Source organism: Sorex fumeus, unplaced genomic scaffold, assembly GCF_029834395.1.
Source record: "Sorex fumeus unplaced genomic scaffold, SorFum_2.1 ptg000246l, whole genome shotgun sequence".
Classification (NCBI taxonomy): domain Eukaryota; kingdom Metazoa; phylum Chordata; class Mammalia; order Eulipotyphla; family Soricidae; genus Sorex; species Sorex fumeus.
The window spans coordinates 1,516-568,589 of NW_026606303.1; the positions used below are offsets into that span (position 1 = coordinate 1,516).

General features: G+C 53.4%; 6 protein-coding genes and 7 pseudogenes across 6 annotated transcripts; 12 read left to right on the forward strand and 1 right to left on the reverse strand.

The window, feature by feature from the left end:
* Nucleotides 1–24,443: 24,443 nt before the first annotated feature.
* On the reverse strand, nt 24,444–34,715 carry LOC130018268 (RAD52 motif-containing protein 1-like; annotated as a pseudogene).
* Nucleotides 34,716–51,438: 16,723 nt separating this feature from the next.
* Nucleotides 51,439–91,878, forward strand: LOC130018269 (vacuolar protein sorting-associated protein 33A-like; annotated as a pseudogene).
* A 2,406-nt stretch (nt 91,879–94,284) lies between these two features.
* On the forward strand, nt 94,285–131,539 carry LOC130018270 (CAP-Gly domain-containing linker protein 1-like). The gene is given in 17 exon segments (XM_056109000.1): nt 94,285–94,392; nt 95,122–95,663; nt 99,129–99,253; nt 101,034–101,256; nt 104,872–105,046; nt 105,049–105,068; nt 105,423–105,526; nt 106,533–106,590; nt 106,987–107,688; nt 109,548–109,652; nt 111,574–111,777; nt 116,624–116,744; nt 117,295–117,400; nt 123,639–123,762; nt 123,978–124,128; nt 124,535–124,584; nt 131,333–131,539. Coding segments are annotated over 17 exon segments (3,102 nt in total). The 5' UTR covers nt 94,285–94,307.
* Nucleotides 131,540–147,715: 16,176 nt separating this feature from the next.
* On the forward strand, nt 147,716–164,570 carry LOC130018271 (vacuolar protein sorting-associated protein 33A-like). The gene is given in 11 exon segments (XM_056109001.1): nt 147,716–147,763; nt 148,196–148,312; nt 148,810–148,984; nt 151,833–152,023; nt 153,585–153,711; nt 154,342–154,409; nt 155,034–155,171; nt 155,813–155,950; nt 157,121–157,133; nt 157,136–157,277; nt 164,561–164,570. Coding segments are annotated over 11 exon segments (1,167 nt in total).
* Nucleotides 164,571–167,706: 3,136 nt separating this feature from the next.
* Nucleotides 167,707–188,868, forward strand: LOC130018272 (CAP-Gly domain-containing linker protein 1-like; the record flags this gene model as incomplete). The annotated part of the gene is given in 13 exon segments (XM_056109002.1): nt 167,707–167,791; nt 168,524–169,065; nt 172,570–172,694; nt 174,474–174,696; nt 178,171–178,345; nt 178,348–178,367; nt 178,722–178,825; nt 179,832–179,889; nt 180,291–180,888; nt 180,891–180,991; nt 182,818–182,922; nt 184,847–185,053; nt 188,755–188,868. Coding segments are annotated over 13 exon segments (2,457 nt in total), but the record flags the coding sequence as incomplete, so codon positions are not given.
* A 19,996-nt stretch (nt 188,869–208,864) lies between these two features.
* On the forward strand, nt 208,865–226,132 carry LOC130018273 (vacuolar protein sorting-associated protein 33A-like; annotated as a pseudogene).
* A 9,386-nt stretch (nt 226,133–235,518) lies between these two features.
* On the forward strand, nt 235,519–265,229 carry LOC130018275 (CAP-Gly domain-containing linker protein 1-like). The gene is given in 14 exon segments (XM_056109003.1): nt 235,519–235,603; nt 236,339–236,880; nt 240,381–240,505; nt 242,365–242,587; nt 246,200–246,374; nt 246,377–246,396; nt 246,751–246,854; nt 247,857–249,012; nt 250,872–250,976; nt 252,867–253,070; nt 257,919–258,045; nt 258,590–258,695; nt 264,168–264,222; nt 265,068–265,229. Coding segments are annotated over 14 exon segments (3,189 nt in total).
* Nucleotides 265,230–301,826: 36,597 nt separating this feature from the next.
* On the forward strand, nt 301,827–339,065 carry LOC130018276 (CAP-Gly domain-containing linker protein 1-like). The gene is given in 18 exon segments (XM_056109004.1): nt 301,827–301,911; nt 302,648–303,189; nt 306,688–306,812; nt 308,592–308,814; nt 312,430–312,604; nt 312,607–312,626; nt 312,984–313,087; nt 314,099–314,156; nt 314,553–315,150; nt 315,153–315,253; nt 317,110–317,220; nt 319,116–319,328; nt 328,189–328,315; nt 328,846–328,951; nt 335,371–335,494; nt 335,713–335,863; nt 336,275–336,324; nt 338,615–339,065. Coding segments are annotated over 18 exon segments (3,123 nt in total). The 3' UTR covers nt 338,825–339,065.
* Nucleotides 339,066–353,631: 14,566 nt separating this feature from the next.
* On the forward strand, nt 353,632–383,824 carry LOC130018277 (vacuolar protein sorting-associated protein 33A-like; annotated as a pseudogene).
* Nucleotides 383,825–386,553: 2,729 nt separating this feature from the next.
* LOC130018278 (CAP-Gly domain-containing linker protein 1-like) lies at nt 386,554–415,717 on the forward strand (annotated as a pseudogene).
* Nucleotides 415,718–422,076: 6,359 nt separating this feature from the next.
* LOC130018279 (vacuolar protein sorting-associated protein 33A-like) lies at nt 422,077–447,789 on the forward strand (annotated as a pseudogene).
* A 2,434-nt stretch (nt 447,790–450,223) lies between these two features.
* On the forward strand, nt 450,224–487,788 carry LOC130018280 (CAP-Gly domain-containing linker protein 1-like). The gene is given in 18 exon segments (XM_056109006.1): nt 450,224–450,309; nt 451,041–451,582; nt 455,078–455,202; nt 456,973–457,195; nt 460,813–460,987; nt 460,990–461,009; nt 461,364–461,467; nt 462,478–462,535; nt 462,932–463,447; nt 463,449–463,634; nt 465,491–465,595; nt 467,483–467,695; nt 472,850–472,976; nt 473,520–473,625; nt 479,860–479,983; nt 480,199–480,349; nt 480,757–480,806; nt 487,579–487,788. Coding segments are annotated over 18 exon segments (3,120 nt in total). The 5' UTR covers nt 450,224.
* A 10,850-nt stretch (nt 487,789–498,638) lies between these two features.
* On the forward strand, nt 498,639–514,547 carry LOC130018281 (vacuolar protein sorting-associated protein 33A-like; annotated as a pseudogene).
* Nucleotides 514,548–567,074: the final 52,527 nt, after the last annotated feature.

The following is a 567,074-nucleotide window of genomic DNA, read 5'->3' on the forward strand; positions in this document are numbered from 1 at the left end:
CAAGCAAACAAGCAAGCAAGCAAGCAAGCAAGCAAGCAAAAACAAGCAAGCAAAAGCAAGCAAGCAAAAGCAAGCAAGCAAGCAAGCAAGCAAGCAAGCAAGCAAGCAAGCTAGCAAGCAAGCAAGCAAGCTAGCAAGCTAGCCGACAAGCAGGCAACAAGCAAGCGAGCGACAGAGTCCACCCTGAACACCGACAGAACAAAATAGAGAAGCAGGGCCTGGATAGGGGCGGTGGAGCATGGGCACGGGGTGGAGGGATGGGTACTGGATGATGGTATGTCGCCGATCATGGTAAGACAGACACGTGAGCACGAAAATTTGTCAGTCTGTCCCTGTCCCTCCAGCTTGTCCCTTCGCGAAAAAATTAAAAAAAAAAAAAAAAAAAAAAAAAAAAAAAAAGAGGAAAGCCAGCCGGCCGGCAAGGAAAAGAGTACATCCTGAGGAGGTAGCGACAGGACCAAAAAGAAAATTTTGTATTAAAAAAAAGATTTATTAAAGAAATAGGAGAGACATGGGGAGGGGGGGCGTTTCGGTCCGCCCTTCACGCCCTACCGAGGCCACCAGTTGCCCCCCCACTAGTGGCTCTCCAGCACGGCCACGACTCCAGAGCACAGAAACCAATTTCTTAACTATCTGACTTTCAGTAGAAATACTTCCAGGGTCAATAAGTAAAATAGCAGAACTCCAAAACCAACATTTAATTCTTGAACCCAGCTGTAGAAAGCAAATCACTTCACAATGCTTTTTCGGCATGCATGTCTGATTGGGGCGGGGGGGGGGGGGGGGTAAACTCTAAATCATAGTGGTGAATCTTTTATTGAAACAATGAATCTAATCAAAGCAGATAGAGTGTTAACCTAGAATTCATCTGCCCCACAGGGACTGGGAGGGGTGGGGGGTGGGGTTTTATTGGGATTCTTCATGGTAAAAAATAAGTATTGTTACAGCGAAATGTGTTTGATATTTGCATGACTGAGACCTAAACCTGAAAGCTTTGTAACCTTTCCCACGGTGATTCAATAAATAAATAAAATAAAATAAAATAAAGAGATAGGAGAGAGAGAGAGAGAGAGAGAGAGAGAGAGAGAGAGAGAGAGAGAAGCCAGCCTGCCAGCCAAACAGTACATCCCGAGCGCCGACAGGACCAAAGAAGAAAGCAGGGAGGGCCTAGATCTTGTTGGTGGAGCACGGGCACGGGTGGACGGACGGGTACTCACTCACTCACTCACTCACTCACTCACTCATTCACTCCCGGGGTCATGGTCTGACAAACCCGGGGAGCACGAAAGTTTGTCGGTCTGTCCTTGTGCCTCCCCGGTGATCCATCGTGAAAAAAATTTATTAAAAAAAAAATGATAAAAAAAAAAAAAAAGAGGAAAGCCAGCCGGCCGGCCAGCAAGCCGGCAAGGAAAAGAGTACATCCTGAGGAGATACCGACAGGACCAAATAGAGAATTATATACATAAAAAAGCTATTTATTAAAAAAATAGGTTTAAGGGAGGGAGGGAGGGAGGGAGGGAGGGAGGGAGGGAGGGGAAGGGAGAGAGAGAGAGAGAGAGAGAGAGAGAGAGAGAGAGAGAGAGAGAGAGAGAGAGAGAAGCCAGCCGGGCAGGCAAAGAGTACATCCCGAGCGCACACAGGACCAAAGAGGCAAAGCAGGGCCTGGATGTTGCTGGTGGAGCACGGGCACGGTTGGACGGACGGGGTACGCACTCACTCCCTCCCGGGGTCATGGTCTGACGGACCCGGGAGCACGAAAGTTTGTCAGTCTGTCCCTGTGCCTCCCGGTGATCCATCGTGAAAAAAAAAAATTATTTAAAAAAATTATATAAAAAAAAAAGAAAAAGAGGAAAGCCAGCCGGCCGGCCAGCCAGCCAGCCAGCCAGCCAGCAAGCCGGCAAGGAAAAGAGTGCATCCTGACTCATGGAATCGTGTCATAATGACTACATTAAAAAAAAAAAAAAAATACGTGAGTTGATGTCAATAAGCAAGCCAGCAAAGCTAAGAAAGCGAGCAAGCAAGCAAGCGAGCTAGCAAGCAGCAAGCTAGCAAGCTAGCAAGCCAGCAAGCTAGCCAGCCAACAAGCAAGCAACAAACAAGCAAGCAAGCGAGCGACAGAGTCCACCCTGAACACCGACAGAACAAAATAGAGAAGCAGGGCCTGGATAGGGGCGGTGGAGCATGGGCACGGGTGGAGGGATGGGTACTGGATGATGGTATGTCGCCGATCATGGTAAGACAGACACGTGAGCACGAAAATTTGTCAGTCTGTCCCTGTCCCTCCAGCTTGTCCCTTCGCGAAAAAATTTAAAAAAAAAAAAAAAAAAAAAAAAGAGGAAAGCCAGCCGGCCGGCCAGCAAGCCGGCAAGGAAAAGAGTACATCCTGAGGAGATACCGACAGGACCAAATAGAGAATTATATACATAAAAAAGCTATTTATTAAAAAAATAGGTTTATGAGAGGGAGGGAGGGAGGGAGGGAGGGAGGGAGGGAGAGAGAGAGAGAGAGAGAGAGAGAGAGAGAGAGAGAGAGAGAGAGAGAGAGAGAGAGAAGCCAGCCTGCCAACCAAAAAGCACATCCCGAGCGCACACAGGACCAAAGAGGCAAAGCAGGGCCTGGATGTTGCTGGTGGAGCACGGGCACGGGTGGACGGACGGGTACTCACTCACTCACTCACTCACTCACTCACTCACTCACTCCCGGGGTCATGGTCTGACAAACCCGGGAGCACGAAAGTTTGTCGGTCTGTCCTTGTGCCTCCCGGTGATCCATCATGAAAAAAATTTATTAAAAAAAAAAAATGATAAAAAAAAAAAAGAGGAAAGCCAGCCGGCCAGCCAGCAAGCCGGCAAGGAAAAGAGTACATCCTGAGGAGATACCGACCGACAGGACCAAATAGAGAATTATATACATAAAAAAGCTATTTATTAAAAAAATAGGTTTATGAGAGGGAGGGAGGGAAGGAGGGAGGGAGGGAGGGAGGGAGGGGGGAGGGAGAGAGAGAGAGAGAGAGAGAGAGAGAGAGAGAGAGAGAGAGAGAGAGAGAGAGAAGCCAGCCGGGCAGGCAAAGAGTACATCCCGAGCGCACACAGGACCAAAGAGGCAAAGCAGGGCCTGGATGTTGCTGGTGGAGCACGGGCACGGTTGGACGGACGGGTACGCACTCCCTCCCTCCCGGGTCATGGTCTGACGGACCCGGGAGCACGAAAGTTTGTCAGTCTGTCCCTGTGCCTCCCGGTGATCCATCGTGAAAAAAAATTATTTAAAAAAATATATAAAAAAAAAAGAAAAAGAGGAAAGCCAGCCAGCCAGCCAGCCAGCCAGCCAGCCAGCCAGCCAGCCAGCCAGCCAGCCGGCAAGCCGGCAAGGAAAAGAGTGCATCCTGACTCATGGAATCGTGTCATAATGACTACATTAAAAAAAAAAAAAATACGTGAGTTCATGTCAATAAGCAAGCCAGCAAAGCCAAGAAAGCGAGCAAGCAAGCGAGCTAGCAAGCTAGCAAGCTAGCTAGCCAGCAAGCTAGCCAGCCAACAAGCAAGCAACAAACCAGCAAGCGAGCGACAGAGTCCCACCCTGAACACCGACAGAACAAAACAGAGAAGCAGGGCCTGGATAGGGGCGGTGGAGCATGGGCACGGGTGGAGGGATGGGTACTGGATGATGGTATGTCGCCGATCATGGTAAGACAGACACGTGAGCACGAAAGTTTGTCAGTCTGTCCCTGTCCCTCCAGCTTGTCCCTTCGTGAAAAAATTAAAAAAAAAAAAAAAAGAGGAAAGCCAGCCAGTCAGACAGCAAGCCGGCAAGGAAAAGAGTACATCCTGAGGAGGTACCGACAGGACCAAAAAGAGAAATATATATATATATATATATATATATATATATATATATATACACATATATGTGTGTGTATATATATGTGTGTGTGTGTGTGATTTATTAAAAAAATAAATTTATGAGAGAGAGAGAGAGAGAGAGAGAGAGAGAGAGAGAGAGAGAGAAGCCAGCCAGCAGGCCGGCCGGCCAGCCAGCCAGCCAAAGAGTACATCCCGAGCGCCGACAGGACCAAAGAGAAAAGCAGGGCCTGGATCTGGATCTTGCTGGTGGAGCCACGGCACGGGTGGACGGACGGGTACGCACTCACTCCCTCCCGGGTCATGGTCTGTCGGACCCGGGAGCACGAAAGTTTGTCAGTCTGTCCCTGTGCCTCCCGGTGATCCATCGTGAAGAAATTGATTTAAAAAAAAAAAAAAAAAAAAAAAAAAAAAAAAGAGGAAAAGCCAGCCGGCACAAGAGCACATCCTGAGTAGTACAGACAGGACAAAATGGAGAAGTTTTTTTTTTTTTCTTTGCAAAATAGAAAAGCTGCGTGAGTGAGGTACCGGGAGGAAGGGAGGAAGCATGAAGTGGGTGTCGACAGGGAGGAATGCCCGTCCCTTGAAATCGGGGTGCAGTGTTCAAGGGCCTGGCGCAGTCACTTAGCTCGGGCCTCTTCTCCTGGTGCCGCCACACTCTCCGCCTCCCTCCCAGGGAAAGTGCTCTATGCTGAAGCCCCGTGGCACTGTTCCCCGGGCCACGCGCTCGCCTCCTCGCCCCCCACTGCCCCCCGCCCTTCCATGAACTCATTCGTGGACAATCCCTCAGTCAGGCAGGTCAGGTAGGTCCCGTTGGTTTCTTGAATTCAGAATGCCATCTCACTCCCCTTTGGACCCCAAATAGGAGTCGGCGGCCTCCCACGCAGCACTCCCTCGGAGTTCTTCTCGAGAAAGGAAACCTCTGGGATTCCTCCCTCCCTCCCTCCCCCCCTCCAGAGACTCCCCCTCTCCCCAACCAACCCCTGGCGGCGCGGATGATGACTCGGACTACACGAATGATCGATTTATGGATTGATTTATTGATTTCTTGGGGGTGGGGGTGGGGGTGGGGGTGGGGGTGGGACCGAAAGCCGGGCGTGCCTGTACTGGTCTAACCGGTTTCGAGGCCGAGTCCGTCTTCCTGTAGAGCCGGAGAGGGCGGGTGGACCACAACTCCCAGAGTGCTCCACGTCGCCGCCGCCGCCGCCGCCGCCGCCGCCGCCGCCGCCGCCGCCGCACCAAAGGGGGGGGGGGGAAATGAATGAATGAATGAATCAATAGATAAAATAAAATCAAATAAAAATCAAGCAAAACAGAAACCAAAGGACTTTCTCAGAGAGCTGGTCATTGTCATACAGTCGCGCGCGCTCGACCGCTCAGGGAGTGAAATGAAAACAACTCCGCCGCCACCCCGACCCCGACCCCGACCCCGACCCCGACCCCGATCCCGATCCTCGATCCGTACCTTACCGTACCTTACCGTGCCTTACCGTACCGGTCTGTCCCCGCCCCTCCCCCTCCTGGAATACTGCCCGCAGGCGGCCTCCCTGCCGCCCCCTCCCCCACCGATGGGGGTGGGGAAGAAATAGAAAAGCGGCCACGAGGGGGCAGAAAGGTGCAGGAAGGGGAGGGGGGAAGGGAAAAAAAAGAGCTGCAGGAAGAACTAGAAAAAAAAAACAAACCAAAAAACAAAAGGCGCAGGAAGGAAAGGGGGGAGGGGAGCCGCCAGTCGTCAGCCGCCGCTCCAAAGACAGGGGCGCCGGCCGGCCGGCCTGGAGATCCGAGTGCCAGAGGGACGGAGGCGAGGCGAGGCGAGGCGGGGCGGGGCGGAAAGGAGGAGGGAGAGAGAGGTGCCTTGCCTGCCTGGGGGAGTAGGGAGACTGGGAACATCGGTGGTGAGCGATGTACACTGGTGAAGGGAGAGGTGTTGGAACATGATGAGACAAAAGTATATGGAAGCTGGCAGTTTTCAAAGGAACTTTCTTAGTTCTATTCAAGGAAAATACAAAGAACCAGTAAAAATAAAAATTCACTTTCCAGAAAATGTTTCTAGTCATTGTAAATAATAGTAAATCCACAATTTTTTAAGAGACTCTTTTCTTAAAGAATGCCCAAACTGCAATACATACAACATTCAAAGTTATACGGATATTCAGATCGCCATTTTCCTTACCATTGTTAAAAAAACAACAAGGAAAAGTCAAGCCTCCAATTTTGATAGATTATATTATGGTCTATATAACAGCATAACCTGTTGGAAAAAACTTTGATATCCAACAAACAAACATAGACTATGACTCAAAATAAAATCACAACATAGAGCAAGAACTTTACTTTGCATTTGTTAGTATAATAGGGTACAAATTCACATGCTTGCAAAAGTGGAGATGAAACAACAATCAGCAAACTTGTAGGTCACCAGGAAGCTGAAGGTTTGGGGAAAAAGAAGCTATTTCCACTTTAATCTTGTTCCTTGAGTAGTGGCATGGGAGGAAACTCAGGAACAAAATATGAGAGCAACCTAGGATAATTTACTAAAATTCACCTGTGATAGCACAGCGGTAGGGCGTTAGCCTTGCACGCAGCCAACATGGCCGACCCGAGTTCAATTCCTCCGCCCCTCTCGGAGAGCCCGGCAAGCTACTGAGAGTATCTCGCCCGCACGGCAGAGCCTGGCAAGCTCCCCGTGACGTATTCGAGATGCCAGACACAGTAACAACAAAGTCTCCAATGGAGACGTTACTGGGCCCGCTCGAGCAAATCGATGAACAACGGGAGGACAGTGATGACAGTGACACCTTAAAAAAAGATTGAATCTGGGGCTGGTGCAGTAGCACAGCGGGTAGAGCATTTGCCTTGCACGCAGCTGACCCAGGTTCGAGTCCCAGCATCCCAGATGGTCCCCTGAGTACCGCCATGGGTAATTCCTGAGTGCAGAGCCAGGAGTAAACCCTGTGCATTGCTGGGTGTGATCCAAAAAACCAAATCCCCACCCCCCCAAAAAAAAAAGATTGAATCTGCCATCTTGGATCTCTGCACCTGGTGTAACTTCCATATACAGTCTTTGGCCTAAGTTAAATAACATATTCCCCAGTCAGATACCACGTAATTTTGAATTGATAGGCCATACAAATACAAACTAGCTGTGGCTAGTCAGTGACTTGTAGCTAAATATCAGATAAGAATTAACATAGAACTCTGAAAGGGGAGGGGGAAAATACGATAAAAAGAACGGAATTTTAAACTATCACACAGTATTGAATCACCTTTATGGGGAAAAAGTGATTAGGGAAAAAAAGTGGGACAATAGAAAAGACAGGGGTATTTTGAAATGTTTACTAATTACCGTAAATATATTTGTAATTGAGGTAACTGCTATAACTTCAAGCCCCATTCGTATCCTTTTTTGTTTTTCACAGTAAGCGTTCCAGGTACCTTCGTTAAACCCTTAATTAAAATAATCAGAAAGGTCAGCGCCTAAAAAGAAGACACAACTTTTGAATGCAACTATTTCAATCCTATTTTTTATGCAGCAAATAAAATATAAAAATGTAAATGATAAGTTCTATCAGTTTAAACACCTCTTCAAATTTTACTAGTTCTTCCAATTATTACTCTAGCACCACAAAACTATGTTTTTAATGAAATTTCCTTTATAAATGGCATTCTAATAAGATAGTATGCTATGCAAAAATTATAAAATAGTATAATGCTAAGCTACTGTTACAATTTAGCAACACAGGTTACTACTGCCAATTATGCTTAGGACATTTATAATGACATTTACAAAAATCCTATGAATACTATTGATACTGAAAGTTAGATATTTTTCTAATGACTTTAATACGAAACATCTTTTAAAATCTACAATCCAGAGAGATAAGTCAAAGAGCTAGAATGAATGCTTTGAATATAGGTGCCCAGGTTTGATCGCAAGCACACAAGGTAGAGAGACAGAAGGAGAGACGAGGAGAAACAGAGAGAGACGGGAGCAGAGAGAGAGAAGGAGAGAGGGAGCAGAGACAGATGAGGAGAGAATCAGAATAAACTACGACTAATACAAAAAAAAAAAAAAAAGCACACAAGGTAACCAGTCATTGCCAGCAGACCTCAAGCACCATCAGGTGTTCCCAAGAAAAACCCAGTCCTCTTCTGCTGGGGAAACAGCTCGAGTATTAGAGCACATGCTCAGTGGCTGGGCTGGAGCGATAGCACAGCGGGTAGGGCGTTCGCCTTACAAGCCGCCAACCTGGCCAACCCGAGTTCGATTCCTCCGCCCCTCTCGGAGAGCCCGGCAAGCTACCGAGAGTATTCGATATGCCAGACACAGTAACAACAAAGTCTCCAATGGAGACGTTACTGGGCCCGCTCGAGCAAATCGATGATCAACAGGAGGGCCTTTACTTTACTTTACTCGAGCTCAGTGGCCTTGAGCACACTCTCGGGTACCACAATGTTCATCCCAGAAGACTGAGCATCACACACATTGAGTGCCCCAGGACCTTGAGGGTCACTGAGTCTGGTACCAGGGAGGGGTATGGAGTCATTTACCATCTTACCAGGTTTACACCATGGTTTATCTTCAAAAGAATCCAAATCTACCTCCAAGAGTGGAATTCCATTAATACTTCTAGGTGCATCAAGCTCTACCCCTTTGACTTCTGTTCCTTTTTTAACAAATACAAAATAGAGAAAGAATGGCATGAGCAAGATACTGAGAGAAAAACAGAAAACACCATTTTACTAGTGATAGCTCTCAATATAACAAAGGCTTCAATGAGAACATTAAAATCAGGCATACTATAAGAATAAGCATGTTATCAATAACAGTAAGTTTAAACTTTAGGGAAGAAACTCTAAGATAAAGTGTACAGATTAGGAACTTGTTAACTCATTCAAATAAATTCCTGTACCAATATGTACCAATAACTTCCAGGTATTAAATCCCTTTTTATATGTTGTGAACTATAACAGGTCTTACAGGGTTGTACAAACAAGTTAAAATCAAAAGAGGAAAAAAAACCTTGTGACCCACAAACTCTACAAACACCTATTCTCTTACAAAGCCTTTCACAGAGAAAAGTTTCCCCATCCTTGAGACACAAGTTTAAATGACTCTCTTGAATTGAACTGAAGCACTCTTCAGATCACCTGTGACAGCTACTATAGTCTGTACGTTATTCAGCTATAGTCATTACCTTCCTACTGATGCACTGGAAAATACAAATTTTACCTGTAGTTCCATAAACTCTTCCTCCTGTCTTGATATTAAGATTCACTGGTGCTGTTCCGTAACTCCTAAGAACAACAAAAATTATCCTGATAATCTTGAACTAAACAAAAATAGCAATATATTCCATCTATACAAGTTATACTTATATAGACTGACATTGACTAAGGTAAAAGGTAAAGGTAAAGGCCCTCCCGTTGATCATCGATTTGCTCGAGCGGGCCCAGTAACGTCTCCATTGGAGACTTTGTTGTTACTGTGTCTGGCATATCTAATACTCTCGGTAGCTTGCCGGGCTCTCCGAGAGGGGCGGAGGAATCAAACTCGGGTCAGCCATGTTGGCTGTGTGCAAGGCAGATGCCCTAACCGCTGTGCTACTTGTTTTAAAAAAGTGGGTGTGGGGGAGGGTTCTGAAGTGCTGATTAGGGGACCTAAGGGCCCCTTCCTGCCATTCCTGTGGTCAGCACTTCAATGCCTGGGTCTGAGAATGCATTGTTCTTCAAGCACTGCAGTACCAAGGATTATCTAGAGTACCCCAGCTGTGCTCAGAGACCTTCAGAGCCAATTCAGCAAGGCTCGGGGGACCAGGTGGTGTTGGGGATCAAACTAAACTGGTTACAGGCAAATCAAGTGACTTAACTCGCTGTACTATTTCTCTGACCCCTAGGGGGAAAAAGTCTTAATTTTTTGTCACTTATTAAACAAAAGATTTAAAAAAACAGATAGTCTGGGATCAAGAAAGATAGTGCAGAAGGCCTTCAAAAGTACTGCCAGATGTGTCCTTGGAAGCACCTGAGCACCACTGGAACAGTCAGACCACATACATTGGCCCTCACATTAAACCACCTACCATTGGGCTGAGAATCACTCGCAGTGCGGCCTGGCCACCTGAACAAAGGGAGGACTCTTCCACAAAAGAAACAGTTATATCTTATATGTTTGGGTTAGGGCACATACATAATATGAGCATGACCTGGGCATCATCCCCAACACAATCTAACCCCTCGGACACTGCCAGATTATTATCCAGGGGTCCCTTTTGATCCCCTCTCTGGCCTCTACAGTGAATCTTTTTTAAAAGCCACAAGAGATGCGCATCTAAGCACCTTTTTCTCCCATTGTCCAGGTCTCAATATCACAGTAGTTTTCAACTTTCAATAACCTGCGTGCTAATAATAAATTCAGATTTAAGACGTAGAAAAGACCAAATTTGCAGGCCAGAAAGATAGTCTAGGCATTAAAGAGTGAGCCTTGCATGTGGTGAAATCCGGTTCACTCCCTGGCACCATCTGGTTCCCTAAGCACTGAATGTGGGTGCCTACAGGCCCCAAAGCCTTGGTGCTCCTGGCCCAGCACCCCCACATTCTCGGGCTTCTTAGTAAACCACCAGCTCCCTTCGTTTAGAATCACTGGGAGGGGCCTCCAGATTCCTGAGCACTGATTCACAGCTTCTCCCTGCACCTCCTCTTCCCCCCACACCAAAAGAATTAAAAGGCAGGTGTAGTGGAGAGTACAGAGGTTAAGGTGATGACTGGGAAGGGGTTGATGCTTATTTCACCCCTGGCCGCACACGATCATCATGGAGTGTAGTCCTGGGAGCCTCAGGCACCACTGGCGGAGCTGGGAAAATCATTAGCCCCCGAAAGACATGAGCAGTGCCTCTTCCTTTGGCCCTTGCACTTAACATACTTTATAAATATAAAGGTGTTGTCGATCTCCAGTCATTTCTGTGTGCAAATTTACGCGTCCAAAAATCCAACTTAGAAATGAAGTTTTTGTTTTGTTTGGGGCACACCCAGAGCTCAGAGTTTACTCTTGACTCTGTCCTCAGAAATCACTACTGGCAGGGCTCAGAGGACCCTCTGGGGTGCCAGAGATCAGACCTGGGTCAGTGATGTGCAAGACAAGCACCTTCCTTCTGTGCCATCAGGTCTGCCCCAGAAAATGATTTTTCAGTAAAATATAAATGAGTTCTAAGGCCACTAGTATGGCCACCGCAGCTATCTGGAGGGAACTGTTTGCTTCAGGATTGTTTTCCATCCTTTAACTTTGGGTCTGTGTTCGCTCTGAACGTTCAGATGAGTTTCTTTTAGGCAGCAGAATGTTGGGTTCAGTTTCCGAATCCATTTTGCCTCTCTGTGTCTCTTGATTGGTGCGCTTAGACCAGTGATGTTGAGAGAGGTTATTGGTAGAGGGTTTTGTGCCATCTTTCTGTAGGGGCTTGTTGTGCTTGTAGGGGGTTTTCTTCTCTTAAAGAAGCCCCCTTAGTCCTTCTTTTAAGTTGGTTTTGAGTCTATGTATTCCTGAGCTGTCATTTATCCATGAAATAGTGTGTTTCCTTCCGAATTTGAATGAGAGTTGAGTTGGATAGAGGATTCTTGATGAGGCGTTCATTTCATTGGTTTTTTTCACTATATACCCCCCATTGTCTTTGGACTTGGAGGGTTTCCTCTGATAGGTCTGCTATAAACCTAAGGTGTGCTCCTTTGTATGTGATTTTCTTCTTCGACCTTGCTTCTGGCAGTATCGTGTCTCTATCCATATCATCCATCATTCTATGATGTGTCTTGGAGTCTTTTAATTAGGGTCTCTTTTAGCTGGCACCCTTCGGGCTCCTTGGATCTGACTGCCAGCATTCTCCAGCTCTGGGACCTTTTCGGTAATGATATGTTTAACTGTGGGAGGGGGAAAGCACCCAGGGGCCAGGCATCTGCCAGCCCCTTCCCCACCCTCACCGGCGAGCCTGCCCTTCCCCCTCCCCCCCACTACCACTTGGCACATCTCTGCCCCTAGCGGGCTCAGCTCCGTGTCCTCCCGGTCTTCCTTGGGCGTCCTCCTTGGACACCCATCTCCGCTTCCTTATTCATCCCAAGACAAACCCAGCAAGGTCCTCGCACCTCAGCTCAGCCCGCATCGCCCCTTGTGGTCCGAGAAGGTTCAGAGTCCTCTGCCAATCCCCGTCACTGCACCCAGCAGCCAAATGTAGACGAGTGCGTGTAGCCCGGCAGTTTGGGCGCTCGGTGGTCAGTAGCTTGGGGGACACGGAACTTAAGGGGGGTATCTGGACTGCTCCCCCACCCCTAGGGGCTTCAGTGGTGAGCTAGCATGAGGGGCCGCCCCTGCTGCGTGGCCAGGGTTTTTCCTCACCTTCTCTTCCCCTGGGCGGTCCTGGGGTTTGTGTGTCCGGCACTGGCACTGGATTTCCTGGGCTGACCACCCGCCTGGTAGGCATCAGCCAAGTCCCTGAAGGTGAGTGCTGGCCTCTGTCACTCCCTCCACTGCAGGGGTGGGAACCAGCCCATCCTTCTCGGTGCTGGCCCGGGAAAGTGCAGAGTGCCACCGTGTGGTCGCAGAACGCTGTGTGAGTTGTCCTGGCACCCTGACCTATGACTGTTTGCTGGTCAGCCCCAACAACCACCCACTCGGGAGCACTTGGCGATGTAATTAGTCTTGTAATTAGGGAAGTGGGTAAGTGGGTCCTGGGGAGGCTACTGCCAGCGTGGGCACAGGAGCCATCGAATTTGTGCAGGTGCCAGATCACTGAATTTTGACCATTTGGGACACTCCTGGACCCAAGGAACCGTGACCTCAGAGCAGCACACACTCTTGTCCCATGCTTGGTAGGTGCACATTCCCTCCACATTCTCTTGATCGGAGAGCAGAGAGTTGGTTATTTCACAGCTGTGGATATGGACCCCAAGGAGAACCCATCATCTCTGCGCCGCTTCTTCGAGTCTCATTCCTTTGAGCCTCCTTAAGTTGCCTCCAGGATCCCCCTCCTTGAGACTGGACTCCTCTGAGATGCCAGGAAGGCCTGAGGTGCCAGGACTGGTTTTCACCTTCTGCAGCTGTGCGTAATTGGAGGCGCTCTTGGAGGCTCCTCTGATTCTGTGTGTCTTCACTTCTCTTTCTCGCCGACTGGAGACACCTGCCCCATGCCTCTATCGATTTGCTTGGTGCTGGGGATCAAACCCAGCCAGTGAGTGAGTCACTGGCGACAGGAGAGACAGTCATGGCAGGGAAGGGGCCGAGCCTAGCCGTGCGCAGCTCACATTGTAAATATAGGGCCCAAATGCTCAGGATCTCTTGAACAAACAATGCTGGGCTCACCAGAGGCCCCCACGCCAAAGATGAGAGGTGGACCCCTTCCTCAAGACACATGCACAAGTGAGCTCAGAGTGTGAAGTGGTATGAAAAAACTGAGGTGACAGGACTGCAGCAATAGTATAATGAGTAGTAACTTCGTTTGCACTTGCCTTGTGTCCTACTGACCCGGCTTCAATCCCCAACACAACATATGATGCCCTGCGTCCTGCCAAGAGTGATCCCTGAGCTCAGAGCCAGGAGTAAGCCCTGAACTCCACTGACTGTGGCCCAGATCCACGATAAATTCAGCTTTGAAAGTTCGTAAAGAACAGAGTCAGCTTCGCACTTGCTGAGGACAGTAGCATAGAGACCAAAAACAGGCTAGTTCAGGTGGTCATCCTCAAAAGGAAAACGTTGTCAGTTCCTAAGGTGCCATCAGGAAAGTAAAAACACGGACCAAGGCATACAAAGTTTGGCCAGAGCTGTAGCATGTCGGGTCGGTGTTGCCTTGCAGCACCCTGCCAGGTTTGATCCTCAGCACCCCACATCTTTGAGTAACTTCTGAGCATATCCAGATGTCGCAGGGGAAGAAAAGAAAGTTTCTGTACAAGCTCAGTACAGACGCACCCATCATCATCACGGTGGCCTAGTGGTGTAGTGTTTCCCACTGGTCGGTGGTGGGCCTGGGGGCAGAGGGTCAGCTGGAGCCACAGGAGTCCAAGCAGGTCTGGAGACACGGCCCCTGTGCACAGCTGCCGGGGATGGGAAAGGGTGCAGAGTTCCTCAAAAAGATACAGAAGGCCGGGAGGAGGAGGAGCCACAGTGGGTCAGGAGCTTGCTTGGCATGCAGCTGACTCGGTTTTGATCTGCCTCCGCCCTTCCCCCTTCCTGGCATCCTTTATGTTCCCCTGAGCCCAGCAGGAGTAATTCCTGAGTGCAGAGGCAGCCAGATGGAACCCAGAAACCCCAGAGTCAGCTGGCCACTGCTTTGCAGGGAACCTTGCTCCACAGCACTCCCTGCATGCCAGCTTTTTCCACTCCTGATGGGCCCCTCAGGTTCCCCCACTAAAGTCCTAGCAAAGAAGAGGATGGCTTCAGTCCAGACCAAGTACCTGGGATGCAACGTCTGCTGAATCAGCTCTTGGTTCCATAATTGGAGCCATGGGAGCATTTGTATGAAACAGTCGTGTCTGTTCTCAGCTAGCAGCAACATTTTCAGTGGAAAAAGAGAATTGCATGGGAACGAGGAGGCACCCCTTGGAAACCCTTTAGTCTTGAGACTCTGGTTCCATTTGGTTTCTGAAGGGCAAGGGAAGAAAGTGACACAGAATGAAAGCAAAGGACAGAAGACGTGGGGAATCCCCAAGGGAGGAGAGAGACGAGAAAAGAAAAGAAAATTTCTGTACAAGCTCAGTACAGACGCACCCATCACCATCACGGTGGCCTATTCCCAGAGAGGTAGACACCCTCAGTCAGCCAGCTTAGCCATGTCGGCTGTTCCAATGGCTACTGAACTTCTCTGCACTTCTCGGTGAACAGATACATTAACTATCTAAGCACCTGCCCTCTCCAGGTGACTGTGTGGCGCTGGGCAAACTCTCAGGGACCTCAGGGGTACCTTAAGACTGACTCTTTCCAGAGAGAGAGTTCTGGAGAAGAGGGGGGAGCAATATTTTTCTTGAGTAACTCTTGGCCCAAGCAAACAGGGCCCATTCCTGTCATCGGAGAAAACTCTTTGCAAATGTGGAAGCAGCCGAATGGGGCAAGAGCAAAGGCCACAGATGAGGGCAATTGAAAGGGAGCATCGGAAGGGCCACAGGAGGCCAGAGCAGAGAGCCACAAAGGAGACCCAGGGAGTGGCCCCGGGGGCTCACAGAGCACTGGGTCAGGGTGGATGAAGCCAGAACCAGTGTCTTGTCTCCTCAGGGTGAGGTGGAAGCTGCACTGTGAGGGCCAACCACTCTTTCCCTGCTTCACAGGCTGTCACCTGGAATGAGACGAGGGCGGGGCAGGGCGGGGGAAGCCGACCTACTGTGGAGTTTTCCAGAACTTGTCTCTCTCCTCACTTGGGGATTCTCCATGTCTTCTGTCCTTTGCTTTCATCCTGTGTCACTTTCTTCCCTTGCCCTTCAGAAACCAAATGAACCGAAGCCTCGGGACTAAAGGGTTTCCAAGGGCTGCCTCCTCGTTCCCATGCAATTCCAGGCCCCTAGTTCCTGACTGTCGTTCGTAAAAGCAAGGGGACCCCGATGACGTTTCTATATTTGGGGGCTTATTAAAGTGCTCCTTGTACGAAGAAAGTGATCATATTTTCTGATCGAATTTCAGTGCCTACTCTAATCGGACCACTCAGGGTACTAGAAGGAAGATAAAACCTGTTGTCCACAACATGTTCATCGTGGAGTCCGTGTGAACAGTTTCACAGGGCAATGGGAGAGGCAACGGACGCTGTAATTACTGGCCTGAAACAATATCAGGCTCCAGTAACTTATCTAAAGCCAGTTGTGTTTTGTGGAGTGAGAAAGCTCGGGTGCAGCTTAATGATCTAGTACGGAGGCATAGAAAATAGTGGTGGGTGGAGGAAGCGTATCAGAATGCCAGTGATTTCAGGCTGCTTGAAAGAATGGACTAGAATTCAGATCATTTTTCAAAAGTCCTGGATAGAATCTATGTCTTTCTTTTGTTTCGGGGAGAGGTATCTGGGATGCCGATATGGAATAAAACCTGTTTAAGGACAATCCAGGGCAATTTTCAGAAAAGGGAGAGATGGAGGCATGTCCTGCACGTAACACCCATCAGTCCTGATAAAACTGGGGTGTGCCTTGAATCCCTCATGTTCCTACTTCGAGTTTTAACTACAGCAGCCATAAAATGAGAAACGATGATGTGGTAGTTTCTAGACTTGTAGATTTCCAGAACAGAAAAAAACAATACAATTAAGACCATGATCAAAGATTTTCCACTTTTAAAACAACTTTAAGACTGAAGGGGATAAAGGTAAAGGTAAAGGTAAAGGCCCTCCTGTTGATCGTCGATTTGCTCAAGCGGGCCCAGTAATGTCTCCATTGGAGATTTTGTTGTTACTGTGTCTGGCATATCGAATACTCTCGGTAGCTTGCCGGGCTCTCCGAGAGGGGCGCAGGAATCGAACTCGGGTCAGCCATGTTGGCCGCTTGTAAGGCGAACGCCCTACCCGCTGACTGAAGGGGATATAGAAAAATATCTTCCTTTCCATAAAACAATTGTTGGCATTGTAGAAAGGTCACACTTGATTCAATAGAACCAATTTTTTTTCTTAGAAAAGGACAACATTGGTTATATTATCCTTTATGTTTTTTCGGGGGGGGGGGGTAAACCTGGCAATGGCCAGGGGTTTCTCCTAGCTCTGCACTCAGGAATTACTCCTGGTGGTCCTCAGTGAACCATATGAGATGCTAGGGATTGAACCTGGTCAGCTTTATGCAAGGCAAATACTCTACCTGTTGTCCTATGGCTCTGACCCCTGAATATATTATTCTTTTTTCAAGGACCAGGCAAAATGTCACAGATGGGATTTGGTGCTGTCCTGACTCTGCTGACCTGGGTTCAATTCCCAGCTCCATAATTGGTCCATCACCCCCCGCCAGGAGTTCAGTGATGCCTGAGCATAAAGCCAGGAGTCAGCCTTGAGCATCACCAGGTGTGGCCCCAAAAGAAATGAACACAGTTCCATCTGACACTAGCATTTTTTTTTCGTTTTGAGTCATAGGGGTTACTCCTGGCTCTGCACTCAGGAATTACCCCTGGTGGTGCTCGGGGGACCCTATGGGGTGCTGGGAATGTAATGCGGGTCGGCCACGTGCAAGGCAAACGCCCTGTCCACTGTACTATTGCTCTAGCCCCTGACACTAACATTTTAGAATTACAGATGGGTAGGACCTGCTTGCCTCCCAGGCCGTTGCCCCACCAAATAGCTACAGAGAAGCTAAGAATAGTCTCTCGGGCACCACGAGCTCCCATGTGGTAGCCACTACTTGAATCAACTCGGTTCCCCAGTTTCTGTCCTGATCTCAGCTCCAACATCATCCCGGACCCACAAACTCACCTTCACAGTAGTCCAGTATCCGGTGAGTTCGGGATTGGGGTGGGAGGAAGGAAATTGTTTTTTAAGGATTCAGGCGAGATTGCAATGACAAACATTTTTATGACCTGCCTCTTCCAAGTAGTTTGCCCCCACACAGTCAGCGCTCCTCATTTTCCAGTTTCACTAGGTGGTGCGCTCTGTCTGCTACCCAAAGGTCCCTGATGAACAAGAACCCGCTGCTTTCTTGAGGTCCTTGCCCAGTGTCCTTAAATTAGCTCTCTGGTCTCTAATCCCGGCGACCAATGGGTCCAAGATGAGATACAGCAATTTTCATACACTTTCCTCTACGGAAATCTTTTTGGATCATTTTTAGTCAATTATTTATAGCAAGCAATACAAAATAAATGTTTAAAAATTTTTATTAGTGAAACACCATGAGGTATAGTTGTAGACTTAGAAATTTCTGTGCTTGAGTTTCAGTTATACAGTGATCGAGTATCCATCCCTCCACCCGTGCCCATTTTCCACCACTACTGATGCCACTATACCTCCCACCCCCATCTCCTCGCATCCCACCCTGCCTCTGTGGCAGGGCATTCCCTTTTGTTCTCTCTCTCCTTTTGGGTGTTGTGGTTTACAAAAGAGGCATTGAGTGGCAAACATGTTCAGTCTATAGTCTACTTTCAGCCTGCATCTCCCATCCTGGGAGGATCCTCTCAACACCCTTTCTTTGGTGCTCCCTTCTCTATCTGTGCTGCCATTTCCCCTAGCATGTGCAGCTGGCCCTCCAGGCCATGGAGTAAACCTCCTGGTACTTATCTCGGCTCTTCTTGGGTGTTAGTCTCCTACTTTGTTACTTTATGTTCCCCAGATGAATGCATACTTTGGGAAAATCTCGGGTAGTGGTGGGAAAACTCAAAATAAAGGCGGTGGAAAGGGGTCATGGTGGTGGAATTGGTTTTGAAATATTGAGTGTAATTAAATACTGTGGAAAAACTCTTTGCGAAAAAGAAAGAAACAAAACTAGCACTCTGGACTCTTCAAGAGAGACTTTTGCTGCTGGGACCCAGGTCGAAGGTGGGGACTTATTGCCAAGTCCAGAGCACTATGGGCTGGGTGGGCCACAGTAGCCCCGCCCCCAGCAGTCCCATCCCTCGGGCGAGACCCCTTTGAAAAAGCGGGGGCGCGTTCTGCGCAAGCGCAGTGACATGGGGCAAATTTAAGTTTTCCGGGGAAATCATAAAGCTTAGTAGTTTTGAACCTGGACGTGAAGGACATATTTCAGATGTCTGATTTTCAGGTTGGCCTAGACCTATAGGTGGAATTATACTTCTCTTTCTAGGATGCAAAGCCAGAGGCGGACTCTCATCGAGGGCAGGAACCAAAGTCCTATAAAACTTACCAGGCTTCAAAAATAACTGGGCTGCAATGGATGTAAAGAGTTTAAAGAGCCCAACGTGGCTGGGGGCTGAAGGGTAGGGGGTGATTCAGTGGCAGGATCAGGGGAAGGTGAAAGCCAGGGCTCGAGGGGCTCTGGGGGGCCCTGGGGGACCGGGGGTCAGGTGGACTGGGGCTAGGACTCTCCCCCGGAGTGGAGCTCCCTGCACCAGCAGCCAAATGGTTGCCAAGTGAGAAGACAAAGAATAGGGAGTATTTTCCAGTACATGTTTTCGTCAAGCCTAGATCCAGGCAAGAAGGGCACTAGAGTCCTCTTCCAGAGCCTAAGCATTAAGGCAGCTGGGAGCTGCCCTTATCAACCACGCCCTTGGCAACCACAGGCCCTTGGTAATAGCATGCCCTACCAGACCTGACTCTAAAGGCTGAGCTTCCACCTCCTGAGGCACTGAAGATCCTCTCTCCTCAGCAGCCAGTGTAGGCTGAACTAGGGTTTCTGGCAGGACTGAAGCAGTATCACCCTTTTCAGGGGTGCTTGACAGCAAATCTGAGTCTGGAACTAAAACAGGTTTTGATTCCTCGGGAGATCCGAGAAGTGCAGCTGGGCTCTGTTGTGTGCTTGCTGAAAGTTCAGCTTCCAGGGCCTTAAAGGGAAGCTGTTCTAGCTCTGCAAAGGTTTCTGGATGCTGAGGCTGGGGTGAAAAGGATCCAGTCTTGGGACGGATCTGTGGATGTTTCTCTGAATCTCCCACCAAAAGTTGACTCCCCTCAGGATAAAAGATATCCATACTGGAATCAAAGTAATCCTCCTGCATCGGTTGTGGTAGACTTGGAGGTCTCGTAGATTTCCTGCGAGTTGCAACAATTTCAGCAGCATGGTGACCACCAACTGGATCCTTCCTCCAGTTTTCAGGGGAAATAATGAAGGCGAGGAGTTTTGAAATCCGGGGCTGAAGGGTAGGGGGTGATTCAGCGGCAGGATCAGGGGAAGGTGAAAGCCAGGGATTGGGGGGCCCTGGGGGGCTGGAGGTCAGGGGGTCTAGGGGTAGGACTCTCCCCCGGAGAGGAGCGCCCTGCACCAGCAGCCAAATTGGTTGGTAGGTAAGGAGGCAAAGGAATGAAAATATTTGGCATAACATATCCATGGCAAGAAGAGGAGAGTGTCCTCTTCCTGAGCCTGAGGATTAAGGCAGCTGGGCGCTGCGCGTGCATGCCCTTATCAACCACGCCCTTGACAACCACAGGCCCTTGACAACTGTGGGCCCCACCCCCTCAGCACCTTTATGAGCCTTTAAGCGGCCTTTATTGGATCTGGGCAAAGCAGGCTCCTCAAAACCAGCAGGACCCAGGCTTTCCTTCTTCCCCCAAGGACAAAACACATCCAATCAGGTCCTCTACCCCACCCCCCTTGCCTCCCCTCCCACTCTTGCCACCCAACAGGACTGGGACTGCCCACTCGTTTGGGCAGAGCACCAAGGGTGGGGGAGGAACAGCTTGTCCCCAGACAGGGAACACTGGACTATGTGCTGAGACAGGGAACACTGGACTATGTGCTGGGCGGGCCACAGTAGCCCCGCCCCCAGCAGCCCAACCCCTCGGGCGAGTCCCCTTTGAAAAAGCGCGGGCGCGGGTGCGTTCTGCCCAGGCGCACTGATATGGGGCAAATTTAAGTTTTCAGGGGAAATAATAAAGGTTAGTAGTTTTGAAAAGGTCTGCCGGTGAGGTATTTATCTAGTACCGCTAGGGGTAGGGTGGGTCTTCTCTGCGCAATCCAATCCCTGGGTCTCTGGAGGTTGGTGGAAGCAGACAGGGCAGGGTAGGGTGCGGCTCCTGATTTCAATCCCTTCCTCACCTGTGGTCAGAGGGAGCAAGCAGAGAATCTCTGTCCCTGGGTCCGTTCAGCCTGGAGTCCAAGGTCTCAGAGTTCCACTTATCTTGTTCTGTGGGGCTTCAGTTGTGCGTGAGTCTCGGCTGGAGCAGCCGCGTGGGTCCTGAAATCGTCCTGGAGTGTGGCGGCGGCTGGGTAGTGGAGGGAGTGGAGGTAACCTCAGGCAACAGCAAGCGAACATCAGAGCTCGCAAGGCAGTGCAGAGATGCGATCAAGGAAGTTCTCAAAGAGAGAAGAGCAGAAGTGCTGGTAGATGCGGCAGAAGCCAGGAAAAGTATTCGTAATGCCCGCCTGTCCTTCGCCAACTACAAGACCAAGATGACTGCCCTTCTACATCCTGATGGATCTATCACATCTAACACATCTTCCAGAAGGGCAATGGAGAAGTTTATCCATGACTTCTGCTCAAATCTCTTCGATAGACATGTCCACCTGCCGACATACCAAATTCCACAGGATGGATATGTCATTCCCAATGTTCTCCCTTCCGAAATCCGACACGCCATTTTGGCGGAAAAAGAAACGAACAGCACCCGGCCCAGAAAAGGTCAGACCTGAACACCTGAAGAACCTGCAGTCAGTACTCATCAATACACTGGCTCGGCTCTTCACACGCTACCTGTCTGAATGCAAGGTTCCATCTCAGTGAAAAACCAGCAGGACTGTACTACTGTACAAGAAGGGAGACATCCATGACATTGGCAACTATCGCCCGATCTGCCTATTGTCTGTCATCTACAAGTTGTTCACTTGAGTCATCCTGAATAGGATTGGCAGAACACTAGATGAAGGACAACCATGTGAGCAAGCAGGGTTCCGCAAAGGATTCAGCACCATAGACCATATCCACACGGTAACCAAGCTCATTGAGGTTTCTCGGGAGTTCAAGATGCCGCTCTGCTTAACGTTCATTGATTTAAAGAAGGCCTTTGATTCTGTTGAGACGGAAGCGGTCATTGAAGCCCTAGCCAATCAGGGCATTCAAACCCAATACATCAGGATCCTCCGTGAGCTGTATTGCGGATTCACTACCAGGATCTCACCATTCTACAAAGAAGTGATCGTTGATGTCAAGAGAGGGGTTCGGCAGGGTGATACCATTTCACCGAAACTCTCGAGTGCCACCCTCGAGAACATCATGCAACGACTGGAATGGGAAGGAATGGGAGTGAAGATAGAAGGTCGGCAACTACACCACCTCCGCTTTGCTGATGACATTGTTTTAATAACACCAAACATTAGCCAAGCGGCACAAATGCTGGCCGACTTTAACAGTGAGTGTGGAAAGGTCGGACTACAGCTGAATCTTACAAACACAATGTTTATGAGAAACAGCCTCGTTCCTGACACCCCATTCACTCTCAACAGAACGATCATCTCCGAATGCAACAGCTATGTGTACCTAGGTCGAGAAGTCAACATGACAAATGACCTGGCACCCGAGCTGAGCAGGAGGAAGAGAGCGAGCGGCTTGGAATGACTTCAAGAGTGTCAAAGAAATAGCTAAGAGGACAAAGAACCTCCACCTCCGGGCATATCTCTTTGATTCCACTGTTCTTCCTGCATTAACATACGCCTCAGAGACCTGGGCCCTATGCAAACAGGATGAGAATGCTATTCAGGTCTCCCAAAGAGGAACTGAAAGAGCTATGCTTGGAATATCACGTTTCACTCAAATGAGAGAAAGAATGCGGAGGTCCAACCTCCGTTGACGATCAAGAATCAGGGATGCTGTCTCGTTTGCCAACGTGTCAAAAATCAGATGGGCTGGTCACGTAATGAGATTTAAAGACGACCACTGGACTAGAGCTATTTCCGACTGGATTCCACGGGATGTCAAAAGACCACGTGGCCGCCCACCTACCAGATGGTCAGATTTCTTCATCAAGATCATGAACGATGGTTTGAGGCTCTTCATGTTCCTAGAGCGAACAGACGCCACTGGGCTACACTAGCACGCGACAGGCACAAGTGAAGACATTACTGGCGCCCGCTCGAGCAAAATGACAATTAACGGGAATTCAAGTGATCAAGTGAATCCAGCTGTGGCAGTCTTGGTGTTTCCTCCTCACTACTGAAATCCGAGAGACATTCTTCCTCCCCTTGGCCATCCTGCTTCCAAGAAAGGTAGCTGACCTGCAAAAGGAGCATTACTTAGGGTGGATGGGGGTTCACAAATGTTGTCATTTCCTTTAAGCTCTTAGTCTCTCTGATTATTTATCACTCTCCTAGACAGGGGATAGCACGGAATCAGGGACCCAAAGTTTTCTGAAGCAGGGCTCTGGGGCCAGAAACAGTTGATCCGTTCTTAAACTGAATGGGAGACCGTTCTTAAACTGAATGAACAGCCATATGCACTCCTTTACACCGGCCTGGGGAAATCCCCCTTTCTTGAATGGAACTCAACATAAATTCTTGGAGAAAAAGGAGCAAGCTCCTTTCTAGAGGGCTGCCCTTCTAGCACTCAGAGGGAACACTTAAGATGTTCACGTCAAAAAGTGACAAGGCTCTCTTGCAATCCTGTAACTAGCACCCATTTTACTTTCTTCACAGTCCTTCTTCTCATCCATATCAGTTCTTATTATCTCACACTTCCAGAATATAAATTCCATGAGAAGGGGCTTCTTCCCGCTCTCTAGTTGAGTAGAGAGCCCCGAATGGAGTTGGTTCCAAGAGTAGCCTCATTTAGGGATAGTTTTCTGAATTCTTTGGCATTAGTACGAAATGTCTTCTCACCTTTCTTAGTAAGGTGGACGTTGTTGTCTCTTTGGGGGCCACACCTGGAGGTGTTTGACGCTGTAGCTGACAGTGCTCAGGAGGCCATGCAGTGGCAGGTATCAAACCCAGGTCTCCCATATCACAGTCCATGCTCCAGCCTGATGAACTATTATGTCTCAGGCTCCTAAGCTGGTCTTTTAAGACCCAATTGTAGGTGTTTGAAGTTTTCTTGGTGGGTCTGATTTAAACTATTTAAAAAATTTCTTTGCAGGACTAGATCAATAGTTCAAAAGATTGAGCACATGCTTTGCACAAGAAAGGTTTGAATTTGATCCCTAACATCACCTGGTCCCTCGAGCACTTCAACAAGTGATTATAACAAAGAGCCAGGCTGGGTAATTCCTGAGCACTACCAAGTGTGAATCCCGCTACCTTACCCACAAATAAAATTTATTTTACAAAGGAAAAAAAAAAGATTTTCAACAAGAGAAACAGAACCACCTTCTCTCTCACTTTCTTCCCCTAACTCCGTAACTTTGGAAACAAATTTTCTGACTTTGGGCCAAGTTAATTACATATAATCAATAGAAAACAAGTTGTCTACGGTTGCCTTTTTGGCATATATGAGTGTTGGAGTAAAATCCCAAATAATAATGGTAGGTCTGGTGTCAAAATATTGAATGTAATCAAAGTAGAGAGAGAGTAATGTGGAAATCATCTGCCCCACAGGCAGGGGGAGGGTGCGGGATGGGGTATACTGGGGATTTTGGTGGTGGAGAATAGGCACTGGTGAAGGTACGTGTGTTTCATTGTATGACCGAGACTTAAACCCGAAAGCTTTGTAACTGCTCTCATGGTGATTCAATAAATAAAATTATAAAAAATTAAAAAAAAGTAAGGTGGAGTTCATGCCCAATTCAACCAGTGTAATCAGTGGCTGCTATTTATATAGCAGTACTCCTACATTTAAAAAAAAAGGAATTTCTCTGACAGAACGCAGAGGGCACTTAGAACTCTCCATATTTCAAATAAGGGCCAGGACTTCAGGAAAACTTCAGAAAATCTCTGAACTAAAGTTTTAGAGTTTCACATTTTTCTGGGAATGCTAGAATCTCCTACACATGCTAAACACTTCTAAAATCTGCTCATTATTTTGAATTGCTGCCATCCTGTATATGTCATCCTTGAGTTTTTCTCTTCACGTACTTGAATTAAATCATGTAGTTCTTCGGTTCTGGCATCAGTGAGCTCCCCAAAAGGCCGATATTCCACAGCTACTTTACCACTTTCTGAAATAGAGTTAACAAGGATCAATTCAAACTTATTGGCTAAAATGTTCTTTCTATGAAGGTAGTACACAGTGATAGTGGGTGTGTACTTCCTTTATACATCCAATAATTTTACTTCTAAAGCATAAAATAAGAGCATTTTCCTTGTCAATGCAGACATTAAGTTTGGTTCCTTTTGCTTCTCTGTTTTGAGGCCATTCTCAAAGGTGCTCAGGGATTATACCCTCTTAGTACTTGGAGTCATTCCTGGCAATGCAGTGCTGAGCTGGAACTGAAACCTGCTTCCTGCATGCCAAGAATGGGCTCAGCCTGTTGAGCTATCTCTCCAACCCACTGCTTCTTTCATTTCTTTTTATTTGGAGTTTGCAGATCCTGTCCTCTGGTACTCAGGGACTGTTCCTGGCTCTGTGCTCCCTGATGGTGCTAGAGGGGACCATATGCCATGCCAGGGATATGCAAGGCTCTGGTACCATCTTCTTACCCCCCCGTTGGTTCTTAAAAGTTATTAAATTGATAGAAATTTTACCAGATGACCACAGAAGTCACTTTTGCTAGAAGAATTGCCCAGACTGCAAGGCTGAAGTCAACCCAGGAGCTACTCGTGTAATAAATAAGGTCTCTGACAACTGAAAATTCCTGTCTCTAAGACTGCAGGGCTATAAAGCAAGGAAAGCAATTCTGTTTGTGGATTCTCTACGGATTATTCCGTTTCCTTTGGGCACAGCCGGAAATGTCCATAGCACTAGAAAATTCCATAAGAGGAGAACATTTAAAAATCTTAAATAGTATGACCACTATTTGTTTTTGTTGGGGGCCACACCCAGCAGTGTTAAGTCTTCTCCTGAGCGAAGTACTTGGGGGTTGCTCCTGGACACTCATGTTGTGCCAGGAATCCAACCCTGGTCTTCCACATGCATAGCATGTATACTAGGCCTCTCAGCTTTCTTCCTGGCCCCCGCAGAATCATTGTGAAGGTTCACAACAAATAGTTGGTTGTTACATCGAATCACAAACTCTCAATATGTCAGTGCTGAAAACCAACCACGAACTGATTCCAGTTAAGTTTCCTCTTCAGTAGGAAAACAGTAGCAATAATTAGAATATTTCGTCCTTTACTAAATTCTAGGTAAGTCTTTTTAAACATTTATTTATTTTATTTTTATTATGTAATATTTCTTTTTCTTATTTTTTTGTTTTTGTGGGTCACACTCAACAATGCTCAGGGTTTCCTCCTGGCTCTGCGCTCAGGAACCACTCCTGGTGGTGCTAGGGGACCATATGGGATGCTGGGAATCGAACTCAGGTCAGCTGCATGCAAGGCAAACACCCCACCCACTGTGCTATCGCTCTAGCCCCTTCCTTCCTTCCTTCCTTCCTTCCTTCCTTCCTTCCTTCCTTCCTTCCTTCCTCTTTTTAATGAATCACTGTGAGATAGAGTTACAGACTTACAAACGTTCGTGCTTATGTTTCAGTCATACAATGATTGAGCACCCATCCCTCCACCAGTGCCCATTCTCCACCACCAGTGTTCCCAGTATCCCTCCCACGACTCCCTCATTCCAGCCCCCCTCCCCCCACGGGCAGGTCTATTCCCTTTCAATCTCTCTCTTCCTTTGGTTGTTGTGGTTTGCAATATAGGCATTAAGTGGCCATCATGTTCGATCTGTAGTCTACCTGCAGCACACATCTCTTATTCTGAATGGGCCCTCCAAGCATCCTTTACTTGGTGGTCCCTTCTCTATCTGAGCTGCCTTTTCCCCCAGCATGTGAGGCCGGCTTCCAAGCCGTGGAGCAATCCTCCTGGTCCCTATCTCTACTATCCTTGGGTGTTAATCCCCCATTCTGTTACTTTATATTCCGCAAATGAGTCCAATTGTAGGTAAGTGTTAAGTATTTACTTTTACAATATAAGGTAAGCTAAATTAAAAGTGTATTTTTTCAGAAAATTGCAGCTTAGAGGGGCTGGAGCAATAGCACAGCAGGGAGGGCGTTTGCCTTGCACACGGCTGACCTGGGTTCGATTCCCAGCATCCCATGTGGTCCCCCGAGCTCCGACAAGGATAATTCCTGAGTGCAGAGGCAGGTGTAACCCCTCAGCATCCCTGGGTGTGACCCAAAATGCAAATGAAAAAAAAAAAGAAAATTGCGGCTTAGAAATACCTTCACATATCTGTCTAGAGACCTACAGTTGCATTTTCTAAATGAGACAGAGGGCCAGAGTACTATTACAATGGGTCGAACATTTGCTCTGCATGCAAACAACACAGGTTCAGTCCCTGGCACCCCATGTGGTTCCCCAAGTCCTACTAGAAGTGGTTCCTGAGCACATAGCCAGGAGGAAGCCCTAAGCATAAGCAGGTGTGGACCAAAAACCAAGAAAAGAATAAAGAAAAAAAATGGAGGACAGAGCTAGTACTTAAACAGAAGTTTACAGCCACTATACTCTTCTGCTTTACTGACGAACAATTGAGAAAGAGGAATTGGATCAAATACTCTCTCTACAGTCTAAACTATTCTACGTTTATACATTGGGGGTAATATTTGCTGTAATTATTTTTCACAGATTCCACAAAGGACAAATTTGAGACTACTCTGTAAAGCATCTAGTAAACAAAGGAATAGGAAGTACTTATATTTCCATTATTTTCAATATAATTGACTTCTCAAAATCAATTTATTTGCTCTTCAAGTAAGAAAGCTGCAGTACTTCAAAGATAACCAACGAAGTCTTACCTAAACCACAATGAGCAGTTTCTGAAATGCATCCGACACGGTCTTTTGAATAGCAAACTTCTGAGTCGTCTTCCTTTTCATAAGGAAAGATAATGGTCCTATATCCAACCAAAACAAATAGATTTACTACACCAATCTTTCTAATTGATTTTTATGAAGTCTAAAAAGAGAACTGGGCCTGGAGCTCTAGTACTGAGGCTAGGGCGTTTGCCTTATATGTGGCCGACCCGGGTTCGAGCCCCCGCATTTCATATGGTCCTCCCAGCACTGCCAGAAGAAATTTCTGAATGCAGAACCAGGAATAACCCCTGAGCATCGCTAGGTGTAACCCAAAAAATAAAAAAGCTAAAAAAAAAAAGAAAAACAAAAATAAAAAAACAAAAAGAGCACTACATCACGATCTTAATGAGTAAGGGAAGACACCACACAAGGCTATGTCTTGAAGGCTCTGTGCTAAGTATATTCTGTCAGGGCTATTACCATACATTTTTGCTGTCTGATCAATTCTGGCCATTCGTAAACAGGTAAACATGTAAACTAGAAGGGAGAAATTAGTCAAGATCATTGCATAAATCTCATACTGATTATGTATTTCAAATGGGCAAACCTACAGACTACTCTAGGAACGTGACATACCTCACACCACTAATATTCCAAGAGTAGCAAACCACATTTGATGGGGTTTAAAGTAGAAAGCTACCAATCATAGAGGGAAATATGTTTTTACAGGAGTGTGTATTATACACACCCAAAACACACACACACACACACACACACACAGCTCAACCATTAACAACATGTCAATAATCTCTTATTTAAGGGCTTAATGGTTCCTAGGGGAAACAGAACAATCAATGGTCCCTGGAGAAAATAGAACAATCTTCACATACTTTCCTCTAAGGGAACTTTTGTGGAGCATTTTCAGCAGTTGATTCAGAACATACAATACAAAATAAATTGCTTCGGTTCTGCTTGGGGCAGGGGTTCGGGTTCGAGATGGAAACACAAAATATGGTGGTATCAAGGTGTAATGGTCGTGGGATTGGCGTTTGAATATTGAATGTAATAAAATATTTTTTATAAAAATAAAAAATACTTTATAATAATCACTGTATCATTGTCATCCTGTTGTTTGTCGATTTCCTCGAGTGGGCGCCAGTAACGTCTCTATTCCTCCCAGTCCTGAGATTTTAGCAGCTTCTTCCAATGATTGGAGCTCTTTTAGGATCAGGGAAATGAGACTTGTTGTCATTACTGTTTTGGGCATATCGAATACGCCACAGGGAGTTTCCCAGGCTCTCCCCGTGTGGGCGGGATACTCTCAGCAGCTTGCCGGGCTCTCCAAGATGCAAATATTTATATATTTCTCTCTATGATTTGTTGCCTACTGTCTGAACCCCATCAAATATGGTGTGGCAATTATGGAAAATGGGTAGGAAGTGTCTTATAATGTGAAAGTGGCCTGGCCTGAAGAGTGGCGGCAGTTGGGTAGTGGAGATCGGCTGCCGGGCAGGGTCCCTTGGGACGGGAAGGACCCTCACCCGCACCTCTCTGGGGTGCCCCGAGTGAAAACAGTCTGGCATGAAGTCCTTTACTTTGCAAAAATTATACTGTTCAAAGCCCGAGCCATCTGGATACCGCAGCTTGGAGTAACCGAATTGGATAACTGTGGTAATTCTAGAGGTAATACATGCAGATGGGCGCTGACCCCCTTCCCAGGGGATGCGCACATCTCTCAGATCAGAGCCAATCCGGTCAGCCTCCCCTTGGTTCCAGCCGGCTGCGAGGCAGGTGCAAGGGGCTTTGGTGATGGTGACTAGATAACCTCGGGCAGATGGCACGCCCCCACCTCCCACAGGGAGTGATAACCCGTTCGAATGTCTGCCCTATCACCTATCAAATTCAGGAGCTTGAGAAAGGTGCAGTAGTGGCAAGGATGAGCTGGTCTCATTAAGATTCACCTACCAGAGTCTGTTCCAGTTCTTTCGCTAACAGCTCTCCCTTTGATTTAATACCCTAAGCCTAAGTACCATAGATTCTGGGGGGGGGGGGACATTTTTATTAGTGTATTTAATTATCAAAATGAAGATTTTGGTGAGATAATGGACAATTACACAGGATCTATACTTGAAAAATTACTTTGGAACAAAGAAGACTGTTACCCCCAAATAGGAGAAACAGTATTCCCATCCCTATATCTCTAAGGTTCTTGGTAGGAAGACAGCTCTAAAATTGTGAAGTGTCCCCGGGTCCTTCGTCCCCACCAAAAAAAATCATTCTATTAGTACCTAAGATTTTAAGAAGTATTATTAAAAACATCTGCCCAAGGCTTTAGCAGCTTAGCTAGGAGAGGGATTTTTCTGATGTATCTGAAAATATGATGAGAGATAGATAGATAGATAGAGAGAGAGGATGAATTCTTACCCACACCCCCATTCCAGTCCCCACAGAGACCTTCCAGTTTATCCAAAGTCTCCTCGGATCTGCCAACTCCAGGGCTCTTGTCAAAGGACGACAATACCACCTCTAAAGCACAGAAGATCTTCACGCTTTGCGTCTGAAGTGGTGCCACAATATCTTCATTTTCCCTTTCTTCAAGTTCAGAAAGATCCTGAAGGTGTTAAGATTTTAGATTGAAGGTCCTTCTGAACATCTCAATGTAGATTTTAAAATGTTTAATTAGATGCCACTCAATGCCTCTTTCGCAAATGACAGCACCCAAAAGGAGAGAGTGAACAAAGGGAAATGCCCTGCAACAGAGGCAGGGTGGGATGGGGAGGGTGGCAGGGTGGGAGGGATAGGTATGCGATCATTGTATAACTGAAACCCAAGCACAAAAATTTGTAAATCTACAACTGTACCTCATGGTGTTTCACTAAAAAAATCTAAAAAACAAAAACATATTTCTGGAAAAAAAAGCTTAATTAGAAATAAAAACGAAACTCCAGCAATCCTTGCCAACCGTTGAAGTAACCTGTGACTTCAACATTAAACAAAACTTCCCATGAACTACACCAGCCATGAACATACAGAGCACACAAGCGTTGTAGAATATGGACACCACCGTCAACTGACTGAGACCTTATTGATTCTGGGGTGTGACCAGTGATCCAACACTTTCACTTAGACGACTCTCATCTATCAGGTCTGTAGGTTCTCTGAGCCGGCTGGGGTAATACCCCACAGAGCTGGGAGTCGTGCAATACTCAGGACAAAACCTAGGGCCTTGAACACGGTGGGCACAAGCTCAGCACTTGAACTCTCTCTCTGCTTCCTACCTTGACAATCCTTTTAGACCATCCATTGAAACCAAAATATTAGTTTGCCAGTTCCTGGCATTGGGAGCTGTTTAGGGCAAGTGTACAATGTCGAACTGCTTTATGTCTGCTGAGACGAACCTAAAGACATAAGAGAGACACTCGAGACTAGGAACGACTTCCCACAGAGATCTAATTCAGCAGACCCAAGGACCCAAGACTTCTCAGTACAAGTTTCATAAAGTGGCTGTGAAGAGCAAATCGAACAAACTTTGCTGGTTGCTGTAGTTTCAGAGCCATACTCCGCAGTAATCAGTTCCTCCTAGCTCTGTGCTCCGAGATCACTCCAGGTGGTGGTTGGGGGAATCATATGTGCGGCTGGGGATAGAACCAGGTTGGCAGCAAGCAAGGTCAGCCCATTAACTCCTGGCCTATTTCTTTGGTCCTTAAACACTTTAGGCATTAAGTTCATAGGAAGCACTAAAACTTATGATTCTCAAGCCATGGTACTTTTCTGCATTATTTCCAAAATCTCTGATTAATCTGAGCGTGTCCCTGACTTCTGGTGGTAAGTGAAACTATAAGCCATAAGATCTGCAAGACTGGAGATAAGCAAAAGAAGTAAATTGCTTCAGTGATTCTATCTAGAAGCTCTTGCCTGTAACTATAACCTGAAAGCTAGGTAAGATAGACCTGCCACCAAAGCAAGACCTCATCTACAGCACTCCTCTCTCCAAATTATTAGCCTTGCTAGAAGAGACTATAGTTTTGTTTTTTGTTATACCATTTTATGAGTAACGATCACCTGCATTTCACGAGAAGTGGTCTCGTTCCTGACGTTCCATTCACTCTCAATGGGATGAACATCTCCGAATGCAACAGTTATGTGTACCTAGGTCGAGAAGTCAATATGATGAATGACCTGGCACCTGAGTTGCGCAGGAGAAAGAGAGCGGCTTGGAACGCCTTCAAGAACGCTGAAAAAATAGCTAAGAGGACAAAGAACCTCCGGCTCCGGGCACATCTCTTCGATTCCACTGTTCTTCCTGCATTAACATATGCCTCAGAGACCTGGGCCCTACAGAAACATGACGAGAACGCTAGTCGAGTCTCCCAGAGAGGAATCGAAAGAGCTATGCTTGAGTATCATGCTTCGCTCAACTGAGAGAAAAGAATCTGAAGTTCCAAACTTCTTCGACGGTCAAGAATCAGGGACACTCTCTCATTTGCCAAGGCATCAAAAATCAGATGTGCTGGACACGTAATGAGATTTGGAGATGACTGCTGGACTAGAGCCATTACCGACTGGATTCCACGGAACATCAAAAGATCACATGGCCGTCCACTTATGAGATGATCAGACTTCTTTGTCAAGACCCTGAACGATCGATTTGAGGCTCTTCGTGTTCCTAGAATGAGCAGATGCCATTGGGCTACATTAGCACGCGATAGGGATGAATGGAGACGTTGCTGGCGCCCGCTCGAGCGAATCAATGAATATCGGGATGTCAAGTGACCAAGTGATCAAGATCATCTGCATAAGAGCTTCTTTATAAAATACAAAATACCTGTATTCCTAGTTCACTAAATACATTATTGTGGACTTCTTATATCATTAGTTCTTAAATGACAATTTTAACTTTTAGTCAATATGTACTATAAGAACTTATTAATAAAAATTCAAATGCAAGGGTGGAGAGTTAGTCCAACGGGCAAGGCATTTTTGCACTGCATGTGGCCAATCTGGGTATGACCCCCAGTACCCCAAGTGGTGCCACCAAGCCTACCAGGAATGATCCCTGAGTGCAGAGTCAGAAGAAAGCCTTGAGCATTGCAAAACATAAAAGAAAAAGTATTCAAACACAAATAAAAGCAGAGAAATACTGATTATTGATTTGTTTCATGTGCCTATCACTATAACCAGTTTATAAGCACCTTGAGTGCTCAAAGAATCCATATTGTATCCTTTCCTCATTCTCTGAAGCCAGAAAAGTTTGTTACTCACAAAGGCTTGATAGTTTGTTGGTTGAGAGAATAAATCGCGGAATAAGAAAAAGAGAACAAAATTAGTTTCCCCAACCTAAAGCTGCCTGAGGAGAGGGAGCAATGAAGACTGATCTTTGAATGCTTACACCACAGATTGGCCTGTACCTGTAGTGACTGCAGCTTTGTCAAATTAAGAAGCTTCAGAAGGGTTCTGAGACCCTGGAGAGGAGTTACCTTAATTTTGTAACGGTTTTTTTTTTTTTTTTTGCTGGTATCTATGAAGAAATTCTCTGATGACTTGGGTCTTTCCTTCATTTTACATTACGATCCCCTTTACTGTTCTGTACTTATAGAGGCCAAAAATAGGCAAGAACTATGGGTGCTCTCCAAGGTATAAAAGAACCTCTCATGGAAATGGATAACTTTCAGAGAGAAGGTAGTAATCCCAGCCTGTGCACGAGAAGATCTAACTAGAGTACCACCTTCACAACTACATACTGATTTATAGAATGTTCCCTTTATCACTATACTGGTAATGAATCTCATGCTATAAAAATCTCAACACCATATTTATGAAACTCGCCTTCCTTCCTCCTGGGGTGCCCTCACTCATGCAAGGTCTAGGCTCTGCCACTGAGTCACATCCCTGTTCCTACGAAATGGTCTTAATAGCCAATGAGAGAAAGGGGTGGGGGGAGTACCACTCATTAATTACAATGGATATAGCACTGTAGCACTGTCCTCCTTTGTCCATAGTTTTGCTTGAGTGGGCACCAGTAACGTTTCACATCAAATTGTGAGACTTGTTACTGTTTTTGGCATATCGAACATGTCAGGGGTAGTTTGCCAGGCTTTACAGTGGGGGCGAGATACTTTCGGTAGCTTTCGGTAGCTTGTAAGGCAATCGATCTACCCGCTGTGCTATTGCTCCAGCCCAAAATGGAGATAAGTGGATATATTATTTATAAGTGGATATATTATTTATTTTGGGGTTGGGGCCACACCTGGCAATGCCCAGGCTTCATCCTGGCTCTGCACTCAAGAACCACTCCTGGTGGGTCTTAGGAGACCTTACGGGATGCCAGGGATCCAACCAGTGTTAGCAAGTGCAAGCCAAGAGCCTTCCCCTTCTTTACTATCACTCTGGCCAAAAGCGTTTTCAATTCCAGCTGTAATATGACTGTGAGAGGGCCAGAGTCTAGCTGCAGCTTACTGTCTGCAAAGCAAATAAGGTCCAAGAGAGCTTGATCTCACTCCTAGGGGCTGGAGTAGGGGCTGAAGCAGGTGTTGGGTCTCCAGAGGAGCAGAAGAGTCTGTGGGCACACGGAGGGGTGTTCTCATGTCTGATGAAGGCGCAGGCAAGGACAAAAGGACAGGGAGTGAGAATGACCAGCAAGAGAAGCCAGTTCAGGGAGCCAATCAGAGGAGGCTTAGAATTATCATGTGAAAGGCTTGGAAACAATAATTCTCATTCATATATCCAGAGGTATGGGAGGGGATGGGGGTCTGCACAGGAAAACAGCGGAGCGGGGTCCCCTAGGTTCTACCCCCATCCCCTCCACACCAACCCTGCTCCACCAAAACTGAACCGAACCACAGAAGAATGGGAATGGGCCAGACAAAAGAATGGGACTAAACGGAGGCCTAAGTGAGATGGAATTCAGGAGCTGGAGACCGTGGAGCCCTGGGAGCACCCAAAGGGAAGAAAGTTTTCAGTGGGAACTGGGAACTCAGGGTGGGCATAGGGAACAGTGGGCGGAAGACAGAGCGATGATGCTGGCTGCGAGTCCCTCCAGGCAGCAGAACTGTCAAGCGCACATTGGACTCCCTCAAAGCCCAGTGGAGGCTGGGAACTGGGCTCTGACCCTTCCAGCTAGTCTCTTACTGCAACCAGCCTCGAAGTTTCTGCAGAAAACAGCCTGTGGGGACGGGCCGTGTGCTGCCTGGATACTCTAGACACTGCAAGGCAGCGGGAAGCTGGTGGCTGGGGGGTGGGTATCTGGCAGTGTAAGGTGCCCAGCCCAGCACTGCTTCCCACGGCCCCGATCCCAGCCAAGCGCCAACCCACCTTCAGCGGAGAGGACTGGAAGAGCGGCTGCAGGTCGCAGGCCCATTGGGCTGAGTGGGCGGCGTGCGAATACAACGTGTCCATGGGCTAGAACCGCGGATGGGGCGGCAGCAGCGTTGGGGAAGACACGCACGGCATTCAGAAGGCGAAGCGGGGAAGGCCGAGGACAGAAAATGTTGCAGGGACGCCGAGGTCACCCACGGCACAGACCTAGAATTTCCTCCATCTAGAATATTTCTCTATACCCTCAAACCCAATACAGTATTGCACACTTCTCTAATATTGCATACTGTTTTTCTTTTATAGTCTAAAAGAAAAGTTTTTATCTATAGAACTGAGGTTGCATGAAGGTTGGTGTGGGGAGGGTGGACAATTGGGAAAGGTCCTTGACATCAGTCAAGGGAATTAGTCTCTGGTGTTACATGTGGTACTGCAAAGATGTATGCACAAAATCAATGATTTAAGATACTGTAAATCCTGGTATCACAATAAAATTGACATAGTTAAAGATTTTTAATAAGAAAGCACTGAAAAAAGCTATATTTAGCATGACAATAATTTTACATACCGAAGTAATATCTGATTTCATATTAATTCTTGCAATTCTCTAGAAACGATAATATTTTTATCTAAAATATGCCTTTTCACACTTAGGACCTCACACATTTACCTCTTCGTATTTGCATTACTGATAAGAACTTTGTAACATTTTACTAATCACCATTTACATGATACATGGTAAGAGACAAGTAATCATTTTTTAAAAATATTCCACAAAACACTGAAAATCTTAACTTTAACATGGCACTTTCAGAAATTTAAACTGCAGCTTAAAAATATCAACTGCTCTCAAACACATTTTCACATTTTCAGCATTTTAAAAGATCCTATAGACAACAGTAAGCAAAATGAAAAAAAAAACGTGAGCTGCGCACAGTAATGAAGTTGAATGACTGGAGAGATTGCTCAATGGGCTGACCACATGCTTTGCATGCAGGAGGCCCATGTTTAATGCCCATCACCACCAAGTTCCCATCATCAAAAGAAGTCACCCCGAGCATCAAGACGGGAGTATTCCCCAAGCACCAACAGATGTGGTCCCGAAACAAACAAAAAATACATACCCTATTCCCAAATCAGTATTTCTACAAGACAAGCAATATTTAAGCACATTATCAAGGTAAAAAAAGCCAACAGACTATACTTATCCAACTCATAGCCTTATTCATTCAGAATCACAAATTAAAATGGAAAAATGACCTCTACTCCAAACCAGAAAAAAACTCTTGAAAACAACTTTGCAGTAAAGCAGTATACGTATCAGCAAGGTATTCATGAAGGCTACTTTCAATGGAAACCATCGTTTCCTTTATATTCTTTACTTTTCGAAGTTTACTGCAAAGAGACAAAAGTATATGGAAGCTGGCAGTTTTCAAAGGAACTTTCTTAGTTCTATTCAAGGAAAATATAAAGAACCAGTAAAAATAAAAATTCACTTTCCAGAAAATGTTTCTAGTCATTGTAAATAATAGTAAATCCACAATTTTTTAAGAGACTCTTTTCTTAAAGAATGCCCAAACTGCAATACATACAACATTCAAAGTTATACGGATATTCAGATCGCCATTTTCCTTACCATTGTTAAAAAAACAACAAGGAAAAGTCAAGCCTCCAATTTTGATAGATTATATTATGGTCTATATAACAGCATAACCTGTTGGAAAAAACTTTGATATCCAACAAACAAACATAGACTATGACTCAAAATAAAATCACAACATAGAGCAAGAACTTTACTTTGCATTTGTTAGTATAATAGGGTACAAATTCACATGCTTGCAAAAGTGGAGATGAAACAACAATCAGCAAACTTGTAGGTCACCAGGAAGCTGAAGGTTTGGGGAAAAAGAAGCTATTTCCACTTTAATCTTGTTCCTTGAGTAGTGGCATGGGAGGAAACTCAGGAACAAAATATGAGAGCAACCTAGGATAATTTACTAAAATTCACCTGTGATAGCACAGCGGTAGGGCGTTAGCCTTGCACGCAGCCAACATGGCCAACCTGAGTTCAATTCCTCCGCCCCTCTCGGAGAGCCCGGCAAGCTACTGAGAGTATCTCGCCCGCACGGCAGAGCCTGGCAAGCTCCCCGTGACGTATTCGAGATGCCAGACACAGTAACAACAAAGTCTCCAATGGAGACGTTACTGGGCCCGCTCGAGCAAATCGATGAACAACGGGAGGACAGTGATGACAGTGACACCTTAAAAAAAGATTGAATCTGGGGCTGGTGCAGTAGCACAGCGGGTAGAGCATTTGCCTTGCACGCAGCTGACCCAGGTTCGAGTCCCAGCATCCCAGATGGTCCCCTGAGTACCGCCATGGGTAATTCCTGAGTGCAGAGCCAGGAGTAAACCCTGTGCATTGCTGGGTGTGATCCAAAAAAAACAAATCCCCACCCCCCCCCCAAAAAAAAGATTGAATCTGCCATCTTGGATCTCTGCACCTGGTGTAACTCCCATATACAGTCTTTGGCCTAAGTTAAATAACATATTCCCCAGTCAGATACCACGTAATTTTGAATTGATAGGCCATACAAATACAAACTAGCTGTGGCTAGTCAGTGACTTGTAGCTAAATATCAGATAAGAATTAACATAGAACTCTGAAAGGGGAGGGGAAAAATACGATAAGAAGAACGGAATTTTAAACTATCACACAGTATTTAATCACCTTTATGGGGAAAAAGTGATTAGGGAAAAAAAGTGGGACAATAGAAAAGACAGGGGTATATTGAAATGTTTACTAATTACCGTAAATATATTTGTAATTGAGGTAACTGCTATAACTTCAAGCCCCATTCGTATCCTTTTTTGCTTTTCACAGTAAGCGTTCCAGGTATCTTCTTTAAACCCATAATTAAAATAATCAGAAAGGCCAGCGCCTAAAAAGAAGACACAACTTTTGTATGCAACTATTTCAATTCTATTTTTATGCAGCAAATAAAATATAAAAATGTAAATGATAAGTTCTATCAGTTTAAACACCTCTTCAAATTTTACTAGTTCTTCCAATTATTACTCTAGCACCACAAAACTATGTTTTTAATGAAATTTCCTTTATAAATGGCATTCTAATAAAATAGTATGCTATGCAAGACTAATATAATGCTAAGCTACTGTTACAATTTAGCAACACGAGTTATTACTGCTAATTATCCTTAGGACATTTATAATGACATTTACAAAACTCCTATGAATACTATTGATACTGAAAGTTAGATATTTTTCTAATGACTTTAATACGAAACGTCTTTTAAAAATCTACAATCCAGAGAGATAAGTCAAAGAGCTAGAATGAATGCTTTGAATATAGGTGCCCAGGTTTGATCGCAAGCACACAAGGTAACCAGTCATTGCCAGCAGACCTCAAGCACCATCAGGTGTTCCCAAGAAAAATCCAGTCCTCTTCTGCTGGGGAAACAGCTCGAGTATTAGAGCACATGCTCAGTGGCCTTGAGCACACTCCCGGGTACCACAATGTTCATCCCAGAAGACTGAGCATCACACACACTGAGTGCCCCAGGACCTTGAGGGTCACTGAGGCTGGTACCAGGGAGGGGTATGGAGTCATTTATCATCTTACCAGGTTTAAACCATGGTTTATCTTCCAAAGAATCCAAATCTACCTCCAAGAGTGGAACTCCATTAATACTTCTAGGTGCATCAAGCTCTACCCCTTTGAATTCTGTTCCTTTTTTAACAAATACAAAATAGAGAAAGAATGGCATGAGCAAGATACTGAGAGAAAAACAGAAAACACCATTTTACTAGTGATAGCTCTCAATATAACAAAGGCTTCAATGAGAACATTAAAGTCAGGCATACTATAAGAATAAGCATGTTATCAATAACAGTAAGTTTAAACTTTAGGGAAGAAACTCTAAGATATAGTGTACGGATTAGGAACTTGTTAACTCATTCAAATAAATTCCTGTACCAATATGTACCAATAACTTCCAGGTATTAAATCCCTTTTTATATGCTATGAACTATAACAGGTCTTACAGGGTTGTACAAACAAGTTAAAATCAAAAGAGGAAAAGAAACCTCGTGACCCACAAACTCTACAAACACCTATTCTCTTACAAAACCTTTCACAGAGAAAAGTTTCCCCATCCTTGAGACACAAGTTTAAACGACTCTCTTGAATTGAACTGAAGCACTTTTCAGATCACCTGTGACAGCTACTATAGTCTGTATGTTATTCAGGTATAGTCATTATTTCCTACTGATGCACTGGCAAATACAAATTTTACCTGTAGTTCCATAGACTCTTCCTCCTGTCTTGATATTAAGATTCACTGGTGCTGGTCCGTAACTCCTAAGAACAACAAAAATTATCCTGATAATCTTGAACTAAACAAAAATAGCAATATATTCCATGTATACAAGTTATACATATATAGACTGACATTGACTAACATGTTTTTAAAAAGTGGCTGTGGGGGAGGGTTCCGAAGTGCTGATTAGGGGACCTAAGGGTCCCTTCCTGCCATTCCTGTGGTCAGCACTTCAATGCCTGGGTCTGAGAATGCAATGTTCTTCAAGCACTGCAGTACCAAGGATTATCTAGAGTACCCCAGCTGTGCTCAGAGACCTTCAGAGCCAATTCAGCAATGCTCAGGGGACCAGGTGGTGTTGGGGATCAAACTAAACTGGTTACAGGCAAATCAAGTGACTTAGCTCGCTGTACTATTTCTCTGACCCCTAGGGGGAAAATGTCTTAATTTTTTGTCACTTATTAAACAAAAAATTAAAAAAAAAACAGATATTCTGGGATCAAGAAAGACAGTGCAGAAGGCCTTCAAAAGTACTGCCAGATGTGGCCTTGGAAGCACCTGAGCACCACTGGATCAATCAGACCACATACATTGGCCCTCAAATTAAACCACCTACCATTGGGCTGAGAATCACTTGCAGTGAGGCCTGGCCACCTGAACAAAGGGAGGGCTCTTCCACAAAAGAAACAGTTATATCTTATATGTTTGGGTTAGGCACATACATAATATGAGCATGACCTGGGCATCATCCCCAACACAATCTGACCCCTCGCACACTGCCAGATTATTATCCAGGGGTCCCAAGCACTGTCACGACAATCCTGGTGGCACCTTACAGCACAGAACTGCTGCTCAAACAGCCAAGGATCAACAGGAGGGAATCCCCAAGGGCAAGGGGCCTCGGAGCAACACCTGGCAGGCCTATTCCTAAAAAAATTCATTCCAGGCAATTAGCACTGAACACCACTTAGGAAGATACCCCACTCCCCAATTCCCCCATGCCCCCCCAAAAGGGGGTCTTAAAAGTTTAATTGTTTTTTTCTTCAAAAATCTACCTGCCAGTACATGTCCCACTGTTACACACTTCCCAAGAAACTAAGCTGGTAAAGGGAAAGTAGCACTGTAGCACCGTCCTCCCGGTGTTCATCGATTTGCTCGAGTGGGCACCAGTAACGTCTCACAACAAATTGTGAGACTTGCTGTTACTGTTTTTGGCATATTAAATATGTCACGGGTAGCTTGCCGGGTTTTGCCCTGGGGGCGAGATACTCTCGGGCAGAGCAATCGAACCCAGGTTGCCATGTTGGCCACATGCAAGGCAAATGCCTTACCCACTGTGCTGTCACTCCAGCCCTAAAGGGTAAGTAATACATTTATATATACACCTTGTCCTCATTTCCTTGCCTCCTACTTAATTCAGTAGTCAGAAATCCTGTATGAAAGAAGTAATAAGAAATAATCCTTGTTTTATAATCCAATGATCTCCTTTAGGCTCTCACTGCATTCAATGTTGTTGGTAGATCGTCTTTCAAATACATGAACTACTTTTGTCCATAAAATAAATTCATAAAATGAAATCAATCTAAACCAAAAACAGAATGTGATTGTTGGTGTAAGTGGTTAATGACCAAAAGAAAACAATAGGGAACAGGTTTCTAGAATGCGAGTACCATTCCATATCCTGATCTGGGTGGAAGTTACATGAAAACGTAACTCTTGTAAAAATGAACTCAGTGTCATTTAAAGTAGTAAAATATACCTGAAAACAGAGGGAAAAGCTAAAATTTGGAGCCAGAACCTCATTCACATTCAAGGTTTATCCAATATTACTTATGTAATTTTGACCTAAGACCTGTATACATTTTCCTTAACAGTAATTTAGATAGCAACAAAGTGCTAGATCCCACATACCTGGGAGTCCAAAGGAATTTCAAGTAAGTATGTGAAAGTACTTCATTTTAACATACTTCTCCCACATTAACCAGATCATTTATATTTTCAATTAACTTCTCTACAAGCCATGAAGCCATTGAGTTCTCTAAGCTACCCATAATTCTGTTTAGTACTCAAATGAATCTTCTTTATCCACCCATTTTAACTTAGATCAAAGAATATAACATGGATTCACAGTCAGCCTTCTAGAGAGGTCTGTACTAATGGACCCCTCCCTCACTTTCACTTACCTCTCCACCCTCTACAGCCCAACTTTGCAACTTTCATCCACAAAAACTGTCTCTCCACAGCTCTTTTTTATGGTTATTTTCACTCATCCCCTCCTGATAATTCTTTATGAAAATTTTTGGATGTTTCACAGTCATCACTTTGCTCCTGGCTGGACTCCACTATCCGGACAAGTCTCATCCAGAAATTAATTTTGAAAAACTCCAGCATGCAGGTTTTGTGACTGAAATCTCCAGCTTTCATGAGGTCAGGGAGAGTTCCCTCCCTCCATGTATCCCTGTTCTTCTGGAAGCCCGGCAGTAACACGTCCAGCGCCATGTGAGTTCTCTCACAGGCCATGATCCAGAATAAATTAGAATAACAAACTTAGAAACAAATCTTGAAAGAGATCAAGAATTTCTCTCGGATCCTGCACAAGGCTGAGTCATCCAGGGGCAACCCAGAGAGGGACGGGTGAACCCCCACGTCCACCCAAACAGAGTGCCAGCAGCCAAAAACCTCCACATTCCACAATCAGCTTTCAGAGATCGGGCACAGACTACCCTCTGTGCTTCTGGAAGCCCAGCAGTCAGGCCTATGCCCCAAAGCCACCAGTTAAGAATTTAACTCCATCTGTTACTCCGTCAAAACTTTTGGACACCCTGGAGTGTGTGGATGCAATTCTGGCTACGCAACATCTCTAACTCTGTAACACTGGTAAGCCATAAGTAGCACACCAGACTGGATGGTATGTAATATGAAAGGCAACCAATTTCAATGGACAAAATCTATATACAGAAGGCTTTACCTGTAATGTCTTAGTAATCTCCTATACAAGGGTTTAAGGGCTCCATGGTGAGAGAGAAGAATCTTCACTACCGGGGCTGGAGCGATAGCACAGCGGGTAGGGTGTTTGCCTTGCATATGGACGACCCGGGTTTGATTCCCAGCATCCCATATGGTCCCCTGAGCACAGCCAGGAGTAATTCCTGAGTGGAAATCCAGGAGTAATCCCTGTGCATCACCGGATGTGACCCAAAAAGCAAAAAAAAAAAATTTCACAATCTTTCTTTTAAGGAAACATTTTTTGATCATCCTTTTAGCAAATTATTTATAACAAGCAATGTAAGATAAATGATTGTGGGTCTGCTATGGGGGCATGTTCAAGTGGTAGTTGGGAAAATTGGAAATAATGGTGGTGAGAAGGTGCAACGGTGGTGGAATTGGTGTTGGAATATTGGGAATATTGAATGTCTGTAAATAATGACTAAAAATCTTTTTTTTTTTTTTGCTTTTTGGGTCACACCCGGCGATGCACAGGGGTTACTCCTGGTTCTGCACTCAGGAGTTACTCCTGGCGGTGCTCAGCGGACCATATGGGATGCTGGGAATCGAACCTAGGTCGGCCACATGCAAGGCAAACGCCCTACCCGCTGTGCTATTTCTCCAGCCCCTAAAAATCAATTTTAATAATTTTTTTAAAAAATATACTATCAAGTTACACTGTATGCAGAGATCCAACATAGGAGATTTAGTCTTTTTTTAAGTGAATTTTCATAAATTATCTTCTTTAGCAGGGAAGCTGCGGGCTTACTCTGGATTCAGCATCTCACGCAGACAGCCATTCAAAGCTACAGAAAAATCTGGAACGAACTCTGAAATATAGTTTTAAAATATATTTTAAAATATTTTAAAACTTCGGGGCCAGATAGATAGCACAGCAGGTTAGGCACTTGCCTTGCACAAAGTTGATTAGGGTTTGATCCCTGATACCCCATATGGTCCCTAAAACTCAACAGGGGTGATCCTTGAGCACAGAGATAGGAGCAAGCCCTGAGCACAGCTGGGTGTGGCTCCAACCCTCACCCCTGTTAAATATGTATTTTTTAAAGGATCGATTCCAGAGTAACACCTGAATATCTCTGGGTGTGCTCCCACTCCCCAAAACTAAAGAAACAAGCCATACAGAGTTAAAAAAAACTTCTGATTTTTTAAAAATCAATTAAAAAACTGAATTAAAAATATTAAAATCCTAGAGCTAAGAAAATAGCTCAAATAAAAGCACATGCCTAACATGTCAGATCCTGTACCATGAATACCACTGAAAGTATCCCCAACACCACCAGTTTTTGGCCTTATTTTAAAATATATACATATATAAAATATATACATATATAAAAAACCAAAGCTCAAGATTGGAAGAATACAAGCTGCAATTTAATAGTTTCTAAATCTAAAAATTTGTAGCACTCATTTTACAAAAACACTTTCAGTTCTAGAATTACAAATTACTGATTCCATGCAACTTTTATAATTAAATTCACCATTAGGAAGGAAATGTTTTCCATGGCTAAGTATTTTTTTGAGATATAAATAACAAAGTATTTGTTTTAGGTGTTCAACATGACCTGATATACAAATATATATATATATATATATATACTGCAAAATGCTGATCACAGCAAGTTAGCATTCATAATCACAGTTTTCATTTTTTCTTATAATAATGTTGAAGATGTACTGTCTTAGCAACTCAAAGTAAAGCTTAAATAAGAATGCTTTCATATCATGATATGATAAAAAGTGTAAAACCAACAGAATCTATCACTAAAGTCTTAATAATGGCACCCAGTTTTTGATGCAGAACTGTTAGTTAAAGGAGTAAAGGATGTATTTCAGTGGGAGAGTACATGCTTCACATGTACGTGGTCCTGGGATCAATTCCCTGCATTCCCTGCACCATAAGACTTGAAATTGAAAATTTAAAAACTTACCCATACTGTGGTGCTCCCGTTTTAATGTCTCCGAAAGTGACATGAACATCATCCTCATCATCATCACTGTCACTGTCACTATCATATTCAGTTTCAGTCACTTTCTATACCAACATAAACAGTGATAAAATACATTCAATAATCCACCTTCAACATCTAGTAACTGAAAAAGTAACCAATTTGTTTCATCTATGAGATTAGAGTTATGAAACCAATGTTTCCATTTCTTCTTTGTAACTTTAATGTTTTAAAACCTAAAAAAGTGATAGAAATGTGAAAAAAGACGCTTTCAAGAAGTTTTTGTAAGACTACCTAATGTATCTTTATATGTAAAGCTTTCTCTCTTGCAAAAAGGATCTAAGGGGATGTGCTAAGATATCCAGCAGATAGAACCATAAAAAGTAGGTATTTGAAGAACTTTTGGCAAAAGGAATGTGAAGATAAGAGTGAAAAATTAATTATGGAGCTGGAGCAATAGCATCGCAGGTAGGGCATTTGCCTTGCGCATGGCTGACCCTGGATTCGATTACCAGCATCCCATATGGTCCCCTGAGCACTGCCAGGAACAATTCCTGAGTGCAGAGCCACTGCATCACCAGGTGTGACCCGAAAAGCAAAAAAAAATTAATCATACTAGGCACAGTGTTAGGTTGAAAAGCAACAAAATGTTACCAAAGAGCTCACCAGTCATGGTATTCATTTATATCTAGAAGAGGTCTTGCCACAAAATGACCGGGAATATATTTTATCTGAAAAACTAAAAAACATCAGCATACTTAGGAAAGTGTTATTTTGGCTCTAAACAGCTATTTTGTCCATACTATCCTATTAGTTAACTTAAAAAAAAAGCATGATTTAAACCCGTATTTATCAATAAGAGACGGTATGAGACCAGGATGTTCCAAGGGGCAACCAGCCGAATGCCCATGGGTGGGAGAAAGTAGGAGACTAGAGGACCATTAGCAGGAGAGGGCAGGCCACCAGGCCACACGTGGAAAAAAAGGCTGGAAGGGGTCAGAGTCTGAAAAAGACGGAAAAACATTTTTACCAGGACAAGTTTAATCCTGCAGAGTACCAATCTCTTTGTTTCATAGAAATAATTGAATATATTAAAATCTTCAAAAGACCATGGTAAATTAATCTTGCAAAACATCACTTTGAAGGTGAATGAGGTCAGAGACCAACATACAAAATAACATCAAACCAAAAAAAACCAATTATTTTTTAAAAGAACTGTGATAATCTAACAGGTTCAGAACTCAAATGAAAGCAATAAACCTCTGCACACACTCTATTTCATCTGAATACCTTCCCACTATTTCTTTTCACTGTGCATCAAATAAAAATACCTGACAACCAGATTGTGCAGGATACTCAAAAGTCTAGCTAAATGTAGACTTTCTTCTTAACTAGAAATCTACAGATTTTAAATACGGAAGCAACTGAATTCCAAAGCCTTATGTTACCGGTTTAGGTACACCATTTTCAGCAGCCTCCTCTTCAATTCCAGATGGAGGATTGGCACTACAAATAAAAACAAGTACACATGCCTGTGGTTACTTTTCAGAAGAGACAGAGTATACTACCTAGTTCTGATAGTTTCCGAAAATTGTCCACACTGAGAGGGGAAAAACAAGTAAGAGCTGCCTGTTTATTCTTCTATTCCTATGCCTTGCTTTAAATAAACATTAAACACTGAAGGTGACATAAAACTGCCTCCAAAATTTGTTAAGTACAGCAAATTTAAAACTCGGCAGAGGTATAATTAAAGGTTTTTAACACTTTTAAAATATGTATCATAATCAATTTTGCTTATTCTAAACCATTTGAATATTACCTAAGGGCTATATTAGATAGCTTTTCTTAGATAGCTAAATCTTTCACTATTCAGTGAACATACAGGCATCTATTTTTTGTTGCATCAATCTTATCAGAAGTGTTCTCAGTTGTAAAGGAAGAAAAATTTAAAGTAAAAAAATCATTTTTGTTTAGGAATTCCAATTTTATATTAACAAGAGGTATCAAGACAAAACTCTAATTTAAAAAATTAACTGGAGTGGGACCGGTAGTACAGCGGATAGGGCGTGTGCCTTGCACACGGCGATCCTCAGCTTCCCATATAGTCCCCTGAGCCCCAGGAGTAATTCATTAATGCAGAATCAGGAGTAGCCACTGAGCATCGCGGGGTGTGACCCAAGAAAAAGCAAAATATATATAACTAAAAGCCAATGAATACCGCAGTCTGTCCGGTTACAACAAAATAGAGAACAATAAAGTTCTCGTTTCCAATTAAGGCAAGTACATAGCCAATGGACCACCCAATAAAACCGATATGACTATAGAGCCTAGCTTCTTAAAACAGATCATCGTCCCATATGGTCATGACACACTGTGGGGTTGCATAACCAAATGTAAATGTAGCAAAACAAGTTTCACAATAAATTTGTAATTATTACTAAATGTTTACTGTTACTGTGTTTGGCATATTGAATACATCACGGGTAGCTTGCCAGGCTCTGCAGTGCTGGCGAGATACTCTCACTAGCTTGCCGGGCTCTCCACGAGGGGCGGAGGAATCGAACTCCGGTCGGCCATGTTGGCCGCTTGTAAGGCAAATGCCCTACCTGCGCTACTGCTCCAGCCCACGATGTTACTATGGAGATGGAGACGTTACTGGGCCCGCTGGAAAAAACTGATGAACAACGGGAGGACCGTGACCATCACCGTGATACTAAATGTTTGATATGCCTGGATTGTGCATAAATGCCTTGGGTGAAATGATGTCACATGTAGAAAAAAGTGTAAGAAATCCTGCTACAATACGATTTTGTTTTAAATTATAATTCTGGGACAAAAAAAAACAATAGTACTATGGGTAGGGCACTTGCTGTGCACATGGCGAATCCAGGTTGGAGCCCCATCACCCCATATTGTCCCCAAAGCCTGACAAGAGTGATTCCAAGCATGGCAGTGTGTGGCCCCAAAACTAAAATTCATAAAACAATTCTGGGGGGCTGGGGTGATAGCACAGTGGGTAGGGTGTTTGCCTTGCACACGGCTGACCCGAGTTCAATCCCAGCATTCCATATGGTCCTCCAAGCACCGCCGGAGGTAATTCCTGAGTGCAAAGCCAGGAGGAACCCCTGAGCATTGCCGGGTGTGACCCCCCAAAAAAGCAAAAAAAAAAAGTAATTCTGATAGTGGGGGTTAACCAGTTTCTATTTTATAGGTAAGGAAATTAAAAGCACAAAGCAATTAATTCACAATTAGTAAGAGCTCAGGAAGGCAGAGCCCTAGTCCAGTGGGGACTCTGTTTGCCTTGCACAGCTGACCAAGGTATGATCCCTGGCACTCCAAATGGTACCATGCACGGTACCACCAGGCGTAATTCATGAGTGCAGAGCCAGGAGTAATCCCTGAGCATTGCTGGCTGTGACCCCCAAAAGCCAAAATAAAAGAAGAGTTCTAAAAATTCTCAAAACTCTTCTTTAGATCACTGTTAATTTCTCTGAAACTTGCCATGCAGTTTCTCTAGAAGTCCATTACTCTCTAGTGGTATTTTGCAACACCATCCTCAATTGAAGCAACATGAAAGGTTGAAGACTGAAAACCTTGCTGAACTCTCATTGCTCAATTGCTTGATCTAAGGAAACAAAACGCAAATATCATTCCTCAGTACATTTAGTTACCTACTTCTTCAACAAGCTTCAGCAAGGCCAGCTTGCTTTTTCCGTCACCGAGCAGTGCGTTCGGCCAAAACTTAGAAAGGCAGAAACTCACGGGAGTCAGTAGAATGCAAGGCCAGCGGCTTAGCAGACTGAACAATGAGCCAGTCACAAGGGCGGAGTGTGCTCAAGCAGCGGGCACTCCCTTCAGAGGGGCCCAAGAAGTGCCGGACCAAACTGCACCAGCACCTGAGGTCTGACAGAGCCGCCTGCCCAACAGACTTTCAGAAACGAACACCTTGCAGTTACCAGGAACGCAGGAAGCACGAGGACTCTGCACTCCCCTGTGCACGGTGCTTCACGACTGTCACCTAAAAGTGGGTCTGTTGTGTGGCTACGCCAGTTGGGGGGTGAAAAAAGCACCTGGCGGGACCCCGGAGACATTCGGCCTTTCTGCCCGGCCGTCAGGCGCCCCGTCTCCCTCAAACGACTCCGAAAAGCCCGACTTTCGGCAGGAGGCGCCGTTTCCCGCAGGTGCGTCCTCGCGCACTGGCCGGCGGGAAACGAGCCGTTGGCGGGGCGGGGGCGGCGCCGTTCCCGGGCGCTCGGCGAAGCGCTGAGGACGGGAGGGGGGTGCGGGCAGCTCGGAGGGCCGCGGAGGGCGTCCCGCAGCCGGGGGACGAAAAGGCAGAGCGAGGCGCCCCGGGAGGAGCGCCGGGGAGCAACGGGCGCCAGGTACAGGCGGCGGCGGCGGCGGGGACACGGTGCGGCGCGCGAGCGGCGCGGCTTCTGCGCACGCGCAGCAACGACCCAGCGGCGCGGCGGCGGCGACCTGAGCGTGACTGCGCCTGCGCGACTGAGGCCCCGCCCCCAAGAAATCCCGCTCCGCCTCCCAGCGAGGCTTTCTCGCCGCGTCCGCGTCAGCTGCGCCTCCCCTCCCCCCCCTCCCTCTGGGAACCCTTATTGCTTTGCCCAGGGGTGCTTCGTTTTCACCTTTCCTTTCTTTTCTTTTGTTTTCCTTTCTTCTCTTCTTTTTTCCTTTCCTTTTCCTTTTCTTTCCTTTCCCTTTTCCTTTCTTTTCTTTCCTTTCCTTTTCCTTTCTTTTCTTTCCTTTCCTTTTGTTTTCCTTTTCTTTCTTTCCTTTCCTTTTCCTTTCTTTTCTTTTCCTTTCTTTTCCTTTTTCCTTTTATTTTTTCCTTTCCTTTTCCTTTCTTTTCTTTTCCTTTCCTTTCTTTTCCTTTCTTTTTCTTCCTTTCCTTTTCTTTTTCTTTTTCCTTTTATTTTTTCCTTTTCCTTTCTTTTCCTTTCCTTTCTTTTCCTTCCCATTTCCTGTCTTTTCTTTTCTTTTCCTCTTTCTGTTTTCATCCTCCCGAAAGATTTGACTTTGTTCTTCACTTGGAATCCACGTGGCTTGACACAGAGCTCTTAGGAAAGGTCTCGTGTCTCATGGCTGAAATCATCACTCCAGGCTACTGGAGAGATTCAAGATCCAACTAAGACAAGAAACTGAGATATGATGGATGCGTTCTCCCTGTTAGACCATTACAGACACAGTCAAACACCTCCACTTTTCCAGGGGCAGCCCTTGTTTTCTGTGAGGTGTGCGGGTCCCGCCGTTTTCTGGGTATTTGCTTCAGGTGTGTATTGTTAGGCACGAAAACCAAGTTGCTAGCAGGTTTCAAGATACAGTCGTCCTATGTGTGTCATTCTGCTAACCGCGTTGCACCCTCCGCCCCCTTTTTTTAACAGTGTGGTAAAGGTTCTATGTTAGTACATATCAAATTGTGTTCATTTTTAAGTGCTTCATACTATTCTACGATATGGCGATCACAAAATGAATGTGGTTATATTCCTATTTATACGTACGTAGACTGCTTTCACATTTCACTTAAAATTATTTTCTAATTTAAACTTCTTACTGTAAGGATTTCTTGTACAAGATTTGGATCAGGGTTTCTCGAAGATACATCAAAATGCATGAGTGGTTATCATTTCAATAGATGAGTTTTGAGAACTCTTCTTTCAAGAAAATGGCACAAAATGAGTCAAAGTAGTTGTTCTAGTTCTTAACTGCAAACCATCTGGTTCCATTCTCAGGTAATCAACCTCACTATAGTTCAGTTTTCACATTTAAGTTGTAGAAAAGCTGAATTTGATGATCTCTTGGTCCCTTTGGATCTAAATTTTTTTTTTTAAAAAGTGTACTAACTTTTCAATGAAAAAAATATTCACCTTAGGTTTTAAAAACCAATGGGATTACTTGCTGGCTAATAATATGCATTTACTAATTGCCGAGTATCTGCAATTATTTTATGTATAATAACTGCTGATTATTTAGAACTAAGCAAAGAAAGAGTAAAACATGATCGCTGCCCTTAAAGAACTCTCCGTTTTTTAAAGTGTGTTAATTAAATCTTTACTATGAAAGATTTATGCCATAATTGAGACTCACAGTTTCCCTACCCTCTAATACACAGATTGTGTTAAGTAAATTATGTGGTTTTAGTTTGCATTGCCTTTGAACACCCCTTTTACGGCTATTCTGTCCACCCTGTTTAATACCTTTCATCTGTCTTAAGTCCGCTAATGTGTTATCTATTTTGTGAACCTTATAAAATTTCACCTCCTCCCTTTTCTTTATTCAAAAAAACTAATTTTGCCGAGTCTAGCAAGAGTAAGGAAGTTTCTGGGCTAGGTAGATTTAGCACTGAGGGAAAAAAATCCTCCTGTCAGTGTGCAGTACATTACATATGGATAAGAATTTCAAAGAGTGAGGCTGGAGTGATAGCACAGCAGGTTGGGTGTTTTCCTTGCATATGGTTGACTCCGGTTTGATTCCCAGCATCCCATATGGTTCCCTGAGCACTGTCAGGAGTAGTTCCTGAGTGCACGAGCCAGGAGCAACCCCTGTGCAACACCGGGTGTGACCCAAAAAAGCAAAAAACAAAGAAAAAGAATTTCAAAGAGTAAATAGAAAAAGGACTCCAAGGGAGGAGTGTTGAAGAGGAGGAACGGGTGCTCTTTTATCAAACGGTCCAAGAAAACTTACTGATGAAGAAGTTGAGTAGAAATCTGAATGGAAAGCTGTACGCCCCTTGGCTTTCTGGGTGAAGTCCTATCAGATCACTGAGAATAGAAAATGCAGGGCTGGGTCTGAAGAGAGAGTACATCGGGTAAGGAACTTGCCTTGCACATGACCAGCCCAGGTTCTATCATCAGCATCCTATATGGTCCCCTGAGCACTGCGAGGGTGGTTCCTGAGTGCAGAGGCAGGCGTTCCCCCAGAGCATCACAAGATGTGGCCCCAAAACAAACAACAAAAGCAGGACTCTACGACAGAGCATATTTGGCGTCCGTGAGGAATCTAAAACATAAATAGAGTGGAATGAACGGGGGGAAAGGATAAAGTCGGAATTTCTGGCGAGATGGTGGAGGTAGTACAGTACAAATCATTTCCTCCTAGTTTCTGGCTGCTAATCTGGCATGAATTTTTCACATCACATAGTCACTGGGTGACCTATCTGCATACATACCTGAAAAACTGTTTATGAGACCCAGGCTTCCCTTAAACAAGAGGTGCTTGTTTTCATGAGTTGATGAACGTTGGTGGTTTCATGGGAGAACCAACTGCCACTTGCTGAGGATTGTCTTTCTCTTTCCAGTGCCTCAAATGAGCTTGCTTCCAAGGCATTACTTAAGTGAAATGAAGAACTGAAGAATAATAATTGATGCAGGACTGGAGCAATAGTACAGCGGGTAGGGCCTTTGCCTTGCATGTAGCCAAGCTGGGTTCAATCTCTGGCATCCCATATGGTCCCCTGAGCACTGCCAGGACTAATTCCTGAGTGCAGAGCCAGGAATAACCCCTGAGCACTGCCAGGTGTGACACCCCCCAAAATAATAATTGGTGCAACAAAATTGCCCCCACCATGGAGGTAACATTTGAACTCAGCTTTTGAAATGAAGACATCCATGAGAAGAGAAGCCCATAAATAACTAATAACCACTCTTAAAAGGCCTCGTCTCCAAACTGAGCTGTGACTGGATAGGAAAGGTATGACTAGATAGTGAAGCTGATAACTAGATAGTAAAGATATCTTTATTTCCTAATTCACCTAGGGATAGGTCAAAGATATAAATGGAAGATATTATATAAAAGTATAACCTCAAAGCTGGTGATGTGGCTTAATGGTAAACTATAATATACCTTGCATGCAAAAGATCTGGGTTCAGTTCCTTGCACCAAAATTCATATACCTACATAGACGTGTGTGTGTAGAGTATTGAATGTATTACTGTATTTTTCCCTTATTATAGGTTAAGTTTCAGTTGGTTCTTCACAAAGCAAATGACAAATCATCAGTTGAAATTAACTCTATAAAATACTAAAAGGGAGTGCTTATTAGATGATACATAGAAAATAATTTCCTAGACTTATTTTAATGGTAAAAATTAAATGAAATAGCCATTCTTTGCCTTTAGTAGATAGCAAGTATCCATAAATGTGATAGATACAAGTAAATGTGGTTTGAATGAATAGGGAGTAGTTAAAATCACATTTTTATCAGGTAAATCTATTCACCTTATGTGTATAATCTTAGCAGGAGTTCGCCTGACTCTGCCATAATAACAACTGAGAGCTTGAAATAACTGTTCTCTAGATTCTCTACTCTTTGCTGTCCATCCTGTGAGATCTTTCAAAAAGTTTCCACTCAGCTATTTTTGAAAGTCTCAGAACTTTATTGTTTTTCTGGTTCATTACCGCAAGTGTTCAAAGGGTAATCATGGTTCAGTGGTCAGCAGTCAGTGATCATTCCTCTCAGTGCTCAGGGGACCATGCTATATTGGGATGTAACCCAGGCCTCCTGCTTTCAAACCATGTGCTCATATTTAGAGCTGTGTCTCTGCCCTCAACGTTTTAAGTCATTTTTGTGGGGCTGGAGTGGTAGTACACCGGGTAGGGCATTGGCACGCAGCTGACCTGAATTGGATCTCCAACATCCTATATGGTCTCCCGAGAACCACCAAGAGTACCCCTCAGCATTTCCAGATGTGACCCCAAATGTCAAATAAATAAATAAATAATTTATATTATAAATAAACAACAAAGGATCCAGTGGCTTTCAATTTCTTTATCAGACTATTCTTTGAACTCAGAACAAGCCACTCATTGGATGCTTTCGCTGATAGCTCTCTTGAAAATAGGTCAAATTTATGCTCAAGCCAAAATGTGTGCATTCCTTCCAAAACCTGCCCTTTCCTACTCCCATCCAACCATTTGTTCTAGTGAAAATGTATGCACCCCGAAACCTATCTTTTTGAGTGGGTCGAGTAAAAGGACCTTTTAGCAACAGGCCTACAGATAGGAAGATACTGTACCTGTGGCCTAAAAGCAACAACCTTGTCTGCATGTGCACAAGAAGGAGTTTATAGGAAAAGAACAAGGATCAGCCTTGTTCAAGGTGAATGGCTTAACCTCTGCACTATTTCTCTGGCTATTTTAGATTCTCTTGAAGGTAAGGCTGTGGCTTATTTTTCTTTGTACCTTTATTTTTCTTTGTACTTTTGTCCAATATGGAACCTGAAATGTTTTATATATTGATTAAATTTTGGTTGAATATATAAGTTATTATATATTGGATTGAATGATATGGATTGAATATTTATTTAACACAGTTACTGAGCACCTGTCACATCTTAGTGTTGGGGATCCCAGCTCTCTGGCACACTAGAACAAATATATTATTTTATTATTTTTGGTTTGGGGTCATACTTGGCAGTGCTCAGGGGTTACTCGTAGCTCTGTGCTCAGGAAGTACTCCTGGTGTGCTCAGGAGTCTGTACGGGCTGCCAGAGATAGAACCTGGGTCGGTTGCATGAAAGCCAAATGCTCTCCCCACTGTACTATCACTCCAAACCCTTAGAACAAATATGTTAAAGAAAACAACGTATGTTCAAATTTAGTCAAAGATATTCCAATTATTAGCAGATGTACCAACTGATGTTTGTCTGTTAAGGAGATCAGCGGGACGATAGAGTAATGGAATGATGGTGCTGAGTTAGAAAATTCTCACATGGAAGATGTCATTGAAATCAATAATGTTTGAATGGTTAGGAAGATGACAAAAGTGAAAAAACTGTAAACTCGACCTGTTGGTTTGTTATGTAGGTATGCAACCAAGTTAACAGTGCTCTCTATGACAATAAGCTACACATTAGAAGACATGACATGGTGGTTATTTTTATGTTCTGTAGTGGCTCTGAGTTCAGATGAATAAAGTGATTACTTTTATTATTTTTTTAATTTATTTTGTGATTGAACATAATGTTAGACATGGGTTTCCTATAGGTGATGAACCTGAGGTCTGTTCCTTTATGACTGGCTTGTTGAGAGTTTTAGGTTTTTAATTTATTTATTAAATTGCCACGAGATAGTGACAGCTTTAATGTTAGAGCTTCAGTCACACAATGATCGAAAACCAATTCCTACACCAGTGTAGCTTTTCCACCACCAGTGTTGCCAATATGTCTCCCGCCACCCCCACTCCACCACACCCCTGCCTCTATGGCAGGTAGTTTCCTTCTTACTTTCTCTCTCTACTTTGGGATATGATGGTTTACAATACAATTCCTGAGAGGCCATTATGTTTGGTCCTTGGTCAGCTTTTGGCTCACATCGCCTATCCCAAGCGATCCTCCAACCATCACTGACTTGGTGGTCCCTTCTCTATTCCAGCTGCCTTCTCCCAGAGCACTTGAGGCAGGCTTCCAACGACGGACCAATCCTCCTGGCCCTTGTGTGTACTCTCAGTAGCTTGCCAGGCTCTCCGAGAGGGGCAGAGGAATCGAACTCGGGTCGGCCATGTCGGCCATGTGCAAGGCAAATGCCCTACCCGCTGTGCTATTGAGCAAGGCAATAGTGATATTTGTTAATCCTATTTGCAGTGCTGCTTTGTGAATAAAAATCATTTCACCTTATAGATGCCAACATATTAGTTGAGTATTTATCATTGGAGGGAAATAGATTTGCAGGTTCAGAAGTTGTTCTTTACTTACTGAAAGGGGGAAAGCATAAGCATTGAGGAGAAGACCAGCTGGGCCTGAATTATAGCAATATTTCTATCAACGTCTAAGTCCACCATCTTTTTTGTCTGTTTTTTGTTTGGGGCCATAACTGGCTATGCACTCAGGATTCACTGCTGACAGGCTGAGGTGTCCATCAAGGGTGCCAGGGATCAAACCTGGGTGAGCCACATGCAAGCATTTGCCCTACTTGATGTACTATCGCTCCAGCCCCTAAGTCTCCCAGGTTTTGTTTTCTGAATTGTACAAGGGAAAGTTGTGTTGTCGGTAGTTCTGTTCACTGTTGGAATGATAATCTTCCAAACAATGATCAAGTTAGGGCTAGAGCAATAGTATAGCAGGCAGGGAGTTTGCCTCGCACATGGCCAACCCAAGTTCGATCCGCAGCATCTCCTATGGTCCCCTGAGAACCACCAGGAATAATTTCGAGTGCAGAGCCAGGAATAGCTCCTGAGCAGCACCAGGTGTGACCCCAAAAGTAAAAATAATAATCACGATCACGATCACGACCACCCTGTTGTTCGTCGATTGCCTCGAGCAGGTGCCAGTAACGTCTTCTTCGTCCTAGCCCTGAGATTTTTTTTTTAAAGTGCCATATTCAAGGCTTTTTCAGGGTTAGGAGAATGAGACCCATCATTGTTACTGGTATTTGGCATATTGGGTATACCACGGGGAGTTTGCCAGACTCTGCCGTGTGGGCATGTTACATTTGGTAGCCTGCCAGTTTGACCAAATGAGGAATGAGATGATAAGATGTCACGCGGCCTGTTGGGCCCTGGTGGAGACAGTCAGGCATAGGGTAGGAGACTCTGCCTTGCTCTCTCCCAGGAGCTGAGTGTGATAATCTCTGGATCCTGGCCGTTGTTGGAGTTACACGGCAGTTGGAGGGTGTAACTGTCTAGTTACTGGCAGGTCCAGTCCCAAACTGTGCAGGCTTGGAGATCTCAGCCCCGGGTCCCACACACCTGGGTTCCTCTGTCAGTTCTTTTATGCGTGAGGCTCATCCAAGTGTGTGGAGAGTGGTCTCAGTATGGCCTTGGCTGGGCCTCGGTGGTCTTCAGCTGTTGGACCCTGGTGGAGACAGTCAGGCATAGGGTAGGAGACTCTGCCTTGTTCTCTCCCAGGAGCTGAGTGTGATTATTGTAATTGTAAAAATTGTAAAAAACCCCAATGATGAATTTGGGAGTGAGAACTCAGGTTCATTCTTTAAAAAGCACTGAACATTGCTATTTGTCTTGAATTTTGGGTTGAGTTCATTTAATGAACTTGTTTATTATTTTTTAATATGTTTTTTTGGGCAGTCTCCGAAACTCAGGACCTACTCCCAGCCCATTACTTTAGGTTTCAATCCTGGTGATAATCTGAGGGTTGCAGTACTGGGGATTGAATCCAGAGTTACCTCATGCTTGAGCAGAGGAAACCTATACTATGTCTCTCTGACCCTCATTTGTTGTAAAAGTGTTAATACATACATGTAAAATATCTAAATAGTCACCGTACATAGAACACATTCTTTAAATTCTTCTGTTATTGGAAACTGTTACCATTTCTCAATTTATTTTTTCTTTCATCTGGGAAGAACTTCGGGGAGTCTGTAACTGTAAGTTCAGTGTTCTAGACCTCTTGGGTACAGGGTGAACCCAATAATAGTTACCACGTGAAGAGAAATAGCTGTGAAGAGCTGTATTCCTGAGTCCAAGCACAGCCCCATACTACACACTTGATTGATATTATCAGGAGTGTCCCCTGAGCATTGCTTGGGAGGCTTCTCCACCCCCAACCTCTCAATATGTAAAATAACATTCTTACCTTCAAGGAATGATTTTATCATTGGGGTAGTGATGTTTTACACACTTTTCACAATCATGGGTCTGCGCCAGATTATAATTTCTGCAAGTCAAGTGTTAGTTGAATGTGCACTTGGCAGACCTGTGTGAACCTTATGGAAATGGTGGTGCTTGAACTCTTTCCAGGGATTTAGATAAGGAGAGAAAAGATCCTTGAGAGCAATCATGGCCTCCTAAGCCAGGCAACTTCGCTTCACTACCACTGCCATCATCTCCATAAGCACTTCTCAGGACTGAACTGTGTGCCAAGAGCCCTGGCAGTTTACCTTTGGAAATTCATATACGTTTTATAATGACTTAAAAATGTAGGTATTGTTCTTCTCCATCTTGCAGGGGAGGAAACTGAGGTTGGGGTGCATCAACTCCCATAGTTAAGAGGAGAAAGAGCTAGAAATGGAGCCCAAAATCTTGACTACAGAGCCATCTCTCTCAAATTCTGGAGTAGCTCTATAGGAGTCAGAGAAGAGCAAGGCTCACAAGTAGCTATAAAGAGATAATGAGATGGGATGGGGTGAGGCTGCCTCTTCCCTCCCACAGCCCAAAGAGACCCCAGTTACCGCCCACAAATGGACCCTGTGGCTACTCAACAAACTGCTTTGGCCATGATACCAGAGACTCAGAAACAAATCTTGGAACCCAGCGGCTTTTGGCAGAAATCCCTCCAGATCTAATTGTTAAGATTTCAGAAATCCAAAATCGTTATTCATGATCAGCAATAGAAAACAAATTGCCTAATGTTGCCTTTTCCGCAGATGTAAGTACAATCCCAAATAATAATGGTGGGTCTGGTGTCGAAATATTGAATGTAATCAAAATAGAGAGAGAGAGAGTAATGAAGAAACCATCTGCCACACAGATAGGGGGAGGATGTGGGCTGGGGGGGTATAGTGGGTGGGGGTTATGGTGGTGGTAAATTTGCACTGGTGAAGGGACGGGTGTTTCATCATTGTATGACCGAGACTTAAACCCAAGAGCTTTGTAACTGCTCTCATGATGAGTCAATAAATAACTTTAAAGAGAGAGAGAAATAATGAGATATTAAACAAATATAAAGTTACTGCGTGATTTGATTTTAGGAGTTCTGTCCATTCAGCATAATTGTAACATAAACAACAGAAATTATTCATCTTGGCCAATTGCAGCAGAAATGAATATTGCAAATGGAATGGAAACAAAGGAAGATTTTTTTTCCAAAGGAAGGCTTTTAATCAGATTTTGGAAAAGACAACACAGACCCAAGGATTGAGGAACTAAGAACTCAACAAAGTTTTCTCCAAGGCCTGAATATTAGAGAGGCTGCATTTTAGCTGCTCTCTGTGCGGAGTCCTCCATCATCCTTTGAAGATTCAGATTTCAATCAATCAGCTAAGATTGGCCTCTCTTGGGTCTTATGCCCACTCTTTGCCCAGCAGGCTTTGGAATGGTTAAACAAAGATTTTCATACTAACAAGGTTTCTATACTAATTTAACAAAGGGTCCTATATTAATAAAGGTATATTATAACAAGGGTTTCTATACTAATTTGACCTGTCGTCCCCTTTCAGAAAAAAGAAAAAAATTAATCCATTGCACCCCTGGGAGTACTTGGTAGAGCACGCAGGATCAGGGCCAGTCCAGAATGGCCAGCCAAGCTTCATAGTTTTTCAATTATTTTATTTTATTTTATTAAATCGCCATGAGATAGAGTTACAAGCTTTCATGTTTGCGTTACAATCATACAATGATCAAACACCCAACCCTCCACCAGTGCACATTCCCCACCACCAATCGCCCCAGTACATCCCCCCTTTCCCACCCTCCCCCTGCCTCCATGGCAGACCGTTTCCCCATACTCTCTCTCTACTTTGGGGCATTATGGTTTGCAATACAAATTCTGACAGGTTAGCATGTTTGGTCTTTTATCTACTTTCAGCACACATCTCACATCCCGACCAATCCCTCTAACCATCATTTTCTTAGTGATTCCTTCTCTATTCCAGCTGCCTTCCCCCTCCGTCTCCCCCCACCATGAGGCAGGCTTCCAACTGTGGAGCAATCTTCCTGGCCCTTGTGTCTACTGTCCTTGGGTGTCAGTCTCATGTTATCTTGTTTTATACTCCATAAATGAGTGCAGTCCTTCTATGTCGATACCATTCTTTCTGACTCATTTCACTTAGCATGATACTCTCCATGTCTATCCACTTGTAAGCAAATTTCATGACTTCAACTTCTCCTAACAGCTGCATAGTATTCCATTGTGTAGATGTACCAAAGTTTCTTTAACCAGTCGTCTGTTCTCGGGCATTCAGGTTGTTTCCAGATTTTGGCTATTGTGAACAGTGCTACAATGAACGTATAGGTGCGGATGTCATTACTACTGTGCTTTTTTGCACTCTCGGGATATATTCCCAGAAGTGGTATTGTGGAGTCATACGGAAGCTCAATTTCTAGTTTTTGAAGGAATGTTTGTACTGTTTTCCAGAAAGGCTGGAGCAGTCGGCATTCCCACCAACAGTGAAAGAGCGTCCCTTTTCCCCTACATCCATGCCAGCACTGGTTGCTTTTGCTGTTTAGAATCAAACCTCATCTTATTGCCCACTGTAATTTTCACCAAGTCCAGGAACTTGTTGTATTCTTCTGCCAGTTCATTGGCTTTAGTTACTTCTATTCTACCTATTTGTGAAACTATTCCTTAATTGTCTTTGACCTTCTTATGTATTTAGTTTAGCATAATCACCTCAAGTTCCATCTGCTTTGTCCCAAATGGCACAAATTCATTAGTTTGCCTTTGAGTATATCTAGCCCAGCTTCTTTATCCAACCACAGTCATTGGGAATTTAGGTGGAAAATGGGAGTGCTGTATGCTGTTCGACTATGAGGGGGTGCTTATAAAGGTCGCACTTTAGTGAATAGTGAGACTGAAAATCCTGGCTGTAAAATATGAAGAGAAAACGATAAGGAATAAGTCTGAGGCAGCAATTTGGAGAAAAATGGTAGTTTCTTTGCAGTTGCTTGCAAGGCTGAGGATTATACTTTTTTTGAAAGAGAAATTGAAATAAATTACAGCTTTCTAAGTATTTCCATCAAAATAGCAATTACTTCTATTGTCTCCAACATCATTTCCAGAAGCTTCACAACGAAATGAGTTAGCACGAAAAGTTAGTACAGAAGTGCAAAAACAGACAGGCTCTCTAGCATTAAATATTTTTCCTGCAATGGGATGATCTTTTTAAATAAGTCTAGGGCCAGGACAATAGCCCAAAGGTCTGGAGCACATATTTTGCATGTGGGAGACCGGGTACGATTCCCAGCACCCCATGTTCCCCTCAAGAACTCCTGGGACTGACTCCCAGAGCATCAAGCTGGTGGTAGCCCCTGAACACCAGGTATAATCCACAAACCAATCCACACAAGAAATAAAAGTACCAGTCCAAAATTGTGGAATAATAAGGAGGAGGAAGCCTGGTGCATCACCTGGAGTGGCCCTCAAGAAAAGGAACAAACTAACCCTCAGATTCACGCCTCTTTAAAGTGCCCCTCCCCCTCCCCAGGACCCTGAGCTGCAGAAACAACCTTCACCCCTTCACCCCATTGGCTTTGCCGTGGGGCCCCAGGGCATGTGTTTGACACAAATGGGCTTTATTTATTGGAAAAGAGCCTCTGTTTGCAGCAATGGGGGAAGTGCGAGACATTCCTGAGTTTGTTCCCGGCACCTTGGGGTCAGGGAACATGGACCGTGGGGGTGTGAGTACCGATAACCCCGCCCACCGCCCCACGTGGTTTGATGTCTGGCATTGCAATCTACAAATTGCAACAGCCCCTGCGCTAAAACACTGCCAAGCAAAGCCTTTGGGCAATTGTACTGGAAGAGCAGAGGAGAAGAGAGTCAGCACAAAGGATGCCTAAAATGGGAATAAAAGTCTAATCCTGGGGCAGAACCCATGGCACTGCGGGGAGGGCCCAGCCTTGCCTGAGGCTGACCTGGGCTCAATCCCCGGCGTCCCATGTGGTTCCTAAGCTCTGGCAGGAGTAAGCGCTGAGCACAACTAGGTAGGACCCATAAACAGAAGCAAAAAAAAAATTATAAATCAAACATTATTTAGCAATACAGACTTTTGAACCCAGTGGCAGCAGTAGAATCTGCAGTCTTATTACTTCAGTAAGAAGACCGTACGACCAACCAAAAAAGAGACGACCAAAAATTCTGCAGTGACCGGATCTGGAAGGGGAAGAAAATAACCACTTTTCTGTACACAAATTTTTCTTTCTTTTTTTTTAATGACATGCTAGGGGCTGGAATGATAGTACAACGTACAACGGCTAGGGCGTTTGCACATTCAATCCCCAGCATCCCATATGGTCCCCCATGCACCAGCAGGAGTAATTCCTGAGTGCAGAGCCAGGCATAACCCCTGAGCTTCGCCGGGTGTGACCCAAAAAGCCAAAATAAAATAAAATAAAAAAATGAGTAACGTGCTAGTGTTATTTTAATTAAAAACTACATATTCCCTTGCATGTAAAAACATTGTTGTTGTTGTTTTTCACTTTCATCACTCTATGGGGCTGGAGTGATATCAGAGCGGGAAGGCTCTTGCCTTGCTTTTTGTCTGACTCGGGTGTGATTCCCGCACTCCATATGGTCCCCCGAGCACCGCCAGGAGTGCTCTCTGAGCACAGAGCCAGGAGTAAGCCCCGAACACCGCCAAATTGCCACCAAATAAAAAGAACTATCTTGTTACAGATTCGTTTTCTGCATTTACTGTTATGACTCAGGAGAACAAAAACTTCAACCAGAGTACCAGGAGAAAAAGACATCGTTCCACAGGATGGAAAACATCTTGAACTGAGGTGGAGCAGAGAAGCCCAGAATTTGAACTTGCTGCAGAAATGCAAACGAAAGTCAGAATGAAAAGGACAAATAGGGGAGCTGCAGGATAGCACAGCGGGCAGGGAACTTGCCTTGTTGGAGGCCAACCCAGGGTCCATCCCCGGCATCCCAGGTGGATCCTCCCCCAGCCAGGAGTGATCCTTGAGCACAACGCCAGGAGTAGCCCCTCACATCACCAGGTGTGGCCCCAAAACAAAAGAAAAGAAAGAGGCAGATAGGCCTAAGCATATCTGAGCTTTGCTCTGAAGTCTGGGGCCGCAGGGAGCACAGGCTTTGCAGGAGGCAGAGTTCCCTCCCTCCACGCAGCCCCCAGCAAGGAGCCAGGAGCATCCCCAAGGCCAGCCCACTGCCAGGCTGCAGAAGATGGAGGACACAAGGAAGGGAAATGAAAGGTTCAAAACAGGTCCAGCTGCGGAAGGCAGGGCCAGTCCTGTACTGCTCAGACCACTGCTAAAGCCAGAGCGGACGGGGTGGGGGGGTGGTCCTGTTCTGCATCCCCCACGTCCCTGACGGCCAAGGACGGATACCAGAACCAGAATGTCAGGCGCGGCCTTTGGTCAGGAACTCTGCGGGGCCGGGAGACAGTCTCCGCGGTCCTGAGCTCACTGTGGGTGCTGATGTCTGGCTGTCTCCGCGCTCGCTCGCTGCCGTGCTCACCTCACCCTCTCCTTTCCCTCCCACTCCTGCTTCCTTTGCTCTCTTTGTGTGTCTTTGATGGTAAGACTAAAGAAAGTCTATCCACGTTATAATAAATAAATTTCATATATATTTTTTAGTAAACCAAGTCGTTGTATATACATTTTTTGGCTGCCTTCGTCCGTCTGTGTCTTGCTTTTGTTTCGTAAAATACTCTCGACAACAAACACAACACTCACACACACGCACACGCACGCACCCTTTTAGATCAAGCCACAGCAAAGAACTTCAGTGCCAATTTAGTTCTCCTGGCTGTATTTGCATTTCTCTTCCTGTTTCTAATATTTGGTTCTTGTTATTTGCATTTTGAAAGGTTGCCCAGTAACACTTTAAGGTGTTTGCATCATGACTGATTTATTTCTTATGTAAGTCTTGTGGAAAGAATCTGGATAGTGTGATCCCTTGGGAAAGGTTTCTGGCCCCGGAGACCTCCCTTCCGGCTCTCCTCCCTCTGCTGTTGCTCAGGACACCAACTGTAAAGCGTGTGGCTTTAAAGGGGCCCATGTATTTGTGACCCGGGCATCGATAAAGAGGCCCGATGTCCTCTAGCCACTTGTGGCTTGCACGGTAGAAGTCAGAGCTGAGAGGAGACCAAGGGAATTAGCCGTGAGGACTGGTCAGCAGGAGCAGCTGCCGGGGTCTGTTTGGCCGTGTCCATGTAGGGGTCGCCACACATGCCCTGTCATGGACAGCCTGCCGGGGGATTGTGCAATGTTCCAGGCTTGTGTCAGGAACACGCCAAGGAAGCTGCCCTCTCCTCCTGCCTCAGAGCTCATGGCTCAGGCAAGTTGGATAGTCCTGACCAAAGAATGGGGATCTGGGACTGGAGCGACATTCCAGTGTGGAGAGCAGTTGCCTTGCACACGGGCAACTTGGGTTCGATCCTCGGCATCACATATGGTCCCCCTGAGCACTGCCAGGAGTAATTCCTGAGTGCAGAACCAGGAGGAACCCCTGAGATCTCCCGGTATAACCCCACCCCCCCAAAAATTGGAATCTGCTCATCTTCCTTAAACCCCCTCACTTTGAATAAACATTCAAAATCAGATTTTCTAAGTGTGTGTTAGATTTAGAGCAAGGAACTCTTAAAATAATCTTATGGTGGCATCAGTTACCAAATAAGTTTGTTTTGCTTTGCGTTGGGGACGCAGTGCTCTGCAGTCATTCCCGCCTCCAGAGACCATGCAGTGCTGGGGACCAACCCAGCTCTCCTGTCTGTGAAGTGTAGACCCCAGCCCAGCCCCCAAACACATGCCGTAGGAAAGTCAAGATTCCTGACCCACGGGGTTGCATCAGAGATTTCCTTTCCTCTAAAACCCTCTTTTTTCCACCTAAACAAGATCCTATTTCCTAGCGGGGTGTTACTCATGTAATAGCTTAACTGCACCACCCTTTCTGGTGTACGTCCAGCCCTTGGGGTTGAATTCAAGAGATCTCTGTTAGTCTCAGATTCTTTTCTTACTACTTAATGATCTGGAGTGTAAGTGTGAGCCACACACTGAGATAAATACACAGTTCTCTTTTCATCTCTGTGAGAATTTCAGTTTGCCGTAAACCCATGAGAATTCTGTAATGTGTGTGCGGATATCTTGGGTCTCACTAACCAGACATACATTCTGCCATTTCTAACGTGGGCCTCAGTCTCCGATTCCTCCTGTCAGTTTTTGGAGGGATCCGACCCTCGGAACATGCTCCTCGTTCACCCACTCACCCGGGGACCAGGGAGACTCAGCTTGTTGCTGTAAGTTATGCCTCCTTCACTGTGTCACCTGCCCGCATCACTGGTGCTATGGCCCAGTGCATGTGATGTAAACATGCATGACCCAGTGCCGCAAGGTGAATGGAGGGAGTTCCCATTGGCCCTCCCGACTTCTCCTAGGGCTGCACATTCCCTCCGTCCCCAAGGCACACAGATTTGAACCAGTGAGTAAGACACGAACATCCACAGCTGTCCTGGACCCCAGACTTTAATGAGATTCCCCACTTCACACGCACCTCTGTCTCTCTCCAAATATGCATCCCAGGAGCCACACTTCTGTCCCCTCTCATGTCCTTTCCAGGCTGTGGCATTGCCCAGTCTTGACTGGCCGTCCGTCCCCGCCCTGTGCTCCCCCACACACGTCCTTTTGTGGTGTAAATGCTCTCTCTCTCTCTTTCTCACACATACACACACAGCCACACACACACCCGTTTGGTTGTATCTATTGTGTCTTTGTTCCTTCTCTGTTTTGCCGCCCTCTCTCCCCAGGCCAGGTCCTCCATCTCCTCCTCTGCAAGCCAGCCTTGAGGCGAGGCTGGCCGAGGGTGTGAGGCCACCCACCCTGTATGTCCCGAGCTCTCATCCTCTACCGGAAACCATGTTCATCTTTCTGTTCTGGCCTTTTGCGAATTGCCTTTTTGTTTAAGAGCAACTCACTTTGGTCCTCTCCAGAGTCTGGATGAAAATCATTCTCTGTTGGATTAGTCGGAACAATCTTTGCCCCTGTTCTGGCTCAGAAAGGTTTCAAAAACACATTCTCCGAACTTGCTGAAAGTTACTGAACTGAGTGATACCCAATGGATACTCCCAGCATAAAGCCGCTCTGCAAGACATTCGTATAATTGCTTTGCATGTGTGTGTTTTCATTGTTGTCATTGCTTGGTAATAATTTATTCCAGAAATAGCACTTCAACCTGGGATTAGGTGTTTAAAAGAATTCTTTTTGGGGGGTGGGGGTGCAACCAGTCCTTCTTTTCTTTTTTCTTTGTGTTCTCCATTTCCCAAAGTTATTAACTTGTTTCTTTAAATTCAAATGGACAGAACAATACGCAGGTTCTGGCATGTACACATAGGCAACCTTTTTCTCCCTCACAGTCAGTAAAATTTCACTAAACTTCTGCAAGCATCAAAGCCTCGGCCCCTCCCCCTGCAACAGTCCTGGGAGCCGTTGAGCCTCGGTTCTAGGGCAGTTGTGCACTGGCCTCTCTCTGGGTTGATTTCTGGCATTTTGAACTCTTTGGTCTTTTAGAGAATCCGAGTTCATAAGAGACCCCGATGAAAAGAAAGCTTCCCTGCAGAAATCCATCAGTACTAGGAGTGCTTTGCTCACGGAGAGCAGAGCTGGAGAAGCTGAGAAATGAGGTCGATCCCCGGCCCCGCCCACTTGGACCCGAGCCACGCCCATCTCTGCCCGGGCCACGCCTCCCTGGGCCGAGCCACGCCCATCTCTCTGAACCACGCCCACATTGGCCTGAGCCACACCCACCCCTAGGGCCGGGGGTGGGATAGTCGGGGCTGGGCGGAACCAAGAGGCGGAACCCCAGACCCGGAAGAGGCACGGGGTCCCCGGCCGCTTCCGGCTTCCGGCGGAGGCGTGACGTCACGACGTTCACGTGACCCGGGCGTCACGTGGCGGCGGGGCTGGGCGGCTCCGAGGCCGCGCGGGAGAACCTGGACTCCCTGCGCGATTCCCGGGCGAGTGCGCGGGCAGCGAGGCGAGGGCCGGGCCGGGGCGGGCGGCGGCGGCTGGAGCCGGGGGCGCCCCCAGTGCAGCCCGAGCGAGGGGGCGTTGCGCTCCCGCCCTGCGGCCCGGCCCTGGGAGGGAAACGGGGCGACTCGAGTCCGTCTGGCAGGCCGAGCGCAGCCCCGCGTCCAGGCCCTCCCCGCTGTCCCGCGTGCGGGTGTCGCCGCCTGCGACCCTGGAGCCACTTTCCCAGCTGCCTGCTCCTCCAGGGTCTCCTTGGCAGTTCACCCGCAGGGTTCATGACCCCAGTCTGACCCCAGGACCCTGCAGACACACTCTTTGTGGAGGACAGTGACTGTGCGTCCGTGGCCAGTCGCACCCCTTGCCCTGATGCTGTTTTTCTTCAGGCCACGGAATACGAGTGTGTCAGCTGTTGCTCACTGCAAGCTTTGTTTGTCCGGAGTTTGCAAATGACTGTTGTTTGCTGCTGGCCGTTATTGAAATTCCTTTCACTCAAATAACGGGATGCTTCTCCCTCCCGCAGGCAGTAGTTTGGGATTAGTATCTCACAGGACCGTTTGGCTTGCTTGCACAGTACTCACTTCTAAAGGTAAAAGGGTTTTGGTTATTATTATTTTTTTTGACACTGTCATTCTGGACTCTAGCAAGAGTAATGTGATGTTTCACTTCTGGAGCAACTGGTGTGCAGAGCTGTCTGGCTTTTAGAATCACTGACGCTGTTATGAGTGGTAAATGTTTTATCTTCTGTGGACCTTTTGTTTATTTATTTGAAGGAAAAAACCTTTTATTTGGTGACTTTTAGGAAGGGGACGAGCAGAGAGAGAGTAACATTTCAAGAGAGACCGTGGGCTTCTCCAAAAGCAGAGAGAGCCCCTACACACATCCCAAGATTAGATAGGAAAGCACAAAAGTCCCCATCTCAAGGAGAGCTGCGGGCACCGCATTGGCTCGGCTACATGGGCACACGCAGCTCAGGGGCTCGGGCAGCATAGGAGCCTTCAGTGGACCTTTCAAGGGTGGGTGTGCTCCCCCCTCTTCTCCTCGATGGAGCGGCATGTCTTCTGATTGTTACGTAATGTGGCTCAAAGTTTTTCAGACACAGGATTGGTTGCTTCAGCCTGAATTTATACACCTGGCTTTGGGGAATCTAAATTTTTATACTAAAGTGGTTTTTTTATTTTACTTGGGGGCTCGTGCCAGGCAGTGCTCAGGCTTTGCACTCAGGATCACTCCTGGCAGTGCTCAGTGGACAGTATGGGGTGCTGGGGATAGAACCCAGGGTCAGCTGAGTGCAAAGCAAGCACCTTACACACTCTACTTTCTCCCTGGCCCCGGGTCTCCTGAGCACTGCCCCAGGGCACCTCCTGGTGGTGATTCTTAGCAGTTCGATGATGCTTGGTGCTGTGGTGGCAGGGATATCCCAGGCCACTCCAGTGGCCTCTCCAGGGATGCACATGGCAATGCTTGAGACCCTTGTGGTGCCAGGGGGCGAAGCTGGCAGTCATGTGTCAGGCATGTACCTTAACCCCTGCACTCTCCGACTCAACACTAAAGTATACTGTGCTTTGGAGCGGGAGTGTTACAACACCTGAGTTTTTGTTGTTGGTCTGTTTTGTTTGGGCCACCCCTGGCAGTGCTCAGGCTTACCCCTGGCTCTGCACTCACGATTGACTCTTGGTGGTGTTTGGGGACGGTGTGGGAGGCCAGCAATCCAACCCAGGTTGGCTGCCTGCAGTGATGCCCAAGGTTGGGTCGGCTGGTAAGTTTTAGGAATTCTGTTCACCATTTAGCACAGCGGGTAAGGCGTTCGCCTTACAAGCGGCCAACATGGCCGACCCGAGTTCGATTCCTCCGCCCCTCTCGGAGAGCCCGGCAAGCTACCGAGAGTATTCGATATGCCAGACACAGTAACAACAAAGTCTCCAATGGAGACGTTACTGGGCCCGCTTGAGCAAATCGACGATCAACGGGAGGGCCTTTACCTTATTTGTATGTGTGCTTTCCTAGGAACATGAGGTGGAGAAAATGTTCACACTCAAAGGAAGCCTCTTGCCAGCAGCCGATGTCAAGAATATCAATTTTTTCGTCAGACCCCGGCTAGAACTGATGGATATAATGGCTGAAAATGTGCTTAGGTATCTCAGAGCTGATGCTGGGTCCATACGGAATCATTCCTCTAGTGGTTTGAGTGCTCATCAGGACACCTTTGCTTGCCAGCGCTTTGGGAAGTGGATCTTTGGACAGATGTGAGAGTGTGTCGGAGGAGAATGGGGGGTCAGGAGCAGGAAACTCTGCAGTCAGCCAAGGATAGATCCTCGGAACCCAGTGCGGTCCCCAAGTCTCCCGGGAGTGACTTCTGAGTGCATAGCCAGGAGTTATCCCTGAGCACCTGCCGGGGTGGCCCAAAAACTATAAATAGAGAATGGGAAACTTTGTGTATTGGGGCTTGGGGAGGCAGGGCAAACCACATAAACCCCCTGTCTCAGGACAGAAGAAAGCTCCGGCCTGTCTCAGTAGAAGGACCCACATTTCTTTATAAAAAGAAAAACAGCTAATGGTTCTTTTTCAAGTACTGAATACCATATGCTCAAACTTCATAAGCAAAGTCAGGAGAAGCTGATTAAAATTTAATGCTGCAGCGTCTATGGAGGAAGTGCACCAGCCCAGTCTGCATTACGTTTGATCGACGTGGCCCCTAAGGACTTAAAAGCATACGGGGTATTTGAGCAAAATCGGGCACGGTGTGGAGCAACCTTTTATTTTCCTAGAGACATCGCTTGATTAAATAGAAACATTTTTTTTCTGCAAGAAACAGATGTCTGTTGCTATAACCCTGAGAGGTTTTTTTTTTCCTCTTTTTGGGTGACACGTGGAAATGCACAGGGGTTACTCCTGGGTCTGTACTCAGGAATTACCTCCGGTGGTGCTCAAGGGACCATATGGGATGCTGGGACCTAGGAATCCAACCAGGGTCGGCCGCATGCAAGGCAAACGCCCTACCCGCTGTGCTGTTGCTCCAGCCCCAACCCTGAGAGTTTTCATGTCCCATCAATGGCCCAAGAGAAAGTAACACTGCCCCTTGGCAGAGCACAGGTCAGCGGTTTCCAGAAAAAGCATCAAAATCAAGAGAGCAAGAAAACTAGACTCTTGGGCCGAGTCAGTGGTGGGGGGTAGCTCATAAGCGTCTCTTTAGGGCCCACTGTGTGCCAGGCACAGGTGGGGCCCTGGGGAGCAGTCCTCGCATCGGGGCCTCGGGCTAACACACGGTCCTTCTCTTGCAGTGAAGACAGATGTGGCCCCACAAGAGATTTCCACATCTTGTTTGTGCCCCGGCGTAGCCTGCTGTGTGAGCAGCGGCTGAAGGACCGGGGCGTCCTGGGCTCCTTCATCCACAGGGAGGAGTACAGCCTGGACCTCATTCCCTTCGACGGGGACCTTCTCTCCATGGAGTCGGAGGGAGCCTTCCGAGTAAGTTCAGTGTTTGCCCTTTGAACTTGACGCTCGTTTCTGCCTCGTTTGTGATGGTGACACTGACACTGGCATTTCAGTGATTCCTGGAAGCCTCCAGTTTCTTCCTTTTGGGGAGAGACGGGAGTTGGGCCACACCCAGCAGTGCTCAAGGTTTACTCCTGGTTCTGTGCTCAAGGATCACTCCTGCCCATGCTCGGGGAACATATGCGGTGCCAGGGACAGAACCCAGGTTGGCTGCGTGCAAGACCAGCGCCTTCCCCTGTGCTGTCTCTCGGGCCGCTGCTCTTCTTGCTTATGGAGACCCTCCTGTTTCAACGAATTCGCTTAAAATTTTTAATGCCCTTACTGAATTCTCAAAAATCAATTGTCCTTAAATGTGTTTATTTCTGGTGTTTCTCTGCTGCTGGTCGATGTTTGCCCTTGTGCCCGTCCCACCCTGACTTGACTGCCTGTGGAGGAAGCTTCGAGAGTGGAAGGCAGGGCCGCTCCAGCCAGAAATAGTCAAGTCTGTCACTGCGTTTTTCCAGTTAGCCATTTGTGAGGGATTTTGTTTTCGTGACCGCCTTTCCCCTTGATTGAGTCTTGGCAAGACCTGAAGACTCTAATCTTACATTCTCATTTTCTAGAAATACAATTGCCTACATTTTTCATTCAAACTCTTGAGGTTCTGCAGTGTGACCTCGGGGCTGGGTGCAGGGTGTGCGGGAAATTCTGTTTCTCCCACACGCCCGTCCCAGCCTGTTTCCTACTGGTTATTTTCAGCACATATTTATTTGTTTGCTTTGCTTTGGTTTTTGCTTGGGGCCTCACCTGGTGATGCTCAGGGATTACTCTTGGGGGTCCTCAGGGGTCCATATTTGACTCTTTGATGCCAGGGAAGCACCTTTGCACTGAACTACCTATCTGGCCCCCCGGAGTTTTTCTTTTTTAAATGTTGCCTTTTTCTGAAAAGTGGATTTTTGTTTGCAAATATGATTTTATATGTTTTGTGTAGTATCTTTATGACAGAGAGCACTTCTGAAAAAATTCTCTTTAAAAGTGTCAGCTTGGCTCTTAGGTGCGCCTGGGCCAGAACTCTGGCTCTTTCTTCTGTGGGGTGAGATTTCTCCATGTTTAGTCCCTTAAGAGAATCTGTAGACCCAAAAGCATTGATTTATGTGAGTTTTCAACTGTTGGAGTACACGGAGCTTAGGTTTATCAGGTTGCACCCATCACAGTGCTCCCGAGTCTCTCCCATTACTTTGTCCGTAACCACTTCTATGCTCTCTTCCCCAACCAATTTGTAAGGTCTCATCCTTCTTAGACACTGAAGCTGTACTGTAAGTTAATATTGCCTTTCTCCTCTCCTTATGTCTTTTGAGCAGTTTACTTTAATGCAGTGTCCTTTTGTATAGATACAGGAAGACAATTAATTCATATTATGCTTTATAACTTAGAATTTAATTGGCTTTGGATATTATTTGCTCCCGGGCATCTGCTTTCTCAACTTAAGCCTCAGTTGCCCTCACTTCCTATTACCCCAAGGGCAGGGTCCCGAGGAGGGACTGGATGGAACCAGGGCAAGCCAGTAAGTTATGTGCTACCCTGGCATCGCGATGGGCCAGGCCAAGGTGCCACGGTTCTTAACTATAAGTTAAGAGTTTGATCATAGGCAAATGCTGTCATGATCCAAAAGTAACGACGAGACTAGGACCCTGCTGCTAGGAATAGGAAAGATATCTGGCCTGAGCACTGCAGTCTGAGATCGAGATGGCCCTAGGAGAGCAATTCTATAAGCTCACAGTATTTCTTACTGTGTCCATTCAAAATGATTAATATTATGTATGCTTATATGTTGGTTGGACAAGGAGAGGAGAAACAGGTCCTAGAAGCAGTTTTCCTGTGTGTCCTGACTAGCTTGGATGAGACTGAACTTTCTCCCCTTCAGACTGCCTTCAGTAAATGATTTCAGTATATTGAGGCAGTTTCCCTTAGCTCACAGGAACCTAGCTGGCCTTAGGTATGCAGATCCCAGGTGCTAAGCCAGGCCTGCTCTTTGGGATGTAGATGCCTGGCTCCAGGCAGGCTGATGTAGATTCCAAGCTCTAGGGCCTGGTCTTTGTTGTGCTAATCCAAGTGCTTGTAGCTTGTAAAAGGTGAGGCCAGGATTCCTGAAACAATGTGGATGTAAAGAAACAATGTATGGTTTGCTGCCTCAATGTTCTTTCTGTAACTCCTTTTGATGACATCACTATATTGCGCCCTTTAGAGGTACTGTGACCTATGTAAGGGAGATTTAAGGGCTCTCTGGGGGGACATGTGCATCAGAGAACCTGGGAAGATGGGGCTGAGGACCTAAGCTGAGAGAACAAAGGAGCACATGCTTGAGAGATCCTGGGGCCTCCATGACATACATCTCTTCCCTGTAATAAACTGCTGCTAAGACCAACCAGCCTGGTCCCCGTTTCCTTCCTTCACCTGACCAATGCCATCCACCTCCCCGTAGTGGGGAAACAGCCTGAGACCACCGAACATGGGCTGTGGGAGAGATAGACCGCCGGCCCTTTGATTTTTTGTGTGTTTACACATTCAACCAGATGTTTTTCCTATGACATATTATTCACTGTAAATAGGGAAAATTGGGCATGGCTGGAGTTCTGGCAGGCCGAGTGAGACCCCCCCCCAAGTGGGTAACCAGCACCTAGAGTGTGCGACCCTCAGCCTCAGCGAGAAAGGGAGGGAAAGGGAAAAAAAGTACCGGAATGAAGGGGAAGATGCAAGGGGGAAACACATCAGCTTGATAATGTCCTCTAAAAACGGCGTACCAGGGCCAGAGAGATAGTAAGGTGGGTAGGGCACTTGCCTTGCCCCGGCCGACCCGGGTTCATTCCCGGGACCCCATATGGTCCTCCAAGCCTCGTCTGGTGTGACCCCCAGTACTAAGCCAGGGAGTCAGCCTGAAAACGTGCCCAGCCCCAATGCTCCCGGCGCCGCTCATAGAGGCGGGACTGAGTAAAAATGTGTGTATGTAGTATCAGTGGGTTTAGCGCTGGGCCCTCGCAAATGGCCCTGGGGGCTGAACGGCCCTGTGAAATCCACTGAGAAGACTAGAACTCGGCTGATAATGCAAAGGTTCACCCCACTCCCAGTTACAGCAGAGCAGAGCATGCAGGGTAGACATGTGTTGTTAACGTGTGTGTGTGTGTGTGTGTGTGTGTGTGAGTGACACATCTGGCGATGCTCAGAGGGTACTCCTGGCACTCTAGTAGCCTGGCATTGGTCACTATCGCTCTGGCCTCTGTTGTTAGCACTGTAGCACTGTCCTCCCATTGTTCATCGATTTGCTGGAACGGGCACCAGTAACGTCTCTATTCTGAGACTTGTTGTTACTGTTTTTGGCACATCGAATATGCCACAGGGAGCTTACCAGGCTCTGCCGTGCGGGCAGGATACTCTCGGTAGCTTGCCGGGCTTTCCGAGAAGGACGGAGGAATCTAACCCGGGTAGGCCATGTGCAAGGCAAACGCCCTACCCGCTGTGCCATCAGCCCCTGTGGTTAACTTCAAAAAAAATTTTTTTAATACGGAATTATGGGTGGTGGGGATATAGGTTAGAGGGCTAGAGCCCCAGCATCACCTGGGGAGCCCCGGGTTCAGGACAGGAGGGACCCACACACCACCAGATATGGCCCTCGGGGCTTTTAAAGAGGAATTACAAGGGCTGGAGCAATATACATTGGGAGGGCATTTGCCTTGAACGCAGCTGACCCAGGTTCAATCCCCGGCATCCCATATGGCCCCCAAAGCACCACCAGAATAATTCCTGAGTGCAGAGCCAGGGGTATCCCCTGAGCCTCGCCGGGTGGGAGTTGTTTGAGGTGTCTCTGTAGTAATAAACCATTTTTTAAAATGAATGTTTTGTTTTTGTGCTCGGGGCTGGGCAGGGCCGGGCAGGAGCCGGCTTAGCTGTCCGCAGGCAGACACAGTTCCCACTCTGAACAGTCTCCTGGGCCCCTGAGCAGTTCGAAAGAGGCCCCCTAATGCTTCCCTTCCACTGAATCTTCCTCTCTGCTCTGCTCCAATGCGGAGTTTCTGGTCCTTTTCTGAGGACTCTTTGGACATCCCAACCAGGGTGTTCTGGACTGAAGTGTGAGGCTGCACCCCAGACTTGGCAGAGACATCCTATGGGACCTTTGGGGATACTGTTCTCACTCTGGGCCAGGCTCTCTGGGAGGTCTCCCTCTGCACCCCGCCCCCAGTCTGCACCCCTCGTCCTCACGCCTTTGGGGTGCACTCCCGCAGGCCGCTGCCTTAGACAGGGTCAAAGATTCCACGATGAGGGGCTGGAGCAAGAGCACAGCGGGTAGGGCGTTTGCCTTGCATGCGGCCGACCCGGGTTCAATTCCCAGCATCCCATATGGTCCCCCGAGCACCACTAGGAGTAGTCCCTGAGTGCATGAGCCAGGAGTAACCCCTGTGCATTGCCAGGTGTGACCCAAAAAGAAAAAAATAAAGAGAGTCCCGCGATGGGCACCAGCAGTGCCGCCCCATCAGGTGGAGTGCAGGTGAAGCGCGTTGCGTGGTTTCCCTCCTCTGCTCTCTGCACTTGCTGGATGAAGGGATTGAGGCGCAGGAGTGATCTTGAGGGCCCGCTGGGGACCGTGTGTGCTCTGTCAGCCCTGCTGAACCGCCCGGCTGGGGGCGCGTGCGTGCTCTTCCCTCTTTCTGGGCCAAAGATGTTTCTTTTTGTCTGTGTGTTAAATGGACCTTGTGGCCCTTCTCCGAGACCGTGGCTGCCCTCCTCCTGTCCCCTGTGACACTCGCTGCTGTAAGTGGGAGAGGCTGCCTGCCCTTCTGCAAGCCCAGCGTGTTGTGCTGTGTGGTCACGCGGGCATGCAGAGGCCAGCCTTTCCTCGCCCGCCCAGCGATGCTCACCCCCAGTAGAGGCGCTGCCTTGGGGCCTCGGTGCTGACTCGCAGAGCCTGTGCCCACGCGCCCGGCCCTCTCCCACAGGAGTGCTACCTGGACAGCGACCAGACGAGACTGTACCACGCAGCCAAGGGCCTGATGACGCTGCAGGCCCTGTACGGGACCATCCCCCAGATCTTCGGCAAGGGCGAGTGTGCCAGGGTGAGCCAGGGCGGGGAGGGGGCCTCTCTCCTGCGGGTGGGGATTGGGGCTCCACCTCGCAGTGCTCTTGGCTCTGTGCTCGGGCCACCAAACGGAGGCTGTCTGCGTGCAAGGCGTGACCCCTGGCCCCTCTGCTGTCTCCCAGCCCTCTTTCCTTTTCTCTTTTCTGTTCTTTATCTTTTTTTTCCATCCCTACTCTCCCTCCCTCTCTCGCACTCTCCCTCCTCCCACCCTCTCCATACCCAGCAGTGCTCGGGGCTCACTCCTGGCAGGGTTTGAGGGATCGTATGTGGTGCCAGGAATTGAACCTCGGTCAGCCACCTGCAAGGCAAGCATCCTACCCACCATACTGTCTCAGGCCTGTCTTGTTTTATTTTATTGTTCGATTTTTTTCCGTCTTATTTTTAAATTTTGGATTGCCGGGCTCTTTTTAGCTTCATTTTAAAATCCGCCCATTGCTAAAAAGGCTCTGCCTGGTTCTGTACTTTGTTTCCAGCAAGTGGCCAATATGATGATCAGGATGAAGAGAGAGTTTACAGGAAGCCAGAATTCCATATTTCCTCTTTTTGATAACCTCTTGTTGCTTGATCGAAATGTGGATTTATTAACGCCCCTTGCGACTCAGCTGACATACGAGGGACTCATCGATGAAATTTATGGCATCCAGAACAGTAAGTGAAGTGACATCAGTTACTAATAGGTTAGCTGAGTAAAATCAATCTCAAAAGTGTCTGTTTTCGAAGGTGCGGCCTTTGTGTGTAAGTCAGAATACTTGAAAATGTCAGGCACTGACTTTCAGCCCAAGGTTAAAGTGAGCTCGAGCCAGGACACCATCGGGGAAACCGAGGCAGGCCTTGTGAAGAGGTCCATGCGGTGTGCAGCCCCGCTGCTCAGGCTGTCCAGGGAGGCGTGAGGAATAGAGCGTTTCTGAGGGGTGCCTGGGTCCGAGGTCAGGGGGGTTTGGCCCCGGATGTTAGATTCTGTAGCACTTCAGATCTGAGTGGGGGCCAGGAAAGCTCACGGGGCTAGTGCCAGGCGCACAGCCAGCGCTCGGTTCCATCTGCGCTCCTGCCTTGTCCGGTGAGCACTGAGCCAGGAGTAGCTCCTGCTGGGATACAGTCCGAGAAGTTTCCCACAGTCTGATTCGTGTCTTTTCTTCAGAACAGGGAGCCCCAGGCCGCAAGAGGGGTAACTCCGGCGCCTTCAGGAGTGGCCCTGGCCGGGAACAGCCCTGGGGATGGAGCCCCGGTCTGAAAGGACGGGGATGCAGCTAACTGCATGGGGTCTCTCTGGGGACACAGAGCCCTGCAGCTGCTGAGTGCTGGCCGAGTCCGGACAGTGCTGTCTGTCCAGTGTGCCAAGCTGGTTATTGCAGAGTGAATTACGATGGCGTGTGTGTGTGTGTGTGTTCATGTGTGTTAGTGTGTATGTCACTGCAGTGGTGAATGCATGGCTCAGTGACAGCGGCCACGGAAGCAGAACAGGACCACACGTGGAGGCATTTCCACATAACAAAGTGTTTCCCTGCTCTTTAATAATTATGGAGGTGTTTCCGTTTTGTTTTTTACCAGTTGTTCCGAAGGATAACTTCTTAAGTTGTTTCCTTTTGGTGGGACACTCGTAAGCAGTGCCCAAGGGACTGTGGGGCTGATCTCGGTGATTTTCTGCTCTGTGGGGCCAGTCCGTGGCCCTGGGGCCACCGGGGCTGTGCCTGGCAGCGGCTGGGGGGTGATGCCACACACACAGCCCCTCCCCAGATTCCTGCTCCGAGCTGTCACTGGCACAGGAGCACCCCGGCGAGGGGTCCCCACCTCCTGGTGCTTCTGCAAGTCTCTCGGGGGATCTGGCAGAGGGGTTGGGGGTGCAGAGGTGTGAGAGATGGGGCTCGAGGGGTGCCTCCGGGAGGAAGGAGTTTCGCGAACTCACAGTCTCTTCACATCACACACTTCCTGCTGATCAAACATTTAATTAAGGGAGAGGGCTGGAGTGATAGCACAGCGGGTAGGGCGTTTGCCTTGCACGCGGCTCAGCCCGGGTTCTATTCCCAGCATCCCATATGGTCCCCTGAGCACCGCCAGGAGTAATTCCTGAGTGCAGAGCCAGGAGTAATTCCTGTGCATCGCTGGGTGTAACCCCCCCCCCCACCAAAAGAAACCGTTAAGAGAAATCTGAAAAACAAGGGGAAATTGGGCTTCCCCATAACCCCCCAGCTCTGTGCCCGTGGCTGGACCGAGGGCGATGGCAGGCCCGTGCAGGAGCTGCGTGCCGGCTGCCTGGGCCAGCGGCTGCCCCTCAGCTTTGAGCTGGAATGCGAGGTCTTGCCGACCTCGTGTATCTCAGCATGTGCTCAGGCCCTGGGTCCCACGGCCACCGTGGCGTGCTGTCTCCAGACGCTGGCGCCCGGGCTGTTCGGAGCGGCTTAGGATTTGGAAAGCATCCGAGAAGTGTTTTTCTTCCGTCGGTCCCGTTCTCTCCCCACATTTTCCAGTGCAGGAGTTCTTGTTGTTGCTTTATGATTCTCAGCACCCACCCCACAGTGCTCAGGGCCCACACGGGGCAGTGCTCAGAGGAAGACAGCTGGACTTGAGCGTGAGCTGCCCCCGATGACCCGTCTCTCTGGACCCACAGCAGGGGAGCTGATGGTGTGTAGACACGTCGGGATTTGTGTTGAAACTGGAGGAGATGTTTTTTTAAAAGGAACCAACTTGGAGCTAGAGGCAGTGCAGCAATTAGGGTGAGTTTGGTCCCCAGGACCGCATGTGGTTCCCCCAGTCACTGCCAAGAATAAGCCCAGAGCACAGAGCCAGGAATAAGCCTTGAGCACTGACAGGTGTGGCCCAAATATCAGAGAAAGGAAAAAGAAAGGAAAGAAGCCTTCGGAGCTGTCTCCCGCCCTCATGCATACTTCCATGCTGAGGTGATTCCTGGGATCTTGTTTTTCTTTTTCTTTTTCGAAGAGTATCTTGCCCGCACGGCAAAGCCTGGCAATCTACCCGTGACGTGTTCGATATGCCAAACACAGTAACAAGTCTCAAAATGGAGACGTTACTGGGCCCGCTTGAGCAAAATCGATGAACAATGGGAGGACAGTGACAGGGGTCACACTCGGCAATGCACAGGGGTTACTCCTGGCGCTGCACTCAGGAGTTACTCCTGGCGGTGCTCAGGGGGCCATATGGGATGCTGGGACTCGAACCAGGGTTTGCCCAGTGCAAGGCAAACACCCTCCCTGCTGTGCTATCACTCCAGCCCCATCCTGGGCTCCTCTTGGCTTGTTGAGATGTCGGTGTAGACTGCATGCACTTGCACACGCCAGCAGGACAGACAGTGGGCCGCCCTGGGGCATGTTTCCTCGGGTGGCCCCATCCTGAGTTCGGTTCGAGCTGGCAGTGGCAGAAGGCGGTCCACGGGCCAGGCCAGGGAACCCGTGCGTGAAAAGCGTGAGCGTCCTGCACTTGTGCGCAGCTAGTGACTCAAAGCCCAGTGCTCTCCCCTGAAAGGAAGTCTCTGGAGTCTCACTTGGGGTGTCCCCTCCCGTGCAGGTCATGTAAAGCTGCCGCCCGAGAAATTCGCCCCGAAGAGGCAGGGTGACGGGCAGGACCTGCCCACAGAGGCCAAGAAGCTGCCGCTGAACTCAGTCGAGGAGCTCCACGCCGAGATCCGAGACCGCAACTTCAACGCCGTGGGCGCCGCACTCAGCAAGAAGGCCAAGGTCATCTCGGCCGCCTTTGAGGTGACTGGGGCCTGGGGCCAGGTGGCAGGTGGGCTGCGGGTGCCTGGGGAAAGGTGGTGCCAGGCCCTCTCCTGGTGTCAGGTCCTTTGCCAGTCACCGTCCGCACTCCCTGTCCCTCTCTCCTTCCTCCCAGCCACTGGCGGTGGCGGCATCTCCGCTAGCTCCTGCATCTAGGGAATCCGGGATCAGCCCGAACAGGCTGGGACGGCGGGTGATACTGAGAGCACAGTCCCCGGCCCCCAGCTTCCTTAGCACCTCGCGCCCTCCTGCTGCTCTTTATTCCGGGTTCAGCTCACTTTTGAAACCTGAATCAGTAAAATGATAGAAGCTGAATTTTTTAACTCTGGGGAAGTTTTTAAAAATCACTTTTTCCCTTGAAGGACGGATTTCCTGATTTCATCTTTTTTAGGAGTTATCTCTACTGTATCAGTATTTGTATTTCTTTGGGGTTTTTTGTTGTTGTTGTTGTTGTTTTTTAGGGGAGGCACACCCAGAGGTGCTCAGGGTAACTCCTGGCTCTGCGCTCAGGGATCACTTCTGGTGGGCTGAGGCAACCCCATGGGATGCTGGGGATCGAAACCAGTCTGGCCGCATACAAGGCAAGCACCTCGCCACTATTCTGTCACTCTGACCCCATGGTTGTTGTATTTCTGAAGCTGCTTTTGTCTCACTTGGGTTTTGTTCCTCAATTTTTTATTTCCTCACCGTGACTTATAAAGCTATGGATAAGAAGTGTCGGGCATTCACTGTGCCAGCTCCGAGCTCGCTGTGGTGTCCAGTTCCCTCCTTTCCCGCTGCCAGTGCTCAGGGCTGGCTCCTGGCAGGCCTCGGGGTTCTGTGGGGAGGCCGGGCACTGAGCAAGCGCCTCCCCCACTGTATAGCTTGGACCCAGGAAACGTTTTACACTTGATTTGCTGTTGTTGAGGTCTCAGGCTATACGAGCGTTAGCTTTTGTGGCTTCAAGGCAGTTTGCTGAGCTCCACATCCCTGGCAGGGACCATGCATTGTCAGGTGTGGCCTGCGTGGGCCCTGGGCTCCCTCCCTGTCCACATGGTCTCCCAGTGCTGCAGGAAGTGGCTGTCGGAGTCCCTGGACCCACCAACCTGCCTTTTCTATTTTCGTGTGGCTGTGGGATCTGGTTATAGCCTAATTCGTTTTGTGTCCGTTTCTCACACTAAAAATTAATTTGGGGGAGCCGGAGGGATAGCACTACGGGCCAGGCGCTTACCTTGCATGCAGCTGACCTGGGTTCATTCCCCAGCATTCCATGTGGTCCCGGTGCAGGCCAGGAGTGATCCTTGAGCTCCAGGCCAGGAGGAAGCCCGGGGCACTGCCTTGCACGTGATTCAAACGTGCCCTGGGCAACCCAAAGACCTAAACTCTTAGAAATGCACTCTTGGCAGCCAGGGCTGGGGCTGAGGCACAGTGTGTGTGTGTGTGTGTGTGTGTGTGTGTGTGTGTGGCCTTGGGTACCTTCCCAGCACTGCTGTGGCTGTGACTGGGGCACGCCCTGTGTGTGTGTGTGTGTGTGTGTGTGTGTGCGCGAGGCCCTGAGTGCTGTCCCCAGTTCTGTCGTGACCTTCTCCCCTCCCTCAGGAAAGGCACAACGCCAAGACGGTGGGCGAGATCAAGCAGTTCGTCTCCCAGCTACCCCACATGCAGGCGGCCCGGGGCTCCCTGGCCAACCACACCTCCATCGCCGAGCTCATCCAGGACGTGACGAGTGAGTGCCCTGTCCCGGGCTCAGGCTCAGGGTGTGTCACTGGCTCCCTGCTACTTCTGGGGGCCCCGGCTACTGTTTCACTTGTGCATTGTTCCCTGTGCTAGCCGCTGTGTCCTCGCAGAAATGTTCCGAGTGTGACTGTTGGGTTCTGCGGGGTCGGGTGGTGCAGCAGGGCTCTCCCAGGCTCCGGGTGGCGCCAGCACTGCTTCGCCAGACCTGGCACTACTTGCTGAGGTTGGTTTCAGTCGGATGTTGCAAGGAGCTGGAGTTGCAGCGGTACTGCAGTGCCTGGCACACAGCCGGCCCAGGTTGGATCCCGGAGTCCCATATGGTCTCCGAAGCCTGCCAGGAGTGATCCCTGAGCACCACCGGGGGTGGCCCCCAAATGAACCAAAGTAAAATGCCCTTGGGAAATTGCTTTGATTAGTGTGAAGGGGGAGCTGCTAGGGCCCAGGCCCCGGGGCTCTGTGTCTAGGCGCACCTCGGGGCACAGGCTGTCAGCCTCACTGTTCTGGAAGGTGCCTTCCCGGTGATGACTTAAACTTGGTGCTTGCTTGCTACTTTGCATGCCTCTGGGAGAAATGAGCATTTCTCCCACTTCTGAGATGCTCGTGCGTTAATTATGTTTCAGCGTCTGAAGACTTCTTTGATCAGTTAACCGTGGAGCAGGAGTTTATGTCCGGAATAGACACTGATAAGGTACGTGAACAATAAAACCGTTTTAGCCGATAGTTAACCAGATTGGCAAACAGAACTCGAGGTAGGAAAGGAATCACTTTGATTTCCGTGTCTGGCCTAAATACCTGCCAGGGCAGAGCAAAATGTGCGGAAAGAGATTCTGCCAAGGGATAGGTTTCTGTTGACCGGGGGTGGTGTGTGTGTGTGTGTGTGTGTGTGTGTGTGTGTGTGTGTGTGTGTTCCATTGCGTGTGTGTGTGCATGTGTTCCATTGCTGTTCGCTGTCCTCAGAGAAACAAGACCCAGCCCTGAAGCCTAAGACTATTGAAGCCCATCACGGATAATATAAGAGCGTGGGTTATATGATCGCTTTTCCTGTCTGCCCGTCAATAAATCCCGCATTCTCACTTGCAGCAAGCAAGCGCCCAAATTCCCCACAGTCCCTGCTACTTTACTGATGCTGCTCAGGTGTCGCTGACAAGTGGGACAGTTGCACCCGCCCGCAGCCCCTGGAGCTTAGGTTGTCCAGGGAGTGTGGGCAGGAGCGTGAGCCAGTCTCCAGCCTCTCCTTGATTGGGCCTCTCAGGGGCCCGGGAACTCCCAGGCCTGCAGGCCCAGACCCGGCGCTCACGCACAAACCTGCCATGACTCTAGGTCAACAGTTATATCGAGGACTGCATCGCCCAGAAGCATCCGCTCATCAAGGTGCTCAGGCTCATTTGCCTGCAGTCGGTGTGCAACAGTGGGGTCAAGCAGAAGGTTCTGGATTATTACAAAAGAGAAATTCTCCAGGTCAGTGTTTCTAAGTGACTCATTTGCCAAGGGAGACACTTTTTAAAAAGGCAGTTGGCCTTGCACGTGGCCCACCTAGGCTTGATCCCCGGCACCCATGTGGGTCCCCTGGGCCCCACCAGCACTTATCCCTGAGCACAGGAAGTGGGGGGGCAAAAGCAAACAAAACAAAGGAGACATCTGGAAAATAGCACGGCAGGAGGTGTGGTTGGCCTCCTTTTCTTACTCAGTTATTTGAGTACACTGTCATCTATCTTCCTTACCTTGGGCCCATGCATTCTGGCTTTAAAGTGAAAATGTGGGGTCCAAAGAGCTCGAAAGGGGCTCCAGCAATAGCACAGTGGGTAGGGCGTTTGCCTTGCACGCAGCCGACCCTGGTTCAATTCCCAGCATCCCATATGGTTTCCCGAGCACCTCCAGGAGTGCAAAGCCAGGAGTAACCCCTGAGCATCGCCGGGTGTGACCCGAAAAGAAAAAAAAAACAAAAACAAACCAAGAGCTAGAAAGGGGTAAGGCACTCATCTTGCATGCTGCCAGGTATGACTCAAAACAGTAGTATCAAAATGAGAGTGAAAATGTTCGCTCCCTCTTCGGAAGTGGGAGATCTAGCAGGCTCCCCAACTTCTCTTGCAGACATATGGCTACGAGCATATCCTGACGTTACAGAACCTGGAGAAGGCCGGGCTGCTGCGGCCCCAGCAGGGGGCAGGAACAGCTACCCCACCATCCGGAAGACCCTGCGCCTCTGGATGGACGATGTGAATGAGCAGGTGAGCCGAGTCTTCGAGCACACGCAGTCACATGCACGCCACCTAATAGGCGAGCCGAGCCTTCACGCACATGCACGCGCGCCAGCACACACACAGACACGTACATAGACACACACACATTTCCCCAGTGGTGTGGCGTCTTGCTGGTGGGAAGGCGCTGCCCTTGCAGAAGCCAGGGCTGAGTGGGGCTTGTTGGGGGACACTTTTTGAAGATGGGGGCTGGGGGTGGGAAGCGGGGGCCCTTGTCCACTTAGGCCTCAGGGCGGGGAGGCTGGTCTGGGCTCAAGGAAGCCTCTGGTCAGCGAAAAGGACAGCCTCAAGTAAGAGGATTGGGGACCAACACAACTGACTCACCGTGGGCAGTTGGGGCTGCTGCACTCAGAGTCACTGTGAGAGAGGGGGGTTTCAGACTGGGGGTAACTGTGATGCTAGGGTCTGTCACTCTCACCCTTGGGAGATTTGGGCGTGGCTGTGCCCTGGGGCCTCGGCCCCTGGAAGAATGCCTGAGAGTAGCTTGGCTGGGCTTAGAGCTCTCCACATTCCCTCCCCCCAGTGGGCCAAGTTTCCATAGGAGAAGTTTCTCACCAAATCGATGAACAGTTTTTCTTCTGTGGGGGTCGGATGGAATCTTTCCCGGGCAGACCGTTGAATGTTCAGACCCAGCGGTGCTGGGGTTTGGCCACGCCCCTGCCCTCTGCACGGGCTGCCGGGCACTGGCACCTTCCAGCACACAGGGACACCAAGCAGCTTTCTGAGATTGGTTTGAGACAAAAGGACTCAGGGCCAGGAGAGGTGAGGGCAGAGCCATGCGTCAGCTCTGCACCACCAGGTCTGATGAATAAAGCTGTAGGGGTGGGGGTGGGGGGGAGAGAGAGAAGGAGAGAAGAGAGAGATTGGGAATTGGGTAGAGGGTGGAGATGGCAGGGCTCAGCGGGGTAGGCTGGAGCACACTGTGTTCCTCCCCAAAGTCAAATCCAGGACGGCAGCGTGGAGGACATTTGCCTTTAATGCGGCCAACCCAGGTTGTGATCCCTGAGTGCAGCACCAGGAGGGAGCCCTGAGCACCGCAGGGTATGGCCTCCGCCAAAAAAAAAAAAAAAGATCCCATGGCCCATTAGGCAGAGAGGAGTTGCTTGACTCCAGGTGTCCCTCTCGAATCCTCCGCAGAACCCCACGGACATCTCGGCTATGCCCCCCTCAGCATGCGGCTGGCCCAGCTGCTCTCCCGGCCTGGTTGGCGCAGAATCGAGGAAGTTCTGCACATTCTCCCGGGCCCCCACTTTGAGGAGCGCAGCCGCTGCCCACGGGCCTGCAGAAGAAACAGGTTTGTGAAGGATTTTGTTTTCGTGACCCGCCTTTCCCCTTGATTGAGTCTTGGCAAGACCTGAAGCCTCTAATCTTACATTCTCATTTTCTAGAAATACAATTGCCTACATTTTTCATTCAAACTCTTGAGGTTCTGCAGTGTGACCTCAGGGCTGGGTGCAGGGTGTGCGGGAAATTCTGTTTCTCCCACACGCCCTTCCCAGCCTGTTTCCTACTGGTTATTTTCAGCACATGTTTATTTGTTTGCTTTGCTTTGGTTTTTGCTTGGGGCCTCACCTGGTGATGCTCAGGGATTACTCTTGGGGGTCCTCAGGGGTCCATATTTGACTCTTTGATGCCAGGGAAGCACCTTTGCACTGAACTGTCTATCTGGCGCCCCGGAGTTTTTCTTTTTTAAATGTTGTCTTTTTCTGAAAGGTGGTTTTTTGTTTGCAAATATGATTTTATATGTTTTCTTTACTATCTTTATGTCAGGGAGCACTTCTGAAATATTTCTCTTTCAAAGTGTCAGCTTGGCTCTTAGGGGCGCCCGGGCCAGAACTCTGGCTCTTTCTTCTGTGCGGTGAGGTTTCTCCATGCTTAGTCCCTTAAGACAATCTCTGGACCCAAAAGCATTGATTTATGTGAGTTTTCAACCAGATGCTTTTCCTATGACGTACTTTTCACTGGAAATAGGGAAAAGTGGGCATGGCTGGAGCTCTGGCAGGCCGAGTGGAAACCTCCCCCCCCCCCCAAAGTGGGTAACCACCACCTAGAGTGTGTGACCCTCAGCCTCAGCGAGAAAGGGAGGGAAAGGGAAAATAAATACCGGAATGAAGGGGAAGATGCAAGGGGGAAACACATCAGCTTGATAATGTCCTCTAAAAACGGCGTACCAGGGCCAGAGAGATAGTAAGGTGGGTAGGGCACTTGCCTTGCCCCTGGCAGACCCGGGTTCGTTCCCTGGCACCCCATATGGTCCTCCAAGCCCCGCCTGGTGTGACCCCCAGTGCCAAGCCAGGGAGTCAGCTTGAACCCGTGCATGGCCCCAGCGCTCCTGGTGCCTCTCTGCGCCCTCTGCGCCCTCTGCCATTGGAAGCTTGTGCAGGTGTGTTTGAGACGCGATCGCATTTGCCTGCGTTCTTGGGCGTGTGAGTTGATTTGTGGTACTGCAGCTGTTGGTCTCAAGACTTAACCTTTCGAGAACGCAGGTGCATCACCAGATTTCCAGGCCCCCATTCCCTCAGCATGTTGGTCTCAGCAGCACCTTAAGAGAAAGAACCTGGGGCTCGCTTGGTTTCTGGGCTGCTGTCAACCAGCTCCCCGTGGGTTTGCTCACGTCCCTGGGCTTCGGCCTGTGGAATCCAGAACTTTCCTGGGCTCCCCCGATGGTCTCTCCCCACCCCAGTCTTGGAGCAGGGAAGGGCTTGCATGCCCTTGTGTGGTGATAGGACAGGGGCCTGCCCGACCCTGTGTGGTGACAGGACTTGGGGTTCACCTTCCACGCGAGTCATTGCATGTCTGGGAGCGGCCTCTCTGCTCCTTCTGTTCCCAGTCAGCCGTGCGGAAGCTTTGAGGAAGCTGCTTGGTCACCCCAGCTGAGGGTAGGGGCTGTCTCGGTCACACCCAGGGTCGTTCCTGGCCCTGTGCGGGCGGGGTGGGGCCATCCCAACAGGCAGACCCAACACAGGTCGGAACCAAGGGCCCCACATCCCCCCGTGGACGCTGCATTCACGCCTTCTCTCCCACCCTGACCCACGATGGCCCCCAAGTCAGCATCCCGGCGGGGGTAGCCATGGCTCTGCTCACCTGAGCTGCTCGCAGTGGCCCTCACTCCGGGTATTCTGCTCGAGGGACCCCAGAACTTGGGCACCCTGGCGTGTGTCATGTGAGCAGTTAGATTGGGCTCAAGGCGCTGGGGGGCTCCCAAAGAACCACCAGAATAATTCCTGAGTGCAGAGCCTATCCCTTGAGCCTCGCCGGGTGGGAGTTGTCAGAGGTGTCTCTGTAGTAATACGCCGTTTTTAAACATGAATGTTTTGTTTGGGTGCTCGGGGCTGGGCAGGGCCGGGCAGGAGCCGGCTTAGCTGTCCCAGGCAGACACAGTTCCCGCTCTGAACCGTCACCTGGGCCCCTGAGCAGTTCGAAAGAGGCCCCCTAATGCTTTCCTTCCCCTGCATCATCCTCTGTGGTCTGCTCCAATGCAGAGTTTCCGGTTCTTTTCTGAGGACTCTTTGGACATCCTGACCAGGGTGGCTTCGACTCAAGTGTGAGGCTGCACCCCAGACCTGGCGGAGCCATCCTACGGGGTCTTTGGGGATGTTATGCTCACTCTGGGCCAGGCTCTCTGGGAGGTCTCCCTCTGCACCCCGCCCCCAGTCTGCACACCTCCACGGTGTTATCTTTTTATTGTTAATTTTTGCACCCGGAGAGGCACGGGTGTTACTCCTGGCTGTGCACTCAGGATTTACTCCTGGCGGTGCTCAGGGGACCATATGGGATGCCAGGATTTGAACCCAGGTTGGCTGCATGCAAGGCAAATGCCCTCCCCGCTGTACTATCGTTCCAGCCCCGACACTAGAATCTTCGACCTGGGGATCCTTGTTCCTTCAGCTCTTTTGCATGGAAGGGCGGGTGTGAGTCAGTACTGAGCGGCTGTGAGCGTTGGGGGGATTCCATGTCATGTGGGGTGTCCGTGAGTTTTCCGAGGCATGTGGGGTGTCCCCTGGTGGGTTCTGCAGGGCAGCTGGGGCTGGGACCCGGGTTAGGCCAGAGACGACCGGCCTCACCTCCGGTCACCTTCTCTCAGTCCTGTTTGCCGGCTTGCTCTTCTCTTCGAGCTCTTGCTAACTCTGATTTTCCCCCCTGACACATAAAAATTTCCTCTATCTGGATATTTTGAAGTTGAATGCCAGCGTGAGGCGGGTGACGGGGCTCGCTGATGACAGTGAATAGATGCCGTTTGCATATGTCCTGTGCCTTCAGGCTTTATATAGTCTTGAACTGTGTCTGCAGCTCCTGAAATTTTGTTTGGAACGGAAGACTGATTTTTATGTAACTTCCTGATAGAATGTCGTGCGGTGCTGCCCGAGGGGTAAGGGGTCCTCGGAGTCCTAAGGGGGGAAAATGACCCAAATTGAGGTGCTTCCTGTGTGCCAGTGTCCCATCACGCCACACCTCCCAGGGCTGGTGTTTCCCTGTCCAGAAGACGCTCGACAGACGTGAGCCAAAGCTCTAGCAGGGAGGAAGCATTTGTGCTGCGGGATGAAACAGAACTGCCTTCGGAACCCCCAGCTTCTAGTCAAGCTGACATTTTCAAGAAATACAAAACAGACTTTTTTTCTCCCATTTTTAGTACCAGCGCAGATAATCCCCTAAGGTTATTTGCTTCCCTGAGAGATATTTAGCTTACCCTTTCAAGGTTCATTTAGAGCAGATCTTGGCGGTAGATCAGAGTTGGGTGCTAACCGAGTTCAGAGTGTTTGCCTATTTGCGGCCTTCTTTGTCTCTTAAGAGGAGCCGTAGTTAGAGGCCTCCAGAGAAAACAAAACACAAGCACCGGCTTCCTCCAGGCTTGGTTCCTCTGGTCTCAACCCCTGGCCACTTGTTTATGCATCGTCCCCAGAGCAGGCGGGGGACAGAGGCAGAGAGGGTCTGAGCAGCCTCTGCATGGTGCTCCCCGAGCAGTGCTCCCTATCTTTGTGGCTTCTGTTGAGGTTCTGAAGTGAGTCATCAGGTTCTAGTGACAAATGTCTCTTGTACGGCGTGACACAACGATGGAGTTTGTGCCATCAGTCCCCGGGGTGGGAGGAGGGAGCGTCGGGTTTTGGGGGTCAGTGGCAGGAGGATGTGACCCATAGCATGTCGGCTTTATCTCGGGTGGGGGAAAATGGATCGTTTGGGGAGGAGTGTGCTTGGAGTACAGATTTGCCGTGTTTTTCTGGATTTCTCTCTCTCTCTTTTTTTTTTTATTTAGGAGTACTGCTATTTATCCAGCCACGGATTAGCTGATTGAATTGTGCATGAACTCCACCTAACTTCTTTTTTCATTTTTTATGATTTTATTTATTGAATCACCATGAGAGCAGTTACAAAGCTTTCAGGTCTAAGTCTCGGTCATACAATGAAACACCCATACCTTCACCAGTGCCCATTCTCCACCAACAACAACCCCAATATACCCCCATCCCACACCCTCCCCCTACGTGTGGGGCAGATGATTTCCAAATTATTCTCTCTCGACTTTGATCACATTCGGTATTTTGACACCAGACTCACCATTATTGTTTGAGATTTTACCCCAACACTCAGATCTGCTGAAAAGGCAACAGTAGACACTTTGTTTTCTATTGCTGGTTATGAATAACCTATGATGTAGTGTGGCTGCAGTAGTGGCCGCGCAATTTTGAAATTCCAAATTTGAACACTTCAATCTGGAGGGATTTCTTCCCAAACCTGCTGGGTTCCGAGATTTGCTCCTGAGTCTCTGGCATCCTGATCATTAAGCAGCTTGATCAGGAGTCAGAGAGGCCGTTCATGGACGATGACTTGGGGTCTCGTTGGGACGGGGAGGACAGGACTGGCTCCACCCCCATCCTGTGAGGCCCAACAAGTTTTGTCACTGAGGGCCCAAGCCTGACTGTCCAGTGACCTCTGGAGGATGGCGGCCACCTGGCTGCCAGGGGGAACAGGCCAAGGCATGAACCCATGGGCCCAGCACTGCAGGGACCAGACGCATTTCTGCCAAAATCTACTGGGTTTCGAGATTTGTTTCTGAGTCTCTGGGATCATGGCCATTGAGCAGTTCAATCAGGAACCAGAGAGGCCTCCAATGATACAGCTGAGCCGGAGGTGGCTTGTGGGTGTGTTTCCCACATACCTAACTTTTGGCCGTTTCCTTTCTTGGTAAACTTTGCCCCAAGTTTGTGGGGTCTGGCCAAAGGCACAGCAGCAATTTGGGGGTATCTGGAGTCTGAAGGTGCCATCAGGCTGCTGATGCACTCGCCTAACAAGTGGTGTTTTTCGTTTGTTTGTTTGTTTGTTTTTAATGTAGGAGTACTGCTATTTATTCAGCCACTGATTAGCTGATTGAATTGGGCTTGAACTCCACCTTACTTTTTTTTGTTTTTCATAATTTTATTTATTTATTATTTTTCTTCTTATTTTTTTTATTGAATCACTGTGGGAAAAGTTACAAAGCTTTCAGATTTAAGTCTCGGTCATGCAATGATCAAACTCCTTTCCCTTCAGCCTTCACCAGTGCTCATTTTCACCACCAAGAATCCCAATATACCCCACCTCCCACCCACCCAATGCCTGTGAGGTAGATGATTTCTCCTTAACTCTCCTCTACATTGATTACATTCATTATTTCAACAAAAGATGCACCATGATTGTTTAGCATTTACCCCCAACAATCAGAATGGCTGAAAAGGCATTGTGAAATACATTGTTTTCTATATAAAGTTTGGAGTTCCGGGGCTGGAGACATAGCACAGTGGGTAGGGCGTGTGCCTTTCACGTGGCCAACCCGGGTTCGAGTCCCAGCATCCATATGGTCCCCTGAGCACCGCCAGGAGTAACTCCTGAGTGCAGAGCCAGGAGTAACCCCTGTGAGTGCAGAGCCAGGAATAACCCTTGTGCATCGCCAGGTGTGACCCAAAAAGCCAAAAAAAAAAAAAGTTTGGTGTTCCTCCCCTCCAAACAGGTGTGAGGTGCTGCGTTTCGCTGAGCAAGCAGAAGGAAAGCAGAGAGCTCGGGCCCAGTGGTTGATGCAGATTGCTGGGCCGGGCCGTCGAGCAAGGGAAATTTGGGGATCTCTGGGACCCGTCCTCAGGCCCAGTGCTCTCCGGGGCCCCTAGCTTGGTCGTGTCCTACGAGTTGGGGGCGAGCCTGGCCTTTGTGCTTGCGTTGCGTTTGGACGGGCAGGTGGGGTGTTCAGGGCCCAGCTGCTGACACCTGATCCCGCCCTGGCCAGGTGGGAGGACGGAGATTGGCGGCTGGCCCCGGAGATGCCCAAGGTAACCAGTCAAGGAGATAACCAGAGTCAGTCCCAGTCGAGTTGGGTGATAGGCTGAGATAACGCACTGAGCCGCTGAGGCAGATCCTGTCTGGAGACGCTCGCGCACCTTGATCCCAGGCCGGCCTGGACTGGCGGGGGGCGGGGGCGAGTGGGCACCAACCAACCTCGGCGTTTCCGTGGCTCAGAGCTTCCGGGCCCTTCCGCTTGCTCTGCTGTTGTTTTGTTTTTGGGTCACACCTGGACATGTTCCGGGGTCACTCCTGGCTCTGCACTCAGGACTTACTCCTGGAGGTGCTCTGGGGTCCCTATGGGATGCCGGGATTGAACCCGGGTCAGTTGTGTGCAAGGCAAACGCCCTCCCCGCTGTACTAGAGTTCTGGCCCCATGGCCCAAAACTTAAAGAAAAATCCTTGCTGGGGTTGCCCTGTCCCTGGCGCCCTGTCAGCCTCGTGGGTCTGCACACAGCTTGTGCGACTGCCTCGAGTGGCCAGTGACAAGGGGCGCCCGCCTGGCCTCCTGCTCCCCAGGGCTGCTCTCTACCCGGTGCTCCCGACCCTGCAGCCCTCAACTCCTGTCCTGTGTTCCCTCCTCTTTTCTGTGGTGTCCACCTCCTCTCTCGGTGGCCCTCCCCCTGGGGTCACCCCCCTTCCTGCGTGGTGCTGGGACAGCAGAGCTGCCGGGTTTGTGCTGGATTTGTGCCAGGTGCACGTGTGACCCCGGGGGCTTGGACTCAGGACCTCATGCTTGTGAGGCAGTGCTCAAAACCCCCTCTCGGACATTCCTCCCCTCCAAGCTGAAGGAACGGACTTGACCCACGTTCAGGCTCACACCTCTGCTTCCTGCCGAATCACTGCCGGCCGCTAGCAGGCCAGGACCTGTGTGCCACGCCTGTGTGAAGCAGGGACGTTCTGGGGCGTGAGCCTGCTAGCGTCTTTGTCATGGACAAACGTGATCCCATCACAGGATTTAGGGTCACGGTCCAAACACAGGAGCATGGGGGTGTGGGGGTCGGGGCTTGTTCAAGCCGGAGACTCTACTGGGCTCACACACGGCACTGAGTGCTCAAGTCTCAGGGAGACAGTGAGGCTCAAACACATTTTCTTTTTTTTCTTTTTTTTTTTTAAATTTATTTATTTATTGAATCACTGTGGGAAAAGTTACAGAGCTTTCAGGTTTAGGTCTCAGTCGTGTGAATATCAAACACATTTCCCTTTACCAATACTTATTTTTAACCGCGAACCCCAATAGAACCCCACCTCCCATCCCTTCCAATTCCTGTGAGGCAGATGAGTTCTAGTTAACACTCTGTCTACTTTGACTCGATTCATTGTTTCGATAAAAGATGCACCATTATTATTTAGAGTTTACAACCCCCCCCCCCCCCCAAATCAGACATGCTGAAAAAACGTTGTGAAATGATTTGCTTTCTACAGCTGGGTTGGATATCTGCTATTTTACTTATTAACCCTGGAAGTATTTCTATTAAAAGTTAGATAATTAAGAGATTGGTTTCTGTGCTCTGGAGTCGTGGCCGTGCCGGAGAGCCGCTTGTGGGGGGCAACTGGCGACTTCGGTAGGGCGTGAAGAATGGGCCGGAACGCCCCCCTTCTCGTGAGGTTTTTGCCGCCCCCGACCCCCGGCTCAAACCTGCTGTCCACCAGGCTCCCGTGTGGCCGCCACCTTTCTTTCCAGAGAGGAGAGGGCGAAGGGGGCAACACCCTTTCCCCTCCGGTCAGTCATGATGGTGCGGTTTAACACATAGTCCATTTGCTTTTCTGCTCCAAGCTGCTGGTTCTCTGTGTTAAGTCCTTGTGCTTCTGGGGCCGTGGCCGTGCCTGAGAGCCGCTCGTGGGGGGGAATTGGTGACCTCGGTAGGGCGTGAAGCTCAAACACATTTTCTTTCACACTGTTTTTTTCTTTTTTTTTTTTGCTTTTTGGGTCACACTCAGGGATGCTCAGGAATTACTCCTGGCAGTGCTCAGGACTGGTGATCGAACCTTGGTCAGCCGTGAGCAAGGCAAACCCCTCCCCACTGTGCTCTCACTTCAGCCCCTCCTTTTGCATCTTTTTGTGTTTTTTCAGAATTGATTGACTTCCTCGTAGCATTTGCTGGCCCTGACGTTCTCTGTAGAGTCCCTTGTTGCACACTGTGTTTCGTGGGCACCTTGGCATCAAGACTTGGCGCTTGCCTGGTGCATGGCTCACCCCATAGGTCCCCTGAGCACCGCCAGGAGTGATTCCCGAGTGCAGACCCAGGAGTAACCCTGAGCACTGCCGGGTGTCCCAAAAAACAAAAGGAAAGAAAGAAAATAGGTATCCTTGACCGGAAGGGTAGCCCAGGGCCAAGGAGCCTGCCTTGCCTGTGGCTGACCCCACCCCACCCTGTACGTCACCCCCCCCCCCCCCGGTCCTGCCAGGATGAGCCCCCATGACTGGATCAGAGTCGGCCCTGAGCACCGCCAGGTGTCCCGTCCAGGTGTCCCGTCCAGGTGTCCCGTCCTGAGCCCCCAGGTTAGGTCACTCCGACCTCCCCATCTCCCCACCACTCCCCCGGTCCTGCTCACTCATCCTCGAGGGGACCCGCACTCATTCAGCTTGTGCTCCCATCCGAGCAGGCCAGGCCATACTCCTCTGTACAGCTCTCAGGCCTTAGTGGGCTGGGCCACTCCCTGGCCACGGTGCGGCAGGTGTTGCTCACAGCACTGGGGTCACAGAGAGCAGGGCTGTCAGGGTCGGGCTCAGGGCCTCTGCCCTGTCGCCGTGCCCCTCGCCCCCCCCTCCCGTCCACAGATTTTATGGCCTGGCTCCTGAGGAGGGCCCTGGGCACGGTCACTGGGTCCAGGTCCCACTCGGGGGATGCCGAATGACCTCAGCTGGAGATCTGTAACTGCCAAACATTTGTCAAACGTTTTCTGAAACCACTTTCTCAGGGCCCAGGGGTCCAGAACTGGGCCCCGCAGGGACCAGAGGGACATTGGCCAGCTAGTGCTGGCGTCTGCAGGGCAGCCCTCCGGAGCCTCAGCCGGACCCTGGCGTCACGAAGGGTGGCGCCTGCCCCTTTAAGAAGGGCCCATGATGCCCTCCTCCTTGCTGAATTCTCATTCTACCTTGGAACGTTCTAGACTCCAAGTGCCATTTTCAGTCTCTGCAGGAGACTGGCACGAGCCTGTTTGGCAGAGCTCAGTTCTGTAAGCTGCGAGTGCAGTGTGACACAGGTGAATCTGAGTCTCTGGGCTTTTTCCCCGCGTGCGGGCGGCTTTTTTCTCTAACAGTTCTTTAGTGTATGATAGTTTTTAATCTTTAGTTTGTTTAAGTTTTTTTAGTAGTTATATATATATATTTTGGGGGGTTGGACTGGGGGTTGGGTGGGGTGGGTTGGGGTGGCCATACCTGGCTGTGCCCAGGGGTCACCGTGACCGGCTAACGTCCCTGTGCTGACGGAGATTGAGCCCAGGACAACTGGATAGAAGGCAAGTGCCCTCCCCACTGTCCTGCCTCTCTGCCCCCTGCGGACTTTTCTATTAAATATGGAATGACTCTGAAGTCAGTGGGCCCTCATGGGGGCTGATGAGAAGCAGAGGAGAAGATGTCACTCCCCCGGGACTGGCTGGAGCGCTGGCACTGATGAGCGCGATGAGCCCTGCCAGCCCCACGACGCCCACTAGGCCTTCCCGGGGTCTCGGGCCGGAGTGAGGGGTTGCCCTTTTCAGGGAAAGGGAGTCGATCCTCGACCTCCTCAGGCCCCCGGGCCTTTGTCCTTCTCGCAGAAAAGCATTTCAGGAGATGAGCTTGAAGCAGGAACATTTTATTTGGAGGCTTTTAGGAAGGGGAAATGAGGGAGGGAGTAACAGGCTCGAGAGAGAGTGCGGCTTCTCCAGAGGCGCAGAAAGCCACTGAACACGTTAGGTTGCTAGGTTGCGTTCGGTTCGAGAAAGTCCACACCTCAGGAGGGGAGAAGCCCGTGACATGACCGACCTCGTAGGCAAGAGCAGTCCCTGGGCTCGGGCACACATGAGCGCCCTCCCTTGGTTCAAGGGGCCTAATCTCGGGTTTTCCCCAGGCTGCCCCTGGTGGGAGTTTCTAGCTACCTAGAGTCCGTTGCTAGGGTGGTTGCCAAGGGGGTAGAGTTGAGTGGTCCAAGGTCCTCTTAGAAATTCCTTTCCTGGCCTTTGTTCCTATTCCCTCGGGGGGTCCAGCCTGCTCTGGGCCTCCTAATGTGGGTTAATTTTGACCAGACCTTGGGTCCCGTGCCCTCAGGTGGTCTTTTGGTGGCCATGAAGCTTTTGTTGACTTCCCCGGAGTTCCATTGCCATGGCGACGCTTCCCCCATCCACCTGTCTGCCTCAGTTCTGTGGGTTAAGAAATGGAGTTAATACTGGCTTGTGGTTATCAAACTTGGGCAGTCTCACAGGGAACGAAGGAAACGCCAAAACCTCCTTCGCTCCCCTTTGGCGCAATTTTTTTTTTTCTTTCTGGGTCACACCTGGTGATGCACAGGATTTACTCCTGGGTCTGCACTCGGAATCAGTCGTGGCAGAGCTCAGGGGACCATATGGGATGCTGGGAATCGAACCTGGGTCGGCCGCGTGCAAGGCAAATGCCCTACCACTGTGCTATCTCTCCAGCCCCCCTTTGGCGCAGTCTTGCTGAGCCCTTTTCCCTGGCAGTTCTCAGCCAATAGAAAAAAGTGTGCCTGTTGCTTGCCTTAGCTTCTGTGTGTAACCCCGGGCCTCACACACACACATACGCACACACGCACACACAAGACCAGCGATCACTGCTGAGTCGCCTCCCGGCTAGTCAGTGTCTGGACGGGGAGGTGGTCAGTGACACTCGCAGTGCTCAGGGACGATTTCTGGCTCCTGAATGTGTTTGGGGGTGGGTGTGATGCCAGGGAGGGCGTGAGGGTCAGCTGCCCACAGGGCAAGTACCTGGCCCCTCTGCCCTCTGGCCCCGAATCTGCAGTTGTTTGTTTGTTTGGGATTGCGTTTTTGTGCAGGAATGACACTTGGTGGACTCAGGGGGCTGTGCGGGAGGCTGGGGGTCGCACTCGGGGTGGCGAGTGTCAGACTGGCAGCTCTCTGGGCTCCGGAAGCTGCTGTGGTCGCTCCCCTGAGACAGACTCTCTCCTCTGCTCTTCAGAGATTTATCCCTGAGAACGAGTGCGCCTCAGAAGGCCCCACAGTGGGCTCGATGGTCAGGGTCCGGTAGTGGCCGCGGCAGCGTCTGACCTCCTGACCATGAGTCTGCTGAGGCCCAGTGGGCTGAAGGCCCCCACCAAGATCCTCAAGCATGGGAGCTGGGCCCTGAAGGCGTCCTCGGCCGGTAAGTGCGCTCAGCCCGGGCCAGGGGAGACTCATTCCCACCCGGGAACCCCCTCCCGAGTCCTCGCCCGGGAAGGGCTCCCTGAGCTGTAGGCACGTTCATGGCTCTGGGGACAGCTCTCACACACGAGTGTCACATTCTGTGACTTTAGTGTCACGGCAACTGGTGTCAGCTGAGGCGACCAACACGCTCCCTCCTAACTGCTACCCCCTCGCCCGGGCTTGGGGACAGGCTGAGGGAGGTGGACTCACCTGGACTAAAGGGCCTCATTGCCGGCCGTAGCCACAGTACAGTGGGGAGGGCAACCGGCACCCCATGTGACTCTCCAGCCTCAACCTCACATGAGTGACCCTGAGCGCAGAGCCAGAAATAGGCCCTGCGGACTGGCTGGGTGCTCCCCCCCAAAAGAAAAAGAAGATGGGCCAGTGGGCACAGCAGAAATAAGACACTGGGTTGGAGCTTTCGCCTGGCTTGGTCCCTAGCATCACGGGGTGTGTCCAAAGATTTCCCCTCAGCTGCCCAAATATGACTGTGGCCTGGGATGCTGCAGTAGGTAGGCACGTCCCCTTCACGGCGGGCCTGGCCAGGCTTCGCCACAAGCAGCCCCCGGCATTGGCTGGGAGAAGCCCCAAGCACTGCTGGGTGTCCCTCCCCCCCACCACACTTTAACTGTACCTGGACAGGCCCTTCCTGACTCTTCTGACCCTCTGACCCTTTCTGCTGTTCCAGCGGCTGCTCCCGTTGAGAAGTCCGTGCCTGGGGAGAAAACCCCCAGCGCCCCCTCCTCGGAGACGCAGGAGGAGTTTGTGGACGACTTCCAGGTCGGGGAACGAGTCTGGGTGAAGGGGAACACGCCTGGATTCATCCAGTTCCTCGGGGAAACCCAGTTTGCCCCTGGTCAGTGGGCCGGGATCGTGTTGGACGAGCCCATCGGCAAGAACGACGGCTCGGTGGCGGGTGTGCGCTACTTCCAGTGTGAGCCGCTGAAGGGCATCTTCACCCGGCCGTCCAAGCTGAGCAGGAGCTGGCAGGCCGACGATGAGACCAACAGCCTGCAGCCAGCGCCTGCTGCCCAGGCCACACCGCCCCTGTCGGCCTCCCCGGCCCCTGCCGCCGCCCCGAAGGCACCCCAGCCCTCCGCGAAGGAGGCACCGGCCGCCCCTCACATCAGCAACCTGACCAGGACGGCCAGCGAGTCCATCTCCAACCTCTCGGAGACTGTCTCCCTCAAGAACGGGGAGCAGGAGCTGAAGCTCGGGGACCGGGTGCTGGTGAGTGCCGAGGGCAGCGGTCGCAGGTGGGTGTCCATTCACCTGTCTGGTCCATCAGGTTTTGCAGACTCGCGGTTTGGGTGGAAGGACGAGCAGCCGGAACGCCTGGTCCTGCAGTTTCCAGCGTGATGGATGCGTGCGGGGATGCTGCCAGTTTTACCAGTTTAGCCAAAACAGGATGGAGGGGTCATGCCGTGGGGAGGCCGCGTGCTTTGCACGCCTCTGACCTGGGGTTTAAGTCTTGGTCCCATGTACAGTCTCCCAAGCACATCCCGGAGTGATCCCTGAGCACCAAGCCAGAAGTAAGGCCTGAGCACTCTGACTGTGACTCAGAAAACAAACCAACGAACAAATTTGGAAATCGGTTCCATTTCTCTGGTTTCTGATGTTTGTGTTTGGGGCGTCACAGGGCTCACCCCGAGCCGCTCCGGGCCATTCCGTGCCCGGCTGTGCGCAAGCCCTGAGCCGTCTCTCCAAACGTGTGTGGTTTGGTGTTTGGGCCACACCTGGCCGTGCTCAGGGCTTCCTCCTGGTGGTGAACTCAGGGATCACTCCTGGTAGGGCTCAGTGGACCATCTGGGGTGTCGGGGATGGACCCTGAGTAGGCCACGGGTCGGGACCCGTCTCCCGAACATTCTCAAGAGTATGTTTTGCTGTCTTGGTTGCTCGATCTTCAGACTCAGCACCTGCTCTTGGGTTTCTCTGAGCAACAACTGGAAGGTGGGGGCGAGGGGGCACCCCCATGAGATGAGTTTCTGGTGGGGGTCACCAGGTCCCTGCACGTGGCATCCTCAGTCCACCCCAAGCCCATTCCTCTGCACAGGTCCCCAAAGCAGAGGCGCTTGGCTGTAGACAACTGTTCTCCCCCAGCAGAAGCACTCAATAACGCTTTCAGAACCCGTGGGAAGCGGCCGGGAAAAGTCCCCTCAGGGACGTCTGAGGTGGGCGGCTCTGGACAGACTGGGGGCTGGCCCGGAGCCAGTGGCTTCCCGGGGACCACAGGGATGGCCACCGCCAGGCCAGTGTCCGAGCTGTGGAGGCCGGAGAGGAGAGCAGTGAGGTGACCCGCCTGCAGGCGCAGGGTGGCCCTCGGAGAGTTCTGGAGGGTCACGGTCGGGGTTCGGGGATGGCCAAAGAGTAACACGGGGAGGGAATTGGAGCTGGAGGAGACTCACGGTTTAAAGACTGTTTGGGGGGCTGGAGCAGTAGAACAGCAGAGAGGGCGTTTGCCTTGCACTCAGCAAACCTGGGTTCCCCGGTATCCCATAGGGTCCCCCAAGCATCGCAGGAATGATTCCTGAGTGCAGAGCCAGGAGTCACCCCTGAGCATCGCCAGGTGTGAGCCAAAGACCCAAAGAAGAAAAAAGACTTTTTTTTTTTAACTTGCATTTACAACCGTCCACACCCGGACACAGGGACACCAGTGTCGTTGGAACAAGGGAGCGGGGACACCGCCACTGGCTTTGCGGTGAATAACTCTGATCAGTTATTTATTTATTGGTGGTGGTGCTCAGGGCTGACTCCTGGCCCTGTGCTCAGGGACCACATCTGGGCAGGTGTGTGCAAGGCCAACGCCCTGCCCACTGTGCTGTTCCATCGCTCCATACCTCAGCTAGAGCACGCCTTTCAAAAAAAAGTTTTTGAGGGTTTTTTTGGGGGACCACAACCAGCATAAGGGCTGTTTTCTGAAAGAAGAAGGGGGAAAAAAGAAAACCCAAACACTTTCTTTGGTCTTTTTCCTAATTCAAGGAAGGTTTGCTTGGCGCTCCACGGCCTAATGCAGCCGGGGTCAGGAGGCCGTGGCGAGTGGGGGCTGGCCTCGGGGCACTGAGGCGAAGCTCCCCTGCAGGGCTGGCGCCCTCCCGGCTCTCCAAAGGGCCTCCTGCCCTTTGCCCCATTCTTCCCTGCGCACAGGAAGTCTAGGTTCTGCGCCAGCTGACCCCGATGTTTACGGGACTGACCTCCGAGGAGCCCTTCGAAGGCTCTGACATGGCAGTTCCAGACTTAGGCCTGTGGAAGACGGTCCCCTGCCCCTGGCACTCCCTGTCACTGGCAGTGGACAGGTTGCCCCCATGCTTGTGCTACTTTGGTTCTCTTTGGAGACTCAGGGACCCTCATTGGGGTCACTGGAAATGCCCAGCTCTGACCTCAAGTCCCGTCTATGCTCGCAAGTAGGCAGGGGTCGCAGAGCGGGACAGTCAGTCGCTCTGGTCAGTCTTATGGTGTCTCAGAGCGGGAGGTCACTCTGTCCGTCCTGTGGCGTCTCAGAGTCCAACCGTGAAGAGCTTCTCCGGGCTGATGTGTGGTGGTTCTCCTGACCTTGGGAGATCACTTCCCTTCTCTCCAGCTGAGCTCTGACAGAATGTTCTGGAGACAGGCTTGCAGCAGTTTTGGGCAGATGATATTTCCAGGATATGACGCCAGGGGCTTGAGAGAATTGACTGGCTTCCAGTTGTCCTGTTAGAGGAGGCTGTTTCCGGGTCGGGGACGGCATGTTTTGTGCCAAATTCTTCGCCGATGACCAGCTGTGAGACAGGAACTTTGCAGCCTCTTCTCAGCCCAGGGCCGCCACCCCAGCCACCTGTCTCTTGTTCTTTTATTCCTTGTCACACTCACAGTGCCCAGGGCCCACGCCAGGAGGCTGTGCCAGGGCCTTTGCAGATGGCACTTCAGGACTCGCAGAGACAGTCCTGGGTGACGCTGCTACCCCTCGTGCTGCGAGTGACCCCCTAGCACGTGAACCCAGTCCTACCCCAGACCCGAAAAAAGAAACGGGCATTATTAGTTGAGGTTTCTCTCTCTCTCTCTCTCTCTCTCTCTCTCCTTTCTGTTTTGACTTTTTGGTTTTGGGGTCACTCAGGCTTTGCACTCAGGAATGAGTCTTGGCGGGCTAGGGGGACCATCTTGGGTGCTGAGGATTGAACCCAGGGTGGCCGCACACAAAGCAAGTGCCCTTCCCCCAGTGCTCCAGCCCTATTTGTCAGCATTCCCGTCAGTGTCCAACGCTGTGATTCTGCTTTGCTCTGCGTCCCAGGGGCCAAGCGTGAAGCCAAGGCATAGTGAAGGAGAACTGGAAAATGGAAGTCCGCTAAGATATGAGAACAGTCATTTTCCTTTAGCTGGTTTCTGGCTTAATTGTTCTCCAGCGGTGGGGTTGCCACGGCTCCGCTCCCACACCCACGGGGCAGCGACCCCCTCGCCACACCAGGTGGCTGGCCTGGGTCAGAGATTCCCGGGGGTATGGTCAGCCAGGCCACCGGTGTCAGCGAGTGGGTGTGAACGCCGCTGCCTTGCATGGACACTGAGCAGCAGCGTCTGCTCACGCTGTAGGGGTTGCGGGGGGAAGTGGCACCTTGACCTTTGGGGTTTCTTCCGGAAATCCCTACTCTGAAGCCAGAATGTTCCTTTGCGGGGGTGGGGGCACTGTGCGCAGTCCAGGGTGCCTGACCCGCGTCCCTCCGGCAGGTGGGAGGCGTGAAGGCCGGTGTGGTGCGCTTCCTCGGGGAGACGGACTTCGCCAAGGGGGATTGGTGTGGCGTGGAGCTGGACAAGCCGCTGGGCAAGAACGATGGCGCCGTGGCTGGAACGAGGTGGGTCCTCCTGCCCCCCCACACAGCCTGGGGCAATGCACGGTGCCCGGGAGGCGCTGAGGGGACTGCAGGCCACTTCACTTGGTTCTTAGGCGGGGCCACTTCCGGTGGCACTCGGGGACCCTGCAGGGATGTGGGGACAGCCTGGGGCTCCCACATGCAGCTGTGCTCGGCCCGCAGGAACCCCCCGGGCCTGCTGTTGCCCTTCAGATGCCGGGGAGGCTGCTTGGAATCGCCCCTGGTTTGCACGGTGGGGGTGGGCGGCGTGCGAGGGAGTGTGTGTGTGAATGTTTGAATGTGTGTGCTTCGGAGTGTGGATATGTATGTATGAGGGTGTGTGTATGTGAGCGTGTGAGTGTGGGGCTGTGAGAGTGTTGGTGAGGGCATGAGCATGTGAGTGTTGGTGGGGGTGTGAGCATGTTTGTGAGGGAATGAGAGCGTGTCATTGTTGGTTTGAGAGCGTGCAAGTGTTGGTTGGGGTGTGCGTGTGTGTGACTGTGGGGCTGTGGGAGTGTGGGAGTGTTGGTTGGGGTGTGAGTGTGAGTGTATTTTTGTTGGGGTGTGAGTGTGGGGCTGAGGAAATGTGGGAGTATTTGTTGGGGTGTGGATATGTATGTATGAGGGGTGTGTATATGAGTGTGTGACTGTGGGAGTGTGGGAGTGTTGGTTGGGGTGTGAGTGTGAGTGTGTGTTTTAGGGGGTGTGTTTGTGAGTGTGGGACATTGGGAGTGTGGGAGTGTTGGTTGGTTGTGAGTGTGTGTGAGTGTGGGACTGTGGAAATGTGGGAGTGTTTGTTGTGGTGTGTGTGTTTGTTGGGGTGGGAGTGTGAGAGTTTGGGAGTGTTGGTTGGGGTGTGAGAGTGTTTGCTTCTTGGGGTGAGTGTGGGAGTGTTTGTTGGGGAGTGAGTGTGAGTGACTGGGGCTGTGGACATGTGGGAGTGTTTTTTGGGGTGTGAGTGTGTGTTTGTTTGGTGTGGGAGTGTGAGAGTTTGGGAGTGTTGGTTGGGGGCTGAGTGTGTACTTGTTGGGGTGTGAGTGTGTGAGAGTGTTGGTTGGGGTGTAAGTGTGAGTGTGTGTTGGTTGGGGTGTGAGTGTTTGGGAGTTTTGGTTGGGGGTGTGAGTGTGTGTGTTTGTTGGGTGAGAGTGTGTGTGAGTGTGGGGCTGTGGGAGGGTATGATGTTTGTTGGGGACTGAGTATGTGTGAGTGTGGGGCTGTAGAAATGTGGGAGTGTTTGTTGTGGTGTGTGTGTTTGTTGGAGTGGGAGTGTGAGAGTGTGGGAATGTTGGTTGGGTTGTGAGTGTGTGTGTTTCTTGGGGTGAGTGTGGGAGTCTTTGTTGGGATGTGAGTGTGTGTTTGTTGGGGTGTGAGTGTGTATTTGTTGGGGTTTGAGTGTGTGGGAGTGTTGGTTGGAGTATGAGTGTGAGTTTGTGTTGGTTGGGGTGTGAGTGTGTGTTTGTTGGGTGAGAGTGTGGGGGGGGCTGTGTGAGGGTATGATGTTTGTTGGGGAGTGAGTGTGTGTGAGTGTGGTGCTGTGGAAATGTGGGAGTGTTGGTTGGGGTGTGAGTGTGTTGGGGTGAGTGGGAGTGTGAGAGTGTGGGACTGTTGGTTGGGGTGTGAGAGTGTGGGAGTGTTTGTTGGGGTGTGAGTGTGTGGGAGTGTGGGGCTGTGGGAGCGTGTTAGTCTGTGGGCGTGTGAGACTGTGGGACTCAGTGGACGCCTCGGTCGGCGCCTGTCTCTCTTGCCAAAGGGGTCTTTTGTCCCCCCCTCCTCGTTGTCGCAGGTACTTCCAGTGTCAGCCCAAGTACGGCTTGTTTGCTCCCATTCACAAAGTCACCAAGATCGGCTTCCCCTCCACGACGCCGGCCAAGGCCAAGGCGGCCCCCGGGAGGCGTGTGATGGCCACCACCCCCGCCAGCCTGAAGCGCCGCCCGTCGGCCTCCTCGCTCAGCTCCGTGAGCTCCGTGGCCTCATCCGTGAGCAGCAGGCTCAGCCGCGTGGGACTAGTAAGAAGCTCCCCCCACCCCGCGCGGTGCTCGGGCCCCCACAGACTCCCAGGCCCCAGGGGCGAGAGGCGGAGCAGGACTGGGTGGGCTGAGCAGCTCCAGGGGGGGCAGGCGAGTGGCTTCCCAGCCACCACCGGTGACAGGAGCAGGGATGGGCCTTTCCTCGGGTGCTCAGGGCTCAGGCCGCCTTAGGGCTGAAGTGGGGGAGCTGAAGGGGGCGTCGGAGGGTCAGAGCGGGAACCAGAGACTCTGGGGAACGCTTGGCGCTTGGCGTTGCGTGTTTGCTCTCTCCGTCCCTCCCTGCTCCCTCCTGTCCCTCTGCACCCCTGTCGACTTGCAGAGGGGCCTCGACTTCTGTCCATTGCGGGGCCGCAAGTCAAAGCTGGGGCCTCGTGGCTTCTACCCTCATGTCTCTCTGAGTCCTAAACACTAAAGTGTGTCTGAATGTGCAAGGGTGTCCTGAGATATTGCCCACAGGGAAACGGGCCCACGATGGAGATGTGTCCCGGGGGACTGGCTTTGCTGGGGGCTGCGCTTCCTGCCGCCCCCTCTGCTCCCTGCATTGACCCTCAATGCGGAAGAGGAGGGAGTGAGTGTGTGTGCAACGGAAGATACAAAACAGACGACACGGGAACGGGAGCCAGGAGGCCGCGCGCCGTGGGCACAGGCCTGGGGCCAGTCCTGTCTTGCTCGACCACCACCAGGTTTCCCTGCCCTGCCTCCATCCTCACGTCCGACTCCTCCTTCCCCTCGCCTCGCCATTCAGGAGGGGAGCAGACTCAGAAACCCCTCTCCTTCCCTTGCGAGCCAGCCCATTTGTGGAATTTGGTTTTGTTTTTCTGCTTGACTGTGGGCCACATCCTGCAGTGCTTCAAGGGGCCGTTTGCAGTGCTGGGGTTGAGCCGGGGCCTCCCACATCCGAGCAAGAGCCCCACGCCTGAGCCGTATCTCCAGCCTACCCCCGCTGTCTTGTTTTGTTCTGTTCTGGGGTCACACCTGGCAGAGCCCAGGGCTTTCTCTCGCTTCTGTGCTCGGGATTATTCCTGGCGGCCTCCGGGATTGAGCCTGGGCAGCGCTGGGGCTTCGCTTTCCAGCCCTTTGGCCCCTGCCTTGCATATCTTTACGCAGGGCGGAGCTCACTCCTACACTGCACATCACCGTTAGCACATATGACAGGAATATAGAATGAGTCTGTGTGGCTTCATGGAAGTATACCTCGACAATGTAATTCCATACGTGCACACACAACCGTTCACACACTCACAGCCACTCATACATGTACACGTAGTGCATACCGTATATACACAGGCTTATGGGTGTGTACACACAGGCACGTACCTGCATAGACACAATGCGCGTGTGCACACAGGTGTGTGTAGACATGCCCAGAGGAACGTACGTGCATGCATACATACATGCACACAGGTCCGGGCGTGCCCTGTGGGAGCCTCCCGGTTCGCTTGTTGGCTGAGTTGCTCTCTGAGGTACCAGGCTCCCACAGAGGGGCTGGCCTTGCTGGCATGGAGCCTGGGGCCTCACACACCACGCGCAGGGCAGAGGCTTTGGCATCAACATCCTGAGTTCAGCTTGTGGCCCCGACCTTGCCCAGCCCCTCAGCACCGCCTCCCCCCATACCAGGGGTGCTGCTTTCTCCCTGCTCCGGCGCCTGAACTCGCAGTCTCGTTCGTCTCCACGGTTGGCTGAAAGAAGCCGTTCGCTCCCGGGCTGGTTTCCTCAGGGAGCTGTCTCGGGCCCAGGAAGCGCGTGCGTGCCCCACCACTCAGGCCAGGAGGCTCAGGGAACACCGCCGCCCGCCTTTCCTAGTTTTTATTTTTGCTCTTTGGTACTGAGGGGCTCACCTGGCAGTGCTCAGGGACTCCAGGCGTGGTGCTTGGGGGCTGCTCCTGGTGGAGGGGGTTTGAGCCCAGGTCTTGTTGGAGACCCCCAAGGCTGTCAAGCTCTTCCCAGCCACCCCTTGAAATCAGAGTTGAGTGCACTTCCCGGCAGCACTGCACATGGCTGGGCCCGAGAGCTCGTGTGCTCCTAGAAATTTTATTTATTTATTATTTGGTTTTGGGGCCACACTCAGGGGTGCTCAGGGCTTATTCCTGGCTCTCTGCAGGGGGGTGGTGTCACTCCTGACGTTGCTGGATCTTGAACCTCTGAAAGTACCTTCCCCCACCCCCCCCACCCCACAATAGACTCTTTGGCCCTGGGGAGAGCATTTAGTAAGTAAAGCAAGTAAAGGCCCTCCCGTTGATCGTCGATTTGCTCTAGTGGCCCCAGTAACGTCTCCATTGGAAACTTTATTGTTACTGTGTCTGGCATATCGAATACTCTCGGTAGCTTGCCGGGCTTTTAATCTGACCAATATACTTTAAGTGTATTGGGAAGTCACGGCCAGATCCTTACGCAGAGGCAAGGATGAGCCGCTCCCCGGACAGAACCAGGTAGCTCGAGAGCTCCCAGCAGGCAAAGCAGCAGTGGACAGCCTGGGCCCTGCTGGGCCCATCAGTCAGCAGGCAATTGGCAGCAGCTCAGATGATGCAGGGAAGCGGCAAGAGCAGGGCGATGGGTCAGGCATGACCAGGCAGAAGGAGCGGACGTCCTCGGCCACCCCCGCCCCAGCCCCCGCCACCGTGTGCCTGAAGAATGAAGACCAGGTCCCGCTGTGTCCCCGCCTGCAGGGGCCGTTGTGCCGCAAGGAAACTGGGTCTGCAGAGCGACCATGAGCGACCACGAGCCCAGGACAGAACGGACAGGACCCCCGGTCCCCCCGGCCCTCCAGCCCACTCCCCTCCCCTCCTCGCTGTCTTTGCCTCTTCTCTCCTTCCCTTTGTGCTTGGTCTTCCCCTGAGCTGCCCTTGCGGTCCTGCTCGCTGGGCGTGAGCCCTCACACATGCTCACCCACCACTTGTTCCTTTTTTTCCTGGATTTTGGGCCACACCCCAGCAATGCTCAGGACTTCCTCCGGGCTCTGCACTCAGGACTCACTCCTGGTGGGCTCGGGACCCTATGGGGTGGGTACCTGGGATCCAGCTGGGGCAGCGGCGTGCAAGGCCAGCGCCTTCCCCGCAACTTTACCATTCTAGCCTCTCATCCCCCACTTTCAAAGGCAGATGGCACAGGGGTCTTTTATGGGGTCACACCTAGTGACCCTCAGGGGCACGAGGCCATTCCCAGAGACAAGAGTCTCTGGTTAGTGCTATTCAGGCCTGGGGCGGGTGCTGGGGAGAGCGAGGTGAGCTGGAAGGAAGAGGAAGAGAGAAGGGCCAGGCTGCCCTGGGAGACCCAGACGGACCTGCAAGGCTGAAGATGCTGGAGGCGGCCTCAAGCTCATGCCAAGGGCTCAGCCTTAAGGAAGCTCAAGCCAGAGTGGGCTGTGGAGGGGGCTGCCTCCGGCTCTCCAGAAGAGTCTCTGGATTCCCACGAAGCCCGTCAGTGGAGCTCAGGTCCTGTCCAAGGATCTTCGGGAAGGTTTCAAGATGCTTCTGCTAAGAGTCGCTGGCCCATATGCACGGATGCAGCGCTGCTCCATCTGCTTTGCTGAGGATAGCCGTGTGCATGCCCGCGTCCGCCACCCCCACCTCCTTCACGTCTCTTTTTCCTTTGCAGTTGCCAGAAACCTCCTCTCGCTATGCCTGCAAGATCTCCAGCACCACTGCCCTCCAAGAGGCACTGAAGGAGAAGCAGCAGCACATTCAGCAGCTGCTGGCCCAGCGGGACCTGGAGAGGGTGGAGGTGGCCAAGGCCACGAGCCATGTGGGGGTGATAGAGCAGGAGCTGGCCCTGGCCGGGACGGGCACGACCAGGTGACGTCTGTGCAGACGACAGTGCCGGGGCCAAGAGACGCTTGCGGCAAATGCTGGGCGCGACCTTGGTGCAGGCAGTGCAGGGAGAAGCCATGGGTCCCCGTCTGCCGTCGTTGCGGTGGCATCCAGCGCGTGGTTTGATCACATGCCCCTTATCCTCACCCCGTGGGGGTTCCGGGAGCGCCAAGTTGTCCCCGCTGGTGCTTTCGTGGTGTGGTTCCCTTCCGGCCTTCCAGAAACGCTGCAGCTTATGTGGGAGACGCGTTCAGTGTGCCGCGGTGGCAGGTGGCGGTGCCAGCCCACAGAGGGCTGTCGGGGGCGGGCGAGGACACTCACGCACAGTTGCCTCCACAGCACGTCCTGGAGCTAGGGGCCAAGATGGACAAGCAGCGGGCCATGCTGGAAGCGAGCGACCGGGAGAAGGTGGAGCTGCTGAACCAGCTGGAGGAGGAGAAGAAGTGAGGCCGTGCCCCAAGCTGGGGAACTGCCTCGGGCGGGGCGCGCCGGCCTTCCGGGGCTGTGAGAACCAGAAACCACCGGGTGCCCAGTCCTGAGCGTGGCCTCATGGGGAGGAATGGGGGGAGCTCACTGGAGCCCAGGCACCCCCGGCCCTCACTGCTGTGTCCACGTGGCCTGGTGTTCCGGAGACATGTGCTGGGTGGCTGGGAACTGTCGTATCCCAGTGGGGCCCTGTGGGAGTCCCTGGGGTTAATCCTGGGCGGGAGGAAACCCGCAGCACCCATGGGGCACGGCAGCAGACAGGCAGGGCTCAGGCCAGGCTGCAGACAGACGGACACGGGGTGCCGGCCAAGACGGTCTTCTCAGATGGGCTCCCGGCAGTGTGGTGCCCAGGGGCACTGCCAGTACCCGGCTCAGCTCCTCAGCTGCACATGCCGAACACTCCACGTCCCCTGGGAGCCCCTCCTGCCCCCCCAGCCCCGAGTCGTTTGCTGCTTCTCCCCCAGGGGCTCCGTTGTTGTCCCGATGTGGGGACAGGAGCTGGCTGACAGGAACTAGTATGCGCCCCGGGTCAGTCTTTAATGACCTCTGTTAGCTGCGAGGCAGAAAAGGCTGATATGACACTGCGCCTGGCGTTGACTCGAAAGAGCTTCCTCCTGTAGCCTGCGGGTCCCACCCAGTGCTCGCAGCCGAGGGGACTCGCTGACTTTCTCTTTTTTCTTTTTGGGTCAACCCAGCGATGCTCTGGGGTTATTCCTGCCTCGGCAATCAGGAATTACTCCTGGCATTGCCCAAGGGACCATAATGGGATGCTGGGAATTGAACCCGGGTCGGCCACGTGCAAGACAAACGCCCTGCCCGCTGTACTCTCTCTCTGGCCCTCGCTGACTCTCTCAGCCCTCCTGTGTGTGGAGCCGGGGGCTGGGTCGGGCACGCATCTACAGGGTGGTGGCCCTCATGGGGGGCAGCAGTGACGCCCCTCACAACTCTCCCTCTCCCCCACAGGAAAGTGGAGGACCTCCAGTTCCGAGTCGAAGAGGAGTCCATCACCAAAGGCGACCTGGAGGTAAAGCCCGGGCAGGTCCCAGAGACTTGCAGGGTGCAGGCAAGGATGCGGGGTGGCCTGGCCGACCCCGCCGGGACCACTTCTGCTGGAGACTCCGAATCAGACAGGGATACCAGGGGTCATGCACCTGGCAGGGCCCGGCGGAGGCACCTCTGCTCCTTGGGGCTGGAGGCTGCTGTTGATGAGCGTTTTTCTCTCGTTCTGACAGTTGGGTCTACGCCTTTGCCTCAGCTTTGATTTTCAGTCGAGCAGCACAAATCAAATCCTTTAGAACCCCAGTTTTTTGAAGGTATTCCTTAAAACAAGAAGAAGCAAACAGTTTGCAAAAGAATAATTTCTGTTTCTGCTTCTTTTCCTTCCTGTTTTAAGCTCATGGAAATTTTGTTTTCCCACCAGAAGGAGGTGAAGGCCCTGCAGGCGGCCTCCGAGAAGCTCGCCAAGGAGAACGAGGGGCTGAGAACCAAGCTGGACCATGCCAACAAGGAGAACGCGGACGTGATCGCCCTGTGGAAGTCCAAGCTGGAGACGGCCATCGCCCCGCACCAACAGGCCATGGGCGAGCCGAAGGCGGCCGTGAGCCGGGGCGTGGGCGCCGAGGCGGCCGAGCTGGCCGAGCTCAAGATGCAGATGGAGAGGCTGCAGTTCGAGTACCAGCAGGAGGTGGAGAACCTGAAGGCCCAGCTGGAGGCTGAGCGTGCAGCGCACGCCTCTGAGCTGCAGACGCTCAGGTCGCGGCTGGTCAGGATGGCCCAGGAGCAGAAGAACAGCCTGGAGGCCGCGCGGGCCAAGCTCGACCAGAGCAAGGACCAGCACCTAGTGGAGATGGAGGACGCCCTGAACAAGCTGCAGGAGGCGGAGACGAAGGTAAAGCACCTGGAGGGGTTGCGGGCCATGTGTAGTCAGCAAGCCCAGGCGCTGGCCAACGCCACGGCACAGCTGGAGGCCACCCAGCAGAAGCTCTTGCAGCTCGATGGGCTCTGGAAGGCCAGTTCCGAAGGTAAATTGGGAATGGAGAAGCTCAGGCGGCAGCTCCAGGTGGCTGAGCGGCAGATTCAGGAGTTAGAGAATGCAGAGCGGGCCGAGAGCGGCAGGTTGGTACCCGGGCGCCCTCGCCCTCTTCCACGCTCGCTCCCTGCATGCTGTGTCTCTGTGTACTTGCCGCCGTGTTCCGGCTTGGTGCTGACAGGTCTCCCGGTCACGTCCCGTGCGGTTCCCTCTGATGGGACTGAGAACGTGTCGGCATGATTCTGGGGCGGTCATTGGTCCCCAGCACCCGGATGCCATGCTAGCCTAGGCCCTGGCTAATCGGGCCCATCTGGGGTCTTTCTGAAACAGAGAACTCTTCACAAGGCCAGTGAGAAAACAAGATAGGAGCCCCCAAAGCAAACCTCGGCCCCCCCGCCTTGGGCCCCCTGCGTACTCGCCGAGTCCGCCCAGACACTTGGGCTCGAGGCTGGCCGCAGGGGTCTTTCCCTGACCTTGCTGACCACCTGCTCGTGTGACTGCTTTGCTGTCCTCTCCCCGAGGTGCCTCAGTTTCCAGCTGGTGCTCAATGCCTCTGAACCTCTGAGCTCCCTCAGGGCTGGTGACGTGGCCCATCTTGGTAATTCTCATTGCCGACCCCTCCCTGCCTGCAGCACAAGCCCCAGCCCAGCCCTGCAGAGATTTCATCCCTTTCAGCCTCTAAGGGGTGCTTGGGCCAAGTCCGCCTTCCAGCATGGCCTCCTGCTGGCCACGGGCATGGACTCTCATGGTAGCCCTGACCCTGGGGAAGGACAAGACAGTGAGATCTGGGCCAAGCCGAGGAAGCTGCAGTTCTCCCCAAGGGGCCCCGAGAAATGCCCTTTTCCTCCTATAGGATTGTGGTGGCAGAGACGCGCCCTCCCAGCCGCCCCCCTCCCACCCCCCTGGCGCTGTGCGCGTTGTTGGAGAAACTTCTCTGTTGGCCAAGTTGGAAGGGCTGTGGGATTTGTAGACAGGACTGACAGACATAACAGAAGGACCCAGAGACCCCCGGGAGTTCCTCTCAGGACTCAGGACTCCTTAGCTGGCATTCCAGAAACAAACGGAATCAATTCCTAGGACACAGCAGGGGATAGTTGACCCACTTGTTCGCATCAAGATGTAACAAACGTCAAGTTCTGGTGACTGCTGTCTAGTGGATTAGAGGTTCTTCAATTTAAATTTCATATTGAAACACCTCAGACTTTTAAAGTCACAGACAAGAAACTACAAGAAAGTAAATCTTGGGGGCCAGAGTGATAGTACAGTGGGAAGGGCATTTGCCTTGCACACGGCCTACGTGAGTTCGATCTCCAGGATCCCATAGGGTCACTGTCATTGTCACTGTCCTCCCGTTGTTCATCTATTAGCTCGAGCGGGCTAAAAAAAAAAAAAAAAAGATAACCTGTTCTTCCCTCCTTCCCCTCCCTTTCCCTTTCTTCCCTGTTTCCTCCCTCCCTCCTTCGTATCCTTAGCCTCCCTCCTCCCTTGCTTACGTCCTTCTTCCTCGCCAAGCCATGCTCTCGGCTCTGGGGTCCTCCCGCCCAGCAGTAGTGGGTCTTTTCAGCTTGTGGACCGATCTCAGGCTCGCCCAGTGGTGCTGCAGTTCCAACTCGGGCCTGGTGTGTACTCCAGCCCTTTGTGCCGTCTCCCCGCCCCTGGAAAGTCAGTCTTTCTCATAGGCTTTCTTATTTTCTGGTCGCTCCAAATTTAGGTCTAGAAAACGCCTCTGTTTGAGCCGTTTTCAGTAACCACTAGACAGTCATCACCAGAACTGATGGCGCCAAGGCCTTGGCTTTCAGAGCTTCAGGCAATCACGCTCACCTCACGCCTCTGTTCTTTGGGGTTGTGTTGGGTCATGGGCTTCTCATACGTGTTTTCTGTTTTGTTTTCCCCTTCCTGTTTCTGTTCGTCCCCTTGGTCCATTCACTCCATCCTTGTGACTCTGGTAGGCCGATAGCCTGGCCAAGGAGCTGCAGGGGAAGGAGCTAGCGCTTCGTAGTCTTCAGGAGAACTTGAACGAAGCCGGCCGAGTGAAGGAGGCTTTGGAGAAAGATCTTCGGAGTTTGGTGAGTACCAGGGGAGTTGGACGCTGATCTTCACCTTGCTGAGGGAAAAGCGAAGCCTCCTCAGGCGAGCTCGGCCCTATCGCCTCTGAGGCTCACGAGCGTGTCAGCTAGAAAGCCCCAGGGGCTGCGTGAGCCCCCATTGGGGCAGCAAAGGTAGGTGCGCTGCTCTGTCCCCTCTGCGCCCTCCGCCTCTGCCTGATCAGTGAGTGGCCAGCGATGCTCCCGGAGTGCTGGGCTCCTTCCTCCCCTCAGCAGCGCCTCAGGCTCCTCTCCCGTGCCCCCTGCTCCCTCGGCTCTGTCTCCCCTGCCAGCCGGGAGCACTGGGGGCTCACAGCAAGGGGAGGGGGTGAGAGACATGTGCTGGTAAGGCCGGTTTTCTGGAACCTTCCAGACACCTTCCTGCACTGGATCAAAGTGTGTTTTCTGGTTTTCTTTTTAGGATTTGTGTGTGTGTGTGTGTGTGTGTGTGTGTGTGTGTGTGTGTGTGTGTTTGTTTGTTTGTGTCTTGGGCTTTTTAGTATTCAGCTGTGCTGAGACCTTCACCTGGTGGCCCTCAGGGGACCACGTGGAATGCTGGGGATTGAACCTGGGTTGGGCACATACAAAGCAAAACACCTAAAGTATCTGGTTGTTTTTGTTTTTGTTTTCTTTTTTGGCTTTTTGGGTCACACCTGGTGATGCTCAGAGGTTACTCCTAGCTCTGCACTCAGGAATTTCTCCTGGCGGAGCTTGGGGGACTACATGGGATTCCGGGGATTGAACCTGGGTCAGCCACGTGCAAGGTAAACGCCCTCCCCACTGTCCCATCACTCCGGCGCTGGACCTTGATGAACTGGGCCTTTCCATTGAGACAGTACTGACGGGGTCCCGTCAGGACCCGAGACTGAGCCCTGAAGGAGCCGTTCAGAACCCTGCGGGAGGCTTCCAAGGGAATCGTCCTTGCCGGGGCAGCATGGGCCCAGCACACGCAGCATCACATTCTATCTGTGTGTGGTCGAGAACATGTGTACACACGTGTGTCCACAGCCATGCACACACCCCAGTATACACACATGGGCTTCTGTCATGTGCAGACTCATACGTGTCCTTGGACATGCAAGCAAATACATACATACTTGCACAACTCACTCGTGTTTGCCAGGCAGATACACACTGGGCATTGATAGCTGAGTTTGGGGTGGATTATTTTTGTTTTCTGGGTTTTTTTGTTCTTGTTGTAGTTCTTGTTGTTTTTTGTCTTTTTGGGTCACAGCTGGGGACATTCAGGGGTCACTCCTGGCTCTGCACTCAGGAATTGCTACTGATGGTGCATCCCCTATGGGATGCTGGGGATCAAAGGCGGGTCAGCCTTGTGCAAGACAAACACCCTCCCCGCTGGGCTATTGCTCTGGCCGTGGGGGGTGTGTGTGTGTGTGTGTATATATATATATTTTTTTTTTGGTGGTGGTGGTGGGGGACTAGTGCCATGCCTGTCAGTCCTTGGAGGCGACTCCTGGCTTTGTGCTCAGGATATTCCTGTTAGTGCCGGGATTCAGACCGGGGCCAAGTGGCCTTACTCAGTGCTCTCTCTCTCCCAGCCCCCAGATGATCACCATGTTTATTGGGGCTCCCCCCAAACTCGGTGGTACTCCTGGCTCAGGGTCTAACCGTCTGGCTGTTCTCGGGCACCTGGACCCTGTGCCAGCCCTTCAGCCCCCAATATCTATGTTCTAAGTGCAAGTTCATTTTCATGAACATTGTGTGTGTGTGCTGTTGAGCAGAGCAGAGTCGCCATGTGTGTGCGGGTATGTTTGTTTGTGTGCGTTGTGTGTGTGTGTGTGTGTGTGCGCGCATGTGTGCGCGTGTGTGCTGGGGGCAGGCAGGGGGCCTGTGGCTGATGATGGCCCCCGGCTCCCCGCAGGGGGAGAAGGTGGACGTGAGCCGCAGCCAGCCCCAGGCTCTGCAGGCCGAGCACGCCAAGTCCACCACGGAGAGCCAGGCGCAGCACGAGGAGGCGCTGCAGGCCCTGCAGAAGCTGCGGCTGCAGGCGGAGAAGCTGCAGGCGGTGCAGGCGGAGAACGGGAGCCTGCTGCGGGAGGTGGCCGAGCTGAAGACGCAAGTCGACGAGGCCAAGGTGTGTGGGCGCAGGGCTGCCGTCTCGGGGTCGGGCTCTGTTGGGGGCCTCGGCCTGCAGCCTCAGACACTTCCTCCACCCGTTGGCGCCTGTGAGAGCCGGAAGGGTGTTGCTCCCGGGGCGCCCGGCAGAGCACATAGAAGCCCAGGGACCCCAGCTTGGGTTGTCCGTTTTGTTTTTAGCTTGCTCAGTAAGTTCAGGCCTTCGTGTTTTCACTTGATTGCTCAAAGGCATTTTTTAGTGTATCAGAGAAATGTTAAGGTTCGAAGCTCAGTGGGGAGAAATAGAGCGGCTAGAACTAGTGCAGTGAGAGGGCACTTGCTGTGCACGTGACCCACCGGGGGATCCCCAGCATCCCCCAGGGTCCCCCAAGCACCCAGGAGGAAGCCGTGACCTCTGCCGGGTGTGAACCCCAAAACAAGAAGGAAAATAATGTATACACACATATATGTGTGTACATACATAACATGTACATATGTGTACATCTTTATATCCATATAATAAGTGTATTTTAATTCATATGTACATATTTTGATACATTTTTAGTTTTCCACGCTTGGTCCCATGTATAGTTTATACATATATGTGCTTGTATGTATATGTGTGTGTATACATATCTATAAGCCAATGGAAAGAAAACGGAAGCGAGCTTACATCAGAAGAAACCAGGGCTGCTGAGTGGCGGCCATGACCCGCGTGTGTGTTGGTGCCCGGCCTCTTTCCACCACGCACCAGAGCCAGGGCTACGTCTCCTCTCTGGACCACCTGCACGGCCCAGTTCTGTGGCCAGCAGCCTCGTGTGCATGCTCAGGTCAGTCCCATTCCGGTAACCTGACCGTCAGCGGTCAGCTGCCCAGCGCACGCCAGTAGCCTGCTGCGGCTCATGGCTGTGGAGCTGGACAGAGAAGATAGCCCTTGCTGCAGAAAGTTCTGGAAAGTACATGGCGGTTAAACTATGGTGTGCATTGAGACTCAGAAACGAAGACGCACAACCCGTTGCTGACGGGCAGGGAGAGCAGGTGAGGGAGACCCTGGCCCGTGTGCGGCCACTCCTCCTGGAGCCCCTGGGCCCCTCCCAAATTACTGCAAACACTGCCTCCCATTGCTCATCGATTTGCTCGAGCGGGCCCACTAATGTCTCCATTTTGAGACTTGTTGTTACTGTGTTTGGCAAGCATAACCTGTTGGCTTCAGTCTCCAAAGCTTGGTGGATTAGTCTGGATTTTCTATAAAGTGTATAACTTTTGGGACTAAGTCCATTTCCTGCCTCTGTTTGTCCCTGTGAAAATCGTTTGGCAAGTAGTGGTTGCTTTTCCCTTCCCCTCCTGCACAAAGTTCAAAAACAAAATACTTTTTGTAGTTCTTTGAATTGTACTGAAAACTAGTTTTTGAATGCATCCCTTCTATGACAGAGTGATGGATTTTATAATAGAAGAATTGAAGTGGGGGGAAAAATCTTATGCCCCAATGTCAAGATCCAACTGTCCAAACTTCCGGGGAGCTGTCAGGAATAATTTCAGATGGCATTTCAAAAATAAAATTGGCTGCTAGTAGAATGGGTAGGGTGCAGCCTTGTACTCGGCCAACCCAGGGTTGATCCCCAGCATCCCGTATGGTCCTCCGGCCCTGCCAGCAGTGATCCCTGAGCACAGAACACTGAGCGAGACCCGAACATCACCAGGTGTGGGGCCCCCATCCACAAAATAGGCAGGTAGTTATGTTGACCCTAAGAAGCTAACTGTGTCAGAGCCTCTCCATCCTGCATGTGTGTGTGCGTGTGTGTGTGAGTGCGTGCGCGCGCGTATACACGCGTGTGCAGGTAAGACTACTCTGCCATTTTCATTTCTGGTGTTTAGGCCACATTAAGTGCTTGGCTTGCTTGTGCCTGCTTGATCTCATTCTTGTTTCCATTCTTCCCCGCTTTTGTTTCTGTAGTCATTAACTTACCCAATAACATCAGAGGAAATTGAGCTGATGTCGAAGGATCGCAGGGCCCTGAGGTCAGAGAATCAATTGCTGGCGAAGGAGAAGCTCTCTCTGAAGTCAGGGAGAGGGTCGTTGCTACTGAAGCAAACAGAAGCCGAGGCCGAAAACTCTTCGCTGCGGGAAGAGCAGGGGAAGCTCTGGCTGTTGAGCCAAGCGATTCAATTAGAAAAAGAGAAGGTCATCGAGGCCAGGCGGGCCGCAGAGAAGCTCTGGCAGGAGGAGCGGCTCCGCCAAGAAGCCCTCGAGGCGGAGAAAGAGAAAGTGCTGGAATTGGGCAGGGCGGTGCAGGAGGAGCTCCAGAGGGTGCGCACAGAGAACGAAGCACTGCAGGTCACTGCAGGTCGCCAAGGTGGGGCTGCAGGCCCTGGTGGAGGAGCTGCAGATGAGCAAGAGCGGCCTGGTGGCCGAGTGTAAGAAGGGCCTGGAGGAGAGGGGCCAGCTGGAGGAGCATGTCAAGAAGCTGGTTCTGGAGAAATTCAACGTTAATACTTTTGGATTTTCTTATCACAAAAAAATTAAATGAAGGACCTCAACCATCAGAAGTTTATCATCCAGTTTGAATCTATTTTTGTTCACTTGAATGTTTTCTAGTTCTGTCAAAAGTGATAAATAATGTACCATCCAGGCTACATGTATAATAAGAACTTCTATAATTATATGTATGATTTTGATGTATTTTCCTCTGGAGATTATCAACTGTCTGACAAGTGAAAGATCTGTATCAATTGAAATTTTTAGTAATAACCATTATTGAATTTGTTTCACAAACTATGTAAAGCAGTATTAAAACTTGAGCGAACAAGTGTCCTATATCTACTTTAATAAAATTATTTCTTTTTTGCCAGTGATAACTGATTATTTTTAGGTTTATTTAGAAAAGATTTTTGGCTAGCAATGAAGAACTATAGAGTCAAATGAGTCAAACAGTTTCTACAATGGAATTCTGATACACCAATTTCTTTTTGTTTCTTTATGTTTGTGCCACCCCTGGTGATGTCTTAGGGCTTATTTATGGCTCTGCACTCAGGAATCATTCCTGGCAGTGCTTGGGCAAACTATATGGAATGTCAGGGATTGAAGCCAGATTGGCCACCTGCAAAGCAAATGCCCTACCAGCTGCACTATTGCTCTGGACCTGTAAACCATTTTCTTAAAAGTGTTTATCTTGGGCTAAAGAGATAGTGCAGTGAGTAGGGTACTTGCATGTGGCCGATCTGGGTTTAATCGCAGGAATCCCATCCAGTCATCTGTGCCCTGGCAGGAGCAATCTCTAAGTGCAGAGGCAGGAGTAAACCCTAAGAAGCACTGGGTTGGGAGTATGGTGCCGCCAGCAGGTCAGTCTGTACCTGTGAGTCGAGTGCATCAGCAGCCTGATGGCGCCTTCAGACGTCCAGGTACCCCCAAATTGCTGCCGTGCGATTGGCCAGACCCCAAAAGGTTGGGGCAGAGTTGACCAAGAAAGTAAACAGGAAAAAGTTAGGTATGTGGGAGATACACCCACACCACCTCCAGTTCAGCTATATAATTAGAGGCATGGCCTCTCTGGTCCCTGATCGAGCTGTTTAACGGCCATGATCTCAGAGACTCAGAAACAAATCTCGAAACTCAGCAACTTTTGGCAGAAATGCATCCAGCTCGCACAATAGGTTACTGTTGCCGGGCCACCCCAGGGGGGAAAGGGTGCTGTCCCTCCGCCTGCTCCCCCTTGGGGGCTCAGTGGCCACCATCCGCCAGAGGTCATTGGACAGTCAGGTTTGGGCCCACAGTGATGAGACATGTGGGGCCTCATGGGATGGGGGTGGAGCCAGCCTTTTCCTCCCCGTCTCAATGTGACCCCAAGTCGCCGCCCATGAACGGCCTCTCTGGCTCCTGATTAAGGTGCTTAATGACTATGATCCCAGAGACTCAGACACAAATCTCGGAATCCAGTGGCTTTTGGCAGAAATGCATCTGAACCCTGCAGTAGGTTACTGTCGCTGGGCCATTCCAGGGAGGAAAGGGTGCTGTCCCTCCACCTGCTCCCCCTTGGTGGCTCGGTGGCCGCCATCCTCCAGAAGCCATTGGACAGCCATTGGCTGTGGGATTTGTAGACAGGACTGACAGACATAACAGAAGGACCCAGAGACCCCCGGGAGTTCCTCTCAGGACTCAGGACTCCTTAGCTGGCATTCCAGAAACAAACGGAATCAATTCCTAGGACACAGCAGGGGATAGTTGACCCACTTGTTCGCATCAAGATGTAACAAACGTCAAGTTCTGGTGACTGCTGTCTAGTGGATTAGAGGTTCTTCAATTTAAATTTCATATTGAAACCCCTCAAACTTTTAAAGTCACAGACAAGAAACTACAAGAAAGTAAATCTTGGGGGCCAGAGTGATAGTACAGTGGGAAGGGCATTTGCCTTGCACACGGCCTACGTGAGTTCAATCTCCAGGATCCCATAGGGTCACTGTCATTGTCACTGTCCTCCCGTTGTTCATCGATTAGCTCGAGCGGGCCAAAAAAAGATAACCTTTTCTTCCCTCCCTCCCCCCCTTTCCCTTTCTTCCCTGTTTCCTCCCTCCCTCCTTCGTATCCTTAGCCTCCCTCCTCCCTTGCTTACTTCCTTCTTCCTCAACAAGCCATGGTCTGGGCTCTGGGGTCCTCCCGCCCAGCAGTAGTGGGTCTTTCCAGCTTGTGGACCGATCTCAGGCTCGCCCAGCGAGTCCCCACGGGGTGAGTGGCGCCCAGCGGGGCCCGGAACCACTGTGGCAGGTTTGTGTGGCGTTTCGCGCTGTGCTCTGCCACTGAGGCCAACCCCTCCCTGCCCCCCCCCCCCCCCCCCCCCCCCCGCGTGGCTCAACGAGGTTTCTCCCTCCAGGCTGTGCAGACAGCGGGAGATGCCAGGCAGTTCATGGAGCAAATGACCCAAGAGAAGACAGAGACCCTGGCCTCCCTGGAGGACGCCAGGAACACCAATGCGAAGTTGCAGAGTGAGGTGGGTGATGGTGGTGACCAGGGCTGTGTAGGCCCGGCCTCAGCCTTGAGAGAAACCATATCCTGGGCCAGAGCGATAGCACAGCAGGGAGGGCGTTTGACTCACACACGGCAGACCCAGGTTCAATCCCCGGCATCCCATATGATCCCCTGAGCACCGCCAGGTGTAATTCCTTGAGTGCAGAGCTAGGAGGAATCCCTGTGCATTGCTGGGTGTGACCCAAAAAGAAAAGAAAGAAAAACCATATCCTTAGTCACTCAGCGAATACACTCAGGGCTTGGGAGGAGCATTCTTCATTCCGAGTCCTCTTTGTCTCTGTCAGGAGCCTCTAGTGTCCGTTCTTTTTCGGTCTTTTAAGCCACCACCAACAGTGCTCAGGGTCTGCTTCCTACAGACGGGGCTTCCTGCACCGGTGCGCTGCAGGACGCCCCTGAGCCGCGTGTCTCCGGCCCTTTGCTATTCAAACTTGCGTCTTCACGTCTGATTTGTGTCCCCATCCATGCCACTGGAAAACAGAAGCATTTGACCAGGTTTCTTTTCTCTTGGTCTCGAAGTCGGATCCCTTAAAGAAAACAACTTGAAGAATGTGGAAGAGCTGAAGAAATCGAAAGAGCGTCTGACTGTAGAGAATCAAGAGATGGAAGAATTCAAGAAAGAAATGTAAGTTTATGTCCTATGAGAGAAATTGCTTAATTAAATCACTTCAGTTTGGACCGGAGCCATAGTCCAGCCGGTAGGGCGTTTGCCTTGCAAGTGGCTGACCCAGGTTCAATCCCTGGCATCCCATGTGGTCCCCCGAGCACCCCCAGGATGGATTCCTGATTGCAGAGCCAGGAGTAACCCCTGAGCATCGCTGGGTGTGACCCAAAAAAAGCGAAAAAAAAACACTTTATTTTAGGCAGCAAAAGTGAAAGCAATTGCTGGGTTTTTTTGTTTGTTTTTTTTTTTGGGGGGGGGACACCCAGTAGTGCTCAGGCACCATTCCTGGCCGGCTCGGGAACCATAGGGGGTGCCAGGGATCCAACGCACGTTTGCAGCCTGCAAGGCAAGCACCCTGCCTGCCCTACTGCCACTCCAGCTCCAACGCTGGTTTTTAAAAATATATATGGGAGGTTCGTAAAGTGGAATGGACAGTTCCCATCCCCCCACACCTGTGGGGGCGCTGGCAGCCTTCCCCGTGGGCGTTCAGGAGCAGAGCTCCGTGCGAAGTAGAGACACGAATGTGGCTGAGGGGATGACTGGTGGCCTTGGGGACCCAAAGATCCTTCTGGAACTGCAAGTGGATCGGGAGTCACTGTGTGGCTCCCACGGGAGACTGAGCAGTCTCCCCAAAGCAGGCACCGCCTGCAACCAGGTTTGCTGGTGACCATTTGCTAAGTGAAAGCTGCTCATTTGTCAGGAGATGGAGATAGGGAGAGAGAAAGGGAGGGAGGGAGATTTTTCATCCATAATTAAAATTAAATCTCCCAGCTCCTAAATGACTAATTAGCTCAGGCCTGAAATACCTCCCCCCCATCACTAAATAAATAGCTCTGAAACATGCCTCATTTAATCATTGAGAGCATTTTGATGTGGATTTGACCCCCTAAATCTTTATGGGGTCACCCTAGTGTGCAAAGTATGGGGGATGGGAATTAACAAATCAAGAGAACTGAAAGGGGCCGAACGAACGCCACCACCCATTAGACTCTGCAGGTTAAAAATAGTTGTGTTCAGGCATGACAGATGGATCCAGCCCTCGGTGACTGGATCGGCACACAGTCAGCGTGACAGCTCGCATGGGGTTCAGCCAACACAGTCTCACCGTCACCGCAACCTTTTATGGCATAAACCAGAAACGCAACCCTCATATGAAGTATTTGTAACATCCTTGTAAGAACAGTAGTTTGGGAGGAGTGGGGCCAAGACACACGACAGTGAGTAAGGCACTTGCCTTGCGTGCGGCCACCCTGGGCCTGACCCCTAGCACAGCTGTGTGTATGCCACTCCCACCCCCAATAGTTTGGGATGTGTATTTTGAAATAACCAATAATGGGAGGCTGTTTGAATTTATTTACACTGTTCACATTGGATCTGCGTGCATTGGCCTTGCAGGGTCTCTCTTTTAAATCATTGTTTTATTTTACTTTTTTTTGGGGGGGGGGTGGCTACACTTGGCTGTGCTCAGGGCTTACTCCTGGCTCTGCGCTCAGGTTTCACTCCTGGTGGGGTTGCGGGGGGTCCTCTCTGGTGCCAGGGATGGAACCCAGGTCTGCTGTGTGCAAGGCCAACACCCTCCCCGCTGTGCTCTGGCCCAGGCTCCTGGAGGTACTTTTCACAACTCCACCCTGGCACCCACCTGCTGGGGAGTGAGCTGACCGCCTTTCCTTCAGGCGTTTCACCTGAGTCAGGTGCAGTCTGGCCAGTGGACAGACAGTGGCAAATAGGACAGTTTATTTTTGCCGAAAGAAAAAAAATTCTCCTGGCGTGCAGAATATCCCCATTTTCAGCATGGAGCGTTCCTGAGCTCCACAGACCCAGACAGGCCCAGCGCCAGCCCCCGCCACGGCCCCTCTCGAGCAGTAGGAATGCTCTCCAGGCGGGGTGCACGAGTGTAGGTGTCACTCACTTAAAAAGGCGTCACGCTGTGGGCCATGTGGGACTCAGCGGCCCAACCCCGCCTGCTGATATGATGGATGCCATCAGGCATGTGACCGCATCGGTTTCTGCTGGCCGGGCTGCCTATTTCCATGGTAACGCTGGCTGCGCTGTCCTTGCAGAGAAATCTACTCGGTTGCTTAAGGATGGTTTTACCTAGGCCGCAAAGCTAGGAGGCCAGGGCTACCGTCTCCCTTCTTCTTTTTAAGTTAAGAAATACTCAAATTTGGGGCTGGAGCGATAGTACAGTACAGGGGAAAGTGTGTGCCATGCATGTGGCCAACCCGGGTTCCATCCTTGCACCCCACATGGTCCCCCAAGCATCACGGCGAGTGACCCCTGAGTGCAGAGCCAGGAGGAGGAAGCCTGGTGCATCACCTGGAGTGGCCCTCAAGAAAAAGAACAAACTAACCCTCAGATTCACTCCTCTTTAAAAAAGTGCCTCACCCCGTATCCAGGACCCTGAGCTGCAGAAACAACCTTCACCCCTTCACCCCATTGGCTTTGCCGTGGGGCCCCAGGGCATGTGTTTGACACAAATGGGCTTTATTTATTGGAAAAGAGCCTCTGTTTGCAGCAATGGGGGAAGTGCGAGACATTCCTGAGTTTGTTCCCGGTACCTTGGGGTCAGGGAACATGGACCGTGGGGGTGTAAGTACCGATAACCCCGCCCCCCGTCCCACGTGGTTTGATGTCTGGCATTGCAATCTACAAATTCATCTGCTCTTGAAACAGCCCCTACCCTAAAACACTGCCAAGCAAAGCCTTTGGACAATTGTACTGGAAGAGCAGAGGAGAGGAGAGTCAGCACAAAGGATGCCTAGGACGGGAATAAAAGTCTAAACGTGGGGCAGAACCCATGGCACTGCGGGGAGGGCCCAGCCTTGCCTGAGGCTGACCTGGGCTCAATCCCCGGCGTCCCATGTGGTCCCTAAGCACTGGCAGGAGTAAGCGCTGAGCACAACTAGGTAGGACCCATAAACAGAAGCAAAAAAAATTTATAAGTCAACCATTATTTAGCAATACACACTTTTGAACCCAGTGGCAGCAGTAGAATCTGCAGTTTTATTACTTCAGGTAGAAGACCGTACGACCCACTAAAAGCGACGACCAAAAATTCTGCAGTGACCAGATCTGGAAGGGGAAGAAAATAACCACTTTTCTGTCACAAATTTTTCTTTCTTTTTTTTTAATGACATGCTAGGGGCTGGAATGATAGTACAACGTACAACGGCTAGGGCGTTTGCACATTCAATCCCCAGCATCCCATATGGTCCCCCATGCACCAGCAGGAGTAATTCCTAAGTGCAGAGCCAGGCGTAACCCCTGAGCTTCACCGGGTGTGAGTCAAAAAGCCAAAAATAAAATAAAATAAAAAAATGAGTAACGTGCTAGTGTTATTTTAATTAAAAACTACATATTCCCTTGCATGTAAAAGCATTGTTGTTGTTGTTTTTCACTTTCATCACTCTATGGGGCTGGAGTGATATCACAGCGGGAAGGCTCTTGCCTTGCTTTTTGTCTGACTCGGGTGTGATTCCCGCACTCCGTATGGTCCCCCGAGCACCGCCAGGAGTGCTCTCTGAGCACAGAGCCAGGAGTAAGCCCCGAACACCGCCAAATGTGCCACCAAACAAAAAGAACTATCTTGTTACAGATTCGTTTTCTGCATTTACTGTTACGACTCAGGAGAACAAAAACTTCAACCAGAGTACCAGGAGAAAAAGACATCGTTCCACAGGATGGAAAACATCTTGAACTGAGGTGGAGCAGAGAAGCCCAGAATTTGAACTTGCTGCAGAAATGCAAACGAAAGTCAGAATGAAAAGGACAAATAGGGGAGCTGCAGGATAGCACAGCGGGCAGGGAACTTGCCTTGTTGGAGGCCAACCCAGGGTCCATCCCCGGCATCCCAGGTGGATCCTCCCCCAGCCAGGAGTGATCCTTGAGCACAACGCCAGGAGTAAGCCCCTCACATCACCAGGTGTGGCCCCAAAACAAAAGAAAGAGGCAGATGGGCCTAAGCATATCTGAGCTTTGCTCTGACGTCTGGGACCGCAGGGAGCACAGGCTTTGCAGGAGGCAGAGTTCCCTCCCTCCACCCAGCCCCCAGCAAGGAGCCAGGAGTATCCCCAAGGCCAGCCCACTGCCAGGCTGCTGAAGATGGAGGACACAAGGAAGGGAACTGCGTTTCCCATGAATTCTACTGTGCTGTAATTCCCTGTGACACAGCGCACCCGCCACCCCACCCCACTGTGAGTTCTGGTTGCGGGGGGACCCCCTCCTCTGTACTCTTGAGTGGCGGTTGTCGGGGTCTGTTGCACGTCCATGGTTGCCGCCCGTCTCAGCTCCTTCCATCTGCTCATCCTCCCAGCCCCCCAGAGCTGGTCCCAAATGGTCGGTTCATCCCTGGTGCTATTTGCAGGAGACAGCTCCCAAGTTGGGGGCACACAGACACCAGAGTCCCATCCTCCCCTGCGCTCCCCACAGCGCACATCCCCCCAGAATCATGACTGGTGCCCTGGCTTGAGGAGGCAACCGTCCGTCAGAAGGCGAAGCAGTTTTTTGTTCCATTTAGGTTTTGTTTTTTAAGACACTCGTCTTGGCATGCAACTTAGTGCTGGAGCGGTAGCACAGCGGGGTAGGGTGTTTGACTTGCACGCGGCCGACCCGGGTTCGATTCCCAGCATCCCATATGGTCTCCTGAGCAACACCAGGAGTAATTCCTGAGTGCAGAGCCAGGAGTAACCCCTGTGCATCGCTGAGCGTGACCCCCAGTTAAAATAAATACATAAATAAATTTTAAAAAATAAATGACCCATTTAACCACTTGTCCATTTCCCTCTGCTGTCTCATCACCTCTGTTCCCCTTGCCCCCATATGTTCCAGGAATGTTTATGCAGCCATCCATGGAAAGTCACTCCTTCAGGGGCCGCAGAAGTCGTAGAACTGGTACTATCTTGTCTTGTACACAGCTGAGCTGGGTTCAATCCCTGGCACCCCATGTGGTACCCTGAGCCCAGAGCCAGGGTAAACCCTGAACATGGCCAGGTGTACACACATCCATCCCAAAGAAAAAAAAGTTCAGTGAATCAAAGGAACAAATGATGACTTTATTTTTTTTTTGTGGGAGTAAAAAATTTTAAAACTATTAAAAAATTTTAAAACAAATATTGAACTGATTTGAACCAGCGAGTCTGACACGAACATCCACAGCTGTCCTGGACCCCAGACATTAATGAGATCCCCCACTTCACACGCACCTCTGTCTCTCTCCAAATATGCATCCCAGGAGCCACACTTCTGTCCCCTCTCATGTCCTTTCCAGGCTGTGGCATTGCCCAGTCTTGACTGGCTGTCCGTCCCCGCCCTGTGCTCCCCCACACACGTCCTTTTGTGGTGTAAATGCTCACACACACACACACACAGCCACACACGCACCCGTTGGGTTGTATCTGTTGTGTCTTTGCTCCTTCCCTGTCTTGCCGCCCTCTCTCCCCAGGCCAGGTCCTCCATCTCCTCTGCCAGCCAGCCCGGAGGAGAGTCTGGCCGAGGGTGTGAGGCCACATGCTCCGTGTGCCCCGAGCTCTCATCCTCTACCGGAAACCCTTGTTCACCTTTCTGTTCTGGCCTTTTGCGAATTGCCTTTTTGTTTAAGAGCAACTCACTTTGGTCCTCTCCAGAGTCTGGATGAAAATCATTCTCTGTTGGGTTAGTCGTAACAATCTTTGCCCCGTTCTGGCTCAGAAAGGTTTCAAAAACACATTCTCCAAACTTGCTGAAAGTTGCTGAAATGAGTGAGAACCAATGGATACTCCCAGCATAAAGCCGCTCTGCATGACATTCATATAATTGCTTTGCATGTGTGTGTGTTTTAATTGTTGTCATAGCTTGGTGATAATTTATTCAAGATATCGCACTTCAACCTGGGATTAGCTGTTTAAAAGAATTCTTTTGGGGGGTTGGGGGTGCAACCAGTCCTTCTTTTCTTTTTTCTTTGTGTTCTCCATCTCCCAAACTTCTTAACTTGTTTCTTTAAATTCACATGGACACAATGATATGCAGGTTCTGGCATGTACACATAGGCAAACTTTTTCTCCCTCACAGTCAGTAAAATTTCACTAAAATTTTGCACACGTAAAAGCCTGGGCCCCTCCCCCCACAATAGTCCTAGGAGCCGTTGAGCGTCCATTCTAGGGCAGTTGTGCACTGGCCTCTCTCTGGGTTGATTTCTGGCATTTTGAACACTTTGGTCTTTTAGAGAATCCGAGTTCATAAGAGACTCCGATGAAGAGAAAGCTTCCCTACAGAAATTCATCAGTATTATCAGTGCTTTGCTCAGGGAGAGGGACGCAGAGCTGGAGAAGCTGAGAAATGGGGGTCGAGTCCCGGCCCCGCCCACGTGGACCCGAGCCACGCCCATATCCGCCCAGGCCACGCCTACATGGGGCCGAGCCACGCCCATCTCTCTGAACCACGCCCACATTGGCCTGAGCCATGCCCACTCCGGCTTGAGCCACTCCCATGTCGGCCCAGGCCACGCCCACATGGGGGTCACAGCCACGGCCTCGTGGGCCTAAGCCACACCCCTGTGTTGCAGGTCTCCTTGCTCAGGGGAGAAAATGCCTCCGCCAAGTCCTTGCGTTCAGTTTTTCAGTCCCTGGAATCTGACAAGGTGAAGCTGGAGCTCAAGGTCAAAATCTTGGAGCTTCAACTCAAAGAGAACAAAAGGCAGCTCCAGAGCTGGGCAGGTAAAATGCTACCGCTGAGGGGTGCCTGCTTTCCGCCCTCCCCCACACCTCCGGGGGCACCAGCCCCCCTGCCCCGCCGCCCCTCCCCCAGCTGGCTGCACAGGAGGGTGAACTTGGGCACCTGCCTGGAGCATGGGCTCGCGGTAGCGTCCCTGGGTCCGCAACACTGGCGCCAAAATAAGAGCCCAAAACAAGGCGAAAAGCACTTTGGGGATGGGGGTTAGTTTGGTTTTGGGGTCACACCTTGCGGTGCTCAGAATTTACTGCTGGCTCTGCTCAGGGATCACCCTGCTCAGGGGACATTCAGGGGACCAGAGATCTAACCCCCTACCTCCTGAACTGTTGCTGCCCCAAAAAGGCACATTTTCAAAGACCTACACTCACTCTTTTTGTTTTCAACTGAAAGGTAATTCTGACTCTCAAGCAGATGAGGACGAAAGGGCCCAGGAGAATCAGGTAATATTTCTTTGCTGTGTTGCTTCCATGTTATGTTTTATTTTGGTTGTTAGTTTGGGGACCACACCCCGTGGTGCTCAGGGCTTACCCCAGGCTCTACACTCCGGAATCACTCCTGGTAAGGCTTGGGGAACCATGTGGGGTGCCGGGGATCCAACCCAGGTCAGTGGGGTACAAAGCAAATACCTATACTATTTTTCTGGCCCTTGTTGGGTTTTGTTGTTGTTTTTTTTGTTGTTTCAAAAGGTTGTTCACATTATTTGATTACATTCAATATTTCAACACCAATCCCACCACTATTACACCGTCTCACCACGCTTATTTCAAATTTCCCCACCACCATTCAAGCCTGCCTGCCAGAGGCAGGTGCTAGATCATTTATTTTCTATTGCCTATTATGAATATCATGAGAGGCCTTCTGAAATTCTAAAATTGTAAATGGTTAGGGTCCAGAGACATCTCTGTAGGGAGCTAATCTATTTTGAGATTCCTTTGGGCGGCTCAGGATCAAGGCTGTTGATGGCCTGAGATGGTGCCTGGAGGCAGATCAGGGGCGTGACAGCCAGGACCCCAAGTGGGCTGGGAGAGGGTGGCCCTTGTGTTTTCATGACGCTTCACTTTTGACTAAGACATTCAGCATTTAAAACATTAGCCAGTCCAGGCCTCCTTGGGAACCAGCGCCCCGGGATGGGCCCGAAGAATAGCCCGACGGGGCTGCCGAGTTAAGGGCCGGGGCGCAGCCCCCCTCCCCGCGCCTCGGGGCGGGGGGGCGGGGGCTCCCGCTCCATCTGCTCATTCCCACGTGCCCTCCCAGGCCAGCCGAGTGACCGCCGCGTGCCTGGGGCGAGCGGGCACGGGCGGGCGAGCCCCCCAGCTTCAGCCCCGAGGAGGGGTGGGGGGTGGCCGGCGGCGCCCGTGAGTCACGCCTCATGCTGAGGTGGAGGGTGTCCGGGGACTTCTCCGGGCCGGGCAGGGGCACAGGAGGGCCCCAGAGGCTGCTTGCCCCCGCCCCGACTTTTCCTGATTTCAGGACACTTCGCCCTCGCCCTCCAGTTCCCAGGTGGAGCTCCGAGTTCCAAAACTTGGCGCCCCAGGAGGGAGCCACCCCCACTGCTCTGCAGGAGGGAACTTTGACCCAGTGGCTGCTGGGGTGGGGAGTGGGGGCTTTGGACCCTCCTGGAGAAATTGCAGAAAGCCCAGATCCCCCCCAACACCGCCCTCCCCACCCCCCCCACCCCCTTCGCTCCCCACCCGCAGTCCCTGCTCCGGGAAGACCAGAAAGGATTTTTCTGGGGTCTTGTCGGGAAACCACGCGGTCCCTTTGGTGCCCAATCGCGGGGCATCGCGGGGCCTCGCGGGGGCTCAGCGCGGCCCTTTGTGCAAGTGCAGGCGGGGCAGCGCGAGGACGCGCAGGGCTGACCTGTGCCGCGCGCGGGGACAGAGCTCAGCCCGGAGGGAGTCTGGGAGCTCGGCCGGCTGCGTGCTGAGAGTAGCGAGCTCCGGCTAGTGCCCTGCCCGCTAAAACATTGTTTCCCTTTGGCCATCTCGCTCCCCGCCCACCCCGCCCCAGGGCTCCAAGGGCGCAGAGGGTGCGCCCGCCTCTCTCGGGCTCTTTCAGACTGTTTTCCTTTCTCCCGCAGTTTGGTGTTTTTTTGTTGTTTTGTTTTCTTGTTTTGTTTTTCTTCGGCTTTTGTCGCCTCTCCCCTTGCCCACCCCACTCTTCTCATCTCTCTCTCTTTGTATTGCTGACGGGGGCACACCTGGAGCGCAGGTACTGCTCCTGGCTCCGCTCACTACGGACCCCTGGCGGTGATGGGGGGAACTACTGCGGTGCCGGGGTGGAACCTGCCTCCCCCGCCCCATGCAAACCCCAGGGGGCCGACCCTCCCAGCCCTCACTTATTTCCTTGAAGTTCCTTTCATTGGATCACCTTGAGATGCACCATTGCAAAGCTGTTCAAGATCTGGTTTCAGTCACGCCATGTTCCCGCCCCCTATCCCTCCACCAGCGTATGTTTCCCACCCAGTTCCCTCCCGCCACCCCTCCACCCTGCCTTAGAGGCAGGCACCTTTCTTCTTTCTCTCTCCTTTGGGGCGTGATAGTTTGCAATACAGGCACAGAGAGGTCATCGTGTTCTGTTCCTTACGGGACTTTCAGCACTCAGATCTTACCCAGTGATCGTTTCTTCCTGTCACTGTCCTTATGATCCCTTCTCTCTTCCAACTGCCTTCTCCCCAGCGCTTGGGGCAGGCCTCCAACCACGGACCAACCAATAAATTGTTGTTTCTTATGGAGACATTGAGTCCTTGTAAGATGTTGTGATAGGTTCAGCCTCCTGTGTTTGTTTTGTTAACCGAGATTGGTTCCTTCTCCAATCTGGTGTGCTACTACTGGTTTATCAGTGTTTTAGAGTTTGAGATGTCAGAAAGTTAAGTCTTTTTGTCGGGAAGGTACTATTGGAGTTGATGTTTTGTCTGGGTGGCAGCTTTGGAGTGTGGATGTCCAAAAGCTGCTGGGGCTTCTGGAAGTACAAGGACATGGGGGAGGGGGGAGGTAGCCCATCCCAACTCTGAAAAAGCCTGGAGATTTCAATCACAAATCCTGTATACCTGAGTTTGCATCCATTTAATTTCTCCACGGGGTCCATCCCAAGAAGATGGAGTCTTGCCCATGGGGGCCCTGGCAGCAATTTCGGACTGTGGGAGCGTGTGGCTGTGGGGGGCTGTTTGGGCAGGCACTGCTCAGCCCTCATTTCTTTTCTCTTAATGACCTACACGAGTACTTCTGAAGTTGTGGCTTTTATAGCGAACAAGCTTTGTCTCTGTTCAGGGTGAAGTATGAACTAATGCAGTCCCTCTGATATTTTACCCTGTTTTTCCATGTCCTCGGTTTAGGCTCTGATTTGGCAAAAATGTCATCACTCTTGGTAATAAGCCTCCTGTCTGTGTCCCCGCTGCGGCTGCCGTGGCACCAGGAGAAAAATCAGCTGCCTGAGGCCCGGATTCCGTGGGCTTGTGTGTTTGCTGTGTCTGAGAACATCTTGTGCCTGGAACCGGAGTCGCGTCCCAGGCCAGCTGCGGTGCCCGTGGTGAGCTCTGCCAGAGGCCTCGTTTCAGCAGTGTGACACTTCTGGGTGTGAGCGAAGGCCCATGCCGGAGTCAGCGTGTGCTTTGCGGTTCTCTGTCTCCTGAGTGGTTTCGGAGGGAAAAGGGACCTTTTCCAGTGTGTCCTGTTACTGCTTTGTGATGGTGTAACTCCTCCTCTCCCCGTCGCCTCCCACCGTGTCTCCGTGTGAGTCCAGCTGGCACCACCAGCATCGGCCTCGCAGCCAGAACACGTAACTGCCTGATTGCGTGCTCCCAGGCGCAGCTTGGACTCGGAGGTCCAGAGGTTCATCCTGCCCACGCGAAGCGTTTGTCTGTGGATGACAATGCAGACATGGGGGTCCGAGAGCTAGGAGAGCAGCTGGTAGGGCACTCGCCTTGCCTGAGGCTGATGGGGCTTTGATCCCTGGCCTGGCATAGGGTCCTGAGGGCCTCCAGGAGTGACCCCTGAGTGCAGTCAGGAACAAGTTTTGAGCACAGCCTGGTGAGGCCTAGAAAAAAAAAGAAGAAAGAAGGAAACTGTTCCACCGACATGGGGTTCAAGTTTACTCTTTGGGGTTCTGGGGCCACTGGAGCCGTTCCCCACATGAGTCTACCACTTGAGCCCATCTCTCGACTGCACTTTTGCTTTTCATAGTTAAAAGAGTTGAATTGTGAATCTACTTTGCCCTCACCACCCAAAGTAAGAATTTTGACCGGAAGAATGACTTTGTGCTCCTGAGTCTGTTTTATACTAAAGGGCTTGAGTTCTGTTTCTCGGCACGGTTATTGGTACGAACTTCACCATCTTTTGATGTCTCTGGGGTGTAGGGCCGGGATGGAACCCAGCGCCCCCTCCCCCCAACACACATACAAAACACACGGAGGCACCTGATATGTTGGGCTCCATCGCCAACCCACACTTTGCCACTTCTGAACCCTCCTGAGGTGTGTGAAAGTCTCAGAACAGAGTGAAGACGAGGGTCAGAGCAAGTCAACGTCGGGCTGAAGGCGAAGGCAGTGTGTCCGAGTGTCTGAGGATCCAGTTTCGGGTCAGAGGTTGCTCATCTCAGGCCTGTCCTTTCTCACCGTTAGAGCGGGTGTAAAGGGGTGATGGAAGAGCCCGTTTGGCAGGTCGGCTGGGTGGCATCGAGACATCGGGCCTGGTCTTGACAGAGACTCTCCAGACTTGGTCCCCGGGCCTCTGAGCACGGCCACCCCCCAATCCCTCGCAAAATAAAACGCAAATCAGACAGATTGTTTTTTTATTTGAACATTAAATATTGACCAGTATCTCAGCATCTTCTTTTCCTCTTTAAAATGCATTTATGGGGGCTGGAGTGATAGCACAGCGGGTAGGGCTTTTGCCTTGCACACAGCCGACCCGAGTTCGATTCCCAACATCGCATATGGTTCCCTGAGCACCACCAGGAGTAATTCCTGAGTGCAGAGCCAGGAGTAATCCCTGTGCATCGCCAGGTCTGACCCAAAAAGCAATAAATAAATAAATAAATAAAATGCATTTATGTTTAAGTTTATGCATTTAGGAATAAAATGGGGCCTTTTTTTGTTTGTTTGCTCATAGGAGTTTTCGTTGCAATGAGTATTAAATAGATTCACCTCATTCTTTTTCTTTTTAAAGTTTTATTAGTGAAACACCATGAGGTACGATTGTGGACTTACAAGTTTTTGTGCTTGGATTTTAGTTATACAATGATCAAGTACCCATCCCTCCACCAGTGCCCATTCTCCGTCACTAATGATCCCAGTAACCCTCCCACCCCCCAACCCCCCTCACCTCATCCCCCCATCCCATCTCTGTGGTAGGACATTCTCTTTTGTTCTCTCTCTCCTTTTGGATGTTGTGGTTTGCAAAAGAGGAATTAAGTTCACCACCGTGTTCAGTCTATAGTCTACTTTCAGCATGTATCTCACAACCCAAGTGGATCCTCCAAACACCCAATTCACTTCATTCCTGAATCCTCGCCCTTTTGGTCTGGGATACTGGACTTAAGGATGAGGTGTGTCCTTCCAGCGTCTGCTTCTGAAACCTTGGGCATTTAGTGCACATTCCATGCATCTGTGTATTTCTGGAGGGAAGATTCTTGGTTTCACAGTTTCAGAAGAAAAGCTATTTGGACATTCCCAATAAAATTATTTCTGCTCAAAAAAAAAAAAAACCATTAGCCAGTGTGTTAAGTCTATGTATATTATATAATCTCACTCTGAACTGTCCTTCTCCAGTACCCCCCAGACAAGTAAACAGTTATTTCATCATTTTTTTATTTTTCCATATAAGCAGATGTATAAGTTTATAAGCATATGTAAGCCAAGCCTAAATGTTTTCTTTTTGACTTAAATATTTTCATTTTACACGAAATGGTCTGAGCTTAGCTTTCTGAAGAGCTGCTTACTATTCTATTCTATGGATTGCTGTAGTTTCATCAAATTTGAAATTAATCTAGGATAAACCCCTAGAAACAGAATTGCTCCACCTAAAACTTCCTTTATATTTGGCTACTTGACTTCATTTCTCCTGTGCTGAATGGAGGGGCCATCTCAGCTTCTGTCCCAGACACCCAGTGGCTCCTGGGACTTAGCTCTGCCCAGAGGGGGCGGCGAGCCCGGAGCTGCCCGGGGTGTCTCACTGTCCTCGGCATGAGGAGCCCAGCGAGCCTTGTTTTCTCTCTCCTTTAATCACCCGCTGGCCTTGTTTTCTCTCTCCTTTAATCACCCGCTGGCCTTGTTTTCTCTCTCCTTTGCCACCGCTTCTGCTTTTGCTTCCTGCTGCGCCAACACTTTCCTCCTAATCAGCAAATGCTTTGTTGTCTTCCTCACTTGTGAGTGTGTGTGCATGTGTGAACATGTATGTGTGCTCACGCAAGCACTGGGGAGCGTGTCTGTGTGTGTGTCCGGGTGTGTCCACGTGTAAGCGTGTCTGGCTTTCCCCTCTAGATTTGAATCCTTGCTCTGGCCTTTTCCTCTTCCTGAACGGTAGCTCCCAACAGGACCGTGTCTCGGAGGGAAGTGGGAATCGTTTCTTGGCTCCAGTGTGGGAGGGCCTGGGCCCTCTCAGAGACTCGTCGTCAGAACTTGTCCTGAGGGAGAAAAAGAATCAGTCTGTTTTTCTGGTTTTCTTTTTACTTTTTTGGGGGCCACACCTGGCGATACTCCGGGCTTCCTCCTGGCTCTGCACTCAGGAATCACTCCTGGCTGCTCTCCGCTGGCCCCTGTGGGATGCCAGGGATCAAACCTGGGTTGGCTGCGTGCGAGGCAAGCACCTTTCCCGCTGTGCTATCACTCAAACCCAAACCTGACATTTTTTAAATGAAACATGAATGTTTGTGCCATGTTTGCTTTTGTGTCATGCTTGCTTTTGTAAAGTGGGATTTTTCCCCCCCGTGGATTTTAAAGAAGTGAGTCTGTCTTTGTAGGACAGGGAAGGCCCTCTTGACTCCCTGCTCTGAGAGGAACCGAGGGGGCCCAGCATGTCCTCCTGGGGTCTTCCCTGGGGCACCCGGGAGCTTGTGCTCAGGAAGGGAAAGGGGAGCTCTGGCTGCCTCCAACCCTGGGGCGGGGACTGGAAGCGGGGCCCAGCCTCCTCTGTGGCGGGCTCCGATGGCTCCCGCAGATGGCTCACCGTCTCACGCTCTCCTTTAACACAGATTGATTTCCTGAATTCCGTGATTGTGGACCTCCAAAGAAAGAATCGGGACCTCAAGATGAAAGTGGAGATGATATCCGAGGTGGCTCTCGACGGGAACTGGGACGACCTCAACAATTATGACAACAGTTTCGGCCCGGCCACACCATTCTCTGCACTGTGCAGAAATCTCCAGCTGTTGATGCATGAGATAACAAGCTACTTGTGAAACACCTAAAATAACCAATTTACTGTCTTTACAGTTTTCTTTTTTTCACCGTGCTTTTAGATGAATGTATGATGAGAAATTCAACATTAATACTTTTGGATTTTCTTATCACAAAAAAATTAAATGAAGGACCTCAACCATCAGAAGTTTATCATCCAGTTTGAATCTATTTATCTTCATTTGAATGTTTTCTAGTTCTGTAAAAAGTGATAAATAATGTACCATCCAGGCGACATGTATAATAAGAACTTCTATAATTGTATATATGCTTTTGATGTATTTTCCTCTGGAGATTATCAGGTGTCTCACCAGTCAAAGATCTGTAAACTATTGAAATTTTTAGTAGTAAACATGATTGAAATTGTTTCACAAACTATGTAAAGCAGTATTAAAATTTGAGCAGACAGGTGTTCTATATCTACATTAATAACATTATTTCCTTTTTGCCAGTGATAACTGATTATGCTCAGGTTCATTTATAAAAGATTTTTGGCTAGCAATCAAGAAATATGGAGTCAAATGAGTCAAACAGTTTCTACAATGGAATTCTGATACACCAATTTCTTTTTGTTTCTTTATGTTTGTGCCACCCCTGGTGATGTCTTAGGGCTTATTCATGGCTCTGCACTCAGGAATCACTCCTGACAGTGCTCGGGCAGACTATATGGAATGTCAGGGATTGAAGCCAGATTGGCCAAAGCAAATGCCCTATCAGCTGCACTATTGCTCTGGACCTGTAAACCATTTTCTTAAAAGCTTTTATCTTGGGATAAAGAGATAGTGCAGTGAGTAGGGATAGTGCAGTGAGTAGGAGCCAGGCCCCAAAAACTTGGGGCAGAGTTGACCAAGAAAGTAAACAGGCAAAAGTTAGGTATGTGGGAGATACACCCACGAACCACCTCCAGTTCAGCTATATAATTGGAGACATGGCCTCTCTGGTTCCTGATTGAACTCCTTAACGGCCATGATCCCAGAGAATCAGAAACAAATCTTGAAACCCAACGGCTTTTGGCAGAAATGTGTCCAGTCCCTGCAGTAAGTTAGAGGCGCTGGGCCACCCCAGGTGGGAATAGATTTTGTGCCTTGGCCTGTTCTCCCTGGAAGCCCGCTGGCCGCCATCCTCCAGAGGCCACTGGACAGTCAGGTTTGGACCCACAGTTACGAGACACGTAAGGCCTCACGGGATGGGGGTGGAGCTGGCCCTTTCCTCCCCAACAAGACCCCAAGTCATCACCCACAAACGGCCTCTCTGGCTTCTGATCAAGCTCTTTAACGGCCATGATCCCAGAGACTCAGACACAAATCTCGGAATCCAGTGGCTTTTGGCAGAAATGCATCCAGACCCTGCAGTAGGTTACTGTCGCTGGGCCATTTCAGGGAGGAAAGGATGCTGTCCCTCCACCTGCTCCCCCTTGGTGGCTCGGTGGCCACCATCCTCCAGAAGTCATTGGACAGTAAGGTTTGAGCCCTCAGTGATGAGACATGTGGGGCCTCACGGGATGGGGGTGGGACCAGCCCTTCCCTCCCCATCCCAGCAAGACCCCTAGTCACCGCCCACTAACGGCCCTCTGGCTCCCGATCAATCTGCTTACCGGCCATGATCCCACAGACTCAGGAACAAATCTTGGAACCCAGCAGGTTTTGGCAAGAAATCCCTCCAGATTTAATTGTTAAAATTTTGGAATTTCAAAATTGCGCAGCCACTACTACAACCACGCGGCATCATATGTTATTTACAACCAGGAATAGAAAACAAATTGTCTACTGTTGCCTTTTCAGGAGATCTGAGTTTTGGGGTAAAATCCCAAATAATAATAGTGGATCCAGTGTCAAAATATTGAATGTAATCAAAGTAGAGAGAGAGTAATGTGGAAATCATCTCCTCCACAGGTAAGTGGAGGGTGTGGGATGGGGGTATACTAGGGGTTTTGGTGGTGGAGAATGGGTACTGGTGAAGGTACGCATGTTTCATTGTATGACCAAGACTTAAACCCAAAAGCTTTGTAACTGCTATCATGGTGATTCAATAAATAAAATTATAAAAAATGAAAAAAAATAAACCACTGGTGAGGTTTAAAGGTAAAAAAACCCTACACAGGGTGCTGGAGAGATAGCACAGCGGGTAGGACATTTGCCTTGCATGCAGCGGACCCGGGTTCAATTCCCAGCATCCCACATGGTCCCCTGAGCACCGCCAGGAGTAACTCTTGGGTGCAGAGACAGGAGTAACCCCTGTGCATCGCCAGGTGTGACCCAAAAAGCAAAAAAAAAAAAAAAACCCAAAACAAAATCTTTATTGTATTATTGCAAAGCTTCCTAACCAACGTAGCCTAAAATGAATACCTTCAGTGATTCTCCGTAGCTATTTCACAAGAAGAAATGAAAGGGACACCATGCAGTGCAAGCAGCATCAATCCATAAAATCTGGGAAAGAAACTGGAAGTTGCTATATTTTTCACCCAAAATGAAGAGATCCAAAGATGTTTATAAGCACCAACTCCTGTACGTTTGACGCACGTGTCCTCAGGTTGATTTTTCTGGAGAAAGAGCTTGAACAAGACCGTCACCTTTAGCCTACATAATCCCCAATAGCAGTCCTTGACTTTAGAATCTATGGTAGGGAATTCACACGGTCTATACAGGAATCATGGTTACTTGGCAGGATATCCAAATATTACATCGTACTGTGAATATTCTGTAATACTAGGTTGTAAGTCAGTAAACTCTAGATTGGAGAGAGAGCCCTGGGGCAAGGCTGATGCCTAGCAAGCAGCAAACCCAGATTCTTTTCCCTGGCACTTCATATGGTCCCCAGCATCCCCTCCAGGAGTGATGCCTGAGCAGAGCTCGGAGGAGCCTCAGCACTGCTGGATATGGTTCCCGAGTCCCTTCACAAATATAAGTAAGCACCCATTTTGTGGAATATAGTATATACGGTCACGGTCCTCCCGCTGTTCATCGATTTGCTTGAGCGGGCCCAGTAACGTCTCCATCGTGAGACTTGTTACTGTGTTTGGCATATTGAATACGTCATGGGTAGCTTGCCAGGCTTTGCCATGCGGGCGAGATACTCTCGGTAGCTTGCCGGGCTCTCCGAGAGGGGCGGAGCGTGCAAGGCAAACACCCTACCCGCTGTGCTATTGCTCCAGCCCATAATATACATCAGGATCAGGATCAGGATCATCCTGTTGTCCGTCGATTTCCTTGAGCAGGCACCAGTAACGTCTCCTTCTTCCTAGTCCTGAGATTTTAAAAGAGCCATTTCAATGCTCTTTTAGGATTAGGAGAATGAACCCCGTCATGGTTACTGGTATTTGGCATATTGAGAGCGACACGGGAAGTTTGCCAGACTCTGCCATGTGGGCAGGATACTTTCGGTTAGCCTGCCGGGTTCTCCAAAGTAAGAACGCGATAATAAGATGTCATTATTCCGGGAGCTGGGTTTTATAGTCTCTGGATTTTGGCCGTTGATGGGACCAACCTGGCCCTTGCGGCAGCTGGTGGGTGTGACGTTTACCTACAGGAAGATGAGGAAGGGGTCTGGGTGGAGAAGGCCCAGTCCCGATCTGAGTAGGCTTGGAGACCTCAGCCCTGGGACCCGCATGCCTGGGTTCCTCTGCCAGTTCTTTCATGCATGAGGCCCGTCCGGACGTGTGGAGAGTGGGCCCAGCATGGCCGTGGCTGGCTCCAGAGGTCCTCAGCTGCTATGACTCTGCTCGGGGTGGGGCGGGGCGGGGGGAGAGAAACTCAACCCTCCCCCCTCCAAGGGGCCCCAGTGAGGAGAGCCAGGCGCGGGGGCAGGAGACTCTGCTCAGACAAGAGCTGGATCATCAAGATCAGGCCAGGGCCAGCCCGCCAGCGAGGAGGGCGCCCTCCTGTGGCATCTTGGGAGAACAGCAGCTCAGACACAGGCTAGAGAATCAAGATCAGGCCAGGGACACCCTACCAGAGAGAAGCGCGCCCTCCCGTGGCAGCTTTGGAGAACTGCAACACAGACAGGAGCTGGAACATTAAGATCAGGCCAGGGCCACCCCCGCCAGCGAGAAGCGCGCCCTCCCGTGGCAGCGTTGGAGAACTGCAACTCAGACACCAGCTGGAACATTAAGTTCTGGCCAGGGCCACCCCCGCCAGCGAGAATGGCGCCCTCCCGTGGCAGTTCGACAGAACTGCAGCTCAGACAAGAGCTGGATAATCAAGGTCTGGCCAGATCACCCCCGCCAGCGAGAAGCGCGCCCTCCCGTGGCAGCGTTGGAGAACTGCAACACAGACAGGAGCTGGAACATTAAGAGCAGGCAAGGGCCACCCCCGCCAGCGAGAAGAGCGCCCTCCCGTGGCAGATTTGGAGAACTGCAACTCAGACACCAGCTGGAAAATTAAGAGCAGGCAAGGGCCACCCCCGCCAGCGAGAAGGCCGCCCTCCCGTGGCAGTTCGGGAGAACTGCAGCTCAGACAAGAGCTGGATAATCAAGGTCTGGCCAGATCACCCCCGCCAGCGAGAAGCGCGCCCTCCCGTGACAGCTTTGGAGAACTGCAACTCAGACAAGAGTTGTATAATTAAAAGCAGGCCAGGGCCACCCCTCCAGCGAGAAGGGCGCCCTCCCGTGGCAGTTCGGCAGAACTGCAGCTTAGACAAGAGCTGGATCAAATCAAGATCTGGCCAGATCACCCCCGCCGGCGAGAAGCGCGCCCTCCTGTGGCAGCTTGGGAGAACTGCAGCTTAGTCAAAGGCCGGGGAGTCAAGGTCTGGCCAGCCACCCCTGCCTTTGCCCCCAGGTGACCCTGTCTGCCTTGTTTCATCCAGCCCCCCGTGATCTCTTTCTCACCCCCTCACATTTCTCTAACTTTCTTTCAATAAAAACATTTTACTGAAGAATTTTATTGAAAATCTTTTTTCGATAAAAAGACATCAGAATCCTTGCATTACATTGCTGATGTTGCCAGTATCATGGCCATGTTTACCATACAGCCATCAAATTTCACCAAATTTGTCCCAATGTTACCAAGCCCACCAAATTCGTGCCATAGCAAACCAAAACGGAAACACCTCCCCCAAAACAGCAGTGGCAAACATTACCAAATTCACCATACCAACACCAGATTCACCGTGTTTGTGGCACAGTGTACCAAATTCACCAGATCTGTGAAAGCCAACCAAAATCGGAAATATAAAACACCAGTGCCAAACCTCACCAAATTTTACCACAGTGTGCCAAATTCACCAGATTTGTGCCACGTTCAACCAAAACACAAATAGCAAAATAGTGGTGCCAAACATCACCGCATTTTCCATAACATCACCAAACTTGCCAGATTTGTGCCACAGCCAATCAAAACAGAAATAGCAAAAAATAGCGATGCCAAACTTCACTGAATGTACCAGTTCACCAAATTAACCAGAATTGTGCCACAGCCAACCAAAACAAATACAAAAAACAGCAGAGACAAACGTCGCCAAATTTGCCATAGCATCACCAAAGCCACCGGATTTGTGCCACAGCCAACCAAAACCAAACTATCCCAAAAGCACTAGTGCCAAAGTCACCAAATTTGCCATAGCATTGCCAAATTCACCAAATTTGTGCCACAGTCAAACAAAACGGAAATACCCCCATAATAGCCACGCCAAAAGTCACTAAACATGCCATATCATCACCAAATTCACCATATCGTCACCAAGAGTCATCGAACTTGTGCATGACTTCATTTTATGCCCGACATCATGATTACCACCACCACCAAAGTGACCATGACCAGCCTCAGACCATGATCACCAGATCACCAGCATGATCTGATCGGCAGAGCGTCCCGCCAGCTCTGTCCGCATCACCATGTCACCATCATCACCGCAACTGCATCCCCAACAATGCTGCCATTTTCACCACCAAAGCATCATCACCACAGCACCATGCGACAGCTATTCCTGCCACCATCACCACCGCCACAATCGTTGGCATTGCCATTGCTGCCTCAATAACCGTCACCATTGTCATTCCACCAGCTCAGCCTATCCCAGTGCCCCCCATGAGTGTGACTGATGTGCTGGGGGGGTACCTCCCTCCATGACGAGTTCCGCTGTGCCGAGATGGATGCCTGTGTGTCTGGGACGTCCCTGCCCCCTGCCAGGCGTGGGCATTCTGAGCTGAGGGGTGCGGGCGAAGGTCTGTTTTCTTGCTCTCGGGGGCCCCTAAATCTGGCAGCTGCAGGGAGCCAGTTTCTCTGATGATCACTGATGACAGTCCGGTGCTTGCTGGGCTCCAGAACTCTGGGAAGAGAGAGACACACACACAGCGAGAGATCACTCACAGGTGTTTTGCTGACAGCTGCGTCCCCTGAGCAGAAATGATAATAATATACATATATACATATATATGAGATTGATATCCAAGGCTAGGAAAATGGGGCCAGGAGGACTGGTCAATGGTTGGAAGCTCCCACAAGCATCGGGGACAGAGGGTAGTTAGGATAGAGTAGGGACCAGTCTGGCAATAATGCTTGGAAATGGTTGGAAATCACTTTGGACGGGAACTGGGTGTTGAAAGTAGGTAAAGAGATATACATAACCTTTCCATATCTGTATTGTAAACCAAAAGGCGTGTGTGTCAGGGAGAGGGGGAGAGAGAAAAGAGGGAGAGAGGGGTAGAGAGAGAGCACTGCAGAAAGGAGGAGGGAGAGAGAGGTGCCTTGCCTGCCTGGGGGAGTAGGGAGACCGGGAAGATTCGTGGTGAGCGATGTACACTGGTGAAGGGAGAGGTGTTGGAACATGATATGACTGAAATCCAATCATGATCAACTCTGTGTATTTCACTAGGATTGAAAAAATTCACAAAGAAAATAACATTTTAAAAGAGACAAAACAAATCTAAGTCAATCTTGAAATTTTGAGCGAGCAGCAGTGCAGTGGGCTGGTGAGCGGTGCTAGCAGAGCCTCACCTGGCAGCTGTGGTGGAGTCAGCTCCCATGCTCCAGAAGCTTCCGAAGCTTGGCGCCTCTCCCTGGCCCCAACCGAGCCTTACTCATCAGCGTTCCTTTGGGGGCTGCAGGGGCTGAAGCATATGAAGCATATCCCTCATGCAAGGCGAATGCCTTAATCCCTGTGCTATTGTAAGGCCAGAGATGGAAATGTAAGGGCCGCCCGGGCTAATAGTCATGAAAGAGTTAAGTGGTAGGAAAGAGCTCACCAGAGAACTGTAAAAGCTGTGAAACTAGAGCTTCAAAAGCTGGCTCAAAAGAGTCATAAGGTAGCTCCCACCTACACCCTGCTAGGACCTTGTGGCTGGCCCGGATATGGGGACGTGTGCTCAGATGTTCCGAAGAAGTTCATCTTGTCAAGTGTCTCGCTGTTCTTGGTAAAGCTGCAGGTTGCTGTACTGTAAGAATCCTTTGTTTACTCTTGGTTATAAAAACCCACTGTACTTTGTCTCGGTGCTCTCTGCCTCTGTCCTGTTTTCGGGACATGTAGTGAGCCCCGGCATGCTTGGACAATAAACCCTGTGCGTGTTGCATGAGAAAGTCTCCTGGAGTCTCCTTCACGGGCGGCGAGCGTCTCGACCCTAACATTTGGAGGTCCCACCGGGATCTGCTCTGCTGCCCCGGCCGTCTCCAACAGGCTCTTCTCGGGGTAAGTAAGGCGCCCCGAAACTGGGAATCGCCATCGCGTAAGGCCAGGTCCTGACTGGCATGGTGACTGTCTGCGAGGCGTGAGCCTTCTCGGACTGTGGCTGACAGTTGTGTCCGGGAGCCACAGGTCACGCCCCCGGGGGCGCCCTGGTGGTGTGGTAAAGGACCTTGGGAACGCCTGGATGTCTCCTAGGAGGTGGGTTCTGCTACTTTGTTGCCAGCAAAGTCAGGGAGGCTGCTAATGGTTTAGTTTCAACATGAGTTTCTAGAGTTATAAAATGGGTTCATCTCAGATGTCAGCTTGCTGTAATAGTTTCTGAGAATGGAGAATTTCATGGGAAAGGTGGGAAATTTTACTAACTATATTGTGAGTCAACCTGTCCAGTGCTTGAAAGTACATGCTACTATTTTGATAACTTTATTCCATGCAAAGCCTTGTCACCAGCCCTGATCTCCAGAGAGCATTGTACACAAGTGTGAAATCTTTAATGTTGAATGATAATTTTAGGAGTGTTTTAATCTTTTTCCTGGGAATCAAAATTTTAAGACGTCTTCTGCTTAACTTCCAATGTCAAGTGATCTTTTGCCCAGTGAATATACCTTGTAAGAGCTTTAATTGTGAGCATTTTTAAGACTTTTTGAATAGCTCTAGAACTGATCTAATGCTTTTGAAATAGCACCGCAGAGTACAGTTTTGTTGTGTTAAGTGAGATTATCGGTAGCTGTGTCCAAACTTGGGAGATCGTGTTGAACTAAGGTCAGTAAAATAAGAGTTAAAACTTGTGGGATGATAGGAATATAGATGTGTGTCTAAAGTCAGAAAGATAATGGATGGAGATATTGTAGGTGGGAAAAAGGAAAGGGATCCTGTGAAAGTGAAGAGGTTTTTTTACAGGACAGAATGAATGTTAAGGAATGTGCAGAAGGTTAGAGGTTGTGTTTGAAGAAAAGGAACTGATCAAACTGTATTGTTGTAAGAAACTTTAAATTACACCCGCAAAATTGTTCTAGTGCCTTTTTGGTAAGCTCTATGGAAAAGATATTGGACAGATTGGCTAGACTCCTGGTACAGTGCTCTTAGAAAATGGAAGTCAAGGTTTAAACATGATGTCAAATTGTATCCTTTATCGCTACAGATTTAAGCTTCTTTTGACTAGGACCCACAGCAAATGGGTGGATTGCACCTCACCGTGAGTAAGGTGAAATGCTTGCTCTTCTCTTCTTTTATACCTTCAGTATGTTCTTTAATGCTCCATGGCACTATGTTGGTTTGTATGAATCTAGGTAAGTCTTTCCTCTCTGTAATAGGAGTGATCCTTGAGCGCACCGCCAGGAGTAAGCCCCTGACATCACCAGGTGTGGCCCGAAAAGAAAAGAAAGGAAAAGAAAAGAAAAGAAAAGAAAAGAAAAGAAAAAGGCAGATGGGCCTAAGCATATCTGAGCTTTGCTCTGAAGTCTGGGGCCGCAGGGAGCACAGGCTTTGCAGGAGGCAGAGTTCCCTCCCTCCACCCAGCCCCCAGCAAGGAGCCAGGAGCATCCCCAAGGCCAGCCCACTGCCAGGCTGCTGAAGATGGAGGACACAAGGAAGGGAACTGCGTTTCCCATGAATTCTACTGTGCTGTAATTCCCTGTGACACAGCGCACCCGCCACCCCACCCCACTGTGAGTTCTGGTTGCGGGGAGACCCCCTCCTCTGTACTGTTGAGTGGCGATTGTCGGGGTCTGCTGCGCGTCCATGGTTGCCGTCTGTCTCGGCTCCTTCCATCCACTCATCCTCCCAGCCCCCCAGAGCTGGTCCCAAATGGTCGGTTCATCCCTGGTGCTATTTGCAGGAGACAGCTCCCAAGTTGGGGGCACACAGACACCAGAGTCCCATCCTCCCCTGCGCTCCCCACAGCGCACAGCCTCCCAGAATCATGACTGGTGCCCTGGCTTGAGGAGGCAACCATCCTTCAGAAGGCGAAGCAGTTTTTTGTTCCATTTAGGTTTTGTTTTTTAAGACACTCGTCTTGGCATGCAACTTAGTGCTGGAGCGGTAGCACAGCGGGGTAGGGTGTTTGCCTTGCACACGGCCGACCTGGGTTCGATTCCAAGCATCCCATATGGTCTCCTGAGCAGCACCAGGAGTAATTCCTTAGAGCAGAGCCAGGAGTAACCCCTGTGCGTCGCTGGGCGTGACCCCCAGCAAAAAATAAATCCATAACTTTTAAAAAATAAATGACCAATTTAACCACTTGTCCATTTCCCTCTGCTGTCTCATCGCCTCTGCTCCCTGCCCCCCACTCACACCCCGATGTCCCAGGAATGTTTATGCAGCCATCCATGGAAAGTCACTCTTTCAGGACCAGGGGACGTCCTAGAACTGGTATGATCTTGTCTTGTACAAAGCTGAACTGGGTTCAATCCCTGGCACCCCATGTGGTACCGTGAGCCCAGAGCCAGGGTAAACCCTGAGCATGGCCAGGTGTGCACCCATCCACCCTGAAGAAAAAAAACTTCCAGTGAATCTACGGAACAAATGATGACTTTATTTTCTTTGTGTGTGGGAGTAAAAAAAATTAAAACGTGGTCTCAAATATTGAACTGTTTCTTCTCCTTATTCATGGCAAGTTTTGTCTGATTTAGAAATCTGAAGACGACTCTATTGTAGCTAATCCCAGGATCTTAATCGCCAGGTAGAGATTGTAAAGGATCCAGGTGTAGGTCTGAGTGTGATGGTAGATAAAGTGCTAAAAGGAATTTGCTCTGCTCTCAGGTTGAATGCCCAGGAAGGGTCGAGGTCCAGTTTCGCTGGGTTCATGCAGAAACCGCTGCCTGCCCCCAAGGGCCTTGGTGGCGTGCAGTCCTGATGGCGGAGGCTCTCTCCATCCTGGGCTCCCACAGGGAGGCGCAGAACTGCTGCCTCTGAGTGAGGAAGTCGGCTGCACTCACCCAGCCCCTGGGTTTGCTGCGGGTTTTCCCCAGACTGTTGTTACCTCCAGCTTAGCTGCACGCGATGTGTGCCAAAGGTGTGTCTCTGCACTTTGTGAAAGTCAGCGTTTCTCTTGGGAGCTTGTCTCCAAGTTAGGTTTTCAGACAGGTTCAAAACAGGTCCAGCTGCGGAAGGCAGGGCCAGTCCTGCCCTGCTCCGACCACTGCTAAAGCCAGAGCAGACGGGGTGGGGGGTGGTCCTGTTCTGCGTCCCCCACTTCCCTGACGGCCAAGGACGGATACCAGAACCAGAATGTCAGGCGCGGCCTTTGGTCAGGAACTCTGCGGGCCGGGAGGCAGTCTCCACGGTCCTGAGCTCACTGTGGGTGCTGATGTCTGGATGTCTCCGCGCTCGCTCGCTGCAGTGCTCACCTCACCCTCTCCTTTCCCTCCCACTCCTGCTTCCTTCTCTCTCTCTGTGTGTCTTTGATGGTAAGACTAAAGAAAGTCTATGCACGTTATAATAAATAAATTTCATATATATTTTTTAGTAAACCAAGTCGTTGTATATATATTTTTTGGCTGCCTTCGTCCCTCTGTGTCTTGCATTTGTTTCGCAAAATACTCTGGACAACACACACAACACACATACACACACACACACACACACACACACGAGCACGCACCCTTTAAGATCAAGCCACAGCAAAGAACTTCAGCGCCAATTTAGTTCTCCTGGCTGTATTTGCATTTCTCTTCCTGTTTCTAATATTTGGTTCTCGTTATTTGCATTTTGAAAGGTTGCCCAGTAACACTTTAAGGTGTTTGCATCATGACTGATTTATTTCTTATGTAAGTCGTGCGGAAAGAATCTAAATAGTGTGATCCCTTGGGAAAGGTTTCTGGCCCCGGAGACCTCCCTTCCGGCTCTCCTCCCTCTGCTGTTGCTCAGGACACCAACTCTAAAGCGTGTGGCTTTAAAGGGGCCCATGTATTTGTGACCCGGGCATCGGTAAAGAGGCCCGATGTCCTCTAGCCACTTGTGGCTGCACGGTAGAAGTCAGAGCTGAGAGGAGACCAAGGGAATTAGCCGTGAGGACTGGTCAGCAGGAGCAGCTGCCGGGGTCTGTTTGGCCGTGTCCATGTAGGGGTCGCCACACATGCCCTGTCATGGACAGCCGGCCGGGGGATTGTGCAATGTTCCAGGCTTGTGTCAGGAACACGCCAAGGAAGCTGCCCTCTCCTCCTGCCTCAGAGCTCCTGGCTCAGGCAAGTTGGATAGTCCTGACCAAAGAATGGGGCTCTGGGACTGAAGCGACATTCCAGTGTGGAGAGCAGTTGCCTTGCACACGGCCAACTGGGTTCGATCCTCGGCATCACATATGGTCCCCCTGAGCACTGCCAGGAGTAATTCCTGAGTGCAGAACCAGGAGGAACCCCTGAGATCTCCCGGCATAACCCCACCCCCCAAAAAAATTGGAATCTGCTCATCTTCCTTAAACCCCTTCACTTTGAATAAACATTCAAAATCAGATTTTCTAAGTGTGTGTTAGATTTAGAGCAAGGAACTCTTAAAATAATCTTATGGTGGCATCAGTTACCAAATAAGTTTGTTTTGCTTTGCTTTGGGGACGCAGTGCTCTGCAGTCATTCCCGCCTCCAGAGACCATGCAGTGCTGGGGACCAACCCAGCTCTCCTGTCTGTGAAGTGTAGACCCCAGCCCAGCCCCCAAACACATGCCGTAGGAAAGTCAAGATTCCTGACCCACGGGGTTGCATCAGAGATTTCCTTTCCTCTAAAACCCTCTTTTTCCACCTAAACAAGATCCTATTTCCTAGCGAGGTGTTACTCATGTAATAGCTTAACTGCACAGAAGTCCACCCTTTCTGGTGTACGTCCAGCCCTTGGCGTTGAATTCAAGAGATCTCTGTTAGTCTCAGATTCTTTTCTTACTACTTAATGATCTGGAGTGTAAGTGTGAGCCACACACTGAGATAAATACACACTTCTCTTTTCATCTCTGTGAGAATTTCAGTTTGTTGTAAACCCATGAGAATTCTGTTATGTGTGTGCAGATATCTTGGATCTCACTAGCCAGACATACATTCTGCCATTTCTAACGTGGGCCTCAGTCTCCGATTCCTCCTGTCAGTTTTTGGAGGGATCCGACCCTCGGAACATGCTCCTCGTTCACCCACTCACCCGGGGACCAGGGAGACTCAGCTTGTTGCTGTAAGTTACGCCTCCTTCACTGTGTCACCTGCCCGCATCACTGGTGCTATGGCCCAGTGCATGTGATCTAAACATGCATGACCCAGTGCCGCAAGGTGGATGGAGGGAGTTCCCATTGGCCCTCCCGACTTCTCCCAGGGTTGCACATTCCCTCTGTCCCCAAGGCACACAGATTTGAACCAGTGAGTAGGACACGAATATCCACAGCTGTCCTGGACCCCAGACTTTAATGAGATCCCCCACTTCACACGCACCTCTGTCTCTCTCCAAATATGCATCCCAGGAGCCACACTTCTGTCCCCTCTCATGTCCTTTCCAGGCTGTGGCATTGCCCAGTCTTGACTGGCCGTCCGTCCCCGCCCTGTGCTCCCCCACACACGTCCTTTTGTGGTGTAAATGCTCTCTCTCTCACACACACACTCACACACAGCCACACACACACACCCGTTGGGTTGTATCTATTGTGTCTTTGCTCCTTCTCTGTCTTGCCGCCCTCTCTCCCCAGGCCAGGTCCTCCATCTCCTCCTCTGCAAACCAGCCTTGAGGCGAGTCTGGCCGAGGCTTTAAGAGCAACTCACTTTGGTCCTCTCCAGAGTCTGGATGAAAAGAATTCTCTGTTGGATTAGTCTGAACAATCTTTGCCCCTGTTCTGGCTCAGAAAGGTTTCAAAAACACGTTCTCCGAACTTGCTGAAAGTTACTGAAATGAGTGAGAACCAATGGATACTCCCAGCATAAAGCTGCTCTGCATGACATTCATATAATTGCTTTGCATGTGTGTGTGATTTAATTGTTGTCATAGCTTGGTAATAATTTATTCAAGAAATAGCACTTCAACCTGGGATAACGTGTTCAAAAGAATTCTTTTTGGGGGGAGTGGGGTGTGGGTGCAACAAGTCCTTTTTTTTCTCTGTCTGTTCTCCATCTCCCAAAGTTATTAACTTGTTTCCTTAAATTCAAATGGACACAACGATACGCAGGTTCTGGCATGTACACATAGGCAAACTTTTTCTCCCTCACAGTCAGTAAAATTTCACTAAACTTCTGCAAGCATCAAAGCCTCGGCCCCTCCCCCTGCAACAGTCCTGGGAGCCGTTGAGCCTCGGTTCTAGGGCAGTTGTGCACTGGCGTCTCTCTGGCTTGACTTCTGGCATTTTGAACTCTTTGGTCTTTTAGAGAATCCGTGTTCATAAGAGACCCCGATGAAGAGAAAGCTTCCCTGCAGAAATCCATCAGTATTACCAGGGCTTTGGTCACAGAGGAGGACACAGAGCTGGAGAAGCTGAGAAATGAGGTCGAGTCCCGGCCCCGCCCACGTGGACCCGAGCCACGCCCATCTCTGCCCGGGCCACACCTACCTGGGCCGAGCCACGCCCATCTCCCTGAACCACGCCCACATTGGCCTGAGCCACGCCCACCCCTAGGGCCGGGGGTGGGATAGTCGGGGCTGGGCGGAACCAAGAGGCGGAACCCCAGACCCGGAAGAGGCACGGGGTCCACGGCCGCTTCCGGCTTCCGGCGGAGGCGTGACGTCACGACGTTCACGTGACCCGGGCGTCACGTGGCGGCGGGGCTGGGCGGCTCCGAGGCCGCATCTGTCCTCCGAGCGGGAGACCCTGGACTCCCTGCGCGATTCCCGGGCGATTCCCGGGCAGCGAGGGGAGGGCCGGGGCGGGCGGCGGCGTCTGGAGCCGGGGGCGCCCCCAGTGCAGCCCGAGCGAGGGGGCGTTGCGCTCCCGCCCTGCGGTCCGGCCCTGGGAGGGAAACGGGGCGACTCGAGTCCGTCTGGCAGGCCGAGCGCAGCCCCGCGTCCAGGCCCTCCCCGCTGTCCCGCGACAGGACAGGGGCCTGCCCGGCCCTGTGTGGCGACAGGACTCGGGGTTCACCTTCCACGCGAGTCATTGCAGGTCTGGGAGTGGCCTCTCTGCTCCTTCTGTTCCCAGTCAGCAGTGCGGAAGCATTGAGGAAGCTGCTTGGTCACCCCGCCTGAGGGTCGGGGCTGTCTCGGTCACACCCAGGGTCGCTCCTGGCCCTGTGCGGGCGGGGTGGGGCCACCCCAACAGACAGACCCGAGACAGCTCGGAACCAAGGGCCCCACATCCCCCCTTTGACGCTGCATTCACGCCTTCTCTCCCGCACTGAACCACGGTGGCCCCCGAGCCGGCATCCCGGCGGGGGTAGCCACGGCTCTGCTCACCTGAGCTGCTCGCAGGGGCCCTCACTCCGGGTAGTCTGCTCGAGGGACCCCAGAACATGGGCACCCTGGCGTGTGTCATGTGAGCAGTCAGATTGGGTTCGGCCGCTGAGGGCGTCACCCAGCCCGATGGAGTTTGCCAAGGGCCCCGGAGCCCTCACCAAGCCTCTCTGAGGCTTCCTTGTGTGAATATGAGGGGCCTTCCAGCCCTCACAGGACGGAGTCTGCTGCTCGGGTCCGACCCCCCCCCCCCACACACACACACGGAGCCCCCCCGCAGTCAGCTTCATGGAGTAGAGGATGCCAGGGGTCGGGATCTGTGTGCAGGGACGGGCTCGTCCGTCTGTCTGTTCACTGTCCCTCTACGTGACAGTCGGCAGCTGAGAGGAAATGCCTGGCGTGACCAGACCTGCGGGGGCTCCCTCAGGGGCTTTGCAGACTCTGGCCCTCAGCTTCCTGTGTTGACTCACGGTTCTGCTGAGCCATATGGTCCCCAAAGCACCACCAGAATAATTCCTGAGTGCAGAGCCGGGGTATCCCCTGAGCCTCGCCGGGTGGGAGTTGTTTGAGGTGTCTCTGTAGTAATAAACCATTTTTTAAAATGAATGTTTTGTTTGGGTGCTCGGGGCTGGGCAGGGCCGGGCAGGAACCGGCTTTGCTGTCCGCAGGCAGACACAGTTCCAGCTCTGAACAGTCTCCTGGGCCTCTGAGCAGTTTGAAAGATGCCCCCTAATGCTTTCCTTCCCCTGAATCTTCCTCTCTGCTCTGCTCCAATGAGGAATTTCTGGTCCTTTTCTGAGGACTCTTTGGACATCCCGACCAGGATGTTTTGGACTGAAGTGTCCCAGACTTGGAACCCCAGACTTGACAGAGACATCCTACGGGACCTTTGGCGATACTGTGCTCACTCTGGGCCAGGCTCTCTGGGAGGTCTCCCTCTGCACCCCGCCCCCAGTCTGCACCCCTCGTCCTCATGCCTTTGGGGTGCACGCCTGTTGGCCGCTTCCTTAGAAAGGGTCAAAGATTCCACGATGAGGGGCTGGAGCAATAGCACAGCGGGTGGGGCGTTTGCCTTGCATGTGGCCAACCCGGGTTCGATTCCCAGCATCCCATAGGGTCCCCCTAGCACCACTAGGAGTAGTCCCTGAGTGCATGAGCCAAGAGTAACCCCTGTGCATTGCCGGGTGTGACCCAAAAAGGAAAAAAATAAAGAGAGTCCCGCGATGGGCACCAGCAGTGCCGCCACATCAGGTGGAGTGCAGGAGAAGCGCGTTGCGTGGTTTCCCTCCTCTGCTCTCTGCACTTGCTGGATGAAGGGATTGAGGCGCAGGAGTGATCTTGAGGCCCCGCTGGGGACCGTGTGTGCTCTGTCAGCCCTGCTGAACCGCCCGGCTGGGGGCGCGTACGTGCTCTTCCCTCTTTCTGGGCCAAAGATGTTTCTTTTTGTCTGTGTGTTAAATGGACCTTGTGGCTCTTCTCCGAGACCGTGTCCTCCTGTCCCCTGTGACACTCGCTGCTGTATGTGGGAGAGGCTGCCTGCCCTTCTGCAAGCCCAGAGTATTCTGCCGTGTGGTCACGTGGGCATGCAGAGGCCAGCCATTCCTCGCCCGCCCAGCGATGCTCGGCCCCAGTACAGGCGCTGTCTTGGGGCCTCGGTGCTGACTCGCAGAGCCTGTGCCCACGCGCCCGGCCCTCTCCCACAGGAGTGCTACCTGGACAGCGACCAGACGAGCCTGTACCACGCGGCCAAGTACCTGATGACGCTGCAGGCCCTGTACGGGACCATCCCCCAGATCTTCGGGAAGGGCGAGTGCGCCAGGGTGTGCCGGACCGGGGAGGGGGGCCTCTCTCCTGCGGGTGGAGATTGGGGCTCCACCTCGCAGTGCTCTTGGCTCTGTGCTAGGGCCAGCAAACTGAGGCTGTCTGCGTGCAAGGCGTGACCCCTGGTCCCTTTGCTGTCTCCCAGCCCTCTTTCCTTTTCTCTTTTCTGTTCTTTATCTTTTCTTTTCCATCCCTACTCTCCCTCCCTCTCTCGCACTCTCCCTCCTCCCACCCTCTCCATACCCAGCAGTGCTCGGGGCTCACTCCTGGCAGGGTTTGAGGGATCGTATGCTGTGCCAGAAATTGAACCTGGGTCAGCCACCTGCAAGGCAAGTATCCTACCCACCATACTGTCTCAGGCCTATCTTGTTTTATTTTATTGTTCGATTTTTTCCGTCTTATTTTTAAATTTTGGATTGCCGGGCTCTTTTTAGCTTCATTTAAAAATCTGCCCATTGCTAAAAAGGCTCTGCCTGGTTCTGTACTTTGTTTCCAGCAAGTGGCCAATATGATGATCAGGATGAAGAGAGAGTTTACAGGAAGCCAGAATTCAGTATTTCCTGTTTTTGATAACCTCTTGTTGCTTGATCGAAATGTGGATTTATTAACGCCCCTTGCGACTCAGCTGACATACGAGGGACTCATCGATGAAATTTATGGCATCCAGAACAGTAAGTGAAGTGACATCAGTTACTAATAGGTTAGCTGAGTAAAATCAATCTCAAAAGTTTTCGAAGGTGCGGCCTTTGTGTGTAAGTCAGAATACTTGAAAATGTCAGGCACTGACTTTCAGCCCAAGGTTAAAGCGAGCTCGAGCCAGGACACCATCGGGGAAACCGAGGCGAAGGCCTTGTGCAGAGGGCCATGCGGTGTGCAGCCCCGCTGCTCGGGGCCGCCCAGGAAGGCGTGAGGAATAGGGTGTTTCTGAGGGGTGCCTGGGTCCAAGGTCAGGGGGGTTTGGCCCCGGATGTTAGATTCTGTAGCACTTCAGATCTGAGTGGGGGCCAGGAAAGCTCACGGGGCTAGTGCCAGGCACACAGCCAGCGCTCAGTTCCATCCACACTCCTGCCTCGTCCAGTGAGCACTGAGCCGGGAGTAGCTCCTGCTGGGATACAGTCTGAGAAGTTTCCCACAGTCTGATTTGTGTCTTTTCTTCAGAACAGGGAGCCCTAGGCCTCAAGAGGGGTAATTCCGGCGCCTTCAGGAGTGGCCCTGGTTGTGGGCTGGGGAAACAGCCCTGGGGATGGAGCCCCGGTCTGGAAGGACGGGGATGCAGCTAACTGCATGGGGTCTCTCTGGGGACACAGAGCTCTGCAGCCGCTGAGTACTGGTCGAGTCCGGACAGTGCTGTCTGTCCAGTGTGCCAAGCTTGTTACTGCAGAGTGGATTGCGATGGCTTGTGTGTGTGTGTGTGTGTGTGTGTGTGTGTTTCTGCAGTGGTGAATGTGTGGCTCAGTGATGGCGGCCACGGAAGCAGAGCAGGACCACATGTGGAGGCATTTCCACACAACAACCCGTTTTCCTGCTCTTTAATGATTATGAAGGTGTTTCCGGTTTGTTTTTTACCAGTTGTTCTGAAGGATAACCTCTTAAGTTGTTTCCTTTTGTGGGGACAGTCGTAAGCAGTGCCCAAGGGGCCGTGGGGCTGATCTCGGTGATTTTCTGCTCTGTGGGGCCAGTCTGTGGCCCTGGAGCCACCAGGGCTGTGCCTGGCAGTGGCTGGGGGTGATGCCCCACACACAGCCCCTCCCCAGACTCCTGCTCCGAGCTGTCACTGGCACGGGAGCACCCCGGCGAGGGGTCCCCATCTCCTGGTGCTTCTGCAAGTCTCGGGGGATCTGGCAGAGGTGCTGGGGTTGGGGGTGCGGAGGTGTGAGAGATGGGGCTCGAGGGGTGCCTCCGGGAGGAAGGAGTTTCGGGAACTCACAGTCTCTTCACATCACACACTTCCTGCTGCTCAAACATTTAATTAAGGGAGAGGGCTGGAGTGATAGCACAGCGGGTAGGGCGTTTGCCTTGCACGCGGCTCAGCCCGGGTTCGATTCCCAGCATCCCATATGGTCCCCTGAGCACCGCCAGGAGTAATTCCTGAGTGCAGAGCCAGGAGTAATTCCAGTGCATCGCTGGGTGTAACCCCCCCCAAAAGAAACCGTTAAGAGAAATCTGAAAAACAAGGGGAAATTGGGCTTCCCCATAACCCCCCAGCTCTGCGCCCGTGGCAGGCCCGTGCAGGAGCTGCGTGCAGGCTGCCTGGGCCAGCGGCTGCCCCTCTACTTTGAGCTGGAATGCGAGGTCTTGCCGACCTCGTGTATCTCAGCATGTGCTCAGGCCCCGGGTCCCGCGGCCACCATGGCGTGCTGTCTCCAGACACTGGCGCCCGGGCTGTTCGGAGCAGCTTAGGATTTGGAAAGCACCGAGAAGTATTTTCCTTCCGTCGGTCCCTTTCTCTCCCCACATTCTCCGATGCAGGAGTTCTTGTTGCTTTATGATTCTCAGCTCCACCCCACAGTGCTCAGGGCCCACACGGGGCAGTGCTCAGAGGAACAGACAGCTGGACTTGAGCGTGTGCTGCCCCCGATGACCCGTCTCTCTGGACCCACAGCAGTGGAGCTGATTGTGTGTAGACACGTCGGGATTTGTGTTGAAACCGGAGATGTTTTTTTGAAAGGAACCAATTTGGAGCTAGAGGCAGAGCAGCAGTTAGGGTGAGTTTGGTCCCCAGGACCACATATGGTTCCCCCAGTCACTGCCAAGAATAAGCCCAGAGCACAGAGCCAGGAATAAGCCTTGAGCACTGACAGGTGTGGCCCAAAAATCAGAGAAAGGAAAAAGAAAGGAAAGAAGCCGTCGGAGCTGTCTCCCGCCCTCATGCACACTTCCATGCTGAGGTGATTCCTGGGATCTTCTTTTTCTTTTTCTTTTTCTTTTTCGAAGAGTATCTTGCCCGCACGGCAAAGCCTGGCAAGCTACCCGTGACGTGTTCGATATGCCAAACACAGTAACAAGTCTCAAAATGGAGACGTTACTGGGCCTGCTTGAGCAAAATCGATGAACAATGGAAGGACAGTGACAGGGGTCACACTCGGCAATGCACAGGGTTTACTCCTGGCGCTGCTCTCAGGAGTTACTCCTGGCGGTGCTCAGGGGGCCATATGGGATGCTGGGAATCGAACCAGGGTCTGCCCGGTGCAAGGCAAACACCCTCCCTGCTGTGCTATCACTCCAGCCCCATCCTGGGCTCCTCTTGGCTTGTTGAGATGTCGGTGTAGACTGCATGCACATGCACACGCCAGCAGGACAAACAGTGGGCCGCCCTGGGGCATGTTTCCTCGGGTGGCCCCATCCTGAGTTCGGTTTGGGCTGGCAGTGGCAGGAGGCGGCCCACGGGCCAGGCCAGGGAAGCCGTGCGTGAAAAGTGTGAGCGTCCTCCGCTCGTGCACAGCTAGTGACTCAAAGCCCAGTGCTCTCCCCTGACAGGAAGTCTCTGGAGTCTCACTTGGGGTGTCCCCTCCTGTGCAGGTCATGTAAAGTTGCCGCCCGAGAAATTCGCCCCGAAGAGGCAGGGTGACGGGCAGGACCTGCCCACAGAGGCCAAGAAGCTGCCGCTGAACTCAGCTGAGGAGCTCTACGTCGAGATCCGAGACTGCAACTTCAACGCCGTGGGCGCCGTGCTCAGCAAGAAGGCCAAGGTCATCTCGGCCGCCTTTGAGGTGACTGGGGCCTGGGGCCAGGCGGCAGGCGGGCTGCGGGCGCCTGGGGAAAGGTGGTGCCAGGCCCTCTCCTGGTGTCAGGTCTTTTGCCAGTCACCGTCCGCACTCCCTGTCCCTCTCTCCTTCCTCCCAGCCGCTGGCAGTAGCGGCATCTCCGCTAGCTCCTGCATCTAGGGAATCCGGGATCAGCCCGAGCAGGCTGGGACGGCGGGTGATACTGAGAGCACAGTCCCCGGCCCCCAGCTTCCTTAGCACCTCGCGCCCTCCTGCTGCTCTTTATTCTGGGTTCAGCTCACTTTTGAAACCTGAATCAGTAAAATGATAGAAGCTGAATTTTTTAACTCTGGGGAAGTTTTTAAAAATCACTTTTTCCCTTGAAAGATGGATTTCCTGATTTCATCTTTTTTAGGAGTTATCTCCACTATATCAGTATTTGTATTTCTTTGGATTTTGTTTTTGAGGGGAGGCACACCCAGAGGTGCTCAGGGCTAAATCCTGGCTCTGCGCTCAGGGATCACTTCTGGTGGGCTGAGGCAACCACATGGGATGCTGGGGATCGAACCCAGGCTGGCCGCATGCAAGGCGAGCACCTCGCCACTGTTCTGTCACTCTGACCCCATGGTTGTTGTATTTCTGAAGCTGCTTTTGTCTCACTTGGGTTTTGTTCCTCAATTTTCTATCTCCTCACCGTGACTTATAAAGCTATGGATAAGAAGTGTCGGGCATTCACTGTGCCAGCTCCGAGCTCGCCGTGGTGTCCAGTTCCCTCCTTTCCCGCTGCCAGTGCTGGCAGGCCTCGGGGTTCTGTGGGGAGGCCGGGCACTGAGCAAGCGCCTCCCCCACTGTATAGCTTGGACCCAGGAAACGTTTTACACTTGATTTGCTGTTGTTGAGGTCTCAGGCTATACGAGCGTTAGCTTTTGTGGCTTCAAGGCAGTTTGCTGAGCTCCACATCCCTGGCAGGGACCATGCAGTGTCAGGTGTGGCCTGCGTGGGCCCTGGGCTCCCTCCCTGTCCACATGGTCTCCCAGTGCTGCAGGAAGTGGCTGTCGGAGTCCCTGGACCCACCAACCTGCCTTTTCTATTTTCCTGTGGCTGTGGGATCTGGTTATAGCCTAATTCGTTTTGTGTCCGTTTCTCACACTAAAAATTAATTTGGGGGAGCCGGAGGGATAGCACAACGGGCCAGGCGCTTACCTTGCATGCAGCTGACCTGGGTTCACTCCCCAGCATTCCATGTGGTCCCGGTGCAGGCCAGGAGTGATCCTTGAGTTCCAGGCCAGGAGGAAGCCCGGGGCACTGCCTTGCACGTGATTCAAACGTGCCCTGGGCAACCCAAAGACCTAAACTCTTAGAAATGCACTCTTGGCAGCCAGGACTGGGGCTGAGGCACAGTGTGTGTGTGTGTGTGTGTGTGTGTGTGTGTGTGTGTGGCCTTGGGTACCTTCCCAGCACTGCTGTGGCTGTGACTGGGGCACGCCCTGTGTGTGTGTGTGTGTGTGTGTGTGTGTGGCCCTGAGTGCTGTCCCCAGTTCTGTCGTGACCTTCTCCCCTCCCTCAGGAAAGGCACAACGCCAAGACGGTGGGCGAGATCAAGCAGTTCGTCTCCCAGCTACCCCACATGCAGGCGGCGCGGGGCTCCTTGGCCAACCACACCTCCATCGCCGAGCTCATCCAGGACGTGACGAGTGAGTGCCCTGTCCCGGGCTCAGGCTCAGGGTGTGTCACTGGCTCCCTGCTGCTTCTGGGGGCCCCGGCTACTGTTTCACTTGTGCATTGTTCCCTGTGCTAGCCGCTGTGTCCTCGCAGAAATGTTCCGAGTGTGACTGTTGGGTTCTGCGGGGTCAGGTGGTGCAGCAGGGCTCTCCCAGGCTCCGGGTGGCGCCAGCACTGCTTCGCCAGACCTGGCACTGATTGCTGAGGTTGGTTTCAGTCAGATGTTGCAAGGAGCTGGAGTTGCAGCGGTACTGCAGTGCCTGGCACACAGCCGGCCCGGGTTGGATCCCGGAGTCCCATATGGTCTCTGAAGCCTGCCAGGAGTGATCCCTGAGCACCACCGGGGGTGGCCCCCAAACGAACCAAAGTAAAATGCCCTTGGGAAATTGCTTTAATTATGTGAAGGGGGAGCTGCTAGGGCCCAGGCCCCGGGGCTCTGTGTCTAGGCGCACCTCGGGGCACAGGCCGTCAGCCTCACTGTTCTGGAAGGTGCCTTCCCGGTGATGACTTAAACTTGGTGCTTGCTTGCTACTTTGCATGCCTCCGGGAGAAATGAGCATTTCTCCCACTTCTGAGATGCTCGTGTGTGAATTATGTTTCAGCGTCTGAAGACTTCTTTGATAAGTTAACCGTGGAGCAGGAGTTTATGTCCAGAATAGACACCGATAAGGTACGTGAACACTAAAACCGTTTTAGCCGATAGTTAACCAGATTGGCAAACAGAACTCGAGGTAGGAAAGGAATCGCTTTGATTCCCGTGTCTGGCCTAAATACCTGCCAGGGCAGTGCAAAATGTGCGGAAAGAGAGTCTGCCAAGGGATAGGTTTCTGTTGACCGGGGGTGGTGTGTGTGTGTTCGTGCATGTGTGTGTGTGTGTGTGTTCCATTGCGTGTGTGTGTGCATGTGTTCCATTGCTGTTCGCTGTCCTCAGAGAAACAAGACCCAGCCCTGAAGCCCAAGACTATTGAAGCCCATCACGGATAATATAAGAGCGTGGGTTATATGATCCCTTTTCCTGTCTGCCCGTCAATAAATCCCGCATTCTCACTTGCAGCAAGCAAGCACCCAAATTCCCCACAGTCCCTGCTACTTTACTGATGCTGCTGAGGTGTCGCTGACAAGTGGGACAGTTGCACCCGCCCGCAGCCCCTGGAGCTTAGGTTGTCCAGGGAGTGTGGGCAGGAGCGTGAGCCAGTCTCCAGCCTCTCCTTGATCGGGCCTCTGAGGGGCCCAGGAACTCCCAGGCCTGCAGGCCCAGACCCAGCTCTCACGCATGAATCTGCCACGACTCTAGGTCAACAGTTACATGGAGGACTGCATCGCCCAGAAGCATCCGTTCATCAAGGTGCTCAGGCTCATTTGCCTGCAGTCGGTGTGCAACAGTGGGGTCAAGCAGAAGGTTCTGGATTATTACAAAAGAGAAATTCTCCAGGTCAGTGTTTCTAAGTGACTCATTTGCCAAGGGAGAAACTTTTTAAAAAGGCAGTTGGCCTTGCACGTGGCCCACCTAGGCTCGATCCCCAGCACCCATATGGGTCCCCTGGGCCCCACCAGCACTGACCCTGAGCACAGGAAGTGGGGGGGCAAAAGCAAACAAAACAAAGGAGACATCTGGAAAATAGCACGGCAGGAGGTGTGGTTGGCCTCCTTTTCCTACTCAGTCATTTGAGTACACTGTCATCTATCTTCCTTACGTTGGGCCCATGCATTCTGATTTAAAGTGAAAATGTGGGGTCCAAAGAGCTCGAAAGGGGCTGCAGCAATAGCACAGCGGGTAGGGCGTTTGCCTTGCACGCAGCCGACCCTGGTTCGATTCCCAGCATCCCATATGGTTTCCCGAGCACCTCCAGGAGTGATTCCTGAGTGCAAAGCCAGGAGTAACCCCTGAGCATCGCCGGGTATGACCCGAAAAGAAAAAAAAACAAAAACAAACCAAGAGCTAGAAAGGGGTAAGGCACTCATCTTGCATGCTGCCAGGTATGACTCAAAACAGTAGTATCAAAATGAGAGTGAAAATGTTCGCTCCCTCTTCGGAAGTGGGAGATCTAGCAGGCTCCCCAACTTCTCTTGCAGACATACGGCTACGAGCACATCCTGACGTTACAGAACCTGGAGAAGGCCGGGCTGCTGCGGCCCCAGCAGGGGGGCAGGAACAGCTACCCCACCATCTGGAAGACCCTGCGCCTCTGGATGGACGATGTGAATGAGCAGGTGAGCCGAGTCTTCGTGCACACGCAGTCACATGCACGCCATCTAATAGGCGAGCCGAGCCTTCACGCACATGCATGCGCGCCAACACACACACAGACACGTACATAGACACACACACACATTTCCCCAGTGGTGTGGCATCTTGCTGGTGGGAAGGCGCTGCCCTTGCAGAAGCCAGGACTGAGTGGGGCTTGTTGGGGGACACTTTTTGAAGATGGGGGCTGGGGGTGGGAAGCGGGGGCCCTTGTCCACTTAGGCCTCAGGGCGGGGGAGGCTGGTCTGGGCTCAAGGAAGCCTCTGGTCAGCGAAAAGGCCAGCCTCAAGTAAGAGGATTGGGGACCAACACAACTGACTCACCGTGGGCAGTTGGGGCTGCTGCACTCAGAGTCACTGTGAGAGAGGGGGGTTTCAGACTGGGGGTAACTGTGATGCTAGGGTCTGTCACTCTCACCCTTGGGAGATTTGGGCATGGCTGTGCCCTGGGGCCTCGGCCCCTGGAAGAATGCCTGAGAGTAGCTTGGCTGGGCTTAGAGCTCTCCACATTCCCTCCCCCCAGTGGGCCAAGTTTCCATAGGAGAAGTTTCTCACCAAATCGATGAACAATTTTTCTTCTGTGGGGGTCGGATGGAATCTTTCCCGGGCAGACCGTTGAATGTTCAGACCCAGCGGTGCTGGGGTTTGGCCACGCCCCTGCCCTCTGCATGGGCTGCCGGGCACTGTTACCTTCCAGCACACAGGGGCACCAAGCAGCTTTCTGAGATTGGTTTGCGACAGAAGGACTCAGGGCCAGGAGAGGTGAGGGCAGAGCCATGCGTCAGCTCTGCACCACCAGGTCTGATGCATAAAGCTGTAGGGGTGGGGGGGGGGGGGAGAGAGAGAAGGAGAGAAGAGAGAGATTGGGAATTGGGTAGAGGGTGGAGATGGCAGGGCTCAGCGGGGTAGGCTGGAGCACACTGTGTTCCTCCCCAAAGTCAAATCCAGGATGGCAGCGTGGAGGACATTTGCCTTTAATGCGGCCAACCCAGGTTGTGATCCCTGAGTGCAGCACCAGGAGGGAGCCCTGAGCACCGCAGGGTATGGCCTCCACCAAAAAAAAAAAAAAAGATCCCATGGCCCATTAGGCAGAGAGGAGTTGCTTGACTCCAGGTGTCCCTCTCGAATCCTCCGCAGAACCCCACGGACATCTCGGCTATGCCCCCCTCAGCATGCGGCTGGCCCAGCTGCTCTCCCGGCCTGGTTGGCGCAGAATCGAGGAAGTTCTGCGCATTCTCCCGGGCCTCCACTTCGAGGAGCGCAGCCGCTGCCCACGGGCCTGCAGAAGAAACAGGTTTGTGAGGGATTTTGTTTTCGTGACCCGCCTTTCCCCTTGATTGAGTCTTGGCAAGACCTGAAGCCTCTAATCTTACATTCTCATTTTCTAGAAATACAATTGCCTACATTTTTCATTCAAACTCTTGAGGTTCTGCTGTGTGATCTCAGGGCTGAGTGCAGGGTGTGGGAAATTCTGTTTCTCCCACACGCCCGTCCCAGCCTGTTTCCTACTGGTTATTTTCAGCACATATTTATTGGTTTGCTTTGCTTTGGTTTTTGCTTGGGGCCTCACCTGGTGATGCTCAGGGATTACTCTTGGGGGTCCTCAGGGGTCCATATTTGACTCTTTGATGCCAGGGAAGCACCTTTGCACTGAACTGTCTATCTGGCGCCCCGGAGTTTTTCTTTTTTAAATGTTGTCTTTTTCTGAAAGGTGGTTTTTTGTTTGCAAATATGATTTTATATGTTTTCTTTACTATCTTTATGTCAGGGAGCACTTCTGAAATATTTCTCTTTCAAAGTGTCAGCTTGGCTCTTAGGGGCGCCCGGGCCAGAACTCTGGCTCTTTCTTCTGTGCGGTGAGGTTTCTCCATGCTTAGTCCCTTAAGACAATCTCTGGACCCAAAAGCATTGATTTATGTGAGTTTTCAACCAGATGCTTTTCCTATGACGTACTTTTCACTGGAAATAGGGAAAAGTGGGCATGGCTGGAGCTCTGGCAGGCCGAGTGGAAACCTCCCCCCCCAAAGTGGGTAACCACCACCTAGACTGTGCGACCCTCAGCCTCAGCGAGAAAGGGAGGGAAAGGGAAAATAAGTACCGGAATGAAGGGGAAGATGCAAGTGGGAAACACATCAGCTTGATAATGTCCTCTAAAAACGGCGTACCAGGGCCAGAGAGATAGTAAGGTGGGTAGGGCACTTGCCTTGCCCCTGGCAGACCCGGGTTCGTTCCCTGGCACCCCATATGGTCCTCCAAGCCCCGCCTGGTGTGACCCCCAGTGCCAAGCCAGGGAGTCAGCTTGAACCCGTGCATGGCCCCAGTGTTCCTGGTGCCTGTCTGCGCCCTCTGCGCCCTCTGCCATTGGAAGCTTGTGCAGGTGTGTTTGAGACGCGATCGCATTTCCCTGCGTTCTTGGGCGTGTGAGTTGATTTGTGGTACTGGTACTGCTGGTCTCAAGACTTGACCTTTCGAGAACGCAGGTGCATCACCAGATTTCCAGGCCCCCATTCCCTCAGCATGTTGGTCTCAGCAGCACCTTAAGAGAAAGAACCTGGGGCTCGCTTGGTTTCTGGGCTGCTGTCACCCAGCTCCCCGTGGGTTTGCTCACGTCTCTGGGCTTCGGCCTGTGGAATCCAGAACTTTCCTGGGCTCCCCCGATGGTCTCTCCCCACCCCAGTCTTGGAGCAGGGAAGGGCTTGCATGCCATTGTGTGGTGACAGGACAAGGGCCTGCCCGACCCTGTGTGGTGACAGGACTTGGGGTTCACCTTCCACGCGAGTCATTGCATGTCTGGGAGAGGCCTCTCTGCTCCTTCTGTTCCCAGTCAGCAGTGCGGAAGCTTTGAGGAAGCGGCTTGGTCACCCCAGCTGAGGGTAGGGGCTGTCTCGGTCACACCCAGGGTCGTTCCTGGCCCTGTGCGGGCGGGGTGGGGCCATCCCAACAGGCAGACCCAACACAGGTCGGAACCAAGGGCCCCACATCCCCCCGTGGATGCTGCATTCACGTCTTCTCCCCGCCCTGAGCCACGATGGCCCCCAAGTCAGCATCCCGGCAGGGGTAGCCACGGCTCTGCTCACCTGAGCTGCTCGCAGTGGCCCTCACTCCGGGTATTCTGCTCGAGGGACCCCAGAACTTGGGCACCCTGGCGTGTGCCATGTGAGCAGTTAGATTGGGCTCAAGGCGCTGGGGGGCTCCCAAAGCACCACCAGAATAATTCCTGAGTGCAGAGCCTATCCCTGGAGCCTCGCCGGGTGGGAGTTGTTAGAGGTGTCTCTGTAGTAATACGCCGTTTTTAAGCATGAATGTTTTGTTTGGGTGCTCGGGGCTGGGCAGGGCCGGGCAGGAGCCGGCTTAGCTGTCCCAGGCAGACACAGTTCCCGCTCTGAACCGTCACCTGGGCCCCTGAGCAGTTCGAAAGAGGCCCCCTAATGCTTTCCTTCCCCTGCATCATCCTCTGTGGTCCGCTCCAATGCAGAGTTTCCGGTTCTTTTCTGAGGACTCTTTGGACATCCTGACCAGGGTGGCTTAGACTCAAGTGTGAGGCTGCACCCCAGACCTGGCGGAGCCATCCTACGGGGTCTTTGGGGATGTTATGCTCACTCCGGGCCAGGCTCTCTGGGAGGTCTCCCTCTGCACCCCGCCCCCAGTCTGCACACCTCCACGGTGTTATCTTTTTATTGTTAATTTTTGCACCCGGAGAGGCACGGGGGTTACTCCTGGCTGTGCAGTCAGGATTTACTCCTGGCGGTGCTCAGGGGACCATATGGGATGCCAGGATTTGAACCCAGGTTGGCTGCATGCAAGGCAAATGCCCTCCCCGCTGTACTATCGTTCCAGCCCCGACACTAGAAGCTTCGACCTGGGGATCCTTGTTCCTTCAGGTCTTTTGCATGGAAGGGCGGGTGTGAGTCAGTACTGAGCGGCTGTGAGCGTTGGGGGGATTCCATGTCATGTGGGGTGTCCGTGAGTTTTCCGAGGCATGTGGGGTGTCCCCTGGCGGGTTCTGCAGGGTAGCTGGGGCAGGGACCCGGGTTAGGCCAGAGACCGGCCTCACCTCCTGTCACCTTCTCTCAGTCCTGTTTGCCGGCTTGCTCTTCTCTTCGAGCTCTTGCTAACTCTGATTTTCCCCCCAGACACATAAAAATTTCCTCTATCTGGATATTTTGAAGTTGAATGCCAGCATGAGACGGGTGACAGGGCTCGCTGATGACAGTGAATAGATGCCGTTTGCATATGTCCTGTGCCTTCAGGTTGTATATAGTCTTGAACTGTGTCTGCAGCTCCTGAAATTTTGTTTAGAACGGAAGACTGATTTTTATGTAACTTCCTGATAGAATGTCGTGCGGCGCTGCCCAAGGGGTAAGGGGTCCTCGGAGTCCTGAGAGGGGAAAATGACCCAAATTGAGGTGCTTCCTGTGTGCCAGTGTCCCATCACGCCACACCTCCCAGGACTGGTGTTTCCCTGTCCAGAAGACGCTCGACAGACGTGAGCCAAAGCTCTAGCAGGGAGGAAGCATTTGTGCTGCGGGATGAAACAGAACTGCCTTCGGAAACCCCAGCTTTGAGTCAAGCTGACATTTTCAAGAAATACAAAACAGACTTTTTTTCCCCCATTTTTAGTACCAGAGCAGATAATCCCCTAAGGTTATTTGCTTTCCTGAGAGATATTTAGCTTACCCTTTCAAGGTTCATTTAGAGCAGATCTTGGCGGTAGATCAGAGTTGGGTGCGAACCGAGTTCAGAGTGGTTGCTTATTTGTGGCCTTCTTTGTCTGTTAAGAGGAGCCGTACTTACAGGCCTCCAGAGAAAACAAAACACAAGCACCCGCTTCCTCCAGGCTTGGTTCCTCTGTTCTCAACCCCTGGCCACTTGTCTATGCATCGTCCCCAGAGCAGGCGGGGGACAGAGGCAGAGAGGGTCTGAGCAGCCCCTGCATGTTGCTCCCTGAGCAGTGCTCCCCATCTTTGTGGCTTCTGTTGAGGTTCTGAAGTGAGTCATCAGGTTCTAGTGACAAATGTCTCATGTACAGCATGACACAAAGATGGAGTTTGTGCCATCAGTCCCCGGGGTGGGAGGAGGGAGCGTCGGGTTTTGGGGGTCAGTGGCAGGAGGATGTGACCCATAGCATGTCGGCTTTATCTCGGGTGGGGGAAAATGGATCGTTTGGGGAGGAGTGTGCTTGGGGTACAGATTTGCCGCGTTTTTCTGGATTTCTCCTTCTCTCTCTTTTTTTTTTTATTTAGGAGTACTGCTATTTATCCAGCCACTGATTAGCTGATTGAATTGTGCATGAACTCCACCTTACTTTTTTTTCATTTTTTATGATTTTATTTACTGAGTCACCGTGAGAGCAGTTGCAAAGCTTTCAGGTCTAAGTCTTGGTCATACAATGAAACACACATACCTTCACCAGTGCCCATTCTCCACCAACAACAACCCCAATATACCCCCATCCCACACCCTCCCCCTACGTGTGGGGCAGATGATTTCCAAATTATTCTCTCTCGACTTTGATCACATTCAATATTTTGACACCAGACCCACCATTATTGTTTGAGATTTTACCCCAACACTCCGATCTGCTGAAAAGGCAACAGTAGACAGTTTGTTTTCTATTGCTGGTTATGAATAACCTATGATGTTGTGTGGCTGCAGTAGTGGCCGCACGATTTTGAAATTCCAAATTTGAACACTTCAATCTGGAGGGATTTGTGCCCAAACCTGCTGGGTTCCGAGATTTGCTCCTGAGTCTCTGGCATCCTGGTCATTAAGCAGCTTGATCAGGAGTCAGAGAGGCCGTTCATGGACAATGACTTGGGGTCTCATTGGGACGGGGAGGACAGGACTGGCTCCACCCCCATCCTGTGTGGCCCAACAAGTTTTGTCACTGAGGGCCCAAGCCTAACTGTCCAGTGACCTCTGGAGGATGGCGGCCACCTGGCCGCCAGGGGGAACAGGCCAAGGCATGAAACCATGGGCCCAGCACTGCAGGGACCAGACGCCTTTCTGCCAAAAGCCACTGGGTTTCGAGATTTGTTTCTGAGTCTCTGGGATCATGGCCATCAAGCAGTTCAAGCAGGAACCAGAGAGGCCTCCAATGATACAGCTGAGCCGGAGGCGGCTTGTGGGTGTGTTTCCCACATACCTAACTTTTGGCCTTTTACTTTCTTGGTAAACGTTGCCCCAAGTTTTTGGGGTCTGGCCAAAGGCACAGCAGCAATTTTGGGGTATCTGGAGTCTGAAGGTGCCATCAGGCTGCTGATGCACTCGCCTCACAAGTAGTGTTTTTCGTTTGTTTGTTTGTTTGTTTGTTTGTTTTTAATGTAGGAGTACTGCTCTTTATTCAGCCACCGATTAGCTGATTGAATTGGGTTTGAACTCCACCTTACTTTTTTTGGTTTTTCATAATTTTATTTATTTATTTATTTTTTCTTCTTATGTTTATTTATTGAATCACCGTGGGAAAAAATTACAAAGCTTTCAGATTTAAGTCTCGGTCATGCAATGATCAAACTCCTTTCCCTTCACCCTTCACCAGTGCTCATTTTTCACCACCAAGAATCCCAATATACCCCAGCTCCCACCCACCCAATGCCTGTGAGGCAGATGAGTTCTACTTAACTCTCCTCTACATTGATTGCATTCATTATTTCGACAAAAGATGCACCATGATTGTTTAGAATTTACCCCCCAACAATCAGAATGGCTGAAAAGGCATTGTGAAATACATTGTTTTCTATATAAAGTTTGGAGTTCCGGGGCTGGAGACATAGCACAGCGGGTAGGGCGTGTGCCTTTCACGTGGCCAACCCGGGTTCGAGTCCCAGCATCCATATGGTCCCCTGAGCACTGCCAGGAGTAACTCCTGAGTGCAGAGCCAGGAGTAACTCCTGAGTGCAGAGCCAGGAGTAACCCTTTTGCATCGCCAGGTGTGACCCAAAAAGCCAAAAAAAAAAAGTTTGGTGTTCCTCCCCTCCAAACACAGGTGTGAGGTGCTGCGTTTCGCTGAGCAAGCAGAAGGAAAGCAGAGAGCTCGGGCCCAGTGGTTGATGCAGATTGCTGGGCCGGGCCGTCGAGCAAGGGAAATTTGGGGATCTCTGGGACCCGTCCTCGGGCCCAGTGCTCTCCGGGGCCCCTGGCTTGGTCGTGTCCTACGAGTTGGGGGCGAGCCTGGCCTTTGTGCTTGTGTTGCATTTGGACGGACAGGTGGGGTGTTCAGGGCCCAGCTGCTGACACCTGATCCCGCCCTGGCCAGGTGGGAGGACGGAGATTGGCAGCTGGCCCCGGAGATGCCCAAGGTAACCAGTCAAGGAGATAACCAGAGTCAGTCCCAGTCGAGTTGGGTGATAGGCTGAGATAACGCACCGAGCCACTGAGACAGATCCTGTCTGGGGACGCTCGGGCACCTTGATCCCAGGCCGGCCTGGCCTGGCAGGGGGTGGGGGCGAGTGGGCACCAACCTCGGCGTTTCCGTGGCTCGGAGCTTCCGGGCCCTTCCGCTTGCTCTGCTGTTGTTTTGTTTTTGGGTCACACCTGGACATGTTCCGGGGTCACTCCTGGCTCTGCACTCAGGACTTACTCCTGGAGGTGCTCTGGGGTCCCTATGGGATGCCGGGATTGAACCCGGGTCAGTTGTGTGCAAGGCAAACGCCCTCCCCACTGTACTAGAGTTCTGGCCCCATGGCCCAAAGCTTAAAGAAAAATCCTTGCTGGGGTTGCCCCGTCGCTGGCGCCCTGTCACCCTCGTTGGTCTGCACACGGCTTGTGCGACTGCCTCGAGTGGCCAGTGACAAGGGGCGCCCTCCTGGCCTCCTGCTCCCCAGGGCTGCTCTCTGCCCAGTGCTCCCGGGCCTGCAGCCCTCAACTCCTGCCCTGTGTTCACTCCTCCTTTCTGTGGTGTCCCCCTCCTCTCTCGGTGGCCCTCCCCCTGGGGTCACCCCCCTTCCTGCGTGGTGCTGGGACAGCAGAGCTGCCTGGTTTGTGCCGACTTTGTGCCAGGTGCACGTGTGACCCCGGGGACTTGGACTCAGGACCTCATGCTTGTGAGGCAGTGCTCAAAACCCCCTCTCGGACATTCCTCCCCTCCAAGCTGAAGGAACGGACTTGACCCACGTTCAGGCTCACACCTCTGCTTCCTGCCGAATCACTGCCGGCCAGGAGCAGGCCAGGACCCGTGTGCCATGCCTGTGTGAAGCAGGGACGTTCTAGGGCGTGAGCCTGCTAGCGTCTTTGTCATGGACACACGTGGTCCCATCACAGGATTTAGGGTCACGGTCCAAACACAGGAGCATGGGGGTGAGGGGGTCGGGGCTTGTTCAGGCCGGAGACTCTACTGGGCTCACACACGGCACCGAGTGCTCAAGTCTCAGGGAGACAGTGAGGCTCAAACACATTTTCTTTCGCGCTGTTTTTTTCTTTTTTTTGGCTTTTTGGGTCGCACTCAGTGATGCTCAGGAATTACTCCTGGCAGTGCTCAGGACTGGTGATCGAATCTTGGTCAGCCGAGAGCAAGGCAAACCCCTCCCCACTGTGCTCTCACTTCAGCCCCTCCTTTCGCATCTTTTTGTGTCTTTTCAGAATTGATTGACTTCCTCGTAGCGTTTGCTGGCCCTGACGTTCTCTGTAGAGTCCCTTGTTGCACACTGTGTTTCGTGGGCACGTTGGCATCAAGACTTGGCGCTTGCCTGGTGCATGGCTCACCCCATAGGTCCCCTGAGCACCGCCAGGAGTGACTCCCGAGTGCAGACCCAGGAGTAACCCTGAGCACTGCCGGGTGTCCCAGAAAACAAAAGGAAAGAAAGAAAATAGGTATCCTTGACAGGAAGGGTAGCCCAGGGCCAAGGAGCCTGCCTTGCCTGCGGCTGACCCCACCCCACGCTGTACGTAACCCCCCCTCCCCCACCCAGGTCCTGCCAGCATGAGCCCCGATGACTGGATCAGAGTCGGCCCTGAGCACCGCCAGGTGTCCCGTCCAGGGGTCCTGTCCTGAGCCCCCAGGTTAGGTCACTCCGCCCTCCCCACCGCCCCACCACTCCCCCGTTCCTGCTCACTCATCCTCGAGGGGACCCGCACTCATTCAGCTTGTGCTCCCATCCGAGCAGGCCAGGCCATACTCCTCTGCACAGCTCTCAGGCCTTAGTGGGCTGGGCCACTCCCTGGCCACGGTGCGGCAGGTGTTGCTCACAGCACTGGGGTCACAGAGAGCAGGGCTGTCAGGGTCGGGCTCAGGGCCTCTGCCCTGTCGCTCTGCCCCTCGCACCCCCCCCCCCCCGCCCACAGACTTTGTGGCCCGGCTCCTGAGGAGGGCCCTGGGCACGGTCACTGGGTCCAGGTCCCACTCGGGGGATGCCGAATGACCTCAGCTGGAGATCTGTAACTGCCAAACATTTGTCAAACGTTTTCTGAAACCACTTTCTCAGGGCCCAGGGGTCCAGAACTGGGCCCCGCAGGGACCAGAGGCACATTGGCCAGCTAGTGCTGGCGTCTGCAGGGCAGCCCTCCGGAGCCTCAGTCGGACCCTGGCGTCACGAAGGGTGGCGCCTGCCCCTTTAAGAAGGGCCCATGATGCCCTCCTCCTTGCGGAATTCTCATTCTACCTTGGAACATTCTAGACTCCAAGTGCCATTTTCAGTCTCTGTAGGAGACTGGCACGAGCCTGTTTGGCAGAGCTCAGTTCTGTAAGCTGCGAGTGCAGTGTGACACAGGTGAATCTGAGTCTCTGGGCTTTTTGCCCGCGTGTGGGCGGCTTTTCTCTCTAACAGTTCTTTAGTGTATGATAGTTTTTAATCTGTAGTTCGTTTAAGTTTTTTTAGTAGTTATATATATATTTTTTGGGTGGGGTGGGGGTGGGGTGGGGTGGGGTGGCCATACCTGGCTGTGCCCAGGGGTCACCCTGGCCGGCTAACGTCCCTGTGCTGACGGAGATCGAGCCCAGGACAACTAACTGGATAGAAGGCAAGTGCCCTCCCCACTGTCCTGCCTTTCTGTCCACTGCGGAATTTTCTATTAAATATGGAATGACTCTGAAGTCAGTGGGCCCTCATGGGGGGCTGATGAGAAACAGAGGAGAAGATGTCACTCCCCTGGGACTGGCTGGAGCGCTGGCACTGATGAGCGCGACGAGCCCTACCAGCCACACGACGCCCACTAGGCCTTCCCGGGGTGTCGGGCCGGAGTGAGGGGTTGCCCTTTACAGGGAAAGGGAGTCGATCCTCGACCTCCTCAGGCCCCCGGGCCTTTGTCCTTCTCGCAGAAAAGCATTTCAGGAGATGAGCATGAAGCAGGAACATTTTATTTGGAGGCTTTTAGGAAGGGGAAATGAGGAAGGGAGTAACAGGCTCGAGAGAGAGTGCGGCTTCTCCAGAGGCGCAGAAAGCCACTGAACACGTTAGGTTGCCTGGTTGCGTTCGGTCCGAAAGTCCACACCTCAGGAGGGGAGAAGCCCGTGACATGACCGACCTCGTAGGCAAGAGCAGTCCCTGGGCTCGGGCACACATGAGCGCCCTCCCTTGGTTCAAGGGGGCTAATCTCGGGTTTTCCCCAGGCTGTCCCTGGTGGGAGTTTCTAGCTACCTAGAGTCCGTTGCTAGGGTGGTTGCCAAGGGGGTAGAGTTGAGTGGTCCAAGGTCCTCTTAGAAATTCCTTTCCTGGCCTTTGTTCCTATTCCCTCGGGGGGTCCAGCCTGCTCTGGGCCTCCTAATGTGGGTTAATTTTGACCAGACCTTGGGTCCCGTGCCCTCAGGTGGTCTTTTGGTGGCCATGAAGCTTTTGTTGACTTCCTCGGAGTTCCATTGCCATGGCGACGCTTCCCCCATCCACATGTCTGCCTCAGTTCTGTGGGTTAAGAAATGGAGTTAATACTGGCTTGTGGTTATCAAACTTGGGCAGCGTCACAGGGAACGAAGGAAACGCCAAAACCTCCTTCGCTCCCCTTTGGCGCAATTTTTTTTTCTTTCTGGGTCACACCTGGTGATGCACAGGATTTACTCCTGGGTCTGCACTCGGGAATCAGTCCTGGCAGTGCTCAGGGGACCATATGGGATGCTGGGAATCGAACCTGGGTCGGCCGCGTGCAAGGCAAACGCCCTACCCACTGTGCTATCGCTCTCCAGCCCCCCTTTGGCGCAGTCTTGCTGGGCCCTTTTCCCTGGCAGTTCTCAGCCCATAGTAAAAAGTGTGCCTGTTGCTTGCCTTAGCTTCTGTGTGTAACCCCGGGCCTCACACACACACATACGCACATACGCACACACAAGACCAGCGATCACTGCTGAGTCGCCTCCCGGCTAGTCAGTGTCTGGACGGGAAGGTGGTCAGTGACACTCACAGTGCACAGGGACGATTTCTGGCTCCTGAATGTGTTTGGGGGTGATGCCAGGGAGGGTGTGAGGGTCAGCTGCCCGCAGGGCAAGTACCTGTCCCCTCTGCCCTCTGGCCCTGAATCTGCTGTTGTTTGTTTGTCTGTTTGGGATTGAGTTTTTGTGCAGGAATGACACTTGGTGGGCTCAGGGGGCTGTGCGGGAGGCTGGGGGTCGCACTCGGGGTGGTGAGTGTCAGACTGGCAGCTCTCTGGGCTCCGGAAGCTGCTGTGGTCGCTCCCCTGAGACAGACTCTCTCCTCTGCTCTTCAGAGATTTATCCCTGAAAACGAGTGCGCCTCAGAAGGCCCCACAGTGGGCTCGATGGTCAGGGCCCGGTAGTGGCCGCGGCAGCGTCTGACCACCTGACCATGAGTCTGCTGAGGCCCAGCGGGCTGAAGGCCCCCACCAAGATCCTCAAGCATGGGAGCTGGGCCCTGAAGGCGCCCTCGGCCGGTAAGTGCGCTCAGCCCGGGCCAGGGGAGACTCATTCCCACCCGGGAACCCCCTCCCGAGTCCTCGCCCGGGAAGGGCTCCCTGAGCTGTAGGCACGTTCATGGCTCTGGGGACAGCTCTCACACACGAGTGTCACGTTCTGTGACTTTAGTGTCACGGCAACTGGTGTCAGCTGAGGCGACCAACACGCTCCCTCCTAACTGCTAGCCCCCTCGCCCGGGTTGGGGACAGGCTAAGGGAGGTGGACTCACCTGGACTAAAGGGCCTCATTGCCGGCCGTAGCCACAGTACAGTGGGGAGGGCAACCGGCACCCCATGGGACTCTCCAGCCTCAACCTCACATGAGTGACCCTGAGCGCAGAGCCAGAAATAGGCCCTGCGGACTGGCTGGGGTGCTCCCCCCCTAAAAGAAAAAGAAGATGGGCCAGTGGACACAGCAGAAATAAGTCACTGGGTTGGAGCTTTCGCCTGAATTGGTCCCTAGCATCACGGGGTGTGTCCAAAGATTTCCCCTCAGCTGCCCAAATATGACTGCGGCCTGGGATGCTGCAGTAGGTAGGCACGTCCCCTTCACGGCGGGCCCGGCCAGGCTTCGCCACAAGCAGCCCCCGGCATTGGCTGGGAGAAGCCCCAAGCACTGCTGGGTGTCCCTCCCCCCCACCACACTTTAACTGGACCTGGACAGGCCCTTCCTGACTATTCTGACCCTTCTGACCCTTTCTGCTGTTCCAGCGGCTGCTCCCGTTGAGAAGTCCGTGCCTGGGGACAAAACCCCCAGCGCCCCCTCCTCGGAGACGCAGGAGGAGTTTGTGGACGACTTCCAGGTCGGGGAACGAGTCTGGGTGAAGGGGAACACGCCTGGATTCATCCAGTTCCTCGGGGAGACCCAGTTTGCCCCTGGTCAGTGGGCCGGAATCGTCTTGGACGAGCCCATCGGCAAGAACGACGGCTCGGTGGCGGGTGTGCGCTACTTCCAGTGCGAGCCGCTGAAGGGCATCTTCACCCGGCCGTCCAAGCTGAGCAGGAGCTTGCAGGCCGACGATGAGACCAACGGCCTGCAGCCAGCGCCTGCCGCCGGGGCCACACCACCCCTGTCGGCCTCCCCGGCCCCTGCCGCCGCCCTGAAGGCACCCCAGCCCTCCGCGAAGGAGGCACCGGCCACCCCTCACATCAGCAACCTGACCAGGACGGCCAGCGAGTCCATCTCCAACCTCTCGGAGGCTGGCTCCCTCAAGAACGGGGAGCAGGAGCTGAAGCTCGGGGACCGGGTGCTGGTGAGTGCCGAGGGCAGCGGTCGCGGGTGGGTGTCCATTCACCTGTCTGGTCCATCAGGTTTTGCAGACTCGCGGTTTGGGTGGAAGGACGAGCAGCCGGGACGCCTGGTCCTGCAGTTTCCAGTGTGATGGATGCGTGCGGGGATGCTGCCAGTTTTACCAGTTTAGCCAAAACAGGATGGAGGGGTCATGCCTTGGGGAGGCCGCGTGCTTTGCATGCCTCTGACCCGGGGTTTACGTCTTGGTCCCATGTACAGTCTCCCAAGCACATCCCGTAGTGATCCCTGAGCACCAAGCCAGAAGTAAGCCCTGAGCACTCTGACTGTGACTCAGAAAACAAACCAACGAACAAATTTGGAAATCGGTTCCATTTCTCTGGTTTCTGATGTTTGTGTTTGGGGCGTCACAGGGCTCACCCCGAGCCGCTCCGGGCCATTCCGTGCCCGGCTGTGCGCAAGCCCTGAGCCGTCTCTCCAGACGTGTGTGGTTTGGTGTTTGGGCCACACCTGGCCGTGCTCAGGGCTTCCTCCTGGTGCTGAACTCAGGGATCTGGTAGGGCTCAGGGGACCATCTGGGGTGTCGGGGATAGACCCTGGGTAGGCCACTGGTAGGGACCCGTCTCCGGAACATTCTCAAGAGTATGTTTTGCTGTCTTGGTTGCTCGATCTTCAGACTCAGCACCTGCTCTTGGGTTTCTCTGAGCAGCTCCTGGAAGGCCTTCGGTGGGGGCGAGGGGGCACCCTTTGTGAGATGAGTTTCTGGTGGGGGTCACCAGGTCCCTGCACATGGCATCCTCAGTCCACCCCAAGCCCATTCCTCTGCACAGGTCCCCTAAGCAGAGGCGCTTGGCTGTAGACAACTGTTCTCCCCCAGCAGAAGCACTCAATAACGCTTTCAGAACCCGTGGGAAGCGGCCGGGAAAAGTCCCCTCGGGGACGTCTGAGGCGGGCAGCTCTGGACAGACTGGGGGCTGGCCCGGAGCCAGTGGCTTCCCGGGGACCACAGGGATGGCCACCGCCAGGCCAGTGTCCGAGCTGTGGAGGCCGGAGAGGAGAGCAGTGAGGTGACCCGCCTGCAGGCGCAGGGTGGCCCTCGGAGAGTCCTGGAGGGTCACGGTCGGGGTTCGGGGATGGCCAAAGAGTAACACGGGGAGGGAATTGGAGCTGGAGGAGACTCACGGTTTAAAGACTGGGGGGCTGGAGCAGTAGTACAGCAGAGAGGGCGTTTGCCTTGCACTCAGCAAACCCGGGTACCCCGGTATCCCATAGGGTCCCCTAAGCATCGCAGGAATGATTCCTGAATGCAGAGCCACGACTCACCCCTCAGCATCGCCAGATGTGACCCAAAGACCCAAAGAAGAAAAAAGACTTTTTTTTTTTAACTTGCATTCACAACCGTCCACACCCGGACACAGGGACACCAGTGTCGTTGGAACAAGGGAGCGGGGACACTGCCACTGGCTCTGCGGTGAATAACTCTGATCAGTTATTCATTTATTGGTGGTGGTGCTCAGGGCTGAGTCCTGGCCCTGTGCTCAGGGACCACATCCGGGCAGGTGTGTGCAAGGCCAACGCCCTGCCCGCTGTGCTGTTCCATCGCTCCATACCTCAGCTACAGCACGCCTTTCAAAAAAAAGTTTTTGAGGGTTTTTTTGGGGGAACCACAACCAGCATAATGGCTGTTTTCTGAAAGAAGAAGGGGAAAAAAGAAAACCCAAACACTTTCTTTGGTCTTTTTCCTAATTCAAGGAAGGTTTGCTTGGCGCTCCACGGCCTAACGCAGCCGTGGTCAGGAGGCCGTGGCGAGTGGGGGCTGGCCTCGGGGCACTGAGGCGAAGCTCCCCTGCAGGGCTGGCGCCCTCCCGGCTCTCCAAAGGGCCTCCTGCCCTTTGCCCCATTCTTCCCTGCGCACAGGAAGTCCAGGTTCTGCGCCAGCTGGCCCCGATGTTTACGGGACTGACCTCCGAGGAGCCCTTCGAAGGCTCTGACATGGCTGTTCCAGCCTCCAGGCCTGTGGAAGACGGTCCCCTGCCCCCGGCACTCCCCATCCCTGGCAGTGGACAGGTTGCCCCCATGCTTGTGCTACTTTGGTTCTCTCTGGAGACTCAGGGACCCTCAGTGGGGTCACTGGAAATGCCCAGCTCTGACCTCAAGTCCCGTCTGTGCTCGCAAGTAGGCCGGGGTCGCAGAGCGGGACAGTCAGTCGCTCTGGTCAGTCTTATGGTGTCTCAGAGCGGGAGATCACTCTGTCCGTCCTGCGGCGTCTCAGAGTCCAACCGTGAAGAGCTTCTCCGGGCTGATGTGCGGTGGTTCTCCTGACCTTGGGAGATCACTTCCCTTCTCTCCAGCTGAGCTCTGACAGAATGTTCTGGAGACAGGCTTGCGGCAGTTTTGGGCAGATGATATTTCCAGGATATGACGCCAGGGTCTTGAGAGACTTGACTGGCTTCCAGCTGTGCTGTTCCAGGAGGCTGTTTCCGGGTCAGGGACGGCATGTTCTGTGCCAAATTCTTCGCCGATGAACTTTGCAGCCTCTTCTCTCCCCAGGGCCACCACCCCAGCCACCTGTCTCTTGTTCTTTTATTCCTTGTCACACTCACAGTGCCCAGGGCCCACGCCTGGCCACGGAGGCTGTGCCAGGGCCTTTGCAGATGGCACTTCAGGACTCGCAGAGACAGTCCTGGGTGACGCTGCTACCCCTCGTGCTGCGAGTGACCCCCGAGCACGTGAACCCAGTCCTACCCCAGACCCGAAAAAAGAAAACCGCGCTCTCATTATTAGTTGAGGTTTCTCTCTCTCTCTCTCTCTCTCTCTCTCTCTCTCTCTCTCTCTCCCCCCCCCTTTCTGTTTTGACTTTTTGGTTTTGGGGCCACTCCTGGCAGTGCTTATGGGTCACTCAGGCTTTGCACTCAGGAATCAGTCTTGGCGGGCTAGGGGGACCATCTTGGGTGCTGAAGATTGAACCCAGGGTGGCCGCACACAAAGCCAGTGCCCTTCCCCCGGTGCTCTGGCCCTTTTTGTCAGCATTCCCGTCGGTGTCCAGCGCTGTGATTCTGTTTTGCTCTGCGTCCCGGGGGCCAAGCATCAAGCCAAGGCATAGTGAAGGAGAACTGGAAAATCGAACTCCGCTAAGATATGAGAACAGTCTTTTTCCTTTAGCTGGTTTCTGGCTTAATTGTTCTCCAGCGGTGGGGTTGCCACGGCTCCGCTCCCACACCCGCGGGGCAGTGACCCCCTCGCCACACCAGGTGGCTGGCCTGGGTCAGAGATTCCCGGGGGTATGGTCAGCCAGGCCACCAGTGTCAGCGAGTGGGTGTGAACGCCGCTGCCTTACATGGACACTGAGCAGCAGCGTCTGCTCACGCTGTAGGGGTTGCAGGGGTAAATGGCACCTTGACCTTTGGGGTTTCTTCCGGAAATCCCTACTCTGAAGCCAGAATGTTCCTTCTTGGGGGTGGGGGCGCTGTGCGCAGTCCAGGGTGCCTGACCTGCGTCCCTCCGGCAGGTGGGAGGCATGGAGGCCGGTGTGGTGCGCTTCCTCGGGGAGATGGACTTCGCCAAGGGGGATTGGTGTGGCGTGGAGCTGGACAAGCCGCTGGGCAAGAACGATGGCGCCGTGGCCGGAACGAGGTGGGTCCTCCTGCCCCCCGCCCCGACAGCCTGGGGCAATGCACGGTGCCCGGGAGGCGCTGAGGGGACTGCAGGCCACTTCACTTGGTTCTTAGGCGGGGCCACTTCCGGTGGCACTCGGGGACCCTGCAGGGATGTGGGGACAGCCTGGGGCTCCCACATGCAGCTGTGCTCGGCCCGCAGGAACCCCCCCGGGCCTGCTGTCGCCCTTCAGATGCCGGGGAGGCTGCTTGGAATCGCCCCTGGTTTGCACGGTGGGGGTGGGCGGCGTGCGAGGGAGTGTGTGTGTGAATGTTTGAATGTGTGTGCTTCGGAGTGTGGATATGTATGTATGAGGGTGTGTGTATGTGAGCGTGTGAGTGTGGGGCTGTGAGAGTGTTGGTGAGGGCATGAGCATGTGAGTGTTGGTGGGGGTGTGAGCATGTTTGTGAGGGAATGAGAGCGTGTCATTGTTGGTTTGAGAGCGTGCAAGTGTTGGTTGGGGTGTGCGTGTGTGTGACTGTGGGGCTGTGGGAGTGTGGGAGTGTTGGTTGGGGTGTGAGTGTGAGTGTATTTTTGTTGGGGTGTGAGTGTGGGGCTGAGGAAATGTGGGAGTATTTGTTGGGGTGTGGATATGTATGTATGAGGGGTGTGTATATGAGTGTGTGACTGTGGGACTGTGGGAGTGTTGGTTGGGGTGTGAGTGTGAGTGTGTGTTTTAGGGGGTGTGTTTGTGAGTGTGGGACATTGGGAATGTGGGAGTGTTGGTTGGGGTGTGAGTGTGTGTGAGTGTGGGACTGTGGAAATGTGGGAGTGTTTGTTGTGGTGTGTGTGTTTGTTGGGGTGGGAGAGTGAGAGTGTGGGAATGTTGGTTGGGTTGTGAGTGTGTGTGCTTCTTGGGGTGAGTGTGGGAGTGTTTGTTGGGGAGTTAGTGTGACTGACTGGGGCTATGGACATGGAGTGTTTTTTGGGGTGTGAGTGTGTGTTTTTTGGGGTGGGAGTGTGAGAGTTTGTGAGTGTTGGTTGGGGGCTGAGTGTGTACTTGTTGGGGTGTGAGTGTGTGAGAGTGTTGGTTGGGGTGTAAGTGTGAGTGTGTGTTGGTTGGGGTGTGAGTGGGAGTTTTCGTTGGGGGTGTGAGTGTGTGTGTTTGTTGGGTGAGAGTGTTTGTGAGTGTGGTGCTGTGGGAGGGTATGATGTTTGTTGGGGAGTGAGTATGTGTGAGTGTGGGGCTGTAGAAATGTGGGAGTGTTTGTTGTGGTGTGTGTGTTTGTTGGGGTGGGAGTGTGAGAGTGTGGGAATGTTGGTTGGGTTGTGAGTGTGTGTGTTTCTTGGGGTGAGTGTGGGAGTGTTTGTTGGGATGTGAGTGTATGTTTGTTGGGGTGTGAGAGTGTGGTTGTTGGGGTGTGAGTGTGTGGGAGTGTTGGTTGGGGTATGAGTGTGAGTTTGTGTTGGTTGGGGTGTGAGTGTGTGTTTGTTGGGTGAGAGTGTGTGGGGGGAGGCTGTGTGAGGGTATGATGTTTGTTGGGGAGTGAGTGTGTGTGTGTGTGGTGCTGTGGAAATGTGGGAGTGTTGGTTGGGGTGTGAGTGTGTTGGGGTGAGTGGGAGTGTGAGAGTGTGGGACTGTTGGTTGGGGTGTGAGAGTGTGGGAGTGTTTGTTGGGGTGTGAGTGTGTGGGAGTGTGGGGCTGTGGGAGCGTGTTAGTCTGTGGGCGTGTGAGACTGTGGGACTCAGTGGACGCCTCGGTCGGCGCCTGTCTCTCTTGCCAAAGGGGTCTTTTGTCCCCCCTCCTCGTTGTCGCAGGTACTTCCAGTGTCAGCCCAAGTACGGCTTGTTTGCTCCCATTCACAAAGTCACCAAGATCGGCTTCCCCTCCACGACGCCGGCCAAGGCCAAGGCGGCCCCCGCGAGGCGTGTGATGGCCACCACCCCCGCCAGCCTGAAGCGCCGCCCGTCGGCCTCCTCGCTCAGCTCCGTGAGCTCCGTGGCCTCATCCGTGAGCAGCAGGCTCAGCCGCGTGGGACTAGTAAGAAGCTCCCCCCACCCCGCGCGGTGCTCGGGCCCCCACAGACTCCCACGGCCCCAGGGACGAGAGGCGGAGCAGGACCGGGTGGGCTGAGCAGCTCCGGGAGGGCAGGTGAGTGGCTTCCCAGCCACCACCGGTGACAGGAGCAGGGATGGGCCTTTCCTCGGGTGCTCAGGGCTCAGGCCGCCTTAGGGATGAAGTGGGGGAGCTGAAAGGGGCGTCGGAGGGTCAGAGCGGGACCCAGAGACTCTGGGGAACGCTTGGCGCTTGGCGTTGCGTGTTTGCTCTCTCCGTCCCTCCCTGCTCCCTCCTGTCCCTCTGCACCCCTGTCGACATGCAGAGGGGCCTGGACTTCTGTCCATTGCGGGGCCGCAAGTCAAAGCTGGGGCCTCGTGGCTTCTCCCCTCACGTCTCTCTGAGTCCTAAACACTAAAGTGTGTCCGAATATGCAAGGGTGTCCTGAGATATTGTCCACAGGGAAACGGGCCCACGATGGAGATGTGTCCCAGGGGGCTGGCTTTGCTGGGGGCTGCGCTTCCTGCCGCCCCCTCTGCTCCCTGCATTGACCCTCGTTGCGGAAGAGGAGGGAGTGAGTGTGTGTGCAACGGAAGATACAAAATAGATGACATGGGAACGGGAGCCAGGAGGCCACGCGCCGTGGGCACAGGCCTGGGGCCAGTCCTGTCTTGCTCGACCACCACCAGGTTCCCCTGCCCTGCCTCCATCCTCACGTCTGACTCCTCCTTCCCCTCGACTCGCCATTCAGGAGGGGAGCAGACTCAGAAGCCCCTCTCGTTCCCTCGCGAGCCAGCCCATTTGTGGAATTTGGTTTTGTTTCTCTGCTTGACTGTGGGCCACACCCTGCAGTGCTTGAAGGGGCCGTTTGCAGTGCAGGGGTTGAGCCGGGGCCTCCCACCTCCGAGCAAGAGCCCCACGCCTGAGCCGTATCTCCAGCCTCCCCCCGCTGTCTTGTTTTGTTCTGTTCTGGGGTCACACCTGGCAGAGCCCAGGGCTTTCTCCCGCCTCTGTGCGCGGGATTCTTCCTGGCGGGCCTCCGGGATTGAGCCTGGGCAGCGCTGGGGCTTCGCTCTCCAGCCCTTTGGCCCCTGCCTTGCATATCTTTACGCAGGGTGGAGCTCACTCCTACACTGCACATCACCGTTAGCACATATGACAGGAATATAGAATGAGTCTGTGTGGCTTCATGGAAGTTTTCCTCGACAACGTAATTCCATACGTGCACACACAAGCGTTCACACACACACAGCGACTCATACATGTACACGTAGTGCATACCGTATATACACAGGCTGATGGGTGTATACACACAGGCACGTACTGCATAGACACAACGCGTGCATGCACACAGGTGTGTGTAGACATGGCCACAGGAACATACATGGACGCATACATACATGCACACAGGTCCGTGCGTGCCCTATGGGAGCCTCCCGGTTCGCGTGTTGGCTGAGTTGCTCTTCTGAGGTACCAGGCTCCCACAGAGGGGCTGGCCTTGCTGGCATGGAGCCTGGGGCCTCACACACCACGCGCAGGGCAGAGGCTTTGGCATCAACATCCTGAGTTCAGTTCGTGGCCCCGACCTTGCCCAGCCCCTCAGCACCCGCCTCCCCCCATGCCAGGGGTGCTGCTTTCTCTCTGCTCCGGCGCCTGAACTCACAGTCTTGTTCGTCTCCACGGTTGGCTGAAAGAAGCCGTTCGCTCCCGGGCTGGTTTCCTCAGGGAGCTGTCTCGGGCCCAGGAAGCGCGTGCGTGCCCCACCGCTCAGGCCAGGAGGCTCAGGGAACACCGCCGCCCGCCTTTCCTCGTTTTTATTTTTGCTCTTTGGTTTTGGGGCTCACCTGGCAGTGCTCGGGGACTCCAGGCGTGGTGCTTGGAGGCTGCTTCCGGTGGAGGGGGTTTGAGCCCAGGTCTTGATGGAGACCCCCAAGGCTGTCAAGCTCTTCCCAGCCACCCCTTGAAATCAGAGTTGACTGCAGTTCCCGGCAGCACTGCACATGGCTGGGCCCGAGAGCTCGTTTGCTCCTAGAAATTTTATTTACTATTTGGTTTTGGGGCCACACTCAGGGGTGCTCAGGGCTTATTCCTGGCTCTCTGCTCTTGGGGTCACTCCTGACGGTGTTGGATCTTGAACCTCTGCAAGCACCTTCCCCCCCCCCAAAAAAAAAAAACCAAACTCTTTGGCCCTGGGGAGAGCATTTAATCTGACCAATATACTTTAAGTGTATTGGGGAGTCACGGCCAGATCCTTACGCAGAGGCAAGGATGAGCTGCTCCCCGGACAGAACCAGGTAGCTCGAGAGCTCCCAGCAGGCAAAGCAGCAGTGGACAGCCTGGGCCCTGCTGGGCCCGTCAGTCAGCAGGCAGTTGGCAGCAGCTCAGATGATGCAGGGAAGCGGCAAGAGCAGGGCGATGGGTCAGGCGTGGCCGGGCAGAAGGAGCGGACGTCCTCGGCCACCCCCGCCCCAGCCCCCGCCACCGTGTGCCTGAAGAATGAAGACCAGGTCCCGCTGTGTCCCCGCCTGCAGGGGCCGTTGTGCCCCAAGGAAACTGGGTCTGCAGAGCGACCATGAGCAACCACGAGCCCAGGACAGAACGGACAGGACCCCCGGTCCCCGCGGCCCTCCAGCCCACCCCCTCCCCTCCTCACTGTCTTTGCCTCTTCTCTCCTTCCCTTTGTGCTTGGTCTTCCCCTGAGCTGCCCTTGCTGTCCTGCTCGCTGGGCGTGAGCCCTCACACATGCTCACCCACCACTGGTTCCTTTTTTTCCTGGATTTTGGCCCAGACCCCAGCAATGCTCAGGACTTCCTCCGGGCTCTGCACTCAGGAGTCACTCCTGGTGGGCTCGGGACCCTATGGGGCGGGTACCTGGGATCCAGCTCGGGTCAGCGGCGTGCAAGGCCAGCGCCTTCCCCGCAACTTTACCATTCTAGCCTCTCATCCCCCACTTTCGAAGGCAGATGGCACAGGGGTCTTTTATGGGGTCACACCTAATGACCCTCAGGGGCACGGGGCCATTCCCAGAGACAAGAGTCTCTGGTTAGTGCTATTCAGGCCTGGGGCGGGTGCTGGGGAGAGCGAGGTGAGCTGGAAGGAAGAGGAAGAGAGAAGGGCCAGGCTGCCCTGGGAGACCCAGACGGACCTGCAAGGCTGAAGATGCTGGAGGCGGCCTCAAGCTCAAGCCAAGGGCTCAGCCTTAAGGAAGCTCAGGCCAGAGTGGGCTGTGGAGGGGGCTGCCTCCGGCTCTCCAGAAGAGTCTCTGGATTCCCACGAAGCCCGTCAGTGGAGCTCAGGTCCTGTCCAAGGATCTTCGGGAAGGTTTCAAGACGCTTCTGCTAAGAGTCGCTGGCCCATATGCACGGATGCAGCGCTGCTCCATCTGCTTTGCTGAGGATAGCCGTGTGCATGCCCGCGTCCGCCACCCCCACCCCCTTCACGTCTCTTTTTCCTTTGCAGTTGCCAGAAACCTCCTCTCACTATGCCTGCAAGATCTCCAGCACCACCGCCCTCCAAGAGGCACTGAAGGAGAAGCAGCAGCACATTCAGCAGCTGCTGGCCCAGCGGGACCTGGAGAGGGTGGAGGTGGCCAAGGCCACGAGCCATGTGGGGGTGATAGAGCAGGAGCTGGCCCTGGCCGGGACGGGCACGACCAGGTGACGTCTGTGCAGACGACAGTGCCGGGGCCAAGAGACGCTTGCGGCAAATGCTGGGCGCGACCTTGGTGCAGGCAGTGCAGGGAGAGGCCGTGGGTCCCCGTCTGCCGTCGTTGCGGTGGCATCCAGCGCGTGGTTTGATCACATGCCCCTTATCCTCACCCCGTGGGGGTTCCGGGAGCGCCAAGTTGTCCCCGCTGGTGCTTTCGTGGTGTGGTTCCCTTCCGGCCTTCCAGAAACGCTGCAGCTTAGGTGGGAGACGCGTTCAGTGTGCCGCGGTGGCAGGTGGTGGTGCCAGCCCACAGAGGGCTGTCGGGGGCGGGCGAGGACACTCACGCGCAGTTGCCTCCACAGCACGTCCTGGGGCTAGGGGCCAAGATGGACAAGCAGCGGGCCATGCTGGAAGCGAGCGACCGGGAGAAGGTGGAGCTGCTGAACCAGCTGGAGGAGGAGAAGAGGTGAGGCCGTGCCCCAAGCTGGGGAACTGCCTCGGGCGGGGCGCGCCGGCCTTCCAGGGCTGTGAGAACCAGAAACCACCGGGTGCCCAGTCCTGAGCGTGGCCTCATGGGGGGGAATGGGGGGAGCTCACTGGAGCCCAGGCACCCCCTGCCCTCACTGCTGTGTCCACGTGGCCTGGTGTTCCGGAGACATGTGCTGGGAGGCTGGGAACTGACGTATCCCAGTGGGGCCCTGTGGGAGTCCCTGGGGTTAATCCTGGGCGGGAGGAAACCCGCAGCACCCATGGGGCACGGCAGCAGACAGGCAGGGCGCAGGCCAGGCTGCAGACAGACGGACACGGGGTGCCGGCCAAGACGGTCTTCTCAGATGGGCTCCCGGCAGTGTGGTGCCCAGGGGCACTGCCAGTACCCGGCTCAGCTCCTCAGCTGCACATGCCGAACACTCCACGTCCCCTGGGAGCCCCTCCTGCCCCCCCAGCCCCGAGTCGTTTGCTGCTTCTCCCCCAGGGGCTCTGTTGTTGTCCCGATGTGGGGACAGGAGCTGGCTTACAGGAACTAGTATGCGCCCCGGGTCAGTCTTTAATGACCTCTGTTACCTGCGAGGCAGAAAAGGCTGATATGACACTGCACCTGGCGTTGGCTGGAAAGAGCTTCCTCCTGTAGCCTGCGGGTCCCACCCAGTGCTCGCAGCCGAGGGGACTCACCAACTTTCATTTTTTTCTTTTTGGGTCAACCCAGCGATGCTCTGGGGTTACTCCTGCCTCGGCACTCAGGAATTACTCCTGGCATTGCCCAAGGGACCATAATGGGATGCTGGGAATTGAACCCGGGTCGGCCACGTGCAAGACAAATGCCCTGCCCGCTGTCCTCTCGCTCTGGCCCTCGCTGACTCTCTCAGCCCTCCTGTGTGTGGAGCCGGGGGCTGGGTCGGGCGCGCATCTACAGGATGGTGGCCCTCATGGGGGGCAGCAGTGACGTCCCTCACAATTCTCCCTCTCCCCCACAGGAAAGTGGAGGACCTCCAGTTCCGAGTCGAAGAGGAGTCCATCACCAAAGGCGACCTGGAGGTAAAGCCCGGGCAGGTCCCAGAGGCTTGCAGGGTGCAGGCAAGGATGCGGGGTGGCCTGGCCGACCCCACCGGGACCACTTCTGCTGGAGACTCCGAATCAGACAGGGATACCAGGGGTCATGCACCTGGCAGGGCCCGGCGGAGGCACCTCTGCTCCTTGGGGCCGGAGGCTGCTGTTGATGAGCGTTTTTCTCTCGTTCTGACAGTTGGGTCTACGCCTTTGCCTCAGCTTTGATTTTCAGTCGAGCAGCACAAATCAAATCCTTTAGAACCCCAGTTTTTTGGAAGGTATTCCTTAAAACAAGAAGAAGCAAACAGTCAGTTTGCAAAGGAATAATTTCTATTTCTGCTTCTTTTCCTTCCTGTTTTAAGTTCATGGAAATTTTGTTTTCCCACCAGAAGGAGGTGAAGGCCCTGCAGGCGGCCTCCAAGAAGCTCGCCAAGGAGAACGAGTCGGGGAGGACCAAGCTGGACCATGCCAACGAGGAGAACGTGGACGTGATCGCCCCGTGGAAGTCCAAGCTGGAGACGGCCATCGCCCCGCACCAACAGGACATGGGCGAGCCGAAGGCGGCCGTGAGCCGGGGCGTGGGCGCCGAGGCGGCCGAGCTGGCCGAGCTCAAGATGCAGATGGAGAGGCTGCAGTTCGAGTACCAGCAGGAGGTGGAGAACCTGAAGGCCCAGCAGGTGGCTGAGCGTGCAGCGCACGCCTCTGAGCTGCAGACGCTCAGGTCGCGGCTGGTCAGGACGGCCCAGGAGCAGAAGAACAGCCTGGAGGCCGCGCGGGCCAAGCTCGACCAGACCGAGGACCAGCACCTGGTGGAGATGGAGGACGCCCTGAACAAGCTGCAGGAGGCGGAGATGAAGGTAACGCACCTGGAGGAGTTGTGGGCCATGTGTAGTCAGCAAGCCCAGGCCCTGGCCGACGCCACGGCACAGCTGGAGGCCACGCAGCAGAAGCTCTTACAGCTCGATGGGCTCTGGAAGGCCAGTTCCGAGGTAAATTGGGAATGGAGAAGCTCAGGCAGCAGCTCCAGGTGACTGAGCGGCAGATTCAGGAGTTAGAGAATGCAGAGCGGGCCGAGAGCGGCAGGTTGGTACCCGGGCGCCCTCGCCCACTTCCACGCTCGGTCCCTGCATGCTGTGTGTCAGTGTGCTCGCCGCCGTGTTCCGGCTTGGTGCTGACAGGTCTCCCGGTCACGTCCCGTGCGGTTCCCTCTGATGGGACTGAGAACGTGTCGGCACGATTCTGGGCGGTCATTGGTCCCCAGCACCCGGATGCCGTGCAAGCCTTGGCCCCGGCTAATTGGGCCCGTCTGGGGTCTTTCTGAAAAAGAGAACTCTTCACAAGGCCAGTGAGAAAACAAGATAGGAGCCCCCAAAGCAAACCTCTGCCCCCCCCTTGGGCCCCCTGCGTACTCGCCGAGTCCGCCCAGACCCTTGGGCTCGAGTCTGGCCGTGAGGGTCTTTCCCTGACCTTGCTGACCACCTGCTCGTGTGACTGGCTTTGCCGTCCTCTCCCCGAGGCGCCTCAGTTTCCAGCTGGTGCTCAATGCCTCTGAACCTCTGAGCTCCCTCAGGGCTGGTGACGTGGCCCATCTTGGTATTTCTCATTGCCGACCCCTCCCTGCCTGCAGCACAAGCCCCTGCCCAGCCCTGCAGAGATTTCATCCCTTTCAGCCTCTAAGGGGTGCTTGGGCCAAGTCCGCCTTCCAGCATGGCCTCCTGCTGGCCACGGGCATGGACTCTCATGGTAGCCCTGACCCTGGGGAAGGACAAGACAGTGAGATCTGGGCCAAGCCGAGGAAGCTGCAGTTCTCACCAAGGAGCCCCGAGAAATGCCCTTTTCCTCCTATAGGATTGTGGTGGCAGAGACGCGCCCTCCCAGCTCCCCCGGCTTGGAGAAACTTCTCTGTTGGCCAAGATGGAAGGGCTGTGGGATTTGTAGACAGGACTGACAGACATAACAGAAGAACCCAGAGACCCCCCGGGAGTTCCTCTCAGGACTCAGGACTCCTTAGCTGGCATTCCAGAAACAAACAGAATCAATTCCTAGGACACAGCAGGGCATAGTTGAACCACTTGTTCGCATCAAGATGTAACAAACGTCAAGTTCTGGTGACTGCTGTCTAGTGGATTAGAGGTTCTTCAATTTAAATTTCATATTGAAACCCCTCAGACTTTTAAAGTCACAGACAAGAAACTACAAGAAAGTAAATCTTGGGGGCCAGAGTGATAGTACAGTGGGAAGGGCATTTGCCTTGCACACGACCTACGTGAGTTCCATCTCCAGCATCCCATAGGGTCACTGTCATTGTCACTGTCCTCCCTTTGTTCATCAATTAGCTCAAGCGGGCCAAAAAAAAAAAAGATAACATTTTCTTCCCTCCCTCGCCTCCCTTTCCCTTTCTTCCCTGTTTCCTCCCTCCCTCCTTCCTATCCTTAGCCTCCCTCCTCCCTTGCTTACGTCCTTCTTCCTCGCCAAGCCATGGTCTGGGCTCTGGGGTCCTCCCGCCCAGCAGTAGTGGGTCTTTTCAGCTTGTGGACCGATCTCAGGCTCGCCCAGTGGTGCTGCAGTTCCAACTCGGGCCTGGTGTGTACTCCAGCCCTTTGTGCCGTCTCCCCGCCCCTGGAAAGTCAGTCTTTCTCATAGGCTTTCTTATTTTCTGGTCGCTCCAAATTTAGGTCTAGAAAACGCCTCTGTTTGAGCCGTTTTCCGTAACCACTAGACAGTCATCACCAGAACTGACGGCGCCAAGGCCTTGGCTTCGAGAGCTTCAGGCAATCACGCTCACCTCACGCCTCTGTTTTTCGGGGTTGTGTTGGATCATGGGCTTCTCATACGTGCTTTCTGTTTTGTTTTCCCCTTCCTGTTCCTGTTCGTCTTTTTGGTCCATTCACTCCATCCTTGTCACTCTGGTAGGCCGAGATCCTGGCCGAGGAGCTGCAGGGGAAGGAGCTAGCGCTTCGTCGTCTTCAGGAGAACTTGAACGAAGCCGGCCGAGTGAAGGAGGCTTTGGAGAAAGAGCTTCGGACTTTGGTGAGTACCAGGGGAGTCGGACGCTGATCTTCACCTTGCTGAGGGCAAAGCGAAGCCTCCTCAGGCGAGCTCGGCCCTATCGCCTCTGGGGCTCACGAGCGTGTCAGCTGGAAACCCCAGGGGCTGCGCGAGCCCCCGTTGGGGCAGCAAAGGTAGGTGCGCTGCTCTGTCCCCTCTGTGCCCTCCGCCTCTGCCTGATCAGTGAGTGGCCAGCGATGCTCCCGGAGTGTCGGGCTCCTTCCTCCCCTCAGCAGCGCCTCAGGCTCCTCTCCCGTGCCCCCTGCCCCCTCGGCTCTGTCTCCCCTGCCAGCCAGGAGCCCTGGGGGCTCACAGCAAGGGGAGGGGGTGAGAGACATGCGCTGGGAAGGCTGCTTTTCTGGAACCTTCCAGACACCGTCCTGCACTGGATCAAAGTGTGTTTTCTGGTTTTCTTTTTAGGATGTTTGTGTGTGTGTGTGTGTTTGTTTGTGTCTTGGGTTTTTTAGTATTCAGCTGTGCTGAGACCTTCACCTGGCTCTGTGCTCAGGGATCATTCCTGGTGGCCCTCAGGGGACCACGTGGAATGCTGGGGATTGAACCTGTGTTGGACACATACAAAGCAAAACACCTAAAGTATCTGGTTGTTTTGTTTTTGTTTTCTTTTTTGGCTTTTTGGTCACACCTGGTGATGCTCAGAGGTTACTCCTAGCTCTGCACTCAGGAATTACTCCTGGCGGAGCTTGGGGGACTACATGTGATTCCGGGGATTGAACCTGGGTCAGCCACGTGCAAGGCAAACGCCCTCCCCACTTTCCCATCACTCTGGCGCTGGACCTTGATGAACTGGGCCTTTCCGTTGAGATGGTACTGACGGGGCCCCGTCAGGACCCGGGACTGAGCCCTTAAGGAGCCGTTCAGAACCCTGCGGGAGGCTTCCAAGGGAATCGTCCTTGCCGGGGCAGCATGGGCCCAGCACACGCAGCATCACAGTCTATCTGTGTATGCTCGAGAACATGTGTACACACATGTATCCACAGCCATGCACACACCCCAGTATACACACATGGGCTTCTGTCATGTACAGACTCATACGTGTCCTTGGACATGCAAGCAAATACATACATACTTGCACAACTCACTCGTGTTTGCCAGGCAGGTACACACTGGGCATTGACAGCTGAGTTTGGGGTGGATTATTTTTGTTTTCTGGGTTTTTTGTTCTTGTTGTTCTTGTTGTTTTTTGTCTTTTTTTGTCACAATTGGGGATGTTCAGGGCTCACTCCTGGCTCTGCACTCAGGAATTACTACTGATGGTGCATCCCCTATGGGATGCTGGGGATCAAAGGCGGGTCAGCCTTGTGCAAGACAAACACCCTCCCTGCTGGGCTATTGCTCTGGGCCTGGGGTGTGTGTGTATATATATATTTATATATATATATATATTTTTTTTTTTTGGTGGTGGTGGTGGGGGACTAGTGCCATGCCTGTCAGTCCTTGGAGGCGACTCCTGGCTTTGTGCTCAGGATATTCCTGTTAGTGCCGGGATTCAGACCGGGACCAAGTGGCCTTACTCAGTGCTCTCTCTCTCTCCCAGCCCCCAGATGATCACCATGTTTATTGGGGCTCCCCCCAAACTCGGTGGTACTCCTGGCTCAGGGTCTAACCGGCTGGCTGTTCTCGAGCGCCTGGACCCTGTGCCAGCCCTTCAGCCCCAATATCTATGTTCTAAGTGCAAGTTCATTTTCATGAACATTGTGTGTGTGTGCTGTTGAGCAGAGCAGAGTCGCCATGTGTGTGCGGGTATGTTTGTTTGTGTGCGTTGTGTGTGTGTGTGTGTGTGTGTGTGTGCGTGCGCATGTGTGCGCGTGTGTGCTGGGGGCAGGCAGGGGGCCTGCGGCTGACGGTGGCCCCCGGATCCCCGCAGGGGGAGAAGGTGGACGTGAGCCACAGCCAGTCCCAGGCTCTGCAGGCCGAGCACGCCAAGTCCACCACGGAGAGCCAGGCGCAGCACGAGGAGGCGCTGCAGGCCCTGCAGAAGCTGCGGCTGCAGGCGGAGGAGAAGCTGCAGGCGGTGCAGGCGGAGAACGGGAGCCTGCTGCGGGAGGTGGCCGAGCTGAAGACGCAAGCCGACGAGGCCAAGGTGTGTGGGTGCAGGGCCGCCGTCTCGGGGTCGGGCTCTGTTGGGGGCCTCGGCCTGCAGCCTCAGACACTTCCTCTGCCCGTCGGCGCCTGTGAGAGCCGGAAGGGGGTTGCTCCCGGGGCGCCCGGCAGAGCACATAGAAGCCCAGGGACCCCAGCTTGGGTTGTCTTTTTTGTTTTTAGCTTGCTCAGTAAGTTCAGGCCTTCGTGTTTTCACTTGATTGCTCAAAGGCATTTTTTAGTGTATCAGAGAAATGTTAAGGTTCGAAGCTCAGTGGGGAGAAATAGAGCGGCTGGAACTAGTGCAGTGAGAGGGCACTTGCTGTGCACGTGACCTACAGGGGGATCCCCAGCATCCCCCAGGGTCCCCCAAGCACCCAGGAGGAAGCTGTGACCTCTGCCGGGTGTGAACCCCAAAACAAGAAGGAAAATAATGTACACACACATGTATGTGTGTACATACATAACATGTACATATGTGTACATCTTTATATCCATATAATAAGTGTATTTTAATTCATATGTACATATTTTGATACATTTTCAGTTTTACACGCTTGGTCCTATGTATAGTTTATACATATATGTGTATGCCTATACATGTATGTGCTTGTATGTATATGTGTGTGTATACATACCTATAAGCCAATGCAAAGAAAACGGAAGCGAGCTTACATCAGAGGAAACCAGGGCTGCTGAGCGGCGGCCATGGCCCGAGTGTGTGTTGGTGCCCGGCCTCTTTCCACCACGCACCAGAGCCAGGGCTACGTCTCCTCTCTGGACCACCTGCACGGCCCAGTTCTGTGGCCAGCAGCCTCGTGTGCATGCTCAGGTCAGTCCCATTCCGGTAACCTGACCGTCAGCGGTCAGCTGCCCAGTGCATGCGAGTAGCCTGCTGCGGCTCATGGCTGCTGAGCTGGACAGAGAAGATAGCCCTTGCTGCAGAAAGTTCTGGAAAGTACATGGCGGTTAAACTATGGTGTGCATTGAGACTCAGAAACGAAGACGCACAACCCGTTGCTGACGGGCAGGGAGAGCAGGTGAGGGAGACCCTGGCCCGTGTGCGGCCACTCCTCCTGGAGCCCCTGGGCCCCTCCCAAATTACTGCAAACACTGCCTCCCATTGCTCATCGATTTGCTCGAGCGGGCCCACTAATGTCTCCATTTTGAGACTTGTTGTTACTGTGTTTGGCAAGCAAAACCTGTTGGCTTCAGTCTCCAAAGCTGGTGGATTAGTCTGGATTTTCTATAAAGTGTATAACTTTTGGGACTAAGTCCATTTCCTGCCTCTGTTTGTCCCTGTGAAAATCGTTTGGCAAGTAGTGGTTGCTTTTCCCTTCCCCTTCTGCACAAAGTTCAACAACAAAATACTTTTTGTGGTTCTTTGAATTGTACTGAAAACTAGTTTTTTAATGCATCCCTTCTATGACAGAGTGATGGATTTTGTAATAGAATAATTGAAGTGGGGGGAAAAAATCTTATGCCCCAATGTCAAGATCCAACTGTACTTAAAACTTCCGGGGAGCTGTCAGGAATAATTTCAGACGGCATTTCAAAAATAAAATCGGCTGATAGTAGAATGGGTAGGGTGCTGCCTTGTACTCGGCCAACCCGGGGTTGATCCCCAGCATCCCGTCTGGTCCTCCAGCCCTGCCAGCAGTGATCCCTGAGCACAGAACACGGAGCGAGACCCGAACACCACCAGGTGTGGGGCCCCCATCCACAAAATAGGCAGGTAGATATGTTGAGCCCAAGAAGCTAACTGTGTTTGAGCCTCTCCATCCTGCGAGTGTGTGTGTGTGTGTGTGTGTGTGTGTTGTGTGAGTGTGCGCGCGCGCGTATACACCATGTGCAGGTAAGACTACTGTGCCATTTCCATTTCTGGTATTTAGGCCGAGTGTATGAAGGGCCTGGAGGAGAGGGGCCAGCTGGAGGAGCATGTCAAGAAGCTGGTTCTGGAGAACCTATCCCTGGCCAAGGACAAGGACAACATCATCCAGAAGCTGCAGTGCTCCTATCATGAGCTGGCTTGGGATCAGAAGTCGCTGGTGCAAGAGATCGAGGAGCTCACGGCCGAGAAAGAGTCGGCCCTCGAGAAGCATTTGGAGCTCGACAGCCTGTGCGTGGCCCTGAAGCTGGAGCGTGACGGCCTGGCCCAGAGGAACAGGGAGCTGCAGCGCGAGAAGGACCTGCTGCGCCAGGAGCAGGAGAAGCTGGGCGCCAGCCTGGAGGCGGCGCTGCAGGCCAAGGAGCTGCTGGGCACCGAGGCCAGCTGCCTGCGCATGCAGCTGGACGAGGCCACCAAGACCGTGCACAAGGCCGAGCTGGAGGCGCTGCAGCAGGAGCTCCAGGGGCTGGCGGCCAGCCAGGGCGCCCTCGAGGCGGCGCTGCAGGAGGCCAGGGACGCAGCCCGCAGCCTGGAGAAGACACACGCCAGCGTGCTGCAGGCCAAGGAGGCACTCGATGCGGAGCGGCAGGAGGAGTGCCGGCGGCTGGCGGAGGACAGGCTCGCGGCACAGCAGGCCCTGGCGCAGGAGCGGGAGGCCCGCGCCAAGGAGACCCAGGCGGCCGCCCACGAGGCCAGCCAGCTGCGAGGCCGCCTGGGGCTGCTGGAGCAGGAGGCGGAGGAGCTGCGGACGCACGCACAGGGGCTGCAGGCCGAGCACCTGGACCTGCTGGAGGAGAGGGCGCGGTCAGAACAGAAGGTGGCCGAGATCCTGAGGGAGAAGGAGCAGCTGGCCGGCAGTTACTTCCTCCTCCAGAAGGAGGTCAGTCGGCTGGCCCAGACCAGCAGCCACGTCTCGGCCAACCTCCTGGAGGCCCAGTAGGACAAGATCAGGCTCACCTTCAAGATCAGAGAGCTCGAGACGCTGCAGTCTTTTACGGTAAAGTGGAGGAGGCCCGACCCCCGTTGGCCCCGGGCACCCCCTTTTAGCGGTTAAGAGGATTGCTCTTTGTCGGCACAAGGAGAGGTGCACCTCCACGGAACCCGTGTGTCACGGGCTGTTTGCTGCGGGCGCAGGGACAGCTCGTCACCACGTGCCTGGTGACCTCTAGGACAAGGCATAAGCTGTGAATAAAACCGAGAAAGGACAGTATGTTCATTTCCGGGGGGAGTTCTCACGGAAGATTGCACTGTGGCTCTTCAAGACGTAAGGGAAGGCATGAGAGAGGTACTAAGTTGTAAAGCAAAGCAGTGTCTTCCGGGGGGACTTTGAGCGGTTGCCCTGAGTCTGCTCACTTGGGACTCGGGGGGGCCCTGTGCCACCAGCAGTGTGCCCGGTGCAGGGCAGCCTGGACTCGAGGGTGCCTGGTGCCGGGCAGGTGTTCTCTCTTCCCAGCTGACTCAGGGTTTGCCGTTCTCCCACTCCCACACCGGTGCTCACTGCTCACATCTCCTCTCCTTCCCCCCCCCACGCTTTCCACCCAGGCCTGCTTAGCTGTTCGCTCATGTCATTTTTATTCTGTGTGAGGAATGGAGGCTCTTGGGAGCCCTGGGCTGTTTCTGGGTGTCAGTCTTGCTGCTGAGCGGCTCAGACGCGAGTCCCCGTAGGATGAACCGGCGGCCAGCGGGGCCAGAGCCACTGTGGCAGGTGTGGGTGGTTTGTGGGGCGTTTCGCGCTGTGTTGTGCCACTGTTGCCAACCCCTCCCTGCCCCCCACCCCCCCCCCCAGCGTGGCTCAACGAGGTTTCTCTCTCCAGGCTGTGCAGACAGCAGAAGATGCCAGGCATTTTATGCAGCAACTGTCCCAGGAGAAGACAGAGACCCTGGCCTCCCTGGAGGACACCAGGAACACCAATGCAAACTTGCAGAATGAGGTGGGTGATGGTGGTGACCAGGGCGTGTAGGCCCGGCCTCAGCCTTGAGAGAAACTATATCCTGGGCCAGAGCGATAGCACAGCGGGGAGGGCGTTTGACTTACACATGCGAGACCCAGGTTCAATCCCCGGCATCCCATATGGTCCCCTGAGCACCGCCAGGAGTAATTGGTCCCTGGTTCTGGCATGGGACAGGAGGGGAAGTGTACCCCTGCGTGACCCCTGTATGACCCCTGGGGAGGTGCTGTGCGGCGTGACCACACAGGATCTGGGGGACATGGGGCGCCCTGGCGAGACCACTGAACAGCTGACCACTCCCAGACTGCTCGGAGGAGCAAGGAGCCCGGCAGGGACTGGACGCCCCAGTTAGCTCGCCCAGAGCCTGGGCCGGGACAGGAAGAGAAGCCACATGTGTTGACATACGCAGCATTTCAAGGCTCTTTGATGACCGTGAGAAGGCGAGCCAGTGCCCTCTGACCTCACAGCCCCACTTTCCCGGGCTCGAGTGACTGCTGACGGCCTGGGCTGCTCCTCCCTCGCCAGGAGTGATCCCTGAGCACAGAGCCAGGGCTTAGTCCCCACCGCACCAAACAAACCAAACTGACTACCCACAAAGGTTATAGATAAGCGTGTATACATACACAGACATGTACATATGTATATATGCGTGTATGCTTCAAAAGAGTCGGGGAATACCTACCATTTAAGATATCCGAGAATGGGGCCGGAGCTATAGCACAGCAGGTAGGGTGTTTGCCTTGCACGTGGCCAAGCCAGGTTCCATCTCCGGCATCCCATATGGTCCCTGAAGCACCGCCAGGAGTAATTCTTGAGTGCAGAGCCAGGAGTCACTCCTGAGCAACGATGGGTTGTAACCCAAAAGCCCCCCCCCCCCCAAATGAATTGATTAATCACAATAAAAGAAGCCAAAAAGAAGGAAGCTGAGGAAGAAGGGGCGGTGCTCACCTGGCGCGCGTGAGAACCAGGGGCTGGGCACACGCTGCCGGAACCCCATCCCCACATGCTCCCAGCACAAGAGGTGATGCTTATGGAGTGAAAGGCCCCATGGACAAGGACACATCCCTTCAGTCAAGGGGTCACGTCCTTGCCAGAGCCGAGAAGCCAGACCCCTCCACTGCCCTTACTCCTGCTGCTCTCCCAGAACCTGGGCTTCGGGCTCCCATAAAATTGGCAAATCTTCACTTTGCCAGAGTCGAACACCACTTTGGAGGGCCTCCTTCCCATCAGGAAGGTCCGGTCGCCAACGGAAACGTCCACCAACATGTGGCTGTCCCGGCCACGTTGCGCATGCTCTGGGCGCAGAGCTGGGGGAGTCTGGTCCTCTGGGCCGCCTTCCTGCTTCTTGCTCCTGTCGAGGGAGACAGCGGGGTGGGGTCCTCTGGGGTGTGCACACTTGGCTGCAGACCCCAGTGCCCGCACCTACCATCAGCAGGCTCAGGTCTGGCCTGCGGCAGGAGTCAGCCTTGGGGCCTCCTTGATATCTCTCCTTCCCCAACCCCACTTCCATCCCACCCGGGTCTGCAGCACTTTATAGTTTGAATCCTCTCCTCTCCGAGGAAGGGGACCATCTGCGTCCCAGTGCCCTGAGGAGTTCCACACACCCTCACTTCCTCACTTCCTGCACTTCTGTACTTAAAAGCCGGAGGCCCTGAAGGGCACATGTGGGCTGAAGTGAACTTTGCATGTGGGCTGTGGAGGTAGACCCTGCATGGGATTGTTGGGAACTGAACATTTCCATGATTTGTTTTTTTTTGTTTGTTTGTTTTCTTCACCTGGAGGAAGAGAGATCTGTGTTTCTTGGCTCCAGTGTGGGAGGGCCTGGGCACTCTCAGAGACTCCTCATCAGAACTTGCCCCGAGGGAGAAAAAGAATCAGTCAGCTTTATGGTTTTCTTTCTACTTTCTTTGGGGGCCACACCTGGCGATACTCCGGGCTTCCTCCTGGCTCTGCACTCAGGAATCACTCCTGGCTGCTCTCCGCTGGCCCCTGTGGGATGCCAGGGATCAAACCTGGGTTGGCTGCGTGCGAGGCAAGCACCTTTCCCGCTGTGCTATCACTCAGACCCAAACCTGCCAGTTTTTAAATGAAACATGAATGTTTGTGCCTACAGTCATGCTTGCTTTTGCAAAGTGGGATTTTTCCCCCCCGTGGATTTTAAAGAAGTGAGTCTGTCTTTGTAGGACAGGGAAGGCCCTCTTGACTCCCTGCTCTGAGAGGAACCGAGGGGGCCCAGCATGTCCTCCTGGGGTCTTCCCTGGGGCACCCGGGAGCTTGCGCTCAGGAAGGGAGAGGGGAGCTCTGGCTGCCTCAAACCCTGGGGCGGGGACTGGAACCAGGGCCCAGCCTCCTCTGTGGCGGGCTCCGATGGCTCCCGCAGATGGCTCACCGTCTCACGCTCTCCTTTAACACAGATTGATTTCCTGAATTCCGTGATCGTGGACCTCCAAAGAAAGAATCAGGACCTCAAGATGAAAGTGGAGATGATATCCGAGGTGGCTCTCGACGGGAATGGGAATGACCTCAACAATTACGACAACGATTTCGGCCCGGCCACCCCATTCTCTGCACTGTGCAGCAATCACCAGCACTTGAAGGATGACATAACAAGCTACTTGTGAAACACCTGAAATAACCAATTTACTGTCTTTACAAGGTTTACGTTTTTCACTGTGGTTTTAGATGAATGTATGAGAAATTCAACATTACTAATTTTGGATTTTCTTACCACAAAAAAATTGAATGAAGGACCTCAACAATCAGAAGTTTATCATCCAGTTTCAATCTATTTTTCTTTATTTGAATGTTTTCTAGTTCTGTAAAAAGTGATAAATAATGTACCATCCAGGCTACATGTATAAGAACTTCTATAATTGTATGTATGATTTTGATGTATTTTCCTCTGGAGATTCTCAACTGTCTGACAAGTGAAAGATCTGGATCCATTGAAATTTTTAGTAATAACCATTATTGAAATTGTTTCACAAACTATGTAAAGCAGTATTAAAATTTGAGCAAACAGGTGTTCTATATCTACTTTAATAAAATTATTTATTTTTTGCCAGTGATAACTGATTATTCTCAGGTTTATTTAGAAAAGATTTTTGGCTAGCAATGAAGAACTATAGAGTCAAATGAGCAAACAGTTTCTACAATGGAATTCTGATACACCAATTTCTTCTTGTTTCTTTATGTTTGTGCCACCCCTGGTGATGTCTTAGGGCTTATTCAGGGCTCTGCACTCAGGAATCACTCCTGGCAGTGCTCGGGCAGACTACTTGGATTGTCAGGGATTGAAGCCAGATTGGCCACCCGCAAAGCAAATGCCCTACCAGCTGCACTATTGCTCTGGACCTGTAAACCATTTTCTTAAAAGCGTTTATCTTGGGCTAAAGAGATAGTCCAGTGAGTAGGGTACTTACCTTGCATGTGGCTGATCTGGGTTCAATGGCAGGAATCCCATCCAGTCATCAGTGCCCTGGCAGGAGCAATCTGTAAGTGCAGAGGCAGGAGTAAACCCTAAGAAGCACTGGGTTGGGGGTATGGTGTCACCAGCAGGTCAGTCTGTACCTGTGAGGCGAGTGCATCAGCAGCCTGATGGCGCCTTCACACTTCCAGGTACCCCCAAATTGCTGCCGTGCGTTTGGCCAGACCCCAAAAACTTGGGGCAGAGTTGACCAAGAAAGTAAACAGGCAAAAGTTAGGTATGTGGGAGATACACCCACGAACCACCTCCAGTTCAGCTATATAATTAGAGGCATGGCCTCTCTGGTCCCTGATTGAACTGCTTAACGGCCATGATCCCAGAGAATCAGAAACAAATCTCGAAACCCAACGGCTTTTGGCAGAAATGTGTCCAGTCCCTGCAGTAAGTTAGAGGCGCTGGGCCACCCCAGGTGGGAATAGATTTTGTGCCTTGGCCTGTTCTCCCTGGAAGCCCGCTGGCCGCCATCCTCCAGAGGCCACTGGACAGTCAGGTTTGGGCCCACAGTTACGAGACACGTAAGGCCTCACGGGATGGGGGTGGAGCTGGCCCTTTCCTCCCCAACAAGACCCCAAGTCGTCACCCACAAACGGCCTCTCTGGCTTCTGATCAAGCTCTTTAACGACCATGATCCCACAGACTCAGACACAAATCTCGGAATCCAGTGGCTTTTGGCAGAAATGCATCCAGACCCTGCAGTAGGTTACTGTCGCTGGGCCATTCCAGGGAGGAAAGGGTGCTGTCCCTCCACCTGCTCGGTGGCCGCCATCCTCCAGAGGCCACTGGACAGTCAGGTTTGGGCCCTCAGTGATGAGACACGTGGAGCCTCATGGCATGGGGGTGGGACCATCCCTTTCCTCCCCATCCCAACAAGACCCCTAGTCACCGCCCACTAACGGCCTTTCTGGCTCCCGATCAATCTGCTTAACGGCCACGATCCCACAGACTCAGGAACAAATCTTGGAACCCAGCAGGTTTTGGCAAGAAATCCCTCCAGATTTCATTGTTAAAATTTTGGAATTTCAAAATCGCGCAGCCACTACTACAACCACGCGACATCATATGTTATTTACAACCAGGAATAGAAAACAAATTGTCTACTGTTGCCTTTTCAGGAGATCTGAGTTTTGGGGTAAAATCCCAAATAATAATAGTGGATCCGGTGTCAAAATATTGAATGTAATCAAAGTAGAGAGAGAGTAATGTGGAAATCATCTCCTCCACAGGTAAGTGGAGGGTGTGGGATGGGGGTATACTAGGGGTTTTGGTGGTGGGGAATGGGTACTGGTGAAGGTACGCATGTTTCATTGTATGACCAAGACTTAAACCCAAAAGCTTTGTAACTGCTATCATGGTGATTCAATAAATAAAATTATAAAAAATGAAAAAAAATAAACCACTGGTGAGGTTTAAAGGTAAAAAACCCTACACAGGGTGCTGGAGAGATAGCACAGCGGGTAGGACATTTGCCTTTCACGCAGCGGACCCGGGTTCAATTCCCAGCATCCCACATGGTCCCCTGAGCACCGCCAGGAATAACTCTTGAGTGCAGAGACAGGAGTAACCCCTGTGCATCGACAGGTGTGACCCAAAAAGCAAAAGAAAAACCCAAAACAAAATCTTTATTGTATTATTGCAAAGCTTCCTAACCAACGTAGCCTAAAATGAATACCTTCAGTGATTCTCCGTAGCTATTTCACAAGAAGAAATGAAAGGGACACCATGCAGTGCAAGCAGCATCAATCCATAAAATCTGGGAAAGAAACTGGAAGTTGCTATATTTTTCACCCAAAATGAAGAGATCCAAAGATGTTTATAAGCACCAACTCCTGTACGTTTGACGCACGTGTCCTCAGGTTGATTTTTCTGGAGAAAGAGCTTGAACAAGACCGTCACCTTTAGCCTACATAATCCCAATAGCAGTCCTTGACTTTAGAATCTATGGTAGGGAATTCACACGGTCTATACAGGAATCATGGTTACTTGGCAGGATATCCAAATATTACATCGTACTGTGTATATTCTGTTGTAAGTCAGTAAACTCTAGATTGGAGAGAGAGCCCTGGCAAGCAGCAAACCCAGATTCTTTTCCCTGGCACTTCATCTGGTCCCCAGCATCCCCTCCAGGAGTGATGCCTGAGCAGAGCTCGGAGGAGCCTCAGCACTGCTGGATATGGTTCCCGAGTCCCTTCACAAATTAAGTAAGCACCCATTTTGTGGAATATAGTATATATGGTCACGGTCCTCCCGCTGTTCATCGATTTGCTTGAGCGGGCCCAGTAACGTCTCCATCGTGAGACTTGTTACTGTGTTTGGCATATTGAATACGTCATGGGTAGCCATTTCAATACTCTTTTAGGATTAGGAGAATGAGCCCCGTCATGGTTACTGGTATTTGGCATATTGAGTAGGACACGGGAAGTTTGCCAGACTCTGCCATGTGGGCAGGATACTTTCGGTTAGCCTGCCGGGTTCTCCAAAGTAAGACCGCGATAATAAGATGTCATTATTCCGGGAGCTGGGTTTTATAGTCTCTGGATTTTGGCCGTTGATGGGACCAACCTGGCGCTGGCGGCAGCTGGTGTGTGTGACGTTTACCTACTGGAAGATGGGGAAGGGGTCTGGGTGGAGAAGGCCCAGTCCTGATCTGAGTAGGCTTGGAGACCTCACCCCGGGACCCGCATGCCTGGGTTCCTCTGCCAGTTCTTTCATGCATGAGGCCCGTCCGGACGTGTGGAGAGTGGGCCCAGCATGGCCGTGGCTGGCTCCAGAGGTCCTCAGCTGCTATGGCTCTGCTCGGGGTGGGGCGGGGGGAGAGAAACTCAACCCTCCCCCCTCCAAGGGGCCCCAGTGAGGAGAGCCAGGCGCAGGGGCATGAGACTCTGCTCAGACAAGAGCTGGATCATCAAGATCAGGCCAGGGCCAGCCCGCCAGCGAGAAGGGCGCCCTCCTGTGGCATCTTGGGAGAACAGCAGCTCAGACACAGGCTAGAGAATCAAGATCAGGCCAGGGCCACCCTACCAGAGAGAAGCGCGCCCTCCCGTGGCAGCTTTGGAGAACTGCAACACAGACAGGAGCTGGAACATTAAGATCAGGCCAGGGCCACCCCCGCCGGCGAGAAGAGCGCCCTCCCGTGGCAGTTTGGCAGAACTGCAGCTCAGACAAGAGCTGGATAATCAAGGTCTGGCCAGATCACCCCCGCCAGCGAGAAGGGCGCCCTCCTGTGGCATCTTCGGAGAACAGCAGCTCAGACACAGGCTAGAGAATCAAGATCAGGCCAGGGCCACCCTACCAGAGAGAAGCGCGCCCTCCCGTGGCAGCTTTGGAGAACTGCAACACAGACAGGAGCTGGAACATTAAGATCAGGCCAGGGCCACCCCCGCCAGCGAGAAGCGCGCCCTCCCGTGGCAGCTTTGGAGAACTGCAACACAGACAGGAGCTGGAACATTAAGATCTGGCCAGGGCCAGCCCCGCCAGTGAGAAGGGCGCCCTCCCGTGGCAGTTCGGCAGAACTGCAGCTCAGACAAGAGCTGGATAATCAAGGTCTGGCCAGATCACCCCCGCCAGCGAGAAGCGCGCCCTCCTGTGGCAGCTTGGGAGAACTGCAGCTTAGTCAAAGGCCGGGGGGGGGGGGTCAAGATCTGGCCAGCTACCCCTGCCTTTGCCCCCAGGTGACCCTTTCTGCCTTGTTTCATCCAGCCCCCCGTGATCTCTTTCTCACCCCCTCACATTTCTCTAACTTTCTTTCAATAAAAACATTTTACTGAAGAATTTTTTTTTTATAATTTATTTATTTATTGAATCACTGTGGGAAAAGTTACAGAGCTTTCGGGTTTAGGTCTCAGTCATGTAGATACCAAACACATTTCCCTTTACCAATACTCATTTTTAACCTCGAACCCCAATAGACCCCCACCTCCCACCCCTCCCAATTCTTTGTGAGGCAGATGAGTTCTAGTTAATACTCTATCTACTTTGACTAGATAGATTATTTCGATAGAAGATGCACAATTATTGTTTAGAGTTTACGACCCCCCCCCCCAATCAGACATGCTGAAACAGCGTTGTGAAATGATTTGCTTTCTACAACTTGGTTTAAGAATAAAATGATGTCGCGTGGTCGCTATCGCGGCCGCGCGGTTTTGAATTTCTGCTACTTTACTTATTGACCCTGGAAGAATTTCTATTAAAAGTTAGCTAGTTAAGAGATTGGTTTCTGTGCCCTGGAGTCGTGGCCGTGCCGGAGAGCCGCTCGTGGGGGGCAGCTGGCGACCTCGGTGGGGCGTGGGGGACGGCCCACAGAGCCCCCCTTCCCATGAGGTCCCCGCCGCTCCCCCGAGTCCGGCTCAAACCCGCTTTCCACAAGGCTTCCGTGCGGCCGCCATCTTTCTTTCCAGAGAGGAGCGGGCGGGCCGGTCAACGCCCTTCCCCCTCCAGGCAGGCTTGGTGGCGCGGATCAACACAAGTCCATTTGCTTTTCTGCTCCAAGCGGCTGGTTCTCTGTGCTAAGTCCTTGTGCCTCCGGGGCCGTGGCCGTGCCGGAGAGCCGCTCGTGGGGGGCAGCCAGCGACCTCGGTGGGGCGTGGGGGACGGCCCACAAAGCCCCCCTTCCCATGAGGTCCCCGCCGCTCCCCCGAGTCCGGCTCAAACCCGCTTTCCACAAGGCTCCCGTGCGGCCGCCATCTTTCTTTCCAGAGTTACTGAAGAATTTTATTGAAATCTTTTTTCGATAAAAAGACATCATAATCCTTGCATTAGATTGCCGACGTTGCCAGTATAATGGCCATGTTTACCATACAGCCACCAAATTTCACCAAATTTGCCATGTCACCAAGCCCACCAAATTCGTGCCACAGCAAACCAAAACGGAAACGCCCCCCCAAAAAAGCAGTGGCAAATGTTACCAAATTCACCATACCAACACCAGATTCACCATGTGTTGTGCCACAGTGTACCAAATTCACCAGATCTGTGTCAAAGCCAACCAAAATCGGAAATATAAAACAGCAGTGCCAAACCTCACCAAATTTTACCACAGTGTGCCAAATTCACGCGATTTGTGCCACGTTCAACCAAAACACAAATAGCAAAATAGTGGTGCCAAACATCACCGCATTTTCCATAACATCACCAAACTTGCCAGATTTGTGCCACAGCCAATCAAAACAGAAATAGCAAAAAATAGCGATGCCAAACTTCACTGAATGTACCAGTTCACCAAATTAACCAGAATTGTGCCACAGCCAACCAAAACAAATACAAAAAACAGCAGAGACAAACGACACCAAATTTGCCATAGCATCACCAAAGTCACCGGATTTGTGCCACAGCCAACCAAAACCAAACTACCCCAAAAGCACTAGTGCCAAAGTCACCAAATTTGCCATAGCATTGCCAAATTCACCAAATTTGTGCCACAGTCAAACAAAACGGAAATACCCCCATAATAGCCACGCCAAAAGTCACTAAACTTGCCATATCATCACCAAATTCACCATATCGTCACCAAGAGTCATCGAACTTGTGCATGACTTCATTTTATGCCCGACATCATGATTACCACCACCACCAAAATGACCATGACCAGCCTCAGACCATGATCACCAGATCACCAGCATGATGATCTGATCGGCAGAGCGTCCCGCCAGCTCTGTCCGCATCACCATGTCACCATCATCACCGCAACTGCATCCCCAACAATGCTGCCATTTTCACCACCAAAGCATCATCACCACAGCACCATGCGACAGCTATTCCTGCCACCATCACCACCGCCACAATCGTTGGCATTGCCATTGCTGCCTCAATAACCGTCACCATTGTCGTTCCACCAGCTCAGCCTATCCCAGTGCCCCCCATGAGTGTGACTGATGTGCTGGGGGGGGTGCCTCCCTCCATGACGAGTTCTGCTGTGCCGAGATGGATGCCTGTGTATCTGAGACGTCCCTGCCCCCTGCCAGGCATGGGCACTCTGAGCTGAGGGGTGCGGGCGAAGGTCTGTTTTCTTGCTCTTGGGGGCCCCTAAATGGGGCAGCTGCAGGGAGCCAGTTTCTCTGATGATCACTGATGACAGTCCGGTGCTTGCTGGGCTCCAGAACTCTGGGAAGAGAGCGAGACACACACAGCGAGAGATCACTCACAGGCGTTTTGCTGACAGCTGCGTCCCCTGAGCAGAAATGATAATAATATACATGTATACATATATATGAGATTGATATCCAAGGCTAGGAAAATGGGGCCAGGAGGACTGGTCAATGGTTGGAAGCTCCCACAAGCATCGGGGACAGAGGGTAGTTAGGATAGAGTAGGGACCAGTCTGGCAATAATGCTTGGAAATGGTTGGAAATCACTTTGGACGGGAAGTGGGTGTTGAAAGTAGGTAAAGAGATACACATAATAACCTTTCCATATCTGTATTGTAAACCGAAAGGCGTGTGTCAGAGAGAGGGGGAGAGAGAAAAGAGGGAGAGAGGGGTAGAGAGAGAGCACTGCAGAAAGGAGGAGGGAGAGAGAGGTGCCTTGCCTGTCTGGGGGAGTAGGGAGACCGGGAAGATTCGTGGTGAGCAATGTACACTGGTGAAGGGACAGGTGTTGGAACATGATATGACTGAAATCCAACAATCACGATCAACTCCGTGTGTTTCACTAGGATTGAAAAAATTCACAAAGAAAATAACATTCTAAAAAAGACAAAACAAATCTAAGTCAATCGTGAAATTTTGAGCGAGCAGCAGTGCAGTGGGCTGGTGAGCGGTGCTAGCAGAGCCTCACCTGGCAGCTGTGGTGGAGTCAGCTCCCACGCTCCAGAAGCTTCCGAAGCTGGGCGCCTCTCCCTGGCCCCAAGTGAGCCTTACTCATCAGCGTTCCTTTGGGGGCTGCAGGGGTTGAAGCATATGAAGCACATCCCTCCTGCAGGCAAATGCCTTAGTCCCTGTGTAAGGCCAGAGATGGAAATGTAAGGGCCGCCCGGGCTAATAGTCATGAAAGAGTTAAGTGGTAGGAAAGAGTTCACCAGAGAACTGTAAAAGCTGTGAAACTAGAGCTGCAAAAGCTGGCTCAAAAGAGTCATAAGGTAGCTCCCACCTACACCCTGCTAGGACCTTGTGGCTGGGCCGGATATGGGGACATGTGCTCAGATGTTCCGAAGAAGTTCATCTTGTCAAGTGTCGTGCTGTTCTTGGTAAAGCTGCAGGTTGCTGTACTGTCAGATTCCTTTGTTTACTCTTGGTTATAAAAACCCACTGTACTTTGGCTCTGGGCTCTCTGCCTCTGTCCTGTTTTCGGGACACGTAGTGAGCCCCGGCATGCTTGGACAATAAACCCTGTGCGTGTTGCATGAGAAAGTCTCTTGGAGTCTCCTTCACGGGCGGCGAGCGTCTCGACCCTAACATTTGGAGGTCCCACCGAGATCTGCTCTGCTGCCCCGGCCGTCTCCAACGGGCTCTTCTCGGGGTAAGTAAGGCGCCCCGAAACTGGGAATCGCCATCGCGTAAGGCCAGGTCCTGACTGGCATGGTGACTGTTGGTGTGAGCCGTGAGCCTTCTCGGACTGTGGCTGACAGTCGTGTCCGGGAGCCCAGGTCACGCCCCCGGGGGCGCCCTGGTGGTGTGATAAAGGAACTTGGGAACGCCTGGATGTCTCCTAGGAGGCGGGTGCTGCGACTTTGTTGCCAGTAAAGTCAGGGAGGCTGCTAATGGTTTAGTTTCAACATGAGTTTCTAGAGTTATAAAATGGGTTCATCTCAGATGTCAGCTTGCTGTAATAGTTTCTGAGAATGGAGAATTTCATGGGAAAGGTGGGAAATTTTACTAACTATATTGTGAGTCAGCCTGTACAGTGCTTGAAAGTACATGCTACTATTTTGATAACTTTATTCCATGCAAAGCCTTGTCACCAGCCCTGATCTCCAGAGAGCTTTGTACACAAGTGTGAAATCCTTAATGTTGCATGATAATCTAGGACTGTTTTAATCTTTTTCCTGGAAATCAAAATTTTAAGACGTCTTCTGGTTAACTTCCAATGTCAAGTGATCTTTTGCCCAGGGAATACCTTGTAAGAGCTTTAATTGTGAGCATTTTTAAGACTTTTTGAATAGCTCTAGAACTGATCTAATGCTTTTGAAATAGCACTGCAGAGTACAGTTTTGTTATGTTAAGTGAGATTATTGGTAGCTGTGTCCAAACTTGGGAAATCTTGTTGAACTAAGGTCAGTAAAATAAGAGTTAAAACTTGTGGGATGACAGGAATATAGATGTGTGTCTAAAGTCAGAAAGATAATGGATGGAGATATTGTAGGTGGGAAAAAGGAAAGGGATCCTGTGAAAGTGAAGAGGGTTTTTACAGGACAGAATGAATGTTAAGGAATGTGCAGAAGGTTAGAGGTTGTGTTTGAAGAAAAGGAACTGATCAAACTGTATTGTTGTAAGAAACTTTAAATTACACCCGCAGAATTGTTCTAGTGCCTTTTTGGTAAGCTCTATGGAAAAGATATTGGACAGATTGGCTAGACTCCTGGTACAGTGCTCTTAGAAAATGGAAGTCAAGGTTTAAACATGATGTCAAATTGTATCCTTTTTCGCTACAGATTTAAGCTTCTTTTGACTAGGACCCACAGCAAATGGGTGGATTGCACCTCACCGTGAGTAAGGTGAAATGCTTGCTCTTCTCTTCTTTTATACCTTCAGTATGTTCTTTAATGCTCCATGGCACTATGTTGGTTTGTATGAATCTAGGTAAGTCTTTCCTCTCTGTAATAGGAGTGATCCTTGAGCGCACCTCCAGGAGTAAGCCCCTCACATCACCAGGTGTGGCCCGAAAAGAAAAGAAAAGAAAAGAAAAGAAAAGAAAAGAAAAAGGCAGATGGGCCTAAGCATATCTGAGCTTTGCTCTGAAGTCTGGGGCCGCAGGGAGCACAGGCTTTGCAGGAGGCAGAGTTCCCTCCCTCCACCCAGCACCCAGCAAGGAGCCAGGAGTATCCCCAAGGCCAGCCCACTGCCAGGCTGCTGAAGATGGAGGACACAAGGAAGGGAAATGCGTTTCCCATGAATTCTACTGTGCTGTAATTCCCTGTGACACAGCGCACCCGCCACCCCACCCCACTCTGAGTTCTGGTTGCGGGGAGACCCCCTCCTCTGTACTCTTGAGTGGCGGTTGTCGGGATCTGTTGCACGTCCATGGTTGCCGCCCGTCTCAGCTCCTTCCATCTGCTCATCCTCCCAGCCCCCCAGAGCTGGTCCCAAATGGTCGGTTCATCCCTGGTGCTATTTGCAGGAGACAGCTCCCAAGTTGGGGGCACACAGACACCAGAGTCCCATCCTCCCCTGCGCTCCCCACAGCGCACAGCCTCCCAGAATCATGACTGGTGCCCTGGCTTGAGGAGGCAACCGTCCGTCAGAAGGTGAAGCATTTTTTTGTTCCACTTAGGTTTTGTTTTTTAAGACACTCGTCTTGGCATGCAACTTAGTGCTGGAGCGGTAGCACAGCGGGGTAGGGTGTTTGCCTTGCACACGGCCGACCTGGGTTTGATTCCCAGCATCCCATATGGTCTCCTGAGCAGCAACAGGAGTAATTCCTTAGAGCAGAGCCAGGAGTAACCCCTGTGCGTCGCCGCGCGTGACCCCCAGCATAAAATAAATACATAACTTTTAAAAAATAAATGACCAATTTAACCACTTGTCCATTTCCCTCTGCTGTCTCATCGCCTCTGCTCCCTGCCCCCCACTCACACCCCGATGTCCCAGGAATGTTTATGCAGCCATCCATGGAAAGTCACTCTTTCAGGGGCCGGGGAAGTCCTAGAACTGGTATGATCTTGTCTTGTACAAAGCTGAGCTGGGATCAATCCCTGGCACCCCATGTGGTACCGTGAGCCCAGAGCCAGGGTAAACCCTGAGCATGGCCAGGTGTGCACCCATCCACCCTGAAGAAAAAAAACTTCCAGTGAATCTACGGAACAAATGATGACTTTATTTTCTTTGTGTGTGGGAGTAAAAAAAAATTAAAACGTGGTCTCAAATATTGAACTGTTTCTTCTTATTCATGGCAAGTTGTGTCTGATTTAGAAATCTGAAGACGACTCTATTGTAGCTAATCCCAGGATTTTAATCGCCAGGTACAGATTGTGAAGGATCCAGATGTAGGTCTGAGTGTGATGGTAGATAAAGAGCTAAAAGGAATTTGCTCTGCTCTCAGGTTGAAAGCCCAGGAAGGGTCTAGGTCCAGTTTCGCTGGGTTCATGCAGAAACCGCCGCCTGCCCCCAAGGGCCTTGGTGGCGTGCAGTCCTGATGGCGGAGGCTCTCTCCATCCTGGGCTCCCACACGGAGGCGCAGAACTGCTGCCTATGAGCGAGGAAGTCGGTTACACTCACCCAGCCCCTGGGTTTGCTGCGGGTTTTCCCCAGACTGTTGTTACCTCCAGCTTAGCTGCACGCGATGTGTGCCAAAGGTGTGTCTCTGCACTTTGTGAAAGTCAGCGTTTCTCTCGGGAGCTTGTCTCCAAGTTAGGTTTTTGAAAGGTTCAAAACAGGTCCAGCTGCGGAAGGCAGGGCCAGTCCTGCCCTGCTCAGACCACTGCTAAAGCAGAGCGGACGCGGGGGGTGGGGGACTCCTGTTCTGCATCCCCCACTTCCCTGACGGCCAAGGACAGATACCAGAACCAGAATGTCAGGCGCGGCCTTTGGTCAGGAGCTCTGCAGGCCGGGAGGCAGTCTCCGCGGTCCTGAGCTCACTGTGGGTGCTGATGTCTGGCTGTCTCCGCGCTCACACGCTGCCGTGCTCACCTCACCCTCTCGTTTCCCTCCCACTCCTGCTTCCTTTGCTCTTTGTGTGTCTTTGATGGTAAGACTAAAGCAAGTCTATCCACGTTATAATAAATAAATTTCATATATATTTTTTAGTAAACCAAGTCGTTGTATATACATTTTTTGGCTGCCTTCGTCCGTCTGTGTCTTGCTTTTGTTTCGTAAAATACTCTCGACAACAAACACAACACTCACACACACGCACACGCACGCACCCTTTTAGATCAAGCCACAGCAAAGAACTTCAGTGCCAATTTAGTTCTCCTGGCTGTATTTGCATTTCTCTTCCTGTTTCTAATATTTGGTTCTCGTTATTTGCATTTTGAAAGGTTGCCCAGTAACACTTTAAGGTGTTTGCATCATGACTGATTTATTTCTTATGTAAGTCGTAAGGAAAGAATCTGGATAGTGTGATCCCTTGGGAAAGGTTTCTGGCCCCGGAGACCTCCCTTCCGGCTCTCCTCCCTCTGCTGTTGCTCAGGACACCAACTCTAAAGCGTGTGGCTTTAAAGGGGCCCATGTATTTGTGACCCGGGCATCGGTAAAGAGGTCCGATGTCCTCTAGCCACTTGTGGCTTGCACGGTAGAAGTCAGAGCTGAGAGGAGACCAAAGGAATTAGCCGTGAGGACTGGTCAGCAGGAGCAGCTGCCGGGGTCTGTTTGGCCGTGTCCATGTAGGGGTCGCCACACATGCCCTGTCATGGACAGCCTGCCGGGGGATTGTGCAATGTTCCAGGCTTGTGTCAGGAACACGCCAAGGAAGCTGCCCTCTCCTCCTGCCTCAGAGCTCCTGGCTCAGGCAAGTTGGATAGTCCTGACCAAAGAATGGGGATCTGGGACTGGAGCGACATTCCAGTGTGCGAGCAGTTGCCTTGCACACGGCCAACTGGGTTCGATCCTCGGCATCACATATGGACCCCTGAGCACTGCCAGGAGTAATTCCTGAGGGCAGAACCAGGAGGAACCCCTGAGATCTCCCGGCATAACCCCACCCCCCAAAAAAAAACTGGAATCTGCTCATCTTCCTTAAACCCCTTCACTTTGAATAAACATTCAAAATCAGATTTTCTAAGTGTGTGTTAGATTTAGAGCAAGGAACTCTTAAAATAATCTTATGGTGGGATCAGTTACCAAATAAGTTTGTTTTGCTTTGCTTTGGGGACGCAGTGCTCTGCAGTCATTCCTGCCTCCAGAGACCATGCAGTGGTGGGGACCAACCCAGCTCTCCTGTCTGTGAAGTGTAGACCCCAGCCCAGCCCCCAAACACATGCCGTAGGAAAGTCAAGATTCCTGACCCACGGGGTTGCATCAGAGATTTCCTTTCCTCTAAAACCCTCTTATTTCCACCTAAACAAGATCCTATTTCCTAGCGAGGTGTTACTCATGTAATAGCTTAACTGCACCACCCTTTCTGGTGTACGTCCAGCCCTTGGGGTTGAATTCAAGAGATCTCTGTTAGTCTCAGATTCTTTTCTTACTACTTAATGATCTGGAGTGTAAGTGTGAGCCACACACTGAGTTAAATACACACTTCTCTTTTCATCTCTGTGAGAATTTCCGTTTGCCGTAAACCCATGAGAATTCTGTAATGTGTGTGCGGATATCTTGGATCTCACTAGCCAGACGTACATTCTGCCATTTCTAACGTGGGCCTCAGTCTCCGATTCCTCCTGTCAGTTTTCGGAGGGATCCGACCCTAGGAACATGCTCCTCGTTCACCCACTCACCCATGGACCAGGTAGACTCGGCTTGTTGCTGGAAGTTACGCCTCCTTCACTGTGTCACCTGCCCGCATCACTGGTGCTATGGCCCAGTGCATGTGATCTAAACATGCATGACCCAGTGCCGCAAGGTGGATGGAGGGAGTTCCCATTGGCCCTCCCGACTTCTCCCAGGGTTGCACATTCCCTCTGTCCCCAAGGCACACAGATTTGAGCCAGTGAGTATGACACGAACATCCACAGCTGTCCTGGACCCCAGACTTTAATGAGATCCCCCACTTCACACGCACCTCTGTCTCTCCAAATATGCATCCCAGGAGCCACACTTCTGTCCCCTCTCATGTCCTTTCCAGGCTGTGGCATTGCCCAGTCTTGACTGGCTGTCCGTCCCCGCCCTCTGCTCCCCCACACACGTCCTTTTGTGGTGTAAATGCTCTCTCTCTCACACACACACTCACACACAGCCACACACACACCCGTTGGGTTGTATCTATTGTGTCTTTGCTCCTTCTCTGTCTTGCCGCCCTCTCTCCCCAGGCCAGGTCCTCCTCCTCCTGCTCTGCAAGCAAGCCCAGAGGAGAGTGTGGCCGAGGGTGTGAGGCCACCCACTCTGTACGTCCCGAGCTCTCATCCTCTACCAGAAACCATGTTCAGCTTTCTGTTCTGGCCTTTTGCGAATTGCCTTTTTGTTTAAGAGCAACTCACTTTGGTCCTCTCCAGAGTCTGGATGATAATCATTCTCTGTTGGATTAGTCGGAACAATCTTTGCCCCTGTTCTGGCTCAGAAAGGTTTCAAAAACACGTTCTCCGAACTTGCTGAAAGTTACTGAAATGAATGAGAACCAATGGATACTCCCAGCATAAAGCTGCTCTGCATGACATTTATATAATTGCTTTGCATGTGTGTGTGTTTTAATTGTTCTCATAGCTTTGTAATAATTTATTCAAGATATCACACTTCAACCTGGGATTAGGTGTTCAAAAGAATTCTTTTTTGGGGGAGTGGGGTGTGGGTGCAACAAGTCCTTTTTGTCTCTGTCTGTTCTCCATCTCCCAAAGTTATTAACTTGTTTCTTTAAATTCAAATGGACACAACGATACGCAGGTTCTGGCATGTACACATAGTCAAACTTTTTCTCCCTCACAGTCAGTAAAATTTCACTAAACTTCTGCAAGCATCAAAGCCTCGGCCCCTCCCCCTGCAACAGTCCTGGGAGCTGATGAGCTTATGTTCTAGGGCAGTTGTGCACTGGCCTCTCTCTGGCTTGATTTCTGGCATTTTGAACAATTTGGTCTTTTAGAGAATCTGAGTTCATAAGAGACCCCGATGAAGAGAAAGCTTCCCTGCAGAAATCCATCAGTATTACCAGGGCTTTGCTCACAGAGGAGGACACAGAGCTGGAGAAGCTGAGAAATGAGGTCAAGTCCCGGCCCCGCCCACGTGGACCCGAGCCACGCCCATCTCCGCCCGGGCCACGCCTCCCTGGGCCGAGCCACGCCCATTTCTCTGGACCACGCCCGCATTGGCCTGAGCCACGCCCACCCCTAGGGCCCGGGGTGGGATAGTCGGGGCTGGGCGGAACCAAGAGGTGGAGCCCTAGACCCGGAAGAGGCACGGGGTCGCCGGCCGCTTCCGGCTTCCGGCGGAGGCGTGACGTCACGTCGTTCACGTGACCCGGGCGTCACGTGGCGGCGGGGCTGGGCGGCTCCGAGGCCGCATCTGTCCTCCGCGCGGGAGAACCTGGACTCCCTGCGCGATTCCCGGGCGAGTGCGCGGGCAGCGAGGGGAGGGCCGGGGCCGGGGCGGCGTCTGGAGCCGGGGGCGCCCCCATTGCAGCCCGAGCGAGGGGGCGTTGCGCTCCCCGCCCTGCGGCCCGGCCCTGGGAGGGAAACGGGGCGACTCGAGTCCGTCTGGCAGGCCGAGCGCAGCCCCGCGTCCAGGCCCTCCCCGCTGTCCCGCGTGCGGGTGTCGCCGCCTGCGACCCTGGAGCCACTTTCCCAGCTGCCTGTTCCTCCAGGGTCTCCTTGGCAGTTCATCCGCGGGGTTCATGACCCCAGTCTGACCCCAGGACACTGCGCACACACTCTGTGGAGGACAGTGACTGTGCGTCCGTGGCCAGTCGCACCCCTTGCCCTGATGCTGTTTTTCTTCAGGCCACGGAATATGAGTGTGTCAGCTGTTGCTCACTGCAAGCTTTGTTTGTCCGGAGTTTGCAAATGACTGTTGTTTGCTGCTGGCCGTTATTGAAATTCCTTTCACTCAAATAACGGGATGCTTCTCCCTCCCGCAGGCAGTAGTTTGGGATGAGTATCTCACAGGACCATTTGGCGTTCGCCTTACAAGCGGCCAACATGGCCAACCCGAGTTCGATTCCTCCGCCCCTCTCGGAGAGCCCGGCAAGCTACCGAGAGTATTCGATATGCCAGACACAGTAACAACAAAGTCTCCAATGGAGACGTTACTGGGCCCGCTCGAGCAAATCGATGATCAACGGGAGGGCCTTTACTTACTTACTTACACTTCTAAAGGTAAAAGGGTTTTGGTTATTATTATTTTTTTTGAAACTGTCATTCTGGACTCTAGCAAGAGTAATGTGATGTTTCACTTCTGGAGTAACTGGTGTGCAGAGCTGTCTGGTTTTTAGAATCACTGACGCTGTTATGAGTGACAAATGTTTTATCTTCTGTGGACCTTTTGTTTATTTATTTGAAGGAAAAAACCTTTTATTTGGTGACTTTTAGGAAGAGGACGAGCGGAGAGAGAGAGAAACATTTCAAGGGAGACCATGGGCTTCTCCAAAGGCAGAGAGAGCCCCTACACACATCCCAAGATTAGACAGGAAAGCACAAAAGCCCCCATGTCAAGGAGAGCTGCGGGCACCGCATTGGCTTGGCTACATGGGCACATGCAGCTCAAGGGCTCGGGCAGCATAGGAGCCTTCAGTGGACCTTTCAAGGGTGGGTGTGCTCCCCCCTCTTCTCCTCGACAGAGCGGCATGTCTTCTGATTGTTACGTAATGTGGCTCAAAGTTTTTCAGACACAGGATTGGTTACTTCAGCCTGAATTTATACACCTGACTTTGGGGAATCTAAATTTTTATACTAAAGTGGTTTTGAATTTTATTTGGAGGCTCGTGCCAGGCAGTGCTCAGGACTTACTCCTGGCTTTGCACTCAGGATCACTCCTGGCAGTGCTCAGTGGACACTATGGGGTGCTCGGGATAGAACCCCGGGTCAGCTGAATGCAAAGCAAGCACCTTCCCCGCTCTACTTTCTCCCTGGCCCCTGGTCTCCTGAGCACTGCCCCAGGGCACCTCCTGGTGGTGATTCTTAGCAGTTCGATGATGCTTGGTGCTGTGGTGGCAGGGATAGCCCAGGCCACTCCAGTGGCCTCTCTTGGGATGCACATGGCAATGCTTGAGACCCTTGTGGTGCCAGGGGGCGAAACTGGCAGTCATGTGTCAGGCATATACCTTAACCCCTGCACTCTCCGACTCAACACTAAAGTATACTGTGCTTTGGAGTGGGAGTGTTACAACACCTGAGTTTTTGTTGTTGGTCTGTTTTGTTTGGGCCACCCCTGGCAGTGCTCAGGCTTACCCCTGGCTCTGCACTCACGATTGACTCTTCGTGGTGTTTGGGGACGGTGTGGGAGGCCAGCAATCCAACCCAGGTTGGCTGCCTGCAGTGATGCCCAAGTTTGGGTCGGCTGGTAAGTTTTAGGAATTCTGTTCACCATTTAGCACAGCGGGTAAGGCGTTCGCCTTACAAGCGGCCAACATGACCGACCCGAGTTCGATTCCTCCGCCCCTCTCGGAGAGCCCGGCAAGCTATCGAGAGTATTCGATATGCCAGACACAGTAACAACAAAGTCTCCAATGGAGACGTTACTGGGCCCGCTTGAGCAAATCGACGATCAACGGGAGGGCCTTTACCTTACCTTATTTGTATGTGTGCTTTCCTAGGAACATGAGGTGGAGAAAATGTTCACACTCAAAGGAAGCCTCTTGCCAGCAGTCAAGAATATCAATTTTTTCGTCAGACCCCGGCTAGAACTGATGGATATAATGGCTGAAAATGTGCTTAGGTATCTCAGAGCTGATGCTGGGTCCATACGGAATCATTCCTCTAGTGGTTTGAGTGCTCATCAGGACACCTTTGCTTGCCAGCGCTTTAGGAAGTGGATCTTTGGACAGATGTGAGAGTGTGTCGGAGGAGAATGGGGGGTCAGGAGCAGGATACTCTGCAGTCAGCCAAGGATAGATCGTAGGAACCCAGTGCGGTCCCCAAGTCTCCCGGGAGTGACTTCTGAGTGCATAGCCAGGAGTTATCCCTGAGCGCCTGCCGGGGTGGCCCAAAAACTATAAATAGAGAATGGGAAACTTTGTGTATTGGGGCTTGGGGAGGCAGGGCAAACCACATAAACCCCCTGTCTCAGGACAGTAGAAAGCTCCGGCCTGTCTCAGTAGAAGGACCCAAATTTCTTTATAAAAAGAAAAACAGCTAACGGTTCTTTTTCAAGTACTGAATACCATATGCTCAAACTTCATAAGCAAAGTCAGGAGAAGCTGATTAAAATTTAATGCTGCAGCATCTATGGAGGAAGTGCACCAGCCCAGTCTGCATTACGTTTGATCGACGTGGCCCCTAAGGACTTAAAAGCATGCGGGGTATTTGAGCAAAATCGGGCACGGTGTGGAGCAACCTTTATTTTACTAGACACATCGCTTGATTAAATAGAAACATATTTTTCTGCAAGAAACAGATGTCCGTTGCAATAACCCTGAGAGTTTTTTTTTTCCCTCTTTTTGGGTGACACGTGGAAATGCACAGGGGTTACTCCTGGGTCTGTACTCAGGAATTACCTCCGGTGGTGCTCAAGGGACCATATGGGATGCTGGGACCTAGGAATCCAACCCGGGTCGGCCGCGTGCAAGGCAAACGCCCTACCCGCTGTGCTGTTGCTCCAGCCCCAACCCTGAGAGTTTTCATGTCCCATCAATGGCCCAAGAGAAAGTAATACTGCCCCTTGGCAGAGCACAGGTCAGCGGTTTCCAGAAAAAGCATCAAAATCAAGAGAGCAAGAAAACTAGACTCTTGGGCCGAGTCAGTGGTGGGGGGTAGCTCATAAGCGTCTCTTTAGGGCCCACTGTGTGTCAGGCGCAGGTGGGGCCCTGGGGAGCAGTCCTCGCCTCGGGGCTTCGGGCTAACACACGGTCCTTCTCTTGCAGTGAAGACAGACGTGGCCCCACAAGAGATTTCCACATCTTGTTTGTGCCTCGGCATCGCCTGCTGTGTGAGCAGCGGCTGAAGGACCGGGGCATCCTGGGCTCCTTCATCCACAGGGAGGAGTACAGCCTGGACCTCATTCCCTTCGACGGGGACCTTCTCTCCATGGAGTCGGAGGGCGCCTTCCGAGTAAGTTCAGTGTTTGCCCTTTGAACTTGACGCTCGTTTCTGCCTCATTTGTGATGGCGACACTGACACTGGCATTTCAGTGATTCCTGGAAGCCTCCAGTTTCTTCCTTTTGGGGAGAGACGGGAGTTGGGCCACACCCAGCAGTGCTCAAGGTTTACTCCTGGTTCTGTGCTCAAGGATCACTCCTGCCCATGCTCGGGGAACATATGTGGTGCCAGGGACAGAACCCAGGTTGGCTGCGTGCAAGACCAGCGCCTTCCCCTGTGCTGTCTCTCGGGCCGCTGCTCCTCTTGCTTATGGAGACCCTCCTGTTTCAACGAATTCGCTTAAAATTGTTAATGCCCTTACTGAATTCTCAAAAATCAATTGTCCTTAAATGTGTTTATTTCTGGTGTTTCTCTGCTGCTGGTCGATGTTTGTCCTTGTGCCCGTCCCACCCTGACTTGACTGCCTGTGGAGGAAGCTTCGAGAGTGGAAGGCAGGGCCGCTCCAGCCAGAAATAGTCAAGTCTGTCACTGCGTTTTTCCAGTTAGCCATTTGTGAGTGATTTTGTTTCCATCACCCGCCTTTCTCCTTGATTGAGTCTTGGCAAGACCTGAAGACTCTTATCTTACATTTTCATTTTCTAGAAATGAAATTGCTTAGAGTTTTCATTCAAACTCCTGAGGTTCTGCAGTGTGACCTCAGGGCTGGGTGCAGGGTGTGCGGAAATTCTGTTTCTCTCACATGCCTGAACCAGCCTGTTTCCTATTGGTTATTTTCAGCACATATTTATTTGTTTGCTTTGCTTTGGTTTTTGCTTGGGGCCTCACCTGGTGATGCTCAGGGATTACTCTTGGGTGTCCTCAGGGGTCCATATTTGACTCTTTGATGCCAGGGAAGCACCTTTGCACTGAACTACCTATCTGGCCCCCCGGAGTTTTTCTTTTTTAAATGTTGTCTTTTTCTGAAAAGTGGATTTTTGTTTGCAAATATGATTTTATATGTTTTGTTTACTATCTTTATGACAGGGAGCACTTCTGAAATATTTCTCTTTCAAAGTGTCAGCTTGGCTCTTAGGGGCGCCCGGGCCAGAACTCTGGCTCTTTCTTCTGTGGGGTGAGATTTCTCCATGCTTAGTCCCTTAAGACAATTTCTAGACCCAAAAGCATTGATTTATGTGAGTTTTCAACTGTTGGAGTACACGGAGCTTAGGTTTATCAGGTTGCACCCATCACAGTGCTCCCGAGTCACTCCCATTACTTTGTCTGTCTGTAACCACTTCTATGCTCTCTTCCCCAACCAATTTGTAAGGTCTCATCCTTCTTAGGCACTGAAGCTGTACTGTAAGTTAATATCGCCTTTCTCCTCTCCTTATGTCTTTTGAGCAGTTTACTTTAATGCAGTGTCCTTTTGTATAGATACAGGAAGACAATTAATTCATATTATGCTTTATAACTTAGAATTTAATTGGCTTTGGATATTATTCGCTCCCGGGCATCTGCTTTCTCAACTTAAGCCTCAGTTGCCCTCACTTCCTAGTACCCCAAGGGCAGGGTCCCGAGGAGGGACTGGATGGAACCAGGGCAAGCCAGTAAGTTATGTGCTACCCTGGCATCGCGATGGGCCAGGCCAAGGTGCCACGATTCTTAACTATAAGTTAAGAGTTTGATCATAGGCAAATGATGTCATGATCCAAAAGTAACGACGAGACTAGGACCCTGCTGCTAGGAATAGGAAAGATATCTGGCCTGAGCACTGCAGTCTGAGATCGAGATGGCCCTAGGAGAGCAATTCTATAAGCTCACAGTATTTCTTACTGTGTCCATTCAAAATGATTAATATTATGTATGCTTATATGTTGGTTGGACAAGGAGAGGAGAAACAGGTCCTAGAAGCAGTTTTCCTGTGTGTCCTGACTAGCTTGGATTAGACTGAACTTTCTCCCCTTCAAACAGCCTTCAGTAAATGATTTCAGTATGTTGAGGCAGTTTCCCTTATCTCACAGGAACCTAGCTGGCCTTAGGTATGCAGATCCCAGGTGCTAAGTCAGGCCTGATCTTTGGGATGTAGATGCCTGGCTCCAGGCAGTCTGATGTAGATTCCAAGCTCTAGGGCCTGGTCTTTGTTGTGCTAATCCAAGTGCTTGTAGCTTGTAAAAGGTGAGGCCAGGATTCCTGAAACAATGTGGATGTAAAGAAACTATGTATGGTTTGCTGCCTCAATGTTCTTTCTGTAACTCCTTTTGATGACATCACTATTTTGCACCCTTTAGAGGTACTGTGATCTATGTAAGGGAGATTTAAGGGCTCTCTGGGGGGACATGTGCATCAGAGAACCTGGGAAGATGGGGCTGAGGACCTAAGCTGAGAGAACAAAGGAGCACATGCTTGAGAGATCCTGGGGCCTCCATGACATACATCTCTTCCCTGTAATAAACTGCTGCTAAGACCAACCAGCCTGGTCCCCGTTTCCTTCCTTCGTCTGACCAACGCCATCCACCTCCCCGGAGTGGGGAAACGGCCTGAGACCACCGAACATGGGCTGTGGGAGAGATAGACCGCCGGCCCTTTGATTTTTTGTGTGTTTACACATTCAACCAGATGTTTTTCCTATGACATATTATTCACTGTAAATAGGGAAAATTGGGCATGGTTGGAGTTCTGGCAGGCCGAGTGAGACCCCCCCAAGTGGATAACCAGCACCTAGAGTGTGCGACCCTCAGCCTCAGCGAGAAAGGGAGGGAAAGGGAAAAAAAGTACCGGAATGAAGGGGAAGATGCAAGGGGGAAACACATCAGCTTGATAATGTCCTCTAAAAACGGCGTACCAGGGCCAGAGAGATAGTAAGGTGGGTAGGGCACTTGCCTTGCCCCGGCCAACCCGGGTTCGTTCCCGGGACCCCATATGGTCCTCCAAGCCTCGTCTGGTGTGACCCCCAGTGCTAAGCCAGGGAGTCAGCCTGAAAACGTGCCCAGCCCCAATGCTCCCGGCGCCGCTCATAGAGGCGGGACTGAGTAAAAATGTGTGTATGTAGTATCAGTGGGTTTAGCGCTGGGCCCTCGCAAATGGCCCTGGGGGCTGAACGGCCCTGTGAAATCCACTAAGAAGAGTAGAACTCGGCTGATAATGCAAAGGTTCACCCCACTCCCAGTTACAGCAGAGCAGAGCATGCAGGGTAGACATGTGTTGTTAACGTGTGTGTGTGTGTGTGTGTGTGTGTGTGAGTGACACATCTGGCGATGCTCAGAGGGTACTCCTGGCACTCTAGTAGCCTGGCATTGGTCACTATCGCTCTGGCCTCTGTTGTTAGCACTGTAGCACTGTCCTCCCATTGTTCATCGATTTGCTGGAACGGGCACCAGTGACGTCTCTATTCTGAGACTTGTTATTACTGTTTTTGGCACATCGAATATGCCACAGGGCGCTTACCAGGCTCTGCCGTGCGGGCAGGATACTCTCAGTAGCTTGCCGGGCTCTCCGAGAAGGACGGAGGAATCTAACCCGGTTAAGCCATGTGCAAGGCAAACGCCCTACCCGCTGTGCCATTGGCCCCTGTGGTTAACTTCAAAAAAATTTTTTTTAATACGGAATTATGGGTGGTGGGGATATAGCTTAGAGGGCTAGAGCCCCAGCATCACCTGGGGAGCCCCGGGTTCAGGACAGGAGGGACCCACACACCACCGGATATGGCCCTAGGAGCTTTTAAAGAGGAATTACAAGGGCTGGAGCAATATACATTGGGAGGCTTTTGCCTTGCACTCAGCTGACCCAGGTTCAATCCCCGGCATCCCATATGGTCCCCAAAGCACCACCAGAATAATTCCTGAGTGCAGAGCCAGGGGTATCCCCTGAGCCTCGCCGGGTGGGAGTTGTTTGAGGTGTCTCTGTAGTAATAAACCATTTTTTAAAATGAATGTTTTGTTTTTGTGCTCGGGGCTGGGCAGGGCCGGGCAGGAGCCGGCTTAGCTGTCCGCAGGCAGACACAGTTCCCACTCTGAACAGTCTCCTGGGCCCCTGAGCAGTTCGAAAGAGGCCCCCTAATGCTTCCCTTCCACTGAATCTTCCTCTCTGCTCTGCTCCAATGCGGAGTTTCTGGTCCTTTTCTGAGGACTCTTTGGACATCCCAACCAGGTTGTTCTGGACTGAAGTGTGAGGCTGCACCCCAGACTTGGCAGAGACATCCTATGGGTCCTTTGGGGATACTGTGCTCACTCTGGGCCAGGCTATCTGGGAGGTCTCCCTCTGCACCCCGCCCCCAGTCTGCACCCCTCGTCCTCACGTCTTTGGGGTGCACTCCCGCAGGCCGCTGCCTTAGACAGGGTCAAAGATTCCACGATGAGGGGCTGGAGCAAGAGCACAGCGAGTAGGGCGTTTGCCTTGCATGCGGCCGACCCGGGTTCGATTCCCAGCATCCCATATGGTCCCCCGAGCACCACTAGGAGTAGTCCCTGAGTGCATGAGCCAGGAGTAACCCCTGTGCATTGCCGGGTGTGACCCAAAAAGGAAAAAAATAGAGAGTCCCGTGATGGGCACCAGCAGTGCCGCCGCATCAGGTGGAGCGCAGGTGAAGCGCGTTGCGTGGTTTCCCTCCTCTGCTCTCTGCACTTGCTGGATGAAGGGATTGAGGCGCAGGAGTGATCTTGAGGCCCCGCTGGGGACCGTGTGTGCTCGGTCAGCCCTGCTGAACCGCCCGGCTGGGGGCGCGTGCGTGCTCTTCCCTCTTTCTGGGCCAAAGATGTTTCTTTTTGTCTGTGTGTTAAATGGACCTTGTGGCCCTTCTCCGAGACCGTGGCTGCCCTGCTCCTGTCCCCTGTGACACTCGCTGCTGTATGTGGGAGAGGCTGCCTGCCCTTCTGCAAGCCCAGAGTATTCTGCCGTGTGGTCACGCGGGCATGCGGATGCCAGCCTTTCCTCGCCCGCCCAGCGATACTCGCCGCCAGTAGAGTCAGCTGCCTTGGGGCCTCGGTGCTGACTCGCAGAGCCTGTGCCCACATGCCCGGCCCTCTCCCACAGGAGTGCTACCTGGACAGCGACCAGACGAGCCTGTACCACGCGGCCAAGGGCCTGATGACGCTGCAGGCCCTGTACGGGACCATCCCCCAGATCTTCGGCAAGGGCGAGTGCGCCAGGGTGAGCCGGGGCGGGGAGGGGGGCCTCTCTCCTGCGGGTGGGGATTGGGGCTCCACCTCACAGTGCTCTTGACTCTGTGCTCGGGCCACCAAACTGAGGCTGTCTGCACGCAAGGCGTGACCCCTGGCCCCTCTGCTGTCTCCCAGCCCTCTTTCCTCTTCTCTTTTCTGTTCTTTATCTTTTCTTTTCCATCCCTACTCTCCCTCCCTCTCTCGCACTCTCCCTCCTCCCACCCTCTCCATACCCAGCAGTGCTCGGGGCTCACTCCTGGCAGGGTTTGAGGGATCGTATGTGGTGCCAGGAATTGAACCTGGGTCAGCCACCTGCAAGGCAAGCATCCTACCCACCATACCGTCTCAGGCCTATCTTGTTTTATTTTATTGTTCGATTTTTTTTCCGTCTTATTTTTAAATTTTGGATTGCTGGACTCTTTTTTAGCTTCGTTTTAAAATCCGCCCATTGCTAAAAAGGCTCTGCCTGGTTCTGTACTTTGTTTCCAGCAAGTGGCCAATATGATGATCAGGATGAAGAGAGAGTTTACAGGAAGCCGGAATTCCATATTTCCTCTTTTTGATAACACCTTGTTGCTTGATCGAAATGTGGATTTCTTAACGCCCCTTGCGACTCAGCTGACATACGAGGGACTCATCGATGAAATTTATGTCATCCAGAACAGTAAGTGAAGTGACATCAGTTACTAATAGGTTAGCTGAGTAAAATCAATCTCAAAAGTGTCTGTTTTCGAAGGTGCGGCCTTTGTGTGTAAGTCAGAATACTTGAAAATGTCAGGCACTGACTTTCAGCCCAAGGTTAAAGCGAGCTCGAGCCAGGACACCATCGGGGAAACCGAGGCAGGCCTTGTGAAGAGGTCCATGCGGTGTGCAGCCCCGCTGCTCAGGCCGTCCAGGGAGGCGTGAGGAAGAGTGTTTCTGAGGGGTGCCTGGGTCCGAGGTCAGGGGGGTTTGGCCCCGGATGTTAGATTCTGTAGCACTTCAGATCTGAGTGGGGGCTAGGAAAGCTCACGGGGCTAGTGCCAGGTGCACAGCCAGCGCTCGGTTCCATCTGCGCTCCTGCCTTGTCCGGTGAGCACTGAGCCAGGAGTAGCTCCTGCTGGGATACAGTCCGAGAAGTTTCCCACAGTCTGATTCGTGTCTTTTCTTCAGAACAGGGAGCCCCAGGCCGCAAGAGGGGTAACTCCAGCGCCTTTAGGAGTGGCGCTGGCCGGGAACAGCCCTGGGGATAGAGCCCCGGTCTGAAAGGACGGGGATGCAGCTAACTGCATGGGGTCTCTCTGGGGACACAGAGCCCTGCAGCTGCTGAGTGCTGGCCGAGTCCGGACAGTGCTGTCTGTCCAGTGTGCCAAGCTGGTTATCGCAGAGTGAATTGCGATGGCGTGTGTGTGTGTGTGTGTGTTCATGTGTGTTAGTGTGTATGTCACTGCAGTGGTGAATGCATGGCTCAGTGACAGCGGCCACGGAAGCAGAACAGGACCACACGTGGAGGCATTTCCACACAACAAAGTGTTTCCCTGCTCTTTAATAATTATGGAGGTGTTTCCGTTTTGTTTTTTACCAGTTGTTCCGAAGGATAACTTCTGAAGTTGTTTCCTTTTGTGGGGACAGTCGTAAGCAGTGCCCAAGGGACTGTGGGGCTGATCTCGGTGATTTTCTGCTCTGTGGGGCCAGTCCGTGGCCCTGGGGCCACTGGGGCTGTGCCTGGCAGCAGCTGGGGGGTGATGCCACACACACAGCCCCTCCCCAGATTCCTGCTCCGAGCTGTCACTGGCACAGGAGCACCCCGGCGAGGGGTCCCCACCTCCTGGTGCTTCTGCAAGTCTCTCGGGGGATCTGGCAGAGGGGTTGGGGGTGCGGAGGTGTGAGAGATGGGGCTCGAGGGGTGCCTCCGGGAGGAAGGAGTTTCGGGAACTCACAGTCTCTTCACATCACACACTTCCTGCTGATCAAACATTTAATTAAGGGAGAGGGCTGGAGTGATAGCACAGCGGGTAGGGCGTTTGCCTTGCACGCGGCCAACCCGGGTTCGATTCCCAGCATCCCATATGGTCCCCTGAGCACCGCCAGGAGTAATTCCTGAGTGCAGAGCCAGGAGTAATTCCTGTGCATCGCTGGGTGTAACCCCCCCCCAAAAGAAACCGTTAAGAGAAATCTGAAAAACAAGGGGAAATTGGGCTTCCCCATAACCCCCCAGCTCTGTGCCCGTGGCTGGACCGAGGGCGATGGCAGGCCCGTGCAGGAGCTGCGTGCAGGCTGCCTGGGCCAGCGGCTGCCCCTCAGCTTTGAGCTGGAATGCGAGGTCTTGCCGACCTCGTGTATCTCAGCATGTGCTCAGGCCCCGGGTCCCACGGCCACCGTGGCGTGCTGTCTCCAGACGCTGGCGCCCGGGCTGTTCGGAGTGGCTTAGGATTTGGAAAGCATCCGAGAAGTGTTTTTCTTCCGTCGGTCCCTTTCTCTCCCCACATTCTCCGATGCAGGAGTTCTTGTTGTTGCTTTATGATTCTAGTACCCACCCCACAGTGCTCAGGGCCCACACGGGGCAGTGCTCAGAGGAACAGACAGCTGGACTTGAGCGTGCGCTGCCCCCGCTGACCCATCTTTCTGGACCCACAGCAGTGGAACTGATTGTGTGTAGACACGTCAGGATTTGTGTTGAAACTGGAGGAGATGTTTTGAAAGGAACCAACTTGGAGCTAGAGGCAGTGCAGCAGTTAGGGTGAGTTTGGTCCCCAGGACCGCATATGGTTCCCCCAGTCACTGCCAAGAATAAGCCCGGAGCACAGAGCCTGGAATAAGCCTTGAGCACTGACAGGTGTGGCCCAAAAATCAGAGAAAGGAAAAGGAAAGGAAAGAAGCCGTCGGAGCTGTCTCCCGCCGTCATGCACACTTCCATGCTGAGGTGATTCCTGGGATCTTGTTTTTCTTTTTCTTTTTCGAAGAGTATCTTGCCCGCACGGCAAAGCCTGGCAAGCTCCCCGTGACGTGTTTGATATGCCAAACACAGTAACAAGTCTCAAAATGGAGACGTTACTGGGCCCGCTTGAGCAAAATCGATGAAAAATGGGAGGACAGTGACAGGGGTCACACTCGGCAATGCACAGGGTTTACTCCTGGCGCTGCACTCAGGAGTTACTCCTGGCGGTGCTCAGGGGGCCATATGGGATGCTGGGACTCGAACCAGGGTCTTCCCAGTGCAAGGCAAACACCCTCCCTGCTGTGCTATCACTCCAGCGCCATCCTGGGCTCCTCTTGGCTTGTTGAGATGTCGGTGTAGACTGCATGCACTTGCACATGCCAGCAGGACAGACATTGGGCCGCCCTGGGGCATGTTTCCTCGGGTGGCCCCATCCTGAGTTCGGTTCAAGCTGGCAGTGGCAGAAGGCGGCCCACGGGCCAGGCCAGGGAACCCGTGCGTGAAAAGCGTGACCGTCCTGCGCTCGTGCGCAGCTAGTGACTCAAAGCCCAGTGCTCTCCCCTGAAAGGAAGTCTCTGGAGTCTCACTTGGGGTGTCCCCTCCCGTGCAGGTCATGTAAAGCTGCCGCCCGAGAAATTCGCCCCGAAGAGGCAGGGTGACGGGCAGGACCTGCCCACAGAGGCCAAGAAGCTGCCGCTGAACTCAGCCGAAGCTGCCGCTGAACTCAGCCGAGGAGCTCCACGCCGAGATCCGAGACCGCAACTTCAACGCCGTGGGCGCCGTGCTCAGCAAGAAGGCCAAGGTCATCTCGGCCGCCTTCGAGGTGACTGGGGCCTGGGGCCAGGCGGCAGGCGGGCTGCGGGCGCCTGGGGAAAGGTGGTGCCAGGCCCTCTCCTGGTGTCAGGTCCTTTGCCAGTCACCGTCCACACTCCCTGTCCCTCCCTCCTTCCTCCCAGCCTCTGGCGGTGCTCTTTATTCTGGGTTCAGCTCACTTTTGAAACCTGAATCAGTAAAATGATAGAAGCTGAATTTTTTAACTCTGGGGAAGTTTTTAAAAATCACTTTTTCCCTTGAAGGATGGATTTCCTGATTTCATCTTTTTTAGGAGTTATCTCCACTATATCAGTATTTGTATTTCTTTGGATTTTGTTTTTGAGGGGAGGCACACCCAGAGGTGCTCAGGGCTAAATCCTGGCTCTGCGCTCAGGGATCACTTCTGGTGGGCTGAGGCAACCCCATGGGATGCTGGGGATCGAACCCAGGCTGGCCGCATGCAAGGCGAGCACCTCGCCACTGTTCTGTCACTCTGACCCCATGGTTGTTGTATTTCTGAAGCTGCTTTTGTCTCACTTGGGTTTTGTTCCTCAATTTTTTATTTCCTCACCGTGACTTATAAAGCTATGGATAAGAAGTGTCGGGCATTCACTGTGCCAGCTCCGAGCTCGCCGTGGTGTCCAGTTCCCTCCTTTCCCGCTGCCAGTGCTCAGGGCTGGCTCCTGGCAGGCCTCGGGGTTCTGTGGGGAGGCTGGGCACTGAGCAAGCGCCTCCCCCACTGTATAGCTTGGACCCAGGAAACGTTTTACACTTGATTTGCTGTTGTTGAGGTCTCAGGCTATACGAGCGTTAGCTTTTGTGGCTTCAAGGCAGTTTGCTGAGCTCCACATCCCTGGCAGGGACCATGCAGTGTCAGGTGTGGCCTGCGTGGGACCTGGGCTCCCTCCCTGTCCACATGGTCTCCCAGTGCTGCAGGAAGTGGCTGTCGGAGTCCCTGGACCCACCAACCTGCCTTTTCTATTTTCGTGTGGCTGTGGGATCTGGTTATAGCCTAATTCGTTTTGTGTCCGTTTCTCACACTAAAAATTAATTTGGGGGAGCCGGAGGGATAGCACAACGGGCCAGGCGCTTACCTTGCATGCAGCTGACCTGGGTTCATTCCCCAGCATTCCATGTGGTCCCGGTGCAGGCCAGGAGTGATCCTTGAGCTCCAGGCCAGGAGAAAGCCCGGGGCACTGCCTTGCACGTGATTCAAACGTGCCCTGGGCAACCCAAAGACCTAAACTCTTAGAAATGCACTCTTGGCAGCCAGGGCTGGGGCTGAGGCACAGTGTGTTTGTGTGTGTGTGTGTGTGTGTGTGTGTGTGTGTGTGTGTGTGGCCTTGGGTACCTTCCCAGCACTGCTGTGGCTGTGACTGGGGCACGCCCTGTGTGTGTGTGTGTGTGTGTGTGTGTGGCCCTGAGTGCTGTCCCCAGTACTGTCGTGACCTTCTCCCCTCCCTCAGGAAAGGCACAACGCCAAGACGGTGGGCGAGATCAAGCAGTTCGTCTCCCAGCTACCCCACATGCAGGCGGCGCGGGGCTCCCTGGCCAACCACACCTCCATCGCCGAGCGCATCCAGGACGTGACGAGTGAGTGCCCTGTCCCGGGCTCAGGCTCAGGGTGTGTCACTGGCTCCCTGCTACTTCTGGGGGCCCCGGCTACTGTTTCACTTGTGCATTGTCCCCTGTGCTAGCCGCTGTGTCCTCGCAGAAATGTTCCGAGTGTGACTGTTGGGTTCTGCGGGGTCAGGTGGTGCAGCAGGGCTCTCCCAGGCTCGGGTGGCGCCAGCACTGCTTCGCCAGACCTGGCACTACTTGCTGAGGTTGGTTTCAGTCGGATGTTGCAAGGAGCTGGAGTTGCAGCGGTACTGCAGTGCCTGGCACACAGCCGGCCCGGGTTGGATCCCGGAGTCCATATGGTCTCCGAAGCCTGCCAGGAGTGATCCCTGAGCACCACCGGGGGTGGCCCCCAAACGAACCAAAGTAAAATGCCCTTGGGAAATTGCTTTAATTAGTGTGAAGGGGGAGCTGCTAGGGCCCAGGCCCCGGGGCTCTGTGTCTAGGCGCACCTCGGGGCACAGGCTGTCAGCCTCACTGTTCTGGAAGGTGCCTTCCCGGTGATGACTTAAACTTGGTGCTTGCTTGCTACTTTGCATGCCTCTGGGAGAAATGAGCATTTCTCCCACTTCTGAAATGCTCGTGCGTTAATTATGTTTCAGCGTCTGAAGACTTCTTTGATCAGTTAACCGTGGAGCAGGAGTTTATGTCTGGAATAGACACTGATAAGGTACGTGAACAATAAAACCGTTTTAGCCGATAGTTAACCAGATTGGCAAACAGAACTCGAGGTAGGAAAGGAATCACTTTGATTTCCATGTCTGGCCTAAATACCTGCCAGGGCAGAGCAAAATGTGCGGAAAGAGATTCTGCCAAGGGATAGGTTTCTGTTGACCGGGGGTGGTGTGTGTGTGTGTGTGTGTGTGTGTGTGTGTGTGTGTGTGTGTGTGTGTGTTCCATTGCGTGTGTGTGTGCATGTGTTCCATTGCTGTTCGCTGTCCTCAGAGAAACAAGACCCAGCCCTGAAGCCCAAGACTATTGAAGCCCATCACGGATAATATAAGAGCGTGGGTTATATGATCGCTTTTCCTGTCTGCCCGTCAATAAATCCCGCATTCTCACTTGCAGCAAGCAAGCACCCAAATTCCCCACAGTCCCTGCTACTTTACTGATGCTGCTGAGGTGTCGCTGACAAGTGGGACAGTTGCACCCGCCCGCAGCCCCTGGAGCTTAGGTTGTCCAGGGAGTGTGGGCAGGAGCGTGAGCCAGTCTCCAGCCTCTCCTTGATTGGGCCTCTCAGGGTCCCGGGAACGCCCAGGCCTGCAGGCCCAGACCCAGCTCTCAAGCATGAATCTGCCACGACTCAAGGTCAACAGTTATATGGAGGACTGCATCGCCCAGAAGCATCCGCTCATCAAGGTGCTCAGGCTCATTTGCCTGCAGTCGGTGTGCAACAGTGGGCTCAAGCAGAAGGTTCTGGATTATTACAAAAGAGAAATTCTCCAGGTCAGTGTTTCTAAGTGACTCATTTGCCAAGGGCGAAATTTTTTAAAAAGGCAGTTGGCCTTGCACGTGGCCCACCTAGGCTCAATCCCAGCACCCATATGGGTCCCCTGAGCCCCACCAGCACTTATCCCTGAGCACAGGAAGTGGGGGGGGGCAAAAGCAAACAAAACAAAGGAGACATCTGGAAAATAGCACGTCAGGAGGTGTGGTTGGCCTCCTTTTCCTACTCAGTCATTTGAGTACACTGTCATCTATCTTCCTTACGTTGGGCCCATGCATTCTGACTTTAAAGTGAAAATGTGGGGTCCAAAGAGCTCGAAAGGGGCTGGAGCAATAGCACAGCGGGTAGGGTGTTTGCCTTGCACGCAGCCGACCCTGGTTCAATTCCCAGCATCCCATATGGTTTCCCGAGCATCTCCAGGAGTGATTCCTGAGTGCAAAGCCAGGAGTAACCCCTGAGCATCGCCGGGTGTGACCCGAAAAGAAAAAAAAACAAAAACAAACCAAGAGCTAGAAAGGGGTAAGGCACTTGTCTTGCATGCTGCCAGGTATGACTCAAAACAGTAGTATCAAAATGAGAGTGAAAATGTTCGCTCCCTCTTCGGAAGTGGGAGATCTAGCAGGCTCCCCAACTTCTCTTGCAGACATACGGCTACGAGCACATCCTGACGTTACAGAACCTGGAGAAGGCCGGGCTGCTGCGGCCCCAGCAGGGGGGCAGGAACAGCTACCCCACCATCCGGAAGACCCTGCGCCTCTGGATGGACGATGTGAATGAGCAGGTGAGCGGAGTCTTCGAGCACACGCAGTCACATGCACGCCACCTAATAGGCGAGCCGAGCCTTCACGCACATGCACGCGCGCCAACATACACACACAGACACGTACATAGACATACACACACATTTCCCCAGTGGTGTGGCGTCCTGCTGGTGGGAAGGCGCTGCCCTTGCAGAAGCCAGGACTGAGTGGGGCTTGTTGGGGGACACTTTTTGAAGATGGGGGCTGGGGGTGGGAAGCGGGGGCCCTTGTCCACTTAGGCCTCAGGGCGGGGGAGGCTGGTCTGGGCTCAAGGAAGCCTCTGGTCAGCGAAAAGGCCAGCCTCAAGTAAGAGGATTGGGGACCAACACAACTGACTCACCGTGGGCAGTTGGGGCTGCTGGACTCAGAGTCACTGTGAGAGAGGGGGGTTTCAGACTGGGGGTCACTGTGATGCTAGGGGCTGTCACTCTCACCCTTGGGAGATTTGGGCGTGGCTGTGCCCTGGGGCCTCGCCCCCGGAAGAATACCTGAGAGTAGCTTTGCTGGGCTTAGAGCTCTCCACATTCCCTCCCCCCAGTGGGCCAAGTTTCCATAGGAGAAGTTTCTCACCAAATCGATGAACAGTTTTTCTTCTGTGGGGGTCGGATGGAATCTTTCCCGGGCAGACCGTTGAATGTTCAGACCCAGCGGTGCTGGGGTTTGGCCACGCCCCTGCCCTCTGCATGGGCTGCCGGGCACTGGCACCTTCCAGCACACAGGGACACCAAGCAGCTTTCTGAGATTGGTTTGAGACAGAAGGACTCAGGGCCAGGAGAGGTGAGATCAGAGCCATGCGTCAGCTCTGCACCACCAGGTCTGATGCATAAAGCTGTAGGGGTGGGGGTGGGGGGGAGAGAGAGAAGGAGAGAAGAGAGAGATTGGGAATTGGGTAGAGGGTGGAGATGGCAGGGCTCAGCGGGGTAGGCTGGAGCACACTGTGTTCCTCCCCAAAGTCAAATCCAGGATGGCAGCGTGGAGGACATTTGCCTTTAATGCGGCCAACCCAGGTTGTGATCCCTGAGTGCAGCACCAGGAGGGAGCCCTGAGCACCGCAGCGTATGGCCTCCGCCAAAAAAAAAAAAAAAGATCCCATGGCCCATTAGGCAGAGAGGAGTTGGTTGACTCCAGGTGTCCCTCTCGAACCCTCCGCAGAACCCCACGGACATCTCGGCTATGCCCCCCTCAGCATGCGTCTGGCCCAGCTGCTCTCCCGGCCTGGTTGGCGCAGAATCGAGGAAGTTCTGCGCATTCTCCCGGGCCCCCGCTTCGAGGAGCGCAGCCGCTGCCCACGGGCCTGCAGAAGAAACATAGGTTTGTGAGGGATTTTGTTTTCGTGACCCGCCTTTCCCCTTGATTGAGTCTTGGCAAGACCTGAAGCCTCTAATCTTACATTCTCATTTTCTAGAAATACAATTGCCTACATTTTTCATTCAAACTCTTGAGGTTCTGCAGTGTGACCTCAGGGCTGGGTGCAGGGTGTGCGGGAAATTCTGTTTCTCCCACACGCCCGTCCCAGCCTGTTTCCTACTGGTTATTTTCAGCACATGTTTATTTGTTTGCTTTGCTTTGGTTTTTGCTTGGGGCCTCACCTGGTGATGCTCAGGGATTACTCTTGGGGGTCCTCAGGGGTCCATATTTGACTCTTTGATATCAGGGAACCACCTTCGCACTGAACTGTCTATCTGGACCCCCAGAGTTTTTCTTTTTTAAATGTTGTCTTTTTCTGAAAGGTGGTTTTTTGTTTGCAAATATGATTTTATATGTTTTCTTTACTATCTTTATGTCAGGGAGCACTTCTGAAATATTTCTCTTTCAAAGTGTCAGCTTGGCTCTTAGGGGCGCCCGGGCCAGAACTCTGGCTCTTTCTTCTGTGCGGTGAGGTTTCTCCATGCTTAGTCCCTTAAGACAATCTCTGGACCCAAAAGCATTGATTTATGTGAGTTTTCAACCAGATGCTTTTCCTATGACGTACTTTTCACTGGAAATAGGGAAAAGTGGGCATGGCTGGAGCTCTGGCAGGCCGAGTGGAAACCTCCCCCCCCCAAAGTGGGTAACCACCACCTAGAGTGTGCGACCCTCAGCCTCAGCGAGAAAGGGAGGGAAAGGGAAAATAAATACCGGAATGAAGGGGAAGATGCAAGGGGGAAACACATCAGCTTGATAATGTCCTCTAAAAACGGCGTACCAGGGCCAGAGAGATAGTAAGGTGGGTAGGGCACTTGCCTTGCCCCGGCTGACCCGGGTTCGTTCCCTGGCACCCCATATGGTCCTCCAAGCCCCGCCTGGTGTGACCCCCAGTGCCAAGCCAGGGAGTCAGCTTGAACCCGTGCATGGCCCCAGCGCTCCTGGTGCCTGTCTGCGCCCTCTGCGCCCTCTGCCATTGGAAGCTTGTGCAGGTGTGTTTGAGACGCGATCGCATTTCCCTGCGTTCTTGGGCGTGTGAGTTGATTTGTGGTACTGCTGCTGTTGGTCTCAAGACTTAACCTTTCGAGAACGCAGGTGCATCACCAGATTTCCAGGCCCCCATTCCCTCAGCATGTTGGTCTCAGCAGCACCTTAAGAGAAAGAACCTGGGGCTCGCTTGGTTTCTGGGCTGCTGTCAACCAGCTCCCCGTGGGTTTGCTCACGTCCCTGGTCTTCGGCCTGTGGAATCCAGAACTTTCCTGGGCTCCCCCGATGGTCTCTCCCCACCCCAGTCTTGGAGCAGGGAAGGGCTTGCATGCCATTGTGTGGTGATAGGACAGGGGCCTGCCCGACCCTGTGTGGTGACAGGACTTGGGGTTCACCTTCCACGCGAGTCATTGCATGTCTGGGAGAGGCCTCTCTGCTCCTTCTGTTCCCAATCAGCAGTGCGGAAGCTTTGAGGAAGCGGCTTGGTCACCCCAGCTGAGTGTAGGGGCTGTCTCGGTCACACCCAGGGTCGTTCCTGGCCCTGTGCGGGCGGGGTGGGGCCATCCCAACAGGCAGACCCAACACAGGTCGGAACCAAGGGCCCCACATCCCCCCGTGGATGCTGCATTCACGTCTTCTCTCCCGCCCTGAGCCACGATGGCCCCCAAGTCAGCATCCCGGCGGGGGTAGCCACGGCTCTGCTCACCTGAGCTGCTCGCAGTGGCCCTCACTCCGGGTATTCTGCTCGAGGGACCCCAGAACTTGGGCACCCTGGCGTGTGCCATGTGAGCAGTTAGATTGGGCTCAAGGCGCTGGGGGGCTCCCAAAGAACCACCAGAATAATTCCTGAGTGCAGAGCCTATCCCTTGAGCCTCGCCGGGTGGGAGTTGTTAGAGGTGTCTCTGTAGTAATACGCCGTTTTTAAACATGAATGTTTTGTTTGGGTGCTCGGGGCTGGGCAGGGCCGGGCAGGAGCCGGCTTAGCTGTCCGCAGGCAGACACAGTTCCCGCTCTGAACCGTCACCTGGGCCCCTGAGCAGTTCGAAAGAGGCCCCCTAATGCTTCCCTTCCCCTGCATCATCCTCTGTGGTCTGCTCCAATGCAGAGTTTCCGGTTCTTTTCTGAGGACTCTTTGGACATCCTGACCAGGGTGGCTTAGACTCAAGTGTGAGGCTGCACCCCAGACCTGGCGGAGCCATCCTCCGGGGTCTTTGGGGATGTTATGCTCACTCTGGGCCAGGCTCTCTGGGAGGTCTCCCTCTGCACCCCGCCCCCAGTCTGCACACCTCCACGGTGTTATCTTTTTATTGTTAATTTTTGCACCCGGAGAGGCACGGGTGTTACTCCTGGCTGTGCACTCAGGATTTACTCCTGGCGGTGCTCAGGGGACCATATGGGATGCCGGTATTTGAACCCAGGTTGGCTGCATGCAAGGCAAATGCCCTCCCCGCTGTACTATCGTTCCAGCCTCGACACTAGAAGCTTAGACCTGGGGATCCTTGTTCCTTCAGGTCTTTTGCATGGAAGGGCGGGTGTGAGTCAGTACTGAGCGGCTGTGAGCGTTGGGGGGATTCCATGTCATGTGGGGTGTCTGTGAGTTTTCCGAGGCATGTGGGGTGTCCCCTGGCGGGTTCTGCAGGGCAGCTGGGACTGGGACCCGGGTTAGGCCAGAGACCGGACTCACCTTCGGTCACCTTCTCTCAGTCCTGTTTGCCGGCTTGCTCTTCTCTTCGAGCTCTTGCTAACTCTGATTTTTCCCCCTGACACATAAAAATTTCCTCTATCTGGATATTTTGAAGTTGAATGCCAGTGTGAGGCGGGTGACGGGGCTCACTGATGACAGTGAATAGATGCCGTTTGCATATGTCCTGTGCCTTCAGGCTGTATATAGTCTTGAACTATGTCTGCAGCTCCTGAAATTTTGTTTGGAACGGAAGACTGATTTTTATGTAACTTCCTGATAGAATGTCGTGCGGTGCTGCCCGAGGGGTAAGGGGTCCTTGGAGCCCTAAGGGGGGAAAATGACCCAAATTGAGGTGCTTCCTGTGTGCCAGTGTCCCATCACGCCACACCTCCCAGGGCTGGTGTTTCCCTGTCCAGAGGATGCTCGACAGACGTGAGCCAGAGCTCTAGCAGGGAGGAAGCATTTGTGCTGCGGGATGAAACAGAACTGCCTTCGGAAACCCCAGCTTTGAGTCCAGCTGACATTTTCAAGAAATACAAAACAGACTTTTTTTCCCCCATTTTTAGTACCAGAGCAGATAATCCCCTAAGGTTATTTGCTTCCCTGAGAGATATTTAGCTTACCCTTTCAAGGTTCATTTAGAGCAGATCTTGGCGGTAGATCAGAGTTGGGTGCTAACCGAGTTCAGAGTGTTTGCCTATTTGCGGCCTTCTTTGTCTCTTAAGAGGAGCCGTACTTACAGGCCTCCAGAGAAAACAAAACACAAGCACCCGCTTCCTCCAGGCTTGGTTCCTCTGTTCTCAAGCCCTGGCCACTTGTCTATGCATCGTCCCCAGAGCAGGTGGGGGACAGAGGCAGAGAGGGTCTGAGCAGCCTCTGCATGGTGCTCCCCGAGCAGTACTCCCTATCTTTGTGGCTTCTGTTGAGGTTCTGAAGTGAGTCATCAGGTTCTAGTGACAAATGTCTCATGTACGGCGTGACACAAAGATGGAGTTTGTGCCATCAGTCCCTGGGGTGGGAGGAGGGAGCGTCGGGTTTTGGGGGTCAGTGGCAGGAGGATGTGACCCATAGCATGTCGGTTTTATCTCGGGTGGGGGAAAATGGATCGTTTGGGGAGGAGTGTGCTTGGAGTACAGATTTGCCGTGTTTTTCTGGATTTCTCTCTCTCTCTTTTTTTTTTATTTAGGAGTACTGCTATTTATCCAGCCACGGATTAGCTGATTGAATTGTGCATGAACTCCACCTAACTTTTTTTTTCATTTTTTATGATTTTATTTATTGAATCACCATGAGAGCAGTTACAAAGCTTTCAGGTCTAAGTCTCGGTCATACAATGAAACACCCGTACCTTCACCAGTGCCCATTCTCCACCAACAACAACCCCAATATACCCCCATCCCACACCCTCCCCCTACGTGTGGGGCAGATGATTTCCAAATTATTCTCTCTCGACTTTGATCACATTCGGTATTTTGACACCAGACTCACCATTATTGTTTGAGATTTTACCCCAACACTCAGATCTGCTGAAAAGGCAACAGTAGACACTTTGTTTTCTATTGCTGGTTATGAATAACCTATGATGTTGTGTGGCTGCAGTAGTGGCCGCACGATTTTGAAATTCCAAATTTGAACACTTCAATGTGGAGGGATTTCTTCCCAAACCTGCTGGGTTCCGAGATTTGCTCCTGAGTCTCTGGCATCCTGGTCATTAAGCAGCTTGATCAGGAGTCAGAGAGGCCGTTCATGGACGATGACTTGGGGTCTCGTTGGGACGGGGAGGACAGGACTGGCTCCACCCCCATCCTGTGAGGCCCAACAAGTTTTGTCACTGAGGGCCCAAGCCTGACTGTCCAGTGACCTCTGGAGGATGGCGGCCACCTGGCCGCCAGGGGTAACAGGCCAAGGCATGAACCCATGGGCCCAGCACTGCAGGGACCAGACGCATTTCTGCCAAAAGCCACTGGGTTTCGAGATTTGTTTCTGAGTCTCTGCGATCATGGCCATTAAGCAGTTCAATCAGGAACCAGAGAGGCCTCCAATGATACAGCTGAGCCGGAGGTGGCTTGTGGGTGTGTTTCCCACATTCCTAACTTTTGGCCGTTTCCTTTCTTGGTAAACTTTGCCCCAAGTTTTTGGGGTCTGGCCAAAGGCACAGCAGCAATTTTGGGGTATCTGGAGTCTGAAGGTGCCATCAGGCTGCTGATGCACTCGCCTAACAAGTAGTGTTTTTCGTTTGTTTGTTTGTTTGTTTTTAATGTAGGAGTACTGCTATTTATTCAGCCACTGATTAGCTGATTGAACTGGGCTTGAACTCCACCTTACTTTTTTTTGTTTTTCATAATTTTATTTATTTATTATTTTTCTTCTTATATTTATTTATTGAATCACTGTGGGAAAAGTTACAAAGCTTTCAGATTTAAGTCTCGGTCATGCAATGATCAAACTCCTTTCCCTTTACCCTTCACCAGTGCTCATTTTTCACCACCAAGAATCCCAATATACCCCACCTCCCACCCACCCAATGCCTGTGAGGTAGATGATTTCTCCTTAACTCTCCTCTACATTGATTACATTCATTATTTCAACAAAAGATGCACCATAATTGTTTAGAATTTACCCCCCAACAATCAGAATGGCTGAAAAGGCATTGTGAAATACATTGTTTTCTATATAAAGTTTGGAGTTCCGGGGCTGGAGACATAGCACAGCGGGTAGGGCGTGTGCCTTTCACGTGGCCAACCCGGGTTCGAGTCCCAGCATCCATATGGTCCCCTGAGCACTGCCAGGAGTAACTCCTGAGTGCAGAGCCAGGAGTAACCCCTGTGAGTGCAGAGCCAGGAATAACCCTTGTGCATCGCAAGGTGTGACCCAAAAAGCCAAAAAAAAAATACTTTGGTGTTCCTCCCCTCCAAACACAGGTGTGAGGTGCTGCGTTTCGCTGAGCAAGCAGAAGGAAAGCAGAGAGCTCGGGCCCAGTGGTTGATGCAGATTGCTGGGCCGGGCCGTCGAGCAAGGGAAATTTGGGGATCTCTGGGACCCGTCCTCGGGCCCAGTGCTCTCCGGGGCCCCTGGCTTGGTCGTGTCCTACGAGTTGGGGGCGAGCCTGGCCTTTGTGCTTGCGTTGCATTTGGACGGGCAGGTGGGGTGTTCAGGGCCCAGCGCTGACACCTGATCCCGCCCTGGCCAGGTGGGAGGATGGAGATTGGCGGCTGGCCCCGGAGATGCCCAAGATAGCCAGTCAAGGAGATAACCAGAGTCAGTCCCAGTCGAGTTGGGTGATAGGCAGAGACAACGCACCGAGCTGCTGAGGCATCCCAGGCTGGCCTGGCCTGGCAGGGGGCGGGAGCGAGTGGGCGCCAACCTCAGCGTTTCCATGGCTCGAAGCTCCGAGCCCTTCCGCTTGCTCTGCTGTTGTTTTGTTTTTGGGTCACACCTGGACATGTTCCGGGGTCACTCCTGGCTCTGCACTCAGGACTTACTCCTCGAGGTGCTCTGGGGTCCCTATGGGATGCCGGGATTGAACCCGGGTCAGTTGTGTGCAAGGCAAACGCCCTCCCCGCTGTACTAGAGTTCTGGCCCCATGGCCCAAAACTTAAAGAAAAATCCTTGCTGGGGTTGCCCTGTCCCTGGCGCCCTGTCAGCCTCGTGGGTCTGCACACGGCTTGTGCGACTGCCTCGAGTGGCCAGTGACAAGGGGCGCCCGCCTGGCCTCCTGCTCCCCAGGGCTGCTCTCTACCCGGTGCTCCCGGCCCTGCAGCCCTCAACTCCTGCCCTGTGTTCCCTCCTCTTTTCTGTGGTGTCCACCTCCTCTCTCGGTGGCCCTCCCCCTGGGGTCACCCCCCTTCCTGCGTGGTGCTGGGACAGCAGAGCTGCCGGGTCTGTGCCGGCTTTGTGCCAGGTGCACGTGTGACCCCGGGGGCTTGGACTCAGGACCTCATGCTTGTGAGGCAGTGCTCAAAACCCCCTCTCGGACATTCCTCCCCTCCAAGCTGAAGGAACGGACTTGACCCACGTTCAGGCTCACACCTCTGCTTCCTGCCGAATCACTGCCGGTCGCTAGCAGGCCAGGACCTGTGTGCCACGCCTGTGTGAAGCAGAGACGTTCTAGGGTATGAGCTTGCTAGCGTCTTTGTCATGGACACACGTGATCCCATCACAGGATTTAGGGTCACGGTCCAAACACAGGAGCATGGGGGTGAGGGGGTCGGGGCTTGTTCAGGCCGGAGACTCTACTGGGCTCACACATGGCACCGAGTGCTCAAGTCTCAGGGAGACAGTGAGGCTCAAACACAGTTTCTTTTTTTTCTTTTTTTTTTTTTATAATTTATTTATTTATTGAATCACTGTGGGAAAAGTTACAGAGCTTTCAGGTTTAGGCCTCAGTCGTGTAAATATCAAACACATTTCCCTTTACCAATACTTATTTTTAACCGTGAACCCCAATAGAACCCCACCTCCCACCCCTGCCAATTCCTGTGAGGCAGATGAGTTCTAGTTAACACTCTGTCTACTTTGACTCGATTCATTGTTTCGATAAAAGATGCACCATTATTATTTAGAGTTTACAACCCCCCCCCCCCCCCAAATCAGACAAGCTGAAAAAGCGTTGTGAAATGATTTGCTTTCTACAGCTGGGTTTGGATATCTGCTATTTTACTTATTAACCCTGGAAATATTTCTATTAAAAGTTAGATAATTAAGAGATTGGTTTCTGTGCTCTGGAGTCGTGGCCGTGCCGGAGAGCCGCTCGTGGGGGGCAACTGGCGACCACGGTAGGGCGTGAAGGACGGGCCGGAACGCCCCCCTTCTCGTGAGGTTTTTGCCGCCCCCGACCCCCGGCTCAAACCTGCTGTCCACCAGGCTCCCGTGCGGCCGCCACCTTTCTTTCCAGAGAGGAGAGGGCGAAGGGGGCAACACCCTTTCCCCTCCGGTCAGTCATGATGGCGCGGTTTAACACATAGTCCATTTGCTTTTCTGCTCCAAGCTGCTGGTTCTCTGTGTTAAGTCCTTGTGCTTCTGGGGCCGTGGCCATACCGGAGAGCCGCTCGGTAGGGTGTGAAGCTCAAACACATTTTCTTTCGCGCTGTTTTTTTCTTTTTTTTTGGCTTTTTGGGTCGCACTCAGTGATGCTCAGGAATTACTCCTGGCAGTGCTCAGGACTGGTGATCGAATCTTGGTCAGCGGAGAGCAAGGCAAACCCCTCCCCACTGTGCTCTCACCTCAGCCCCTCCTTTTGCATCTTTTTGTGTCTTTTCAGAATTGATTGACTTCCTCGTAGCGTTTGATGGCCCTGACGTTCTCTGTAGAGTCCCTTGTTGCACACTGTGTTTCGTGGGCACCTTGGTATCAAGACTTGGCGCTTGCCGGGTGCATGGCTCACCCCATAGGTCCCCTGAGCACCGGCAGGAGTGATTCCCGAGTGCAGACCCAGGAGTAACCCTGAGCACTGCCGGGTGTCCCAAAAAACAAAAGGAAAGAAAGAAAATAGGTATCCTTGCCCGAAGGGTAGCCCAGGGCCAAGGAGCCTGCCTTGCCTGCGGCTGACCCCACCCCACCCTGTACGTCACCCCCCCTCCCCCCCCAGGTCCTGCCAGGATGAGCCCCGATGACTGGATCAGAGTTGGCCTGAGCACGGCCAGGTGTCCCGTCCAGGTGTCCCGTCCTGAGCCCCCAGGTTAGGTCACTCCGCCCTCCCCACCGCCCCACCACTCCCCCGTTCCTGCTCACTCATCCTCGAGGGGACCCGCACTCATTCAGCTTGTGCTCCCATCCGAGCAGGCCAGGCCATACTCCTCTGCACAGCTCTCAGGCCTTAGTGGGCTGGGCCACTCCCTGGCCACGGTGCGGCAGGTGTTGCTCACAGCACTGGGGTCACAGAGAGCAGGGCTGTCAGGGTCGGGCGCAGGGCCTCTGCCCTGTCGCTCTGCCCCTCGGCCCACCCCCCGCACCCACAGATTTTATGGCCCGGCTCCTGAGGAGGGCCCTGGGCACGGTCACTGGGTCCAGGTCCCACTTGGGGGATGCCGAATGACCTCAGCTGGAGATCTGTAACTGCCAAACATTTGTCAAATGTTTTCTGAAACCACTTTCTCAGGGCCCAGGGGTCCAGAACTGGGCCCCGCAGGGACCAGAGGCACATTGGCCAGCTAGTGCTGGCATCTGCAGGGCAGCCCTCCGGAGCCTCAGCTGGACCCTGGCGTCACGAAGGGTGGCGCCTGCCCCTTTAAGAAGGGCCCATGATGCCCTCCTCCTTGCGGAATTCTCATTCTACCTTGGAACATTCTAGACTCCAAGTGCCATTTTCAGTCTCTGTAGGAGACTGGCACGAGCCTGTTTGGCAGAGCTCAGTTCTGTAAGCTGCGAGTGCAGTGTGACACAGGTGAATCTGAGTCTCTGGGCTTTTTGCCCGCGTGTGGGTGGCTTTTCTCTCTAACAGTTCTTTAGTGTATGATAGTTTTTAATCTGTAGTTCGTTTAAGTTTTTTTAGTAGTTATATATATATTTTTGGGGGTTGGGGTGGGGGTGGGGTGGGGTGGGGTGGGGTGGCCATACCTGGCTGTGCCCAGGGGTCACCCTGGCCGGCTAACGTCCCTGTGCTGACGGAGATCGAGCCCAGGACAACTGGATAGAAGGCAAGTGCCCTCCCCACTGTCCTGCCTCTCTGCCCCCTGCGGACTTTTCTGTTGAAATATGGAATGACTCTGAAGTCAGTGGGCCCTCATGGGGGGCTGATGAGAAGCAGAGGAGAAGATGTCACTCCCCTGGGACTGGCTGGAGCGCTGGCAATGGTGAGCGCGACGAGCCCTGCCAGCCCCACGACGCCCACTAGGCCTTCCCGGGATCTCGGGCCGGAGTGAGGGGTTGCCCTTTTTAGGGAAAGGGAGTCGATCCTCGACCTCCTCAGGCCCCCGGGCCTTTGTCCTTCTCGCAGAAAAGCATTTCAGGAGATGAGCTTGAAGCAGGAACATTTTATTTGGAGGCTTTTAGGAAGGGGAAATGAGGGAGGGAGTAACAGGCTCGAGAGAGAGTGCGGCTTCTCCAGAGGCGCAGAAAGCCACTGAACACGTTAGGTTGCCTGGTTGCGTTCGGTCCGAAAGTCCACACCTCAGGAGGGGAGAAGCCCGTGACATGACCGACCTCGTAGGCAAGAGCAGTCCCTGGGCTCGGGCACACATGAGCGCCCTCCCTTGGTTCAAGGGGGCTAATCTCGGGTTTTCCCCAGTCTGCCCCTGGTGGGAGTTTCTAGCTACCTAGAGTCCGTTGCTAGGGTGGTTGCCAAGGGGGTAGAGTTGAGTGGTCCAAGGTCCTCTTAGAAATTCCTTTCCTGGCCTTTGTTCCTATTCCCTCGGGGGGTCCAGCCTGCTCTGGGCCTCCTAATGTGGGTTAATTTTGACCAGACCTTGGGTCCCGTGCCCTCAGGTGGTCTTTTGGTGGCCATGAAGCTTTTGTTGACTTCCTCGGAGTTCCATTGCCATGGCGACGCTTCCCCCATCCACCTGTCTGCCTCAGTTCTGTGGGTTAAGAAATGGAGTTAATACTGGCTTGTGGTCATCAAACTTGGGCAGCGTCACAGGGAACGAAGGAAACGCCAAAACCTCCTTCACTCCCCTTTGGCGCAATTTTTTTTTCTTTCTGGGTCACACCTGGTGATGCACAGGATTTACTCCTGGGTCTGCACTCGGGAATCAGTCCTGGCAGTGCTCAGGGGACCATATGGGATGCTGGGAATCGAACCTGGGTCGGCCGCGTGCAAGGCAAACGCCCTACCACTGTGCTATCGCTCTCCAGCCCCCCTTTGGCGCAGTCTTGCTGGGCCCTTTTCCCTGGCAGTTCTCAGCCCATAGAAAAAAGTGTGTGTGTTGCTTGCCTTAGCTTCTGTGTGTAACCACGGGCCTCTCTCACACACACATACGCACACACGCACACACATGTCCAGTGATCACTGCTGAGTCGCCTCCCGGCTAGTCAGTGTCTGGACGGGGAGGTGGTCAGTGACACTCGCAGTGCTCAGGGACGATTTCTGGCTCCTGAATGTGTTTGGGGGTGGGTGTGATGCCAGGGAGGGCGTGAGGGTCAGCTGCCCGCAGGGCAAGTACCTGTCCCCTCTGCCCTCTGGCCCCGAATCTGCAGTTGTTTGTTTGTCTGTTTGGGATTGAGTTTTTGCGCAGGAATGACACTTGGTGGGCTCAGGGGGCTGTGCGGGAGGCTGGGGGTCGCACTCGGGGTGGCGAGTGTCAGACTGGCAGCTCTCTGGGCTCCGGAAGCTGCTGTGGCCGCTCCCCTGAGACAGACTCTCTCCTCTGCTCTTCAGAGATTTATCCCTGAGAACGAGTGCGCCTCAGAAGGCCCCACAGTGGGCTCGACGGTCAGGGCCCGGTAGTGGCCGCGGCAGCGTCTGACCACCTGACCATGAGTCTGCTGAGGCCCAGCGGGCTGAAGGCCCCCACCAAGATCCTCAAGCATGGGAGCTGGGCCCTGAAGGCGCCCTCGGCCGGTAAGTGCGCTCAGCCCGGGCCAGGGGAGACTCATTCCCACCCGGGAACCCCCTCCCGAGTCCTCGCCCGGAAAGGGCTCCCTGAGCTGTAGGCACGTTCATGGCTCTGGGGACAGCTCTCACACACAAGTGTCACATTCTGTGACTTTAGTGTCACGGCAACTAGTGTCAGCTGAGGCGACCAACACGCTCCCTCCTAACTGCTAGCCCCCTCGCCCGGGCTTGGGGACAGGCTGAGGGAGGTGGACTCACCTGGACTAAAGGGCCTCATTGCCGGCCGTAGCCACAGGACAGTGGGGAGGGCAACCGGCACCCCATGGGACTCTCCAGCCTCAACCTAACATGAGTGACCCTGAGCACAGAGCCAGAAATAGGCCCTGCGGACTGGCTGGGGTGCTCCCCCCTAAAAGAAAAAGAAGATGGGCCAGTGGACACAGCAGAAATAAGACACTGGGTTGGAGCTTTCGCCTGGCTTGGTCCCTAGCATCACGGGGTGTGTCCAAAGATTTCCCCTCAGCTGCCCAAATATGACTGTGGCCTGGGATGCTGCAGTAGGTAGGCACGTCCCCTTCACGGCGGGCCTGGCCAGGCTTCGCCAAAAGCAGCCCCCGGCATTGGCTGGGAGAAGCCCCAAGCACTGCTGGGTATCCCTCCCCCCCACCACCACACTTTAACTGGACCTGGACAGGCCCTTCCTGACCATTCTGACCCTTCTGACCCTTTCTGCTGTTCCAGCGGCTGCTCCCGTTGAGAAATCCGTGCCTGGGGAGAAAACCCCCAGCGCCCCCTCCTCGGAGACGCAGGAGGAGTTTGTGGACGACTTCCAGGTCGGAGAACGAGTCTGGGTGAAGGGGAACACGCCTGGATTCATCCAGTTCCTCGGGGAGACCCAGTTTGCCCCTGGTCAGTGGGCCGGGATCGTGTTGGACGAGCCCATCGGCAAGAACGACGGCTCGGTGGCGGGTGTGCACTACTTCCAGTGCGAGCCGCTGAAGGGCATCTTCACCCGGCCGTCCAAGCTGAGCAGGAGCTTGCAGGCCGACGATGAGACCAACGGCCTGCAGCCAGCGCCTGCTGCCCGGGTCACACCGCCCCTGTCGGCCTCCCCGGCCCCTGCCACCGCCCCGAAGGCGCCCCAGCCCTCCACAAAGGAGGCACCGGCCACCCCTCACATCAGCAACCTGACCAGGACGGCCAGCGAGTCCATCTCCAACCTCTCGGAGGCTGGCTCCCTCAAGAACGGGGAGCAGGAGCTGAAGCTTGGGGACCGGGTGCTGGTGAGTGCCGAGGGCAGCGGTCGCGGGTGGGTGTCCATTCACCTGTCTGGTCCATCAGGTTTTGCAGACTCGCGGTTTGGGTGGAAGGACGAGCAGCCGGAACGCCTGGTCCTGCAGTTTCCAGCGTGATGGATGCGTGCGGGGATGCTGCCAGTTTTACCAGTTTAGCCAAAACAGGATGGAGGGGTCATGCCGTGGGGAGGCCGCGTGCTTTGCACGCCTCTGACCTGGGGTTTACGTCTTGGTCCCATGTACAGTCTCCCAAGCACATCCCGTAGTGATCCCTGAGCACCAAGCCAGAAGTAAGCCCTGAGCACTCTGACTGTGACTCAGAAAACAAACCAACGAACAAATTTGGAAATCGGTTCCATTTCTCTGGTTTCTGATGTTTGTGTTTGGGGCGTCACAGGGCTCACCCCGAGCCGCTCGGGCCATTCCGTGCCCGGCTGTGCGCAAGCCCTGAGCCGTCTCTGCAGACGTGTGTGGTTTGGTGTTTGGGCCACACCTGGCCGTGCTCAGGGCTTCCTCCTGGTGGTGAACTCAGGGATCACTCCTGGTAGGGCTCAGTGGACCATCTGGGGTGTCGGGGATGGACCCTGAGTAGGCCACGGGTCGGGACCCGTCTCCCGAACATTCTCAAGAGTATGTTTTGCTGTCTTGGTTGCTCGATCTTCAGACACAGCACCTGCTCTTGTGTTTCTCTGAGCAGCTCCTGGAAGGTGGGGGCGAGGGGGCACCCCTATGAGATGAGTTTCTGGTGGGGGTCACCAGGTCCCTGCACGTGGCATCCTCAGTCCACCCCAAGCCCATTCCTCTGCACAGGTCCCCAAAGCAGAGGCGCTTGGCTGTAGACAACTGTTCTCCCCCAGCAGAAGCACTCACTAACGCTTTCAGAACCCGTGGGAAGCGGCCAGGAAAAGTCCCCTCGGGGACGTCTGAGGCGGGCGGCTCTGGACAGACTGGGGGCTGGCCCGGAGCCAGTGGCTTCCCGGGGACCACAGGGATGGCCACCGCCAGGCCGGTGTCCGAGCTGTGGAGGCCGGAGAGGAGAGCAGTGAGGTGACCCGCCTGCAGGCGCAGGGTGGCCCTCGGAGAGTCCTGGAGGGTCACGGTCGGGGTTCGGGGATGGCCAAAGAGTAACACGGGGAGGGAATTGGAGCTGGAGGAGACTCACGGTTTAAAGACTGGGGGGCTGGAGCAGTAGTACAGCAGAGAGGGCGTTTGCCTTGCACTCAGCAAACCCGGGTTCCCCGGTATCCCATAGGGTCCCCTAAGCATCGCAGGAATGATTCCTGAATGCAGAGCCACGACTCACCCCTCAGCATCGCCAGGTGTGACCCAAAGACCCAAAGAAGAAAAAAGACTTTTTTTTTTAACTTGCTTTCACAACCGTCCACACCTGGACACAGGGACACCAGTGTCGTTGGAACAAGGGAGCGGGGACACCGCCACTGGCTCTGCGGTGAATAACTCTGATCAGTTATTCATTTATTGGTGGTGGTGCTCAGGGCTGAGTCCTGGCCCTGTGCTCAGGGACCACATCCGGGCAGGTGTGTGCAAGGCCAACGCCCTGCCCGCTGTGCTGTTCCATCGCTCCATACCTCAGCTAGAGCACGCCTTTCAAAAAAGTTTTTGAGGTTTTTTTGGGGGACCACAACCAGCATAATGGCTGTTTTCTGAAAGAAGTTGGGGGAAAAAGAAAACCCAAACACTTTCTTTGGTCTTTTTCCTAATTCAAGGAAGGTTTGCTTGGCGCTCCATGGCCTAACGCAGCCGTGGTCAGGAGGCCGTGGCGAGTGGGGGCTGGCCTCGGGGCACTGAGGCGAAGCTCCCGTGCAGGGCTGGCGCCCTCCCGGCTCTCCAAAGGGCCTCCTGCCCTTTGCCCCATTCTTCCCTGCGCACAGGAAGTCCAGGTTCTGCGCCAGCTGGCCCCGATGTTTACGGGACTGACCTCCGAGGAGCCCTTCGAAGGCTCTGACATGGCTGTTCCAGGCTTAGGCCTGTGAAAGACGGTCCCCTGCCCCTGGCACTCCCCATCCCTGGCAGTGGACAGGTTGCCCCCATGCTTGTGCTACTTTGGTTCTCTTTGGAGACTCAGGGACCCTCATTGGGGTCACTGGAAATGCCCAGCTCTGACCTCAAGTCCCGTCTGTGCTCGCAAGTAGGCAGGGGTCGCAGAGCGGGACAGTCAGTCGCTCTGGTCAGTCTTATGGTGTCTCAGAGCGGGAGGTCACTCTGTCCGTCCTGTGGCGTCTCAGAGTCCAACCGTGAAGAGCTTCTCCGGGCTGATGTGTGGTGGTTCTCCTGACCTTGGGAGATCACTTCCCTTCTCTCCAGCTGAGCTCTGACAGAATGTTCTGGAGACAGGCTTGCAGCAGTTTTGGGCAGATGATATTTCCAGGATATGACGCCAGGGGCTTGAGAGAATTGACTGGCTTCCAGTTGTCCTGTTAGAGGAGGCTGTTTCCGGGTCGGGGACGGCATGTTTTGTGCCAAATTCTTCGCCGATGACCAGCTGTGAGACAGGAACTTTGCAGCCTCTTCTCAGCCCAGGGCCGCCACCCCAGCCACCTGTCTCTTGTTCTTTTATTCCTTGTCACACTCACAGTGCCCAGGGCCCACGCCTGGCCACGGAGGCTGTGCCAGGGCCTTTGCAGATGGCACTTCAGGACTCGCAGAGACAGTCCTGGGTGACGCTGCTACCCCTCGTGCTGCGAGTGACCCCCGAGCACGTGAACCCAGTCCTACCCCAGACCCGAAAAAAGAAAACTGCGCTCTCGGGCATTATTAGTTGAGGTTTCTCTCTCTCTCTCTCTCTCTCTCTCTCTCTCTCTCTCTCTCTCTCTCTCTCTTCTCTCCTTTCTGTTTTGACTTTTTGGTTTTGGGGTCACTCAGGCTTTGCACTCAGGAATCAGTCTTGGCAGGCTAGGGGGACCATCTTGGGTGCTGAGGATTGAACCCAGGGTGGCCGCACACAAAGCAAGTGCCCTTCCCCCAGTGCTCCAGCCCTATTTGTCAGCATTCCCGTCAGTGTCCAACGCTGTGATTCTGTTTTGCTCTGCGTCCCAGGGGCCAAGCGTGAAGCCAAGGCATAGTGAAGGAGAACTGGAAAATGGAAGTCCGCTAAGATATGAGAACAGTCATTTTTCTTTAGCTGGTTTCTGGCTTAATTGTTCTCCAGCGTTGGGGTTGCCACGGCTCCGCTCCCACACCTGCGGGGCAACGACCCCCTCGCCACACCAGGTGGCTGGCCTGGGTCAGAGATTCCTGGGGGTATGGTCAGCCAGGCCACCCGTGTCAGCGAGTGGGTGTGAACGCCGCTGCCTTGCATGGACACTGAGCAGCAGCGTCTGCTCACGCTGTAGGGGTTGCGGGGGGAAGTGGCACCTTGACCTTTGGGGTTTCTTCCGGAAATCCCTACTCTGAAGCCAGAATGTTTCTTTGCGGGGGTGGGGGCGCTGTGCGCAGTCCAGGGTGCCTGACCCGCGTCCCTCCAGCAGGTGGGAGGCGTGAAGGCCGGTGTGGTGCGCTTCCTCGGGGAGATGGACTTCGCCAAGGGGGATTGGTGTGGCGTGGAGCTGGACAAGCCGCTGGGCAAGAACGATGGCGCCGTGGCCGGAACGAGGTGGGTCCTCCTGCCCCCCCAGACAGCCTGGGGCAATGCACGGTGCCCGGGAGGCGCTGAGGGGACTGCAGGCCACTTCACTTGGTTCTTAGGCGGGGCCACTTCCGGTGGCACTCGGGGACCCTGCAGGGATGTGGGGACAGCCTGGGGCTCCCACATGCAGCTGTGCTTGGCCCGCAGGAACCCCCCGGGCCTGCTGTCGCCCTTCAGATTCTGGGGAGTCTGCTTGGAATCGCCCTTGGTTTGCGCGGTGCGGGTGGGAGGCGTGCGAGGGAGTGTGTGTGTGAATGTTTGAATGTGTGTGCTTCAGAGTGTGGATATGTATGTATGAGGGTGTGTGTATGTGAGCGTGTGAGTGTGGGGCTGTGAGAGTGTTGGTGAGGGCATGAGCATGTGAGTGTTGGTGGGGGTGTGAGCATGTTTGTGAGGGAATGAGAGCGTGTCATTGTTGGTTTGAGAGCGTGCAAGTGTTGGTTGGGGTGTGCGTGTGTGTGACTGTGGGGCTGTGGGAGTGTGGGAGTGTTGGTTGGGGTGTGAGTGTGAGTGTATTTTTGTTGGGGTGTGAGTGTGGGGCTGAGGAAATGTGGGAGTATTTGTTGGGGTGTGGATATGTATGGATGAGGGGTGTGTATATGAGTGTGTGACTGTGGGACTGTGGGAGTATTGGTTGGGGTGTGAGTGTGAGTGTGTGTTTTAGGGGGTGTGTTTGTGAGTGTGGGACATTGGGAGTGTGGGAGTGTTGGTTGGGGTGTGAGTGTGTGTGAGTGTGGGACTGTGGAAATGTGGGAGTGTTTGTTGTGGTATGTGTGTTTGTTGGGGTGGGAGTGTGAGAGTGTGGGAATGTTGGTTGGGGTGTGAGTGTGTGTGCTTCTTGGGGTGAGTGTGGGAGTGTTTGTTGTGGTGTGTGTGTTTGTTGGGGTGGGAGTGTGAGAGTTTGGGAGTGTTGGTTGGGGTGTGACAGTGTTTGCTTCTTGGCGTGAGTGTGGGAGTGTTTGTTGGGGAGTGAGTGTGAGTGACTGGGGCTGTGGACATGTGGGAGTGTTTTTTGGGGTGTGAGTGTGTGTTTTTTGGGGTGGGAGTGTGAGAGTTTGGGAGTGTTGGTTGGGGACTGAGTGTGTACTTGTTGGGGTGTGAGTGTGTGAGAGTGTTGGTTGGGGTGTAAGTGTGAGTGTGTGTTGGTTGGGGTGTGAGTGGGAGTTTTGGTTGGGGGTGTGAGTGTGTGTTTGTTGGGTGAGAGTGTTTGTGAGTGTGGTGCTGTGGGAGGGTATGATGTTTGTTGGGGAGTGAGTATGTGTGAGTGTGGGGCTGTAGAAATGTGGGAGTCTTTGTTGTGGTGTGTGTGTTTGTTGGGGTGGGAGTGTGAGAGTGTGGGAATGTTGGTTGGGTTGTGAGTGTGTGTGCTTCTTGGGGTGAGTGTGGGAGTGTTTGTTGGGATGTGAGTGTGTGTTTGTTGGGGTGTGAGTGTGTGGGAGTGTTGGTTGGGGTATGAGTGTGAGTTTGTGTTGGTTGGGGTGTGAGTGTGTGTTTGTTGGGTGAGAGTGTGTGTGGGGGGGCTGTGTGAGGGTATGATGTTTGTTGGGGAGTGAGTGTGTGTGAGTGTGGTGCTGTGGAAATGTGGGAGTGTTGGTTGGGGTGTGAGTGTGTTTGTTGGGGTGAGTGGGAGTGTGAGAGTGTGGGACTGTTGGTTGGGGTGTGAGAGTGTGGGAGTGTTTGTTGGGGTGTGAGTGTGTGGGAGCGTGGGGCTGTGGGAGCGTGTTAGTCTGTGGGCGTGTGAGACTGTGGGACTCAGTGGACGCCTCGGTCGGCGCCTGTCTCTCTTGCCAAAGGGGTCTTTTGTCCCCCCCTCCTCGTTGTCGCAGGTACTTCCAGTGTCAGCCCAAGTACGGCTTGTTTGCTCCCATTCACAAAGTCACCAAGATCGGCTTCCCCTCCACGACGCCGGCCAAGGCCAAGGCGGCCCCCGTGAGGCGTGTGATGGCCACCACCCCCGCCAGCCTGAAGCGCCGCCCGTCGGCCTCCTCGCTCAGCTCCGTGAGCTCCGTGGCCTCATCCGTGAGCAGCAGGCTCAGCCGCGTGGGACTAGTAAGAAGCTCCCCCCACCCCGCGCGGTGCTCGGGCCCCCACAGACTCCCACGGCCCCAGGGGTGAGAGGCGGAGCAGGACTGGGTGGGCTGAGCAGCTCCGGGGGGCAGGCGAGTGGCTTCCCAGCCACCACCGGTGACAGGAGCAGGGATGGGCCTTTCCTCGGGTGCTCAGGGCTCAGTCCGCCTTAGGGATGAAGTGGGGGAGCTGAAGGGGGCGTCGGAGGGTCAGAGCGGGACCCAGAGACTCTGGGGAACGCTTGGCGCTTGGCGTTGCGTGTTTGCTCTCTCCGTCCCTCCCTGCTCCCTCCTGTCCCTCTGCACCCCTGTCGACATGCAGAGGGGCCTCGACTTCTGTCCATTGCGGGGCCGCAAGTCAAAGCTGGGGCCTCGTGGCTTCTCCCCTCATGTCTCTCTGAGTCCTAAACACTAAAGTGTGTCCGAATATGCAAGGGTGTCCTGAGATATTGTCCACAGGGAAACGGGCCCACGATGGAGATGTGTCCGGGGGGCTGGCTTTGCTGGGGGCTGCGCTTCCTGCCGCCTCCTCTGCTCCGTGCATTGACCCTCGATGCGGAAGAGGAGGGAATGAGTGTGTGTGCAACGGAAGATACAAAACAGATGACACGGGAACGGGAGCCAGGAGGCCACACGCCGTGGGCACAGGCCTGGGGCCAGTCCTGTCTTGCTTGACCACCACCAGGTTTCCCTGCCCTGCCTCCATCCTCACATCCGACTCCTCCTTCCCCTCGCCTCGCCATTCAGGAGGGGAGCAGACTCAGAAGCCCCTCTCCTTCCCTCGCGAGCCAGCCCGTTTGTGGAATTCGGTTTTGTTTTTCTGCTTGACTGTGGGCCACACCCTGCAGTGCTTCAAGGGGCCGTTTGCAGTGCTGGGGTTGAGCCGGGGCCTCCCACATCCGAGCAAGAGCCCCCCCGCCTGAGCCGTATCTCCAGCCTCCCCCCGCTGTCTTGTTTTGTTCTGTTCTGGGGTCACACCTGGCAGAGCCCAGGGCTTTCTCTCGCTTCTGTGCTCGGGATTATTCCTGGCGGCCTCCGGGATTGAGCCTGGGCAGCGCTGGGGCTTCGCTCTCCAGCCCTTTGACCCCTGCCTTGCATATCTTTACGCAGGGCGGAGCTCACTCCTACACTGCACATCACCGTTAGCGTTTATGACAGGAATATAGAATGATTCTGTGTGGCTTCATGGAAGTATACCTCGACAATGTAATTCCATACGTGCACACACAAGCGTTCACACACACACAGCGACTCATACATGTACACGTAGTGCATACCGTATGTACACAGGCTTATGGGTGTATACACACAGGCACGTACCTGCATAGACACAATGCGCGTGTGCACACAGGTGTGTGTAGACATGCCCAGAGGAACGTACGTGCACGCATACATACATGCACACAGGTCCGGGCGTGCCCTGTGGGAGCCTCCCGGTTCGCTTGTTGGCTGAGTTGCTCTCTGAGGTACCAGGCTCCCACAGAGGGGCTGGCCTTGCTGGCATGGAGCCTGGGGCCTCACACACCACGCGCAGGGCAGAGGCTTTGGCATCAACATCCTGAGTTCAGTTCATGGCCCCCACCTTGCCCAGCCCCTCAGCGCCCGCCTCCCCCCATGCCAGGGGTGCTGCTTTCTCTCTGCTCCGGCGCCTGAACTCGCAGTCTCGTTCATCTCCACGGTTGGCTGAAAGAAGCCGTTCGCTCCCGGGCTGGTTTCCTCAGGGAGCTGTCTCGGGCCCAGGAAGCACGTGCGTGCCCCACCGCTCAGGCCAGGAGGCTCAGGGAACACCGCCGCCCGCCTTTCCTAGTTTTTATTTTTGCTCTTTGGTTTTGGGGCTCACCTGACAGTGCTCAGGGACTCCAGGCGTGGTGCTTGGGGGCTGCTCCTGGTGGAGGGGGTTTGAGCCCAGGTCTTGTTGGAGACCCCCAAGGCTGTCAAGCTCTTCCCAGCCACCCCTTGAAATCAGAGTTGAGTGCACTTCCCGGCAGCACTGCACGTGGCTGGGCCCGAGAGCTCGTGTGCTCCTAGAAATTTTATTTATTATTTGGTTTTGGGGCCACACTCAGGGGTGCTCAGGGCTTATTCCTGGCTCTCTGCAGGGGGTGGTGTCACTCCTGACGTTGCTGGATCTTGAACCTCTGAAAGTACCTCCCCCCACCCCCCCCACCCCACAATAGATTCTTTGGCCCTGGGGAGAGCATTTAGTAAGTAAAGTAAGTAAAGGCCCTCCCGTTGATCGTCGATTTGCTCGAGTGGGCCCAGTAATGTCTCCATTGGAAACTTTATTGTTACTGTGTCTGGCATATCGAATACTCTCGGTAGCTTGCCGGGCTTTTAATCTGACCAATATACTTTAAGTGTATTGGGGAGTCACGGCCAGATCCTTACGCAGAGGCAAGGATGAGCCGCTCCCTGGACAGAACCAGGTAGCTCGAGAGCTCGCAGCAGGCAAAGCAGCAGTGGACAGCCTGGGCCCTGCTGGGCCCGTTGGTCAGGAGGCGTTTGGCAGCAGCTCAGATGATGCAGGGAAGCGGCAGGAGCAGGGCGATGGGTCAGGCGTGGCCGGGCAGAAGGAGCGGACGTCCTCAGCCACCCCCGCCCCAGCCCCCGCCACCGTGTGCCTGAAGAATGAAGACCAGGTCCCACTGTGTCCCCGCCTGCAGGGGCCGTTGTGCCGCAAGGAAACTGGGTCTGCAGAGCGACCATGAGCGACCACGAGCCCAGGACAGAACGGACAGGACCCCCGGTCCCCGCGGCCCTCCAGCCCACTTCCCTCCCCTCCCACTGTCTTTGCCTCTTCTCTCCTTCCCTTTGTGCTTGGTCTTCCCCTGAGCTGCCCTTGCTGTCCTGCTCGCTGGGCGTGAGCCCTCACACATGCTCACCCACCACTTGTTCCTTTTTTCCCTGGATTTTGGGCCACACCCCAGCAATGCTCAGGACTTCCTCCGGGCTCTGCACTCAGGAGTCACTCCTGGTGGGCTCGGGACCCTATGGGGTGGGTACCTGGGATCCAGCTCGGGCAGCGGCGTGCAAGGCCAGCGCCTTCCCCGCAACTTTACCATTCTAGCCTCTCATCCCCCACTTTCGAAGGCAGATGGCACAGGGGTCTTTTATGGGGTCACACCTAATGACCCTCAGAGGCACGGGGCCATTCCCAGAGACAGGAGTCTCTGGTTAGTGCTATTCAGGCCTGGGGCGGGTGCTGGGGAGAGCGAGGTGAGCTGGAAGGAAGAGGAAGAGAGAAGGGCCAGGCTGCCCTGGGGAGACCCTGACGGACGGACGTGCAAGGCAGAAGATGCTGGAGCCGGCCTCAAGCTCAAGCCAAGGGCTCAGCCTTAAGGAAGCTCAGGCCAGAGTGGGCTGTGGAGGGGGCTGCCTCCGGCTCTGCAGAAGAGTCTCTGGATTCCCACGAAGCCCGTCAGTGGAGCTCAGGTCCTGTCCAAGGATCTTCGGGAAGGTTTCAAGACGCTTCTGCTGAGAGTCGCTGGCCCATATGCACGGATGCAGCGCTGCTCCATCTGCTTTGCTGAGGATAGCCGTGTGCATGCCCGCGTCCGCCACCCCCACCCCCTTCACGTCTCTTTTTCCTTTGCAGTTGCCAGAAACCTCCTCTCGCTATGCCTGCAAGATCTCCAGCACCACCGCCCTCCAAGAGGCACTGAAGGAGAAGCAGCAGCACATTCAGCAGCTGCTGGCCCAGCGGGACCTGGAGAGGGTGGAGGTGGCCAAGGCCACGAGCCATGTGGGGGTGATAGAGCAGGAGCTGGCCCTGGCCGGGACGGGCACGACCAGGTGACGTCTGTGCAGACGACAGTGCCGGGGCCAAGAGACGCTTGCGGCAAATGCTGGGCGCGACCTTGGTGCAGGCAGTGCAGGGAGAGGCCGTGGGTCCCCGTCTGCCGTCGTTGAGGTGGCATCCGGCGCGTGGTTTGATCACATGCCCCTTATCCTCACCCCGTGGGGGTTCCGGGAGCGCCAAGTTGTCCCCGCTGGTGCTTTCGTGGTGTGGTTCCCTTCCGGCCTTCCAGAAACGCTGCAGCTTAGGTGGGAGACGCGTTCAGTGTGCCGCGGTGGCAGGTGGCGGTGCCAGCCCACAGAGGGCTGTCGGGGGCGGGCGAGGACACTCACGCGCAGTTGCCTCCACAGCACGTCCTGGGGCTAGGGGCCAAGATGGACAAGCAGCGGGCCATGCTGGAAGCGAGCGACCGGGAGAGGGTGGAGCTGCTGAACCAGCTGGAGGAGGAGAAGAGGTGAGGCCGTGCCCCAAGCTGGGGAACTGCCTCGGGCGGGGCGCGCCAGCCTTCCAGGGCTGTGAGAACCAGAAACCACCGGGTGCCCAGTCCTGAGCGTGGCCTCATGGGGGGAATGGGGGGAGCTCACTGGAGCCCAGGCACCCCCGGCCCTCACTGCTGTGTCCACGTGGCCTGGTGTTCCGGAGACATGTGCTGGGTGGCTGGCAACTGTCGTATCCCAGTGGGGCCCTGTGGGAGTCCCTGGGGTTAATCCTGGGCGGGAGGAAACCCGCAGCACCCATGGGGCACGGCAGCAGACAGGCAGGGCGCAGGCCAGGCTGCAGACAGACGGACACGGGATGCCGGCCAAGACGGTCTTCTCAGATGGGCTCCCGGCAGTGTTGTGCCCAGGGGCACTGCCAGTACCCGGCTCAGCTCCTCAGCTGCACATGCCGAACACTCCACGTCCCCTGGGAGCCCCTCCTGCCCCCCCAGCCCCGAGTCGTTTGCTGCTTCTCCCCCAGGGGCTCCGTTGTTGTCCCGATGTGGGGACAGGAGCTGGCTGACAGGAACTAGTATTCGCCCCGGGTCAGTCTTTAATGACCTCTGTTAGCTGCGAGGCAGAAAAGGCTGATATGACACTGCGCCTGTGGCGTTGGCTGGAAAGAGCTTCCTCCTGTAGCCTGCGGGTCCCACCCAGTGCTCGCAGCCGAGGGGACTCACCGACTTTCTTTTTTTTCTTTTTGGGTCAACCCAGCGATGCTCTGGGGTTACTCCTGCCTCGGCACTCAGGAATTACTCCTGGCATTGCCCAAGGGACCATAATGGGATGCTGGGAATTGAACCCGGGTCGGCCACGTGCAAGACAAACGCCCGCTGTACTCTCGCTCTGGCCCTCGCTGACTCTCTCAGCCCTCCTGTGTGTGGAGCCGGGGGCTGGGTCGGGCGCGCATCTACAGGGTGGTGGCCCACATGGGGGGCAGCAGTGACGCCCCTCACAACTCTCCCTCTCCCCCACAGGAAAGTGGAGGACCTCCAGTTCCGAGTAGAAGAGGAGTCCATCACCAAAGGCGACCTGGAGGTAAAGCCCGGGCAGGTCCCAGAGGCTTGCAGGGTGCAGGCAAGGATGCGGGGTGGCCTGGCCGACCCCGCCGGGACCACTTCTGCTGGAGACTCCGAATCAGACAGGGATACCTGGGATCATGCACCTGGCAGGGCCCGGCTGAGGCACCTCTGCTCCTTGGGGCTGGAGGCTGCTGTTGATGAGCGTTTTTCTCTCGTTCTGACAGTTGGGTCTACGAGTTTGCCTCAGCTTTGATTTTCAGTCGAGCAGCACAAATCAAATCCTTTAGAACCCCAGTTTTTTAAGGCATTCCTTAAAACAAGAAGGAAACAGTCAGTTTGCAAAAGAATGATTTCTGTTTCTGCTTCTTTTCCTTCCTGTTTTAAGTTCATGGAAATTTTGTTTTCCCACCAGAAGGAGGTGAAGGCCCTGCAGGCGGCCTCCGAGAAGCTCGCCAAGGAGAACGAGGGGCTGAGAACCAAGCTGGACCATGCCAACAAGGAGAAGGCGGACGTGATCGCCCTGTGGAAGTCCAAGCTGGAGATGGCCATCGCCCCGTACCAACAGGCCATGGGCGAGCCGAAGGCGTCCGTGAGCCGGGGCGTGGGCGCCGAGGCGGCCGAGCTGGCCGAGCTCAAGATGCAGATGGAGAGGCTGCAGTTCGAGTCCCAGCAGGAGGTAGAGAGCCTGAAGGCCCAGCTGGCGGCTGAGCGTGCAGCGCACGCCTTTGAGCTGCAGACGCTCAGGTCGCGGCTGGTCAGGATGGCCCAGGAGCAGAAGAACAGCCTGGAGGCCGCGCGGGCCAAGCTCCACCAGACCGAGAACCAGCACCTGGTGGAGATGGAGGACGCCCTGAACAAGCTGCAGGAGGCGGAGACGAAGGTAAAGCACCTGGAGGGGTTGCGGGCCATGTGTAGTCAGCAAGCCCAGGCCCTGGCCAACACCACGGCACAGCTGGAGGCCACCCAGCAGAAGCTCTTGCAGTTCGATGGGCTCTGGAAGGCCAGTTCCGAAGGTAAATTGGAAATGGAGAAGCTCAGGCAGCAGCTCCAGGTGGCTGAGCGGCAGATTCAGGAGTTAGAGAATGCAGAGCGGGCCGAGAGCGGCAGGTTGGTACTCGGGCGCCCTCGCCCACTTCCATGCTTGCTCCCTGCATGCTGTGTCTCTGTGTACTTGCCGCCGTGTTCCGGCTTGGTGCTGACAGGTCTCCCGGTCACGTCCCGTGCGGTTCCCTCTGATGGGACTGAGAACGTGTCGGCATGATTTTGGGGCGGTCATTGGTCCCCAGCACCCGGATGCCATGCTAGCCTAGGCCCTGGCTAATCGGGCCCATCTGGGGTCTTTCTGAAACAGAGAACTCTTCACAAGGCCAGTGAGAAAACAAGATAGGAGCCCCCAAAGCAAACCTCGGCCCCCCCGCCTTGGGCCCCCTGCGTACTCGCTGAGTCCGCCCAGACCCTTGGACTCGAGGCTGGCCGCAGGGGTCTTTCCCTGACCTTGCTGACCACCTGCTCGTGTGACTGCTTTGCTGTCCTCTCCCCGAGGCGCCTCAGTTTCCAGCTGGTGCTCAATGCCTCTGAACCTCTGAGCTCCCTCAGGGCTGGTGATGTGGCCCATCTTGATATTTCTCATTGCTGACCCCTCCCTGCCTGCAGCACAAGCCCCAGCCCAGCCCTGCAGAGATTTCATCCCTTTCAGCCTCTAAGGGGTGCTTGGGCCATGTCCGCCTTCCAGCATGGCCTCCTGCTGGCCACGGGCATGGACTCTCACGGTAGCCCTGACCCTGGGGAAGGACAAGACAGTGAGATCTGGGCCAAGCCGAGGAAGCTGCAGTTCTCACCAAGGGGCCCCGAGAAATGCCCTTTTCCTCCTATAGGATTGTGGTGGCAGAGACGCGCCCTCCCAGCCGCCCCCCTCCCACCCCCCTGGCGCTGTGCGCTTTGTTGGAGAAACTTCTCTGTTGGCCAAGTTGGAAGGGCTGTGGGATTTGTAGACAGGACTGACAGACATAACAGAAGGACCCAGAGACCCCCGGGAGTTCCTCTCAGGATCAGGACTCCTTAGCTGGCATTCCAGAAACAAATGGAATCAATTCCTAGGACACAGCAGGGGATAGGTGACCCACTTGTTCGCATCAAGATGTAACAAACGTCAAGTTCTGGTGACTGCTGCCTAGTGGATTAGAGGTTCTTCATTTTAAATTTCATATTGAAACCCCTCAAACTTTTAAAGTCACAGACAAGAAACTACAAGAAAGTAAATCTTGGGGGCCAGAGTGATAGTACAGTGGGAAGGGCATTTGCCTTGCACACGGCCTACGTGAGTTCGATCTCCAGCATCCCATAGGGTCACTGTCATTGTCACTGTCCTCCCGTTGTTCATCTATTAGCTCGAGCGGGCCAAAAAAAAAAAAAAGATAACCTGTTCTTCCCTCCTTCCCCTCCCTTTCCCTTTCTTCCCTGTTTCCTCCCTCCCTCCCTCCTTCGTATCCTTAGCCTCCCTCCTCCCTTGCTTACTTCCTTCTTCCTCGCCAAGCCATGGTCTGGGCTCTGGGGTCCTCCCGCCCAGCAGTAGTGGGTCTTTTCAGCTTGTGGACCGATCTCAGGCTCGCCCAGTGGTGCTGCAGTTCCAACTCGGGCCTGGTGTGTACTCCAGCCCTTTGTGCCGTCTCCCTGCCCCTGGAAAGTCAATCTTTCTCATAGGCTTTCTTATTTTCTGGTCGCTCCAAATTTAGGTCTAGAAAACGCCTCTGTTTGAGCCGTTTTCAGTAACCACTAGACAGTCATCACCAGAACTGATGGCGCCAAGGCCTTGGCTTCGAGAGCTTCAGGAAATCGCGCTCACCTCATGCCTCTGTTCTTTGGGGTTGTGTTGGGTCATGGGCTTCTCATACGTGTTTTCTGTTTTGTTTTCCCCTTCCTGTTTCTGTTCGTCCCCTTGGTCCATTCACTCCATCCTTGTGACTCTGGTAGGCCGATAGCCTGGCCGAGGAGCTGCAGGGGAAGGAGCTAGCGCTTTGTCGTCTTCAGGAGAACTTGAACGAAGCCGGCCGAGTGAAGGAGGCTTTGGAGAAAGAGCTTCGGACTTTGGTGAGTACCAGGGGAGTCGGACGCTGATCTTCACCTTGCTGAGGGCAAAGCGAAGCCTCCTCAGGCGAGCTCGGCCCTATCGCCTCTGAGGCTCACGAGCGTGTCAGCTCGAAAGCCCCAGGGGCTGTGCGAGCCCCCATTGGGGCAGCAAAGGTAGGTGCGTTGCTCTGTCCCCTCTGTGCCCTCCGCCTCTGCCTGATCAGTGAGTGGCCAGCGATGCTCCCGGAGTGCCGGGCTCCTTCCTCCCCTCAGCAGCGCCTCAGGCTCCTCTCCCGTGCCCCCTGCCCCCTCGGCTCTGTGTCCCCTGCCAGCCGGGAGCACTGGGGGCTCACAGCAAGGGGAGGGGGTGAGAGACATGCGCTGGGAAGGCTGCTTTTCTGGAACCTTCCAGACACCTTCCTGCACTGGATCAAAGTGTGTTTTCTGGTTTTCTTTTTAGGATTTGTGTGTGTGTGTGTGTGTGTGTGTTTGTTTGTGTCTTGGGCTTTTTAGTATTCAGCTGTGCTGAGACCTTCACCTGGTGGCCCTCAGGGGACCACATGGAATGCTGGGTATTGAACCTGGGTTGGGCACATACAAAGCAAAACACCTAAAGTATCTGGTTGTTTTTGTTTTTGTTTTCTTTTTTGGCTTTTTGGGTCACACCTGGTGATGCTCAGAGGTTACTCCTAGCTCTGCACTCAGGAATTTCTCCTGGCGGAGCTTGGGGGACTACCTGGGATTCCGGGGATTGAACCTGGGTCAGCCACGTGCAAGGTAAACGCCCTCCCCACTGTCCCATCACTCCGGCGCTGGACCTTGATGAACTGGGCCTTTCCATTGAGACAGTACTGACGGGGTCTCGTCAGGACCCGAAACTGAGCCCTGAAGGAGCCATTCAGAACCCTGCGGGAGGTTTCCAACGGAATCGTCCTTGCCGGGGCAGCATGGACCCAGCACACGCAGCATCACAGTGTATCTGTGTATGCTCGAGAACATGTGTACACACGTGTGTCCACAGCCATGCACACACCCCAGTATACACACATGGGCTTCTGTCATGTGCAGACTCATACGTGTCCTTGGACATGCAAGCAAATACATACATACTTGCACAACTCACTCATGTTTGCCAGGCAGATACACACTGGGCATTGATAGCTGAGTTTCGGGTGGATTATTTTTGTTTTCTGGGTTTTTTGTTCTTGTTGTTCTTGTTTTTTGTCTTTTTGGGTCACAGCTGGGGACATTCAGGGGTCAATCCTGGCTCTGCACTCAGGAATTACTACTGACGGTGCATCCCCTATGGGATGCTGGGGATCAAAGGCGGGTCAGCCTTGTGCAAGACAAACACCCTCCCCGCTGGGCTATTGCTCTGCCCCTGGGGTGTGTGTATATATATATATATATTTTTTTTTGGTGGTGGTGGTGGTGGTGGGGGACTAGTGCCATGCCTGTCAGTCCTTGGAGGCGACTCCTGGCTTTGTGCTCAGGATATTCCTGTTAGTGCCGGGATTCAGACCGGGGCCAAGTGGCCTTACTCAGTGCTCTCTCTCTCCCAGCCCCCAGATGATCACCATGTTTATTGGGGCTCCCCCCAAACTCGGTGTTACTCCTGGCTCAGGGTCTAACCGTCTGGCTGTTCTCGGGCACCTGGACCATGTGCCAGCCCTTCAGCCCCAATATCTATGTTCTAAGTGCAAGTTCATTTTCATGAACATTGGGTGTGTGTGCTGTTGAGCAGAGCAGAGTCGCCATGTGTGTGCGGGTATGTTTGTTTGTGTGCGTTGTGTGTGTGTGTGTGTGTGTGTGCGCGCGCGCATGTGTGCGTGTGTGTGCTGGGGGCAGGCAGGGGGCCTGTGGCTGATGATGGCCCCCGGCTCCCCGCAGTGGGAGAAGGTGGACGTGAGCCGCAGCCAGTTCCAGGCTCTGCAGGCCGAGCACGCCAAGTCCACCACGGAGAGCCAGGCGCAGCACGAGGAGGCGCTGCAGGCCCTGCAGAAGCTGCTGCTGCAGGCGGAGAAGCTGCAGGCGGTGCAGGCGGAGAACGGGAGCCTGCTGCGGGAGGTGGCCGAGCTGAAGACGCAAGTCGACGAGGCCAAGGTGTGTGGGCGCAGGGCCGCCGTCTCGGGGTCGGGCTCTGTTGGGGGCCTCGGCCTGCAGCCTCAGACACTTCCTCCGCCCGTTGGCGCCTGTGAGAGCCGGAAGGGGGTTGCTCCCGGGGCGCCCGGCAGAGCACATAGAAGCCCAGGGACCCCAGCTTGGGTTGTCCGTTTTGTTTTTAGCTTGCTCAGTAAGTTCAGGCCTTCGTGTTTTCACTTGATTGCTCAAAGGCATTTTTTAGTGTATCAGAGAAATGTTAAGGTTCGAAGCTCAGTGGGGAGAAATAGAGCGGCTGGAACTAGTGCAGTGAGAGGGCACTTGCTGTGCACGTGACCCACCGGGGGATCCCCAGCATCCCCCGGGGTCCCCCAAGCACCCAGGAGGAAGCCGTGACCTCTGCCGGGTGTGAACCCCAAAACAAGAAGGAAAATAATGTACACACACATATATGTGTGTACATACATAACATGTACATATGTGTACATCTTTATATCCATATAATAAGTGTATTTTAATTCATATGTACATATTTTGATACATTTTTAGTTTTCCACGCTTGGTCCCATGTATAGTTTATACATATATGTGCTTGTATGTATATGTGTGTGTATACATATCTATAAGCCAGTGGATAGAAAACGGAAGCGAGCTTACATCAGAGGAAACCAGGGCTGCTGAGTGGCGGCCATGGCCCGCGTGTGTGTTGGTGCCCGGCCTCTTTCCACCACGCACCAGAGCCAGGGCTACGTCTCCTCTCTGGACCACCTGCACGGCCCAGTTCTGTGGCCAGCAGCCTCGTGTGCATGCTCAGGTCAGCCACATTCCGGTAACCTGACCGTCAGCGGTCAGCTGCCCAGCGCACGCCAGTAGCCTGCTGCGGCTCATGGCTGTGGAGCTGGACAGAGAAGATAGCCCTTGCTGCAGAAAGTTCTGGAAAGTACATGGCGGTTAAACTATGGTGTGCATTGAGACTCAGAAACGAAGACGCACAACCCGTTGCTGACGGGCAGGGAGAGCAGGTGAGGGAGACCCTGGCCCGTGTGCGGCCACTCCTCCTGGAGCCCCTGGGCCCCTCCCAAATTACTGCAAACACTGCCTCCCATTGTTCATCGATTTGCTCGAGCGGGCCCACTAATGTCTCCATTTTGAGACTTGTTGTTACTGTGTTTGGCAAGCAAAACCTGTTGGCTTCAGTCTCCAAAGCTGGTGGATTAGTCTGGATTTTCTATAAAGTGTAAAACTTTTGGGACTAAGTCCATTTCCTGCCTCTGTTTGTCCCTGTGAAAATCGTTTGGCAAGTAGTGGTTGCTTTTCCCTTCCCCTCCTGCACAAAGTTCAAAAACAAAATACTTTTTGTAGTTCTTTGAATTGTACTGAAAACTAGTTTTTTAATGCATCCCTTCTATGACAGAGTGATGGATTTTATAATAGAAGAATTGAAGTGGGGGGAAAAAAATCTTATGCCCCAATGTCAAGATCCAACTGTCCAAACTTCCGGGGAGCTGTCAGGAATAATTTCAGATGGCATTTCAAAAATAAAATTGGCTGCTAGTAGAATGGGTAGGGTGCAGCCTTGTACTCGGCCAACCCAGGGTTGATCCCCAGCATCCCGTATGGTCCTCCGGCCCTGCCAGCAGTGATCCCTGAGCACAGAACACTGAGCGAGACCCGAACATCACCAGGTGTGGGGCCCCCATCCACAAAATAGGCAGGTAGTTATGTTGACCCTAAGAAGCTAACTGTGTTAGAGCCTCTCCATCCTGCGTGTGTGTGCGTGTGTGAGTGTGTGAGTGTGTGCGCGCGCGTATACACGCGTGTGCAGGTAAGACTACTCTGCCATTTTCATTTCTGGTGTTTAGGCCACATTAAGTGCTTGGCTTGCTTGTGCCTGCTTGATCTCATTCTTGTTTCCATTCTTCCCCGCTTTTGTTTCTGTAGTCATTAACTTACCCAATAACATCAGAGGCAATTGAGCTGATGTCGAAGGATCGCAGGGCCCTGAGGTCAGAGAATCAATTGCTGGCGAAGGAGAAGCGCTCTCTGAAGTCAGAGAGAGGGTCACTGCTACTGAAGCAAACAGAAGCCGAGGCCAAAAACTCTTCGCTGCGGGAAGAGCAGAGGAAGCTCTGGCTGTTGAGCCAAGCGATTCAATTAGAAAAGGAGAAGGTCATCGAGGCCAGGCGGGCCGCAGAGAAGCTCTGGCAGGAGGAGCGGCTCCGCCAAGAAGCCCTCGAGGCGGAGAAAGAGAAAGTGCTGGAATTGGGCAGGGCGGTGCAGGAGGAGCTCCAGAGGGTGCGCACAGAGAACGAAGCACTGCAGGTCACTGCAGGTCGCCACGGTGGGGCTGCAGGGCCTGGTGGAGGAGCTGCAGATGAGCAAGAGCGGCCTGGTGGCCGAGTGTAAGAAGGGCCTGGAGGAGAGGGGCCAGCTGGAGGAGCATGTCAAGAAGCTGGTTCTGGAGAAATTCAGCATTAATACTTTTGGATTTTCTTATCACAAAAAAATTAAATGAAGGACCTCAACCATCAGAAGTTTATCATCCAGTTTGAATCTATTTTTGTTCACTTGAATGTCTTCTAGTTCTGTCAAAAGTGATAAATAATGTACCATCCAGGCTACATGTATAATAAGAACTTCTATAATTATATGTATGATTTTGATGTATTTTCCTCTGGAGATTATCAACTGTCTGACAAGTGAAAGATCTGTATCAATTGAAATTTTTAGTAATAACCATTATTGAATTTGTTTCACAAACTATGTAAAGCAGTATTAAAACTTGAGCGAACAAGTGTCCTATATCTACTTTAATAAAATTATTTCTTTTTTGCCAGTGATAACTGATTATTCTCAGGTTTATTTAGAAAAGATTTTTGGCTAGCAATGAAGAACTATAGAGTCAAATGAGTCAAACAGTTTCTACAATGGAATTCTGATACACCAATTTCTTTTTGTTTCTTTATGTTTGTGCCACCCCTGGTGATGTCTTAGGGCTTATTTATGGCTCTGCACTCAGGAATCATTCCTGGCAGTGCTTGGGCAAACTATATGGAATGTCAGGGATTGAAGCCAGATTGGCCACCTGCAAAGCAAATGCCCTACCAGCTGCACTATTGCTCTGGACCTGTAAACCATTTTCTTAAAAGTGTTTATCTTGGGCTAAAGAGATAGTGCAGTGAGTAGGGTACTTGCATGTGGCCGATCTGGGTTTAATCGCAGGAATCCCATCCAGTCATCTGTGCCCTGGCAGGAGCAATCTCTAAGTGCAGAGGCAGGAGTAAACCCTAAGAAGCACTGGGTTGGGAGTATGGTGCCGCCAGCAGGTCAGTCTGTACCTGTGAGTCGAGTGCATCAGCAGCCTGATGGCGCCTTCAGACGTCCAGGTACCCCCAAATTGCTGCCGTGCGATTGGCCAGACCCCAAAAGGTTGGGGCAGAGTTGACCAAGAAAGTAAACAGGAAAAAGTTAGGTATGTGGGAGATACACCCACACCACCTCCAGTTCAGCTATATAATTAGAGGCATGGCCTCTCTGGTCCCTGATCGAGCTGTTTAACGGCCATGATCTCAGAGACTCAGAAACAAATCTCGAAACTCAGCAACTTTTGGCAGAAATGCATCCAGCTCGCACAATAGGTTACTGTTGCCGGGCCACCCCAGGGGGGAAAGGGTGCTGTCCCTCCGCCTGCTCCCCCTTGGGGGCTCAGTGGCCACCATCCGCCAGAGGTCATTGGACAGTCAGGTTTGGGCCCACAGTGATGAGACATGTGGGGCCTCATGGGATGGGGGTGGAGCCAGCCTTTTCCTCCCCGTCTCAATGTGACCCCAAGTCGCCGCCCATGAACGGCCTCTCTGGCTCCTGATTAAGGTGCTTAATGACTATGATCCCAGAGACTCAGACACAAATCTCGGAATCCAATGGCTTTTGGCAGAAATGCATCTGAACCCTGCAGTAGGTTACTGTCGCTGGGCCATTCCAGGGAGGAAAGGGTGCTGTCCCTCCACCTGCTCCCCCTTGGTGGCTCGGTGGCCGCCATCCTCCAGAAGCCATTGGACAGCCATTGGCTGTGGGATTTGTAGACAGGACTGACAGACATAACAGAAGGACCCAGAGACCCCCGGGAGTTCCTCTCAGGACTCAGGACTCCTTAGCTGGCATTCCAGAAACAAACGGAATCAATTCCTAGGACACAGCAGGGGATAGTTGACCCACTTGTTCGCATCAAGATGTAACAAACGTCAAGTTCTGGTGACTGCTGTCTAGTGGATTAGAGGTTCTTCAATTTAAATTTCATATTGAAACCCCTCAGACTTTTAAAGTCACAGACAAGAAACTACAAGAAAGTAAATCTTGGGGGCCAGAGTGATAGTACAGTGGGAAGGGCATTTGCCTTGCACACGGCCTACGTGAGTTCGATCTCCAGGATCCCATAGGGTCACTGTCATTGTCACTGTCCTCCCGTTGTTCATCGATTAGCTCGAGCGGGCCAAAAAAAAAAAAAGATAACCTTTTCTTCCCTCCCTCCCCCCCTTTCCCTTTCTTCCCTGTTTCCTCCCTCCCTCCTTCGTATCCTTAGCCTCCCTCCTCCCTTGCTTACTTCCTTCTTCCTCAACAAGCCATGGTCTGGGCTCTGGGGTCCTCCCGCCCAGCAGTAGTGGGTCTTTTCAGCTTGTGGACCGATCTCAGGCTCGCCCAGCGAGTCCCCACGGGGTGAGTGGCGCCCAGCGGGGCCCGGAACCACTGTGGCAGGTTTGTGTGGCGTTTCGCGCTGTGCTCTGCCACTGAGGCCAACCCCTCCCTGCCCCCCCCCCCCCCCCCGGGGTGGCTCAACGAGGTTTCTCCCTCCAGGCTGTGCAGACAGCGGAAGATGCCAGGCAGTTCATGGAGCAAATGACCCAAGAGAAGACAGAGACCCTGGCCTCCCTGGAGGACGCCAGGAACACCAATGCGAAGTTGCAGAGTGAGGTGGTTGATGGTGGTGACCAGGGCTGTGTAGGCCCGGCCTCAGCCTTGAGAGAAACCATATCCTGGGCCAGAGCGATAGCACAGCAGGGAGGGCGTTTGACTCACACACGGCAGACCCAGGTTCAATCCCCGGCATCCCATATGATCCCCTGAGCACCGCCAGGAGTAATTCCTTGAGTGCAGAGCTAGGAGGCATCCCTGTGCATTGCTGGGTGTGACCCAAAAAGAAAAGAAAGAAAAACCATATCCTTAGTCACTCAGCGAATACACTCAGGGCTTGGGAGGAGCATTCTTCATTCCGAGTCCTCTTTGTCTCTGTCAGGAGCCTCTAGTGTCCGTTCTTTTTCGGTCTTTTAAGCCACCACCAACAGTGCTCAGGGTCTGCTTCCTACAGACGGGGCTTCCTGCACCGGTGCGCTGCAGGACGCCCCTGAGCCGCGTGTCTCCGGCCCTTTGCTATTCAAACTTGCGTCTTCACGTCTGATTTGTGTCCCCATCCATGCCACTGGAAAACAGAAGCATTTGACCAGGTTTCTTTTCTCTTGGTCTCGAAGTCGGATCCCTTAAAGAAAACAACTTGAAGAATGTGGAAGAGCTGAAGAAATCGAAAGAGCGTCTGACTGTAGAGAATCAAGAGATGGAAGAATTCAAGAAAGAAATGTAAGTTTATGTCCTATGAGAGAAATTGCTTAATTAAATCACTTCAGTTTGGACCGGAGCCATAGTCCAGCCGGTAGGGCGTTTGCCTTGCAAGTGGCTGACCCAGATTCAATCCCTGGCATCTCATGTGGTCCCCCGAGCACCCCCAGGATGGATTCCTGATTGCAGAGCCAGGAGTAACCCCTGAGCATCGCTGGGTGTGACCCAAAAAAGAGAAAAAAACACTTTATTTTAGGCAGCAAAAGTGAAAGCAATTGCTGGGTTTTTTTGTTTGTTTTTTTTGGGGGGGACACACCCAGTAGTGCTCAGGGACCATTCCTGGCCGGCTCGGGGACCATAGGGGGTGCCAGGGGTCCAACGCGCGTTTGCAGCCTGCAAGGCAAGCACCCTGCCTGCCCTACTGCCACTCCAGCTCCAATGCTGCTTTTTAAAAATATATATGGGAGGTTCGTAAAGTGGAATGGACAGTTCCCATCCCCCCACACCTGTGGGGGCGCTGGCAGCCTTCCCCGTGGGCGTTCAGGAGCAGAGCTCCGTGCGAAGTAGAGACACGAATGTGGCTGAGGGGATGACTGGTGGCCTTGGGGACCCAAAGACCTTCTGGAACTGCAAGTGGATCGGGAGTCACTGTGTGGCTCCCACGGGAGACTGAGCAGTCTCCCCAATGCAGGCACCGCCTGCAACCAGGTTTGCTGGTGACCATTTGCTAAGTGAAAGCTGCTCATTTGTCAGGAGATGGAGATAGGGAGAGAGAAAGGGAGGGAGGGAGATTTTTCATCCATAATTAAAATTAAATCTCCCAGCTCCTAAATGACTAATTAGCTCAGGCCTGAAATACCTCCCCCCCATCACTAAATAAATAGCTCTGAAACATGCCTCATTTAATCATTGAGAGCATTTTGATGTGGATTTGACCCCCTAAATCTTCATGGGGTCACCCTAGTGTGCAAAGTATGGGGGATGGGAATTAACAAATCAAGAGAACTGAAAGGGGCCGAACGAACACCACCACCCATTAGACTCTGCAGGTTAAAAATAGTTGTGTTCAGGCATGACAGATGGATCCAGCCCTCGGTGACTGGATCGGCACACAGTCAGCGTGACAGCTCGCATGGGGTTCAGCCAACACAGACAGTCTCACCGTCACCGCAACCTTTTATGGCATAAACCAGAAATGCAACCCTCAGATGAAGTATTTGTAACATCCTTGTAAGAACAGTAGTTTGGGAGGAGTGGGGCCAAGACACACTACAGTGAGTAAGGCACTTGCCTTGCGTGCGGCCACCCTGGGCCTGACCCCTAGCACAGCTGTGTGTATGCCACTCCCACCCCCAATTGTTTGGGATGTGTATTTTGAAATAACCAATAATGGGAGGCTGGTTGAATTTATTTACACTGTTCACATTGGATCTGCGTGCATTGGCCTTGCACGGTCTCTCTTTTTAAATCATCGTTTTATTTTACTTTTTTTGGGGGGGGCTACACTTGGCTGTGCTCAGGGCTTACTCCTGGCTCTGCGCTCAGGTTTCACTCCTGGTGGGGTTGAGGGGGGGTCCTCTCTGGTGCCGGGGATGGAACCCAGGTCTGCTGTGTGCAAGGCCAACACCCTCCCCGCTGTGCTCTGGCCCAGGCTCCTGGAGGTACTTTTCCCGACTCCACCCTGGCACCCACCTGCTGGGGAGTGAGCTGACCGCCTTTCCTTCAGGCGTTTCACCTGAGTCAGGTGCAGTCTGGCCAGTGGACAGACAGTGGCAAATAGGACAGTTTATTTTTGCCGAAAGAAAAAAAATTCTCCTGGCGTGCAGAATATCCCCATTTTCAGCATGGAGCGTTCCTGAGCTCCACAGACCCAGACAGGCCCAGCGCCAGCCCCCGCCACGGCCCCTCTCGAGCAGTAGGAATGCTCTCCAGGCGGGGTGCACGAGTGAAGGGTGTCACTCGGTTAAAAAGGCGTCACGCTGTGGGCCATGTGGGACTCAGCGGCCCAACCCCGCCTGCTGATATGATGGATGCCATCAGGCATGTGACCGCATCGGTTTCTGCTGGCTGGGCTGCCTATTTCCATGGTAACGCTGGCTGCGCTGTCCTTGCAGAGAAATCTACTCGGTTGCTTAAGGATTGTTTTACCTAGGCCACAAAGCTAGGAGGCCAGGGCTACCGTCTCCCTTCTTCTTTTTAAGTTAAGAAATACTCAAATTTGGGGCTGGAGCGATAGTACAGTACAGGGGAAAGTGTGTGCCATGCATGCGGCCAACCCGGGTTCCATCCTTGCACCCCACATGGTCCCCCAAGCATCACGGCGAGTGACCCCTGAGTGCAGAGCCAGGAGGAGGAAGCCTGGTGCATCACCTGGAGTGGCCCTCAAGAAAAAGAACAAACTAACCCTCAGATTCACTCCTCTTTAAAGTGACCCTCCCCCTCCCCAGAACCCTGAGCTGAAGAAACAACCTTCACCCCTTCACCCCATTGGCTTTGCCGTGGGGCCCCAGGACATGTGTTTGACACAAATGGGCTTAATTTATTGGAAAAGAGCCTCTTGTATGCAGCAATGGGGGAAGTGCGAGACATTCCTGAGTTTGTTCCCGGCACCTTGGGGTCAGGGAACATGGACCGTGGGGGTGTGAGTACCGATAACCCCGCCCCCCGCCCCACGTGGTTTGATGTCTGGCATTGCAATCTACAAATTCATCTGCTCTTGAAACAGCCCCTGCGCTAAAACACTGCCAAGCAAAGCCTTTGGACAATTGTGCTGGAAGAGCAGAGGAGAGGAGAGTCAGCACAACGGATGCCTAGGACGGGAATAAAAGTCTAAACGTGGGGCAGAACCCATGGCACTGCGGGGAGGGCCTGGCCTTGCCTGAGGCTGACCTGGGCTCAATCCCCGGCGTCCCATGTGGTCCCTAAGCACTGGCAGGAGTAAGCCCTGAGCACAACTAGGTAGGACCCATAAACAGAAGCAAAAAAAAATTTTATAAGTCAAACATTATTTAGCAATACAGACTTTTGAGCCCAGAGGCAGCAGTAGAATCTGCAGTTTTATTACTTCAGGTAGAAGACCGTACGACCTACTAAAAGCGACGACCAAAAATTCTGCAGTGACCAGATCTGGAAGGAGAAGAAAATAACCACTTTTCTGTACACAAATTTTTCTTTCTTTTTTTTTTTAATGACATGCTAGGGGCTGGAATGATACTACAACGTACAACGGCTAGGGCGTTTGCATATTCAATCCCCAGCATCCCATATGGTCCCCCATGCACCACCAGGAGTAGTTCCTAAGTGCAGAGCCAGGCGTAACCCCTGAGCTTCACCGGGTATGAGCCAAAAAGCCAAAAATAAAATAAAATAATGAGTAACGTGCTAGTGTTATTTTAATTAAAAACTACATATTCCCTTGCATGGAAAAACGTTGTTGTTGTTGTTTTTCACTTTCATCACTCTATGGGGCTGGAGTGATATCACAGCGGGAAGGCTCTTGCCTTGCTTTTTGTCTGACTCAGGTGTGATTCCCGCACTCCGTATGGTCCCCCGAGCACCGCCAGGAGTGCTCTCTGAGCACAGAGCCAGGAGTAAGCCCCGAACACCGCCAAATGTGCCACCAAACAAAAAGAACTATCTTGTTACAGATTCGTTTTCTGCATTTACTGTTATGACTCAGGAGGACAAAAACTTCAACCAGAGTACCAGGAGAAAAAGACATAGTTCCACAGGATGGAAAACATCTTGAACTGAGGTGGAGCAGAGAAGCCCAGAATTTGAACTTGCTGCAGAAATGCAAACGAAAGTCAGAATGAAAAGGACAAATAGGGGAGCTGCAGGATAGCACAGCGGGCAGGGAACTTGCCTTGTTTGAGGCCAACCCAGGGTCCATCCCCGGCATCCCAGGTGGATCCTCCCCCAGCCAGGAGTGATCCTTGAGCACAACACCAGGAGTAAGCCCCTCACATCACCAGGTGTGGCCCCAAAACAAAAGAAAAGAAAGAGGCAGATGGGCATAAGCATATCTGAGCTTTGCTCTGAAGTCTGGGGCCGCAGGGAGCACAGGCTTTGCAGGAGGCAGAGTTCCCTCCCTCCACGCAGCCCCCAGCAAGGAGCCAGGAACATCCCCAAGGCCAGCCCACTGCCAGGCTGCAGAAGATGGAGGACACAAGGAAGGGAAATGCGTTTCCCATGAAACCTACTGTGCTGTAATTCCCTGTGACACAGCGCACCCGCCACCCCGCCCCAACCGTCAGTTCTGGTTGCGGGGAGACCCCCTCCTCTGTACTCTTGAGTGGCGGTTGTCGGGATCTGTTGCACGTCCATGGTTGCCGCCCATCTCAGCTCCTTCCATCTGCTCATCCTCCCAGCCCCCAGAGCTGGTCCCAAATGGTCGGTTCATCCCTGGTGCTATTTGCAGGAGACAGCTCCCAAGTTGGGGGCACACAGACACCAGAGTCCCATCCTCCCCTGCGCTCCCCACAGCGCACATCCCCCCAGAATCATGACTGGTGCCCTGGCTTGAGGAGGCAACCGTCCGTCAGAAGGTGAAGCATTTTTTTGTTCCATTTAGGTTTTGTTTTTTAAGACACTCGTCTTGGCATGCAACTTAGTGCTGGAGCGGTAGCACAGTGGGGTAGGGTGTTTGACTTGCACGCGGCCGACCCGGGTTTGATTCCCAGCATCCCATATGGTCTCCTGAGCAACACCAGGAGTAATTCCTGAGTGCAGAGCCAGGAGTAACCCCTGTGCATCGCTGGGCGTGACCCCCGGTTAAAATAAATACATAAATAAATTTTAAAAAATAAATGACCAATTTAACCACTTGTCCATTTCCCTCTGCTGTCTCATCACCTCTGTTCCCCTTGCCCCCATATGTCCCAGGAATGTTTATGCAGCCATCCATGGAAAGTCACTCCTTCAGGGGCCGCGGAAGTCGTAGAACTGGTACTATCTTGTCTTGTACACAGCTGAGCTGGGTTCAATCCCTGGCACCCCATGTGGTACCCTGAGCCCAGAGCCAGGGTAAACCCTGAACATGGCCAGGTGTACACACATCCATCCCAAAGAAAAAAAAGTTCAGTGAATCAAAGGAACAAATGATGACTTTATTTTTTTTGTGTGAGTAAAAAATTTTAAAACTATTAAAAAATTTTAAAACAAATATTGAACTGATTTGAACCAGCGAGTCTGACAAGAACATCCACAGCTGTCCTGGACCCCAGACATTAATGAGATCCCCCACTTCACACGCACCTCTGTCTCTCTCCAAATATGCGTCCCAGGAGCCACACTTCTGTCCCCTCTCATGTCCTTTCCAGACTGTGGCATTGCCCAGTCTTGACTGGCTGTCCGTCCCCGCCCTGTGCTCCCCCACACACGTCCTTTTGTGGTGTAAATGCTCACACACACACACACAGCCACACACGCACCCGTTGGGTTGTATCTGTTGTGTCTTCGCTCCTTCCCTGTCTTGCCGCCCTCTCTCCCCAGGCCAGGTCCTCCATCTCCTCTGCCAGCCAGCCCGGAGGAGAATCTGGCCGAGGGTGTGAGGCCACATGCTCCATGTGCCCCGAGCTCTCATCCTCTACCGGAAACCCATGTTCACCGTTCTGTTCTGGCCTTTTGCGAATTGCCTTTTTGTTTAAGAGCAACTCACTTTGGTCCTCTCCAGAGTCAGGATGAAAATCTTTCTCTGTTGCGTTAGTCGTAACAATCTTTGCCCCGTTCTGGCTCAGAAAGGTTTCAAAAACACATTCTCCAAACTTGCTGAAAGTTGCTGAAATGAGTGAGAACCAATGGATACTCCCAGCATAAAGCCGCTCTGCAAGACATTCATATAATTGCTTTGCGTTAAGGGCCGGGCCCAGACCCCCTCCCCGCGCCTCGGGGCGGGGGGGGGGGGAGGCAGGGGCTCCCGCTCTATCTGCTCATTCCCATGCGCCCTCCCAGGCCGGCGAGTGACTCCCGCGTGCCTGGGGCGAGCGGGCGTGGGCGGGCGAGCCCCCCAGCTTCAGCCCCGAGGAGGGGTGGGGGGTGGCTGGTGGCACCCGTGAGTCACGCCTCATGCCGAGGTGGAGGGTGTTCGGGGACTTCTCCGGGCCGGGCAGGGGCACAGGAGGGCCCCGGAGGCTGCTTGCCCCCGCCCCGACTTTTCCTGATTTCAGGACACTTCGCCCTCGCCCTCCAGCTCCCAGGTGGAGCTTCGCGTTCCAAAACTTGGCGCACCGGGAGGGAGCCGCCCCCACTGCTCTGCGGGAGGGAACTTTGACCCAGTGGCTGCCGGGGTGGGGAGTGGGGGCTTTGGACCCTCCTGGAGAAATTGCAGAAAGCCCAGATCCCCCCCAACACCGCCCTCCCCACCCCCCCACCCCCTTCGCTCCCCACCCGCAGTCCCTGCTCCGGGAAGACCAGAAAGGATTTTTCTGGGGTCTTGTCGGGAAACCACGCGGTCCCTTTGGTGCCCGCTCGCGGGGCATCGCGGGGCATCGCGGGGGCTCAGCTTGGCCCTTTGTGCAGGTGCAGGCGGGGCAGCGCGAGGACGCACAGGGCTGACCTGTGCTGCGGGGGGACAGAGCTCAGCCCGGAGGGAGCCCGGGAGCTCGGCGGGCCGCGTGCTGAGAGTAGCGAGCGCCGACTAGTGCCCTGCCCGCTAAAACTTTGTTTCCCTTTGGCCATCCCGCGTGTGTGCAGGCGCGCCTCTGTGCAGAGCCCTGCCCCGGGGCTCCGAGGGCGCAGAGGGTGCACCCCCCTCTCTCGGGCTCTTTCAGACTGTTTTCCTTTCTCCCAAAGTTTGGTGTTTTTTTGTTGTTTTGTTTTGTTGTTTTGTTTTTCTTCCCCTGCCCACCCCACTCTTCTCATCTCTCTCTCTTTGTATTGCGGACGGGGGCACACCTGGAGCGCAGGTACTGCTCCTGGCTCCGCTCACTACGGACCCCTGGCGGTGATGGGGGGAACTACTGCGGTGCCGGGGTGGAACCTGCCTCCCCCCCGCCCCATGCAAACCCCAGGGGGCCGACCCTCCCAGCCCTCACTTATTTCCTTGAAGTTCCTTTCATTGGATCACCATGAGATGCACCATTGCAAAGCTGTTCAAGATCCGGTTTCAGTCACGCCATGTTCCCGCCCCTATCCCTCCACCAGCGTATGTTTCCCACCCAGTTCCCTCCCGCCACCCCTCCACCCTGCCTTAGAGGCAGGCACCTTTCTTCTTTCTCTCTCCTTTGGGGCGTGATGGTTTGCAATTCGGGCACAGAGAGGTCATCGTGTTCTGTTCCTTACGGGACTTTCAGCACTCAGATCTTACCCAGTGATCGTTTCTTCCTGTCACTGTCCTTATGATCCCTTCTCTCTCCCAACTGCCTTCTCCCCAGCGCTTGGGGCAGGCCTCCAACCACGGACCAACCAATAAATTGTTGTTTCTTATGGAGACATTGAGTCCTTGTAAGATGTTGTGATAGGTTCAGCCTCCTGTGTTTGTTTTGTTAACCGAGATTGGTTCCTTCTCCAATCTGGTGTGCTACTACTGGTTTATCAGTGTTTTAGAGTTTGAGATGTCAGAAAGTTAAGTCTTTTTGTCGGGAAGGTACTACTGGAGTTGATGTTTTGTCTGGGTGGCAGCTTTGGAGTGTGGATGTCCAAAAGCTGCTGGGGCTTCTGGAAGTACAAGGACATGGGGGAGGGGGGAGGTAGCCCATCCCAACTCTGAAAAAGCCTGGAGATTTCAGTCACGAATCCTGTATACCTGAGTTTGCATCCATTTAATTTCTCCACGGGGTCCATCCCGAGAAGATGGAGTCTTGCCCATGGGGGCCGTGGCAGCAATTTCGGACTGTGGGAGCGCGTGGCTGTGGGGGGCTGTTTGGGCAGGCACTTCTCAGCCCTCATTTCTTTTCTCTTAATGACCTACACGAGTATTTCTGAAGTTGTGGCTTTTATAGCGAACAAGCTTTGTCTCTGTTCAGGGTGAAGTATGAACTAATGCAGTCCCTCTGATATTTTATCCTGTTTTTCCATGTCCTCGGTTTAGGCTCTGATTTGGCAAAAATGTCATCACTCTTGGTAATAAGTCTCCTGTCTGTGTCCCCGCTGCCGCTGGCGTGGCACCAGGAGAAAAATCAGCTGCCTGAGGCCCGGATTCCGTGGGCTTGTGTGTTTGCTGTGTCTGAGAACATCTTGTGCCTGGAACCGGAGTCGCGTCCCAGGCCAGCCGCGGTGCCCGTGGTGAGCTCTGCCAGAGGCCTCGTTTCAGCAGTGTGACACTTCTGGGTGTGAGCGAAGGCCCATGCCGGAGTCAGCGTGTGCTTTGCGGTTCTCTGTCTCCTGAGTGGTTTCGGAGGGAAAAGGGACCTTTTCCAGTGTGTCCTGTTACTGCTTTGTGATGGTGTAACTCCTCCCCTCCCCGTCGCCTCCCACCGTGTCTCCGTGTGAGTCCAGCTGGCACCACCAGCATCAGCCTCGCAGCCAGAACACGTAACTGCCTGATTGCGTGCTCCCAGGTGCAGCTTGGACTCGGAGGTCCAGAGGTTCATCCTGCCCGCGCGAAGCGTTTGTCTGTGGATGACAATGCAAACATGGGGGCCCGAGAGCTAGGAGAGCAGCTGGTAGGGCACTCGCCTTGCCTGAGGCTGATGGGGCTTTCATCCCTGGCCTGGCATAGGGTCCTGAGGGCCTCCAGGAGTGACCCCTGAGTGCAGTCAGGACCAAGTTCTGAGCACCGCCTGGTGAGGCCCAGAAAAAAAAAAAGAGGAAAGAAGGAAACTGTTCCACCGACATGGGGTTCAAGTTTACTCTTTGGGGTTCTGGGGCCACTGGAGCCGTTCCCCACATGAGTCTACCACTTGAGCCCATCTCTCGACTGCACTTTTGCTTTTCATAGTTAAAAGAGTTGAATTGTGAATCTACTTTGCCCTCACCACCCAAAGTAAGAATTTTGACCGGAAGAATGACTTTGTGTTCCTGAGTCTGTTTTATACTAAAGGGCTTGAGTTCTGTTTCTCGGCACGGTTATTGGTACGAACTTCACCATCTTTTGATGTCTCTGGGGTGTAGGGTCGGGATGGAACCCAGCGCCCCCCCCACAACACGCATACACACGGAGGCACCTGATATGTTGGGCTCCATCACCAACCCACACTTTGCCACTTCTGAACTCTCCTGAGGTGTGTGAAAGTCTCAGAACAGAGTGAAGACGAGGGTCAGAGCCAGTCAACGTCAGCATGAAGGCGAAGGCAGTGTGTCCGAGTGTCTGAGGATCCAGTTTTGGGTCAGAGGTTGCTGATTTCAGGCCTGTCCTTTCTCACCGTTAGAGCGGGTGTAAAGGGTTGATGGAAGAGCCCGTTTGGCAGGTTGGCTGGGTGGCATCGAGACATCGGGCCTGGTCTTGACAGAGACTCTCCAGACTTGGTCCCCGGGCCTCTAAGCACGGCCACCCCCCAATCCCTCGCAAAATAAAACGCAAATCAGACAGATTGTTTTTTTATTTGAACATTAAATATTGACCAGTATCTCAGCATCTTCTTTTCCTCTTTAAAATGCATTTATGGGGGCTGGAGTGATAGCACAACGGGTAGGGCTTTTGCCTTGCACACAGCCGACCCGAGTTCAATTCCCAGCATCCCATATGGTTCCCTGAGCACCACCAGGAGTAATTCCTGAGTGCAGAGCCAGGAGTAATCCCTGTGCATCGCCAGGTCTGACCCAAAAAGCAATAAATAAATAAATAAATAAATAAAATGCATTTATGTTTAAGTTTATGCATTTAGGAATAAAATGGGGGCTTTTTTTTGTTTGTTTGCTCATAGGAGTTTTCGTTGCAATGGGTATTAAATAGATTCACCTCATTCTTTTTCTTTTTGAAGTTTTATTAGTGAAACACCATGAGGTACGATTGTGGACTTACAAGTTTTTGTGCTTGGATTTCAGTTATACAATGATCAAGTACCCATCCCTCCACCAGTGCCCATTCTCCGTCACTAATGATCCCAGTAACCCTCCCAGCCCCCAACCCCCCTCACCTCCTCCCCCCATCCCATCTCTGTGGTAGGACATTCCCTTTTGTTCTCTCTCTCCTTTTGGATGTTGTGGTTTTCAAAAGAGGAATTGAGTTCACCACCGTGTTCGGTCTATAGTCTACTTTCAGTATGCATCTCACAACCCAAGTGGATCCTCCAAACACCCGATTCACTTCATTCTTGAATCCTCGCCCTTTTGGTCTGGGATACTGGACTTAAGGATGAGGTGTGTCCTTCCAGCATCTACTTCTGAAACCTTGGGCATTTCGTGCACATTCCATGCATCTGTGTATTTCTGGAGGGAAGATTTTTGGTTTCACAGTTTCAGAAGAAAAGCTATTTGGACATTCCCAATAAAATTATTTCTGCTCAAAAAAAATAAACCATTAGCCAGTGTGTTAAGTCTATGTATATTATATAATCTCACTCTGAACTGTCCTCCTCCAGTACCCCCCAGACAAGTAAACAGTTATTTCATCATTTTTTATTTTTCCATAAAAGTAGATGTATATGTTTATAAGCATATGTAAGCCAAGCCTAAATGTTTTCTTTTTTACTTAAATATTTTCATTTTACATGAAATGGTCTGAGCTTAGCTCTCTTAATAGCTGCTTACTATTCTATTCTGTGGATTGCTGTAATTTCATCAAATTTGAAATTAATCTAGGATAAACCCCTAGAAACAGAATTGCTACACCTGAAATTTCCTTTATATTTGGCTACTTGACTTCATTTCTCCTGTGCTGAATGGAGGGGCCATCTCAGCTTCTGTCCCAGACACCCAGTGGCTCCTGGGACTTAGCTCTGCCCAGTGGGGGCGGCGAGCCCGGAGCTTCCCGGGGTGTCTCACTGTCCTGGGCATGAGGATCCCAGCGAGCCTAGTTTTCTCTCTCCTTTAAGCTCCCTCTGGCCTTGTTTTCTCTCTCCTTTGCCTCCGCTTCCGCTTGTGCCTCCTGCTGCCGCCAACACTTTCCTCCAAATCAGCAAATGCTTTGTTGTCTTCCTCACTTGTGAGTGTGTGTGCATGTGTGAACATGTGTGTGTGCTCACGCGAGCACTGGGGAGCATGTCTGTGTGTGTGTCCGGGTGTGTCCACGTGTAAGCGTGTCTGGCTTTCCCCTCTAGATTTGAATCCCTGCTCTGGCCTTTTCCTCTTCCTGAACGGTAGCTCCCAACAGGACCGTGTCTCGGAGGGAAGTGGGAATCGTTTCTTGGCTCCAGTGTGGGAGGGCCTGGGCCCTCTCAGAGACTCGTCGTCAGAACTTGCCCTGAGGGAGAAAAAGAATCAGTCTTTTTTTCTGGTTTTCTTTTTACTTTTTTTGGGGGCCACACCTGGCGATACTCCGGGCTTCCTCCTGGCTCTGCACTCAGGAATCACTCCTGGCTGCTCTCCGGTGGCCCCTGTGGGATGCCAGGGATCAAACCTGGGTTGGCTGCGTGCGAGGCAAGCACCTTTCCCACTGTGCTATCACTCAGACCCAAACCTGCCAGTTTTTAAATGAAACATGAATGTTTGTGCCATGTTTGCTTTTGTGTCATGCTTGCTTTTGTAAAGTGGGATTTTTTCCCCCCGTGGATTTTAAAGAAGTGTGTCTGTTTTTGTAGGAGAGGGAAGGCCCTCTTGACTCCCTGCTCTGAGAGGAACCGAGGGGGCCCAGCATCTCCTCCTGGGGTCTTCCCTGGGGTACCCAGGAGCTTGCGCTCAGGAAGGGAGAGGGGAGCTCTGGCTGCCTCAAACCCTGGGGCGGGGACTGGAAGCGGGGCCCAGCCTCCTCTGTGGTGGGCTGCAATGGCTCCCGCAGATGACTCACCGTCTCACGCTCTCCTTTAACACAGATTGATTTCCTGAATTCCGTGATTGTGGACCTCCAAAGAAAGAATCGGGACCTCAAGATGAAAGTGGAGATGATATCCGAGGTGGCTCTCGACGGGAACTGGGACGACCTCAACAATGATGACAACAACAGTTTCGGCCCGGCCACACCATTCTCTGCACTGTGCAGAAATCTCCAGCTGTTGATGCATGAGATAACAAGCTACTTGTGAAACACCTAAAATAACCAATTTACTGTCTTTACAGTTTTCTTTTTTTCACCGTGCTTTTAGATGAATGTATGATGAGAAGGTAAAGGTAAAGGCCCTCCCGTTGATCGTCAATTTGCTCGAGCGGGCCCAGTAACGTCTCCATTGGAGACTTTGTTGTTACTGTGTTTGGCATATCGAATACGTCACGGGTGGCTTGCCGGGCTCTCCGAGAGGGGCAGAGGAATCGAACTCGGGTCGGCCATGTTGGCCGCTTGTAAGGCGAACGCCCTACCGCTGTGCTATCGCTCCAGCCCAAATTCAACATTAATACTTTTGGATTTTCTTATCACAAAACAATTAAATGAAGGACCTCAACCATCAGAAGTTTATCATCCAGTTTGAATCTATTTATCTTCATTTGAATGTTTTCTAGTTCTGTAAAAAGTGATAATGTACCATCCACGCGACATGTATAATAAGAACTTCTATAATTGTATATATGCTTTTGATGTATTTTCCTCTGGAGATTATCAGGTGTCTCCCAGTCAAAGATCTATAAACTATTGAAATTTTTAGTAATAAACATGATTGAAATTGTTTCACAAACTATGTAAAGCAGTATTAAAATTTGAGCAAACAGGTGTTCTATATCTACATTAATAATATTATTTCCTTTTTGCCAGTGATAACTGATTATGCTCAGGTTCATTTATAAAAGATTTTTGGCTAGCAATCAAGAAATATGGAGTCAAATGAGTCAAACAGTTTCTACAATGGAATTCTGATACACCAATTTCTTTTTGTTTCTTTATGTTTGTGCCACCCCTGGTGATGTCTTAGGGCTTATTCATGGCTCTGCACTCAGGAATCACTCCTGACAGTGCTCGGGCAGACTATATGGAATGTCAGGGATTGAAGCCAGATTGGCCAAAGCAAATGCCCTACCAGCTGCACTATTGCTCTGGACCTGTAAACCATTTTCTTAAAAGCGTTTATCTTGGGCTAAAGAGATAGTCCAGTGAGTAGGGTACTTACCTTGCATGTGGCTGATCTGGGTTCAATGGCAGGAATCCCATCCAGTCATCAGTGCCCTGGCAGGAGCAATCTGTAAGTGCAGAGGCAGGAGTAAACCCTAAGAAGCACTGGGTTGGGGGTATGGTGTCACCAGCAGGTCAGTCTGTACCTGTGAGGCGAGTGCATCAGCAGCCTGATGGCGCCTTCACACTTCCAGGTACCCCCAAATTGCTGCCGTGCGTTTGGCCAGACCCCAAAAACTTGGGGCAGAGTTGACCAAGAAAGTAAACAGGCAAAAGTTAGGTATGTGGGAGATACACCCACGAACCACCTCCAGTTCAGCTATATAATTAGAGGCATGGCCTCTCTGGTCCCTGATTGAACTGCTTAACGGCCATGATCCCAGAGAATCAGAAACAAATCTCGAAACCCAACGGCTTTTGGCAGAAATGTGTCCAGTCCCTGCAGTAAGTTAGAGGCGCTGGGCCACCCCAGGTGGGAATAGATTTTGTGCCTTGGCCTGTTCTCCCTGGAAGCCCGCTGGCCGCCATCCTCCAGAGGCCACTGGACAGTCAGGTTTGGGCCCACAGTTACGAGACACGTAAGGCCTCACGGGATGGGGGTGGAGCTGGCCCTTTCCTCCCCAACAAGACCCCAAGTCGTCACCCACAAACGGCCTCTCTGGCTTCTGATCAAGCTCTTTAACGACCATGATCCCACAGACTCAGACACAAATCTCGGAATCCAGTGGCTTTTGGCAGAAATGCATCCAGACCCTGCAGTAGGTTACTGTCGCTGGGCCATTCCAGGGAGGAAAGGGTGCTGTCCCTCCACCTGCTCGGTGGCCGCCATCCTCCAGAGGCCACTGGACAGTCAGGTTTGGGCCCTCAGTGATGAGACACGTGGAGCCTCATGGCATGGGGGTGGGACCATCCCTTTCCTCCCCATCCCAACAAGACCCCTAGTCACCGCCCACTAACGGCCTTTCTGGCTCCCGATCAATCTGCTTAACGGCCACGATCCCACAGACTCAGGAACAAATCTTGGAACCCAGCAGGTTTTGGCAAGAAATCCCTCCAGATTTCATTGTTAAAATTTTGGAATTTCAAAATCGCGCAGCCACTACTACAACCACGCGACATCATATGTTATTTACAACCAGGAATAGAAAACAAATTGTCTACTGTTGCCTTTTCAGGAGATCTGAGTTTTGGGGTAAAATCCCAAATAATAATAGTGGATCCGGTGTCAAAATATTGAATGTAATCAAAGTAGAGAGAGAGTAATGTGGAAATCATCTCCTCCACAGGTAAGTGGAGGGTGTGGGATGGGGGTATACTAGGGGTTTTGGTGGTGGGGAATGGGTACTGGTGAAGGTACGCATGTTTCATTGTATGACCAAGACTTAAACCCAAAAGCTTTGTAACTGCTATCATGGTGATTCAATAAATAAAATTATAAAAAATGAAAAAAATAAACCACTGGTGAGGTTTAAAGGTAAAAAACCCTACACAGGGTGCTGGAGAGATAGCACAGCGGGTAGGACATTTGCCTTTCACGCAGCGGACCCGGGTTCAATTCCCAGCATCCCACATGGTCCCCTGAGCACCGCCAGGAATAACTCTTGAGTGCAGAGACAGGAGTAACCCCTGTGCATCGACAGGTGTGACCCAAAAAGCAAAAGAAAAACCCAAAACAAAATCTTTATTGTATTATTGCAAAGCTTCCTAACCAACGTAGCCTAAAATGAATACCTTCAGTGATTCTCCGTAGCTATTTCACAAGAAGAAATGAAAGGGACACCATGCAGTGCAAGCAGCATCAATCCATAAAATCTGGGAAAGAAACTGGAAGTTGCTATATTTTTCACCCAAAATGAAGAGATCCAAAGATGTTTATAAGCACCAACTCCTGTACGTTTGACGCACGTGTCCTCAGGTTGATTTTTCTGGAGAAAGAGCTTGAACAAGACCGTCACCTTTAGCCTACATAATCCCAATAGCAGTCCTTGACTTTAGAATCTATGGTAGGGAATTCACACGGTCTATACAGGAATCATGGTTACTTGGCAGGATATCCAAATATTACATCGTACTGTGTATATTCTGTTGTAAGTCAGTAAACTCTAGATTGGAGAGAGAGCCCTGGCAAGCAGCAAACCCAGATTCTTTTCCCTGGCACTTCATCTGGTCCCCAGCATCCCCTCCAGGAGTGATGCCTGAGCAGAGCTCGGAGGAGCCTCAGCACTGCTGGATATGGTTCCCGAGTCCCTTCACAAATTAAGTAAGCACCCATTTTGTGGAATATAGTATATATGGTCACGGTCCTCCCGCTGTTCATCGATTTGCTTGAGCGGGCCCAGTAACGTCTCCATCGTGAGACTTGTTACTGTGTTTGGCATATTGAATACGTCATGGGTAGCTTGCCGGGCTCTCCGAGAGGGGCGGAGCGTGCAAGGCAAACACCCTACCCGCTGTGCTATTGCTCCAGCCCATAATATACATCAGGATCAGGATCAGGATCATCCTGTTGTCCGTCGATTTCCTTGAGCAGGCACCAGTAACGTCTCCTTCTTCCTAGTCCTGAGATTTTAAAAGAGCCATTTCAATACTCTTTTAGGATTAGGAGAATGAGCCCCGTCATGGTTACTGGTATTTGGCATATTGAGTAGGACACGGGAAGTTTGCCAGACTCTGCCATGTGGGCAGGATACTTTCGGTTAGCCTGCCGGGTTCTCCAAAGTAAGACCGCGATAATAAGATGTCATTATTCCGGGAGCTGGGTTTTATAGTCTCTGGATTTTGGCCGTTGATGGGACCAACCTGGCGCTGGCGGCAGCTGGTGTGTGTGACGTTTACCTACTGGAAGATGGGGAAGGGGTCTGGGTGGAGAAGGCCCAGTCCTGATCTGAGTAGGCTTGGAGACCTCACCCCGGGACCCGCATGCCTGGGTTCCTCTGCCAGTTCTTTCATGCATGAGGCCCGTCCGGACGTGTGGAGAGTGGGCCCAGCATGGCCGTGGCTGGCTCCAGAGGTCCTCAGCTGCTATGGCTCTGCTCGGGGTGGGGCGGGGGGAGAGAAACTCAACCCTCCCCCCTCCAAGGGGCCCCAGTGAGGAGAGCCAGGCGCAGGGGCATGAGACTCTGCTCAGACAAGAGCTGGATCATCAAGATCAGGCCAGGGCCAGCCCGCCAGCGAGAAGGGCGCCCTCCTGTGGCATCTTGGGAGAACAGCAGCTCAGACACAGGCTAGAGAATCAAGATCAGGCCAGGGCCACCCTACCAGAGAGAAGCGCGCCCTCCCGTGGCAGCTTTGGAGAACTGCAACACAGACAGGAGCTGGAACATTAAGATCAGGCCAGGGCCACCCCCGCCGGCGAGAAGAGCGCCCTCCCGTGGCAGTTTGGCAGAACTGCAGCTCAGACAAGAGCTGGATAATCAAGGTCTGGCCAGATCACCCCCGCCAGCGAGAAGGGCGCCCTCCTGTGGCATCTTCGGAGAACAGCAGCTCAGACACAGGCTAGAGAATCAAGATCAGGCCAGGGCCACCCTACCAGAGAGAAGCGCGCCCTCCCGTGGCAGCTTTGGAGAACTGCAACACAGACAGGAGCTGGAACATTAAGATCAGGCCAGGGCCACCCCCGCCAGCGAGAAGCGCGCCCTCCCGTGGCAGCTTTGGAGAACTGCAACACAGACAGGAGCTGGAACATTAAGATCTGGCCAGGGCCAGCCCCGCCAGTGAGAAGGGCGCCCTCCCGTGGCAGTTCGGCAGAACTGCAGCTCAGACAAGAGCTGGATAATCAAGGTCTGGCCAGATCACCCCCGCCAGCGAGAAGCGCGCCCTCCTGTGGCAGCTTGGGAGAACTGCAGCTTAGTCAAAGGCCGGGGGGTCAAGATCTGGCCAGCTAACCCTGCCTTTGCCCCCAGGTGACCCTTTCTGCCTTGTTTCACCAGCCCCCCGTGATCTCTTTCTCACCCCCTCACATTTCTCTAACTTTCTTTCAATAAAAACATTTTACTGAAGAATTTTTTTTTATAATTTATTTATTTATTGAATCACTGTGGGAAAAGTTACAGAGCTTTCGGGTTTAGGTCTCAGTCATGTAGATACCAAACACATTTCCCTTTACCAATACTCATTTTTAACCCCGAACCCCAATAGACCCCCACCTCCCACCCCTCCCAATTCTTTGTGAGGCAGATGAGTTCTAGTTAATACTCTATCTACTTTGACTAGATAGATTATTTCGATAGAAGATGCACAATTATTGTTTAGAGTTTACGACCCCCCCCCCAATCAGACATGCTGAAACAGCGTTGTGAAATGATTTGCTTTCTACAACTTGGTTTAAGAATAAAATGATGTCGCGTGGTCGCTATCGCGGCCGCGCGGTTTTGAATTTCTGCTACTTTACTTATTGACCCTGGAAGAATTTCTATTAAAAGTTAGCTAGTTAAGAGATTGGTTTCTGTGCCCTGGAGTCGTGGTCGTGCCGGAGAGCCGCTCATGGGGGGCAGCTGGCGACCTCGGTGGGGCGTGGGGGACGGCCCACAGAGCCCCCCTTCCCATGAGGTCCCCGCCGCTCCCCCGAGTCCGGCTCAAACCCGCTTTCCACAAGGCTCCCGTGCGGCCGCCATCTTTCTTTCCAGAGTTACTGAAGAATTTTATTGAAATCTTTTTTCGATAAAAAGACATCATAATCCTTGCATTAGATTGCCGACGTTGCCAGTATCATGGCCATGTTTACCATACAGCCACCAAATTTCACCAAATTTGCCATGTCACCAAGCCCACCAAATTCGTGCCACAGCAAACCAAAACGGAAACGCCCCCCCAAAAAAGCAGTGGCAAATGTTACCAAATTCACCATACCAACACCAGATTCACCATGTGTTGTGCCACAGTGTACCAAATTCACCAGATCTGTGTCAAAGCCAACCAAAATCGGAAATATAAAACAGCAGTGCCAAACCTCACCAAATTTTACCACAGTGTGCCAAATTCACCCGATTTATGCCACGTTCAACCAAAACACAAATAGCAAAATAGTGGTGCCAAACATCACCGCATTTTCCATAACATCACCAAACTTGCCAGATTTGTGCCACAGCCAATCAAAACAGAAATAGCAAAAAATAGCGATGCCAAACTTCACTGAATGTACCAGTTCACCAAATTAACCAGAATTGTGCCACAGCCAACCAAAACAAATACAAAAAACAGCAGAGACAAACGTCACCAAATTTGCCATAGCATCACCAAAGTCACCGGATTTGTGCCACAGCCAACCAAAACCAAACTACCCCAAAAGCACTAGTGCCAAAGTCACCAAATTTGCCATAGCATTGCCAAATTCACCAAATTTGTGCCACAGTCAAACAAAACGGAAATACCCCCATAATAGCCACGCCAAAAGTCACTAAACTTGCCATATCATCACCAAATTCACCATATCGTCACCAAGAGTCATCGAACTTGTGCATGACTTCATTTTATGCCCGACATCATGATTACCACCACCACCAAAATGACCATGACCAGCCTCAGACCATGATCACCAGATCACCAGCATGATGATCTGATCGGCAGAGCGTCCCGCCAGCTCTGTCCGCATCACCATGTCACCATCATCACCGCAACTACATCCCCAACAATGCTGCCATTTTCACCACCAAAGCATCATCACCACAGCACCATGCGACAGCTATTCCTGCCACCATCACCACCGCCACAATCGTTGGCATTGCCATTGCTGCCTCAATAACCGTCACCATTGTCGTTCCACCAGCTCAGCCTATCCCAGTGCCCCCCATGAGTGTGACTGATGTGCTGGGGGGGGGTGCCTCCCTCCATGACGAGTTCTGCTGTGCCGAGATGGATGCCTGTGTGTCTGAGACGTCCCTGCCCCCTGCCAGGCATGGGCACTCTGAGCTGAGGGGTGCGGGCGAAGGTCTGTTTTCTTGCTCTTGGGGGCCCCTAAATGGGGCAGCTGCAGGGAGCCAGTTTCTCTGATGATCACTGATGACAGTCCGGTGCTTGCTGGGCTCCAGAACTCTGGGAAGAGAGAGAGACACACACAGCGAGAGATCACTCACAGGCGTTTTGCTGACAGCTGCGTCCCCTGAGCAGAAATGATAATAATATACATGTATACATATATATGAGATTGATATCCAAGGCTAGGAAAATGGGGCCAGGAGGACTGGTCAATGGTTGGAAGCTCCCACAAGCATCGGGGACAGAGGGTAGTTAGGATAGAGTAGGGACCAGTCTGGCAATAATGCTTGGAAATGGTTGGAAATCACTTTGGACGGGAACTGGGTGTTGAAAGTAGGTAAAGAGATACACATAATAACCTTTCCATATCTGTATTGTAAACCGAAAGGCGTGTGTCAGAGAGAGGGGGAGAGAGAAAAGAGGGAGAGAGGGGGAGAGAGAGAGCACTGCAGAAAGGAGGAGGGAGAGAGAGGTGCCTTGCCTGCCTGGGGGAGTAGGGAGACCTGGAAGATTCGTGGTGAGCGATGTACACTGGTGAAGGGACAGGTGTTGGAACGTGATATGACTGAAATCCAATCATGATCAACTCTGTGTATTTCACTAGGATTGAAAAAATTCACAAAGAAAATAACATTTTAAAAAAGACAAAACAAATCTAAGTCAATCGTGAAATTTTGAGCGAGCAGCAGTGCAGTGGGCTGGTGAGCGGTGCTAGCAGAGCCTCACCTACCAGCTGTGGTGGGAGTCAGCTCCCATGCTCCAGAAGCTTCCGAAGCTGGGCGCCTCTCCCTGGCCCCAAGTGAGCCTTACTCATCAGCGTTCCTTTGGGGGCTGCAGGGGTTGAAGCATATGAAGCACATCCCTCCTGCAGGCAAATGCCTTAGTCCCTGTGTAAGGCCAGAGATGGAAATGTAAGGGCCGCCCGGGCTAATAGTCATGAAAGAGTTAAGTGGTAGGAAAGAGTTCACCAGAGAACTGTAAAAGCTGTGAAACTAGAGCTGCAAAAGCTGGCTCAAAAGAGTCATAAGGTAGCTCCCACCTACACCCTGCTAGGACCTTGTGGCTGGGCCGGATATGGGGACATGTGCTCAGATGTTCCGAAGAAGTTCATCTTGTCAAGTGTCGTGCTGTTCTTGGTAAAGCTGCAGGTTGCTGTACTGTCAGATTCCTTTGTTTACTCTTGGTTATAAAATCCCACTGTACTTTGGCTCGGGGCTCTCTGCCTCTGTCCTGTTTTCGGGACATGTAGTGAGCCCCGGCATGCTTGGACAATAAACCCTGTGCGTGTTGCATGAGAAAGTCTCTTGGAGTCTCCTTCACGGGCGGCGAGCGTCTCGACCCTAACATTTGGAGGTCCCACCGAGATCTGCTCTGCTGCCCCGGCCGTCTCCAACGGGCTCTTCTCGGGGTAAGTAAGGCGCCCCGAAACTGGGAATCGCCATCGCGTAAGGCCAGGTCCTGACTGGCATGGTGACTGTTGGTGCGAGGCGTGAGCCTTCTCGGACTGTGGCTGACAGTCGTGTCCGGGAGCCCAGGTCACGCCCCCGGGGGCGCCCTGGTGGTGTGGTAAAGGACCTTGGGAACGCCTGGATGTCTCCTAGGAGGCGGGTGCTGCGACTTTGTTGCCAGCAAAGTCAGGGAGGCTGCTAATGGTTTAGTTTCAACATGAGTTTCTGGAGTTATAAAATGGGTTCATCTCAGATGTCAGCTTGCTGTAATAGTTTCTGAGAATGGAGAATTTCATGGGAAAGGTGGGAAATTTTACTAACTATATTGTGAGTCAGCCTGTCCAGTGCTTGCAAGTACATGCTACTATTTTGATAACTTTATTCCATGCAAAGCCTTGTCACCAGCCCTGATCTCCAGAGAGCATTGTACACAAGTGTGAAATCCTTAATGTTGCATGATAATTTTAGGAGTGTTTTCATCTATTTCCTGGAAATCAAAATTTTAAGACGTCTTCTGCTTAACTTCCAATGTCAAGTGATCTTTTGCCCAGTGAATATACCTTGTAAGAGCTTTAATTGTGAGCATTTTTAAGACTTTTTGAATAGTTCTAGAACTGATCTAATGCTTTTGAAATAGCACTGCAGAGTACAGTTTTGTTATGTTAAGTGAGATTATTGGTAGCTGTGTCCAAACTTGGGAAACCTTGTTGAACTAAGGTCAGTAAAATAAGAGTTAAAACTTGTGGGATGACAGGAATATAGATGTGTGTCTAAAGTCAGAAAGATAATGGATGGAGATATCGTAGGTGGGAAAAAGGAAAGGGATCCTGTGAAAGTGAAGAGGGTTTTTTACAGGACAGAATGAATGTTAAGGAATGTGCAGGAGGTTAGAGGTTGTGTTTGAAGAAAAGGAACTGATCAAACTGTATTGTTGTAAGAAACTTTAAATTACACCCGCAGAATTGTTCTAGTGCCTTTTTGGTAAGCTCTATGGAAAAGATATTGGACAGATTGGCTAGACTCCTGGTACAGTGCTCTTAGAAAATGGAAGTCAAGGTTTAAACATGATGTCAAATTGTATCCTTTATCGCTACAGATTTAAGCTTCTTTTGACTAGGACCCACAGCAAATGGGTGGATTGCACCTCACCGTGAGTAAGGTGAACTGCTTGCTCTTCTCTTCTTTTATACCTTCAGTATGTTCTTTAATGCTCCATGGCACTATGTTGGTTTGTATGAATCTAGGTAAGTCTTTCCTCTCTGTAATAGGAGTGATCCTTGAGCGCACCGCCAGGAGTAAGCCCCTCACATCACCAGGTGTGGCCCGAAAAGAAAAGAAAGGAAAAGAAAGGAAAAGAAAAGAAAAGAAAAAGGCAGATGGGCCTAAGCATATCTGAGCTTTGCTCTGAAGTCTGGGGCCGCAGGGAGCACAGGCTTTGCAGGAGGCAGAGTTCCCTCCCTCCACCCAGCCCCCAGCAAGGAGCCAGGAGCATCCCCAAGGCCAGCCCACTGCCAGGCTGCTGAAGATGGAGGACACAAGGAAAGGAAATGCGTTTCCCATGAAATCTACTGTGCTGTAATTCTCTGTGACACAGCGCACCCGCCACCCCACCCCACTGTGAGTTCTGGTTGCGGGGAGACCCCTCCTCTGTACTCTTGAGTGGTGATTGTCGGGGTCTGCTGCACGTCCATGGTTGCCGTCTGTCTCGGCTCCTTCCATCCGCTCATCCTCCCAGCCCCCCAGAGCTGGTCCCAAATGGTCGGTTCAACCCTGGTGCTATTTGCAGGAGACAGCTCCCAAGCTGGGGGCACACAGACACCAGAGTCCCATCCTCCCCTGCGCTCCCCACAGCGCACAGCCTCCCAGAATCATGACTGGTGCCCTGGCTTGAGGAGGCAACCATCCGTCAGAAGGAGAAGCAGTTTTTTGTTCCATTTAGGTTTTGTTTTTTAAGACACTCGTCTTGGCATGTAACTTAGTGCTGGAGCGGTAGCACAGCGGGGTAGGGTGTTTGACTTGCACGCGGTCGACCCGGGTTCGATTCCCAGCATCCCATATGGTCTCCTGAGCAACACCAGGAGTAATTCCTGAGTGCAGAGCCAGGAGTAACCCCTGTGCATCGCTGGGCGTGACCCCCAGTTAAAATAAATACATAAATTTTAAAAAATAAATGACCCATTTAACCACTTGTCCATTTCCCTCTGCTGTCTCATCGCCTCTGCTCCCTGCCCCCCACTCACACCCCGATGTCCCAGGAATGTTTATGCAGCCATCCATGGAAAGTCACTCTTTCAGGACCAGGGGACGTCCTAGAACTGGTATGATCTTGTCTTCTACAAAGCTGAACTGGGTTCAATCCCTGGCACCCCATGTGGTACCGTGAGCCCAGAGCCAGGGTAAACCCTGAGCATGGCCAGGTGTGCACCCATCCACCCTGAAGAAAGAAAACTTCCAGTGAATCTAAGGAACAAATGATGACTTTATTTTCTTTGTGTGTGGGAGTAAAAAAAAATTAAAACGTGGAAGAGAAGGACAACATGGAGGGCGGGATCCACAGATCCCGAAGGAAAAAAAAAAACAGGTTCCAAAAAGAGCCGAGATCATCGGGAAGTCCCAGATGGGGTAGGTACCGCATCCCGCCTCCCCCAGATGGAACCCCGGTGACCAGAAGCCTCTACAAGCACAGCTCGAGTCTGCAGGAACTAGGACTTTTCCTCAAAACCGCACGGCCGCATAAGCGGCCGCGCAACATCTCTCTATATACAAAGTGATCCATAGGAAGTAAACCACCCAGCGTTTCTCTCTGAAAATCATAGTTAAGTTTGGAGCACGGCCACAGCCCCAGAAAGACAAGGACTTAATGCAGAACCCAGCAGCTTGGAGCAGAAAAGTGAACGGGCTATGCGTTAATCCAGGCCATCAGGTCTGTCCGGAGGAGAAAGGGTGTTGCCCCAGTCGCCTTCTCCTCTCTGGAAAGAAAGATGGCGGCTGCATGGGAGCCTTGTGGACAGCAGGTATGAGCCGGGGGAGTGGGGGCAACTACAACCTCATGGGAAGGGGGGCGTTCACGCCCTACCGAGGCCACCATTTGGCCCCCACTAGCGGCTCTCCAGCACGGCCATGACTCCAGAGCACAGAAACCAATTTCTTAACTATCTGACTTTCAGTAGAAATACTTCCAGGGTCAATAAGTAAAATAGCAGAAATCCAAAACCAACATTTAATTCTTGAACCCAGCTGTAGAAAGCAAATCACTTCACAATGCTTTTTCAGCATGTCTGATTTGGGGGGGGGGAACTCTAAATAATAGTGGTGAATCTTTTATTGAAACAATGAATCTAATCAAAGCACATAGAGTGTTAACTAGAATTCATCTGCCCCACAGGGACTGGAAGGGGTGGGGGGTGGGGTTTATTGGGGTTCTTCATGGTAAAAAATAAGTATTGGTAAAGGGAAATGTGTTTGATATTTGCATGACTGAGACCTAAACCTGAAAGCTTTGTAACCTTTCCCACAGTGATTCAATAAATAAATTAAAAAAATTTAAAAAAAATTAAAACGTGGTCTCAAATATTGAACTGTTTCTTCTCCTTATTCATGGCAAGTTGTGTCTGATTTAGAAATCTGAAGACGACTCTATTGTAGCTAATCCCAGGATCTTAATCGCCAGGTAGAGATTGTAAAGGATCCAGATGTAGGTCTGTGTGTGATGGTAGATAAAGAGCTAAAAGGAATTTGCTCTGCTCTCAGGTTGAAAGCCCAGGAGGGGTTTAGGTCCATTTTCGCTGGGTTCATGCAGAAACCGCCGCCTGCCCCCAAGGGCCTTGGTGGTGTGCAGACCTGATGGTGGAGGCTCTCTCCATCCCGGGCTCCCACACGGAGGTGCAGAACTGCTGCCTCTGAACGAGGAAGTCGGCTACACTCACCCAGCCCCTGGGTTTGCTGCGGGTTTTCCCCAGACTGTTGTTATCTCCAGCTTAGCTGCACGCGATGTGTGCCAAACGTGTGTCTCTGCACTTTGTGAAAGTCAGCGTTTCTCTTGGGAGCTTGTCTCCAAGTTAGGTTTTCAGACAGGTTCAAAACAGGTCCAGCTGCGGAAGGCAGGGCCAGTCCTCCCCTGCTCCGACCACTGCTAAAGCCAGAGCGGACGGGGTGGGGGGGTGGTCCTGTTCTGCGTCCCCCACGTCCCTGACGGCCAAGGACGGATACCAGAACCAGAATGTCAGGCGCGGCCTTTGGTCAGGAACTCTGCGGGGCCGGGAGGCAGTCTCCGCGGTCCTGAGCTCACTGTGGGTGCTGATGTCTGGCTGTCTCCGCGCTCGCTCGCTGCCGTGCTCACCTCACCCTCTCTTTTCCCTCCCACTCCTGCTTCCTTCTCTCTCTTTCTGTGTCTTTGATGGTAAGACTAAAGCAAGTCTATCCACGTTATAATAAATAAATTTCATATATATTTTTTAGTAAACCAAGTCGTTGTATATATATTTTTTGGATGCCTTCGTCCCTCTGTGTCTCGCTTTTGTTTCGCAAAATACTCTCGACAACACACACAACACACATTCACACACACACACACAAGAACGCACCCTTTTAGATCAAGCCACAGCAAAGAACTTCAGTGCCAATTTAGTTCTCCTGGCTGTATTTGCATTTCTCTTCCTGTTTCTAATATTTGGTTCTCGTTATTTGCATTTTGAAAGGTTGCCCAGTAACACTTTAAGGTGTTTGCATCATGACTGATTTATTTCTTATGTAAGTCGTAAAGGAAGAATCTGGATAGTGTGATCCCTTGGGAAAGGTTTCTGGCCCCGGAGACCTCCCTTCCGGCTCTCCTCCCTCTGCTGTTGCTCAGGACACCAACTCTAAAGCGTGTGGCTTTAAAGGGGCCCATGCATTTGTGACCCGGGCATCGGTAAAGAGGCCCGATGTCCTCTAGCCACTTGTGGCTTGCACGGTAGAAGTCAGAGCTGAGAGGAGACCAAGGGAATTAGCCGCGAGGACTGGTCAGCAGGAGCAGCTGCCGGGGTCTGTTTGGCCGTGTCCATGTAGGGGTCGCCACACATGCCCTGTCATGGACAGCCTGCCGGGGGATTGTGCAATGTTCCAGGCTTGTGTCAGGAACACGCCAAGGAAGCTGCCCTCTCCTCCTGCCTCAGAGCTCTTGGCTCAGGCAAGTTGGATAGTCCTGACCGAAGAATGGGGATCTGGGACTGGAGCGACATTCCAGTGTGGAGAGCAGTTGCCTTGCACACGGCCAACTGGGTTCGATCCTCGGCATCACATATGGTCCCCCTGAGCACTGCCAGGAGTAATTCCTGAGGGCAGAACCAGGAGGAACCCCTGAGATCTCCCGGTATAACCCCACCCCCCCAAAAAATTGGAATCTGCTCATCTTCCTTAAACCCCTTCACTTTGAATAAACATTCAAAATCAGATTTTCTAAGTGTGTGTTAGATTTAGAGCAAGGAACTCTTAAAATAATCTTATGGTGGCATCAGTTACCAAAAAGGTTTGTTTTGCTTTGCTTTGGGGACGCAGTGCTCTGCAGTCATTCCCGCCTCCTGAGACCATGCAGTGCTGGGGACCAACCCAGCTCTCCTGTCTGTGAAGTGTAGACCCCAGCCCAGCCCCCAAACACATGCCGTAGGAAAGTCAAGATTCCTGACCCACGGGGTTGCATCAGAGATTTCCTTTCCTCTAAAACCCTCTTATTTCCACCTAAACAAGATCCTATTTCCTAGCGAGGTGTTACTCATGTAATAGCTTAACTGCACCACCCTTTCTGGTGTACGTCCAGCCCTTGGGGTTGAATTCAAGAGATCTCTGTTAGTCTCAGATTCTTTTCTTACTACTTAATGATCTGGAGTGTAAGTGTGAGCCACACACTGAGATAAATACACACTTCTCTTTTCATCTCTGTGAGAATTTCCGTTTGCCGTAAACCCATGAGAATTCTGTAATGTGTGTGTGGATATCTTGGATCTCACTAACCAGACATACATTCTGCTATTTCTAACGTGGGCCTCAGTCTCCGATTCCTCCTGTCAGTTTTCGGAGGGATCCGACCCTAGGAACATGCTCCTCGTTCACCCACTCACCCGGGGACCAGGGAGACTTGGCTTGTTGCTGTAAGTTACGCCCCCTTCACTGTGTCACCTGCCCGCATCACTGGTGCTATGGCCCAGTGCATGTGATCTAAACATGCATGACCCAGTGCCGCAAGGTGGATGGAGGGAGTTCCCATTGGCCCTCCCGACTTCTCCCAGGGCTGCACATTCCCTCCGTCCCCAAGGCACACAGATTTGAACCAGTGAATAGGACACGAACATCCACAGCTGTCCTGGACCCCAGACTTTAATGAGATCCCCCACTTCACACGCACCTCTGTCTCTCTCCAAATATGCATCCCAGGAGCCACACTTCTGTTCCCTCTCATGTCCTTTCCAGGCTGTGGCATTGCCCAGTCTTGACTGGCCGTCTGTCCTCGCCCTGTGCTCTCCCACACACGTCCTTTTGTGGTGTAAATGGTCTCTCTCTCTCTCTCTCTCTCTCTCTCTCACACACACACACACACACACACACAGCCATACACGCACCCGTTGGGTTGTATCTATTGTGTCTTTGCTCCTTCTCTGTCTTGCCGCCCTCTCTCCCCAGGCCAGGTCCTCCTCCTCCTGCTCTGCAAGCAAGCCCAGAGGAGAGTGTGGCCGAGGGTGTGAGGCCACCCACTCTGTACGTCCCGAGCTCTCATCCTCTACCAGAAACCATGTTCAGCTTTCTGTTCTGGCCTTTTGCGAATTGCCTTTTTGTTTAAGAGCAACTCACTTTGGTCCTCTCCAGAGTCTGGATGATAATCATTCTCTGTTGGATTAGTCGGAACAATCTTTGCCCCTGTTCTGGCTCAGAAAGGTTTCAAAAACACGTTCTCCGAACTTGCTGAAAGTTACTGAAATGAATGAGAACCAATGGATACTCCCAGCATAAAGCTGCTCTGCATGACATTTATATAATTGCTTTGCATGTGAGTGTGTTTTAATTGTTCTCATAGCTTTGTAATAATTTATTCAAGATATCACACTTCAACCTGGGATTAGGTGTTCAAAAGAATTCTTTTTAGGGGGAGTGGGGTGTGGGTGCAACAAGTCTTTTTGTCTCTGTCTGTTCTCCATCTCCCAAAGTTATTAACTTGTTTCTTTAAATTCAAATGGACACAACGATACGCAGGTTCTGGCATGTACACATAGGCAAACTTTTTCTCCCTCACAGTCAGTAAAATTTCACTAAACTTCTGCAAGCATCAAAGCCTCGGCCCCTCCCCCTGCAACAGTCCTGGGAGCTGATGAGCTTATGTTCTAGGGCAGCTGTGCACTGGCCACTCTCTGGCTTGATTTCTGGCATTTTGAACAATTTGGTCTTTTAGAGAATCCGAGTTCATAAGAGACTCCGATGAAGAGAAAGCTTCCCTGCAGAAATCCATCAGTATTGGGAGTGCTTTGCTCACGGAGAGCAGAGCTGGAGAAGCTGAGAAATGAGGTCGAGCCCCGGCCCCGCCCACTTGGACCCGAGCCACGCCCATCTCCGCCCGGGCCACGCCTCCCTGGGCAGAGCCACGCCCATCTCTCTTAACCACGCCCACATTGGCCTGAGCAACGCCCACCCCTAGGGCCCGGGGTGGGATAGTCGGGGCTGGGCGGAACCAAGAGGTGGAGCCCTAGACCCGGAAGAGGCACGGGGTCGCCGGCCGCTTCCGGCGGAGGCGTGACGTCACGACGTTCACGTGACCCGCGCGTCACGTGGCGGCGGGCCTGGGCGGCTCCGAGGCCGCACCTGTCCTCCGCGCGGGAGACCCTGGACTACCTGCGCGATTCCCGGGCGAGTGCGCGGGCAGCGAGGGGAGGGCCGGGGCCGGGGCGGGCGGCGGCCTCTGGAGCCGGGGGCGCCCCCAGTGCAGCCCGAGAGAGGGGCCGTTGCGCTCCCGCCCTGCGGCCCGGCCCTGGGAGGGAAACGGGGCGACTCGAGTCCGTCTGGCAGGCCGAGCGCAGCCCCGCGTCCAGGCCCTCCCCGCTGTCCCGCGTGCGGGTGTCGCCGCCTGCGACCCTGGAGCCACTTTCCCAGCTGCCTGTTCCTCCACGGTCTCCTTGGCAGTTCACCCGCGGGTTCATGACCCCAGTCTGACCCCAGGACCCTGCAGACACACTCTTTGTGGAGGACAGTGACTGTGCGTCCGTGGCCAGTCGCACCCCTTGCCCTGATGCTGTTTTTCTTCAGGCCACGGAATATGAGTGTGTCAGCTGTTGCTCACTGCAAGCTTTGTTTGTCCGGAGTTTGCAAATGGCTGTTGTTTGCTGCTGGCCGTTATTGAAATTCCTTTCACTCATAACGGGATGCTTCTCCCTCCCGCAGGCAGTAGTTTGGGATGAGTATCTCACAGGACCGTTTGGCGTTCGCCTTACAAGCGACCAACATGGCCGACCCGAGTTCGATTCCTCCGCCCCTCTCGGAGAGCCCGGCAAGCTACCGAGAGTATTCGATATGCCAGACACAGTAACAACAAAGTCTCCAATGGAGACGTTACTGGGCCCGCTCGAGCAAATCGATGATCAACGGGGGGGCCTTTACTTACTTACTTACACTTCTAAAGGTAAAAGGGTTTTGGTTATTATTATTTTTTTTGAAACTGTCATTCTGGACTCTAGCAAGAGTAATGTGATGTTTCACTTCTGGAGTAACTGGTGTGCAGAGCTGTCTGGTTTTTAGAATCACTGACGCTGTTATGAGTGACAAATGTTTTATCTTCTGTGGACCTTTTGTTTATTTATTTGAAGGAAAAAACCTTTTATTTGGTGACTTTTAGGAAGAGGACGAGCGGAGAGAAACATTTCAAGAGAGACCGTGGGCTTCTCCAAAGGCAGAGAGAGCCCCTACACACATCCCAAGATTAGACAGGAAAGCAAAAAAGCCCCCATGTCAAGGAGAGCTGCGGGCACCGCATTGGCTTGGCTACATGGGCACATGCAGCTCAAGGGCTCGGGCAGCATAGGAGCCTTCAGTGGACCTTTCAAGGGTGGGTGTGCTCCCCCCCTTCTCCTCGACGGAGCGGCATGTCTTCTGATTGTTACTTCATGTGGCTCAAAGTTTTTCAGACACAGGATTGGTTGCTTCAGCCTGAATTTATACACCTGGCTTTGGGGAATCTAAATTTTTGTACTAAAGTGGTTTTGAATTTTATTTGGAGGCTCGTGCCAGGCAGTGCTCAGGACTTACTCTGGCTTTGCACTCAGGATCACTCCTGGCAGTGCTCAGTGGACACTATGGGGGGCTCGGGATAGAACCCCGGGTCAGCTGAATGCAAAGCAAGCACCTTCCCCGCTCTACTTTCTCCCTGGCCCCTGGTCTCCTGAGCACTGCCCCAGGGCACCTCCTGGTGGTGATTCTTAGCAGTTCGATGATGCTTGGTGCTGTGGTGGCAGGGGTCGCCCAGGCCACTCCAGTGGCCTCTCTTGGGATGCACATGGCAATGCTTGAGACCCTTGTGGGGCCAGGGGGCGAAACTGGCAGTCATGTGTCAGGCATATACCTTAACCCCTGCACTCTCCAACTCAACACTAAAGTATACTGTGCTTTGGAGTGGGAGTGTTACAACACCTGAGTTTTTGTTGTTGGTCTGTTTTGTTTGGGCCACCCCTGGCAGTGCTCAGGCTTACCCCTGGCTCTGCACTCACGATTGACTCTTGGTGGTGTTTGGGGACGGTGTGGGAGGCCAGCAATCCAACCCAGGTTGGCTGCCTGCAGTGATGCCCAAGGTTGGGTCGGCTGGTAAGTTTTAGGAATTCTGTTCACCATTTAGCACAGCGGGTAAGGCGTTCGCCTTACAAGCGGCCAACATGGCCGACCCGAGTTCGATTCCTCCGCCCCTCTCGGAGAGCCCGGCAAGCTACCGAGAGTATTCGATATGCCAGACACAGTAACAACAAAGTCTCCAATGGAGACGTTACTGGGCCCGCTTGAGCAAATCGACGATCAACGGGAGGGCCTTTACCTTATTTGTATGTGTGCTTTCCTAGGAACATGAGGTGGAGAAAATGTTCACACTCAAAGGAAGCCTCTTGCCAGCAGCCGATGTCAAGAATATCAATTTTTTCGTCAGACCCCGGCTAGAACTGATGGATATAATGGCTGAAAATGTGCTTAGGTATCTCAGAGCTGATGCTGGGTCCATACGGAATCATTCCTCTAGTGGTTTGAGTGCTCATCAGGACACCTTTGCTTGCCAGCGCTTTAGGAAGTGGATCTTTGGACAGATGTGAGAGTGTGTCGGAGGAGAATGGGGGGTCAGGAGCAGGATACTCTGCAGTCAGCCAAGGATAGATCCTCGGAACCCAGTGCGGTCCCCAAGTCTCCCGGGAGTGACTTCTGAGTGCATAGCCAGGAGTTATCCCTGAGCGCCTGCCGGGGTGGCCCAAAAACTATAAATAGAGAATGGGAAACTTTGTGTATTGGGGCTTGGGGAGGCAGGGCAAACCACATAAACCCCCTGTCTCAGGACAGTAGAAAGCTCCGGCCTGTCTCAGTAGAAGGACCCAAATTTCTTTATAAAAAGAAAAACAGCTAATGGTTCTTTTTCAAGTACTGAATACCATATGCTCAAACTTCATAAGCAAAGTCAGGAGAAGCTGATTAAAATTTAATGCTGCAGCATCTATGGAGGAAGTGCACCAGCCCAGTCTGCATTACGTTTGATCGACGTGGCCCCTAAGGACTTAAAAGCATACAGGGTATTTGAGCAAAATCAGGCACGGTGTGGAGCAACCTTTTATTTTCCTAGAGACATCGCTTGATTAAATAGAAACACTTTTTTTCTGCAAGAAACAGATGTCCGTTGCAATAACCCTGAGAGGGTTTTTTTTTCCTCTTTTTGGGTGACACCTGGCAATGCACAGGGGTTACTCCTGGCTCTGTACTCAGGAATTACCCCCGGTGGTGCTCAAGGGACCATATGGGATGCTGGGACCTAGGAATCCAACCCGGGTCGGCCGCATGCAAGGCAAACGCCCTACCCGCTGTGCTGTTGCTCCAGCCCCAACCCTGAGAGTTTTCATGTCCCATCAATGGCCCAAGAGAAAGCAACACTGCCCCTTGGCAGAGCACAGGTCAGCGGTTTCCAGAAAAAGCATCAAAATCAAGAGAGCAAGAAAACTAGAATCTTGGGCCGAGTCAGTGGTGGGGGGTAGCTCATAAGCGTCTCTTTAGAGCCCACTGTGTGTCAGGCGCAGGTGGGGCCCTGGGGAGCAGTCCTCACCTCGGGGCCTCGGCCAACGCACGGTCCTTCTCTTGCAGTGAAGACAGACGTGGCCCCACAAGAGATTTCCACATCTTGTTTGTGCCCCAGCGTAGCCTGCTGTGTGAGCAGCGGCTGAAGGACCGGGGCGTCCTGGGCTCCTTCATCCACAGGGAGGAGTACAGCCTGGACCTCATTCCCTTCGACGGGGACCTTCTCTCCATGGAGTCGGAGGGCGCCTTCAGAGTAAGTTCAGTGTTTGCCCTTTGAACTTGACGCTCGTTTCTGCCTCGTTTGTGATGGTGACACTGACACTGGCATTTCAGTGATTCCTGGAAGCCTCCAGTTTCTTCCTTTTGGGGAGAGACGGGAGTTGGGCCACACCCAGCAGTGCTCAAGGTTTACTCCTGGTTCTGTGCTCGAGGATCACTCCTGCCCATGCTCGGGGACCATATGTACTGCCGGGGATAGAATCCAGGTTGGCTGCGTGCAAGACCAGCGCCTTCCCCTGTGCTGTCTCTCGGGCTGCTGCTCCTCTTGCTTATGGAGACCCTCCTGTTTCAACGAATTCGCTTAAAATTGTTAATGCCCTTAATGAATTCTCAAAAATCAGTTGTCCTTAAATGTGTTTATCTCTGGTGTTTCTCTGCTGCTGGTCGATGTTTGTCCTTGTGCCCGTCCCACCCTGACTTGACTGTGGCTGTGGAGGAAGCTTCGAGAGTGGAAGGCAGGGCCGCTCCAGCCAGAAATAGTCGAGTCTGTCACTGCGTTTTTCCAGTTAGCCATTTGTGAGGGATTTTGTTTCCATGATCCGCCTTTCTCCTTGATTGAGTCTTGGCAAGACCTGAAGACTCTAATCTTACATTCTCATTTTCTAGAAATACAATTGCCTACATTTTTCATTCAAACTCTTGAGGTTCTGCAGTGTGACCTCAGGGCTGGGTGCAGGGTGTGCGGGAAATTCTGTTTCTCCCACACGCCCGTCCCAGCCTGTTTCCTACTGGTTATTTTCAGCACATATGAAGGGGAAGATGCAAGGGAGAAACACATCAGCTTGATAATGTCCTCTAAAAACGGCATGCCAGGGCCAGAGAGATAGTAAGGTGGGTAGGGCACTTGCCTTGCCCCTGGCAGACCTGGGTTCGTTCCCTGACAACCCATATGGTCCTCCAAGCCCCGCCTGGTGTGACCCCCAGTGCCAAGCTAGGTTGTCAGCTTGAACCCGTGCACGGCCCCAGCACTCCCGGTGCCTATCTGCGCCCTCTGCGCCCTCTGCCATTGGAAGCTTGTGCAGGTGTGTTTGAGACGCGACCATGTTTCCCTGCATTCTTTGGGCGTGTGAGTTGATTTGTGGTACTGCTACTGCTGGTCTCAAGACTTGACCTTTCGAGAACGCAGGTGCATCACCAGATTTCCAGGCCCCCTTTCCCTCAGCATGTTGGTCTCAGCAGCACCTTAAGAGAAAGAACCTGGGGCTTGCTTGGTTTCTGGGCTGCTGTCACCCAGCTCCCCGTGGGTTTGCTCACATCCCTGGGCTTCGGCCTGTGGAATCCAGAACTTTCCTGGGCTCCCCCGATGGTCTCTCCCCACCCCAGTTTTGGAGCAGGGAAGGGCTTGCATGCCCTTGTGTGGTGACAGGACAGGGGCCTACCCGGCCCTATGTGGTGACAGGACTCAGGGTTCACCTTCCATGCGAGTCATTGCATGTCTGGGAGAGGCCTCTCTGCTCCTTCTGTTCCCAGTCAGCAGTGTGTAAGCTTTGAGGAAGCGGCTTGGTCACCCCAGCTGAGGGTAGGGGCTGTCTCAGTCACACCCAGGGTTGCTCCTGGCCCTGTGCGGGCGGGGTGGGGCCATCCCAACAGACAGACCCGAGACAGGTCGGAACCAAGGGCCCCACATTCCCCCCACATCCACCCATAATTCCGTATTAAAAAATTTTTTTAATATGGAAATATGGGTGGTGGGGATATAGCTTAGAGGGCTAGAGCCCCAACATCACCTGGGGAGCCCCGAGTTCAGGACAGGAGGGACCCACACACCACCAGATATGGCCCTAGGGGCTTTTAAAGAGGAATTACAAGGGCTGGAGCAATATACATTGGGAGGGCATTTGCCTTGCACGCAGCTGACCCAGGTTCAATCCCCGGCATCCCATGTGGTCCCCAAAGCACCACCAGAATAATTCCTGAGTGCAGAGCCTATCCCTTGAGCCTCGCCGGGTGGGAGTTGTTAGAGGTGTCTCTGTAGTAATACGCCGTTTTTAAACATGAATGTTTTGTTTGGGTGCTCGGGGCTGGGCAGGGCCGGGCAGGAGCTGGCTTAGCTGTCCGCAGGCAGACACAGTTCCCGCTCTGAGCAGTCACCTGGGCCCCTGAGCAGTTCGAAAGAGGCCCCCTAATGCTTTCCTTCCCCTGCATCATCCTCTGTGGTCTGCTCCAATGCAGAGTTTCTGGTTCTTTTCTGAGGACTCTTTGGACATCCTGACCAGGGTGGCTTAGATTCAAGTGTGAGGCTGCACCCCAGACCTGGCGGAGCCATCCTACGGGGTCTTTGGGGATGTTATGCACACTCTGGGCCAGGCTCTCTGGGAGGTCTCCCTCTGCACCCCGCCCCCAGTCTGCACATCTCCACGGTGTTATCTTTTTATTGTTAATTTTTGCACCCGGAGAGGCACGGGTGTTACTCCTGGCTGTGCACTCAGGATTTACTCCTGGCGGTGCTCAGGGGACCATATGGGATCCCGGGATTTGAACCCAGGTTGGCTGCATGCAAGGCAAATGCCCTCCCCGCTGTACTATCGTTCCAGCCCCGACACTAGAAGCTTCGACCTGGGGATCCTTGTTCCTTCAGGTCTTTTGCATGGAAGGGCGGGTGTGAGTCAGTACTGAGCGACTGTGAGCGTTGGGGGGATTCCATGTCATGCGGGGTGTCCGTGAGTTTTCCGAGGCATGTGGGGTGTCCCCTGGCGGGTTCTGCAGGGCAGCTGGGGCTGGGACCCGGGTTAGGCCAGAGACCGGCCTCACCTCTGGTCACCTTCTCTCAGTCCTGTTTGCCGGCTTGCTCTTCTCTTCGAGCTCTTGCTAACTCTGATTTTTCCCCCTGACACATAAAAATTTCCTCTATCTGGATATTTTGAAGTTGAATGCCAGCGTGAGGCGGGTGACAGGGCTCGCTGATGACAGTGAATAGATGCCATTTGCATATGTCCTGTGCCTTCAGGCTGTATATAGTCTTGAACTGTGTCTGCAGATCCTGAAATTTTGTTTGGAACGGAAGACTGATTTTTATGTAACTTCCTGATAGAATGTCATGCAGTGCTGCCCGAGGGGTAAGGGATCCTTGGAGTCCTAAGAGGGGAAAATGACCCAAATTGAGGTGCTTCCTGTGTGCCAGTGTCCCATCACGCCACACCTCCCAGGACTGGTGTTTCCCTGTCCAGAAGACGCTCGACAGACGTGAGCCAAAGCTCTAGCAGGGAGGAAGCATTTGTGCTGCGGGATGAAACAGAACTGCCTTCGAAACCCCCAGCTTTGAGTCCAGCTGACATTTTCAAGAAATACAAAACAGACTTTTTTTTCCCCCATTTTTAGTGAGAGCAGATAATCCCCTAAGGTTATTTGCTTCCCTGAGAGATATTTAGCTTACCCTTTCAAGGTTCATTTAGAGCAGATCTTGGCGGTAGATCAGAGTTGGGTGCTAACCGAGTTCAGAGTGTTTGCCTATTTGCGGCCTTCTTTGTCTCTTAAGAGGAGCCGTAGTTAGAGGCCTCCAGAGAAAACAAAACACAAGCACCCGCTTCCTCCAGGCTTGGTTCCTCTGTTCTCAAGCCCTGGCCACTTGTCTATGCATCGTCCCCAGAGCAGGCGGGGGACAGAGGCAGAGAGGGTCTGAGCAGCCCCTGAATGGTGCTCCCTGAGCAGTGCTCCCCATCTTTGTGGCTTCTGTTGAGGTTCTGAAGTGAGTCATCAGGTTCTAGTGACAAATGTCTCATGTACGGCGTGACACAAAGATGGAGTTTGTGCCATCAGTCCCCGGGGTGGGAGGAGGGAGCGTCGGGTTTTGGGGGTCAGTGGCAGGAGGATGTGACCCATAGCATGTCGGCTTTATCTCGGGTGGGGGAAAATGGATCGTTTGGGGAGGAGTGTGCTTGGAGTACAGATTTGCCGTGTTTTTCTGGATTTCTCTCTCTCTTTTTTTTTTAATTTAGGAGTACTGCTATTTATCCAGCCACGGATTAGCTGATTGAATTGTGCATGAACTCCACCTTACATTTTTTTTCATTTTTTATGATTTTATTTATTGAATCACCATGAGAGCAGTTACAAAGCTTTCAGGTCTAAGTCTCGGTCATACAATGAAACACCCGTACCTTCACCAGTGCCCATTCTCCACCAACAACAACCCCAATATACCCCCATCCCACACCCTCCCCCTACGTGTGGGGCAGATGATTTCTAAATTATTCTCTCTCGACTTTGATCACATTCGGTATTTTGACACGAGACTCACCATTATTGTTTGAGATTTTACCCTAACAATCAGATCTGCTGAAAAGGCAACAGTAGACACTTTGTTTTCTATTGCTGGTTATGAATAACCTATGATGTTGTGTGACTGCAGTAGTGGCCGCGCGATTTTGAAATTCCAAATTTGAACACTTCAATGTGGAGGGATTTCTTCCCAAACCTGCTGGGTTCCGAGATTTGCTCCTGAGTCTCTGGCATCCTGGTCATTAAGCAGCTTGATCAAGAGTCAGAGAGGCCGTTCATGGACGATGACTTGGGGTCTCGTTGGGACGGGGAGGACAGGACTGGCTCCACCCCCATCCTGTGAGGCCCAACAAGTTTTGTCACTGAGGGCCCAAGCCTGACTGTCCAGTGACCTCTGGAGGATGGCGGCCACCTGGCCGCCAGGGGTAACAGGCCAAGGCATGAAACCATGGGCCCAGCACTGCAGGGACCAGACGCATTTCTGCCAAAATCTACTGGGTTTCGAGATTTGTTTCTAAGTCTCTGCGATCATGGCCATTGAGCAGTTCAATCAGGAACCAGAGAGGCCTCCAATGATACAGCTGAGCCGGAGGTGGCTTGTGGGTGTGTTTCCCACATACCTAACTTTTGGCCGTTTCCTTTCTTGGTAAACTTTGCCCCAAGTTTTTGGGGTCTGGCCAAAGGCACAGCAGCAATTTTGGGGTATCTGGAGTCTGAAGGTGCCATCAGGCTGCTGATGCACTCGCCTAACAAGTAGTGTTTTTCGTTTGTCTGTTTGTTTGCTTTTAATGTAGGAGTACTGCTATTTATTCAGCCACTGATTAGCTGATTGAATTGGGCTTGAACTCCACCTTACTTTTTTTTGTTTTTCATAATTTTATTTATTTATTATTTTTCTTCTTATGTTTATTTATTGAATCACTGTGGGAAAAGTTACAAAGCTTTCAGATTTAAGTCTCGGTCATGCAATGATCAAACTCCTTTCCCTTCAGCCTTCACCAGTGCTCATTTTCACCACCAAGAATCCCAATATACCCCACCTCCCACCCACCCAATGCCTGTGAGGTAGATGATTTCTCCTTAACTCTCCTCTACATTGATTACATTCATTATTTCATCAAAAGATGCACCATGATTGTTTAGAATTTACCCCCCAACAATCAGAATGGCTGAAAAGGCATTGTGAAATACATTGTTTTCTATATAAAGTTTGGAGTTCCGGGGCTGGAGACATAGCACAGCGGGTAGGGCGTGTGCCTTTCACGTGGCCAACCCGGGTTCGAGTCCCAGCATCCATATGGTCCCCTGAGCACCGCCAGGAGTAACTCCTGAGTGCAGAGCCAGGAGTAACCCCTGTGAGTGCAGAGCCAGGAATAACCCTTGTGCATCGCCAGGTGTGACCCAAAAAGCCAAAAAAAAAAAAGTTTGGTGTTCCTCCCCTCCAAACACAGGTGTGAGGTGCTGCGTTTCGCTGAGCAAGCAGAAGGAAAGCAGAGAGCTCGGGCCCAGTGGTTGATGCAGATTGCTGGGCCGGGCCGTCGAGCAAGGGAGATTTGGGGATCTCTGGGACCCGTCCTCGGGCCCAGTGCTCTCCGGGGCCCCTAGCTTGGTCGTGTCCTACGAGTTGGGGGCGAGCCTGCTTGCATTGCGTTTGGACGGGCAGGTGGGGTGTTCAGGGCCCAGCTGCTGACACCTGATCCCGCCCTGGCCAGGTGGGAGGACGGAGATTGGCGGCTGGCCCCGGAGATGCCCAAGATAGCCAGTCAAGGAGATAACCAGTCAGTCCCAGTCGAGTTGGGTGATAGGCAGAGATAACGCACCGAGCCGCTGAGGCATCCCAGGCCGGCCTGGCCTGGCGGGGGGCGGGAGCGAGTGGGCGCCAACCTCGGCGTTTCAGTGGCTCGAAGCTTCCGGGCCCTTCCGCTTGCTCTGCTGTTGTTTTGTTTTTGGGTCACACCTGGACATGTTCCGGGGTCACTCCTGGCTCTGCACTCAGGACTTACTCCTCGAGGTGCTCTGGGGTCCCTATGGGATGCCGGGATTGAACCCGGGTCAGTTGTGTGCAAGGCAAACGCCCTCCCCGCTGTACTAGAGTTCTGGCCCCATGGCCCAAAACTTAAAGAAAAATCCTTGCTGGGGTTGCCCTGTCCCTGGCGCCCTGTCAGCCTCGTGGGTCTGCACACGGCTTGTGCGACTGCCTCGAGTGGCCAGTGACAAGGGGTGCCCGCCTGGCCTCCTGCTCCCCAGGGCTGCTCTCTACCCGGTGCTCCCGGCCCTGCAGCCCTCAACTCCTGCCCTGTGTTCCCTCCTCTTTTCTGTGGTGTCCACCTCCTCTCTCGGTGGCCCTCCCCCTGGTGTCACCCCCCTTCCTGCGTGGTGCTGGGACAGCAGAGCTGCCGGGTTTGTGCCGGCTTTGTGCCAGGTGCATGTGTGACCCCGGGGGCTTGGACTCAGGACCTCATGCTTGTGAGGCAGTGCTCAAAACCCCCTCTCGGACATTCCTCCCCTCCAAGCTGAAGGAACGGACTTGACCCACGTTCAGGCTCACACCTCTGCTTCCTGCCGAATCACTGCCGGTCGCTAGCAGGCCAGGACCTGTGTGCCACGCCTGTGTGAAGCAGAGACGTTCTAGGGTATGAGCTTGCTAGCGTCTTTGTCATGGACACACGTGATCCCATCACAGGATTTAGGGTCACGGTCCAAACACAGGAGCATGGGGGTGAGGGGGTCGGGGCTTGTTCAGGCCGGAGACTCTACTGGGCTCACACATGGCACTGAGTGCTCAAGTCTCAGGGAGACAGTGAGGCTCAAACACATTTTCTTTTATTTCTTTTTTTTTTATAATTTATTTATTTATTGAATCACTGTGGGAAAAGTTACAGAGCTTTCAGGTTTAGGTCTCAGTCGTGTAAATATCAAACACATTTCCCTTTACCAATACTTATTTTTAACCGCGAACCCCAATAGAACCCCACCTCCCACCCCTCCCAATTCCTGTGAGGCAGATGAGTTCTAGTTAACACTCTGTCTACTTTGACTCGATTCATTGTTTCGATAAAAGATGCACCATTATTATTTAGAGTTTACAACCCCCCCCCCCCCCAAATCAGACATGCTGAAAAAGCGTTGTGAAATGATTTGCTTTCTACAGCTGGGTTTGGATATCTGCTATTTTACTTATTAACCCTGGAAGTATTTCTATTAAAAGTTAGATAATTAAGAGATTGGTTTCTGTGCTCTGGAGTCGTGGCCGTGCCAGAGAGCCGCTCGTGGGGGGCAACTGGCGACCACGGTAGGGCGTGAAGGACGGGGCGGAACGCCCCCCTTCTCGTGAGGTTTTTGCCGCCCCCGACCCCCGGCTCAAACCTGCTGTCCACCAGGCTCCCGTGCGGCCGCCACCTTTCTTTCCAGAGAGGAGAGGGCGAAGGGGGCAACACCCTTTCCCCTCCGGTCAGTCATGATGGCGCGGTTTAACACATAGTCCATTTGCTTTTCTGCTCCAAGCTGCTGGTTCTCTGTGTTAAGTCCTTGTGCTACTGGGGCCGTGGCCATACCGGAGAGCCGCTCAGTAGGGTGTGAAGCTCAAACACATTTTCTTTCGCGCTGTTTTTTTCTTTTTTTTGGCTTTTTGGGTCACACTCAGTGATGCTCAGGAATTACTCCTGGCAGTGCTCAGGACTGGTGATCGAACCTTGGTCAGCCGAGAGCAAGGCAAACCCCTCCCCACTGTGCTCTCACTTCAGCCCCTCCTTTTGCATCTTTTTGTGTCTTTTCAGAATTGATTGACTTCCTCGTAGCGTTTGCTGGCCCTGACGTTCTCTGTAGAGTCCCTTGTTGCACACTGTGTTTCGTGGGCACCTTGGCATCAAGACTTGGCGCTTGCCTGGTGCATGGCTCACCCCATAGGTCCCCTGAGCACCACCAGGAGTGATTCCCGAGTGCAGACCTAGGAGTAACCCTGAGCACTGCCGGGTGTCCCAAAAAACAAAAGGAAAGAAAGAAAATAGGTATCCTTGACCGGAAGGGTAACCCAGGGCCAAGGAGCCTGCCTTGCCTGTGGCTGACCCCACCCCACCCTGTACGTCACCCCCCCCCCCCACCAGGTCCTGCCAGGATGAGCCCCGATGACTGCATCAGAGTCGGCCCTCAGCCCCTAGGTTAGGTCACTCCGCCCTCCCCTCCTCCCCACCACTTCCCCGTTCCTGCTCACTCATCCTCAAGGGGACCCGCACTCATTCAGCTTGTGCTCCCATCCGAGCAGGCCAGGCCATACTCCTCTGTACAGCTCTCAGGCCTTAGTGGGCTGGGCCACTCCCTGGCCACGGTGCGGCAGGTGTTGCTCACAGCACTGGGGTCACAGAGAGCAGGGCTGTCAGGGTCAGGCTCAGGGCCTCTGCCCTGTCGCCGTGCCCCTCGCCCCCCCCTTCCCGTCCACAGATTTTATGGCCCGGCTCCTGAGGAGGACCCTGGGCATGGTCACTGGGTCCAGGTCCCACTCGGGAGATGCCGAATGACCTCAGCTGGAGATCTGTAACTGCCAAACATTTGTCAAACGTTTTCTGAAACCACTTTCTCAGGGCCCAGGGGTCCAGAACTGGGCCCCGCAGGGACCAGAGGCACATTGACCAGCTAGTGCTGGCGTCTGCAGGGCAGCCCTCCGGAGCCTCAGCCGGACCCTGGCGTCACGAAGGGTGGCGCCTGCCCCTTTAAGAAGGGCCCATGATGCCCTCCTCCTTGCTGAATTCTCATTCTACCTTGGAACGTTCTAGACTCCAAGTGCCATTTTCAGTCTCTGCAGGAGACTGGCACGAGCCTGTTTGGCAGAGCTCAGTTCTCTAAGCTGCGAGTGCAGTGTGACACAGGTGAATCTGAGTCTTAGGGCTTTTTGCCCGCGTGGGGGCGGCTTTTCTCTCTAACAGTTCTTTAGTGTATGATAGTTTTTAATCTTTAGTTTGTTTAAGTTTTTTTAGTAGTTATATATATATTTTTGGGGGTTGGGGTGGGGGTTGGGTGGGGTGGGGTGGGGTGGCCATACCTGGCTGTGCCCAGGGGTCACCCTGGCCGGCTAACGTCCCTGTGCTGACGGAGATCGAGCCCAGGACAACTGGATAGAAGGCAAGTGCCCTCCCCACTGTCCTGCCTCTCTGCCCCCTGCGGACTTTTCTATTAAATATGGAATGACTCTGAAGTTAGTGGGCCCTCATGGGGGGCTGATGAGAAGCAGAGGAGAAGATGTCACTCCCCCGGGACTGGTTGGAGCGCTGGCACTGATGAGCGCGACGAGCCCTACCAGCCACACGACGCCCACTAGGCCTTCCCGGGGTCTCGGGCCGGAGTGAGGGGTTGCCCTTTTCAGGGAAAGGGAGTCGATCCTCGACCTCCTCAGGCCCCCGGGCCTTTGTCCTTCTCGCAGAAAAGCATTTCAGGAGATGAGCTTGAAGCAGGAACATTTTATTTGGAGGCTTTTAGGAAGGGGAAATGAGGGAGGGAGTAACAGGCTCGAGAGAGAGTGCGGCTTCTCCAGAGGCGCAGAAAGCCACTGAACACGTTAGGTTGCCTGGTTGCGTTCGGTCCGAAAGTCCACACCTCAGGAGGGGAGAAGCCCGTGACATGACCGACCTCGTAGGCAAGAGCAGTCCCTGGGCTCGGGCACACATGAGCGCCCTCCCTTGGTTCAAGGGGGCTAATCTCGGGTTTTCCCCAGGCTGCCCCTGGTGGGAGTTTCTAGCTACCTAGAGTCCGTTGCTAGGGTGGTTGCCAAGGGGGTAGAGTTGAGTGGTCCAAGGTCCTCTTAGAAATTCCTTTCCTGGCCTTTGTTCCTATTCCCTCGGGGGGTCCAGCCTGCTCTGGGCCTCCTAATGTGGGTTAATTTTGACCAGACCTTGGGTCCCGTGCCCTCAGGTGGTCTTTTGGTGGCCATGAAGCTTTTGTTGACTTCCTCGGAGTTCCATTGCCATGGCGACGCTTCCCCCATCCACCTGTCTGCCTCAGTTCTGTGGGTTAAGAAATGGAGTTAATACTGGCTTGTGGTCATCAAACTTGGGCAGCGTCACAGGGAACGAAGGAAACGCCAAAACCTCCTTCGCTCCCCTTTGGCGCAATTTTTTTTTCTTTCTGGGTCACACCTGGTGATGCACAGGATTTACTCCTGGGTCTGCACTCGGGAATCAGTCCTGGCAGTGCTCAGGGGACCATATGGGATGCTGGGAATCGAACCTGGGTCGGCCGCGTGCAAGGCAAACGCCCTACCACTGTGCTATCGCTCTCCAGCCCCCCTTTGGCGCAGTCTTGCTGGGCCCTTTTCCCTGGCAGTTCTCAGCCCATAGAAAAAAGTGTGTGTGTTGCTTGCCTTAGCTTCTGTGTGTAACCACGGGCCTCTCTCACACACACATACGCACACACGCACACACATGTCCAGTGATCACTGCTGAGTCGCCTCCCGGCTAGTCAGTGTCTGGACGGGGAGGTGGTCAGTGACACTCGCAGTGCTCAGGGACGATTTCTGGCTCCTGAATGTGTTTGGGGGTGGGTGTGATGCCAGGGAGGGCGTGAGGGTCAGCTGCCCGCAGGGCAAGTACCTGTCCCCTCTGCCCTCTGGCCCCGAATCTGCAGTTGTTTGTTTGTCTGTTTGGGATTGAGTTTTTGCGCAGGAATGACACTTGGTGGGCTCAGGGGGCTGTGCGGGAGGCTGGGGGTCGCACTCGGGGTGGCGAGTGTCAGACTGGCAGCTCTCTGGGCTCCGGAAGCTGCTGTGGTCGCTCCCGTGAGACAGACTCTCTCCTCTGCTCTTCAGAGATTTATCCCTGAGAACGAGTGTGCCTCAGAAGGCCCCACAGTGGGCTCGACGGTCAGGGCCTGGTAGTGGCCGCGGCAGCGTCTGACCACCTGACCATGAGTCTGCTGAGGCCCAGCGGGCTGAAGGCCCCCACCAAGATCCTCAAGCATGGGAGCTGGGCCCTGAAGGCGCCCTCAGCCGGTAAGTGCGCTCAGCCTGGGCCAGGGGAGACTCATTCCCACCCGGGAACCCCCTCCCGAGTCCTCGCCCGGAAAGGGCTCGCTGAGCTGTAGGCACGTTCATGGCTCTGGGGACAGCTCTCTTACACAAGTGTCACATTCTGTGACTTTAGTGTCACGGCAACTAGTGTCAGCTGAGGCGACCAACACGCTCCCTCCTAACTGCTAGCCCCCTCGCCCGGGCTTGGGGACAGGCTGAGGGAAGTGGACTCACCTGGACTAAAGGGCCTCATTGCCGGCCGTAGCCACAGGACAGTGGGGAGGGCAACCGGCACCCCATGGGACTCTCCAGCCTCAACCTAACATGAGTGACCCTGAGCACAGAGCCAGAAATAGGCCCTGCGTACTGGCTGGGGTGCTCCCCCCCTAAAAGAAAAAGAAGATGGGCCAGTGGACACAGCAGAAATAAGACACTGGGTTGGAGCTTTCGCCTGGCTTGGTCCCTAGCATCACGGGGTGTGTCCAAAGATTTCCCCTCAGCTGCCCAAATATGACTGTGGCCTGGGATGCTGCAGTAGGTAGGCACGTCCCCTTCACGGCGGGCCTGGCCAGGCTTCGCCAAAAGCAGCCCCCGGCATTGGCTGGGAGAAGCCCCAAGCACTGCTGGGTGTCCCTCCCCCCCACCACCACACTTTAACTGGACCTGGACAGGCCCTTCCTGACCATTCTGACCCTTCTGACCCTTTCTGCTGTTCCAGCGGCTGCTCCCGTTGAGAAGTCCGTGCCTGGGGAGAAAACCCCCAGCGCCCCCTCCTCGGAGACGCAGGAGGAGTTTGTGGACGACTTCCAGGTCGGAGAACGAGTCTGGGTGAAGGGGAACACGCCTGGATTCATCCAGTTCCTCGGGGAGACCCAGTTTGCCCCTGGTCAGTGGGCCGGGATCGTGTTGGACGAGCCCATCGGCAAGAACGACGGCTCGGTGGCGGGTGTGCGCTACTTCCAGTGCGAGCCGCTGAAGGGCATCTTCACCCGGCCGTCCAAGCTGAGCAGGAGCTGGCAGGCCGACGATGAGACCAACGGCCTGCAGCCAGCGCCTGCTGCCCAGGCCACACCGCCCCTGTCGGCCTCCCCGGCCCCTGCCGCCGCCCCGAAGGCACCCCAGCCCTCCGCGAAGGAGGCACCGGCCGCCCCTCACATCAGCAACCTGACCAGGACGGCCAGCGAGTCCATCTCCAACCTCTCGGAGACTGGCTCCCTCAAGAACGGGGAGCAGGAGCTGAAGCTCGGGGACCGGGTGCTGGTGAGTGCCGATGGCAGCGGTCGCGGGTGGGTGTCCTTTCACCTGTCTGGTCCATCAGGTTTTGCAGACTCGCGGTTTGGGTGGAAGGACGAGCAGCCGGGACGCCTGGTCCTGCAGTTTCCAGCGTGATGGATGCGTGCGGGGATGCTGCCAGTTTTACCAGTTTAGCCAAAACAGGATGGAGGGGTCATGCCGTGGGGAGGCCGCGTGCTTTGCACGCCTCTGACCCGGGGTTTACGTCTTGGTCCCATGTACAGTCTCCCAAGCACATCCCGGAGTGATACCTGAGCACCAAGCCAGAAGTAAGCCCTGAGCACTCTGACTGTGACTCAAAATAACAAACCAATGAACGAAGTTGGAAATCAGTTCCATTTCTCTGGTTTGTGATGTTTGTGTTTGGGGCGTCACAGGGCTCACCCCGAGCCGCTCCGGGCCATTCCGTGCCCGGCTGTGCGCAAGCCCTGAGCCGTCTCTCCAGACGTGTGTGTTTTGGTGTTTGGGCCCCACCTGGCCGTGCTCAGGGCTTCCTCCTGGTGGTGAACTCAGGGATCACTCCTGGTAGGGCTCAGTGGACCATCTGGGGTGTCGGGGATGGACCCTGAGTAGGCCACGGGTCAGGACCCGTCTCCGGAACATTCTCAAGAGTATGTTTTGCTGTCTTGGTTGCTCGATCTTCAGACACAGCACCTGCTCTTGTGTTTCTCTGAGCAGCTACTGGAAGGTGGGGGCGAGGGGGCACCCCCATGAGATGAGTTTCTGGTGGGGGTCACCAGGTCCCTGCACGTGGCATCCTCAGTCCACCCCAAGCCCATTCCTCTGCACAGGTCCCCAAAGCACAGGCGCTTGGCTGTAGACAACTGTTCTCCCCCAGCAGAAGCACTCAGTAACGCTTTCAGAACCCGTGGGAAGCGGCCGGGAAAAGTCCCCTCGGGGACGTCTGAGGCGGGCGGCTCTGGACAGACTGGGGGCTGGCCCAGAGCCAGTGGCTTCCCGGGGACCACAGGGATGGCCACCGCCAGGCCAGTGTCCGAGCTGTGGAGGCCGGAGAGGAGAGCAGTGAGGTGACCCGCCTGCAGGCGCAGGGTGGCCCTCGGAGAGTCCTGGAGGGTCACGGTCGGGGTTCGGGGATGGCCAAAGAGTAACACGGGGAGGGAATTGGAGCTGGAGGAGACTCACGGTTTAAAGACTGGGGGGCTGGAGCAGTAGTACAGCAGAGAGGGCGTTTGCCTTGCACTCAGCAAACCCGGGTTCCCCGGTATCCCATAGGGTCCCCTAAGCATCGCAGGAATGATTCCTGAATGCAGAGCCACGACTCACCCCTCAGCATCGCCAGGTGTGACCCAAAGACCCAAAGAAGAAAAAAGACTTTTTTTTTTAACTTGCTTTCACAACCGTCCACACCCGGACACGGGGACACCAGTGTCGTTGGAACAAGGGAGTGGGGACACCGCCACTGGCTCTGCGGTGAATAACTCTGATCAGTTATTCATTTATTGGTGGTGGTGCTCAGGGCTGAGTCCTGGCCCTGTGCTCAGGGACCACATCCGGGCAGGTGTGTGCAAGGCCAACGCCCTGCCCGCTGTGCTGTTCCATCGCTCCATACCTCAGCTAGAGCACGCCTTTCAAAAAAGTTTTTGAGGTTTTTTTGGGGGACCACAACCAGCATAATGGCTGTTTTCTGAAAGAAGTTGGGGGAAAAAGAAAACCCAAACACTTTCTTTGGTCTTTTTCCTAATTCAAGGAAGGTTTGCTTGGCGCTCCATGGCCTAACGCAGCCGTGGTCAGGAGGCCGTGGCGAGTGGGGGCTGGCCTCGGGGCACTGAGGCGAAGCTCCCCTGCAGGGCTGGCGCCCTCCCGGCTCTCCAAAGGGCCTCCTGCCCTTGGCCCCATTCTTCCCTGCGCACAGGAAGTCCAGGTTCTGCGCCAGCTGGCCCCGATGTTTACGGGACTGACCTCCGAGGAGCCCTTCGAAGGCTCTGACATGGCTGTTCCAGGCTTAGGCCTGTGAAAGACGGTCCCCTGCCCCTGGCACTCCCCATCCCTGGCAGTGGACAGGTTGCCCCCATGCTTGTGCTACTTTGGTTCTCTTTGGAGACTCAGGGACCCTCATTGGGGTCACTGGAAATGCCCAGCTCTGACCTCAAGTCCCGTCTGTGCTCGCAAGTAGGCAGGGGTCGCAGAGCGGGACAGTCAGTCGCTCTGGTCAGTCTTATGGTGTCTCAGAGCGGGAGGTCACTCTGTCCGTCCTGTGGCGTCTCAGAGTCCAACCGTGAAGAGCTTCTCCGGGCTGATGTGTGGTGGTTCTCCTGACCTTGGGAGATCACTTCCCTTCTCTCCAGCTGAGCTCTGACAGAATGTTCTGGAGACAGGCTTGCAGCAGTTTTGGGCAGATGATATTTCCAGGATATGACGCCAGGGGCTTGAGAGAATTGACTGGCTTCCAGTTGTCCTGTTAGAGGAGGCTGTTTCCGGGTCGGGGACGGCATGTTTTGTGCCAAATTCTTCGCCGATGACCAGCTGTGAGACAGGAACTTTGCAGCCTCTTCTCAGCCCAGGGCCGCCACCCCAGCCACCTGTCTCTTGTTCTTTTATTCCTTGTCACACTCACAGTGCCCAGGGCCCACGCCTGGCCACGGAGGCTGTGCCAGGGCCTTTGCAGATGGCACTTCAGGACTCGCAGAGACAGTCCTGGGTGACACTGCTACCCCTCGTGCTGCGAGTGACCCCCGAGCACGTGAACCCAGTCCTGCCCCAGACCCGAAAAAAGAAAACCGCGCTCTCGGGCATTATTAGTTGAGGTTTCTCTCTCTCTCTCTCTCTCTCTCTCTCTCTCTCTCTCTCTCTCTCTCTCCTCTCCTTTCTGTTTTGACTTTTTGGTTTTGGGGTCCCTCAGGCTTTGCACTCAGGAATCAGTCTTGGCGGGCTAGGGGGACCATCTTGGGTGCTGAAAATTGAACCCAGGGTGGCTGCACACAAAGCAAGTGCCCTTCCCCCAGTGCTCCAGCCCTATTTGTCAGCATTCCCGTCAGTGTCCAACGCTGTGATTCTGCTTTGCTCTGCGTCCCAGGGGCCAAGCGTGAAGCCAAGGCATAGTGAAGGAGAACTGGAAAATCGAACTCCGCTAAGATATGAGAACAGTCATTTTCCTTTAGCTGGTTTCTGGCTTAATTGTTCTCCAGCGGTGGGGTTGCCACGGCTCCGCTCCCACACCCACGGGGCAGCGACCCCCTCGCTACACCAGGTGGCTGGCCTGGGTCAGAGATTCCCAGGGGTGTGGTCAGCCAGGCCGCCAGTGACAGCGAGTGGGTGTGAACGCCGCTGCCTTGCATGGACACTGAGCAGCAGCGTCTGCTCACGCTGTAGGGGTTGCAGGGGGAAGTGGCACCTTGACCTTTGGGGTTTCTTCCGGAAATCCCTACTCTGAAGCCAGAATGTTCCTTTGCGGGGGTGGGGGCACTGTGCGCAGTCCAGGGTGCCTGACCCGCGTCCCTCCGGCAGGTGGGAGGCGTGAAGGCCGGTGTGGTGCGCTTCCTCGGGGAGACGGACTTCGCCAAGGGGGATTGGTGTGGCGTGGAGCTGGACAAGCCGCTGGGCAAGAACGATGGCGCCGTGGCCGGAACGAGGTGGGTCCTCCTGCCCCCCCACACAGCCTGGGGCAATGCACGGTGCCCGGGAGGCGCTGAGGGGACTGCAGGCCACTTCACTTGGTTCTTAGGTGGGGCCACTTCCGGTGGCACTCGGGGACCCTGCAGGGATGTGGGGACAGCCTGGGGCTCCCACATGCAGCTGTGCTCGGCCCGCAGGAACCCCCCGGGCCTGCTGTCGCCCTTCAGATGCCGGGGAGGCTGCTTGGAATCGCCCCTGGTTTGCACGGTGGGGGTGGGCGGCGTGCGAGGGAGTGTGTGTGTGAATGTTTGAATGTGTGTGCTTCGGAGTGTGGATATGTATGTATGAGGGTGTGTGTATGTGAGCGTGTGAGTGTGGGGCTGTGAGAGTGTTGGTGAGGGCATGAGCATGTGAGTGTTGGTGGGGGTGTGAGCATGTTTGTGAGGGAATGAGAGCGTGTCATTGTTGGTTTGAGAGCGTGCAAGTGTTGGTTGGGGTGTGCGTGTGTGTGACTGTGGGGCTGTGGGAGTGTGGGAGTGTTGGTTGGGGTGTGAGTGTGAGTGTATTTTTGTTGGGGTGTGAGTGTGGGGCTGAGGAAAAGTGGGAGTATTTGTTGGGGTGTGGATATGTATGTATGAGGGGTGTGTATATGAGTGTGTGACTGTGGGACTGTGGGAGTGTTGGTTGGGGTGTGAGTGTGAGTGTGTGTTTTAGGGGGTGTGTTTGTGAGTGTGGGACATTGGGAATGTGGGAGTGTTGGTTGGGGTGTGAGTGTGTGAGTGTGGGACTGTGGAAATGTGGGAGTGTTTGTTGTGGTGTGTGTGTTTGTTGGGGTGGGAGAGTGAGAGTGTGGGAATGTTGGTTGGGTTGTGAGTGTGTGTGCTTCTTGGGGTGAGTGTGGGAGTGTTTGTTGGGGAGTGAGTGTGAGTGACTGGGGCTGTGGACATGTGGGAGTGTTTTTTGGGGTGTGAGTGTGTGTTTTTTGGGGTGGGAGTGTGAGAGTTTGGGAGTGTTGGTTGGGGGCTGAGTGTGTACTTGTTGGGGTCTGAGTGTGTGAGAGTGTTGGTTGGGGTGTAAGTGTGAGTGTGTGTTGGTTGGGGTGTGAGTGGGAGTTTTGGTTGGGGGTGTGAGTGTGTGTGTTTGTTGGGTGAGAGTGTTTGTGAGTGTGGTGCTGTGGGAGGGTATGATGTTTGTTGGGGAGTGAGTATGTGTGAGTGTGGGGCTGTAGAAATGTGGGAGTCTTTGTTGTGGTGTGTGTGTTTGTTGGGGTGGGAGTGTGAGAGTGTGGGAATGTTGGTTGGGTTGTGAGTGTGTGTGTTTCTTGGGGTGAGTGTGGGAGTGTTTGTTGGGATGTGAGTGTGTGTTTGTTGGGGAGTGAGTGTGTGTTTGTTGGGGTGTGAGTGTGTGGGAGTGTTGGTTGGGGTATGAGTGTGAGTTTGTGTTGGTTGGGGTGTGAGTGTGTGTTTGTTGGGTGAGAGTGTGTGGGGGGGGCTGTGTGAGGGTATGATGTTTGTTGGGGAGTGAGTGTGTGTGAGTGTGGGGCTGTGGAAATGTGGGAGTGTTGGTTGGGGTGTGAGTGTGTTTGTTGGGGTGAGTGGGAGTGTGAGAGTCTGGGACTGTTGGTTGGGGTGTGAGAGTGTGGGAGTGTTTGTTGGGGTGTGAGTGTGTGGGAGGGTGGGGCTGTGGGAGCGTGTTAGTCTGTGGGCGTGTGAGACTGTGGGACTCAGTGGACGCCTCGGTCGGCGCCTGTCTCTCTTGCCAAAGGGGTCTTTTGTCCCCCCTCCTCGTTGTCGCAGGTACTTCCAGTGTCAGCCCAAGTACGGCTTGTTTGCTCCCATTCACAAAGTCACCAAGATCGGCTTCCCCTCCACGACGCCGGCCAAGGCCAAGGCGGCCCCCGGGAGGCGTGTGATGGCCACCACCCCCGCCAGCCTGAAGCGCCGCCCGTCGGCCTCCTCGCTCAGCTCCGTGAGCTCCGTGGCCTCATCCGTGAGCAGCAGGCTCAGCCGCGTGGGACTAGTAAGAAGCTCCCCCCACCCCGCGCGGTGCTCGGGCCCCCACAGACTCCCACGGCCCCAGGGACGAGAGGCGGAGCAGGACCGGGTGGGCTGAGCAGCTCCGGGGGGGCAGGTGAGTGGCTTCCCAGCCACCACCGGTGACAGGAGCAGGGATGGGCCTTTCCTCGGGTGCTCAGGGCTCAGGCCGCCTTAGGGATGAAGTGGGGGAGCTAAAAGGGGCGTCGGAGGGTCAGAGCGGGAACCAGAGACTCTGGGGAACGCTTGGCGCTTGGCGTTGCCTGTTTGCTCCCTCCGTCCCTCCCTGCTCCCTCCTGTCCCTCTGCACCCCTGTTGACACAGAAGGGCCTTGAGTTCTGTTCATTGCGGGGCCACAAGTCAAAGCTGGGGCCTCGTGGCTTCTCCCCTCACGTCTCTCTGAGTCCTAAACACTAAAGTGTGTCCGAATATGCAAGGGTGTCCTGAGATATTGTCCACAGGGAAACGGGCCCACGATGGAGATGTGTCCCGGGGGGCTGGCTTTGCTGGGGGCTGCGCTTCCTGCCGCCCCCTCTGCTCCGTGCATTGACCCTCGATGCGGAAGAGGAGGGAGTGAGTGTGTGTGCAACGGAAGATACAAAACAGATGACGCGCGAACGGGAGCCAGGAGGCCACGCGCCGTGGGCACAGGCCTGGGGCCAGTCCTGTCTTGCTCGACCACCACCAGGTTTCCCTGCCCTGCCTCCATCCTCACGTCCGACTCCTCCTTCCCCTCGACTCGCCATTCAGGAGGGGAGCAGACTCAGAAGCCCCTCTCCTTCCCTCGCGAGCCAGCCCGTTTGTGGAATTGGGTTTTTTTTTCTGCTTGACTGTGGGCCACACCCTGCAGTGCTTCAAGGGGCCGTTTGCAGTGCTGGGGTTGAGCCGGGGCCTCCCACATCCGAGCAAGAGCCCCACGCCTGAGCCGTATCTCCAGCCTCCCCCCGCTGTCTTGTTTTGTTCTGTTCTGGGGTCAAACCTGGCAGAGCCCAGGGCTTTCTCTCGCTTCTGTGCGCGGGATTATTCCTGGCGGGCCTCCGGGATTGAGCCTGGGCAGCGCTGGGGCTTCGATTTCCAGCTCTTTGGCCCCTGCCTTGCATATCTTTACGCAGGGCGGAGCTCACTCCTACACTGCACATCACCGTTAGCACATATGACAGGAATATAGAATGAGTCTGTGTGACTTCATGGAAGTATACCTCCACAACGTAATTCCATACGTGCACACACAAGCGTTCACACACACACAGGCACTCATACATGTACACGTAGTGCATACCGTATATACACAGGCTTATGGGTGTATACACACAGGCACGTACATGCATAGACACAATGCGCGTGTGCACACAGGTGTGTGTAGACATGCCCAGAGGAACGTACGTGCATGCATACATACATGCACACAGGTCCGGGCGAGCCCTGTGGGAGCCTCCCGGTTCGCTTGTTGGCTGAGTTGCTCTCTGAGGTACCAGGCTCCCACAGAGGGGCTGGCCTTGCTGGCATGGAGCCTGGGGCCTCACACACCACGCACAGGGCAGAGGCTTTGGCATCAACATCCTGAGTTCAGTTCGTGGCCCCCACCTTGCCCAGCCCCTCAGCGCCCGCCTCCCCCCATGCCAGGGGTGCTGCTTTCTCTCTGCTCCGGCGACTGAACTCGCAGTCTCGTTCGTCTCCACGGTTGGCTGAAAGAAGCCGTTCGCTCCCGGGCTGGTTTCCTCAGGGAGCTGTCTCGGGCCCAGGAAGCGCGTGCGTGCCCCACCGCTCAGGCCAGGAGGCTCAGGGAACACCGCCGCCCGCCTTTCCTAGTTTTTATTTTTGCTCTTTGGTTTTGGGGCTCACCTGGCAGTGCTCAGGGACTCCAGGCGTGGTGCTTGGGGGCTGCTTCTGGTGGAGGGGGTTTGAGCCCAGGTCTTGGTGGAGACCCCCAAGGCTGTCAAGCTCTTCCCAGCCACCCTTTGAAATCAGAGTTGAGTGCACTTCCCGGCAGCACTGCACATGGCTGGGCCCGAGAGCTCGTGTGCTCCTAGAAATTTTATTTCTTTATTATTTGGTTTTGGGGCCACACTCAGGGGTGCTCAGGGCTTATTCCTGGCTCTCTGCAGGGGGGTGGTGTCACTCCTGACGTTGCTGGATCTTGAACCTCTGAAAGTACCTTCCCCCACCCCCCCCCCCCACCCCACAATAGACTCTTTGGCCCTGGGGAGAGCATTTAGTAAGTAAAGTAAGTAAAGGCCCTCCTGTTGATCGTCGATTTGCTCTAGTGGCCCCAGTAACGTCTCCATTGGAAACTTTATTGTTACTGTGTCTGGCATATCGAATACTCTCGGTAGCTTGCCGGGCTTTTAATCTGACCAATATACTTTAAGTGTATTGGGAAGTCACGGCCAGATCCTTACGCAGAGGCAAGGATGAGCTGCTCCCCGGACAGAACCAGGTAGCTCGAGAGCTCCCAGCAGGCAAAGCAGCAGTGGACAGCCTGGGCCCTGCTGGGCCCGTCAGTCAGCAGGCAATTGGCAGCAGCTCAGATGATGCAGGGAAGCGGCAAGAGCAGGGCGATGGGTCAGGCGTGGCCAGGCAGAAGGAGCGGACGTCCTCGGCCACCCCCGCCCCAGCGCCCACCACCGTGTGCCTGAAGAATGAAGACCAGGTCCCGCTGTGTCCCCGCCTGCAGGGGCCGTTGTGCCGCAAGGAAACTGGGTCTGCAGAGCGACCATGAGCGACCACGAGCCCAGGGCAGAACGGACAGGACCCCCGGTCCCCGCGGCCCTCCAGCCCACCCCCTCCCCTCCTCGCTGTCTTTGCCTCTTCTCTCCTTCCCTTTGTGCTTGGTCTTCCCCTGAGCTGCCCTTGCTGTCCTGCTCGCTGGGCGTGAGCCCTCACACATGCTCACCCACCACTTGTTCCTTTTTTTCCTGGATTTTGGGCCACACCCCAGCAATGCTCAGGACTTCCTCCGGGCTCTGCACTCAGGACTCACTCCTGGTGGGCTCGGGACCCTATGAGGTGGGTACCTGGGATCCAGCTGGGGCAGCGGCGTGCAAGGCCAGCGCCTTCCCCACAACTTTACCATTCTAGCCTCTCATCCCCCACTTTCGAAGGCAGATGGCACAGGGGTCTTTTATGGGGTCACACCTAATGACCCTCAGGGGCACGGGGCCATTCCCAGAGACAAGAGTCTCTGGTTAGTGCTATTCAGGCCTGGGGCGGGTGCTGGGGAGAGCGAGGTGAGCTGGAAGGAAGAGGAAGAGAGAAGGGCTAGGCTGCCCTGGGAGACCCAGACGGACGTACAAGGCTGAAGATGCTGGAGCCGGCCTCAAGCTCATGCCAAGGGCTCAGCCTTAAGGAAGCTCAAGCCAGAGTGGGCTGTGGAGGGGGCTGCCTCCGGCTCTCCAGAAGAGTCTCTGGATTCCCACGAAGCCCGTCAGTGGAGCTCAGGTCCTGTCCAAGGATCTTCGGGAAGGTTTCAAGATGCTTCTGCTAAGAGTCGCTGGCCCATATGCACGGATGCAGCGCTGCTCCATCTGCTTTGCTGAGGATAGCCGTGTGCATGCCCACGTCCGCCACCCCCACCCCCTTCACGTCTCTTTTTCCTTTGCAGTTGCCAGAAACCTCCTCTCGCTATGCCTGCAAGATCTCCAGCACCACCGCCCTCCAAGAGGCACTGAAGGAGAAGCAGCAGCACATTCAGCAGCTGCTGGCCCAGCGGGACCTGGAGAGGGTGGAGGTGGCCAAGGCCACGAGCCATGTGGGGGTGATAGAGCAGGAGCTGGCCCTGGCCGGGACGGGCACGACCAGGTGACGTCTGTGCAGACGACAGTGCCGGGGCCAAGAGACGCTTGCGGCAAATGCTGGGCGCGACCTTGGTGCAGGCAGTGCAGGGAGAGGCCGTGGGTCCCCGTCTGCCGTCGTTGCCGTGGCATCCGGCGCGTGGTTTGATCACATGCCCCTTATCCTCACCCCGTGGGGGTTCTGGGAGCGCCAAGTTGTCCCCGCTGGTGCTTTCGTGGTGTGGTTCCCTTCCGGCCTTCCAGAAACGCTGCAGCTTATGTGGGAGACGCGTTCAGTGTGCCGCGGTGGCAGGTGGCGGTGCCAGCCCACAGAGGGCTGTCGGGGGCGGGCGAGGACACTCACGCGCAGTTGCCTCCTCCACAGCACGTCCTGGAGCTAGGGGCCAAGATGGACAAGCAGCGGGCCATGCTGGAAGCGAGCGACCGGGAGAAGGTGGAGCTGCTGAACCAGCTGGAGGAGGAGAAGAGGTGAGGCCGTGCCCCAAGCTGGGGAACTGCCTCGGACGGGGCGCGCCGGCCTTCCAGGGCTGTGAGAACCAGAAACCACCGGGTGCCCAGTCCTGAGCGTGGCCTCATGGGGAGGAATGGGGGGAGCTCACTGGAGCCCAGGCACCCCCGGCCCTCACTGCTGTGTCCACGTGGCCTGGTGTTCCGGAGACATGTGCTGGGTGGCTGGCAACTGTCGTATCCCAGTGGGGCCCTGTGGGAGTCCCTGGGGTTAATCCTGGGCGGGAGGAAACCCGCAGCACCCATGGGGCACGGCAGCAGACAGGCAGGGCGCAGGCCAGGCTGCAGACAGACGGACACGGGGTGCCAGCCAAGACGGTCTTCTCAGATGGGCTCCCGGCAGTGTGGTGCCCAGGGGCACTGCCAGTACCCAGCTCAGCTCCTCAGCTGCACATGCCGAACACTCCACGTCCCCTGGGAGCCCCTCCTGCCCCCCCCCCCCAGCCCCGAGTCGTTTGCTGCTTCTCCCCCAGGGGCTCCGTTGTTGTCCCGATGTGGGGACAGGAGCTGGCTGACAGGAACTAGTATGCGCCCCGGGTCAGTCTTTAATGACCTCTGTTAGCTGCGAGGCAGAAAAGGCTGATATGACACTGCGCCTGGCGTTGGCTCGAAAGAGCTTCCTCCTGTAGCCTGCGGGTCCCACCCAGTGCTCGCAGCCGAGGGGACTCACCGACTTTCTTTTTTTTCTTTTTGGGTCAACCCAGCGATGCTCTGGGGTTACTCCTGCCTCGGCACTCAGGAATTACTCCTGGCATTGCCCAAGGGACCATAATGGGATGCTGGGAATTGAACCCGGGTCGGCCACGTGCAAGACAAACGCCCTGCCCGCTGTACTCTCTCTCTGGCCCTCGCTGACTCTCTCAGCCCTCCTGTGTGTGGAGCCGGGGGCTGGGTCGGGCGCGCATCTACAGGGTGGTGGCCCTCATGGGGGGCAGCAGTGACGCCCCTCACAACTCTCCCTCTCCCCAACAGGAAAGTGGAGGACCTCCAGTTCCGAGTCGAAGAGGAGTCCATCACCAAAGGCGACCTGGAGGTAAAGCCCGGGCAGGTCCCAGAGGCTTGCAGGGTGCAGGCAAGGATGCGGGGTGGCCTGGCCGACCCCGCCGGGACCACTTCTGCTGGAGACTCCGAATCAGACAGGGATACCTGGGGTCATGCACCTGGCAGGGCCCGGCTGAGGCACCTCTGCTCCTTGGGGCTGGAGGCTGCTGTTGATGAGCGTTTTTCTCTCGTTCTGACAGTTGGGTCTACGCCTTTGCCTCAGCTTTGATTTTCAGTCGAGCAGCACAAATCAAATCCTTTAGAACCCCAGTTTTTTGAAGGTATTCCTTAAAACAAGAAGAAGCAAACAGTTTGCAAAAGAATAATTTCTGTTTCTGCTTCTTTTTCTTCCTGTTTTAAGCTCATGGAAATTTTGTTTTCCCACCAGAAGGAGGTGAAGGCCCTGCAGTCGGCCTCCGAGAAGCTCGCCAAGGAGAACGAGAGGCTGAGGACCAAGCTGGACCATGCCAACAAGGAGAACGCGGACGTGATCGCCCTGTGGAAGTCCAAGCTGGACACGGCCATCGCCCCGCACCAACAGGCCATGGGCGAGCCGAAGGCGGCCGTGAGCCGGGGCGTGGGCGCTGAGGCGGCCGAGCTGGCCGAGCTCAAGATGCAGATGGAGAGGCTACAGTTCGAGTCCCAGCAGGAGGTAGAGAGCCTGAAGGCCCAGCTGGCGGCTGAGCGTGCAGCGCACGCCTTTGAGCTGCAGACGCTCAGGTCGCGGCTGGTCAAGATGGCCCAGGAGCAGAAGAACAGCCTGGAGGCCGCGCGGGCCAAGCTCGACCAGACCAAGGACCAGCACCTGGTGGAGATGGAGGACGCCCTGAACAAGCTGCAGGAGGCGGAGACGAAGGTAAAGCACCTGGAGGGGTTGCGGGCCATGTGTAGTCAGCAAGCCCAGGCCCTGGCCGACGCCACGGCGCAGCGGGAGGCCACCCAGCAGAAGCTCTTGCAGTTCGATGGGCTCTGGAAGGCCAGTTCCGAGGTAAATTGGAAATGGAGAAGCTCAGGCAGCAGCTCCAGGTGGCTGAGCGGCAGATTCAGGAGTTAGAGAATGCAAAGCGGGCCGAGAGCGGCAGGTTGGTACCCGGGCGCCCTCGCCCACTTCCACGGTCGCTCCCTGCATGCTGTGTCTCTGTGTACTTGCCGCCGTGTTCCGGCTTTGTGCTGACAGGTCTCCCGGTCACGTCCCGTGCGGTTCCCTCTGATGGAACTGAGAACGTGTCGGCATGATTCTGGGGCAGTCATTGGTCCCCAGCACCCGGATGCCATGCTAGCCTAGGCCCTGGCTAATCGGGCCCGTCTGGGGTCTTTCTGAAACAGAGAACTCTTCACAAGGCCAGTGAGAAAACAAGATAGGAGCCCCCAAAGCAAACCTCGGCCCCCCCGCCTTGGGCCCCCTGCGTACTCGCCGAGTCCGCCCAGACCCTTGGGCTCGAGGCTGGCCGCAGGGGTCTTTCCCTGACCTTGCTGACCACCTGCTCGTGTGACTGCTTTGCTGTCCTCTCCCCGAGGCGCCTCAGTTTCCAGCTGGTGCTCAATGCCTCTGAACCTCTGAGCTCCCTCAGGGCTGGTGACGTGGCCCATCTTGGTATTTCTCATTGCCGACCCCTCCCTGCCTGCAGCACAAGCCCCAGCCCAGCCCTGCAGAGATTTCAGCCCTTTCAGCCTCTAAGGGGTGCTTGGGCCAAGTCCGTCTTCCAGCATGGCCTCCTGCTGGCCACTGGCATGGACTCTCACGGTAGCCCTGACCCTGGGGAAGGACAAAACAGTGAGATCTGGGCCAAGCCGAGGAAGCTGCAGTTCTCACCAGGGGCCCCGAGAAATGCCCTTTTCCTCCTATAGGATTGTGGTGGCAGAGACGCGCCCTCCCAGCCGCCCCCCTCCCACCCCCCTGGCGCTGTGCGCTTTGTTGGAGAAACTTCTCTGTTGGCCAAGTTGGAAGGGCTGTGGGATTTGTAGACAGGACTGACAGACATAACAGAAGGACCCAGAGACCCCCGGGAGTTCCTCTCAGGACTCAGGACTCCTTAGCTGGCATTCCAGAAACAAATGGAATCAATTCCTAGGACACAGCAGGGGATAGTTGACCCACTTGTTCGCATCAAGATGTAACAAACATCAAGTTCTGGTGACTGCTGTCTAGTGGATTAGAGGTTCTTCAATTTAAATTTCATATTGAAACCCCTCAGACTTTTAAAGTCACAGACAAGAAACTACAAGAAAGTAAATCTTGGGGGCCAGAGTGATAGTACAGTGGGAAGGGCATTTGCCTTGCACATGGCCTACGTGAGTTCGAGCTCCAGGATCCCATAGGGTCACTGTCATTGTCACTGTCCTCCCGTTGTTCATCTATTAGCTCAAGCGGGCCAAAAAAAAAAAAAAAGATAACCTGTTCTTCCCTCCTTCCCCTCCCTTTCCCTTTCTTCCCTGTTTCCTCCCTCCCTCCTTCGTATCCTTAGCCTCCCTCCTCCCTTGCTTACGTCCTTCTTCCTCGCCAAGCCATGCTCTCGGCTCTGGGGTCCTCCCGCCCAGCAGTAGTGGGTCTTTTCAGCTTGTGGACCGATCTCAGGCTCGCCCAGTGGTGCTGCAGTTCCAACTCGGGCCTGGTGTGTACTCCAGCCCTTTGTGCCGTCTCCCTGCCCCTGGAAAGTCAATCTTTCTCATAGGCTTTCTTATTTTCTGGTCGCTCCAAATTTAGGTCTAGAAAATGCCTGTGTTTGAGCCGTTTTCCGTAACCACTAGACAGTCATCACCAGAACTGATGGCGCCAAGGCCTTGGCTTCGAGAGCTTCAGGCAATCGCGCTCACCTCACGCCTCTGTTCTTTGGGGTTGTGTTGGGTCATGGGCTTCTCATACGTGTTTTCTGTTTTGTTTTCCCCTTCCTGTTTCTGTTCGTCCCCTTGGTCCATTCACTCCATCCTTGTGACTCTGGTAGGCCGATAGCCTGGCCAAGGAGCTGCAGGGGAAGGAGCTAGCGCTTTGTCGTCTTCAGGAGAACTTGAACGAAGCCGGCCGAGTGAAGGAGGCTTTGGAGAAAGAGCTTCGGACTTTGGTGAGTACCAGGGGAGTCGGACGCTGATCTTCACCTTGCTGAGGGCAAAGCGAAGCCTCCTCAGGCGAGCTCGGCCCTATCGCCTCTGAGGCTCACGAGCGTGTCAGCTAGAAAGCCCCAGGGGCTGCACGAGCCCCCGTTGGGGCAGCAAAGGTAGGTGCGCTGCTCTGTCCGCGCTGTGCCCTCCGCCTCTGCCTGATCAGTGAGTGGCCAGCGATGCTCCCGGAGTGCCGGGCTCCTTCCTCCCCTCAGCAGCACCTCAGGCTCCTCTCCTGTGCCCCCTGCCCCCTCGGCTCTGTCTCCCCTGCCAGCCAGGAGCACTGGGGGCTCACAGCAAGGGGAGGGGGTGAGAGACATGTGCTGGTAAGGCCGGTTTTCTGGAACCTTCCAGACACCTTCCTGCACTGGATCAAAGTGTGTTTTCTGGTTTTCTTTTTAGGATTTGTGTGTGTGTGTGTGTGTGTGTGTGTGTTTGTTTGTGTCTTGGGCTTTTTAGTATTCAGCTGTGCTGAAACCTTCACCTGGTGGCCCTCAGGGGACCACGTGGAATGCTGGGTATTGAACCTGGGTTGGGCACATACAAAGCAAAACACCTAAAGTATCTGGTTGTTTTTGTTTTTGTTTTCTTTTTTGGCTTTTTGGGTCACACCTGGTGATGCTCAGAGGTTACTCCTAGCTCTGCACTCAGGAATTTCTCCTGGTGGAGCTTGGGGGACTACATGGGATTCCGGGGATTGAACCTGGGTCAGCCACGTGCAAGGTAAACGCCCTCCCCACTGTCCCATCACTCCGGCGCTGGACCTTGATGAACTGGGCCTTTCCATTGAGACAGTACTGACGGGGTCCCGTCAGGACCCGAAACTGAGCCCTGAAGGAGTCATTCAAAACCCTGCGGGAGGTTTCCAACGGAATCGTCCTTGCCGGGGCAGCATGGGCCCAGCACACGCAGCATCACAGTCTATCTGTGTATGCTCGAGAACATGTGTACACACGCGTGTCCACAGCCATGCACACACCCCAGTATACACACATGGGCTTCTGTCATGTGCAGACTCATACGTGTCCTTGGACATGCAAGCAAATACATACATACTTGCACAACTCACTCGTGTTTGCCAGGCAGATACACACTGGGCATTGACAGCTGAGTTTGGGGTGGATTATTTTTGTTTTCTGGGTTTTTTGTTCTTGTTGTTCTTGTTGTTTTTTGTCTTTTTGGGTCACAGCTGGGGACATTCAGGGGTCAATCCTGGCTCTGCACTCAGGAATTACTACTGATGGTGCATCCCCTATGGGATGCTGGGGATCAAAGGCGGGTCAGCCTTGTGCAAGACAAACACCCTCCCCGCTGGGCTATTGCTCTGCCCCTGGGGTGTGTGTGTATATATATATATATATATATATATATTTTTTTTTTTGGTGGTGGTGGTGGGGGACTAGTGCCATGCCTGTCAGTCCTTGGAGGCGACTCCTGGCTTTGTGCTCAGGATATTCCTGTTAGTGCCGGGATTCAGACCGGGGCCAAGTGGCGTTACTCAGTGCTTTCTCTCTCCCAGCCCCCAGATGATCACCATGTTTATTGGGGCTCCCCCCAAACTCGGTGGTACTCCTGGCTCAGGGTCTAACCGTCTGGCTGTTCTCGGGCACCTGGACCCTGTGCCAGCCCTTCAGCCCCAATATCTATGTTCTAAGTGCAAGTTCATTTTCATGAACATTGTGTGTGTGTGCTGTTGAGCAGAGCAGAGTCGCCATGTGTGTGCGGGTATGTTTGTTTGTGTGCGTTGTGTGTGTGTGTGTGTGTGTGTGTGTGTGCGCGCGCACATGTGTGCGCGTGTGTGCTGGAGGCTGGCAGGGGGCCTGTGGCTGATGATGGCCCCCGGCTCCCGCAGGGGGAGAAGGTGGACGTGAGCTGCAGCCAGTCCCAGGCTCTGCAGGCCGAGCACGCCAAGTCCACCACGGAGAGCCAGGCGCAGCACGAGGAGGCGCTGCAGGCCCTGCAGAAGCTGCTGCTGCAGGCGGAGAAGCTGCAGGCGGTGCAGGCGGAGAACGGGAGCCTGCTGCGGGAGGTGGCCGAGCTGAAGACGCAAGCCGACGAGGCCAAGGTGTGTGGGCGCAGGGCCGCCGTCTCGGGGTCGGGCTCTGTTGGGGGCCTCGGCCTGCAGCCTCAGACACTTCCTCTGCCCGTCGGCGCCTGTGAGAGCCGGAAGGGGGTTGCTCCCGGGGCGCCCGGCAGAGCACATAGAAGCCCAGGGACCCCAGCTTGGGTTGTCCGTTTTGTTTTTAGCTTGCTCAGTAAGTTCAGGCCTTCGTGTTTTCACTTGATTGCTCAAAGGCATTTTTTCATGTATCAAAGAAATGTTAAGGTTCGAAGCTCAGTGGGGAGAAATAAAGGGGCTGGAACTAGTGCAGTGAGAGGGCACTTGCTGTGCACGTGACCTACAGGGGGATCCCCAGCATCCCCCAGGGTCCCCCAAGCACCCAGGAGGAAGCCGTGACCTCTGCCGGGTGTGAACCCCAAAACAAGAAGGAAAATAATGTACACACACATGTATGTGTGTACATACATAACATGTACATATGTGTACATCTTTATATCCATATAATAAGTGTATTTTAATTCATATGTACATATTTTGATACATTTTTGGTTTTACACGCTTGGTCCCATGTATAGTTTATACATATATGTGCTTGTATGTATATGTGTGTGTATACATACCTATAAGCCAATGCAAAGAAAACGGAAGCGAGCTTACATCAGAGGAAACCAGGGCTGCTGAGTGGCGGCCATGGCCCGCGTGTGTGTTGGTGCCCGGCCTCTTTCCACCACGCACCAGAGCCAGGGCTACGTCTCCTCTCTGGACCACCTGCACGGCCCAGTTCTGTGGCCAGCAGCCTCGTGTGCATGCTCAGGTCAGTCCCATTCCGGTAACCTGACCGTCAGCGGTCAGCTGCCCAGCGCACGCCAGTAGCCTGCTGCGGCTCATGGCTGCTGAGCTGGACAGAGAAGATAGCCCTTGCTGCAGAAAGTTCTGGAAAGTACATGGCGGTTAAACTATGGTGTGCATTGAGACTCAGAAACGAAGACGCACAACCCGTTGCTGACGGGCAGGGAGAGCAGGTGAGGGAGACCCTGGCCCGTGTGCGGCCACTCCTCCTGGAGCCCCTGGGCCCCTCCCAAATTACTGCAAACACTGCCTCCCATTGCTCATCGATTTGCTCGAGCGGGCCCACTAATGTCTCCATTTTGAGACTTGTTGTTACTGTGTTTGGCAAGCAAAACCTGTTGGCTTCAGTCTCCAAAGCTGGTGGATTAGTCTGGATTTTCTATAAAGTGTAAAACTTTTGGGACTAAGTCCATTTCCTGCCTCTGTTTGTCCCTGTGAAAATCGTTTGGCAAGCAGTGGTTGCTTTTCCCTTCCCCTCCTGCACAAAGTTCAAAAACAAAATACTTTTTGTAGTTCTTTGAATTGTACTGAAAACTAGTTTTTTAATGCATCCCTTCTATGACAGAGTGATGGATTTTATAATAGAAGAATTGAAGTGGGGGGAAAAAATCTTATGCCCCAATGTCAAGATCCAACTGTCCAAACTTCCGGGGAGCTGTCAGGAATAATTTCAGATGGCATTTCAAAAATAAAATTGGCTGATAGTAGAATGGGTAGGGTGCAGCCTTGTACTCGGCCAACCCAGGGTTGATCCCCAGCATCCCGTCTGGTCCTCCAGCCCTGCCAGCAGTGATCCCTGAGCACAGAACACTGAGCGAGACCCGAACACCACCAGGTGTGGGGCCCCCATCCACAAAATAGGCAGGTAGTTATGTTGACCCTAAGAAGCTAACTGTGTTAGAGCCTCTCCATCCTGCGTGTGTGTGTGCGTGTGTGAGTGTGTGCGCGCGCGTATACACGCGTGTGCAGGTAAGACTACTCTGCCATTTTCATTTCTGGTGTTTAGGCCACATTAAGTGCTTGGCTTGCTTGTGCCTGCTTGATCTCATTCTTGTTTCCATTCTTCCCCGCTTTTGTTTCTGTAGTCATTAACTTACCCAATAACATCAGAGGAAATTGAGCTGATGTCGAAGGATCGCAGGGCCCTGAGGTCAGAGAATCAATTGCTGGCGAAGGAGAAGCTCTCTCTGAAGTCAGAGAGAGGGTCACTGCTACTGAAGCAAACAGAAGCCGAGGCCAAAAACTCTTCGCTGCGGGAAGAGCAGAGGAAACTCTGGCTGTTGAGCCAAGCGATTCAATTAGAAAAAGAGAAGGTCATCGAGGCCAGGCGGGCCGCAGAGAAGCTCTGGCAGGAGGAGCGGCTCCGCCAAGAAGCCCTCGAGGCGGAGAAAGAGAAAGTGCTGGAATTGGGCAGGGCGGTGCAGGAGGAGCTCCAGAGGGTGCGCACAGAGAACGAAGCACTGCAGGTCACTGCAGGTCGCCACGGTGGGGCTGCAGGGCCTGGTGGAGGAGCTGCAGATGAGCAAGAGCGGCCTGGTGGCCGAGTGTAAGAAGGGCCTGGAGGAGAGGGGCCAGCTGGAGGAGCATGTCAAGAAACTGGTTCTGGAGAAATTCAACGTTAATACTTTTGGATTTTCTTATCACAAAAAAATTAAATGAAGGACCTCAACCATCAGAAGTTTATCATCCAGTTTGAATCTATTTTTGTTCACTTGAATGTCTTCTAGTTCTGTCAAAAGTGATAAATAATGTACCATCCAGGCTACATGTATAATAAGAACTTCTATAATTATATCTATGATTTTGATGTATTTTCCTCTGGAGATTATCAACTGTCTGACAAGTGAAAGATCTGTATCAATTGAAATTTTTAGTAATAACCATTATTGAATTTGTTTCACAAACTATATAAAGCAGTATTAAAACTTGAGCAAACAAGTGTCCTATATCTACTTTAATAAAATTATTTCTTTTTTGCCAGTGATAGCTGATTATTCTCAGGTTTTTTTAGAAAAGATTTTTGGCTAGCAATGAAGAACTATAGAGTCAAATGAGTCAAACAGTTTCTACAATGGAATTCTGATACACCAATTTCTTTTTGTTTCTTTATGTTTGTGTCACCCCTGGTGATGTCTTAGGGCTTATTTATGGCTCTGCACTCAGGAATCACTCCTGGCAGTGCTTGGGCAAACTATAGGGAATGTCAGGGATTGAAGCCAGATTGGCCACCTGCAAAGCAAATGCCTTACCAGCTGCACTATTGCTCTGGACCTGTAAACCATTTTCTTAAAAGTGTTTATCTTGAGCTAAAGAGATAGTGCAGTGAGTAGGGTACTTGCATGTGGCCGATCTGGGTTTAATCGCAGGAATCCCATCCAGTCATCTGTGCCCTGGCAGGAGCAATCTCTAAGTGCAGAGGCAGGAGTAAACCCTAAGAAGCACTGGGTTGGGAGTATGGTGCCACCAGCAGGTCAATCTGTACCTGTGAGTCGAGTGCATCAGCAGCCTGATGGCGCCTTCAGACGTCCAGGTACCCCCAAATTGCTGCCGTGCGTTTGGCCAGACCCCAAAAAGTTGGGGCAGAGTTGACCAAGAAAGTAAACAGGCAAAAGTTAGGTATGTGGGAGATACACCCACAACACCTCCAGTTCAGCTATATAATTAGAGGCATGTCCTCTCTGGTCCCTGATTGAACTGCCTAACGGCCATGATCCCAGAGACTCAGAGACAAATCTCGAAACCCAATGGTTTTTGGCAGAGATGTGTCCAGTCCCTGCAGTAGGTTAGAGGCGCTGGGCCACCCCAGGTGGGAATAGATTCCGTGCCTTGGCCTGTTCTCCCTGGCAGCCCGCTGGCCGCCATCCTCCAGAGGCCACAATCAGGTTTGGGCCAACAGTGACGAGACACGTAGGGCCTCACGGGATGGGGGTGGAGCTGGCCCTTTCCTCCCCAACGAGACCCCCAAGTCGTCACCCACAAACAGCCGCTCTGGCTTCTGATTGAGCTGTTTAACGGCCATGATCTCAGAGACTCAGAAACAAATCTCGAAACTCAGCAACTTTTGGCAGAAATGCATCCAGCTCGCACAATAGGTTACTGTTGCCGGGCCACCCCGGGGGGGAAAGGGTGCTGTCCCTCCACCTGCTCCCCCTTAGGGGCTCAGTGGCCACCATCCGCCAGAGGTCATTGGACAGTCAGGTTTGGGCCCACAGTGATGACATATGTGGGGCCTAATGGGATGGGGGTGGAGCCAGCATTTTCCTCCCCGTCTCAATGTGACCCCAAGTCGCCGCCCATGAACGGCCTCTCTGGCTCCTGATTAAGGTGCTTAATGACTATGATCCCAGAGACTCAGACACAAATCTCGGAATCCAGTGGCTTTTGGCAGAAATGCATCTGAACCCTGCAGTAGGTTACTGTCGCTGGGCCATTCCAGGGAGGAAAGGGTGCTGTCCCTCCACCTGCTCCCCCTTGGTGGCTCTGTGGCCGCCATCCTCCAGAAGTCATTGGACAGTCAGGTTTGGGCCCTCAGTGATGAGACATGTGGGGCCTCACGGGATGGGGGTGGGACCAGCCCTTCCCTCCCCATCCCAGCAAGACCCCTAGTCACCGCCCACTAACGGCCTTTCTGGCTCCCGATCAATCTGCTTACCGGCCATGATCCCACAGACTTAGGAACAAATCTTGGAACCCAGCAGGTTTTGGCAAGAAATCCCTCCAGATTTAATTGTTAAAATTTTGGAATTTCAAAATCGTGCAGCCACTACTACAACCACGCGACATCATATGTTATTTACAACCAGGAATAGAAAACAAATTGTCTACTGTTGCCTTTTCAGCAGCTCTGAGTGTTGGGGTAAAATCCCAAATAATAGTGGTGTGTCCAGTGTCAAAATATTGAATGTAATCAAAGTAGAGAGAGCGTAATGTGAAAATCATCTCTCCACAGGTAGGGGGAGGGTGTGGGATGGGGGTATCCTGGGGGTTTTGGTGGTGGAGAATGGCACTGGTGAAGGTACGGGTCTTTCATTTTATAACCAAGATTTAAACCCGAAAGCTTTGTAACTGCTCTCATGGTGATTCAATAAATAAAATTATAAAAGATGAAAAAAATAGAACCACTGGGTGAGGTTTAAAGGCAAAAAACCCAAAACAAATAAAACCTCTATTGCATTATTGCAAAGATTCATGACCAATGTAGCCTAAAATGAATACCTTCAGTGATTCTCCATAGTTATTTGACAAGACGAAAATAAAGGGACACCATGCAGTACAGACACCATCAATCCATAAAGTCTGGGAAAGAAACTGGAAGTTGCTATATTATTAACCCAAAATTAACAGAACCAAAGATGCTTATAAGCACCAACTCCTTTACGTTTGAAGCACATGTGTCCTCAGGTTGATTTTTCTGGAAAAAGAACTTTAGCAAGAACGTTACTTTTAGCCTACATAATTGAATACCTGAAAGATAGCTCCATGACAATTGGGCCCTAGAAAAGCAAGTCCCAGCCCATATCCTGCCCTGCAGCTGCGTCCTGTTGATAGCACCAAGGACCCCCATCTTCTTCTTGTTGCCCCTGGAATTCACCAAATAAGGTCATGCGGCCAGAGAAGGCCTGATTGGCTGCCTGCGTGTAGCATCTAATGTGATCATTCGAAGGTATTGGGTGATTTGTGCGCTGGCTTTTCTGAGACGGCGGGAAGTTGCCCTATAAAAAGTTCCCTCTGAAGAGGCTTGGGGCTCTCAGCCACAGACGGTTTGCGGTCATGCTGTGAGCCCGAGCATGCTCGAATAAACCTCTTGCTTTTGCATGGACTTGGTCTCTCAGAGTTTTCCTTGACAGGTGAGGCTGTCCTGAGCTCGGACCCTAACAAAGCAGTCAGTTTGCAAAAGAAAAATTTCTATGTCTGCTTCTTTTCCTTCCTGTTTTAAGTTCATGGAAATTTTGTTTTCCCACCAGAAGTAGGCAAAGGCCCTGCAGGCGGCCTCCGAGAAGCTCGCCAAGGAGAGCAAGTGATTGAGGACCAAACTGGACCATGCCAACAAGGAGAACGTGGACGTGATCACCCCGTGGAAGTCCAAACTGGAGACGGCCATCGCCCCGCACCAACAGGCCATGGGCGAGCCGAAGGCGGCCATGAGCCGGGGCGGGGGCGCCGAGGCGGCCGAGCTGGCTGAGCTCAGGATGCAGACGGAGAGGCTGCAGTTCGAGTCCCAGCAGGAGGTGGAGAACCTGAAGGCCCAGCGGGCGGCTGAGCGTGCAGCGCACGCCTTTGAGCTGCAGACGCTCAGGTCGCGGCTGGTCAGGACGGCCCAGGAGCAGAAGAACAGCCTGGAGGCCGCGCGGGCCAAGCTCGACCAGACCGAGGACCAGCACCTAGTGGAGATGGAGGATGCCCTGAACAAGCTGCAGGAGGCGGAGACGAAGGTAAAGCACCTGGAGGGGTTGCGGGCCATGTGTAGTCAGCAAGCCCAGGCCCTGGCCAACGCCACGGCACAGCTGGAGGTCAACCAGCAGAAGCTCTTGCAGCTCGATGGGCTCCAGAAGGCCAGTTCCGAGGTCAATTGGGAATGGAGAAGCTCAGGCAGCAGCTCCAGGTGGCTGAGCGGCAGATTCAGGAGTTAGAGAATGCAAAGCAGGCAGAGATCGGCAGGTTGGTACCCGGGCGCCCTCGCCCACTTCCAGGCTCGCTCCCTGCATGCTGTGTGTCAGTGTACTTGCCGCCGTGTTCCGGCTTTGTGCTGACAGGTCTCCCGGTCATGTCCCGTGCGGTTCCCTCTGATGGGACTGAGAACGTGTCGGCATGATTCTGGGGCTGTCATTGGTCCCCAGCACCCGGATGCCGTGCTAGCCTTGGCCTCAGCTAATCGGGCCCGTCTGGGGTCTTTCTGAAACAGAGAACTCTTCACAAGGCCAGTGAGAAAACAAGATAGGAGCCCCCAAAGCAAACCTCTGCCCCCCCCTCTTGGGCCCCCTGCATACTCGCCGACTCCGCCCAGACCCTTGGGCTCGAGGCTGGCCGCAGGGGTCTTTCCCTGACCTTGCTGACCACCTGCTCATGTGACTGGCTTTGCCGTCCTCTCCCCGAGGCGCCTCAGTTTCCAGCTGGTGCTCAATGCCTCTGAACCTCTGAGCTCCCTCAGGGCTGGTGACGTGGCCCATCTTGGTATTTCTCATTGCCGGCCCCTCCCTGCCTGCAGCACAAGCCCCTGCCCAGCCCTGCAGAGATTTCAGCCCTTTCAGCCTCTAAGGGGTGCTTGGGCCACGTCTGCCTTCCACATGGCCTCCTGCTGGCCACGGGCATGGACTCTCATGGTAGTGATGTCGGTGGGCCCCACGGGTGACTTAGTGAAGCGGGGAGGAGAAAGACGGTCACTTTCTCCCCACCCGCCTGTGCCACCCGGGACCCAGGGTTACTGGGTACTTGTCTCGCCTCACAGAAAGGAATTTCAGGAGTAGACAAGCAGTGAAACAAATAGATTTTATTTGGAGGATTTTTGGAGAGGGAGAAAAAGGGATAAGCAGATAAGCGGGGGAATGAGAGTAAGAGAGAGAGTAACGCGTCCAGCGAGAACGCGGGCTTCTCCGAGGGTGGAGAGAGCCCCTCCACACATCCCAGCATTAGACACGAGAGCATGAAAGTACACATCTCAAGAGGGGAGATGCGGGCGACACATGTGCTCAGGCACCACATGTGCTCAGCCACGTGGACGTACCGCACATGGGCTCAGGCAGCATGTGCGCACCCTGCCTTTCTTCCAGGTGGCCTTTATAGGGTTTCTCCAGCCTGTCCCCACGTGAAGCTTCTTCCCGGGTAAAAGTCTGTTGCTAAGGAGATTACCAGGGAGGTCCAAAAAGAGGAATTCCATGGGGAGGCCCATGTCCTGAGGGTCTGCGGATGGTCTTATCAGGCCTTTGCTTTCTGTATCCACAAGGTGGGTCCTTCCTAGAATTCTTCTTCCATGAAACTGTGTTTCATTGCAAAGGGCCTTTCCCTATCTGCTTTTCTACATCAGTAGCCCTGACCCTGGGGAAGGACAAGAGAGTGAGTTCTGGGCCAAGCCAAGCGAGCTGCATTTCTCACCAAGGAGCCCTGAGAAGTGCCCTTTTCCTCCTATAGGATTGTGGTGGCAGGGACGTGCCCTCCCAGCCGCCCCCCTCCCACCCCCCTGGCGCTGTGCGCTTTGTTGGAGAAACTTCTCTGTTGGCCAAGTTGGAAGGGCTGTGGGATTTGTAGACAGGACTGACAGACATAACAGAAGGACCCAGAGACCCCCGGGAGTTCCTCTCAGGACTCAGGACCCCTTAGCTGGCATTCCAGAAACAAATGGAATCAATTCCTAGGACACAGCAGGGGATAGTTAAGCCACTTGTTCGCATCAAGATGTAACAAACGTCAAGTTCTGGTGACTGCTGCCTAGTGGATTAGAGGTTCTTCATTTTAAATTTCATATTGAAACCCCTCAAACTTTTAAAGTCACAGACAAGAAACTACAAGAAAGTAAATCTTGGGGGCCAGAGAGATAGTACAGTGGGAAGGGCATTTGCCTTGCACACGGCCTACGTGAGTTCGATCTCCAGGATCCCATAGGGTCACTGTCATTGTCACTGTCCTCCCGTTGTTCATCGATGAGCTCGAGCGGGCCAAAAAAAAAAAAAAGATAACATTTTCTTCCCTCCCTTCCCTCCCTTTCCCTTTCTTCCCTGTTTCCTCCCTCCCTCCTTCCTATCCTTAGCCTCCCTCCTCCCTTGCTTACTTCCTTCTTCCTCAACAAGCCATGGTCTGGGCTCTGGGGTCCTCCCGCCCAGCAGTAGTGGGTCTTTTCAGCTTGTGGACCGATCTCAGGCTCGCCCAGCAAGTCCCCACTGGGTGAGTGGCGCCCAGCGGGGCCCGGAATCACTGTGGCAGGTTTGTGAGGCGTTTCTCGCTGTGCTCTGCCACTGAGGCCAACCCCTCCCTGCCCCCCCCCACCCCCCCCCGCGTGACTCAATGAGGTTTCTCCCTCCAGGCTGTGCAGACAGCGGAAGATGCCAGGCAGTTCATGGAGCAAATGACCCAAGAGAAGACAGAGACCCTGGCCTCCCTGGAGGACGCCAGGAACACCAATGCGAAGTTGCAGAGTGAGGTGGTTGATGGTGGTGACCAGGGCTGTGTAGGCCCGGCCTCAGCCTTGAGAGAAACCATATCCTGGGCCAGAGCGATAGCACAGCAGGGAGGGCGTTTGACTCACACACGGCAGACCCAGGTTCAATCCCCGGCATCCCATATGATCCCCTGAGCACCGCCAGGAGTAATTCCTTGAGTGCAGAGCTAGGAGGAATCCCTGTGCATTGCTGGGTGTGACCCAAAAAGAAAAGAAAGAAAAACCATATCCTTAGTCACTCAGCGAATACACTCAGGGCTTGGGAGGAGCATTCTTCATTCCGAGTCCTCTTTGTCTCTGTCAGGAGCCTCTAGTGTCCGTTCTTTTTCGGTCTTTTAAGCCACCACCAACAGTGCTCAGGGTCTGCTTCCTACAGACGGGGCTTCCTGCACGGGTGCGCTGCAGGACGCCCCTGAGCCCTTTGCTATTCAAACTTGTGTCTTCACGTCTGATTTGTGTCCCCATCCATGCCACTGGAAAACAGAAGCATTTGACCAGGTTTCTTTTCTCTTGGTCTCGAAGTCGGATCCCTTAAAGAAAACAACTTGAAGAATGTGGAAGAGCTGAAGAAATCGAAAGAGCGTCTGACTGTAGAGAATCAAGAGATGGAAGAATTCAAGAAAGAAATGTAAGTTTATGTCCTATGAGAGAAATTGCTTAATTAAATCACTTCAGTTTGGACCGGAGCCATAGTCCAGCCGGTAGGGCGTTTGCCTTGCAAGTGGCTGACCCAGGTTCAATCCCTGGCATCTCATGTGGTCCCCCGAGCACCCCCAGGATGGATTCCTGATTGCAGAGCCAGGAGTAACCCCTGAGCATCGCTGGGTGTGACCCAAAAAAGAGAAAAAAAAACACTTTATTTTAGGCAGCAAAAGTGAAAGCAATTGCTGGGTTTTTTTGTTTGTTTTTTTTTGGGGGGGGGACACACCCAGTAGTGCTCAGGCACCATTTCTGGCCGGCTCGGGGACCATAGGGGGTGCCAGGGGTCCAACGCGTGTTTGCAGCCTGCAAGGCAAGCACCCTGCCTGCCCTACTGCCACTCCAGCTCCAATGCTGCTTTTTAAAAATACATATGGGAGGTTCGTAAAGTGGAATGGACAGTTCCCATCCCCCCACACCTGTGGGGGCGCTGGCAGCCTTCCCCGTGGGCGTTCAGGAGCAGAGCTCCGTGCGAAGTAGAGACACGAATGTGGCTGAGGGGATGACTGGTGGCCTTGGGGACCCAAAGACCTTCTGGAACTGCAAGTGGATCGGGAGTCACTGTGTGGCTCCCACGGGAGACTGAGCAGTCTCCCCAAAGCAGGCACCGCCTGCAACCAGGTTTGCTGGTGACCATTTGCTAAGTGAAAGCTGCTCATTTGTCAGGAGATGGAGATAGGGAGAGAGAAAGGGAGGGAGGGAGATTTTTCATCCATAATTAAAATTAAATCTCCCAGCTCCTAAATGACTAATTAGCTCAGGCCTGAAATACCTCCCCCCATCACTAAATAAATAGCTCTGAAACATGCCTCATTTAATCATTGAGAGCATTTTGATGTGGATTTGACCCCCTAAATCTTCATGGGGTCACCCTAGTGTGCAAAGTATGGGGGATGGGAATTAACAAATCAAGAGAACTGAAAGGGGCCGAACGAACGCCACCACCCATTAGACTCTGCAGGTTAAAAATAGTTGTGTTCAGGCATGACAGATGGATCCAGCCCTCGGTGACTGGATCGGCACACAGTCAGCGTGACAGCTCGCATGGGGTTCAGCCAACACAGACAGTCTAACCGTCACCGCAACCTTTTATGGCATAAACCAGAAATGCAACCCTCAGATGAAGTATTTGTAACATCCTTGTAAGAACAGTAGTTTGGGAGGAGTGGGGCCAAGACACACGACAGTGAGTAAGGCACTTGCCTTGCGTGCGGCCACCCTGGGCCTGACCCCTAGCACAGCTGTGTGTATGCCACTCCCACCCCCAATAGTTTGGGATGTGTATTTTGAAATAACCAATAATGGGAGGCTGTTTGAATTTATTTACACTGTTCACATTGGATCTGCGTGCATTGGCCTTGCAGGGTCTCTCTTTTTAAATCATCGTTTTATTTTACTTTTTTTTGGGGGGGGGGCTACACTTGGCTGTGCTCAGGGCTTACTCCTGTCTCTGCGCTCAGGTTTCACTCCTGGTGGGGTTGGGGGGGGGTCCTCTCTGGTGCCGGGGATGGAACCCAGGTCTGCTGTGTGCAAGGCCAACACCCTCCCCGCTGTGCTCTGGCCCAGGCTCCTGGAGGTACTTTTCCCGACTCCACCCTGGCACCCACCTGCTGGGGAGTGAGCTGACCGCCTTTCCTTCAGGCGTTTCACCTGAGTCAGGTGCAGTCTGGCCAGTGGACAGACAGTGGCAAATAGGACAGTTTATTTTTGCCGAAAGAAAAGAAATTCTCCTGGCGTGCAGAATATCCCTATTTTCAGCATGGAGCGTTCCTGAGCTCCACAGACCCAGACAGGCCCAGCGCCAGCCCCCGCCACGGCCCCTCTCGAGCAGTAGGAATGCTCTCCAGGCGGGGTGCACGAGTGAAGGGTGTCACTCGCTTAAAAAGGCGTCACGCTGTGGGCCGTGTGGGACTCAGCGGCCCAACCCCACCGCTGATATGATGGATGCTATCAGGCATGTGACCGCATCGGTTTCTGCTGGCCGGGCTGCCTATTTCCATGGTAACGCTGGCTGCGCTGTCCTTGCAGAGAAATCTACTCGGTTGCTTAAGGATTGTTTTACCTAGGCCGCAAAGCTAGGAGGCCAGTCTCCCTTTTTCTTTTTAAGTTAAGAAATACTCAAATTTGGGGCTGGAGCGATAGTACAGTACAGGGGAAAGTGTGTGCCATGCATGCGGCCAACCCGGGTTCCATCCTAGCACCCCACATGGTCCCCCAAGCATCACGGCGAGTGACCCCTGAGTGCAGAGCCAGGAGGAGGAAGCCTGGTGCATCACCTGGAGTGGCCCTCAAGAAAAAGAACAAACTAACCCTCAGATTCACTCCTCTTTAAAGTGACCCTCCCCCTCCCCAGGACCCTGAGCTTCAGAAACAACCTTCACCCCTTCACCCCATTGGCTTTGCCGTGGGGCCCCAGGACATTTGTTTGACACAAATGGGCTTTATTTATTGGAAAAGAGCCTCTTGTATGCAGCAATGGGGGAAGTGCGAGACATTCCTGAGTTTGTTCCCGGCACCTTGGGGTCAGGGAACATGGACCGTGGGGGTGTGAGTACCGATAACCCCGCCCCCTGCCCCACGTGGTTTGATGTCTGGCATTGCAATCTACAAATTCGTCTGCTCTTGAAACAGCCCCTGCGCTAAAACACTGCCAAGCAAAGCCTTTGGACAATTGTGCTGGAAGAGCAGAGGAGAGGAGAGTCAGCACAACGGATGCCTAGGACGGGAATAAAAGTCTAATCCTGGGGCAGAACCCATGGCACTGCGGGGAGGGCCCAGCCTTGCCTGAGGCTGACCTGGGCTCAATCCCCGGCGTCCCATGTGGTCCCTAAGCACTGGCAGGAGTAAGCGCTGAGCACAACTAGGTAGGACCCATAAACAGAAGCAAAAAAAATTTATAAGTCAACCATTATTTAGCAATACAGACTTTTGAGCCCAGTGGCAGCAGTAGAATCTGCAGTTTTATTACTTCAGGTAGAAGACCGTACGACCTACTAAAAGCGACGACCAAAAATTCTGCAGTGACCAGATCTGGAAGGGGAAGAAAATAACCACTTTTCTGTACTCAAATTTTTCTTTCTTTTTTTTTAATGACATGCTAGGGGCTGGAATGATACTACAACGTACAACGGCTAGGGCGTTTGCATATTCAATCCCCAGCATCCCATATGGTCCCCCATGCACCAGCAGGAGTAATTCCTGAGTGCAGAGCCAGGCATAACCCCTGAGCTTCGCCGGGTGTGACCCAAAAAGCCAAAAATAAAATAAAAAAATGAGTAACGTGCTAGTGTTATTTTAATTAAAAACTACATATTCCCTTGCATGTAAAAACATTGTTGTTGCTGTTTTTCACTTTTATCACTCTATGGGGCTGGAGTGATATCACAGCGGGAAGGCTCTTGCCTTGCTTTTTGTCTGACTCAGGTGTGATTCCCGGACTCCGTATGGTCCCCCGAGCACCGCCAGGAGTGCTCTCTGAGCACAGAGCCAGGAGTAAGCCCTGAACACCGCCAAATGTGCCACCAAATAAAAAGAACTATCTTGTTACAGATTCATTTTCTGCATTTACTGTTATGACTCAGGAGAACAAAAACTTCAACCAGAGTACCAGGTGAAAAAGACATAGTTCCACAGGATGGAAAACATCTTGAACTGAGGTGGAGCAGAGAAGCCCAGAATTTGAACTTGCTGCAGAAATGCAAACGAAAGTCAGAATGAAAAGGACAAATAGGGGAGCTGCAGGATAGCACAGCGGGCAGGGAACTTGCCTTGTTGGAGGCCAACCCAGGGTCCATCCCCGGCATCCCAGGTGGATCCTCCCCCAGCCAGGAGTGATCCTTGAGCACAACGCCAGGACTAAGCCCCTCACATCACCAGGTGTGGCCCCAAAACAAAAGAAAAGAAAGAGGTAGATGGGCCTAAGCATATCTGAGCTTTGCTCTGAAGTCTGGGGCCGCAGGGAGCACAGGCTTTGCAGGAGGCAGAGTTCCCTCCCTCCACCCAGCCCCCAGCAAAGAGCCAGGAGCATCCCCAAGGCCAGCCCACTGCCAGGCTGCTGAAGATGGAGGACACAAGGAAGGGAAATGCGTTTCCCATGAACTCTACTGTCCTGTAATTCCCTGTGAGACAGCGCACGCGCCACCCCACCCCAACCATCAGTTCTGGTTGCGGTGAGACCCCCTCCTCTGTACTGTTGAGTGGCGATTGTCGGGGTCTGTTGCACGTCCATAGTTGCCGCCCGTCTCAGCTCCTTCTATCTGCTCATCCTCCCAGCCCCCCAGTGCTGGTCCCAAATGGTCGGTTCATCCCTGGTGCTATTTGCAGGAGACAGCTCCCAAGTTGGGGGCACACAGACACCAGAGTCCCATCCTCCCCTGCGCTCCCCACAACGCACATCCCCCCAGAATCATGACTGGTGCCCTGGCTTGAGGAGGCAACCGTCCATCAGAAGGCGAAGCATTTTTTTGTTCCATTTAGGTTTTGTTTTTTAAGACACTCGTCTTGACATGCAACTTAGTGCTGGAGCGGTAGCACAGCGGGGTAGGGCGTTTGCTTTGCACGCGGCCGACCCGGGTTCGATTCCCAACATCCCATATGGTCTCCTGAGCAACACCAGGAGTAATTCCTGAGTGCAGAGCCAGGAGTAACCCCTGTGCATCGCTGGGCGTGACCCCCAGTTAAAATAAATACATAAATAAATTTTAAAAAATAAATGGCCCAGTTAACCACTTGTCCATTTCCCTCTGTTGCCTCATCACCTCTGTTCCCCTTGCCCCCCTATGTCCCAGGAATGTTTATGCAGCCATCCATGGAAAGTCACTCCTTCAGGGGCCGCGGAAGTCGTAGAACTGGTACTATCTTGTCTTGTACACAGCTGAGCTGGGTTCAATCCCTGGCACCCCATGTGGTACTGTGAGCCCAGAGCCAGGGTAAACCCTGAACATGGCCAGGTGTACACACATCCATCCCAAAGAAAGAAAAGTTCAGTGAATCAAAGGAACAAATGATGACTTTATTTTTTTTTGTGGGAGTAAAAAATTTTAAAACGATAGCACAGCGGGTAGGGCGTTTGCCTTACAAGCGGCCAACATGGCCGACCCGAGTTCGATTCCTCCGCCCCTCTCGGAGAGCCCGGCAAGCTACCGAGAGTACTGGATATGCCAGACACAGTAACAACAAAGTCTCCAATGGAGACGTTACTGGGCCCGCTCGAGCAAATCGACGATCAACGGGAGGGCCTTTTAAAAAATTTTAAAACAAATATTGAACTGATTTGAACCAGCGAGTCTGACACGAACATCCACAGCTGTCCTGGACCCCAGACATTAATGAGATCCCCCACTTCACATGCACCTCTGTCTCTCTCCAAATATGCGTCCCAGGAGCCACACTTCTGTCCCCTCTCCTGTCCTTTCCAGACTGTGGCATTGCCCAGTCTTGACTGGCCATCCGTCCTCGCCCTGTGCTCCCCCACACACGTCCTTTTGTGGTGTAAATGCTCACACACACACACAGCCACACACGCACCCGTTGGGTTGTATCTGTTGTGTCTTCGCTCCTTCCCTGTCTTGCCGCCCTCTCTCCCCAGGCCAGGTCCTCCATCTCCTCTGCCAGCCAGCCCGGAGGAGAATCTGGCCGAGGGTGTGAGGCCACATGCTCCGTGTGCCCCGAGCTCTCATCCTCTACCGGAAACCCATGTTCATCTTTCTGTTCTGGCCTTTTGCGAATTGCCTTTTTGTTTAAGAGCAACTCACTTTGGTCCTCTCCAGAGTCTGGATGAAAATCATTCTCTGTTGGGTTAGTCGTAACAATCTTTGCCCTGTTCTGGCTCAGAAAGGTTTCAAAAACACATTCTCCAAACTTGCTGAAAGTTGCTGAAATGAGTGAGAACCAATGGATACTCCCAGCATAAAGCCACTCTGCATGACATTCATATAATTGCTTTGCATGTGTGTGTGTTTTAATTGTTGTCATAGCTTGGTAATAATTTATTCAAGATATCGCACTTCAACCTGGGATTAGCTGTTTAAAAGAATTCTTTTGGGGGGTTGGGGGTGCAACCAGTCCTTCTTTTCTTTTTTCTCTGTCTGTTCTCCATCTCCCAAAGTTATTAACTTGTTTCTTTAAATTCACATGGACAGAATGATACGCAGGTTCTGGCATGTACACATAGGCAAACTTTTTCTCCCTCACAGTCAGTAAAATTTCACTAAAATTTTGCACACGTAAAAGCCTGGGCCCCTCCCCCCACAATAGTCCTAGGAGCCGTTGAGCGTCCATTCTAGGGCAGTTGTGCACTGGGCTCTCTCTGGGTTGATTTCTGGCATTTTGAACACTTTGGTCTTTTAGAGAATCCATGTTCATAAGAGACTCCGATGAAGAGAAAGCTTCCCTGCAGAAATCCATCAGTATTACCAGCGCTTTGCTCAGGGAGAAGGACGCAGAGCTGGAGAAGTTGAGAAATGGGGGTCGAGTCCCGGCCCCGCCCACGTGGATCCGAGCCACGCCCATCTCCGCCCGGGCCACGCCTACATGGGGGCCGAGCCACGCCCATCTCACTCTGAACCACGCCCACATTGGCCTGAGCCATGCCCACTCCGGCTTGAGCCACTCCCATGTCGGCCCAGGCCACGCCCACATGGGGGTCCCAGCCACGGCCACGTGGGCCTAAGCCACACCCCTGTGTTGCAGGTCTCCTTGCTCAGGGGAGAAAATGCCTCTGCCAAGTCCTTGCATTCAGTTGTTTAGTCCCTGGAATCTGACAAGGTGAAGCTGGAGCTCAAGGCCAAAATCTTGGAGCTTCAACTCAAAGAGAAAAAAAGGCAGCTCCAGAGCTGGGCAGGTAAAATGCTACCGCTGAGGGGTGCCTGCTCTCCGCCCTCCCCCACACCTCCAGGGACACCAGCCCCCCTGACCCGCCGCCCCTCCCCCAGCTGGCTGCACAGGAGGGTGAACTTGGGCACCTGCCTGGAGCATGGGCTCGAGGTAGCGTCCCTGGGTCCGCAACACTGGCGCCAAAATAAGAGCCCAGAACAAGGCGAAAAGGCACTTTGGGGATGGGGGTTAGTTTGGTTTTGGGGTCACACCTTGCGGTGCTCAGAATTTACTGCTGGCTCTGCTCAGGGATCACCCTGCTCAGGGGACATTCAGGGGACCAGAGATCTAACCCCCTACCTGCTGAACTGTTGCTGCCCCCAAAAGGCACATTTTCAAAGACCTACACTCACTCTTTTTGTTTTTTTTCAACTAAAAGGTAATTCTGATTCTCAAGCAGATGAGGACGAAAGGGCCCAGGAGAATCAGGTAATATTTCTTTGCTGTGTTGCTTCCATGTTATGTTTTAGTTTGGTTGTTAGTTTGGGGACCACACCCCGTGGTGCTCAGGGCTTACCCCAGGCTCTACACTCAGGAATCACTCCTGGTTCCCTGAGCACCACCAGGAGTAATTCCTGAGTGCAGAGCCAGGAGTAATCCCTGTGCATTGCCAGGTCTGACCCAAAAAGCAATAAGTAAATAAATAAATAAAATGTATTTATGTTTAAGTTTATGCATTTAGGAATAAAATGGGGGCTTTTTTTGTTTGTTTGCTCATAGGAGTTTTCGTTGCAATGAGTATTAAATAGATTCACCTCATTCTTTTTCTTTTTAAAGTTTTATTAGTGAAACACCATGAGGTACGATTGTGGACTTACAAGTGTTTGTGTTTGGATTTTAGTTATACAATGATCAAGTACCCATCCCTCCACCAGTGCCCATTCTCCGTCACTAATGATCCCAGTAACCCTCCCACCCCCCAACCCCCCTCACCTCATCCCCCCCATCCCATCTCTGTGGTAGGACATTCCCTTTTGTTCTCTCTCTCCTTTTGGATCTTGTGGTTTGCAAAAGAGGAATTGAGTTCACCACCGTGTTCAGTCTATAGTCTACTTTCAGCATGCATCTCACAACCCAAGTGGATCCTCCAAACACCCGATTCACTTCATTCTTGAATCCTCGCCCTTTTGGCCTGGGATACTGGACTTAAGGATGAGGTGTGTCCTTCCAGCGTCTGCTTCTGAAACCTTGGGCATTTCGTGCACATTCCATGCATCTGTGTATTTCTGGAGGGAAGATTCTTGGTTTCACAGTTTCAGAAGAAAAGCTATTTGGACATTCCCAATAAAATTATTTCTGCTCAAAAAAAAATAAACCATTAGCCAGTGTGTTAAGTCTATGTATATTATATAATCTCACTCTGAACTGTCCTCCTCCAGTACCCCCCAGACAAGTAAACAGTTATTTCATCATTTTTTTATTTTTCCATATAAGCAGATGTATATGTTTATAAGCATATGTAAGCCAAGCCTAAATCTTTTCTTTTTGACTTAAATATTTTCATTTTACACGAAATGGTCTGAGCTTAGCTCCCTTAATAGCTGCTTACTATTCTATTCTATGGATTGCTGTAATTTCATCAAATTTGAAATTAATCTAGGATAAACCCCTAGAAACAGAATTGCTCCACCTAAAACTTCCTTTATATTTGGCTACTTGACTTCATTTCTCCTGTGCTGAATGGAGGGGCCATCTCAGCCTCTGTCCCAGACACCCAGCGGCTCCTGGGACTTAGTGGGGGCGGCGAGCCCGGAGCTGCCTGGGGTGTCTCACTGTCCTGGGCATGAGGAGCCCAGCAAGCCTTGTTTTCTCTCTCCTTTGCCTCCGCTCCCGCTTGTGCCTCCTGCTGCCGCCAACACTTTCCTCCTAAGCAGCAAATGCTTTGTTGTCTTCCTCACTTGTGAGTGTGTGTGCATGTGTGAACATGTGTGTGTGCTCACGCGAGCACTGGGGAGCGTGTCTGTGTGTGTGTCCGGGTGTGTCCACGTGTAAGCGTGTCTGGCTTTCCCCTCTAGATTTGAATCCCTGCTCTGGCCTTTTCCTCTTCCTGAACGGTAGCTCCCAACAGGACCGTGTCTCGGAGGGAAGTGGGAATCGTTTCTTGGCTCCAGTGTGGGAGGGCCTGGGCCCTCTCAGAGACTCGTCGTCAGAACTTGCCCTGAGGGAGAAAAAGAATCAGTCTGTTTTTCTGGTTTTCTTTCTACTTTCTTTGGGGGCCACACCTGGCTATACTCCGGGCTTCCTCCTGGCTCTGCACTCAGGAATCACTCCTGGCTGCTCTCCGCTGGCCCCTGTGGGATGCCAGGGATCAAACCTGGGTTGGCTGCGTGCGAGGCAAGCACCTTTCCCGCTGTGCTATCACTCAGACCCAAACCTGCCAGTTTTTAAATGAAACATGAATGTTTGTGCCTACAGTCATGCTTGCTTTTGTAAAGTGGGATTTTTTCCCCCCCCCGTGGATTTTAAAGAAGTGAGTCTGTCTTTGTAGGAGAGGGAAGGCCCTCTTGACTCCCTGCTCTGAGAGGAACCGAGGGGGCCCAGCATCTCCTCCTGGGGTCTTCCCTGGGGTACCCAGGAGCTTGCGCTCAGGAAGGGAGAGGGGAGCTCTGGCTGCCTCAAACCCTGGGGCGGGGACTGGAAGCGGGGCCCAGCCTCCTCTGTGGCGGGCTCCGATGGCTCCCGCAGATGGCTCACCGTCTCACGCTCTCCTTTAACACAGATCGATTTCCTGAATTCCGTGATTGTGGACCTCCAAAGAAAGAATCGGGACCTCAAGATGAAAGTGGAGATGATATCCGAGGTGGCTCTCGACGGGAACTGGGACGACCTCAACAATGATGACAACAACAGTTTCGGCCCGGCCACACCATTCTCTGCACTGTGCAGAAATCTCCAGCTGTTGATGCATGAGATAACAAGCTACTTGTGAAACACCTAAAATAACCAATTTACTGTCTTTACAGTTTTCTTTTTTTCACCGTGCTTTTAGATGAATGTATGATGAGAAATTCAACATTAATACTTTTGGATTTTCTTATCACAAAAAAATTAAATGAAGGACCTCAACCATCAGAAGTTTATCATCCAGTTTGAATCTATTTATCTTCATTTGAATGTTTTCTAGTTCTGTAAAAAGTGATAAATAATGTACCATCCAGGCGACATGTATAATAAGAACGTCTATCATTGTATATATGCTTTTAATGTATTTTCCTCTGGAGATTATCAGGTGTCTCACCAGTCAAAGATCTGTAAACTATTGAAATTTTTAGTAGTAAACATGATTGAAATTGTTTCACACACTATGTAAAGCAGTATTAAAATTTGAGCAAACAGGTGTTCTATATCTACATTAATAACATTATTTCCTTTTTGCCAGTGATAACTGATTATGCTCAGGTTCATTTATAAAAGATTTTTGGCTAGCAATCAAGAAATATGGAGTCAAATGAGTCAAACAGTTTCTACAATGGAATTCTGATACACCAATTTCTTTTTGTTTCTTTATGTTTGTGCCACCCCTGGTGATGTCTTAGGGCTTATTCATGGCTCTGCACTCAGGAATCACTCCTGACAGTGCTCGGGCAGACTATATGGAATGTCAGGGATTGAAGCCAGATTGGCCAAAGCAAATGCCCTACCAGCTGCACTATTGCTCTGGACCTGTAAACCATTTTCTTAAAAGTGTTTATCTTGGGCTAAAGAGATAGTGCAGTGAGTAGGGTACTTGCATGTGGCTGATCTGGGTTCAATGGCAGGAATCCCATCCAGTCATCAGTGCCCTGGCAGGAGCAATCTGTAAGTGCAGAGGCAGGAGTAAACCCTAAGAAGCACTGGGTTGGGGGTATGGTGTCACAAGCAGGTCAGTCTGTACCTGTGAGGCGAGTGCATCAGCAGACTTCCAGGTATCCCCAAATTGCTGCCGTGCTTTTGGCCAGGCCCCAAAAACTTGGGGCAGAGTTGACCAAGAAAGTAAACAGGCAAAAGTTAGGTATGTGGGAGATACACCCACAAACCACCTCCAGTTCAGCTATATAATTGGAGACATGGCCTCTCTGGTTCCTGATTGAACTGCTTAACGGCCATGATCCCAGAGAATCAGAAACAAATCTCGAAACCCAACGGCTTTTGGCAGAAATGTGTCCAGTCCCTGCAGAAAGTTAGAGGCGCTGGGCCACCCCAGGTGGGAATAGATTTTGTGCCTTGGCCTGTTCTCCCTGGAAGCCCGCTGGCCGCCATCCTCCAGAGGCCACTGGACAGTCAGGTTTGGGCCCACAGTTACGAGACACTTAAGGTCTCACGGGATGGGGGTGGAGCTGGCCCTTTCCTCCCCAACAAGACCCCAAGTCGTCACCCACAAACGGCCTCTCTGGCTTCTGATCAAGCTCTTTAACGGCCATGATCCCACAGACTCAGACACAAATCTCGGAATCCAGTGGCTTTTGGCAGAAATGCATCCAGACCCTGCAGTAGGTTACTGTCGCTGGGCCATTCCAGGGAGGAAAGGGTGCTGTCCCTCCACCTGCTCCCCCTTGGCGGCTCGGTGGCCACCATCCTCCAGAAGTCATTGGACAGTAAGGTTTGAGCCCTCAGTGATGAGACACGTGGGGCCTCATGGGATGGGGGTGGGACCAGCCCTTCCCTCCCCATCCCAGCAAGACCCCTAGTCACCGCCCACTAATGGCCTTTCTGGCTCCCGATCAATCTGCTTAATGGTCATGATCCCACAGACTCAGGAACAAATCTTGGAACCCAGCAGGTTTTGGCAAGAAATCCCTCCAGATTTAATTGTTAAAATTTTGGAATTTCAAAATCGCGCAGCCACTACTACAACCACGCGACATCATATGTTATTTACAACCAGGAATAGAAAACAAATTGTCTACTGTTGCCTTTTCAGGAGATCTGAGTTTTGGGGTAAAATCCCAAATAATAATAGTGGATCCGGTGTCAAAATATTGAATGTAATCAAAGTAGAGAGAGAGTAATGTGGAAATCATCTCCTCCACAGGTAAGTGGAGGGTGTGGGATGGGGGTATACTAGGGGTTTTGGTGGTGGAGAATGGGTACTGGTGAAGGTACGCATGTTTCATTGTATGACCAAGACTTAAACCCAAAAGCTTTGTAACTGCTATCATGGTGATTCAATAAATAAAATTATAAAAAATGAAAAAAATAAACCACTGGTGAGGTTTAAAGGTAAAAAACCCTACACAGGGTGCTGGAGAGATAGCACAGCGGGTAGGACATTTGCCTTGCACGCAGCGGACCCGGGTTCAATTCCCAGCATCCCACATGGTCCCCTGAGCACCGCCAGGAATAACTCTCGAGTGCAGAGACAGGAGTAACCCCTGTGCATCGACAGGTGTGACCCAAAAAGCAAAAGAAAAACCCAAAACAAAATCTTTATTGTATTATTGCAAAGCTTCCTAACCAACGTAGCCTAAAATGAATACCTTCAGTGATTCTCCGTAGCTATTTCACAAGAAGAAATGAAAGGGACACCATGCAGTGCAAGCAGCATCAATCCATAAAATCTGGGAAAGAAACTGGAAGTTGCTATATTTTTAACCCAAAATGAACAGATCCAACGATGTTTATAAGCACCAACTCCTGTACGTTTGACGCACGTGTCCTCAGGTTGATTTTTCTGGAGAAAGAGCTTGAACAAGACCGTCACCTTTAGCCTACATAATCCCCAATAGCAGTCCTTGACTTTAGAATCTATGGTAGGGAATTCACACGGTCTATACAGGAATCATGGTTACTTGGCAGGATATCCAAATATTACATCGTACTGTGTATATTCTGTAATACTACGTTGTAAGTCAGTAAACTCTAGATTGGAGAGAGAGCCCTGGCAAGCAGCAAACCCAGATTCTTTTCCCTGGCACTTCCTATGGTCCCCAGCATCCCCTCCAGGAGTGATGCCTGAGCAGAGCTCGGAGGAGCCTCAGCACTGCTGGATATGGTTCCCGAGTCCCTTCACAAATATAAGTAAGCACCCATTTTGTGGATTATAGTATATACGGTCACGGTCCTCCCGCTGTTCATCGATTTGCTTGAGCGGGCCCAGTAACGTCTCCATCGTGAGACTTGTTACTGTGTTTGGCATATTGAATACGTCATGGGTAGCTTGCCAGGCTTTGCCATGCGGGCGAGATACTCTCGGTAGCTTGCCGGGCTCTCCGAGAGGGGCGGAGCGTGCAAGGCAAACGCCCTACCCGCTGTGCTATTGCTCCAGCCCATAATATACATCAGGATCAGGATCAGGATCATCCTGTTGTCCGTCGATTTCCTTGAGCAGGCACCAGTAACGTCTCCTTCTTCCTAGTCCTGAGATTTTAAAAGAGCCATTTCAATGCTCTTTTAGGATTAGGAGAATGAACCCCGTCATGGTTACTGGTATTTGGCATATTGAGTAGGACACGGGAAGTTTGCCAGACTCTGCCATGTGGGCAGGATACTTTCGGTTAGCCTGCCGGGTTCTCCAAAGTAAGAACGCGATAATAAGATGTCATTATTCCGGGAGCTGGGTTTTATAGTCTCTGGATTTTGGCCGTTGATGGGACCAACCTGGCGCTGGCGGCAGCTGGTGGGTGTGACGTTTACCTACTGGAAGATGAGGAAGGGGTCTGGGTGGAGAAGGCCCAGTCCCGATCTGAGTAGGCTTGGAGACCTCAGCCCCGGGACCCGCATGCCTGGGTTCCTCTGCCAGTTCTTTCATGCATGAGGCCCGTCCGGACGTGTGGAGAGTGGGCCCAGCATGGCCGTGGCTGGCTCCAGAGGTCCTCAGCTACTATGGCTCTGCTCGGGGTGGGGCGGGGCGGGGGGAGAGAAACTCAACCCTCCCCCCTCCAAGGGGCCCCGGTGAGGAGAGCCAGGCGCGGGGGCAGGAGACTCTGCTCAGACAAGAGCTGGATCATCAAGATCAGGCCAGGGCCAGCCCGCCAGCGAGAAGGGCGCCCTCCTGTGGCATCTTGGGAGAACAGCAGCTCAGACGCAGGCTAGAGAATCAAGATCAGGCCAGGGCCACCCTGCCAGCGAGAAGCGCGCCCTCCCGTGGCAGCTTTGGAGAACTGCAACTCAGACAACAGCTGGATAATTAAAAGCAGGCCAGGGCCACCCCCGCCAGCGAGAAGGGCGCCCTCCCGTGGCAGTTTGGCAGAACTGCAGCTTAGACAAGAGCTGGATCAAACCAAGATCTGGCCAGATCACCCCCGCCGTCGAGAAGCGCGCCCTCCTGTGGCAGCTTGGGAGAACTGCAGCTTAGTCAAAGGCCGGGGAGTCAAGGTCTGGCCAGCCACCCCTGCCTTTGTCCCCAGGTGACCCTGTCTGCCTTGTTTCATCCAGCCCCCCGTGATCTCTTTCTCACCCCCTCACTGTTCTCTAACTTTCTTTCAATAAAAACATTTTACTGAAGAATTTTATTGAAAATGTTTTTTCGATAAAAAGACATCATAATCCTTGCATTACATTGCTGATGTTGCCAGTATCATGGCCATGTTTACCATACAGCCACCAAATTTCACCAAATTTGTCCCAATGTTACCAAGCCCACCAAATTCGTGCCATAGCAAACCAAAACGGAAACACCTCCCCCAAAACAGCAGTGGCAAACGTTACCAAATTCACCATACCAACAACAGATTCACCGTGTTTGTGACACAGTGTACCAAATTCACCAGATCTGTGAAAGCCAACCAAAATCGGAAAGATAAAACACCAGTGCCAAACCTCACCAAATTTTACCACAGTGTGCCAAATTCACCAGATTTGTGCCACATTCAAACAAAACACAAATAGCAAAATAGTGGTGCCAAACATCACCGAATTTTCCGTAATATCATCAAACTTGCCAGATTTGTGCCACCTCCAATCAAAACAGAAATAGCAAAAAATAGCAATGCCAAACTTCACTGAATGTACCAGTTCACCAAATTAACCAGAATTGTGCCACAGCCAACCAAAACAAATACAAAAAACAGCAGAGGCAAACGTCACCAAATTTGCCATAGCATCACCAAAGTCACCGGATTTGTGCCACAGCCAACCAAAACCAAACTACCCCAAAAGCACTAGTGCCAAAGTCACCAAATTTGCCATAGCATTGCCAAATTCACCAAATTTCTGCCACAGTCAACCAAAACGGAAATGCCCCCATAATAGCCATGCCAAAAGTCACTAAACTTGCCATCTCGTCGCCAAATTCATCATATCATCACCAAGATTCATCAAACTTGTGCATGACTTCATTTCATGCCCGACATCATGATTACCACCAACACCAAAATGACCATGACCAGTCTCAGACCATGATCACCAGATCACCAGCATGATCTGATCGGCAGAGCGTCCCACCAGCTCTGTCCGCATCACCATGCCACCATCATCACCGCAACTACATCCCCAACAAAGCTGCCATTTTCACCACCAAAGCATCATCACCACAGCACCATGCGACAGCTATTCCTGCCACCATCACCACCGCCACAATCTTTGGCATTGCCATTGCTGCCTCAATAACCATCACCATTGTCGTTCCACCAGCTCAGCCTATCCCAGTGCCACCCATGAGTGTGACTGATGTGCTGGGGGGGGGGGGTGCCTCCCTCCATGACGAGTGCTGCTGTGCCGAGATGGATGCCTGTGTGTCTGGGACGTCCCTGCCCCCTGCCAGGCGTGGGCATTCTGAGCTGAGGGGTGCGGGTGAAGGTTCATTTTCTTGCTCTCAGGGGCCCCTAAATGGGGCAGCTGCAGGGAGCCAGTTCCTCTGATGATCACTGATGACAGTCCGGTGCTTGCTGGGCTCCAGAACTCTGGGAAGAGAGAGACACACACACAGCGAGAGATCACTCACAGGCATTTTGCTGACAGCTGCGTCCCCTGAGCAAAATGATAATAATATACATATATACATATATATGAGATTGATATCCAAGGCTAGGAAAATGGGGCCAGGAGGACTGGTCAATGGTTGGAAGCTCCCACAAGCATCGGGGACAGAGGGTAGTTAGGATAGAGTAGGGACCAGTCGGCAATAATGCTTGGAAATGGTTGGAAATCACTTTGGACGGGAACTGGGTGTTGAAAGTAGGTAAAGAGATACACATAATAACCTCTCAATATCTGTATTGTAAACCGAAAAGCGTGTGTCAGAGAGAGGGGGAGAGAGAAAAGAGGGAGAGAGGGAGTAGAGAGAGAGCACTGCAGAAAGGAGGAGGGAGAGAGAGGTACCTTGCCTGCCTGGGGGAGTAGGGAGACTGGGAACATTGGTGGTGAGCGATGTACACTGGTGAAGGGACAGGTGTTGGAACGTGATATGACTGAAATCCAATCATGATCAACTCTGTGTATTTCACTAGGATTGAAAAAATTCACAAAGAAAATAACATTTTAAAAAAGACAAAACAAATCTAAGTCAATCGTGAAATTTTGAGCGAGCAGCAGTGCAGCGGGCTGGTGAGCGGTGCTAGCAGAGCCTCACCTGGCAGATGTGGTGGAGTCAGCTCCCACGCTCCAGAAGCTTCCGAAGCTTGGCGCCTCTCCCTGGCCCAAACTGAGCCTTACTCATCAGCGTTCCTTTGGGGGCTGCAGGGGCTGAAGCATATGAAGCATATCCCTCCTGCAGGCAAATGCCTTAGTCCCTGTGCTATTGTAAGGCCAGAGATGGAAATGTAAGGGCCGCCCGGGCTAATAGTCATGAAAGAGTTAAGTGGTAGGAAAGAGTTCACCAGAGAACTGTAAAAGCTGTGAAACTAGAGCTGCAAAAGCTGGCTCAAAAGAGTCATAAGGTAGCTCCCACCTACACCCTGCTATGACCTTGTGGCTGGGCCGGATATGGGGACATGTGCTCAGATGTTCCGAAGAAGTTCATCTTGTCAAGTGTCGTGCTGTTCTTGGTAAAGCTGCAGGTTGCTGTACTGTCAGATTCCTTTTTTACTCTTGGTTATAAAAACCCACTGTACTTTGGCTCGGGGCTCTCTGCCTCTGTCCTGTTTTCGGGACACGTAGTGAGCCCCGGCATGCTTGGACAATAAACCCTGTGCGTGTTGCATGAGAAAGTCTCTTAGAGTCTCCTTCATGGGCGGCGAGTGTCTCGACCCTAACATTTGGAGGTCCCACCGAGATCTGCTCTGCTGCCCCGGCCGTCTCCAACGGGCTCTTCTCGGGGTAAGTAAGGCGCCCCGAAACTGGGAATGGCCATCGCGTAAGGCCAGGTCCTGACTGGCATGGTGACTGTTGGTGCGAGGCGTGAGCCTTCTCGGACTGTGGCTGACAGTCGTGTCCGGGAGCCACAGGTCACGCCCCCGGGGGCGCCCTGGTGGTGTGGTAAAGGACCTTGGGAACGCCTGGATGTCTCCTAGGATGCAGGTTCTGCTACTTTGTTGCCAGCAAAGTCAGGGAGGCTGCTAATGGTTTAGTTTCAACATGAGTTTCTAGAGTTATAAAATGGGTTCATCTCAGATGTCAGCTTGCTGTAATAGTTTCTGAGAATGGAGAATTTCATGGGAAAGGTGGGAAATTTTACTAACTATATTGTGAGTCAGCCTGTCCAGTGCTTGAAAGTACATGCTACTATTTTGATAACTTTATTCCATGCAAAGCCTTGTCACCAGCCCTGATCTCCAGAGAGCATTGTACACAAGTGTGAAATCTTTAATGTTGAATGATAATTTTAGGAGTGTTTTAATCTTTTTCCTGGGAATCAAAATTTTAAGACGTCTTCTGCTTAACTTCCAATGTCAAGTGATCTTTTGCCCAGTGAATATACCTTGTAAGAGCTTTAATTGTGAGCATTTTTAAGACTTTTTGAATAGCTCTAGAACTGATCTAATGCTTTTGAAATAGCACTGCAGAGTACAGTTTTGTTATGTTAAGTGAGATTATTGGTAGCTGTGTCCAAACTTGGGAAATCTTGTTGAACTAAGGTCAGTAAAATAAGAGTTAAAACTTGTGGGATGACAGGAATATAGATGTGTGTCTAAAGTCAGAAAGATAATGGATGGAGATATCGTAGGTGGGAAAAAGGAAAGGGATCCTGTGAAAGTGAAGAGGGTTTTTTACAGGACAGAATGAATGTTAAGGAATGTGCAGAAGGTTAGAGGTTGTGTTTGAAGAAAAGGAACTGATCAAACTGTATTGTTGTAAGAAACTTTAAATTACACCCGCAGAATTGTTCTAGTGCCTTTTTGGTAAGCTCTATGGAAAAGATATTGGACAGATTGGCTAGACTCCTGGTACAGTGCTCTTAGAAAATGGAAGTCAAGGTTTAAACATGATGTCAAATTGTATCCTTTATCGCTACAGATTTAAGCTTCTTTTGACTAGGACCCACAGCAAATGGGTGGATTGCACCTCACCGTGAGTAAGGTGAAATGCTTGCTCTTCTCTTCTTTTATACCTTCAGTATGTTCTTTAATGCTCCATGGCACTATGTTGGTTTGTATGAATCTAGGTAAGTCTTTCCTCTCTGTAATAGGAGTGATCCTTGAGCGCACCGCCAGGAGTAAGCCCCTCACATCACCAGGTGTGGCCCGAAAAGAAAAGAAAGGAAAAGAAAAGAAAAGAAAAAGGCAGATGGGCCTAAGCATATCTGAGCTTTGCTCTGAAGTCTGGGGCCGCAGGGAGCACAGGCTTTGCAGGAGGCAGAGTTCCCTCCCTCCACCCAGCACCCAGCAAGGAGCCAGGAGTATCCCCAAGGCCAGCCCACTGCCAGGCTGCTGAAGATGGAGGACACAAGGAAGGGAAATGCGTTTCCCATGAATTCTACTGTGCTGTAATTCCCTGTGACACAGCGCACCCGCCACCCCACCCCACTCTGAGTTCTGGTTGCGGGGAGACCCCCTCCTCTGTACTCTTGAGTGGCGGTTGTCGGGATCTGTTGCACGTCCATGGTTGCTGCCCGTCTCAGCTCCTTCCATCTGCTCATCCTCCCAGCCCCCCAGAGCTGGTCCCAAATGGTCGGTTCATCCCTGGTGCTATTTGCAGGAGACAGCTCCCAAGTTGGGGGCACACAGACACCAGAGTCCCATCCTCCCCTGCGCTCCCCACAGCGCACATCCCCCCAGAATCATGACTGGTGCCCTGGCTTGAGGAGGCAACCGTCCGTCAGAAGGTGAAGCATTTTTTTGTTCCACTTAGGTTTTGTTTTTTAAGACACTCGTCTTGGCATGCAACTTAGTGCTGGAGCGGTAGCACAGCGGGGTAGGGTGTTTGCCTTGCACACGGCCGACCTGGGTTTGATTCCCAGCATCCCATATGGTCTCCTGAGCAGCAACAGGAGTAATTCCTTAGAGCAGAGCCAGGAGTAACCCCTGTGCGTCGCCGCGCGTGACCCCCAGCATAAAATAAATACATAACTTTTAAAAAATAAATGACCAATTTAACCACTTGTCCATTTCCCTCTGCTGTCTCATCGCCTCTGCTCCCTGCCCCCCACTCACACCCCGATGTCCCAGGAATGTTTATGCAGCCATCCATGGAAAGTCACTCTTTCAGGGGCCGGGGAAGTCCTAGAACTGGTATGATCTTGTCTTGTACAAAGCTGAGCTGGGATCAATCCCTGGCACCCCATGTGGTACCGTGAGCCCAGAGCCAGGGTAAACCCTGAGCATGGCCAGGTGTGCACCCATCCACCCCGAAGAAAAAAAACTTTCAGTGAATCTAAGGAACAAATGATGACTTTATTTTCTTTGTGTGTGGGAGTAAAAAAAAATTAAAACGTGGTCTCAAATATTGAACTGTTTCTTCTTATTCATGGCAAGTTGTGTCTGATTTAGAAATCTGAAGACGACTCTATTGTAGCTAATCCCAGGATTTTAATCGCCAGGTAGAGATTGTGAAGGATCCAGATGTAGGTCTGAGTGTGATGGTAGATAAAGAGCTAAAAGGAATTTGCTCTGCTCTCAGGTTGAAAGCCCAGGAAGGGTCTAGGTCCAGTTTCGCTGGGTTCATGCAGAAACCGCTGCCTGCCCCCAAGGGCCTTGGTGGCGTGCAGTCCTGATGGCGGAGGCTCTCTCCATCCCGGGCTCCCACACGGAGGCGCAGAACTGCTGCCTCTGAGCGAGGAAGTCGGTTACACTCACCCAGCCCCTGGGTTTGCTGCGGGTTTTCCCCAGACTGTTGTTATCTCCAGCTTAGCTGCACGCGATGTGTGCCAAAGGTGTGTCTCTGCACTTTGTGAAAGTCAGCGTTTCTCTCGGGAGCTTGTCTCCAAGTTAGGTTTTTGAAAGGTTCAAAACAGGTCCAGCTGCGGAAGGCAGGGCCAGTCCTGCCCTGCTCAGACCACTGCTAAAGCAGAGCGGACGCGGGGGGTGGGGGACTCCTGTTCTGCATCCCCCACTTCCCTGACGGCCAAGGACAGATAACAGAACCAGAATGTCAGGCGCGGCCTTTGGTCAGGAGCTCTGCAGGCCGGGAGGCAGTCTCCGCGGTCCTGAGCTCACTGTGGGTGCTGATGTCTGGCTGTCTCCGCGCTCGCTCGCTGCCGTGCTCACCTCACCCTCTCGTTTCCCTCCCACTCCTGCTTCCTTTGCTCTTTGTATGTCTTTGATGGTAAGACTAAAGAAAGTCTATCCACGTTATAATAAATAAATTTCATATATATTTTTTAGTAAACCAAGTCGTTGTATATACATTTTTTGGCTGCCTTCGTCCGTCTGTGTCTTGCTTTTGTTTCGTAAAATACTCTCGACAACAAACACAACACTCACACACACGCACACGCACGCACCCTTTTAGATCAAGCCACAGCAAAGAACTTCAGTGCCAATTTAGTTCTCCTGGCTGTATTTGCATTTCTCTTCCTGTTTCTAATATTTGGTTCTCGTTATTTGCATTTTGAAAGGTTGCCCAGTAACACTTTAAGGTGTTTGCATCATGACTGATTTATTTCTTATGTAAGTCGTAAGGAAAGAATCTGGATAGTGTGATCCCTTGGGAAAGGTTTCTGGCCCCGGAGACCTCCCTTCCGGCTCTCCTCCCTCTGCTGTTGCTCAGGACACCAACTCTAAAGCGTGTGGCTTTAAAGGGGCCCATGTATTTGTGACCCGGGCATCGGTAAAGAGGTCCGATGTCCTCTAGCCACTTGTGGCTTGCACGGTAGAAGTCAGAGCTGAGAGGAGACCAAGGGAATTAGCCGTGAGGACTGGTCAGCAGGAGCAGCTGCCGGGGTCTGTTTGGCCGTGTCCATGTAGGGGTCGCCACACATGCCCTGTCATGGACAGCCTGCCGGGGGATTGTGCAACGTTCCAGGCTTGTGTCAGGAACACGCCAAGGAAGCTGCCCTCTCCTCCTGCCTCAGAGCTCCTGGCTCAGGCAAGTTGGATAGTCCTGACCAAAGAATGGGGATCTGGGACTGGAGCGACATTCCAGTGTGGAGAGCAGTTGCCTTGCACACGGCCAACTGGGTTCGATCCTCGGCATCACATATGGTCCCCCTGAGCACTGCCAGGAGTAATTCCTGAGTGCAGAACCAGGAGGAACCCCTGAGATCTCCCGGTATAACCCCACCCCCCCAAAAATTGGAATCTGCTCATCTTCCTTAAACCCCTTCACTTTGAATAAACATTCAAAATCAGATTTTCTAAGTGTGTGTTAGATTTAGAGCAAGGAACTCTTAAAATAATCTTATGGTGGGATCAGTTACCAAATAAGTTTGTTTTGCTTTGCTTTGGGGACGCAGTGCTCTGCAGTCATTCCCGCCTCCAGAGACCATGCAGTGCTGGGGACCAACCCAGCTCTCCTGTCTGTGAAGTGTAGACCCCAGCCCAGCCCCCAAACACATGCCGTAGGAAAGTCAAGATTCCTGACACACGGGGTTGCATCAGAGATTTCCTTTCCTCTAAAACCCTCTTTTTCCACCTAAACAAGATCCTATTTCCTAGCGAGGTGTTACTCATGTAATAGCTTAACTGCACCACCCTTTCTGGTGTACGTCCAGCCCTTGGGGTTGAATTCAAGAGATCTCTGTTAGTCTCAGATTCTTTTCTTACTACTTAATGATCTGGAGTGTAAGTGTGAGCCACACACTGAGATAAATACACACTTCTCTTTTCATCTCTGTGAGAATTTCCGTTTGCCGTAAACCCATGAGAATTCTGTAATGTGTGTGCGGATATCTTGGATCTCACTAGCCAGACGTACATTCTGATATTTCTAACGTGGGCCTCAGTCTCCGATTCCTCCTGTCAGTTTTCGGAGGGATCCGACCCTCGGAACATGCTCCTCGTTCACCCACTCACCCGTGGACCAGGTAGACTCGGTTGTTGCTGGAAGTTACGCCTCCTTCACTGTGTCACCTGCCCGCATCACTGGTGCTATGGCCCAGTGCATGTGATCTAAACATGCATGACCCAGTGCCGCAAGGTGGATGGAGGGAGTTCCCATTGGCCCTCCCGACTTCTCCTAGGGCTGCACATTCCCTCCGTCCCCAAGGCACACAGATTTGAACCAGTAATTAGGACACGAACATCCACAGCTGTCCTGGACCCCAGACTTTAATGAGATCCCCCACTTCACACACACCTCTGTCTCTCTCCAAATATGCATCCCAGGAGCCACACTTCTGTCCCCTCTCATGTCCTTTCCAGGCTGTGGCATTGCCCAGTCTTGACTGGCTGTCCGTCCCCGCCCTCTGCTCCCCCACACACGTTCTTTTGTGGTATAAATGCTCTCTCTCACACACACACACTCACACACAGCCACACACACACCCGTTGGGTTGTATCTATTGTGTCTTTGCTCCTTCTCTGTCTTGCCGCCCTCTCTCCCCAGGCCAGGTCCTCCTCCTCCTGCTCTGCAAGCCAGCCTGGAGGAGAGTCTGGCCGAGGGTGTGAGGCCACCCACTCTGTATGCCCCGAGCTCTCATCCTCTACCGGAAACCATGTTCATCTTTCTGTTCTGGCCTTTTGCGAATTGCCTTTTTGTTTAAGAGCAACTCACTTTGGTCCTCTCCAGAGTCAGGATGAAAATCATTCTCTGTTGGATTAGTCGGAACAATCTTTGCCCCGTTCTGGCTCAGAAAGGTTTCAAAAACACATTCTCCAAACTTGCTGAAAGTTGCTGAAATGAGTGAGAACCAATGGCTACTCCCAGCATAAAGCCGCTCTGCAAGACATTCGTATAATTGCTTTGCATGTAAAGGTAAAGGTAAAGGTAAAGGCCCTCCCGTTGATCGTCGACTTGCTCGAGCGGGCCCAGTAACGTCTCCATTGGAGACTTTGTTGTTACTGTGTCTGGCATATCGAATACTCTCGGTAGCTTGCCGGGCTCTCCGAGAGGGGCGGAAGAATCGAACTCGGGTCGGCCATGTTGGCCGCTTGTAAGGCGAACGCCCCACCGCTGTGCTATTACCGAGCTTTGCATGTGTGTGTTTTAATTGTTGTCATAGCTTGGTAATAATTTATTCAAGATATCGCACTTCAACCTGGGATTAGGTGTTTAAAAGAATTCTTTTTTTTGGGGGGGGGTGCAACAAGTCCTTTTTTTTCTCTTTCTGTTCTTCATCTCCCAAAGTTATTAACTTGTTTCTTTAAATTCAAATGGACACAACAATACGCAGGTTCTGGCATGTACACATAGGCAAACTTTTTCTCCCTCACAGTAAGTAAAATTTCACTTCTGCAAGCATCAAAGCCTCGGCCCCTCCCCCTGCAACAGTCCTGGGAGCCGTTGAGCCTCGGTTCTAGGGCAGTTGTGCACTGGCCTCTCTCTGGCTTGACTTCTGGCATTTTGAACTCTTTAGTCTTTTCGAGAATCCGAGTTCATAAGAGACCCCGATGAAGAGAAAGCTTCCCTGCAGAAATCCATCAGTATTGGGAGTGCTTTGCTCACGGAGAGCAGAGCTGGAGAAGCTGAGAAATGAGGTAGAGCCCCGGCCCCGCCCATGTGGACCCGAGCCACGCCCATCTCTGCCGGGCCACGCCTACCTGGGCCGAGCCACGCCCATCTCTCTGAACCACGCCCACATTGGCATGAGCCACGCCCACCCCTAGGGCCAGGGGTGGGATAGTCGGGGCTGGGCGGAACCAAGAGGCGGAACCCCAGACCAGAAAGAGGCACGGGGTCCCCGGCCGCTTCCGGCTTCCGGCGGAGGCGTAACGTCACGACGTTCACGTGACCCGCGCGTCACGTGGCGGCGGGGCTGGGCGGCTCCGAGGCCGCCGGGAGAACCTGAACTCCCTGCGCGATTCCCGGGCGAGTGCGCGGGCAGCGAGGGGAGGGCCGGGGCGGGCGGCGGCCTCTGGAGCCGGGGGCGCCCCCAGTGCAGCCCGAGCGAGGGGGCGTTGCGCTCCCGCCCTGCGGCCCGGCCCTGGGAGGGAAACGGGGCGACTCGCGTCCGTCTGGCAGGCCGAGCGCAGCCCCGCGTCCAGGCCCTCCCCGCTGTCCCGCGTGCGGGTGTCGCCGCCTGCGACCCTGGAGCCACTTTCCCAGCTGCCTGCTCCTCTACGGTCTCCTTGGCATTTCACTTGGGGGGGTTCATGACCCCAGTCTGACCCCAGGACCCTGCAGACACACTCTTTGTGGAGGACAGTGACTGTGCTTCCGTGGCCAGTCGCACCCCTTGCCCTGATGCTGTTTTTCTTCAGGCCACGGAATATGAGTGTGTCAGCTGTTGCTAATTGCAAGCTTTGTTTGTCCAGAGTTTGTCCAAATGGCTGTTGTTTGCTGTTGGCCGTTATTGAAATTCCTTTCACTCAAATAACGGGATGCTTCTCCCTCCCGCAGGCAGTAGTTTGGGATGAGCATCTCACAGGACCGTTTGGCTTGCTTGCACAGTGCTCACTTCTAAAAGTAAAAGGGTTTTGGTTATTTTTTTTTTTGAAACTGTCATTCTGGACTCTAGCAAGAGTAATGTGATGTTCCACTTCTGGAGTAACTGGTGTGCAGAGCTGTCTGGCTTTTAGAATCACTGACGCTGTTATGAGTGGTAAATGTTTTATCTTCTGTGGACCTTTTGTTTATTTATTTGAAGGAAAAAACCTTTTATTTGGTGACTTTTAGGAAGAGGACGAGCGGAGAGAGAGAGAAACATTTCAAGAGAGACCGTGGGCTTCTCCAAAGGCAGAGAGAGCCCCTACACACATCCCAAGATTAGACAGGAAAGCACAAAAGCCCCCATGTCAAGGAGAGCTGCGGGCACCGCATTGGCTCGGCTACATGGGCACAGGCAGCTCAGGGGCTCGGGCAGCATCGGAGCCTTCAGTGGACCTTTCAAGGGTGGGTGTGCTCCCCCCTCTTCTCCTCGACGGAGCGGCATGTCTTCTGATTGTTACTTCATGTGGCTCAAAGTTTTTCAGACACAGGATTGGTTGCTTCAGCCTGAATTTATACACCTGGCTTTGGGGAATCTAAATTTTTGTACTAAAGTGGTTTTGAGGAAAGAAAGATGGCGGCCGCACGGGAGCCTTGTGGAAAGCGGGTTTGAGCCGGGCTCGGGGGGGGGAGCAGCGGGGACCTCATGGGAAGGGGGGCTTTGTGGGCCGTCCCCCACGCCCCACCGGGGTCGCCAGCTGCCCCCCACGAGCGGCTCTCCGGCACGGCCACGGCCCCGGAGGCACAAGGACTTAGCACAGAGAACCAGCCGCTTGGAGCAGAAAAGCAGATGGACTTGTGTTGATCCGCGCCACCAAGCCTGCCCGGAGGGGGAAGGGCGTTGACCAGCCCGCCCGTTCCTCTCTGGAAAGAAAGATGGCGGCCGCACGGGAGCCTTGTGGAAAGCGGGTTTGAGCCGGGCTCGGGGGGGGGAGCAGCGGGGACCTCATGGGAAGGGGGGCTTTGTGGGCCGTCCCCCATGCCCCACCGGGGTCGCCAGCTGCCCCCCACGAGCGGCTCTCCGGCACGGCCACGGCCCCGGAGGCACAAGGACTTAGCACAGAGAACCAGCCGCTTGGAGCAGAAAAGCAGATGGACTTGTGTTGATCCGCGCCACCAAGCCTGCCCGGAGGGGGAAGGGCGTTGACCAGCCCGCCCGTTCCTCTCTGGAAAGAAAGATGGCGGCCGCACGGGAGCCTTGTGGAAAGCGGGTTTGAGCCGGGCTCGGGGGGGGGGAGCAGCGGGGACCTCATGGGAAGGGGGGCTTTGTGGGCCGTCCCCCACGCCCCACCGGGGTCGCCAGCTGCCCCCCACGAGCGGCTCTCCGGCACGGCCACGGCCCCGGAGGCACAAGGACTTAGCACAGAGAACCAGCCGCTTGGAGCAGAAAAGCAGATGGACTTGTGTTGATCCGCGCCACCAAGCCTGCCCGGAGGGGGAAGGGCGTTGACCAGCCCGCCCGTTCCTCTCTGGAAAGAAAGATGGCGGCCGCACGGGAGCCTTGTGGAAAGCGGGTTTGAGCCGGGCTCGGGGGGGGGAGCAGCGGGGACCTCATGGGAAGGGGGGCTTTGTGGGCCGTCCCCCACGCCCCACCGGGGTCGCCAGCTGCCCCCCACGAGCGGCTCTCCGGCACGGCCACGGCCCCGGAGGCACAAGGACTTAGCACAGAGAACCAGCCGCTTGGAGCAGAAAAGCAGATGGACTTGTGTTGATCCGCGCCACCAAGCCTGCCCGGAGGGGGAAGGGCGTTGACCAGCCCGCCCGTTCCTCTCTGGAAAGAAAGATGGCGGCCGCACGGGAGCCTTGTGGAAAGCGGGTTTGAGCCGGGCTCGGGGGGGGGAGCAGCGGGGACCTCATGGGAAGGGGGGCTTTGTGGGCCGTCCCCCACGCCCCACCGGGGTCGCCAGCTGCCCCCCACGAGCGGCTCTCCGGCACGGCCACGGCCCCGGAGGCACAAGGACTTAGCACAGAGAACCAGCCGCTTGGAGCAGAAAAGCAGATGGACTTGTGTTGATCCGCGCCACCAAGCCTGCCCGGAGGGGGAAGGGCGTTGACCAGCCCGCCCGTTCCTCTCTGGAAAGAAAGATGGCGGCCGCACGGGAGCCTTGTGGAAAGCGGGTTTGAGCCGGGCTCGGGGGGGGGGAGCAGCGGGGACCTCATGGGAAGGGGGGCTTTGTGGGCCGTCCCCCACGCCCCACCGGGGTCGCCAGCTGCCCCCCACGAGCGGCTCTCCGGCACGGCCACGGCCCCGGAGGCACAAGGACTTAGCACAGAGAACCAGCCGCTTGGAGCAGAAAAGCAGATGGACTTGTGTTGATCCGCGCCACCAAGCCTGCCCGGAGGGGGAAGGGCGTTGACCAGCCCGCCCGTTCCTCTCTGGAAAGAAAGATGGCGGCCGCACGGGAGCCTTGTGGAAAGCGGGTTTGAGCCGGGCTCGGGGGGGGGAGCAGCGGGGACCTCATGGGAAGGGGGGCTTTGTGGGCCGTCCCCCACGCCCCACCGGGGTCGCCAGCTGCCCCCCACGAGCGGCTCTCCGGCACGGCCACGGCCCCGGAGGCACAAGGACTTAGCACAGAGAACCAGCCGCTTGGAGCAGAAAAGCAGATGGACTTGTGTTGATCCGCGCCACCAAGCCTGCCCGGAGGGGGAAGGGCGTTGACCAGCCCGCCCGTTCCTCTCTGGAAAGAAAGATGGCGGCCGCACGGGAGCCTTGTGGAAAGCGGGTTTGAGCCGGGCTCGGGGGGGGGAGCAGCGGGGACCTCATGGGAAGGGGGGCTTTGTGGGCCGTCCCCCACGCCCCACCGGGGTCGCCAGCTGCCCCCCACGAGCGGCTCTCCGGCACGGCCACGGCCCCGGAGGCACAAGGACTTAGCACAGAGAACCAGCCGCTTGGAGCAGAAAAGCAGATGGACTTGTGTTGATCCGCGCCACCAAGCCTGCCCGGAGGGGGAAGGGCGTTGACCAGCCCGCCCGTTCCTCTCTGGAAAGAAAGATGGCGGCCGCACGGGAGCCTTGTGGAAAGCGGGTTTGAGCCGGGCTCGGGGGGGGGGGAGCAGCGGGGACCTCATGGGAAGGGGGGCTTTGTGGGCCGTCCCCCACGCCCCACCGGGGTCGCCAGCTGCCCCCCACGAGCGGCTCTCCGGCACGGCCACGGCCCCGGAGGCACAAGGACTTAGCACAGAGAACCAGCCGCTTGGAGCAGAAAAGCAGATGGACTTGTGTTGATCCGCGCCACCAAGCCTGCCCGGAGGGGGAAGGGCGTTGACCAGCCCGCCCGTTCCTCTCTGGAAAGAAAGATGGCGGCCGCACGGGAGCCTTGTGGAAAGCGGGTTTGAGCCGGGCTCGGGGGGGGGAGGAGCGGGGACCTCATGGGAAGGGGGGCTTTGTGGGCCGTCCCCCACGCCCCACCGGGGTCGCCAGCTGCCCCCCACGAGCGGCTCTCCGGCACGGCCACGGCCCCGGAGGCACAAGGACTTAGCACAGAGAACCAGCCGCTTGGAGCAGAAAAGCAGATGGACTTGTGTTGATCCGCGCCACCAAGCCTGCCCGGAGGGGGAAGGGCGTTGACCAGCCCGCCCGTTCCTCTCTGGAAAGAAAGATGGCGGCCGCACGGGAGCCTTGTGGAAAGCGGGTTTGAGCCGGGCTCGGGGGGGGGAGCAGCGGGGACCTCATGGGAAGGGGGGCTTTGTGGGCCGTCCCCCACGCCCCACCGGGGTCGCCAGCTGCCCCCCACGAGCGGCTCTCCGGCACGGCCACGGCCCCGGAGGCACAAGGACTTAGCACAGAGAACCAGCCGCTTGGAGCAGAAAAGCAGATGGACTTGTGTTGATCCGCGCCACCAAGCCTGCCCGGAGGGGGAAGGGCGTTGACCAGCCCGCCCGTTCCTCTCTGGAAAGAAAGATGGCGGCCGCACGGGAGCCTTGTGGAAAGCGGGTTTGAGCCGGGCTCGGGGGGGGGGAGCAGCGGGGACCTCATGGGAAGGGGGGCTTTGTGGGCCGTCCCCCACGCCCCACCGGGGTCGCCAGCTGCCCCCCACGAGCGGCTCTCCGGCACGGCCACGGCCCCGGAGGCACAAGGACTTAGCACAGAGAACCAGCCGCTTGGAGCAGAAAAGCAGATGGACTTGTGTTGATCCGCGCCACCAAGCCTGCCCGGAGGGGGAAGGGCGTTGACCAGCCCGCCCGTTCCTCTCTGGAAAGAAAGATGGCGGCCGCACGGGAGCCTTGTGGAAAGCGGGTTTGAGCCGGGCTCGGGGGGGGGAGCAGCGGGGACCTCATGGGAAGGGGGGCTTTGTGGGCCGTCCCCCACGCCCCACCGGGGTCGCCAGCTGCCCCCCACGAGCGGCTCTCCGGCACGGCCACGGCCCCGGAGGCACAAGGACTTAGCACAGAGAACCAGCCGCTTGGAGCAGAAAAGCAGATGGACTTGTGTTGATCCGCGCCACCAAGCCTGCCCGGAGGGGGAAGGGCGTTGACCAGCCCGCCCGTTCCTCTCTGGAAAGAAAGATGGCGGCCGCACGGGAGCCTTGTGGAAAGCGGGTTTGAGCCGGGCTCGGGGGGGGGGGAGCAGCGGGGACCTCATGGGAAGGGGGGCTTTGTGGGCCGTCCCCCACGCCCCACCGGGGTCGCCAGCTGCCCCCCACGAGCGGCTCTCCGGCACGGCCACGGCCCCGGAGGCACAAGGACTTAGCACAGAGAACCAGCCGCTTGGAGCAGAAAAGCAGATGGACTTGTGTTGATCCGCGCCACCAAGCCTGCCCGGAGGGGGAAGGGCGTTGACCAGCCCGCCCGTTCCTCTCTGGAAAGAAAGATGGCGGCCGCACGGGAGCCTTGTGGAAAGCGGGTTTGAGCCGGGCTCGGGGGGGGGAGCAGCGGGGACCTCATGGGAAGGGGGGCTTTGTGGGCCGTCCCCCACGCCCCACCGGGGTCGCCAGCTGCCCCCCACGAGCGGCTCTCCGGCACGGCCACGACTCCAGGACACAGAAACCAATCTCTTAACTAGCTAACTTTTAATAGAAATTCTTCCAGGGTCAATAAGTAAAATAGCAGAAATTCAAAACCGCGCGGCCGCTATCGCGGCCGCGCGACATCATTTTATTCTTAAACCAAGTTGTAGAAAGCAAATCATTTCACAACGCTGTTTCAGCATGTCTGATGGGGGGGGGGGTGGGTCGTAAACTCTTAACAATAATTGTGCATCTTCTATCGAAATAATCTATCTAGTCAAAGTGGATAGAGTATTAACTAGAACTCATCTACCTCACAAGAATTGGGAGGGGTGGGAGGTGGGGGTCTATTGGGGTTCGGGGTTAAAAATGAGTATTGGTAAAGGGAAATGTGTTCGGTATCTACATGACTGAGACCTGAACCCGAAAGCTCTGTAACTTTTCCCACAGTGATTCAATAAATAAATAAATTATAAAAAAAAAAAAAAAAATAAAGTGGTTTTGAATTTTATTTGGAGGCTCGTGCCAGGCAGTGCTCAGGACTTACTCCTGGCTTCGCACTCAGGATCACTCCTGGCAGTGCTCAGTGGACAGTATGGGGTGCTGGGGATAGAACCCCGGGTCAGCTGAGTGCAAAGCAAGCACCTTCCCTGCTCTACATTCTCCCTGGCCCCGGGTCTCCTGAGCACTGCCCCAGGGCACCTCCTGGTGGTGATTCTTAGCAGTTCGATGATGCTTGGCGCTGTGGTGGCAGGGCTCGCCCAGGCCACTCCAGTGGCCTCTCCAGGGATGCACATGGCAATGCTCGAGACCCTTGTGGTGCCAGGGGGCGAAGCTGGCAGTCATGTGTCAGGCATGTACCTTAACCCCTGCACTCTCTGACTCAACACTAAAGTATACTGTGCTTTGGAGCGGGAGTGTTACAACACCTGAGTTTTTGTTGTTGGTCTGTTTTGTTTGGGCCACCCCTGGCAGTGCTCAGGCTTACCCCTGGCTCTGCACTCACGATTGACTCTTGGTGGTGTTTGGGGACGGTGTGGGAGGCCAGCAATCCAACCCAGGTTGGCTGCCTGCAGTGATGCCCAAGTTTGGGTCGGCTGGTAAGTTTTAGGGGTTCTGTTCACCATTTGTATGTGTGCTTTCCTAGGAACATGAGGTGGAGAAAATGTTCACACTCAAAGGAAGCCTCTAGCCAGCAGCCGATGTCAAGAATATCAATTTTTTCGTCAGACCCCGGCTAGAACTGATGGATATAATGGCTGAAAATGTGCTTAGATATCTCAGAGCTGATGCTGGGTCCATACGGAATCATTCCTCTAGTGGTTTGAGTGCTCATCAGGACACCTTTGCTTGCCAGCGCTTTGGGAAGTGGATCTTTGGACAGATGTGAGTGTGTCGGAGGAGAATGGGGGGTCAGGAGCAGGATACTCTGCAGTCAGCCAAGGATAGATCGTAGGAACCCAGTGCGGTCCCCAAGTCTCCCGGGAGTGACTTCTGAGTGCATAGCCAGGAGTTATCCTTGAGCACCTGCCGGGGTGGCCCAAAAACTATAAATAGAGAATGGGAAACATTGTGTATTGGGGCTTGGGGAGGCAGGGCAAACCACATAAACCCCCTGTCTCAGGACAGTAGAAAGCTCCGGCCTGTCTCAGTAGAAGGACCCAAATTTCTTTATAAAAAGAAAAACAGCTAACTGTTCTTTTTCACGTACTGAATACCATATGCTCAAACTTCATAAGCAAAGTCAGGAGAAGCTGATTAAAATTTAATGCTGCAGCATCTATGGAGGAAGTGCACCAGCCCAGTCTGCATTACGTTTGATCGACGTGGCCCCTAAGGACTTAAAAGCATACGGAGTATTTGAGCAAAATCGGGCACGGTGTGGAGCAACCTTTTATTTTCCTAAAGACATCGCTTGATTAAATAGAAACTTTTTTTTCTGCAAGAAACAGATGTCCGTTGCAATAACCCTGAGAGAGTTTTTTTTTCCTCTTTTTGGATGACACCTGGCAATGCACAGGGGTTACTCCTGGCTCTGTACTCAGGAATTACCCCCGGTGGTGCTCACAGGACCATATTGGATGCTGGGACCTAGGAATCCAACCCAGGTCGACTGCATGCAAGGCAAACGCCCTACCCGCTGTGCTGTTGCTCCAGCCCCAACCCTGAGAGTTTTCATGTCCCATCAATGGCCCAAGAGAAAGTAACACTGCCCCTTGGCAGAGCACAGGTCAGCGGTTTCCAGAAAAAGCATCAAAATCAAGAGAGCAAGAAAACTAGAATCTTGGGCCGAGTCAGTGGTGGGGGGTAGCTCATAAGCGTCTCTTTAGGGCCCACTGTGTGTCAGGCACATGTGGGGCCCTGGGGAGCAGTCCTCACCTCGGGGCCTCGGCCAACGCACGGTCCTTCTCTTGCAGTGAAGACAGACGTCGCCCCACAAGAGATTTCCACATTTTGTTTGTGCCCTGGCATAGCCTGCTGTGTGAGCAGCGGCTGAAGGACCTGGGCGTCCTGGGCTCCTTCATCCACAGGGACGAGTACAGCCTGGACCTCATTCCCTTCGACGGGGACCTTCTCTCCATGGAGTCGGAGGGCGCCTTCCGAGTAAGTTCAGTGTTTGCCCTTTGAACTTGACGCTCGTTTCTGCCTCGTTTGTGATGGTGACACTGACACTGGCATTTCAGTGATTCCTGGAAGCCTCTAGTTTCTTCCTTTTGGGGAGAGACGGGAGTTGGGCCACACCCAGCAGTGCTCAAGGTTTACTCCTGGTTCTGTGCTCAAGGATCACTCCTGCCCATGCTCGGGGACCATATGTGCTGCCAGGGACAGAACCCAGGTTGGCTGCGTGCAAGACCAGCGCCTTCCCCTGTGCTGTCTCTCGGGCCGCTGCTCCTCTTGCTTATGGAGACCCTCCTGTTTCAACGAATTCGCTTAAAATTGTTAATGCCCTTACTGAATTCTCAAAAATCAATTGTCCTTAAATGTGTTTATTTCTGGTGTTTCTCTGCTGCTGGTCGATGTTTGTCCTGGTGCCGGTCCCACCCTGACTTGACTGCCTGTGGAGGAAGCTTCGAGAGTGGAAGGCAGGGCCGCTCCAGCCAGAAATAGTCAAGTCTGTCACTGCGTTTTTCCAGTTAGCCATTTGTGAGTGATTTTGTTTCCATGACCCGCCTTTCTCCTTGATTGAGTCTTGGCAAGACCTGAAATCTCTTATCTTACATTTTCATTTTCTAGAAATATAATTGCCTACATTTTTCATTCAAACTCTTGAGATTCTGCAGTGTGACCTCAGGGTTGGGTGCAGGGTGTGCGGGAAATTCTGATTCTCCCACACGCCCGTCCCAGCCTGTTTCCTACTGGTTATTTTCAGCACATATTTATTTGTTTGCTTTGCTTTGGTTTTTGCTTGGGGCCTCACCTGGTGATGCTCAGGGATTACTCTTGGGTGTCCTCAGGGGTCCATATTTGACTCTTTGATGCCAGGGAAGCACCTTTGTACTGAACTATATATCTGCCCCCCCGGAGTTTTTCTTTTTTAAATGTTGTCTTTTTTTGAAAGGTGGTTTTTTGTTTGCAAATATGATTTTATATGTTTTGTTTACTATCTTTATGACAGGGAGCACTTCTGAAAAAATTCTCTTTAAAAGTGTTAGCTTGGCTCTTAGGGGCGCCCGGGCCAGAACCCTGGCTCTTTCTTCTGTGGGGTGAGATTTCTCCATGTTTAGTCCCTTAAGAGAATCTGTAGACCCAAAAGCATTGATTTATGTGAGTTTTCAACTGTTGGAGTACACGGAGCTTAGGTTTATCAGGTTGCACCCATCACAGTGCTCCCGAGTCTCTCCCATTACTTTGTCCGTAACCACTTCTATGCTCTCTTCCCCAACCAATTTGTAAGGTCTCATCCTTCTTAGACACTGAAGCTGTACTGTAAGTTAATATCGCCTTTCTCCTCTCCTTATGTCTTTTGAGCAGTTTACTTTAATGCAGTGTCCTTTTGTATAGATACAGGAAGACAATTAATTCATATTATGCTTTATAACTTAGAATTTAATTGGCTTTGGATATTATTCGCTCCCGGGCATCTGCTTTCTCAACTTAAGCCTCAGTTGCCCTCACTTCCTAGTACCCCAAGGGCAGGGTCCCGAGGAGGGTCTGGATGGAACCAGGGCAAGCCAGTAAGTTATGTGCTACCCTGGCATCGCGATGGGCCAGGCCAAGGTGCCACGGTTCTTAACTATAAGTTAAGAGTTTGATCATAGGCAAATGCTGTCATGATCCAAAAGTAACGACGAGACTAGGACCCTGCTGCTAGGATTAGGAAAGATATCTGGCCTGAGCACTGCAGTCTGAGATCGAGATGGCCCTAGGAGAGCAATTCTATAAGCTCACAGTATTTCTTACTGTGTCCATTCAAAATGATTAATATTATGTATGCTTATATGTTGGTTGGACAAGGAGAGGAGAAACAGGTCCTAGAAGCAGTTTTCCTGTGTGTCCTGGCTAGCTTGGATTAGACTGCACTTTCTCCCCTTTAAACAGCCTTCAGTAAATGATTTCAGTATATTGAGGCAGTTTCCCTTATCTCACAGGAACCTAGCTGGCCTTAGGTATGCAGATCCCAGGTGCTAAGCCAGGCCTGATCTTTGGGATGTAGATGCCTGGCTCCAGGCAGGCTGATGTAGATTCCAAGCTCTAGGGACTGGTCTTTGTTGTGCTAATCCAAGTGCTTGTAGCTTGTAAAAGGTGAGGCCAGGATTCCTGAAACAATGTGGATGTAAAGAAACAATGTATGGTTTGCTGCCTCAATGTTCTTTCTGTAACTCCTTTTGATGACATCACTATATTGCGCCCTTTAGAGGTACTGTGATCTATGTAAGGGAGATTTAAGGGCTCTCTGGGGGGACATGTGCATCAGAGAACCTGGGAAGATGGGGCTGAGGACCTAAGCTGAGAGAACAAAGGAGCACATGCTTGAGAGATCCTGGGGCCTCCATGACATACATCTCTTCCCTGTAATAAACTGCTGCTAAGACCAACCAGCCTGGTCCCCGTTTCCTTCCTTCGTCTGACCAACGCCATCCACCTCCCCGGAGTGGGGAAACGGCCTGAGACCACCGAACATGGGCTGTGGGAGAGATAGACCGCCGGCCCTTTTATTTTTTGTGTGTTTACACATTCAACCAGATGTTTTTCCTATGACATATTATTCACTGTAAATAGGGAAAATTGGGCATGGCTGGAGTTCTGGCAGGCCGAGTGAGACCCCCCCCCAAGTGGGTAACCAGCACCTAGAGTGTGCGACCCTCAGCCTCAGCGAGAAAGGGAGGGAAAGGGAAAAAAAGTACCGGAATGAAGGGGAAGATGCAAGGGGGAAACACATCAGCTTGATAATGTCCTCTAAAAACGGCGTACCAGGGCCAGAGAGATAGTAAGGTGGGTAGGGCACTTGCCTTGCCCCGGCCGACCCGGGTTCATTCCCGGGACCCCATATGGTCCTCCAAGCCTCGTCTGGTGTGACCCCCAGTGCTAAGCCAGGGAGTCAGCCTGAAAACGTGCCCAGCCCCAATGCTCCTGGCGCCGCTTATAGAGGCGGGACTGAGTAAAAATGTGTGTATGTAGTATCAGTGGGTTTAGCGCTGGGCCCTCGCAAATGGCCCTGGGGGCTGAACGGCCCTGTGAAATCCACTGTGAAGAGTAGAACTGGGCTGATAATGCAAAGGTTCACCCCACTCCCAGTTACAGCAGAGCAGAGCATGCAGGGTAGACATGTGTTGTTAACGTGTGTGTGTGTGTGTGTGTGTGTGTGTGTGAGTGACACTTCTGGCGATGCTCAGAGGGTACTCCTGGCACTCTAGTAGCCTGGCATTGGTCACTATCGCTCTGGCCTCTGTTGTTAGCACTGTAGCACTGTCCTCCCATTGTTCATCGATTTGCTGGAACGGGCACCAGTAATGTCTCTATTCTGAGACTTGTTATTACTGTTTTTGGCACATCGAATATGCCACAGGGCGCTTACCAGGCTCTGCCGTGCGGGCAGGATACTCTCAGTAGCTTGCCGGGCTTTCCGAGAAGGACGGAGGAATCTAACCCGGTTAAGCCATGTGCAAGGCAAACGCCCTACCCGCTGTGCCATTGGCCCCTGTGGTTAACTTCAAAAAAAATTTTTTTAATACGGAATTATGGGTGGTGGGGATATAGCTTAGAGGGCTAGAGCCCCAGCATCACCTGGGGAGCCCCGGGTTCAGGACAGGAGGGACCCACACACCAACAGATATGGCCCTAGGGGCTTTTAAAGAGGAATTACAAGGGCTGGAGCAATATACATTGGGAGGCTTTTGCCTTGCACGCAGCTGACCCAGGTTCAATCCCCGGCATCCCATATGGTCCCCAAAGCACCACCAGAATAATTCCTGAGTGCAGAGCCAGGGGTATCCCCTGAGCCTCGCCGGGTGGGAGTTGTTTGAGGTGTCTCTGTAGTAATAAACCATTTTTTAAAATGAATGTTTTGTTTTTGTGCTCGGGGCTGGGCAGGGCCGGGCAGGAGCCGGCTTAGCTGTCCGCAGGCAGACACAGTTCCCACTCTGAACAGTCTCCTGGGCCCCTGAGCAGTTCGAAAGAGGCCCCCTAATGCTTCCCTTCCACTGAATCTTCCTCTCTGCTCTGCTCCAATGCGGAGTTTCTGGTCCTTTTCTGAGGACTCTTTGGACATCCCAACCAGGGTGTTCTGGACTGAAGTGTGAGGCTGCACCCCAGACTTGGCAGAGACATCCTATGGGACCTTTGGGGATACTGTTCTCACTCTGGGCCAGGCTCTCTGGGAGGTCTCCCTCTGCACCCCGCCCCCAGTCTGCACCCCTCGTCCTCACGCCTTTGGGGTGCACTCCCGCAGGCCGCTGCCTTAGACAGGGTCAAAGATTCCACGATGAGGGGCTGGAGCAAGAGCACAGCGGGTAGGGCGTTTGCCTTGCATGCGGCCGACCCGGGTTCAATTCCCAGCATCCCATATGGTCCCCCGAGCACCACTAGGAGTAGTCCCTGAGTGCATGAGCCAGGAGTAACCCCTGTGCATTGCCAGGTGTGACCCAAAAAGAAAAAAAATAAAGAGAGTCCCGCGATGGGCACCAGCAGTGCCGCCGCATCAGGTGGAGCGCAGGTGAAGCGCGTTGCGTGGTTTCCCTCCTCTGCTCTCTGCACTTGCTGGATGAAGGGATTGAGGCGCAGGAGTGATCTTGAGGCCCCGCTGGGGACCGTGTGTGCTCCGTCAGCCCTGCTGAACCGCCCGGCTGGGGGCGCGTGCGTGCTCTTCCCTCTTTCTGGGCCAAAGATGTTTCTTTTTGTCTGTGTGTTAAATGGACCTTGTGGCCCTTCTCTGAGACCGTGGCTGCCCTGCTCCTGTCCCCTGTGACACTCGCTGCTGTATGTGGGAGAGGCTGCCTGCCCTTCTGCAAGCCCAGAGTATTCTGCCGTGTGGTCACGCGGGCATGCGGATGCCAGCCTTTCCTCGCCCGCCCAGCGATACTCGCCCCCAGTAGAGTCAGCTGCCTTGGAGCCTCGGTGCTGACTCGCAGAGCCTGTGCCCACGCGCCCGGCCCTCTCCCACAGGAGTGCTACCTGGACAGCGACCAGACGAGCCTGTACCACGCGGCCAAGGGCCTGATGACGCTGCAGGCCCTGTACGGGACCATCCCCCAGATCTTCGGCAAGGGCGAGTGCGCCAGGGTGAGCCGGGGCGGGGAGGGGGGCCTCTCTCCTGCGGGTGGGGATTGGGGCTCCACCTCGCAGTGCTCTTGGCTCTGTGCTCAGGCCACCAAACTGAGGCTGTCTGTGTGCAAGGCGTGACCCCTGGCCCCTCTGCTGTCTCCCAGCCCTCTTTCCTTTTCTCTTTTCTGTTCTTTATCTTTTCTTTTCCATCCCTACTCTCCCTCCCTCTCTCGCACTCTCCCTCCTCCCACCCTCTCCATACCCAGCAGTGCTCGGGGCTCACTCCTGGCAGGGTTTGAGGGATCGTATGTGGTGCCAGGAATTGAACCTGGGTCAGCCACCTGCAAGGCAAGCATCCTACCCACCATACCGTCTCAGGCCTATCTTGTTTCATTTTATTGTTCGATTTTTTTCCGTCTTATTTTTAAATTTTGGATTGCTGGACTCTTTTTTAGCTTCGTTTTAAAATCCGCCCATTGCTAAAAAGGCTCTGCCTGGTTCTGTACTTTGTTTCCAGCAAGTGGCCAATATGATGATCAGGATGAAGAGAGAGTTTACAGGAAGCCGGAATTCCATATTTCCTCTTTTTGATAACCTCTTGTTGCTTGATCGAAATGTGGATTTCTTAACGCCCCTTGCGACTCAGCTGACATACGAGGGACTCATCGATGAAATTTATGGCATCCAGAACAGTAAGTGAAGTGACATCAGTTACTAATAGGTTAGCTGAGTAAAATCAATCTCAAAAGTGTCTGTTTTCGAAGGTGGGGCCTTTGTGTGTAAGTCAGAATACTTGAAAATGTCAGGCACTGACTTTCAGCCCAAGGTTAAAGCGAGCTCGAGCCAGGACACCATCGGGGAAACCGAGGCAGGCCTTGTGAAGAGGTCCATGCGGTGTGCAGCCCCGCTGCTCAGGCCGACCAGGGAGGCGTGAGGAAGAGTGTTTCTGAGGGGTGCCTGGGTCCGAGGTCAGGGGGGTTTGGCCCCGGATGTTAGATTCTGTAGCACTTCAGATCTGAGTGGCGGCTAGGAAAGCTCACGGGGCTAGTGCCAGGTGCACAGCCAGCGCTCGGTTCCATCTGCGCTCCTGCCTTGTCCGGTGAGCACTGAGCCAGGAGTAGCTCCTGCTGGGATACAGTCCGAGAAGTTTCCCACAGTCTGATTCGTGTCTTTTCTTCAGAACAGGGAGCCCCAGGCCGCAAGAGGGGTAACTCCAGCGCCTTTAGGAGTGGCCCTGGCCGGGAACAGCCCTGGGGATAGAGCCCCGGTCTGAAAGGACGGGGATGCAGCTAACTGCATGGGGTCTCTCTGGGGACACAGAGCCCTGCAGCTGCTGAGTGCTGGCCGAGTCCGGACAGTGCTGTCTGTCCAGTGTGCCAAGCTGGTTATCGCAGAGTGAATTGCGATGGCGTGTGTGTGTGTGTGTGTGTTCATGTGTGTTAGTGTGTATGTCACTGCAGTGGTGAATGCATGGCTCAGTGACAGCGGCCACGGAAGCAGAACAGGACCACACGTGGAGGCATTTCCACACAACAAAGTGTTTCCCTGCTCTTTAATAATTATGGAGGTGTTTCCGTTTTGTTTTTTACCAGTTGTTCCGAAGGATAACTTCTGAAGTTGTTTCCTTTTGTGGGGACAGTCGTAAGCAGTGCCCAAGGGACTGTGGGGCTGATCTCGGTGATTTTCTGCTCTGTGGGGCCAGTCCGTGGCCCTGGGGCCACTGGGGCTGTGCCTGGCAGCAGCTGGGGGGTGATGCCACACACACAGCCCCTCCCCAGATTCCTGCTCCGAGCTGTCACTGGCACAGGAGCACCCCGGCGAGGGGTCCCCACCTCCTGGTGCTTCTGCAAGTCTCTCGGGGGATCTGGCAGAGGGGTTGGGGGTGCGGAGGTGTGAGAGATGGGGCTCGAGGGGTGCCTCCGGGAGGAAGGAGTTTCGGGAACTCACAGTCTCTTCACATCACACACTTCCTGCTGATCAAACATTTAATTAAGGGAGAGGGCTGGAGTGATAGCACAGCGGGTAGGGCGTTTGCCTTGCACGCGGCCAACCCGGGTTCGATTCCCAGCATCCCATATGGTCCCCTGAGCACCGCCAGGAGTAATTCCTGAGTGCAGAGCCAGGAGTAATTCCTGTGCATCGCTGGGTGTAACCCCCCCCCAAAAGAAACCGTTAAGAGAAATCTGAAAAACAAGGGGAAATTGGGCTTCCCCATAACCCCCCAGCTCTGTGCCCGTGGCTGGACCGAGGGCGATGGCAGGCCCGTGCAGGAGCTGCGTGCAGGCTGCCTGGGCCAGCGGCTGCCCCTCAGCTTTGAGCTGGAATGCGAGGTCTTGCCGACCTCGTGTATCTCAGCATGTGCTCAGGCCCCGGGTCCCACGGCCACCGTGGCGTGCTGTCTCCAGACGCTGGCGCCCGGGCTGTTCGGAGGGGCTTAGGATTTGGAAAGCATCCGAGAAGTGTTTTTCTTCCGTCGGTCCCTTTCTCTCCCCACATTTTCCAGTGCAGGAGTTCTTGTTGTTGCTTTATGATTCTTAGCACCCACCCCACAGTGCTCAGGGCCCACACGGGGCAGTGCTCAGAGGAAGACAGCTGGACTTGAGCGTGAGCTGCCCCGATGACCCGTCTCTCTGGACCCACAGCAGGGGAGCTGATGGTGTGTAGACACGTCGGGATTTGTGTTGAAACTGGAGGAGATGTTTTTTTAAAAGGAACCAACTTGGAGCTAGAGGCAGTGCAGCAATTAGGGTGAGTTTGGTCCCCAGGACCGCATATGGTTCCCCCAGTCACTGCCAAGAATAAGCCCAGAGCACAGAGCCAGGAATAAGCCTTGAGCACTGACAGGTGTGGCCCAAATATCAGAGAAAGGAAAAAGAAAGGAAAGAAGCCTTCGGAGCTGTCTCCCGCCCTCATGCACACTTCCATGCTGAGGTGATTCCTGGGATCTTGTTTTTCTTTTTCTTTTTCGGAGAGTATCTTGCCCGCACGGCAAAGCCTGGCAAGCTACCCGTGACGTGTTCGATATGCCAAACACAGTAACAAGTCTCAAAATGGAGACGTTACTGGGCCCGCTTGAGCAAAATCGATGAACAATGGGAGGACAGTGACAGGGGTCACACTCGGCAATGCACAGGGTTTACTCCTGGCGCTGCACTCAGGAGTTACTCCTGGCGGTGCTCAGGGGGCCATATGGGATGCTGGGACTCGAACCAGGGTCTTCCCAGTGCAAGGCAAACACCCTCCCTGCTGTGCTATCACTCCAGCCCCATCCTGGGCTCCTCTTGGCTTGTTGAGATGTTGGTGTAGACTGCATGCACTTGCACACGCCAGCAGGACAGACATTGGGCCGCCCTGGGGCATGTTTCCTCGGGTGGCCCCATCCTGAGTTCGGTTCGGGCTGGCAGTGGCAGAAGGCGGCCCATGGGCCAGGCCAGGGAAGCCGTGCGTGAAAAGCGTGAGCGTCCTGCGCTCGTGCGCAGCTAGTGACTCAAAGCCCAGTGCTCTCCCCTGAAAGGAAGTCTCTGGAGTCTCACTTGGGGTGTCCCCTCCCGTGCAGGTCATGTAAAGCTGCCGCCCGAGAAATTCGCCCCGAAGAGGCAGGGTGACGGGCAGGACCTGCCCACAGAGGCCAAGAAGCTGCCGCTGAACTCAGCCGAGGAGCTCCACGCCGAGATCCGAGACCGCAACTTCAACGCCGTGGGCCCGTGCTCAGCAAGAAGGCCAAGGTCATCTCGGCCGCCTTTGAGGTGACTGGGGCCTGGGGCCAGGTGGCAGGCGGGCTGCGGGCGCTTGGGGAAAGGTGGTGCCAGGCCCTTTCCTGGTATCAGGTCCTTTGCCAGTCACCGTCCGCACTCCCTGTCCCGCCCTCCTTCCTCCCAGCCGCTGGCGGTGGTGGCATCTCCGCTAGCTCCTGCATCTAGGGAATCCGGGATCAGCCCGAGCAGGCGGGGATGGCGGGTGATACTGAGAGCACAGTCCCCGGCCCCCAGCTTCCTTAGCACCTCGCGCCCTCCTGCTGCTCTTTATTCTGGGTTCAGCTCACTTTTGAAACCTGAATGAGTAAAATGATAGAAGCTGAATTTTTTAACTCTGGGGAAGTTTTTAAAAATCACTTTTTCCCTTGAAGGATGGATTTCCTGATTTCATCTTTTTTAGGAGTTATCTCCACTATATCAGTATTTGTATTTCTTTGGATTTTGTTTTTGAGGGGAGGCACACCCAGAGGTGCTCAGGGCTAAATCCTGGCTCTGCGCTCAGGGATCACTTCTGGTGGGCTGAGGCAACCCCATGGGATGCTGGGGATCGAACCCAGGCTGGCCGCATGCAAGGCGAGCACCTCGCCACTGTTCTGTCACTCTGACCCCATGGTTGTTGTATTTCTGAAGCTGCTTTTGTCTCACTTGGGTTTTGTTCCTCAATTTTTTATTTCCTCACCGTGACTTATAAAGCTATGGATAAGAAGTGTCGGGCATTCACTGTGCCAGCTCCGAGCTCGCCGTGGTGTCCAGTTCCCTCCTTTCCCGCTGTCAGTGCTCAGGACTGGCTCCTGGCAGGCCTCGGGGTTCTGTGGGGAGGCCGGGCACTGAGCAAGCGCCTCCCCCACTGTATAGCTTGGACCCAGGAAACGTTTTACACTTGATTTGCTGTTGTTGAGGTCTCAGGCTATACGAGCGTTAGCTTTTGTGGCTTCAAGGCAGTTTGCTGAGCTCCACATCCCTGGCAGGGACCATGCAGTGTCAGGTGTGGCCTGCGTGGGACCTGGGCTCCCTCCCTGTCCACATGGTCTCCCAGTGCTGCAGGAAGTGGCTGTCGGAGTCCCTGGACCCACCAACCTGCCTTTTCTATTTTCCTGTGGCTGTGGGATCTGGTTATAGCCTAATTCGTTTTGTGTCCGTTTCTCACACTAAAAATTAATTTGGGGGAGCCGGAGAGATAGCACAACGGGCCAGGCGCTTACCTTGCATGCAGCTGACCTGGGTTCACTCCCCAGCATTCCATGTGGTCCCGGTGCAGGCCAGGAGAGATCCCTGAGTGCCAGGCCAGGAGGAAGCCCGGGGCACTGCCTTGCACGTGATTCAAACGTGCCCTGGGCAACCCAAAGACCTAAACTCTTAGAAATGCACTCTTGGCAGCCAGGGCTGGGGCTGAGGCACAGTGTGTTTGTGTGTGTGTGTGTGTGTGTGTGTGTGTGTGTGTGTGTGTGTGTGGCCTTGGGTACCTTCCCAGCACTGCTGTGGCTGTGACTGGGGCACGCCCTGTGTGTGTGTGTGTGTGTGTGTGTGTGTGTGTGTGTGGCCCTGAGTGCTGTCCCCAGTACTGTCGTGACCTTCTCCCCTCCCTCAGGAAAGGCACAACGCCAAGACGGTGGGCGAGATCAAGCAGTTCGTCTCCCAGCTACCCCACATGCAGGCGGCGCGGGGCTCCCTGGCCAACCACACCTCCATCGCCGAGCTCATCCAGGACGTGACGAGTGAGTGCCCTGTCCCGGGCTCAGGCTCAGGGTGTGTCACTGGCTCCCTGCTACTTCTGGGGGCCCCGGCTACTGTTTCACTTGTGCATTGTTCCCTGTGCTAGCCGCTGTGTCCTCGCAGAAATGTTCCGAGTGTGACTGTTGGGTTCTGCGGGGTCAGGTGGTGCAGCAGGGCTCTCCCAGGCTCCGGGTGGCGCCAGCACTGCTTCGCCAGACCTGGCACTGATTGCTGAGGTTGGTTTCAGTCGGATGTTGCAAGGAGCTGGAGTTGCAGCGGTACTGCAGTGCCTGGCACACAGCCGGCCCGGGTTGGATCCCGGAGTCCCATATGGTCTCCGAAGCCTGCCAGGAGTGATCCCTGAGCACCACCGGGGGTGGCCCCCAAACGAACCAAAGTAAAATGCCCTTGGGAAATTGCTTTAATTAGTGTGAAGGGGGAGCTGCTAGGGCCCAGGCCCCGGGGCTCTGTGTCTAGGCGCACCTCGGGGCACAGGCTGTCAGCCTCACTGTTCTGGAAGGTGCCTTCCCGGTGATGACTTAAACTTGGTGCTTGCTTGCTACTTTGCATGCCTCTGGGAGAAATGAGCATTTCTCCCACTTCTGAAATGCTCGTGCGTTAATTATGTTTCAGCGTCTGAAGACTTCTTTGATCAGTTAACCGTGGAGCAGGAGTTTATGTCCGGAATAGACACTGATAAGGTACGTGAACAATAAAACCGTTTTAGCCGATAGTTAACCAGATTGGCAAACAGAACTCGAGGTAGGAAAGGAATCACTTTGATTTCCGTGTCTGGCCTAAATACCTGCCAGGGCAGAGCAAAATGTGCGGAAAGAGATTCTGCCAAGGGATAGGTTTCTGTTGACCGGGGGTGGTGTGTGTGTGTGTGTGTGTGTGTGTGTGTGTGTGTGTGTGTGTGTTCCATTGCGTGTGTGTGTGCATGTGTTCCATTGCTGTTCGCTGTCCTCAGAGAAACAAGACCCAGCCCTGAAGCCCAAGACTATTGAAGCCCATCACGGATAATATAAGAGCGTGGGTTATATGATCGCTTTTCCTGTCTGCCCGTCAATAAATCCCGCATTCTCACTTGCAGCAAGCAAGCACCCAAATTCCCCACAGTCCCTGCTACTTTACTGATGCTGCTGAGGTGTCGCTGACAAGTGGGACAGTTGCACCCGCCCGCAGCCCCTGGAGCTTAGGTTGTCCAGGGAGTGTGGGCAGGAGCGTGAGCCAATCTCCAGCCTCTCCTTGATCGGGCCTCTGAGGGGCCCGGGAACGCCCAGGCCTGCAGGCCCAGACCCGGCGCTCACGCATGAATCTGCCACGACTCTAGGTCAACAGTTATATGGAGGACTGCATCGCCCAGAAGCATCCGCTCATCAAGGTGCTCAGGCTCATTTGCCTGCAGTCGGTGTGCAACAGTGGGCTCAAGCAGAAGGTTCTGGATTATTACAAAAGAGAAATTCTCCAGGTCAGTGTTTCTAAGTGACTCATTTGCCAAGGGCGAAATTTTTTAAAAAGGCAGTTGGCCTTGCACGTGGCCCACCTAGGCTCGATCCCAGCACCCATATGGGTCCCCTGAGCCCCACCAGCACTTATCCCTGAGCACAGGAAGTGGGGGGGGGGGGCAAAAGCAAACAAAACAAAGGAGACATCTGGAAAATAGCACGTCAGGAGGTGTGGTTGGCCTCCTTTTCCTACTCAGTCATTTGAGTACACTGTCATCTATCTTCCTTACGTTGGGCCCATGCATTCTGACTTTAAAGTGAAAATGTGGGGTCCAAAGAGCTCGAAAGGGGCTGGAGCAATAGCACAGCGGGTAGGGTGTTTGCCTTGCACGCAGCCGACCCTGGTTCAATTCCCAGCATCCCATATGGTTTCCCGAGCACCGCCAGGAGTGATTCCTGAGTGCAAAGCCAGGAGTAACCCCTGAGCATCGCCGGGTGTGACCCGAAAAGAAAAAAAAACAAAAACAAACCAAGAGCTAGAAAGGGGTAAGGCACTTGTCTTGCATGCTGCCAGGTATGACTCAAAACAGTAGTATCAAAATGAGAGTGAAAATGTTCGCTCCCTCTTCGGAAGTGGGAGATCTAGCAGGCTCCCCAACTTCTCTTGCAGACATACGGCTACGAGCACATCCTGACGTTACAGAACCTGGAGAAGGCCGGGCTGCTGCGGCCCCAGCAGGGGGGCAGGAACAGCTACCCCACCATCTGGAAGACCCTGCGCCTCTGGATGGACGATGTGAATGAGCAGGTGAGCGGAGTCTTCGAGCACACGCAGTCACATGCACGCCACCTAATAGGCGAGCCGAGCCTTCACGCACATGCACGCGCGCCAACATACACACACAGACACGTACATAGACATACACACACATTTCCCCAGTGGTGTGGCGTCCTGCTGGTGGGAAGGCGCTGCCCTTGCAGAAGCCAGGACTGAGTGGGGCTTGTTGGGGGACACTTTTTGAAGATGGGGGCTGGGGGTGGGAAGCGGGGGCCCTTGTCCACTTAGGCCTCGGGGCGGGGGAGGCTGGTCTGGGCTCAAGGAAGCCTCTGGTCAGCGAAAAGGCCAGCCTCAAGTAAGAGGATTGGGGACCAACACAACTGACTCACCGTGGGCAGTTGGAGCTGCTGGACTCAGAGTCACTGTGAGAGAGGGGGTTTCAGACTGGGGGTCACTGTGATGCTGGGGGCTGTCACTCTCACCCTTGGGAGATTTGGGCGTGGCTGTGCCCTGGGGCCTCGGCCCCTGGAAGAATGCCTGAGAGTAGCTTGGCTGGGCTTAGAGCTCTCCACATTCCCTCCCCCCAGTGGGCCAAGTTTCCATAGGAGAAGTTTCTCACCAAATCGATGAACAGTTTTTCTTCTGTGGGGGTCGGATGGAATCTTTCCCGGGCAGACCGTTGAATGTTCAGACCCAGCGGTGCTGGGGTTTGGCCACGCCCCTGCCCTCTGCATGGGCTGCCGGGCACTGGTACCTTCCAGCACACAGGGGCACCAAGCAGCTTTCTGAGATTGGTTTGAGACAGAAGGACTCAGGGCCAGGAGAGGTGAGGGCAGAGCCATGCGTCAGCTCTGCACCACCAGGTCTGATGCATAAAGCTGTAGGGGTGGGGGTGGGGGGGAGAGAGAGAAGGAGAGAAGAGAGAGATTGGGAATTGGGTAGAGGGTGGAGATGGCAGGGCTCAGCGGGGTAGGCTGGAGCACGCTGTGTTCCTCCCCAAAGTCAAATCCAGGACGGCAGCGTGGAGGACATTTGCCTTTAATGCGGCCAACCCAGGTTGTGATCCCTGAGTGCAGCACCAGGAGGGAGCCCTGAGCACCGCAGGGTATGGCCTCCACCACAAAAAAAGATCCCATGGCCCATTAGGCAGAGAGGAGTTGGTTGACTCCAGGTGTCCCTCTCGAATCCTCCGCAGAACCCGACGGACATCTCGGCTATGCCCCCCTCAGCATGCGGCTGGCCCAGCTGCTCTCCCGGCCTGGTTGGCGCAGAATCGAGGAAGTTCTGCGCATTCTCCCGGGCCCCCACTTCGAGGAGCGCAGCCGCTGCCCACGGGCCTGCAGAAGAAACAGGTTTGTGAGGGATTTTGTTTTCGTGACCCGCCTTTCCCCTTGATTGAGTCTTGGCAAGACCTGAAGCCTCTAATCTTACATTCTCATTTTCTAGAAATACAATTGCCTACATTTTTCATTCAAACTCTTGAGGTTCTGCAGTGTGACCTCAGGGCTGGGTGCAGGGTGTGCGGGAAATTCTGTTTCTCCCACACGCCCGTCCCAGCCTGTTTCCTACTGGTTATTTTCAGCACATGTTTATTTGTTTGCTTTGCTTTGGTTTTTGCTTGGGGCCTCACCTGGTGATGCTCAGGGATTACTCTTGGGGGTCCTCAGGGGTCCATATTTGACTCTTTGATATCAGGGAAGCACCTTCGCACTGAACTGTCTATCTGGCCCCCCAGAGTTTTTCTTTTTTAAATGTTGTATTTTTCTAAAAGGTGGTTTTTTGTTTGCAAATATGATTTTATATGTTTTCTTTACTATCTTTATGTCAGGGAGCACTTCTGAAATATTTCTCTTTCAAAGTGTCAGCTTGGCTCTTAGGGGCGCCCGGGCCAGAACTCTGGCTCTTTCTTCTGTGCGGTGAGGTTTCTCCATGCTTAGTCCCTTAAGACAATCTCTGTACCCAAAAGCATTGATTTATGTGAGTTTTCAACCAGATGCTTTTCCTATGACGTACTTTTCACTGGAAATAGGGAAAAGTGGGCATGGCTGGAGCTCTGGCAGGCCGAGTGGAAACCTCCCCCCCTCAAAGTGGGTAACCACCACCTAGACTGTGCGACCCTCAGCCTCAGCGAGAAAGGGAGGGAAAGGGAAAATAAATACCGGAATGAAGGGAAAGATGCAAGGGGGAAACACATCAGCTTGATAATGTCCTCTAAAAACGGCGTACCAGGGCCAGAGAGATAGTAAGGTGGGTAGGGCACTTGCCTTGCCCCTGGCAGACCCGGGTTCGTTCCCTGGCACCCCATATGGTCCTCCAAGCCCCGCCTTGTGTGACCCCCAGTGCCAAGCCAGGGAGTCAGCTTGAACCCGTGCATGGCCCCAGCGCTCCTGGTGCCTGTCTGCGCCCTCTGCGCCCTCTGCCATTGGAAGCTTGTGCAGGTGTGTTTGAGACACGATCGCATTTCCCTGCGTTCTTGGGCGTGTGAGTTGATTTGTGGTACTGCTACTGCTGGTCTCAAGACTTGACCTTTTGAGAACGCAGGTGCATCACCAGATTTCCAGGCCCCCTTTCCCTCAGCATGTTGGTCTCAGCAGCACCTTAAGAGAAAGAACCTGGGGCTCGCTTGGTTTCTGGGCTGCTGTCACCCAGCTCCCCGTGGGTTTGCTCACGTCTCTGGGCTTCGGCCTGTGGAATCCAGAACTTTCCTGGGCTCCCCCGATGGTCTCTCCCCACCCCAGTCTTGGAGCAGGGAAGGGCTTGCATGCCCTTGTGTGGTGACAGGACAGGGGCCTGCCCTACCCTGTGTGGTGACAGGACTCGGGGCTCACCTTCCACGCGAGTCATTGCATGTCTGGGAGAGGCCTCTCTGCTCCTTCTGTTCCCAGTCAGCAGTGCGGAAGCTTTGAGGAAGCGGCTTGGTCACCCCAGCTGAGGGTAGGGGCTGTCTCGGTCACACCCAGGGTCGTTCCTGGCCCTGTGCGGGCGGGGTGGGGCCATCCCAACAGGCAGACCCAACACAGGTCGGAACCAAGGGCCCCACATCCCCCCGTGGATGCTGCATTCACGTCTTCTCCCCGCCCTGAGCCACGATGGCCCCCAAGTCAGCATCCCGGCAGGGGTAGCCACGGCTCTGCTCACCTGAGCTGCTCGCAGTGGCCCTCACTCCGGGTATTCTGCTCGAGGGACCCCAGAACTTGGGCACCCTGGCGTGTGCCATGTGAGCAGTTAGATTGGGCTCAAGGCGCTGGGGGGCTCCCAAAGCACCACCAGAATAATTCCTGAGTGCAGAGCCTATCCCTGGAGCCTCGCCGGGTGGGAGTTGTTAGAGGTGTCTCTGTAGTAATAAACCATTTTTTAAAATGAATGTTTTGTTTGGGTGCTCGGTGCTGGGCAGGGCCGGGCAGGAGCCGGCTTAGCTGTCCGCAGGCAGACACAGTTCCCGCTCTGAGCAGTCACCTGGGCCCCTGAGCAGTTCGAAAGAGGCCCCCTAATGCTTTCCTTCCCCTGCATCATCCTCTGTGGTCTGCTCCAATGCAGAGTTTCCGGTTCTTTTCTGAGGACTCTTTGGACATCCTGACCAGGGTGGCTTAGACTCAAGTGTGAGGCTGCACCCCAGACCTGGCGGAGCCATCCTTCGGGGTCTTTGGGGATGTTAGGCTCACTCTGGGCCAGGCTCTCTGGGAGGTCTCCCTCTGCACCCCGCCCCCAGTCTGCACACCTCCACGGTGTTATCTTTTTATTGTTAATTTTTTCACCCGGAGAGGCACGGGGGTTACTCCTGGCTGTGCAGTCAGGATTTACTCCTGGCGGTGCTCAGGGGACCATATGGGATGCCAGGATTTGAACCCAGGTTGGCTGCATGCAAGGCAAATGCCCTCCCCGCTGTACTATCGTTCCAGCCCCGACACTAGAAGCTTCGACCTGGGGATCCTTGTTCCTTCAGGTCTTTTGCATGGAAGGGCGGGTGTGAGTCAGTACTGAGCGGCTGTGAGCGTTGGGGGGATTCCATGGCATGTGCGGTGTCCGTGAGTTTTCCGAGGCATGTGGGGTGTCCCCTGGCGGGTTCTGCAGGGTAGCTGGGGCTGGGACCCGGGTTAGGCCAGAGACCGGCCTCACCTCCGGTCCCCTTCTCTCAGTCCTGTTTGCCGGCTTGCTCTTCTCTTCGAGCTCTTGCTAACTCTGATTTTTCCCCCTGACACATAAAAATTTCCTCTATCTGGATAATTTGAAGTTGAATGCCAGCATGAGGCGGGTGACGGGGCTCGCTGATGACAGTGAGTAGATGCCGTTTGCATATGTCCTGTGCCTTCAGGCTGTATATAGTCTTGAACTGTGTCTGCAGCTCCTGAAATTTTGTTTGGAACGGAAGACTGATTTTTATGTAACTTCCTGATAGAATGTCGTGCGGTGCTGCCCGAGGGGTAAGGGGTCCTCAGAGTCCTAAGGGGGGAAAATGACCCAAATTGAGGTGCTCCCTGTGTGCCAGTGTCCCATCACGCCACACCTCCCAGGGCTGGTGTTTCCCTGTCCAGAAGACGCTGGACAGACGTGAGCCAGAGCTCTAGCAGGGAGGAAGCATTTGTGCTGCGGGATGAAACAGAACTGCCTTCGGAAACCCCAGCTTTGAGTCAAGCTGACATTTTCAAGAAATACAAAACAGACTTTTTTTCCCATTTTTAGTACCAGCGCAGATAATCCCCTAAGGTTATTTGCTTCCCTGAGAGATATTTAGCTTACCCTTTCAAGGTTCATTTAGAGCAGATCTTGGCGGTAGATCAGAGTTGGGTGCTAACCGAGTTCAGAGTGTTTGCCTATTTGCGGCCTTCTTTGTCTCTTAAGAGGAGCCGTAGTTAGAGGCCTCCAGAGAAAACAAAACACAAGCACCCGCTTCCTCCAGGCTTGGTTCCTCTGTTCTCAACCCCTGGCCACTTGTCTATGCATCGTCCCCAGAGCAGGCGGGGACAGAGGCAGAGAGGGTCTGAGCAGCCCCTGCATGGTGCTCCCCGAGCAGTGCTCCCTATCTTTGTGGCTTCTGTTGAGGTTCTGAAGTGAGTCATCAGGTTCTAGTGACAAATGTCTCATGTACGGCGTGACACAAAGATGGAGTTTGTGCCATCAGTCCCCGGGGTGGGAGGAGGGAGCGTCGGGTTTTGGGGGTCAGTGGCAGGAGGATGTGACCCATAGCATGTCGGCTTTATCTTGGGTGGGGGAAAATGGATCGTTTGGGGAGGAGTGTGCTTGGGGTACAGATTTGCCACGTTTTTCTGGATTTCTCCTTCTCTCTCTCTTTTTTTTTATTTAGGAGTACTGCTATTTATCCAGCCACTGATTAGCTGATTGAATTGTGCATGAACTCCACCTTACTTTTTTTTCATTTTTTATGATTTTATTTACTGAGTCACCGTGAGAGCAGTTGCAAAGCTTTCAGGTCTAAGTCTTGGTCATACAATGAAACACCCATACCTTCACCAGTGCCCATTCTCCACCACCAACAACCCCAGTATATCCCCATTCCACGCCCTCCCCCTACGTGTGGGGCAGATGATTTCCAAATTATTCTCTCTCGACTTTGATCACATTCAATATTTTGACACCAGACCCACCATTATTGTTTGAGATTTTACCCCAACACTCCGATCTGCTGAAAAGGCAACAGTAGACACTTTGTTTTCTATTGCTGGTTATGAATAACCTATGATGTTGTGTGGCTGCAGTAGTGGCCGCGCGATTTTGAAATTCCAAATTTGAACACTTCAATCTGGAGGGATTTGTGCCCAAACCTGCTGGGTTCCGAGATTTGCTCCTGAGTCTCTGGCATCCTGGTCATTAAGCAGCTTGATCAGGAGTCAGAGAGGCCGTTCATGGACAATGACTTGGGGTCTCGTTGGGACGGGGAGGACAGGACTGGCTCCACCCCCATCCTGTGAGGCCCAACAAGTTTTGTCACTGAGGGCCCAAGCCTGACTGTCCAGTGACCTCTGGAGGAGGTGGCCGCCAGGGGGAACAGGCCAAGGCATGAACCCATGGGCCCAGCACTGCAGGGACCAGACGCATTTCTGCGAAAAGCCACTGGGTTTTGAGATTTGTTTCTGAGTCTCTGGGATCATGGCCATTAAACAGTTCAACCAGGAACCAGAGAGGCCTCCAATGATACAGCTGAGCCGGAGGTGGCTTGTGGGTATGTTTCCCACATACCTAACTTTTGGCCTTTTACTTTCTTGGTAAACGTTGCCCCAAGTTTTTGGGGTCTGGCCAAAGGCACAGCAGCAATTTTGGGGTATCTGGAGTCTGAAGGTGCCATCAGGCTGCTGATGCACTCGCCTCACAAGTAGTGTTTTTCGTTTGTTTGTTTGTTTGTTTGTTTGTTTGTTTTTAATGTAGGAGTACTGCTCTTTATTCAGCCACCGATTAGCTGATTGAATTGGGTTTGAACTCCACCTTACTTTTTTCTGTTTTTCATAATTTTATTTATTTATTATTTTCCTTCTTATATTTATTTATTGAATCACCGTGGGAAAAGTTACAAAGCTTTCAGATTTAAGTCTCGGTCATGCAATGATCAAACACCTTTCCCTTCACCCTTCACCAGTGCTCATTTTTCACCACCAAGAACCCCAATATACCCCACCTCCCACCCACCCAATGCCTGTGAGGTAGATGATTTCTCCTTAACTCTCCTCTACATTGATTGCATTCATTATTTCGACAAAAGATGCACCATGATTGTTTAGAATTTACCCCCCATCAATCAGAATGGCTGAAAAGGCATTGCGAAATACATTGTTTTCTATATAAAGTTTGGAGTTCCGGGGCTGGAGACATAGCACAGCGGGTAGGGCGTGTGCCTTTCACGTGGCCAACCCGGGTTCGAGTCCCAGCATCCATATGGTCCCCTGAGCACCGCCAGGAGTAACTCCTGAGTGCAGAGCCAGGAGTAACCCCTGTGAGTGCAGAGCCAGGAATAACCCTTGTGCATCGCCAGGTGTGACCCAAAAAGCCAAAAAAAAAAAAGTTTGTTGTTCCTCCCCTCCAAACACAGGTGTGAGGTGCTGCGTTTCGCTGAGCAAGCAGAAGGAAAGCAGAGAGCTCGGGCCCAGTGGTTGATGCAGATTGCTGGGCCGGGCCATCGAGCAAGGGAAATTTGGGGATCTCTGGGACCCGTCCTCGGGCCCAGTGCTCTCCGGGGCCCCTGGCTTGGTCGTGTCCTATGAGTTGGGGGCGAGCCTGGCCTTTGTGCTTGTGTTGCACTTGGACGGACAGGTGGGGTGTTCAGGGCCCAGCTGCTGACACCTGATCCCGCCCTGGCCAGGTGGGAGGACGGAGATTGGCGGCTGGCCCCGGAGATGCCCAAGGTAACCAGTCAAGGAGATAACCAGAGTCAGTCCCAGTCGAGTTGGGTGATAGGCTGAGATAACGCACCGAGCCACTGAGACAGATCCTGTCTGGGGACGCTCGGGCACCTTGATCCCAGGCCGGCCTGGCCTGGCGGGGGGCGGGAGCGAGTGGGCGCCAACCTCGGTGTTTCCGTGGCTCGAAGCTTCCGGGCCCTTCCGCTTGCTCTGCTGTTGTTTTGTTTTTGGGTCACACCTGGACATGTTCTGGGGTCACTCCTGGCTCTGCACTCAGGACTTACTCCTGGAGGTGCTCTGGGGTCCCTATGGGATGCCGGGATTGAACCCGGGTCAGTTGTGTGCAAGGCAAACGCCCTCCCCGCTGTACTAGAGTTCTGGCCCCATGGCCCAAAACTTAAAGAAAAATCCGTGCTGGGGTTGCCCTGTCCCTGGCGCCCTGTCAGCCTCGTGGGTCTGCATACGGCTTGTGCGACTGCCTCGAGTGGCCAGTGACAAGGGACGCCCGCCTGGCCTCCTGCTCCCCAGGGCTGCTCTCTACCCGGTGCTCCCGGCCCTGCAGCCCTCAACTCCTGCACTGTGTTCCCTCCTCTTTTCTGTGGTGTCCACCTCCTCTCTCGGTGGCCCTCCCCCTGGGGTCACCCCCCTTCCTGCGTGGTGCTGGGACAGCAGAGCTGCCGGGTTTGTGCCGGCTTTGTGCCAGGTGCACGTGTGACCCCGGGGGCTTGGACTCAGGACCTCATGCTTGTGAGGCAGTGCTCAAAACCCCCTCTCGGACATTCCTCCCCTCCAAGCTGAAGGAACGGACTTGACCCACGTTCAGGCTCACACCTCTGCTTCCTGCCGAATCACTGCCGGTCGCTAGCAGGCCAGGACCTGTGTGCCACGCCTGTGTGAAGCAGGGACGTTCTAGGGTATGAGGCTGCTAGCGTCCTTGTCATGGACACACGTGATCCCATCACAGGATTTAGGGTCACGGTCCAAACACAGGAGCATGGGGGTGAGGGGGTTGAGGCTTGTTCAGACCGGAGACTCAACTGAGCTCACACACGGCACTGAGTGCTCAAGTCTCAGGGAGACAGTGAGGCTCAAACACATTTTCTTTTTTTTCTTTTTTTTTTTATAATTTATTTATTTATTGAATCACTGTGGGAAAAGTTACAAAGCTTTCAGGTTTAGGTCTCAGTCGTGTAAATATCAAACACATTTCCCTTTACCAATACTTATTTTTAACCGCGAACCCCAATAGAACCCCACCTCCCACCCCTCCCAATTCCTGTGAGGCAGATGAGTTCTAGTTAACACTCTGTCTACTTTGACTCGATTCATTGTTTCGATAAAAGATGAACCATTATTATTTAGAGTTTACAACCACCCCCCCTCCCCCAAATCAGACATGCTGAAAAAGCGTTGTGAAATGATTTGCTTTCTACAGCTGGGTTTGGATATCTGCTATTTTACTTATTAACCCTGGAAGTATTTCTATTAAAAGTTAGATAATTAAGAGATTGGTTTCTGTGCTCTGGAGTCGTGGCCGTGCCAGAGAGCCGCTCGTGGGGGGCAACTGGCGACCTTGGTAGGGCGTCAAGGACGGGCCGGAACGCCCCCCTTCTCGTGAGGTTTTTGCCGCCCCCGACCCCCGGCTCAAACCTGCTGTCCACCAGGCTCCCGTGTGGCCGCCACCTTTCTTTCCAGAGAGGAGAGGGCGAAGCGGGCAACACCCTTTCCCCTCCGGTCAGTCATGATGGCGCGGTTTAACACATAGTCCATTTGCTTTTCTGCTCCAAGCTGCTGGTTCTCTGTGTTAAGTCCTTGTGCTTCTGGGGCCGTGGCCGTGCCGGAGAGCCGCTCGTGGGGGGCAATTGGTGACCTCGGTAGGGCGTGAAGCTCAAACACATTTTCTTTCACGCTGTTTTTTTCTTTTTTTTGGCTTTTTGGGTCGCACTCAGTGATGCTCAGGAATTACTCCTGGCAGTGCTCAGGACTGGTGATCGAATCTTGGTCAGCCGAGAGCAAGGCAAACCCCTCCCCACTGTGCTCTCACTTCAGCCCCTCCTTTCGCATCTTTTTGTGTTTTTTCAGAATTGATTGACTTCCTCGTAGCGTTTGATGGCCCTGACGTTCTCTGTAGAGTCCCTTGTTGCACACTGTGTTTCGTGGGCACCTTGGCATCAAGACTTGGCGCTTGCCTGGTGCATGGCTCACCCCATAGGTCCCCTGAGCACCGCCAGGAGTGATTCCCGAGTGCAGACCCAGGAGTAACCCTGAGCACTGCCGGGTGTCCCAAAAAACAAAGGGAAAGAAAGAAAATAGGTATCCTTGCCCAGAAGGGTAGCCCAGGGCCAAGGAGCCTGCCTTGCCTGTGGCTGACCCCACCCCACCCTGTACGTCACCCCCCCCCCCCCCAGGTCCTGCCAGCATGAGCCCCGATGACTGCATCAGAGTCGGCCCTCAGCCCCTAGGTTAGGTCACTCCGCCCTCCCCTCCTCCCCACCACTCCCCCGTTCCTGCTCACTCATCCTCGAGGGGACCCGCACTCATTCAGCTTGTGCTCCCAGTCGGAGCAGGCCAGGCCATACGCCTCTGTACAGCTCTCAGGCCTTAGTGGGCTGGGCCACTCCCTGGCCACGGTGCGGCAGGTGTTGCTCACAGCACTGGGGTCACAGAGAGCAGGGCTGTCAGGGTCGGGCTCAGGGCCAGATTTTATGGCCCGGCTCCTGAGGAGGGCCCTGGGCACGGTCACTGGGTCCAGGTCCCACTCGGGGGATGCCGAATGGCCTCAGCTGGAGATCTGTAACTGCCAAACATTTGTCAAACGTTTTCTGAAACCACTTTCTCAGGTCCCAGGGGTCCAGAACTGGGCCCCGCAGGGACCAGAGGCACATTGGCCAGCTAGTGCTGGCGTCTGCAGGGCAGCCCTCCGGAGCCTCAGCCGGACCCTGGCGTCACGAAGGGTGGCGCCTGCCCCTTTAAGAAGGGCCCATGATGCCCTCCTCCTTGCGGAATTCTCATTCTACCTTGGAACGTTCTAGACTCCAAGTGCCATTTTCAGTCTCTGCAGGAGACTGGCACGAGCCTGTTTGTCAGAGCTCAGTTCTCTAAGCTGCGAGTGCAGTGTGACACAGGTGAATCTGAGTCTTAGGGCTTTTTGCCCGCGTGGGGGCGGCTTTTTTCTCTAACAGTTCTTTAGTGTATGATAGTTTATAATCTTTAGTTTGTTTAAGTTTTTTTAGTAGTTATATATATATTTTGGGGGGTTGGGCTGGGGGTTGGGTGGGGTGGGGTGGGGTGGCCATACCTGGCTGTGCCCAGGGGTCACCCTGGCCGGCTAACGTCCCTGTGCTGACGGAGATCGAGCCCAGGACAACTGGATAGAAGGCAAGTGCCCTCCCCACTGTCCTGCCTCTCTGCCCCCTGCGGACTTTTCTGTTGAAATATGGAATGACTCTGAAGTCAGTGGGCCCTCATGGGGGGCTGATGAGAAGCAGAGGAGAAGATGTCACTCCCCCGGGACTGGCTGGAGCCCTGGCACTGGTGAGCGCGACGAGCCCTGCCAGCCCCACGACGCCCACTAGGCCTTCCCGGGGTCTCGGGCCGGAGTGAGGGGTTGCCCTTTTCAGGGAAAGGGAGTCGATCCTCGACCTCCTCAGGCCCCCGGGCCTTTGTCCTTCTCGCAGAAAAGCATTTCAGGAGATGAGCTTGAAGCAGGAACATTTTATTTGGAGGCTTTTAGGAAGGGGAAATGAGGGAGGGAGTAACAGGCTCGAGAGAGAGTGCGGCTTCTCCAGAGGCGCAGAAAGCCACTGAACACGTTAGGTTGCCTGGTTGCGTTCGGTCCGAAAATCCACACCTCAGGAGGGGAGAAGCCCGTGACATGACCAACCTCGTAGGCGAGAGCAGTCCCTGGGCTCGGGCACACATGAGCGCCCTCCCTTGGTTCAAGGGGGCTAATCTCGGGTTTTCCCCAGGCTGCCCCTGGTGGGAGTTTCTAGCTACCTAGAGTCCGTTGCTAGGGTGGTTGCCAAGGGGGTAGAGTTGAGTGGTCCAAGGTCCTCTTAGAAATTCCTTTCCTGGCCTTTGTTCCTATTCCCTCGGGGGGGTCCAGCCTGCTCTGGGCCTCCTAATGTGGGTTAATTTTGACCAGACCTTGGGTCCCGTGCCCTCAGGTGGTCTTTTGGTGGCCATGAAGCTTTTGTTGACTTCCTCGGAGTTCCATTGCCATGGCGACGCTTCCCCCATCCACCTGTCTGCCTCAGTTCTGTGGGTTAAGAAATGGAGTTAATTCTGGCTTGTGGTTATCAAACTTGGGCAGCGTCACAGGGAACGAAGGAAACGCCAAAACCTCCTTCGCTCCCCTTGGCGCAATTTTTTTTTCCTTTTTGGGTCACACCTGGTGATGCACAGGGTTTACTCCTGGGTCTGCACTCGGGAATCAGTCCTCGCAGAGCTCAGGGGACCATATGGGATGCTGGGAATCCAACCTGGGTCGGCCGCGTGCAAGGCAAACGCCCTACCACTGTGCTATCGCTCTCCAGCCCCCCTTTGGCGCAGTCTTGCTGGGCCCTTTTCCCTGGCAGTTCTCAGCCCATAGAAAAAAGTGTGCGTGTTGCTTGCCTTAGCTTCTGTGTGTAACCCCGGGCCTCTCACACACATACATATGCACACACGCATACACAAGACCAGCCATCACTGCTGAGTCGCCTCCCGGCTAGTCAGTGTCTGGACGGGAAGGTGGTCAGTGACACAGTGCACAGGGACGATTTCTGGCTCCTGAATGTGTTTGGGGGTGGGTGTGATGCCAGGGAGGGCGTGAGGGTCAGCTGCCCGCAGGGCAAGTACCTGACCCCTCTGCCCTCTGGCCCCGAATCTGCAATTGTTTGCTTGTCTGTTTGGGATTGAGTTTTTGCGCAGGAATGACACTTGGTGGGCTCAGGGGGCTGTGCGGGAGGCTGGGAGTCGCACTCGGGGTGGCGAGTGTCAGACTGGCAGCTCTCTGGGCTCCGGAAGCTGCTGTGGTCGCTCCCCTGAGACAGACTCTCTCCTCTGCTCTTCAGAGATTTATCCCTGAGAACGAGTGCGCCTCAGAAGGCCCCACAGTGGGCTCGATGGTCAGGGCCCGGTAGTGGCCGCGGCAGCGTCTGACCACCTGACCATGAGTCTGCTGAGGCCCAGCGGGCTGAAGGCCCCCACCAAGATCCTCAAGCATGGGAGCTGGGCCCTGAAGGCGCCCTCGGCCGGTAAGTGCGCTCAGCCTGGGCCAGGGGAGACTCATTCCCACCCGGGAACCCCCTCCCGAGTCCTCGCCCGGAAAGGGCTCCCTGAGCTGTAGGCACGTTCATGGCTCTGGGGACAGCTCTCACACACGAGTGTCACATTCTGTGACTTTAGTGTCACGGCAACTGGTGTCAGCTGAGGCGACCAACACGCTCCCTCCTAACTGCTAGCCCCCTCGCCCGGGCTTGGGGACAGGCTGAGGGAGGTGGACTCACCTGGACTAAAGGGCCTCATTGCCGGCCGTAGCCACAGGACAGTGGGGAGGGCAACCGGCACCCCATGGGACTCTCCAGCCTCAACCTCACATGAGTGACCCTGAGCGCAGAGCCAGAAATAGGCCCTGCGGACTGGCTGGGGTGCTCCCCCCCTAAAAGGAAAAGAAGATGGGCCAGTGGACACAGCAGAAATAAGACACTGGGTTGGAGCTTTCGCCTGGCTTGGTCCCTAGCATCACGGGGTGTGTCCAAAGATTTCCCCTCAGCTGCCCAAATATGACTGTGGCCTGGGATGCTACAGTAGGTAGGCACGTCCCCTTCACGGCGGGCCCGGCCAGGCTTCGCCAAAAGCAGCCCCCGGCATTGGCTGGGAGAAGCCCCAAGCACTGCTGGGTGTCCCTCCCCGCCCCCACCACACTTCAACTGGACCTGGACAGACTCTTCCTGACCCTTCTGACCCTTCTGACCCTTTCTGCTGTTCCAGCGGCTGCTCCCGTTGAGGAGTCCGTGCCTGGAGAGAAAACACCCAGCGCCCCCTCCTCGGAGACGCAGGAGGAGTTTGTGGACGACTTCCAGGTCGGGGAACGAGTCTGGGTGAAGGGGAACACACCTGGATTCATCCAGTTCCTCGGGGAGACCCAGTTTGCCCCTGGTCAGTGGGCCGGGATCGTCTTGGACGAGCCCATCGGCAAGAACGACGGCTCGGTGGCGGGTGTGCGCTACTTCCAGTGCGAGCCGCTGAAGGGCATCTTCATCCGGCCGTCCAAGCTGAGCAGGAGCTTGCAGGCCGACGATGAGACCAACGGCCTGCAGCCAGCGCCTGCTGCCCGGGTCACACCGCCCCTGTCGGCCTCCCCGGCCCCTGCCGCCGCCCCGAAGGCGCCCCAGCCCTCCACAAAGGAGGCACCGGCCACCCCTCACATCAGCAACCTGACCAGGACGGCCAGCGAGTCCATCTCCAACCTCTCGGAGACTGGCTCCCTCAAGAACGGGGAGCAGGAGCTGAAGCTCGGGGACCGGGTGCTGGTGAGTGCCGAGGGCAGCGGTCCCGGGTGGGTGTCCATTCACCTGTCTGGTCCATCAGGTTTTGCAGACTCGCGGTTTGGGTGGAAGGACGAGCAGCCGGAACGCCTGGTCCTGCAGTTTCCAGCGTGATGGATGCGTGCGGGGATGCTGCCAGTTTTACCAGTTTAGCCAAAACAGGATGGAGGGGTCATGCCGTGGGGAGGCCACGTGCTTTGCACGCCTCTGACCCGGGGTTTAAGTCTTGGTCCCATGTACAGTCTCCCAAGCACATCCCGGAGTGATCCCTGAGCACCAAGCCAGAAGTAATCCCTGAGCAATCTGACTGTGACTCAGAAAACAAACCAACGAACAAATTTGGAAATCGGTTCCATTTCTCTGGTTTCTGATGTTTGTGTTTGGGGCGTCACAGGGCTCACCCCGAGCCGCTCCGGGCCATTCCGTGCCCGGCTGTGCGCAAGCCCTGAGCCGTCTCTCCAAACGTGTGTGGTTTGGTGTTTGGGCCACACCTGGTCGTGCTCAGGGCTTCCTCCTGGTGCTGAACTCAGGGATCACTCCTGGTAGGGCTCAGTGGACCATCTGGGGTGTCGGGGATGGACCCTGAGTAGGCCACGGGTCGGGACCCGTCTCCCGAACATTCTCAAGAGTATGTTTTGCTGTCTTGGTTGCTCGATCTTCAGACACAGCACCTGCTCTTGTGTTTCTCTGAGCAGCTACTGGAAGGTGGGGGCGAGGGGGCACCCCCATGAGATGAGTTTCTGGTGGGGGTCACCAGGTCCCTGCACGTGGCATCCTCAGTCCACCCCAAGCCTGTTCCTCTGCACAGGTCCCCAAAGCAGAGGCGCTTGGCTGTAGACAACTGTTCTCCCCCAGCAGAAGCACTCAATAACACTTTCAGAACCCGTTGGAAGCGGCCGGGAAAAGTCCCCTCGGGGACGTCTGAGGTGGGCGGCTCTGGACAGACTGGGGGCTGGCCCGGAGCCAGTGGCTTCCCGGGGACCACAGGGATGGCCACCGCCAGGCCGGTGTCCGAGCTGTGGAGGCCGGAGAGGAGAGCAGTGAGGTGACCCGCCTGCAGGCGCAGGGTGGCCCTCAGAGAGTCCTGGAGGGTCACGGTCGGGGTTCGGGGATGGCCAAAGAGTAACACGGGGAGGGAATTGGAGCTGGAGGAGATTCACGGTTTAAAGACTGGGGGGCTGGAGCAGTAGTACAGCAGAGAGGGCGTTTGCCTTGCACTCAGCAAACCTGGGTTCCCGGTATCCCATAGGGTCCCCCAAGCATCGCAGGAATGATTCCTGAATGCAGAGCCAGGACTCACCCCTGAGCATCGCCAGGTGTGAGCCAAAGACCCAAAGAAGAAAAAAGACTTTTTTTTTTAACTTGCATTCACAACCGTCCACACCCGGACACAGGGACACCAGTGTCGTTGGAACAAGGGAGCGGGGACACCGCCACTGGCTTTGCGGTGAATAACTCTGATCAGTTATTTATTTATTGGTGGTGGTGCTCAGGGCTGACTCCTGGCCCTGTGCTCAGGGACCACATCCGGGCAGGTGTGTGCAAGGCCAACGCCCTGCCCGCTGTGCTGTTCCATCGCTCCATACCTCAGCTAGAGCACGCCTTTCAAAAAAAAGTTTTTGAGGGTTTTTTGGGGGGACCACAACCAGCATAATGGCTGTTTTCTGAAAGAAGAAGGGGGAATAAAGAAAACCCAAACACTTTCTTTGGTCTTTTTCCTAATTCAAGGAAGGTTTGCTTGGCGCTCCACGGCCTAACGGAGCCGTGGTCAGGAGGCCGTGGCGAGTGGGGGCTGGCCTCGGGGCACTGAGGCGAAGCTCCCCTGCAGGGCTGGCGCCCTCCCGGCTCTCCAAAGGGCCTCCTGCCCTTTGCCCCATTCTTCCCTGCGCACAGGAAGTCCAGGTTCTGCGCCAGCTGGCCCCGATGTTTACGGGACTGACCTCCGAGGAGCCCTTCCAAGGCTCTGACATGGCTGTTCCAGACTTAGGCCTGTGGAAGACGGTCCCCTGCCCCTGGCACTCCCCATCCCTGGCAGTGGACAGGTTGCCCCCATGCTTGTGCTACTTTGGTTCTCTTTGGAGACTCAGGGACCCTCATTGGGGTCACTGGAAATGCCCAGCTCTGACCTCAAGTCCCGTCTGTGCTTGCAAGTAGGCAGGGGTCGCAGAGCGGGACAGTCAGTCGCTCTGGTCAGTCTTATGGTGTCTCAGAGCGGGAGGTCACTCTGTCCGTCCTGTGGCGTCTTAGACTCCAACCGTGAAGAGCTTCTCCGGGCTGATGTGCGGTGGTTCTCCTGACCTTGGGAGATCACTTCCCTTCTCTCCAGCTGAGCTCTGACAGAATGTTCTGGAGACAGGCTTGCAGCAGTTTTGGGCAGATGATATTTCCAGGATATGACGCCAGGGTCTTGAGAGAATTGACTGGCTTCCAGTTGTCCTGTTAGAGGAGGCTGTTTCCGGGTCGGGGACGGCATGTTTTGTGCCAAATTCTTCGCCGATGACCAGCTGTGAGACAGGAACTTTGCAGCCTCTTCTCAGCCCAGGGCCGCCACCCCAGCCACCTGTCTCTTGCTCTTTTATTCCTTGTCACACTCACAGTGCCCAGGGCCCACGCCAGGAGGCTGTGCCAGGGCCTTTGCAGATGGCACTTCAGGACTCGCAGAGACAGTCCTGGGTGACGCTGCTACCCCTCGTGCTGCGAGTGACCCCCGAGCACGTGAACCCAGTCCTGCCCCAGACCCGAAAAAAGAAAACCGCGCTCTCGGGCATTATTTGTTGAGATATCTCTCTCTCTCTCTTTCTCTCTCTCTCTCTCTCTCTCTCTCTCTCTCCTTTCTGTTTTGACTTTTTGGTTTTGGGGTCACTCAGGCTTTGCACTCAGGAATCAGTCTTGGCGGGCTAGGGGGACCATCTTGGGTGCTGAGGATTGAACCCAGGGTGGCCGCACACAAAGCAAGTGCCCTTCCCCCAGTGCTCCAGCTCTATTTGTCAGCATTCCCGTCAGTGTCCAACGCTGTGATTCTGTTTTGCTCTGCGTCCCAGGGGCCAAGCGTGAAGCCAAGGCATAGTGAAGGAGAACTGGAAAATGGAAGTCCGCTAAGATATGAGAACAGTCATTTTTCTTTAGCTGGTTTCTGGCTTAATTGTTCTCCAGCGTTGGGGTTGCCACGGCTCCGCTCCCACACCTGCGGGGCAGCGACCCCCTCGCCACACCAGGTGGCTGGCCTGGGTCAGAGATTCCTGGGAGTATGGTCAGCCAGGCCACCGGTGTCAGCGAGTGGGTGTGAACGCCGCTGCCTTGCATGGACACTGAGCAGCAGCATCTGCTCACCCTGTAGGGGTTGCGGGGGGAAGTGGCACCTTGACCTTTGGGGTTTCTTCCGGAAATCCCTACTCTGAAGCCAGAATGTTCCTTTGCGGGGGTGGGGGCACTGTGCACAGTCCAGGGTGCCTGACCCGCGTCCCTCCGGCAGGTGGGAGGCGTGGAGGCCGGTGTGGTGCGCTTCCTCGGGGAGATGGACTTCGCCAAGGGGGATTGGTGCGGCGTGGAGCTGGACAAGCCGCTGGGCAAGAACGATGGCGCCGTGGCCGGAACGAGGTGGGTCCTCCTGCCCCCCCCCCACACAGCCTGGGGCAATGCACGGTGCCCGGGAGGCGCTGAGGGGACTGCAGGCCACTTCACTTGCTTCTTAGGCGGGGCCACTTCCGGTGTCACTCGGGGACCCTGCAGGGATGTGGGGACAGCCTGGGGCTCCCACATGCAGCTGTGCTCGGCCCGCAGGAACCCCCTGGGCCTGCTGTCGCCCTTCAGATTCTGGGGAGGCTGCTTGGAATCGCCCTTGGTTTGCGCGGTGCGGGTGTTAGGCGTGCGAGGGAGTGTGTGTGTGAACGTATGAATGTGTGTGCTTCGGAGTGTGGATATGTATGTATGAGGGTGTGTGTATGTGAGCGTGTGAGTGTGGGGCTGTGAGAGTGTTGGTGAGGGCATGAGCATGTGAGTGTTGGTGGGGGTGTGAGCATGTTTGTGAGGGAATGAGAGCGTGTCATTGTTGGTTTGAGAGCGTGCAAGTGTTGGTTGGGGTGTGCGTGTGTGTGACTGTGGGGCTGTGGGAGTGTGGGAGTGTTGTTTGGGGTGTGAGTGTGAGTGTATTTTTGTTGGGGTGTGAGTGTGGGGCTGAGGAAATGTGGGAGTATTTGTTGGGGTGTGGATATGTTTGTATGAGGGGTGTGTATATGAGTGTGTGACTGTGGGAGTGTGAGTGTGAGTGTGTTTTTTAGGGGGTGTGTTTGTGAGTGTGGGACATTGGGAGTGTGGGAGTGTTGGTTGGGGTGTGAGTGTGTGTGAGTGTGGGACTGTGGAAATGTGGGAGTGTTTGTTGTGGTGTGTGTGTTTGTTGGGGTGGTAGTGTGAGAGTTTGGGAGTGTTGGTTGGGGTGTGAGAGTGTTTGCTTCTTGGGGTGAGTGTGGGAGTGTTTGTTGGGGAGTGAGTGTGAGTGACTGGGGCTGTGGACATGTGGGAGTGTTTTTTGGGGTGTGAGTGTGTGTTTGTTTGGTGTGGGAGTGTGAGAGTTTGGGAGTGTTGGTTGGGGGCTGAGTGTGTAGTTGTTGGGGTGTGAGTGTGTGAGTGTTGGTTGGGGTGTAAGTGTGAGTGTGTGTTGGTTGGCGTGTGAGTTTTTGGGAGTTTTGGTTGGGGGTGTGAGTGTGTGTGTTTGTTGGGTGAGAGTGTGTGTGAGTGTGGGGCTGTGGGAGGGTATGATGTTTGTTGGGGACTGAGTATGTGTGAGTGTGGGGCTGTAGAAATGTGGGAGTGTTTGTTGTGGTGTGTGTGTTTGTTGGAGTGGGAGTGTGAGAGTGTGGGAATGTTGGTTGGGTTGTGAGTGTGTGTGTTTCTTGGGGTGAGTGTGGGAGTGTTTGTTGGGATGTGAGTGTGTGTTTGTTGGGGTGTGAGTGTGTGTTTGTTGGGGTTTGAGTGTGTGGGAGTGTTGGTTGGAGTATGAGTGTGAGTTTGTGTTGGTTGGGGTGTGAGTGTGTGTTTGTTGGGTGAGAGTGTGTGTGGGGGGCTGTGTGAGGGTATGATGTTTGTTGGGGAGTGAGTGTGTGTGAGTGTGGTGCTGTGGAAATGTGGGAGTGTTGGTTGGGGTGTGAGTGTGTTTGTTGGGGTGAGTGGGAGTGTGAGAGTGTGGGACTGTTGGTTGGGGTGTGAGAGTGTGGGAGTGTTTGTTGGGGTGTGAGTGTGTGGGAGTGTGGGGCTGTGGGAGCGTGTTAGTCTGTGGGCGTGTGAGACTGTGGGACTCAGTGGACGCCTCGGTCGGCGCCTGTCTCTCTTGCCAAAGGGGTCTTTTGTCCCCCCCTCCTCGTTGTCGCAGGTACTTCCAGTGTCAGCCCAAGTACGGCTTGTTTGCTCCCATTCACAAAGTCACCAAGATCGGCTTCCCCTCCACGACGCCGGCCAAGGCCAAGGCGGCCCCCGCAAGGCGTGTGATGGCCACCACCCCCGCCAGCCTGAAGCGCCGCCCGTCGGCCTCCTCGCTCAGCTCCGTGAGCTCCGTGGCCTCATCCGTGAGCAGCAGGCTCAGCCGCGTGGGACTAGTAAGCAGCCCCCCACCCCGACTGTGCGATGCTCAGGCCCCCCACAGACTCCCAGGCCCCAGGGGCGAGAGGCGGAACAGGACCGGGTGGGCTGGGCAGCTCCTGGGGGCAGGCGAGTGGCTTCCCAGCCACCACCGGTGACAGGAGCAGGGATGGGCCTTTCCTCGGGTGCTCAGGGCTCAGGCCGCCTTAGGGATGAAGTGGGGGAGCTGAAGGGGGCGTCGGAGGGTCAGAGCGGGACCCAGGGACTCTGGGGAACGCTTGGCGCTTGGCGTTGCTTGTTTGCTCTCTCCGTCCCTCCCTGCTCCCTCCTGTCCCTCTGCACCCCTGTCGACATGCAGAGGGGCCTCGACTTCTATCCATTGCGGGGCCGCAAGTCAAAGCTGGGGCCTCGTGGCTTCTCCCCTCACGTCTCTCTGAGTCCTAAACACTAAAGTGTGTCCGAATATGCAAGGGTGTCCTGAGATATTGTCCACAGGGAAACGGGCCCACGATGGAGATGTGTGCCAGGGGGCTGGCTTTGCTGGGGGCTGCGCTTCCTGCCGCCCCCTCTGCTCCGTGCATTGACCCTCGATGCGGAAGAGGAGGGAGTGAGTGTGTGTGCAACGGAAGATACAAAACAGACGACACGGGAACGGGAGCCAGGAGGCCGCGCGCCGTGGGCACAGGCCTGGGGCCACCACCACCAGGTTTCCCTGCCCTGCCTCCATCCTCACGTCCGACTCCTCCTTCCCCTCGACTCGCCATTCAGGAGGGGAGCAGACTCAGAAGCCCCTCTCCTTTCCTCGCGAGCCAGCCCATTTGTGGAATTCGGTTTTGTTTTTCTGCTTGACTGTGGGCCACACCCTGCAGTGGTTCAAGGGGCCGTTTGCAGTGCGGGGGTTGAGCCGGGGCCTCCCACCTCCGAGCAAGAGCCCCACGCCTGAGCCGTATCTCCAGCCTCCCCCCGCTGTCTTGTTTTGTTCTGTTCTGGGGTCACACCTGGCAGAGCCCAGGGCTTTCTCTCGCTTCTGTGCTCGGGATTATTCCTGGCGGCCTCCGGGATTGAGCCTGGGCAGCGCTGGGGCTTCGCTTTCCAGCCCTTTGGCCCCTGCCTTGCATATCTTTACGCAGGGCGGAGCTCACTCCTACACTGCACATCACCGTTAGCACATATGACAGGAATATAGAATGAGTCTGTGTGGCTTCATGGAAGTTTTCCTCGACAATGTAATTCCATACGTGCACACACAAGCGTTCACACACACACAGCGACTCATACATGTACACGTAGTGCATACCGTATATACACAGGCTGATGGGTGTATACACACAGGCACGTACTGCATAGACACAACGCGCGCACGCACACAGGTGTGTGTAGACATGCCCAGAGGAACGTACGTGCATGCATACATACATGCACACAGGTCCGGGCGTGCCCTGTGGGAGCCAACCGGTTCGCTTGTTGGCTGAGTTGCTCTCTGAGGTACCAGGCTCCCACAGAGGGTCTGGCCTTGCTGGCATGGAGCCTGGGGCCTCACACACCACGCGCAGGGCAGAGGCTTTGGCATCAACATCCTGAGTTCAGCTTGTGGCCCCGACCTTGCCCAGCCCCTCAGCACCGCCTCCCCCCATACCAGGGGTGCTGCTTTCTCCCTGCTCCGGCGCCTGAACTCGCAGTCTCGTTCGTCTCCACGGTTGGCTGAAAGAAGCCGTTCGCTCCCGGGCTGGTTTCCTCAGGGAGCTGTCTCGGGCCCAGGAAGCGCGTGCGTCCGGCCTGCCCCACTGCTCAGGCCAGGAGGCTCAGGGAACACCGCCGCCCGCCTTTCCTAGTTTTTATTTTTGCTCTTTGGTTTTGGGGCTCACCTGGCAGTGCTCGGAGACTCCAGGCGTGGTGCTTGGAGGCTGCTTCCAGTGGAGGGGGTTTGAGCCCAGGTCTTGGTGGAGACCCCCAAAGCTGTCAAGCTCTTCCCAGCCACCCCTTGAAATCAGAGTTGACTGCAGCACTGCACATGGCTGGGCCCGAGAGCGCGTGTGCTCCTAGAAAATTTATTTATTTATTATTTGGTTTTGGGGCCACACTCAGGGGTACTCAGGGCTTATTCCTGGCTCTCTGCAGGGGTGGGGGGTGTCACTCCTGACGTTGCTGGATCTTGAACCTCTGCAAGCACCTTCCCCCCCCCCTCCGACCCCACAATAGACTCTTTGGCCCTGGGGAGAGCATTTAGTAAGTAAAGTAAGTAAAGGCCCTCCCGTTGATCGTCGATTTGCTCGAGTGGGCCCAGTAATGTCTCCATTGGAAACTTTATTGTTACTGTGTCTGGCATATCGAATACTCTCGGTAGCTTGCCGGGCTTTTAATCTGACCAATATACTTTAAGTGTATTGGGAAGTCACGGCCAGATCCTTACGCAGAGGCAAGGATGAGCCGCTCCCCGGACAGAACCAGGTAGCTCGAGAGCTCCCAGCAGGCAAAGCAGCAGTGGACGGCCTGGGCCCTGCTGGGCCCGTCAGTCAGCAGGCAATTGGCAGCAGCTCAGATGATGCAGGGAAGCGGCAAGAGCAGGGCGATGGGTCAGGCGTGGCCGGGCAGAAGGAGCGGACGTCCTCGGCCACCCCCGCCCCAGCGCCCACCACCGTGTGCCTGAAGAATGAAGACCAGGTCCCGCTGTGTCCCCGCCTGCAGGGGCCGTTGTGCCGCAAGGAAACTGGGTCTGCAGAGCGACCATGAGCGACCACGAGCCCAGGGCAGAACGGACAGGACCCCCGGTCCCCGCGGCCCTCCAGCCCACCCCCTCCCCTCCTTGCTGTCTTTGCCTCTTCTCTCCTTCCCTTTGTGCTTGGTCTTCCCCTGAGCTGCCCTTGCTGTCCTGCTCGCTGGGCGTGAGCCCTCACACATGCTCACCCACCACTTGTTCCTTTTTTTCCTGGATTTTGGGCCACACCCCAGCAATGCTCAGGACTTCCTCCGGGCTCTGCACTCAGGACTCACGCCTGGTGGGCTCGGGACCCTATGAGGTGGGTACCTGGGATCCAGCTGGGGCAGCGGCGTGCAAGGCCAGCGCCTTCCCCACAACTTTACCATTCTAGCCTCTCATCCCCCACTTTCGAAGGCAGATGGCACAGGGGTCTTTTATGGGGTCACACCTAATGACCCTCAGGGGCACGGGGCCATTCCCAGAGACAAGAGTCTCTGGTTAGTGCTATTCAGGCCTGGAGCGGGTGCTGGGGAGAGCGAGGTGAGCTGGAAGGAAGAGGAAGAGAGAAGGGCCAGGCTGCCCTGGGAGACCCAGACGGACGTACAAGGCTGAAGATGCTGGAGCCGGCCTCAAGCTCATGCCAAGGGCTCAGCCTTAAGGAAGCTCAAGCCAGAGTGGGCTGTGGAGGGGGCTGCCTCCGGCTCTCCAGAAGAGTCTCTGGATTCCCACGAAGCCCGTCAGTGGAGCTCAGGTCCTGTCCAAGGATCTTCGGGAAGGTTTCAAGATGCTTCTGCTAAGAGTCGCTGGCCCATATGCACGGATGCAGCGCTGCTCCATCTGCTTTGCTGAGGATAGCCGTGTGCATGCCCGCGTCCGCCACCCCCACCCCCTTCACGTCTCTTTTTCCTTTGCAGTTGCCAGAAACCTCCTTTCGCTATGCCTGCAAGATCTCCAGCACCACCGCCCTCCAAGAGGCACTGAAGGAGAAGCAGCAGCACATTCAGCAGCTGCTGGCCCAGCGGGACCTGGAGAGGGTGGAGGTGGCCAAGGCCACGAGCCACGTGGGGGTGATAGAGCAGGAGCTGGCCCTGGCCGGGACGGGCACGACCAGGTGACGTCTGTGCAGACGACAGTGCCGGGGCCAAGATACGCTTGCGGCAAATACTGGGCGCGACCTTGGTGCAGGCAGTGCAGGGAGAGGCCGTGGGTCCCCGTCTGCCGTCGTTGCGGTGGCATCCGGCGCGTGGTTTGATCACATGCCCCTTATCCTCACCCCTTGGGGGTTCCGGGAGCGCCAAGTTGTCCCCGCTGGTGCTTTCGTGGTGTGGTTCCCTTCCGGCCTTCCAGAAACGCTGCAGCTTATGTGGGAGACGCGTTCAGTGTGCCGCGGTGGCAGGTGGCGGTGCCAGCCCACAGAGGGCTGTCGGGGGCGGGCGAGGACACTCACGCGCAGTTGCCTCCTCCACAGCACGTCCTGGGGCTAGGGGCCAAGATGGACAAGCAGCGGGCCATGCTGGAAGCGAGCGACCGGGAGAAGGTGGAGCTGCTGAACCAGCTGGAGGAGGAGAAGAGGTGAGGCCGTGCCCCAAGCTGGGTAACTGCCTCGGGCGGGGCGCGCCGGCCTTCCAGGGCTGTGAGAACCAGAAACCACCGGGTGCCCACTCCTGAGCGTGGCCTCATGGGGAGGAATGGGGGGAGCTCACTGGAGCCCAGGCACCCCCGGCCCTCACTGCTGTGTCCACGTGGCCTGGTGTTCCGGAGACATGTGCTGGGTGGCTGGCAACTGTCGTATCCCAGTGGGGCCCTGTGGGAGTCCCTGGGGTTAATCCTGGGCGGGAGGAAACCCGCAGCACCCATGGGGCACGGCAGCAGACAGGCAGGGCGCAGGCCAGGCTGCAGACAGACGGACACGGGGTGCCGGCCAAGACGGTCTTCTCAGATGGGCTCCCGGCAGTGTGGTGCCCAGGGGCACTGCCAGTACCCGGCTCAGCTCCTCAGCTGCACATGCCGAACACTCCACGTCCCCTGGGAGCCCCTCCTGCCCCCCCAGCCCCGAGTCGTTTGCTGCTTCTCCCCCAGGGGCTCCGTTGTTGTCCCGATGTGGGGACAGGAGCTGGCTGACAGGAACTAGTATTCGCCCCGGGTCAGTCTTTAATGACCTCTGTTAGCTGCGAGGCAGAAAAGGCTGATATGACACTGCGCCTGTGGCGTTGGCTGGAAAGAGCTTCCTCCTGTAGCCTGCGGGTCCCACCCAGTGCTCGCAGCCGAGGGGACTCACCGACTTTCTTTTTTTTCTTTTTGGGTCAACCCAGCGATGCTCTGGGGTTACTCCTGCCTTGGCACTCAGGAATTACTCCTGGCATTGCCCAAGGGACCATAATGGGATGCTGGGAATTGAACCCGGGTCGGCCACGTGCAAGACAAACGCCCTGCCCGCTGTACTCTCTCTCTGGCCCTCGCTGACTCTCTCAGCCCTCCTGAGTGTGGAGCCGGGGGCTGGGTCGGGCGCGCATCTACAGGGTGGTGGCCCTCATGGGGGGCAGCAGTGACGCCCCTCACAACTCTCCCTCTCCCCCACAGGAAAGTGGAGGACCTCCAGTTCCGAGTCGAAGAGGAGTCCATCACCAAAGGCGACCTGGAGGTAAAGCCCGGGCAGGTCCCAGAGGCTTGCAGGGTGCAGGCAAGGATGCGGGGTGGCCTGGCCGACCCCGCCGGGACCACTTCTGCTGGAGACTCCGAATCAGACAGGGATACCTGGGGTCATGCACCTGGCAGGGCCCGGCTGAGGCACCTCTGCTCCTTGGGGCTGGAGGCTGCTGTTGATGAGCGTTTTTCTCTCGTTCTGACAGTTGGGTCTACGAGTTTGCCTCAGCTTTGATTTTCAGTCGAGCAGCACAAATCAAATCCTTTAGAACCCCAGTTTTTTTAAGGCATTCCTTAAAACAAGAAGGAAACAGTCAGTTTGCAAAAGAATAATTTCTGTTTCTGCTTCTTTTCCTTCCTGTTTTAAGTTCATGGAAATTTTGTTTTCCCACCAGAAGGAGGTGAAGGCCCTGCAGGCGGCCTCCGAGAAGCTCGCCAAGGAGAACGAGGGGCTGAGAACCAAGCTGGACCATGCCAACAAGGAGAAGGCGGACGTGATCGCCCTGTGGAAGTCCAAGCTGGAGACGGCCATCGCCCCGCACCAACAGGCCATGGGCGAGCCGAAGGCGTCCGTGAGCCGGGGCGTGGGCGCCAAGGCGGCCGAGCTGGCCGAGCTCAAGATGCAGATGGAGAGGCTGCAGTTCGAGTCCCAGCAGGAGGTAGAGAGCCTGAAGGCCCAGCTGGCGGCTGAGCGTGCAGCGCACGCCTTTGAGCTGCAGACGCTCAGGTCGCGGCTGGTCAGGATGGCCCAGGAGCAGAAGAACAGCCTGGAGGCCGCGCGGGCCAAGCTCCACCAGACCGAGAACCAGCACCTGGTGGAGATGGAGGACGCCCTGAACAAGCTGCAGGAGGCGGAGACGAAGGTAAAGCACCTGGAGGGGTTGCGGGCCATGTGTAGTCAGCAAGCCCAGGCCCTGGCCAACACCACGGCACAGCTGGAGGCCACCCAGCAGAAGCTCTTGCAGTTCGATGGGCTCTGGAAGGCCAGTTCCGAAGGTAAATTGGAAATGGAGAAGCTCAGGCAGCAGCTCCAGGTGGCTGAGTGGCAGATTCAGGAGTTAGAGAATGCAGAGCGGGCCAAGAGCGGCAGGTTGGTACTCGGGCGCCCTCGCCCACTTCCATGCTCGCTCCCTGCATGCTGTGTCTCTGTGTACTTGCCGCCGTGTTCCGGCTTGGTGCTGACAGGTCTCCCAGTCACGTCCCGTGCGGTTCCCTCTGATGGGACTGAGAACGTGTCGGCATGATTTTGGGGCGGTCATTGGTCCCCAGCACCCGGATGCCATGCTAGCCTAGGCCCTGGCTAATCGGGCCCATCTGGGGTCTTTCTGAAACAGAGAACTCTTCACAAGGCCAGTGAGAAAACAAGATAGGAGCCCCCAAAGCAAACCTCGGCCCCCCCGCCTTGGGCCCCCTGCGTACTCGCTGAGTCCGCCCAGACCCTTGGGCTCGAGGCTGGCCGCAGGGGTCTTTCCCTGACCTTGCTGACCACCTGCTTTGCTGTCCTCTCCCCGAGGCGCCTCAGTTTCCAGCTGGTGCTCAATGCCTCTGAACCTCTGAGCTCCCTCAGGGCTGGTGACGTGGCCCATCTTGGTATTTCTCATTGCCGACCCCTCCCTGCCTGCAGCACAAGCCCCAGCCCAGCCCTGCAGAGATTTCATCCCTTTCAGCCTCTAAGGGGTGCTTGGGCCATGTCCGCCTTCCAGCATGGCCTCCTGCTGGCCACGAGCATGGACTCTCACGGTAGCCCTGACCCTGGGGAAGGACAAGACAATGAGATCTGGGCCAAGCCGAGGAAGCTGCAGTTCTCACCAAGGGGCCCCGAGAAATGCCCTTTTCCTCCTATAGGATTGTGGTGGCAGAGACGCGCCCTCCCAGCCGCCCCCCTCCCACCCCCCTGGCGCTGTGCGCTTTGTTGGAGAAACTTCTCTGTTGGCCAAGTTGGAAGGGCTGTGGGATTTGTAGACAGGACTGACAGACATAACAGAAGGACCCAGAGACCCCCGGGAGTTCCTCTCAGGATCAGGACTCCTTAGCTGGCATTCCAGAAACAAATGGAATCAATTCCTAGGACACAGCAGGGGATAGTTGACCCACTTGTTCGCATCAAGATGTAACAAACGTCAAGTTCTGGTGACTGCTGCCTAGTGGATTAGAGGTTCTTCATTTTAAATTTCATATTGAAACCCCTCAAACTTTTAAAGTCACAGACAAGAAACTACAAGAAAGTAAATCTTGGGGGCCAGAGTGATAGTACAGTGGGAAGGGCATTTGCCTTGCACACGGCCTAAGTGAGTTCGATCTCCAGCATCCCATAGGGTCACTGTCATTGTCACTGTCCTCCCGTTGTTCATCGATTAGCTCGAGCGGGCCAAAAAAAAAAAAAAGATAACCTGTTCTTCCCTCCTTCCCCTCCCTTTCCCTTTCTTCCCTATTTCCTCCCTCCCTCCTTCGTATCCTTAGCCTCCCTCCTCCCTTGCTTACTTCCTTCTTCCTCGCCATGCCATGGTCTGGGCTCTGGGGTCCTCCCGCCCAGCAGTAGTGGGTCTTTTCAGCTTGTGGACCGATCTCAGGCTCGCCCAGTGGTGCTGCAGTTCCAACTCGGGCCTGGTGTGTACTCCAGCCCTTTGTGCCGTCTCCCTGCCCCTGGAAAGTCAGTCTTTCTCATAGGCTTTCTTATTTTCTGGTCGCTCCAAATTTAGGTCTAGAAAACGCCTCTGTTTGAGCCGTTTTCAGTAACCACTAGACAGTCATCACCAGAACTGATGGCGCCAAGGCCTTGGCTTCGAGAGCTTCAGGAAATCGCGCTCACCTCATGCCTCTGTTCTTTGGGGTTGTGTTGGGTCATGGGCTTCTCATACGTGTTTTCTGTTTTGTTTTCCCCTTCCTGTTTCTGTTCGTCCCCTTGGTCCATTCACTCCATCCTTGTGACTCTGGTAGGCCGATAGCCTGGCCGAGGAGCTGCAGGGGAAGGAGCTAGCGCTCCGTCGTCTTCAGGAGAACTTGAACGAAGCCGGCCGAGTGAAGGAGGCTTTGGAGAAAGAGCTTCGGACTTTGGTGAGTACCAGGGGAGTCGGACGCTGATCTTCACCTTGCTGAGGGCAAAGCGAAGCCTCCTCAGGCGAGCTCGGCCCTATCGCCTCTGGGGCTCACGAGCGTGTCAGCTGGAAACCCCAGGGGCTGCGCGAGCCCCCATTGGGGCAGCAAAGGTAGGTGCGTTGCTCTGTCCCCTCTGTGCCCTCCGCCTCTGCCTGATCAGTGAGTGGCCAGCGATGCTCCCGGAGTGCCGGGCTCCTTCCTCCCCTCAGCAGTGCCTCAGGCTCCTCTCCCGTGCCCCCTGCCCCCTCGGCTCTGTGTCCCCTGCCAGCCGGGAGCACTGGGGGCTCACAGCAAGGGGAGGGGGTGAGAGACATGCGCTGGGAAGGCTGCTTTTCTGGAACCTTCCAGACACCTTCCTGCACTGGATCAAAGTGTGTTTTCTGGTTTTCTTTTTAGGATTTGTGTGTGTGTGTGTGTGTGTTTGTTTGTGTCTTGGGCTTTTTAGTATTCAGCTGTGCTGAGACCTTCACCTGGTGGCCCTCAGGGGACCACATGGAATGCTGGGTATTGAACCTGGGTTGGGCACATACAAAGCAAAACACCTAAAGTATCTGGTTGTTTTTGTTTTTGTTTTCTTTTTTGGCTTTTTGGGTCACACCTGGTGATGCTCAGAGGTTACTCCTAGCTCTGCACTCAGGAATTTCTCCTGGCGGAGCTTGGGGGACTACCTGGGATTCCGGGGATTGAACCTGGGTCAGCCACGTGCAAGGCAAACGCCCTCCCCACTGTCCCATCACTCCGGCGCTGGACCTTGATGAACTGGGCCTTTCCATTGAGACAGTACTGACGGGGTCTCGTCAGGACCCGAAACTGAGCCCTGAAGGAGCCATTCAGAACCCTGCGGGAGGTTTCCAACGGAATCGTCCTTGCCGGGGCAGCATGGACCCAGCACACGCAGCATCACAGTGTATCTGTGTATGCTCGAGAACATGTGTACACACGTGTGTCCACAGCCATGCACACACCCCAGTATACACACATGGGCTTCTGTCATGTGCAGACTCATACGTGTCCTTGGACATGCAAGCAAATACATACATACTTGCACAACTCACTCATGTTTGCCAGGCAGATACACACTGGGCATTGATAGCTGAGTTTGGGGTGGATTATTTTTGTTTTCTGGGTTTTTGTTCTTGTTGTTCTTGTTTTTTGTCTTTTTGGGTCACAGCTGGGGACATTCAGGGGTCAATCCTGGCTCTGCACTCAGGAATTACTACTGATGGTGCATCCCCTATGGGATGCTGGGGATCAAAGGCGGGTCAGCCTTGTGCAAGACAAACACCATCCCCGCTGGGCTATTGCTCTGCCCCTGGGATGTGTGTGTATATATATATATATATATATATTTTTTTTTTTTTTTTTTTTTTGGTGGTGGTGGTGGGGGACTAGTGCCATGCCTGTCAGTCCTTGGAGGCGACTCCTGGCTTTGTGCTCAGGATATTCCTGTTAGTGCCGGAATTCAGACCGGGGCCAAGTGGCGTTACTCAGTGCTCTCTCTCTCCCAGCCCCCAGATGATCACCATGTTTATTGGGGCTCCCCCCAAACTCGGTGGTACTCCTGGCTCAGGGTCTAACCGTCTGGCTGTTCTCGGGCACCTGGACCCTGTGCCAGCCCTTCAGCCCCAATATCTATGTTCTAAGTGCAAGTTCATTTTCATGAACATTGGGTGTGTGTGCTGTTGAGCAGAGCAGAGTCGCCATGTGTGTGCGGGTATGTTTGTTTGTGTGCGTTGTGTGTGTGTGTGTGTGTGCGCGCGCGCATGTGTGCGTGTGTGTGCTGGGGGCAGGCAGGGGGCCTGTGGCTGATGATGGCCCCCGGATCCCCGCAGGGGGAGAAGGTGGACGTGAGCCGCAGCCAGTTCCAGGCTCTGCAGGCCGAGCACGCCAAGTCCACCACGGAGAGCCAGGCGCAGCACGAGGAGGCACTGCAGGCCCTGCAGAAGCTGCTGCTGCAGGCGGAGAAGCTGCAGGCGGTGCAGGCGGAGAACGGGAGCCTGCTGCGGGAGGTGGCCGAGCTGAAGACGCAAGTCGACGAGGCCAAGGTGTGTGGGCGCAGGGCCGCCGTCTCGGGGTCGGGCTCTGTTGGGGGCCTCGGCCTGCAGCCTCAGACACTTCCTCCACCCGTTGGCGCCTGTGAGAGCCGGAAGGGGGTTGCTCCCGGGGCGCCCGGCAGAGCACATAGAAGCCCAGGGACCCCAGCTTGGGTTGTCCGTTTTGTTTTTAGCTTTTTCGGTAAGTTCAGGCCTTCCGTGTTTTCACTTGATTGCTCAAAGGCACTTTTTAGTGTATCAGAGAAATGTTAAGGTTCGAAGCTCAGTGGGGAGAAATAGAGCGGCTGGAACTAGTGCAGTGAGAGGGCACTTGCTGTGCACGTGACCCACCGGGGGATCCCCAGCATCCCCCAGGGTCCCCCAAGCACCCAGGAGGAAGCCGTGACCTTTGCCGGGTGTGAACCCCAAAACAAGAAGGAAAATAATGTACACACACATATATGTGTGTACATACATAACATGTACATATGTGTACATCTTTATATCCATATAATAAGTGTATTTTAATTCATATGTACATATTTTGATACATTTTCAGTTTTACACGCTTGGTCCTATGTATAGTTTATACATATATGTGTATGCCTATACATGTATGTGCTTGTATGTATATGTGTGTGTATACATACCTATAAGCCAATGCAAAGAAAACGGAAGCGAGCTTACATCAGAGGAAACCAGGGCTGCTGAGCGGCGGCCATGGCCCGCGTGTGTGTTGGTGCCCGGCCTCTTTCCACCACGCACCAGAGCCAGGGCTACGTCTCCTCTCTGGACCACCTGCACGGCCCAGTTCTGTGGCCAGCAGCCTCGTGTGCATGCTCAGGTCAGTCCCATTCCGGTAACCTGACCGTCAGCGGTCAGCTGCCCAGCACATGCCAGTAGCCTGCTGCGGCTCATGGCCGTGGAGCTGGACAGAGAAGATAGCCCTTGCTGCAGAAAGTTCTGGAAAGTACATGGCGGTTAAACTATGGTGTGCATTGAGACTCAGAAACGAAGACGCACAACCCGTTGCTGACGGGCAGGGAGAGCAGGTGAGGGAGACCCTGGCCCGTGTGCGGCCACTCCTCCTGGAGCCCCTGGGCCCCTCCCAAATTACTGCAAACACTGCCTCCCATTGTTCATCGATTTGCTCGAGCGGGCCCACTAATGTCTCCATTTTGAGACTTGTTGTTACTGTGTTTGGCAAGCAAAACCTGTTGGCTTCAGTCTCCAAAGCTGGTGGATTAGTCTGGATTTTCTATAAAGTGTAAAACTTTTGGGACTAAGTCCATTTCCTGCCTCTGTTTGTCCCTGTGAAAATCGTTTGACAACCAGTGGTTGCTTTTCCCTTCCCCTCCTACACAAAGTTCAAAAACAAATTACTTTTTGTAGTTCTCTGAATTGTACTGAAAACTAGTTTTTGAATGCATTCCTTCTATGACAGAGTGATGGATTTTATAATAGAAGAATTGAAGTGGGGGGAAAAAATCTTATGCCCCAATGTCAAGATCCAACTGTCCAAACTTCCGGGGAGCTGTCAGGAATAATTTCAGATGGCATTTCAAAAATAAAATTGGCTGATAGTAGAATGGGTAGGGTGCAGCCTTGTACTCGGCCAACCCAGGGTTGATCCCCAGCATCCCGTATGGTCCTCCGGCCCTGCCAGCAGTGATCCCTGAGCACAGAACACTGAGCGAGACCCGAACACCACCAGGTGTGGGGCCCCCATCCACAAAATAGGCAGGTAGTTATGTTGACCCTAAGAAGCTAACTGTGTTAGAGCCTCTCCATCCTGCGTGTGTGTGCGCGTGTGTGAGTGTGTGAGTGTGTGCGCGCGCGTATACACGCGTGTGCAGGTAAGACTACTCTGCCATTTTCCTTTCTGGTATTTAGGCCACATTACGTGCTTGGCTTGCTTGTGCCTGCTTGATCTCATTCTTGTTTCCATTCTTCCCCGCTTTTGTTTCTGTAGTCATTAACTTACCCAATAACATCAGAGGAAATTGAGCTGATGTCGAAGGATCGCAGGGCCCTGAGGTCAGAGAATCAATTGCTGGCGAAGGAGAAGCTCTCTCTGAAGTCAGGGAGAGGGTCGTTGCTACTGAAGCAAACCGAAGCCGAGGCCGAAAACTCTTCGCTGCGGGAAGAGCAGGGGAAGCTCTGGCTGTTGAGCCAAGCGATTCAATTAGAAAAAGAGAAGGTCATCGAGGCCAGGCGGGCCGCAGAGAAGCTCTGGCAGGAGGAGCGGCTCCGCCAAGAAGCCCTCGAGGCGGAGAAAGAGAAAGTGCTGGAATTGGGCAGGGCGGTGCAGGAGGAGCTCCAGAGGGTGCGCACAGAGAACGAAGCACTGCAGGTCACTGCAGGTCGCCAAGGTGGGGCTGCAGGCCCTGGTGGAGGAGCTGCAGATGAGCAAGAGCGGCCTGGTGGCCGAGTGTAAGAAGGGCCTGGAGGAGAGGGGCCAGCTGGAGGAGCATGTCAAGAAGCTGGTTCTGGAGAAATTCAACATTAATACTTTTGGATTTTCTTATCACAAAAAAATTAAATGAAGGACCTCAACCATCAGAAGTTTATCATCCAGTTTGAATCATTTTTGTTCACTTGAATGTTTTCTAGTTCTGTCAAAAGTGATAAATAATGTACCATCCAGGCCACATGTACAATAAGAACTTCTATAATTATATGTATGATTTTGATGGATTTTCCTCTGGAGATTCTCAACTGTCTGACAAGTGAAAGATCTGTATCAATTGAAATTTTTAGTAATAACCATTATTGAATTTGTTTCACAAACTATGTAAAGCAGTATTAAAACTTGAGCAAACAAGTGTCCTATATCTACTTAATAAAATTATTTCTTTTTTGCCAGTGATAACTGATTATTCTCAGGTTTATTTAGAAAAGATTTTTGGCTAGCAATTAAGAACTATAGAGTCAAATGAGTCAAACAGTTTCTACAATGGAATTCTGATACACCAATTTCTTTTTGTTTCTTTATGTTTGTGCCACCCCTGGTGATGTCTTAGGGCTTATTTATGGCTCTGCACTCAGGAATCACTCCTGGCAGTGCTTGGGCAAACTATATGGAATGTCAGGGATTGAAGCCAGATTGGCCAAAGCAAATGCCCTACCAGCTGCACTATTGCTCTGGACCTGTAAACCATTTTCTTAAAAGTGTTTATCTTGGGCTAAAGAGATAGTGCAGTGAGTAGGGTACTTGCATGTGGCTGATCTGGGCTTAATCGCAGGAATCCCATCCAGTCATCTGTGCCCTGGCAGGAGCAATCTCTAAGTGCAGAGGCAGGAGTAAACCCTAAGAAGCACTGGGTTGGGAGTATGGTGCCGCCAGCAGGTCAGTCTGTACCTGTGAGTCGAGTGCATCAGCAGCCTGATGGCACGTTCAGACGTCCAGGTACCCCAAAATTGCTGCCGTGCGTTTGGCCAGACCCCAAAAAGTTGGGGAAGAGTTGACCAAGAAAGTAAACAGGCAAAAGTTAGGTATGTGGGAGATACACCCACACCACCTCCAGTTCAGCTATATAATTAGAGGCATGGCCTCTCTGGTCCCTGATTGAACTGCTTAACAGCCATGATCCCAGAGACTCAGAAACAAATCTCGAAACCCAATGGTTTTCGGCAGAGATGTGTCCAGTCCCTGCAGTAGGTTAGAGGCTGGGCCACCCCAGGTGGGAATAGATTTCATGCCCTGGCCTGTTCTCCCTGGCAGCCCGCTGGCCGCCATCCTCCAGAGGCCACAATCAGGTTTGGGCCCACAGTGACGAGACACGTAGGGCCTCACGGGATGGGGGTGGAGCTGGCCCTTTACTCCCCAATGAGACCCCCAAGTCGTCACCCACAAACAGCCGCTCTGGCTTCTGATCGAGCTGTTTAACGGCCATGATCTCAGAGACTCAGAAACAAATCTCGAAACTCAGCAACTTTTGGCAGAAATGCATCCAGCTCGCACAATAGGTTACTGTTGCCGGGCCACCCCAGGGGGGAAAGGGTGCTGTCACTCCGCCTGCTCCCCCTTGGGGGCTCAGTGGCCACCATCCGCCAGAGGTCATTGGACAGTCAGGTTTGGGCCCACAGTGATGAGACATGTGGGGCCGCATGGGATGAGGGTGGAGCCAGCCTTTTCCTCCCCGTCTCAATGTGACCCCAAGTCGCCACCCATGAACGGCCTCTCTGGCTCCTGATTAAGGTGCTTAATGACTATGATCCCAGAGACTCAGACACAAATCTCGGAATCCAGTGGCTTTTGGCAGAAATGCATCTGAACCCTGCAGTAGGTTACTGTCGCTGGGCCATTCCAGGGAGGAAAGGGTGCTGTCCCTCCACCTGCTCCCCCTTGGTGGCTCGGTGGCCGCCATCCTCCAGAAGCCATTGGACAGTAAGGTTTGGGCCCTCAGTGATGAGACATGTGGGGCCTCACGGGATGGGGGTGGGACCAGCCCTTCCCTCCCCATCCCAGCAAGACCCCTAGTCACCGCCCACTAATGGCCTTTCTGGCTCCCGATCAACCTGCTTACCGGCCATGATCCCACAGACTCAGGAACAAATCTTGGAACCCAGCAGGTTTTGGCAAGAAATCCCTCCAGATTTCATTGTTAAAATTTTGGAATTTCAAAATCGCACAGCCACTACTACAACCACGCGACATCATATGTTATTTACAACCAGGAATAGAAAACAAATTGTCTACTGTTGCCTTTTCAGCAGCTCTGAGTGTTGGGGTAAAATCCCAAATAATAGTGGTGTGTCCAGTGTCAAAATATTGAATGTAATCAGAGTAGAGAGAGCGTAATGTGAAAATCATCTCTCCACAGGTAGGGGGAGGGTGTGGGATGGGGGTATCCTGGGGGTTTTGGTGGTGGAGAATGGCACTGGTGAAGGTACGGGTCTTTCATTTTATAACCAAGATTTAAACCCGAAAGCTTTGTAACTGCTCTCATGGTGATTCAATAAATAAAATTATAAAAGATGAAAAAAATAGAACCACTGGGTGAGGTTTAAAGGCAAAAAACCCAAAACAAATAAAACCTCTATTGCATTATTGCAAAGATTCATGACCAATGTAGCCTAAAATGAATACCTTCAGTGATTCTCCATAGTTATTTGACAAGACGAAAATAAAGGGACACCATGCAGTACAGACACCATCAATCCATAAAGTCTGGGAAAGAAACTGGAAGTTGCTATATTATTAACCCAAAATTAACAGAACCAAAGATGCTTATAAGCACCAACTCCTTTACGTTTGAAGCACATGTGTCCTCAGGTTGATTTTTCTGGAAAAAGAACTTTAGCAAGAACGTTACTTTTAGCCTACATAATTGAATACCTGAAAGATAGCTCCATGACAATTGGGCCCTAGAAAAGCAAGTCCCAGCCCATATCCTGCCCTGCAGCTGCGTCCTGTTGATAGCACCAAGGACCCCCATCTTCTTGTTGCCCCTGGAATTCACCAAATAAGGTCATGGGGCCAGAGAAGGCCTGATTGGCTGCCTGCGTGCAGCATCTAATGTGATCATTCGAAGGTATTGGGTGATTTGTGCGCTGGCTTTTCTGAGACGGCGGGAAGTTGCCCTATAAGAAGATCCCTCTGAAGAGGCTCGGGGCTCTCAGCCACTGACGGTTTGCAGTCATGCTGTGAGCCCGAGCATGCTCGAATAAACCTCTTGCTTTTGCGTGGACTTGGTCTCTCAGAGTTTTCCTTGACAGGTGAGGCTGTCCTGAGCTCGGACCCTAACAAAGCAAACAGTCAGTTTGCAAAAGAAAAATTTCTATGTCTGCTTCTATTCCTTCCTGTTTTAAGTTCATGGAAATTTTGTTTTCCCACCAGAAGTAGGCAAAGGCCCTGCAGGCGGCCTCCGAGAAGCTCGCCAAGGAGAGCGAGTGGCTGAGGACCAAACTGGACCATGCCAACCAGGAGAACGCGGACGTGATCGCCCTGTGGAAGTCCAAGCTGGAGACGGCCATCGCCCCGCACCAACAGGCCATGGGCGAGCCGAAGGCGGCCATGAGCCGGGGCGTGGGCGCCAAGGCGGCCGAGCTGGCCAAGCTCAAGATGCAGATGGAGAGGCTGCAGTTCGAGTACCAGCAGGAGGTGGAGAACCTGAAGGCCCAGCGGGCAGCTGAGCGTTCAGCGCACGCCTCTGAGCTGCAAACGCTCAGGTCGCGGCTGGTCAGGACGGCCCAGGAGCAGAAGAACAGCCTGGAGGCCGCGTGGGCCAAGCTCGACCAGACCGAGGACCAGCACCTGGTGGAAATGGAGGACGCCCTGAACAAGCTGCAGGAGGCGGAGACGAAGGTAAAGCACCTGGAGGGGTTGCGGGCCATGTGTAGGCAGCAAGCCCAGGCCCTGGCCAACGCCACGGCGCAGCTGGAGGTCAACCAGCAGAAGCTCTTGCAGCTCGATGGGCTCCGGAAGGCCAGTTCCGAGGTAAATTGGGAATGGAGAAGCTCAGGCAGCAGCTCCAGGTGGCTGAGCGGCAGATTCAGGAGTTAGAGAATGCAAAGCGGGCCGAGAGCGGCAGGTTGGTACCCGGGCGCCCTCGCCCACTTCCACGCTCGCTCCCTGCATGCTGTGTCTCAGTGTACTTGCCGCCGTGTTCCGGCTTGGTGCTGACAGGTCTCCCGGTCACGTCCCGTGCGGTTCCCTCTGATGGGACTGAGAACGTGTCGGCACGATTCTGGGGCGGTCATTGGTCCCCAGCACCGGGATGCCGTGCTAGCCTAGGCCTCGGCTAATCGGACCCGTCTGGGGTCTTTCTGAAACAGAGAACTCTTCACAAGGCCAGTGAGAAAACAAGATAGGAGCCCCCAAAGCAAACCTCGGCCCCCCCCCCTTGGGTCCCCTGCATACTCGCCGAGTCCGCCCAGACGCTTGGGCTCGAGGCTGGCCACGAGGGTCTTTCCCTGACCTTGCTGACCACCTGCTCTTGTGACTGGCTTTGCCGTCCTCTCCCCGAGGCGCCTCAGTTTCCAGCTGCTGCTCAATGCCTCTGAACCTCTGAGCTCCCTCAGGGCTGGTGACGTGGCCCATCTTGGTATTTCTCATTGCCGGCCCCTCCCTGCCTGCAGCACAAGCCCCTGCCCAGCCCTGCAGAGATTTCAGCCCTTTCAGCCTCTAAGGGGTGCTTGGGCCACGTCTGCCTTCCACATGGCCTCCTGCTGGCCACGGGCATGGACTCTCATGGTAGTGATGTCGGTGGGCCCCACGGGTGACTTAGTGAAGCGGGGAGGAGAAAGACGGTCATTTTCTCCCCACCCGCCTCTGCCACCCGGGACCCAGGGTTACTGGGTACTTGTCTCGCCTCACAGAAAGGAATTTCAGGAGTAGACAAGCAGTGAAACAAATATATTTTATTTGGAGGATTTTTGGAGACGGAGAGAAAGGGATAAGCAGATAAGCGGGGGAATGGAGAGTAAGAGAGAGAGTAACGCGTCCAGAGAGAACACGGGCTCCTCCGAGGGTGGAGAGAGCCCCTCCACACATCCCAGCATTCGACACGGAAGCATGAAAGTACACATCTCAAGCGGGGAGATGCGGGCGACACATGTGCTCAGCCACGTGGACGTACCACACATGGGCTCAGGCAGCATGTGCGCACCCTGCCTTTCTTCCAGGTGGCCTTTATAGGGTTCTCCAGCCTGTCACCACGTGGAGCTTCTTCCCGGGTAAAAGTCCGGTTGCTAAGGAGATTACCAGGGAGGTCCAAAAAGAGGGATTTCATGGGGAGGCCTATGTCCTGAGGGTCTGCGGATGGTCTTATCAGGCCTTTGCTTTCCGTATCCACAAGGTGGGTCCTTCCTAGAATTCTTCTTCCATGAAACTGTGTTTCATTGCAAAGGGCCTTTCCCTATCTACTTTTCTACATCAGTAGCCCTGACCCTGGGGAAGGACAAGAGAGTGAGTTCTGGGCCAAGCCAAGCGAGCTGCATTTCTCACCAAGGAGCCCTGAGAAGTGCCCTTTTCCTCCTATAGGATTGTGGTGGCAGGGACGCGCCCTCCCAGCCCCCCCACCCCCCCCCCCCCGGCTTGGAGAAAGTTCTCTGTTGGCCAAGTTGGAAGGGCTGTGGGATTTGTAGACAGGACTGACAGACATAACAGAAGGACCCAGAGACCCCCGGCAGTTCCTTTCAGGACTCAGGACTCCTTAGCTGGCATTCCAGAAACAAACGGAATCAATTCCTAGGACACAGCAGGGGATAGATGACCCACTTGTTCGCATCAAGATGTAACAAACGTCAAGTTCTGGTGACTGCTGTCTAGTGGATTAGAGGTTCTTCAATTTAAATTTCATATTGAAACACCTCAGACTTTTAAAGTCACAGACAAGAAACTACAAGAAAGTAAATCTTGGGGGCCAGAGAGATAGTACAGTGGGAAGGGCATTTGCCTTGCACACGGCCTACGTGAGTTCGATCTCCAGGATCCCATAGGGTCACTGTCATGGTCACTGTCCTCCCGTTGTTCATCGATTAGCTCGAGCGGGCCAAAAAAAAAAAAAAGATAACCTTTTCTTCCCTCCCTCGCCTCCCTTTCCCTTTCTTCCCTGTTTCCACCCTCCCTCCTTCCTATCCTTAGCCTCCCTCCTCCCTTGCTTACTTCCTTCTTCCTCAACAAGCCATGGTCTGGGCTCTGGGGCCCTCCCGCCCAGCAGTAGTAGGTCTTTTCAGCTTGTGGACCGATCTCAGGCTCGCCCAGCGACTCCCCACGGGGTGAGCGGCGCCCAGTGGGGCCCGGAACCACTGTGGCAGGTTTGTGTGGCGTTTCGTGCTGTGCTCTGCCACTGAGGCCAACCCCTCCCTGGCCCCCCCAGCGTGGCTCAACGAGGTTTCTCCCTCCAGGCTGTGCAGACAGTGGAAGATGCCAGGCAGCTCATGGAGCAAATGACCCAAGAGAAGACAGAGACCCTGGCCTCCCTGGAGGACGCCAGGAACACCAATGCGAAGTTGCAGAGTGAGGTGGGTGATGGTGGTGACCAGGGCTGTGTAGGCCCGGCCTCAGCCTTGAGAGAAACCATATCCTGGGCCAGAGCGATAGCACAGCGGGGAGGGCGTTTGACTCACACACGGCAGACCCAGGTTCAATCCCCGGCATCCCATATGATCCCCTGAGCACCGCCAGGAGTAATTCCTTGAGTGCAGAGCTAGGAGGAATCCCTGTGCATTGCTGGGTGTGACCCTAAAAGAAAAGAAAGAAAAACCATATCCTTAGTCACTCAGCGATTACACTCAGGGCTTGGGAGGGGCATTCTTCATTCAGAGTCCTCTTTGTCTCTGTCAGGAGCCTCTAGTGTCCGTTCTTTTTCGGTCTTTTAAGCCACCACCAACAGTGCTCAGGGTCTGCTTCCTACAGACGGGGCTTCCTGCACGGGTGCGCTGCAGGACGCCCCTGAGCCGCGTGTCTCCGGCCCTTTGCTATTCAAACTTGCGTCTTCACGTCTGATTTGTGTCCCCATCCATGCCACTGGAAAACAGAAGCATTTGTCCAGGTTTCTTTTCTCTTGGTCTCGAAGTCGGATCCCTTAAAGAAAACAACTTGAAGAATGTGGAAGAGCTGAAGAAATCGAAAGAGCGTCTGACTGTAGAGAATCAAGAGATGGAAGAATTCAAGAAAGAAATGTAAGTTTATGTCCTATGAGAGAAATTGCTTAATTAAATCACTTCAGTTTGGACCGGAGCCATAGTCCAGCCGGTAGGGCGTTTGCCTTGCAAGTGGCTGACCCAGGTTCAATCCCTGGCATCCCATGTGGTCCCCCGAGCACCCCCAGGATGGATTCCTGATTGCAGAGCCAGGAGTAACCCCTGAGCATCGCTGGGTGTGACCCAAAAAAGAGAAAAAAACACTTTATTTTAGGCAGCAAAAGTGAAAGCAATTGCTGGGTTTTGTTTGTTTTTTTTTTGGGGGGGGGACACACCCAGTAGTGCTCAGGCACCATTTCTGGCCGGCTCGGGGACCATAGGGGGTGCCAGGGGTCCAACGCGTGTTTGCAGCCTGCAAGGCAAGCACCCTGCCTGCCCTACTGCCACTCCAGCTCCAATGCTGCTTTTTAAAAATATATATGGGAGGTTCGTAAAGTGGAATGGACAGTTCCCATCCCCCCACACCTGTGGGGGCGCTGGCAGCCTTCCCCGTGGCGTTCAGGAGCAGAGCTCCGTGCGAAGTAGAGACACGAATGTGGCTGAGGGGATGACTGGTGGCCTTGGGGACCCAAAGATCCTTCTGGAACTGCAAGTGGATCGGGAGTCACTGTGTGGCTCCCACGGGAGACTGAGCAGTCTCCCCAAAGCAGGCACCGTCTGCAACCAGGTTTGCTGGTGACCATTTGCTAAGTGAAAGCTGCTCATTTGTCAGGAGATGGAGATAGGGAGAGAGAAAGGGAGGGAGGGAGATTTTTCATCCATAATTAAAATTAAATCTCCCAGCTCCTAAATGACTAATTAGCTCAGGCCTGAAATACCTCCCCCCCATCACTAAATAAATAGCTCTGAAACATGCCTCATTTAATCATTGAGAGCATTTTGATGTGGATTTGACCCCCTAAATCTTCATGGGGTCACCCTAGTGTGCAAAGTATGGGGGATGGGAATTAACAAATCAAGAGAACTGAAAGGGGCCGAACGAACGCCACCACCCATTAGACTCCGCAGGTTAAAAATAGTTGTGTTCAGGCATGACAGATGGATCCAGCCCTCGGTGACTGGATCGGCACACAGTCAGCGTGACAGCTCGCATGGGGTTCAGCCAACACAGACAGTCTCACCGTCACCGCAACCTTTTATGGCATAAACCAGAAATGCAACCCTCAGATGAAGTATTTGTAACATCCTTGTAAGAACAGTAGTTTGGGAGGAGTGGGGCCAAGACACACGACAGTGAGTAAGGCACTTGCCTTGCGTGCGGCCACCCTGGGCCTGACCCCTAGCACAGCTGTGTGTATGCCACTCCCACCCCCAATTGTTTGGGATGTGTATTTTGAAATAACCAATAATGGGAGGCTGTTTGAATTTATTTACACTGTTCACATTGGATCTGCGTGCATTGGCCTTGCAGGGTCTCTCTTTTAAATCATCGTTTTATTTTACTTTTTTTTGGGGGGGGGCTACACTTGGCTGTGCTCAGGGCTTACTCCTGGCTCTGCGCTCAGGTTTCACTCCTGGTGGGGTTGGGGGGGTCCTCTCTGGTGCCGGGGATGGAACCCAGGTCTGCTGTGTGCAAGGCCAACACCCTCCCCGCTCTGCTCTGGCCCAGGCTCCTGGAGGTACTTTTCCCAACTCCACCCTGGCACCCACCTGCTGGGGAGTGAGCTGACCGCCTTTCCTTCAGGCGTTTCACCTGAGTCAGGTGCAGTCTGGCCAGTGGACAGACAGTGGCAAATAGGACAGTTTATTTTTGCCGAAAGAAAAAAAATTCTCCTGGCGTGCAGAATATCCCCATTTTCAGCATGGAGCGGTCCTGAGCTCCACAGACCCAGACAGGCCCAGCGCCAGCCCCCGCCACGGCCCCTCTCAAGCAGTAGGAATGCTCTCCAGGCTGGGTGCACGAGTGAAGGGTGTCACTCGCTTAAAAAGGCATCACGCTGTGGGCCGTGTGGGACTCAGCGGCCCAACCCCGCCTGCTGATATGATGGATGCTATCAGGCATGTGACCGCATCGGTTTCTGCTGGCCGGGCTGCCTATTTCCATGGTAACGCTGGCTGCGCTGTCCTTGCAGAGAAATCTACTCGGTTGCTTAAGGATGGTTTTAACCTAGGCCACAAAGCTAGGAGGCCAGGGCTACCGTCTCCCTTTTTCTTTTTAAGTTAAGAAATACTCAAATTTGGGGCTGGAGCGATAGTACAGTACAGGGGAAAGTGTGTGCCATGCATGCGGCCAACCCGGGTTCCATCCTTGCACCCCACATGGTCCCCCAAGCATCACGGCGAGTGACCCCTGAGTGCAGAGCCAGGAGGAGGAAGCCTGGTGCATCACCTGGAGTGGCCCTCAAGAAAAAGAACAAACTAACCCTCAGATTCACTCCTCTTTAAAGTGCCCCTCCCCCTCCCCAGGACCCTGAGCTGCAGAAACAACCTTCACCCCTTCACCCCATTGGCTTTGCCTTGGGGCCCCAGGACATGTGTTTGACACAAATGGGCTTTATTTATTGGAAAAGAGCCTCTGTTTGCAGCAATGGGGGAAGTGTGAGAAATTCCTGAGTTTGTTTCCGGCACCTTGGGGTCAGGGAACATGGACCGTTGGGGTGGAAGTACCAATAACGCCGCCCACCGCCCCACGTGGTTTGATGTCTGGCATTGCAATCTACAAATTCATCTGCTCTTGAAACAGCCCCTGCGCTAAAACACTGCCAAGCAAAGCCTTTGGACAATTGTACTGGAAGAGCAGAGGAGAGGAGAGTCAGCACAAAGGATGCCTAGGACGGGAATAAAAGTCTAATCCTGGGGCAGAACCCATGGCACTGCGGGGAGGGCCCAGCCTTGCCTGAGGCTGACCTGGGCTCAATCCCCGGCGTCCCATGTGGTTCCTAAGCTCTGGCAGGAGTAAGCGCTGAGCACAACTAGGTAGGACCCATAAACAGAAGCAAAAAAAAAAATTATAAATCAAACATTATTTAGCAATACAGACTTTTGAACCCAGTGGCAGCAGTAGAATCTGCAGTCTTATTTCTTCAGTAAGAAGACCTTACGACCAACCAAAAAAGCGACGACCAAAAATTCTGCAGTGACCAGATCTGGAAGGGGAAGAAAATAACCACTTTTCTGTCACAAATTTTTCTTTCTTTTTTTTTAAATGACATGCTAGGGGCTGGAATGATAGTACAACGTACAACGGCTAGGGCGTTTGCACATTCAATCCCCAGCATCCCATATGGTCCCCCATGCACCAGCAGGAGTAGTTCCTGAGTGCAGAGCCAGGCGTAACCCCTGAGCTTCGCCGGGTGTGACCCAAAAAGCCAAAATAAAATAAAATAAAAAAATGAGTAACGTGCTAGTGTTATTTTAATTAAAAACTACATATTCCCTTGCATGTAAAAACATTGTTGTTGTTGTTTTTCACTTTCATCACTCTATGGGGCTGGAGTGATATCAGAGCGGGAAGGCTCTTGCCTTGCTTTTTGTCTGACTCGGGTGTGATTCCCGCACTCCATATGGTCCCCCGAGCACCGCCAGGAGTGCTCTCTGAGCACAGAGCCAGGAGTAAGCCCCGAACACCGCCAAATTGCCACCAAATAAAAAGAACTATCTTGTTACAGATTCGTTTTCTGCATTTACTGTTATGACTCAGGAGAACAAAAACTTCAACCAGAGTACCAGGAGAAAAAGACATCGTTCCACAGGATGGAAAACATCTTGAACTGAGGTGGAGCAGAGAAGCCCAGAATTTGAACTTGCTGCAGAAATGCAAACGAAAGTCAGAATGAAAAGGACAAATAGGGGAGCTGCAGGATAGCACAGCGGGCAGGGAACTTGCCTTGTTTGAGGCCAACCCAGGGTCCATCCCCGGCATCCCAGGTGGATCCTCCCCCAGCCAGGAGTGATCCTTGAGCACAACGCCAGGAGTAGCCCCTCACATCACCAGGTGTGGCCCCAAAACAAAAGAAAAGAAAGAGGCAGATAGGCCTAAGCATATCTGAGCTTTGCTCTGAAGTCTGGGGCCGCAGGGAGCACAGGCTTTGCAGGAGGCAGAGTTCCCTCCCTCCACGCAGCCCCCAGCAAGGAGCCAGGAGCATCCCCAAGGCCAGCCCACTGCCAGGCTGCAGAAGATGGAGGACACAAGGAAGGGAAATGAAAGGTTCAAAACAGGTCCAGCTGCGGAAGGCAGGGCCAGTCCTGTACTGCTCAGACCACTGCTAAAGCCAGAGCGGACGGGGTGGGGGGGTGGTCCTGTTCTGCATCCCCCACGTCCCTGACGGCCAAGGACGGATACCAGAACCAGAATGTCAGGCGCGGCCTTTGGTCAGGAACTCTGCGGGGCCGGGAGACAGTCTCCGCGGTCCTGAGCTCACTGTGGGTGCTGATGTCTGGCTGTCTCCGCGCTCGCTCGCTGCCGTGCTCACCTCACCCTCTCTTTTCCCTCCCACTCCTGCTTCCTTTGCTCTCTCTGTGTGTCTTTGATGGTAAGACTAAAGAAAGTCTATCCACGTTATAATAAATAAATTTCATATATATTTTTTAGTAAACCAAGTCGTTGTATATACATTTTTTGGCTGCCTTCGTCCGTCTGTGTCTTGCTTTTGTTTCGTAAAATACTCTCGACAACAAACACAACACTCACACACACGCACACGCACGCACCCTTTTAGATCAAGCCACAGCAAAGAACTTCAGTGCCAATTTAGTTCTCCTGGCTGTATTTGCATTTCTCTTCCTGTTTCTAATATTTGGTTCTTGTTATTTGCATTTTGAAAGGTTGCCCAGTAACACTTTAAGGTGTTTGCATCATGACTGATTTATTTCTTATGTAAGTCGTAAGGAAAGAATCTGGATAGTGTGATCCCTTGGGAAAGGTTTCTGGCCCCGGAGACCTCCCTTCCGGCTCTCCTCCCTCTGCTGTTGCTCAGGACACCAACTGTAAAGCGTGTGGCTTTAAAGGGGCCCATGTATTTGTGACCCGGGCATCGGTAAAGAGGCCCGATGTCCTCTAGCCACTTGTGGCTTGCACGGTAGAAGTCAGAGCTGAGAGGAGACCAAGGGAATTAGCCGTGAGGACTGGTCAGCAGGAGCAGCTGCCGGGGTCTGTTTGGCCGTGTCCATGTAGGGGTCGCCACACATGCCCTGTCATGGACAGCCTGCCGGGGGATTGTGCAATGTTCCAGGCTTGTGTCAGGAACACGCCAAGGAAGCTGCCCTCTCCTCCTGCCTCAGAGCTCATGGCTCAGGCACGTTGGATAGTCCTGACCAAAGAATGGGGATCTGGGACTGGAGCGACATTCCAGTGTGGAGAGCAGTTGCCTTGCACACGGCCAACTGGGTTCGATCCTCGGCATCACATATGGTCCCCCTGAGCACTTCCAGGAGTAATTCCTGAGTGCAGAACCAGGAGGAACCCCTGAGATCTCCCGGTATAACCCCCCTTCCCCCCAAAAAATCAGAATCTGCTCATCTTCCTTAAACCCCCTCACTTTGAATAAACATTCAAAATCAGATTTTCTAAGTGTGTGTTAGATTTAGAGCAAGGAACTCTTAAAATAATCTTATGGTGGCATCAGTTACCAAATAAGTTTGTTTTGCTTTGCGTTGGGGACGCAGTGCTCTGCAGTCATTCCCGCCTCCAGAGACCATGCAGTGCTGGGGACCAACCCAGCTCTCCTGTCTGTGAAGTGTAGACCCCAGCCCAGCCCCCAAACACATGCCGTAGGAAAGTCAAGATTCCTGACCCACGGGGTTGCATCAGAGATTTCCTTTCCTCTAAAACCCTCTTTTTTCCACCTAAACAAGATCCTATTTCCTAGCGGGGTGTTACTCATGTAATAGCTTAACTGCACCACCCTTTCTGGTGTACGTCCAGCCCTTGGGGTTGAATTCAAGAGATCTCTGTTAGTCTCAGATTCTTTTCTTACTACTTAATGATCTGGAGTGTAAGTGTGAGCCACACACTGAGATAAATACACAGTTCTCTTTTCATCTCTGTGAGAATTTCAGTTTGCCGTAAACCCATGAGAATTCTGTAATGTGTGTGCGGATATCTTGGGTCTCACTAACCAGACATACATTCTGCCATTTCTAACGTGGGCCTCAGTCTCCGATTCCTCCTGTCAGTTTTTGGAGGGATCCGACCCTCGGAACATGCTCCTCGTTCACCCACTCACCCGGGGACCAGGGAGACTCAGCTTGTTGCTGTAAGTTATGCCTCCTTCACTGTGTCACCTGCCCGCATCACTGGTGCTATGGCCCAGTGCATGTGATGTAAACATGCATGACCCAGTGCCGCAAGGTGAATGGAGGGAGTTCCCATTGGCCCTCCCGACTTCTCCTAGGGCTGCACATTCCCTCCGTCCCCAAGGCACACAGATTTGAACCAGTGAGTAAGACACGAACATCCACAGCTGTCCTGGACCCCAGACTTTAATGAGATTCCCCACTTCACACGCACCTCTGTCTCTCTCCAAATATGCATCCCAGGAGCCACACTTCTGTCCCCTCTCATGTCCTTTCCAGGCTGTGGCATTGCCCAGTCTTGACTGGCCGTCCGTCCCCGCCCTGTGCTCCCCCACACACGTCCTTTTGTGGTGTAAATGCTCTCTCTCTCTCTTTCTCACACATACACACACAGCCACACACACACCCGTTTGGTTGTATCTATTGTGTCTTTGTTCCTTCTCTGTTTTGCCGCCCTCTCTCCCCAGGCCAGGTCCTCCATCTCCTCCTCTGCAAGCCAGCCTTGAGGCGAGGCTGGCCGAGGGTGTGAGGCCACCCACCCTGTATGTCCCGAGCTCTCATCCTCTACCGGAAACCATGTTCATCTTTCTGTTCTGGCCTTTTGCGAATTGCCTTTTTGTTTAAGAGCAACTCACTTTGGTCCTCTCCAGAGTCTGGATGAAAATCATTCTCTGTTGGATTAGTCGGAACAATCTTTGCCCCTGTTCTGGCTCAGAAAGGTTTCAAAAACACATTCTCCGAACTTGCTGAAAGTTACTGAACTGAGTGATACCCAATGGATACTCCCAGCATAAAGCCGCTCTGCAAGACATTCGTATAATTGCTTTGCATGTGTGTGTTTTCATTGTTGTCATTGCTTGGTAATAATTTATTCCAGAAATAGCACTTCAACCTGGGATTAGGTGTTTAAAAGAATTCTTTTTGGGGGGTGGGGGTGCAACCAGTCCTTCTTTTCTTTTTTCTTTGTGTTCTCCATCTCCCAAAGTTATTAACTTGTTTCTTTAAATTCAAATGGACAGAACAATACGCAGGTTCTGGCATGTACACATAGGCAACCTTTTTCTCCCTCACAGTCAGTAAAATTTCACTAAACTTCTGCAAGCATCAAAGCCTCGGCCCCTCCCCCTGCAACAGTCCTGGGAGCCGTTGAGCCTCGGTTCTAGGGCAGTTGTGCACTGGCCTCTCTCTGGGTTGATTTCTGGCATTTTGAACTCTTTGGTCTTTTAGAGAATCCGAGTTCATAAGAGACCCCGATGAAAAGAAAGCTTCCCTGCAGAAATCCATCAGTACTAGGAGTGCTTTGCTCACGGAGAGTAGAGCTGGAGAAGCTGAGAAATGAGGTCGATCCCCGGCCCCGCCCACTTGGACCCGAGCCACGCCCATCTCTGCCCGGGCCACGCCTCCCTGGGCCGAGCCACGCCCATCTCTCTGAACCACGCCCACATTGGCCTGAGCCACACCCACCCCTAGGGCCGGGGGTGGGATAGTCGGGGCTGGGCGGAACCAAGAGGCGGAACCCCAGACCCGGAAGAGGCACGGGGTCCCCGGCCGCTTCCGGCTTCCGGCGGAGGCGTGACGTCACGACGTTCACGTGACCCGGGCGTCACGTGGCGGCGGGGCTGGGCGGCTCCGAGGCCGCGCGGGAGACCCTGGACTCCCTGCGCGATTCCCGGGCGAGTGCGCGGGCAGCGAGGGGAGGGCTGGGGCCGGGGCGGGCGGCGGCCTCTGGAGCCGGGGGCGCCCCCAGTGCAGCCCGAGAGAGGGGCCGTTGCGCTCCCGCCCTGCGGCCCGGCCCTGGGAGGGAAACGGGGCGACTCGAGTTCGTCTGGCAGGCCGAGCGCAGCCCCGCGTCCAGGCCCTCCCCGCTGTCCCGCGTGCGGGTGTCGCCGCCTGCGACCCTGGAGCCACTTTCCCAGCTGCCTGCTCCTCCAGGGTCTCCTTGGCAGTTCACCCGCAGGGTTCATGACCCCAGTCTGACCCCAGGACCCTGCAGACACACTCTTTGTGGAGGACAGTGACTGTGCGTCCGTGGCCAGTCGCACCCCTTGCCCTGATGCTGTTTTTCTTCAGGCCACGGAATACGAGTGTGTCAGCTGTTGCTCACTGCAAGCTTTGTTTGTCCGGAGTTTGCAAATGACTGTTGTTTGCTGCTGGCCGTTATTGAAATTCCTTTCACTCAAATAACGGGATGCTTCTCCCTCCCGCAGGCAGTAGTTTGGGATTAGTATCTCACAGGACCGTTTGGCTTGCTTGCACAGTACTCACTTCTAAAGGTAAAAGGGTTTTGGTTATTATTATTTTTTTTGACACTGTCATTCTGGACTCTAGCAAGAGTAATGTGATGTTCCACTTCTGGAGTAACTGGTGTGCAGAGCTGTCTGGCTTTTAGAATCACTGACGCTGTTATGAGTGGTAAATGTTTTATCTTCTGTGGACCTTTTGTTTATTTATTTGAAGGAAAAAACCTTTTATTTGGTGACTTTTAGGAAGGGGACGAGCAGAGAGAGAGTAACATTTCAAGAGAGACCGTGGGCTTCTCCAAAGGCAGAGAGAGCCCCTACACACATCCCAAGATTAGACAGGAAAGCACAAAAGTCCCCATCTCAAGGAGAGCTGCGGGCACCGCATTGGCTCGGCTACATGGGCACACGCAGCTCAGGGGCTCGGGCAGCATAGGAGCCTTCAGTGGACCTTTCAAGGGTGGGTGTACTCCCCCTCTTCTCCTCGATGGAGCGGCATGTCTTCTGATTGTTACGTAATGTGGCTCAAAGTTTTTCAGACACAGGATTGGTTGCTTCAGCCTGAATTTATACACCTGGCTTTGGGGAATCTAAATTTTTATACTAAAGTGGTTTTTTTATTTTACTTGGGGGCTCGTGCCAGGCAGTGCTCAGGCTTTGCACTCAGGATCACTCCTGGCAGTGCTCAGTGGACAGTATGGGGTGCTGGGGATAGAACCCAGGGTCAGCTGAGTGCAAAGCAAGCACCTTACACACTCTACTTTCTCCCTGGCCCCGGGTCTCCTGAGCACTGCCCCAGGGCACCTCCTGGTGGTGATTCTTAGCAGTTCGATGATGCTTGGTGCTGTGGTGGCAGGGATATCCCAGGCCACTCCAGTGGCCTCTCCAGGGATGCACATGGCAATGCTTGAGACCCTTGTGGTGCCAGGGGGCGAAGCTGGCAGTCATGTGTCAGGCATGTACCTTAACCCCTGCACTCTCCGACTCAACACTAAAGTATACTGTGCTTTGGAGTGGGAGTGTTACAACACCTGAGTTTTTGTTGTTGGTCTGTTTTGTTTGGGCCTCCCCTGGCAGTGCCCAGTCTTACCCCTGGCTCTGCACTCACGATTGACTCCTGGTGGTGTTTGGGGACGGTGTGGGAGACCAGCAGTCCAACCCAGGTTGGCTGCCTGCAGTGATGCCCAAGTTTGGGTCGGCTGGTAAGTTTTAGGGGTTCTGTTCACCATTTGTATGTGTGCTTTCCTAGGAACATGAGGTGGAGAAAATGTTCACACTCAAAGGAAACCTCTTGCCAGCAGCCGATGTCAAGAATATCAATTTTTTCGTCAGACCCCGGCTAGAACTGATGGATATAATGGCTGAAAATGTGCTTAGGTATCTCAGAGCTGATGCTGGGTCCATACGGAATCATTCCTCTAGTGGTTTGAGTGCTCATCAGGACACCTTTGCTTGCCAGCGCTTTGGGAAGTGGATCTTTGGACAGATGTGAGAGTGTGTCGGAGGAGAATGGGGGGTCAGGAGCAGGAAACTCTGCAGTCAGCCAAGGATAGATCCTCGGAACCCAGTGCGGTCCCCAAGTCTCCCGGGAGTGACTTCTGAGTGCATAGCCAGGAGTTAGCCCTGAGCACCTGCCGGGGTGGCCCAAAAACTATAAATAGAGAATGGGAAACTTTGTGTATTGGGGCTTGGGGAGGCAGGGCAAACCACATAAACCCCCTGTCTCAGGACAGAAGAAAGCTCCGGCCTGTCTCAGTAGAAGGACCCACATTTCTTTATAAAAAGAAAAACAGCTAATGGTTCTTTTTCAAGTACTGAATACCATATGCTCAAACTTCATAAGCAAAGTCAGGAGAAGCTGATTAAAATTTAATGCTGCAGCGTCTATGGAGGAAGTGCACCAGCCCAGTCTGCATTACGTTTGATCGACGTGGCCCCTAAGGACTTAAAAGCATACGGGGTATTTGAGCAAAATCGGGCACGGTGTGGAGCAACCTTTTATTTTCCTAGAGACATCGCTTGATTAAATAGAAACATTTTTTTTCTGCAAGAAACAGATGTCTGTTGCTATAACCCTGAGAGGTTTTTTTTTTCCTCTTTTTGGGTGACACGTGGAAATGCACAGGGGTTACTCCTGGGTCTGTACTCAGGAATTACCTCCGGTGGTGCTCAAGGGACCATATGGGATGCTGGGACCTAGGAATCCAACCAGGGTCGGCCGCATGCAAGGCAAACGCCCTACCCGCTGTGCTGTTGCTCCAGCCCCAACCCTGAGAGTTTTCATGTCCCATCAATGGCCCAAGAGAAAGTAACACTGCCCCTTGGCAGAGCACAGGTCAGCGGTTTCCAGAAAAAGCATCAAAATCAAGAGAGCAAGAAAACTAGACTCTTGGGCCGAGTCAGTGGTGGGGGGTAGCTCATAAGCGTCTCTTTAGGGCCCACTGTGTGTCAGGCACAGGTGGGGCCCTGGGGAGCAGTCCTCGCATCGGGGCCTCGGGCTAACACACGGTCCTTCTCTTGCAGTGAAGACAGATGTGGCCCCACAAGAGATTTCCACATCTTGTTTGTGCCCCGGCGTCGCCTGCTGTGTGAGCAGCGGCTGAAGGACCGGGGCGTCCTGGGCTCCTTCATCCACAGGGAGGAGTACAGCCTGGACCTCATTCCCTTCGACGGGGACCTTCTCTCCATGGAGTCGGAGGGAGCCTTCCGAGTAAGTTCAGTGTTTGCCCTTTGAACTTGACGCTCGTTTCTGCCTCGTTTGTGATGGTGACACTGACACTGGCATTTCAGTGATTCCTGGAAGCCTCCAGTTTCTTCCTTTTGGGGAGAGACGGGAGTTGGGCCACACCCAGCAGTGCTCAAGGTTTACTCCTGGTTCTGTGCTCAAGGATCACTCCTGCCCATGCTCGGGGAACATATGCGGTGCCAGGGACAGAACCCAGGTTGGCTGCGTGCAAGACCAGCGCCTTCCCCTGTGCTGTCTCTCGGGCCGCTGCTCTTCTTGCTTATGGAGACCCTCCTGTTTCAACGAATTCGCTTAAAATTGTTAATGCCCTTACTGAATTCTCAAAAATCAATTGTCCTTAAATGTGTTTATTTCTGGTGTTTCTCTGCTGCTGGTCGATGTTTGCCCTTGTGCCTGTCCCACCCTGACTTGACTGCCTGTGGAGGAAGCTTCGAGAGTGGAAGGCAGGGCCGCTCCAGCCAGAAATAGTCAAGTCTGTCACTGCGTTTTTCCAGTTAGCCATTTGTGAGGGATTTTGTTTTCGTGACCGCCTTTCCCCTTGATTGAGTCTTGGCAAGACCTGAAGACTCTAATCTTACATTCTCATTTTCTAGAAATACAATTGCCTACATTTTTCATTCAAACTCTTGAGGTTCTGCAGTGTGACCTCAGGGCTGGGTGCAGGGTGTGCGGGAAATTCTGTTTCTCCCACACGCCCGTCCCAGCCTGTTTCCTACTGGTTATTTTCAGCACATATTTATTTGTTTGCTTTGCTTTGGTTTTTGCTTGGGGCCTCACCTGGTGATGCTCAGGGATTACTCTTGGGGGTCCTCAGGGGTCCATATTTGACTCTTTGATGCCAGGGAAGCACCTTTGCACTGAACTACCTATCTGGCCCCCCGGAGTTTTTCTTTTTTAAATGTTGCCTTTTTCTGAAAAGTGGATTTTTGTTTGCAAATATGATTTTATATGTTTTGTGTAGTATCTTTATGACAGGGAGCACTTCTGAAAAAATTCTCTTTAAAAGTGTCAGCTTGGCTCTTAGGTGCGCCTGGGCCAGAACTCTGGCTCTTTCTTCTGTGGGGTGAGATTTCTCCATGTTTAGTCCCTTAAGAGAATCTGTAGACCCAAAAGCATTGATTTATGTGAGTTTTCAACTGTTGGAGTACACGGAGCTTAGGTTTATCAGGTTGCACCCATCACAGTGCTCCCGAGTCTCTCCCATTACTTTGTCCGTAACCACTTCTATGCTCTCTTCCCCAACCAATTTGTAAGGTCTCATCCTTCTTAGACACTGAAGCTGTACTGTAAGTTAATATTGCCTTTCTCCTCTCCTTATGTCTTTTGAGCAGTTTACTTTAATGCAGTGTCCTTTTGTATAGATACAGGAAGACAATTAATTCATATTATGCTTTATAACTTAGAATTTAATTGGCTTTGGATATTATTTGCTCCCGGGCATCTGCTTTCTCAACTTAAGCCTCAGTTGCCCTCACTTCCTATTACCCCAAGGGCAGGGTCCCGAGGAGGGACTGGATGGAACCAGGGCAAGCCAGTAAGTTATGTGCTACCCTGGCATCGCGATGGGCCAGGCCAAGGTGCCACGGTTCTTAACTATAAGTTAAGAGTTTGATCATAGGCAAATGCTGTCATGATCCAAAAGTAACGACGAGACTAGGACCCTGCTGCTAGGAATAGGAAAGATATCTGGCCTGAGCACTGCAGTCTGAGATCGAGATGGCCCTAGGAGAGCAATTCTATAAGCTCACAGTATTTCTTACTGTGTCCATTCAAAATGATTAATATTATGTATGCTTATATGTTGGTTGGACAAGGAGAGGAGAAACAGGTCCTAGAAGCAGTTTTCCTGTGTGTCCTGACTAGCTTGGATGAGACTGAACTTTCTCCCCTTCAGACTGCCTTCAGTAAATGATTTCAGTATATTGAGGCAGTTTCCCTTAGCTCACAGGAACCTAGCTGGCCTTAGGTATGCAGATCCCAGGTGCTAAGCCAGGCCTGATCTTTGGGATGTAGATGCCTGGCTCCAGGCAGGCTGATGTAGATTCCAAGCTCTAGGGCCTGGTCTTTGTTGTGCTAATCCAAGTGCTTGTAGCTTGTAAAAGGTGAGGCCAGGATTCCTGAAACAATGTGGATGTAAAGAAACAATGTATGGTTTGCTGCCTCAATGTTCTTTCTGTAACTCCTTTTGATGACATCACTATATTGCGCCCTTTAGAGGTACTGTGATCTATATAAGGGAGATTTAAGGGCTCTCTGGGGGGACATGTGCATCAGAGAACCTGGGAAGATGGGGCTGAGGACAGAAGCTGAGAGAACAAAGGAGCACATGCTTGAGAGATCCTGGGGCCTCCATGACATACATCTCTTCCCTGTAATAAACTGCTGCTAAGACCAACCAGCCTGGTCCCCGTTTCCTTCCTTCACCTGACCAATGCCATCCACCTCCCCGTAGTGGGGAAACAGCCTGAGACCACCGAACATGGGCTGTGGGAGAGATAGACCGCCGGCCCTTTGATTTTTTGTGTGTTTACACATTCAACCAGATGTTTTTCCTATGACATATTATTCACTGTAAATAGGGAAAATTGGGCATGGCTGGAGTTCTGGCAGGCCGAGTGAGACCCCCCCCCCAAGTGGGTAACCAGCACCTAGAGTGTGCGACCCTCAGCCTCAGCGAGAAAGGGAGGGAAAGGGAAAATAAATACCGGAATGAAGGGGAAGATGCAAGGGGGAAACACATCAGCTTGATAATGTCCTCTAAAAACGGCGTACCAGGGCCAGAGAGATAGTAAGGTGGGTAGGGCACTTGCCTTGCCCCGGCCAACCCGGGTTCGTTCCCGGGACCCCATATGGTCCTCCAAGCCTCGTCTGGTGTGACCCCCAGTGCTAAGCCAGGGAGTCAGCCTGAAAACGTGCCCAGCCCCAATGCTCCCGGCGCCGCTCATAGAGGCGGGACTGAGTAAAAATGTGTGTATGTAGTATCAGTGGGTTTAGCGCTGGGCCCTCGCAAATGGCCCTGGGGGCTGAACGGCCCTGTGAAATCCACTGAGAAGACTAGAACTCGGCTGATAATGCAAAGGTTCACCCCACTCCCAGTTACAGCAGAGCAGAGCATGCAGGGTAGACATGTGTTGTTAACGTGTGTGTGTGTGTGTGTGTGTGTGTGAGTGACACATCTGGCGATGCTCAGAGGGTACTCCTGGCACTCTAGTAGCCTGGCATTGGTCACTATCACTCTGGCCTCTGTTGTTAGCACTGTAGCACTGTCCTCCCATTGTTCATCGATTTGCTGGAACGGGCACCAGTAACGTCTCTATTCTGAGACTTGTTGTTACTGTTTTTGGCACATCGAATATGCCACAGGGAGCTTACCAGGCTCTGCCGTGCGGGCAGGATACTCTCGGTAGCTTGCCGGGCTTTCCGAGAAGGACGGAGGAATCTAACCCGGGTAGGCCATGTGCAAGGCAAACGCCCTACCCGCTGTGCCATCAGCCCCTGTGGTTAACTTCAAAAAAAATTTTTTTAATACGGAATTATGGGTGGTGGGGATATAGCTTAGAGGGCTAGAGCCCCAGCATCACCTGGGGAGCCCCGGGTTCAGGACAGGAGGGACCCACACACCACCAGATATGGCCCTCGGGGCTTTTAAAGAGGAATTACAAGGGCTGGAGCAATATACATTGGGAGGGCATTTGCCTTGAACGCAGCTGACCCAGGTTCAATCCCCGGCATCCCATATGGCCCCCAAAGCACCACCAGAATAATTCCTGAGTGCAGAGCCAGGGGTATCCCCTGAGCCTCGCCGGGTGGGAGTTGTTTGAGGTGTCTCTGTAGTAATAAACCATTTTTTAAAATGAATGTTTTGTTTTTGTGCTCGGGGCTGGGCAGGGCCGGGCAGGAGCCGGCTTAGCTGTCCGCAGGCAGACACAGTTCCCACTCTGAACAGTCTCCTGGGCCCCTGAGCAGTTCGAAAGAGGCCCCCTAATGCTTCCCTTCCACTGAATCTTCCTCTCTGCTCTGCTCCAATGCGGAGTTTCTGGTCCTTTTCTGAGGACTCTTTGGACATCCCAACCAGGGTGTTCTGGACTGAAGTGTGAGGCTGCACCCCAGACTTGGCAGAGACATCCTATGGGACCTTTGGGGATACTGTTCTCACTCTGGGCCAGGCTCTCTGGGAGGTCTCCCTCTGCACCCCGCCCCCAGTCTGCACCCCTCGTCCTCACGCCTTTGGGGTGCACTCCCGCAGGCCGCTGCCTTAGACAGGGTCAAAGATTCCACGATGAGGGGCTGGAGCAAGAGCACAGCGGGTAGGGCGTTTGCCTTGCATGCGGCCGACCCGGGTTCGATTTCCAGCATCCCATATGGTCCCCCGAGCACCACTAGGAGTAGTCCCTGAGTGCATGAGCCAGGAGTAACCCCTGTGCATTGCCAGGTGTGACCCAAAAAGAAAAAAATAAAGAGAGTCCCGCGATGGGCACCAGCAGTGCCGCCCCATCAGGTGGAGTGCAGGTGAAGCGCGTTGCGTGGTTTCCCTCCTCTGCTCTCTGCACTTGCTGGATGAAGGGATTGAGGCGCAGGAGTGATCTTGAGGGCCCGCTGGGGACCGTGTGTGCTCTGTCAGCCCTGCTGAACCGCCCGGCTGGGGGCGCGTGCGTGCTCTTCCCTCTTTCTGGGCCAAAGATGTTTCTTTTTGTCTCTGTGTTAAATGGACCTTGTGGCCCTTCTCCGAGACCATGGCTGCCCTGCTCCTGTCCCCTGTGACACTCGCTGCTGTATATGGGAGAGGCTGCCTGCCCTTCTGCAAGCCCAGCGTGTTCTGCTGTGTGGTCACACGGGCATGCAGAGGCCTGCCTTTCCTCGCCCGCCCAGCGATGCTCGCCCCCAGTAGAGGCGCTGCCTTGGGGCCTCGGTGCTGACTCGCAGAGCCTGTGCCCACGCGCCCGGCCCTCTCCCACAGGAGTGCTACCTGGACAGCGACCAGACGAGACTGTACCACGCAGCCAAGGGCCTGATGACGCTGCAGGCCCTGTACGGGACCATCCCCCAGATCTTCGGCAAGGGCGAGTGTGCCAGGGTGAGCCAGGGCGGGGAGGGGGCCTCTCTCCTGCGGGTGGGGATTGGGGCTCCACCTCGCAGTGCTCTTGGCTCTGTGCTCGGGCCACCAAACGGAGGCTGTCTGCGTGCAAGGCGTGACCCCTGGCCCCTCTGCTGTCTCCCAGCCCTCTTTCCTTTTCTCTTTTCTGTTCTTTATCTTTTTTTTCCATCCCTACTCTCCCTCCCTCTCTCGCACTCTCCCTCCTCCCACCCTCTCCATACCCAGCAGTGCTCAGGGCTCACTCCTGGCAGGGTTTGAGGGATCGTATGTGGTGCCAGGAATTGAACCTGGGTCAGCCATCTGCAAGGCAAGCATCCTACCCACCATACTGTCTCAGGCCTGTCTTGTTTTATTTTATTGTTCGATTTTTTCCGTCTTATTTTTAAATTTTGGATTGCTGGACTCTTTTTAGCTTCATTTTAAAATCCGCCCATTGCTAAAAAGGCTCTGCCTGGTTCTGTACTTTGTTTCCAGCAAGTGGCCAATATGATGATCAGGATGAAGAGAGAGTTTACAGGAAGCCAGAATTCCATATTTCCTCTTTTTGATAACCTCTTGTTGCTTGATCGAAATGTGGATTTATTAACGCCCCTTGCGACTCAGCTGACATACGAGGGACTCATCGATGAAATTTATGGCATCCAGAACAGTAAGTGAAGTGACATCAGTTACTAATAGGTTAGCTGAGTAAAATCAATCTCAAAAGTGTCTGTTTTCGAAGGTGCGGCCTTTGTGTGTAAGTCAGAATACTTGAAAATGTCAGGCACTGACTTTCAGCCCAAGGTTAAAGTGAGCTCGAGCCAGGACACCATCGGGGAAACCGAGGCAGGCCTTGTGAAGAGGTCCATGCGGTGTGCAGCCCCGCTGCTCAGGCCGTCCAGGGAGGCGTGAGGAATAGAGCGTTTCTGAGGGGTGCCTGGGTCCGAGGTCAGGGGGGTTTGGCCCCGGATGTTAGATTCTGTAGCACTTCAGATCTGAGTGGGGGCCAGGAAAGCTCACGGGGCTAGTGCCAGGCGCACAGCCAGCGCTCGGTTCCATCTGCGCTCCTGCCTTGTCCGGTGAGCACTGAGCCAGGAGTAGCTCCTGCTGGGATACAGTCCGAGAAGTTTCCCACAGTCTGATCCGTGTCTTTTCTTCAGAACAGGGAGCCCCAGGCCGCAAGAGGGGTAACTCCGGCGCCTTCAGGAGTGGCCCTGGCCGGGAACAGCCCTGGGGATGGAGCCCCGGTCTGAAAGGACGGGGATGCAGCTAACTGCATGGGGTCTCTCTGGGGACACAGAGCCCTGCAGCTGCTGAGTGCTGGCCGAGTCCGGACAGTGCTGTCTGTCCAGTGTGCCAAGCTGGTTATCGCAGAGTGAATTGCGATGGCGTGTGTGTGTGTGTGTGTTCATGTGTGTTAGTGTGTATGTCACTGCAGTGGTGAATGCATGGCTCAGTGACAGCGGCCACGGAAGCAGAACAGGACCACACGTGGAGGCATTTCCACATAACAAAGTGTTTCCCTGCTCTTTAATAATTATGGAGGTGTTTCCGTTTTGTTTTTTACCAGTTGTTCCGAAGGATAACTTCTTAAGTTGTTTCCTTTTGGTGGGACACTCGTAAGCAGTGCCCAAGGGACTGTGGGGCTGATCTCGGTGATTTTCTGCTCTGTGGGGCCAGTCCGTGGCCCTGGGGCCACCGGGGCTGTGCCTGGCAGCGGCTGGGGGGTGATGCCACACACACAGCCCCTCCCCAGATTCCTGCTCCGAGCTGTCACTGGCACAGGAGCACCCCGGCGAGGGGTCCCCACCTCCTGGTGCTTCTGCAAGTCTCTTGGGGGATCTGGCAGAGGTGCTGGGGTTGGGGGTGCGGAGGTGTGAGAGATGGGGCTCGAGGGGTGCCTCCGGGAGGAAGGAGTTTCGGAAACTCACAGTCTCTTCACATCACACACTTCCTGCTGATCAAACATTTAATTAAGGGAGAGGGCTGGAGTGATAGCACAGCGGGTAGGGCGTTTGCCTTGCACGCGGCTCAGCCCGGGTTCTATTCCCAGTATCCCATATGGTCCCCTGAGCACCGCCAGGAGTAATTCCTGAGTGCAGAGCCAGGAGTAATTCCTGTGCATCGCTGGGTGTAACCCCCCCCCCCCCCCACCAAAAGAAACCGTTAAGAGAAATCTGAAAAACAAGGGGAAATTGGGCTTCCCCATAACCCCCCAGCTCTGTGCCCGTGGCTGGACCGAGGGCGATGGCAGGCCCGTGCAGGAGCTGCGTGCCGGCTGCCTGGGCCAGCGGCTGCCCCTCAGCTTTGAGCTGGAATGCGAGGTCTTGCCGACCTCCTGTATCTCAGCATGTGCTCAGGCCCCGGGTCCCACGGCCACCGTGGCGTGCTGTCTCCAGACGCTGGCGCCCGGGCTGTTCGGAGCGGCTTAGGATTTGGAAAGCATCCGAGAAGTGTTTTTCTTCCGTCGGTCCCGTTCTCTCCCCACATTTTCCAGTGCAGGAGTTCTTGTTGTTGCTTTATGATTCTCAGCACCCACCCCACAGTGCTCAGGGCCCACACGGGGCAGTGCTCAGAGGAAGACAGCTGGACTTGAGCGTGAGCTGCCCCCGATGACCCGTCTCTCTGGACCCACAGCAGGGGAGCTGATGGTGTGTAGACACGTCGGGATTTGTGTTGAAACTGGAGGAGATGTTTTTTTAAAAGGAACCAACTTGGAGCTAGAGGCAGTGCAGCAATTAGGGTGAGTTTGGTCCCCAGGACCGCATGTGGTTCCCCCAGTCACTGCCAAGAATAAGCCCAGAGCACAGAGCCAGGAATAAGCCTTGAGCACTGACAGGTGTGGCCCAAATATCAGAGAAAGGAAAAAGAAAGGAAAGAAGCCTTCGGAGCTGTCTCCCGCCGTCATGCACACTTCCATGCTGAGGTGATTCCTGGGATCTTGTTTTTCTTTTTCTTTTTCGGAGAGTATCTTGCCCGCACGGCAAAGCCTGGCAAGCTACCCGTGACATGTTCGATATGCCAAACACAGTAACAAGTCTCAAAATGGAGACGTTACTGGGCCCGCTTGAGCAAAATCGATGAACAATGGGAGGACAGTGACAGGGGTCACACTCGGCAATGCACAGGGGTTACTCCTGGCGCTGCACTCAGGAGTTACTCCTGGCGGTGCTCAGGGGGCCATATGGGATGCTGGGACTCGAACCAGGGTCTGCCCAGTGCAAGGCAAACACCCTCCCTGCTGTGCTATCACTCCAGCCCCATCCTGGGCTCCTCTTGGCTTGTTGAGATGTCGGTGTAGACTGCATGCACTTGCACGCGCCAGCAGGACAGACAGTGGGCCGCCCTGGGGCATGTTTCCTCGGGTGGCCCCATCCTGAGTTCGGTTCGGGCTGGCAGTGGCAGAAGGCGGCCCACGGGCCAGGCCAGGGAAGCCGTGCGTGAAAAGCGTGAGCGTCCTGCACTTGTGCGCAGCTAGTGACTCAAAGCCCAGTGCTCTCCCCTGAAAGGAAGTCTCTGGAGTCTCACTTGGGGTGTCCCCTCCCGTGCAGGTCATGTAAAGCTGCTGCCCGAGAAATTCGCCCCGAAGAGGCAGGGTGACGGGCAGGACCTGCCCACAGAGGCCAAGAAACTGCCGCTGAACTCAGCCGAGAAGCTCCACGCCGAGATCCGAGACCGCAACTTCAACTCCGTGGGCGCCGTGCTCAGCAAGAAGGCCAAGGTCATCTCGGCCGCCTTTGAGGTGACTGGGGCCTGGGGCCAGGTGGCAGGCGGGCTGCGGGCGCCTGGGGAAAGGTGGTGCCAGGCCCTTTCCTGGTATCAGGTCCTTTGCCAGTCACCGTCCGCACTCCCTGTCCCTCCCTCCTTCCTCCCAGCCGCTGGCGGTGGCGGCATCTCCACTAGCTCCTGCATCTAGGGAATCCGGGATCAGCCCGAACAGGCTGGGACGGCGGGTGATACTGAGAGCACAGTCCCCGGCCCCCAGCTTCCTTAGCACCTCGCGCCCTCCTGCTGCTCTTTATTCCGGGTTCAGCTCACTTTTGAAACCTGAATCAGTAAAATGATAGAAGCTGAATTTTTTAACTCTGGGGAAGTTTTTAAAAATCACTTTTTCCCTTGAAGGACGGATTTCCTGATTTCATCTTTTTTAGGAGTTATCTCTACTGTATCAGTATTTGTATTTCTTTGGGGTTTTTTGTTGTTGTTGTTGTTGTTTTTTAGGGGAGGCACACCCAGAGGTGCTCAGGGTAACTCCTGGCTCTGCGCTCAGGGATCACTTCTGGTGGGCTGAGGCAACCACATGGGATGCTGGGGATCGAAACCAGTCTGGCCGCATACAAGGCAAGCACCTCGCCACTGTTCTGTCACTCTGACCCCATGGTTGTTGTATTTCTGAAGTTGCTTTTGTCTCACTTGGGTTTTGTTCCTCAATTTTTTTATTTCCTCACCGTGACTTATAAAGCTATGGATAAGAAGTGTCGGGCATTCACTGTGCCAGCTCCGAGCTCGCCGTGCTGTCCAGTTCCCTCCCTTCCCACTGCCAGTGCTCAGGGCTGGCTCCTGGCAGGCCTCGGGGTTCTGTGGGGAGGCCGGGGACTGAGCAAGCGCCTCCCCCACTGTATAGCTTGGACCCAGGAAACGTTTTACACTTGATTTGCTGTTGTTGAGGTCTCAGGCTATACGAGCGTTAGCTTTTGTGGCTTCAAGGCAGTTTGCTGAGCTCCACATCCCTGGCAGGGACCATGCATTGTCAGGTGTGGCCTGCGTGGGCCCTGGGCTCCCTCCCTGTCCACATGGTCTCCCAGTGCTGCAGGAAGTGGCTGTCGGAGTCCCTGGACCCACCAACCTGCCTTTTCTATTCTCGTGTGGCTGTGGGATCTGGTTATAGCCTAATTCGTTTTGTGTCCGTTTCTCACACTAAAAATTAATTTGGGGGAGCCGGAGGGATAGCACGACGGGCCAGGCGCTTACCTTGCATGCAGCTGACCTGGGTTCACTCCCCAGCATTCCATGTGGTCCCGGTGCAGGCCGGGAGTGATCCTTGAGCTCCAGGCCAGGAGGAAGCCCGGGGCACTGCCTTGCACGTGATTCAAACGTGCCCTGGGCAACCCAAAGACCTAAACTCTTAGAAATGCACTCTTGGCAGCCAGGGCTGGGGCTGAGGCACAGTGTGTGTGTGTGTGTGTGTGTGTGTGTGTGTGTGTGGCCTTGGGTACCTTCCCAGCACTGCTGTGGCTGTGACTGGGGCACGCCCTGTGTGTGTGTGTGTGTGTGTGTGTGTGTGTGTGTGTGTGTGTGCGCGAGGCCCTGAGTGCTGTCCCCAGTTCTGTCGTGACCTTCTCCCCTCCCTCAGGAAAGGCACAACGCCAAGACGTGGGCGAGATCAAGCAGTTCGTCTCCCAGCTACCCCACATGCAGGCGGCCCGGGGCTCCCTGGCCAACCACACCTCCATCGCCGAGCTCATCCAGGACATGACGAGTGAGTGCCCTGTCCCGGGCTCAGGCTCAGGGTGTGTCACTGGCTCCCTGCTACTTCTGGGGGCTCCGGCTACTGTTTCACTTGTGCATTGTTCCCTGTGCTAGCCGCTGGGTCCTCGCAGAAATGTTCCGAGTGTGACTGTTGGGTTCTGCGGGGTCAGGTGGTGCAGCAGGGCTCTCCCAGGCTCCGGGTGGCGCCAGCACTGCTTCGCCAGACCTGGCACTACTTGCTGAGGTTGGTTTCAGTCGGATGTTGCAAGGAGCTGGAGTTGCAGCGGTACTGCAGTGCCTGGCACACAGCCGGCCCGGGTTGGATCCCGGAGTCCCATATGGTCTCCGAAGCCTGCCAGGAGTGATCCCTGAGCACCACCGGGGGTGGCCCCCAAACGAACCAAAGTAAAATGCCCTTGGGAAATTGCTTTAATTAGTGTGAAGGGGGAGCTGCTAGGGCCCAGGCCCCGGGGCTCTGTGTCTAGGCGCACCTCGGGGCACAGGCTATCAGCCTCACTGTTTTGGAAGGTGCCTTCCCGGTGATGACTTAAACTTGGTGCTTGCTTGCTACTTTGCATGCCTCTGGGAGAAATGAGCATTTCTCCCACTTCTGAAATGCTCGTGCGTTAATTATGTTTCAGCGTCTGAAGATTTCTTTGATCAGTTAACCGTGGAGCAGGAGTTTATGTCCGGAATAGACACTGATAAGGTACGTGAACAATAAAACTGTTTTAGCCGATAGTTAACCAGATTGGCAAACAGAACTCGAGGTAGGAAAGGAATCACTTTGATTTCCGTGTCTGGCCTAAATACCTGCCAGGGCAGAGCAAAATGTGCGGAAAGAGATTCTGCCAAGGGATAGGTTTCTGTTGACCGGGGGTGGTGTGTGTGTGTGTGTGTGTGTGTGTGTGTGTGTGTGTGTGTGTGTATGTGTGTGTGTGTGTTCCATTGCGTGTGTGTGTGCATGTGTTCCATTGCTGTTCGCTGTCCTCAGAGAAACAAGACCCAGCCCTGAAGCCCAAGACTATTGAAGCCCATCACGGATAATATAAGAGCGTGGGTTATATGATCGCTTTTCCTGTCTGCCCGTCAATAAATCCCGCATTCTCACTTGCAGCAAGCAAGCGCCCAAATTCCCCACAGTCCCTGCTACTTTACTGATGCTGCTGAGGTGTCGCTGACAAGTGGGACAGTTGCACCCGCCCGCAGCCCCTGGAGCTTAGGTTGTCCAGGGAGTGTGGGCAGGAGCGTGAGCCAGTCTCCAGCCTCTCCTTGATTGGGCCTCTCAGGGGCCCGGGAACTCCCAGGCCTGCAGGCCCAGACCCGGCGCTCACGCACAAACCTGCCATGACTCTAGGTCAACAGTTATATCGAGGACTGCATCGCCCAGAAGCATCCGCTCATCAAGGTGCTCAGGCTCATTTGCCTGCAGTCGGTGTGCAACAGTGGGGTCAAGCAGAAGGTTCTGGATTATTACAAAAGAGAAATTCTCCAGGTCAGTGTTTCTAAGTGACTCATTTGCCAAGGGAGAAACTTTTTAAAAAGGCAGTTGGCCTTGCACGTGGCCCACCTAGGCTTGATCCCCGGCACCCATGTGAGTCCCCTGGGCCCCACCAGCACTTATCCCTGAGCACAGGAAGTGGGGGGGCAAAAGCAAACAAAACAAAGGAGACATCTGGAAAATAGCACGGCAGGAGGTGTGGTTGGCCTCCTTTTCTTACTCAGTTATTTGAGTACACTGTCATCTATCTTCCTTACGTTGGGCCCATGCATTCTGATTTAAAGTGAAAATGTGGGGTCCAAAGAGCTCGAAAGGGGCTGGAGCAATAGCACAGCGGGTAGGGCGTTTGCCTTGCACGCAGCCGACCCTGGTTCAATTCCCAGCATCCCATATGGTTTCCCGAGCACCTCCAGGAGTGCAAAGCCAGGAGTAACCCCTGAGCATCGCCGGGTGTGACCCGAAAAGAAAAAAAAAACAAAAACAAACCAAGAGCTAGAAAGGGGTAAGGCACTCGTCTTGCATGCTGCCAGGTATGACTCAAAACAGTAGTATCAAAATGAGAGTGAAAATGTTCGCTCCCTCTTCGGAAGTGGGAGATCTAGCAGGCTCCCCAACTTCTCTTGCAGACATACGGCTACGAGCACATCCTGACGTTACAGAACCTGGAGAAGGCCGGGCTGCTGCGGCCCCAGCAGGGGGCAGGAACAGCTACCCCACCATCCGGAAGACCCTGCGCCTCTGGATGGACGATGTGAATGAGCAGGTGAGCCGAGTCTTCGAGCACACGCAGTCACATGCACGCCACCTAATAGGCGAGCCGAGCCTTCACGCACATGCACGCGCGCCAACATACACACAGACACGTACATAGACACACACACATTTCCCCAGTGGTGTGGCGTCTTGCTGGTGGGAAGGCGCTGCCCTTGCAGAAGCCAGGGCTGAGTGGGGCTTGTTGGGGGACACTTTTTGAAGATGGGGGCTGGGGGTGGGAAGCGGGGGCCCTTGTCCACTTAGGCCTCAGGGCGGGGAAGGCTGGTCTGGGCTCAAGGAAGCCTCTGGTCAGCGAAAAGGCCAGCCTCAAGTAAGAGGATTGGGGACCAACACAACTGACTCACCGTGGGCAGTTGGGGCTGCTGGACTCAGAGTCACTGTGAGAGAGGGGGGTTTCAGACTGGGGGTAACTGTGATGCTAGGGTCTGTCACTCTCACCCTTGGGAGATTTGGGCGTGGCTGTGCCCTGGGGCCTCGGCCCCTGGAAGAATGCCTGAGAGTAGCTTGGCTGGGCTTAGAGCTCTCCACATTCCCTCCCCCCAGTGGGCCAAGTTTCCATAGGAGAAGTTTCTCACCAAATCGATGAACAGTTTTTCTTCTGTGGGGGTCGGATGGAATCTTTCCCGGGCAGACCGTTGAATGTTCAGACCCAGCGGTGCTGGGGTTTGGCCACGCCCCTGCCCTCTGCACGGGCTGCCGGGCACTGGCACCTTCCAGCACACAGGGACACCAAGCAGCTTTCTGAGATTGGTTTGAGACAAAAGGACTCAGGGCCAGGAGAGGTGAGGGCAGAGCCATGCGTCAGCTCTGCACCACCAGGTCTGATGAATAAAGCTGTAGGGGTGGGGGTGGGGGGGAGAGAGAGAAGGAGAGAAGAGAGAGATTGGGAATTGGGTAGAGGGTGGAGATGGCAGGGCTCAGCGGGGTAGGCTGGAGCACACTGTGTTCCTCCCCAAAGTCAAATCCAGGACGGCAGCGTGGAGGACATTTGCCTTTAATGCGGCCAACCCAGGTTGTGATCCCTGAGTGCAGCACCAGGAGGGAGCCCTGAGCACCGCAGGGTATGGCCTCCGCCAAAAAAAAAAAAAAAAAGATCCCATGGCCCATTAGGCAGAGAGGAGTTGCTTGACTCCAGGTGTCCCTCTCGAATCCTCCGCAGAACCCCACGGACATCTCGGCTATGCCCCCCTCAGCATGCGGCTGGCCCAGCTGCTCTCCCGGCCTGGTTGGCGCAGAATCGAGGAAGTTCTGCACATTCTCCCGGGCCCCCACTTCGAGGAGCGCAGCCGCTGCCCACGGGCCTGCAGAAGAAACAGGTTTGTGAGGGATTTTGTTTTCGTGACCCGCCTTTCCCCTTGATTGAGTCTTGGCAAGACCTGAAGCCTCTAATCTTACATTCTCATTTTCTAGAAATACAATTGCCTACATTTTTCATTCAAACTCTTGAGGTTCTGCAGTGTGACCTCAGGGCTGGGTGCAGGGTGTGCGGGAAATTCTGTTTCTCCCACACGCCCGTCCCAGCCTGTTTCCTACTGGTTATTTTCAGCACATGTTTATTTGTTTGCTTTGCTTTGGTTTTTGCTTGGGGCCTCACCTGGTGATGCTCAGGGATTACTCTTGGGGGTCCTCAGGGGTCCATATTTGACTCTTTGATGCCAGGGAAGCAGCTTCTCACTGAACTATCTATCTGGCCCCCCGGACTATTTCTTTTTTAAATGTTGTCTTTTTCTGAAAGGTGGTTTTTTGTTTGCAAATATGATTTTATATGTTTTCTTTACTATGTTTATGTCAGGGAGCACTTCTGAAATATTTCTCTTTCAAAGTGTCAGCTTGGCTCTTAGGGGCGCCCGGGCCAGAACTCTGGCTCTTTCTTCTGTGCGGTGAGGTTTCTCCATGCTTAGTCCCTTAAGACAATCTCTGGACCCAAAAGCATTGATTTATGTGAGTTTTCAACCAGATGCTTTTCCTATGACGTACTTTTCACTGGAAATAGGGAAAAGTGGGCATGGCTGGAGCTCTGGCAGGCCGAGTGGAAACCTCCCCCCCCCAAAGTGGGTAACCACCACCTAGAGTGTGTGACCCTCAGCCTCAGCGAGAAAGGGAGGGAAAGGGAAAATAAATACCGGAATGAAGGGGAAGATGCAAGGGGGAAACACATCAGCTTGATAATGTCCTCTAAAAACGGCGTACCAGGGCCAGAGAGATAGTAAGGTGGGTAGGGCACTTGCCTTGCCCCTGGCAGACCCGGGTTCGTTCCCTGGCACCCATATGGTCCTCCAAGCCCCGCCTGGTGTGACCCCCAGTGCCAAGCCAGGGAGTCAGCTTGAACCCGTGCATGGCCCCAGCGCTCCTGGTGCCTGTCTGCGCCCTCTGCGCCCTCTGCCATTGGAAGCTTGTGCAGGTGTGTTTGAGACGCGATCGCATTTGCCTGCGTTCTTGGGCGTGTGAGTTGATTTGTGGTACTGCTGCTGTTGGTCTCAAGACTTGACCTTTCGAGAACGCAGGTGCATCACCAGATTTCCAGGCCCCCATTCCCTCAGCATGTTGGTCTCAGCAGCACCTTAAGAGAAAGAACCTGGGGCTCGCTTGGTTTCTGGGCTGCTGTCAACCAGCTCCCCGTGGGTTTGCTCACGTCCCTGGGCTTCGGCCTGTGGAATCCAGAACTTTCCTGGGCTCCCCCGATGGTCTCTCCCCACCCCAGTCTTGGAGCAGGGAAGGGCTTGCATGCCCTTGTGTGGTGATAGGACAGGGGCCTGCCCGACCCTGTGTGGTGACAGGACTTGGGGTTCACCTTCCACGCGAGTCATTGCATGTCTGGGAGAGGCCTCTCTGCTCCTTCTGTTCCCAGTCAGCAGTGCGGAAGCTTTGAGGAAGCTGCTTGGTCACCCCAGCTGAGTGTAGGGGCTGTCTCGGTCACACCCAGGGTCGTTCCTGGCCCTGTGCGGGCGGGGTGGGGCCATCCCAACAGGCAGACCCAACACAGGTCGGAACCAAGGGCCCCACATCCCCCCGTGGATGCTGCATTCACGTCTTCTCCCCGCCCTGAGCCACGATGGCCCCCAAGTCAGCATCCCGGCAGGGGTAGCCACGGCTCTGCTCACCTGAGCTGCTCGCAGTGGCCCTCACTCCGGGTATTCTGCTCGAGGGACCCCAGAACTTGGGCACCCTGGCGTGTGCCATGTGAGCAGTTAGATTGGGCTCAAGGCGCTGGGGGGCTCCCAAAGAACCACCAGAATAATTCCTGAGTGCAGAGCCTATCCCTGGAGCCTCGCCGGGTGGGAGTTGTTAGAGGTGTCTCTGTAGTAATGCGCCATTTTTAAACATGAATGTTTTGTTTGGGTGCTCGGGGCTGGGCAGGGCCGGGCAGGAGCCGGCTTAGCTGTCCGCAGGCAGACACAGTTCCCGCTCTGAACAGTCACCTGGGCCCCTGAGCAGTTCGAAAGAGGCCCCCTAATGCTTTCCTTCCCCTGCATCATCCTCTGTGGTCCGCTCCAATGCAGAGTTTCCGGTTCTTTTCTGAGGACTCTTTGGACATCCTGACCAGGGTGGCTTAGACTCAGGTGTGAGGCTGCACCCCAGACCTGGCGGAGCCATCCTCCGGGGTCTTTGGGGATGTTATGCTCACTCTGGGCCAGGCTCTCTGGGAGGTCTCCCTCTGCACCCCGCCCCCAGTCTGCACACCTCCACGGTGTTATCTTTTTATTGTTAATTTTTTCACCCGGAGATGCACGGGTGTTACTCCTGGCTGTGCACTCAGGATTTATTCCTGGCGGTGCTCAGGGGACCATATGGGATGCCAGGATTTGAACCCAGGTTGGCTGCATGCAAGGCAAATGCCCTCCCCGCTGTACTATCGTTCCAGCCCCGACACTAGAATCTTCGACCTGGGGATCCTTGTTCCTTCAGCTCTTTTGCATGGAAGGGCGGGTGTGAGTCAGTACTGAGCGGCTGTGAGCGTTGGGGGGATTCCATGTCATGTGGGGTGTCCGTGAGTTTTCCGAGGCATGTGGGGTGTCCCCTGGTGGGTTCTGCAGGGCAGCTGGGGCTGGGACCCGGGTTAGGCCAGAGACGACCGGCCTCACCTCCGGTCACCTTCTCTCAGTCCTGTTTGCCGGCTTGCTCTTCTCTTCGAGCTCTTGCTAACTCTCATTTTCCCCCCTGACACATAAAAATTTCCTCTATCTGGATATTTTGAAGTTGAATGCCAGCGTGAGGCGGGTGACGGGGCTCGCTGATGACAGTGAATAGATGCCGTTTGCATATGTCCTGTGCCTTCAGGCTGTATATAGTCTTGAACTGTGTCTGCAGCTCCTGAAATTTTGTTTGGAACGGAAGACTGATTTTTATGTAACTTCCTGATAGAATGTCGTGCGGTGCTGCCCGAGGGGTAAGGGGTCCTCGGAGTCCTAAGGGGGGAAAATGACCCAAATTGAGGTGCTTCCTGTGTGCCAGTGTCCCATCACGCCACACCTCCCAGGGCTGGTGTTTCCCTGTCCAGAAGACGCTCGACAGACGTGAGCCAAAGCTCTAGCAGGGAGGAAGCATTTGTGCTGCGGGATGAAACAGAACTGCCTTCGGAAACCCCAGCTTTGAGTCAAGCTGACATTTTCAAGAAATACAAAACAGACTTTTTTTCCCCCATTTTTAGTACCAGCGCAGATAATCCCCTAAGGTTATTTGCTTCCCTGAGAGATATTTAGCTTACCCTTTCAAGGTTCATTTAGAGCAGATCTTGGCGGTAGATCAGAGTTGGGTGCTAACCGAGTTCAGAGTGTTTGCCTATTTGCGGCCTTCTTTGTCTCTTAAGAGGAGCCGTAGTTAGAGGCCTCCAGAGAAAACAAAACACAAGCACCCGCTTCCTCCAGGCTTGGTTCCTCTGGTCTCAACCCCTGGCCACTTGTTTATGCATCGTCCCCAGAGCAGGCGGGGGACAGAGGCAGAGAGGGTCTGAGCAGCCTCTGCATGGTGCTCCCCGAGCAGTGCTCCCTATCTTTGTGGCTTCTGTTGAGGTTCTGAAGTGAGTCATCAGGTTCTAGTGACAAATGTCTCTTGTACGGCGTGACACAACGATGGAGTTTGTGCCATCAGTCCCCGGGGTGGGAGGAGGGAGCGTCGGGTTTTGGGGGTCAGTGGCAGGAGGATGTGACCCATAGCATGTCGGCTTTATCTCGGGTGGGGGAAAATGGATCGTTTGGGGAGGAGTGCGCTTGGGGTACAGATTTGCTGTGTTTTTCTGGATTTCTCTCTCTCTCTTTTTTTTTTATTTAGGACTACTGCTATTTATCCAGCCACGGATTAGCTGATTGAATTGTGCATGAACTCCACCTAACTTCTTTTTTCATTTTTTATGATTTTATTTATTGAATCACCATGAGAGCAGTTACAAAGCTTTCAGGTCTATGTCTCGGTCATACAATGAAACACCCGTACCTTCACCAGTGCCCATTCTCCACCAACAACAACCCCAATATACCCCCATCCCACACCCTCCCCCTACGTGTGGGGCAGATGATTTCCAAATTATTCTCTCTCGACTTTGATCACATTCGGTATTTTGACACCAGACTCACCATTATTGTTTGAGATTTTACCCCAACACTCAGATCTGCTGAAAAGGCAACAGTAGACACTTTGTTTTCTATTGCTGGTTATGAATAACCTATGATGTAGTGTGGCTGCAGTAGTGGCCGCGCAATTTTGAAATTCCAAATTTGAACACTTCAATGTGGAGGGATTTCTTCCCAAACCTGCTGGGTTCCGAGATTTGCTCCTGAGTCTCTGGCATCCTGATCATTAAGCAGCTTGATCAGGAGTCAGAGAGGCCGTTCATGGACGATGACTTGGGGTCTCGTTGGGACGGGGAGGACAGGACTGGCTCCACCCCCATCCTGTGAGGCCCAACAAGTTTTGTCACTGAGGGCCCAAGCCTGACTGTCCAGTGACCTCTGGAGGATGGCGGCCACCTGGCTGCCAGGGGGAACAGGCCAAGGCATGAACCCATGGGCCCAGCACTGCAGGGACCAGACGCATTTCTGCCAAAATCTACTGGGTTTCGAGATTTGTTTCTGAGTCTCTGGGATCATGGCCATTGAGCAGTTCAATCAGGAACCAGAGAGGCCTCCAATGATACAGCTGAGCCGGAGGTGGCTTGTGGGTGTGTTTCCCACATACCTAACTTTTGGCCGTTTCCTTTCTTGGTAAACTTTGCCCCAAGTTTTTGGGGTCTGGCCAAAGGCACAGCAGCAATTTGGGGGTATCTGGAGTCTGAAGGTGCCATCAGGCTGCTGATGCACTCGCCTAACAAGTGGTGTTTTTCGTTTGTTTGTTTGTTTGTTTTTAATGTAGGAGTACTGCTATTTATTCAGCCACTGATTAGCTGATTGAATTGGGCTTGAACTCCACCTTACTTTTTTTTGTTTTTCATAATTTTATTTATTTATTATTTTTCTTCTTATATTTATTTATTGAATCACTGTGGGAAAAGTTACAAAGCTTTCAGATTTAAGTCTCGGTCATGCAATGATCAAACTCCTTTCCCTTCACCCTTCACCAGTGCTCATTTTTCACCACCAAGAATCCCAATATACCCCACCTCCCACCCACCCAATGCCTGTGAGGTAGATGATTTCTCCTTAACTCTCCTCTACATTGATTACATTCATTATTTCAACAAAAGATGCACCATGATTGTTTAGAATTTACCCCCCAACAATCAGAATGGCTGAAAAGGCATTGTGAAATACATTGTTTTCTATATAAAGTTTGGAGTTCCGGGGCTGGAGACATAGCACAGCGGGTAGGGCGTGTGCCTTTCACGTGGCCAACCCGGGTTCGAGTCCCAGCATCCATATGGTCCCCTGAGCACCGCCAGGAGTAACTCCTGAGTGCAGAGCCAGGAGTAACCCCTGTGAGTGCAGAGCCAGGAATAACCCTTGTGCATCGCCAGGTGTGACCCAAAAAGCCAAAAAAAAAAAAAAGTTTGGTGTTCCTCCCCTCCAAACACAGGTGTGAGGTGCTGCGTTTCGCTGAGCAAGCAGAAGGAAAGCAGAGAGCTCGGGCCCAGTGGTTGATGCAGATTGCTGGGCCGGGCCGTCGAGCAAGGGAAATTTGGGGATCTCTGGGACCCGTCCTCGGGCCCAGTGCTCTCCGGGGCCCCTAGCTTGGTCGTGTCCTACGAGTTGGGGGCGAGCCTGGCCTTTGTGCTTGCGTTGCGTTTGGACGGGCAGGTGGGGTGTTCAGGGCCCAGCTGCTGACACCTGATCCCGCCCTGGCCAGGTGGGAGGACGGAGCTTGGCGGCTGGCCCCGGAGATGCCCAAGGTAACCAGTCAAGGAGATAACCAGAGTCAGTCCCAGTCGAGTTGGGTGATAGGCTGAGATAACGCACCGAGCCGCTGAGGCAGATCCTGTCTGGAGACGCTCGCGCACCTTGATCCCAGGCCGGCCTGGCCTGGCGGGGGGCGGGAGCGAGTGCGCGCCAACCTCGGCGTTTCCGTGGCTCGGAGCTTCCGGGCCCTTCCGCTTGCTCTGCTGTTGTTTTGTTTTTGGGTCACACCTCGCCATGCTCCGGGGTCACTCCTGGCTCTGCACTCAGGACTTACTCCTGGAGGTGCTCTGGGGTCCCTATGGGATGCCGGGATTGAACCCGGGTCAGTTGTGTGCAAGGCAAACGCCCTCCCCGCTGTACTAGAGTTCTGGCCCCATGGCCCAAAACTTAAAGAAAAATCCTTGCTGGCATTGCCCTGTCCCTGGCGCCCTGTCAGCCTCGTGGGTCTGCACACAGCTTGTGCGACTGCCTCGAGTGGCCAGTGACAAGGGGCGCCCGCCTGGCCTCCTGCTCCCCAGGGCTGCTCTCTACCCGGTGCTCCCGACCCTGCAGCCCTCAACTCCTGTCCTGTGTTCCCTCCTCTTTTCTGTGGTGTCCACCTCCTCTCTCGGTGGCCCTCCCCCTGGGGTCACCCCCCTTCCTGCGTGGTGCTGGGACAGCAGAGCTGCCGGGTTTGTGCCGGCTTTGTGCCAGGTGCACGTGTGACCCCGGGGGCTTGGACTCAGGACCTCATGCTTGTGAGGCAGTGCTCAAAACCCCCTCTCGGACATTCCTCCCCTCCAAGCTGAAGGAACGGACTTGACCCACGTTCAGGCTCACACCTCTGCTTCCTGCCGAATCACTGCCGGCCGCTAGCAGGCCAGGACCTGTGTGCCACGCCTGTGTGAAGCAGGGACGTTCTGGGGCGTGAGCCTGCTAGCGTCTTTGTCATGGACAAACGTGATCCCATCACAGGATTTAGGGTCACGGTCCAAACACAGGAGCATGGGGGTGTGGGGGTCGGGGCTTGTTCAAGCCGGAGACTCTACTGGGCTCACACACGGCACTGAGTGCTCAAGTCTCAGGGAGACAGTGAGGCTCAAACACATTTTCTTTTTTTTCTTTTTTTTTTTTTTAAATTTATTTATTTATTGAATCACTGTGGGAAAAGTTACAGAGCTTTCAGGTTTAGGTCTCAGTCGTGTGAATATCAAACACATTTCCCTTTACCAATACTTATTTTTAACCGCGAACCCCAATAGAACCCCACCTCCCATCCCTTCCAATTCCTGTGAGGCAGATGAGTTCTAGTTAACACTCTGTCTACTTTGACTCGATTCATTGTTTCGATAAAAGATGCACCATTATTATTTAGAGTTTACAACCCCCCCCCCCCAAATCAGACATGCTGAAAAAACGTTGTGAAATGATTTGCTTTCTACAGCTGGGTTGGATATCTGCTATTTTACTTATTAACCCTGGAAGTATTTCTATTAAAAGTTAGATAATTAAGAGATTGGTTTCTGTGCTCTGGAGTCGTGGCCGTGCCGGAGAGCCGCTTGTGGGGGGCAACTGGCGACCTCGGTAGGGCGTGAAGAACGGGCCGGAACGCCCCCCTTCTCGTGAGGTTTTTGCCGCCCCCGACCCCCGGCTCAAACCTGCTGTCCACCAGTCTCCCGTGTGGCCGCCACCTTTCTTTCCAGAGAGGAGAGGGCGAAGGGGGCAACACCCTTTCCCCTCCGGTCAGTCATGATGGCGCGGTTTAACACATAGTCCATTTGCTTTTCTGCTCCAAGCGGCTGGTTCTCTGTGTTAAGTCCTTGTGCTTCTGGGGCCGTGGCCGTGCCGGAGAGCCGCTCGTGGGGGGCAATTGGTGACCTCGGTAGGGCGTGAAGCTCAAACACATTTTCTTTCGCACTGTTTTTTTCTTTTTTTTTTTTGCTTTTTGGGTCACACTCAGGGATGCTCAGGAATTACTCCTGGCAGTGCTCAGGACTGGTGATCGAACCTTGGTCAGCCGTGAGCAAGGCAAACCCCTCCCCACTGTGCTCTCACTTCAGCCCCTCCTTTTGCATCTTTTTGTGTTTTTTCAGAATTGATTGACTTCCTCGTAGCGTTTGCTGGCCCTGACGTTCTCTGTAGAGTCCCTTGTTGCACACTGTGTTTCGTGGGCACCTTGGCATCAAGACTTGGCGCTTGCCTGGTACATGGCTCACCCCATAGGTCCCCTGAGCACCACCAGGAGTGATTCCCGAGTGCAGACCCAGGAGTAACCCTGAGCACTGCCGGGTGTCCCAAAAAACAAAAGGAAAGAAAGAAAATAGGTATCCTTGACCGGAAGGGTAGCCCAGGGCCAAGGAGCCTGCCTTGCCTGTGGCTGACCCCACCCCACCCTGTACGTCACCCCCCCCCCCCCCCCGGTCCTGCCAGGATGAGCCCCCATGACTGGATCAGAGTCGGCCCTGAGCACCGCCAGGTGTCCCGTCCAGGTGTCCCGTCCAGGTATCCCGTCCTGAGCCCCTAGGTTAGGTCACTCCGCCCTCCCCTCCTCCCCACCACTCCCCCGGTCCTGCTCACTCATCCTCGAGGGGACCCGCACTCATTCAGCTTGTGCTCCCATCCGAGCAGGCCAGGCCATACTCCTCTGTACAGCTCTCAGGCCTTAGTGGGCTGGGCCACTCCCTGGCCACGGTGCGGCAGGTGTTGCTCACAGCACTGGGGTCACAGAGAGCAGGGCTGTCAGGGTCGGGCTCAGGGCCTCTGCCCTGTCGCCGTGCCCCTCGCCCCCCCCTCCCGTCCACAGATTTTATGGCCTGGCTCCTGAGGAGGGCCCTGGGCACGGTCACTGGGTCCAGGTCCCACTCGGGGGATGCCGAATGACCTCAACTGGAGATCTGTAACTGCCAAACATTTGTCAAACGTTTTCTGAAACCACTTTCTCAGGGCCCAGGGGTCCAGAACTGGGCCCCGCAGGGACCAGAGGCACATTGGCCAGCTAGTGCTGGCGTCTGCAGGGCAGCCCTCCGGAGCCTCAGCCGGACCCTGGCGTCACGAAGGGTGGCGCCTGCCCCTTTAAGAAGGGCCCATGATGCCCTCCTCCTTGCTGAATTCTCATTCTACCTTGGAACGTTCTAGACTCCAAGTGCCATTTTCAGTCTCTGTAGGAGACTGGCACGAGCCTGTTTGGCAGAGCTCAGTTCTCTAAGCTGCGAGTGCAGTGTGACACAGGTGAATCTGAGTCTCTGGGCTTTTTCCCCGCGTGCGGGCGGCTTTTTTCTCTAACAGTTCTTTAGTGTATGATAGTTTTTAATCTTTAGTTTGTTTAAGTTTTTTTAGTAGTTATATATATATATATTTTGGGGGGTTGGACTGGGGGTTGGGTGGGGTGGGTTGGGGTGGCCATACCTGGCTGTGCCCAGGGGTCACCGTGACCGGCTAACGTCCCTGTGCTGACGGAGATCGAGCCCAGGACAACTGGATAGAAGGCAAGTGCCCTCCCCACTGTCCTGCCTCTCTGCCCCCTGCGGACTTTTCTATTAAATATGGAATGACTCTGAAGTCAGTGGGCCCTCATGGGGGCTGATGAGAAGCAGAGGAGAAGATGTCACTCCCCCGGGACTGGCTGGAGCGCTGGCACTGATGAGCGCGATGAGCCCTGCCAGCCCCACGACGCCCACTAGGCCTTCCCGGGGTCTCGGGCCGGAGTGAGGGGTTGCCCTTTTCAGGGAAAGGGAGTCGATCCTCGACCTCCTCAGGCCCCCGGGCCTTTGTCCTTCTCGCAGAAAAGCATTTCAGGAGATGAGCTTGAAGCAGGAACATTTTATTTGGAGGCTTTTAGGAAGGGGAAATGAGGGAGGGAGTAACAGGCTCGAGAGAGAGTGCGGCTTCTCCAGAGGCGCAGAAAGCCACTGAACACGTTAGGTTGCCTGGTTGCGTTCGGTCCGAAAGTCCACACCTCAGGAGGGGAGAAGCCCGTGACATGACCGACCTCGTAGGCAAGAGCAGTCCCTGGGCTCGGGCACACATGAGCGCCCTCCCTTGGTTCAAGGGGCCTAATCTCGGGTTTTCCCCAGGCTGCCCCTGGTGGGAGTTTCTAGCTACCTAGAGTCCGTTGCTAGGGTGGTTGCCAAGGGGGTAGAGTTGAGTGGTCCAAGGTCCTCTTAGAAATTCCTTTCCTGGCCTTTGTTCCTATTCCCTCGGGGGGTCCAGCCTGCTCTGGGCCTCCTAATGTGGGTTAATTTTGACCAGACCTTGGGTCCCGTGCCCTCAGGTGGTCTTTTGGTGGCCATGAAGCTTTTGTTGACTTCCCCGGAGTTCCATTGCCATGGCGACGCTTCCCCCATCCACATGTCTGCCTCAGTTCTGTGGGTTAAGAAATGGAGTTAATACTGGCTTGTGGTTATCAAACTTGGGCAGCGTCACAGGGAACGAAGGAAACGCCAAAACCTCCTTCGCTCCCCTTTGGCGCAATTTTTTTTTTCTTTCTGGGTCACACCTGGTGATGCACAGGATTTACTCCTGGGTCTGCACTCGGGAATCAGTCCTGGCAGAGCTCAGGGGACCATATGGGATGCTGGGAATCGAACCTGGGTCGGCTGCGTGCAAGGCAAATGCCCTACCACTGTGCTATCGCTCTCCAGCCCCCCTTTGGCGCAGTCTTGCTGGGCCCTTTTCCCTGGCAGTTCTCAGCCAATAGAAAAAAGTGTGTGTGTTGCTTGCCTTAGCTTCTGTGTGTAACCCCGGGCCTCACACACACACATACGCACACACGCACACACAAGACCAGCGATCACTGCTGAGTCGCCTCCCGGCTAGTCAGTGTCTGGACGGGGAGGTGGTCAGTGACACTCGCAGTGCTCAGGGACGATTTCTGGCTCCTGAATGTGTTTGGGGGTGGGTGTGATGCCAGGGAGGGCGTGAGGGTCAGCTGCCCGCAGGGCAAGTACCTGTCCCCTCTGCCCTCTGGCCCCGAATCTGCAGTTGTTTGTTTGTCTGTTTGGGATTGAGTTTTTGCGCAGGAATGACACTTGGTGGGCTCAGGGGGCTGTGCGGGAGGCTGGGGGTCGCACTCGGGGTGGCGAGTGTCAGACTGGCAGCTCTCTGGGCTCCGGAAGCTGCTGTGGTCGCTCCCGTGAGACAGACTCTCTCCTCTGCTCTTCAGAGATTTATCCCTGAGAACGAGTGCGCCTCAGAAGGCCCCACAGTGGGCTCGATGGTCAGGGCCCGGTAGTGGCCGCGGCAGCGTCTGACCACCTGACCATGAGTCTGCTGAGGCCCAGCGGGCTGAAGGCCCCCACCAAGATCCTCAAGCATGGGAGCTGGGCCCTGAAGGCGCCCTCGGCCGGTAAGTGCGCTCAGCCCGGGCCAGGGGAGACTCATTCCCACCCGGGAACCCCCTCCCGAGTCCTCGCCCGGGAAGGGCTCCCTGAGCTGTAGGCACGTTCATGGCTCTGGGGACAGCTCTCACACACGAGTGTCACATTCTGTGACTTTAGTGTCACGGCAACTGGTGTCAGCTGAGGCGACCAACACGCTCCCTCCTAACTGCTACCCCCTCACCCGGGCTTGGGGACAGGCTGAGGGAGGTGGACTCACCTGGACTAAAGGGCCTCATTGCCGGCCGTAGCCACAGGACAGTGGGGAGGGCAACCGGCACCCCATGTGACTCTCCAGCCTCAACCTCACATGAGTGACCCTGAGCGCAGAGCCAGAAATAGGCCCTGCGGACTGGCTGGGGTGCTCCCCCCCAAAAGAAAAAGAAGATGGGCCAGTGGGCACCTCAGAAATAAGACACTGGGTTGGAGCTTTCGCCTGGCTTGGTCCCTAGCATCACGGGGTGTGTCCAAAGATTTCCCCTCAGCTGCCCAAATATGACTGTGGCCTGGGATGCTGCAGTAGGTAGGCACGTCCCCTTCACGGCGGGCCCGGCCAGGCTTCGCCACAAGCAGCCCCCGGCATTGGCTGGGAGAAGCCCCAAGCACTGCTGGGTGTCCCTCCCCCCCCACCACACTTTAACTGTACCTGGACAGGCCCTTCCTGACTCTTCTGACCCTCTGACCCTTTCTGCTGTTCCAGCGGCTGCTCCCGTTGAGAAGTCCGTGCCTGGGGAGAAAACCCCCAGCGCCCCCTCCTCGGAGACGCAGGAGGAGTTTGTGGACGACTTCCAGGTCGGGGAACGAGTCTGGGTGAAGGGGAACACGCCTGGATTCATCCAGTTCCTCGGGGAAACCCAGTTTGCCCCTGGTCAGTGGGCCGGGATCGTGTTGGACGAGCCCATCGGCAAGAACGACGGCTCGGTGGCGGGTGTGCGCTACTTCCAGTGCGAGCCGCTGAAGGGCATCTTCACCCGGCCGTCCAAGCTGAGCAGGAGCTGGCAGGCCGACGATGAGACCAACGGCCTGCAGCCAGCGCCTGCTGCCCAGGCCACACCGCCCCTGTTGGCCTCCCCGGCCCCTGCCGCCGCCCCGAAGGCACCCCAGCCCTCCGCGAAGGAGGCACCGGCCACCCCTCACATCAGCAACCTGACCAGGACGGCCAGCGAGTCCATCTCCAACCTCTCGGAGACTGGCTCCCTCAAGAACGGGGAGCAGGAGCTGAAGCTCGGGGACCGGGTGCTGGTGAGTGCCGAGGGCAGCGGTCGCGGGTGGGTGTCCATTCACCTGTCTGGTCCATCAGGTTTTGCAGACTCGCGGTTTGGGTGGAAGGACGAGCAGCCGGAACGCCTGGTCCTGCAGTTTCCAGCGTGATGGATGCGTGCGGGGATGCTGCCAGTTTTACCAGTTTAGCCAAAACAGGATGGAGGGGTCATGCCGTGGGGAGGCCGCGTGCTTTGCACGCCTCTGACCTGGGGTTTAAGTCTTGGTCCCATGTACAGTCTCCCAAGCACATCCCGGAGTGATCCCTGAGCACCAAGCCAGAAGTAAGCCCTGAGCACTCTGACTGTGACTCAGAAAACAAACCAACGAACAAATTTGGAAATCGGTTCCATTTCTCTGGTTTCTGATGTTTGTGTTTGGGGCGTCACAGGGCTCACCCCGAGCCGCTCCGGGCCATTCCGTGCCCGGCTGTGCGCAAGCCCTGAGCCGTCTCTCCAAACGTGTGTGGTTTGGTGTTTGGGCCACACCTGGCCGTGCTCAGGGCTTCCTCCTGGTGGTGAACTCAGGGATCACTCCTGGTAGGGCTCAGGGGACCATCTGGGGTGTCGGGGATGGACCCTGAGTAGGCCACGGGTCGGGACCCGTCTCCCGAACATTCTCAAGAGTATGTTTTGCTGTCTTGGTTGCTCGATCTTCAGACTCAGCACCTGCTCTTGGGTTTCTCTGAGCAGCTACTGGAAGGTGGGGGCGAGGGGGCACCCCCATGAGATGAGTTTCTGGTGGGGGTCACCAGGTCCCTGCACGTGGCATCCTCAGTCCACCCCAAGCCCATTCCTCTGCACAGGTCCCCAAAGCAGAGGCGCTTGGCTGTAGACAACTGTTCTCCCCCAGCAGAAGCACTCAGTAACGCTTTCAGAACCCGTGGGAAGCGGCCGGGAAAAGTCCCCTCAGGGACATCTGAGGTGGGCGGCTCTGGACAGACTGGGGGCTGGCCCGGAGCCAGTGGCTTCCCGGGGACCACAGGGATGGCCACCGCCAGGCCAGTGTCCGAGCTGTGGAGGCCGGAGAGGAGAGCAGTGAGGTGACCCGCCTGCAGGCGCAGGGTGGCCCTCGGAGAGTTCTGGAGGGTCACGGTCGGGGTTCGGGGATGGCCAAAGAGTAACACGGGGAGGGAATTGGAGCTGGAGGAGACTCACGGTTTAAAGACTGTTTGGGGGGCTGGAGCAGTAGAACAGCAGAGAGGGCGTTTGCCTTGCACTCAGCAAACCTGGGTTCCCCGGTATCCCATAGGGTCCCCCAAGCATCGCAGGAATGATTCCTGAGTGCAGAGCCAGGAGTCACCCCTGAGCATCGCCAGGTGTGAGCCAAAGACCCAAAGAAGAAAAAAGACTTTTTTTTTTTAACTTGCATTTACAACCGTCCACACCCGGACACAGGGACACCAGTGTCGTTGGAACAAGGGAGCGGGGACACCGCCACTGGCTTTGCGGTGAATAACTCTGATCAGTTATTTATTTATTGGTGGTGGTGCTCAGGGCTGACTCCTGGCCCTGTGCTCAGGGACCACATCTGGGCAGGTGTGTGCAAGGCCAACGCCCTGCCCACTGTGCTGTTCCATCGCTCCATACCTCAGCTAGAGCACGCCTTTCAAAAAAAAGTTTTTGAGGGTTTTTTGGGGGGACCACAACCAGCATAATGGCTGTTTTCTGAAAGAAGAAGGGGGAATAAAGAAAACCCAAACACTTTCTTTGGTCTTTTTCCTAATTCAAGGAAGGTTTGCTTGGCGCTCCACGGCCTAATGCAGCCGGGGTCAGGAGGCCGTGGCGAGTGGGGGCTGGCCTCGGGGCACTGAGGCGAAGCTCCCCTGCAGGGCTGGCGCCCTCCCGGCTCTCCAAAGGGCCTCCTGCCCTTTGCCCCATTCTTCCCTGCGCACAGGAAGTCTAGGTTCTGCGCCAGCTGGCCCCGATGTTTACGGGACTGACCTCCGAGGAGCCCTTCGAAGGCTCTGACATGGCTGTTCCAGACTTAGGCCTGTGGAAGACGGTCCCCTGCCCCTGGCACTCCCTGTCACTGGCAGTGGACAGGTTGCCCCCATGCTTGTGCTACTTTGGTTCTCTTTGGAGACTCAGGGACCCTCATTGGGGTCACTGGAAATGCCCAGCTCTGACCTCAAGTCCCGTCTATGCTCGCAAGTAGGCAGGGGTCGCAGAGCGGGACAGTCAGTCGCTCTGGTCAGTCTTATGGTATCTCAGAGCGGGAGGTCACTCTGTCCATCCTGTGGCGTCTCAGAGCCCAACCGTGAAGAGCTTCTCCGGGCTGATGTGCGGTGGTTCTCCTGAGCTTGGGAGATCACTTCCCTTCTCTCCAGCTGAGCTCTGACAGAATGTTCTGGAGACAGGCTTGCAGCAGTTTTGGGCAGATGATATTTCCAGGATATGACGCCAGGGTCTTGAGAGAATTGACTGGCTTCCAGTTGTCCTGTTAGAGGAGGCTGTTTCCGGGTCGGGGACGGCATGTTTTGTGCCAAATTCTTCGCCGATGACCAGCTGTGAGACAGGAACTTTGCAGCCTCTTCTCAGCCCAGGGCCGCCACCCCAGCCACCTGTCTCTTGTTCTTTTATTCCTTGTCACACTCACAGTGCCCAGGGCCCACGCCTGGCCACGGAGGCTGTGCCAGGGCCTTTGCAGATGGCACTTCAGGACTCGCAGAGACAGTCCTGGGTGACGCTGCTACCCCTCGTGCTGCGAGTGACCCCCGAGCACGTGAACCCAGTCCTACCCCAGACCCGAAAAAAGAAAACCGCGCTCTCGGGCATTATTAGTTGAGATATCTCTCTCTCTCTCTTTCTCTCTCTCTCTCTCTCTCTCTCTCTCCTTTCTGTTTTGACTTTTTGGTTTTGGGGTCACTCAAGCTTTGCACTCAGGAATCAGTCTTGGCGGGCTAGGGGGACCATCTTGGGTGCTGAGGATTGAACCCAGGGTGGCCGCACACAAAGCAAGTGCCCTTCCCCCAGTGCTCCAGCTCTATTTGTCAGCATTCCCGTCAGTGTCCAACGCTGTGATTCTGTTTTGCTCTGCGTCCCAGGGGCAAAGCGTGAAGCCAAGGCATAGTGAAGGAGAACTGGAAAATGGAAGTCCGCTAAGATATGAGAACAGTCATTTTTCTTTAGCTGGTTTCTGGCTTAATTGTTCTCCAGCGTTGGGGTTGCCACGGCTCCGCTCCCACACCTGCGGGGCAGCGACCCCCTCGCCACACCAGGTGGCTGGCCTGGGTCAGAGATTCCTGGGGGTATGGTCAGCCAGGCCACCGGTGTCAGCGAGTGGGTGTGAACGCCGCTGCCTTGCATGGACACTGAGCAGCAGCGTCTGCTCACGCTGTAGGGGTTGCGGGGGGAAGTGGCACCTTCACCTTTGAGGTTTCTTAAGGAAATCCCTACTCTGAAGCCAGAATGTTCCTTTGCGGGGGTGGGGGCACTGTGCACAGTCCAGGGTGCCTGACCCGCGTCCCTCCGGCAGGTGGGAGGCGTGGAGGCCGGTGTGGTGCGCTTCCTCGGGGAGATGGACTTCGCCAAGGGGGATTGGTGTGGCGTGGAGCTGGACAAGCCGCTGGGCAAGAACGATGGCGCCGTGGCCGGAACGAGGTGGGTCCTCCTGCCCCCCCCCCACACACAGCCTGGGGCAATGCACGGTGCCCGGGAGGCGCTGAGGGGACTGCAGGCCACTTCACTTGCTTCTTAGGCGGGGCCACTTCCGGTGTCACTCGGGGACCCTGCAGGGATGTGGGGACAGCCTGGGGCTCCCACATGCAGCTGTGCTCGGCCCGCAGGAACCCCCCGGGCCTGCTGTCGCCCTTCAGATTCTGGGGAGGCTGCTTGGAATCGCCCTTGGTTTGCGCGGTGCGGGTGGGAGGCGTGCGAGGGAGTGTGCGTGTGAACGTATGAATGTGTGTGCTTCGGAGTGTGGATATGTATGTATGAGGGTGTGTGTATGTGAGTGTGTGAGTGTGGGGCTGTGAGAGTGTTGGTGAGGGCATGAGCATGTGAGTGTTGGTGGGGGTGTGAGCATGTTTGTGAGGGAATGAGAGCGTGTCATTGTTGGTTTGAGAGCGTGCAAGTGTTGGTTGGGGTGTGCGTGTGTGTGACTGTGGGGCTGTGGGAGTGTGGGAGTGTTGGTTGGGGTGTGAGTGTGAGTGTATTTTTGTTGGGGTGTGAGTGTGGGGCTGAGGAAATGTGGGAGTATTTGTTGGGGTGTGGATATATATGTATGAGGGGTGTGTATATGAGTGTGTGACTGTGGGAGTGTGAGTGTGAGTGTGTTTTTTAGGGGGTGTGTTTGTGAGTGTGGGACATTGGGAGTGTGGGAGTGTTGGTTGGGGTGTGAGTGTGTGTGAGTGTGGGACTGTGGAAATGTGGGAGTGTTTGTTGTGGTGTGTGTGTTTGTTGGGGTGGGAGTGTGAGAGTTTGGGAGTGTTGGTTGGGGTGTGAGAGTGTTTGCTTCTTGGGGTGAGTGTGGGAGTGTTTGTTGGGGAGTGAGTGTGAGTGACTTGGGCTGTGGACATGTGGGAGTGTTTTTTGGGGTGTGAGTGTGTGTTTGTTTGGTGTGGGAGTGTGAGAGTTTGGGAGTGTTGGTTGGGGGCTGAGTGTGTACTTGTTGGGGTGTGAGTGTGTGAGAGTGTTGGTTGGGGTGTAAGTGTGAGTGTGTGTTGGTTGGGGTGTGAGTGTTTGGGAGTTTTGGTTGGGGGTGTGAGTGTGTGTGTTTGTTGGGTGAGAGTGTGTGTGAGTGTGGGGCTGTGGGAGGGTATGATGTTTGTTGGGGACTGAGTATGTGTGAGTGTGGGGCTGTAGAAATGTGGGAGTGTTTGTTGTGGTGTGTGTGTTTGTTGGAGTGGGAGTGTGAGAGTGTGGGAATGTTGGTTGGGTTGTGAGTGTGTGTGTTTCTTGGGGTGAGTGTGGGAGTGTTTGTTGGGATGTGAGTGTGTGTTTGTTGGGGTGTGAGTGTGTGTTTGTTGGGGTGTGAGTGTGTGGGAGTGTTGGTTGGGGTATGAGTGTGAGTTTGTGTTGGTTGGGGTGTGAGTGTGTGTTTGTTGGGTGAGAGTGTGGGGGGGGCTGTGTGAGGGTATGATGTTTGTTGGGGAGTGAGTGTGTGTGAGTGTGGTGCTGTGGAAATGTGGGAGTGTTGGTTGGGGTGTGAGTGTGTTTGTTGGGGTGAGTGGGAGTGTGAGAGTGTGGGACTGTTGGTTGGGGTGTGAGAGTGTGGGAGTGTTTGTTGGGGTGTGAGTGTGTGGGAGTGTGGGGCTGTGGGAGCGTGTTAGTCTGTGGGCGTGTGAGACTGTGGGACTCAGTGGACGCCTCGGTCGGCGCCTGTCTCTCTTGCCAAAGGGGTCTTTTGTCCCCCCCTCCTCGTTGTCGCAGGTACTTCCAGTGTCAGCCCAAGTATGGCTTGTTCGCTCCCATTCACAAAGTCACCAAGATCGGCTTCCCCTCCACGACGCCGGCCAAGGCCAAGGCGGCCCCCGCAAGGCGTGTGATGGCCACCACCCCCGCCAGCCTGAAGCGCCGCCCGTCGGCCTCCTCGCTCAGCTCCGTGAGCTCCGTGGCCTCATCCGTGAGCAGCAGGCTCAGCCGCGTGGGACTAGTAAGAAGCTCCCCCCACCCCGCGCGGTGCTCGGTCCCCCACAGACTCCCACGGCCCCAGGGGTGAGAGGCGGAGCAGGACTGGGTGGGCTGAGCAGCTCCGGGGGGGCAGGCGAGTGGCTTCCCAGCCACCACCGGTGACAGGAGCAGGGATGGGCCTTTCCTCGGGTGCTCAGGGCACAGGCCGCCTTAGGGATGAAGTGGGGGAGCTGAAGGGGGCGTCGGAGGGTCAGAGCGGGACCCAGAGACTCTGGGGAATGCTTGGCGCTTGGCGTTGCTTGTTTGCTCTCTCCGTCCCTCCCTGCTCCCTCCTGTCCCTCTGCACCCCTGTAAACATGCAGAGGGGCCTTGACTTCTGTCCATTGCGGGGCCGCAAGTCAAAGCTGGGGCCTCGTGGCTTCTCCCCTCACGTCTCTCTGAGTCATAAACACTAAAGTGTGTCTGAATGTGCAAGGGTGTCCTGAGATATTGCCCACAGGGAAACGGGCCCACGATGGAGATGTGTCCCGGGGGCCTGGCTTTGCTGGGGGCTGCGCTTCCTGCCGCCCCCTCTGCTCCCTGCATTGACCCTCGATGCGGAAGAGGAGGGAGTGAGTGTGTGTGCAACGGAAGATACAAAACAGACGACACGGGAACAGGAGCCAGGAGGCCGCGCGCCGTGGGCACAGGCCTGGGGCCAGTCCTGTCTTGCTCGACCACCACCAGGTTTCCCTGCCCTGCCTCCATCCTCACGTCCGACTCCTCCTTCCCCTCGACTCGCCATTCAGGAGGGGAGCAGACTCAGAAGCCCCTCTCCTTCCCTCGCGAGCCAGCCCATTTGTGGAATTTGGTTTTGTTTTTCTGCTTGACTGTGGGCCACACCCTGCAGTGGTTCAAGGGGCCGTTTGCAGTGCTGGGGTTGAGCCGGGCCTCCCACCTCCGAGCAAGAGCCCCACGCCTGAGCCGTATCTCCAGCCTCCCCCCGCTGTCTTGTTTTGTTCTGTTCTGGGGTCACACCTGGCAGAGCCCAGGGCTTTCTCTCGCTTCTGTGCTCGGGATTATTCCTGGCGGCCTCCGGGATTGAGCCTGGGCAGCGCTGGGGCTTCGCTCTCCAGCCCTTTGGCCCCTGCCTTGCATATCTTTACGCAGGGCGGAGCTCACTCCTACACTGCACATCACCGTTAGCACATATGACAGGAATATAGAATGAGTCTGTGTGGCTTCATGGAAGTATACCTCGACAATGTAATTCCATACGTGCACACACAAGCGTTCACACACACACAGCGACTCATACATGGACACGTAGTGCATACCGTATATACACAGGCTTATGGGTGTGTACACACAGGCACGTACCTGCATAGACACAATGCGCGTGTGCACACAGGTGTGTGTAGACATGCCCAGAGGAACGTACGTGCATGCATACATACATGCACACAGGTCCGGGCGTGCCCTGTGGGAGCCTCCCGGTTCGCTTGTTGGCTGAGTTGCTCTCTGAGGTACCAGGCTCCCACAGAGGGGCTGGCCTTGCTGGCATGGAGCCTGGGGCCTCACACACCACGCGCAGGGCAGAGGCTTTGGCATCAACATCCTGAGTTCAGCTTGTGGCCCCGACCTTGCCCAGCCCCTCAGCACCGCCTCCCCCCATACCAGGGGTGCTGCTTTCTCCCTGCTCCGGCGCCTGAACTCGCAGTCTCGTTCGTCTCCACGGTTGGCTGAAAGAAGCCGTTCGCTCCCGGGCTGGTTTCCTCAGGGAGCTGTCTCGGGCCCAGGAAGCGCGTGCGTGCCCCACCACTCAGGCCAGGAGGCTCAGGGAACACCGCCGCCCGCCTTTCCTAGTTTTTATTTTTGCTCTTTGGTACTGAGGGGCTCACCTGGCAGTGCTCAGGGACTCCAGGCGTGGTGCTTGGGGGCTGCTCCTGGTGGAGGGGGTTTGAGCCCAGGTCTTGTTGGAGACCCCCAAGGCTGTCAAGCTCTTCCCAGCCACCCCTTGAAATCAGAGTTGAGTGCACTTCCCGGCAGCACTGCACATGGCTGGGCCCGAGAGCTCGTGTGCTCCTAGAAATTTTATTTATTTATTATTTGGTTTTGGGGCCACACTCAGGGGTGCTCAGGGCTTATTCCTGGCTCTCTGCAGGGGGGTGGTGTCACTCCTGACGTTGCTGGATCTTGAACCTCTGAAAGTACCTTCCCCCACCCCCCCCCCCACCCCACAATAGACTCTTTGGCCCTGGGGAGAGCATTTAATAAGTAAAGCAAGTAAAGGCCCTCCCGTTGATCGTCGATTTGCTCTAGTGGCCCCAGTAACGTCTCCATTGGAAACTTTATTGTTACTGTGTCTGGCATATCGAATACTCTCGGTAGCTTGCCGGGCTTTTAATCTGACCAATATACTTTAAGTGTATTGGGAAGTCACGGCCAGATCCTTACGCAGAGGCAAGGATGAGCCGCTCCCCGGACAGAACCAGGTAGCTCGAGAGCTCGCAGCAGGCAAAGCAGCAGTGGACAGCCTGGGCCCTGCTGGGCCCGTCAGTCAGCAGGCAATTGGCAGCAGCTCAGATGACGCAGGGAAGCGGCAAGAGCAGGGCGATGGGTCAGGCGTGGCCGGGCAGAAGGAGCGGACGTCCTCGGCCACCCCCGCCCCAGCCCCCGCCACCGTGTGCCTGAAGAATGAAGACCAGGTCCCGCTGTGTCCCTGCCTGCAGGGGCCGTTGTGCCGCAAGGAAACTGGGTCTGCAGAGCGACCATGAGCGACCACGAGCCCAGGACAGAACGGACAGGACCCCCGGTCCCCGCGGCCCTCCAGCCCACTCCCCTCCCCTCCTCGCTGTCTTTGCCTCTTCTCTCCTTCCCTTTGTGCTTGGTCTTCCCCTGAGCTGCCCTTGCGGTCCTGCTCGCTGGGCGTGAGCCCTCACACATGCTCACCCACCACTTGTTCCTTTTTTTCCTGGATTTTGGGCCACACCCCAGCAATGCTCAGGACTTCCTCCGGGCTCTGCACTCAGGACTCACTCCTGGTGGGCTCGGGACCCTATGGGGTGGGTACCTGGGATCCAGCTGGGGCAGCGGCGTGCAAGGCCAGCGCCTTCCCCGCAACTTTACCATTCTAGCCTCTCATCCCCCACTTTCAAAGGCAGATGGCACAGGGGTCTTTTATGGGGTCACACCTAGTGACCCTCAGGGGCACGAGGCCATTCCCAGAGACAAGAGTCTCTGGTTAGTGCTATTCAGGCCTGGGGCGGGTGCTGGGGAGAGCGAGGTGAGCTGGAAGGAAGAGGAAGAGAGAAGGGCCAGGCTGCCCTGGGAGACCCAGACGGACCTGCAAGGCTGAAGATGCTGGAGCCGGCCTCAAGCTCATGCCAAGGGCTCAGCCTTAAGGAAGCTCAAGCCAGAGTGGGCTGTGGAGGGGGCTGCCTCCGGCTCTCCAGAAGAGTCTCTGGATTCCCACGAAGCCCGTCAGTGGAGCTCAGGTCCTGTCCAAGGATCTTCGGGAAGGTTTCAAGATGCTTCTGCTAAGAGTCGCTGGCCCATATGCACGGATGCAGCGCTGCTCCATCTGCTTTGCTGAGGATAGCCGTGTGCATGCCCGCGTCCGCCACCCCCACCCCCTTCACGTCTCTTTTTCCTTTGCAGTTGCCAGAAACCTCCTCTCGCTATGCCTGCAAGATCTCCAGCACCACTGCCCTCCAAGAGGCACTGAAGGAGAAGCAGCAGCACATTCAGCAGCTGCTGGCCCAGCGGGACCTGGAGAGGGTGGAGGTGGCCAAGGCCACGAGCCATGTGGGGGTGATAGAGCAGGAGCTGGCCCTGGCCGGGACGGGCACGACCAGGTAACGTCTGTGCAGACGACAGTGCCGGGGCCAAGAGACACTTGCGGCAAATGCTGGGCGCGACATTGGTGCAGGCAGTGCAGGGAGAGGCCATGGGTCCCCGTCTGCCGTCGTTGCGGTGGCATCCGGCGCGTGGTTTGATCACATGCCCCTTATCCTCACCCCGTGGGGGTTCCGGGAGCGCCAAGTTGTCCCCGCTGGTGCTTTCGTGGTGTGGTTCCCTTCCGGCCTTCCAGAAACGCTGCAGCTTATGTGGGAGACGCGTTCAGTGTGCCGCGGTGGCAGGTGGCGGTGCCAGCCCACAGAGGGTTGTCGGGGGCGGGCGAGGACACTCACGCACAGTTGCCTCCACAGCACGTCCTGGAGCTAGGGGCCAAGATGGACAAGCAGCGGGCCATGCTGGAAGCGAGCGACCGGGAGAAGGTGGAGCTGCTGAACCAGCTGGAGGAGGAGAAGAGGTGAGGCCGTGCCCCAAGCTGGGGAACTGCCTCGGGCGGGGCGCGCCGGCCTTCCAGGGCTGTGAGAACCAGAAACCACCGGGTGCCCAGTCCTGAGCGTGGCCTCATGGGGAGGAATGGGGGGAGCTCACTGGAGCCCAGGCACCCCCGGCCCTCACTGCTGTGTCCACGTGGCCTGGTGTTCCGGAGACATGTGCTGGGTGGCTGGGAACTGTCGTATCCCAGTGGGGCCCTGTGGGAGTCCCTGGGGTTAATCCTGGGCGGGAGGAAACCCGCAGCACCCATGGGGCACGGCAGCAGACAGGCAGGGCTCAGGCCAGGCTGCAGACAGACGGACACGGGGTGCCGGCCAAGACGGTCTTCTCAGATGGGCTCCCGGCAGTGTGGTGCCCAGGCGCACTGCCAGTACCCGGCTCAGCTCCTCAGCTGCACATGCCGAACACTCCACATCCCCTGGGAGCCCCTCCTGCCCCCCCCCCCAGCCCCGAGTCGTTTGCTGCTTCTCCCCCAGGGGCTCCGTTGTTGTCCCGATGTGGGGACAGGAGCTGGCTGACAGGAACTAGTATGCGCCCCGGGTCAGTCTTTAATGACCTCTGTTAGCTGCGAGGCAGAAAAGGCTGATATGACACTGCGCCTGGCGTTGGCTCGAAAGAGCTTCCTCCTGTAGCCTGCGGGTCCCACCCAGTGCTCGCAGCCGAGGGGACTAGCTGACTTTCTCTTTTTTCTTTTTGGGTCAACCCAGTGATGCTCTGGGGTTATTCCTGCCTCGGCAATCAGGAATTACTCCTGGCATTGCCCAAGGGACCATAATGGGATGCTGGGAATTGAACCCGGGTCGGCCACGTGCAAGACAAACGCCCTGCCCGCTGTACTCTCTCTCTGGCCCTCGCTGACTCTCTCAGCCCTCCTGTGTGTGGAGCCGGGGGCTGGGTCGGGCACGCATCTACAGGGTGGTGGCCCTCATGGGGGGCAGCAGTGACGCCCCTCACAACTCTCCCTCTCCCCCACAGGAAAGTGGAGGACCTCCAGTTCCGAGTCGAAGAGGAGTCCATCACCAAAGGCGACCTGGAGGTAAAGCCCGGGCAGGTCCCAGAGACTTGCAGGGTGCAGGCAAGGATGCGGGGTGGCCTGGCCGACCCCGCCGGGACCACTTCTGCTGGAGACTCCGAATCAGACAGGGATACCAGGGGTCATGCACCTGGCAGGGCCCGGCTGAGGCACCTCTGCTCCTTGGGGCTGGAGGCTGCTGTTGATGAGCGTTTTTCTCTCGTTCTGACAGTTGGGTCTACGCCTTTGCCTCAGCTTTGATTTTCAGTCGAGCAGCACAAATCAAATCCTTTAGAACCCCAGTTTTTTGAAGGTATTCCTTAAAACAAGAAGAAGCAAACAGTTTGCAAAAGAATAATTTCTGTTTCTGCTTCTTTTCCTTCCTGTTTTAAGCTCATGGAAATTTTGTTTTCCCACCAGAAGGAGGTGAAGGCCCTGCAGGCGGCCTCCGAGAAGCTCGCCAAGGAGAACGAGGGGCTGAGAACCAAGCTGGACCATGCCAACAAGGAGAACGCGGACGTGATCGCCCTGTGGAAGTCCAAGCTGGAGACGGCCATCGCCCCGCACCAACAGGCCATGGGCGAGCCGAAGGCGGCCGTGAGCCGGGGCGTGGGCGCCGAGGCGGCCGAGCTGGCCGAGCTCAAGATGCAGATGGAGAGGCTGCAGTTCGAGTACCAGCAGGAGGTGGAGAACCTGAAGGCCCAGCTGGCGGCTGAGCGTGCAGCGCACGCCTCTGAGCTGCAGACGCTCAGGTCGCGGCTGGTCAGGACGGCCCAGGAGCAGAAGAACAGCCTGGAGGCCGCGCGGGCCAAGCTCGACCAGAGCAAGGACCAGCACCTAGTGGAGATGGAGGACGCCCTGAACAAGCTGCAGGAGGCGGAGACGAAGGTAAAGCACCTGGAGGGGTTGCGGGCCATGTGTAGTCAGCAAGCCCCAGGCGCTGGCCAACGCCACGGCACAGCTGGAGGCCACCCAGCAGAAGCTCTTGCAGTTCGATGGGCTCTGGAAGGCCAGTTCCGAAGGTAAATTGGAAATGGAGAAGCTCAGGCAGCAGCTCCAGGTGACTGAGCGGCAGATTCAGGAGTTAGAGAATGCAAAGCGGGCCGAGAGCGGCAGGTTGGTACCCGGGCGCCCTCGCCCTCTTCCACGCTCGCTCCCTGCATGCTGTGTCTCTGTGTACTTGCCGCCGTGTTCCGGCTTGGTGCTGACAGGTCTCCCGGTCACGTCCCGTGCGGTTCCCTCTGATGGGACTGAGAACGTGTCGGCATGATTCTGGGGCGGTCATTGGTCCCCAGCACCTGGATGCCATGCTAGCCTAGGCCCTGGCTAATCGGGCCCATCTGGGGTCTTTCTGAAACAGAGAACTCTTCACAAGGCCAGTGAGAAAACAAGATAGGAGCCCCCAAAGCAAACCTCGGCCCCCCCGCCTTGGGCCCCCTGCGTACTCGCCGAGTCCGCCCAGACACTTGGGCTCGAGGCTGGCCGCAGGGGTCTTTCCCTGACCTTGCTGACCACCTGCTCATGTGACTGCTTTGCTGTCCTCTCCCCGAGGTGCCTCAGTTTCCAGCTGGTGCTCAATGCCTCTGAACCTCTGAGCTCCCTCAGGGCTGGTGACGTGGCCCATCTTGGTATTTCTCATTGCCGACCCCTCCCTGCCTGCAGCACAAGCCCCAGCCCAGCCCTGCAGAGATTTCATCCCTTTCAGCCTCTAAGGGGTGCTTGGGCCAAGTCCGCCTTCCAGCATGGCCTCCTGCTGGCCACGGGCATGGACTCTCATGGTAGCCCTGACCCTGGGGAAGGACAAGACAGTGAGATCTGGGCCAAGCCGAGGAAGCTGCAGTTCTCCCCAAGGGGCCCCGAGAAATGCCCTTTTCCTCCTATAGGATTGTGGTGGCAGAGACGCGCCCTCCCAGCCGCCCCCCTCCCACCCCCCTGGCGCTGTGCGCGTTGTTGGAGAAACTTCTCTGTTGGCCAAGTTGGAAGGGCTGTGGGATTTGTAGACAGGACTGACAGACATAACAGAAGGACCCAGAGACCCCCGGGAGTTCCTCTCAGGACTCAGGACTCCTTAGCTGGCATTCCAGAAACAAACGGAATCAATTCCTAGGACACAGCAGGGGATAGTTGACCCACTTGTTCGCATCAAGATGTAACAAACGTCAAGTTCTGGTGACTGCTGTCTAGTGGATTAGAGGTTCTTCAATTTAAATTTCATATTGAAACACCTCAGACTTTTAAAGTCACAGACAAGAAACTACAAGAAAGTAAATCTTGGGGGCCAGAGTGATAGTACAGTGGGAAGGGCATTTGCCTTGCACACGGCCTACGTGAGTTCGATCTCCAGGATCCCATAGGGTCACTGTCATTGTCACTGTCCTCCTGTTGTTCATCTATTAGCTCGAGCGGGCCAAAAAAAAAAAAAAGATAACCTGTTCTTCCCTCCTTCCCCTCCCTTTCCCTTTCTTCCCTGTTTCGTCCCTCCCTCCTTCGTATCCTTAGCCTCCCTCCTCCCTTGCTTACGTCCTTCTTCCTCGCCAAGCCATGCTCTCGGCTCTGGGGTCCTCCCGCCCAGCAGTAGTGGGTCTTTTCAGCTTGTGGACCGATCTCAGGCTCGCCCAGTGGTGCTGCAGTTCCAACTCGGGCCTGGTGTGTACTCCAGCCCTTTGTGCCGTCTCCCCGCCCCTGGAAAGTCAATCTTTCTCATAGGCTTTCTTATTTTCTGGTCGCTCCAAATTTAGGTCTAGAAAACGCCTCTGTTTGAGCCGTTTTCAGTAACCACTAGACAGTCATCACCAGAACTGATGGCGCCAAGGCCTTGGCTTTCAGAGCTTCAGGCAATCACGCTCACCTCACGCCTCTGTTCTTTGGGGTTGTTTTGGGTCATGGGCTTCTCATACGTGTTTTCTGTTTTGTTTTCCCCTTCCTGTTTCTGTTCGTCCCATTGGTCCATTCACTCCATCCTTGTGACTCTGGTAGGCCGATAGCCTGGCCAAGGAGCTGCAGGGGAAGGAGCTAGCGCTCCGTAGTCTTCAGGAGAACTTGAACGAAGCCGGCCGAGTGAAGGAGGCTTTGGAGAAAGATCTTCGGAGTTTGGTGAGTACCAGGGGAGTCGGACGCTGATCTTCACCTTGCTGAGGGAAAAGCGAAGCCTCCTCAGGCGAGCTCGGCCCTATCGCCTCTGAGGCTCACGAGCGTGTCAGCTAGAAAGCCCCAGGGGCTGCATGAGCCCCCATTGGGGCAGCAAAGGTAGGTGCGCTGCTCTGTCCCCTCTGTGCCCTCCGCCTCTGCCTGATCAGTGAGTGGCCAGCGATGCTCCCGGAGTGCTGGGCTCCTTCCTCCCCTCAGCAGCGCCTCAGGCTCCTCTCCCGTGCCCCCTGCTCCCTCGGCTCTGTCTCCCCTGCCAGCCGGGAGCACTGGGGGCTCACAGCAAGGGGAGGGGGTGAGAGACATGTGCTGGTAAGGCCGGTTTTCTGGAACCTTCCAGACACCTTCCTGCACTGGATCAAAGTGTGTTTTCTGGTTTTCTTTTTAGGATTTGTGTGTGTGTGTGTGTGTGTGTGTGTGTGTGTGTGTGTTTGTGTCTTGGGCTTTTTAGTATTCAGCTGTGCTGAGACCTTCACCTGGTGGCCCTCAGGGGACCACGTGGAATGCTGGGGATTGAACCTGGGTTGGGCACATACAAAGCAAAACACCTAAAGTATCTGGTTGTTTTTGTTTTTGTTTTCTTTTTTGGCTTTTTGGGTCACACCTGGTGATGCTCAGAGGTTACTCCTAGCTCTGCACTCAGGAATTTCTCCTGGCGGAGCTTGGGGGACTACATGGGATTCCGGGGATTGAACCTGGGTCAGCCACGTGCAAGGTAAACGCCCTCCCCACTGTCCCATCACTCCGGCGCTGGACCTTGATGAACTGGGCCTTTCCATTGAGACAGTACTGACGGGGTCCCGTCAGGACCCGAAACTGAGCCCTGAAGGAGCCATTCAGGACCCTGCGGGAGGTTTCCAAGGGAATCGTCCTTGCCGGGGCAGCATGGGCCCAGCACACGCAGCATCACATTCTATCTGTGTGTGGTCGAGAACATGTGTACACACGTGTGTCCACAGCCATGCACACACCCCAGTATACACACATGGGCTTCTGTCATGTGCAGACTCATACGTGTCCTTGGACATGCAAGCAAATACATACATACTTGCACAACTCACTCGTGTTTGCCAGGCAGATACACACTGGGCATTGATAGCTGAGTTTGGGGTGGATTATTTTTGTTTTCTGGGTTTTTTTGTTCTTGTTGTAGTTCTTGTTGTTTTTTGTCTTTTTGGGTCACAGCTGGGGACATTCAGGGGTCACTCCTGGCTCTGCACTCAGGAATTACTACTGATGGTGCATCCCCTATGGGATGCTGGGGATCAAAGGCGGGTCAGCCTTGTGCAAGACAAACACCCTCCCCGCTGGGCTATTGCTCTGCCCTTGGGGTGTGTGTATATATATATATATATTTTTTTTTTTGGTGGTGGTGGTGGGGGACTAGTGCCATGCCTGTCAGTCCTTGGAGGCGACTCCTGGCTTTGTGCTCAGGATATTCCTGTTAGTGCCGGGATTCAGACCGGGGCCAAGTGGCCTTACTCAGTGCTCTCTCTCTCCCAGCCCCCAGATGATCACCATGTTTATTGGGGCTCCCCCTAAACTCGGTGGTACTCCTGGCTCAGGGTCTAACCGTCTGGCTGTTCTCGGGCACCTGGACCCTGTGCCAGCCCTTCAGCCCCCAATATCTATGTTCTAAGTGCAAGTTCATTTTCATGAACATTGTGTGTGTGTGCTGTTGAGCAGAGCAGAGTCGCCATGTGTGTGCGGGTATGTTTGTTTGTGTGCGTTGTGTGTGTGTGTGTGTGCGCGCGCATGTGTGCGCGTGTGTGCTGGGGGCAGGCAGGGGGCCTGTGGCTGATGATGGCCCCCGGATCCCCGCAGGGGGAGAAGGTGGACGTGAGCCGCAGCCAGCCCCAGGCTCTGCAGGCCGAGCACGCCAAGTCCACCACGGAGAGCCAGGCGCAGCACGAGGAGGCACTGCAGGCCCTGCAGAAGCTGCTGCTGCAGGCGGAGAAGCTGCAGGCGGTGCAGGCGGAGAACGGGAGCCTGCTGCGGGAGGTGGCCGAGCTGAAGACGCAAGTCGACGAGGCCAAGGTGTGTGGGCGCAGGGCTGCCGTCTCGGGGTCGGGCTCTGTTGGGGGCCTCGGCCTGCAGCCTCAGACACTTCCTCCACCCGTTGGCGCCTGTGAGAGCCGGAAGGGTGTTGCTCCCGGGGCGCCCGGCAGAGCACATAGAAGCCCAGGGACCCCAGCTTGGGTTGTCCGTTTTGTTTTTAGCTTGCTCAGTAAGTTCAGGCCTTCGTGTTTTCACTTGATTGCTCAAAGGCATTTTTTAGTGTATCAGAGAAATGTTAAGGTTCGAAGCTCAGTGGGGAGAAATAGAGCGGCTAGAACTAGTGCAGTGAGAGGGCACTTGCTGTGCACGTGACCCACCGGGGGATCCCCAGCATCCCCCAGGGTCCCCCAAGCACCCAGGAGGAAGCCGTGACCTCTGCCGGGTGTGAACCCCAAAACAAGAAGGAAAATAATGTATACACACATATATGTGTGTACATACATAACATGTACATATGTGTACATCTTTATATCCATATAATAAGTGTATTTTAATTCATATGTACATATTTTGATACATTTTTAGTTTTCCACGCTTGGTCCCATGTATAGTTTATACATATATGTGCTTGTATGTATATGTGTGTGTATACATATCTATAAGCCAATGGATAGAAAACGGAACCGAGCTTACATCAGAGGAAACCAGGGCTGCTGAGCGGCGGCCATGGCCCGCGTGTGTGTTGGTGCCCGGCCTCTTTCCACCACGCACCAGAGCCAGGGCTACGTCTCCTCTCTGGACCACCTGCACGGCCCAGTTCTGTGGCCAGCAGCCTCGTGTGCATGCTCAGGTCAGTCCCATTCCGGTAACCTGACCGTCAGCGGTCAGCTGCCCAGCGCACGCCAGTAGCCTGCTGCGGCTCATGGCTGTGGAGCTGGACAGAGAAGATAGCCCTTGCTGCAGAAAGTTCTGGAAAGTACATGGCGGTTAAACTATGGTGTGCATTGAGACTCAGAAACGAAGACGCACAACCCGTTGCTGACGGGCAGGGAGAGCAGGTGAGGGAGACCCTGGCCCGTGTGCGGCCACTCCTCCTGGAACCCCTGGGCCCCTCCCAAATTACTGCAAACACTGCCTCCCATTGCTCATCGATTTGCTCGAGCGGGCCCACTAATGTCTCCATTTTGAGACTTGTTGTTACTGTGTTTGGCAAGCAAAACCTGTTGGCTTCAGTCTCCAAAGCTTGGTGGATTAGTCTGGATTTTCTATAAAGTGTAAAACTTTTGGGACTAAGTCCATTTCCTGCCTCTGTTTGTCCCTGTGAAAATCGTTTGGCAAGTAGTGGTTGCTTTTCCCTTCCCCTCCTGCACAAAGTTCAAAAACAAAATACTTTTTGTAGTTCTTTGAATTGTACTGAAAACTAGTTTTTTAATGCATCCCTTCTATGACAGAGTGATGGATTTTATAATAGAAGAATTGAAGTGGGGGGAAAAAAATCTTATGCCCCAATGTCAAGATCCAACTGTCCAAACTTCCGGGGAGCTGTCAGGAATAATTTCAGATGGCATTTCAAAAATAAAATTGGCTGCTAGTAGAATGGGTAGGGTGCAGCCTTGTACTCGGCCAACCCAGGGTTGATCCCCAGCATCCCTTATGGTCCTCCGGCCCTGCCAGCAGTGATCCCTGAGCACAGAACACTGAGCGAGACCCGAACATCACCAGGTGTGGGGCCCCCATCCACAAAATAGGCAGGTAGTTATGTTGACCCTAAGAAGCTAACTGTGTTAGAGCCTCTCCATCCTGCATGTGTGTGTGCGTGTGTGTGTGAGTGCGTGCGCGCGCGTATACACGCGTGTGCAGGTAAGACTACTCTGCCATTTTCATTTCTGGTGTTTAGGCCACATTAAGTGCTTGGCTTGCTTGTGCCTGCTTGATCTCATTCTTGTTTCCATTCTTCCCCGCTTTTGTTTCTGTAGTCATTAACTTACCCAATAACATCAGAGGAAATTGAGCTGATGTCGAAGGATCACAGGGCCCTGAGGTCAGAGAATCAATTGCTGGCGAAGGAGAAGCTCTCTCTGAAGTCAGAGAGAGGGTCATTGCTACTGAAGCAAACACAAGCCGAGGCCGAAAACTCTTCGCTGCGGGAAGAGCAGGGGAAGCTCTGGCTGTTGAGCCAAGCGATTCAATTAGAAAAAGAGAAGGTCATCGAGGCCAGGCGGGCCGCAGAGAAGCTCTGGCAGGAGGAGCGGCTCCGCCAAGAAGCCCTCGAGGCGGAGAAAGAGAAAGTGCTGGAATTGGGCAGGGCGGTGCAGGAGGAGCTCCAGAGGGTGCGCACAGAGAACGAAGCACTGCAGGTCACTGCAGGTCGCCAAGGTGGGGCTGCAGGCCCTGGTGGAGGAGCTGCGGATGAGCAAGAGCGGCCTGGTGGCCGAGTGTAAGAAGGGCCTGGAGGAGAGGGGCCAGCTGGAGGAGCATGTCAAGAAGCTGGTTCTGGAGAAATTCAACATTAATACTTTTGGATTTTCTTATCACAAAAAATTAAATGAAGGACCTCAACCATCAGAAGTTTATCATCCAGTTTGAATCTATTTTTGTTCACTTGAATGTCTTCTAGTTCTGTCAAAAGTGATAAATAATGTACCATCCAGGCTACATGTATAATAAGAACTTCTATAATTATATGTATGATTTTGATGTATTTTCCTCTGGAGATTCTCAACTGTCTGACAAGTGAAAGATCTGTATCAATTGAAATTTTTAGTAATAACCATTATTGAATTTCTTTCACAAACTATGTAAAGCAGTATTAAAACTTGAGCGAACAAGTGTCCTATATCTACTTTAATAAAATTATTTCTTTTTTGCCAGTGATAACTGATTATTTTTAGGTTTATTTAGAAAAGATTTTTGGCTAGCAATGAAGAACTATAGAGTCAAATGAGTCAAACAGTTTCTACAATGGAATTCTGATACACCAATTTCTTTTTGTTTCTTTATGTTTGTGCCACCCCTGGTGATGTCTTAGGGCTTATTTATGGCTCTGCACTCAGGAATCATTCCTGGCAGTGCTTGGGCAAACTATAGGGAATGTCAGGGATTGAAGCCAGATTGGCCACCTGCAAAGCAAATGCCTTACCAGCTGCACTATTGCTCTGGACCTGTAAACCATTTTCTTAAAAGTGTTTATCTTGAGCTAAAGAGATAGTGCAGTGAGTAGGGTACTTGCATGTGGCCGATCTGGGTTTAATCGCAGGAATCCCATCCAGTCATCTGTGCCCTGGCAGGAGCAATCTCTAAGTGCAGAGGCAGGAGTAAACCCTAAGAAGCACTGGGTTGGGAGTATGGTGCCACCAGCAGGTCAATCTGTACCTGTGAGTCGAGTGCATCAGCAGCCTGATGGCGCCTTCAGACGTCCAGGTACCCCCAAATTGCTGCCGTGCGTTTGGCCAGACCCCAAAAAGTTGGGGCAGAGTTGACCAAGAAAGTAAACAGGCAAAAGTTAGGTATGTGGGAGATACACCCACACCACCTCCAGTTCAGCTATATAATTAGAGGCATGGCCTCTCTGGTCCCTGATTGAACTGCTCAACGGCCATGATCCCAGAGACTCAGAAACAAATCTCGAAACCCAATGGTTTTCGGCAGAGATGTGTCCAGTCCCTGCAGTAGGTTAGAGGCGCTGGGCCACCCCAGGTGGGAATAGATTCCGTGCCTTGGCCTGTTCTCCCTGGCAGCCTGCTGGCCGCCATCCTCCAGAGGCCACAATCAGGTTTGGGCCAACAGTGACGAGACACGTAGGGCCTCACGGGATGGGGGTGGAGCTGGCCCTTTCCTCCCCAACGAGACCCCCAAGTCGTCACCCACAAACAGCCGCTCTGGCTTCTGATTGAGCTGTTTAACGGCCATGATCTCAGAGACTCAGAAACAAATCTCGAAACTCAGCAACTTTTGGCAGAAATGCATCCAGCTCGCACAATAGGTTACTGTTGCCGGGCCACCCCGGGGGGGAAAGGGTGCTGTCCCTCCACCTGCTCCCCCTTAGGGGCTCAGTGGCCAACATCCGCCAGAGGTCATTGGACAGTCAGGTTTGGGCCCACAGTGATGAGACATGTGGGGCCTCATGGGATGGGGGTGGAGCCAGCATTTTCCTCCCCGTCTCAATGTGACCCCAAGTCGCCGCCCATGAACGGCCTCTCTGGCTCCTGATTAAGGTGCTTAATGACTATGATCCCAGAGACTCAGACACAAATCTCGGAATCCAGTGGCTTTTGGCAGAAATGCATCTGAACCCTGCAGTAGGTTACTGTCGCTGGGCCATTCCAGGGAGGAAAGGGTGCTGTCCCTCCACCTGCTCCCCCTTGGTGGCTCGGTGGCCGCCATCCTCCAGAAGCCATTGGACAGCCATTGGCTGTGGGATTTGTAGACAGGACTGACAGACATAACAGAAGGACCCAGAGACCCCCGGGAGTTCCTCTCAGGACTCAGGACTCCTTAGCTGGCATTCCAGAAACAAACGGAATCAATTCCTAGGACACAGCAGGGGATAGTTGACCCACTTGTTCGCATCAAGATGTAACAAACGTCAAGTTCTGGTGACTGCTGTCTAGTGGATTAGAGGTTCTTCAATTTAAATTTCATATTGAAACCCCTCAAACTTTTAAAGTCACAGACAAGAAACTACAAGAAAGTAAATCTTGGGGGCCAGAGTGATAGTACAGTGGGAAGGGCATTTGCCTTGCACACGGCCTACGTGAGTTCAATCTCCAGGATCCCATAGGGTCACTGTCATTGTCACTGTCCTCCCGTTGTTCATCGATTAGCTCGAGCGGGCCAAAAAAAAAAAAGATAACCTTTTCTTCCCTCCCTCCCCCCCTTTCCCTTTCTTCCCTGTTTCCTCCCTCCCTCCTTCGTATCCTTAGCCTCCCTCCTCCCTTGCTTACTTCCTTCTTCCTCAACAAGCCATGGTCTGGGCTCTGGGGTCCTCCCGCCCAGCAGTAGTGGGTCTTTCCAGCTTGTGGACCGATCTCAGGCTCGCCCAGCGAGTCCCCACGGGGTGAGTGGCGCCCAGCGGGGCCCGGAACCACTGTGGCAGGTTTGTGTGGCGTTTCGCGCTGTGCTCTGCCACTGAGGCCAACCCCTCCCTGCCCCCCCCCCCCCCCCCGCGTGGCTCAACGAGGTTTCTCCCTCCAGGCTGTGCAGACAGCGGAAGATGCCAGGCAGTTCATGGAGCAAATGACCCAAGAGAAGACAGAGACCCTGGCCTCCCTGGAGGACGCCAGGAACACCAATGCGAAGTTGCAGAGTGAGGTGGTTGATGGTGGTGACCAGGGCTGTGTAGGCCCGGCCTCAGCCTTGAGAGAAACCATATCCTGGGCCAGAGCGATAGCACAGCGGGAGGGCGTTTGACTCACACACGGCAGACCCAGGTTCAATCCCCGGCATCCCATATGATCCCCTGAGCACCGCCAGGAGTAATTCCTTGAGTGCAGAGCTAGGAGGCATCCCTGTGCATTGCTGGGTGTGACCCAAAAAGAAAAGAAAGAAAAACCATATCCTTAGTCACTCAGCGAATACACTCAGGGCTTGGGAGGAGCATTCTTCATTCCGAGTCCTCTTTGTCTCTGTCAGGAGCCTCTAGTGTCCATTCTTTTTCGGTCTTTTAAGCCACCACCAACAGTGCTCAGGGTCTGCTTCCTACAGACGGGGCTTCCTGCACCGGTGCGCTGCAGGACGCCCCTGAGCCGCGTGTCTCCGGCCCTTTGCTATTCAAACTTGCGTCTTCACGTCTGATTTGTGTCCCCATCCATGCCACTGGAAAACAGAAGCATTTGACCAGGTTTCTTTTCTCTTGGTCTCGAAGTCGGATCCCTTAAAGAAAACAACTTGAAGAATGTGGAAGAGCTGAAGAAATCGAAAGAGCGTCTGACTGTAGAGAATCAAGAGATGGAAGAATTCAAGAAAGAAATGTAAGTTTATGTCCTATGAGAGAAATTGCTTAATTAAATCACTTCAGTTTGGACCGGAGCCATAGTCCAGCCGGTAGGGCGTTTGCCTTGCAAGTGGCTGACCCAGGTTCAATCCCTGGCATCTCATGTGGTCACCCGAGCACCCCCAGGATGGATTCCTGATTGCAGAGCCAGGAGTAACCCCTGAGCATCGCTGGGTGTGACCCAAAAAAGAGAAAAAAACACTTTATTTTAGGCAGCAAAAGTGAAAGCAATTGCTGGGTTTTTCTGTTTGTTTTTTTTTTGGGGGGGGACACACCCAGTAGTGCTCAGGGACCATTCCTGGCCGGCTCGGGGACCATATGGGGTGCCAGGGGTCCAACGCGCGTTTGCAGCCTGCAAGGCAAGCACCCTGCCTGCCCTACTGCCACTCCAGCTCCAATGCTGCTTTTTAAAAATATATATGGGAGGTTCGTAAAGTGGAATGGACAGTTCCCATCCCCCCACACCTGTGGGGGCGCTGGCAGCCTTCCCCATGGGCGTTCAGGAGCAGAGCTCCGTGCAAAGTAGAGACACGAATGTGGCTGAGGGGATGACTGGTGGCCTTGGGGACCCAAAGATCCTTCTGGAACTGCAAGTGGATCGGGAGTCACTGTGTGGCTCCCACGGGAGACTGAGCAGTCTCCCCAAAGCAGGCACCGCCTGCAACCAGGTTTGCTGGTGACCATTTGCTAAGTGAAAGCTGCTCATTTGTCAGGAGATGGAGATAGGGAGAGAGAAAGGGAGGGAGGGAGATTTTTCATCCATAATTAAAATTAAATCTCCCAGCTCCTAAATGACTAATTAGCTCAGGCCTGAAATACCTCCCCCCCCCATCACTAAATAAATAGCTCTGAAACATGCCTCATTTAATCATTGAGAGCATTTTGATGTGGATTTGACCCCCTAAATCTTCATGGGGTCACCCTAGTGTGCAAAGTATGGGGGATGGGAATTAACAAATCAAGAGAACTGAAAGGGGCCGAACGAACGCCACCACCCATTAGACTCTGCAGGTAAAAAATAGTTGTGTTCAGGCATGACAGATGGATCCAGCCCTCGGTGACTGGATTGGCACACAGTCAGCGTGACAGCTCGCATGGGGTTCAGCCAACACAGACAGTCTCACCGTCACCGCAACCTTTTATGGCATAAACCAGAAATGCAACCCTCAGATGAAGTATTTGTAACATCCTTGTAAGAACAGTAGTTTGGGAGGAGTGGGGCCAAGACACACTACAGTGAGTAAGGCACTTGCCTTGCGTGCGGCCACCCTGGGCCTGACCCCTAGCACAGCTGTGTGTATGCCACTCCCACCCCCAATAGTTTGGGATGTGTATTTTGTAATAATCAATAATGGGAGGCTGATTGAATTTATTTACACTGTTCACATTGGATCTGCGTGCATTGGCCTTGCAGGGTCTCTCTTTTTAAATCATCGTTTTATTTTACTTTTTTTGGGGGGGGGCTACACTTGGCTGTGCTCAGGGCTTACTCCTGGCTCTGCGCTCAGGTTTCACTCCTGGTGGGGTTGAGGGGGGGTCCTCTCTGGTGCCGGGGATGGAACCCAGGTCTGCTGTGTGCAAGGCCAACACCCTCCCCGCTGTGCTCTGGCCCAGGCTCCTGGAGGTACTTTTCCCGACTCCACCCTGGCACCCACCTGCTGGGGAGTGAGCTGACCGCCTTTCCTTCAGGCGTTTCACCTGAGTCAGGTGCAGTCTGGCCAGTGGACAGACAGTGGCAAATAGGACAGTTTATTTTTGCCGAAAGAAAAAAAATTCTCCTGGCGTGCAGAATATCCCCATTTTCAGCATGGAGCGTTCCTGAGCTCCACAGACCCAGACAGGCCCAGCGCCAGCCCCCGCCACGGCCCCTCTCGAGCAGTAGGAATGCTCTCCAGGCGGGGTGCACGAGTGAAGGGTGTCACTCGGTTAAAAAGGCGTCACGCTGTGGGCCGTGTGGGACGCAGCGGCCCAACCCCGCCTGCTGATATGATGGATGCCATCAGGCATGTGACCGCATCGGTTTCTGCTGGCTGGGCTGCCTATTTCCATGGTAACGCTGGCTGCGCTGTCCTTGCAGAGAAATCTACTCGGTTGCTTAAGGATGGTTTTACCTAGGCCGCAAAGCTAGGAGGCCAGGGCTACCGTCTCCCTTTTTCTTTTTAAGTTAAGAAATACTCAAATTTGGGGCTGGAGCGATAGTACAGTACAGGGGAAAGTGTGTGCCATGCATGCGGCCAACCCGGGTTCCATCCTTGCACCCCACATGGTCCCCCAAGCATCACGGCGAGTGACCCCTGAGTGCAGAGCCAGGAGGAGGAAGCCTGGTGCATCACCTGGAGTGGCCCTCAAGAAAAAGAACAAACTAACCCTCAGATTCACGCCTCTTTAAAGTGCCCCTCCCCCTCCCCAGGACCCTGAGCTGCAGAAACAACCTTCACCCCTTCACCCCATTGGCTTTGCCGTGGGGCCCCAGGACATTTGTTTGACACAAATGGGCTTTATTTATTGGAAAAGAGCCTCTTGTAAGCAGCAATGGGGGAAGTGCGAGACATTCCTGAGTTTGTTCCCGGCACCTTGGGGTCAGGGAACATGGACCGTGGGGGTGTGAGTACCGATAACCCCGCCCACCGCCCCACGTGGTTTGATGTCTGGCATTGCAATCTACAAATTCATCTGCTCTTGAAACAGCCCCTGCGCTAAAACACTGCCAGGCAAAGCCTTTGGACAATTGTACTGGAAGAGCAGAGGAGAGGAGAGTCAGCACAACGGATGCCTAGGACGGGAATAAAAGTCTAATCCTGGGGCAGAACCCATGGCACTGCGGGGAGGGCCCAGCCTTGCCTGAGGCTGACCTGGGCTCAATCCCCGGCGTCCCATGTGGTCCCTAAGCACTGGCAGGAGTAAGCGCTGAGCACAACTAGGTAGGACCCATAAACAGAAGCAAAAAAAATTTATAAGTCAAACATTATTTAGCAATACAGACTTTTGAACCCAGTGGCAGCAGTAGAATCTGCAGTCTTATTATTTCAGGTAGAAGACCGTACGACCTACTAAAAGCGACGACCAAAAATTCTGCAGTGACCAGACCTGGAAGGAGAAGAAAATAACCACTTTTCTGTACACAAACTTTTCTTTCTTTTTTTTTTTAATGACATGCTAGGGGCTGGAATGATAGTACAACGTACAACGGCTAGGGCGTTTGCATATTCAATCCCCAGCATCCCATATGGTCCCCCATGCACCAGCAGGAGTAATTCCTGAGTGCAGAGCCAGGCGTAACCCCTGAGCTTCGCCGGGTGTGAGCCAAAAAGCCAAAAATAAAATAAAATAAAAAAACGAGTAACGTGCTAGTGTTATTTTAATTAAAAACTACATATTCCCTTGCATGTAAAAACATTGTTGTTGTTGTTTTTCACTTTCATCACTCTATGGGGCTGGAGTGATATCACAGCGGGAAGGCTTTTGCCTTGCTTTTTGTCTGACTCGGGTGTGATTCCCGCACTCCGTATGGTCCCCCGAGCACCGCCAGGAGCGCTCTCTGAGCACAGAGCCAGGAGTAAGCCCCGAACACCGCCAAATGTGCCACCAAACAAAAAGAACTATCTTGTTACAGATTCGTTTTCTGCATTTACTGTTACGACTCAGGAGAACAAAAACTTCAACCAGAGTACCAGGAGAAAAAGACATCGTTCCACAGGATGGAAAACATCTTGAACTGAGGTGGAGCAGAGAAGCCCAGAATTTGAACTTGCTGCAGAAATGCAAACGAAAGTCAGAATGAAAAGGACAAATAGGGGAGCTGCAGGATAGCACAGCGGGCAGGGAACTTGCCTTGTTTGAGGCCAACCCAGGGTCCATCCCCGGCATCCCAGGTGGATCCTCCCCCAGCCAGGAGTGATCCTTGAGCACAACGCCAGGAGTAAGCCCCTCACATCACCAGGTGTGGCCCCAAAACAAAAGAAAAGAAAGAGGCAGATGGGCCTAAGCATATCTGAGCTTTGCTCTGAAGTCTGGGGCCGCAGGGAGCACAGGCTTTGCAGGAGGCAGAGTTCCCTCCCTCCACCCAGCCCCCAGCAAAGAGCCAGGAGCATCCCCAAGGCCAGCCCACTGCCAGGCTGCTGAAGATGGAGGACACAAGGAAGGGAAATGCGTTTCCCATGAATTCTACTGTGCTGTAATTCCCTGTGACACAGCGCACCCGCCACCCCACCCCACTGTGATTTCTGGTTGCGGGGAGACCCCCTCCTCTGTACTCTTGAGTGGCGGTTGTCGGGATCTGTTGCACGTCCATGGTTGCCGCCCGTCTCAGCTCCTTCCATCTGCTCATCCTCCCAGCCCCCCAGAGCTGGTCCCAAATGGTCGGTTCATCCCTGGTGCTATTTGCAGGAGACAGCTCCATGGCACACAGACACCAGAGTCCCATCCTCCCCTGCGCTCCCCACAGCGCACATCCCCCCAGAATCATGACTGGTGCCCTGGCTTGAGGAGGCAACCGTCCGTCAGAAGGTGAAGCAGTTTTTTGTTCCATTTAGGTTTTGTTTTTTAAGACACTCGTCTTGGCATGCAACTTAGTGCTGGAGCGGTAGCACAGCGGGGTAGGGTGTTTGACTTGCACGCGGCCGACCCGGGTTCGATTCCCAGCATCCCATATGGTCTCCTGAGCAACACCAGGAGTAATTCCTGAGTGCAGAGCCAGGAGTAACCCCTGTGCATCGCTGAGCGTGACCCCCAGTTAAAATAAATACATAAATAAATTTTAAAAAATAAATGACCCATTTAACCACTTGTCCATTTCCCTCTGCTGTCTCATCACCTCTGTTCCCCTTGCCCCCATATGTTCCAGGAATGTTTATGCAGCCATCCATGGAAAGTCACTCCTTCAGGGGCCGCGGAAGTCGTAGAACTGGTACTATCTTGTCTTGTACACAGCTGAGCTGGGTTAAATCCCTGGCACCCCATGTGGTACCCTGAGCCCAGAGCCAGGGTAAACCCTGAACATGGCCAGGTGTACACACATCCATCCCAAAGAAAAAAAAGTTCAGTGAATCAAAGGAACAAATGATGACTTTATTTTTTTTTTGTGGGAGTAAAAAATTTTAAAACTATTAAAAAATTTTAAAACAAATATTGAACTGATTTGAACCAGCGAGTCTGACACGAACATCCACAGCTGTCCTGGACCCCAGACATTAATGAGATCCCCCACTTCACACGCACCTCTGTCTCTCTCCAAATATGCATCCCAGGAGCCACACTTCTGTCCCCTCTCATGTCCTTTCCAGGCTGTGGCATTGCCCAGTCTTGACTGGCCATCCGTCCCCGCCCTGTGCTCCCCCACACACGTCCTTTTGTGGTGTAAATGCTCACACACACACACAGCCACACACGCACCCGTTGGGTTGTATCTGTTGTGTCTTTGCTCCTTCCCTGTCTTGCCGCCCTCTCTCCCCAGGCCAGGTCCTCCATCTCCTCTGCCAGCCAGCCCGGAGGAGAGTCTGGCCGAGGGTGTGAGGCCACATGCTCCGTGTGCCCCGAGCTCTCATCCTCTACCAGAAACCCTTGTTCACCTTTCTGTTCTGGCCTTTTGCGAATTGCCTTTTTGTTTAAGAGCAACTCACTTTGGTCCTCTCCAGAGTCTGGATGAAAATCATTCTCTGTTGGGTTAGTCGTAACAACCTTTGCCCCGTTCTGGCTCAGAAAGGTTTCAAAAACACATTCTCCAAACTTGCTGAAAGTTGCTGAAATGAATGAGAACCTATGGATACTCCCAGCATAAAGCCGCTCTGCATGACATTCATATAATTGCTTTGCATGTGTGTGTGTTTTAATTGTTGTCATAGCTTGGTAATAATTTATTCAAGATATCGCACTTCAACCTGGGATTAGCTGTTTAAAAGAATTCTTTTGGGGGGTTGGGGGTGCAACCAGTCCTTCTTTTCTTTTTTCTTTGTGTTCTCCATCTCCCAAACTTCTTAACTTGTTTCTTTAAATTCACATGGACACAGTGATATGCAGGTTCTGGCATGTACACATAGGCAAACTTTTTCTCCCTCACAGTCAGTAAAATTTCACTAAAATTTTGCACACGTAAAAGCCTGGGCCCCTCCCCCCGCAATAGTCCTAGGAGCCCTTGAGCGTCCATTCTAGGGCAGTTGTGCACTGGCCTCTCTCTGGGTTGATTTCTGGCATTTTGAACACTTTGGTCTTTTAGAGAACCCGAGTTCATAAGAGACTCCGATGAAGAGAAAGCTTCCCTACAGAAATTCATCAGTATTATCAGTGCTTTGCTCAGGGAGAGGGACGCAGAGCTGGAGAAGCTGAGAAATGGGGGTCGAGTCCCGGCCCCGCCCATGTGGACCCGAGCCACGCCCATCTCCGCCCGGGCCACGCCCACATGGGGCCGAGCCACGCCCATCTCTCTGAACCACGCCCACATTGGCCTGAGCCATGCCCACTCCGGCTTGAGCCACTCCCATGTCGGCCCAGGCCACGCCCACATGGGGGTCCCAGCCACGGCCACGTGGGCCTAAGCCACACCCCTGTGTTGCAGGTCTCCTTGCTCAGGGGAGAAAATGCCTCTGCCAAGTCCTTGCATTCAGTTGTTTAGTCCCTGGAATCTGACAAGGTGAAGCTGGAGCTCAAGGTCAAAATCTTGGAGCTTCAACTCAAAGAGAACAAAAGGCAGCTCCAGAGCTGGTTAGGTAAAATGCTACCGCTGAGGGGTGCCTGCTCTCCGCCCTCCCCCACACCTCCAGGGGCACCAGCCCCCCTGCCCCGCCGCCCCTCCCCCAGCTGGCTGCACAGGAGGGTGAACTTGGGCACCTGCCTGGAGCATGGGCTCACGGTAGTGTCCCTGGGTCCGCAACACTGGCGCCAAAATAAGAGACCAAAACAAGGCGAAAAGGCACTTTGGGGATGGGGGTTAGTTTGGTTTTGGGGTCACACCTTGCGGTGCTCAGAATTTACTGCTGGCTCTGCTCAGGGATCACCCTGCTCAGGGGACATTCAGGGGACCAGAGATCTAACCCCCTACCTGCTGAACTGTTGCTGCCCCAAAAAGGCACATTTTCAAAGACCTACACTCACTCTTTTTGTTTTCAACTGAAAGGTAATTCTGATTCTCAAGCAGATGAGGACGAAAGGGCCCAGGAGAATCAGGTAATATTTCTTTGCTGTGTTGCTTCCATGTTATGTTTTATTTTTGTTGTTAGTTTGGGGACCACACCCTGTGGTGCTCAGGGCTTACCCCAGGCTCTACACTCAAGAATCACTCCTGGTAAGGCTTGGGGAACCATGTGGGGTGCCGGGGATCCAACCCAGGTCAGTGGGGTACAAAGCAAATACCTATACTATTTTTCTGGCCCTTGTTGGGTTTTGTTGTTGTTGTTTTTGTTGTTTCAAAAGGTTGTTCACATTATTTGATTCCATTCAATATTTCAACACCAATCCCACCACTATTACACCGTCTCACCACACTTATTTCAAATTTCCCCACCACCATTCAAGCCTGCCTGCCAGAGGCAGATGCTAGATCATTTCTTCACAGGTGGTAGGGCGTTCGCCTTACAAGCGGCCAACATGGCCGACCCGAGTTCGATTCCTCCGCCCCTCTCGGAGAGCCCGGCAAGCTACCGAGAGTATTCGATATGCCAGACACAGTAACAACAGAGTCTCCAATGGAGACGTTACTGGTCCCGCTCGAGCAAATCGACGATCAACGGGAGGGCCTTTACCTTTACCTATTGCCTATCATGAATATCATGAGAGGTCTTCTAGAATTCTAAAATTGTAAATGGTTAGGGTCCAGAGACATCTCTGTAGGGAGCTAATCTATTTTGAGATTCCTTTGGGCGGCTCAGGATCAAGGCTGTTGATGGCCTGAGATGGTACCCGGAGGCAGATCTGGGGCGTGTCAGCCAGGACCCCAAGTGGGCGGTGAGAGGGTGGCCCTTGTGTTTTCATGACGCTTCACTTTTGACTAAGACATTCAGCATTTAAAACATTAGCCAGTCCAGGCCTCCTTGGGAACCAGCGCCCCGGGATGGGCCCGAAGAATAGCCCGACGGGGCTGCCGAGTTAAGGGCCGGGGCGCAGCCCCCCTCCCCGCGCCTCGGGGCAGAGGGTGGGGGGCGGGGGCTCCCGCTCCATCTGCTCATTCCCACGCGCTCTCCCTGGCCGGCCGAGTGACCCCCGCGTGCCTGGGGCGAGCGGGCGCGGGCTGGCGAGCCCCCCAGCTTCAGCCCCGAGGAGGGGTGGGGGGTGGCCGCCCCGACTTTTCCTGATTTCAGGACACTTCGCCCTCGCCCTCCAGCTCCCAGGTGGAGCTCCGAGTTCCAAACCTTGGCGCCCCGAGAGGGAGCCACCCCCCACTGCTCTGCGAGAGGGAACTTTGACCCAGTGGCTGCCGGGGTGGGGAGTGGGGGCTTTGGACCCTCCTGGAGAAATTGCAGAAAGCCCAGATCCCCGCAACACCGCCCTCCCCACCCCTGCCACCCCCCTTCGCTCCCCACCCGCAGTCCCTGCTCCGAGAAGACCAGAAAGGATTTTTCTGGGTTCTTGTCGGGAAACCAGCGGTCCCTCTTGGTGCCCGCTCGCGGGGCCTCGCGGGGGCTCAGCGTGGCCCTTTGTGCAAGTGCAGGCGGGGCAGCGCGAGGACGCGCAGGGCTGACCTGTGCCGCTCGGCAGGCCGCGTGCTGAGTGTCGCGAGCGCCGCCTGGTGCCCGGCCCGCTGCAACATTGTTTCCCTTTGGCCGGCTCGCTCCCCGCCCGCGCGCAAGCGCGCCTCCGTGCAGAGCCCTGCCCGGGTCGCCGAGGGCGCAGAGGGTGCGCCCCCCTCTCTCGGGCTCTTTCAGACTGTTTTCCTTTCTCCCGCAGTTTGGTGTTTTTTTGTTGTTTTGTTTTCTTGTTTTGTTTTTCTTCGGCTTTTGTCGCCTCTTCCCCTGCCCACCCCACTCTTCTCATCTCTCTCTCTTTGTATTGCAGACCAGGGCACACCTGGAGCGCAGGTACTGCTCCTGGCTCTGCTCACTACGGACCCCTGGCGGTGATGGGGGGAACTACTGCGGTGCCGGGGTGGAACCTGCCTCCCCCGCCCCATGCAAACCCCAGGGGGCCGACCCTCCCAGCCCTCACTTATTTCCTTGAAGTTCCTTTCATAGGATCACCATGAGATGCACCATTGCAAAGCTGTTCAAGATCCGGTTTCAGTCACGCCATGTTCCCGCCCCCTATCCCTCCACCAGCTTATGTTTCCCACCCAGTTCCCTCCCGCCACCCCTCCACCCTGCCTTAGAGGCAGGCACCTTTCTTCTTTCTCTCTCCTTTGGGGCGTGATGGTTTGCAATTCGGGCACAGAGAGGTCATCGTGTTCTGTTCCTTACGGGATTTTCAGCACTCAGATCTTAACCAGTGATCGTTTCTTACTGTCACTGTCCTTATGATCCCTTCTCTCTCCCAACTGCCTTCTCCCCAGCGCTTGGGGCAGGCCTCCAACCACGGGCCAATCAATAAATTGTTGTTTCTTATGGAGACATTGAGTCCTTGTAAGATGTTGTGATAGGTTCAGCCTCCTGTGTTTGTTTTGTTAACCGAGATTGGTTCCTTCTCCAATCTGGTGTGCTACTACTGGTTTATCAGTGTTTTAGAGTTTGAGATGTCAGAAAGTTAAGTCTTTTTGTCGGGAAGGTACTACTGGAGTTGATGTTTTGTCTGGGTGGCAGCTTTGGAGTGTGGATGTCCAAAAGCTGCTGGGGCTTCTGGAAGTACAAGGACATGGGGGAGAGGGGAGGTAGCCCATCCCAACTCTGAAAAAGCCTGGAGATTTCAGTCACGAGTCCTGTATACCTGAGTTTGCATCCATTTAATTTCTCCACGGGGTCCATCCCGAGAAGATGGAGTCTTGCCCATGGGGGCCGTGGCAGCAATTTCGGACTGTGGGAGTGCGTGGCTGTGGGGGGCTGTTTGGGCAGGCACTGCTCAGCCCTCATTTCTTTTCTCTCAATGACCTACATGAGTACTTCTGAAGTTGTGGCTTTTATAGCAAACAAGCTTTGTCTCTGTTCAGGGTGAAGTATGAACTAATGCAGTCCCTCTGATATTTTATCCTGTTTTTCCATGTCCTCGGTTTAGGCTCTGATTTGGCAAAAATGCCATCACTCTTGGTAATAAGTCTCCTGTCTGTGTCCCCACCGCCGCTGCCGTGGCACCAGGAGAAAAATCAGCTGCCTGAGGCCCGGATTCCGTGGGCTTGTGTGTTTGCTGTGTCTGAGAACATCTTGTGCCTGGAACCGGAGTCGCGTCCCAGGCCAGCCGCGGTGCCCGTGGTGAGCTCTGCCAGAGGCCTCGTTTCAGCAGTGTGACACTTCTGGGTGTGAGCGAAGGCCCATGCCGGAGTCAGCGTGTGCTTTGCGGTTCTCTGTCTCCTGAGTGGTTTCGGAGGGAAAAGGGACCTTTTCCAGTGTGTCCTGTTACTGCTTTGTGATGGTGTAACTCCTCCCCTCCCCGTCGCCTCCCACCGTGTCTCCGTGTGAGTCCAGCTGGCACCACCAGCATCGGCCTCGCAGCCAGAACACGTAACTGCCTGATTGCGTGCTCCCAGGTGCAGCTTGGACTCGGAGGTCCAGAGGTTCATCCTGCCCGCGCGAAGCGTTTGTCTGTGGGTGACAATGCAAACATGGGGGTCCGAGAGCTAGGAGAGCAGCTGGTAGGGCACTCGCCTTGCCTGAGGCTGATGGGGCTTTGATCCCTGGCCTGGCATAGGGTCCTGAGGGCCTCCAGGAGTGACCCCTGAGTGCAGTCAGGAACAAGTTTTGAGCACAGCCTGGTGAGGCCCAGAAAAAAAAAGAGGAAAGAAGGAAACTGTTCCACCGACATGGGGTTCAAGTTTACTCTTTGGGGTTCTGGGGCCACTGGAGCCGTTCCCCACATGAGTCTACCACTTGAGCCCATCTCTCGACTGCACTTTTGCTTTTCATAGTTAAAAGAGTTGAATTGTGAATCTACTTTGCCCTCACCACCCAAAGTAAGAATTTTGACCGGAAGAATGACTTTGTGTTCCTGAGTCTGTTTTATACTAAAGGGCTTGAGTTCTGTTTCTCGGCACGGTTATTGGTATGAACTTCACCATCTTTTGATGTCTCTGGAGTGTAGGGCCGGGATGGAACCCAGCGCCCCCCCCCCCCACAACACGCATACACACGGAGGCACCTGATATGTTGGGCCCCATCGCCAACCCACACTTTGCCACTTCTGAACCCTCCTGAGGTGTGTGAAAGTCTCAGAACAGAGTGAAGACGAGGGTCAGAGCCAGTCAACGTCAGCATGAAGGCGAAGGCAGTGTGTCCGAGTGTCTGAGGATCCAGTTTCGGGTCAGAGGTTGCTGATTTCAGGCCTGTCCTTTCTCACCGTTAGAGCGGGTGTAAAGGGGTGATGGAAGAGCCCGTTTGGCAGGTCGGCTGGGTGGCATCGAGACATCGGGCCTGGTCTTGACAGAGACTCTCCAGACTTGGTCCCCGGGCCTCTGAGCACGGCCACCCCCCAATCCCTCGCAAAATAAAACGCAAATCAGACAGATTGTTTTTTTATTTGAACATTGAATATTGACCAGTATCTCAGCATCTTCTTTTCCTCTTTAAAATGCATTTATGGGGGCTGGAGTGATAGCACAGCGGGTAGGGCTTTTGCCTTGCACACAGCCGACCCGAGTTCGATTCCCAGCATCCCATATGGTTCCCTGAGCACCACCAGGAGTAATTCCTGAGTGCAGAGCCAGGAGTAATCCCTGTGCATCGCCAGGTCTGACCCAAAAAGCAATAAATAAATAAATAAAATGCATTTATGTTTAAGTTTATGCATTTAGGAATAAAATGGGGGCTTTCTTTTGTTTGTTTGCTCATAGGAGTTTTCGTTGCAATGAGTATTAAATAGATTCAGCTCATTCTTTTTCTTTTTGAAGTTTTATTAGTGAAACACCATGAGGTACGATTGTGGACTTACAAGTTTTTGTGCTTGGATTTCAGTTATACAATGATCAAGTACCCATCCCTCCACCAGTGCCCATTCTCCGTCACTAATGATCCCAGTAACCCTCCCACCCCCCAACCCCTCTCACCTAATCCCCCCATCCCATCTCTGTGGTAGGACATTCCCTTTTGTTCTCTCTCTCCTTTTGGATGTTGTGGTTTTCAAAAGAGGAATTGAGTTCACCACCGTGTTCGGTCTATAGTCTACTTTCAGTATGCATCTCACAACCCAAGTGGATCCTCTAAACACCCGATTCACTTCATTCTTGAATCCTCGCCCTTTTGGTCTGGGATACTGGACTTAAGGATGAGGTGTGTCCTTCCAGCATCTGCTTCTGAAACCTTGGGCATTTCGTGCACATTCCATGCATCTGTGTATTTCTGGAGGGAAGATTTTTGGTTTCACAGTTTCAGAAGAAAAGCTATTTGGACATTCCCAATAAAATTATTTCTGCTCAAAAAAAAATAAACCATTAGCCAGTGTGTTAAGTCTATATATATTATATAATCTCACTCTGAACTGTCCTTCTCCAGTACCCCCCAGACAAGTAAACAGTTATTTCATCATTTTTTATTTTTCCATAAAAGTAGATGTATATGTTTATAAGCATATGTAAGCAAGCCTAAATGTTTTCTTTTTGACTTAAATATTTTCATTTTACATGAAATGGTCTGAGCTTAGCTCTCTTAATAGCTGCTTACTATTCTATTCTATGGATTGCTGTAATTTCATCAAATTTGAAATTAATCTAGGATAAACCCCTAGAAACAGAATTGCTCCACCTAAAACTTCCTTTATATTTGGCTACTTGACTTCATTTCTCCTGTGCTGAATGGAGGGGCCATCTCAGCTTCTGTCCCAGACACCCAGCGGCTCCTGGGACTTAGCTCTGCCCAGTGGGGGCGGCGAGCCCGGAGCTGCCCGGGGTGTCTCACTGTCCTGGGCATGAGGATCCCAGCGAGCCTAGTTTTCTCTCTCCTTTAAGCTCCCTCTGGCCTTGTTTTCTCTCTCCTTTGCCTCCGCTTCCGCTTGTGCCTCCTGCTGCCGCCAACACTTTCCTCCTAATCAGCAAGTGCTTTGTTGTCTTCCTCACTTGTGAGTGTGTGTGCATGTGTGAACATGTGTGTGTGCTCACGCGAGCACTGGGGAGCGTGTCTGTGTGTGTGTCCGGGTGTGTCCACGTGTAAGCGTGTCTGGCTTTCCCCTCTAGATTTGAATCCCTGCTCTGGCCTTTTCCTCTTCCTGAACGGTAGCTCCCAACAGGACCGTGTCTCGGAGGAAGTGGGAATCGTTTCTTGGCTCCAGTGTGGGAGGGCCTGGGCCCTCTCAGAGACTCGTCGTCAGAACTTGTCCTGAGGGAGAAAAAGAATCAGTCTGTTTTTCTGGTTTTCTTTCTACTTTCTTTGGGGGCCACACCTGGCAATACTCCGGGCTTCCTCCTGGCTCTGCACTCAGGATTCACTCCTGGCTGCTCTCCGGTGGCCCCTGTGGGATGCCAGGGATCAAACCTGGGTTGGCTGCGTGCGAGGCAAGCACCTTTCCCACTGTGCTATCACTCAGATCCAAACCTGCCAGTTTTTAAGTGAAACATGAATGTTTGTGCCTATAGTCATGCTTACTTTTGTGAAGTGGAATTTTTCCCCCCGTGGATTTTAAAGAAGTGAGTCTGTCTTTGTAGGACAGGGAAGGCCCTCTTGACTCCCTGCTCTGAGAGGAACCGAGGGGGCCCAGCATCTCCTCCTGGGGTCTTCCCTGGGGCACCTGGGAGCTTGTGCTCAGGAAGGGAAAGGGGAGCTCTGGCTGCCTCAAACCCTGGGGCGGGGACTGGAAGCGGGGCCCAGCCTCCTCTGTGGCGGGTTCCAATGGCTCCTGCAGATGGCTCACCGTCTCACGCTCTCCTTTAACACAGATTGATTTCCTGAATTCCGTGATTGTGGACCTCCAAAGAAAGAATCGGGACCTCAAGATGAAAGTGGAGATGATATCCGAGGTGGCTCTCGACGGGAACTGGGACAACCTCAACAATGATGACAACAACAGTTTCGGCCAGGCCACACCATTCTCTGCACTGTGCAGAAATCTCCAGCTGTTGATGCATGAAATAACAAGCTACTTGTGAAACACCTAAAATAACCAATTTACTGTCTTTACAGTTTTCTTTTTTTCACCGTGCTTTTAGATGAATGTATGATGAGAAATTCAACATTAATACTTTAGGATTTTCTTATCACAAAAAAATTAAATGAAGGACCTCAACCATCAGAAGTTTATCATCCAGTTTGAATCTATTTATCTTCATTTGAATGTTTTCTAGTTCTGTAAAAAGTGATAAATAATGTACCATCCAGGCGACATGTATAATAAGAACGTCTATCATTGTATATATGCTTTTAATGTATTTTCCTCTGGAGATTATCAGGTATCTCACCAGTCAAAGATCTGTAAACTATTGAAATTTTTAGTAATAAACATGATTGAAATTGTTTCACAAACTATGTAAAGCAGTATTAAAATTTGAGCAAACAGGTGTTCTATATCTACATTAATAACATTATTTCCTTTTTGCCAGTGATAACTGATTATGCTCAGGTTCATTTATAAAAGATTTTTGGCTAGCAATCAAGAAATATGGAGTCAAATGAGTCAAACAGTTTCTACAATGGAATTCTGATACACCAATTTCTTTTTGTTTCTTTATGTTTGTGCCACACCTGGTGATGTCTTAGGGCTTATTCATGGCTCTGCACTCAGGAATCACTCTTGACAGTGCTTGGGCAGACTATATGGAATGTCAGGGATTGAAGCCAGATTGGCCAAAGCAAATGCCCTACCAGCTGCACTATTGCTCTGGACCTGTAAACCATTTTCTTAAAAGTGTTTATCTTGGGCTAAAGAGATAGTGCAGTGAGTAGGGTACTTGCATGTGGCTGATCTGGGTTCAATGGCAGGAATCCCATCCAGTCATCAGTGCCCTGGCAGGAGCAATCTGTAAGTGCAGAGGCAGGAGTAAACCCTAAGAAGCACTGGGTTGGGGGTATGGTGTCACAAGCAGGTCAGTCTGTACCTGTGAGGCGAGTGCATCAGCAGACTTCCAGGTATCCCCAAATTGCTGCCGTGCTTTTGGCCAGGCCCCAAAAACTTGGGGCAGAGTTGACCAAGAAAGTAAACAGGCAAAAGTTAGGTATGTGGGAGATACACCCACAAACCACCTCCAGTTCAGCTATATAATTGGAGACATGGCCTCTCTGGTTCCTGATTGAACTGCTTAACGGCCATGATCCCAGAGAATCAGAAACAAATCTCGAAACCCAACGGCTTTTGGCAGAAATGTGTCCAGTCCCTGCAGTAAGTTAGAGGCTCTGGGCCACCCCAGGTGGGAATAGATTTTGTGCCTTGGCCTGTTCTCCCTGGAAGCCCGCTGGCCGCCATCCTCCAGAGGCCACTGGACAGTCAGGTTTGGGCCCACAGTTACGAGACACTTAAGGCCTCACGGGATGGGGGTGGAGCTGGCCCTTTCCTCCCCAACAAGACCCCAAGTCGTCACCCACAAACGGCCTCTCTGGCTTCTGATCAAGCTCATTAACGGCCATGATCCCACAGACTCAGACACAAATCTCGGAATCCAGTGGCTTTTGGCAGAAATGCATCCAGACCCTGCAGTAGGTTACTGTCGCTGGGCCATTCCAGGGAGGAAAGGGTGCTGTCCCTCCACCTGCTCCCCCTTGGCGGCTCGGTGGCCACCATCCTCCAGAAGTCATTGGACAGTAAGGTTTGAGCCCTCAGTGATGAGACACGTGGGGCCTCATGGGATGGGGGTGGGACCAGCCCTTCCCTCCCCATCCCAGCAAGACCCCTAGTCACCGCCCACTAATGGCCTTTCTGGCTCCCGATCAATCTGCTTAATGGTCATGATCCCACAGACTCAGGAACAAATCTTGGAACCCAGCAGGTTTTGGCAAGAAATCCCTCCAGATTTAATTGTTAAAATTTTGGAATTTCAAAATCGCGCAGCCACTACTACAACCACGCGACATCATATGTTATTTACAACCAGGAATAGAAAACAAATTGTCTACTGTTGCCTTTTCAGGAGATCTGAGTTTTGGGGTAAAATCCCAAATAATAATAGTGGATCCGGTGTCAAAATATTGAATGTAATCAAAGTAGAGAGAGAGTAATGTGGAAATCATCTCCTCCACAGGTAAGTGGAGGGTGTGGGATGGGGGTATACTAGGGGTTTTGGTGGTGGAGAATGGGTACTGGTGAAGGTACGCATGTTTCATTGTATGACCAAGACTTAAACCCAAAAGCTTTGTAACTGCTATCATGGTGATTCAATAAATAAAATTATAAAAAATGAAAAAAATAAACCACTGGTGAGGTTTAAAGGTAAAAAAACCCTACACAGGGTGCTGGAGAGATAGCACAGCGGGTAGGACATTTGCCTTTCACGCAGCGGACCCGGGTTCAATTCCCAGCATCCCACATGGTCCCCTGAGCACCGCCAGGAATAACTCTCGAGTGCAGAGACAGGAGTAACCCCTGTGCATCGACAGGTGTGACCCAAAAAGCAAAAGAAAAACCCAAAACAAAATCTTTATTGTATTATTGCAAAGCTTCCTAACCAACGTAGCCTAAAATGAATACCTTCAGTGATTCTCCGTAGCTATTTCACAAGAAGAAATGAAAGGGACACCATGCAGTGCAAGCAGCATCAATCCATAAAATCTGGGAAAGAAACTGGAAGTTGCTATATTTTTCACCCAAAATGAAGAGATCCAAAGATGTTTATAAGCACCAACTCCTGTACGTTTGACGCACGTGTCCTCAGGTTGATTTTTCTGGAGAAAGAGCTTGAACAAGACCGTCACCTTTAGCCTACATAATCCCAATAGCAGTCCTTGACTTTAGAATCTATGGTAGGGAATTCACACGGTCTATACAGGAATCATGGTTACTTGGCAGGATATCCAAATATTACATCGTACTGTGTATATTCTGTTGTAAGTCAGTAAACTCTAGATTGGAGAGAGAGCCCTGGCAAGCAGCAAACCCAGATTCTTTTCCCTGGCACTTCATCTGGTCCCCAGCATCCCCTCCAGGAGTGATGCCTGAGCAGAGCTCGGAGGAGCCTCAGCACTGCTGGATATGGTTCCCGAGTCCCTTCACAAATTAAGTAAGCACCCATTTTGTGGATTATAGTATATACGGTCACGGTCCTCCCGCTGTTCATCGATTTGCTTGAGCGGGCCCAGTAACGTCTCCATCGTGAGACTTGTTACTGTGTTTGGCATATTGAATACGTCATGGGTAGCTTGCCAGGCTTTGCCATGCGGGCGAGATACCCTCAGCAGCTTGCCGGGCTCTCTGAGAGGGGCGGGGCGTGCAAAGCAAAACCCCTACCCGCTGTGCTATTGCTCCAGCCCATAATATACACCAGGATCAGGATCAGGATCATCCTGTTGTCCGTCGATTTCCTTGAGCAGGCACCAGTAACGTCTCCTTCTTCCTAGTCCTGAGATTTTAAAAGAGCCATTTCAATGCTCTTTTAGGATTAGGGAATGAGCCCCGTCATGGTTACTGGTAGTTGGCATATTGAGTACGACACGGGAAGTTTGCCAGACTCTGCCATGTGGGCAGGATACTTTTGGTTAGCCTGCCGGGTTCTCCAAAGTAAGAACGCGATAATAAGATGTCATTATTCCGGGAGCTGTGTTTTATAGTCTCTGGATTTTGGCCGTTGATGGGACCAACCTGGCCCTTGCGGCAGCTGGTGGGTGCGACGTTTACCTACAGGAAGATGGGGAAGGGGTCTGGGTGGAGAAGGCCCAGTCCCGATCTGAGTAGGCTTGGAGACCTCAGCCCCGGGACCCGCATGCCTGGGTTCCTCTGCCAGTTCTTTCATGCATGAGGCCCGTCCGGACGTGTGGAGAGTGGGCCCAGCATGGCTGTGGCTGGCTCCAGAGGTCCTCAGCTGCTATGGCTCTGCTCGGGGCGGGGCGGGGGGGGGAGAGAAACTCAAGGGGCCCCGGTGAGGAGAGCCAGGCGCGGGGGCAGGAGACTCTGCTCAGACAAGAGCTGGATCATCAAGATCAGGCCAGGGCCAGCCCGCCAGCGAGAAGGGCGCCCTCCTGTGGCATCTTGGGAGAACAGCAGCTCAGACACAGGCTAGAGAATCAAGATCAGGCCAGGGCCACCCTGCCAGCGAGAAGCGCGCCCTCCCGTGGCAAATTTGGAGAACTGCAACTCAGACAGGAGCTGGATAATTAAAAGCAGGCCAGGGCCACCCCCCCCCCCCCCAGCAAGAAGGGCGCCCTCCCGTGGCAGTTCGGCAGAACTGCAGCTTAGACAAGAGCTGGATCAAATCAAGATCTGGCCAGATCACCCCCGCCGGCGAGAAGCGCGCCCTCCTGTGGCAGCTTGGGAGAACTGCAGCTTAGTCAAAGGCCGGGGAGTCAAGATCTGGCCAGCCACCCCTGCCTTTGCCCCCAGGTGACCCTTTCTGCCTTGTTTCATCCAGCCCCCCGTGATCTCTTTCTCACCCCCTCACATTTCTCTAACTTTCTTTCAATAAAAACATTTTACTGAAGAATTTTATTGAAAATCTTTTTTCGATAAAAAGACATCAGAATCCTTGCATTACATTGTCGACGTTGCCAGTATCATGGCCATGTTTACCATACAGCCACCAAATTTCACCAAATTTGCCACGTCACCAAGCCCACCAAATTCGTGCCACAGCAAACCAAAACGGAAACGCCCCCCCAAAAAAGCAGTGGCAAATGTTACCAAATTCACCATACCAACACCAGATTCACCATGTGTGTGCCACAGTGTACCAAATTCACCAGATCTGTGTCAAAGCCAACCAAAATCGGAAATATAAAACAGCAGTGCCAAACCTCACCAAATTTTACCACCGTGTGCCAAATTCACCAGATTTGTGCCACATTCAACCAAAACACAAAGAGCAAAATAGTGGTGCCAAACATCACCGAATTTTCCATAACATCACCAAACTTGCCAGATTTGTGCCACAGCCAATCAAAACAGAAATAGCAAAAAATAGCGATGCCAAACTTCACTGAATGTACCAGTTCACCAAATTAACCAGAATTGTGCCACAGCCAACCAAAACAAATACAAAAAACAGCAGAGACAAGCGTCACCAAATTTGCCATAGCATCACCAAAGTCACCGGATTTGTGCCACAGCCAACCAAAACCAAACTACCCCAAAAGCACTAGTGCCAAAGTCACCAAATTTGCCATAGCATTGCCAAATTCACCAAATTTGTGCTACAGTCAAACAAAACGGAAATACCCCCATAATAGCCACGCCAAAAGTCACTAAACTTGCCATATCATCACCAAATTCACCATATCGTCACCAAGAGTCATCGAACTTGTGCATGACTTCATTTTATGCCCGACATCATGATTACCACCACCACCAAAATGACCATGACCAGCCTCAGACCATGATCACCAGATCACCAGCATAATCTGATCGGCAGAGCGTCCCGCCAGTTCTGTCCGCATCACCATGTCACCGTCATCACCGCAACTGCATCCCCAACAATGCTGCCATTTTCACCACCAAAGCATCATCACCACAGCACCATGCGACAGCTATTCCTGCCACCATCACCACCTCCACAATCTTTGGCATTGCCATTGCTGCCTCAATAACCGTCACCATTGTCGTTCCACCAGCTCAGCCTATCCCAGTGCCCCCCATGAGTGTGACTGATGTGCTGGGGGGGTGCCTCCCTCCATGAGTTCCGCTGTGCCGAGATGGATGCCTGTGTGTCTGGGACGTCTCTGCCCCCTGCCAGGCATGGGCACTCTGAGCTGAGGGGTGCGGGCGAAGGTCCGTTTTCTTGCTCTCGGGGGCCTGTAAATGTGGCAGCTGCAGGGAGCCATTTTCTCTGATGATCACTGATGACAGTCCGGTGCTTGCTGGGCTCCAGAACTCTGGGAAGAGAGAGACACACACAGCGAGAGATCACTCACAGGCATTTTGCTGACAGCTGCGTCCCCTGAGCAAAAATGATAATAATATACATATATACATATATATGAGATTGATATCCAAGGCTAGGAAAATGGGGCCAAGAGGACTGGTCAATGGTTGGAAGCTCCCACAAGCATCGGGGACAGAGGGTAGTTAGGATAGAGTAGGGACCAGTCTGGCAATAATGCTTGGAAATGGTTGGAAATCACTTTGGACGGGAACTGGGTGTTGAAAGTAGGTAAAGAGATACACATAATAACCTTTCCATATCTGTATTGTAAACCGAAAGGCGTGTGTCAGAGAGAGGGGGAGAGAGAAAAGAGGGAGAGAGGGGTAGAGAGAGAGCACTGCAGAAAGGAGGAGGGAGAGAGAGGTGCCTTGCCTGTCTGGGGGAGTAGGGAGACCGGGAAGATTCGTGGTGAGCAATGTACACTGGTGAAGGGACAGGTGTTGGGACGTGATATGACTGAAATCCAATCATGATCAACTCTGTATTTCACTAGGATTGAAAAAATTCACAAAGAAAATAACATTTTAAAAAAGACAAAACAAATCTAAGTCAATCGTGAAATTTTGAGCGAGCAGCAGTGCAGTGGGCTGGTGAGCGGTGCTAGCAGAGCCTCACCTGGCAGCTGAGATGGAGTCAGCTCCCACGCTCCAGAAGCTTCCGAAGCTTGGCGCCCTCTCCCTGGCCCAAACTGAGCCTTACTCATCAGCGTTCCTTTGGGGGCTGCAGGGGCTGACGCATATGAAGCATATCCCTCCTGCAAGGCAAATGCCTTAATCCCTGTGCTATTGTAAGGCCAGAGATGGAAATGTAAGGGCCGCCCGGGCTAATAGTCATGAAAGAGTTAAGTGGTAGGAAAGAGTTCACCAGAGAACTGTAAAAGCTGTGAAACTAGAGCTGCAAAAGCTGGCTCAAAAGAGTCATAAGGTAGCTCCCACCTACACCCTGCTATGACCTTGTGGCTGGGCCGGATATGGGGACATGTGCTCAGATGTTCCGAAGAAGTTCATCTTGTCAAGTGTCGTGCTGTTCTTGGTAAAGCTGCAGATTGCTGTACTGTCAGATTCCTTTGTTTACTCTTGGTTATAAAATCCCACTGTACTTTGGCTCGGGGCTCTCTGCCTCTGTCCTGTTTTCGGGACATGTAGTGAGCCCCAGCATGCTTGGACAATAAACCCTGTGCGTGTTGCATGAGAAAGTCTCTTGGAGTCTCCTTCACGGGCGGCGAGCGTCTCGACCCTAACATTTGGAGGTCCCACCGAGATCTGCTCTGCTGCCCCGGCCGTCTCCAACGGGCTCTTCTCGGGGTAAGTAAGGCGCCCCGAAACTGGGAATCGCCATCACGTAAGGCCATCGCGTAAGGCCAGGTCCTGACTGGCATGGTGACTGTCGGTGCGAGGCGTGAGCCTTCTCGGACTGTGGCTGACAGTCGTGTCAGGGAGCCACAGGTCACGCCCCCAGGGGCGCCCTGGTGGTGTGATAAAGGAACTTGGGAATGCCTGGATGTCTCCTAGGAGGCGGGTGCTGCGACTTTGTTGCCAGCAAAGTCAGGGAGGCTGCTAATGGTTTAGTTTCAACATGAGTTTCTAGAGTTATAAAATGGGTTCATCTCAGATGTCAGCTTGCTGTAATAGTTTCTGAGAATGGAGAATTTCATGGGAAATTTCACTAACTATATTGTGAGTCAGCATGTCCAGTGCTTGAAAGTACATGCTACTATTTTGATAACTTTATTCCATGCAAAGCCTTGTCACCAGCCCGGATCTCCAGAGAGCTTTGTACACAAGTGTGAAATCCTTAATGTTGCATGATAATTTTAGGAGTGTTTTCATCTTTTTCCTGGAAATCAAATTTTTAAGACGTCTTCTGCTTAACTTCCAATGTCCAGTGATCTTTTGCCCAGTGAATACACCTTGTAAGAGCTTTAATTGTGAGCATTTTTAAGACTTTTTGAGTCGCTCAAGAACTGATCTAGTGCTTTTGAAATAGCACTGCAGAGTACAGTTTTGTTATGTTAAGTGAGATTATTGGTAGCTGTGTCCAAACTTGGGAGATCGTGTTGAACTAAGATCAGTAAAATAAGAGTTCAAACTTGTGGGATGACAGGAATATAGATGTATGTCTTAAGTCAGAAAGATAAATGATGGAGATATTGTCAGCGGGAAAAAGGAAAGGGATCCTGTTAAAGTGAAGATGGTTTTTTACAGGACGGAATGAATGTTAAGGAATGTGCAGAAGGTTAGAGGTTGTCAAACTGTATTGTTATAAGAAAATTTGAATTACACCCGCGGAATTGTTCTAGTGAATTTTTGGTAAGCTCTATGGAAAAGATATTGGACAGATTGGCTAGACTCCTGGTACAGTGCTCTTAGAAAATGGAAGTCAAGGTTTAAACATGATGTCAAATTGTATCCTTTATCGCTACAGATTTGAGCTTCTTTTGACTAGGACCCACAGCAAATGGGTGGATTGCACCTCACCGTGAGTAAGGTGAAATGCTTGCTCTTCTCTTCTTTTATACCTTCAGTATGTTCTTTAATGCTCCATGGGACTATGTTGGTTTGTATGAATCTAGGTAAGTCTTTCCTCTCTGTAATAGGAGTGATCCTTGAGCGCACCGCCAGGAGTAAGCCCCTCACATCACCAGGTGTGGCCCGAAAAGAAAAGAAAGGAAAAGAAAAGAAAAGAAAAGAAAAGAAAGAGGCAGATGGGCCTAAGCATATCTGAGCTTTGCTCTGAAGTCTGGGGCCGCAGGGAGCACAGGCTTTGCAGGAGGCAGAGTTCCCTCCCTCCACCCAGCCCCCAGCAAGGAGCCAGGAGTATCCCCAAGGCCAGCCCACTGCCAGGCTGCCGAAGATGGAGGACACAAGGAAGGGAAATGCGTTTCCCATGAAATGTACTGTGCTGTAATTCCCTGTGACACAGCGCACCCACCACCCCACCCCCACTGTCAGTTCTGGTTGTGGGGAGACCCCCCCTCTGTACTCTTGAGTGGCGATTGTCGGGGTCTGCTGCGCGTCCACGGTTGCTGCCCGTCTCAACTCCTTCAATCCGCTCATCCTCCCAGCCCCCCAGAGCTGGTCCCAAATGGTCCCAAATGGTCGGTTCATCCCTGGTGCTATTTGCAGGAGACAGCTCCCAAGTTGGGGGCACACAGACACCAGAGTCTTGTACACAGCCGAGCTGGGTTCAATCCCTGGCACCCCATGTGGTACCGTGAGCCCAGAGCCAGGGTAAATCCTGAGCATGGCCAGGTGTGCACACTTCCACCCTGAAGAAAAAAAACTTTCAGTGAATCTAAGGAATAAATGATGACTTTATTTTCTTTGTGTGTGCGAGTAAAAAAATTTGAAACGTGATCTCAAATATTAACTGTTTCTTCTCCTTATTCATGGCAAGTTGTGTCTGATTTAGAAATCTGAAGACGACTCTATTGTAGCTAATCCCAGGATCTTAATCGCCAGGTAGAGATTGTAAAGGATCCAGGTGTAGGTCTGAGTGTGATGGTAGATAAAGTGCTAAAAGGAATTTGCTCTGCTCTCAGGTTGAAAGCCTGGGAAGGGTCTAGGTCCAGATTCCCTGGGTTCATGCAGAAACCGCTGCCTGCCCCCAAGGGCCTTGGTGGCGTGCAGTGCTGATGGCGGAGGCTGTCTCCATCCTGGGCTCCCACACGGAGGCGCAGAACTGCTGCCTCTGAGCGAGGAAGTCGGCTACACTCACCCAGCCCCTGGGTTTGCTGCGGGTTTTCCCCAGACTGTTGTTATCTCCAGCTTAGCTGCACGCAATGTGTGCCAAAGGTGTGTCTCTGCACTTTGTGAAAGTCAGCGTTTCTCTCGGGAGCTTGTCTCCAAGTTAGGTTTTCAGACAGGCTCAAAACAGGTCCAGCTGCGGAAGGCAGGACCAGTCCTGCCCTGCTCAGACCACTGCTAAAGCCAGAGCGGACGCAGGGGGCGGGGGACTCCTGTTCTGCGTCCCCCACTTCCCTGACAGCCAAGGACAGATACCAGAACCAGAATGTCAGGAATGGCCTTTGGTCAGGAACTCTGCGGGGCCGGGAGGCAGTCTCCACGGTCCTGAGCTCACTGTGGGTGCTGATGTCTGGCTGTCTCCGCGCTCACACGCTGCCGTGCTCACCTCACCCTCTCTTTTCCCTCCCACTCCTGCTTCCTTTGCTCTCTTTGTGTGTCTTTGATGGTAAGACTAAAGAAAGTCTATCCACGTTATAATAAATAAATTTCATATATATTTTTTAGTAAACCAAGTTGTTGTATATATATATTTTTTGGCTGCCTTCATCCGTCTGTGTCTTGCTTTTGTTTCGTAAAATACTCTCGACAACAAACACAACACTCACACACGCACACGCACGCACCCTTTTAGATCAAGCCACAGCAAAGAACTTCAGTGCCAATTTAGTTCTCCTGGATGTATTTGCATTTCTCTTCCTGTTTCTAATATTTGGTTCTTGTTATTTGCATTTTGAAAGGTTGCCCAGTAACACTTTAAGGTGTTTGCATCATGACTGATTTATTTCTTATGTAAGTCGTATGGAAAGAATCTAAATAGTGTGATCCCTTGGGAAAGGTTTCTGGCCCCGGAGACCTCCCTTCCGGCTCTCCTCCCTCTGCTGTTGCTCAGGACACCAACTCTAAAGCGTGTGGCTTTAAAGGGGCCCATGTATTTGTGACCCGGGCATCGGTAAAGAGGCCCGATGTCCTCTAGCCACTTGTGGCTGCACGGTAGAAGTCAGAGCTGAGAGGAGACCAAAGGAATTAGCCGTGAGGACTGGTCAGCAGGAGCAGCTGCCGGGGTGTGTTTGGCCGTGTCCATGTAGGGGTCGCCACACATGCCCTGTCATGGACAGCCGGCCGGGGGATTGTGCAATGTTCCAGGCTTGTGTCAGGAACACGCCAAGGAAGCTGCCCTCTCCTCCTGCCTCAGAGCTCATGGCTCAGGCAAGTTGGATTGTCCTGACCGAAGAATGGGGCTCTGGCACTGGAGCGACATTCCAGCGTGGAGAGCATTTGCCTTGCACACGGCCAACTGGGTTCGATCCTCGTCATCACATATGGTCCCCCTGAGCACTGCCAGGAGTAATTCCTGAGTGCAGAACCAGGAAGAACCCCTGAGATCTCCCGGTATAACCCCCCTTCCCCCAAAAAAATCAGAATCTGCTCATCTTCCTTAAACCCCTTCACTTTGAATAAACATTCAAAATCAGATTTTCTAAGTGTGTGTTAGATTTAGAGCAAGGAACTCTTAAAATAATCTTATGGTGGCATCAGTTACCAAATAAGTTTGTTTTGCTTTGCTTTGGGGACGCAGATGCTCTGCAGTCATTCCCGCCTCCAGAGACCATGCAGTGCTGGGGACCAACCCAGCTCTCCTGTCTGTGAAGTGTAGACCCCAGTCCAGCCCCCAAACACATGCCATAGGAAAGTCAAGATTCCTGACCCACGGGGTTGCATCAGAGATTTCCTTTCCTCTAAAACCCTCTTATTTCCTCCTAAACAAGATCCTATTTCCTAGCGAGGTGTTACTCATGTAATAGCTTAACTGCACTGAAGTCCACCCTTTCTGGTGTACGTCCAGCCCTTGGGGTTGAATTCAAGAGATCTCTGTTAGTCTCAGATTCTTTTCTTACTACTTAATGATCTGGAGTGTAAGTGTGAGCCACACACTGAGATAAATACACACTTCTCTTTTCATCTCTGTGAGAATTTCAGTTTGTTGTAAACCCGTGAGAATTCTGTAATGTGTGTGCAGATATCTTGGATCTCACTAACCAGACGTACATTCTGCCATTTCTAACGTGGGCCTCAGTCTCCGATTCCTCCTGTCAGTTTTTGGAGGGATCCGACCCTCGGAACATGCTCCTCGTTCACCCACTCACCCGGGGACCAGGGAGACTCAGCTTGTTGCTGTAAGTTACGCCTCCTTCACTGTGTCACCTGCCTGCATCACTGGTGCTATGGCCCAGTGCATGTGATCTAAACATGCATGACCCAGTGCCGCAAGGTGGATGGAGGGAGTTCCCATTGGCCCTCCCGACTTCTCCCAGGGCTGCACATTCCTTCCGTCCCCAAGGCACACAGATTTGAACCAGTTAGTAGGACATGAACATCCACAGCTGTCCTGGACCCCAGACTTTAATGAGATCCCCCACTTCACACGCACCTCTGTCTCTCTCCAAATATGCATCCCAGGAGCCACACTTCTGTCCCCTCTCATGTCTTTTCCAGGCTGTGGCATTGCCCAGTCTTGACTGGCCATCCGTCCCCGCCCTGTGCTCCCCCACACACGTCCTTTTGTGGTGTAAATGCTCTCTCTCTCACACACACACTCACACACAGTCACACACACACCCGTTGGGTTGTATCTATTGTGTCTTTGCTCCTTCTCTGTCTTGCCACCCTCTCTCCCCAGGCCAGGTCCTCCATCTCCGCCTCTGCAAGCCAGCCTTGAGGCGAGTCTGGCCGAGGGTTTAAGAGCAACTCACTTTGGTCCTCTCCAGAGTCTGGATGAAAATCATTCTCTGTTGGATTAGTCTGAACAATCTTTGCCCCTGTTCTGGCTCAGAAAGGTTTCAAAAACACGTTCTCCGAACTTGCTGAAAGTTACTGAAATGAGTGAGAACCAATGGATACTCCCAACATAAAGCCGCTCTGCAAGACATTCGTATAATTGCTTTGCATGTGTGTGTGATTTAATTGTTGTCATAGCTTGGTAATAATTTATTCAAGAAATAGCACTTCAACCTGGGATTACCTGTTCAAAAGAATTCTTTTTGGGGGAGTGGGGTGTGGGTGCAACAAGTCCTTTTTTTTCTCTTTCTGTTCTCCATCTCCCAAAGTTATTAACTTGTTTCTTTAAATTCAAATGGAAAGAATGATACGCAGGTTCTGGCATGTACACATAGTCAAACTTTTTCTCCCTCATAGTCAGTAAAATTTCACTAAACTTCTGCAAGCATCAAAGCCTCGGCCCCTACCCCTGCAACAGTCCTGGGAGCCGTTGAGCTTACGTTCTAGGGCAGTTGTGCACTGGCCTCTCTCTGGCTTGATTTCTGGCATTTTGAACTCTTTGGTCTTTTAGAGAATCCGTGTTCATAAGAGACCCCGATAAAGAGAAAGCTTCCCTGCAGAAATCCATCAGTATTACCAGTGCCTTGCTCACGGAGAGGGACACAGAGCTGGAGAAGCTGAGAAATGAGGTGGAGCCCCGGCCCCGCCCACGTGGACCCGAGCCACGCCCATATCCGCCCAGGCCACGCCTACCTGGGGCCGAGCCACGCCCATCTCTCTGAACCACGCCCACATTGGCCTGAGCCACGCCCACCCCTAGGGCCTGGGGTGGGTTAGTCGGGGCTGGGCGGAACCAAGAGGCGGAACCCCGGACTGGAAAGAGGCAAGGGGTCCCAGGCCGCTTCCGGCTTCCGGCGGAGGCGTGACGTCACGATGTTCACGTGACCCACGCATCACGTGGCGGCGGGGCTGGGCGGCGCCGGGGCCACACCTGTCCTCCGCGCGGGAGACCCTGGACTCCCTGCGAGATTCCCGGGCGAGTGCGCGGGCAGCGAGGGGAGGGCCCCGGGGCGGGCGGCGGCCTCTGGAGCCGGGGGCGCCCCCAGTGCAGCCCGAGCGAGGGGGCGTTGCGCTCCCGCCCTGCGGCCCGGCCCTGGGAGGGAAACGGGGCGACTCGAGTCCGTCTGGCAGGCCGAGCGCAGCCCCGCGTCCAGGCCCTCCCCGCTGTCCCGCGACAGGACAGGGGCCTGCCCGGCCCTGTGTGGTGACAGGACTCGGGGTTCACCTTCCATGCGAGTCATTGCATGTCTGGGAGAGGCCTCTCTGCTCCTTCTGTTCCCAGTCAGCAGTGCGGAAGCGTTGAGGAAGCGGCTTGGTCACCCCAGATGAGGGTAGGGGCTGTCTCGGTCACACCCAGGGTCGCTCCTGGCCCTGCGCAGGCGGGGTGGGGCCATCCCAACAGGCAGACCCAACACAGGTCGGAACCAAGGGCCCCACATCCCCCCGTGGATGCTGCATTCACGTCTTCTCCCCGCCCTGAGCCACGATGGCCCCCAAGTCAGCATCCCGGCAGGGGTAGCCACGGCTCTGCTCACCTGAGCTGCTCGCAGTGGCCCTCACTCCGGGTATTCTGCTCGAGGGACCCCAGAACATGGGCACTCTGGCGTGTGTCATGTGAGCACTCAGATTGGGTTCGGCGCGCTGAGGGCGTCACCCAGCCCGATGGAGTTTGCCAAGGGCCCCGGAGCCCTCACCAAGCCTCTCTGAGGCTTCCTTGTGTGAATATGAGGGACCTTCCAGCCCTCACAGGACGGAGTCTGCTGCTCGGGTCCGACCCCCCACACACACACACGGAGCCCCCCGCAGTCAGCTTCATGGAGTAGAGGATGCCAGGGGTCGGGATCTGTGTGCAGGGACGGGCTCGTCCGTCTGTCTGTTCACTGTCCCTCTACGAGACAGTCGGCAGCTGAGAGGAAATGCCTGGCGTGACCAGACCTGCGGGGGCTCCCTCAGGGGCTTTGCAGACTCCGGCCCTCAGCTTCCTGTGTTGACTCACGGTTCTGCTGAGCCATATGGTCCCCAAAGCACCACCAGAATAATTCCTGAGTGCAGAGCCGGGGTATCCCCTGAGCCTCGCCAGGTGGGAGTTGTTTGAGGTGTCTCTGTAGTAATAAACCATTTTTTAAAATGAATGTTTTGTTTGGGTGCTCAGGGCTGGGCAGGGCTGGGCAGGAACCGGCTTTGCTGTCCGCAGGCAGACACAGTTCCAGCTCTGAACAGTCTCCTGGGCCTCTGAGCAGTTTGAAAGATGCCCCCTAATGCTTTGCTTCCCCTGAATCTTCCTCTCTGCTCTGCTCCAATGAGGAATTTCTGGTCCTTTTCTGAGGACTCTTTGGACATCCCGACCAGGATGTTTTGGACTGAAGTGTCCCAGACTTGGAACCCCAGACTTGACAGAGACATCCTACAGGACCTTTGGCGATACTGTGCTCACTCTGGGCCAGGCTCTCTGGGAGGTCTCCCTCTGCACCCCGCCCCCAGTCTGCACCCCTCGTCCTCATGCCTTTGGGGTGCACGCCTGTTGGCCGCTTCCTTAGAAAGGGTCAAAGATTCCACGATGAGGGGCTGGAGCAATAGCACAGCGGGTGGGGCGTTTGCCTTGCATGTGGCCAACCCAGGTTCGATTCCCAGCATCCCATAGGGTCCCCTGAGCACCACTAGGAGTAGTCCCTGAGTGCATGAGCCAGGAGTAACCCCTGTGCATTGCCGGGTGTGACCCAAAAAGGAAAAAAATAAAGAGAGTCCCGCGATGGGCACCAGCAGTGCCGCCACATCAGGTGGAGTGCAGGTGAATCACGTTGCGTGGTTTCCCTCCTCTGCTCTCTGCACTTGCTGGATGAAAGGATTGAGGCACAGGAGTGATCTTGAGGCCCCGCTGGGGACCGTGTGTGCTCTGTCAGCCCTGCTGAACCGCCCGGCTGGGGGCGCGTGCGTGCTCTTCCCTCTTTCTGGGCCAAAGATGTTTCTTTTTGTCTGTGTGTTAAATGGACCTTGTGGCTCTTCTCCGAGACCGTGTCCTCCTGTCCCCTGTGACACTCGCTGCTGTATGTGGGAGAGGCTGCCTGCCCTTCTGCAAGCCCAGCGTGTTCTGCTGTGTGGTTACGTGGGCATGCAGAGGCCAGCCTTTCCTCGCCTGCCCAGCGATGCTCGCCCCCAGTACAGGCGCTGTCTTGGGGCCTCGGTGCTGACTCGCAGAGCCTGTGCCCACGCGCCCGGCCCTCTCCCACAGGAGTGCTACCTGGACAGCGACCAGACGAGCCTGTACCACGCGGCCAAGGACCTGATGACGCTTCAGGCCCTGTACGGGACCATCCCCCAGATCTTCGGGAAGGCCGAGTGCGCCAGGGTGTGCCGGGGCGGGGAGGGGGGCCTCTCTCCTGCGGGTGGAGATTGGGGCTCCACCTCGCAGTGCTCTTGGCTCTGTGCTAGGGCCAGCAAACTGAGGCTGTCTGCGTGCAAGGCGTGACCCCTGGTCCCTTTGCTGTCTCCCAGCCCTCTTTCCTTTTCTCTTTTCTGTTCTTTATCTTTTCTTTTCCATCCCTACTCTCCCTCCCTCTCTCGCACTCTCCCTCCTCCCACCCTCTCCATACCCAGCAGTGCTCGGGGCTCACTCCTGGCAGGGTTTGAGGGATCGTACGTGGTGCCAGGAATTGAACCTGGGTCAGCCACCTGCAAGGCAAGCATCCTACCCACCATACTGTCTCAGGCCCGTCTTGTTTTATTTTATTGTTCGATTTTTTCCGTCTTATTTTTAAATTTTGGATTGCCGGGCTCTTTTTAGCTTCATTTAAAAATCCGCCCATTGCTAAAAAGGCTCTGCCTGGTTCTGTACTTTGTTTCCAGCAAGTGGCCAATATGATGATCAGGATGAAGAGAGACTTTATAGGAAGCCAGAATTCAGTATTTCCTGTTTTTGATAACCTCTTGTTGCTTGATCGAAATGTGGATTTATTAACGCCCCTTGCGACTCAGCTGACATACGAGGGACTCATCGATGAAATTTATGGCATCCAGAACAGTAAGTGAAGTGACATCAGTTACTAATAGGTTAGCTGAGTAAAATCAATCTCAAAAGTGTCTGTTTTCGAAGGTGCGGCCTTTGTGTGTAAGTCAGAATATTTGAAAATGTCAGGCACTGACTTTCAGCCCAAGGTTAAAGCGAGCTCGAGCCAGGACACCATCGGGGAAACCGAGGCGAAGGCCTTGTGCAGAGGGCCATGCGGTGTGCAGCCCCGCTGCTTGGGGCCGCCCAGGGAGGCGTGAAGAATAGAGTGTTTCTGAGGGGTGCCTGGGTCCAAGGTCAGGGGGGTTTGGCCCCGGATGTTAGATTCTGTAGCATTTCAGATCTGAGAGGGGGCTAGGAAAGCTCACGGGGCTAGTGCCAGGCGCACAGCCAGCGCTCAGTTCCATCCATACTCCTGCCTCGTCCAGTGAGCACTGAGCCGGGAGTAGCTCCTGCTGGGATACAGTCTGAGAAGTTTCCCACAGTCTGATTTGTGTCTTTTCTTCAGAACAGGGAGCCCTAGGCCTCAAGAGGGGTAATTCCGGCGCCTTCAGGAGTGGCCCTGGTTGTGGGCTGGGGAAACAGCCCTGGGGATGGAGCCCCAGTCTGGAAGGACGGGGATGCAGCTAACTGCATGGGGTCTCTCTGGGGACACAGAGCCCTGCAGCCGCTGAGTGCTGGTCGAGTCCGGACAGTGCTGTCTGTCCAGTGTGCCAAGCTTGTTATTGCAGAGTGGATTGCGATGGCTTGTGTGTGTGTGTGTGTGTGTGTTTCTGCAGTGGTGAATGTGTGGCTCAGTGATGGCGGCCACGGAAGCAGAGCAGGACCACATGTGGAGGCATTTCCACACAACAACCCGTTTTCCTGCTCTTTAATGATTATGAAGGTGTTTCCGGTTTGTTTTTTACCAGTTGTTCCGAAGGATAACCTCTTAAGTTGTTTCCTTTTGTGGGGACAGTCGTAAGCAGTGCCCAAGGGGCCGTGGGGCTGATCTCGGTGATTTTCTGCTCTGTGGGGCCAGTCTGTGGCCCTGGAGCCACCAGGGCTGTGCCTGACAGCAGCTGGGGGTGATGCCACACACACAGCCCCTCCCCAGACTCCTGCTCCGAGCTGTCCTGGCACGGGAGCACCCTGTGTGAGGGGTCCCCACCTCCTGGTGCTTCTGCAAGTCTCGGGGGATCTGGCAGAGGTGCTGGGGTTGGGGGTGCGGAGGTGTGAGAGATGGGACTCGTGGGGTGCCTCCGGGAGGAAGGAGTTTCGGGAACTCACAGTCTCTTCACATCACACACTTCCTGCTGATCAAACATTTAATTAAGGGAGAGGGCTGGAGTGATAGCAGAGCGGGTAGGGCATTTGCCTTGCACGCGGCTCAGCCCGGGTTCGATTCCCAGCATCCCATATGGTCCCCTGAGCACCGCCAGGAGTAATTCCTGAGTGCAGAGCCAGGAGTAATTCCAATGCATCGCTGGGTGTAACCCCCCCAAAAGAAACCGTTAAGAGAAATCTGAAAAACAAGGGGAAATTGGGCTTCCCCATAACCCCCCAGCTCTGCGCCCGTGGCTGGACCGAGGGCGATGGCAGGCCCGTGCAGGAGCTGCGTGCAGGCTGCCTGGGCCAGCGGCTGCCCCTCAGCTTTGAGCTGGAATGCGAGGTCTTGCCGACCTCGTGTATCTCAGCATGTGCTCAGGCCCCGGGTCCCGCGGCCACCGTGGCGTGCTGTCTCCAGACGCTGGCGCCCGGGCTGTTCGGAGGGGCTTAGGATTTGGAAAGCACCGAGAAGTATTTTCCTTCCGTCGGTCTCTTTCTCTCCCCACATTCTCCGATGCAGGAGTTCTTGTTGCTTTATGATTCTCAGCTCCACCCCACAGTGCTCAGGGCCCACACGGGGCAGTGCTCAGAGGAACAGACAGCTGGACTTGAGCGTGTGCTGCCCCCGATGACCCGTCTCTCTGGACCCACAGCAGTGGAGCTGATTGTGTGTAGACACGTCGGGATTTGTGTTGAAACCGGAGATGTTTTTTTGAAAGGAACCAATTTGGAGCTAGAGGCAGAGCAGCAGTTAGGGTGAGTTTGGTCCCCAGGACCACATATGGTTCCCCCAGACACTGCCAAGAATAAGCCCAGAGCACAGAGCCAGGAATAAGCCTTGAGCACTGACAGGTGTGGCCCAAAAATCAGAGAAAGGAAAAAGAAAGGAAAGAAGCCGTCGGAGCTGTCTCCCGCCCTCATGCACACTTCCATGCTGAGGTGATTCCTGGGATCTTCTTTTTCTTTTTCTTTTTCTTTTTTGAAGAGTATCTTGCCCGCACGGCAAAGCCTGGCAAGCTACCCGTGACGTGTTCGATATGCCAAACACAGTAACAAGTCTCAAAATGGAGACGTTACTGGGCCTGCTTGAGCAAAATCTATGAACAATGGAAGGACAGTGACAGGGGTCACACTCGGCAATGCACAGGGGTTACTCCTGGTGCTGCTCTCAGGAGTTACTCCTGGCGGTGCTCAGGGGGCCATATGGGATGCTGGGAATCGAACCAGGGTCTGCCCGGTGCAAGGCAAACACCCTCCCTGCTGTGCTATCACTCCAGCCCCATCCTGGGCTCCTCTTGGCTTGTTGAGATGTCGGTGTAGACTGCATGCACATGCACGCGCCAGCAGGACAAACAGTGGGCCGCACTGGGGCATGTTTCCTCGGGTGGCCCCATCCTGAGTTCGGTTTGGGCTGGCAGTGGCAGGAGGCGGCCCACGGGCCAGGCCAGGGAAGCCGTGCGTGAAAAGTGTGAGCGTCCTCCGCTCGTGCACAGCTAGTGACTCAAAGCCCAGTGCTCTCCCCTGACAGGAAGTCTCTGGAGTCTCACTTGGGGTGTCCCCTCCCGTGCAGGTCATGTAAAGTTGCCGCCCGAGAAATTCGCCCCGAAGAGGCAGGGTGACGGGCAGGACCTGCCCACAGAGGCCAAGAAGCTGCCGCTGAACTCAGCCGAGGAGCTCCACGCCGAGATCCGAGACTGCAACTTCAACGCCGTGGGCGCCGTGCTCAGCAAGAAGGCCAAGGTCATCACGGCCGCCTTTGAGGTGACTGGGGCCTGGGGCCAGGCGGCAGGCGGGCTGCGGGCGCCTGGGGAAAGGTGGTGCCAGGCCCTCTCCTGGTGTCAGGTCCTTTGCCAGTCACCGTCCGCACTCCCTGTCCCTCCCTCCTTCCTCCCAGCCGCTGGCGGTGGTGGCATCTCCGCTAGCTCCTGCATCTAGGGAATCCGGGATCAGCCCGAGCAGGCTGGGAGGGTGGGTGATACTGAGAGCACAGTCCCCGGCCCCCAGCTTCCTTAGCACCTCGCGCCCTCCTGCTGCTCTTTATTCTGGGTTCAGGTCACTTTTGAAACCTGAATCAGTAAAATGATAGAAGCTGAATTTTTTAACTCTGGGGAAGTTTTTAAAAATCACTTTTTCCCTTGAAGGATGGATTTCCTGATTTCATCTTTTTTAGGAGTTATCTCTACTGTATCAGTATTTGTATTTCTTTGGGTTTTTTTTTTTTTTTTGAGGGGAGGCACACCCAGAGGTGCACAGGGCTAAATCCTGGCTCTGCGCTCAGGGATCACTTCTGGTGGGCTGAGGCAACCCCATGGGATGCTGGGGATCGAACCCAGGCTGGCCGCATGCAAGGCAAGCACCTCGCCACTGTTCTGTCACTCTGACCCCATGGTTGTTGTATTTCTGAAGTTGCTTTTGTTCACTTGGGTTTTGTTCCTCAAATTTTTATTTCCTCACCGTGACTTATAAAGCTATGGATAAGAAGTGTCGGGCATTCACTGTGTCAGCTCCGAGCTCGCCGTGGTGTCCACTTCCCTCCCTTCCCGCTGCCAGTGCTCAGGGCTGGCTCCTGGCAGGCCTCGGGGTTCTGTGGGGAGGCCGGGCACTGAGCAAGCGCCTCCCCCACTGTATAGCTTGGACCCAGGAAACGTTTTACACTTAATTTGCTATTGTTGAGGTCTCAGGCTATACGAGCGTTAGCTTTTGTGGCTTCAAGGCAGTTTGCTGAGCTCCACATCCCTGGCAGGGACCATGCAGTGTCAGGTGTGGCCTGCGTGGGCCCTGGGCTCCCTCCCTGTCCACATGGTCTCCCAGTGCTGCAGGATGTGGCTGTCGCAGTCCCTGGACCCACCAATCTGCCTTTTCTATTTTCCTGTGGCTGTGGGATCTGGTTATAGCCTAATTCGTTTTGTGTCCGTTTCTCACACTAAAAATTAATTTGGGGGAGCCGGAGGGATAGCACAACGGGCCAGGCGCTTACCTTGCATGCAGCTGACCTGGGTTCACTCCCCAGCATTCCATGTGGTCCCGGTGCAGGCCAGGAGTGATCCTTGAGCTCCAGGCCAGGAGGAAGCCCGGGGCACTGCCTTGCACGTGATTCAAACATGCCCTGGGCAACCCAAAGACCCAAACTCTTAAAAATGCACTCTTGGCAGCCAGGGCTGGGGCTGAGGCACATTGTGTGTGTGTGTGTGTGTGTGTGTGTGTGCGTGTGTGTGTATGTATGCGAGGCCCTGAGTGCGCGAGGCCCTGAGTGCTGTCCCCAGTACTGTCGTGACCTTCTCCCCTCCCTCAGGAAAGGCACAACGCCAAGACGGTGGGCGAGATCAAGCAGTTCGTCTCCCAGCTACCCCACATGCAGGCGGCGTGGGGCTCCCTGGCCAACCACACCTCCATCGCCGAGCGCATCCAGGATGTGACGAGTGAGTGCCCTGTCCCGGGCTCAGGCTCAGGGTGTGTCACTGGCTCCCTGCTACTTCTGGGGGCCCCGGCTACTGTTTCACTTGTGCATTGTTCCCTGTGCCAGCCGCTGTGTCCTCCAGAAATGTTCCGAGTGTGACTGTTGGGTTCTGCGGGGTCAGGTGGTGCAGCAGGGCTCTCCCAGGCTCTGGGTGGCGCCAGCACTGCTTCGCCAGACCTGGCACTACTTGCTGAGTTGGTTTCAGTCGGATGTTGCAAGGAGCTGGAGTAGGAGCGGTACTGCAGTGCCTGGCACACAGCCGGCCCGGGTTGGATCCCGGAGTCCCATATGGTGTCCGAAGCCTGCCAGGAGTGATCCCTGAGCACCACCGGGGGTGGCCCCCAAACGAACCAAAGTAAAATGCCCTTGGAAATTGCTTTAATTAGTGTGAAGGGGAGCTGCTAGGGCCCACGCCCCGGGGCTCTGTGTCTAGGCGCACCTCGGGGCACAGGCCGTCAGCCTCACTGTTTTGGAAGGTGCCTTTCCCGGTGATGACTTAAACTTGGTGCTTGCTTGCTACTTTGCATGCCTCCGGGAGAAATGAGCATTTATCCCACTTCTGAGATGCTCGTGTGTGAATTATGTTTCAGCGTCTGAAGACTTCTTTGATCAGTTAACCGTGGAGCAGGAGTTGATGTCTGGAATAGACACCGATAAGGTACGTGAACACTAAAACCGTTTTAGCCGATAGTTAACCGGATTGGCAAACAGAACTCGAGGTAGCAAAGGAATCGCTTTGATTCCCGTGTCTGGCCTAAATATCTGTCAGGGCAGTGCAAAATGTGCGGAAAGAGATTCTGCCAAGGGATAGGTTTCTGTTGACCGGGGGTGGTGTGTGTGTGTGTGTGTGTGTTCCATTGTGTGTGTGTTCGTGCATATGTGTGTGTGTTCCATTGTGTGTGTGTGTGCATGTGTTCCATTGCTGTTTGCTGTCCTCAGAGAAACAAGACCCAGCCCTGAAGCCCAATACTATTGAAGCCCATCACAGATAATTTAAGAGCGTGGGTTGTATGATCCCTTTTTCTGTCTGCCTGTCAATAAATCCTGCATTGTCACTTGCAGCAAGCAAGCGCCCAAATTCCCCACAGTCCCTGCTACTTTACTGATGCGGCTCAGGTGTCGCTGACAAGTGGGACATTTGCACCCACCCGCAGCCCCTGGAGCTTAGGTTGTCCAGGGAGTGTAGGCAGGAGCGTGAGTCAATCTCCAGCCTCTCCTTGATCGGGCCTCTGAGGGGCCCAGGAACGCCCAGGCCTGCAGGCCCAGACCCGGCGCTCACGCACAAACCTGCCATGACTCTACGTCAACAGTTATATCGAGGACTGCATCTCCCAGAAGCATCCACTCATCAAGGTGCTCAGGCTCATTTGCCTGCAGTCGGTGTGCAACAGTGGGCTCAAGCAGAAGGTTCTGGATTATTACAAAAAAGAGAAATTCTCCAGGTCAGTGTTTCTAAGTGACTCATTTGCCAAGGGAGAAATTTTTTTAAAAGGCCCTTGGTCTTGCACGTGGCCCACCTAGGCTCGATCCCCGGCACCCATATGGGTCCCCTGAGCCCCACCAGCACTGATCCCTGAGCACAGGAAGTGCGGGGGCAAAAGCAAACAAAACAAAGGAGACATCTGGAAAATAGCACGTCAGGAGGTGTGTTTGGCCTCCTTTTCCTACTCAGTTATTTCAGTACACTGTCATCTATCTTCCTTACCTTGGGCCCATGCATTCTGGCTTTAAAGTGAAAATGTGGGGTCCAAAGAGCTCGAAAGGGGCTGCAGCAATAGCACAGCGGGTAGGGCGTTTGCCTTGCACGCAGCCGATCCTGGTTCGATTCCCAGCATCCCATATGGTTTCCCGAGCACCGCCAGGAGTGATTCCTGAGCGCAAAGCCAGGAGTAACCCCTGAGCTTCGCCGGGTGTGACCCGAAAAGAAAAAAAAACAAAAACCAAGAGCTAGAAAGGGGTAAGGCACTTGTCTTGCATGCTGCCGGGTATGACTCAAGAACAAAAGTATCAGAATGAGAGTGAAAATGTTCGCTCCCTCTTCGGAAGTGGGAGATCTAGCAGGCTCCCCAACTTCTCTTGCAGACATATGGCTACGAGCACATCCTGACGTTACAGAACCTGGAGAAGGCCGGGCTGCTGCGGCCCCAGCAGGGGGCAGGAACAGCTACCCCACCTTCCGGAAGACCCTGCGCCTCTGGATGGACGATGTGAATGAGCAGGTGAGCCGAGTCTTCGAGCACACGCAGTCACATGCACGCCATCTAATAGGCGAGCCGAGCCTTCACGCACATGCACGCGCGCCAACATACACACACAGACACGTACATAGACACACACACATTTCCCCAGTGGTGTGGCATTCTGCTGGTGGGAAGGCGCTGCCCTTGCAGAAGCCAGGACTGAGTGGGGCTTGTTGGGGGACACTTTTTGAAGATGGGGGCTGGGGGTGGGAAGAGGGGGCCCTTGTCCACTTAGGCTTCAGGGCGGGGGAGGCTGGTCAGGACTCAAGGAAGCCTCTGGTCAGCGAAAAGGCCAGCCTCAAGTAAGAGGATTGGGGACCAACACAACTGACTCACCGTGGGCAGTTGGGGCTGCTGGACTCAGAGTCACTGAGAGAGAGGGGGGTTTCAGACTGGGGGTCACTGTGATGCTGGGTGCTGTCACTCTCACCCTTGGGAGATTTGGGCGTGGCTGTGCCCTGGGGCCTCGCCCCCGGAAGAATGCCTGAGAGTAGCTTGGCTGGGCTTAGAGCTCTCCACATTCCGTCCCCCCAGTGGGCCAAGTTTCCATAGGAGAAGTTTCTCACCAAATCGATGAACAGTTTTTCTTCTGTGGGGGTCGGATGGAATCTTTCCCGGGCAGACCGTTGAATGTTCAGACCCAGCGGTGCTGGGGTTTGGCCACGCCCCTGCCCTCTGCACGGGCTGCCGGGCACTGGCACCTTCCAGCACACAGGGGCACCAAGCAGCTTTCTGAGATTGGTTTGAGACAGAAGGACTCAGGGCCAGGAGAGGTGAGGGCAGAGCCATGCGTCAGCTCTGCACCACCAGGTCTGATGCATAAAGCTGTAGGGGCGGGGGTGGGGGGGGAGAGAGAGGAGAGAAGAGAGAGATTGGGAATTGGGTAGAGGGTGGAGATGGCAGGGCTCAGCGGGGTAGGCTGGAGCACACTGTGTTCCTCCCCAAAGTCAAATCCAGGACGGCAGCGTGGAGGACATTTGCCTTTAATGCGGCCAACCCAGGTTGTGATCCCTGAGTGCAGCACCAGGAGGGAGCCCTGAGCACCGCAGGGTATGGCCTCCGCCAAAAAAAAGAGCCCATGGCCCATTAGGCAGAGAGGAGTTGCTTGACTCCAGGTGTCCCTCTCGAATCCTCCGCAGAACCCCACGGACATCTCGGCTATGCCCCCCTCAGCATGCGGCTGGCCCAGCTGCTCTCCCGGCCTGGTTGGCGCAGAATCGAGGAAGTTCTGCACATTGTCCCAGGCCCCCACTTCGAGGAGCGCAGCCGCTGCCCACGGGCCTGCAGAAGAAACAGGTTTGTGAGTGATTTTGTTTTCGTGACCCGCCTTTCCCCTTGATTGAGTCTTGGCAAGACCTGAAGACTCTAATCTTACATTCTCATTTTCTAGAAATACAATTGCCTACATTTTTCATTCAAACTCTTGAGGTTCTGCAGTGTGACCTCAGGGCTGGGTGCAGGGTGTGCGGGAAATTCTGTTTCTCCCACACGCCCGTCCCAGCCTGTTTCCTACTGGTTATTTTCAGCACATATTTATTTGTTTGCTTTGCTTTGGTTTTTGCTTGGGGTCTCACCTGGTGATGCTCAGGGATTACTCTAGGGGGTTCTCAGGGGTCCATATTTGACTCTTTGATGCCAGGGAAGCACCTTTGCACTGAACTATATATCTGGCCCCCCGGAGTTTTTCTTTTTTAAATGTTGTCTTTTTCTGAAAGATGGATTTTTGTTTGCAAATATGATTTTATATGTTTTGTTTACTATCTTTATGACAGTGAGCACTTCTGAAATATTTCTCTTTCAAAGTGTCAGCTTGGCTCTTAGGGGCGCCCGGGCCAGAACTCTGGCTCTTTCTTCTGTGCGGTGAGGTTTCTCCATGCTTAGTCCCTTAAGACAATCTGTAGACCCAAAAGCATTGATTTATGTGAGATTTCAACCAGATGCTTTTCCTATGACGTGTTCTTAGCTGTAAATAGGGAAAATTGGGCATGGCTGGAGTTCTGGCAGGCCGAGTGAGAACACCCCCCCCCGCCCCCAAGTGGGTAACCACCACCTAGAGTGTGCGACCCTCAGCCTCAGCGAGAAAGGGAGGGAAAGGGAAGATAAATACCGGAATGAAGGGGAAGATGCAAGGGGGAAACACATCAGCTTGATAATGTCCTCTAAAAACGGCATACCAGGGCCAGAGAGATAGTAAGGTGGGTAGGGCACTTGCCTTGCCCCTGGCAGACCCGGGTTCGTTCCCTGGCACTCCATATGGTCCTCCAAGCCCCGCCTGGTGTTACCCCCAGTGCCAAGCCAGGGAGTCAACTTGAACCCGTGCACGACCCCAGCGCCCCCGGTGCCTGCCTGCGCCCTCTGCACCCTCTGCCATTGGAAGCTTGTGCAGGTGTGTTTGAGACGCAATCTCATTTCCCTGCGTTCTTGGCCATGTGAGTTGATTTGTGGTACTGGTACTGCTGGTCTCAGGACTTGACCTTTTGAGAACGCAGGTGCATCACCAGATTTCCGGGCACCCTTTCCCCTCAGCATGTTGGTCTCAGCAGCACCTTAAGAGAAAGAACCTGGGGCTCGCTTGTGTTCTGGGATGCTGTCACCCAGCTACCCATGGGTTTGCTCACGTCCCTGGGCTTCGGCCTGTGGAATCCAGAACTTTCCTGGGATCCCCCGATGGTCTCTCCCCACCCCAGTCTTGGAGCAGGGAAGGGCTTGCATGCCCTTGTGTGGTGACAGGACAGGGGCCTGCCCGGCCCTTTGTGGTGACAGGACTCGGGGTTCACCTTCCATGCGAGTCATTGCATGTCTGGGAGAGGCTTCTCTGCTCCTTCTGTTCCCAGTCAGCAGTGCGGAAGCGTTGAGGAAGCGGCTTGGTCACCCCAGCTGAGGGTAGGGGCTGTCTCGGTCACACCCAGGGTCGCTCCTGGCCCTGTGCGGGCGGGGTGGGTCCATCCCAACAGACAGACCTGAGACAGGTCGGAACCAAGGGCCCCACATCCCCCCGTGGATGCTGCATTCACATCTTCTCTCCCGCCCTGAGCCACGATGGCCCCCGAGCCCGCATCCCGGTGGGGGAAGCCACGGCTCTGCTCACCTGAGCTGCTCGCAGTGGCCCTCACTCCAGGTATTCTGCTCAAGGGACCCCAGAACATGGGCACTCTGGCGTGTGTCATGTGAGCAGTCAGATTGGGCTCAAGGCGCTGGGGGGCTCGCCCCGCCTGGTGGAGTTTGCCAAGGGCCCAGGCGCCCTCACCAAGGTCCGTCTCTGAGGCTTCCTCGTGTTAATATGAGGGACCTTCCAGCCCTCACAGAACGGAGTCTGCTGTTCGTGTCCGATCCCCCGCCCACACACACACACACACACACACACACACACACACACACACGGAGCCCTAGGGGCTTATAAAGAGGAATTACAAGGGCTGGAGCAATATACATTGGGAGGGCATTTGCCTTGCACGAGGCTGACCCAGGTTCAATCCCCGGCATCCCATGTGGTCCCCAAAGCACCACCAGAATAATTCCTGAGTGCAGAGCCTATCCCTTGAGCCTCGCCGGGTGGGAGTTGTTAGAGGTGTCTCTGTAGTAATACGCCGTTTTTAAACATGAATGTTTTGTTTGGGTGCTCGGGGCTGGGCAGGGCCGGGCAGGAGCCGACTTAGCTGTCCGCAGGCAGACACAGTTTCCGCTCTGAACAGTCACCTGGGCCCCTGAGCAGTTCGAAAGAGGCCCCCTAATGCTTTCCTTCCCCTGCATCATCCTCTGTGGTCTGCTCCAATGCAGAGTTTCCGGTTCTTTTCTGAGGACTCTTTGGACATCCTGACCATGGTGGCTTAGACTCAAGTGTGAGGCTGCACCCCAGACCTGGCGGAGCCATCCTACGGGGTCTTTGGGGATGTTATGCTCACTCTGGGCCAGGCTCTCTGGGAGGTCTCCCTCTGCACCCCGCCCCCAGTCTGCACACCTCCACGGTGTTATCTTTTTATTGTTAATTTTTTCACCCGGAGAGGCACGGGGGTTATTCCTGGCTGTGCACTCAGGATTTACTCCTGCCGGTGCTCAGGGGACCATATGGGATGCCGGGATTTGAACCCAGGTTGGCTGCATGCAAGGCAAATGCCCTCCCCGCTGCACTATCGTTCCAGCCCCGACACTAGAAGCTTCGACCTGGGGATCCTTGTTCCTTCAGCTCTTTTGCATGGAAGGGCGGGTGTGAGTCAGACCTGAGCGGCTGTGAGCGTTGGGGGGATTCCATGGCATGTGGGGTGTCCGTGAGTTTTCCGAGGCATGTGGGGTGTCCCCTGGCAGGTTCTGCAGGGCAGCTGGGACTGGGACCCAGGTTAGGCCAGAGACCGGCCTCACCTCCAGTCACCTTCTCTCAGTCCTGTTTGCCGGCTTGCTCTTCTCTTCGAGCTCTTGCTAACTCTGATTTTTCCCCCTGACACATAAAAATTTCCTCTATCTGGATATTTTGAAGTTAAATGCCAGCGTGAGGCGGGTGACGGGGCTCGCTGATGACAGTGAATAGATGCCGTTTGCATATGTCCTGTGCCTTCAGGCTGTATATAGTCTTGAACTGTGTCTGCAGCTTGTGAAATTTTGTTTGGAACGGAAGACTGATTTTTATGTAACTTCCTGATAGAATGTCGTGCGGTGCTGCCCGAGGGGTAAGGGGTCCTCGGAGTCCTAAGGGGGGAAAATGACCCAAATTGAGGTGGTTCCTGTGTGCCAGTGTCCCATCACGCCACTCCTTCCCAGGGCTGGTGTTTCCCTGTCCAGAAGACGCTGGACATACGTGAGCCAGAGCTCTAGCACGGAGGAAGCATTTGTGCTGTGGGATGAAATAGAACTGCCTTCGGAACCCCCAGCTTTGAGTCAAGCTGACATTTTCAAGAAATACAAACTAGACTTTTTTTCCCCCATTTTTAATACCAGTGCGGGCCCAGTAATGTCTCCATTGGAGACTTTATTGTTACTGTGTCTGGCATATCGAATACGTCACGGGGAGCTTGCCAGGCTCTGCTGTGCCCTGAGAGATATTTAGCTTACCCTTTCAAGGTTCATTTAGAGAAGATCTTGGCGTTAAATCAGAGTTGGGTGCTAACCGAGTTCAGAGTGTTTGCTTATTTGCGGCCTTCTTTGTCTCTTAAGAGGAGCCGTAGTTAGAGGCCTCCAGAGAAAACAAAACACAAGCACCCGCTTCCTCCAGGCTTGGTTCCTCTGTTCTCAACCCCTGGCCACTTGTCTATGCATCGTCCCCAGAGCAGGCAGGGGACAGAGGCAGAGAGGGTCTGAGCAGCCCCTGCATGGTGCTCCCTGAGCAGTGCTCCCCATCTTTGTGGCTTCTGTTGAGGTTCTGAAGTGAGTCATCAGGTTCTAGTGACAAATGTCTCATGTACGGCGTGACACAAACATGGAGTTTGTGCCATCAGTCGCCGAGGTGGGAGGAGGGAGCGTCGGGTTTTGGGGGTCAGTGGCAGGAGGATGTGACCCATAGCGTGTCAGCTTTATATAGGGTGGGGGAAAATGGATCGTTTGGGGAGGAGTGTGCTTGGGGTACAGACTTGCCGCGTTTTTCTGGATTTCTCTCTCTCTCTTTTTTTATTTAGGAGTACTGCTATATATTCAGCCACTGATTAGCTGATTGAATTCTGCATGAACTCCACCTTACTTCTTTTTTCATTTTTTATGATTTTATTTATTGAATCGCCATGAGAGCAGTTACAAAGCTTTCAGGTCTAAGTCTTGGTCATACAATGAAACACCCGTACCTTCACCAGTGCCCATTCTCCACCAACAACAACCCCAGTATATCCCCATCCCACACCCTCCCCCTACGTGTGGGGCAGATGATTTCCAAATTATTTTCTCTCGACTTTGATCACATTCGATATTTTGACACCAGACCCACCTTTATTGTTTGATATTTTACCCCAACACTCAGATCTGCTGAAAAGGCAACAGTAGACAGTTTGTTTTCTATTGCTGGTTATGAATAACCTATGATGTTGTGTGGCTGCAGTAGTGGCCGCGCGACATTGAACTTCCAAATTTGAACACTTCAATGTGGAGGGATTTCTGCCCAAACCTGCTGGGTTCCGAGATTTGCTCCTGAGTCTCTGGCATCATGGTAATTAAGCAGCTTGATCAGGAGTCAGAGAGGCCGTTCATGGACGATGACTTGGGGTCTCGTTGGGACGGGGAGGACAGGACTGGCTCCACCCCCATCCTGTGAGGCCCAACAAGTTTTGTCACTGAGGGCCCAAGCCTGACTGTCCAGTGACCTCTGGAGGATGGCGGCCACCTGGCCGCCAGGGGGAACAGGCCAAGGCATGAAACCATGGGCCCAGCACTGCAGGGACCAGACGCCTTTCTGCGAAAAGCCCCTGGGTTTCAAGATTTGTTTCTGAGTCTGTGGGATCATGGCCATTGAGCAGTTCAATCAGGAACCAGAGAGGCCATCCTCCAAGGATACAGCTGAGCCGGAGGTGGCTTGTGGGTGTGTTTCCCACATACCTAACTTTTGGCTGTTTACTTCCTTGGTAAACTTTGCCCAAGTTTTTGGGGTCTGGCCAAAGGCACAGCAGCAATTTTGGGGTATCTGGAGTCTGAAGGTGCCATCAGGCTGCTGATGCACTCGCCTCACAAGTAGTGTTTTTCGTTTGTGTGTTTATTTGTTTTTAATGTAGGAGTAGTGCTCTTTATTCAGCCACTGATTAGCTGATTGAATTGGGCTTGAACTCCACCTTACTTTTTTTGGTTTTCATAATTTTATTTATTTTTTTTTCTTCTTCTATTTATTTATTGAATCACCGTGGGAAAAGTTACAAAGCTTTCAGATTTAAGTCTCGGTCATGCAATGATCAAACACCTTTCCCTTCACCCTTCACCAGTGCTCACATTTTTCACCACCAAGAACCCCACTATACCCCAGCTCCCACCCACCCAATGCCTGTGAGGCAGATGATTTCTACTTAACTCTTCTCTACTTTGATTACATTCATTGTTTCGACAAAAATGCACCTTGATTGTTTAGAATTTACCCCCCAACAATCAGAATGGCTGAAAAGGCATTGTGAAATACGTTGTTTTCTATATAAAGTTTGGAGTTCCGGGGCTGGAGAGATAGCACAGCGGGTAGGGCGTTTGCCTTTGACGTGACCAACTCGCTTCCAGTCCCAGCATCCATATGGTCCCCTGAGCAATGCAGGAGTAACTCCTGAGTGCAGAGCCAGGAGTAACTCCTGAGTGCAGAGCCAGGAATAACCCTTGTGCATCACCAGTTGTGACCCAAAAAGCCAAAAAAAAAAGTTTGGTGTTCCTCCCCTCCAAACACAGGTGTGAGGTGCTGCGTTTCGCTGAGCAAGCAGAAGGAAAGCAGAGAGCTCGGGCCCAGTGGTTGATGCAAATTGCTGGGCCAGGCCGTCGAGCAAGGGAAATTTGGGGATCTCTGGGACCCGTCCTCGGGCCCAGTGCTCTCTGGGGCCCCTAGCTTGGTCATGTCCTACGAGTTGGGGGCGAGCCTGGCCTTTGTGCTTGCATTGCATTTGGACAGGCAGGTGGGGTGTTCAGGGCCCAGCTGCTGACACCTGATCCAGCCCTGGCCAGGTGGGAGGACGGAGATTGGCAGCTAGCCCCGGATGCCCAAGGTAACCAGTCAAGGAGATAACTAGAGTCAATCCCAGTCGAGTTGGGTGATAGGCTGAGATAACGCACCGAGCCACTGAGGCAGATCCTGTCTGGAGACGCTCGGGCACCTTGATCCCAGGCCGGCCTGGCCTGGCGGGGGGCGGGGGAGAGTGGGCGCCAACCTCGGCGTTTCCGTGGCTCGGAGCTTCCGGGCCCTTCAGCTTGCTCTGCTGTTGTTTTGTTTTTGGGTCACACCTGGACATGTTCCGGGGTCACTCCTGGCTCTGCACTCAGGACTTACTCCTGGAGGTGCTGTGCGGTCCCTATGGGATGCCGGGATTGAACCCGGGTCAGTTGTGTGCAAGGCAAACGCCTTCCCTGCTGTACTAGAGTTCTGGCCCCATGGCCCAAAACTTAAAGAAAAATCCTTGCTGGGGTTGCCCTGTCCCTGGCACCCTGTCAGCCTCGTGGGTCTGCACACGGCTTGTGTGACTGCCTCGAGTGGCCAGTAACAAGGGGCGCCCGCCTGGCCTCCTGCTCCCCAGGGCTGCTCTCTGCCCAGTATTCCTGGCCCTGCAGCCTTCAACTCCTACCCTGTGTTCCCTCCTCCTTTCTGTGGTGTTCCCCTCCTCTCTCAGTGGCCCACCCCCTGGGGTCACCCCCCTTCCTGCGTGGTGCTGGGACAGCAGAGCTGCCGGGTTTGTGCCGGCTTTGTGCCAGGTGCACGTGTTACCACGGGGGCTTGGACTCAGGACCTCATGCTTGTGAGGCAGTGCTCAAAACCCCCTCTCGGACATCCCTCCCCTTCAAGCTGAAGGAACGGTCTTGACCCACGTTCAGGCTCACACCTCTGCTTCCTGCCGAATCACTGCCGGCCTCTAGCAGGCCAGGACCCGTGTGCCATGCCTGTGTGAAGCAGGGACGTTCTGGGGCGTGAGCCTGCTAGCGTCTTTGTCATGGACACACGTGATCCCATGACAGGATTTAGGGTCACGGTCGAAACACAGGAGCATGGGGGTGAGGGGGGTCAGGGCTTGTTCAGGCCGGAGACTCTACTGGGCTCACACATGGCACTGAGTGCTCAAGTCTCCGGGAGACAGTGAGGCTCAAACACATTTTCTTTTTTTTTTTAATATAATTTATTTATTTATTTACTGAATCACTGTGGGAAAAGTTACAGAGCTTTCAGGTTTAGGTCTCAGTCATGTAAATATCAAACACATTTCCCTTTACCAATACTTATTTTTAACCGCGAACCCCAATAGAACCCCACCTCCCACCCCTCCCAATTCCTGTGAGGCAGATGAGTTCTAGTTAACACTCTGTCTACTTTGACTAGATTCATTGTTTCAATAAAAGATGCACCATTATTGTTTAGAGTTTACGACCCCCCCCCCAAATCAGACATGCTCAAAAAGCATTGTGAAATGATTTGATTTTCTTTCTACAGCTGGGTTTGGATTTCTGCTCTTTTACTTATTAACCCTGGAAATATTTCTATTAAAAGTTAGATAATTAAGAGATTGGTTTCTGTGCTCTGGAGTCGTGGCCGTGCCAGAGAGCCGCTCGTGGGGGGCAACTGGCGACCTCGGTAGGGCATGAAGGACGGGCCGGAACGCCCCCTTCCCGTGAGGTTTTTGCTGCTCCCGACCCCCGGCTCAAACCTGCTGTCCACCAGGCTCCTGTGCGGCCGCCACCTTTCTTTCCAGAGAGGAGAGGGCGAAGGGGGCAACATCCTTTCCCCTCCGGGCAGGCATGATGGCGCGGTTTAACACATAGTCCATTCGCTTTTCTGCTCCAAGCGGCTGGTTCTCTGTGCTAAGTCCTTGTGCTTCTGGGGCCGTGGCCGTGCCGGAGAGCCGCTCGTGGGGGGCAACTGGCGACCTCGGTAAGGCGTGAAGCTCAAACACATTTTCTTTCACGCTGTTTTTTCTTTTTTTTTTTTGGCTTTTTGGGTCGCACTCAGTGATGCTCAGGAATTACTCCTGGCAGTGCTCAGGACTGGTGATCGAACCTTGGTCAGCCGTGAGCAAGGCAAACCCCTCCCCACTGTGCTCTCACTTCAGCCCCTCCTTTTGCATCTTTTTGTGTTTTTTCAGAATTGATTGACTTCCTCGTAGCCTTTGCTGTCCCTGACGTTCTCTGTAGAGTCCCTTGTTGCACACTGTGTTTCGTGGGCACCTTGGCATCAAGACTTGGCGCTTGCCTGGTGCATGGCTCACCCCATAGGTCCCCTGAGCACCGCCAGGAGTGATTCCCGAGTGCAGACCCAGGAGTAACCCTGAGCACTGCCGGGTGTCCCAAAAAACAAAAGGAAAGAAAGAAAATAGGTATCCTTGCCCGGAAGGGTAGCCCAGGGCCAAGGAGCCTGCCTTGCCTGCGGCTGACCCCACACCACCCTGTACGTAACCCCTCCTCCCCCACCCAGGTCCTGCGAGGATGAGCCCCGATGACTGAATCAGAGTCGGCCCTGAGCACCGCCAGGCGTCCTGTCCAGGTGTCCTGTCCTGAGCCCCCAGGTTAGGTCACTCCACCCTCCCCACCTCCCCACCACTCCCCCGTTCCTGCTCACTCATCCTCGAGGGGACCCGCACTCATTCAGCTTGTGCTCCCATCCGAGCAGGCCAGGCCATACTCCTCTGTACAGCTCTCAGGCCTTAGTGGGCTGGGCCACGCCCTGGCCACGGTGCAGCAGGTGTTGCTCACAGCACTGGGGTCACAGAGAGCAGGGCTGTCTGGGTTGGGCTCAGGGCCTCTGCCCTGTCGCTCTGCCCCTCCGCCCCCCCCACCCCGCCCACAGATTTTATGGCCCGGCTCCTGAGGAGGGCCCTGGGCACGGTCACTGGGTCCAGGTCCCACTCAGAGGACGCCGAATGACCTCAGTTGGAGATCTGTAACTGACAAACATTTGTCAAACGTTTTCTGAAACCACTTTCTCAGGGCCCAGGAGTCCAGAACTGGGCCCCACAGGGACCAGAGGCACATTGGCCAGCTAGTGCTGGCGTCTGCAGGGCAGCCCTCCGGAGCCTCAGCCGGACCCTGGCGTCATGAAGGGTGGCGTCTGCCCCTTTAAGAAGGGCCCATGATGCCCTCCTCCTTGCTGAATTCTTGTTCTACCTCGGAACATTCTAGACTCCAACTGCCATTTTCAGTCTCTGCAGGAGACTGGAACGAGCCTGTTTGGCAGAGCTCAGTTCTTTAAGCTGCGAGTGCAGTGTGACACAGGTGAATCTGAGTCTCTGGGCTTTTTTCCCGCGTGCAGGCGGCTTTTTTCTCTAACAGTTCTTTAGTGTATGATAGTTTTTAATCTGTAGTTCGTTTAAGTTTTTTTAGTAGTTATATATATATTTTGGGGGACTGGGTGGGGGTGGGGTGGGGTGGGGTGGCCATACCTGGCTGTGCCCAGGGGTCACCCTGGCCGGCTAACGTCCCTGTGCTGACGGAGATCGAGCCCAGGACAACTGGATAGAAGGGAAGTGCCCTCCCCACTGTCCTGCCTCTATGCCCCCTGCGGACTTTTCTATTCAATGTGGAATGACTCTGAAGTCAGTGGGCCCTCATGAGGGGCTGATGAGAAGCAGAGGAGAAGATGTCACTCCCCCGGGACTGGCTGGAGCGCTGGCACTGATGAGCGCGATGAGCCCTGCCAGCCCCACAATGCCCACTAGGCCTTCCCGGGGTCTCGGGCCGGAGTGAGGGGTTGCCCTTTTCAGGGAAAGGGAGTCAATCCTCAACCTCCTCAGGCCCCCGGGCCTTTGTCCTTCTTGCAGAAAAGCATTTCAGGAGATGAGCATGAAACAGAAACATTTTATTTGGAGGGTTTTAGGAAGGGGAAATGAGGGAGGGAGTAACACGCTCGAGAGAGAGTGCGGCTTCTCCAGAGGTGCAGAAAGCCACTGAACACGTTAGGTTGCCTGGTTGCATTCGGTCCGAAAGACCACACCTCAGAGGGGAGAAGCCTGTGACATGACCGACCTCGTAGGCAAGAGCAGTCCCTGGGCTCGGGCACACATGAGCGCCCTCCCTTGGTTCAAGGTGGCTAATCTCGGGTTTTCCCCAGGCTGCCCTGGTGGGAGTTTCTAGCTACCTAGAGTCCGTTGCTAGAGTGGTTGCCAAGGGGGTAGAGTTGAGTGGTCCAAGGTCCTCTTAGAAATTCCTTTCCTGGCCTTTGTTCCTATTCTCTCGTGGGGTCCAGCCTGCTCTGGGCCTCCTAATGTGGGTTAATTTTGACCAGACCTTGGGTCCCGTGCCCTCAGGTGGTCTTTTGGTGGCCATGAAGCTATTGTTGACTTCCTCGGAGTTCCATTGCCATGGCGACGCTTCCCCCATCCACATGTGTGCCTCAGTTCTGTGGGTGAAGAAATGGAGTTAATACTGGCTTGTGCTTATCAAACTTGGGCAGCATCACAAGGAACGAAGGAAACGCCAAAACCTCCTTCGCTCCCCTTTGGCACAATTCTTTTTTCCTTTTTGGGTCACACATGGTGATGCACAGGGTTTACTCCTGGGTCTGCACTCGGAAATCAGTCCTGGCAGTGCTCAGGGGACCATATGAGATGCTGGGAATCGAACCTGGGTCGGCCGCGTGCAAGGCAAACGCCCTACCACTGTGCTATCGCTCTCCAGCCCCCCTTTGGCGCAGTCTTGCTGGGCCCTTTTCCCTGGCAGTTCTCAGCCCATAGTAAAAAGTGTGCCTGTTGCTTGCCTTAGCTTCTGTGTGTAACCCCGGGCCTCTCACACACACACATATGCACACGCGCACACACAAGACCAGCGATCACTGCTGAGTCACCTCCCGGCTAGTCAGTGTCTGGACAGGGAGGTGGTCAGTGACATTCGCAGTGCTCAGGGACGATTTCTGGCTCCTGAATGTGTTTGGGGGTGGGTGTGATGCCAGGGAGGGCGTGAGGGTCAGCTGCCCGCAGGGCAAGTACCTGTCCCCTCTACACTCTGGCCCCGAATCTGCAGTTGTTTGTTTGTCTGTTTGGGATTGAGTTTTTGGCAGGAGTGACACTTGGTGGGCTCAGGGGGCTGTGCGGGAAGCTGGGAGTCGCACTCGGGGTGGCGAGTGTCAGACTGGCAGCTCTCTGAGCTCCGGAAGCTGCTGTGGTCGCTCCCCTGAGACAGACTCTCTCCTCTGCTCTTCAGAGATTTATCCCTGAGAACGAGTGTGCCTCAGAAGGCCCCACAGTGGGCTCGACGGTCAGGGCCCGGTAGTGGCCGCGGCAGCGTCTGACCACCTGACCATGAGTCTGCTGAGGCCCAGCGGGCTGAAGGCCCCCACCAAGATCCTCAAGCATGGGAGCTGGGCCCTGAAGGCGCCCTCGGCCAGTAAGTGCGCTCAGCCCGGGCCAGGGGAGACTCATTCCCACCCGGAAACCCCCTCCCGAATCCTCGCCCGGGAAGGGCTCCCTGAGCTGTAGGCACGTTCATGGCTCTGGGGACAGCTCTCACACACGAGTGTCACGTTCTGTGACTTTAGTGTCACGGCAACAGGTGTCAGCTGAGGTGACCAAAACGCTCCCTCCTAACTGCTAGCCCCCTCGCCGGGCTTGGGGACAGGCTGAGGGAGGTGGACTCACCTGGACTAAAGGGCCTCATTGCTGGCCGTAGCCACAGGACAGTGGGGAGGGCAACCGGCACCCCATGTGACTCTCCAGCCTCAAACTCACCATGAGTGACCCTGAGCGCAGAGCCAGAAATAGGCCCTGAGGACTGCCTGGGGTGCTCCCCCCCTGAAAGAAAAAGAAGATGGGCCAGTGGACACAGCAGAAATAAGACACTGGGTTGGAACTTTCGCCTGGCTTGCTCCGTAGCATCACGGGGTGTGTCCAAACATTTCCCCTCAGCTGCCCAGATTTGACTGCGGCCTGGGATGCTGCAGTAGGTAGGCACGTCCCCTTCACAGCGGGCCCAGCCAGGCTTCACCACAAGCAGCCCCGGCATTGACTGGGAGTAGCCCCAAGCACTGCTGGGTGTGGCCCCCCCCAACCACACTTTAACTGGACCTGGACAGACTCTTCCTGACCCTTCTGACCCTTCTGACCCTTTCTGCTGTTCCAGCGGCTGCTCCCATTGAGGAGTCCGTGCCGGGGGAGAAAACCCCCAGCGCCCCCTCCTCGGAGACGCAGGAGGAGTTTGTGGACGACTTCCAGGTGGGGGAACGAGTCTGGGTGAAGGGGAACAAGCCTGGATTCATCCAGTTACTCGGGGAGACCCAGTTTGCCCCTGGTCAGTGGGCCGGGATCGTCTTGGACGAGCCCATCGGCAAGAACGACGGCTCGGTGGCCGGTTTGCACTACTTCCAGTGCGAGCCGCTGAAGGGCATCTTCATCCGGCCGTCCAAGCTGAGCAGGAGCTGGCAGGCTGACGATGAGACCAACGGCCTGCAGCCAGCGCCTGCTGCCCGGGCCACACTGCCCCTGTCGGCCTCCCCGGCCCCTGCCGCCACCCCGAAGGCACCCCAGCCCTCCGCGAAGGAGGCACCGGCCACCCTTCACATCAGCAACCTGACGAGGACAGCCAGCGAGTCCATCTCCAACCTCTCGGAGGCTGGCTCCCTCAAGAACGGGGAGCTGGAGCTGAAGCTCGGGGACCGGGTGCTGGTGAGTGCCGAGGGCAGCGGTCGCGGGTGGGTGTCCATTCGCCTGTCTGGTCCAGCAGCTTTTGCAGACTCGCGGTTTGGGTGGAAGCACGAGCAGCCGGGACGCCTGGTCCTGCAGTTTCCAGCGTGATGGATGCGTGCGGGGATGCTGCCAGTTTTACCAGTTTAGCCAAAACAGGGTGGAGGGGTCATGCCGTGGGGAGGCCGCATGCTTTGCACACCTCTGACCCGGGGTTTAAGTCTTGGTCCCATGTACAGTCTCCCAAGCACATCCCGGAGTGATCCCTGAGCACCAAGCCAGAAGTAAGCCCTGAGCACTCTGACTGTGACTCAAATAACAATCCAATGAACAAATTTGGAAATCGGTTCCATTCTCTGGTTTGTGATGTTTGTGTTTGGGGAATCACAGGGCTCACTCCGAACCGCTCCGGGCCATTCCATGCCTGGCTGTGCGCAAGCCCTGAGCCATCTCTTCAGACGTGTGTGGTTTGGTGTTTGGGCCACACCTGACCGTGCTCAGGGCTTCCTCCTGGTGCTGAACTCAGGGATCTGGTAGGGCTCAGGGGACCATCTGGGGTGTCGGGGATAGACCCTGGGTAGGCCACTGGTAGGGACCCGTCTCCGGAACATTCTCAAGATTATGTTTTGCTGTCTTGGTTGCTCGATCTTCAGACTCAGCACCTGCTCTTGTGTTTCTCTGAGCAGCTCCTGGAAGGCCTTCGGTGGGGGCGGGGGGTACCCCCGTGAGATGAGTTTCTGGTGGGGGTCACCAGGTCCCTGCACATGGCATCCTCAGTCCACCCCAAGCCCTTTTCCTCTGCACAGGTCCCCAAAGCAGAGGCGCTTGACTGTAGACAACTGTTCTCCCCCAGCAGAAGCACTCAATAATGCTTTCAGAACCCGTGGGAAGCGGCCGGGAAAAGTCCCCTTGGGGACGTCTGAGGTGGGCGGCTCTGACCAGACAGACTGGGGGCTGGCCCGGAGCCAGTGGCTTCCCGGGGACCACAGGGATGGCCATCGCCAGACCGGTGTCAGAGCTGTGGAGGCCGGAGAGGAGAGCTGTGAGGAGATCTGCCTGTAGGTGCAGGGTGGCCCTCGGAGGGTCCTGGAGGGTCACGGTCAGGGTTCAGGGATGGCCAAAGAGTAACACGGGGAGGGAATTGGAGCTGTAGGAGACACACGGTTTAAAGACTGTTTGGGGGGCTGGAGCAGTAGTACAGCGGAGAGGGCGTTTGCCTTGCACTCAGCAAACCTGGGTTCCCCGGTATCCCATAGGGTCCCCCAAGCATCGCAGGAATGATTCCTGAATGCAGAGCCAGGAGTCACCCCTGAGCATCGCCAGGTGTGACCCAAAGACCCAAAAAAGAAAAAAGACTTTTTTTTTAACTTGCATTCACAACCGTCCACACCCGGACACAGGGACACCAGTGTTGTTGGAACAAGGGAGCGGGGACACCGCCACTGGCTTTGCGGTGAATAATTCTGATCAGTTAATTATTTATTGGTGGTGGTGCTCAGGGCTGAGTCCTGGCCCTGTGCTCAGGGACCACATCTGGGCAGGTGTGTGCAAGGCCAACGCCCTGCCCTCTGTGCTGTTCCATCGCTCCATACCTCAGCTAGAGCACGCCTTTCAAAAAAAAGTTTTTGAGGGTTTTTTTGGGGGACCACAACCAGCATAAGAGCTGTTTTCTGAAAGAAGAAGGGGGAAAAAAGAAAACCCAAACACTTTATTTGGTCTTTTTCCTAATTCAAGGAAGGTTTGCTTGGCGCTCCACGGCCTAACGCAGCCGTGGTCAGGAGGCCGTGGCGAGTGGGGGCTGGCCTCTGGGCACTGAGGCAAAGCTCCCGTGCAGGGCTGGCGCCCTCCCGGCTCTCCAAAGGGCCTCCTGCCCTTTGCCCCATTCTTCCCTGCGCACAGGAAGTCCAGGTTCTGCGCCAGCTGGCCCCGATGTTTACGTGACTGACCTCGGAGGAGCCCTTCGAAGGCTCTGACGTGGCTGTTCCAGCCTCCAGGCCTGTGGAAGACGGTCCCCTGCCCCCGGCACTCCCTGTCACTGGCAGTGGACAGGTTGCCTCCATGCTTGTGCTACTTTGGTTCTCTCTGGAGGCTCAGGGACCCTCATTGGGGTCACTGGAAATGCCCAGCTCTGACTTCAAGTCCCGTCTGTGCTCGCAAGTAGGCAGGGGTCGCAGAGCGGGACAGTCAGTCGCTCTGGTCAGTCTTATGGTGTCTCAGAGCGGGAGGTCACTCTGTCCGTCCTGTGGCGTCTCAGAGTCCAACCGTGAAGAGTTTCTCCAGGCTGATGTGCGGTGGTTCTCCTGAACTTGAGAGATCACTTCCCTTCTCTCCAGCTGAGCTCTGACAGAATGTTCTGGAAACAGGCTTGCAGCAGTTTTCGGCAGATTTTTCCAGGATATAATGTGAGGGTCTTGAGAGACTTGACTGGCTTCCAGCTGTGCTGTTCCAGGAGGCTGTTTCCGGGTCAGGGATGGCATGTTCTGTGCCGATGACCAGCTGTGAGACAGGAACTTTGCAGCCTCTTCTCACCCCAGGGCCGCCACCCCAGCCACCTCTCTCTTGCTGTTTTATTCCTTGTCACACTCACAGTGCCCAGGGCCCACGTCTGGCATTGGGGGTTGTGCCAGGGTCTTTGCAGATGGCACTTCAGGACTCACAGAGACAGTCCTGGGTGACGCTGCTACCCCTCGTGCTGCGAGTGACCCCCGAGCACGTGAACCCAGTCCTACCCCAGACCCGAAAAAAGAAAACCACGCTCTCGGGCATTATTAGTTGAGGTTCCCCTCTTTCTCTCTCTCTCTCTCTCTCTCTCTCTCTCTCTCTCTCTCTCTCCCTTTCTGTTTTGACTTTTTGGTTTTGGGGCCACTCCTGGCAGTTCTTATGGGTCACTCAGGTTTTGCACTGAGGAATCACTCTTGGCGGGCTAGGGGGACCATCTATTTTCTCTGTTTTGCTCTGCATCCCGGGGGCGAAGCATCAAGCCAAGGCATAGTTAAGGAGAATTGGAAAATCGAACTCCGCTAAGATATGAGAACAGTCATTTTCCTTTAGTTGGTTTCTGGCTTAATTGTTCTCCAGCGGTGGGGTTGCCAGGGCTCCGCTCCCACACCCGCGGGGCAGGGACCCCCTCGCCACACCAGGTGGCTGGCCTGGGTCAGACATTCCCAGGGGTGTGGTCAGCCAGGCCACCAGTGACAGTGAGTAGGTGTGAACCCCGCTGCCTTGCATGGACACTTAGCAGCAGCGTCTGCTCACGCTGTAGGGGTTGCGGGGGGAAGTGGCACCTTGACCTTTGGGGTTTCTTAAGGAAATCCCTACTGTGAAGCCAGAATGTTCCTTCTCAGGGGTGAGGGCACTGTGCGCAGTCCAGGGTGCCTGACCCGCGTCCCTCTGGCAGGTGGGAGGTGTGAAGGCCGGTGTGGTGCGCTTCCTCGGGGAGACAGACTTCGCTAAGGGGGATTGGTGTGGCGTGGAGCTGGACAAGCCACTGGGCAAGAACGATGGCGCCGTGGCCGGAACGAGGTGGGTCCTCCTGCCCCCCCCCCCCCCCCGCAGACAGCCTGGAGCAATGCACGGTGCCCGGGAGGCGCTGAGGCGACTGCAGGCCACTTCACTTGGTTCTTAGGCGGGGCCACTTCCGGTGGCACTCGGGGACCCTGCAGGGATGTGGGGACAGCCTGGGGCTCCCACATGCAGCTGTGCTGGCCCGCAGGAACCCCCCGGGCCTGCTGTCGCCCTTCAGATGCCGGGGAGGCTGCTTGGAATCGCCCTTGGTTTGCGCGGTGGGGGTGGGAGGCGTGCGAGGGAGTGTGTGTGTGAATGTATGAATGTGTGTGCTTCGGAGTTTGGGTATGTATGTATGAGGGTGTGTGTATGTGAGCGTGTGAGTGTGGGGCTGTGAATGTTGGTGAGGGCATGAGCATGTGAGTGTTGGTGGGGGTGTGAGCATGTTTGTGAGGGAATGAGAGCGTGTCATTGTTGGTTTGAAAGCGTGCAAGTGTTGGTTGGGTGTGCGTGTGTGTGACTGTGGGGCTGTGGGAGTGTGGGAGTGTTTGTTGGGGTTTGAGTGTAAGTGTGTTTTTGTTGGGGTGTGAGTGTGAGTGTGGGACGTTGGGAGTGTGGGAGTATTGGTTGGGGTGTGAGTGTGTGGGAGTGTGGGATTATCGGTTGGGGTGTGAGTGTGTGTGTTAGTTGGGGTGTGAGTGTGTGAGTGTGGGGATGTGGGAGTGTGGGAGTGTTGGTTGGGGTGTGAGTGTGTGGGAGTGTGGGAATATCGATTGGGGTGTGAGTGTGTGTGTTAGTTGGGGTGTGAGTGTGTGAGTGTGGGGCTGTGGGAGGGTATGAGTGCTTGTTGGGGAGTGAGTGTGTGTGAGTTTGGGGCTGTGGAAATGTGGGTGTGTTTGTTGTGCTCTGAGTGTGTGTATGTTGGGGTGGGAGTGTGAGAGTGTGGGAGTGTTGGTTGGGGTGTGAGTGTGTGTGTTTCTTGGGGTGAGTGTGGGAGTGTTTATTGGGTGAGAGTGTTTGGGAGTGTTGGTTGGGGTGTAAGTGTGTGTTAGTTGGGGTTTGAGTATGTGTGAGTGTGGGGCTGTGGGAGGGTATGAGTGTTTGTTGGGGAGTGAGTGTGTGTGAGTGTGGGGCTCTGGAAATGTGGGAGTGTTTGTTGGGGTGTGAGTGTGTGTATTTGTTGGGGTGGAAGTGTGAGAGTGTGGGAGTATTGGTTGCGATGTCAGTGTGTGTGTTTCTTGGGGTGAGTCTGGGAGTGTTTGTTGGGGTGTGAGTGTGTGTTGGTTGGGTTGTGAGTGTGTGGGAGTGTTGGTTGTGTGTGAATGGGTGTTTCTAGGGGAGTGAGTGTGTGCGAGTGTGGGGCTGTGAGCATGTGGGAGTGTTTGTTGGGGTGTGAGTGTGTGTGTGTGTTGGGGTTTGAGTTTGTGGGAGTGTGGGAGTGTTGGTTTGGGTGTGAATGTGAGTGTTTGTTTTGGTGGAAGTGTGAGAGTGTGGGAGTGTTGATTGCGATGTGAGTGTGTGTGTTTCTTCGGGTGAGTCTGGGAGTGTTTGTTGGGGAGTGAGTGTATGTGAGTGTGGGGCTGTGGAAGTGTGGGAGTGTTGGTTGGGGTGTGAGTGTGTTTGTTGGGGTGAGTGGGAGTGTGAGAGTGTGGGAGTGTTTGTTGGGGTGTGAGTGTGTGTGAGTGTGGGGCTGTGGAAATGTGGGAGTCTTGGTTGGGGTGTGAGTGTGAGTGTGTGTTGGTTGGCATGAGTGTGTGGGAGTGTTGGTTGGGGTGTGTGAGTGTGTGTGTTTGTTGGGGAGTGAGTGTGTGTGAGTGTGGGGCTGTGGAAATGTGGGAGTGTTGGTTGGGGTGTGAGTGTGTTTGTTGGGGTGAGTGGGAGTATGAGAGTGTGGGAGTGTTGGTTGGGGTGTGAGAGTGTGGGAGTGTTTGTTGGGGTGGGAGTGTGGGGCTGTGGAAGCGTGTTAGTCTGTGGGGGTGTGAGACTGTGGGACTCAGTGGACTCCGCGGTCGGCGCCTGTCTCTCTTGCCAAAGGTGTCTTTTGTCCCTCCCCTCCTCGTTGTCCGCAGGTACTTCCAGTGTCAGCCCAAGTGTGGCTTGTTTGTTCGCATTCACAAAGTCACCAAGATCGGCTTCCCCTCCACGACACCGGCCAAGGCCAAGGCGGCCCCCGTGAGGCGTGTGATGGCCACCACCCCCGCCAGCCTGAAGCGCCGCCCGTCGGCCTCCTCGCTCAGCTCCGTGAGCTCCGTGGCCACATCCATGAGCAGCAGGCCCAGCCACACGGGACTAGTAAGCAGCCCCCTCCCCGCCCTGTGCGATGCTCAGGCCCCCACAGACTCCCAGGCCCCAGGGGCGAGAGGCGGAACAGGACCGGGTGGGCTGAGCAGCTCCGGGGGGCAGACAAGTGACTTCCCAGCCACCACCGGTGACAGGAGCAGGGATGGGCCTTTCCTCAGGTGCTCAGGGCTCAGGCCGCCTTAGGGATGAAGTGGGGGAGCTGAAGGGGGCGTCGGAGGGTCAGAGCGGGAACCAGAGACTCTGGGGAACGCTTGGCGCTTGGCGTTGCCTGTTTGCTCTCTCCGTCCCTCCCTGCTCCCTCCTGTCCCTCTGCACCCCTGTCCACATGCAGAGGGGCCTGGACTTCTGTCCATTGCGGGGCTGCAAGTCAAAGCTGGGGCCTCGTGGCTTCTCCCCTCACGTCTCTCTGAGTCATAAACACTAAAGTGGGTCAGAATATGCAAGGGTGTCCTGAGATATTGTCCACAGGGAAACAGGCCCACGATGGAGACGTGTCCCGGGGGGCTGGCTTTGCTGGGGGCTGCGCTTCCTGCCGCCCCCTCTGCTCCGTGCATTGACCCTCGATGCGGAAGAGGAGGGAGTGAGTGTGTGTGCAACGGAAGATACAAAACAGATGACACGGGATCGGGAGCCAGGAGGCCGCGCGCCGTGGGCACAGGCCTGGGGCCAGTCCTGTCTTATTTGACCACCACCAGGTTCCCCTGGCCTGCCTCCATCCTCACGTCTGACTCCTCCTTCCCCTCACCTCGCCATTTAGGAGGGGAGCAGACTCAGAAGCCCCTCTCCTTCCCTCGCAAGCCAGCCCGTTTGTGGAATTCGGTTTTCTTTTTCTGCTTGACTGTGGGCCACACCCTGCAGTGCTTCAAGGGGCCGTTTGCAGTGCTGGGGTTGAGCCGGGGCCTCCCACCACCAAGCAAGAGCCCCACACCTGAGCCGTATCTCCAGCCTCCCCCCGCTGTCTTGTTTTGTTCTGTTCTGGGGTCACACCTGGCAGAGCCCAGGGCTTTCTCCCGCCTCTGTGCTCGGGATTATTCCTGGCGGGCCTCCGGGATTGAGCCTGGGCAGCGCTGGGGCTTCGCTCTCCAGCCCTTTGGCCCCTGCCTTGCATATCTTTACTCAGGGTGGAGCTCACTACTAAACTGCACATCACCGTTAGCACATATGACAGGAATATAGAATGAGTCTGTGTGACTTCATGGAAGTATACCTCGACAACATAATTCCATACGTGCACACACAAGCGATCGCACACACACAGCCACTCATACATGTACACGTAGTGCATACCGTATATACACAGGCTGATGGGTATATACACACAGGCACATACATGCATAAACACAACACGCACATGTACACAGGTGTGTGTAGACATGCCCACAGCAACGTACGTGCACGCATACATACATGCACACAGGTCCGTGCTTGCCCTGTGGGAGCCTCCCGGTTCGTGTGTTGGCTGAGTTGCTCTTCTGAGGTACCAGGCTCCCACAGAGGGTCTGGCCTTGCTGGCATGGAGCCTGGGGCCTCACACACCACGCGCAGAGCAGAGGCTTTGGCATCAACATCCAGAGTTCAGTTCGTGGCCCCGACCTTGCCCAGCCCCTCAGCGCCTGCCTCCCCTCATGCCAGGGGTGCTGCTTTCTCCCTGCTCCGGCGCCTGAACCTCACAGTCTCGTTCATTCCCATGGTTGCCTGAAAGAAGCTGTTCGCTCCCATGCTGGTTTCCTCAGGGAGCTGTCTCGGGCCCAGGAAGCGTGTGGGTCCGGCCTGCCCCACCCGCTCAGGCCAGGAGGCTCAGGGAACACCGCCGCCCGCCTTTCCTAGTTTTTATTTTTGCTCTTTGGTTTTGGGGCCCACCTGGCAGTGCTCAGGGACTCCAGGCGTGGTGCTTGGGGGCTGCTCCCAGTGGAGGGGGTTTGAGCCCAGGTATTGGTGGAGACCCCCAAGGCTGTCAAGCTCTTCCCAACCACCACTTGAAATTAGAGTTGACTGCAGTTCCTGGCAGCACTGCACATGGCTGGGCCCGAGAGCTCGTGTGCTCCTAGAAATTTTATTTATTTATTATTTGGTTTTGGGGCCACACTCAGGGGTGCTCAGGGCTTATTCCTTGCTCTCTGCTCTTGGGGTCACTCCTGACGGTGCTGGATCTTGAACCTCTGCAAGCACCTTCCCCCTCCCCCCAAAAAAACCCAAACTCTTTGGCCCTGGGGAGAGCATTTAATCTGACCAATATACTTTAAGTGTATTGGGGAGTCACGGCCAGATCCTTACGCAGAGGCAAGGATGAGCCCACTCCCAGGACAGAACCAGGTAGCCCGAGTGCTCGCAGCAGGCAAAGCAGCAGTGGACAGCCTGGGCCCTGCTGGGCTCGTTGGTCAGGAGGCGTTTGGCAGCAGCTCAGATGATGCGGGGAAGCGGCAAGAGACCCTGCGCTGGACCACAGCAGGGCGATGGAACAGGGATGGCCGGGCAGAGGAGCGGACGTCCTCGGCCACCCCCGCCTCAGCCCCTGCCACCTTGTGCTCGAAGAATGAAGACCAGGTCCCACCTTGTCCCCTCCTGCAGGGGCCGTTGTACCGAGCGGGATCTGGGTCTGCAGAGCCACCATGAGCCCAGGACAGAATGGACAGGACCCCCGGTCCCCGCGGCCCTCCAGCCCACTCCCCTCCCCTCCTCACTGTCTTTGCCTCTTCTCTCCTTCCCTTCGTGCTTGGTCTTCCCCTGAGCTGCCCTTGCTGTCCTGCTCGCTGGGCGTGAGCCCTCACACATGCTCACCCACCACTGGTTCCTTTTTTTCCTGGATTTTGGGCCACACCCCAGCAATGCTCAGGACTTCCTCCGGGCTCTGCACTCAGGAGTCACTCCTGGCGGGCTCGGGACCCTATGGGGTGGGTACCTGGGATCCAGCTCTGGTCAGCGGCGTGCAAGGCCAGCGCCTTCCCCGCAAGTTTACCATTCTAGCCTCTCATCCCCCACTTTCGAAGGCAGATGGCACAGGGGTCTTTTATGGGGTCACACCCAGTGACCCTCAGGGGCACGGGGCCATTCCCAGAGACAAGAGTCTCTGGTTACTGCTGTTCAGGCCTGGGGCGGGTGCTGGGGAGAGCGAGGTGAGCTGGAAGGAAGAGGAAGAGAGAAGGGCCAGGCTGCCCTGGGAGACCCAGACGGACGTGCAAGGCTGAAGATGCTGGAGCCGGCCTCAAGCTCAAGCCAAGGGCTCAGCCTTAAGGAAGCTCAGGCCAGAGCGGGCTGTGGAGGGGGCTGCCTCTGGCTCTGCAGAACAGTCTCTGGATTCCCACGAGGCCCGAGGTCAGTGGAGCCCAGGTCCTGTCCAAGGATCTTCGGGAAGGTTTCAAGATGCTTCTGCTGAGAGTCGCTGGCCCAAATGCAAGGATGCAGCGCTGCTCCATGTGCTTTGCCGAGGATCACCGCGTGCATGCCCGCGTCCACCGCCCCCACCCCCTTCACGTCTCTTTTTCCTTTGCAGTTGCCGGAAACTTCCTCTCGCTATGCCTGCAAGATCTCCAGCACAACCGCCCTCCAGGAGGCGCTGAAGGAGAAGCAGCAGCACATTGAGCAGCTGCTGGCCAAGCGAGACCTGGAGCGGGTGGAGGTGGCCAAGGCCACGAGACATGTGGGGGAGATAGAGCAGGAGCTGGCCCTGGCTGGGACGGGCACGACCAGGTGACGTCTGTGCAGACGGCAGTGCCGGGTCCGAGAGACGCCTGCGGCAGAGGCCGGGCACGAGCTTGGTGCAGGCGGTGCAGAGAGAGGCCGTGGGTCCCCGTCTGCCGTCGTTGCGGTGGCGTCCGCCAAGTGGTTTGATCGCATGCACCTTCTGCTCGCCCCGTGGGGGTTCAGGGAGCGCCGAGTTGTCCCCGCCGGTGCTTTCGTGCTGTGTTTCCCTTCCCGCCTTCCAGAAATGCTGCATCTTAGGTGGGAGACGCGTTCAGCATGCCGCGGTGGCAGGTGGCGGTGCCAGCCCACAGAGGGCTGTCGGGGGCGGGTGAGGACACTCACGCGCAGTTGCCTCCACAGCACGTCCTGGAGCTGGAGGCCAAGATGGACGAGCTGCGGGCCATGCTGGAAGCGAGCGACTGGGAGAAGGTGGAGCTGCTGAACCAGCTGGAGGAGGAGAAGAGGTGAGGCCGTGCCAGGAGCTGGGGGGGCTGCCTCGGGTGGGGTGCTCCTGGCCTTCCAGGGCTGTGAGAACCACAAACCAGCGGGTGCCCAGTCCTGAGAGTGGCCTCATGGGGGGGGGGACGGGGGGTAGCTCACTGGAGCCCAGCCACCCCCGGCCCTCCCTGCTGTGTCCACGTGGCCTGGTGTTCAGGAGACCTGTGCTGGGTGGCCGGGAACTGTCGTATCCCAGTGGGGCCCTGTGGGAGTCCCTGGGGTTAAGTCCTGGGCGGGAGGAAACCTGCAGCACCCATGGGGCACGGCAGGAGACAGGCAGGGCTCAGGCCAGGCTGCAGACAGACGGACATGGGGTGCCGGCCAAGACCGTCTTCTCAGATGGGCTCCTGGCAGTGTGGTGCCCAGGGGCACTGCCAGTGCCCGGCTCAGCCCCTCAGCTCCACATGCTGAACTCACCACGTCCCCTGGGAGCCCCTCCTACCCCCCCGCCCTGGCCCCGAGTCATTTGCTGCTTCTCCCCCAGGGGCTCAGTTGTTGTCCCGATGCGGGGACAGGCGCTGGCTGGGAGGGACTGGCATGCGCACCTGGTCAGTCTCTAACCACCTCTGTTAGCTGCGAGGCAGAAAAGGCTGATATGGCACTGCGCCTGGCCTTGGCTCGACAGAGCTTCCTCCTGTAGCCTGCGGGTACCACCCAGTGCTCACAGCCGAGGGGACTCGCTGACTTTCCTTTTTTTCTTTTTGGGTCAACCCAGTGATGCTCAGGGGTTACTCCTGCCTCGGCACTCAGGAATTACTCCTGGCATTGCTCAGGTCCGAATTGAACCCGGGTCGGCCACGTGCAAGACAAATGCCCTGCCCGCTGTACTCTCGCTCTGGCCCTCGCTGACTCTCTCAGCCCTCCTGTGTGTGGAGGCGGGGGCTGGGTCAGGCGCGCATCTACAGGATGGTGGCCCTCATGGGGGGCAGCAGTGACGCCCCTCACAACTCTCCCTCTCCCCTACAGGAAAGTGGAAGACCTCCAGTTCCGAGTCGAAGAGGAGTCCATCACCAAAGGCGACCTGGAGGTAAAGCCCGGGCAGGTCAAGAGGCTTGCAGGGTGCAGGCAAGGATGCGGGGTGGCCTGGCCGACCCCGCCGGGACCACTTCTGCTGGAGACTCCAAATCAGACAGGGATACCTGGTGTCATGCACCTGGCAGGGCCCGGCGGAGGCACCTCTGCTCCTTGGGGCCGGAGGCTACTGTTGATGAGCGTTTTTCTCTCGTTCTGACAGTTGGGTCTACGCCTTTGCCTCAGCTTTGATTTTCAGTCGAGCAGCACAAATCAAATCCTTTAGAACCCCAGTTTTTTTAAGTAGGCGGGGGTCACACCCACCACTGGCCCCCTGGCGCCGTGTAATCCCATCAGCGGCCAAGACTCAGAGACTATAAAATCCAGATCCCGGAACCACGCGGCCGCGCGACATCTTATCAGAACTTTTGTTTTATGACACCTTGTTGTCTCATTCCTATTTTGGACAAACTTGCAGGCTATCGAATGTAGCCTGCCCACAGGGCAGAGTCTGGCAAACTCCCCGTGGCGTACCAAATATGCCAAATACCAGTAACAATGATGGGTCTCATTCTCCTAAATAGCCTTGAATATAATCTCACGGCTAGGATGAAAGAGACGTTACTGGGGCCTGCTCGAGGCAATCGACGAATAACAGGATGATGAAATGAAAAAAATGAAATTCCTTAAAACAAGAAAAAGCAAACAGTTTGCAAAAGAATAATTTCTATTTCTGCTTCTTTTCCTTCCTGTTTTAAGTTCATGGAAATTTTGTTTTCCCACCAGAAGGAGGTGAAGGCCCTGCAGGCGGCCTCCGAGAAGCTCGCCAAGAAGAACGAGGGGGGGGAGGAACAAGCTGGACCACGCGAACGAGGAGAACACGGACGTGATCGCCCCGTGGAAGTCCAAGCTGGAGACGGCCATCGCCCAGCACCAACAGGCCATGGGCGAGCCGAAGGCGTTCGTGAGCCGGGGCGTGGGTGCCGAGGCGGCCGAGCTGGCCGAGCTCAAGATGCAGATGGAGAGGCTGCAGTTCCAGTCCCAGCAGGAGGTGGAGAACTTGAAGGCCCAGCAGGTGGCTGAGCGTGCAGCACACGCCTCTGAGCTGCAGACGCTCAGGTCGCGGCTGGTCAGGATGGCCCAGGAGCAGAAGAACAGCCTGGAGGCCGCGCGGGCCAAGCTCGACCAGACCGAGGACCAGCACCTGGTGGAGATGGAGGACACCCTGAACAAGCTGCAGGAGGCGAGACAAAGGTAAAGCACCTGGAGGGGTTGCGGGCCATGTGTAGTCAGCAAGCCCAGGCCTGGCCGACGCCACGGCGCAGCTGGAGGCCACCCAGGAGAAGCTCTTGCAGCTCGATGGGCTCCGGAAGGCCAGTTCCGAGGTCAATTGGGAATGGAGAAGATCAGGTAGCAGCTCCAGGTGGCTGAGCGGCAGATTCAGGACTTAGAGAATGCAAAGCGGGCCGAGAGTGGCAGGTTGGTACCCGGGCACCCTCGCCCACTTCGACACTCTCTCCCTGCATGCTGTGTGTCCGTCAGCTCACCGCCGTGTTCCGGCTTGGTGCTGACAGGTCTCCCAGTCACGTCCCGTGTGGTTCCCTCTGATGGGACTGAGAACGTGTCGGCACGATTCTGGGGCTGTCATTGGTCCCCAGCACCTGGATGCCGTGCTAGCCTTGGCCCCGGCTAATCGGGCCCATCTGGGGTCTTTCTGAAACTGAGAACTCTTCACAAGGCCAGTGAGAAAACAAGATAGGAGCCCCCAGAGCAAACCTCGGCCCCCCCGCCTTGGGCCCCCTGTGTACTCGCCACGTCCGCCCAGACCCTTGGGCTCGAGTCTGGCCGCAGGTGTCTTTCCCTGACCTTGCTGACCACTTGCTCCTGTGACTGGCTTTGCCATCCTGTCCCCGAGGCGCCTCAGTTTCCAGCTCGTGCTCAATGCCTCTGAACCTCTGAGCTCCCTCAGGGCTGGTGACGTGGCCCATCTTGGTATTTCTCATTGCAGGCCCCTCCCTGCCTGCAGCACAAGCCCCCACCCAGCCCTGCAGAGATTTCATCCCTTTCAGTCTCTAAGGGGTGCTTGGGCCAAGTCCGCCTTCCAACATGGCCTCCTGCTGACCACGGGCATGGACTCTCATGGTAGCCCTGACCCTGCGGAAGGACAAGACAGTGAGATCTGGGCCAAGCCGAGGAAGCTGCAGTTCTCACCAAGGAGCCCCGAGAAATGCCCTTTTCCTCCTATAGGATTGTGGTGGCAGAGACGTGCCCTCCCAGCCGCGCCCGTCCCCCCCCATTCTCCCCCCCTCCCGGCGCTGGGCGCTTTGTTGGAGAAACTTCTCTGTTGGCCAAGATGGAAGGGCTGTGGGATTTGTAGACAGGAGTGACATACATAACAGAAGGACCCAGAGACCCCCGGGAGTTCCTCTCAGGACTGAGGACTCCTTAGCTGGCATTCCAGAAACACCGGCTGAAACAAACGGAATCAATTCCTAGGACACAGCAGGGGATAGTTGAGCCACTTGTTTGCATCAAGATGTAACAAACGTCAAGTTCTGGTGACTGCTGCCTAGTGGATTAGAGGTTCTTCATTTTAAATTTCATATTGAAACCCCTCAAATTTTTAAAGTCACAGACAAGAAACTACAAGAAAGTAAATCTTGGGGGCCAGAGTGATAGTACAGTGGGAAGGGCATTTGCCTTGCACACGGCCTAAGTGAGTTCAATCTCCAGCATCCTATAGGGTCACTGTCATTGTCACTGACCTCCGGTTGTTCATCGATTAGTTCGAGCAGGCAAAAAAAAAAAAAGATAAACCTTTTCTTCCCTCCCTCCCCTCCCTTTCTCTTTCTTCCCTGTTTCCTCCCTCCCTCCTTCCTATCCTTAGCCTCCCTCCTCCCTTGCTTACTTCCTTCTTCCTCGCCAAGCCATGCTCTCGGCTCTGGGGTCCTCCCACCCAGCAGTAGCTGGTCTTTTCAGCTTGTGGACCGATCTCAGGCTCGCCCAGTGGTGCTGCAGTTCAAATTCGGGCCTGGTCTGTACTCCAGCCCTTTGTGCCGTCTCCCCGCCCCTGGAAAGTCAGTCTTTCTCATAGGCTTTCTTATTTTCTGGTCACTCCAAATGTAGGTCTAGAAAACGCCTCTGTTTGAGCCGTTTTCAGTAACCACTAGACAGTCATCACCAGAACGGACGGCGCCAAGGCCTTGGCTTCGAGAGCTTCAGGCAATCATGCTCACCTCACGCCTCTGTTCTTCGGGGTTGTGTTGGGTCATGGGCTTCTCATACGTGCTTTCTGTTTTGTTTTCCCCTTCCTGTTCCCGTTCGTATTTTTGGTCCATTCACTCCATCCTTGTCACTCTGGTAGGCCCATAGCCTGGCCGAGGAGCTGCAGGGGAAGGAGCTAGCGCTCCGTAGTCTTCAGGAGAACTTGAACGAAGTCAGTCGAGTGAAGGAGGCTTTGGAGAAAGAGCTTTGGAGTTTGGTGAGTACCAGGGGAGTCAGACGCTGATCTTTCCCTTGCTGAGGGTAAAGCGAAGCCTCCTCAGGCGAGCTCGGCCCCTATCGCCTCTGAGGCTCATGAGTGTGTCAGCTCGAAAGCCCCAGGGACTGCGCGAGCCCCCATTGGGGCAGCAAAGGTAGGTGCGCTGCTCTGTCCGCGCTGTGCCCTCCGCCTCTGCCTGATCAGTGAGTGGCCAGCGATGCTCCCTGAGTGCCAGGCTCCTTCCTCCCCTCAGCAGCGCCTCAGGCTCCTCTCCCGTGCCCCTGCCCCCTCGACTCGGTCTCCCCTGGCAGCCGGGAGCACTGGGGGCTCACATCAAGGGGAGGTGGTGAGAGACATGCACTGGGAAGGCTGCTTTTCTGGAACCTTCCAGACACCTTCCTGCACTGGATCAAAGTGTGTTTTCTGGTTTTCTTTTTAGGATTTGTGTGTGTGTGTGTGTGTGTGTTTGTTTTTTTGTGTGTGTGAGTTCGGGGTAGATTATTTTTGTTTTCTGGGGTTTTTTTGTTCCTGTTGTAGTTCTTGTTGTTTTTTGTCTTTTTTTGTCAAAGTTGGGGACGTTCAGGGGTCACTCCTGGCTCTGCACTCAGGAATTACTACTGACGGTGCATCCCCTATGGGATGCTGGGGATCAAAGGCGGGTCAGCCTTGTGCAAGACAAACACCCTCCCCACTGGGCGATCGCTCTGGCCCTGGGGTGTGTGTGTATATATATATATATATATATATATATATTTTTTTTTTTTTTGGTGGTGGTGGTGGGGGACTAGTGCCATGCCTGTCAGTCCTTGGAGGCGACTCCTGGCTTTGTGCTCAGGATATTCCTGTTAGTGCCGGGATTCAGACCAGGGCCAAGTGGCCTTACTCAGTGCTCTCTCTCTCCCAGCCCCCAGATGATCACCATGTTTATTGGGGCTCCCCCCAAACTCGGTGGTACTCCTGGCTCAGGGTCTAACCGGCTGGCTGTTCTCGGGCGCCTGGACCCTGTGCCAGCCCTTTAGCCCCAATATCTATGTTCTAAGTGCAAGTTCATTTTCATGAACATTGTGTGTGTGTGTGCTGGTGAGCAGAGCAGAGTCGCCCGTGTGTGTGCGGGTATGTTTATGTGTTTGTGTGCGTTGTGTGTGTGTGTATGTGTGTGCGCGCGTGTGTGCTGGGGGCAGGCAGGGGGCCTGCGGCTGATGGTGGCCCCCGGCTCCCCGCAGGGGGAGAAGGTGGACGTGAGCCGCAGCCAGTCCCAGGCTCTGCAGGCCGAGCACGCCAAGTCCACCACGGAGAGCCAGGCGCAGCACGAGGAGGCGCTGCAGGCCCTGCAGAAGCTGCGGCTGCAGGCGGAGGAGAAGCTGCAGGCAGTGCAGGCGGAGAACGGGAGCCTGCTGCGGGAGGTGGCCGAGCTGAAGACGCAAGCCGACAAGGCCAAGGTGTGTGGGCGCAGGGCCGCCGTCTCGGGGTCGGGCTCTGTTGGGGGCCTCGGCCTGCAGCCTCAGACACTTCCTCCGCCCGTGGGCGCCTGTGAGAGACGGAAGGGGGTTGCTCCCGGGGCGCCCGGCAGAGCACATAGAAGCCCAGGGACCCCAGCTTGGGTTGTCCGTTTTGTCTTTAGCTTGCTCAGTAAGTTCAGGCCTTCGTGTTTTCACTTGATTGCTCAAAGGCATTTTTTAGTGTATCAGAGAAATGTTAAGGTTCGAAGCTCAGTGGGGAGAAATAGAGTGGCTGGAACTGGTGCAGTGAGAGGGCACTTGCTGTGCACGTGACCCACCGGCGGATCCCCAGCATCCCCCATGGTCCCCCAAGCACCCAGGAGGAAGCCGTGACCTCTGCCGGGTGTGAACCCCAAAACAAAAAGGAAAATAATGTACACACACATATATGTGTGTACATACATAACATGTACATATGTGTACATCTTTATATCCATATAATAAGTGTATTTTAATTCATATGTACATATTTTGATACATTTTTAGTTTTCCACGCTTGGTGCCATGTATAGTTTATACATATATGTGTATGCCTATACATATATGTGCTTGTATGTATATGTGTGTGTATACATATCTATAAGCCAATGGAAAGAAAACGGAAGCGAGCTTACATCAGAGGAAACCAGGGCTGCTGAGTGGCGGCCATGGCCCGCGTGTGTGTTGGTGCCCGGCCTCTTTCCACCACGCACCAGATCCAGGGCTACATCTCCTCTCTGGACCACCTGCACAGCCCAGTTCTGTGGCCAGCAGCCTCGTGTACATGCTCAGGTCAGCCCCATTCAGGTAACCTGACCGTCAGCAGTCAGCTGCCCAGTGCACACCAGTAGCCTGCTGCAGCTCATGGCTGCTGAGCTGGACAGAGAAGATAGCCCTTGCTGCAGAAAGTTCTGGAAAGTACATGGTGGTTAACTATGGTGTGCATTGAGACTCAGAAAAGAAAACGCACAACCCATTGCTGACGGGCAGGGAGAGCAGGTGAGGGAGACCCTGGCCCGTGTGCGGCCACTCCTCCTGGAGCCTCTGGGCCCCTCCCAAATTACTGCAAACACTGCCTCCCATTGTTCATCGATTTGCTCGAGCGGGCCCACTAATGTCTCCATTTTGAGACTTGTTGTTACTGTGTTTGGCAAGCAAAACCTGTTGGCTTCAGTCTCCAAAGCTTGGTGGATTAGTCTGGATTTTCTATAAAGTGTATAACTTTTGGGACTAAGTCCATTTCCTGCCTCTGTTTGTCCCTGTGAAAATCGTTTGACCAGCAGTGGTTGTTTTGCCTTCACCTTCTGCACAAAGTTCAAAAACAAAATACTTTTTGTAGTTCTTTGAATTGTACTGAAAACTAGTTTTTTAATTCATCCCTTATATGACAGTGATGGATTTTATAATAGAATAATTGAAGTGGGGGGAAAAATCTTATGCCCCAACGTCAAGATCCAACTGTACTTAAACCTTCCGGGGAGCTGTCAGGAATAATTTCAGACGGCATTTCAAAAATAAAATGGCTGATAGTAGAATGGGTAGTGCTGCCTTGTACTCGGCCAACCCGGGTTGATCCCCAGCATCCCGTATGGTCCTCCAGCCCTGCCAGCAGTAATCCCTGAGCACAGAACCCTGAGCGAGCCCGGAACACCTCCAGGTACGGGGCCCCCATCCACAAAAAAGGCAGGTAGATATGTTGACCCTGTGAAGCTAACTGTTTGAGCCTCTCCATCCTGCGTGTGTGTGTGCGTGTGTGTGTGTGTGTGAGTGTGTGAGTGTGTGCGCGCGCATATACACGCGTGTGCAGGTAAGACTACTCTGCCATTTTCATTTCTGGTATTTAGGCCACATTAAGTGCTTGGCTTGCTTGTGCCTGCTTGATCTCATTCTTGTTTCTATTCTTCCCCGCTTTTGTTTCTGTAGTCATTAACTTACCTAATAACATCAGAGGAAATTGAGCTGATGTCGGAGGATCGCAAGGCCCTGAGGTCAGAGAATCAGTTGCTGGCGAAGGAGAAGCTCTCTCTGAAGTCAGAGAGAGGGTCGTTGCTATTGAAGTTGAAGGAAGCGGAGGCCAAAAACTCTTCGCTGCGGGAAGAGCAGAGGAAGCTCTGGCTGTTGAACCAAGCGATTCTTTTCGATAAAGAGAAGGTCATCGAGGCCAGGCGGGCCGCAGAGAAGCTCTGGCAGGAGGAGCGGCTCGGCCAAGAAGCCCTCGAGGCGGAGAAAGAGAAAGTGCTGGAAGAGAGCAGGGCAGTGCAGGAGGAGCTCCAGAGGGTGCGCGCGGAGAACGACGCCCTGCAGGTCGCCAAGGTGGGGCTGCAGGCCCTGGTGGAGGAGCTGCAGATGAGCAAGAGCGGCCTGGTGGCCGAGTGTAAGAAGGGCCTGGAGGAGAGGGGCCAGCTGGAGGAGCATGCGAAGAAGCTGGTTCTGGAGAACCTATCCCTGGCCAAGGACAAGGACAACATCATCCAGAAGCTGCAGTGCTCCTACGAGGAGCTGGCTCGGGATCAAAAGTCGCTGGTGCAAGAGATCGAGGAACTCACGGCCGAGAAGAAGTTGGCCCTTGAGAAGCAGTCGGCCCTAGAGGCGGCGCTGCAGGAGGCCCGGGACGCGGCCCGCAGCCTGGAGAAGACACACGCCAGCGTGCTGCAGGCCAAGGAGGCGCTTGACGCCGAGCGGCAGGAGGAGTGCCGGCGGCTGGCGGAGGACGGGCTGGCGGCACAGCAGGCCCTGGTGCAGGAGCGGGAGGCCCGCGCCCAGGAGACCCAGGCGGCCGTCCACGAGGCCAGCCAGCTGCGAGGCCGCCTGGGGCTGCTGGAGCAGGAGGTGGAGGAGCTGCGGGCGCGTGCCCAGGGGCTGCAGGCCGAGCACCTGGACCTGCTGGAGGAGAAGGCGCGGTCAGACCAGAAGGTGGCCAAGATCCTGCGGGAGAAGGAGCAGCTGGCCGGCAGTCACTTCCTCCTCCAGAAGGAGGTCAGTCGGCTGGCCCAGACCAGCAGCCACGTCTCGGCCAACCTTCTGGAGGCCCAGAAGGAGAACCGCCTGCTGAGGAAGGACAAGATCAGGCTCGCCGTTAAAATCAGAGAGCTCGAGACGCTGCCGGCATTCATGGTAAAGTGGAGCAGGCCCGACCCCCGTTGGCCCCGGGCACCCCCTTGTAGCAGTTAAGAGGATTGCTCTTCGTCGGCACAAGGAGCGGTGGATCCCCACGGAACCCGTGTGTCACGGGCTGTTTGCTGCGGGCGCAGGGACAGCTCGTCACCACGTGCCTGCTGACCTCTAGGACAAGGCATAAGCTGTGAATAAAACCAAAAAGGACAGTATGTTCATTTCCGGGGGGAGTTCTCAAGGAAGATTGCACTGTGGCTCTTCAAGACGTAAGGGAAGGCATGAGAGAGGCACTAAGTTGTAAAGTAAAGCGGTGTCTTCCGGGGGGACTTTGAGCGGTTGCCCTGAGTCTGCTCACTTGGGACTCGGGGGTGCCCTGTGCCACCAGCAGTGTGCCCGGTGCAGGGCAGCCTGGACTCGAGGGTGCCTGGTGCCGGGCAGGTGTTCTCTCTTCCCAGCTCACTCAGGGTTTGCCTTTCTCCCACTCCCACACCGGTGCTCACGGCTCACATCTCCTCTCCTTCCCCCCCCCCCCCCCAACACGCTTTCCAACCAGGCCTGCTTAGCTGTCCGCTCATGTCATTTTTATTCTGTGTGAGGAATGGAGGCTCTTCGGAGCACTAGGCTCTTTCAGGGCATCAGTCTTGCCGCTGAGCGGTTTAGACGTGAGTCCCCGCGGGGTGAGCGGCGCCCAGAGGGGGCCGGAACCACTGTGGCAGGTTTGTGTGGCGTTTTGCGCTGTGCTCTGCCACTGCGGCCAACCCCTCCCTGGCCCCCCGGCCTGGCTCAACGAGGCTTCTCTCTCCAGGCTGTGCAGACAGCGGAAGATGCCAGGCATTTTATGGAGCAACTGTCCCAAGAGAAGACAGAGACCCTGGCCTCCCTGGAGGACACCAGGAACACCAATGCAAACTTGCAGAATGAGGTGGGTGATGGTGGTGACCAGGGCGTGTAGGCCCGGCCTCAGCCTTGAGAGAAACCATATCCTGGGCCAGAGTGATAGCACAGCGGGGAGGGCATTTGACTTACACACGCCAGACCCAGGTTCAATCCCCGGCATCCCATATGGTCCCCTGAGCACCGCCAGGAGTAATTGGTCCCTGGTTCTCGCATGGGACAGGAGGGGAAGTGTACCCCTGCGTGACCCCTGTATGACCCCTGGGGAGGTGCTGCGCGGAGTGACCACACAGGATCCGGGGGACATGGGGCGGCCTGGCGAGATCAATGAACAGCTGACCACTCCCAGACTGCTCGGAGGAGCAGTGAGCCCGGCAGGGACTGGACGCCCCAGTTAGCTCGCCCAGAGCCTGGGCCGGGACAGGAAGAGAAGCCACATGTGTTGACATACACAGTGTCTCAAGGCTCTTTGATGACCGTGAGAAGGCCAGCCACTGCCCTCTGACCACACAGCCCCACTTTCCTGGGCTCGAGTAACTGCTGATGGCCTGGACTGCTCCTCCCTCGCCAGGAGTGATCCCTGAGAACAGAGCCAGGGCTTAGTCCCCACCCCACCAAACAAACCAAACTGACTACCCACAAAGGTTATAGATAAGCATGTATAAATACACAGACATGTACATATGTATATATGCGTGTATGCTTCAAAAGAGTCGGGGAATACCTACCATTAAGATATCCGTGAATGGGGCCGTAGCTATAGCACAGCAGGTAGGGTGTTTGCCTTGCACGTGGCCAACCCAGGTTCCATCCCTGGCATCCTATATGGTCCCCGAAGCACAGCCAGGAGAAATTCCGGAGTGCAGAGCCAGGAGTCACTCCTGAGCAACGCCCGGTTGTGACCCCAAAATCCCCCCTCCCAAATTAATTGATTAATTAAAATAACAGAAGCCAAAAAGAAGGAAGCTGAGGAAGAAGGGACTGTGCTCACCTGGCACCTGTGAGAACCAGGGCCCGGGCACCTGCTGCCAGAACCCCACCCCCACACACTCCCAGCACAAGAGGTGATGCTTACGGAGTGAAAGGCCCCATGGACAAGGACACATCCCTTCAGTCAAGGGGTCACGTCCTTGCCAGAGCCGAGAAGCCAGACCCCTCCACTGCCCTTACTCCTGCTGCTCTCCCAGAACCTGGGCTTCGGGCTCCCATCAAATTGGCAAATCTTCACTTTGCCAGAGTCGAACACCACTTTGGAGGGCCTCCTTCCCATCAGGAAGGTCCGGTCGCAAACGGAAACGTCCAACAACATGTGGCTGTCCTGGCCACCTTGCGCATGCTCTGGGCGCAGAGCTGGGGGAGTCTGGTCCTCTGGGCTGCCTTCCTGCTTCTTGCTCCTGTCGAGGCAGACAGCTGGGTGGGGTCCTCTGGGGTGTGCACACTTGGCTGCAGACCCCAGTGCCCGCACCTACCATCAGCAGGCTCAGGTCTGGCCTGCGGCAGGAGTCAGCCTTGGGGCCTCCTTGATGGCTCTCCTTCCCCAAACCTCTTCCATCACACCCGGGCCTGCAGCGCTTTATAGTTTGAATCCTCTCTGAGGAAGGGGACCATCTGGGTCCCCGTGCCCTGTGGAGTTCCCGCACACCCTCACTTCTGCACTTTTGTACTTAACAGCCGGTAGCCCTGGACGGCACATGTGGGCTGAAGTGAACTTTACATGTGGGCTGTGGACGTGGACCCTGCATGGGCTTGTTGGGAACTGAACATTTCCATGTTTTTTTTTGTTTTTTTTTTCAGCTGGAGGAAGAGAGATCTGTGTTTCTTGGCCCAGTGTGGGGGGGCCTGGGTCACCGTCTCACGCTCTCCTTTACCACAGATTGATTTCCTGAATTCCGTGATTGTGGACCTCCAAAGAAAGAATCGGGACCTCAACAATAAAGTGGAGATGATGTCCGAGGCCGCTCTCCAGGAAGGGGGACGACCTCAACAATTGAACAATTACGAAAACAACAGTTTCAGCCCAGCCACCCCGTTCTCTGCACTGTGCAGAAATCTCCAGCAGTTGATGGATGACATAACAGTCTACTTGTGAAACACCTAAAATGACCAATTTACTGTTTTTATAAGCTTTACTTTTTTTGACTGTGCGTTTAGATGATGTATGATGAGGAATTCAACATTAATTCTTTTGGATTTTCTTATCACAAAAAAATTAAATGAAGGACCTCAACCATCAAAAGTTTATCATCCAGTTTGAATCTATTTTTTTCACTTGAATGTTTTCTAGTTCTGTAAAAAGTGATAAATAATGTACCATCCAGGCTACATGTATAATAAGAACTTCTATCATTGTATATATGCTTTTGATGTCTTTTCCTCTGGAGATTATCAACTGTCTGACAAGTGAAAGATCTGTATCAATTGAAATTTTTAGTAATAACCATTATTGAAATTGTTTCACAAACTATGTAAAGCAGTATTAAAATTTGAGCAAACAAGTGTCCTATATCTACTTTAATAAAATTATTTCTTTTTGCCAGTGATAACTGATTATGCTCAGGTTCATTTATAAAAGATTTTTGGCTAACAATCAAGAATTATAGAGTCAAATAAGTCAAACAGTTTCTACCATGGAATTCTGATACACCAATTTCTTTTTGTTTCTTTATGTTTGTGCCACACCTGGTGATGTCTTAGGGCTTATTCATGGCTCTGCACTCAGGAATCACTCCTGACAGTGCTTGGGCAGACTATATGGAATGTCAGGGATTGAAGCCAGATTGGCCAAAGCAAATGCCCTACCAGCTGCACTATTGCTCTGGGCCTGTAAACCATTTTCTTAAAAGCGTTTATCTTGGGCTAAAGAAATAGTCCAGTGAGTAGGGTACTTACCTTGCATGTGGCTGATCTGGGTTCGATGGCAGGAATCCCATCCAGTCATCTGTGCCCTGGCAGGAGCAATCTCTAAGTGCAGAGGCAGGAGTAAACCCTAAGAAGCACTGGGTTGGGGGTATGGTGCCACCAGCAGGTCAGTCTGTACCTGTGAGGCGAGTGCATCAGCAGCCTGATGGCGCCTTCAGACTTCCAGGTACCCCCAAATTGCTGCCGTGCGTTTGGCCAGACCCCAAAAACTTGAGGCAGAGTTGACCAAGAAAGTAAACAGGTAAAAGATATGTGGGAGATACACCCACAAACCACCTCCAGTTCAGCTATATAATTGGAGGCATGGCCTCTCTGGTTCCTGATTGAACTGCTGAACAGCCATGATCCCAGAGACTCAGAAACAAATCTCGAAACCCAACGACTTTTGGCAGAAATGTGTCCAGTCCCTGCAGTAAGTTAGAGGCGCTGGGCCACCCCAGGTGGGAATAGATTTTGTGCCTTGGCCTGTTCCCCCTGGCAGCCCGCTGGCCGCCATCCTCCAGAGGCCACTGGACAGTCAGATTTAGGCCCACAGTGACGAGACACGTAGGGCCTCACGGGATGGGGGTGGAGCTAGCCCTTTCCTAAACAAAAAGATCCCAAGTGGTCACCCACAAACGGCCTCTCTGGCTCCTGATTAAGGTGCTTAACGGCCATGATCCCAGAGACTCAGACACAAATCTCAGAATCCAGTGGCTTTTGGCAGAAATGCATCCAGACCCTGCAGTACATTACTGTCGCTCGGCCATTCCAGGGAAGAAAGGGTGCTATCCCCTTCACCTGCTCCCCCTTGGCGGCTCGGTGGCCGCCATCCTCCAGAGGCCATTGGACAGTCAGGTTTGGGCCCTCAGTGATGAGACACGTGGGGCCTCACGGGATGGGGGTGGGACCAGCCCTTTCTTCCCCTTCCCATCAAGACCCCTAGTCGCCGCCCACTAACGGCCTTTCTGGCTCCCGATCAATCTGCTTAATGGCCATGATCCCACAGACTCAGGAACAAATCCTGGAACCCAGCAGGTTTTGGGAAGAAATTCCTCCAGATTTAATTGTTAAAATTTTGGAATTTCAAAATCGCACAGCCACTACTACAACCACGTGACATCATATGTTATTCATAACCAGGAATAGAAAACAAATTGTCTACTGTTGCCCTTTCAGCAGCTCTGAGTGTTGGGGTAAAATCCCAAATAATAATGGTGGGTCCAGTGTCAAAATATTGAATGTAATCAAAGTAGAGAGAGCGCAATGTGAAAATCATCTCTCCACAGGTAGGGGGAGGGTGTGGGATGGGGGTATACTGGGGTTTTTGGTGGTGGAGAATGGCACTGGTGAAGGTACGGGTCTTTCATTTTATAACCAAGATTTAAACCCAAAAGCTTTGTAACTGCTCTCATAGTGATTCAATAAATAAAATTATAAAAAATGAAAAAAAAAGAACCACTGGGTGAGGTTTAAAGGCATAAAAACCCAAAACAAATAAAACCTCTATTGCATTATTGCAAAGCTTCATAACCAACGTAGCCTAAAATGAATACCTTCAGTGATTCTCCATAGCTATTTGACAAGACGAAAATAAAGGGACAACATGCAGTACAGACACCATCAATCCATAAAGTCTGGGAAAGAAACTGGAAGTTGCTATATTAACTCAAAATTAACAGAACCAAAGATGCTTATAAGCACCAACTCCTTTACGTTTGCAGCACATGTGTCCTCAGGTTGATTTTTCTGGAAAAAAAACTTGAGCAAGAACGTTACTTTTAGCCTACATAATTGAATACCTGAAAGATAGCTCCATGACAATTGGGCCCTAGAAAAGCAAGTCCCAGCCCATATCCTGCCCTGCAGCTGCGTCCTGTTGATAGCACCAAGGACCCCCATCTTCTTGTTGCCCCTGGAATTCACCAAATAAGGTCATGGGGCCAGAGAAGGCCTGATTGGCTGCCTGCGTGCAGCATCTAATGTGATCATTCGAAGGTATTGGGTGATTTGTGCGCTGGCTTTTCTGAGACGGCGGGAAGTTGCCCTATAAGAAGCTCCCTCTGAAGAGGCTCAGGGCTCTCAGCCACTGACGGTTTGCGGTCATGCTGTGAGCCCGAGCATGCTCGAATAAACCTCTTGCTTTTGCGTGGACTTGGTCTCTCAGAGTTTTCCTTGACAGGTGAGGCTTTCCTGAGCTCGGACCCTACCAAAGCAGTTTGCAAAAGAAAAATTTCTATGTCTGCTTCTTTTCCTTCCTGTTTTAAGTTCATGGAAATTTTGTTTTCCCACCAGAAGGAGTCGAAGGCCCTGCAGGTGGCCTCCGAGAAGCTCGCCAAGGAGAATGAGTGGCTGAGGACCAAGCTGGACCATGCCAACGAGGAGAACACGGACGTGATCGCCCTGTGGAAGTCCAAGCTGAAGACGGCCATCGCCCGCACCAACAGGCCACGGGCGAGCCGAAGGCGTCCGTGAGCCGGGGCGTGGGCACTGAGGCGGCCGAGCTGGCCGAGCTCAAGATGCAGACGGAGAGGCTGCAGTTCGAGTCCCAGCAGGAGGTATAGAGCCTGAAGGCCCAGCTGGTGGCTGAGCGTGAGGCACACGCCTCTGAGCTGCAGACGCTCAGGTCGCGGCTGGTCAGGACGGCCCAGGAGCAGAAGAACAGCCTGGAGGCCACACGGGCCAAGCTCGACCAGACCGAGGACCAGCACCTGGTGGAGATGGAGGACGCCCTGAACAAGCTGCAGGAGGCGGAGACGAAGGTAAAGCACCTGGAGGGGTTGCGGGCCATGTGTAGTCAGCAAGCCCAGGCCCTGGCCGACACGACGGCGCAGCTGGAGGCCACCCAGGAGAAGCTCTTGCAGCTCGATGGGCTCCGGAAGGCCAGTTCCGAGGTCAATTGGGAATGGAGAAGATCAGGCAGCAGCTCCAGGTGGCTGAGCGGCAGATTCAGGAGTTAGAGAATGCAGAGCGGGCCGAGAGCGGCAGGTTGGTACCCGGGCGCCCTCGCCCACTTCCACGCTCGCTCCCTGCATGCTGTGTGTCAGTGTGCTCGCCGCCGTGTTCCGGCTTGGTGCTGACAGGTCTCCCGGTCACGTCCCGTGCGGTTCCCTCTGATGGGACTGAGAACGTGTTGGCACGATTCTTGGGCTGTCATTGGTCCCCAGCACCCGGATGCCGTGCTAGCCTTGGCCCCGGCTAATCGGGCCCGTCTGGGGTCTTTCTGAAACAGAGAACTCTTCACAAGGCCAGTGAGAAAACAAGATAGGAGCCCCCAAAGCAAACCTCGACCCCCCCCCACCCCCTGCGTACTCGCCGAGTCCGCCCAGACCCTTGGGCTCGAGGCTGGCTGCGAGGGTCTTTCCCTGGCCTTGCTGACCACCTGATCGTGTGACTGGCTTTGCCGTCCTCTCCCCGAGGCGCCTCAGTTTCCAGCTCGTGCTCAATGCCTCTGAACCTCTGAGCTCCCTCAGGGCTGGTGACGTGGCCCATCTTGGTATTTCTCATTACCCACCCCTCCCTGCCTGCAGCACAAGCCCCCGCCCAGCCCTGCAGAGATTTCATCCCTTTCAGTCTCTAAGGGGTGCTTGGGCCAAGTCCGCCTTCCAGCATGGCCTCCTGCTAGCCACGGGCATGGACTCTCATGGTAGTGATGTCGGTGGGTCCCACGGGTGACTTATGTACAGCGGGGAGGGGAAAGACGGTCACTTTCTCCCCACCCGCCTCTGCCACCCGGGACCCAGGGTCACTGGGTACTTGTCTCGCCTCACAGAAAGGAATTTCAGGAGTAGACAAGCAGTGAAACAAATAGATTTTATTTGGAGGATTTTTGGAGAGGGAGAGAAAGGGATAAGCAGATAAGCGGGGGAAAGGAGAGTAAGAGAGAGAGTAACGCGTCCAGAGAGAACGCGGGCTTCTCCGAGGGTGGAGAGAGCCCCTCCACACATCCCAGCATTCGACACGAAAGCATGAAAGTACACATCTCAAGAGGGGAGATACGGGCGACACATGTGCTCAGCCACGTGGACGTAAGCACACATGGGCTCAGGCAGCATGTGCGCACCCTGCCTTTCTTCCAGGTGGCCTTTATAGGGTTTCTCCAGCCTGTCCACACGTGAAGCTTCTTCCCCGGTAAAAGTCCGGTTGCTAAGGAGATTACGAGGGAGGTCCAAAAAGAGGAATTTCATGGGGAGGCCCATGTCCTGAGGGTCTGCGGATGGTCTTATCAGGCCTTTGCTTTCTGTGTCCACAAGGTGGGTCCTTCCTAGAATTCTTCTTCCATGAAACTGTGTTTCATTGCAAAGGGCCTTTCCCTATCTACTTTTCTACATCAGTAGCCCTGACCCTGGGGAAGGACAAGACAGTGAGTTCTGAGCCAAGCCAAGCGAGCTGCATTTCTCACCAAGGAGCCCTGAGAAATGCCCTTTTCCTCCTATAGGATTGTGGTGGCAGGGACGCGCCCTCCCCCTCCCCCGTGCGCCCCACCAGCGCTGGGCGCTTTGTTGGAGAAACTTCTCTGTTGGCCAAGATGGAAGGGATTTGGGATTTGTAGACAGGACTGACAGACATAACAGAAGGACCCAGAAACCCCCGGGAGTTCCTCTCAGGACTCAGGACTCCTTAGCTGGCATTCCAGAAACACCGGCTGAAACAAACGGAATCAATTCCTAGGACACAGCAGGGGATAGTTGACCCACTTTCGCATCAAGATGTAACAAACGTCAAGTTCTGGTGACTGCTGCCTAGTGGATTAGAGGTTCTTCAATTTAAATTTCATATTGAAACACCTCAGACTTTTAAAGTCACAGACAAGAAACTACAAGAAAGTAAATCTTGGGGGCCAGAGTGATAGTACAGTGGGAAGGGCATTTGCTTTGCACATAGCCTATGTGAGGTCGACCTCCAGCATCCCATAGGGTCACTATCATTGTCACTGTCCTCCCATTGTTCATCGATTAGCTCGAGCGGGCCAAAAAAAAAAAAGATAACCTTTTCTTCCCTCCCTCCCCTCCCTTTCCCTTTCTTCCCTGTTTCCTCCCTCCCTCCTTCCTATCCTTAGCCTCCCTCCTCCCTTGCTTACTTCCTTCTTCCTCACCAAGCCATGGTCTGGGCTCTGGGGTCCTCCCACCCAGCAGTACTGGGTCTTTTCAGTTTGTGGACTGATCTCAGTCTTGCCCAGTTGTGCTGCAGTTCTACCTCGGACCTGGTGTGTACTCCAGCCCTTTGTACCATCTCTCCGCCAGCCACATGAACAAGGCTTTGGAGAAAGAGCTTCGGAGTTTGGTGAGTACCAGGGGAGTCGGGCGCTGATCTTTACCTTGCTGAGGCTAAAGCGAAGCCTCCTCAGGCGAGCTTGGCCCTGTGGCGTCTGAGGCTCACGAGCGTGTCAGCTGGAAACCCCAGGGGCTGCGCAAGCCCCCGTTGGGGCAGCAAAGGTAGGTGGGCTGATCTGTCCCCGCTATGCCCTCCGCCTCTGCCTGATCAGTGACCGGCCAGCGATGCTCCCGGAGTGCCGGGCTCCTTGCTCCCCTCAGAAGCGCCTCCTGCCCCCTCAGCTCTGTCTCCCCTGCCAGCCGGGAGCACTGGGGGCTCACAGCAAGGGGAGGGAGGTGAGAGACATGCGCTGGGAAGGCCACTTTTCTGGAACCTTCCAGACACCTTCCTGGGGTGGATCAAAGTGTGTTTTCTTGTTTTCTTTTTAGGATGTTTTTTGTTTGTATTTGTTTTTTTGGTTTGTGTCTTGGGTTTTCTTGTATTCAGCTGTGCTGAGACTTTCTCCTGGCTCTGTACTCAGGGATCATTCCTGGTGGCCCTCAGGGGACCACGTGGAATGCTGGGGATTGAACCTGGGTTGAATACATACAAAGCAAAACACCTAAAGTATCTCGTTGTTTTTGTTTTTGTTTTTGTTTTTGACTTTTGGGGTCACACCTGGTGATGCTCAAAGGTTACTCCCAGCTCTGCACACAGGAATTACTCCTGGTGGAGTTTCGGGGACCCAATGGGATCTGGGGATTGAACCTGGGTCAGCCACGTGCAAGGCAAATGCCCTTCCCGCTGTCCTGTCACTCTGTCTCTGGGCCCGGGTGAACCCGGCCGTTCTGCTGAGACAGTGCTGACTGGATCCTGTCAGGACCCGGGACTGAGCACTTAGGAGCCTTTCAGAACCTGCGGGAGGATTCCAAGGGAAGCGTCCTTGCTGGGGCAGCATGGGCCAAGCACAAGCGGCATCACATGCTATCTGTGTGTGGTCGAGAACATGTGTACACACGTGTGTCCACAGCCATGCACACACCCCAGTATACACACATGGGCTTCTGTCATGTGCAGACTCATACATGTCCTTGGACATGCAAGCAAGTACATACATATTTGCACAACTCACTCATGTTTGCCAGGCAGATACACACTGGGCATTGATAGCTGAGTTTGGGGTGGATTATTTTTGTTTTCTGGGTTTTTTTGTTCTTGTTGTTCTTGTTGTTTTTTGTCTTTTTGGGTCACAGCTGGGGACATTCAGGGGTCAATCCTGGCTCTGCACTCAGGAATTACTACTGACGGTGCATCCCCTATGGGATGCTGGGGATCAAAGGTGGGTCAGCCTTGTGCAAGACAAACACCCTCCCCGCTGGGCTATCGCTCTGGCCCTGGGATATATAATATATATATTTGGTGGGGGGGGGGGACTAGTGGCATGCCTGTCAGTCCTTGGAGGCGACTCCTGGCTTTGTGCTCAGGATATTCCTGTTAGTGCCACGATTCAAGCAGGGCCAAGTGGCCTTACCCAGTGCTCTCTCCCAGCCCCCAGATGTTCACCGTGTTTATTGGGGCTCCCCGCTAACTCGGTGGTACTCCTGCTCAGGGTCTAACCGGCTGGCTGTACTCGGGTGCCTGGACCCTGTGCCAGCCCTTCAGTCCCCAATATCTACGTTTGGAGTGCAAGTTCATTTTCATGAACAGCATCACAAAATGGAGTGTCTCCCATGTCGTTGATTGGAAGCTACTTTGCACCCTCCTGGTCTGAATATCTGATTCTGTTTCTCTAGAAAGAAAAGTTCGCAGAGGCTTCAGAAGAGTCAGCCTCTGTTCAGAAAAACAGGCAAGGTGGGTGCGGGCCACCGGGTGACTGTGCCAGGGCCGGAGCTCTGGGGGGCCACGCTCAGGGCTCTGCCTGCTCGTTTCCCACAGCTGACTTCCTCCGGCTCTTTCCTCTTTGACATAAAGTTCATTCCCAGAGACCCGAGCAGGCCAGGCGCTTGCCTTGCCCACTGCCAAGCTGGTATCCATCCCTGATACCAGCAGGCTGATCCCTGAGTGTAGAGCCAGGAGGTACCCTGGGCGTAGCATGTACGCGCACAAAGCCCCCCCCCCCCCCCCACACACACACATCACACACATACACATTGTTTTTTTTTTAAATTTTTTTTTTGTTAATAATGTAGGAGTTACTGTGTTTGGCATATTGAACACATCACGGGGAGCTTGCCAGGCTCTGCCGTGCAGGCGAGATACTCTCGGTAGCTTGCCGGGCTCTCCAAGAGGGGCGCAGGAATCGAACTCGGATCCGCCATGTTGGCTCCATGCAAGGCAAACGCCCTACCACTGTGCTATCGCTCCAGCCCAATGTAGGAGTACTACTAATTATTCAGCCATGGATGAAGCTGATTTAATTGGGCATGAACTCCACATTACTTATTTTTTTAAAATTCTGTTCTGAATGTTAATTTTATTTTATTATTTTATTATTATTATATTTCCCTCCTTTTTTTGATTCATGTGAGATAAGTTACAAAGCTTTCATGTTTGAGTTTCGGTCACACAATCATCAAACACCCGTCCCATCACCAGTGCACATTTTCCACCACCAAAATCCCCAGAATTCCACCAGCCCCACGCCTCTGCCAACCCTTCCCCTGCCTGTGTGGCAGGCACACAATTTCCCCCATACTCTCTCTCTACTTTGGTTACATCCGATATTTTGACACCAGTCCCACCAGCACTCAAACCTGCTGAAAAGGCAATGCTAGATGATTTGTTTCGTATTGCTTCTTATGGCTAGAATATAATGACCAGGAATATCTGTGTCATTCTCTTCCGGGAGCTGTACTGTATAGTCTCTGGGTCTTGGCCATTGACGAGATTACGTGGTGCTGGGGGGCAGTTTGTGGGTGTGACTGCCAAGCTACTGGAAAACTGGGAATGTGGCGGGAGGAGGCCCAGTCCTGATCTGAGCAAGCCTGGAGCTCTCAGTCACGGGTTCCCATTTACCTCCGGGCCACTGAGCCTAACTGCATCTTTTGATCTCTTTTGAGATGTATGGGTCTCTGAAATAAGGCCAATAAATGAGCTTACATAGCTTATATAGCTTATATAGTGTTTTGTGGATGTGTCTCCCACATACTGAACTTTTGTCCGTTTAATTTCTTGGTAAATTTGACCCCAAGTTGTTGGGGTCTGACCAAAGGCACAGGAGCAATTTTGGGGTATCTGGAAGTCTGCAGGCACCATCAGGCTGCTGATGCAATCTCCCCGCAGGTACAGGTGAACCTGCTGGTGGCATCATAGTCCCTACATCACTGTTTGTGGTGACATGCAGGTGTGCTTGGGAAAGTGCTGTGTGACCTGGCAGGGAGCTGGCTGGATGGGAAGATTTTGGGACGCCCCCAGCCAAGACCTCGAGTTCCTCCTGGCGCCAGACCCATCGTCTCCATGCCGAAACCTCCTGGTGTTGCCCTCGGCTGGGGGCTTCTCCCGTAGAGACGCTTTATCGCCCCCGTGACCTCAGACTCCAGTGCGAGATTTGATGGAGCCTGCCAGACAGACTCTCAAATAGTCCCGATGGTGCGTGAAATATATTAAACTTCTAACTTTATCCTAACTAGAATCTATTGATAAGTTACATCGAAAAGAAGAACAGTTTAAGGCGCTGTCTTCTGAACTGGAGAAGTTGCGAGGAAATTGAACAGGTAAGAGATGATCTCTGGGTGTCGTGCAGGGGCACCCCGGGCGTGAGGCGCCTCCCTGATGACGCTCCCGCGCCCCCTCCTCAGCCTCCCGGCCTCACTCAGGGAGCCCCCACAACAGGTCCCAGTCCCCCTCCCGCCCGCCCCCCCTATCAGTTCCTGGGGCCCTGTGACACTCCGGCCACCGTGGCCCTGGGACGACTGTCAAATGCTGCCCAAGGTCCCCCCTGAGGGCCATCTATGAGGCGCCTTATACGGTCGGACCACCCATCCTGGCCCCATCCGTTGCTTGCTGCCTGCGTTTCTTCCCCGTCTTGTGAGTTGTCCTTGGTTTCACTGGCTGCTGCCCGGTTCGAGCAGTTTGCAGGGGCCAGAGAGTGAAACGTCCTCGGAGGGAGGCCTGGGACAGAAGCGCAGGGGACGCTCAGTTGCTTAAGACACCCCAACGCTGTTCTCCCCCCCCACCCTCCCTGCATCTCTCCCTGTCTTTCTCTCTCCCTCTGTCCCTCTCTCTCCTTCCCTCCCTCCCTCCCTCCCTCCCTCCCTCCTTCCCTCCCTCCCTCCCTCCCCCCTTCTTCTCCTCCCCTCCCCTCAGATATGGAGGCCAAATTCAAAGAGAGAGATGTGCGAGAAGAGCAGTTGATGAAGGCAAAGGCCAAGTTGTAAAACGACATCGCAGACATCATGAAAATGTCCGGGGAAAACTCGTCACAGCTGACGAGAATGAATGATGAACTACGCCTGCAGGAGAGGTGGGTGTGTCGGGCTGCTTTTCCGGAACGTTCTGTGGTGTCGCCTGCAGCCGCGAGTCACCCTCCCGGAATTCTGTCTCAGGCCCTCTCCGAGATCTCTGAGGCTCCTTCAGGGACCCTCAAGTCAGCTGCTCAATCGGAAAGCCGCAGCGTCACCCACTTTTTTGTGTGATTTGTGAAGAAAAGGTGGTGGGTTGCTTGTGGCACGGCCTGTCCCAGGCAGCGGAAATAGTCCCCATCCGAGGAAGGACAGCTGACCCGTGTCACACGGAGAGAAGTTTCTCTGTTTTGTCTTAGGGCCCCTCCCAGGGGTGCTCAGGGGTCACTCCTGGCACAGCTGCCGGGTCATAATGGGGTGGAACCCAGGTCGGTCACTCACGGCAGGCTCCCCCTCTGCCGCTTCCAGCCCTTGTCTTCTTCCCTCTGCATAGCTGCCGGATAAAGAACGAGTGTTTCAAGACAAACCTTTTGCGGGCATGTTTAGAACTATTCGGTTTTATTATTTAGTGGGGGGGTGTTATACCCGAAGATGCTCAGGGCTTCCTCCTGGCTCTTCACTCAGGAATTACTCCTGGCGGTGCTCGGGGGACCCAGTGGGATGCTGGGAATCCAACCTGGGTCTGCCACATGCGAGGCAAACGCCCTCCCCGCTGTGCTATCGCTCCAGCCCCACCATCCAGCTTTGACTCTTGCACTTTTAAGTCTTAGCCGAGTGGCCAGCCTGCCCCAGCTGGGCACGGCGTCGGAGTTTCCTGCAGAGAGTGCCGGTATCTGAGGGCCATCCTGGGATCCCCCAGCAGAGCTTGCCTCCTGGGTTCGGTACCCTTTTGATCCAACTGTACGTAAATCTTCCAGGGAGCTGTCAGAAATAATTTCAGATGGCTTTTCAAAAATAAAATTGGCTGACAGTAGAATGGTAGTGCTGCCTTGTACTCGGCCAACCCGGGATTGATCCCCAGCACCCCATATGGTCCTCCAGCCCTGCCAGCAGTGACCCCTGAGCACAGAACCCTGAGCGAGACCCGAACACCACCAGGTGTGGGGCCCCCATCCCCAAAATAGGCAGGTCGGTATGTTGACCCTGTGAAGCTAACTGTGTTTGAGCCTCTCCGTCCTGCGTGTGTGTGTGTGTGTGTGTGCGTGCGTGCGCGTGTGCGCAGGTAAGACTACTCTGAGATTTTCATTTCTGGTATTTAGGCCACATTACGTGCTTGGCTTGCTTGTGCCTGCTTGATCTCATTCTTGTTTCCATTCTTCTCGCTTTTTGTTTCTGTAGTCATTAACTTACCTAATAACATCAGAGGAAATTGAGCTGATGTCGGAGGATCGCAGGGCCCTGAGGTCAGAGAATCAATTGCTGGTGAAGGAGAAGCTCTCTCTGAAGTCAGAGAGAGGGTCGTTGCTATTGAAGCTCACAGAAGCGGAGGCCAAAAACTCTTCGCTGCGGGAAGAGCAGAGGAAGCTCTGGCTGTTGAACCAAGCGATTCTCTTCGATAAAGAGAAGGTCATCGAGGCCAGGCGGGCCGCAGGGAAGCTCTGGCAGGAGGAGCGGCTCGGCCGAGAAGCCCTCGAGGCGGAGAAAGAGAAAATGCTGGAAGAGGGCAGGGCGGTACAGGAGGAGCTCCAGAGGGTGCGCGGAGAACGATTCACTACAGGTCGCCAAGGTGGGGCTGCAGGCCCTGGTGGAGGAGCTGCAGATGAGCAAGAGCGGCCTGGTGGCCAAGTGTAAGAAGGGCCTGGAGGAGAGGGGTCAGAAATGTGCACAAAGAAATATACACAGATACATATATACACACAGACACACTCACACATGTACATAGACACATGAAGATACACAAACAGACATTTACACAACCGCAGACAGATACATACACAGATATAGACTCTGATCTACCTGTGCACACGAAGACGTACAGATGTACAGACAGGCTCACACATGCACATATAGACACACATATACACACAAATATACACAGAGATAGATACACAAACATACACAGGACACATCTAGTGCAACACAAAGACACAAACAGGCGTATACACATGCACACAGGCATAAAGACATATATACACACAGACATATACACACAGTGACATACACAGACACACAACACAATCAAACATGTACACAGATACAAAGAGACACATAATATATACATAACATGCGCAGACACAATCACACATAGACACACATAAATGTATACACAGACATACAACCTATGCCCAAACAGACACGAATAGACATAAGGTAGACACAATTGGTTATAGGCACAGACACAGTCACATACAGACACGCTCACACACAGAGACACAGACATCCTCAGACACACCCGGAGCACGCGTGCACACAAAGAGACACAGACATGCACACACAGACACGTACATACACTTACACCGACATAAATACAGAATCTCAGACACTCAGACACACACATCAACACACATACTTCTAGACATTCAAAGTTACAAATGCACAAGTGCACACAGACACACACACAGACTCATACACTTATGTACACAGACACACAAACAGGTAGTCACACAGACATATACACAGAAAAACATTCCCCACACACATCCAGAGACACAGACTTCCACGTAAAATACATGAGCACAGAGAAACAATACAGACATATATAGAAACACACACAGTGCACACACACATGCTCACCTAGACATACACAGACATAAACAGACACACACAGATAGACAAATACAGTCACACACAGTATATACACAACGCAGATACGCACACACACAAATACACACAGACATACACTGGCACAAACATAGACACATTCACAGAGACACACAGACATACACAGGCATAAACATAGACACATTCACAGTCACACACAGACACACCCACACATGCACAGACACAACAAAGTTGTCTACATAAAGTCACACACATGCGCATATACAGAGAGACATAGACACAGACACAGAGAAACAGATACATAACACAGACATATGCGGACGTATGTGCACTCTGACGTACAGAGACACAGACATATACACTGACACACAGACAGAGCTAACCATAGAAACCATAGAAACATAGGCACACACACTGACATTTACACAGGCACACACATACAAAGACGTACAGACGTACACAAAGGAACACAGACACAGATATTTATATGAACACAGAGACACATGCAGATACACACATATATTTATACACACTTATACATTCATTCAGCGACACAAACTGCCCACATCGACAGTACACCCATATGCACAGACATGTAGTTAGACACACAAAAGTAAGACATATTCACAGACAACACACACACACAGGGACACTCACTTATATAAACAGAGACACATAGGCAAGCAGATATATACATAGACACATAGACATGATCACAGACACACAGAGATATACACAAATGCATATACAGGTGCACAAAGAGAGACTCAGACATATACAAAGAGGCATCCACAAGGACACAAGACACATACAAACATAAAGACACGCACATATACACACATATATAAACACAGATATATACAAAGACACAACGCATGAGCACATAAACATACACAGAAATGTACACACAGACACACAAAGACATACACACAGACACTAGCACACAAAAGACATATATGGGCACATGCTCAGACACACATTCACACAGACATAAATACACAGATATATACCCACAGATACACACATGCTCATATACACAACACAGACACAGGCATATACACACATGTGGACACACATGCACACAGAAGATAAAACATACAGAAACACAGTATATACACAGACACAAAGATGTATACACACAAACATACAACACAGACACACAACACATATATGCATAAAGACAAATATATATAGACACAAACACATGCACACACAGATATACACAGAGACACATAAATACATCTGCACACACAGAACACAGACACATACACTGGATACTCACATATGGTCAGACACACATGCATACACAGAATCACACATATTCACAATCAGATATATAAAGGTGGACACATGCACAACAGAGACACAAATATACGCAGACATACTCTTGCACACAATTCAAACGAATATACATACAGATTTGCACACAGAAATACACACTGAGATATATACACAGGTACACACCCACATACACACAAGAGACACACAGAAACATATACGGAAAAACACATGCACATACAGACACAGTAATATATACAGAGACACACAAACAGATATGGACATACAATGCACACACCGAGACATATAGATATGCAGACACACACAGACGTATACACAGACAGAACCATATACACAGAGACATATACAAGTACCCACACAAACATTTACTCATAAATACACCCACATTTATGCACAAGACACAAAACAGTCATAGAGACATAGATACACATAGATACACAGACATACAGACACACCAACATATAAACCGACACACAAATATGTACACACAAAGACAACAGAGACACAAACAGATACACAGACACAGGTATGTCCATAGACACACACATTCACACAGAGACATATAAATAGATATATACACAGACACACACAAACCAATATGCACTCACACAGGACATATACACAGACTCACACAAACATGGACACACTAACGTGCAAATAGACACCCACAAACATACAGACCCACATAAGGCATATACACTGAACAACACATGTACTCTCAAATACACACACATGTGCAACACAACATAGGCATATATACACAGAGACATACATAGACACAAGCATGCACCACAGAGACACAGACATATATAAACATACATGTACACACAAATACACATATGCACACCCGCAACACAGACATACAAACACAGAGATACACACAGACACACACGTGCACAGAGATACACATAGAGACATAGAGATGCACACAGACATACAGATATACTAAACACATAAACACACAGACACATAGGCATATACACTCAGACATGCACACATGATATACACATTTACACAGATACATACACATGCACATACACAGAGACACACAGATACACAAACATGTACCCACATGAACACACAGACACAGCAGACATATACAAAGGCACATACCCATGCATATACACAGAAACACAGTCATATACACAAAAACACTCAGAAACACTGATGCACACACTCATATTCAGAGACACATGTGAACGCACAGACCTATATACAAACACAGGCACACAGAGAGGCACACATAAACACAGAGACACACATAAACACATGCATACAGTTACACCAAAACACACAGGCTTATATACAAATGCACATGCACAGAAATGCAACATGTGTACACAAACACATGGGAACGTTTCCAGAAACACACATGAACACATAGACATATACACAGACACATTCGCACACACAGGTATACAAAGACAGACATATATACATACGAACTCATATGCACACATAGAAACACAGACATATCCACAGAAATATAGACACATGCACCCACAGATATATACACAGACACACAAATATACACACATACGTAAACAGACATGCTTACACACAAATACAAAGTCACACAGAAGCACACAATTAAACCTACACATACAGACATATACACAGACACATTTGCTCACACACAGAAATATGTAGACAGGAACACACACATCCACACACAGAGACATATGCAGTCACATACATATGCACAGTCACACACAGACACACAAATGCGCACACAGAAACACAAAAGATGTATTCACAGACACAAAATTATAAATATATCAACATCCAGAGACACACATAGGTGCACACATAGATACACATACAGACATATACACAGATGAACACACATGCAGACACACAGAGACATGCACACAAACACAGACATATTTACAGACATAGAGACACCCATGCACACATAGACATACACATGACAGTTACACACATATCCATACACCAAAATACGTATACACTGACATATACAATAGATACACATGCTCACAGACACCCAAATATATAGACACTCACAGAGGTAGACACACATGCACACACAATGACACAGACATATATACAGCATGCACAGGTAGATACAATGTACACAGAGACAGATGCACAAACACACAGATATACACCTGCATATACACAAACGCATACACATAGATACATATACACTGACATATACACAGACACATTCATATAGAAACATAGAAAAACACACACAGAAACACAGGCATGTAAGCATGCACACACAAAAGGAATATACACACACGTAGATGCTCATAGACATACATAGACACCTCCACACACAGAAATACACAGATATTTATACACATAGAAACACAGACATATACATGTAAACACACAAAAACATGCACACACAGATGCAAGAAAAATATGCACACAGAGACAGACATGTACACAGAAACACATGTGAACACACATACTCAGATATATATACACAGACACTCAGAAACACACATATATACAAGACACACACACATACACAAATACAGACATTCACAGTCAACACAGATATATACCTGTATACAAAATACAAACATGTGTCCAGCACAGACATATGCAGACAGTATACACAGGTAAACACAAACATACATCTATAAGTATACACAGAGATAACAGACATATACCACACATAGACATATCAACACAGAGACACAGATAGATACACGGAGACACAGACACAAAATTGCAAGCACAGCCATATACACAGACACACAGACATATTTATAGCCACACACAGAAAAATGACCATAGAGACAGGTGTGTACACACAGACACATACACTGACACATATGCACACAGACACAAACATATGCACACAGAGACATACATATACACAGACATGAACATGCAGACACAGACTTACACAAACTGAGAGTCACACAGTCAGACACAGAAACATTTCAACATGTAGACCCACAGACAATACAGAGACATGTGGGCACACACAGTCACACAGAAAAATATACACACAGACACACAGAAACACACAGACATATATACTGACACATGCACACAGAGACACAGATATAGAGAGACACCATCAAAATGCGCACTAACATATACTGACACATAGAGCCACAGATATATAAATAGGCATAATCACAAGACATACTGAGATAAACACACACAATAACACACTCATACACCACACATATCCACACACACAGTCATTTACAGACACAGGGACATATGCGCATACACAAACGTACACAGACACACAGAGAAACAAACATACATTGACACATTCTCACAGACACATGAACACACACAGAAATATAGACAGACATAAAAGACACACAGCCACATGCACAGAGTGACAACTGATATATAGACACACAGCCAAATGCATAGTGACACTGACACACATGTCTAACACAGACATACACAGACACACAGATACCACACAAACAACACATCATATATCTTTATTCCTTGACTGGAAACACGGATAAGGCCCAAGGTCTTTGCCGCCCCCCCCCGTTCTTATTTTATTATTTTCCCTAGATTTTTATGGAAATCTGGGGGGTGGAGAGAGGGTAGAGAAACATAACATCTGCTGAGATCACAATTCCAGATGCCAAAACAAGGAATATCTGCAGAGATTCGAATTCCCGAGGATCCCCATGGAATGCATCCCAGTTTGCCAACAGCACCAGGGTCGGTGGGGGCCGCTGTCCTAAACCTTCACGTTACTGTCTCGATAGCAACGTCCATGCTTTAGCAGATTTGAAACAGCGGCCCCTGATCTCGAGGCCTGGCCGGGGCAAGGCTGCATCTATATCATCGATTTAACCCTCTCCCAGCGGTGCTGCTCCATGCAACCCTGCAAACTGCCCATCTGCAGCAATCCTGAACTCATTCCATTGTGCACACGTGCACACACAAACACACACACAAAGACACACCCCCCTCCCCACGGCGCTTCACCATGCAATCCTGCAAACTGCCATCTCGGGACAATCCCGAACCCTTTCCATTGTGCACACACACACACACACACACACACACGCACACACACCATTCCTGAACTCTTTCCATTGTGCATATACACACACACACATACAAACACACACCTCTCTGGGGCTCTGTACCATGCAAACCTGCAAACGGCCATTCTGCAACAGTCTTGAAATCTTTCCATTCCGCATACATGCACACACACACACCCCAATCCTGAACTCTTCCCATTGTGGACATGTGTACAAACACACATACACCCCTCTCCCCAGGGTGCTTCACCATGCAGTCCTGCAAGCCACCATCCTGCCACAATACTGATCTCTTTACACACACACACACACACACACACACACACACACACACACACGCCCCACTGGGTGCCAGTGTGTCGCTGTAGCCGCGCGCCCAGAGCAGGCGGCTGCGGCTCCCCGGGGTGCAGGGGCCACGGGCCCATCTGCAGAGCCCCGGGTAGGGGCGGAACCTTTGGGGCGTGCGCCCTAAGCCCCCGGCCGGGTCGCCGACTCGCGGGCCGGGCTGACACGTTTAAGGGAACCCGGGCCGGGGCGCTGCGGCCGGGGCTGCCGTGGCCGCCTTCCCGCGACCGCCCGGAGGCCGCGCTTTAAGCCCTGCCCTGGGGGCCGAGTCCCTTTCCGCGCCAACACGCCCTGGCTTCCAGCGCAGGGGCCCGGCCGCCACTCAAGCGCGCCCCGCCCGTCGCAGCCCCCGCCGGCACGGCCCGCCTCTCCCGCGCTCCGCCCGGCCAATAGGAGCGCGGATCGCTTCCGTGCCCCGCCCCCTTGCGGCCGGCCTCCGTGCGCGCGCGGAAGGCGGGGCCGGGACGACCCTCCGCGAGGCCCCGCCTCCCCGCGCCGCGCGCCTCCTCGGATAGGTCCAGAAGGGAAAAGGGGTGGCGACGGGGGCGTGGCAGGAGGGGCCGGCCCGCGAGACTTTGTGTTGGGTTCACGCTGCCTGGCAGTCCTCGAGGGGAAGAGCGGTGGGTCCCTGTCGCAGTTGCGAAGTCGTTGCAACT